At 44.1% G+C, this 576,716-nt stretch overlaps 6 protein-coding genes across 25 annotated transcripts; 3 read left to right on the top strand and 3 right to left on the bottom strand.

Moving 5' to 3' along the window:
• Positions 1–362: 362 nt before the first annotated feature.
• nf1b (neurofibromin 1b) lies at positions 363–78,458 on the top strand. Of its 5 annotated transcripts, none has more exons than XM_029670741.2 (58): positions 363–602; positions 6,973–7,116; positions 7,219–7,302; positions 10,622–10,812; positions 13,773–13,879; positions 14,010–14,077; positions 14,527–14,602; positions 15,499–15,656; positions 15,746–15,919; positions 16,057–16,185; positions 16,347–16,421; positions 17,122–17,253; positions 18,782–18,907; positions 19,247–19,360; positions 19,480–19,559; positions 19,709–19,832; positions 20,072–20,318; positions 22,071–22,144; positions 22,265–22,348; positions 22,492–22,833; positions 23,035–23,174; positions 23,288–23,410; positions 23,548–23,631; positions 23,744–23,860; positions 23,987–24,168; positions 24,486–24,697; positions 24,938–25,099; positions 25,333–25,436; positions 25,701–25,836; positions 26,166–26,228; positions 27,931–28,089; positions 34,258–34,355; positions 34,471–34,617; positions 36,059–36,205; positions 36,348–36,458; positions 55,242–55,674; positions 55,946–56,286; positions 56,464–56,666; positions 56,847–57,040; positions 58,408–58,548; positions 62,854–63,133; positions 63,357–63,571; positions 63,904–63,965; positions 64,382–64,523; positions 64,944–65,045; positions 65,446–65,586; positions 65,743–65,869; positions 65,946–66,077; positions 66,717–66,852; positions 66,996–67,153; positions 67,369–67,491; positions 67,602–67,723; positions 67,888–67,988; positions 69,104–69,246; positions 69,359–69,405; positions 69,490–69,706; positions 70,910–71,027; positions 73,753–78,458. In XM_029670741.2, exons 1-58 carry the CDS (start codon positions 543–545, stop codon positions 73,910–73,912), a joined length of 8,412 nt encoding a protein of 2,803 aa, XP_029526601.1. In that variant the 5' UTR covers positions 363–542; the 3' UTR covers positions 73,913–78,458. The 5 variants fall into 5 exon arrangements, with proteins under 5 accessions (XP_029526601.1, XP_029526603.1, XP_029526604.1 ...); XM_029670743.2 differs by having other exon boundaries at positions 70,910–70,963; XM_029670744.2 differs by lacking the exon at positions 70,910–71,027.
• LOC115135725 (oligodendrocyte-myelin glycoprotein-like) lies at positions 40,945–43,584 on the bottom strand. Its single transcript, XM_029670747.2, has 2 exons — positions 43,360–43,584; positions 40,945–42,378 (listed from the first exon to the last, which is right to left on the bottom strand). The coding sequence occupies exons 1-2, from the start codon at positions 43,503–43,505 to the stop codon at positions 41,025–41,027; spliced, it is 1,500 nt and encodes a 499-aa protein (XP_029526607.1). The 5' UTR covers positions 43,506–43,584; the 3' UTR covers positions 40,945–41,024.
• Positions 44,499–46,559, bottom strand: LOC115135726 (uncharacterized). The gene is made up of 2 exons (XM_029670748.2): positions 46,420–46,559; positions 44,499–45,877 (listed from the first exon to the last, which is right to left on the bottom strand). The coding sequence occupies exon 2, from the start codon at positions 45,871–45,873 to the stop codon at positions 45,076–45,078; it is 798 nt and encodes a 265-aa protein (XP_029526608.1). The 5' UTR covers positions 45,874–45,877; positions 46,420–46,559; the 3' UTR covers positions 44,499–45,075.
• Positions 78,459–78,855: 397 nt separating the features above from the next.
• LOC115135727 (A-kinase anchor protein 1, mitochondrial-like) lies at positions 78,856–101,562 on the top strand. The gene is made up of 11 exons (XM_065023631.1): positions 78,856–79,008; positions 83,806–85,294; positions 85,785–85,969; positions 95,921–96,047; positions 96,166–96,290; positions 96,400–96,577; positions 99,031–99,181; positions 100,333–100,400; positions 100,524–100,597; positions 100,705–100,767; positions 100,880–101,562. The coding sequence occupies exons 2-11, from the start codon at positions 83,836–83,838 to the stop codon at positions 100,940–100,942; spliced, it is 2,493 nt and encodes an 830-aa protein (XP_064879703.1). The 5' UTR covers positions 78,856–79,008; positions 83,806–83,835; the 3' UTR covers positions 100,943–101,562.
• Positions 101,563–108,955: 7,393 nt separating this feature from the next.
• LOC115135728 (RNA-binding protein Musashi homolog 2-like) lies at positions 108,956–451,456 on the top strand. Of its 15 annotated transcripts, none has more exons than XM_029670752.2 (15): positions 108,956–109,162; positions 109,509–109,549; positions 109,818–109,899; positions 110,347–110,431; positions 121,561–121,602; positions 219,077–219,169; positions 303,491–303,539; positions 359,534–359,616; positions 379,234–379,405; positions 399,066–399,140; positions 418,302–418,418; positions 434,206–434,385; positions 440,606–440,760; positions 445,021–445,091; positions 446,208–451,456. In XM_029670752.2, exons 1-14 carry the CDS (start codon positions 109,101–109,103, stop codon positions 445,060–445,062), a joined length of 1,278 nt encoding a protein of 425 aa, XP_029526612.1. In that variant the 5' UTR covers positions 108,956–109,100; the 3' UTR covers positions 445,063–445,091; positions 446,208–451,456. The 15 variants fall into 15 exon arrangements, with proteins under 15 accessions (XP_029526612.1, XP_029526613.1, XP_029526611.1 ...); XM_029670753.2 differs by having other exon boundaries at positions 446,211–451,456; XM_029670759.2 differs by having other exon boundaries at positions 108,957–109,162; positions 379,234–379,348.
• Positions 451,457–534,213: 82,757 nt separating this feature from the next.
• On the bottom strand, positions 534,214–544,874 carry LOC115135729 (FMR1-interacting protein NUFIP2-like). 2 transcript variants are annotated; one of them, XM_029670767.2, is made up of 4 exons: positions 544,656–544,874; positions 541,438–543,114; positions 539,868–539,900; positions 534,214–539,704 (listed from the first exon to the last, which is right to left on the bottom strand). In XM_029670767.2, exons 1-4 carry the CDS (start codon positions 544,801–544,803, stop codon positions 539,652–539,654), a joined length of 1,911 nt encoding a protein of 636 aa, XP_029526627.1. In that variant the 5' UTR covers positions 544,804–544,874; the 3' UTR covers positions 534,214–539,651. The 2 variants fall into 2 exon arrangements, with proteins under 2 accessions (XP_029526627.1, XP_029526628.1); XM_029670768.2 differs by lacking the exon at positions 544,656–544,874 and adding an exon at positions 543,925–544,590.
• Between the last annotated feature and the right edge of the window lie 31,842 nt (positions 544,875–576,716).

Consider the following 576,716-nt stretch of genomic DNA (forward strand, 5'->3'; position numbering starts at 1 on the left):
ACATAACAGGAAAAAAAGGTTACACAACAGCGTAGAATACCAGCACATATTACGGACTGGAGTATTATATTGTACATATTGATGATGTACACAGATCGAATGGCTATCTGGTGTACTGTTACCATGCATTTTCTTATAATGTAACTGCAAATTGTTTATGGTTCTGTTTCTTCCGTATCTAAAATCACAAGGCAGTGTGACATCATCGGTTTGTTATCTAAAGCCTGTCATTGATGAAAACACACGGCATTGGTCCAATCCCCGTTTTTACATTCATACTAGTCGCCGCAAAGATTCTTGCAACGCACGCGCAGTAATGTTAGCTGTTTCTCAAAGCACCATCAGTGCCTGCTTCATTTCATTGAGAAGGAGGATTCAAACTTCCGGTACTGTCATGGCGACATGGTGGTGTGTCTGCTAAAATAAAGAAAAATAACCCCATCAACATCGGATTTTGAGCATTAACTGGTTGCAAATAGCAGAGGAATCATTATTTATACGGATAATTCAGGTGGCCCATCGCGGCTCGCACCCGGCCGGCCATGGCGGCGCATAAACCCGTGGAATGGGTTCAGGCCGTAATTAGTAGATTCGACGAGCAGGTAAGAATTACACATCGTATCAGACATTGTGCCTCAGCCTTGTCCCTGTAACATCATGGAGGTCGTGGCTTTGGCGACGGGATCATTTGAAGAAAGCTGCACTGTCATGACTGGTGTGTTTTGTGCCGATCTAGCTCGTTCGCTCGCTCAACACACCGCTCCTGCAGAGCCGCATCATCACACACAGGACTCGGGAGCAAGTGACAGCGACAGAGGGCGAAATAGCACATGGCAAATTTGTCCCAAACATTTGAGATACCATTTCAAATTCATAAGGATAATACCACGAGGATGTACTCTCTATATAAACAAAGGAGTCGACAGAGTACGCATTTCGCTGTTGAAAAGGAAGAACTAGCTAGATGTAGACTTAAGCAGTGAGTTGTTAGCTTGGTTAGCAATACATTCAGCTTCTGCCAGTAACACTGTGCTAACTATAGATAGCTAGCTAGCCACTGCGAGCTTTGTTGATATCCAATTTGTCAACCTGAAGCTAGTGTCCAGTAATTAATGTGCAAATTCAATGTCCATTTACCTACCTAGTAACTCATCTTGGACTACAAATCAAATTGTTTGTCTATACTACAAATAGTTTGTTTATAGCCTGTTGGCTATTACAGTAGCTGCTAGCTAGTCATATCCTGTGTTATTTTAGCTGCGTCCAGTTTGTTTAGCCAACAGTGTGTGTGTGGACTGTGGACTTTTCTATGCAGACTGACAAGCAGGTCTCATCCATTGCATTGGGAAACATTGGTGATGATGGGTATCGAAGCTTTTTTCTGAATGAATTTATTAATCTACTTTGCTCCCCTCACAAAATCACACCAATATCTTAATTGTCCTTCTCGTACATCATAGCTATCCTATATGATGCAGTATGGGCTATGGTTGTACAGTATTAGGCTTGTATGCAAAGCAGTGATTTCATTGTATCATCCTTGTGTTTACATTGTAATGTTTAGGCCGAGCTAGTCTGTGGAATTCTGATCAGTGACGTTTGTAGTATATTGCAGTATACACGGAGTGTACAAAACATTAGGAACACCTTCTCTTTCCATGACAGACTGACCAGGTGAAAGCTATGATCCCTTAATGATGTCACCTTCAATCAGTGTAGATGGGGAGGAGACAGGTTAAAGAAGGATTTTTATGCCTTGAGACATGGATTGTGTATGTGCGCTATACAGAGGGTAAATGGGCAAGAGATTTAAGTGCCTTTGAACGAGGTATGGTAGTTGTGCTTGGAAGGCCAGGTGGCTGGGTGTGGCTCATTGCACTTTGATGAAGGTTTAATGGAGATCAGGCCTAATATGCTGTTAAGCCTATTGATACCACTTTGTAATCATTAAAGAGGATTTTGTATGTTGGATTCTGGTTGGATTGAGACGGCTTTCTGTCAGAATCAGCTTTGAGATTAGCAGCTCAACCCTCGACTGTGACGTTATGCTGTATCACATTTCCTTTTGAGCTTGACCCGTTGAGGCCAGAGCAGAGCATTGGGGCAGCAGGTAGCCTAGCGGTTAGAGCGTTGGAGTAGTAACCGAAAGGTTGCAAGATCTAATCCCCGAGCTGACAAGGTAAAAATCTGTCATTCTGCCCCTGAACAAGGCAGTTAACCCACTGTTCCTAGGCCGTTGTTGAAAATAAGAATTTGTTCTTAACTGACTTGCCTAGTTAAATAAAAGTAAAGCAAATACAATTGGATGTTATTACCATATAAATAATCCAACCGTCACTTTTGTAAATCCAATGTTAGGTAGGCTTCTTTCCTCGTGCGAAATTCAAGAATAATGTAGTGTGTGAAGGGGATTCCAGTCAAAAGCAGATTCTTTCCCCCTGATGTGTAAACAACATATTTGTAAAATGTTATTAGTCACATACACATATTCAGCAGATGTTATTGCAGGTGTAGCGAATTGCTTGTGTTGCTAGCTCCAAAATGATGCACTATAATGTATTATCTAATAATACTGTCTTATACTAGTGCTTGCATGTATTGTGCTTGAGCTTGTAACACCAACGCTCCTAAGGAAAGAGCATGAAGTCTTTCTGACCTTTTCATTGGAAATCTGATGTTGATCCCTGATGCTGCTTTACAAGCCCTGACCTGGAAAGAGAAGCTCAGCCAAGTGAAGAGCCATGTATTTTTTTAGATGGCATCTTAGATGGAAGATCATAAATATCTCCTAATGGTGTTTCTGTGCTCGCCTAAATAGTGTTTCTATGTTGGCAGCACTCAGGAAAAACGTCTTAAACCGCGTTTGTGTATCTTCTGGCGTTATGTCGACTAGGGAAGTGTACTCTGCCTCTCCTCCCCTCTTTGTTTTCAGTGCCCGGTTGGCTGGTGCCAAAGCACTCATTAGGAAAGGGATTGACCTTAGAGGAATTTGACTGTGCCAGTGAAACAAAGTGGCCCTGTGTCTGTTGGCCTGGCCTGAATATAGATGTCAACAAGCCATACTCTGTGTTCGCAGGGAAGATGCTTAAGTCTCGGGACTCTCATTTCATGCACATGTCTCTGAGCCAGGAGAGGAGCAGCCCCTCTCGGGTCTGTTATGGTGACCTCTGGCCTTTGCTGGAGGACATGGTATTAGGTCCTGCTATAGGTGAGGATTCTCCTCTGGACCTGTCGGATGGTTGGGATTGGTGTGTCCACCTCAATCTCCATACCTTTATATGTTTAGCATACTTATAAGAAGTCATAGTACAAAACTGTGTCAAGTTTGACTTCCTTTGCACTTTGCAGACTGTTTGTTTTCATTAGTAGTCTTACTTGTGAATTGTGTTTGTTTGTGGGTGCGCGCGCATGTTTGTATGTGGGTGCGCGCGCGTGTTTGTATGTGGGTGCGCACGCATTGGTATGTGGGTGAGCAGCAGACTGCCGCAGGTGTGCAGCTGTGGCCCAAATGGGAGCGGCGCAGCGCCAAAGGCCTCTTTGTTCCTACAGAGCGGAGCATGGAGCATGGCCCGTAGCGGGTGTCTGTGAGCTCAGCCCATCCACCCTCTGTGTGTGTGTGTGTGTGTGTGTGTGTGGTACGATATACTCTGGGAGGGGCCACCCAGCCACTTTCCAGGCTTCCCTAGTACTCTACACTCCTCCCTATCCCTTTAGCCTCTTCTACTCAAGGTTATTATAGCTTTGTGTTTTTATATATTTTTTTTACATTTAATTTTTTATATATTTTAAGCTTAATTTACTTGTGTACAAATATATATTTTTATTTTTATTTCGTTTTTATATTATGTAGGTGTAGTTTTAGTGTTTGGGACAGAAAGCATGCATGGGGGGCTAGGAGCTTAGTTTTTTGTGTATTTGTGATGTCTCTTCGAGAGGTCGTCCGATTATGATTTTTCAATACCGACTATTCGAGGACCAAAAAAGCCGATACCAATTAATCGGCCGATTTTATAAAAATAAAACAAACAATTGTAATAATGACAATTACAACAATACTGAATGAACACTTATTTTAACTTAATATAATACATCAATAAAATCAATTTAGCCTCAAGTAAATAATGAAACATGTTCAATTTGTTTTAAATAATGCAAAAACAAAGTAAAAGTGCAATATGTGCTATGTAAGAAAGCTAATGTTTCAGTTCCTTGCTCAGAACATGAGAACATATGAAAGCTGGTGGTTACTTTTAACATGAGTCTTCAATATTCCCAGGTAAGAAGTTTTAGGTTGTAGTTATTATAGGAATTATAGGACTATTTCCCTCTATACCATTTGTATTTCATTAACCTTTGACTATTAGATGTTCTTATAGGCACTTTAGTATTGCCAGTGTAACAGTATAGCTTCCGTCCCTCTCCTCGCTCCTCCCTGGGCTCGAACCAGCAACACAACGTCAACAGCCACCGCCGAAGCAGCGTTAGCCATGCAGAGCAAGGGGAACAACTACTAGAAGGCTCAGAGCGAGTGACGTTTGAAACACTATTAGCGCGCGCTAACTAGCTAGCCATTTCACTTCGCTTACACCAGCCTCATCTCGGGAGTTGATAGGCTTGAAGTCATAAACAGCGCAATACTTGACGCACAACGAAGAGCTGCTGGCAAAACGCACAAAAGTGCTGTTTGAATGAATGCCTACCACCGCTCAGTCAGATACTTAGATACTTGTATGCATGTATGCTCAGTCAGATTATATGCAACGCAGGACAAGCTAGATAATATCTAGTAATATCATCAACCATGTGTAGTTAACTAGTGATTGTGAATGTTTTTTATAAGATAAGTTTAATGCTAGCTAGCAACTTACCTTGGCTTACTGCATTCGCATAACAGGCAGTCTCCTTGTGGAGTGCAACGAGAGAGAGGCAGGTCGTTATTGCGTTGGACAAGTTAACTGTAAGGTTGCAAGATTGTATCCCCTGAGCTGACAAGGTGAAAATCTGTCGTTCTGCCCCTGTACGAGGCAATTAACCCACCGTTCCTAGGCAGTCATTGAAAATAAGAATGTGTTCTTAACTGACTTGCATAGTTAAACAAAGGTATAAAAATGTTTTTAAAAATCGTCAAATCAGCTCCCAAAAATACCGATTTCCAATTGTTATGAAAACTTGAAATCGGCCCTAATTAATTGGCCATTCCGATTAATCAGTCGACCTCTAGTCTCTTCTTGTGGCCATATGTGCTGGTATTCTACGCTGTTGTGTAACCCTTTTTCTGATGTCCCTCCTTGCCTCTTTTCTCCCAGGAAATAATTCAATGTTAATATTTAAGAAAGGATGATGGGCTTGCCTTTAAACCCATGAATGATCTCTTAGCAGATTGTTCCTTAGAAAATATATTTCCCTCATTCACCTACAGATGAGCCTTTCGTTCCTACAGTATGAATATAGTAGCCTACTGGCTGTGAGGGGGGAGGGGGGGGTGGTGGCTGAATGCATGAGAAAAGGGGAGTTCCTTAATAGCCAATGATAAAGTCAGAAGTTCTGTATCTAGTGTTACGTAATATACATAGTATTTCTTATGACAACCTAAGGACACAGTCTATCCATTGCATAAGAACAATTATTGTTTTACTATACAGAACAAAAATATAAATGCAACCATTTCAATGATTTTACTGAGTTATTGTTCCTATAAGGAAATCAGTCAATTGAAATGAATTTATTATAAACCTAATCTATGTATTTCACATGACTGGGCAGAGAAGCGCAGCCATGGGTGGGCCTTGGGAACCAGGCCTACCCACTCAGAATGAGTTTTTCCCTGCAAAAGGGCTTTATTACAGACAGAAATACTCCTCAGTTTCATCAGCTGTCCGGGTGGCTGGTCTCAGACGATCCCGTATGTAAGGAAGCCGGATGTGGAAGTCAGGCACTAAAAGTCTGACGTGTCAGGTCATAGGTTTAATTAGAATTATAACGTCAATCTCAAGAGACTTAGGTTTAAAAGGAATTGCGCCGATGCTGGCGCAAAAAAATATGATGGAAGGAAACTTTCGCTTATGTTTACACCAATCCAATGCTTTTTAACTTTTGTAGTACATAAGAAGAAAAATCTATTTTGCTACCTAGACAATTTTTTCCCCCCTGTTAGCTCGTTCTATAGCGATGCACTCGTTAGGCCTATGCACTAGTTAGGCCTATGCACTCGTTAGGCCTGTGCACTCGTTAGGCCTACTGTACAGTTCACCCCCCCAGACCTGGACAGGCCTCCTTGAAAACATATTGAGTACGTTTACATGTACACTGATTCATTCGATATTAAACTGATTGATAAATCCAACATATACACATAGAATGCACTGCCTCTGCAATGCAATGCAATGCTGCAAGGCAAACACAGTGTTTCATTGGGAATGAATGTGCTTCTGGTGTATACAATGACGCTGTTGGTGTGATCGAGGCGTATGCGCGGGTGAAGTGAGTTCGGAAAAACTGAAAGTATGCATCTTGGAAATAGTTTTCACACACAAACTTAATATGTCCGATCTCAGAATCAAATAGGCTTTGCAAAAATAACATGGTCACTGTTGTAGAATGTTTATTTTGATTGACTGTTTTTGGCATTTATTTAAGTCCCATCAGGTAGCCTGGTTTCAGATGTTCAAGTGAACAGGATTATTAGGAAAAATGGTTATTTTTGCAAGGCATGTAAACGTTTTAAACCAACTATTAGATGAATCTATCTGCAATAATCGTATTGTTGTGTGCATGTAACCGCGCTCTCTGATGAACTTATTGACAGGAAATGGTATACACAACACTTGGCTATTTCTGTACTCCATGCTCTTGACATTGTGGTTAGGGTTATGTGTGTTGGACACAGTGAAGTTACCAACTTCGATGAATGCACCAACATCAAGGATTTACACACTGTATAAGCCTAACTCCCCCACCCCCTCCCCTCTGCAGCTTCCAGTTAAAGTGGGCCAACAGAACACTCACACCAAAGTCAGCACGGAGCACAACAAGGAATGTCTGATCAACATCTCCAAGTATAAGTTCTCACTGGTGATCAGTGGCCTCACAAACATACTGAAGAATGTGAACAACATGGTAAGTGTGTGTGCGTGCAAGCAACGCCAGTTGTAGCCTATAGAGACATGTACAGTGTTGCAGATGTCTCAACCATGTCTCCCTCTCCTCTCTCTCCCCTAGCGAATATTTGGGGAGGCTGCGGAAAAGAACCTGTATCTCTCTCAGCTCATCATCCTTGACACACTGGAGAAGTGCCTTGCTGGGGTGAGGAACCTTAAGGCTATCTACATTTTATACCCTGTTTTATTTTTTCTCTTAAACCTTCCCCTTAATATATATATATTTTTAAATGATGGATACATGTCGCTTTTATTTCTCAGACTCTCGCTCTCCCTTCATCCTTCTTCCTGATTGGTTTCATTTTCTCATGCTGTCCTAAGACACTTTTTTTTTATCAGGAGATTTCCATTGGATATCAGCATAACACAATAGGATGTGGTGGGCTGTCTGTGGTTTAGATGTTTTGTTTCAGTTGGGACAGTGGCCTTTGCCCTGGATCTGGGCCCTTTCCCCTCCCCACACAAATGAACTGTGTGTTTGAGTACTGTCTCTCTCTCAGGCTCAGTGAACTCTGTTAGTAGCCAGTATTCCCCTGGTTCCTCTCCCTCCTCTCCTCAGTAAAGATGTGCTTACTGCCCACTTCTGAAGATTGCTTTTCCAGGTGCTTCCTCATCTTGACTTCACATTCGCAGCCTCCAAGTTTCCGGCCTTTTTTTAACATTTTTTTTATTATCACTGGGAGCTGGCGGATGGAGGACAGCTGTTAGTGGGTTCTTCAAGTCCTCCTTGTTCTTGAAATCTGAATGCTTTTTGCTGACTATTTTACCTTTGTAAATAGTTTATTTACACACAGGGCTGTGACGGTCATGACTTATTGGTCAGCCAAATGACGGCGGTCGTCCTAATTTTTTTGAATAGCAAAACATTTATTTGTATTTTTTTTAAAGCACATTTTGTACACTCCTCCACTCCTGACTGCATGTGCTGCTTAGCAGGGAGAAGGGCGCTGCCTAGGCAACCAAATACTTATTTTATACAACACCTTGCTTGTTTCAGCAAGGAGCAACCAAATTTCATCACGTTTTAAAGAGTCCGTGCTACCGCAGAAACGGACTCGATGCCCGGCCACCCTGTCTTCAGTCAGCTGTTTGTTTATTATATATTTTTCTTTTTCGATGGTATGTATTCATAATCGTGAGTTACATATACGGCTTAAATATACAGCTTTCCACTTTGTTGCCCATGTCACTGCCAGTCAATTTAAAAGCATGACATATTAAACCCTTACTAGTAATTAGAAAATCCTTATATTTTCAATTAAATATTTAACTTAATGTTCCACCACTATTGTCCCCAAGTAGAACCCTCTTTGTCCTCAGTCCTCCCATGGTGTGCTGGGGTAATGGCAGATCCCAGGGGGAAAAATGCAGAACAAACTATTTTGGTGGCCTCTGGTACATTCTCATGCCTTGATTCCATCTGAAATACACAGCTAAATTATTGAATACTTTAACGACTGCCTCCTAGATTGGGGAAATGAGTTGTGGTATTGAGTAGAAATTTCTGACTTTAAAATAGCAGAAAATGTAAGAATTCTGTGTGTTGTAAGTTGTTTTGGATATGGTCTAGGCCTGTATGTTCTAGGGCTGTGACGATACCAATACCACAATATTCTTTTCCATGGCAAAAATGAGAACAAGCATGCAACTCTCTGGTCCTTTAAAAACCTGCTGTATGCAAAATATTGTGCTAAAGCTTGGAAAATAAGTAAATGTGACTCTGGATGACAACATAATGATTTTGTTGCCAACATTGGGGCTACTCTCCTAAAGAAGTTAAATCCACTTCTTGTTTTGTTTCCTTGCCATGATACTATCGTGATACTGGTATCGTCCCGACCCTAATTCAGGACTATTTTCTAAGTAAGATAACCTTTTGTTTGACATTTTCTGCTAGTTTTACTGCAAGATATGAATTGCCACAATGTTTGTTCTTCAAATTATGTATTTTATTGACTCTGACTGTGGACCCTAATTTGGGTGAACTATCCCTTTAATAGTTTGGCCTGTCAATCACTGTGGGTGGAATTGTCAGGGGAGGGAGCAGGTTGCTTGTGAGTCACAGAGTTGGTAGGGGGTCAGACCTGTCAATTAATCACTGTGGGTGGACTTTGAGGGAAGGCAGTAGATTCGTCAGAAAAACTAGTGTAGTCTACTCTTTGAATTTATTGTGGCAAAAACCTAAGACAAAAGGTTGTGTTCTGTAAAGTAAACATGGATTCCTTGTTGAGAACAACATTTTCAGGGGGATGACCCACAGATTGTGCACCCCCATTTTATATGAAGTCAGGGGCCCATTATAGACCTACAGGTATGCTTGAAGAATGAAGCAGGTTAAACATGTGCTTGGCTACACAGAAAGCATCAGCAGTATTTTGGACCAAAATGAGGCTCTCTCTCGGCTTCTTATTGTTCCTGCAGTGAGGATTCAACATCTTAATTAAATGTTTTCATAATGTATCTGCAGATAATCGCCAAAAAGTAGTAGTAGCCTACCACTATGTAAATTAGGGAGCCAAATGAACAGCTCTCTCTCCGACTCAGTTCCGACATTCACCTAAAAGATCAGTTCAAAAATGGCTGTCACTTGTGAACAAGTCATCACTAGACTACACTGACAAGTCACTTTAGCGCTCACTGGCAAGTGTCGACATGGACTTCAAATCTTAGGAAAATAAACTAGTCTGCTGTTAAAACACTTGCTGTTCGGTCGTCAATCAAAGCACAGTAAATAACCTTTGCGCCCTGACTCCTTGGCTGGCTATATGAAACACGCTAAATTAATTAAATAAATTTTAGCTAAACATTAATTAAGTGGATTTCAATTAATTGTTACCACTTACATGGGACTTGTAAATTCACTCACAGGGGACGATGAAGCGCCATGCTCTCCCTGCTCCGTGAAAATACATTATGACTGCAGCCAACCACAGCAAATATAAATAACACGGATACCGAGAGGCAGGACAGACAGCAGACTGACAAACCAGCAGTTACCCTGTCATCGCTCACTTTGTGACTGACAGGCGCCTGTTCTGTCAATAGATTACTAGAAGATGTACTGTGTATCGTTCATTCTAGAGGGAGAAGGCTATACAGACTTTTCTGACGAGGGAATTGAACCTTTTAAATGAAATGAAGCCAAGTTTAATTTATGAAGTAGAAAAAGTAGGCGCTTAGAGAACACTGAATGTGTGACTTCATTTTTATGCGGAGCTCTCTCTGCTTTCGTGGTGCTCCGCACTGTCCATGGTGTAGTTGTTCAGGGATGCCAGCCTTGTCACTGGAGCCTAACTGACCATTCTCTGTGTGGGATGGCTTTGATCCTCATCCTCAGCTATCAGTGGTTTCTCTCCTCTGGGTCAAGAGGGCAGTGCGGACATCGATTTAAAGGTTTTCTTCTTTTTGACCTCTAACCTTTCCTTCCTCCTTTCCTCCTCTTCTCCCTTCCCTCCATCCCCCAGCAACCGAAGGACTGCATGCGTCTGGACGAGACCATGCTGGTGAAGCAGCTGCTGCCAGAAATCTGTCACTTCATCCACACCTACCGCGAGGGCCACCAGCACGCCGCCGAGCTCCGTAACTCCGCCTCCGGGGTCCTATTCTCCCTCAGCTGCAACAACTTCAACGCTGTGTTCAGCCGCATCTCCACCAGGTGACATTAACCATAAACACATCACAACTCTCCTGTCAGCCCAACCTGCTCTAAGTAGGAACAGGCCAAGATGAAAGGCATCAGGCTGCACATAGAGGATGGGTTACTAAATGTACGTACAGTGCATTCGGAAAGTATTCAGACCCGTTGACTTTTCCCACATTTTGTTACGTTACAGCCTTATTCTAAAATTGATTAAATAGTTTTTTTCCCTTTATCAGTCACAATATCCCATCATGACAAAGCAAAGACAGGTTTTTAGACATTTTGGAACATTCATAAAAACAATATATAGAAGTATCACATTAACATAAGTATTCAGACCCTTTACTTAGTACTTTGTTGAAGAACCTTTGGCAGTCATTACAGCCTCACTTCTTACATATTACGCTACAAGCTTGGCACGCCTGTATTTTGGGAGTTTCTCTCATTCTTCTCTGCAGACCCTCTCAAGCTCTGCCAGGTAGGATGGAGAGCATTGCTGCACAGCTATTTTCAGGTCTCTCCAGAGATGTTCGATCAGGTTCAAGTCCTGGCTTGAACCTGGCATTCAGAGACTTGTTCCCGAAGCCACTTCTGTGTTGTCTTGGCTGTGTGCTTAGGGTCGATGTCCTGATGGAAGGTGAACCTTCGGTCCTGAGTGCTCTGGAGTAGGTTTTATTTTTTTCCCCTTTTCTTTTTTTGAATTTTACCCCCCCCTTTTCTCCCCAATTTCGTGGTTTCCAATTGTTAGTAGTTACTATCTTGTCTCATCGCTACAACTCCCGTACGGGCTCGGGAGAGACGAAGGTCGAAAGCCATGCGTCCTCCGAAACACAACCCAACCAAGCCGCACTGCTTCTTAACACAGCGCGCATCCAACCCGGAAGCCAGCCACACCAATGTGTCGGAGGAAACACTGTGCACCTGGCCCGCCACAAGAGTTGCTGGTGCGCGGTGTGACAAGGATATCCCTACTGGCCAAACCCTCCCTAACCTGGACGACGCTAGGCCAATTGTCCGTCGCCCCACGGACCTCCCGGTCGCGGCCGGTTGCAACAGAGCCTGGGCGCGAACCCAGAGTCTCTGGTGGCACAGCTAGCGCTGCAGTACAGCGCCCTTAACTACTGCGCCACCCGGGAGGCCCCTGGAGTCGGTTTTCATCAAGGATCTCTCTGTACTTTGGTCTATTCTTCTTTCCCTCAAGCCTGACTAGTTTCTCAGTCCCTGCCGCTGAGAAACATCCCCACAGCATGATGCTGCCACCATGTTTCATTGTAGGGATGGTGCCAGGTTTCCTCCAGATGTGACGCTTGGCATTCAGGCCGAAGAGTTTAATATTGGTTTCATCAAACCAGAGAATCTTGTTTCTCATGGTCTGAGAGTCCTTTAGATGCTTTTTGTAAAACTCCAAACAGGCTGTTGTGCCTTTTACTGAGGCTTCCGTCTGGTTTGGTGGAGTACTGCAGTACTGAACTTTTTCTTCTGGAAAGTTCTCCCATCTCCACAGAGGAACTCTGGAGCTCTGTCAGAGTTCTTGGTCAACTCCCCTGGCAAAGACCCTTCTCTCCGCGCCGATTGCTCAGTTTCGCCAAGCGGCCAGCTCTAGGAAAAGTCTTGGTGGTTCCAAACTTATTTCATTTTAACAATGATGGAGGCCACTATGTTCTTGGGGGATCTTCAATGCTGCAGAAATGTTTTGGTACCCTTCCCCAGATCTGTGCCTCAACACAATGCTGTCTCGGAGCTCTACAGACAATTCCTTCGACCTCATGGCTTGGGTTTTGCTCTGACATGCACTGTCAACTGTGGGACATTTTTATATAGACAGGTGTGAGCCTTTCTGAATCTTGTCCAATCAATAACATTTTACCACAGGTGGACTCCAATCAAGTTGTAGAAACATCAAGGATGATCCAATTGTTAAAATTTCTAAAAACCCTGTTTTTGCTTTGTCATTATGGGGTATTATGTGTAGATTGAGGAAAATTTTAAATTTGATAAATGTTTGAATAAGGCTGTAACGTAACAAAATGTGGTAAAAGTCAAGGGGTCTGAATAGTTTCCAAATGCACTGTACACCAGTTCAGGCCTTTGGGCTTCAATGAGAGTGAGGGGGAAGAGAGTTGATAGCTCTATCACCCACCTAAGATGGAGAGAAAGGGAGGGAGGATGAATAAAGGGAGTCTAGTCTCTGTCAGCAGCCTTCATAAAGAGGATCTTTGTCTGGGTCTGATGGAGCAATGTTCCACTGTGAGCACCGTGCCCCATAATGACCTGGGCCTGAACAAGGCGTGTGGGGAGATAACATCTGGTGTAACCATTAACCACTAGGGTTTATGAATTATTTGTAGAAGCTTAGAAAGCACAGCTTTTGTCTCCCTTCTCGTTGTACTGGTGTACTATTTGGTTCTGAGGCAGAAGAGAATAGTGCTGCTCCACTCGTGTATCTATCATGTCTGTGAGTCGCAGTCTGCACTTGTTAACCAAGCTGTGCTGTGGTCTGATTGGTCCATGACTCACAGGCCCCAGACTGATGAAATAGCTGGTTATTAAAACATGAGGTTTTGTTATGCGATGTTAGGACAGGGAGAGTGCATTGACCTCAACCACTCTCCAGTGTCACCTTTTGCTCTTCAGAGCTTTTACCTTGAAAAGCATTGCCCAGTCATCCAAACTATTTGATGTCATTAGTGCTACGTGAAGGCAAAGCTCTTTTATGACCCTTAATTTGCTACTTAACCTTGTTCTTGGAGGCTCTAGTAGTCTTACTCACCGAACCACCTAATTTATTATTACATTTCCCATTGGGTTTGGTTTTCCCCATACACTAGTGTGTATGTATGATGAGTAGCATCATACACACTGTATACTAACTATCTACAGATTTGTAATGCTGTGATTCTATTGAATGTGAATATTTGATGAGGTGACAAGGATCGTCTTTAATAAATATCCATCTCTGCTGCGTTTCCCCTCAGGTTGCAGGAGCTCACCGTGTGTTCGGAGGACACAGTGGATGTCCATGACATTGAGCTCATCCAGTACATCAATGTGGACTGTGCCAAGCTTAAGAAACTGCTCCAAGGTATACACCTATTCTTATCAGTCACGTTGCTTTATTTAGGACAACAGATGTCACATTTTGATAGAGCTACAGATTCTGTTTAGTTGTTCTCTGTTATTGATGCTCGGTGTTGACTCCCTATCTTCTGCAGAGACGGTGTTTAAATTCAAAGCCCTCAAGAAGCCTGCCCAGCTAAGTGTCATCAACAGTTTAGAGAAGGTGAATGTCTCTGTGTCGCCCTCTGCAGTGTCTGTCTATAGACTCACTGTCTCCACCTAGTGGTGTCTCTCCTCCTGTATCCATGCTCCTCCTGTTCTAGTGTAGTCTGAGTTTACATGGAGCTGCTCAGGCATCTGGAGACACTTCAGTGCAGTCAGGACGCTAGTGTTTACACAAACTGTCTCTGGCTCGCCAGAAGCCCCAGTCATGAAGCTGGAGTGTGGCTCCACTGAGAGGACGTGTAAACACATCAACTGTTTTATGAAGTTTTACATTTAAACAGTTTTTTATCTCTCGTCATCAGAGCGTGACATTAGTATCTGAATGGTTTAGTTGGCTGAGGACAGGGAAACATCCTTGTAAGTTGGTGCGTTCATAGTTTTCTCTGTGAGTTGAGGATAGGGACAGTGCTTTCCAGGCAGTTGATGTAACTCTCTTCTCTCCCTCAGGCCTTCTGGAACTGGGTGGAGAACTACCCTGATGAGTTCACCATGCTGTACCAGAGGCCGCAGACAGACATGGCCGGTGAGGATGCTGTTAGAGATCTAATGTTACAATCAGAGATGAATCCTGTGTTATAGATTGTTGTTTCTTGGCCGGGTCTCTCCCAGACTGTGTGATATTGACTGTGTTGTTTCTTGGCCGGGTCTCTCCCAGACTGTGTGATATTGACTGTGTTGTTGCTTGGCCGGGTCTCTCCCAGACTGTGTGTCATTGACTGTTGTTACGTGGCCGGGTCTCTCCCAGACAGTGTGTCATTGACTGTGTTGTTGCTTGGCCGGGTCTCTCCCAGACTGTGTGATATTGACTGTGTTGTTGCTTGGCCGGGTCTCTCCCAGACTGTGTGATATTGACTGTGTTGTTGCTTGGCCGGGTCTCTCCCAGACTGTGTGATATTGACTGTGTTGTTGCTTGGCCGGGTCTCTCCCAGACTGTGTGATATTGACTGTGTTGTTGCTTGGCCGGGTCTCTCCCAGACAGTGTGTCATTGACTGTTGTTGCTTGGTTGTGTCTCTCCCAGACTGTGTTGTTGGGTTTCTCCCAGACTGTGTTGTTGCTTGGTTGTGTCTCTCCCAGACTGTGTTGTTGCTTGGTTGTGTCTCTCCCAGACTGTGTTGTTGCTTGGTTGTGTCTCTCCCTGACTGTGTTGTTGCCTGGCCGGGTCTCTCCCAGACTGTGTTGTTGCTTGGTTGTGTCTCTCCCTGACTGTGTTGTTGCCTGGCCGGGTCTCTCCCAGACTGTGTTGTTGCTTGGTTGTGTCTCTCCCTGACTGTGTGTTGCCTCGGGTCTCCCTGACTGTGTTGTTGCCTGGCCGGGTCTCTCCCAGACTGTTGTTGCTTGGTTGTGTCTCTCCCAGACTGTGTTGTTGCTTGGTTGTGTCTCTCCCTGACTGTGTTGTTGCCTGGCCGGGTCTCTCCCAGACTGTGCAGAGAAGCTGTTTGACCTGGTGGACAGTTTTGCTGAGAGTGCCAAGAGGAAGGCAGCCGTGTGGCCACTGCAGATCATCCTCCTCATCCTCTGTCCCGACATCACACAGGACCTCTCCAGAGAGACTGTGGAGGACACCAAGGTCAACAAGGTCCGACATAAAACACACACACACACCAGTGTTTTAATCAGCTATGTCTTACTCTCCTCTCGTACACTACTCTTCTGTCTGCCTCACAGAAACTGTTCCTGGAGAACCTGAGGAAGGCCCTGGCCGGCCACGGGGGCAGTAAACAGCTGACTGAGAGTGCTGCCATCGCCTGTGTCAAACTCTGCAAGGCCTCCACCTACATCAACTGGGAGGACCACTCTGTCATCTTCCTCCTGGTGCAGTCCATCGTGGTGGACCTCAAGGTGAGCACCAGCCACAGATGGTCCTCTGATGATCACTGTTATGGGACAGCATTGTTATCGTAGTATACAGGTTTAGTCACCAGCAATAACCAGTCACAGCTGATGCTATCTACCTTGTCTCTCCTTTCTCCTGTCAGGCCCTGCTCTTCAACCCAGCCAAGCCTTTCTCCAGAGGGGCGGGAAGCCAGAACGCAGATGTGGACCTCATGATCGACTGCTTCGTCTCCTGTTTCCGCATCAATCCCCACAACAACCAGCACTTTAAGGTCTGGGATTCCTGTGGACCTCTTGACTGTAGTATTCCATATTAATGTTGATAACCATTTATCATGAACTGATGTTAAGCACATACTGGTGTGTTGAAGCAAGGACTGTGTTTGATCTCTGTTCAACGTCTCCCTCTATTTATTTCTCTCTCCCACTATAGGTCTGCCTGGCGTCATCCTCCCCTCCCTCCTTTCACTTTGTCCTGGTCAACTCCCTACACAGAATCATCACTAATGTAAGTGTGTGGTGTCGTGGCCCAACTCCGAGTGAAGGGATCAATCAACACACCCAATACTAATGTCCAGTGGCACCATCCAAAGTATATAAAAGTGACCACACAGTGCCCATCGACAATGACCAGTGGTGACCTTATCTGTGGTGACTCGGTATAGATGTCACTACTGTAGGAATGGCTCACATTCTGTACACACTGGGCTTTATTACACAGCATTCGATGGACTACCATCTCACTCTGGCTGTGAGCCATGCAGGGAGAGGAAGTGCTGCAGACACTTATGTGGTGTGTTTCAATGGGAAGTGCCTGAGGGCAGGTTTCATACAGAGCCCTTTTTATTAGCTCTCCATGTGCCTGAGAGACTGTGTGTTTGTCTGTGTGTGTAAGAGCGATGGAGTGGGAGAATTACTGGTCTTTCTCTTGCCCCCCTTACCCAAAGCACTTCCTGTCTGTGAGCATAAGTTAGAGGCTGATTGTATTCCTGTGTGTATGTCTGGGTGGGTACCATATAGGAGATGTCAGACACCATCTTTCTCCCCTCCAGGCTAACTGAAGAAGTCCATTTCTCCACCCCAAAATATCCTCCTGGGCTGAAGGCCCCATGTTATCTGGGAAGTTTTGATTGGGACAAGACCGTAAACACCCACCTTAATCAACCTACAGGATTGAGTTTAACCCTCGGTCCATTCCTCTGTTGCAGTCTCCGTTGGACTGGTGGCCGAAGATCGACGCTGTGTACTGCTACTCAGGAGAGCTGAGGGTCATGTTTTCTGAGACACTGGGCCACGTGATGAGGGGCTGCAGTACACACGCTCCCCTACGCTCGACTCCGGTAAGACGTTCACACAGCAAAACACCCTCGCCGTCTGTGCGCAGACTGACCACACACACACAACACAGCACACACTCTTGGAAACAAAAACATGCTCAACAAACCCCAAATATTATCGGTGTGTGAGTGTGCATGATTGTTGTTTCCGGAATGTGATGTGCTGAGATGTTAATGAATGTCAGACAGCAGTGACTGTGTATGGAGGAACTGTAGAGACCAGGAGATCCACAGCAACAGGAGACAAATCCTCCTGTCCATTTGACACAACCCAGACACTACTGGAGAGTCATGCAGGAGAATATTTGAACATTTCTGATAACTCCTCACGTCCCTGTCCTTTTGTGTGAATGTGTGAGTATGTTTACGGGCGTGTGTCACCTCGCTGTCATCGGTGTGTTTGGTTCAGTCATCTCATGGAGGTGGAGGACTGCAGAGGGAGCTCTCTGACATCACTGACTCGGTGGTGCTTCTTTTCTCTTTCCTCGTTCTTTCCTTCTCCTTCATTTTGAACTGGCTGCTGCTCACTCACTCAGATGCCAACTTGTCACTGTTTTGCATGGCAGTGGGCATCTGTTGCTGTAAGTATAACTGCCACCCCTTCCACTCCCCAAGCCGCCGCCGCCTGAACCTTCTGCAGCTGACCCCCTGACTTCTAACCCCTGACCCCACCCTCAGGCTACCACAGATAAGAGAGAGCCCCCGTCGTCCTCCACCTCCTCTGTGCTCTGGTTGAAGTGAGCCTGCCTCCGGCTCCTCCCTCCACTCCATCTCCTCTGTATGCTAGGCTAGCTGCTGGAGCATGTTTCTCAGCCTGTTGAGGCTGGGTCCTCCACTCCATCTCCTCTGTATGCTAGGCTAGCTGCTGGAGCATGTTTCTCAGCCTGTTGAGGCTGGGTCCTCCACTCCATCTCCTCTGTATGCTAGGCTAGCTGCTGGAGCATGCTTCTCAGCCTGTTGAGGCTGGGCTCTCCACTCGCACACTGTCTTTGGGTGGTTCATCTCCTTTATTTTAAGCATTGACATGCCTTCATACTAGGTTCTATGGATGGATACTTGGTTGGGATCTCATCACCTGTGAAGAAATGGGAGGCCTGTAGATTGTGTTGGTGCATAGTTGAATATTTCCCTCCACCTCTACTAGAGTTGGTTATTATTTCCTCATCCATAATCTGGGTTTGCCATGTCCTGATGTTGTGTGTCATGGTTTAGTCATGGCCCCATGATCCTGTCTGTCAGTCTGGTTGCCCACCTCCTGTTTCATGGCCCACCCATGAAGGGCCCTCATGAAACAGTCCCTCTTTATCTTTGTCCCCTGATCCCTTCTCTCCTGGTGGCTCTCCTGATCCCTGTGCTGTGGGTCTCTGCTCGGAGGGAACTTGTTTGTCTGATTACAGTAGACTCTGCATCTGTTTCAGTCTCCTCTAGTTCCCTTTTCCACGTTTTCCTTACCCTCCTTTTTTCCCCCACTCCCCTCGTATTGAATGAATGCTCCTGCTCACAGCCAGTCTCTACTGCTTGTTCCCTTCAGAGTCTGACCTTCAAGGAGAAGATGACCAGTCTGAAGTTCAAGGAGAAGACCACAGACCTGGACACGCGGAGCCTCCTGCTGGCCCTGGTCAAGCTCATCCACTCTGACCCTAAACTCATGCTGCATGTTAGTATTTACTCTGTTTATTTCTGGCCAGGAGACCTAAAGTAATGTGTGTTTTGCTGTTTGAGGATGGTCTGTTTAACACAGTAGTTTTACTTATCCTTTAATTCTACATTTTTTGTGTTGGGTTAAGGGATTATCGTGGTTAATTCCACTTGCAGGGTTAGATTTAGACAAATAAGCCAAGTGTTTGGTTAGAGACTGCAAATCCCAAACCAGTTTAAGACTTTCTAAATCAAAGACTTATAGGCAGACTGGTCCGGAAAAGCCACTCTTGGCATGTTTGTACATGGCTGTGTAGTCGTGTACGTATGTACTGTAGGTTTGCTTTGTGTGTGTCAGAACCCGGGTAAGCAGGGTCAGGAGATCCAGAGCAGTACAGCAGAGCTGATCACCGGCCTGGTGCAGCTGGTGCCTCTGGCCAACATGGGAGAGTGTTCACAGGAGGCCATGGAGGTGAGCCCCATCTCTCTCTCTCTCTCTCTCTCCCTCTCTCTCTCTCCCCTTTTTCTCCATTATGGTTACATTTGTCACAGTGGCTAATAGATACTCCTCCTGTTCTCTTCCTTTTGTAGGCCCTCTTGGTCCTGCATCAACCTGAGACCATAGAACTGTGGAACCCAGATGCTCCCATTGAGACCTTCTGGGATATCAGGTAGCCTAAATGCCCCATTTGTTTAACCACCTTTGCTTATGCGTGATCCTCCACATTAGATGCCAGGTGAAATTGAGTGTTGATTGATGCTGATTGGTTAGCAGAGATGGTCACCCAAGTTGACTATGATTGACTTTTCTACCCTACAGTTCTCAGGTCCTCTTCTTCATCTGTAAGAAGCTGGTTGGCCACCAGATGATCAACAGCACAGAGATCCTCAAGTGGCTGAGGGAGATCCTCATCTGCAGGAACAAGTTCCTCCTCAGGAACAAGGTAGGTTACTGCGTTGTGTGTTATGTATTCCTTATACCTCTGTGTCTCATCCAGGAAGGCACAACAGTGTATAATGTTCAGGAATATTCTTTGTATAACAGATATATACTTCTGTCATGCAGAGTTGGGAAAAATGGCAGCTCTATGTATGACATTTCTACATACATTCTGAACACCCTCCTGAACGTGACCTCGTTTAGATCTCTGTTCTAACCCTCTGTCCTGTCTTCCTCCCCCAGGAGCGGGCCACGGTGGGCAGTGGCATCCCCATCTGTAGACAGGCCCAGACCAAGCTGGAGGTGTGTCTCTACATGTTCCTGTGGAGCCCTGACATGGAGGCCGTTCTGGTGGCCATGTCCTGCTTCAGACACCTGTGTGAGGAGGCTGAGGTCCGCTGTTGCGTGGATGATGTGCCGGTACAGACTATCCTGCCCAACTACAACACCTTCATCGAGTTTGCCTCCGTCAGCAACATGATGTCCACAGGTTAGTCGTGAACGCACAAGCTAATGACGTCCTAAGATTTCTTCGTCTGGGTCAGTTCAATAATCCAGAGGGACCTTGGGGTGAAATGATGGCGCTGTACCTCTAGAGCAGTGGCGGTCGGTGCCATTTAAGATGAGGGAGGACGATTATTTAATTTGTATGAGCATGGCCTTTATTCTATTACAGCATATTGGATGACTGTCATTCATATTCCATTCACCCAGCTCAATGTAACATTGATAGGTTTAGGCAGCTACATGATACTCAAATGTTCCCTATGCCCACCATGAGGTTGCTACAACCTACACTATGAATGAAAGTTTACAACGTAGGTGCATAGGTCAAGAGAAATATGTAAGTAATCAAGACAGTGACACGTTCAATACCGCCTTGCACATTCTTGCCTGCATCTAGCTGATCTAGGGTGTAATCATTAGTCGAACAGTTGCAAACAAGAGTTTCTGTTGGGAAAATTCAGGTATGTTTATCCCTGTTTGGTTCCCTTTGCTTCCGTTTAAAAAAATGTTTTTCAACAGAATCGGTGGAACGAATACACACAAACACAGTTCACTTTCATAGCTGCCACATACAAACAGCATGATCTGCTCGTTGTGTAATTCCTACGCGCGCTCCTCCACCTTTTCCCTTTACTTGTGGACTAGAGTGCAAAACACATTAGCTTTTTCCAAGCGAAACATCCATACCATAAACGCTAACCGCAGCCTACATCATTGCTAACATACTGTAGCATCCCTCCATGTTTGAGTAGGCTAAACTAGCTAGCTGCAATCACTAGCTAAGTAAGTGAAAAAAATATTACGAAATATAGCTAGCTCGCTCTCTTACGTCTCCTTTATTTTAGAAGAAATTTCTTCAACTGTTGTCTTTCTCTTTGAGTCATCTACTCACCACATTTTATGCACTGCAGTGCTAACTCGCTGTAGCTTATGCTTTCTGTACTAGATTAATTCTCTGATCCTTTGATTGGGTGGACATGTCAGTTCGTTCTGCAAGAGCTCTGATAGGTTGGAGGACGACTTACTGTGTAAGTCTATGGAAGGGGGTGAGAACCACGAGCCTCCTAGGATTTGTATTGAAGTCAAAAGTCAATGTACCCAGAGGAGGACTGAAGCTAGCTGTCCTCCGGCTACACCATGGTGCTACCCTACAGAGTGCGGCCGAGGCTACTGTAGACCTTCATTGCAACATAGTGTGTTTTAATCAATGATTTGGTGATGTGAATATATTTAGTATAGTTTTATCTAAAAAGGATAACAGTTGTAATGTTTGAATTTGTCTGAAATTCACTGAGGAGAATGGGCCTCCCCTTCCTCTTCTGAGGAGCCTCCACTGCTATAGAGGGCAGTACCACCATGAGAACTCAGGTCATGATGCTCAAAATAAAATGATATTTGTCACATGCTTCATAAACAAGTGTAGACTAACAGTGAAATGCTTACTTACAGTTTCCCAACAATTCAGATTTAAAGATAAAATAATAAATAATAATTACACAGTGAATAACAGGTAAAAAATAACATTGCTATATACACGAGGAACCAGTACCGAGTCGATGTGCAGGGGTACGAGGTAATTCAAATAGCTATGTACATATAGGTAGGGGTAAAGTGACTAGGCAATAGGATAGATAATAGACAGTAGCAGCAGCGTGTGTGTTGAGTGTGTGTGTGTGTGTGCTGGGGCTGTCAGCGAGGTGAAGGCTCCTGTCATCGTGTGTTTGTGTGTTTTCAGGCCGCTCAGCCCTGCAGAAGAGAGTGATGGCTCTGTTGAGGAGGATCGAGCATCCTACTGCAGGAAACAAAGAGGTGAAAGAGTGGCCTGCTGCTGTGTTCCTGTTCATACCCTGATGCTTCAATCATGGAAGGATGTTTGTGAAGCACGATATTGATATCAACTCAGCATTTGTTTTACGATCTTCCCCACAGGCATGGGAAGACACGCATGCAAAATGGGAGCAGGCAACCAAATTAATCCTCACCCATCCCAAAACTAAGCTAGAGGATGGCCAGGCAAGCACACACCAGTACCTTGTTCTTATGCATTCCTGTTATGCAAATCAAAAATACACTTCACATATTATTTGTTTGTGGATTGATGTTGTTGTCTCTGTTGCCTTCTCTCATTGGTCCTCTCTCTCTGCTTCTGTGTCCAGGAGTGGATCAACATGACGGGCTTCCTGTGTGCTCTGGGAGGTGTGTGTCTGCAGCAGCGCAGCGCCCCAGGCCTGGCCACCTACAGCCCCCCCATGGGGCCTCTCAGCGAGAGGAAAGGCTCCATGATCTCCATGGGCTCCTGTGAGGGGAACACGGAGACGCCCCTGGGCCGCTTCCTGGACCGCCTGCTGTCCCTCATGGTGTGCAGCCATGAGAAGGGTGTTCAGATCCGGACTAATATTAAGGACCTAGTTGGCCTGGAGCTCAGCCCGGCTCTCTACCCCATGCTCTTCAACAAACTCAAGAACGGCATCAGCCGCTTCTTCGACGCACAGGGGCCGGTGAGAGAACACACAAACACACGCACGCTTAGAAAACGTCATCGATTATCTGTTTGTCATAGTGTAATCACGTTGGTGTGAGCACTCTTGCTTCTGAAAAGGGTTATACCTTTTATATCCAATGTCACTGAAGGAATGGAGAAGGTAACTGTTGTCTTTGTTAGCTTTTGTGGTAAAATATATTTTTCTGTGTCTGTTTAGGTCCCAATCAATGATACCAACACCCAGTTTGTGGAGCAGACGATCGCCATCATGAAGAACCTACTGGACAACCACACTGAGGGCAGCTCAGAGCACCTGGGACAGGCCAGCATAGAGACCATGATGCTCAACCTGGTCCGGTAAATGCCACCCCTCCTGTCCTCTCCTCTATCCCGACCATGAGAATGTTGGTGAGCTGCTGTGAGCCCACTGCGCACTCTCATCCTCCACATGCCCTGTGTTGTGTTGGCAGGTATGTGCGTATCCTAGGCAACATAGTGCATGCCATCCAGATCAAGACCAAGCTGTGCCAGCTGGTGGAGGTGATGATGGAGAGACGAGACGACTTGTCCTTCTGCCAGGAGATGAAGTTCAGGTGAGAATGTTCTGCAGTTTTGACTGTCTGTCAAACTGTACTGTCCAGGTTTACTGCAAGATATTGATACGGAGTAATAAAAAAACCGTGTCATTTAGTTGACATACTGTAAAGCAATGTCCATTCATCCCTGGCAGGAACAAGATGGTGGAGTACCTGACAGACTGGGTGATGGGCACCTCAAACCAAGCGGCTGACGATGACGTCAAGTGTCTTACCAGGTACTGTTCTACTACCCCCTGCTTGGATTGTACCCCCCTAACACACCTGATGTGAACATGACCTCTGTGACCTCTAACCCCTAATCTACACCCTGTGATGTGTGGTATACAGGGACCTGGACCAGGCCAGTATGGAGGCGGTGGTGTCTCTGCTAGCTGGCCTGCCCCTCCAGCCTGAGGAGGGAGATGGAGTGGAACTGATGGAGGCCAAGTCCCAGCTCTTCCTCAAGTACGCCAGCCAAGCTCCACTACTATTGCATTTTATTACTTCTGTACATCATAATTCTCCAGAAAGCAAAGTCTGGCATCATTACTCCCACTAGCTTTGTAGTGATTGTGTGTGTCCTCCTCCCAGGTACTTCACCCTGTTCATGAACCTGCTGAATGACTGCAGTGAGGTGGAGGATGATGGGCAGCAGGTGGCAGGGAGGAAGAGGGGCATGTCCCGACGTCTGGCCTCCCTCAGACACTGCACCGTCCTGGCCATGTCCAACCTCCTCAACGCCAACGTGGACAGCGGCCTCATGCACTCCATCGGTCAGTCTGGAAGCCTAACATAGGAACTTATCAGGAATGAAGCTTGGGCTCGCTCTTTGGTTGGCTGCTTCATGTGTCCCTGTTTTTTAAAGTGCTTCACTGCACATGCGAAAGAAGATTGACAGTGGAAGTGGCTTTAATGGGATCTCTGTGAATTACATCTAATTCCTCATTAGTGTAGGGTCGTTAAAACGATACTTGCCCATGTTCAATGATATTCCCTCTTGTCCCACATAGAGAGAAATGCATTATCTTACCTATTGCGCTCTCTCTTGCGTTCTCTCGGTGTGTGTGTGTGTGTGTGTGTGTGTGTGTAGGTCTGGGCTACCATAAGGACCTGCAGACTCGGGCCACCTTCATGGAGGTGCTGACTAAGATCCTGCAGCAGGGAACAGAGTTTGACACACTGGCAGAGACTGTGCTGGCAGACCGCTTCGAGAGGCTGGTAGAGCTGGTCACCATGATGGGAGACCAGGGAGAGCTGCCTATCGCCATGGCTCTGGCCAACGTAGTGCCCTGCTCCCAATGGGTATGCAGTCTACTCACCACCCACTGTCCTTTCTGTGTGACCTATCATCTTGACCCTGGTGTTAGATCTGGCAGTGTAAATGGAATAACATTTAACGCAAATGGTTTCCTACTGTTCATAGGTGTGAATATGAATGTCAGTGTTGTGTTAGTGATGTGTAGACTGTGGGTGTCGGAGTGGGAGCTGTGTCACTAACGGTGTGATCTCTAAGTGATTTTCTCCCCTCCTGTCCCCTGTCAGGATGAGCTGGCGCGGGTGCTGGTGACTCTGTTTGACTCGCGCCACCTCCTTTACCAGCTGCTGTGGAACATGTTCTCCAAGGAGGTGGAGCTGGCAGACTCCATGCAGACTCTGTTCAGAGGAAACAGTCTAGCCAGCAAGATCATGACCTTCTGCTTTAAGGTACACAACATGACTGGCTAGGTGCCCAGTCCTGTCCTGATCAACCCAGGAAAGAAAGTGTGGTTGAGCTCTTTTACGACTATGCAAAATACCTGCTCTCTGACAAGGGTCATGACACAATATGGTCTTAGGCTTTCAAAGACGCGTGGCGCCTGCTTTCTAAAATGAGTTCTAGTTTAGGTTGTCAGTGTGTTTATGCCTGTGTCCACCCCTCCCTCCCTCTGCTGTTTCAGGTGTACGGGGCCACGTACCTGCAGAAGCTGCTGGAGCCTCTCCTCAAAGGGGTCATCACTTCCCCAGAGTGGCAGCTCATCAGCTTCGAGGTGGATCCCACCAGGTAACCTACCCCACAGACACTATTCAACTCATTCGCCCACTTTGTTTTCCAGCTGTGCTATTTTAAACCAAGACAGCACTGCTTGTCAATTAACTGATAATCTGCTTGTTTTGATTTCAGTTAGGACCTTTGGAAAATGTTACGATTCTCGGCAACATGGAAGAAATGTTGCATTGTCCCATGCTCTCTTGCTGTCTCTGATTATGACTGACTGGTTCTGTGTCTCTGGTTATGGCTGACTGGTTTCCATGTCTCCGGCTGCAGGCTGGAGCAGAGTGAGATCCTGGAGGAGAACCAGAGGAACCTGCTGCAAATCACCAACCGCTTCTTCCTGGCCATCATCAACTCCTCCACAGAGTTCCCCCCTCAGCTGCGCAGTGTCTGTCACTGCCTGTTCCAGGTATGTATTAGAACCCTCAAGTCCCAACTCTAACCCACTCCACCGGCTGGAAACCCTCATCTGACTGACAGGGTAGGGTTCCTTTTATCTCAGGAATTATCTGAGCTTTTTCTGCAGTGGTCACCATTTCTGTTTCCAGGGTGGTTATTATGAACTAGGTAAATGTACATCACAAGGTAAGCTTTGATGGCATAGGAATCATTTGCACTTTTGTGCAGGTTCTGTATACGAAAGCAGTAGTATTTGTGCAGGTTCTGTATACGAATGTAGTAGTTTGTGGTGTGTGTATGTTTGTGGTGACTTTTTTTGTGCCCATCTCTGTTCTGTAGGCAACTTGCCACTCTCTACTGAATAAAGCCACAGTTAAAGAGAAAAAGGAAAGCAAAAAAGCAGTAAGTTCAGAGAACGTTCTCCCTGGCCACTCTGTTGAAAGAAAGGGAAGGCCTCTTGCTCTTCTATCACCTTAAACTACTTTATACTTCCGCCCTCCTTACAATCACCACCTGAAATCCCACTACTAATACTTTTACTTCCAAACAAGTTTCTCTCGGTTTCAATGTACGCTCACCACAAACTGGTGGGACTGTTGTAGCTACAATGTTCCTATCCACTGCTCCTCTGGTCTCTTAATGGTGTGAGTTTTTTGGGGGTTGGTGTTTGAAAGGAGTTTGGGAGTCTATGATAAGGGGCTTGTATTGCAGGTCACGGAGCACTTTGGTAGATAGTTGTGTGGTGCTACTCTGTGTCCTGGGATCCACTCCTGGAATTCCTTATCATTCCTGGAATTTGGAACACTTGTGAAGACCTAAGGTTTCTGTGCCGGTCAGTACTAGCTATGTTTGGCAGTGCAGAAAGATGTCCACCCCAGGGGTGATCTGATGACCACACCCTCAGTTCCCTCTACTGCATTTATATATATATATATTTTATTTTATTTTATTTAATCATTATTCTGTATTTGTATTTAATTATTATATTTAATTTGACCTCCTTTTTTCTCTCAATTTTGTGATATCCAATTGTTCTATCTAACGGACTCGGGAGAGGCGAAGGTCAAGAGCCGTGCGTCCTCTGAAACACGACCCCGGCAAGCCGCACTGCTTCTTGACACAACGCCTACTTAACCTGGAAGCCAGCCGCACCAATGTGTCGCAGGAAACACCGTACACCTGACGACCGTGTCAGCGTGCAATGAGCCCGGCACGTCACAGGAGTGGCTAGAGCACGATGGGACAAGGAGAACTCGGCTGGCCAAAACCTCCCCTAACCCGGATGACGCTGGGCCAATGTGTGCCGCATCATGAGTCTCCCGGTCGGGACCGGCTGCTGCACAGCCTGGGATCGAACCAGGATCTGTAGAGATGCAGTGCCTTAGACCGCTGCGCCACTCGGGAGGCCCCCTCTACTGCATTTACCTTTATCTGAAACGAACAATGAAGTGAGCTAGCAGCTTGTAATCATGAGTAGTTGTGTCTCCTTCATCGGTTGAGATGTCATATTGGCATCATGGTTAATATTGCTAGCGGTCAATATCCTGTGTTCATGGGACTGAGCAGTAAGCTGTAGAGGCCTGGTAATTGGCTGACCTTTAATCTAATACTGCAGGCTGTTAATAACAGCTTGTGGTGTTGCAGCAGCAATGAAACAATTATTTTCATCTTACAGCCTAGTAATTCCTTTGCTGCGATCCCCCTTTTAAAATACACTTGTGTTACAGCTGATGACATTTCAGTATGCAGACATGCAAAACGTTTGTTCAGTTCAGGCGAGGGATTTAACTGAACCTTGCCCAGTGCTTTCTCAGTAGCGTACAGTATCAAGTCTACACTAGTAGTTAGGACTGGTCTAAGATTCTCCTCTCCCCTTTATCTAGATTTCCAGGCGCCTTGCTTTCCTTTTTAATCTCTAACTCAGTTTTGAAGCGGGCCTAGTTGTGTGAATGTGGTTTGCTGGTGACGTGGCCATCTTGTGTCCTCTAGCCTGTGGAATACTTTCTCCTCCATTCGATCTGCTCCAACCCATGCCCTCTCCCTCTCTCTAACAATGAATCCTCCCCTGTTCTTACCCTCCCTCCTCCAACACCCTCACATTCAGGTGGTCAGCCAGCGTTTCCCCCAGAACAGCATAGGGGCAGTGGGTAGTGCCATGTTCCTACGTTTCATCAACCCTGCCATAGTGTCACCCTATGAGGCGGGCATCCTGGATAAGAAACCTCCTCCCAGGATAGAGAGGGGATTGAAGCTCATGTCCAAGGTAAGAGGACAGGACACCCAGGCCTCATATACAATATGGCTAAACACTATGTGACCGGATTCAGCATCGTAGGCATTTGACACTATTTCCTAGTTCACAGTAGGGCTGTTAAAAAAATAAATAAGCGCTAATATGCCTTAATTACAAACTTGGAGCTGATTGTGGACTACAGGAGAAGGCGGGCTGAACAGGCCCCCATTAACATTGACGGGGCTGTAGTGGAGCGAGAGTTTCAAGTTCCTTGGTGTCCACATCACCAACTAACTATTATTGTCCAAACACACCAAGACAATCCTGAAAACTGCACGACAACACCTTTTCCCCCTCTGGAGACTGAAAAGATTTGGCATGGGTCCCCAGATCCTCAAAGTTCTACAGCTGCACCGTGCAACTGCTCGGCATCTGACCGTAAGGCGCTACAGAGGGTAGTGGCCAAGCTCTCTGACATCCAGGACCTATATATTAGGTGGTGTCAGAGGAAAACCCCCAAAATTGTCAGACTTCAGTCACCCAAGTCATAAACTGTTTTCTTTGCTACCGCACGGCAAGCAGTACTGGAGCGCCAAGTCTAGGACCAAAAGGCTCCTTAACTTCTTGCGTCGAGCCAACCCGGATCCGGGATCATGACTACAGCCTCAAGGCCATTACCATAACGCAACGTTAACTATTCATGAAAATCGCAAATGAAATGAAATCAATATGCTAGCTCTCATGCTTAGCCTTTTGTTAACAACACTGTCATCTCAGATTTTCAAAAATATGCTTCTCTACCATAGCAAAACTAGCATTTAGCATTAGCATTTAGCGTTAGCATTTAGCGTTAGCATCACCAGGCAACATTTTCACAAAAACCAGCAAAAACATTCAATAAATCATTTACCTTTGAAGAACTTCGGATGTTTTCAATGAGGAGACTCTCAGATAGCAAATGTTCAGTTTTCCTGAAAGATTATTTGTGCAGGAGAAATCGGTCCGTTTTCTGCGTCATGTTTGGCTACCAAAAAAACCCCGAAAAATTCAGTTATAAAAACGCTGAACTTTTTCCAAAATAACTCCATAATATCGATTGAAACATGGCAAACGTTGTTTAGAATCAATCCTCAAGGTGTTTTTCTACATATCTCTTCAATGATGTATCGTTCCTGGAAGTGTGCTTCTCCCTCTGTATCGCATGGTAAAAAAAGTGCCACTGAGAATTGCGCACCAATTTAGACAAAGGACACCGAGCGGACACCTGGCAAATGTAGTCTCTTATGGCCAATCTTCCAATGATATGCCTACAAATACGTCACAATGCTGCAGACATCTTGGACGAACGGCAGAGAGCAATAAGCTCGTTCACGGCACATTCACAGCCATATAAGGAGACGATAGTAAAACAGAGCTTCAAAAATTCAGCTCATTTCCTGTTTGATGTTTCATCTTGGTTTCGCCTGTAGCATCAGTTCTGGGGCACTCACAGATAATATCTTTGCAGTTTTGAAAACGTCAGTGTTTTCTCTCCAAAGCTGCCAATTATATGCATAGTCGAGCATCTTTTCGTGACACAATATTGTGCTTATAACGGGCACGTTTTTTTAATCCAATAATGACATAGCGCCCCCATAGGTTGAAGAGGTTAACAGATTCTACCCCCAAGTCATAAGATAGAAGAACAAAGTAATCAAATGGCCACCAGACTATTTACCTTGACCCACCCCATTTGTTTTTACACTGGTGCTACTCACTGTTTATTATCTATTGTATGCATAGTCACTTCACCCCTACCTACATGTACAAAGGACCTCAACTAACCTGTACAGCCGCGCATTGACATGGTACCGGTACCCCCCCCCCCCTGTATATAGCCTCACTATTGTTATTTCATTGTGTTACTTACTTTAGTTTATTTGCGGAGGCTGCAGGGGTGCGTGCTACACCACTGCATAAGTTAAGTTTAGCTATGAGGAATCTAAGACGTATCAAGAAAATGATATCCAGCTCAGGGCTCCAGCTACTCTTTCGGTTTGCTAACTTGCTAGCTAAGTGGCGAGATGTCAAGGTTACGCTTCTTGGTTACAGCAGTGACATTCAATCCCGTTCTGGATCAAGATCCCTGTTGCCTAAATAGTTTTGTGCGTCCCCAAAATGCGTATAAGTACACTAAACAAAAATATAAACGCAACATGCAATAACTTCAAAGGTTTTACTGAGTTACAGTTCACATGAGGAAATCAGTCAATTTAAATATTCATTAGGCCCTAATCTATGGATTTCACATGAATTGGAATACAGATATGCATCTGTTGGTCACAGATACCTTAAAAAAAAAAGGTATGGGAGAAAACCAGTCAGTATCTGGTGTGACCATCATGCGGTGCGACACATCTCCTTCGTATGGAGTTGACTGTGTCTTGTGGAATGTTGTCCCACTCATCTTCAATGGCTGTGCGAAGTTGCTGGATATCAAATCAGATGTTATTTGTCACATGCGCCTAATACAACAACTTACCGTGTAATGCTTACTTACAAGCCCTTAACCAACAACGCAGTTTAAAAAAAAAGAGCTTAGAAAATATTTACTAAATAAACAACATTTGAAATATAAAAAAGTGACCCACTAAAATAACTGCTATATATGGGGTAGTGGTACAGAGTCAGTGTGCGGGGGTACAGGATAGTAATGAGGCTATATACAGGGGGTACCGGGTCAGTGTGCTGGGCTACAGGTTAGTAATGAGGCTATATACAGGGGGTACCGGGTCAGTGTGCTGGGCTACAGGTTAGTAATGAGGCTATATACAGGGGGTATTGGTACCGGGTCAATGTGCGGGGGTAGAGGTTAGAGGTAATTTGTACATGTAGGTAGGGGTGAAGTGACTGCATGTATAATAAACAGTGAGTAGTAGCAGTGTACAAAACAAAGGGGACTGGAATGCTCTATTGTCCATGTCGATCCCGAGCATCCTTAACATGCTCAATGGGTGTCCTGCCTGAGTATGCAGGCCGTGGAAGAACTGGGACATTTTCAGCTTCCAGGAATTGTGTACAGATCCTTGTGACATGAGGTGATGGGGGCGGATGAATGGCACGACAATGGGCCTCGAGCTCGTCACATTATCTCTGTGCATTCAAATTGCCAACGATAAAATGCAATTGGGTTCATTGTCCGTAGCTTATGCTTTCCCATACCATAACCCCACCACCGACCATGGAGCACAACGTTGACATCAGCAAACCGCTCGCCCACACGATGCCGTAAACGCTGTCTGCCATTTCGGTTTCCTGTACAGTTGAAACCGGGATTAATCCGTGAAGAGTACACTTCTCCAGTGAAGGTGAGCATGTACCTGCTGAAGTTGGTTACAACGCACAACTGCAGTCGGGTCAAGACCCTGGTGAGGATGACGAGCTTGCAGATGAGCTTCCCCGAGACGTTTTCTGACAGTTTGTACAGACATTCTTCGGTTGTGTAATCCCACAGTTTGACCAGCTGTCCGGTTGGCTGGTCTAAGACCGTCCCGCAGGTGAAGAAGCCGGATGTGGAGGTCCTGGGCTGGCGTGGTCTGCGGTTGTGAGGCCGGTTAGACGTACTACTAAATTCTCTAAAACGATGTTGGAGGCAGTTTAAGTAAGAGAAATGAACATTCATTTCTCTGCCAACAGCTCTGTTGGACATTCCTGCAGTCAGCATGCCAATTGCACGCTCCCTCAAAACTTGAGACATCTGTGGCATAGTGTTGCGTGACAAAACTGCACATTTTAGAGTGGCCTTTTATTGATCCTAGTTCAAGGTGCAGCTGTGTAACGATCATGCTGTTTAATCAGCTTCTTGATGTGCCACACCTGTCAGGTGGATGGTTTATCTTGGCAATGGAGCAAGTATGTGCAAAGCTGTCATTGGCAAAGGGTGGCTATTTGAAGATTCTCAACTATAAAATATTCTTTGATTTATTACTACATGATTCCATATGTGTTATTTCATAGTTTTGATGTCTTCACTATTTTACAATGTAGAAAAGCCCTTGAATGAGTAGGTGTTCTAAAACATTTGACTGGGGGGGGTGTGTGTGTGTGTGTGTACAGTGCCCTCAAAGTATTCAGACCACCTTACTTTTCCCACATTTTGTTAGGTTACAGCCTTATTCTAAAAATGCATTCAATAAAAAAGAAATCCTCACCCATCTTCACACAATACCCCATAATGACAAAGCAAACAGGTTTTTAGAACTTTTTAGCAAATGTAATAAAAAATACCCTATTTACATACAGTGTAAGTATTCAGACCCTTTGCTATGAAACTCGAAATTGAGCTCAGGTGCATCCTGTTTCCGTTGATCATCCTTCAGATGTTTCTACAACTTGATTGAAGTCCACCTGTGGTAAATTAAATTGATTGGACATGATTTGGAAATGCATGCACCTGTCTATATAATGCCCCACAGTTGACAGTGCATGTCAGAGCAAAAACCATGCCATGAGGTCGAAGGAATTGTGTCGAGGCACAGATCTGGGGAAGGGTACCAAAACATTTCGGCAGCATTGAAGGTCCCCAAGAATGTAGTGGCCTCCATCGTTCTTAAATGGAAGAAGTTTGGAACCACCAAGACTCTTCCTAGAGCTGGCCGCCTGGCCAAACCTGAGCATTTGGGGGAGAAGGGCCTTGGTCAGGGAGGGGACCAAGAATCCGACCAAGAACCTGATGGTCACTCTTACAGAGCTCCAGAGTTCCTCTGTGGAGATGGTAGAACCTTCCAGAAGGACAACAACCTCTGCAGCACTCCACCAATCAGGCCTTTATGTTAGAGTGATCAGACAGAAGCCACTCCTTATTAAAAGGCACATGACAGCCCGCTTGAAGTTTGCCAAAAAGCACCTAAAGAGTCTCAGACCATGAGAAACAAGATTCTCTGGTCTGATGAATCCTAGATGGAACTCTTTGGCCTGAATGCCAAGCATCACGTCTGGAGGAAACCTGACACCATTCCTATGGTGACGCATGGTGGTGGCAGCATCATCCTGAGAGGATGATTTTCAGCTGCAGTGACTGGGAGACCAGTCAGGATCGAGGGAAAGATGTACAGAGAGATCTTTGATAAAAACCTGCTCTAGAGCACTCAGGACCTCAGACTGGGGCAAAGGTTCACCTTCCAACAGGACCTCGTTCCTAAGCACACAGCCAAGACAATGCAGGAGTGGCTTCGGGACAAGTCTCTGAATGTCCTTGAGTGGCCCAACCAGAGCCCAAACTTGACCCCGATCGAACATCTCTGGAAAGACCTCAAAATAGCTGTGCAGCGACGCTCCCCACCCAACCTGACGGAGTTTGATGGATCTGCAGAGAAGGATGGGAGAAACTATAAATACAGGTGTACCAAGCTTGTAGCATCACACCCAAGAAGACTCAATGCTGTAATCGCTGCCAAGTGTGCTATAACAAAGTACTGACTAAAGGGTCTGAATAATTATGTAAATGTGATATTTCCAGTTTTTTGTTTTTAATAAATTAGCTAACATTTCTAAAACCCTGTTTTTGCTTTGTCATTATGGGTTATTGTGTGTAGATTGAGGGGAAAAAACTATTTCATCCATTTCAGAATACGGTTGTAAGTCAAGAGTTCTGAATGCTTTCCGATGGCACTGTATGTACAGTTATTTTTGTTGAAATAGTGCACATTCAGGAATACTGTGTACCCCGGTATGGTACAGAAACGATATGACACTATGAAATGCCATTCTGACTCATATGTTTACATGTGAATCATTAAAGTCACCCGGAAGGTTGCTAGACTAGTACCCGGAAGGTTGATAGATCGAATCCCTGAGCTGACAAGGTAATAATCTGTCGTTCTGCCCCTGAACAAGGCAGTTAACCCACTGTTCCTAGGCCGTCGTTGTAACTAACAATTTGTTCTTAACTGAATCGCCAGGTTAAAAAAAGTTATTGGGGCTACAGCTTAAGAGGATGAGAACGATGAATGGGTGTAAACTAAGAAAATATATAATTTAAGGGCTTTTTCTCCTACTTGTCTCAAATTCTTCGTTTCATTATTTTACACTTTTATAAAATGTTAAAATAGTCAGTCTTGAAAATTTGGTAAGCTCACCTTCCTGAATTCAGTCACATATGGTGTATTCTATTTGAGGATCTTGCCTTGTTGTTGACATGTTTTTATTTATCTCTTCCAGATCCTGCAGAGCATTGCCAACCATGTTTTATTCACCAAAGAGGAGCACATGAGGCCTTTCAATGACTTTGTCAAAAGCAACTTTGATGCAGCTAGAAGGTATGATAAAATAAGGATCTCTTCCCTCACTGAAACCTATTGGATGTTTTTATTGGATACTCATTAACCTATCAGGCCTAGCTGAATCTTGTTCATTTGTCCTTTTGTGTTGTAGGTTTTTCCTGGACATTGCATCAGACTGCCCTGCCAGTGACTCCGTCAACCACAGCCTGTCCTTCATCAGTGATGGCAATGTTCTGGCCCTGCACCGGCTGCTGTGGAACAACCAGGAGAAGATAGGACAGTACCTCTCTAGCAACAGGTGAGTGGGTTGAACAGTCCAACAGAGTTGTGTTGTATTGCTTGGGACGACTTCGATGTTATAAGAGCTATATCTGTTTCTATGTAAGATTGTAAGACAGTGGCCCAGCCTACCATAGTCAAATGTTTATTCACAAGAACGTTCTGAAGTCCACAATACAAAGACATCCATTTTATACCGGCGCACATACTTCCACACAAACAGTAGGTATCCTGCGCACATACTGTCTCCCTACTGTTAGTAATTAAATGTGTAGATGGGTGAGCCGGTCAAGGATCGATTCAGACAAAGTGGTAAATTGTAATGACAAGCGACAGTTTATTTCAGAGTGAAGATATCTAGTACAGCGTAATTACGGCTCCTCCGTTAGTTCGTATGGAACAGCAGGCAAAGAGAGCGTTAACAGTCAGGACAACCCTTATATGTGGAACAGGAAGTAGGTTGATTCTAGTAGATCGGATCTTTGGATTGGTTCAGGCTGGGTGTAGTCTGTAGTCTTCCGCCATTGGCTCAGTTGTCTGTCCGTCATCGTAGAATCCTCTTCGGGCCTGTCTGTTCTTGGTCACACAATGTTCGACTAGAGAGGAGATTATGTGTGTGCGCTGGTTTTGGCAGTTAGTGTAATGCGGGAGCTATCCTGTAGGGGACCCCACAGGCTTTACTGTGAAAATACGTTGCTATGTGTTGTCTCAGTTATAACAATGCAATAGCCATATATTTAGCAGTAGGTTGGTCTCCTGCATAAGAAATAGCAATTCTCTACACTACCCAGCCGACATAGATTACAGAGACCGTAAGAAGCACTCCCTGGTGAGGCCGTGAGACCAAATCTCTGTGGCCCCGAATTTTGCTCAGACAGTCTGTGTTTAAGATACTATAGAGACATATTGTACAGATATATTGTTTTACTGACTAAAACTACACACATCATTAATTTTATGATTCTAATCAATTTCATACAATTATATGGTTTCAGGGTTGAGTATTCTAATCATTCATTTAAACATATAAATACCATTAACAAAGATGTTTTACATAACCCAGATCTTTAGGATGAACTGAAGCCCACATTTGTTTACACCAATCTGATAAGCCCAGCTCACATGAAACGTTGTTTGAAACTATTGTACACCTCTGTACCTGCTGCGTGTGGGAGAGGCTTATAAGAGTAGACTGGATCAAATCAAATTGTATTTGTCACATGCGCTGAATACAACAGGTTACAGTGAAATGCTTACTTACAAGCCCTAAACCAACAATGCAGTTTTAAGAAAAATAAGTGTTTAGTAAAAGATGGATAAGTTTAAAAAAAATACAAATAATAATTAAAGAGCAGCAGTAAAATAACAGTAGCGAGGTTATATACAGGGGGTATTGGTACAGTGTCATTGTGCGGGGAGTACACGTCTGTCGTGCTAACCACTTCCTTGTTCTTCTTCAGGGATCACAAGGCAGTAGGGAGACGGCCGTTTGACAAGATGGCCACCCTCCTAGCCTACCTGGGGCCCCCAGAGCACAAACCTGTCGCTGACACCCACTGGTCCAGCCTCAACCTCACCAGCTCCAAGTTTGAAGAATTTATGACAAGGTACACACATCAAATTATTATTAATCACATAGATCTCACTGTCACAAGCCGGTCTCATAAAACTGGATATGATAGTATCTGAGGCAGGGGTTGTTTTATTAGTACTCTAAAAGTACCTCCGATCTTGTATTTGCTGCCTCAGACACCAGGTACACGAGAAAGAGGAGTTCAAAGCCCTGAAGACCCTCAACATCTTCTACCAGGCTGGCACCTCCAAGAACGGCAACCCTGTCTTCTACTACATCACACGCAGGTGAGAACTGCAGACTGTCACATTTCAACAGAGTAACAAAATGCTCTATTCACTTCATCATGATGCATTTATTCAGAAACATTGATGCTGGAAACATTTTAAAACGAGGCATTGAGTTGGAGCACTCAACAATAAAAGGCATAGATTAATTTATTTTAGCTCACCTTAATCCATTGTACAGATGAGAACAGGTGACTGACGTTTCGACGTCAAGCGGATTGTCTTTCTCAGTGACTCGACAGTTGCACTTAGGCCACTAGGCTATAAATAGGAGCTATTTAGACACAACAATGTAAGAAAATAATGTTTCAAGGTAAATGGCAAATTAATACCAATAATAGGAGATCATGTCTGGTTAATCAATAGCATGCCTTGTTAATCAATATGGAATCATGAAATAAGCAAAAAAGTGTTAAACAAATCAAAATATATTTTAGATTTGAGATTCTTCAAAGTAGCCACCCTTTGCCTAGATGACAGCTTTGCACACTCTTGGAATTCTCTCAACCAGCTTCATGAGGTGGAATGCATTTCAATTAAAAGGCCTTGTTAAAAGTTAATTTGTGGAATTTCTTTCCTTAATGCATTTGAGCCAATCAGTTGTGTTGTGACAAGGTAGGGGTGGTATACAGAAGATGGTAAAAGACCAAGCCCTTATTATGGCAAGAACAGCTCAAGTAAGCAAAGAGAAATGACATTCCATCATTACTTTAACACATGAAGGCCAGTCAATCTGGAAAATTTGATCATTTCTTTTGTGTCACTGGCTTACACACAATATCCCATAATGTCAAAGTGGAATTATGTTTTTGGAAATTTGACAAATTAATAACAAATGAAACGCTGAAATGTCTTGAGCCAATAAGTATTCAACCCTTTTGTTTTGGCCTAAATCATTTAAGGAGTAAAAATGAGCTTAAGTCATATAATACGTTGCATGGACTCACTCTGTGTGTAATAAGTGTTTAACATGATTTTTGAATGACTACCTCATCTCTGTACCTCACACATACATTTGTCTGTTAGGACCCTCAGTCAAGCAGTGAATTTGAAACAGATTCAACCACAAAGACCAGGGAAGTTTTCCAATGCCTCGCAAAGAAGGGTACTTATTGGTATGTGTGAAAATCCCTTGGAGTATGGTGAGGTTATTGTTCACACTTTGGATGGTGTATCAATACACTCAGTCACTAGAAAGATACAGGCATCCTTCCTAACTCAGTTGCCTCAGTGGAAGGTCAATGGTGACTTTAAAACAGAGTTTAAAAAAATATGGCTGTGATAGGATAAAACTGAGGACGGATCAACAACCTTGTAGTTACTCCACAATACTAATTTAATTGACAGAGTGAAACGAAGAAAGCCTGTACAGAAAATAAAATATTCCAAAGCATGCATCCTGTTTGCAACAACACACTAAAGTGATACTGCAAATAAATGTGGCAAAGCAATTCACTTTTTTTCCTGAATACTAAGTGTTATGTTTGGGGAAAATCCAATTCAACACATTACTGAGTACCACTCTTAATATTTTCAAGCATAGTGGTGTCTGATTCATGTTATGGGTATGCGGCAGTGGCTGTGACGTAGTGGTTAGAGCGTTGGACTAGTAACCAGAAGGTTGCAAGTTCAAACCCCCAAGCTGACAAGGTATATATATCTGTTGTTCTGCCCCTGAACAGGAACCCACTGTTCCGAGGCCGTCATTGAAAATAAGAATTTGTTCTTAACTGACTTGCCTAGTTAAATAAATGTAAATGCTTGTAATTAAGGACTGGAGTTTTTCAGGATAAAAAAAATTACTGCTTTCCACCAGACATTGGGAGATGCATTAACCTTTCAGCAGGACAATAACCTAAAACCCAAGGCCAACTCTATACTGGAGTTGCTTATCAAAATCTTCCTGAGTATTCGAGTTACAGTTTTGACTTAAATCTGCTTGAAAATCTGTGGCAAGACCTGAAAGTGGTTGTCTAGAAAGGATCAACAACCAATTTCACAGAGCTTGAAGAATGTTTTGAAAAGAATAATGGGCAAAGGTTGCACTTCCAGGTGTGGAAAGCTCTTAGAGATTTACACAGAAAGACTGCTTTTACAAACCCTCTCACCTGCAGTGGTTTGTGAACAAAGTAAACCCTCTCACAGTAGTGTGAATACTCATGTAAATGAGATTTCTGTATTTCATTTTCAATAAATTCAACTATTTCTAAAAACACGTTTTCAATTTGTCATTATGGGATATTGAATCCATTTTGAATTCAGGGTGCAATGCCACAAAGTGTGGAATATAAGTCAAGGGGTATGAATACTTTCTGAAGGCACTGTATGTAGTCTATTTTTTTTGTACCTGTGTGGCATAGGATGTGAAGTCTGAAACCACTTGAAGCTGGGATGTCCCTCCTTCCATTTCATTTGTTCTTCCGACTGTCCATCAACTTCTGTCTGAACCCTACGTCACAGCCACAGACAAAGCACATGCCTGCCATCCTTACATCGTAGTGCAGAAGGAGAGAGTGGTCACTATTGTATACTCAGAGATCGATTTATAGCCATTCATCTAAATGATTTCCTAGATTTTTAAAGCAGCACTTTCTCTTTGTCATAGATGGAAAAGATTACGAGTTCAGGAATCCAAGCCAGAGCTCTGTGTGACGTTCACAGCGATGGGGGAAGACAGTTTTGTTGAATAGGAAATGCATCATATGATATTTTTCTATTTGTACTATGTACTTGAGCTGGTGTCCCCAAAAGTGACTACACCTCAGCAATTTATAACTATTTTTACCAGAAAGGTTAGATTTGAACAGCCTTACTAGTTATTGTTTATGGCCCTCTCATGCTGGATAGTTGTTTTCAGGGGTTACGTAGATTACACATAGTTACATTTATGAAGTTAAGGTCGCTGTACATTTTAAATAACTGACTTGAATGCAAGTACATTTATCACAATTAACATCTCACCAATTATAACAACAGGACCACCAGCACCATTCAAAGATCTCTGCCACTTACCTGTTGCTATGAGCAAAGTAAACCCTCTCACCTGCAGTGGTTTATGAGCAAAGTAAACCCTCTCACCTGCAGTGGTTTATGAGCAAAGTAAACCCTCTCACCTGCAGTGGTTTATGAGCAAAGTAAACCCTCTCACCTGCAGTGGTTTATGAGCAAAGTAAACCCTCTCACCTGCAGTGGTTTATGAGCAAAGTAAACCCTCTCACCTGCAGTGGTTTATGAGCGGCAGGGTAGCCTAGTGGTTAGAGCGTTGGACTAGTAACCGGAAGGTTGCAAGTTCAAAGCCCCGATCTGACAAGGTACAAATCTGTCATTCTGCCCCGGAACAGGCAGTTAACCCACTGTTCCTAGGCCGTCATTGAAAATAAGAATTTGTTCTTAACTGACTTGCCTAGTTAAATAAAGGTAAAATAAATAAATAAATGAGCAAAGTAAATCCTGTCACCTGCAGTAGTTTGTGAACAACAAAAACCCTTTCCCCTGCAGTGGTTTGTGAACAAAGTAGACCCTTTCCCCTGCAGTGGTTTGTGAACAAAGTAAACCCTCTCACCTGCAGTGGTTTGTGAACAAAGTAAACCCGCAGTGGTTTGTGAACAAAGTAAACCCTCTCACCTGCAGTGGTTTGTGAACAAAGTAAACCCTTTCCCCTGCAGTGGTTTGTGAACAAAGTAAACCCTTTCCCCTGCAGTGGTTTGTGAACAAAGTAAACCCTCTCACCTGCAGTGGTTTGTGAACAAAGTAAACCCTTTCCCCTGCAGTGGTTTGTGAACAAAGTAAACCCTCTCACCTGCAGTGGTTTGTGAACAAAGTAAACCCTCTCATCTGCAGTGGTTTGTGAACAAAGTAAACCCTCTCACCTGCAGTGGTTTGTGAACAAAGTAAATCCTCTCACCTGCAGTGGTGAAGATTGTAGAAGAGCCAACAGTTTGGGATGAGGGGTTTTATTGTACCTGGCTAATGACATCATTATTTTTGTTGAGCCTTTCCAATTGAAATTCACAATGCTGTCTCTACCTGAGATCCACTCATCCACTCATCTACTCACTCACTCACTCACTCACTCACTCACTCACTCACTCACTCACTCACTCACTCACTCACTCTCTCTCACTGTGGTGCCAATAGAAACAAAGGTACAGTATGGTGCCACCTGCTGCTGAGTCAAGGTCATAGCCTATAGAATGTTTGGAAATAACTTGTTTAATAGTCAAGAAACAGGCAAACACATCTCGGAGGTGAAGTACGGGCCATTAAGGAACTATTAAAAGTTAACGATGAAAACAGAGTTATGCACATAGTGAATAGCAAAACTTTATTTTTCAACATCCCAATAATGATGTGTACGGTGGTAGACTGGTAGTGTAAAATGTACATCGATGCTACCTGTGCATGTCATATGTTATTGATTAGTTTGAGAGATGTGTAAGTGTTTGACACAGTATTCAGAATGGTAAGAAAACAGAATGTTGGTTTAATGACACTCATTCGTGTATGTTCGTGCAGTTGTCCAATAGACTGACAAGGACATTAACTCCAGACATTTTAATTTAACTTTCAGAGAACGTACAGGGTGAGAGTCAGGAGGAGCCACAGGTTCAGTACTAGTGGGAGTGTTGACCTGGCGCTGGGGGTTGGGCTGGTGTTGTGGTCCGGGGAGCCACCCTGGTTGGCCCTCTTGACACTCCTGGTGCGGAGGGTGGCCGTTCTCCTTGGGATGGTAGAGGGGTTGTTCGTGGTGAAGGCTGCATCTGTAGTGTAGATGCTGTCAGTAGTAAAGGTTGTGTCTTTTATGAAGGTGTCGTCTGTGGTTGACGTGCTGCTTTCGGTGTGGGACCTGTCAGTGGGCAGGGTGGAAATGGCCAGTGGGGTTGAAGTGAACGGGTAGTGGTCTGTGAAGAGGTTGTTGTTCTCTGGTCCAATGGGGCGTCCTGGGGCTCTCCTGGTGTGGAGCTGGGTGTTGAGCAGGGCAGACTTGGACAGGTACCAAGGCCACCTGGTGAGGGCCTCTGGGGGAGGAGGGTGGCTCCTCTCCTCCTGAGTACCAGCAGCCAGGGGAGGCTGAGTGTAGGAGGCAAAGTGCCATCCTCCAGTCCTGGCCGGGTGGGGCTCTCCACAGACAGGGTTAGTGTGGCAGGGACAGCCAAGCACGCGGGTGGACGTGTGCTGGAGCCAGGCCAGCAGGTGGGTGATGTTGGTCTGGTGCTCACAGGCCCAGGGGTTGTCCCCCAGGGAGAGGAGGCTCAGGCTGCCCAGCTGGCTGAAGGCCTCAGGGCCCACAGAGGAGAAGCGGTTGGAGTGCAGGTAGAAGGTGGTCAGCCTGGACATCCGATTCAGAGTGCCAGGCAGGATCTGCACCAGGGAGTTGTGGGACAGGTCTACGGTCTCCAAGCTGGCTGGCATGTTGGTGGGCACGGTCCAGAAGTGGTTGTTGCTGAAGTTGAGCAGGCGTAGGCTGGTCAGGGTGTTGTTGATGAACACGGCCCGCTCCAGCTTGTTGTTGGACAGGTCTAGGACCCGCAGGTTCCACTGGTAGGCCGTGTCATTCTTGTCCAGTAGGTGGATGTGGTTGGCTGCAGCGTGGAGCTCCCACAGTGCCTTTGGCAGGGCGGTGGGCAGGCGGACCAGCCTGTTGTGGGACAGGTCCAGGGTGCGGAGGTGGGCGAAGGTACTCAGCTGGCCATCCAGGTCATGGATACGGTTGTGAGACAGGTTGAGGGAGTGCAGGTTGTGCTGCAGGCCCAGGGGCAGCGTCCTCAGGCCCCTCCAGGAACAGTCCACCTCTCTGTGGCTGCGGTTACAGGTACACATGGGGGGGCAGACAGCCAGGGCCTGGAGACACAGCAGCATCAACAGCCATAGCATGGCCACACAGTGGGGAGGGCCACTGTGGGGCATCAGTAGCACACGCCTTGAAACACAGGAGGAATGGGTTAGAAACATGATGGCAAACCCACTTTATTAGCTAGGCTACATATCAGCAGCATCTAGTAGTAAAACCTTATTATAGTCCACGTAGGTAGAAGACCAAGAACTAGCAGTGTGAATGAATGAGAGGCAGACTGCACCAGTAGTGGAGTAGAGGCTGCTGAACTGACTAGAGACCACAGTTCAGATCTAATTCTCTCCCATTCTGCTCTGCCCCTCTCGCTCCCATTCTGCTCTGCCCAACTCTCTCCCATGGAGGATCCTTAATATCTGGCACATGGAGGCAGTACATGCACTGTACCAACATGACTGTGACCTCAAAAATTATGCAGGTATAGGAATCAGGCAGTGTGTGTAGAGATGCACTCAGTCAGTCACAGTGCTGCAGATATACCTTCTCCAGCATGCTCATGCATGCAACACAGTATGTGAGTAGGGTTTAAACGTTTGTCTTTAACGCCTACAGTCCGGGACCTATTTATTTAGGGAGTTCCACCATCCTCCCTAGCAACAGACTAGTGGGCAGTGTCATGCTTTGACTACAATGGCTTGTAGATTGTTTTGAAGAGGATGTTCTGATTGGCTTGGGTTATTAGTCTGTAGGGGATACCTTTTTAGAAGATGGTTGTAGTTCACTTGAGGTGGGAATTCCCTGCTGTCCCATTTCACTGATGTTAATTAGCCTGTTCGATATATAGCCCAGTTAGTCAGTGTCAGCTATTGAGCAGGGAGTTGTTCTTACTAGAACAGGCTGACTAGATGGGTTTTATAAATGACTATGGAGAGGACGGAGACACCGGACAGTCCCACAGCAAGCCAGAGTCAGAGAGGATGTATTGTGAGCAGTGCAGATATTGTTACTGTAGCACCACGGTCATGTATGTAAGGTTGTGTGTGTGTGTGCATTGCTACTTTCTTGTTTTTCTATTTGATACCATCGGTGTGCGAGAGTAGAGACACTCACCTTTTCCTCATCTTTGCATTCCAGTCTCTCCTCTCCTCTGTGGTCCCCAGCCCAGGCTGAGCTCCTGCCTTTGTCTCCTGAAACACTGGAGTGGCTGCTGCAATGCTGATGAGGGATTTTCCTGGGTTTGACCGGTTGTCGCTCATTCACTGTTTTTAACGCCCTCTTCCTTTTCCCTCCTTACCTTCTGAGGCTGTTTTGTCCCCTGGTTTTGTCCTGCATCTCTCTTTCTTCTCTGGAGGATGGACTGTTAGGAGGATATGTCTCTTCTTCTGTCCTTTAGGTTCAGTGATGCAGGGAGCATTAAACAGTGTAAGCTCCTACTGCTTGAGCAGCCACTGCCGACTCTGTGCAGGCAAGAGTGTGTGTGTCTTGGGGAGGGGGAAAGTGGGAGGGGTGTAGGAGAAGAGTAGAGGGATGCAGAGCGGCTCATAGCTATTGATGACTGAGGAGCTGGGGGCTGCTGATGCCAATGTTTCATAATCACTATCCTTTTACTCATTCAAATAAATCTCTTCCTCTCTCTCTCTCTCTCCCACACCTTCCTCTTTCCATTTATCTGTATTAAGCTACCAATACAATTCCACTGACTCACTGCACCATGGAAGTGAATTGATTTTATGGCACAGCAATGTTTTTCATATTTACTATAATAGTTATGTACCTAATTTGAAGCCCCCCCCCCTACAAATATTGCTGTAATGGAAAACCTTTGAATTTGGATTGATGTTGGTGTCAGTATTATGTCATCACAGACAACCCATTTTAGACTTGGCATGCAATACATCCAAGCATTCATCATGTTGTCAGCCATAAGTAGCTGAATAATTATCTGGGAAAGACGCTGGGAACACAAAGAAGGGATCCGTGGCGGTGTGGAAGTTCAGAATGTGGTTTTGTGCTGCTTCGTTGTTTTATTCCCTCTCTGGTCAGTGAAAACAGGGCATTCTTTGAGAGCCCAGTGGTACTGCCCAGCAGAGACTGACTCGCTCTGCTTACTAATGCCCAGCCTCACACGCTCTGTAATGGATGGTCTTGCACACTCTCTCTCTCTCTCTCTCTCTCTCACTCACACACACACATTTAGCTGTCTCTCAGACACACTCTGTGTAGCAGAGAAGCACTCAGGAAGCACTTGACAAGGTGTCGTAATTCTTTATTGGTGTATACAAAGGATAGATGGAGCTAGAGTAGAAACATTTGAATTCTTCTTTACTGTAGAGAAAAGGACCAAGAAAGTGATGTTGAATTGTAGTAATACATTGTGAGTGTTTCTGGAAGAGCTTTGATGCTTAAAATCCTCTAAACGCAGTCTCTCTACTTGACCTGATTACTACAGTTCAGTGGTGGTTGGTTCTGCTTTTGTCATATTAACAGCATTTCTATTGCATTTACAATGTCTAAAAAAGTGAGGGAAATGTGAAATGTGACAACAAGCAAGCTGTGAATATATCCACTAGACAAAATAGGAGTCAGTTCCTCTGATCAGTGACACGAGGAATGCTCTACATTTGAACAAATACTTATTTTTGTTTTTCAAAAATACAAATGAAAAAAAGCTACTGTGGTATTGAAAAATCACTCTATTTGTCTACGCAAACACCTGTCAGTGCGAAAGCAGATGGTCTCTTTAGGGCATGTCAATAGAAGCTGTTGTATAAAACTGTGCTGTACCAATCAGTATGTGTTCTGAGAAGGTCACCATGAGTGCGCACCTCACCCCACCACCACATCACTGGAGGCCTGGGAGGAAGAAGAGGCTGTTGTGGCTGCGGGGTCAGAGGGCTCTGCAGGCTGGTTGGTGGTGACTGGGCTCTCCTGGCTGGGGGTCGCCGCTCCATTTTCAGCACTTCCTGACGTGACGTTAGCTGTGGCTGCCTCCTCTTTCTTCTTGGGCTTGGCTTTCGCCGTCTCATCTTTCCCTTGCTCCTTGACTGACTTCTCTGGCTCCTCTTCCTTGCCCCTCTGCCCCTCCTGCGTCTGTCTGAGCTCTGGCATCATCAGGCTGGTCTCACTGGGCTCAGAGCCAGGCCTCTCCTTGGTCTTCTGCCCAGTGCCCCAGTGCCCAGAACCACTCTCCAGGTCTACGTTGCTACGGGTAGGGTGGCTGCTGATGGTGCTGCTACGTAGCTGGTGCTTCAGGTGGAACACCTGGTATAACAGCACCACGGTGGAGACCAGCAGGACGGTACACAGGACCACCAGGCAACCCGTCACTATCAGCAGGATGGTGCCATCCATCTCCTTAAACAGACACTTAAACAGACAGTCGGCACAGGGATTGGGATGGGCCTTAGTATTGGCTCTGGATGGTGTGTTGGTGGTTGCTGGGATGTTGGTGGTTGCTGGGATGTTGGTTGCAGATGTTGCCCAAGTGGAGTGTGTAGGTGAGGTTTGATTTGTTGCTGTGGTTAAACCTGTAGGTACAGATGGTCCCATGGTTGTTTCAGGGCTAGCCCCATATCCCATTAGTACTACACTGTACAGCAAGAGGCAGACGCGGGAGCCATTCATATTTCTAATGGGGAAGAGTGAGAAAAAGAGTGAGCTTGACTGGTGACTCTCAGAATGTATAATATGATCTTAATTTGTGCTTGTTTTTTTTGTAACAGTTCCTATTGTGATTTCATGTGTGAGTCAGTTTCCATACTGTCTGTTTCAATCAGCAGTCTGAGATCAACGCTCTCATCTGAGATTTCACGTCTTGATTAATTTGAACCATTATTCATTTGTTTTGCCCAGAATATATTTTAGATCATTGACGATCAATGTTCACTTCCAGTTTAGACCAGCGCATTTTTTTTAAATGTACTGATATTATGCAATTTCTATCTCCCAGAAAATGTAGCTCAAGCGATTCTGGTCAATATAGACCATAACCTATACATTCTGGTCAATATAGACCATAACCTACACATTCTGGGTATGATGAACAAAATCTCACTGTTGAATTTCCTTATAGTTAGATTCTCAAAATAATAGACTATACAATTTTTTATTTTTTTGAATGACTATTTCCAAACTTTTTTTCTCTTCTTAAGTATGTTTAATGTCACTTACCTTGACGGAGTTGACAAGTTTGTTTGTGGTACTTCGTAACACGGGAGAAGCCAGCCAAGATTTTAAAAAACAGCCGTATGTGTGAGAAATGTTCTAAAAAAGAAATGTCTGGGGGGGAAGGGGTGTGAGAGAAGCCTTCATCAGGCTCGCACAGTAATGATATGTTTCCTGTACCGCTCTCACTTCTCCTTTTGCTGCTTTATTTGAAGCTAACGGTAACTTCCAAAATAACGGAAACACTTGAGTAAACGAAGGATATAAAGTATATTGAAAGCCCTTGAATCCACACAGGTGTGCTTCCTGATTTAATTAAGCAATTAACACCCCATCATGCTTAGGGTCATGTATAAAAATGCTGGGCAGGCCATTATTTTCCCCATTATTTTGGCTACCATGGCTATGTCCCCATCCACGGGTCACTGAATGGTTTGATGAGCATATGGCATGGCTTTCGCAGTCACCAGATCTCAATCCTATTGAACACTTATGGGAGATTCTGGAGCCGCGACTGAGACAGTGTTTTCCACCACCATCTACAAAACACCAAATGATGGAATTTCTCATGGAAGAATGGCGTCGCATCCCTCCAATAGAGTTCCAGACACTTGTGAATCTATGCCAACTTTACCAAGATGCATTGAAGCTGTTCTGGCCCAATGCCCTATTAAGATGCTTTATGTTGGTGTTTCCTTTATTTTGGAAGTTACCTGTATATCAGTTTGTGTGTGTGTGTGATGATTAGCTTGGTCACACAGAAGCCAGAGAGTAAGCACTATGGTTAACACCCTACAACAGGTGGGCTGTTGAGAGGAGTGGAAACATGCTGTGTTGAGACGAGAAGTGTTTATAATTACACATGCGCCGAATACAACATGTGTAGACCGTACATGTGTAGATATTACTTACAAGCTCATAAACCAACAATGCAATTTTAAGAAAAATACCTAAAAAGAAAATAAATAAAAGTAACAAAGAGCAGCAGTAAAATAACAATAGCAAGGCTATATACAGGGGGTACTGGTACAGAGTCAATGTGTGGGTGCACCGGTTAGTCGAGGTAATTTGTAGAGTCGGAAGTTTACATACACTTATGTTGGAGTCATTAACTCATTTTTCAACCACTCCACAAATGTCTTGTTAACAAACTATAGTTTTGGCAAGTCGGTTAGAACATATACTTTGTGCATGACACAAGTAATTGTTTTAACAATTGTTTACAGGCAGATTATTTCACTTATAATTCACTATCACAATTCCAGTGGGTTGGAAGTTGACTGTGCCTTTTAAACAGCTTGGGAAAATCCAGAAAATGATGTCATGTCTTTAGAAGCTTCTGATAGGCTAATTGACATCATTTGAGTCAATTGGAGGTGTACCCGTGGATGTATTTCAAGGCCTATCTTCAAACTCAGTGCCTCTTTGCTTGACATCATGGGAAAATCAAAAGAAATCAGCCAAGACCTCAGAAACACAATTGTAGACCTCCAAGTCTGATTCATCCTTGGGAGCAATTTCCAAATTACCACGTTCATCTGTATAAACAATAATACGTAAGTACAAACACCATGGGACCACGCAGCCGTCATACCGCTCAGGAAGGAGACGCGTTCTGTCTCCTAGAGATGAATGTACTTTGGTGTGAAAAGTGCAAATCAATCCCAGTACAACAGCAAAGGACCTTGTGAAGATGCTGGAGGAAACAAGTACAAAGGTATCTATATCCACAGTAAAACGAGTTCTATATCGACATGACCTGAAAGGCCGCTCAGCAAGGAAGAAACCACTGCTCCAAAACCGCCATAAAAAAGCCAGACTACGGTTTGCAACTGCACATGGGGACAAAGATCGTACTTTTTGGAGAAATGTCCTCTGGTCTGATGAAACAAAAATATAACTGTTTAGCCATAATGGCCATCATTATGTTTGGAGGAAAAAGGGAGAGGCTTGCAAGCCGAAGAACACCATTCCAACCGTGAAGCACAGGGATGGCAGCATCATGTGGTGGGGGTGCTTTGCTGCAGGAGGGACTGGTGTACTTCAGAAAATAAATCAGCATCACGAGGAAGGAAAATTGTGGATATATTGAAGCAACATCTCAAGACATCAGTCAGGAAGTTAAAGCTTGGTCACAAATGGGTCTTCCAAATGGACAATGACCCCAAGCATACTTCCAAAGTTGTGGCAAAATGGCTTAAGGACAACAAAGTCAAGATATTGCAGTGGCCATCACAAAGCCCTGACCTCAATCCTATAGACAATTTGTGGGCAGAACTGAAAAGGCGTGTGCGAGCAAGGAGGCCTACAAACCTGACTCAGTTACACCAGCTCTGTCAGGAGGAATGGACCAATATTCACCCAACTTATTGTGGGAAGTTTGTGGAAGGCTACCCAAAACGTTTGACCCTAGTTAAACAATTGAAAGGCAATGCTACCAAATACTAATTGAGTATATGTAAACTTCTGACCCACTGGGAATGTGATGAAAGAAATGAAAGCTGAAATAAATGATTCTCTATACTAATATTCTGACATTTCACATTCTAAAAATAAAGTGGTGATCCTAACTGACCTAAGACAGAATTTTTTACAAGGATTACATGTCAGGAATTGTGAAACTGAGTTTAAATGTCTTTGGCTAAGGTGTATGTAAACTTCCGACTTCAACTGTACATGTAGGTAGAGTTATTAAAGTGACTATATAGATAATAAACAGAGTAGCAGCACTGTAAAAGAGGTGGGGGCAATGCAAATAGTCTGGATAGCCATTTGATTAGATGTTCAGGAGTCTTATGGCTTGAGGGTAGAAGCTGTTTTTTAGAAGCCTCTTGGACCTAGACTTGGCCCTCCGGTACTGCTTGCTGTGCAGAACCGTTAATGACTAGGGTGGCTGGAGCCTTTGACAATTTTTAGGGCCTTCCTCTGACACCGCCTGGTATAGAAGTCCTGGGTGGCAGGAAGCTTGTCCCCAGTGATGTACTGGGAGGTACGCACTACCCTTTGTAGTGCCTTACGGTTGGAGGTCGAGCAGTTGCCATACCAGTCAAGATGCTCTCGATGGTGCAGCTGTAGAACATTTTGAGGATCTGAGGACTCATTCCAAATATTTTCAGTTCAGTCTCCTGAGATGGAATAGGTTTTGTCGTGTCCTCTTCACGACTGTCTTGGTGTGCTTGGATGTTTGTTTGTGATGTGGACACCAAGGAACTTAAAACCTGTTGGGGCTAGGGGGGCACAAGCAGTTCCCTGAAGGGAACACGCCCTCCCATTCAGCTGATAAATATTTCTAAAGAATATTTTTAACTTTCACACATTAACAAGTTCAATGCAGCAAATGAAAGATAAACATTTAGTTAATTTACCCATCGTGTCCGATTTATTAAAAAAATAATAATAAAAAAAATATTATAATAATGTTTTACAGCGTAAACACAACATATATTTATGTTCGATGACCACCAAATTCCAAAACACAGAGCGATATTTCACATTCACAAAAGCATAAATATAGATAAAATGAATCACTAACCTTTGATTATCTCCATCAGATGACACTCATAGGACATCATGTTATACATGTATTGTGTGTTTTTGTTCGATAATGTGCATATATATATATTTTAAAAATCTCAGTTTACATTGGCGCGTATATAAAAAAAATCTCAGTTTACATTGGCGCGTTACGTGCAGTAATGTTTCGATTCCAAAACATCCGGTGATTTTGCAGAAATACTCACAATAAACATTGATAAAAGATGCAAGTGTTATTCACAGAATTAAAGATAAATGTATCCTCTATGCAACCGCTGTGTCAGATTTTTTTTAAAGCTTTACAGAAAAAGAATAATCTGAGAACGGCGCTCAGAACCCAAAGAAATAGCCGCCATTTTGGCGTCAACAGAAGCTACAAAAAACACTAAATATTCACTTACCTTTGAATATCTTCATCAGAAGGCAGTTCCAGGAATCCCAGTTCGACAATAAATGACTGATTTGTTCCATAAAGTTCCAAAAAGCCCATAATTTAGCCACTTGTTATCTTGTTCAGCCCAGCATTCAATCAAAAAGCACGAGCAATTCCTCCAGACAAACACTCAAAAAGTTCCGTTACAGGTTGTAGAAACAAGTCAAATGATGTATGCAAACCATATTTAGGATGTTTTAAACATTAATCAGCAATAAGGTTCCAACCGGAGAATTTCATTGTCTGAAGAAAAGCATAGGAACGCAAGAACACTCTCTTGTGACCGCGCGTAATGAAACCGAGGCTTTCTGCCAGACCACCCACTAAAAGAGCTATTATGAGCCCCGCCTTTATAGTAGAATCATACAACCAGAATCTAAAGACGGTGACATATTTTGTAAGCCCTAGGAAGTGCATTCTCATCCATGTCTAAGGTGGACATCCAATGGCACTGTTTTCTAAATTGAGTTCTCACTTCCTGTTTGGATTTCTTCTCAGGTTTTTGACTGCCATATGAGTTCTGTTATACTCACAGACATAATTCAAACAGTTTTATAAACTTCAGAGTGTTTTCTATCCATCAGTAGTAATACAATGCATGTATCCCCATCTGGAAAAGAGTAGGAGGCAGTTTACTCTGGGCACGCCTTTCATCCAAAAGTGAAAATACTGTCCCCTAGCCTCAACATGTTTTAACTCTCAACCTGCTACGCTACAGCCCTGTCGATGTGAATGGGGGTGTGTTTGGTCCTCTTTGTCTGAATGATGGTGTTGGAGTCGTGCCTGGCCACACAGTCTTGGGTGAACAGGGAGTACAGGAGGGGACCGAGCATGCACCCCTGAGTGGCCCCTGCGTTGAGGATCAGAGTGGCGGATGGGTTGTTACCTATCCTTACCACCTGGGGGCGGCCTGTCAGGAAATCCAGGATCCAGTTGCAGAGGGAGGTATTTAGTCCCAGGGTCCTTAGCTTAGTGATGAGCTTTGGTGTTGAATGCTGAGCTGTAGTCAAGGAATAGCGTTCTCACAGGTGTTCCTTTTTGTCCAGGTGGGAGAGGTCAGTGTGGAGTGCAATAGAGATGGCATGATCTGTTGGGGCGGTTTGCAAATTGGAGTGGGTCTAGGGATTCTGTGATAATGGTGTTTATGTGAGCCATAACCAGCCTTTCAAAGCACTTCATGTCTACAGACGTGAGTGCTACGGGTTGGTAGTCATTTAGGCAGGTTACCTTGGTGTTGGTATTACAGTCTCAGACAGGGAGAGGTTGAAAATGTCAGTGAAGACACTTGCAAGTTGGTCAGCGCATGCTTGGGGTACACGTCCTGGTAGTCCGTCTGGTCATGCGACCTTGTGAATGTTGACCTATTTGAATGTCTTACTCGCATCGGCTACGGAGAGTGTGATCACACAGTCGTCTTTAACATCTGATGCTCTCATGCATGTTTCAGCGTTACTTGCCTCGAGGCGAGCATAGAAGTAATTGAGCTCGTCTGGTAGGCTCGTGTCACTGGGCAGCTCGCGGCTGGGCTTCTGTTTGTACTCTGTAATAGTTTATAAGCCCTGCCACACTCGACGAGCATCGGAGCCAGTGTGGTACGATTCGATCTTAGTCCTGTATTGGTGCTTTGCCTGTTGGCTGGTTCGCCGGAGGGCATAGCAGGGTTTCTTATAAGCTTCCGAGTCCCGCTCCTTGAAACTGCAGCTCTGCCCTATATCTCAGTGTGGATGTTGCCTGTAATGCATGGCTTCTGGTTGGGGTATGTACGTACAGTCACTCTGGGGACGACGTCATCAATGCACTTATTGATGAAGGCAGTGACTGATGTTGTGTACTCCTCAATGACATTGGAAGAATCCCATAACATATTCCAGTCTGTGCTAGCAAAACAGTCCTGTAGCTTAGCATCTGCTTAATCTGACCACTTTTTTTTATTGACTGAGGAGTATAGTGTTATGGTCAGATTTGCCAAATGGAGGGCGAGGGAGAGCTTTGTACTGCTGTGTGGAGTAAAGGTGGTCTAGAGTTTTTTTTTTTTTCCCCCTCTGGTTGGTTGCAGATTTAACATGCTGGTAGAAATGGATTTACGTTTCCTTTTAATTAAAGTCCCCGGACACTAGGAGCACCGCCTATGGTGAGCGTTTTCCTGTTTGCTTATGGCTGTATACAACTCATTGAGTGCAGTCTTGGTGCCAACATCAGTTTGAGGTGGTAAATAGACAGCTACAAAGAATATAGATGAAAACTTTAGCAGATTAGCCACTCGTCGCCGGATCCTTACAAGGCACACCGATCTCCTCCTACTAATGCTACTATAGGTAGACGTTATTTAACAAATGAATGTCTTGCATTGTCAGAATAATTTAATTATTTATTCATTCTGTTATTAACCAAATATTTAATTGAAAGCTGTACATTAGCCATTCATTTTACTGTACATTAGCCATTCAAATCTGTAATTTACTGTACATCAGTCATTCTTCCTATCTGTTTCTAATTTCTGTCTTTGCAGACTCAAGTTCCAAGTTTGTCACGTGCTCAAGTACAGTGAAATGCCTTTCTCTCAAGCTCCAAACCCAACAATGCAGTAATCATCATCAATGTAGCACTACAAATAACACAAGGTAGAACAAAAATACACAAGAAAGTAAGAAGCAAAATACAGGGTCAGTTCCAATACCATACAGTATTTACAATGTGCAGGGAAATGTGTGTGTGTGTGTGTGGAGTCCTATGAGTGTGCATAGAGATGCTGCAAAAATAAAATACAAGGGTTAAAGTCTGTGTAGCCATTTTGTTAGCTATTTAGCAGTCTTATGGCTTGGTGATAGAAGCTGTTCAGAAGCCTGTTGGTGTCAGACTTGATGCACCGGTACCACTTGCTGACTGGAAGCAGAGAGAACAGTCTACGGCTTGGGTGGCTGGAGTCTTTAATGATTTTCCAGGCCTTCCTTTCACACCACCTGATATAGAGATCCTGGATGGCAGGGAGATGTACAGTCGTGGCCAAAGGTTTTGAGAATGACACAAATATACATTTTCACAAAGTCTGCTGCCTTAGTTTGTATGATGGCAATTTGCATATACTCCAGAATGTTATGAAGAGTGATCAGATGAAGTGCTATTAATTGCAAAGTCCCTCTTTGCCATGCAGATGAACTGAATCCCCCCCCCAAAAAATTCCACTGCATTTCAGCCCTGCCACAAAATTAACAGCTGATATCATGTCAGTGATTCTCTCGTTAACACAAGTGTGAGTGTTGACGAGGACAAGGCTGGAGATCACTCTGTCATGCTGATTGAGTTCGAATAACACTGGAAGCTTCAAAAGGCAGGTGGAGCATGGAATCATTGTTCGTCCTCTGTCAAACATGGTTACCTGCAAGGAAACACATGCCGACGTCATTGCTTTGCACAAAAAGGGCTTCACAGGCAAGGATATTGCTGCCAGTAAGATTGTACCTAAATCAACCATTTATCGGATCATCAAGAACTTCAAGGAGAGCGGTTCAATTGTTGTGAAGAAGGCTTCAGGGCGCCCAAGAAAGTCCAGCAAGCGCCAGGACCGTCTCCTAAAGTTGATTCAGCTGTGGGACCGGGGCACCACCAGAACAGAGCTTGCTCAGGAATGGCAGCAGGCAGGTGTGAGTGCATCTGCACGCACAGTGAGGCGAAGACTTTTGGAGGATGGCCTGGTGTCAAGAAGGGCAGCAAAGAAGCCACTTCTCTCCAGGAAAAACATCAGGGACAGACTGATATTCTGCAAAAGTTACAGGGATTAGACTGCTGAGGACTGGGGTAAAGTCATTTCTCTGATTAATCCTCTTTCCAGTTGTTTGGGGCGTCTGGAAAAAAGCTTGTCCGGAGAAGACAAGGTGAGCGCTACCATCAGTCCTGTGTCATGCCAACAGTAAAGCATCCTGAGACCATTCATGTGTGGGGTTGCTTCTCAACCAAGGGAGTGGGCTCACTCACAATTTTGCCTAAGAACACATCCATGAATAAAGAATGGTACCAACACATCCTCCAAGAGTGACTTCTCCCAACCATCCAGGAACAGTTTGGTGATGAACAATGCATTTTCCAGCATGATGGAGCACCTTGCCATAAGGCAAAAGTGATAACTAAGTGGCTCGGGGAACAAAGCATCGATATTTTGGGTCCATGGCCAGGAAACTCCCCAGACCTTAATCCCATTGAGAACTTGTGGTCAATCCTCAAGAGGTGGGTGGACAAACAAAAACCCACAAATTCTGACAAACTCCAAGCATTGATTATGCAAGAATGGGCTGCCATCAGTCAGGATGTGACCCAGAAGTTAATTGACAGCATGCCAGGGTGGATTGCAGAGGTCTTGAAAAAGAAGGGTCAACACTGCAAATATTGACTCTTTGCATCAGCTTCATGTAATTGTCAATAAAAGCCTTTGACACTTATGAAATGCTTGTAATTATACTTCAGTATTCCATAGTAACATCTGACAAACATATCTAGACACTGAAGCAGCAAACTTTGTGGAAATTATTATTTGTCATTCCCAAAACTTTTGGCCACGACTGTACTTGGCTGTCCGCATCACCTTCTGTATCGCCATGCGATCGAGGGCGGTGCTGTTGTCATACCAAGCAGTGTTGCAGCCAGTCAATATGCTCTCAATGGTGCAGCTGTAGAACATTTTGAGGATTTGAGAGCCCATGTCTGCTTGTTAATCCAGTTCACACTGTCTGTCATTTTCCTATCGAATCAAGTGTTGAACTGTGACGCAATCAGGTTGGCATAACACACACTTCCTGTCTTGTGCACCTTATTTAAATTACAATGAAAACCACCAATGCTCCTGTGACGTCCCTCTTTACCCTCCCAGATTCAAGACGGGCCAGATCAACGGTGACCTTCTCATCTACCACGTGCTGCTGACCTTGAAGCCCTATTACGCCAAGCCCTATGAGATTGTGGTGGACCTGACCCACGCCGGACCCAGCAACCGCTTCAAGACTGACTTCCTGTCCAAGTGGTTTGTGGTGTTCCCGGGCTTCGCCTACGAGAACGTGGCTGCCATCTACATCTACAACTGCAACACGTGGGTGAGGGAGTACACTAAGTACCACGAGAGACTGCTGACAGGCCTGAAGGGGAGCAAGAAGCTGCTGTTCATTGATTCACCAGTGCGGCTTGCGGAGCACGTGGAGCCTGACCAGCAGAAGCTGCCTGCGGCCACGCTAGCCCTGGAGGAGGACCTCAAGGTGTTCCACAACGCCCTCAAACTGGCCCACAAGGACACCAAGGTCTCCATCAAGGTCAGGACATGGGGGAGTCAGTAGATTTATAATGTTATATGATTCTTACATACTTTTTGGGCTGTGGGATGTAATTAGGGGCACAGACAGGAATGACAGGAATGTCTGAGACGGATTGAATGCTTGTCCCCCGGAAGTAGATGTGGTCTGAAGGGTCAACCGCTAAACCAGACTCCGGTTGATAATGGATGTTTTTTTAAACCATGTTACTCTTTTGTGGACCATATAGCATAGTGACTCAGTCTCAATGAGCTGTCTCTGTTGTCCCCAGGTGGGCTCCACAGCAGTCCAGGTGACGTCAGCAGAGCGTACCCGGGTCCTGGGTCAGTCGGTCTTCCTCAACGACATCTACTACGCCTCAGAGATAGAGGAGATCTGCCTGGTGGATGAGAACCAGTTCACGCTTACCATCGCCAACCAGGGCACGCCGCTCACCTTCATGCACCAGGAGTGTGAGGCCATCGTCCAGTCCATCATCCACATCAGGACGCGTTGGGAGCTGTCCCAGCCGGACTCCATCCCCCAGCACACCAAGATCAGGCCCAAAGACGTGCCGGGGACCCTGCTCAACATTGCCCTGCTCAACCTGGGCAGCTCTGACCCCAGCCTCAGGTCAGAAACACAGCTGTGGAAAATAGTCATATGTGATTAGTATAGATTTTGATGGGACTATGAGAGCAGACCGTTAGGCTTCATAGGGATGTTTGAATTATACATCTATGATGCTTACTTCCGTACAATTTTTTTTTTTTCTTTCTCTCCTTCCCTTTCTGTCTGTGCTGGTTTCAGATCAGCGGCCTACAACCTGCTCTGTGCCTTGACCTGCACCTTCAACCTGAAGATAGAAGGCCAGCTGCTGGAGACGTCGGGCCTGTGTATCCCTGCAAACAACACCCTCTTCATAGTGTCCATCAGCAAGACACTGGCCGCCAATGAACCACACCTCACCCTGGAGTTCCTGGAAGAGTGTATCTCTGGCTTCAGCAAATCTAGTCAGTATCCTTGTTCCTGCCCTCCACACACATACGCCAAACGCACGCATACATGCGCTCACATGCTCTCTAACACACACACACACACACACACACACACACACACACACACACACACACACACACACACACACACACACACACACACACACTGTAACATCCTCTTTGATGTGTGTTTAGGTATTGAGTTGAAACACCTGTGTCTGGAGTACATGACCCCCTGGCTGCTCAACCTGGTGAGGTTCTGTAAGCACAATGACGACGCCAAGCGTCAGCGTGTCACCGCCATCCTGGACAAGCTCATCACCATGACCATCAACGAGAAGCAGATGTACCCTTCTATCCAGGCTAAGATCTGGGGTAGTCTAGGACAGGTGGGGGTCTCTCTCTCCTCTCTGTATGCGTTTTAGCCCATGTATCAACCAGTATTTCCAAATCAAATTTTCACATGTAATCGCAGGTACAGCGAAATGCTTTTGTTTCTAGCTATAACAGTGCAGTAATACCTAGCAAAACCATGCACACAAATCTTAAAAATAAGAAATGAAGAAATATCAATAATAATAGTGTGTTTGGACAGTATATGAATAGAAAAGGTGTATACAGCAGTAGTGATTAGCCATGACTAGAATACAGTACACATGAAGTGGGTAAAACCAGTATGTACACATGATTAAAGTGACCAGTGTTCAAAGACTACGTACACAGGACAGCAGTCTCTTAGGTGAAGGGTAGAGTACCGGGTGGTGTATTGAATATTACTGAGCCTGTGCAGTGTCTGTTATTGCCTTAATGCTACTGCTGATTCATGCACTGGGAAATGGCTGAAGGATTCAGTGGACCCACTGTTCAGGATGTTATAAATGCTGGACAGGGACACCCTATGCCAGGGATCATCAACAAGATTCAGCCATGGGCTGTTTTTTTCTTCTTGAGCGGATGGTCGGGGGCCCGTAACATAATTTGTTGACTGTAAATTGGCTGCAAGAAGCCCAAACAGATATGTTTGACTAAAACATAAGAATTTAAAACCTTGCTTACATTTGTATATAATCACGTGTTTCTCTATTATGTGTGGGAATACTTGGGAACAGATTTCTTAAATTAAAATCACTTCGAGCTTATTTCCAGGTGTTTTTACAGTCTTATGTCCAACAAAAGACAAGTGTTAGTATTTTGTTGAACACAATTTTGCACACAGTGAGTCCATGCAACTTATTTTGGGACTAAGCACATTTTTACTGCCGAACTTATTTAGGGGGTTGGATACTTATTAACTAAATACATTTCAGCTGTTCATTTTTAAATAATTTGTCAAAATTTAGAAAAACACAATTCCACTTTGACATTATGGGGTATTGTGTTTAGTCCAGTGACCCAAAATCTCAATTGAATCTATTTTAAATTCAGGCAGTAACACAACAAATTGTGGAAAAAGTGAAGGGGTCTGAATACTTTCTGAAGGCACCGTATGTTGTCATTACAAATGATTCTGTCTTCTGTGTCAGCGTCTCTGTACTTTTCAGCTCTCACCAGTTATCATGCTTGCCACTGAAAGCTTTGTGTATTAGCGTGGAGAGGAACGTCTGACTAAAAAAGATGCTGGCTGAGAAGTCATGCAAGTCCCAGTATCTAAAGGTCTACTGTGAGAACTTTGATGAAAGTTCAGGGTTGCATCACACCTCTGTGGGCTATTAATGGAGATGAGTTTATGGTTTGTCCTGTTGTCCCTGTTCTGTAGATAACTGACCTGCTGGACGTGGTGCTGGACAGCTTCATCAAGACCAGCGCTACAGGAGGCCTGGGTTCCATCAAGGCTGAGGTCATGGCTGACACAGCTGTGGCGCTGGCCTCCGGGAATGTCAAGCTGGTGTCCAGCAAGGTGAGAAACGCACTCACAAACACCTCAAGAATTACCAGTGCGACATACGATGGGTATGTGGACACCTTGTTGAACAACTCGTTCCAAAATCATGGGCATTAATATGGAGTTGGTCCCCCTTTGCTATTATAACAGACTCCACTCTTCTGGGTAGGCTTTCAACTAGATGTTGGAACTTTGCTGCGGAGATTTGCTTCCATTCATCCACAAGCGTTAGAGAGATCGGGCACTGATGTTGGGCCATTAGGCCTGGCTCGCAGTCGGAGTTCCAATTCATCCCAAAGGTGTTTGACAGGGTTGAGGTCAGGGCTCTGTGCAGGCCAGTAAAGTTCTTCACACCGATCTCGACACACACATTTCTGCATGGACCTTGCTTTGTGCACGGGGGCATTGTCATGCTGAAACAGGGAAGGGTCTTCCCCAAAGTTGGAACCACTGGAACTAAGGGGCCTAGCCCGAACCATGAAAAATAGCCACAGACCATTATTCCTAGTCCACTGAACATTACAGCTGGCACTGCGTTTGGGCAGGTAGCCTTTTCCTGGCATCCGCCAAACCCAGATTCGTCCATCGAACTGCCAGATGGTAAAGCGTGATTCATCACTCCAGAGAAAGTGTTTCCACTGCTCCAGAGTCCAATGGCGGCAAGCTTTATACCACTCCAGCCGAAGCTTGGCATTACACCTGGTGATCTTAGGCTTGTGTGCGGCTGCTTGGCCATGGTAACCCATTTCATGAAGCTCCCGACAAACAGTTATTGTGCTGACGTTGCTTCCAGGGGCAGTTTGGATCTCGGTAGTGAGTGTTAAATCTGAGGACAGACGATTTTTACGCGCAATGTACTTCAGCACTTCGCGGTCCTGTTCTGTGAGCTTATGTGGCCTACCACTTCGTGGCTGAGCCGTTGTTGCTCCAAGACCTTTCCACTTCCCCATAACATCACTTTCAGTTGGCTGGGGCAGCTCTAGCAGGGCAGACATTTGATGAACTGACTATGACGGTGGTACGTTGAAAGCCACTGAGTAAGTAAGGCCATTCTACTGCCAATGTTTGTCTATGGAGATTGCATGGCTATGTGCTCGATTTTATGAACCTCAGCAACGGGTGTGGCTGAAATATGCTACAAACACCAATACAGATGCTGCACACATGAAAACAATCTTTCCAGATGTCCCTTGTTCTATAAAATGACATGAAAGATCTGTTTTGTACATTTATTATACTGCTTTATGGCAAGATGTAATTGTGTAATGTCACTGAATTAATTGGAGTAGCTAACATATTAGCCAATGTTACAGATTACATTACACAGGGTGTCTGCGGGTCCTTAAAAAGTGCTAAGTTAATTTATCTGATTTTAAAGGCCTTAAAAAGTTTTCATGTCTTAAATTCAGTTTTCAAAGGTCTTGACAGAGTGACTACAGTGTTTCCATTATATTGTGCCGCTGCTTAATACCACCGTAGCAAACAAAATGAATAAATAGAGATGCATTCTAACAGCTGAGCAACATTTCAAAATGTACAGTGCCTTCAGAAAGTATTCACACCCCCTTTCCACATTTTGTTGTGTTAGAGCCTGACTTTAAAATGCATTACATTTAGAGTTTGTGTCACTGGCCTGCACACAATCCCCCATAATGTCAAAGTGCAATTAATTGTTTTATTGCATTTTTTTTTTTACAAACGAATAAAAAGCTGAAAGGCAGACATGGAATATCTCTTTGAAAATGGTGAAGTTATTAATTACACTTTGGATGGTGTATTGATACACCCAGTCACTACACAGATATAGGTGTTCCCGGAGGGGAAGGAAACCATTCAGGGATTTCACCATGAGGCCAATGGTGACTTTAAAACAGTAACTGAGTTTAATGGCTGTGATAGGAGAAAACTGCACATGGATCCACAATACTAACCTAAATGACAGTGAAAAGAAGGAAGCCTGTACAGAATAGTTTTAATTCCAAAACATGCGCAATTAACTTCTATGTCCTGAATACAAAGTGTTATTTTTGGGGAAATACAACACATTACTGAATAGCACTCTTCATATTTTCAAGCATTGTGGTGGCTGCATCATGTTATGGGTGTGTAAAACTAACCTGGTTGTCTGCTTTCCAACAGACACTAGGAGACAAATGTACCTTTCAGCAGGACAATAACCTAAAACACAAGGCCAAATTTACACTGGAGTTGCTTACCAAGACGACATTGAATATTCCTGAGTGGCCTAGTTACAGTTTTGACTTAAATCGGCTTAAATCTATGGCAAGACTTAAATGGCTGTCCAGCAATGATCAACAACCAACTTGACAGATATTGAAGAATTTTAAGAATGTGCAAAATATTATATCATCCAGGTGTGCAAAGCTCTTAGAAACGTACCCAGAAACACTCACAGCTGTAATCACTGCCAAATATGATTCTAACATGTATTGACTCGAGGGGTTGAATACTTATGTAATCAAGATATTAGTGTTTTTTTAATATCTTTTTTATTACAAATTTTCAAAATGTTCTTCTACTTTGACAGAATATTTTGTGTTGATCGTTTACAAAAAAATTAGAAATATATTTTTATCCCACTTTGTAACGTAACATAATGTGGAAGAAGTCTAGGGGTGTGAATACCTTCTGAAGGCACTGTAGTTGCAGGAAAGACCATTGTTAAAAAAAGAGGAGAGCTTCATGTGAGTAAGAATGATTTTTCAAACTGTCAATATAGAGGAAATAACACCACTTTACGAACAGAGTATGTTGTTGAGATGTGCCATTTACAGTGAATATATCAGGAGGCCTATATAGGTCTACCAATGGAACGTTTCTGCGTGGCTAGCTAGCAATAATAGCATATTTAGGGTTAGCAATCTAGCTAATGTGTTTTAAATTCCCACTTCCTCAGTTTTTAAATTATGTAGCATTATAGCCCCTTGGCCAATATGCACAAAAAACATTCAGGCAAATGAATTTCTAAATAGATTGGATTACTCTGGATCCTATTTTGACATGTTGCACATAAAAATATCCATCATGCATTCCCTGAACTTGTTAGATTAAATGTATGTTCATGTCTTACTTGGCACTGGAAAAAGTCAGTCACGAGCCCTCCCGCTTAGCTACCCTGCTTTGGAAGTACAGCCGTTTGATACCTGATTCACTGAATGAGGGAAGGACCTTGTGTGTTTGAGCAGTGCTGGATCAAAAGCCTGCACACCCAGAGTTTACCACTATTTTATACAGTAGCAGTGATGTAAATTTGACTTTATAAGGCATTTTTTCACATTGGTATTGTTTTGGTATTGAGTATAATTTCCTGAACACTTAAGAGTTTGTGATCCAGCTAATGATTAGCCCATTGAGGTAGCCTTAACAAATGCAGATGGGCAACCCCATGCTTCAGCCATCTATAACCTAGCCACTATGCTACTACTCCTTCAGTCTAGAGGTGAATGCTCATTGTTAAAATAGCACATCTGCCTGATTTAATATGCGCCATATAGGCTATAGTCTTTGGGGAAAGAGCCAGCCCTAAAAATTCTACTTTTTGCCAACATGGGTTCATTTCTGGTGGAGAATATTAACAGATGTGTGCTGCATGCATACTTCAAAATTGGTATTAAATTGCATTCCAAGTAGTATTAAAAAATGGTTAAATTAAACTTGATAGAGCCTGCAGATACCCTGATTACAGTTAGTTGTTGAACCATACCACTACAGTATGTATGAAAGCCTGTTTTAAACATCTCACAAACCAAACATACAAGCAGACACATTTTAAAAGTGCCTACCCTATTTAGGTAACAGGTGGTGTCCTGCCTTTACTTGTCATTTCCTTTTGACTGTTGGGCTACTTCTCTCCTAAAGAGAGCATTGAGTGTATTGCCCAATGAAGTATCCATAACTTACCTCACAAAATGCTGATCATGTGATCTAGTACCAGGAACAGTATGGCAACTGAATACAAAGGCCAGTCTGTGTGGGGTGACGTCTCTTTTCTATTCTATCTGTACTTGTATGTCAAGGCAAAATACTGAACACAGGTTTAAATTGTTATTGCACAATTGATTAACACCACACTGGGATATTAAACATTACTTGCTGCATTCCCAATTCTGCCTGTAACCTTTAACTACAGGACAGTGATGCTAGCTAAATGACATGAAAGAGTCCTGAGTCATCCTGCTCTTTTATCATCGGTGGATGGGAGAGATAATAGAAGATTGGGATGTCAAATGTGGTAATGTGATGTGCTTACGTACCAGACCTTTGATGTAACCTTAACTCTATCCCTTGTCTGGTCTGCAGGTGATCATCCGCATGTGTAAGATCATCGATAAGACGTGTCTGTCTCCCACGCCCACCCTGGAGCAACACTTGATGTGGGATGACATCGCCATCCTGGCCCGTTACATGCTGATGCTGTCCTTCAACAACTCTCTGGACGTGGCCACTCACCTGCCCTACCTGTTCCACGTGGTCACGCTGCTGGTGGCCACCGGCCCCCTGTCCCTCCGCGCCTCCACACACGGCCTGGTCATCAACATAATCCACTCCCTCTGTACCTGCTCCCAGCTCAACTTCAGTGGTGAGGAGGCCACACACACAACATCCTGGCCCTGGCTGTAGAGAAGAGAGGACAGAGAGACCGAGAGAGAAGTGAAACAATTTAAAGGGCAGAGGGTTGATGAGTGTCATTCAGTGTTTTGAAAGTAGATGGATAGCTAGAGATGTACACTTTTGGGAGATGTACTGTATAGCCTTGCTGAAACTAACTGATAACTATTCCCCTGTGTGTTTCTCTCTTCCAGAGGAGACCAAGCAGGTACTGAGGCTGAGCCTGACAGAGTTCTCCCTGCCTAAGTTCTACCTGCTGTTCGGCATCAGTAAGGTCAAGTCTGCTGCGGTCATCGCCTTCCGCTCCAGCTACCGCGACCGCTCCTTCTCCCCCGGGTCCTACGAGAGGGAGACCTTCGCCCTGTCCTCCCTGGAGACAGTCACCGAGGCCCTGCTGGAGATCATGGAGGTCAGGAGATCACTACACTGACATCGTCACTCATTATTCCATCGTCTCTATGAAACTACTGTCTGTACCGGGTGATGCTGGAGATCACCACACTGACATAGTCACTCATTATTCCATCGTCTCTATGAAACTACTGTCTGTACCGGGTGATGCTGGAGATCACCACACTGACATAGTCACTCATTATTCCATCGTCTCTATGAAACTACTGTCTGTACCGGGTGATGCTAGATGCTGGGTGAACACCAACCAAATGTAATATTCTACTTGCCCAGTCTAGCAAACAAAAATATTTTTTGAATGTGCTCAAACTGTTTCCTCTTTTCCACAAGGCCTGTATGAGGGATATCCCTGGCTGTAAGTGGCTGGACCAGTGGACAGAGCTGGCTCAGAGGTATGGTAACAACATTTACACTTTTCTAATGAACAGAACCAACCACACTGTTTGCTCTAAATCAATTTTCTGATGCTTATATTACTATTGGTGCTAATGTCAGAGCAATGTAGAGAGGCTTCAGATCATTTACATTTAAAAAGATATATATATTTATTTTGATATTTAGCATACATGCTTATCCAGAGCGACTTACAGGAGCAATTAGGGTTAAGTGCCTTGCTCAAGGGCACATAGACAGATTTTTCACCTAGTCGGCTCTGGGCTTCGAACCAGCGACCTTTTCGGTTACTGGCCCAACTCTCTTAACCGCTAGGCTACCTTCCGCCGTCAACTTGACTGACTTTCATAAGGCATGCGTATGAAAGTAGTCTGTGTATTCATCCGCTCTCTCTCCTTTTCTCTCCCTCTGTCAGGTTTGCGTTCCAGTACAACCCGTCCCTGCAGCCCAGAGCCCTGGTGGTGTTTGGCTGCATCAGTAAGAGGGTGACCCACGGCCAGATCAAACAGATCATCAGGATCCTCAGCAAGGCCAGCCCCCTGCTCAGCATAGACAGGGTCTGTGTCCCATCACTCTGCCCTGTTCCTCACTACATTCTGTCATACATAGAATTAGGACATGCATCTCATTGAAACCACTTGAATGACTGTACTGTATCTTGTAAAAGACAATGGTCAGTGCAATTCTTTTTTTTAAAGCAGCGCTGTTGTCAAAATAGAATCTATCACTTCAAGTAACCGTGCTTCCATCTCGTGCACTTTTTATCTGCCAATTGGCGTTCTAAATCTACAGACATGACCTCTACTCTCGTGGGAACGTTGCAAGTCTTTGAATAGATTCTGCTACAAGTTTTGGAAGTAGATGTGAATGCTGGAGCAGTGTCTGATCCTGTCTCATTAGGGTCTGTCTGTTGAAAGATGCTGTGTGTAGCATAACCTGTGCTGCGCAGACTGAATTGACCTGTTGTCTGTCAATAGGGTCTGGAGAGCTGTCTAAAGGGACCTGATAACTACAACAGCCAGGTGTTGATAGAAGCCACAGTAATAGCTCTCACCAAGCTGCAGCCTCTCCTCAACAAGGTAAACACACGAAGACACAGATGGCCGATCTCAAGGGATAATTTAAGAGATGGATGTATTAAATGTTCTGGTGAGCTAACTTATTTGTGTGTGCGTGCGTATGAACCACATTCTAAAAAGTAGAACCCAAAGCTCCTTCTGACATGCAGAGAGGAGGGAAGTTATTTTGGCCCTGCCTGTATGTGGTAAATAGGCTGCTGATAGATGGTGGCAGTAAATTGTCGTGTGAGACTCGCTCTGACTGCAAGTGTGTTTGTTGGCGGCTCGCCTACGCACAGGGCACTGTGTGTGTGTTGGATTGTGAGTGTGTGTGTGTGTTGGAGTGTGTGTGTGTTGAATTGTGTGTGTGTTGGATGGTAGTAGTGGTGAGGCTAAATAACAGCCTCTGTGTTTCCTCCAGGACTCCCCCATGCACAAGGCTCTGTTCTGGGTGGCCGTGGCTGTGCTCCAGCTGGACGAGGTCAACCTCTACTCTGCCGGCACCGCCCTGCTGGAGCAGAACCTTCACACACTGGACAGCCTCAGGGTCTTCAACGACAAGGTACTAAACACACAGACCACCTTTCAAAGGGATGTTCTTCCACAAACCTTCAGCTCAAACATTCACACTTTTTTTGGCTAGGTCTTCTCAGTTTCACTTTGAGTTAATTATTTACAAAAACATGTCAACCCTATCTTCCCCTCTTTTCCCCTGTAGAGTCCAGAGGAGGTGTTTATGGAGATCAGGAAGCCTCTGGAGTGGCACTGTAAACAGATGGACCACTTTGTGGGCCTCAACTTCAATTCCAACTTCAACTTTGCACTAGTGGGTCACCTGTTGAAAGGTAAGTAGGCGGGGGTGTCTAAGCATTGGGTCGGCATGGTTGAGCTCTTTCTCTAACCAATCACGTCTCTGTCCAGGGTACAGACACCCCTCCCCCAACACAGTGGCGCGGACCATCCGGATTCTCCACACACTGCTAGCCCTGGTGGGAAAACACCTCAACTGTGACAAGTTTGAGGTGAACACCCAGAGTGTGGCCTACCTGGCAGGTGAGTTCAGAAGGGATCCTCAATGAAGCCATACTACGAATATTTATGATTGATACATTTTTATTTATAAAAAAAATATATAAAAAAACATTTTCTCCCCAATTTCGTGGTATCCAATTGTTAGTAGTTACTGTCTTGTCTCATCGCTGCAACTCCCGTACAGACTCAGAGAGGCGAAAGTTGAGAGCCATGCGTCCCAACCAAGCCGCACTGCTTCTTGACACAGTGCGCATCCAAACCGGAAGCCAGCCACACCAATGTGTCGGAGGAAACACCGTGCACCTAGCGACCTGGTCAGCGTGCACTGCGCCCGGGCCGTCGCTAGTGTGCGACGAGACAAGGATATCCCTGCCGGCCAAACCCTGGACCAATTGTGCACCGCCTGCAACAGAGCCTGGGCTCGAACGATGCAGTGCCTTAGACCACTGCGCCACCCGGGAGGCTATTGATTGATTTTATTATTAGTGTCTTGCATCTTCAGGATGCCCATGTTCATATTGACTTTAAACAAAAGTGATTTTCGTTCCGGCCACCCGGGTGGCGCAGATTTTCGTTGATATTCTTAATTTGCATGCCAACGGTTTCTGCGTAGAAAACAAACTGATCTCGTAGTGAAATGACGCCTGTCTGTGTGTGTAGCTCTCCTCACTGTTTCAGAAGAGGTCCGCAGCCGCTGTAGCCTCAAGCACAGGAAGTCCCTGCTCCTCTCGGAAGTTACCATGGAGAATGTTCCCATGGACACGTACTCTGTGCACCACAGCGACCCCTGCTGCAGGTGAGTCTACAGGGCTGCCTGCTGACAGAGCAGCTGACTGAAGATTAGTTTCAGCTCTCTGTATTGTACAATGTCGAAAAGGAATTGTACGGACAATATGTGTTCAACTTTCATGAATGTTTTGTTTTTCTCTCCTGTGTCAGGACTCTTCGGGAGAGTCAGCCGTGGACATCCCCCAAGGTGTCAGAACGCTACCTAGTGGCTCACTACTCCTCGGTGGGGCAGATCAGCCCCCGCACACGCAAGTCCATGAGCCTGGACATGGGCCAGCCTTCCCAGGCAAACACTAAGAAATTGCTGGGTAAGACACCTGTCAATCATTCTGCACTGCTAGAGATCAACAGAAGCGTTTTATCAAGAGAGAACTGGCCAGAGGGAGTTAGCCTGTATAGACATGATGACCAAGATATCCATAGAGGATCCACCAGGTCTGTGCTATTTTAGGTATTGTTAGTGTTTAAGTGAATTGACCTGTGTGTTAACATGGCCATGTATTTTTCTATGCTGGCTCACCAGGCACTAGGAAGAGTTTTGATCACTTGATATCAGACAACAAAGCACCAAAGAGGCCAGATATGGAGTCTGGCATCACTACGCCACCAAAGATGAGGAGGGTGGCGGAGAACGATTATGAAATAGGTGAGTGTCCAGGTCAGTGTCTGTCTCCTGTTCACCTGACACTTACATGTTTGTGGCAGGGATGCTAGAGGTTTGACACTGACTCATGTGTCTCTCTCTCCATCCCACAGAATCGACCCAAAGAATCTCCCATCACACCCTGAGGAAGGTGTCTGTGTCGGAGTCCAACGTGCTGCTGGATGAAGAGGTTCTCACAGACCCCAAGATCCAGGCTCTGCTGCTCACGGTCCTGGTGAGACCACTCGCTCAGCTCTCCTCCTCCACCTCTGTCTTTCTCTGTCTCTCTCTCTTTTAAACTCCCTCTCTCACAGTTCCTCATCATTAGTTTGTGCCTATTTCTAACATGCTGGTGTAAAGGATCTCACTGTTCCTTCCTGTCTTGCCTCTATGCTACAGGCTACGTTGGTGAAGAATACAACAGATGATTTTGACCAGAGAATCCTCTACGAGTTTTTAGCTGAAGCTAGTGTTGTCTTCCCTAGGGTCTTTCCAGTTGTGTAAGTGTTTCATTTCAACACAATAAAGCCATGAACAAATACATACAGTACCAGTCTAAAGTTTGGACACCTACTCATTCAAGGTTTTTTCTTTATTTTTACTATTTTCTACATTGTAGAATAATAGTGAAGACATCAAAACTATGAAATAACTTCTCCATGCATCACGGTGGGAACCACACATGTGGAGATAATCTGTTCACCTACTCTGCGTCTTACAAAGACAAATTTGGACTCATAAACCAAAGGACAGATTTCCACTGGTCTAATGTCCATTGCTCGTGTTTCTTTGCTCAAGCAAGTCTCTTCTTATTATTGGTGTCCTTTAGTAGTGGTTTCTTTGCAGCAATTTGACCATGAAGGCCTGATTCAGTCGATGTTGAGGTGTCTGTTACTTGTCTGAAGCATTTATTTGGGCTGCAATCTGAGGTGCAGTTAAGTCTAATGAACTTATCCTCTGCAGCAGAGGTAACTCTGGGTCTTCCTTTCCTGAGGCGGTCCTCATGAGATCCAGTTTCATCATAGCACTTGATGGTTTTGCAACTGTAGTTGAAGAAACTTTCAAAGTTCTTGACATTTTCCAGGTTGACTGACCTTCATGTCTTAAAGTAATGATGTACTGTTGTTTCTCTTTGCTTATTTGAGCTTTTCTTGACATAGTATGGACTTGGTCTTTTACCAAATAGGGCTGTCTTCTGTATACCTCCCTTGTCACAACACAACTGATTGTTTCAAACACATTAAGAAGGAAAGATATTCCACAAACAAACTTTTAACAAGGCACACCTGTTAATGAAAATGCATGCCAGGTGAACCTCATGAAGCTGGTTGAGAGAATTCCAAGAGTGTGCAAAGCTGTCATCAGGGCGCAGGATGGCTACTTTGAAGAATCGAAAATATATTTGGATTTGTTTAACACCTATTTGGTTACTACAAGATTCCATATGTGTTATTTATTAGTTGTGATGTCTTTACTATTATTATACAATTTAGAACATAGTAAAAATAAAGAAAAGGCCTTGAATGAGTAGGTGTGTCCAAACTTTTCACTTGTACTGTATATTCCTGTTAGTGTGTACACAAGCCTTCATATCATGTTGTGGTCTTCTTTCCAGTCACAACCTGCTGGACTCGAAGATCAACACCCTCCTCTCACTGTGCCAGGACCCTAACCTCCTAAACCCCATCCATGGCATTGTACAGAGTGTGGTTTACCATGAGGAGTCACCCCCCCTGTACCAGCCCTCCTACCTACAAAGTGAGAGTGCACCCACTCCTCCCCCTCTGCACACACCATTACAGTTAGAACTATGGGTTCTGTGGTGAAAATGTCCATTTATTAATTGTTGTTTCTTCACTTTCTCTCTCAGGCTTTGGGTTTAATGGTCTATGGAGATTCGCTGGGCCCTTCTCAAAGGTGAGCAGACAAATCGTTTGCCTCTTTAGAGTATGGAAGGTTTATTGTCTGTTTAACTTCCTTTCCATTCTGCTGTGCACACAGCAAACCCAGATCCCAGACTACGCTGAGCTGATAGTGAAATTCCTGGATGCTTTGATTGACACGTATCTGCCGGGGATCGACGAGGAGACGAGCGAGGAGTGTCTGCGTACGCCCACGTCGCCCTACCCCCCGCCAGGCCAGAGCCAGCTCAGCATCACAGCCAACCTCAATCTCTCCAACTCCATGACCTCACTGGCCACATCCCAGCACTCCCCAGGTCTGCACACACATACAGTACACACACACAGATAGCCAAATCTAGCCCTTCTCTCAACAGTTTTTATTCTTTCAAATGAACTAGCTGTGATGCTTTACAGTAGCCTCCATCGCAAACTAAATAGACCTTTGACCTATTTGCGTTTTGTCATCATAATAATATTCTGGCATGTTAGGTCTTTCCATTTGACCAATCAAGAGACTCAACATGCACTAACGAATACATAGAATTAAAGAGAAATATAAAGTATCCATCCATTTCCCACTGAATTCAACCTCACCTGAAAAGTTCCATCCACTATATTTAAGCAATAAGGCCCAAGGGGGTGTGGTATATGGCCAATAAACAACAGCTAAGGGCTGTTCTTCTGCACGACGCAACACGGAGTGCCTTGATACATCCCTTAACCGTGGTATATTGGTCATATACCACAAACCCCTGAGGTGCCTTATTGCTATTATAAACTGGTTACCAACGTAATTCGATCAGTAAAAATAAATGTTTGGTTATACCCGTGGTATACAGTCTGGTATACCACGGCTGTCAGCCAATCAGCATTCAGGGCTCGAACCACCCAGTTTATATGTAACGTTACATGGTGGGTTCACCAACTTGGTCCATGTGTACAGCTGATTCTCTCTCTAACCCTGCATGATGTTTTTAGGTCATATTTTATTATTTAATGTTCATCATAGACATCCCATTTCATGTTTTTGTTCACTTTTCTTTCGCCTCATTTGATGCAGTGTAGTTTGTAGACGATCTCCAATTTTGTCCCGTTTGAGGTCCCCCAAGGTGGTGCCCCCCAAAATGATGGATACAATTAAACTATAGAGCTGCAATGGGCAAATAGTGTTTCAGCCTATAATATGTGCATTAGTGGTAACAACTTATTTATGTATTGTAATGTCATACTGTATGTCTTAACCATTTATTCAATTTTATACTTTTGGAAATGTTTCATTATTTGTTTTCTTAATTTAAGACATTTTTGTCATTTCTGCTATGCCACCATTTGGATGAAAGAATGAGCCCCCTTTTTTTTCATATCACTTTTCTCATGATTTATTTCTGTCACTCCTTTGTTAAGTTGGGTTAAGTGTTGTTTTTGTTAATCATGTTGCTCTTTGTTTGATGTCATTCCTCTTTTTGGGTTGCCATGGACACTCACTCCTGTTTCTTTCCCACTCTGTGTCTGTGAAGCTTCTCTGCCTTGCTCTAAGTCTGCTGTTTTCGCCCCACACCACGTCCGGCCAGGTATTACAGCCCCTCCTCCCCATGCTGCTCCTCACTCCCAGGCACACGGCACAGCCTCTCAGAGGTGTGTGGGGTAGCAGAGGCCCATCACAAAGCCCAACAGCACTACGAATATTTGTGATGGAAGTTGATGTACATCATGTTTCAATGCCCATACACCGTATGTCCTGATTGAACAAAACCAGTGGCGAACCTTGACTATAGAACCTAGGACTTCAGAGGGACAAAAAAATCTTCCAATACGTTGTATCAAAATCAAGAAAAGAACAGAAAACATAGCATCTCTTAATGCGCCGGACACATCTTCTGTAGTCAAACCATTCTAGTTGTAGTGAAGGAGGAGCAATGCTTTTTGATGATATGAATGAACCAAATAGGCCTGGCAGCGCTTTGGGCTCCTGCACACACAGAGACAGAACCAGCATGGACAGTGGACACAACATAACACAAAGCATTAAATAATGTAACCAGCAAAACCAAAAACACACTGTTTACACAACCTATGGTAGCCTAACACCACTATCACCAATAGCGACGACAACCGTGTCCAATCAAAGGTGAAAGGCTCGTGGTGCTGAAAGGACAGCGACCGTCATACCTGTGCAATCCATGGCGCTGAAGGAGAGAGTTTTGGTGAAACACAGACTTGGATGATAGACAGGCTACAGCAGTCACACGCAGAATCAAATAATGTTAAAGAATTAGCAGCCCATTCACTCTAGTAGGCCCCATGAAATCAGAACAATACAAAAGCACAACCATTTAATTTAAAAAATGTAATTAACAAACCAGCTATTACTTCCACGTTCATCACACTAACCAGTGATCTAAAGTTTAAATGCAACACTGTTTTACAGTCATTATTTTCAAATAGATAGATAGACAGCAAGCAAGCCGCAACCAAAAACGGTGCCACTCACCAGATGATGATAATTTGAGTTAATCTTGAAATGGGGAATATTAACGAATTAGCAACAACATTCACCTTCAAATTGAAAACAGCTGCTGCAGCCGCTGTCGCCGTTGTAACACTACCACAACACAAGCTAGCTAACATTGTCACACTACCACAACACAAGCTAGCTAACATTGTCACACTACCACAACACAAGCTAGCTAACATTGTCACACTACCACAACACAAGCTAGCTAACATTGTCACACTACCACAACACGAGCTAGCTAACATTGTCACACTACCACAACACAAGCTAGCTAACATTGTCACACTACCACAACACAAGCTAGCTAACATTGTCACACTACCACAACACAAGCTAGCTAACATTGAGTTGAGTTACAGAGGCAGTTGCAGTGCGTTCTGTGCAGTGGTGGAAAAAGTAGCCAATAGTCACATTTGAGTGAAGGTAAAGATACTTTAATAGAAAATGACTGAAGTAAAAGTGAAAGTCACCCAGTAAAATACTACTTGAGTCAGTCTCAAAGTATTTTGATTTAAATATACTTTATTAAAAGTACATGTAATTGCTAAAATATACTTAAGTATCGAAAGTAAAAGTATAAATCATTTCAAATTCCTTATATTAAGCGAACCAGATGGCACAATTTTCTATTTTTAATTTTATTTACAAATACCTAGAGGCACACTCAACACTCAGACATAATTTACAAATGAAGCATTTGTGTTTAGTGAGTCCGCTAGATCAGAGGCAGTAGGAATGACCAGGGTTTTTCTCTTGATAAGTGTGTGAATTTGATTATTTTCCTCTTCTGTTAATCAATCAAAATGTAATGAGTACTTTTGGGTGTCAGAGAAAATGTATCGATTAAAAAGTACATAATTTTCTTTAGAATGTAGTGAAGTAAAAGTTGTCAATTATAAATAGTGTATTACAGATGTACCCTAAAAAATGGCTTTAGTACTTTAAAGTATTTTTACTGAAGTACTTTACACCACTGGTTCTGTGTGGTGCATACATTGGATTTTTTGAAGGTATGCATCAAATTCTATGCGTAGATGGCTTGACAGAAATGGTAGCAGAAAAGGTGAATTTTGAACTTTTGTTGCACACATCCAGATGAGGCTGCATACCATTTTGTGCAATGCCACTAGAGGTGTTTTGGGCGTTAGTGTGGGAAACTACTGCTTGCACCACAAGATTTTCTCAACGGTCCCACCCTTTGCAAGTCAAAATATGATTGGTTCATTCCACTTTCACTTCAAAATTCTTCTCTGATATAGTTGAATGGTAGAGGCCTTATGTACAGCTTTTTAAGATTTAGCCAATGGCTGGCTGAGCTAGCTAGATTTTTCTACCCCGAGACCACCAAAGAAAATCCTGATTAGAACTTTTTTTCTCTTCACCGTTAACACTTCTCTTTCCAACACAAACTGAAGAGATGAAATCAGAAGATAATTAAATTTATTGTAAAGATTTAAATAGAAATAAAAATATATATATTTCAAAGAATGTATCTATATTTTTTATAAATCTTTAGCCCTTCCCTGATGGCCCTCATGGTTCACCACTGTTCAAAATACAGAGCAATCCTATTGCAGAAAATGGGGCACTTAGGTCAGAAATGGTGGATTTGTTTTCAGCCATTGGTTACATGGGTTCACTGCTCCCCCTGGTGTTGGATTTGTAGCTTTACAATCCCTGTTTTTTTCACAGTATTGATAGCCATGTAAAGGTAGATTACATTTAGTTTTTCAGGTAGATAACTTAAAAGCGTTTGCATTACTTTAGAATTATAGAATAGTTTGTAATGTATTAGTGTGACACATTATACCTGATGGCCTGTGTTTGGCGTGTGTCCTCCGGCAGGAATCGACAAGGAGAATGTGGAACTCTCTCCGACCACGGGTCACTGCAACAGCGGACGCACGCGCCACGGCTCTGCCAGCCAGGTGCAGAAGCAGCGCAGTGCAGGCAGCTTCAAACGGCCCAGCATCAAGAAGATCGTATGAGAGAGGCCCACCACTAGGACCCCTTACTGGGGTCGCCCACGCCAGTCATCATGCTGCACTTTTACTCCAACTCTCCTCTCTCTTTCTATCTTTCTCAGCCTTGATTCTCCTCAGTTTCCGTTGTTTTTTTGTGTTTTTTTTACCCTAAACTGTCCAGTCAGCCATATTTGCTTGACGATCAAGAACTCTGAATATGATGCAGTTTTGTTTATGAAACAGTCAGTGTATGAGATGTCATTGAGAAAGAGTCTGGCGGTTATTATGTTTTGTGTATTTTTGTCACATCGGAATCCTTTTTTTAAAACAGCATAAATTGAAAGAAAGCATTAACATTGACAACACAGCAGTAAAAGTAGGGAACATTGTGTCTGAAGCCATTTTGTTGTCTTGCTTCTTTCTGGTTTTAATTTTTGTTTCATAATGACAAAGTATTACGAGAAGACCATTTCTGTGATTTGCACAATTTTCTGTAATTCAACATGCTTGTACGCTTTTTTTTTGTGTCTTTTCTAAGTGGTGTTAGTAGGACATTTTTCTTCAAGTTGAGAGAGCTTTGCCAATGGGGCTGAACGACATCAAAGGACAAGCTGCAGATGCATCTCATTGGGACACATGGCCATGAAGAGGCATTGTGCCTTGGGACCCAGCGTTGAGGAAAGGGATCCCTCTCACCCACCAGAGAGACGCTACAGAGGGAGAGCACTACCCTGACACACACACACACCATTGTGGAGGAAATTGCTGAATACCCTAAACCCTCCTGTAGTAGCAACATCTGTGAAAAGCATGACCAACAACAGACATTAGTGGTTTACTGTGTTATTGGGGGCTGGACTATCAATTGGCCCTGTTTTGAGCTGTGTCGGGGACAATCTAATGATGGCCAAGCCATGTGTCTTTATTGATTTGTGATTGTCAAAGCTGTGGGGATTTCTGTTAGGCAGTATTTTTATTCCCACATGAAAGTCAGAGAGGGCCAACTAGGCGGCAGGTTGATGTTTATTGTCATAAGTCTTGTCCTAGAGGCAGAACTGAGCGATTTTCCCCTTAATAGCCCAGCTGTAAAGTCAAAATTGGCTATATTGTACAAAGAATCATGAAAACTTAGTGCTAGATTTGATGATTTTGTGGCTGTGCCAGCTAGTGACCACTGTGGGGCTGCCTCTAGAACTAGATTTGTGATGGGAAAAACGCTAACCTGCCAGGTGGGCCACTCTGCAGGTTTCAGAGCTTTTGCTTTTAATCAGCACCCTATTCACGTTTTATATCACTATGTCAAGGAAAGTAAAGGAGGAAAATCTAGAAAACAGGAATAGATATTGGCCTATGTCTGAAACTTGGATTGGACATTTGAAATTGTCCTTAGCTTTGAGATTTGAAATATATCTATAGTGGTAGTCTTTCTCAGTAATAATTGTTTCATTCTTGCCCCAATTTACTGTAAACACATACAAACCATAAACTTGGGAGGTTGTTTTGTTCATTGTGTGCCTTTTCTAGGGTTTTCAGATGTTTATAATGAAATGAGAAATGAAAAAATTGCTTCATACAGCATTAAATGTATTGTAGATGGTTACTCTGCATAAATGTATATTTATATATACAGTTGAGTATTGTAAACAATACCTTATGAATGAATGACAGGCATTATTAATCTGCTGCCTGGTAATTGCCTTGTATGGTTAAATATTTATGTAAAACATTAACATTCGGTACCTCTTGTCAAAACAAGTATTCACACAAATTCCATGACACTAGGGACCAGATTTGCTGAGTGTGTGCATGTGCAAATATTGCACCTGTTTTGTCAAGAGTGAATGATATTGAAGTCAGAACAGTGATGGCTTTTGTTTGTTTTTATCTTTGTTTTAGGGAAATTGGTGCCAATTATGTTCTGGTTCAAAAGCTTTAGTAAATCTGTCCCTGTTTATGATGTAAATAGTACAATAAGGTATTTGTTATATAGTAATTACAATGACATAGTTGTGATTTGTTTTAGTGAGCTTTGAATTTTATCATTGCAAAAGTCTGATTTAATTTGAAAATTTTGAGATTTGAAATATGGATTAATTAAACTATGGTTGTAATTAATCACCTCAAGACACACACCTGCTGAATAGTGTTCTCCATGTTTAAAATCAGCATAAGGAAATAATGCCAAAAAATAACTTTGCGCGGGATTGAGACTATGGTTAGGCTGTCTGTTTGCAGATAGAACTGTGTGTATTGGGAGTACAACTGTACATGGTGTTATTGGCCCTTTTGCCATTGTCTACCCCTCATTAGTCCGTAGTGTGGCATGTGTAAAGGTTTAGGCAGACATAGGGGTCAGTTCCATGATGCAGTGCGGCAGGTCCTGGGATGCTGCACCAAAGACTGGCAAATCCGTTCGGTAGTTTTATCATTGTTGACTTTCTCTCAGCCTTTGCAGTTGGTCCAGTAGGCCTTGCACAGATAGACGTGTGGCAAACAGAGACGTTCCTTTCTCTAACAACATGGTGCAGTTTGTTAGGCAGCAGAGGAGTTCTCTGGTCACACTATTCAATTTCCTCGTGGAGCCTGGTTCCTAATTTCTGCTGTTTGAGGTTGTGTACCAAGAAACCAACCAGTGCCATACACGGTGTCTCGCTGAAGTCATGGTTGTTTTGGAAGCTTGTGCCAACTCCTTCAGAATTTTTCGTAAGTGTGCTTGTTAACATTGATGTTAATCCTGGGGTCAAACACAATTCCATTAGACATTTTTTACTTGCTTTTGCGAAGGCCAGCGTGTGCATTAAGTGAATTATGTAAACTGAGTAGGAGTCGGTGTCTAGAGATGGGGGAAGGGAGGATATGAAAACTGACAGTTTTAGTTTTTCACCTACATCCAGACATTTTAACAATCAACAACCATGCTCAACCCTACATTTATTTTCTTATTCTATTAATCTGGTTTAGATTGGACATGATGACCACAAGAAAATGAACAATGTGCACACTTAGTTTTTTCCAAAATCAAAGTGTGTTGGTGCTGTTGAGAGGTAATGAACCTTGTGTAATGAAGTTGATTCCAAATGCCTAGATTTTGTTTACAAATGTTAATATACTTGAATCAGGAGGCTATATGTCAAGAAGAAGCAGTTCCTCATCATGGAAAGGGGAAAAAAAATAAGTTTTTAGAAGTCAAATGGAACAAGTTTACCAAACACAACATTTCAAAAGATGAAAGGAAACCAAAGTTTAGGAACTGCAATATAGTACACACACAAACTCGGAAACTACTGTGTTTGATAAACAGTCCTCTGAGAGAAGTCTAATGTACTAATCCACAACTTAGTTTGCTTTCATATGGGGGTGAGAGATGGAACAAGCTATGAATCAATGCAAACCATTATGTTTTCTTTTTGTATGTGCTTTTTGTACAGTTAACGATAATTATAACCACAGCATTCTTCATAATGTGCTATGATGTGTGTATTGTAAAAAAAACTTTATTTAGTTCTGGCCTCATCAGACTTTAGGAACTACAGATCTCTGTTTCTAGCTCATATGCTTTGAAGGATAAACCCAACCAACTGATTTTATTTGTATTTATTTTACAGTGTAAACCAGACAGAGCACACTTTGTATACTCAATGGATCCCTCTTTCTCAGTGTCTCTTCATAAAGGGTAGGCCAGAGGGAATGTGTTTGCCTTGCTTTTACGGCATGGAAATGTGCCACTTTAAAGAACTGAAAAGAATTGTCCCAATTTGAATGAATTGAACATTTGTCTGTTCATGTGAAATTGAAAATGGTCACTTGAAGGCTCTAAAATGTACTAGTAGTAGCTCAGGAGAGACAGTATTATAGATAGCAGTTAACCACTTTGTTCAATGCAAGGATAAAACAATGTCAAAATAGCTTTTCTCCTCAAACATTGCTTTAATATACAGTAATGGCCAATTGGTCTTCCTTTTAAGATGGTAAAGTATAGAAATGATAGCTGAAAAGTTTTGGATGCAGAGCACCCTACCACCTGTTATCACACCATTTAACAGACAAAAGTATTGGGAGCAGAAACTGTCTCCGAAAGGTCGACTGAACTCTCTGTAAATGTATTGTAGGTTTTCATAATTCTCAACTGAAGTCAATTGTGTCTTGCACTGGTGTGATATCTCCTAATTTGGCACACATCTCAAGGTTATGCAAAATATTTTTAACCATTGGCCACTGTTTTACTGTTTCTTTCCCTCATGTTTTATGCAGTAAGCTCCACCTCTGTAAATAATTTTGTGTAAAAATTGATAAAGGTATATTTACTACACTGTAAATACATGTGATGATATATTGTATTATTTAGCTTTTTGTAAAGCAGTTAGTTGCTGTACATGTAAAACATACAAATTGAATGATTATAGTGTTAGTAATTGATAACCTCTCTCCATCGTGTCACTGCATTGTGTCATTAAATATATTGAGGAAAATAAAGGATTAAATCGAGGATATAGATGACTGTGTACTCTAAAACCTCCACTGTATGATCGGTTGCTGTCCTCATCTGACATTTACAGATGTTGCCCTAATAAATTATTTCTGTCCAAACTTTGGCTGCTGGTGTCAAACTTGTAGATCATAGCATTTGTGTGCTTTTGATGGTTGTTTAATTTATTATTTAAAAAATTACTAACCTCTACCTCTGCACCTCTGTCATTAATAGTAAAATAAAAGGTGTAGACTACCTGCCACTCTGCCATTATGCATGCGCATGAAACCGGCCGTCACTAGTTGCCACAGAAATCAGAATTATGACTAAAACCCAACCCCTCTATTTCTACAAATGATATTCTTAAAATATGATTTTAAACCTATCCTTAACCATACTGCTAATCTTATGCCCAACCCTTACCTTAAATTCATGATTCAAATTCACCCAATCTTGACTGGTTGTGGGGGTGACAACCAATGAAACCATGCAGTCTCCCTCCCTGGGCAATACTATCGCGAGGGTTGATTGGCTGCAGTATTTGGAGCAAAGCTGCTGGACTTCTAAAGGTGACTGTGTGCTGAAAGAAACAGGTGGAGATGTCCAAGAGGTAGCTGGAGAAATTTACTGGTGTGCTGTTATATAGCTAAGCGGGATATTAAAAACGTGGTGAGTAGATATCTAGCTACCAAATGTTAGCACTCAAACTGGTGTACAGTTTGTTTGGTTAACTATCAACCTCTTCTTGCACCAGTGCCAAATGCATTGCATGTCAATGGGGAGAAACCAGAGGAAACGTTCGATTGTTGCAAGCAAAGATGATCGCAAACTTCTCTGCTTTGGTAACTAGCTAACTTAGCTAGCTAGTTACTTTAACTGCGGTAATTAAAGTGGGAGCTAGTTAAGGTTAGCGCTCTATTAATTAGTAACACTCTAGCTAACTAACTAGCGAGTTGTCCAACGCACTTGATTCCCATTTAACACATTAGCCGGTCAGAATGACAACTGCAGAGGCTAACATTTGGTGATGGTTATATTTCGGCTGTGCAAACGAAGGATGAAATGTCAGTGTCTTTTGGGGGAAAGAAAGTGATGCTGATAGCTGTCAGTGCAATATGGATGCGTTTACACAGGCAGCCCAATTCTGATATTCTGTTGACCAAGCAGATCTGATGTGAAAGAACCTAATGTGATTTGGTCAATTACTGGAAAAACATATTTGAATTTGGCTGCTTGTGTACACCAGTTTGAGTGCCAATCAGTCATGTTTTAGTTTTTATCAGCCTCATCATAAACTCGGACCACAGGTTGTCTTAGTTTTTAAAACATTGGCTAGTCAGACCATTTGGGGCGGCAGGTAGCCTAGTAGTTAGAGCGTTGGACTTGTAACCGAAATGCAAGCTCGAATCCCTGAGCTGACAGGGTAAAAGTGTAGTTCTGCCGCTGAACAAGGCAGTTAACCCACTGTTCCTAGGCCGTCATTGAAAATAATAATTTGTTCTTAACTGACTTGCCTAGTTAAAAAAGGTCAAATAAAAAAAGTAATACTGTTCCAGCTGGCTAACAGCAGCTGATAGCTGTTCCCAAAGGCGCTGTTCCCAAAGGCTGTGGTAAATGGCAACTGAATTGCGAGAAAATTCACCTTCCTGCGGTCCTGGTTGTCAGCTCAACTTGAATGTTGTCATTAAAACATTGATTGCTCATTGGTCAACCATGCGCTATAGGGGGTGATACGTACCAGAATTGGGCCTCATAAAGCTACTGATACTTCTCACGAAGTCACGCGGTAGCCGCTCAAGACTTAAGCTAATTTCCTCTTTTGGAGCCTCACAGGAGCGAGCACCACGAACCGTGCTGCTTGCGAAACTGCTTGAGTTTTGCCGCACTACTCCCATTGAATTCTAAAACCTTTGCTGCGCGGCCCATCTAACTGCCCTTAGGTACTATAAAGCATAGCACAGTACATTTTCGACCAGCCTTTATTTGGCGACACTTCCTCAATTCCTGACTTGGAAGACCACGCATGTCTTCTAACCTTCTATGCAGATGGTTTGTCTCATTGATTGAGACGGGTGGATGTCCACACCAAAGTGCTGCATGTCATGAGCGCCATCTAGAAATCAAGTGGTGCGTTTAACAACACTCGCCTGTCTTGACAAGATGGCGACGTACACATTGTTTGCTTACTTCATGGAACAAAACAATTATTTTATTTAATAACCACCTGACCCAACTATGTTGTCTTCCAAGTCGGGAATTCAGGAAGTATAGCTGGAAATTCTGTGCTATGCTTTACTCTGCCAACGTCTATCAGCCATCAGTAGTAATGGTCTGACTAGCAAATGTTTTTAAAGCTAGTTATTTCAGTCGGTCCATGCTTCCTGACTTGACTTTTTGACCTAATGCAAATAGCTAGAGGTCCCTCAATCCTGTTAGGATAATTAGTTAGGCATTAAATAGAAACTGTTTCCATGTGTACCATTGCTATTTTCCTATGCCATGTACTGTCTCGTCTTTTCTGACACCACCTTCAGTTTACTGTTACATTCATTATCAAAATTGAACAGCAACATTCTAGGCGCATGTTAATAATTGATTATTCCTTACAAGGATTCAACCAATGTTATCGATTCATAAGTTTAGCCTACAATTTAATATAAACAAACATACTTTAGCAAAGACCACAGTCGGATTATTATTGACTGTGCTGTGGTCATGCTGCGCAGCAGAGGGGAAATTAAGCACTTAGTCCTAAGGTTCTATCTGTATTGTTTTGTTGTCAATTTTTGTTATTGACATAGCTTTGTTATGTTCAATATGCTCTACCTGACACAGTACTTTAAATACCCTGATTCATGTTCAGTTCAAAAGAATACAAGATGAAAGATTGCTGACACATTAACCTCTTGAAGCTAGGGGGTACTATTTTTGTTTGGAAAAATAACGTTCCCAAAGTAAACGGCCTATTTCTCAGTACCAGATGCTAGAATATGCATATAATTGACAGATTAGGATAGAAAACACTCTAAAGTTTCCAAAACTGTCAAAATATTGTCTGAGTATAACAGAACGGATATTGCAGGCGAAACCCTGAGAAAAATCAAACCAGGAAGTGGCTTCTATTTGGAAACTCCATGTTCCATAGCCTCCCATTGCTCCATTTAAAGGGATGTCAACCAGATTCATTTTCCTATCGCTTCCGCAAGGTGTCAACAGTCTTCAGACATAGTTTCAGGCTTTTATTTTGAAAAATGAGCCAGAACGATAACATCGCGTCAAGTGGTCACATGAGTTTGGCTCACGCAACAGTTTGGATAGGTATTGCTTTTCCCTCCTACTGTGAAAGACATTTGCGGTTGATATATTATAGATTATATATTTAAAAAACAACCTGAGGATTGATTATAAAAAAACGTTTTGACATGTTTCTGTGGACATTACGGATATTATTTGGAATTTGTCTGCGGTGTTGTGATATCTGAACATAATGCGCCAAACAAACGGAGGTATTTTGGATTTAAAAATAATCTTTATGGAACAAAAGGAACAATTGTTGTGTAACTGGGAGTCTCGTGAGTGAAAACATCTGAAGATCAAAGGTAAACGATTAATTTGATTGCTTTTTTTGATTTGTGACCAAGCTACCTGATGCTAAGTGTACTTAATGTTTTGTCATGCGATCGATAAACCTACACAAACGCTTGGATTGCGTTCGCTGTAAAGCATAATTTCAAAATCTGAGACTACAGGTGGATTAACAAAAGGCTAAGCTGTGTTTTGCAATATTGCAGTTGTGCTTTCGTGAATATGAATATTATTTGACTGAGGCACTATGCTATTCAGCGGTTGCTGATGACAATTATCCCGCTTAAGGGATGGGTAGCGTCAAGAAGTAAAACCAATGAGGGTTCTGAACTTTAAAGGGATAATGAGGCCCTTTATCTACTTTCCCTACTTTTTTTAGTCCGATGTACTTGTGGATACCATTTTTTTGTGGATACCATTTTTTTATATCTGTATGAAGGAAGTTAGCATTGACTTGCGAAACTACATCTAACTAGCGTTAGCGCACTGACTGGAAGTCATTGGGTATCTGCTAGCATGCTAACTCTGGGGAAGTAAAGGGCATCATTGCCGAAATCCTGAAGTATCCCTTTAAAGCCAATTATCTCCATCTTTTTGCAGATAGAACCTCTATAATCCCTAGCTCTCTATATCTGCAGTCAGAGGGCTAGTTGTTGAGGGTAGATATTGCTGAGCATGGGACGTTAGGCCTGTCACTCCCCTTTCCTGTTGGTTGTGGAGAGGATGCCCTGCAAATGGAATTAGATATTGAGCATAGTTTTGGAAATCCTCTGAGGAATACTAAGACAGGTCTGTCACATGAACCTGCTTGTTTGTCAAACATTTAGGCTACACTTCTTCTCCTGTCTCTAAGATCACGTTCATAAATGAACTGCTGTAGCCTATAGGCATTAGTTTTCAGAACCATACATTTGCGTGGCTCAGATGTTTATGATTCTATTAATGGTTATTATTCCTTTGTTCTGTGGGAACTTGAAACAAACTCTAGGAAATAAGAGCTTTCCTCCTTGAAGATGAGTACTAGAGTATTTTCCACAGCACACCCTGCCTGGCACTTCTTCCATGAGGGTCAAAGTCAAGTCACACAACGGCCCTCTGAGACTTTGCATATGTCACGGTAGGGCTGGCATGCCTGGCGAGAAGCGTAGCCAACTTGTCCGTATGCCAAAACCTGAAGGTCACAGGCTTAAGTGGAACTGCAATATAGTCCATTGCGTTTCATTGGACTGACCGGATCTGTGAACGAATGGCATGCCTTTCATGCTCACCTCTTTTTATAATTCTCTACCAAAAGGTTATGGGTCAACCTGCATGTAGGACAGCTGGTCAGGGTCTGACCAAACTGTAAACAATACTTCTAGCTTGCTACACTGTATAATCTTCTGTTCTGTGGCAAAAAACTATTGGGCAACATAATTACTGATATTTAGCCTATTGGTTAAACAACAGATAATGACGAATAAGTTGATTCTCCCCCCACAGTAGGTAATAATGAGTGAGGTTATATTGGTAATGCACCTCTCTAGACAGTGGTGCATTACCATTGTCCTATCAGGGCCCGGCCCCTTAGCCCCAGACCCAGCTTCCCAAAGTTAACTTCTGCAGAAGGTAACGTGACACGTGTGCTTTGTTCGCTGCAATCAGATGCTGTCACTATGGCCTGGCTGCTAATGGGATTGCTGCTCAGAGGGGTGGTGTGGTGGAGACGGAGGGTTTTTTCTCGCTAAACTAGAATAGTGTGGCCATGCCCCCTTAGCCATCCCCTCAATGGTATTTTTATCATCAGTGCTTCACACCTTTCTAGCCCAGCTAGAAGTAAAGAGACTGGGTGTGTTGTGATTAGTTTTTATGGTGTTAACTTGTGTATGTCTCTCTTCTCAGGTGTTGCTGTTAGCAGCAGGAGATTAGGGGATGGTGCTGAGGCTTCAATCCGTTCTGGTCCTCTCCCTGTCGGGAGTGTTGGCTTTCCTAGGCCTGTGGTGGTACACCTCTCGGAAGAAAGAACAACCCACTGACAAGGATAAGACGACCACAGACCAGGCGCACCTGTCCTCCTCCACCAGAGACAGAGGTATTGGTGTTGTGGAGAACGGCCACTCCACTGGGACAGATCGGGACAGGCACGCAGTGAGGAAGAGGTCGTTAGTGGAACAGGAGTGTGTTGATTGTACAAACACACAAGCGGTAGCAGAGCTGGTTAACATCCCACTCTGCCAATCACAACCGGAGGAAAGGTTTGTGGCTGCAGAATGTCTGAGTAGAGGCCTCGATACTACTAATGTGAAGCCTGTTACGGGGAGAACTGAGTCTTCAGCTCAAGTACTCCCAGAGACTGCACCTAAGAGCCAAGCCCAGGGGGGACCTGAGAAGGATATAGCATTACAAAATAAACACCAGCCATCCTCTGATGAGGAACAAGTTTCTTCTATCTTTGACCTAGGCTATAATCCTAACCCTGGTGAGAGTGCAGGCCTAAAGCCACATGCACCGCCACTCTCTGAGACGCTGGAGGACACTACAAACAAAACTTTCAACAAAGAGGCTGCAGAGGAGGTTCGACTAGACCCAGGGGAGGTTAGACTGGACCCAGAGGGAGAGGTTGGAGAAGACAAGATTACATTTTGTTTTGCAGAGATGAAGCCTCAAACCGATCTGGCTGAGAACTGCCTCCTCTCCAAAGACAACCTATCTATCCTGCCTGCTGTGGAAGAACCAACCTGTGAGTCAAGTCTACAGGATGACACCTGTCTGGCTTCCCCCATCAACCTCCTTACCAGTCAGGTGTCCCCCTCAAGGCAGCCATTGGGCATTCTGATATCACCTCAGAAGAAAGACCAGTCTGAGGAGTGTGAACTTAGCAGGAGTAACACAGAGGAAATTAACCAGCTGGCGTCAAGTCTGATTACTGACGTGGTCTCAGTAGCAGTGAGTCAAGTCCTGAAAGAACGGACCCTACTAGAACATAATGTTGGGCCTCTCTGTAACAGGGACCCCTTCACATCCCAAGATATCATCTCAATGGTTAACAGTGAGACTGGGAGAGAGATGCCTGGTCTATTGCAGGAGGATCAGTGTTCCACAACTGGCAGGGAGAACATATGTTCATCTCCTATAGTCTATGAGGATGTGAAACATGACTGCAGCAGTAGGACTGAGCAGGCAGAGCTAGCAGAAGAAGATTCTGCAGTAGGTGATTCTGGCTCCAGCTCAGGTCATTCCGAGGAGAGCTCCAGTGGCGAGGACTCGAGCTCCAGTGGCGAGGACTCGAGCCTCAGTGTGAGCCTACAACCACCCAGGGGACCTGCTGAAGGACTTGGGGCCACCAGCATGGCCCTCCCTAACGGTCACAGGACAGAGGTGGCTGTTCCAGGTGAGCCGCTTCATAGCAGGTTTTCAATTTCTCACAATATATCAGTGTCTTTCTGTTCAAGCAGACCTGTCCCCTTTATTTCTTAGTGTTGCTGGCACAGACCAGTGGCTGGTGTCCTGTTTTAGTTCAGGACTGATTTTACTGCAGTGAAGAAATATCTTTATTTTGCATTACTCTAGCCTGCAGCTGCTAGAGTTCCCATATAGAATGTGAACCTGGTTTAGTCTCAGTACTAGCTAGACACCACACCGTAGACCGTTTTTACAGTTGCTGATGAGGGAACATTCCCCTGCATGCTAATTTAACTTTTTGTATTGCCTTCTTGGCACAGTATTTTCAGGTAAGAGAACTCTCGCCATGCCAGAATGTTTTCTCTTTCTCCCCTGTTACTGTTGTATGTGGGTGTTTTTGTGTGCTGCTGTGTTTGCGAGGTTACATTGTGTACACAACACAAGTGACTGTTTTTAGTGACTGATCCGTACTGCCCCAGGCTCTGGTGTGACCAGCATGGACTCTGTAGACCGGTACGTTGAACACGAAGCCAGGGACAACCAGCATATCAACAGTCCAAGTCCGCTAAGTCAACTGCTGAACAGCGATCAGCAAATTGAAAAATACATCCAGAGTTACAACAGCAGCCAACCACCGACTGTTTGGGACGTAGAGGTGCCAAAGGTGAGTCTACCTCCCCTGTCTAACCCTCTCATCACTTCACCACATTACTGATAATATATTTTCTCTGGCTACTGATTGCAATGTTAGGTTCTCTAATGTCGGTAATTTTTGGGCTTGTAGTAGGGACTTCAAATGTTGGACGCTATAGTCTTGAGCACCTAGTTAAATTGTGCTTAGGAACATTAAAAAAAAAAATCTCTACGTAGTTTAACTAGTGAGAAATATATACAAAAGCATGTGGACACCATTTCAAGTTTGTGGATTCGGCTATTTCAGCCACTTGTTGCTGATGGGTGTATAAAATATCGGGCACACCGCCATGCAATCTCCATTGACAAACATTGGCAGTAGAATGGCCTTACCGAAGAGCTCAGTGACTTTCAACATGGCATAGGATGCCACCTTTCCAACAAGTCAGTTTATAAAAGATCTGCCCTGCTAGAGCTGCCCTGGTCAACTTTAAGTGCTGTTATTGTGAAGTGGAAATGTGGTAGGCTACACAAGCTCACAGAACGGGACTGCCGAGTGCTGAAGCGCGTAGCGTGTCCCTACAGAGTTCCAAACTGCCTCTGGAAGCGACGTCAGCACTAACTGTTCGTCGGGAGCTTCATGAAATGGGTTTCCATTGCCGAGCATCCTCACGCACACAAGCCTAAGATCACCATGTGCAATGTCAAGAGTCGGCTGGAGAGGTGTAAAGCTCGCCGCCATTGGACTCTGGAGCAGTGGAAACATGTTCTCTGGAGTGTTGAATCACTCTTCACTGTCTGGCAGTCCAACAGACTAATCTAGGTTTTGCGGATGCCAGGAGAACACTACATGTCCAAATGCATAGTGCCAACTGTCAAATTTGGTGGAGGAGGAATAATGGTCTGGGGCTATTTTTAATGGTTCGGGCTAGGCGACTTATTTCCAGTGAAGGGAAATCTTCTTGCTACAACATGACATTCTAGACGATTCTGTGCTTCCAACTTTGTGGAAGGCCATTTCGTGTTTCAGCATCACAATGCCCCCATGTACAAAGCGAGGTCCATACAGAGATGGTTTGTTAAGTGTGGAAGAACTTGACTGGCCTGCACAGAGCCCTGACCTCAACTCCATTGAACACATTTGGGATGAATTGCCTAATCGCCCAACATCAGTGCCCGACCTCACTAATGAACGTGGCTGACTGGAAGCAAGTCCCCGACGCAATGTTCCAGCATCTAGTAGAAAGCCTTCCCAGAAAAGTGGAAGCTGTGATCGAAGCAAAGGGGGGACCAGCTCCATATTAATGCTTATGATTTTGGAACGATATGTACAACAAGCAGGTGTCCACATACTTTTGGTCATGTGAAGTGTGTTTATAAAAAAGATGTACTACAAAAATCTTACTAAACCTAATTTAAGATATTTATTTTTCTATATCTAATACATTTATATTACGCTACTTTCCATGATGTGGACAGTATGTGTTACTACATTACACAAGCTGCTGTTTTTGACCACATCAAATTGGGGGGGAATTGCACCCTTTTTACCTCTGATTGGGGATGTTGGTATAAAAGTTTAGTCAACATGATCACACAATCAATTGCTTAAAACAGATTATTATAACTCCCTGACCAAGGCCCTTCTTCCCTGATTGATTTGGCCGGGCGGGCCAGCTCTAGGAAGAGTCTTGGTGGTTCCAAACTTCTTCCATTTAAGAATGCTGGACGCCACTGTGTTCTTGGGAACCTTCAATGCGGCAGAAATGTTTTGGTACCCTTCCCCAGACCTGTGCCTTGACGATCCTGTCTCGAAGCTCTACGGAGTGTTCCTACGACCTCATGGCTGGGTTTTTGCTCTGACATACACTGTCAACTGTGGGACCTTTTTTATATAGACAGGTGTGTGTCTTTCCAAATCATGTCCAATCAATTGAATGTACCACAGGTGGATTCCAATCAAGTTGTAGAAACATCTCAAGGATGATCAATGGAAACAGGATGCACATGAACTCCATTTTGCTTCTTATAGCAAAGGGTCTGAATACTGAATAATGTTTATTTTAAATTTGTAAACATTTCTTAATCTGTTTTTGCTTTGTCATTATGAGGTATTGTTTGTAGATGTAGGATTTTCTTGGTATTTAATCAAGGCTGTAACAATGTGGAAAAAGTCAAGGGTCCTGAATATTTTCCGAATGCACTATATAGGTTATTCCAAGTTTCCCAGTGGCTTTTGTATAATGTATGTTTAAACGGCACATTATATCATTTATTGTTTTCAACATGTAATGATATGCGTGATATAACAAAAGTTTGACCAGATTTTTTACATGGACGATACATTGGAGATAATATACGACAACTAATAGAACAACATGAAACATCTAAGAAGCCAGGCCTCGTATTCTTAGCAGATTTTGAAAAGGGCTTTAATAAAGTAAGGCTGGATTTTATATATAAATGCCTGGATTTTTTTCAATTTCAGGGAGTCTCTTATTCAATGGGTAGAAATGATGTATAGCAACCCCAGCTGTAAAATAATAAATAGAGGCTATTTCTCAGAGCTTAAATCTGGAGGGCCATCCTTAACATGTTTTCTCAATTTCTGCCTGAAAACATACACTAATCTAACTGCCTGTAGCTCAGGCCCAGAAGCAAGGATATGCATATTCTTGGTATCATTTGAAAGGATACACTCTGAAGTTTGTGTAAATGTGAATTGAATGTAGGAGAATATAACACACTAGATCTGGTAGAAGAAAATACAAGGAAATAATCAGACGTTTACTGTTGTTGCATCTTTGAAATGAACAAGAACAGCCAAACATTCAGATGTGATGCTGGGGATCATTTCAAATAAGAACATAAGTGGGCAACAGTATTTGACCAAAGTTTCAGACTGGTTCCTTCAGGAATGAGTGCAGTCACCCAGGTGTCCCACACAAATTTCCCAAAATGTGCCCGAATTGGTACATTGCAAATAACTATATACAAAACATTTATTCTAACATCCCCCAAAAATATATATTTGAACTATTTTTTTTTTAACAGGGAAAAAAATTAATATTTCAAAATAACAAGAGTACCTATTTACACTTTCAATGTACAATAATGTGAAGACCCTCAGTCTTCACATTAATATTGTGCTGCTGATGCCATAGCCCATAGCAGTCTCTTTCTGGTGTGAAGCAGAGAGTCACTGAACAGGTGGTGTAGGTGACAGGGGATTTCTTGTGGCAAAGAGCACAACGAAGCCTCCCTACTGAGCCCGTTTTGCCCTGAGGCACATTCCTGCCTGCAATGATGAATTTTGGCATGTGAACACCACTGGTTGGAGCAGAAGGGACAGAGGTAGAGGGGACAGAAGGTGTTACAGTGGTCTTGCTGTAGCTAGCAAGCTCCTGGATGAGCAGCTCCCTGAAAGCTAGTTGTGCGATGGGGGGCTGTCCACAGCTCTTAGCCATTTCCTTCTGGAGGATGAAGGCATTCACCACAGCAATGTCAATGAAATGATAAAACAATGTCTTGTACCAATTCATGGTCTTGTGGAAAACATTATAGTAGCCTATCAGCGCATCTGACAGGTCCACACCTCCCATGCTCTTGTTGTAGTCCTTCACAGCAGCTGGAATGGGGACATTTTTGGTGGTCCATGCCCCAGTATCACCACTGAAGGACTTGTGGATACTTGAGCACATGACCACCTCCCTGGTATCCATCCACTTCACAAAGAGCAGGCCATCCTCGTGAATCCATCTCATGCTACCCTGCTCAGCCCGCTTAGGCATGTCATTCACCCTGGTTTTCGGAAATCCCACTGTTGGTCCGTATGGTGCCACAGGCCCACATCTACAGCTTCCTCAGGTCTATGAACAAGGTAGGGCTTGTTTACAGGTTATCCACAAACAGTTTGTAGCCCTTCCTTAGCAGCTGAAAATCCATAACGGAGTCATAGCTAATGCCCTTACCGGTCACACAACTGCTCTTCCCCTCATAGATAACAAAATAATAATAATAATTGCACGTGTATGCACACGCATAATCTGCCAAAACCCCATTTAGTTGGTTTGTTGCGCATGTACTGTTTTTGGCCACTTCTGGCCTTTTGAGGCTACCATTCTCTCATCTATGGAAAGGTTCTGGGTGGGCTGAAAATAAGTATTGCAGGCCTCAACGATGTTGTGGTAGAGGTTTAATTTTGCAGAGCTTATCAAACCTTGCAGTACCTCGCTTCTTCTCGTTGTCCTCATCAATTTTTGGGTCACTGATATGAAGCGCCCGTGAGATTGTCAGAAACCTTTTGCATGACATGTGCGTGGTGGGGAAATGCAGTTGATGGAGGGGTGCAGTTTTCCAGTCGTCCTTCAGGGTTTTTAGCTTTACAAGACTCATGTAAATGACCATAGAAAGGTAACAAAAAAGATCTGACATGGAAATGGGCTTCCATGTCTCTTTCTTGCCTGCCTGCTTCTTAGCTCCGTACTCATTTGTGTTCAACACCAGAGAATCAACAACTGCCGAGGTGAAAAACAACTGACGGTCATGTCCAGCTGAGATCCTGGTGGCCTTTTTGGTCTGAATATTGGAGGTGGAGGCGCCACATATAGTTATATATAGAGTAGGGAAACGATCACTATGGTGAGGAGCGATTCCATTTTTAGATCAAATAAAATGTAAAAAAATATATACAGACATGCACCCACCCACAATGTAGAGCAATGTGTACTTTACACATTTCATTACTGATTTATTTTTATATATGGCAAAATAAAATATCTCAAACAACTCAAATGAATAATATTTTATATTAATTTCAAACAACGTTACTCACCAATCCAACACCGAATATTCTCCATACAAGAACATCTCTTCAGATTTTGAGTCAAAAGTATTCTCCCTGTCCGAATCATCTTGGAGTAATTCACTGCCACTATCCCTATCAATTTCTTCAATAATATCGTGTAGATCTGTATATTTTGACTGTCTTTGATTTTACAGATTTACTCGCCATAATTCTCTGAAAATGCTCTCAAAACAAAAATGCTGTGCGTAACCAGCGTTTTTTTTGCTTCTGGTAGAATTTTCAATGGCGAATGGCTGTGTTTACGCTCGAGTTTCCCACAAAGGCTAGTCTTCCCGGATAGAACCATTACCTATTACCGTTTACCTCAGCTCATTGGCTATCTACCAAGCTAGATTTCAAGACGATCAGTGTTCATTGGTCCGAAATACAGTCAATCAACGAAGAACTGGTCATATCATTGGTGCGCAATGAGGTCATAGTTTGGTGTGTTCAAATCAGTTCCTTTCGGTCAATATGTCCCGGGAAAAAAAACATGAAGTATGGCTGTGTTACTAACAAACGGAGGATTGCAATGAAACCAAACATGGCTTGATAAATGTCTGTTTAGAGTGAGTAATAACATCGAATGTTATGTCCAAAGTTGAAGGACACTGAATTTACGATACAAGCCACTTACAAAATATTTCGTGTTAGGCTATTAAAAAATGGATTATATCGAACAAAACGACAATTTATTGTTTGTCGTGACCTTTAGTATTGCCAAAAGATCTTCAAAGGTAATTGATGAATTTTATTCCTATTTCTGACTTTCGTGACTAATTTACTTGTCTGGTAACTATGTGATGTTTTGTCTGCTGATCGATAATCGCATGGTTTGCTTTCACAGTAAAGCCTTTTTGAAATCTGACACGGTGGCTAGATTAACAAGAGGTTTAGCTTTCATTTGGTGTATTGCACTTCTGATTTTAATTAAAGTTAAATATTTATAATTGCATTTCTGCAATTTTGTCAACGTTCCGCTAGCGGAACCCCGGTCTTAGACAGGTTAACTGTCGGAGTTAAACAAGGGTGTTCGCTGTCACCATATCTATTCGTTATGGAGCTCGAGATGCTAGCTCTTAATATCAGATCAAATAACAACAAAGGATTAGAAAACAAAGGTGTCCATGTATGCCAGTGACTCAAGTGCTATATTAAGTCTAGATGCTAGATCCCTGCAATGTCTCATTGAAGATCTAAACTTTTTTTGGCCTCTGGACTAAACTAATTATGATAAGAGTACCAACTTTCGCATTTACCCTGAACTTTACCTATACAATGGGCTGATGGTGAAGGAGACATACTTGGTATTCATATCCCAAAATATATAAATGAGCTCTCCAATGAATTTGAATAGAAAACTAGTAAAATAGACAAGATCCTGCCATGGAGAGGTAAATACCTGTCTAACTCCTTAGTCATATCTCCGTTTACTACCTACGTATGGTGCTACGTACTCTTGATTTTTATTTTATTTATTTTAAATCATGTGAGTAAATTATTTTGTGCCCATCTATATAATTAATATGAACTGGGTGGGTAGAAATGTTTAAAGCACTAAACCTCTCTCTAAAAGCTTCACAAATATTTTAATTTAACAAAATGTGACTCACCACCTAGATTTGATCTTATGTAGTAACATTTGAATGTCTGTTTTTATTTTTACATAAGATATAAAAGTAGATTCGGAGCTAGAAAATGATATAATCATACACTGCATTTGTGGAAACGATTGGAAAGTAATTCTGCTTTGAAAGTTGATCAACTTTTAAACTCTTTTCAATATTTTGGTACAACTTTTGGAGGGTCCTGTGTTTACACCATTCAGTATTGGTCACACCCTCTTAAGCCTTAGTCCCATTTCTTTAAGGGTTGATCCAACCATTCTGTACTATCTTGCCAGCTACTTCCAGACATCAGAGAGAGAGAGGGAACAGCTCCTTATGATTGTGGTAACGTACAGGCACTCAAGTTCTTTTGTTCTCCCAATCTGGAATACCTCACCATCAAATGCCGACATTATTGCCTCCCGAGATGATCCTTTTCTTCTGTCATATTCCCCGCCCACCCCAAGCTGACATGACTGCTCTCAAGGAACTGTGCAAACTGCAATCTGCATATCACGAGGCCACATTTATTGTAGCTGGGGAATTTATTAAAGGAAGTCTGAGAAACACTACCGAAATTCTGTCCACACATCTCCTGTGCTATACGTGCAACATGGACCCTGGCTCATTGCTATTTTCCCTTCCTGGACAGAAACGAGGCCCTCCCTTCGGCAAATCACGCCTCCACATCTATAGGCATAAAGTTAAACCGGAAGCTACCGTGGTAAGGACTGTTCAACATTGGCCTGACCAATCAGAATCTGTGATTTTCGATCATGTGGCCTGGGAAATGTTCCAGGACGCCTCAGAATAGTATCGACGAATACACTGAATCGGTGAAGTGTTTAGGATGTTCCCACTGACGAAACCAAAAACTGTGGATAGATGGCAACATATGTGCGAAACTGAAAGCACAAACCACCGCATTTAACTACGTCAAGGTGACTGGGAACATTTACAAACCGATCAGCTAGGTCCTCAAGAAAATCAGAGACAAAACGAGAGAAAGTGGAGTCACATTTCAATTGCTCAGACACGAGTCATACTGTATATGGCCGGGACTCCAGATAATCACGTCTTATAAAGGGAAAGCCAGCCACGTTGCATACACAGACGCCTTGCTCGAAATTCATGGCTTAAAAACAAAGGTGTCATTGTACGCAGATTCATGTTTTCTTTTAAAACCACAATTGGAATCCCTCCACAGCCTCACCAATCAAATGTATTTATATAGCCCTTTGTAAATCAGCTGATATCTCAAAGTGCTGTACAGAAACCCAGCCTAAAACCCCAAACCGCATGCAATGCAGGTGAAGAAGCACGGTGGCTAGGAAAAACTCCCTAGAAATGCCAAAACCTAGAGAGGAATCAGGCTATGAGGGGTGGCCAGTCCTCTTCTGGCTGTGTTGGGTGGAGATTATAACAGAACATGGCTGAGATGTTCAATTGTTCATAAATGACCCGCATAGTCAAATAATAATAATCACAGTAGTTGTCGAGGGTGCAGCAAGTCAGCACCTCAGGAGTAAATGTCAGTTGGCTTTTCATAGCCGATCATTAAGAGCATCTCTACCACTCCTGCTGTCTCTAGAGAGTTGAAAACAGTAGGTCTGGGACAGGTAGCACGTCCGGTGAACAGGTCAGGATTCCATAGCCGCAGGCAGAACAGTTGAAACTGGAGCAGCAGCACGACCAGGTGGACTGGGGACAACAAGGAGTCATCATGCCAGGTAGTCCTGAGGCATGGTCCTAGGGCTCAGGTCCTCCGAGAAAGAGAGAATTAGAGAGAGCATACTTAAATTCACACAGGACACCAGGTAAGACAGGAGAAATATTCCAGATAAAACAGACTGACTGAACATTTACATTACTGCATCAGGGGTGTGGATACTTATGTAAATTAGGTATTTTTGTATTTAATTTCCCATAAATTAGCAGAAATGCTGAACATGTTTTCACTTTGATATTATGGGGTATTGTGTGTGTGTGTAGATTGTTGAGAATATTTTTGGTTTGGGCTGTAACACAACAAAATGTGGAATAAGTCAAGGGGTATGAATACTTTCTGAAAGTACTGTACATAGTCATTGAATATTAGTCACTCTAATAATGTGTACGTACTTCAATTATTATTTTTTTTACCCACTTTATACTTATACCGTATTCTAGTCAAGGCTCATCCTATATAACAACTGCTGTACACCTTTTCTATTCATATACTGTTTTTACACACCATTATAACAATATATTTATGACATTGCTCGTTATATTTTAGAATTTTTCTGGATTGTGTATTTATTTTGCTAGGTATTACTGCACTGTTGGAGCTAAAAACACAAGCATTTCGCTGCATCTGCAAACCTGTGTACACGACCAATAAACTTTGATTTGATCAAAATGCAACCCTTCCAAATGTAGCTGGCTGTCTTCTAAAAGTTGTCCTTTACCAGTGATATACAAATTATTCCTAGATTCAGTGTTTAAAAAAAAAATTGTATTAACAGGATGTGCAACCTATATATTTTTGTCACTCTTGATTTCAATGTGATATCGATAGAAGTCATTTACAAAAGTGTTGCGTTTTGGGGACCCCCCTATCAAAATCCAACATTCTGGATTTTTATCATTGTCATCTAACCAGTGGGGTAAAAGATATCTCCCGTTTCCATGTTTTTTTTCTTGTTGTTGGGGGCCGGTGTTTGTTTCAATAGGGTGTACACTGATCACTAATCAATCTGAATGTCTTTTTGACATTTGTCAAAACAAGTGGTTGGTGCTTGTGCTTTAGAAAATAAATCAAATGGACTGATTTACTATTGTTGCATGTGTAGATGTTACATTTGAGGTTTCCAATATCAAACTGTTTCTGCGCATTGGTTATTGATTTAGACACCTTAAAGCTGTGTTTTGTCATGAGTTATTTATCCAAATGTGTGGTCCACAGGAAGTTTTAGGAATAAACTATGTAAATGTAACTTTCAATATTAATTTCCAACAGTATTTTTATATATTTTGAAATACCAGAAGTCACCGACTCAGTTTTGCCCTGCCTACTTGTAGTGTGAGCCATTTAGCTATAGCCCAGATTTGGTAGAGTAGTGTGCTGCAGTAAATAGTCTCTGAGACTGAGCTTCGGTGACACTGAGCTGGGTACAGCTGTCTGATTCGTAGTGCTATGGGGAACGGTGGTTGGGGCTGTGGTCTGGTAGTGTGTAATGGGAATCCTGCTGCCTCCTGATGCCATACTGTCCTCATGTTCTCACTCAAGGACATGCTGCCTGACTCTGATCTGTGATATATATATATATATATATATAAATAAATGCACACACAGACCGCTCCTTCCAATTACTCTGAGGTGCTCGTGGAATTGGTTACATCTGAGCACGTTATCAGAGCGAGCCATGCGACGGGTGACATGGACAGCCTATCTGCCACTCAGAGAAAAACACACACATACACCTTCTAGTATGGTATAGGAACTTATGCATGATTATCTCTCTTTGAATTCTGTTTCACTGTCCGACAGCATCTTGTTGGGAGATTGATTGGGAAGCAGGGGCGATATGTGAGCTACCTGAAGGAGACATCCGGAGCAAACATCTTCATTGCCACCCTGCCTTACACCCAGGAGGTCCAGATCTGCCATATAGAGGGTGAGTGCACAAGACGCTGGCTCTCCACAACAGGACATCACTTGTAGTCAGGCACCTAGGCTTTGGTAGCTGCATTGCCCCTTGTGGCTTACTCAGCTTGTCCCTCTGTTTCCTCCAGGGTCAAAGGAGCAGGTGGATTGTGCTCTGGAGCTGATCAGAAAGAAGTTCAAAGATCTGGATGTGACCAGCTGTTATGTCCATCCTCCAGTGGCCAGACTGCCCTCTCTCCCCATCACATCCTGGGTAAGTAGTATCTTTTGGTTGGCTGAAGTAGTGTGGAACGGTGGGTAGTGCGTTGACTAAAAGCCTCTCTCTCTCTCTCTCTCTCTCTCTCTCTCTCTCTCTCTCTCAGCTGCTGCTTCCCCATAGGGTGACAGTTGAGGTAACCGTGATCCAAGTAGCCTCTGGGAACTATGTGTTCCTCCAGCAGCACACACACCCAACCTTCTATGCTCTCCGCAGCCTGGACCAACAGATGAGCTTGTGTTATTCTCACCCAGGGTGCCCTCCCCTGCCGGCCCCAGTGGAAGGTAGGCATGCACAGCCAGGGTGCCCTCCCCTGCCGGCCCCAGTGGAAGGTAGGCATGCACAGCCAGGGTGCCCTCCCCTGCCGGCCCCAGTGGAAGGTAGGCATGCACAGCCAGGGTGCCCTCCCTGCCGGCCCCAGTGGAAGGTAGGCATGCACAGCCAGGGTGCCCTCCCCTGCCGGCCCCAGTGGAAGGTAGGCATGCACAGCCAGGGTGCCCTCCCCTGCCGGCCCCAGTGGAAGGTAGGCATGCACAGCCAGGGTGCCCTCCCCTGCCGGCCCCAGTGGAAGGTAGGCATGCACAGCCAGGGTGCCCTCCCCTGCCGGCCCCAGTGGAAGGTAGGCATGCACAGCCAGGGTGCCCTCCCTGCCGGCCCCAGTGGAAGGTAGGCATGCACAGCCAGGGTGCCCTCCCCTGCCGGCCCCAGTGGAAGGTAGGCATGCACAGCCAGGGTGCCCTCCCCTGCCGGCCCCAGTGGAAGGTAGGCATGCACAGCCAGGGTGCCCTCCCCTGCCGGCCCCAGTGGAAGGTAGGCATGCACAGCCAGGGTGCCCTCCCTGCCGGCCCCAGTGGAAGGTAGGCATGCACAGCCAGGGTGCCCTCCCTGCCGGCCCCAGTGGAAGGTAGGCATGCACAGCCAGGGTGCCCTCCCCTGCCGGCCCCAGTGGAAGGTAGGCATGCACAGCCAGGGTGCCCTCCCCTGCCGGCCCCAGTGGAAGGTAGGCATGCACAGCCAGGGTGCCCTCCCCTGCCGGCCCCAGTGGAAGGTAGGCATGCACAGCCAGGGTGCCCTCCCCTGCCGGCCCCAGTGGAAGGTAGGCATGCACAGCCAGGGTGCCCTCCCCTGCCGGCCCCAGTGGAAGGTAGGCATGCACAGCCAGGGTGCCCTCCCCTGCCGGCCCCAGTGGAAGGTAGGCATGCACAGCCAGGGTGCCCTCCCCTGCCGGCCCCAGTGGAAGGTAGGCATGCACAGCCAGGGTGCCCTCCCCTGCCGGCCCCAGTGGAAGGTAGGCATGCACAGCCAGGGTGCCCTCCCCTGCCGGCCCCAGTGGAAGGTAGGCATGCACAGCCAGGGTGCCCTCCCTGCCGGCCCCAGTGGAAGGTAGGCATGCACAGCCAGGGTGCCCTCCCCTGCCGGCCCCAGTGGAAGGTAGGCATGCACAGCCAGGGTGCCCTCCCCTGCCGGCCCCAGTGGAAGGTAGGCATGCACAGCCAGGGTGCCCTCCCCTGCCGGCCCCAGTGGAAGGTAGGCATGCACAGCCAGGGTGCCCTCCCCTGCCGGCCCCAGTGGAAGGTAGGCATGCACAGCCAGGGTGCCCTCCCTGCCGGCCCCAGTGGAAGGTAGGCATGCACAGCCAGGGTGCCCTCCCCTGCCGGCCCCAGTGGAAGGTAGGCATGCACAGCCAGGGTGCCCTCCCCTGCCGGCCCCAGTGGAAGGTAGGCATGCACAGCCAGGGTGCCCTCCCCTGCCGGCCCCAGTGGAAGGTAGGCATGCACAGCCAGGGTGCCCTCCCCTGCCGGCCCCAGTGGAAGGTAGGCATGCACAGCCAGGGTGCCCTCCCCTGCCGGCCCCAGTGGAAGGTAGGCATGCACAGCCAGGGTGCCCTCCCCTGCCGGCCCCAGTGGAAGGTAGGCATGCACAGCCAGGGTGCCCTCCCCTGCCGGCCCCAGTGGAAGGTAGGCATGCACAGCCAGGGTGCCCTCCCCTGCCGGCCCCAGTGGAAGGTAGGCATGCACAGCCAGGGTGCCCTCCCCTGCCGGCCCCAGTGGAAGGTAGGCATGCACAGCCAGGGTGCCCTCCCCTGCCGGCCCCAGTGGAAGGTAGGCATGCACAGCCAGGGTGCCCTCCCCTGCCGGCCCCAGTGGAAGGTAGGCATGCACAGCCAGGGTGCCCTCCCCTGCCGGCCCCAGTGGAAGGTAGGCATGCACAGCCAGGGTGCCCTCCCCTGCCGGCCCCAGTGGAAGGTAGGCATGCACAGCCAGGGTGCCCTCCCCTGCCGGCCCCAGTGGAAGGTAGGCATGCACAGCCAGGGTGCCCTCCCCTGCCGGCCCCAGTGGAAGGTAGGCATGCACAGCCAGGGTGCCCTCCCCTGCCGGCCCCAGTGGAAGGTAGGCATGCACAGCCAGGGTGCCCTCCCCTGCCGGCCCCAGTGGAAGGTAGGCATGCACAGCCAGGGTGCCCTCCCCTGCCGGCCCCAGTGGAAGGTAGGCATGCACAGCCAGGGTGCCCTCCCCTGCCGGCCCCAGTGGAAGGTAGGCATGCACAGCCAGGGTGCCCTCCCCTGCCGGCCCCAGTGGAAGGTAGGCATGCACAGCCAGGGTGCCCTCCCCTGCCGGCCCCAGTGGAAGGTAGGCATGCACAGCCAGGGCCTTGGGACTCCTTACCCTCGGATGATAGTATCTTTCTGTGGTGTAATTTCCTATCTCAAATGTTTTTCTCTCACACACACACACAGTGGGAGTGATCTGTGCTGCCCAGATGCCTGAGGGAGCCTGGTGGAGAGCGCAGGTGATGGGTTACTATGAAGAAACCAAGGAGGTGGAGCTTTGCTATGTGGACTATGGAGGCTATGTCCTGGTGAAGATCGACACCCTCCGCCAGATCAGGTGACACACTAACTGTGGGGGGTCTAAATGTAACTGGAATAGAAGTTGATATTGGAATTTACCAGTGTTTCCATTACCTGGTAAAACCTTCTTTTGGATGATTTTATTTAATTTTATGCATACAATCTGACCAAATTAAAAACATGTCCAGCAGAAAATATTATATTGAAAAAATCAACATCCTCTATAAATCACATTGGCTGTTCATGGAGGTTGGTTCAGGTTCTTTCAATCGCATCATCGCCCTCTACTCTGCCGGTCGGTTTTGAGAGCACACTCTCGCAAGCAAAGTTTCAATGTACCAACTGGTGCTGCAGCAAAGTTTCCCTCACCTGTAAGTCTGTGACGGACACAGAATTGTCCACCAAAGAGGAGTATTTAGATCAGCATTTCCCCTCCAGTCCTCCAGTACCCACAACCGTGCACACAGCCCTGGACAAGTGCACAACTAATCATCCAGCCCTCAATTACTTCAATCAGTTGAGTTTGTCTGGTACTACAAAATACAATTGTGCTGTTGGGGGTACTCGAGGACTGGGGTTGGAAAACGCTGATTTAGAGGAAGTAAAATGACTTTCATTGCCTCATCGTGTAGTTTGCTTAAATTATTAGCAGTTTAAGCTAACTAGCTACTGTACCAAGGATGGAGGCACAGATAAGTGGGTAAATAGATTGACGCTGAAACAGAGAATATTTACAAGCCAGATGGACAAAGACATGCATTTTGCAAGGAGCCAACGTTCATTCCTCCTTGCATAATTAATGTAGTCATTTCCATATGGTGTCAATGAATCGGCAGTGGGTAGTCCTAAAGAAAGCATTACCTTACACGTCAACTAGGCAAGTCCGTTAAGAACAAATTCTTATTTACAATGGCGGCCTACACCGGCCAAACCCGGACGACGCTGGGTCAATTATGCGCTGCCCTATGGAACTCCCAATCACTACTGGTTGTGATGGCCTGGATTCGAACCAGGGTGTCTGCAGGGACGCCTGCCATTGAGATGCAGTGCCTTAGACCGCTGCACCACTTGGGAGCCCCAAGATTTTGAATATGATATATTTGTTATGGCCGGTAAAGCTCACATTTTGATCTGCACATTTTCTCCTATGGAAACGTGGGATTGACTTTGCTGTTGGTCTTCCCACAGATCAGACTTTGTTGCCTTGCCTTTCCAAGGATCTGAGGCGATCCTGGAACATATTGCACCCCTTCCAGGTATGTTTCAGCTGTATTTATGAAACAGAATTTCAAAATGTTGTCAACAGTTTAAACTCTATTTAAACTTCCATTAAAGTTCATGCTCTCATATCACTGTGACATCTCTTCCCTATCTACTAGGAGAAGAAGGGTTCTCTGTTGCAGCCAAATCTGCACTGGAGGAAATGACACTAGGATTGCCACTACTTGCACAGGTAGAGAAAAGTACATGGATATGTCTCCTCCTGCTGGTGTACAGTCAGCACAATGACAATAAGGAAAGGTGGTCTCTGTTCTTACCCTGTATCTGTACACTCCCCAGGTCACAAGCTGTCACACCAGTGGCATTCCCTTGGTACAGATATGGAAAACTGAAGGAGAAGAGGTATGCAATACTTTTATATTTTTGAAAGCGTCCACTGTTTTGTTAAACCTTTTCATTTATAAAATTATTCTAATGGGTTCATGTTGCTAATGTTTCTCTCTTGGTCTTCCAGTTGGTGTCTGTGAACCGTGCTCTGGTGGATAACGGACTGTGTAGCTGGGTAGACTGCCTCTGACTGTGAAGACAAATCCTGGCCCTGTTTGGATAGTTTTCAAATGTATCCTCCCCTTTTAAGCACAGCTCCATAAGGGATTGGATATGTGTGAGTAAGGTTACCAGCCCTATTACCCTCACCAATCTACCAAATGTATATCTGTGATTACTTCAAGGAAAGTAGGAAGAAAAATTGGATCTCTGAAGTATTTAAACATGGCCCCTGTCTTGCCTTTCATCGTTCCATCCCCTCAGTCCCATCCTCTGGACTGTTGCCCTGTTGGGGCACAACAATGTCTTCCTTCTCAACTCGACTGTTCATGCTTGTTGTTTCTTTATCACCATGTACACTTTCTGATGGATTTATTTGGTGAAGTTTTATTTACAGCCCCCCACCCTTATATAAATGTTTGTTAATTATGCTTACATGATTTTTGACCAATATTATTCACGATTCATCTAATTACTGTTTTGTTTTCAATGGATACAATCCTATTAAGAAACGAAATAAAGATGAACTGTCCTTTCTGAGGTGTCCACTTTGACCATAGCCAGACTTATGTTGTGAGATGTACAGTATAATGAAGCTACAGTCTGTAATTGACTTCAATCACATCTCATTAAATGAATGCATGTTGTGTACATCTTGTGAGTTTGTTAGATGATACACAAATTCAGGAACCTTTTGTATATTGAGCTCTATGTCCAAACTAAATATGCACAGTGTACTAAACATTAGGAACACTTACTTTCCTAATATCAAGTTGCACCCCTTTTTGCCCTCAGAACATCATCAATTCGTTGGGGCATGGACTAACATTCCACAGGGATGCTGACCCATGTTGACTCCATTGCTTCTCACAGTTGTGTGACGGTAGCTCGGGGTCTTTTGGCTGGTGGGCCATTCTTGATACACATGGGGAAACTGATTGTGCTGCCATACACTGTTCAAAGGCACTTAAACATTTTGTCTTGCCCACTCTGAATTGCACACATACACAACCTATGTCTCAAGGCTTAAACATCCTTCTTTAACTGGTCTCCTCCCCTTCATCTACACTGATTGAACAGCTGACAATAAGGCGTCGTAGTTTTCACCTGGATTTACCTGGTCAGTCTGTCATGGAAAGAGCAGGTTTTCCTAATGCTTTGTACATTCAGTGTATTGTGGCTCTGTAGCCAAGGACATTTTGACTTGGTCAACCAGTGCCGGTGAGGAACTTGTCTGGACTGTTAAACTCACTGAGGGTTATTGTGCTTCAGCTTTGATCCCCGGAGTGTTTGTTTCTACGTTTGAGTTATTTGTATGTCTCTGATGTTCGTTATGAGTAGTTTTTGAAGTGGATGTTCTGGGGAATGATGGAATGATTAAACAAGAACCTAGCGAATTCAGTAGATGGCGCCAAAGGCTTAGTTTTTGCTATTCCTATTAGTCAAGCACTAGACCGGGAATGTTACGAATACAGAGAGCATCTGTCTTGATAAGCACAGACAAATGTTTCAGTCAACTGAGTACCGTGTAAAGAATGAGTGTATATGAATTTTAGTTTGACTACTAAATGTTATATAAACTCTCTGCGGTTACATTTGTAATCAAGCATTGTTTACGTGAGGCAACTTGGTAGGCCCATCGTTCAAGGCAGCTGAAGACTTCGTTATTATTTTGCAGCAAACTACTCATCGCGCAACTGAAATATGGAAGAAATCACTTGCAGGACCAAATTAGAGCCATTCTGAATTAATACTGTATACAGGAAACCATGCCCATGTCTGAAAGAACTAAATTAATTTGTAATCCACTTTTGTCTAGATTCATCCCAAGTTTGAATTTAACACAGTAAAAAAGTGTACATGTGTGTGAAGATGTGTTCTCTGTTTCTTTGGCTTTACATCCTTCGTTTGTATCTTAATTCTGCAACTCGTAGTTTTCTCTTTCATCAGCTTCTATCCAGGTTTTTTTTTGGAGGGGGGGCATTACTTTTTGTTTCAATTTAGGCTCGTTTCACCACAAATTTGTTACGTTATTTGAGTTGGAACTGAATTTAAATATTAAGTACATAAGGGTTATTTTGTTATGAACGGACAGATTTGTTGATTGGATTTTCTCTTTTTTTGTTCTATTCACTATAATTGTCAGTGGTGTACGTTGAAGACTGAGTGACCGTTGTCTTCCAGCGTGCGGTCTGGGCATTTCAGAAGTCCGTTGTTCTGCTGATAGGATAATAGGGAGGGAGTTGGGGAGGATTTCAGAAATCACCTGTGGTGCATATTAATTTTCCAGCAAAGGCCCCATGATAATGCAGCAGCATGCACTCCTTGGTGTCTTTGATGAGACTAATTAAAGGCATGAGGCATGTAAAAAATTTTTTTTTTAAAAGCTAATCGGGGGGCAGGACTATGAGGAGCCTCATCCAAGACCCCTATTGATTAATGAAGTCACACTGTCATTCCCCATTATCTTCGCTGCTTATAATAGCACACTCACTCACCCACCAACAGTGGAGAGAGATTGAAGGATTAGCAAAGGTCTCCTCACGTTGCGCTCTATAAATGCTCTCTTTAGTCATGATGCTCAACTCAAGTCAGTGCTATACTTCATGATGTTTTGATTGTGCTGCTGAGTGCAAGGATTCATTTGTATTTTATGTGACATGTCAGTTATCTTTTTATAATATGTAAAAGTATTTCTTAAAAGAGTCATGTTAATTTGTGATAGTTGAAACAGAATAAAAAGCTTGCCTTTTCATGGAAGAAACTAGTGATCTATTTAGGGTTATGAATGACTCCCAACTTTATTGTTGAATAGTATTTTTCTTCTATATCTATATTTTATTTCTATATTAACCAAATTGCTATATTGTTGTAGGCCTACGTTACGTTATCCTGCAAATGATTGTACTGGATATTTCTGTGAAGTTGTGTGGGTGGCTAACCAGCACAGGTGCAATTGATTAGTCAATTATGGGACCTAATGTAGGACACAGGTGTGCTGGGAATTAATAGGAGGGTGGTAAAGGTAAAAACAAAATGTATCATCCAATCACAGGTATTGCTTTTTAACAGTTTAAAATCCTCTGGTAAAAAAAACTTTTATATCCCCCTGTATTTGGCATGACACATTTCCTCTTTTAAAAATACAGTAATAATATAGCAAGACAGCGCAATCACTACCAAATAGGAAGATTATATCTGCTATTTAGGCTCCTCTATTATTTACGTAAAATGCCCTTTCAGGTTAAAGGTTGTTGAATCACTCCTTTTTGATTTTAATAAATAATAACATTAAGAATTTACATGCATGGCATCAAAACCATGGTTGTATCTGGGGAATACTGCAGACCAGGGCAATGTTTTGAAGCAAATGTCATCATTACAATATGGGTTGAATATGTGAAGTCATGATTGGGGATTAGACAGCAGCAGAGCCCCCTAACACAGAACAGCAGAGACCCTGACACAGAACAGCAGAGACCTCTAACACAGAACAGCAGACCCTCCTAACACAGAACAGCAGAGACCCTGACAAAGAACAGCAGAGCCTCCTAACACAGAACAGCAAAGTCTCCTAACACAGAACAGCAGAGACCCAGACACAGAACAGCAGAGACCTCTAACACAGAACAGCAGAGACCCCTAACACACAACAGCAGAGACCCTAACACAGAACAGCAGATACCCCTAACACAGAACAGCAGAGCCCCCTAACACAGAACAGCAGAGCCCCCTAACACAGAACAGCAGAGCCCCCTAACACAGAACAGCAGAGCCCCCTAACACAGAACAGCAGAGCCCCCTAACACAGAACAGCAGAGCCCCCTAACACAGAACAGCAGAGCCCCCTAACACAGAACAGCAAAGCCTCTGACTGTCACTGAGATCTATGCATCGATCTATGCTGGAGCTCGCAGTATGAGGACAAGGGACTGTGTGACAGCTGCAGCAGACAAGGATGTCCCCAGCTGTCCTCTCACTCAACTTCCCCTCTGCTCTCCTCTCACACTAATTTCTCCTTCTTTCCCTTTAAATCTCCAATAGCTCCATGCGAACAGCATCCACAGGCCTGGTTATCTCTCTGCCGTCCTGCATGCTGAGTGCCATCACTACTGAGGAGCTGTGTGAGAACAAAGTCTTCATGTTGAATGCTTGTCAATGCTATGTTCAATATATCAATGCTCTCAGGACAATGTTTCCTTGTCTCTAGGCTCAGCTTTCTGGGTAGAGGGGTTCACTTTATTGAGCTAGTGTTACATTTCTTAGCTTCTTGTTTTAACCTTAGTAGATGGATACAGTCCCCACTGTGCATCTAACTTCTGGGAGTTTTTTAAAAGTGTATTTCATGGTGCAAAACAGGAACATATATGTTGCACATTTCAATAGGGAATCGAGTCATAGATGTTTTGATGTGCGAAAGTATCAAATTGAAATGTTCAAAGCATGTAACAGATGTAGGATAGAAAAGTGTAACCGTCCTTTAAATACTTTATGCGTTCATTAATCGAACACAGATGCTATTGTGACTACAGGAGCACTCACAGAAGTGCCAATGCCGTAGAGCGATATAATGCAGTTTCCTCACTGTTGTTAAGGGTGTTTTACGTATTGTCTCTAACTTTGATCACTAAAAGACCAATATTTTCCCTTTACTTTTCAGCACTGAACAAACCTTTGACTGTGTGTATTGTTAATTACTAGATAGGGATTGATTACATTAATAGGTAGAGAGGGTTTATCACATATCATCATGACTAGTCAAAGGGATCTCAGCTGTTAGGCTGGAAAGCAGCATTGCCCATGTTGTTTGAAGGCTGAATTGCATCTCAGACATGCTCACTTAACACTAGTGGCTGCTCAGATTAAAGGGAATGCTCCACCACTCCATAAACCTTGGCTTGGAGTGTTTGCATTTCATTGAATACAACAGCTGTCACAATTACTGGGATATATCCACATTGTGATGTTTACTTGCCTTGTGTAAAGTACTTTGATGTATTTGGCTGTTTAGAGCTCAACTTAACCGTGTGCGTGCCTGCTAGAGAAACACAGAGAAGAGAATAGGATAAACAGTATAAATTGACTCATTTGCCAGAGCAAGCATCAACATTTAGTTGTTGTAATATTGATCAATTCAAGTGGCTTTTTCCTCTTTGAGTGGTGGTTCATACAAAAATAATCAATTGCAGTGCCTTCAGAAAGTATTCACAACCCTTGACTTTTTCCACATTTTGTTGTTACAAAGTGGAATTAAAATGGATTTAATTGCCATTTTTTGTCAACAATCTACATTTGTAACATTTGTACAAAAAAAAATAAACAAATATATCTTGATTAGATAAGTATTCAACCCCCTGAGTCAATACATGTTAGAATCACCTTTGGCGATTACAGCTGTGAGTCTTTCTGGGTAAGTCTTTAAGAGCTTTCCACACCTGGATTGTGCAACATTTGGTTGTTGATCATTGCTAGACAACTGCAACATCACTGTCTTCTTGGTAAGCAACTCCAGTATATATTTGGCCTTGTGTTTTAGATAATTGCCTTGCTGAAAGGTGAATTTATCTCAGTGTCTTAGCCCCATTCCATTTTTTTACCCTGAAAAACTCCCCAGTCCTTAACGGTTATAAGCATACCAATAACATGATGCAGCCTCCACTATACTGGAAAATATGGAGAGTGGTAGTCAGTAATGTGTTTGTATTGGATTTGCCCTAAACATAACACTTTGCATTCAGGACAAAAAGGGAATTGCTTTGCCACATTTTTTGCAGTATTACTTTAGTGCCTTGTTGGAAACAGGATGCAAGTTTTTATTCTGTACAGGCTTCCTTATCACTGTCAATTAGGTTAGTATTGTGGAGTAACTACAACATTGTTGAGCCATCTTCAGTTTTCTATCACAGCCATGTTATGGGGTATTGTGTGTAGACCAGTGACACAAAAAAATCTAAATTTAATCCATTTCAAATTCAGGCAGTAACACAACAAAATGTGGAAAAAGTCAAGGGGTGTGAATACTTTCGAAAGGCACTGTACATGTGAAAATAAATTCTACCTACCAATGTTTAACCTCCTCTACGTTTGGGTTCTGTCTAGGAATAAGAGCAGCTTCAACATGGGTTAGAATAGCTTCATATAAAATCATGTTAATTGTAAAAATAAATAAAAAGTTGGCCTGTGTGACTTGTGACCGACACTGAAAATAGCTCTCATAGACAAGACAGTTCAAAGTCAGCAATGACATCACTTTGCAACCGGTTCTAAGTGCCTTACAAGGGTTCTACTGAAGAAAAAAAAACGATTCATTCCAGGAACTGAGTGTGTGTGACATGCCTTAAAAGTGTTCTTCTAAAAAAGAAAAGATAAATTATTGTGTGTGTGCGTGCGTCTTCCTCCCTTCGTCTCAGGCCGCAGTAAGGAAATAAACAGCAATCACTGTACCATGACTTGAAATCCACTGAGCATCCAGCTTTAATTGAGCTCTCACTTGTGTTCAGATTTAATGGAAAACAAGGCCCGCTTCCCCCAGTTACTGAGTAATGAACATGCATATTCAGAGGTTACAATTAAATCCACCTCTTTTTTTCTCTCCCTTTTCATCTTCAGGTGGACTGCGTTTCTTGTACTGTAGTGTTTCAAAATTCAACATGGAATACAATGCTAAAATCTTTTCCTATTAAAATAGTGTCTTATTATAAGTGATTATAGGGGATGTGAGGTAACACATTTCTGAAACAATTCTGAACACCATTTGAACAAAATATCCCCCTTCTATGCATAGCTCTGCAGTGTACCTGTGGTTATTAGAAACATAGCCCTATTCTATATAGTATAGTACAACACATATTGCAGGCTAATACTGTGGTACCATAGACCTACTTTAACCTGTCTCTGCAAGAGTTAAATATTAACAATCTACTGTACACGTTCATACAAACATGCATAAAATATTAATGCATTTATTTAGGTTAAATAATGATAATATTGGTAATTTAAAGGCGCAAACAATTAGTTACAATATATATCAATTGTATAGTTTAACATCTGTAATAGCCAATATGCTTATTTTGAGCCACAGCCTGTTCACCCCGCTACCATCTACGCTGAGACAGTACAGGTACATCAAAGCTGGGACTGAGAGACTTTTAAACAGCTTCTATCTCCAGGCCATCAGACTGTTAAACAGTCAGCACTAGCCGGCCTCCGCCCAGTACCTTGCCCGGAACTTAGTCACTGTTACTAGCCGGCTACCACCCCGTACTCTACCCTACACCTTAGAGACTGATTTGCCCTATGTACATAGTCATTGAATAGTGGACACTTTAATTATGTTTGCATGCTGTTTGTCCCACTTTATTTATATGTAAATACTGTACTGTGTAAAGCTGCTGTACACACCTTTTCTATTCATATATTGTCCATATAGTCTGTCTATATTTGTGTGTGTGTGTGTGTGTGTGTGACTTAAATGTAAATGTAATGATGTGTGTGTGTGTGTGTGTGTGTGTGACTTAAATGTAAATGTAATGGTGTGTGTGTGTGTGTGTGTGTGTGTGTGTGTGTGTGTGTGTGTGTGTGTGTGTGTGTGTGTGTGTGTAATTTTTTATGGAATCTGACATAGCTTGTTCTTATTTTTAATTATTTTACTATTTGGCTTAAGTGCGTATTGATAGGTATCATTACTGTTGGAGCTAGAAACACAAGCATTTCGCTGCACCTGCGACAATCTGTGTACACGACCAAGAAACTTTGAATTGAATTGATGTTTTGCAAATATCATTCATCGTTTCTCGAATTGCATGTGCGCCCTGGAAGGAAATAATGCATTGAATAAAATGTTGCCATTAGGGAATGTCAAAAAAATGTATATCGACATTGTAACTAATCAATTGTTACATTGTCATAGGAACGTTATGACCAACATGGGGAGTGGTTTTATGAATTTTATAGGCGGGTTTAGTGTATTGACGTCAATTGGATTGGTTAGGTGACGAGCCCTCGCCCCGCCCAGTGTGGGGTAAGGGAGGATAATGCAGAGAGAGGGAGGGAGCTAGGCTGAGTTGATCCCACGTGTGACGATTCCATTCCCGGCTCAGTAATATTCTCATAGCGGGCTTTGCATAGCTTTTCCCGTGTCTGTGTGTGTGTGTCTGTTACTGTAGTTACTGCCTATAGTTTGGTTAGCTATGGAAGGAGACGGGAGTCAAGCCACATCTGGAAGCCCAAATGATTCACAACATGACCCGGGGTAAGATTATAACCTTTTCGATTTTTATTTATTTATTGGATTTTTCATGTGAGAATATCTGGCAGAGGATTTAGCGCTGTGCTGTGCTGGATTCAGTTTACAGTGCGCACATAACCATTGGTCTTTCTTTCCGGATGCAGTTGGTGATAGCTACGAAGCTTCTGCTTTGCTTTGGCAGAGTACAGTAGCAAGTGTAGCCTCCCCCTTTTAACAAAATACATTATTGCTATCGAGCGAATGTTTTTTTTTTGCTTCTCCCTATTTAAGATCGCTTTTATAAGTAGTTAGTCTTCAAAATGGCCGATCTAACATCTGGACTCACTTCTGCTATGTTTTCTTCTTACAGTAAAATGTTTATCGGTGGCCTCAGCTGGCAAACCTCACCAGGTGAGACAATTATTCCCTTACATGTCCCATGTTTCATGTTGTTTTGTTGCAATGATCGATTGTGCTTGCACGCGTTCTCTGTGTGTGCGTGTGTGCAGTATACTATATGGATATGTGTGTGCGTGCAAGGTTGTTTGTTATTTCCAATCATCTGAAGTCCTCTATTCGACCCCTATGTGCATTGCAGGGCGTGTTTGAATCACACTGACAACAGTATGACGACCATTTGTACTTGACTAATTACCCAATATATTTCCTCTATTCACAGACAGCCTTAGAGACTATTTTAGCAAATTCGGAGAAATAAGAGAATGTATGGTGATGAGAGACCCCACGACAAAACGTTCCAGGTAAAATAAAATATTTTTACTTTTGCTTTCCAGTAGGTGAAATTATACCCAACACTTGTGTACATGACACATTTTAACCCGGGCTGTTTGTCCCGCGTTGTGTTTCACAGAGATAGCTGCAGCTGTATTGCTCGCAGTAAACTGCGGGCGAATGCAATTTGACATTGACTTTGGGAATTGGGACTGCAATAACGTCATATAACTTAAATATCAGTGCCCGCAATTACTATAGTAATCTATAATTCAGGATAGTCGTATCCCTATCATCTGAATGAATACTGGTTCATTAGGGTAGTGTAAATACATGTGTGTGCAGTTCTATTTTTTGAAAGCTAAGGAAATCCCTGATACATGTTAATTGCGCTGAGAGAAACAGCTGACTTTATATTCAATGTTCTCATTTGCATGAATAATGTGTAATCTAATTGATGTTTCTTTGTTTTGCAGAGGATTTGGGTTCGTTACGTTTGCAGATGCTGCCAGTGTAGATAAAGTCTTAGCTCAACCACACCACGAATTAGACTCAAAGACGGTATGTTTGTGTTTTGATGTAATTTGCAATGATATTTTACTGTCTGTGTTGCACATTTTAAATGTTCATCATTGCCTTCATTTCACATGCATGCTTGAGTTGTAATAATACTGTAATATAAGTTCCACGTAGAAAAATAATACCACATTGAAACCAACAACAACTGCAGTACATCCATGTGTGGCAGGTGGCATCTCAGAATACTCAGAATGCCATGTACCGGTCACTGGGTTGGTCCTCTTGGTAAAGACCTCTTTGGTAAAGCCATACATTTGATCAAAGCTGTAGATGTGGAATACGCCCATGATAACACCGTTGCCTCCTCCATGCAAACTCTTGCAGTAAAACACTACTCAGAGGTGAATCTCATATCTGCTCAAATTCCCTTTTCTGAACGAATTAAGCTCTCATTCCCCATTACCATTATGGCTCCACATGTGCACATATCCCATGTCACTCAAATGGGCTGTCTCTCACAGACCTCCCACATCCATGCATATGACCTTTCAGATCATACATGTCACTCAAATGGGCTGTCTCTCACAGACCTCCCACATCCATGCATATGACCTTTCAGATCATACATGTCACTCAAATGGGCTGTCTCTCACAGACCTCCCACATCCATGCATATGACCTTTCAGATCATACATGTCACTCAAATGGGCTGTCTCTCACAGACCTCCCACATCCATGCATATGACCTTTCAGATCATACATGTCACTCAAATGGGCTGTCTCTCACAGACCTCCCACATCCATGCATATGACCTTTCAGATCATACATGTCACTCTAGTCAGTTTGATGTATATCACATCATTGGAAGTGGAAAGTTACACATGTGATTGTATTAAATAATTGTTGATGTCCAAAGGGTCCATTAATCCTGTAAATCTCAACAAATATTTGGTATTTCTTTATGTCAGTGGATGCTTCTTATACATAAGTGTATTTGAAATATTAGAACTGTTTCTTCTAAGTTTAAGGCACAGTACATTGTCAAATCTGTAAAATGCCAACACCTTCCCAATGACCAAAACCTATTTTCTGTCTTCTCCCATCAGTTTATCTCATGTACTTTTCCACCAGACCAAGGCATCCACACACACACACACACAACACACAACACATACACACACACGGCATCCCCATCCCAAGCCTTGAACTATATTGTTGTGCTTCCCTTTTGAAATGTGGCAGTAGATGAATAATTAAGCATGTCAGTAATCTGTGTAGCGGTGAATTAGACAGCGTTCAGATGAAATCATATTTGTCTGAGATATCTGCTCAGTGGGTGGTGATATCCAGTCATGCTCACACAGCTCTGGAAATGGAATAGTCCAAACCGAGAAATAAACGCTTTGTTTGCAGCCTTCTGTGAAAGCCAAGTTCAGAGGGGAGTGTCTTTCAGATATATTTGGAAAGACAAACCTATTGTACTTCAGCAAGCAGTGTACAAGTACAGTGGAGCCTGGCTGAAAGCAGTGCTAGAACTTGTTGTAAGGCTGTCCTGACCTGACTGGCAAGTCACTGGAGGGTGCTTGTAAAAGCTTGCCGTTTTTATCTCCATACTTGAAAGTGAAAGAGGAGCGTGTTCATGTTTTGCATGTCATAAAAGGAAACTAGCACCTGTAAGCTGTTGCAGATAATATTGGGATGTACAATGCAGATAGTGGGGAGCAAGCCACAGAGTGCTTCATTTAACGTGTGATTATTTGATACAAACACTATGACAGAATGTTATCGCTTCGAGCACTGTGATATATAAGAATATATGGCATACATGTAGGAATTAAATCATTGATAAATAGCCTACACACATGCAGTATTAATACTGCCGATTAGCATGTGTTCTATATGTACAGTACAAGTCAAAAGTTTGGACACATCTACTCATTCAAGGGTTTTTCTTTATTTACTAGTGAAGACATCAAAATGATGAAGTAACACATATGGAATCATGTAGTAACCAAAACAGTGTTAAACAAATGAAAATATATTTTAGATTTCAGATTCTTCAAAGTAGCCACCCTTTGCCTTGTTGACAGCTTTGCACACTTTTGGCAATTTCTCAACTCGCTTCATGAGGTAGTCACCTGGAATGCATTTCAATTAACAGGTGTGCCTTGTTAAAAGTGAATTTGTGGAATTTCTTTCCTTCTTAATGTGTTTGAGCCAATCAGTTGTGTTGTGACAAGGTAGGGGTGGTATACAGAAGAAAGCACTATTTGGTAAAAGACCAAGTCCATATTATGTCAAGAACAGCTCAAAAAAGCAAAGAGAAACAACAGTACATCATTACTGCATGAATCAGGCCTTCATGGTTGAATTACTGCAAAGAAACCACCACTAAAGGACACCAATAATAATAAGAGACTTCCTTGGGCCAAGAAACACGAGCAATGAACATTAGACCGGTTGAAATCTGTTCTTTGTTCTAATGAGTCCAAATTTGAGCTTTTTGGTTCCAACCGCCGTGTCTTTGTGAGATGCAGAGTAGGTGAATGGATGATCTCCCCATGTGTGGCTCCCACAGTGAAGTATGGAGGAGGAGATGTGGCGGTGCTTTGCTGGTGACACTATCTGTGATTTATTTAGAATTCAAGGCACACTTAACCAGCATGGCTACCACAGTATTCTGCAGCGATACGCCATCCCATCTGGTTTGCGCTTAGTGGGACTATCATTAGTTTTTCAACAGGACAATGACCCAACACACCTCCAGGCTTTGTATGGGTTATTTGACCAAGAAGGAGAGTGATGGATTGCTGCATCAGATGACCTGGCCTCCACAATCACCTGACCTCCACCCAATTGAGATGGTTTGGGATGAGTTAGACTGCAGAGTAAAGGAAAAGCAGCCAACAAGTGCTAAGCATATGTGGGAACTAGGTGAAGCTGGTTGAGAGATTGCCAAGCTGTCATCAAGGCAAAGGGTGGCTACTTTGAAGAATCTAAAATCTATTTTGATTGGTTTTACACTGTTTTGGTTACTACATGATTCCATATGTGTTATTTCATAGTTTTGATGTCCTCACTATTATTCTACAATGTAGGAAATAGTAAAAAAGTTGAATGGGTAGGTGTGGCCATACTTTTGACTGGTACTGTATGTCTGAATATGGTACGTACAGTATACTGTAGATATACAGTACTTTTGATCCATATAAATTAGGGAGGGAAGAACTCTTTATTTGTGATAATGAATATGCTTTAGTAACCTTAATTGAATAACACTCGTTTTGCCCCTCGTGGTGTAGATAGTATGCAGGTGGTACAACAGTTGGTTATTGACAAAGCCCTCATACCAAAGACATTATTTCCTCTCTAGAGATGAGAAGTCTCTTTGCTTGGTGTGTCCTGTATCTGTATTTGTTTCATCCACATTTCTTACTATAACCGAACAACTAATACGACTCAAAAGATAAACAATTCTGCCTGACAAACTCACCATAGTTATTAACAATTGAGTTGCCTGTAGTTACATTGTAAGTTAGGCATATTGTCAAATAAAACACTGGTATTAGTTCCGTTGAATTTATTGTTTGGATTATTTAATGTAAAGTATAAATAAAGCTCTCGCCTTAATAAAGCCATTTGGTTTCCATTTTGTCTGTACAGTGTGTAATGAATAAGACTTCATTTGAGTGAAGTAAGCTATAATTGAAATTGCAGGTTATAGCTTGATATATTTTATGGAGAACATTTTTGAAACATACAATCACGTTGTAATGTTTTATTTGTTTATCTTCTTCCAGAACATTACACATTTATTCATTACTGTTAGTTCAATTTCCCTTGCACTAAGGTGTGTTGTGTTAATTAAATTGACAGACGGCGTCTTGATAAGCAAGCGAGAATACCCCGTGAAAATCATTCGGATTAAGATTCTAAAAGCGGTTTAGCAGTTGAAGAGATGGAGGATGTCATGTTCTTTGTATGAGCTGAGTTATTGAAAGACCTAAAGTGTGGACCTATTAATACTAACCAATACTGAGATCAACATTTGATACTTCCTGATGTGCCACTGAGGTTAAATAGGGCACTTTTCCGGCATGCAAAGGAAGCAACTGTTGTTTCATCACATAGACCTGAACCAGCAGTGTTCTGCCTAATATTCCATTCCATCAGTCTTTCTGCAGAAGCGGACATGTAGGATGTATAGTTCCTAGTGAAAGTCTACACACCCCTTGCACAGTCTTCACATTTTACTGCCTTAAAATTCAAAAGGGATTAAAAGTTATAGAACAAAATATATATATATATATATATATATGTCTTGATTGCCTATGTCTTCACACTCCAGAGGTAATACCTGATGGGAGCACCTTTGGCAGCCATTACAGCTGTGTATCATTTTGAACAAGATTCTACCAACTTTGCACAACTATTAGGGTAACAGGTATATTGTTTTTGTAAAAAATTGCTTGAGCTCAGTACATTTGGTTGGGAATCATTGATGGGCAGTAATATTCAAACATTGTCTCAGATATTCAAGCAAATTTAAGGCAGAAGTGAGACTGGACCACTCAGGAACACTCAACCCCTCTTGTAAAACAATTCTGGTGTGACTTTGCCATAAACATTTGTGTAATTGTCTCTATCCCAGGGTTATATTTTCAGAAGACTGAGGCTTTTTCCATAATTATTTTGATCCTAACAAACTCCCCAATCCCTGCAGATGACAAGCATACCCATAACATGATTCTGCCACCACAATCCAATCAATACGTCCTCATTTTGTATTTATTACTCATTTGGAAAATGCTCTTGAATTTTTTTATTTCACTTACAAATTGTGGAATAGGCTGTGTAGATCAATAAGAAACAACATCAAATGTTATCCCCTTTTAGATGTCATTTTAAGGCTCCAAAATGTGAAGATTGTGCAAGGGTTGTGTAGACTGTATGTATTCCACTGTATGTACCAACTACAGTGTTGAAGAGTGCCATGCAGTCTCGTACCAGGTCTCTCTTGCAAAAGAGATTTGATCTTAGTGAGACTAGCCTTCATAAACTAAATACAAGAAATCTACCAATTTATGTACCAGCATTTTTTCTTCTTAGAACACTTACTGTTGTAGAGATGAGTCAAGATCTAATCATCCTCCCACATTGCTATTTCAACAACAACACAAGAGAATGTTCATTATGTTGAACTTGGATTGCTCTTCGTGTGTTTTTGTGGAGATGTTAAGGTTGGTAGGAAGCTTGAAAGTACATTTTGACGCTTGAATGGATTCTTCTCTCTCAGTGGTGACCTTGAAGGAACTTAGTAAAAGAGTTTACTTGCAATAGTCTACAAGGCTGCAGGTTTAGAAATAAAAATACAAATAAATACAAAATCTCATTCAATGGTACAGTGTTTATAAATATTTGATCTATTTCTCTCAGTTAGCATACTCCAGTTCCAAACAGTATGACATTTTACAACATATTCCTCCTTTGTTTGTTGTAGTGGATGTTCTCTAGTGCTAATGGCCTCAGTGTGGAAGCAGGATAACCCCGTGGAGAAAGATGTCAGCGAGAGACGTGGACAATGAGCACATGTATGCTTTCATAATGCACACACCATCATAATGTGCCATGGCTATTGTTCAATCCTCCCTGATTGCCTGGGTTGCTTTCTGTCCAGTTATTAAAACAGAGGGCTTTCAGACCAGGATGAATGTGAATGGAGACATATGGCCAAGTAGAGCCTAAGGCTTCAAAACACAAAGCAATTCAGAACATATTTAGAATGTTATATTTGATATTATCCTATATCCCATTTGGAAAAGTATAAGTTATCTTTTTACGTACAGTTAGTTTAAGAAATGATGACGAACATGATTTGAAGTGATTATAATTCTTCTTTATGTGAGGAGTTGTAGTGTTAGACTACTGCGTCACAGTATCAATGTCCAAGTGGGGATTATTCACTCTGGACTCCTGCCAGAGGAGATGCACTGTACTGCTAAAGAAGTGATTTCTTTCTTTCAAGACAAAGGTAGCCTGTTTTGTCCACAGATATTTTCAGCCATTATTGAATGACCTCTGGCCAACCCCTGTTTGCTGTTTTGATGTAGCGTTTGAAATGACAGAATGGCTGGTTGAGGTGAGGGGGATAAGAACAGAGAGAGAGAAAGAAGAAAGGGTTGGTACAGATAGGAGCAGCTGCTCTGAACAAATCTAAGCCTCCTCTGTCGGATATAAATTGAAAGTAATGTCAGCTGTGAGCTCACCTCCACCGTGCCCCTTGTTGGTTCAGGTCTAGCAGGTGCTTTGTCTTCCACAGTTAATCATGTAAGGTATACATGCCTTTCCCAGGCTTAGAGCCAACAGATCCTATGATGGATTTTGTCTTCTTCTCAGACTTTTCTCTTGCAGTACATGCAGTACTTTTTGCATTGTCATCATTCGTTGCACTTGTAATAATTGCAGTGATTGTATTTTGAGCGAATGAATACCTGCGGCATACTACAAAACGTCAATTGAATTGAATCAACACAGACATACAGCGCCTTCAGAAAGTATTCACACCTCTTGACTTTTTCTACATGTTGTTGTGTTACAGCCTGAATTTAAAATGGATTAAATGTTGTTTTGTTGTAACTGGTCTACACACAATACCCCATAATGTCAAAGTGGAATGATGTTTTTCAATGTGTTCACAAATTAATAAAAAAGGAAAAGCTGAAATGTCTTGAGTCAGTAAGTATTCAACCCCTTTGTTATGGCAAGCCTAAATAAGTTCACGAGTAAAGATTTGCTTAAAAAGTCACATAATAAGTTGCATGGACTCACTCTGTGTGCAATACCAGTGTTTAACACGATTTTTGAATGACTACCTCATCTCTGTGCCCCATACATACAATTATTTGTAAGGTCCCTCAGTCAAGCAGTGAATTTCAAACACAGATTCAACCACAAAGACCAGGGAGGTTTTCCAATGCCTCGCAAAAAGTGCACCTATTGGTAGATCAAAAAATATATAATTTAAGATTTCTTTGAGCATGGTGAAGTTTTTAATTACAGCTTGGATGACCAAGTCACTACAAAGATAAACGCATCCTTCCTAACTCAGTTGCCGGAGATGACAGAAATCGCTCAGGGATTTCACCATGAGGCCAACGGTGACTTTAAAACAGTTACAGTGTTTAATGACTTTAATTGGTTATAACTGAGGATGGATCAACAACATTGTAGTTACTCGACAATACTAAACTAATTGACGGAGTGAAAAGAAGGAAGCCTGTACATAACAAAAATATTCCAAAACATGCATCCTATTTGCAATAAGGCACTAAAGTAATGCTGCAAAAAAATTGGCAAAGCAATTAACCTTTTTCCCTGAATACAAAGTGTTATGTTTTGGGCAAATCCAACACATTACTGAGTACCACTCTCCATATTTTCAAGCATAGTGATGGTTGCATCATGTTATGGGTATGCTTGTAATCGTTAAGAACTGGAGAGGAGTTTTTCAGGATAAAATATAAACAGAATGGAGCTAAGCACAGGCAAAATCCTAGAGGAAAACCTGGTTCAGTCTGTTTCCACCAGGCATTGGGAGATGCATTCACCTTTCAGCACGACAATAACCTAAACAAAAACAATGCCACATCTATAATGGAGTTGCTTACCAAAAAGACAGTAAATGTTCCTTAGTAGCCGAGTTACAATTTTGACTTAAATTTACTAGAGAATCTGTGGCAAGACCTGAAAATGGTTGTCTAGCAATGATCAACAACCAATTTGACAGAGCTTGAAGAATTTAGAAATTAATAATGAACAAATGTTGCACAATCCAGGTGTAGAAAGCTCTTAGAGACTTACCCAGAAAGACTCACAGCTGTAATCGCTGCCAAAGCTGCTTCTACAAAGTTTTGAATCAGGGGTGTGAATACTTAAGTAAATGAGATATTTCTGTATTTCTTTTTCAATAAATGTACTAAAATGTCTAAAAACATGTTTTCACTTTGTCATTATGGGGTATTGTGTGTAGATGGGTGAAAAAGAAATGATTTAACCCATTTTGTATTCAGGCTGTAACACAACAAAATGTGGAATAAGTCAAGGGGTATGAATACTTTCTGAAATCACTGTACATGTAATTATTTTTTATAACATAGCTTACACAGCAGGCTAAGGCAGGCTTCCAAATGTGGATAATAAATTGCTTTAGAATGATTTAATGTTCCAAAACAATACTTCTCTGATAAGGGCATGCCTAATGGCCTCAAGTGAAATGATGATTTCATTTGGGTATTTGTTGGCAGTGCATTTGACATTGATGATTATACTTATTTGTGTATGAGAACCATTGGGAAATTGACAGAAAGAAGCAGATGATAAATCATTATATACTAATGCTTCCTAAATCATTCGAAGCACAGAGAAAACAATTAAGAAATCAAGCCTTTTGATAAGCAATTGTGGTAGCTTTTAAAACAACTTCATCTTAAACTGCCAGTATAGAGGAAGATCTGTTAAGAGAGAGAGTTTACCCAGAATATGGAATAATGTACGAAATCCTGTTGGAAGATCTAAACTAAGGATGTAAACAATTGCCTCCTGCCCTGTTGTTTCACAATCGCACAGTGACGAGGCCCTCTGAGACGCTGCTGTAAAAAGCAGTAACAGAAGATAAAAGGAGGGGGGAAAATGTGTTGGTTTGTTCTCTTTTATTAGTCTGACATACCTAGTTTGAAGATGCTGTAGAGATTGAGAAAAAAGCTATTTTTAAACTTTGGGATATGATCCATTACATATTGTAGATTAGCTTCCGGTATGCATTGTCATTTGTACCAGAATTAAAACATTGATTGAATATACTGCTCATATATCTTGTTGGTGGATTTGTTATAATTTCATGGCTCTAGCAATGATCCCTTCATTCAACACTGTGATTTATTTCCTACTGGTGAGGGGAAATAGTACTCCTCGAGACCAATTACACCACAAAAAAGCAAACTGCTATTCCTATGGAAGTGTGGAAATGGAATAACCTTTAGTTCCAGACATGCTATAGTGTACTGTTGTAATGGGAAATATGTGGCCAATATGACTGGGCCCAGGCTTTAAATGTAATTCCCTACATAAACTTCCCATTTACATGAGTACTTCAACAGAATGAAAACAATTGTTCGAATTTCCCCCCTTCGGCAAACGTTCTCAAAGGAACCATTAATTTCCTAGGCTGTGACCTACATAAAGGTGTGCTTCTACAAGCCTTCTCAACAGATCCCACACTAAGTCATCATTACCTAACCCAGCTACACTGGTCATCTGGACAAATTACTGCATTATGGGGCCATTTCAATAAACAAACCAAATGTCTGCATTACGAGAACAAAAAAATGGATTGATAGTGACTGTATGTTGAATAAGTCTTCATGCTCCAAACCCATTTTAGATTTGATTGACATGCTGCAAGGCTACATTTGACCACCACCACTGCTGTTCTGTTATAAGTTGAACTGTAGCAAACATTTATTTTGACGTCTTAAACAGGCTATATGCCAAATGAAAATTGACCGTATAAGAGAAACAAAAACAAGCAGCAAGAGTTGATATTCAAAGACACAGTACCATGTATGACGGCGTTGCTATTCAAAGCATATAGTATTGTCTTTGCACGACTAGGCCCGGCTCCACTGAGTAATTGAGGTTGAATTGGTTATGCCTGAGGCTAATTGCTAAAACGAATCATTACATGAAATTCATTATGAGCAGGGTTGCCATACCCAGGTGTTATTGAATTCCTCTCTCAAATTGACCTGATTTCAAATGATAACAGTCATAACTTCACCAGATAGAAATAGAACAGAGCAATGATGTTGCTGCTTCGTTCTCACCTGCTGCTCTTTCACATTTCACTTAAAACACAACAGGTGAAATAGGACCTACGGTAGGCTGAATTGATCTGCACAGATGGTAGGCGTTGTCTTTGTTTTCAACTGAATCGTCAATTGCATTCCTTATTTAGGAATGTTTAGTTAGGCCTTTTACGTCAAAGGAGATGCAGAGGTTTTACAAGAGGAAGATGTTTTGTCCAGCTGACGGGACATGTAATGCTCTTCCAGTACAGATTACCACCTACTCCTTCTTTTTGGCTTCTTTTGTAAATTGAGAGAGACATCTCAGGCCTACATGTGGCCCACTGAGAGAGACATCTCAGGCCTACATGCGGCCCACTGAGAGAGACATCTCAGGCCTACATGTGGCCCACTGAGAGAGACATCTCAGGCCTACATGCGGCCCACTGAGAGAGACATCTCAGGCCTAAATGCGGCCCACTGAGAGAGACATCTCAGGCCTACATGTGGCTCACTGAGAGAGACATCTCAGGCCTACATGCGGCCCACTGAGAGAGACATCTCAGGCCTACATGCGGCCCACTGAGAGAGACATCTCAGGCCTACATGCGGCCCACTGAGAGAGACATCTCAGGCCTACATGCGGCCCACTGAGAGAGACATCTACTGAGAGAGAAAGGATCTCTATGATGATGCTCTAGTGGATTACATTCAACCTCTAGGTAGACAAGCCTTCAAATCCTCACAGAGAAATATGCAGCAAGGTAAAGGGTTTGCCCTGCTAAACACGAAGAAGTAATTTTCTGCAAGAGAACAATTTCGATCTGTTTACGTTTTTCCCCTTCAATGGGTCTGCTTGTTTGAAAGTTCTCTTTTAAGAGCCTGGTATTAAAGTCAGGAGAAGGCACCGTGACATCGGTGCATGAAATAGTTTCTATTCATTCTGAATGCAAGATTGATAAGGCTGCAACCGCACACCTCGAGACCAGTTAAACAGAAGAAAAAATGAAATTAACGAGACGACAAGGCGAAGACAGAAAAAAAAATGCTTGATCTGATGCACCTTCCTGCTTATTTTGGAATATCTGGAGTCACAAACTCCAGACTCCAACACTGTAATCTTGAATTAATCATTTCCTCCAAACTTTCAAAGGCACTGTTCCCGTTTTGTGAACATCTCTTCGCATCTACATCAAAATGATGTTGTTGTCACTTTGGAGGAACTTTAGCATTTTATCTCTGTCGCTAAAATGTGAATGTTGATGCACAGTTGACAATGTCATTCCTTATTTACTTGTTACTTATTTAAATGTTTCTGTCATTCACAGATTGATCCTAAGGTTGCCTTCCCCCGACGCGCTCAACCTAAGGTAAGAGCAAACCACCTCACTTAGTATTAGTGATACTAACTGACCAGTCAGCCTCATTCTCTAAATCTATTTTCTTTATTAGCAACAGGACTCCTTTCATTTTCCCCACTCGTGTGTCATAATGGAAAAAGCATTCCAAAGGCACTTGTACTATGAGCTTGGGACCACTTCCTGCACAGTTGGAAGGTCACTTCCATGGTCAGCAGTCATTTCCCCTATGCTGATCTCAATTTTACCAAAACAAACCAATAACAAAATAATGGGGATATTTGACATGTAGGTAACTTATTAATGATGACAGTATCATATCTTTCATAATGGATTAATCCTGGCTCGGTTACTGGTTGTCTTCTGTGTGCAACACACACACACACGCACACACATGCACACGCACACACACACACACACACACACACAGTGTGATAAGGTTGTGTTGGTGATCATGATGTAGCTACAGTGGTGAGAGGTGTGCTCTTTATCCCCTCTGACTGGCTTTGGGTTAGAGGGGAGCGCCTTTAGGCCACTGTAGTGCTCCTCACATCAGACCTTTTAGACCTGAAACGGGCGGAGATCAATAATGTATTTTTCTCCTTCCCACCGGCTCACAGAGAGGTGTTGTTACTGAGCGGTTCTGGTTTCAAACTGGGAATTGGCAGTGAAAGCTTTCAAAGCCAGAGCACATGGTGTCTTACGGGTATCGGCATATGGTTGAGAAACTACCAGCTCTTTTTTCTCTCTCCCACATTTGCCTGTTTGTCATTTAAACCTTTTCTCTTCCTCGGCTTGTTCCTGAACATAAAACAAATAAAACACATCAAAAACAACCGACATGTTTTGCCTCTGGATTTTGGGATTTCAGTTGAAAGGGAAGCTAGCTCCTCCCTGGAAGACATAGCTGTTGTGCTTATTATTTTATACTTTTTACAACAATATGCTCTGTTTAGCTGGGACCGACATGTAAGAGAACGGAATCGCTCAGAAATACATGAATTGTTCTCACACACTTATAAACATCCAGTGTCATTATGAAGGTAGGTTACGTCACTGGAAGAAAACAATGACTACTAAACAGAATTGCTACAGTAGTGCAGAAAATACCTGTCGTTGAGATGTTGTAGAAAACGGCAGGCTCTAGGGCAAGCTCATTAGAGGAGAAAATGGCTTTTATTTGTTTTAGTATTATGCAAGAGAATGTGGATTTCAAAGTATCTCAAAGAAATAGGATTAAGGCAGATAGATTAGCATTTCATGGCTTTCTCCTTCATATTTAATTGATTTAAGGCCTTTATAAGCAGTCTGGGTCTGAGGTTGCCATTTAGAAAGCACTTTCTGTCTTGAATTTGTCATCGTTTCTCCCCCCCCCCCCACCTTCTTCTCCAGCCGGCTGCTAGTCACTATTGTTTAACAGGCCTGTCCTCAGTGAGAGGGCTTCTATGGGGCCGGCTGCTAGGGCAGGCTACAGGTGCCTCAATGGCGCTGGGTTGTTGAGAGACCAATCGGCTTTGGTTTCCTCCTGGTTTTACTCCACCCCCTATCTACCCTGCACCGTTGCATATTGTGTACAGTACTGTTACTGTACCTTAAGCGATTGTAGATTTTGTAGAGAGAGTTAAGTAGCCTACATCTACATGTATCTCCCCAGGTACTTCAGACATTGGCCTTAATGCACCCAGTTTCCTATATGATTAAATACAGTGCATGAATATATAGGGGCCCCAATTATGTTAGAATTGTTCTGCCTGGTCACACATGGATCCCCTACTGTCTTGAGCCAATAGATCTGCACAGTGTGATGTCTGTGTGAGGTGAATGGAGGGGTTAGGTATGAGAGAGCGATGGACAGGTGCTGTCTCTCTCTGTTCTCATCCTTTGTGGAGCTGTTCTCTTTGTATTTTCACAGGAACATGGAAACTGGGGGCTGATGACTGCCTGGTGTGTTTAGAAACCAAGGTGACGGTTGCTGCCCACATCGCTAAAGATTGGTTTCTCAGCTGTCCATGTCGTTACCGATACCGTCGCTGCCGCTGTTGTTGTTGCTGCGCTGCTGCTGTTGTTGTTGTTTTCACACTGCGGAATCACAGACAATCATAGCGTGTACCAACATGATTTTAATTGGCCACTTCTCTGGTAGATGAGCTCTGATGGCTTGTTATGGAAATGAAAGGAAGGAGCTGGGCCACTCAGAGAAGACGAGCAGCGCAGCTTAACCCCTTCTTTTCCGCCGGGCCGTCTCACCAGGGGCTGTTTGCCTCATTAGGCTTCAGTAGCAGCCACTAGTCGCCACATCAATGGCAGTCATTGGACTGCACTGATGAGACAAGCCTCTGTACTGTACACAAATAGATATGTTCTGGATGTACTGAACAGTGGGAGCTAGACTCTAAAGGAACTTAAAGGAGTAATACTGTTTACTTGGGTTGACAATCACAAAGTTTTATTTGGTGCTGATATGTATATGATATGTATATTTTAATCAGGGAGAGGAAGTAACCTTCAAATGTTGACTGCAGCTAGCACAGCGTACCGTAGTAGCCTGAGTGGAAATGGATCTAGGTTAGCAGTCATAAATACCATCAAAGCAGTGGCCCAGATTTCCCCTTCTGACTGTGTGCGTGTCCACTGTGTATTCTGCCTGCCTCTCTCGCTTTCTGCCACTGCTGAGGGACTTCTACTGCTGGTGATAGTGGGAAGGGGAGGCTAGAGCATCTAGAATAGATTCACTTTTGTCTGGTTCTGGTCCCCCACCTCTTTCTGAGGGACGTGTTGTGTGCTTAATGTTCTGAGTTGGAGAAAAGCTCCCAGGTGTCCCGTGGTGCTGGAGCTAGGGACAAACTTGTTGCTGAGAGAGAAAACTCCTCGCCAAGTTTTTAATGAAGTCCAAAGGTGACACTGTGTGAAGTACAGTACAGACAGAGTCCCCCCTTACACACACACACACACGCACACACACACACACACACAACCAAAGACACAGAACAACAATTATGTAAGATGCGCACACACACAGACAGACATGCACACACACACACTCCCTCAGAGAAACACACACACACTCCTTCACATCACCACACACACTCCCTTACAGAAACACACACACTACTGGGAATGCTTGCCAAAGGAGAGAGGCCCAGGAGTGCAGTTCTCTACCCCAATGCCAATTAAGAAACCTGCACAAGGGCTGCTCTCCTACATTCTCTCCATTCTTACTTTCTTTCTTTCTCTGTTTCTCCCTCTCTGTCTCTCCCCTCCCTCCCTCCCTCCATCTCTTCCTCTTCTTTTCATTCTGGACAGCCTCACAAAGCCCGGTGAATCCGCTGTTACGCCTCACTCAGATATGTTGTTTTTCTTTAGGTGATTTTAGTATTATAATCTTCTCCATCTCAGAATGATTTTCATTTCAACTGACACAGCTGACTGCTGGGAATTTGAAACCATGGCTGCCAGCTACTCTAAATGTCCATATGAGTTTATTAAAAGCGCTAGATTCCCTGTTCAAACTCAGTCGTGCACCACTGCCAGAGTTTGAAAGAACATTCAAGGACAAAAGTCCTTTATATAGAACAGAATACATCATATTGAGCATATCTTTATATGCCATTAGCAGACACTTATCCAAAGAAACTTATAGACGTGTTGAATCCACTATCCTGGCATTGCAAACATCATGCACTTCCAACTGAGCTACAGAGGATCAGATCTCTTTGTACATGTATATCTCTATGTATATCTCTATGTACATGTTTATCTCTATGTATATCTCTATGTACATGTATATCTCTATGTACATGTATATCTCTATGTATATCTCTATGTACATGTTTATCTCTATGTATTTCTCTATGTACATGTATATCTCTATGTACATGTATATCTCTATGTATATCTCTATGTACATGTATATCTCTATGTATACCTCTATGTACATGTTTATCTCTATGTATATCTCTATGTACATGTTTATCTCTATGTATATCTCTATTTACATGTATATCTCTATGTACATCTCTATGTACATGTATATCTCTATGTACATTTCTATGTACATCTCTATGTACATGTATATCTCTATGTACATGTTTATCTCTATGTATATCTCTATTTACATGTATATCCCTATGTATATCTCAATGTACATGTATATATCTATATGTACATCTCTGGATAAGAGCGTCTGCTAAATGACTTAAATGTAAATGTAAATGTATATATCTATATATCTATGTACATGTATATCTCTATGTATATATATATGTACATGTATACCTCTATGTATATATCTATGTACATGTATATCTCTATGTATATCTCTATGTACATGTATATCTCTATGTATATCTCCATGTATATCTCTGTGTACATGTATATCTCTATGTACATGTATATCTCTGTATATATCTATGTATATCTCTATGTACATGTATATCTCTATGTACTGTATATCTCTATGTATATCTTTATGTACATGTATATCTCTATGTATATCTCTATGTACATGTATATCTTTATTAGCGGTCGACCGATTATGATTTTTCAACACCGATACCGATTATTGGAAGACCAAAAAAAGCCGATACCGATTAATCGTACGATTTTTTAAATATTTATTTGTAATAATGACAATTATCCGCCTACCTCCTCATGCCTTTTGCACACAATGTATATAGACTCTTTTTTTTCTTTCCACTGTGTTATTGACTTGTTAATTGTTTACTCCATGTGTAACTCTGTGTTGTTGTCTGTTCACACTGCTATGCTTTATCTTGGCCAGGTCGCAGTTGTAAATGAGAACATGTTCTCAACTAGCCTACCTGGTTAAATAAAGGTGAAATAAAAATAAAATAAAAAACAACAATACTGAATGAACACTTATTTTAACTTAATATAACACATCAATAAAATCAATTTAGCCTCAAATAAATAATTAAACATGTTCAATTTGGTTTAAATAATGCAAAAACAAAGTGTTGGAGAAGAAAGTAAAAGTGCGATATGTGCCTTGTAAAAAAGCTAGCGTTTCAGTTCCTTGCTCAGAACATGAGAACATATGAAAGCTGGTGGTTCCTTTTAACATGAGTCTTCAATATTCCCAGGTAAGACGTTTTAGGTTGTAGTTATTATAGGAATTATAGGACTATTTCTCTCTATACCATTTGTATTTCATATACCTTTGACTATTGGATGTTCTTTTAGGCACTTTAGTATTGCTAGTGTAACATTATAGCTTCCGTACCTCTCCTCGCTCCTACCTGGGCTCGAACCAGGAACACAACGACAACAGCCACCCTCGAAGCAGTGTTACCCATGCAGATCAAGGGGAACAACTACTCCAAGTCTCAGAGTGAGTGACGTTTGAAATGCTATTAGCGCACACCCCGCTAACTAGCTAGCCATTTCACATCACATCGTTACACCAGCCTAATCTCGGGAGTTGATATGCTTGAAGTCATAAACAGCAGAGCTGCTGGCAAAACGCACGAAAGTGCTGTTTGAATGAATGCTTATGAGCCTGCTGGTGCCTACCATCGCTCAGTCAGACTGCTCTATCAAATCATAGACTTAATTATAACATAATTACACACAGAAATGCGAGCCGTAGCTCATTAATATGGTCGAATCCGGAAACTATCATCTCGAAAACAAGACGTTTATTCTTTCAGTGAAATACGGAACCGTTCCGCATTTTATCTAACGGGTGGCATCCATCAGTCTAAATATTCCTGTTACATTGCACAACCTTCAATGTTATGTCATAATTACGTAACATTCTGGCAAATTAGTTCGCAATGAGCCAGGCGGCCCAAACTGTTGCATATACCCTGACTCTGCGTACAATGAACGCAAGAGAAATGACACAATTTCACCTGGTTAATATTGCCTGCTAACCTGGATTTCTTTTAGCTAAATATGCAGATTTAAAAATATATACTTCTGTGTATTGATTTTAAGAAATGCATTGGTGTTTATGGTTAGGTACACGTTGGAGCAACGACAGTCCTTTTTCGCGAATGCGCACTGCATCGATTGTATGCAACGCAGGACACGCTAGATAAACTAGTAATATCATCAACCATGTGTAGTTATAACTAGTGATTATGATTGATTAAGTTTAATGCTAGCTAGCAACCTTGGCTTCTTACTGCATTCGCTTCTTACTGCATTCGCGTAACAGGCGGGCTCCTCGTGAGGCAGGTGGTTAGAGCGTTGGACTACTTAACCATAAGTTGCAAGATTGAATCCCTGAGCTGACAAGGTAAAAATCTGTCTTTCTGCCCCTGAACAAGGCAGTTAACCCACCGTTCCTAGGCCGTCATTGAAAATAAGAATGTGTTCTTAACGGACTTGCCTAGTTAAATAAAGATTAAATAAAGGTGTAAAAACTTTTTTTTTTTAAATTGGCAAAATCGGCGTCCAAATTTCCGATTGTTATGAAAACTTGAAATCGGCCCTAATTAATCGGCCATTCCGATTAATCGGTCGACCTCTAATCTCTATGTATATCTCTATGTATATCGTTATGTACATGTATATCTCTATGTCTATGTATATCTCTATGTACATGTATATCTCTATGTATATCTCTATGTACATCTCTATGTATATCTCTATCTCTATCTTTATGTACATGTATATCTCTATTTATATCTCTATGTATATCTCTATCTCTATCTTTATGTACATGTATATCTCTATTTATATCTCTATGTATATCCCTATGTATATCGTTATGTACATGTATATCTCTATGTCTATGTATATCTCTATGTACATGTATATCTCTATGTATATCTCTATGTTCATCTCTATGTATATCTCTATCTCTATCTTTATGTACATGTATATCTCTATTTATATCTCTATCTCTATCTTTATGTACATGTATATCTCTATTTATATCTCTATGTATATCCCTATGTATATCGTTATGTACATGTATATCTCTATGTCTATGTATATCTCTATGTACATGTACATCTCTATGTATATCTCTGTCTTTATGTACATGTATATCTCTATTTATATCTCTATGTATATGTACATGTATATCTCTATTTATATCTCTATGTACATGTATATCTCTATGTATATCTCTATGTACATGTACAGTGGGGAGAACAAGTATTTGATATACTGCCGATTTTGCAGGTTTTCCTACTTACAAAGCATGTCTGTACTTTTTTATCATAGGTACACCTCAACTGTGAGAGACGGAATCTAAAACAAAAATCCAGAAAATCACATTGTATGATTTTTAAGTAATTCATTGCATTTTATTGCATGACATTAGTATTTGATACATCAGAAAAGCAGAACTTAATATTTGGTACAGAAACCTTTGTTTGCAATTACAGAGATCATACGTTTCCTGTAGTTCATGACCAGGTTTGCACACACTGCAGCAGTGATTTTGGCCCACTCCTCCATACAGACCTTCTCCAGATCCTTCAGGTTCCGGGGCTGTCGCTGGGCAATACGGACTTTCAGCTCCCTCCAATGATTTTCTATTGGGTTCAGGTCTGGAGACTGGCTATGCCACTCCAGGACCTTGAGATGCTTCTTATGGAGCCACTCCTTAGTTGCCCTGGCTGTGTGTTTCGGGTTGTTGTCTTGCTGGAAGAACCAGCCACGACCCATCTTCAATGCTCTTAATGAGGGAAGGAAGTTGTTGGCCAAGGTCTCGTGATACATGGCCCCAAACATCCTTCCCTCAATACGGTGCAGTCGTCCTGTCCCCTTTGCAGAAAAGCATCCCCAAAGAATGATGTTTCCACCTCCATGCTTCACGGTTGGGATGATGTTCTTAGGGTTGTACTCATCCTTCTACTTCCTCCAAACACGGCGAGTGGAGTTTAGACCAAAAAGCTATATTTTTGTCTCATCGGACCACATGACCTTCTCCCAGTCATCCAGATGGTCATTGGCAAACTTCAGACGGGCCTGGACATGCGCTGGCTTGAGCAGGAGGACCTTGCGTGCGCTGCAGGATTTTAATCCATGACGGCGTAGTGTGTTACTAATGGTTTTCTTTGAGACTGTGGTCCCAGCTCTCTTCAGGTCATTGACCAGGTCTTGCTGTGTAGTTCTGGGCTGATCCCTCACCTTCCTCATGATCATTGATGCCCCACGAGGTGAGATCTTGCATGGAGCCCCAGACCGAGGGTGATTGACCGTCATCTTGAACTTCTTCCATTTTCTAATAATTGCGCCAACAGTTGTTGCCTTCTCACCAATCTGCTTGCCTATTGTCCTGTAGCCCATCCCAGCCTTGTGCAGGTCTACAATTTTATCCCTGATGTCATTATACAGCTCTCTGGTCTTGACCATTGTGGAGAGGTTGGAGTCTGTTTGATTGAGTGTGTGGACAGGTGTCTTTTATACAGGTAACGAGTTCAAACAGGTGCAGTTAATACAGGTAATGAGTGGAGAACAGGAGGGCTTCTTAAAGAAAAACTAACAGGTCTGTGAGAGCCGGAATTCTTACTGGTTGGTAGGTGATCAAATACTTATGTCATGCAATAAATTGCAAATTAATTACTTAGAAATCATACAATGTGATTTTCTGGATTTTTGTATATCTCTGTACATGTATATCTCTATGTATATCTTTATGTACATGTATATCTCTCTGTATATCTCTATCTATATCTTTATGTACATGTATATATCTTTATGTACATGTATATCTCCATGTATATCTCTATCTATATCTGTATGTACATGTATATCACTATGTATATGTCTATGTATATCTCTATCTATATCTTTATGTACATGTATATCTCTATGTATATCTCTATTTATATCTCTATGTCTATGTATATCTCTATGTACATGTATATCTCTATATATATATCTATGTATATCTCTATGTACATGTATATCTCTATGTATATCTCTATGTACATGTATATCTCTATGTACATGTATATCTCTATGTACATGTATATCTGTAAGTATATCTCTATGTATATCTCTATGTACATGTATATCTGTAAGTATATCTCTATGTATAGCTCTATGTATATGTCTATGTACATGTATATCTCTATTTATATCTTTATGTATATGTATATCTCTATGTATATCTCTATGTACATGTATATCTCTATTTATATCTTTATGTATATGTATATCTCGATGTATATCCCTACGTACATGTAAATCTCTCTCTCTCTCTCTCTCTCTCTCTCTCTCTCTCTCTCTCTCTCTCTCTCTCTATATATATATATATATATATATATATATATATGTATATCTCTGTACATGTATATCTCTATGTATATATTTATGTACATGTATATCTATATGTATATCTCTATCTATATCTTTATGTCTATGTATATCTCTATGTACATGAATATCTCTATGTATATCTCTATGTACATGTATATCTCCATCTATATCTGTATGTACATGTATATCTCTATGTATATGTCTATGTATATCTCTATGTATATCTCTATCTATATCTTTATGTACATGTATATCTCTATGTATATCTCTATTTATATCTCAATGTCTATGTATATCTCTATGTACATGTATATCTCTATGTATATCTCTATCTATATCTTTATGTCTATGTATATCTCTATGTACATGAATATCTCTATGTATATCTCTATCTATATCTTTATGTACATGTATATCTCTATGTATATCTCTATGTATATCTCTATCTATATATTTATGTACATGTATATCTCTATGTATATGTACATGTATATCTCTATGTACATGTATATATCTATGTATATCTCTATGTACATGTATATCTCTATGTATACCTTTACGTATATCTTTATGTACATGTATATCTCTATGTATATCTCTACGTATATCTTTATGTACATGTATATCTCTATGTATATCTCTGTGTATATCGTTATGTGCATGTATATCTCTGTGTACATGTATATCTCTATCTACATGTATATCTCTATGTATATCTCTGTGTATATCTCTATGTGCATGTATATCTCTATGTATATCTCTATGTACATGTATATCTCTATGTACATGTATATCTCTATGTATATCTCTATCTTACATGTTTTCACATTGGATGATAGTAGGTCATCTTTCCATTCCTCCAAGACTGGAGACACTCATCTACCAACAGAAACACAACCTCACTGTTACTATGTGTATTTTTGTTTTTCCTCCACGTAAATGCACTTCTGAAATGGGTTTTTAGAACCAACGGGAAGTGCATTGACTTTTCACTGAAAACAAGAAACAATCCGATAGCTGGCAAAGCTAACTTGGATCAGGGCAAGGGAAAAGTCAATCAATCAGTGTTCAGTTGATGGGATTGCTTTATCGCTACCTCCCTCTAACCTCCTGGTGAAAAAGGTTTGTAGCCGAGACAAACAAACCCCCCCCAGATAGAGGGCTACACGGAGAGATGTTTTTTCCCTTTGGTAATGGATGTGTGGGGTATCAGGAGATGTGTTTAAATCCCTGACCTACACTGTTCCAGCTTTGAATGACCTCAATGAAACTGGCCCAGACAAGAATGAGGCCAAAGCCCAGGCAGGTAGCCTAGTGGTTAGAGCGTTGGACAAGTAACTGAAAGGTTGCTAGATCGAATCCCCGAGCTGACAAGGTAAAAATCTGTCATTCTGCCCTTGAACAAGGCAGTTAACCCACTGTCCCTGGGCTGTCGTTGTAAATAAGAATTTGTTCTTAGCTGACTTGCCTAGTTAAATAAAGGTAAAATAAATCAAATAAAATATGAATGACTGTTTGTTGGGTGGTCAGACAGAATCACCAAAAGACAGTCAGAAGAGACTCAATCAGTCAAAGCACTGCTCAGTTTGATTGATACTGTTTTCTCTTCTACTCATTGTAATTATATGATATGTATCATGTCTGTGTGTGTGTGTGTGTGTGTGTGTGTGTCAGTGGGCATATGTTGTTATTCTGAATGAACTATATGCTTGTCTTTGTGTTTAGCCTGTATGTGTAGTACAGTATATGACTGTGTTCTCTGTGTCCTGCTGGCTCCTGAGTGTTGGCCCATTTCCCCTCCTCTCCTCTCCCTAGCCTGGTCTCTTTGCTGTGGGTCGAGGGTAATTAGGTTTGGTGGTGGGGGGGTTCAGGGCCGTGTTGTGTACTTATCAATGGCAGCAGACAGGATAGATGGGAGGGAGGGCAGGGAGGACAGAGGGCTGCAGGAGCCTGGCCCTGCTAAACCTGATGCTGACTGATAGTAATGAGAAGACTCAGGCCAGCCAGGATTGAGACTAGGATTGAGACTAGCTGCCCCCCTCAACCCAACTCAGCCCCCCCTCATCACTACTAACACAGCCCTATCAAAGCCCTCGTTTTATATGACACACGTGCACGCCTGCACACACATTGATGGCGCCGCCCCTCCCCAACCCCACCATATCTTCATTCACCTAAGATTCTTAAACTCTCACTGATTGGTAGATTCCAGCTTGTTGTTTGTGCACTTCTATTTGACCGATGAAGGCATATTTACATGTTACGACAGTACTGACACATAGTTACAGCCTGGCTGTTCTGCAGTGGCTTAGTTTTGCACTCACGTTGCTACTGAATTACGCAGAGCAGGCCCCAGCGGCACAGTCTCGCACGGCATTGTGGGAGACGGAGTGGGGAGTAGATTAGTTCCAGGGTCGGAGGCAGACAGGTTGAGCAAGATGGAATCTGGGAGCTGAGAACTGAGATAGTGTTCTGTTCTGCAGTGAGGAGAGGGGTCTAGTGGGACAGAGACAGAACAGAGCTCACCCAGTCTCTGGCCAGAGAGCACCACATTCCTGGAGGCCTGACCCCACTGTGGCATCTCCCTGGCCTGGCAGGAAGCCTCTGGCCTGGCAACGAGCCTCTGGCCTGGGGCACGTGATAGCCAGGGAAGGGCCTAAGTGGCCTGGGTGACCACACATTCTCTGCCTCTGACACACAGAAATAAACAGCCCTGCCGAAGCAACAAACAAGTAGATATTTGTCATCCCCTGTCCTGGGCACAACTTTTGTTATGATCGTTTTTGGGAGGGAGGTGGGTATTTGTCACACCTGATGACTAGGCACAGCTGTGCTGCCAGTAATTATCAATTTTCTGCTACACTCGTCTCGAGAAGTGATTTAAGTCCTTCGTTGAGCGAAGTCTCTGCGGCTTCAATCCTACCCAGACACACAACACTGCTCCCCACAACCATTTAAAATAAATGCAGCATTAAAGTTGTAAAATAAATTATAATAATGTATTTCTAACCCAGAATGCATTAGGGAAGATTTGAATAATCTTAAAAGACCTTGCGGTATGCTCCGCCTAGTATGTTGCCTCTGCAGTGACCTTCATGTTTGACCTTGACTCTTATCTCTTTCAATTTGTATTCCATGGGGCTTCCCCTCATGTAAATAAGAAATACCACACCACAGCACTTCAGCTAAACTATTTTCAGAACAGAACGTCTTTACTTTTCATCTGATCCTCTCGGCGTAGTGTTAGTCAGAGACCAACATACAGGACCCAGGATGGATCTTCTTCTGGTTTCTGGCTGATGTAACGCTGAGTGCCTGCCAGGCCTATTAGAGCACCTTTGGAAGAGTGGACAATTATCTTACTCTGCCCATGCGTTAACTCTCCAACAAGCTGCTGTGGCAGTAGCTGAGACTGTAGCTGAGACTGTGCAGGCAACTAGGACTGCAGTGTTATTTGCAGGATCCAAGTTATCACGGCTCTAACAAGCCTACTCTTCCATCTATACAATAGCAACTCAACTTCTGCTTTCACCTTTCTGATTCAGATTCCTTTCAGACTTCATTCCGTTTTTTCCAACCAATGTCTGTCAATATTATAACCAGCAGAATTTTGTTCCAACTAAATTGTTTCACTGCAACTAAATTGGGTAGATTGAATATTTAGTTGTGTTTTGACTTTCTATTCTTTGATAAATCCTCCATATGGAACTATTTATCCTCCCATGTAATATTGAACAGACATGTGTACCTCTAAATGTTGAATCACCTCGAAACATCAAACGACTGTCTCAGTAGAACATGAATTCAGAATGAATTTGAATCCCATCCACATATGAATATTCATAAAGTCGAGTTTGGATGTTCTACTGTGCCACTGTCATTTTTAGCCAAAGCAATCTTTAACTTATGAAACATTAAGGTATGCCTATTGCTGTAATATTTAACAGAGCTGTCTGCCTTATGCTTACACAACATGGAAGAGTTGAACATCCCCCCCCTCCCCCCTCTCTCTCTGCTCCGTACTTGCTGAAACAGCTGATCTGCCACTGAGTCCCTGACTAAAGCCCAGTGGTGCCGCTCAGAGGAGCACAAACGCTGGAGGGGGAAAGCTGAGCTCTTTTAGAGCATTGCATATAAATCCCCCTCTCAAACAAAACACAGTCAATTCCCAAGAGGGTCCAAATTGGCCAAACTAAACAAATGAATGGGATAAAGTGAACCCACTCGTTGACATGTCCTTTGTAGCTACTGCTACCAGAGAGCCCTGGGTACCGCATGGAGGATGGCGGGAAGGAGAGGGGGGGGGGAGGTGGGATAGGAGGGTAGGGGAGCTCTCTGTGGTGTTGTGGTCTTCAGAGATAGGTTGACTTGTCCATGAAGTAGTCCTGACCTGTAATGCCCTTGCCCTTGTAGCAGATGCCCTAGTTCTGCAGCCGCACCGGCCTGTGTGCTTTGGTGTGTGTGTTTTGCATGCTCTGTCCGTTCACAGCCCCCAGTGTTGGAGCTTTTATCTGCCTGGGTGGCTGGCGCTCTCTCTCCTCCCTCTCCTTACACTGCTTGCCTACTACTTGGTTTGTTTCTTCTCCCCTTTATTGAAATTCACATATCTTTCTCCTTCATGCATCTTGCTAGGGGAAGGCTTTTGTGTGATGAGTATGTGTGTGCTTGCTGTGTGTGTTTTGTTTGAGGCCTGGCAGAAATGTTTTTTTGGTTCCGTCTAATCGTGACTCATAACGAACAGCTCCTCACTGACACACCACTCCCCTCCCTAGCCCCCTATGTTCCTCTCACTCTCCCCCTATCAAGGCACAAGGCGAGACCCAGAAGCAGACACAGGAGGCAGGTGGTTGGAGTCTTACTATGTTTATTAATCCAAAGGGGTAGGGAAGAGAATGGTCATGGACAGGCAAAAAGGTCAAAACCAGATCAGAGTCCAGGAGGTACAGAGTGGCAGAGAGGCATTTGGTCAAGGCAGGCAGAATGGTCAGGCAGGCGGATACAATGTACAGAACAGGCAAGGGTCAAAACCAGGAGGACTAGAAAATGGAGAATCCAAAAAGCAGGAGAACAGGAAAACCGCTGGTTGACTTGGAAACATACAAGACAAACTGGCACAGAGAGACAGGACACACAGAGATAAATACACTGGGGAAAATAAGGTACACCTGGAGGGGGTGGAGACAATAACGAGGACAGGTGAAACAGATCAGGGCATGACACACCCTCTTTCTCAGTATCTGTCTCTTCCTTTCTACTGTATCCCCACTCACTTTTAAATAGTCACACTCCCTGTCTCCCTTGTTTGCTCCCTCTCTTCCTTTCACTCTCCTCCTTTCTCTTTCTCACCCCCCTGTTCTCCTCGTTTGCATCAGCTTGATAAATCTGAAGCTAAATTTAGAGGCATTTCTTCTCTGCAAAAAATACATTACTGGCTCTCAGAGAGAGAGGGAGAGAGAGAGAGTGAGTGCGAGTACAGCAGGAATGACAGAGGAGAGGAGAGAGAGACTCCAGCCCCTGCCTCTTCCCCTCCCACAAAACTGTCTTTACACATCAGTAGTTCAGAATGTGTAAGTTAGTTTGACTACTGCCTACTTGCTACTGGATTTCATTGGACAGTATTTGTAGATGAAGGTATGAACTTAGAGTGCTGCCGGCCTGAAGTTTAAGCAAAGGTAAATGCAGACTTGGTTGTCTAGATCCTGGTTGTCTAGATCCTGGTTGTCTAGATCCTAGTTGTCTAGATCCTGGTTGTCTAGATCCTGGTTGTCTTGATCCTGGTTGTCTAGATCCCGGTTGTCTAGATCCCGGATGTCTAGATCCTGGTTGTCTAGATCCTGGTTGTCTAGATCCTAGTTGTCTAGATCCTGGTTGTCTAGTTCCTGGTTGTCTAGATCCTGGTTGTCTAGATCCTGGTTGTCTAGATCCTAGTTGTCTAGATCCCGGTTGTCTAGATCCTGGTTGTCTAGATCCTGGTTGTCTAGATCCTGGTTGTCTAGTTCCTGGTTGTCTAGATCCTGGTTGTCTAGATCCTGGTTGTCTAGATCCTGGTTGTCTAGATCCATTACATTAATGCTGGTCAATTAAATCAAATCAAATCAAATTTTAGGCCTAATCTCCTGCTGAGACTCCTTCATACCTTATTAGGTATAGTGTACCTTAAACCCTATAATACCTTATACTTGACAGGAGTAAAGTAGTGATGACATACGGTGAGGCTGATACATTTCTTCATGCCCTTTATCCTGACTCGCACCATATGAAATGTCTCTGGTGACCTTCACCATGAAAGGGGGCATATCCGAATTCACAAGGATTTCTTCGACCATATTTGCACAGAGTTAGTGTGCCATCACTATGTTGAGTAGTGCTATATATAAGACTATATAGACTGGTCTGGCCCAGTTTCTAATGGAATAGTGGAATTACTCTCTAATTCTGCTTGGAGTGCTTTTACTCCTTCTCCATTAGTATGTTTTGATAATGCTGGGTAGAACTCCATGCTTTGATTGGGATATATTTTAAAATCCCAGGACGCCCACATTGCATCAATAACGGAAGCACCTTGGTACACCAGCGTTTTAGAGGCAATTACTGTGAGATCGATAGAAAAGAGGCTTGCAGTAACAGAGGGATCTAGTGGAGCAACATTGGTTGTGTGTGTGGGCATGGGGGATTTCATGTGAATCAGGCACATGGAAGGGTGTGTGCGTTGGTGCGTGTGCACTGTAGACTCAGGCAGACCTATGGAAGCGCCTTGATAGGCAGCCAGGGCCAGAACCCAGCCCAGCCGTGGAGCTAGCTGCATGAGCTTCACACTGAGTGGAGATGGCCAGTTGCAGCTGAACTAACAACAACAGGCAGGCCTTCAGAAGGGGTCTAAACCCGCCTCCCACACTGTCTCCCTGTCTGGCTTCTCATGAAGAATTAGTAACCCACATAAGTGTTTTGGTTCTCATGCCCTATTAAGTCTTAAAATAAATCACTTTCTAAATGGATACTGGCTGTATTTCTGTATTTTGAAAGTCACATATCTTGAAAACTTGATTGCCGACAAGCAAAACATTTTGGGACTATGTCAACAATGGACTAATGAAACAAATACCAAAATATAGTTTGGGGGTTTTCCTTTAAGGCTTCTGAAACACAGCACAGGTTATGTATGCTGCTGAGCTATCTAGCTAGGTGCAAAAATCACAGGATGCCACTGTTCATGAATCAGCATACATTTAATGTAAAACAAATCACTGTCTGTACAGTTTATATACTTGGGAGGTTTAAATAACCACTGACCTTATCTTTGTACTAAAGTTGTTTCCAGTGGTTTCCCTTACCCTGTATATACTGTATACTATTGATGGGCTGATTCAGTGGACATTACTCACCCTCCTCTCTATAGCAGCTCTGGCAGCAGGGTAATGGTCTGCACACTGTAGAAAACTGGCCTCTCTCTCTCCCTTTCTGTCCTCTCTTTCTCTCTCTCTCCCTCTCTGTCTTTCACCCTGTCTTTCTCTCTCTCTCTCCCTCTCTCTCTCTCTCTTGCAATTCAATTCAATTCAAAGGGCTTTATTGGCATGGGAACATATGTTTACATTGCCAAAGCAAGTGAAATAGATAAACAAAAGTTAAATAAGCAACACAAAATTAACAGTAAACATTGCACTCACAAATTTCAAAGGAATAGAGACATTTCAAATGTCATATTATGTCTATGTACAGTGTTGTAACGATGTGCAAATAGTTCAAGTACAAAAGGGAAAATAAATAAACATAAATATGGGTTGTATTTACAATGGTGTTTGTTCTTCGCAGGTTGCCCTTTTCTTGTGGCAACAGGTCACACATCTTGCTGCTCTGATGGCACACTGTGGTATTTCACCCAATAGATATGGGAGTTTATCAAAATGTGATTTGTTTTGGAATTCTTTGTGGGTCTGTGTAATCTGAGGGGAAATATGTGTCTCTAATATGGTCATACATTTGGCAGGAGGTTAGTACAGCTCAGTTTCCACCTCATTTTGTAGACAGAGTGCACATAGCCGGTCTTCTCTTCAGAGCCAGGTCTGCCTACGGCGGCCTCTCTCAATAGCAAGGCCATGCTCACTGAGTCTGTACATAGTCAAAGCTTTCCTTAATTTTGGGTCAGTTACAGTGGTCAGGTATTATGACACTGTGTATTCTCTGTTTAGGGACAAATAGCATTCTAGTTTGCTCAGTTTTTTGGTAAATTCTTTCCAATGTGTCAAGTAATTATCTTTTTGTTGGGTCTAATTGTGTTTCTGTTGCTGTCCTGGAGCTCTGTAGGGTCTGTTTGTGTTTGTGAATAGAGCCCAGGACCAGCTTGTTTAGGGGACTCTTCTTTAGGTTAATCTCTCTGTAAGTGATGGCTTTGTTATGGAAGGTTTGGGAATCACTTCCTTTTAGGTGGTTGTAGAATTTAATGGCACTTTTTTTGTTTTTTGATAATTAGTGGTTATTGGCCTAATTCTTCTCTGCATTATTGGGTGTTCTACGTTGTACATGGATGATGTTTTGGCAGAATTCTACATGCAGAGTCTCAATTTGGTGTTTGTCCCATTTGGTAAATTATTGGTTGGTGAGCAGACCCCAGACCTCACAACCATAAAGGGCAATGGGTTCTATAATTGATTCAAGTATTTTTAGCCAGATCCTAATTGGGATGTCAAATTGTATGTTCCTTTTGATGGCGTAGAAGGCCCTTCTGACCTTGTCTCGCAGATCGTTCACAGCTTTGTAGAAGTTACCAGTGGTGCTGATGTTTAGGCCGAGGTGGGTATAGTTTTTTGTGTGCTCCAGGGCAACGGTGTCAAGATGGAATTTGTATTTGTAGTCCTGGCAACTGGACCTTTTTTGGAACACCATTATTTTTGTCTTACTGAGATTTACTGTCAGGGCCCAGGTCTGACAGAATCTGTGCAGAAGATCTAGGTGCTGTTTGTAGGCCCTCTTTGGCTGGGGACAGAAGCACCAGATCATCAGCGAACAGTAGACATTTGACTTCAGATTCTAGTAGGGTGAGGCCGGGTGATGCAGACTGTTCTAGGGCCCTCGCCAATTCATTGATATACAGTGCCTTGCGAAAGTATTCGGCCCCCTTGAACTTTGCGACCTTTTGCCACATTTCAGGCTTCAAACATAAAGATATAAAACTGTATTTTTTTGTGAAGAATCAACAACAAGTGGGACACAATCATGAAGTGGAACGACATTTATTGGATATTTCAAACTTTTTTAACAAATCAAAAAATGAAAAATTGGGCGTGCAAAATTATTCAGCCCCCTTATGTTAATACTTTGTAGCGCCACCTTTCGCTGCGATTACAGCTGTAAGTCGCTTGGGGTATGTCTCTATCAGTTTTGCACATCGAGAGACTGACATTTTTTCCCATTCCTCCTTGCTCGAGCTCAGTGAGGTTGGATGGAGAGCATTTGTGAACAGCAGTTTTCAGTTCTTTCCACAGATTCTCGATTGGATTCAGGTCTGGACTTTGACTTGGCCATTCTAACACCTGGATATGTTTATTTTTGAACCATTCCATTGTAGATTTTGCTTTGTTTTGGATCATTGTCTTGTTGGAAGACAAATCTCCGTCCCAGTCTCAGGTCTTTTGCAGACTCCATCAGGTTTTCTTCCAGAATGGTCCTGTATTTGGCTCCATCCATCTTCCCATCAATTTTAACCATCTTCCCTGTCCCTGCTGAAGAAAAGCAGGCCCAAACCATGATGCTGCCACCACCATGTTTGACAGTGGAGATGGTGTGTTCAGGGTGATGAGCTGTGTTGCTTTTACGCCAAACATAACGTTTTGCATTGTTGCCAAAAAGTTCAATTTTGGTTTCATCTGACCAGAGCACCTTCTTCCACATATTTGGTGTGTCTCCCAGGTGGCTTGTGGCAAACTTTAAACGACACTTTTTATGGATATCTTTAAGAAATTGCTTTCTTCTTGCCACTCTTCCATAAAGGCCAGATTTGTGCAATATACGACTGATTGTTGTCCTATGGACAGAGTCTCCCACCTCAGCTGTAGATCTCTGCAGTTCATCCAGAGTGATCATGGGCCTCTTGGCTGCATCTCTGATCAGTCTTCTCCTTGTATGAGCTGAAAGTTTAGAGGGACGGCCAGGTCTTGGTAGATTTGCAGTGGTCTGATACTCCTTCCATTTCAATATTATCGCTTGCACAGTGCTCCTTGGGATGTTTAAAGCTTGGGAAATCTTTTTGTATCCAAATCCCGCTTTAAACTTCTTCACAACAGTATCTCGGACCTGCCTGGTGTGTTCCTTGTTCTTCATGATGCTCTCTGCACTTTTAACGGACCTCTGAGACTATCACAGTGCAGGTGCATTTATACGGAGACTTGATTACACACAGGTGGATTGTCTTTATCATCATTAGTCATTTAGGTCAACATTGGATCATTCAGAGATCCTCACTGAACTTCTGGAGAGAGTTTGCTGCACTGAAAGTAAAGGGGCTGAATAATTTTGCACGCCCAATTATTCAGTTTTTGATTTGTTAAAAAAGTTTGAAATATCCAATAAATGTCGTTCCACTTCATGATTGTGTCCCACTTGTTGTTGATTCTTCACAAAAAAATACAGTTTTATATCTTTATGTTTGAAGCCTGAAATGTGGCAAAAGGTCGCAAAGTTCAAGGGGGCCGAATACTTTCGCAAGGCACTGTATATGTTGAAGAGGGTGGGGCTCAAGCTGCACCCCTGTCTCACCCCACGGCAGTAGAAATAAAATAAAAAATTGTGTGTGTTTTTTTACCGCACACGTGTTGTTTGTGTACATGGATTTTACGATGTTGTATGTTTTTCCACCAACACCGCTTTCCATCAATTTGTATTGCAGACCCTCATGCCAAATTGAGTTTTTGGAAATCAACAAAGAATGAGAAGACTTTGCCTTTGCCTTTGACTTGGTTTGTTTGTTTGTCAATTAGGGTGTGCAGGGTGAATACGTGGTCTGTCGTATGGTAATTTGGTAAAAAGCCCATTTGACATTTGCTCAGTACATTGTTTTCACTGAGAAAAGGTGCAAGTCTGCTGTTAATGATAATGCAGAGGATTTTCCCAAGGTTGCTGTTGATGCATATCGCACGGTAGTTATTGGGGTCAAATTTGTCTCCACTTTTGTGAATTGGGGTGATCAGTCCTCGAGTTCCAAATATAGAGGAAGATGCCAGAGCTGTGGATGATGTTAAAGAGTTTAAGTAAAGCCAATTGGAATTTGTGGTCTGTATATTTTATCATTTCATTTAGGATTGTTTTAGTGATTCACCATAGACTCAGGTTTTCTTGGTCTCTATGTTTTTGGTTGGATAGGTTTCTCAATGTCCTTCTTAGATTTTTGCATTATTCATCAAACCATTTATCATTTTTTTTAGGTTGTCTGCTTGAAATGGTTTGATTTGTTTGGGAAGCTGAAAGGTCAAATATAGTTTTTAGGCTTTCTACTGCCAAGTCTATACCTTCACTATTACAGTGAAAAGTTTTGTCCAGGAAGTTGTCTAGAAGGGATTCTATTTGTTGTTGCCTTATTGTTTTCTAGTAGGTTTCTACACTACTTTCCGTCCATCTATAGCATTTCTTAATATTGTGCAGTTCCTTTGGCTTTGATGCCTCATGATTATTGCTCTGTTCAAGTAGACTGTGATTTTTCTGTGATCTGATGTTAACTGTGAACGCTCTGAGAGACTCTGGGTTGCGGTCAGTGATAAAGTAATCTACAGTACTACTGCCAAGGGATGAGCTGTAGGTGTACCTACCATAGCGGTCCCCTCGAAGCCTACCATTGACTATGTACAGACCCAGTGTGCAACAGAGTTGCAGGAGTTGGGTCCCATTTTTCTTGGTTGTTTTGTCATAGTTGTATCTAGGTGGGCATATTTGGGAGGGAATACTGTCAACTTCAGGTAGGTGTTTGTCCCCCTGGCTGCTGAGAGTATCAGGTTCTTGTCCAGTTCTGGCATTTAGGTCGCCACAGACTAGTACATGTCTCTGGGCCTGGAAATGGTTGATCTTCCCCTCTAGGATGGAGAAGCTGTCATCTTTAAAGTATGGGGATTCTATTGGGGGGATATAGGTAGCGCACATATATAGGACATATTTCTCTGTTGAGATCATTTCCTTATTTATTTCTAGCCAGATGTAAAATGTTCCTGTTTTGACTAATTTAATAGAGTGGGTTAGGTCTGCTCTATACCAAATGAGCATACCCCTGTGAGTCTCTTCCCTGTTTCACACCTGGTAGTTTGGTGGATGGGACTACCAGCTGTCTGTAACCTAGAGGGCAACCAGTGCGTCCGTCTCCTCTGTACCAGGTTTCTTGTCGAATGCCAATGTCTGTATTTCCAATTTCTTTGATGAAGTCTGGGTTCCTGCTCTTTAGGCCAAAGGCAGATGACCTCAGACCTTATATACTCCCTCCCTCCCTCCCTCCCTCTCTCTCTCTCTCTCTCTCTCTCTCTCTCTCTCTCTCTCTCTCTCTCACACTCTTTCTCCCTTGTCTCACTCCCTCTCTCTCTCTCTCTACCTCTCTCACACACTCTCCCTCCCTCCCTCCCTCTTTGCCCTCCCTCTCTTTTTCTCTCTTGCACATCCTCTCAGTCACAGTGGAACGTCTCCCCTTCCATAGCATCCCGACTTCTCCCTTCTGTTTATGTAGCGGACTAAAGGAAGGGAGAGACATGAATCATCCTCTTCCTCCTCACAGGAAGCAGCAGCACGCAGTGACTCCACCACTCCATCACGCCACACACTTCAGGAAGGAGAAAGGACGTTGTAAAGAGTAATTAGTTGGCCATTAAGATTTATGGTGCAATTATCTGCTAGGTTCAACAACACTTAAGGTACCTTTAAGTAAACAATGAGGGCCCTGAGGAAGAAAACCCTTGTGTGTTTTAACCTTCCATTGGACTGTGTTTGAAGGGACTGGGAACGCGGGTGTTTATTTTCTAAGGCCCAGTGTGTGAACTCTTGCCTTCCCTAAGCAAATGGTTGTGCCTCTCTCCCTCCTCTCTCTTACCCCAAGCGTGAGGTTTGCTGCTCAGGCATAATTGCCAGCTTAATTAACAATCAGTTAGACCAACTGATTAATTAGTCTGGCTGAGCTTCTTTGTACTCGGCCTTCTGAGAATTCACACTGTTTGATTGATGAGCTGGCCACCGGTCTCCATCACTCTGGAAAAACCTCTCTGGCTCCCTAGCCTTCACCCCCCCCCATTCTCTTTGAGATCACATGCGCTATGTGGAGATCCAAGGAGGTTTGTAACTGAAGGGAACACCTGGTTTGAGCACGTTATGGTCATTCCACAAAAACAGTTCCTTTGGCTTCCCTTTGATGTTTCAAGTAGAAATTGTGAACCAATATTGCATTTTAAAAGTCTGTTATATTAAATGAAGTGCACTTTAATATAGGCCACATGGAGAATTCAATACATCTGATGAATCGTATTTATTTAATGTGATTAATTTAATTAATTAATTAATTAAATTTAGACAGGCTAGAATAACACGTCAACCCTGTTACCCATAGATAGACAGGCTAGAATAACACGTCAACCCTGTTACCCATAGATAGACAGGCTAGAATAACACGTCAACCCTGTTACCCATAGATAGACAGGCTAGAATAACACGTCAACCCTGTTACCTATAGATAGACAGGCTAGAATAACACATCAACCCTGTTACCTATAGATAGACAGGCTAGAATAACATGTCAACCCTGTTACCCATAGATAGACAGGCTAGAATAACACATCAACTCTGTTACCCATAGATAGACAGGCTAGAATAACACGTCAACCCTGTTACCCATAGATAGACAGGCTAGAATAACAAGTCAACCCTGTTACCCATAGATAGACAGGCTAGAATAACACGTCAACCCTGTTACCCATAGATAGACAGGCTAGAATAACAAGTCAACCCTGTTACCCATAGATAGACAGGCTAGAATAACACATCAACCCTGTTACCCATAGATAGACAGGCTAGAATAACACGTCAACCCTCTTACCCATAGATAGACAGGCTAGAATAAAACGTCAACCCTGTTACCCATAGATAGACAGGCTAGAATAACACGTCAAACCTGTTACCCATAGATAGACAGGCTAGAATAACACGTCAACCCTGTTACCCATAGATAGACAGGCTAGAATAACACGTCAACCCTGTTACCCATAGATAGACAGGCTAGAATAACACGTCAAACCTGTTACCCATAGATAGACAGGCTAGAATAACACGTCAACCCTGTTACCCATAGATAGACAGGCTAGAATAACACGTCAACCCTGTTACCCATAGATAGACAGGCTAGAATAACACGTCAACCCTGTTACCCATAGATAGACAGGCTAGAATAACAAGTCAACCCTGTTACCCATAGATAGACAGGCTAGAATAACACGTCAACCCTGTTACCCATAGATAGACAGGCTAGAATAACACGTCAACCCTGTTACCCATAGATAGACAGGCTAGAATAACACATCAACCCTGTTACCCATAGATAGACAGGCTAGAATAACACGTCAACCCTGTTACCCATAGATAGACAGGCTAGAATAACACGTCAACCCTGTTACCCATAGATAGACAGGCTAGAATAACACATCAACCCTGTTACCCATAGATAGACAGGCTAGAATAACATGTCAACCCTGTTACCCCATAGATAGACAGGCTAGAATAACCCGTCAACCCTGTTACCCCATAGATAGACAGGCTAGAATAACACGTCAAACCTGTTACCCATAGATAGACAGGCTAGAAATGTTTTAACAATTCAAAATATTGTGAACCTGGCATTCAATTGCCCCTTCCTGTTGCAGACAACAAGCTTCCATTCCCCCTGTCACAAGAAGATTTACGTCTAACTTAAGATAAAATCGGCAACCCTGTTACTTATTTGGCACTTAATATGCACTTACTATAGTATTTTCTAGTCTTACTATAGTCTTCATGAGATGGTAAAACATGTTTTTTATTAAGTTGAACATGTGCTCTTTAAGACAGAACAAAACATTTTGTTGACAAAAAGGTAGTAATTTGTTGGATCTTCCCTGTGCTGAACATGCTCCTGGATGTGCGCACAGAGATACCACCCCAGGGGGTAGAAAAAGCATCTCAGAGGGCGAAGAGAAGTGTCCTCATCTTGCATCAATAGCAGGGATAAGGAGTGTTGTGGTGCAGGCAAACTGAACAACCATGAATGTGAAGAGTAGCTTTAAGAAGGGATTACAGTGTCTGTGTGTGTGTGTGTGTGTGTGTCTGCGTGTGTCTGTCTGTCTGCTGGTGTGTTTGTTTGCATGTGTATCTGCGTGTGTCTGCGTGTGTGTTTGTGTGTGTGTGTGTGTATCTCTGTGTGTGTGTGTGTGTGTGTGTGTGTGTCTGCGTGTGTGTGTGTGTGTGTCTGCGCGCGTGTGTGTGTATCTGCGTGTGTGTGTGTGTGTGTGTGTGTGTCTGCGCGTGTGTGTTTGTCTGCGCGTGTGTGTGTGTGCGTGCCTGCGCGTGTGTGTGTGTGTCTGTGTGTGTGTGTGTGCCTGCGCGCATGTGTGTGTGTCTGCTTGTGTGTGTGTGTGTGTGTGTCTGCGCGTGTGTGTGTGTGTGTGTGTGTGTGTGTTTGTCTGCGCGTGTGTGTGTGTGTGTGCCTGTGCGTGTGTGTGTGTGTGTCTGCACGTGTGTGTGTGTCTGTGTGTGTGTGTCTGCGCGTGTGTGTGTGTGTGTCTGCGCGTGTGTGTGTTTGTCTGCGCGTGTGTTTGTGTGTCTGCGCGTGTGTGTGTGTCTGCGCGTGTGTGTGTGTGTCTGCGCGTGTGTGTGTGTGTGTCTGCGCGTGTGTTTGTGTGTCTGCGCGCGTGTGTGTGTCTGCGCGTGTGTGTGTGTGTCTGCGCGCGTGTGTGTGTCTGCGCGTGTGTGTCTGTGCGTGTGTGTGTGTGTGTCTGCGCGTGTGTGTGTGTTTGTCTGCGCGTGTGTGTGTGTGCCTGCACGTGTGTGTGTGTGTGTCTGCACGTGTGTGTGTGTGTGTGTGCCTGCGCGTGTGTGTGTGTGTGTCTGCACGTGTGTGTGTCTGTGTGTGTGTGTGTGTGTCTGCGCGTGTGTGTGTGTGTGTGTCTGCGCGTGTGTGTGTTTGTCTGCGCGTGTGTGTGTGTGTGTCTGCGCGCGTGTGTTTGTGTGTCTGCGCACGTGTGTGTGTCTGCGCGTGTGTGTGTGTGTGTGTCTGCGCGTGCGCGTGTGTGTGTGTTTGTCTGCGCGTGTGTGTGTATCTGCACGTGTGTGTGCCTGCGCGTGTGTGTGTGTGTGTGTCTGCACGTGTGTGTGTGTCTGTGCGTGTGTGTGTGTGTGTCTGCGCGTGTGTGTGTCTGCGCGTGTGTGTGTGTGCGCATGTGTGTGTGTGAGTGTCTGCGCGCGTGTGTGTGTGTGTCTGCGTGTGTGTGTGTGTGTTTGTCTGCGCGTGAGTGTGTGTGTGCCTGCGCGTGAGTGTGTGTGTGTCTGCACGTGTGTGTGTGTGTGTATCTGTGTGCCTGTGTGTGTGTATATCCCCATAACGCCTCCTGCTAACCTCACTCACCACAGTAAAAATGATGACTATAACTGGTGTGCTTTACCGCTCTAACTTATGGCTGTGAGTTGACTTAGGAAACATGCACAGCGGTGCGTTTCACTGAAACACTCCCTACTAATTATGTCCAACCTACACCTTTCTCTCTCTCTCTCTGTCTCTCGCTCATTTCACTTCTCAACTTCTTAAAGAAATGTAAATAATGCATGACAGGCGGCGCTGTTTTTGTCTTTTCCATTTAGCTAGGCGGACTAGCTAAATCAAAGGGGAACGAAACCCAGTGGTTTTCTTTCTATCCCCTCAGAAAGCATGTGCCGGTTTGGAAGCTTATTCACAGCGATCAGGTGGTGCTGTAATCAGCACCTCTGGGCTGCTAGCTCAACACAACAACAGAATAGGAAAGGAAGTCTCTCTTTCTCTCTCTCTCTCTCTTTGTGAGAGACTCTCCTTTTTCTAAAGCAGGAGGAAGGAGGCAGGAGGAGGGAGGTAGAAAAGCATGGTGGGGACCGACAGACAGTGGGCTTCAAGGCTCCGGCCGGGGAAGTAAATGTCAGCTCCCCGCAGGGTGCTGTGGAAGGCAGCGCCCGGTGCCTTTGACTGGGTTGCTATGCTACTGTTACTGGCCTCAGTGGCCTGTTGCGGCAGGTGTCCTCAATGAGGCCTGACAGAGGGGCAGGGCTGGGCTCTAGAGGAGAGAGGGGAGTGGTACCTCCACTACTACTCATAGGTTGGAGGGAGAGGTGGAGGAGGAGGGGACACGGCGTGGGAGACCGGGGGTGTGGTGTGGAGCGACCCCAGCTGGGGTTCAAGGAAGCACAGAGCTGGAGGCTTCTAACTGTTAACTGCTTCCACAACCAGTGCAGGAAGTAATAAGTAATTAGAACCACAAAACACTGACTGACTGCCCTTCTCCCTGACAACAAAACCCCCCCGGCCAATTATGTATTTTCTCCAAGCTCTTTGAAGACACATGATTCTGGGGTGTTGGGGGTTGGGAGGCCATTACTTACAGTGTATACTCAGAAACAGGTCAGACTCCTTATGGTTCAGCATCTGGTCTGTCCCATGCTGTTCACTGTCCAGTAGTGTAGCTGTGGGTCTAACCCAGCAGAAACCTGCTTTGTGTATTTGAGAACCCTCATCACTCTAGAGGGGGTCTAGAGGAGTCAGGGAGAGAGGTGGGGTGAAGAGGCAGGCTGTAATTTGACTGGCCAGCCAACAAAGACAGAGCCATGACCTCTCTTCCTCTACCGGGAGCAGCACTGTGTCAACTTTATGGCCCACACGCTTGGGAGGAGGGGAGGTGAGGGGAGGGAGGGAGGGGGAATTCTGCTTGGTTGATGGATGAAGGTAACTTTTCAATTGTTTCAAGTCAGCTGTTATGATGGAGTGCATCGATGGAGAGGGTGAAAGGGAGAGGGAGGTAGAGAGAGGGTGAAAGGGAGAGGGAGGTAGAGAGAGGGTGAAGGGGAGAGGGAGGTAGAGAGAGGGTGAAAGGGAGAGGGAGGTAGAGAGAGGGTGAAGGGGAGAGGGAGGTAGAGAGAGGGTGAAACGGAGCGGGAGGTAGAGAGATGGTGAAGGGGAGAGGGAGGTAGAGAGAGGGTGAAACGGAGAGGGAGGTAGAGAGATGGTGAAGGGGAGAGGGAGGTAGAGAGAGGGTGAAGGGGAGAGGGAGGTAGAGAGAGGGTGAAGGGGAGAGGGAGGTAGAGAGATGGTGAAGGGGAGAGGGGGTAGAGAGAGGGTGAAGGGGAGAGGGAGGTAGAGAGAGGGTGAAGGGGAGAGGGAGGTAGAGAGATGGTGAAGGGGGAGGGAGGTAGAGAGAGGGTGAAAGGGAGAGGGAGGTAGAGAGATGGTGAATGGGAGAGGGAGGTAGAGAGAGGGTTAAAGGGAGAGGGAGGTAGAGAGATGGTGAAGGGGAGAGGGAGGTAGAGAGAGGGGTGAAAGGGAGAGGGAGGTAGAGAGATGGTGAATGGGAGAGGGAGGTAGAGAGAGGGTGAAAGGGAGAGGGGGTAGAGAGAGGGTGAAGGGGAGAGGGAGGTAGAGAGAGGGTGAAGGGGAGAGGGAGGTAGAGAGATGGTGAAGGTGAGAGGGAGGTAGAGAGAGGTTGAAGGGGAGAGGGAGGTAGAGAGATGGTGAAGGGGAGAGGGAGGTAGAGAGAGGGTGAAGGGGAGAGGGAGGTAGAGAGATGGTGAAGGGGGAGGGAGGTAGAGAGAGGGTGAAAGGGAGAGGGAGGTAGAGAGATGGTGAATGGGAGAGGGAGGTAGAGAGAGGGTTAAAGGGAGAGGGAGGTAGAGAGATGGTGAAGGGGAGAGGGAGGTAGAGAGAGGGTGAAAGGGAGAGGGAGGTAGAGAGATGGTGAATGGGAGAGGGAGGTAGAGAGAGGGTGAAAGGGGAGGGGGTAGAGAGAGGGTGAAGGGGAGAGGGAGGTAGAGAGAGGGTGAAGGGGAGAGGGAGGTAGAGAGATGGTGAAGGTGAGAGGGAGGTAGAGAGAGGTTGAAGGGGAGAGGGAGGTAGAGAGATGGTGAAGGGGAGAGGGAGGTAGAGAGATGGTGAAGGGGAGAGGGAGGTAGAGAGATGGTGAAGGGGAGAGGGAGGTAGAGAGAGAGGGTGAAGGGGAGAGGGAGGTAGAGAGATGTTGAAGGGGAGAGGGAGGTAGAGAGATGGTGAAGGGGAGAGGGAGGTAGAGAGAGGGTGAAAGGGAGAGGGAGGTAGAGAGAGGGTGAAAGGGAGAGGGAGGTAGAGAGATGGTGAAGGGAGAGGGAGGTAGAGAGAGGGTGAAAGGGAGAGGGAGGTAGAGAGATGGTGAAGGGGAGAGGGAGGTAGAGAGAGGGTGAAAGGGAGAGGGAGGTAGAGAGATGGTGAAGGGGAGAGGGAGGTAGAGAGAGGGTGAAGGGGAGAGGGAGGTAGAGAGAGGGTGAAGGGGAGAGGGAGGTAGAGAGAGGGTGAAAGGGAGAGGGAGGTAGAGAGATGGGGAGAGGGAGGTAGAGAGATGGGGAGAGGGAGAGGGGGTAGAGAGATGGGGAGAGGGAGAGGGAGGTAGAGAGAGGGTGAAGGGGAGAGGGAGGTAGAGAGGGGGAGAGAGATGGGGAGAGGGAGGTAGAGGTAGAGAGAGGGTGAAAGGGAAAGGGAGATGGGGGAGGTAGAGAGATGGGGAGAGGGAGGGGGAGAGAGATGGGGAGAGGGAGGTAGAGAGATGGTGAAGGGGAGAGGGAGGTAGAGAGATGGGGAGAGGGGGGAGGTAGAGAGAGAGAGATGGGGAGAGGGTGAAGGGGAGAGGGAGGTAGAGAGATGGGGAGAGGGGGGGAGAGAGGTAGAGAGATGGGGAGAGGGGGTAGAGAGATGGGGAGAGGGGGTAGAGAGATGGTGAAGGGGAGAGGGAGGTAGAGAGATGGGGAGAGGGAGAGGGGAGAGAGAGGTAGAGAGATGGGGAGAGGGAGGTAGAGAGATGGGGAGAGGGAGGTAGAGAGATAGGGAGGTAGAGAGATGGTGAAGGGGAGAGGGAGGTAGAGAGATGGGGAGAGGGAAAGGGAGGTAGAGAGATGGTGAAGGGGAGAGGGAGGTAGAGAGATGGGGAGAGGGAGAGGGAGGTAGAGAGATGGTGAAGGGGAGAGGGAGGTAGAGAGATGGGGAGAGGGAGAGGGAGGTAGAGAGATGGTGAAGGGGAGAGGGAGGTAGAGAGAGAAGAGAAACAAGAGAGTGTAAGAGAGAGGAGGGGGTCTTGTTTTCTAAGTGTGTCTGTGTGTGTGTGTGTGTGTGTGTGTGTGTGTGTGTGTGTGTGTGTGTGTGTGCGTGCGTGTGTGTGTGTGTGTGTGTGTGTGTGTGTGTGTGTGTGTGTGTGTGTGTGTGTGTGTGTGTGTGTGTGTGTGCTTGCACGTGTGTGTGCATGTGTGTTTATGTTCTTGCGGCCTTGAACTGACCTTTGTGATTCTTTGCTATTGATGCATATTTTGAGGCAGATCAACATGACCTATTGTTGTAGTCATTACTGCAGCGTTAGATTGAGCTCATTGTGCATTCTCCTCGACCTCTCGCAAACATTCCTAGATTAGTCTGAGCAGTCACTTAGAAGTGTTATTGCATGTTTCAATCGTAGACTAAAGCAAGATTAGTTTGATGCTGCAGTGAATCTCGGCTCTTGAAACCAACGCGGTGCTTTGGAATTGAGTGGAATGATTAACAATTTGATGAAGAAACAATGAGACCGGGAGAGTCGAGCCATACAGAACATTTCAATGGGTCATGCACACAACAACATCATTTAAACAGCCATTGTTACAACCTAAATGTAGGCACCCGTCTTGCCACGGGCAGCTGTTTAGTGGCTTGCCGAGAGAGAGAGAGAGAGACAGAGAGAGAGAGAGAGAAAGAGAGAGAGACAGAGAGAGAGAGAGACAGAGAGAGAGAGAGTGAGACAGAGAGACAGAGAGAGAGACAGAGAGACAGAGAGAGAGACAGAGAGAGAGAGAGAGAGAGAGAGAGAGGCATGTTGTCCCTGCTGACCTCTCTTTCTCTGGGAGGGAGATAGATAGATAGATATATAGATAAATAGAGAGAGAGGCAGGATGTAGAGCCATGATAGAGTGTGATCGACCAGGACCAGAAAGGGAAGGCTGTCTTCTTCTCCTTCTTCTGAAAGCAGTCCAGGGAGAGTGTTAATGTGTTGTGTTCTGAACCCTGATCACTCTGCCTATTAAAAGGCCATTAGATCTGTAATGAGGGGGAAAGTCCACATGTGGACAGGCTTCGTTTAATTAGGCTGGTGGTCGTGGGCTGGTGAGAGACAGGAAGCAGTTTGATGCACACACATAGAAATGCAGAAGTTTGACTGTTCTAATAAAACAGAAACAAAGGTGCCTTTAATGCTTTCCTGAGACTAGCATAGAGAACATATCATATCAATCCCCAAGCTTTACCTCAGCATCACCCAATAAACACTAACACTGTGTTCATATTACAGATATATTACATACGCAAATTGTTGTTACACAGGCCAATATTAGTTTAGTTCAGTCAGCTCTTCAGAGCTTAGTGACTGATTTGGGTTGGAAAAACAGAATAACAAACTAGTCTTGGACGGGATGGTTTGACATGATTCATGCGTGTGTGGCATGTATATGACCAGAGAAAATAAGGAGAATGAAAAGGAGACGGCCTGTTTATTAATGCAGGGCTGGAGAAAGGCGTCCGTCCTAAGTGGTCCCAGGTAACACGCCAAAGATTAATTGCCACGCGAAGACAATGAATTAAAGTTGATCTATAGCTCATCACAATATACATTGCTGGGCTGCTCCCTCCCGCAATGAAATACTTGAGTTTTAATGTGGATTCGTCCGTCAGAGGAGGTGGCTGACAAATTCAGCATTGGAAACTGAAATCCAACCAGGCAATTAAGAAGGAGAGGCCCTCAGGGTGACCACATCCTCCCAGGATGCATTTCTGCATGCCCATAGTCAGACTAGGTGCCCACAGGGCCGTGGGCACCTAGTCAGACAGACAGACAGACAGACAGACAGACAGACAGACAGACAGACAGACAGACAGACAGACAGACAGACAGACAGACAGACAGACAGGAAAGATAGACAGACAGGAGAGACACAGACAGACAGGACAGACAGACAGACAGGAGAGACAGACAGACAGGAGAGGTAGACAGACAGGAGAGATTGATAGACAGGTGGGACAGACAGGAGAGACAGACAGACAGGAGAGATGGACAGACAGAAGAGACAGACAGACAGAGAGACAGACTGGAGAGACAGACAGATAGACAGACAGGAGAGACAGACAGACAGGAGAGATTGACAGACAGGAGAGACAGACAGATAGACAGACATACAGGAGAGAGAGACAGACAGGAGAGAGAGAGACAGGAGAGACAGACAGGAGAGAGAGAAAGACAGGGGAGACGGAAGAGACAGACAGGAGAGACAGACAGACAGGAGAGACAGACATACAGACAAGAAAGACAGACATACAGACAGGAGAGACAGACAGACAGGAGAGATAGACAGACAGGAGAGAGACAGGAGAGACAGACAGACAGGAGAGACAGACAGGAGAGAGAGAAAGACAGGAGAGACAGAAGAGACAGACAGGCAGGAGAGACAGACAGACAGACAGACATACATACATACAGACAGGAGAGACAGATAGACAGACAGGAGAGACAGACAGACTGGAGAGAGAGACAGACAGACAGGAGAGACAGACAGACAGAGAGACAGACTGGAGAGACAGACAGATAGACAGACGGAGAGACAGACAGACAGGAGAGACAGACAGACAGGAGAGACAGACAGACAGGAGAGATTGACAGACAGGAGAGACAGACAGATAGACAGGAGAGACAGACAGACAGGAGAGACAGACATACAGGAGAGAGAGACAGACAGGAGAGAGAGAGACAGGAGAGACAGACAGACAGTAGAGAGAGAGAAAGACAGGGGAGACGGAAGAGACAGACAGGAGAGACAGACAGACAGGAGAGGCAGACAGACAGGAGAGACAGACAGACAGGACAGACAGACAGACAGACAGACAGACAGACAGACAGACAGACAGACAGACAGACAGACAGACAGGAGAAACAGACAGACAGGAGGGAAAGGATAGACAAACAGACAGGAGAGACAGACAGACAGGAGAGACAGACAGGAGAGACAGACTGACAGACAGGAGAGACAGACAGACAGACAGACAGAAAGGAGAGACAGACAGGAGAGACATACATACATACAGAAAGGAGAGACAGACAAACAGACAGGAGAGACAGACAGACAGACAGAAAGGAGAGACAGACAGACAGGAGAGACAGACAGACAGGAGAGACAGACAGAAAGGAGAGACAGACAGAAAGGAGAGACAGACAGACAGGAGAGACAGACAGACAGGAGAAACAGACAGACATACAGACAGACAGGAGAGAGAGACAGACAGACAGGAGAGACAGACAGACAGGAGAAACAGACAGACATACAGACAGAAAGGAGAGACAGACAGACAGACAGACAGACAGACAGACAGACAGACAGACAGACAGACAGACAGACAGACAGACAGACAGACAGACAGGAGAGACAGACAGACAGGAGAGACATACATACAGACAGAAAGGAGAGACAGACAAACAGACAGGAGAGACAGACATACAGACAGAAAGGAGAGACAGACAGACAGGAGAGACAGACAGACAGGAGAGACAGACAGACAGTAGAGACAGACAGACAGGAGAAACAGACAGAAAGGAGAGACAGACAGGAGAGAGAGACAGACAGACAGACAGGAGAGACAGGGAAGGGTACGCTATCGGAGGAATCAATAAGAGAAGAGGGTATTTTTATTTTTTATTGAAGTCCTCCTTTCAAAGCCTTTCCTCCGTCTCTTATTTATGAAGTACAGTAGTAAGTGCTTGCAAATCGATTGTTTTTCCCCTTTCTTGAGTGCGTTCATTAATCAAATGATGCAACAAAAGATAACAATGGCTCGCACTAAACGATCCAAATCCAAAGAAAGGGAAAACCAGTTGGTCTTAGGAGGCTCGGCCTGGCAGTGACTGTTGCCTGCATCTATCTTTCTGCTTCTCATGCCTGTCTAGATAGGACCTCTGTGCCTTTTTGTGTGTGTCATTACACGGCGGGAATGGTTTGTTTCATCCATTCCTCTAGCCAGAGTGAGCAGCAACAATCACCTGGACTCACTCTGTGTCCTCCTCCAGTCCTCGTCATTACTCACGTTATCTACTTAACCTTTGTCCCTTCCACAGTCCTCACTGCTATAACCCCCGGAGGGCAGAGAAAACATACTGTGTGTTTGATTGTTTACCCCTTTGTGTGTGTGAGCGTTCACATGCTTCAGTCTTCATGTGTGTGTGTGTGTGCATGTTTGCATGTGTGTGTGTGTGTGTGTGTGTGTGTGTGTGTTTGTGACTGTGTGTGTATGTGTGTATGTTCATGTGCTTTTGCGAGTCCCTTATGAAAATATGTCTCCACAGCAGAAGGTCTGGAGCGATTCCTATTTTCCACCAGTCCACAGTCAGAAGGAAAGGATAGAACGCTCCATTGTGGAGGTAGAATGCTGATAGCAGGACTTTAATCCATAACATATTCAGAGTGGGAGAAGTGAGCGGCCTGCAGTTTGTGCTATTTGCTGTGATAGAACTGGCAGAGGCTCCAGGTGCAGCAGCCACGCAGGCTCAAGAGGACCTCTGAGAATTACCCTTCTCATACGGGTCACTGTCACGTTCCTGCACAAGAGGGATACACTGTAGCTTTTCTGTCAGAAACACCCCTTTCTAAAGAGACTATGTATGGTAACTATTAAATAGTATTATTATTCCCTTTATAATCAGCTGCCTGACATTAAGATAATGCATCTCCAACGCTTACTGATGTACAATGTTGCTATGTCATTCTGCTTCTTTGTTTTTGATCTAAGGGGAAGTACTAACTATTCATCTCACAGAACCCGCAAAGTATTTTGTCTGTGATGTCTCTTCCGTTACGTCAGACCTCAGTAAGACTAGCTGTCGCCATTGGGATCCTAATAAATCAAATCGCCAAATCACTGTTGTGACTCCTGTGACAGTTGGTCTGTTGTTGGATGTTGTTGTGGGATAAGTATTTCCTGTTCCTTACTTGTCACTCTGTTAGAGTGGAGGTATGTACTGCTGCTGCTGTTTCCCCCTCTATCTGCCTGCACATTACCCAGGGGGCCGAGCCAGAGGTGCAGTGGGAGGATTTGGAGCTCCGCTGAGCTCGTAGGAGTTGTAACCAAGACTCTATGTTCTGTTCCCCTCCAGTTAGAGAGAGGGAGGAAGGGAGAAAGGGAGGAAGGGAGAGAGAAAGAAATAGAGGGGGAGAGAGGGAGAGAGAGAGGGAGAGAGGGAGGAAGGGAGAGAGAGGGAGAGAGGGATGAAGGGAGAGAGAGAGAGAAATAGAGGGGGAGAGAGGGAGAGAGAGAGAGAGAGAGGGAGGAAGGGAGAGAGAGGGAGAGAGGGAGAGAGAGATAGAGGGGGAAAGATGAAGGGAAGAGGGAGAGAGAAATAGAGGGGGAAAGATGAAGGGAAGAGGGAGAGGTACAGTAGAGAGAGGGAGGAAGGGAGAGAAGGAGAGAGAAATAGAGGGGGAAAGATGAAGGGAAGAGGGAGAGAGAAATAGAGGGGGAAAGATGAAGGGAAGAGGGAGAGAGAAATAGAGGGGGAAAGATGAAGGGAAGAGGGAGAGGTACAGTGGAGAGAGGGAGGAAGGGAGAGAGGGAGAGAGAAGTAGAGGGGGAAAGATGAAGGGAAGAGGGAGAGAGAAATAGAGGGGGAAAGATGAAGGGAAGAGGGAGAGAGAAATAGAGGGGGAAAGATGAAGGGAAGAGGGAGAGGTACAGTGGAGAGAGGGAGAGAAAGACAGAGAGTGAGAGGAAGAGAGTGAGAGGGGGAGAGATGGAGAAGCAGGGAGAGAAGGAGAGTTAGGGGAGAGAGAGGTAGGCCTGTGGTGTTCCCATCCTCTATAGACTACAGCTGTGCTGCCTAAAGAGACAGAGACAGACAGGCTTTGTCTCCAGCGTCATCCACAGCTTAAACAAACACATGTTATGTAAGAGCCTTTCAAACAAACACACTGTACCGTACCGGAGAGGGAGGGGGAAGACAAAGTTTAGAGAGATGGAGGAAGGGAGGAGGAGAGACAGGGGGAGGAAGACAGTGAGTGAGTGAGAGTTGGGGAAAATGGGATGGTATTTCACAGTAGAACAGATTAATCAGAAACTGTTCATTATGCTGAATCATTTCAGAAATGCTCTTAAATCAAATTTACATTTGTTTGATTTTTTAAAAACTTTTCCACATATGAACTACTCAGACAATTACTATTTTCCTTCTCCCCCAAACTTCAGATTACTTGGTCTTTCACAGCTGGAGGGACAAATCAGTCCATGTACTTCAGCCACTACCACTGGGACCTCTCTCCCTTCCTTCCTTCCTCCCTCTCTCTCTCTCTCTCTCTCTCTCTCTCTCTCTCTCTCCGCTCTCTCTCTCTCTCTCTCTCTCTCTCTCTCTCTCTCTCTCTCTCTCCGCCTCTCTCTCTCTCTCTCTCTCTCTCTCTCTCTCTCTCTCTCTCTCCCTCTCTCTCCCTGTCCCCTCTTTCTCTTTCTCTTTTCTCTCTCTCTCTCTCTCTCTCTCTCTCTATCTCTCTCTCTCTCTCTCTCTCTCTCTCTCTCCGCTCTCTCTCTCTCTGCTCTCTCTCTATATATTCATATTTCTATCTCTCCTCTCTCTCCCTGTCCCCTCTATCTATCTCTCTTTCTCTCTCTCTCTTTCTCTCTGTCTTTTCTCCCTCTCTGTGGCACTGTCAGTCTGTTACCCCCTCCGTCGCTTTGTCACACTCTCTCCCTCTCTGTGGCACTGTCACTCGAATCAGACGTTAAGTGCTGGCAATGTGAAGAGGTGCTCAAAGCGTCTGCTCCAGACAGCCCTGAGTGCTGCGCTGCTTTTCTGAGGCTTTGCTGCTCTCCATCTCTGACTCTCTGAGCCTCTGTGTCTTATCTACCTCTGCCTGTCTGCCTCTTTCTCTACCCCTCTCATTCCCTCTCTCCCTCTCTGCCTCTATCTCTCTCCATATCTGCCTCTCTCCGGTGGCCCTTGATTACAGACCTGCTGAGCTGTGGCCCCCCACTGGGTGGGATAGGCTGTGCTCCAAACCTATGGGCCCAGCCCCCCCCAACCACCCTGATCAACATGCTCCAAAAGCCCCAGACAGCTGACCCCTCCAGCCTCGTGCTCTTCTAAAAACCTCTGCAGCCAATAGCCATATTTCAGGTTACCTTTGATGCTGTTGTGTTTGATGGTGTTGTTTTGTAGTGGCTCCCAGTACTCAGTCAGCAGATGATAGCAAGAGGAGCATCAGGTTACCATGACACATGTGCTCCTCTACTTTCATATGACCAGAGGATTTGGTCTGCAGCTGTTTTCTATCTATTCGCCTGGCTGGGCCTGGGATCGTCAGGTTTGTGGAGGCACCTCTCTGAACTTACTTAAACTCTACCAGTTGTTCTTTCTTCACTAGGCTTGACCCCTGGAAATCCCTCCGATATTAGGCAGGCTCTGGGACAAGGGGGGCTAGGGAGACAGGGGCCTGAGCTGGGCCTCATATTCCAGGCCTGCCAGTCTCTGGCAGGGCAGAGCAGGGCAGAGCAAACATGTCTCCCTCCTCCACAGAGCAGAAAGGTCAGAGTGAGAAGAGACTGGCGAGGTTTAAAGGGATATTAAAGAGCTCTATGTGTACACAAGTTCCTCTGCCTCCCCCTGCGCCCCGGGTCTTTCCCGGTCAGCAGTCGCTCTCTCTCTCTCTCTCTCTCTCTCTCTCTCTCCCTCCCTTCCCGTTCTGCTTTATTAAAAAAGAGATTGTTGGTATTGGGAGTGTTTGGGATGTGTGTAATTCAGGACAGACTGCTGCGTTATTCAGCCAGTCTGGTAAGAGAAACAGAGAGAAGAGTAGGATTTGTGCAGTCCTAGCAACCAGCACCACCCTTAAATAATCATTATTGTTATCTTTCTACTTCGAAGGCAGCCTCACCCGAGGTGACTTACAGTACACAGATACAAGACCCCAGATTAGAATTTATATGAAGAGACAAACAGCCTACATGTCAACTGTCCTCAATAACATCAGACATTATATTATTAGGCAATTATTCAGCATGCTAAACTATCGACAACCCTGAGACATTGAAGCCTGATGCAAAGCAACGCGTGCGTCACTGCAGGAGACACTTCCAGTCACATATCATTGTCCACTCTGAGTCACTGAGTGTTGGTTATTTTGGTACTGGCGCTGTAGATATAATATGTCAATAGAGTCCACAGGCCTTTGGTGAGTACATGGCCGGTTTATGTGGAGGCTAAATGATGTCTGCCGTTGGAACAGTGCTGTAATTCTGACAGCTCTCTAGTTTACACTGTGAAAAATGATGCTGAGAGACTCTAAACTTTTTTTAATGGAACATTGTTAATGAGACACGGACATATTTGTAAAATACCGAATAGGTACCACTGCCTTGGAGCTTTGTGTTTGCTTTGGGAAAATCTGAAAGGCTTGAATAGTTCTTAGGCGAAACGTGTTCTCCGGCTTTCTAGTTTATCTCTATATTTCTCAAGATGACTAAATGCTCTTTTGATGCGCTCCATTCACTGAGTTGCGAGCTCACACAAAAGACAGGGATGCTACCCCAGTTGATTTAGTGGACCCCGAGCAGATTATCACAATGGAGCGGTCCTGGCTTTGATATTTATAGGCTATAATCTATGGGGCAGCGTTGGAACTGGGAGCTGTGAAAAGTGGATTTTCACAGCTAGCGCTAAGCGTGATCTTTGAAGAGGACTCATGGCTCCTGTGTTTTGTGCAGCGCTTGGTGGTTAACCTCAGGGTAGTGGAGCCTCTTAGACTATACAGCTCTGTAGGGAGATTTGGCAGGCAATTGGCAACTGCATTAACTGAAACCAGACTGGAGCGCTGTGAAATAGTGGGTGGGTCTGTACTGGAGCAGCCCCTCAGGTTGAGTGAAAGGGTGTGATTGTGATGGAAGGGGAGAAAGAGCACTGTGATAGAGGAGTACTGGACAACCGGTTCAACAGCACCCTGAACATCCATTCATTCAGGTGGGCCTTTGTCAGGATATCTTCTCTTGTAGTGCAGTGGGATAGGGTTTTTTGTGTCCTGATACTGCACTCTCTCTTGTTGCAAACCGACTAGGACTAACAGAGGAGAGACAGTCTCATTTGAATGAGATTCAACTGTTTTCTCCCCTGTCTGACGTGCCTGTCACCTTATCCAGTGTCCCAGTCTCCCTCTCACCACCCCCAGCAACATTGTACATATTATCTCCTTCACCGCCTCCCAGGCTTGAACCGTGACAAGAAAAGACAGGCGTTCTCCTAAGGTAAGCTGGCCTCGCTTCCACGGCTATCTGTGGGTATCAGGATCCGCGAGTCGCAGGTTCAATCGGCTAATCCAATCCTGTTTGGTTGTTGAGGCTGTAATATTAAAATTAAAATCATGTGGGGAATATCAACACCTCTCAGCAGGATGACAACACTGTGGATGACCTGGTTAGTTTGCTTTCCTTGCAGTTTTCCGTCCTAATTTCTATGCCTTGGCCCCCTCTCGCTCCCTGGTAATGAGAAAATGTGCCGTAGTCTCTGTTTACTGAGCTTGACTATCTGGCTGCCGTTTCTCATATTATTTGAAAACAAACAGGAACGAAATGATCAGGTCGGGGTTTAGATCACTTCTTTGTTTTTCATGCATCGCTCCCCTTTCCTCGTCAAGGAGGTATAGGAGGATGTATATTTCACGTTGGCCTTCGTGTTGGGTTGTATTTGGGTTATGTTGTGTTGGGTTGTGTTATGTTGTGATGTGTTGTGATATGTTGTGTTGTGATATAATGTGTTGGGTTGTGATATGTTGTGTTGTGATGGGTTGTGTTGGGTTGTGTTGTTTTGTGTTGTGATATGATGGGTTGTGATATGTTGGGTTGGGTTGTGTTATGTTGTGATGTGTTGTGATATGTTGTGTTGTGATATAATGTGTTGAGTTGTGATATGTTGTGTTGTGATGGGTTGTGTTGGGTTGTGTTGTTTTGTGTTGTGATATGATGGGTTGTGATATGTTGGGTTGGGTTGTGTTGTGGTATGTTGTGTTGTGATATAATGTGTTGGGTTGTGATATGTTGTGTTGTGATGGGTTGTGTTGGGTTGTGTTGTTTTGTGTTGTGATATGATGGGTTGTGATATGTTGGGTTGGGTTGTGTTGTGATATGTTGTGTTGTGGTATGTTGTGTTGTGATATGTTGGGTTGTGATGTGTTGTCTTGTGATGTGTTGATATTGTTGGGTTGGGTTGTGTTGTGATATGTTGTGTTGTTTTGTGATTTGTTGTGTTGTGATATGATGTGTTGTGATATGTTTGGTTGGGTTGTGTTGTGATATGTTGGGTTGGGTTGTGTTGTGAAATGTTGTGTTGTGGTATGTTGTGTTGGGTTGTGATGTATTGTGATATGTTGGGTTGTGTTGTGGTATGTTGTGTTGTGGTATGTTGTGTTGCGTTGTGATGTGTTGTGATATGTTGGGTTGTGATGTGTTGTGAAATGTTGTGTTGTGGTATGTTGTGTTGGGTTGTGATGTGTTGTGATATGTTGGGTTGTGATGTGTTGTGTTGGGTTGTGATGTGTTGTGTTGGGTTGTGATGTGTTGTGATATGTTGGGTTGTGATGTGTTGTGTTGGGTTGTGATGTGTTGTGATATGTTGGGTTGTGATGTGTTGTGTTGGGTTGTGATGTGTTGTGATATGTTGGGTTGTGATGTGTTGTGATGTGTTGTGATATGTTGGGTTGTGATGTGTTGTGTTGGGTTGTGATGTGTTGTGATATGTTGGGTTGTGATGTGTTGTGTTGGGTTGTGATGTGTTGTGATATGTTGGGTTGTGATGTGTTGTGTTGGGTTGTGATGTGTTGTGATATGTTGGGTTGTGATGTGTTGTGTTGGGTTGTGATGTGTTGTGTTGTGTTGGGTTGTGTGTGGGAGTCATCACGACTCTGTATGTGTTGTGCTCCTAACCACTAGGTGTTCCACTGGATCAAAGTCATGACGACAGCCTCTTGAAGTGGGTTAAGGTGGAACAGTCCAGGAGGGGGAGGCAGGCAAAACTCAGTATAGCTATTTTCTCTTATTGATCCCTTTCTGAAAGTTCTATTTTAGTGGAGATGGGGTTGGCTGTCTGAGGGGAGAGGAGGAGCAGGGCTTTCTCTCTGCCTCTTGTGTTCGATCAGAGTGCTTCTATCTAATGGAAGTAACCCACTTCAAAGCCGGCGCTGCCAGATCCCCTCCCTCAATCAGGACCCGGCAGCAAGATTAAAGCCAGCCCACATTAATCAGGTTTGATTAGTCGAGCCCAGAGCTCCAGCTGTTCCCTGTGACAGGCCAGCGAGGTGAGTTCCAAGCCCCCAGTGAGGGAGGGAGAGACGAGACCAGGCTGAGAACTGGCTGTACCCCCTCGCTCATCTCTCACCCTTTCGCGCATGTGCCCTTTACATGTCCCGTTTTGTGGAGGCTCACCATTGCATAGTCTATCAATGATTTGATGACATTTTATTTCAAAGGCTTTTGTGTATGTTTTGTCTGAGATGATTTAGGTGTTAAATGTGGCATCGACTAGGTAAGCCCTCATTCTGTCCCTCCAACGCATTCTGAAGTGATATGTCACCGGCAGCTCCTCTGAAGCAGCTTATCTTCGTGCTGCTGTCTGAACCTGCATTTCACTGTATTGTAGTCCCATTCCATTTCATTAGCTCTGCCCAAGATGATTCATTTACATGACAGATGCAGCGGAGTGCAGGCCGGTAGCACAGCAGCAGAACACCACCTGTGATGTCAATGTGTTATTTGAACCTTTGGTCTAGAGTTCACCTCCTCTCTCTACCCACTACCCGACCCTCAGTGATAGTGTTGCTCTTTTTACTACCGTCATACTGACGGCTAGTTATACTGTAATACACCGGGAAAACAACTCAATCTCTTTGCCTGTGAAGGGACCGGCTTCTCGCTCTTTGAAACTAGCCATTTTCTGCCTGTGAAATTCAAGATGGTTGTGTGTGTGTCTGACATAATTGTTATTCTGTGGGCTGCGGGCTATGTCTTTGGCTGAGCTCAGGGCTGCCAGGCCTTGTTGCTATCTGCCAGGCTCCAGAAACTGGATCTCTGGGTCATTTAGACAGACCTTAAACACAGCGCAACCAGCCAATGAATGCCCTGGCGTCAGGTTACAGCTCCCTAAGACTCAGCTCCACAGCTCACACTGCTGATTGGGGTCAAGAGAAGCCCAGCAATCATCTACAATTAGTACCCGATTTGAAATCTCCTGCACGCTTGAGTCATTTTGAATGCACGGTCGGAATGTAGGCGGGTCGCAAACAAGTTTGTTCGGAAGTTGTTGCGTTACAAACCTGTAATCTACCAGTGTAATCATGCTGATGAGTTTTGATTGTGCTGGATGCACTGATTTCAGTACGCACACAACAAGCTGTAGGAGCTTTTATTTAAAGAGGTGTATGTGCGTGCACACTTTTGTGTGTGCATGCGTGTGAGTTTGTGATTGGGGGCGGGGCGGGGGCTGACATAGGGTCACAAGACCACTGGTCGTCCCACCAACTCCAACTGCTATTAAGATAAGATCATAGCTCCATGCCCCTAGAGGCTACTGTAACATGGTGCCTTGGCTTGGCTTGCTCTACCTCTGACTGACTGAATACCAGTCAGTATAGTATGAGGGAGCTGCCTTGCTACTGAGTCTGTCATCTCAGTGCTTCAAAGTCGCTCATTGTCCCACCACACAAAAAACACACAGCCATTTATTTCCACTGCTGATAGATCAGCACATACTGCTGTACAGAACTCTGCCTTCATGTTCACTCTCCTTCCTCCTTCCTCCTTCCTCTCCCGTTGCTCTGTTTATTTCTGCACAACGTTGGGCTGCTGTTTTCTGAAGTGTTTCCAATGATAATGACTGATTTATTTTTAGGTCATTGTGTTTGTCTTTCTGACTCAATGAAGTTTGGTTGAAACCGTTTTGCCTTTGTCGTTGTGTTGTAGATTCTGTTTGAGGGCGTTGTACAGATTCTCTCTGAATACTGGGCATCATTTATGATTCATGTTTTCCCCCCTACCATTCATCTTTTCTCATCCTGTGAATTCTGTCATTTTGGTTGAAAACGGTAATATAGAGTCACTTTCTTATTTGTATCTCTCTGTTACACAAGTGGGATGTTCAATAATTCCAGTCTTCCTCAGATAGCTAGGACTGTTTAAACAACCAACCAAAAAAAGAGAGAGAACGATTTGCCTGCATACAGTTGTTCATCTCTTTTGTGTGTTCTGTGCGGCAGCATCATTTGCGAGACAGATGCGTTCGGTCCTTCTTGTCCTGCAAACAAAAAAGCAGCCAGTAATTACATCCATTTAGACCCCTGAAAGAGATGCATTTGATATGTGATCCCTGAAGCTGTCTTCAATTTTAAGACGCAGACAAACAGTGAAAATAGCGCAGGACCTGCGTGGAGCAGTCATCATCGACGCAGCTTGAGAGCCAATTGAACAGTGGTGGGCTAGGCTATTCTGAGACACAATGGGGGGAAAAGTGAAGAAGTGGGCTGTGGTAATTGAGCGTGTGGGCAGGATGATGTTTTTAAATGGCCCAGTTAATTGTTATTTAAGGAATGGGCCTTTAACTGATGCAGTTAGTGGGCTGCACTCTGCCTTCCCTCGGCGTCCCCACCGGGATTGGTGGAGAGGGGCTGTGGGGGTGTGTCACAGATGAGTGTCATTATCATTACCATCTATCTGAATCTGGGGATGGATGCTCACGGACACGACAAGCCCAGCAGTCCTCTCCTCCTTATCCCTCCCTCCCTTTTTCCTGGTTCTCACCTCTCAGACACAATTTCTCCCTCTTCTCCACTACCTATTTATCTCTCTCTTCTCTCGCTGTTCTATATCCCATCTCTCTTCATCTCTCTTCCTCCTCTCTCTTCCATCCCAACACACCCCCCTCTTCAGTGCAGCTATGAATAGTGTGACTCTCACATTAAAGGTCTCCTCTGAGTCCTATTTCACATCATTACTGTGATCTGTCTATTCCTTTAAGATATGCTGAATCGCTCTTAGGAGACGTCCTACAAGTAATGGCGGCTGTATGATCTCATTGCTTGCTTTGCTCCAGGCAGTGAGGACATGTCGAGACATATTGACAAAAAACTATATTTTTATTAAATCAAATAACAAGCGATTGACAGCTCTGTCTCCATCTAGCGTGTGAAATTTCTCTGAACTCTTCTTGTTCCCCAAGCAGAGGTCAACGACCAGTCGGACCGGCCTTATGTAACTGTGGCGTTTTTTTTCAATGATTTCCCTCCTCCGGGGAACTGGGGAGATAGTAATGTACTCTGTAAAGATAAGAGACTGTCTTTGGATTCTCGTTCACGGTCTTGAACTGATGGGCTATAACAGTACTTCTAGAAATGTGCTCATACTGTAACTGGATACCATTTAGCATCAACAGTCTTAAGAACTTGATGGTGGTTTGAAAAATGTCCAGCTGTCAATCACTGGGTCATTTGATCTAATAGCGGCCTAGCAGAAAAATGTTTTGTTTTTTTAAGCCTTGAAAGGTTGTGTCATATGCATGTGGGGACAGACATGCACAGTACTGTGTGTTGCCTGTGTTATGGCATGTTGTGGGTCTCCGTGTGTTGGTGACAGTGTTATTTTGGTCTGGCAGTGGGTGGGTGGGCGTCCAGAGCTGTGCTGTGACGTGGCCCCAGGTCCAGTCTTAGTGAAATGTGTCAGGGTGGAAAGTTTCCCCCAGGCAGTTCCCCTGACTTGTTCCTGCTCCCAGCTCCATAGCTCCATAGCTCCATAGCTCCATAGCTCCATAGCTCCATAGCTCCCAGCTCCATAGCTCCATAGCTCCATAGCTCCCAGCTCCATAGCTCCATAGCTCCATAGCTCCATAGCTCCATAGCTCCCAGCTCCATAGCTCCATAGCTCCATAGCTCCCAGCTCCATAGCTCCATAGCTCCATAGCTCCCAGCTCCATAGCTCCATAGCTCCCAGCTCCATAGCTCCCAGCTCCATAGCTCCCAGCTCCATAGCTCCATAGCTCCCAGCTCCATAGCTCCATAGCTCCCAGCTCCATAGCTCCATAGCTCCCAGCTCCATAGCTCCCAGCTCCCAGCTCCATAGCTCCATAGCTCCCAGCTCCATAGTTCCCAGCTCTATAGCTCCCAGCTCCATAGCTCCATAGCTCCCAGCTCCATAGCTCCATAGCTCCCAGCTCCATAGCTCCCAGCTTCATAGCTCCATAGCTCCCAGCTCCATAGCTCCCAGCTCCATAGCTCCCAGCTCCATAGCTCCATAGCTCCCAGCTCCATAGCTCCCAGCTCCCAGCTCCATAGCTCCATAGCTCAATAGCTCCATAACTCCATAGCTCCATGCACGGGATTCAACTACCATGGAAAAATAGCTATATTTAGAAATGCTGTTGTGGGTGATGCTGCTGCTGGCTGTGCCATTGAAAGGGATGCATTCATATGTTAAAGCCCCCTTGCCTGGGCTGGCTTTGAATGATTCACTCACATAGACAAACAAACACACAGCAGCCATGGCAGAACCTGCAAGAAAACGAAGCTGCCTGTCTGAAGCTGCCTGCCTGCCTGCCTGCCTGCCTGCCTGCCTGCCTGTAGCACTGCTTCACTGCTCTCATTATTCCCCACCTCAACAACCTCTAGTTCCGCAGCTGTGTTCAAGCTGCACAAGGAGAACACATAGATGGAGCCACTGTGGTTAATCTGAGGATGCTGCCGGCTCCTCCACTAACATCACTCTGGGTTATTTTATGAGTCTCCCAGGTTGGCCATGTTGTTCTTTCTGTTCCCTGTTAGTTTACTGCTCCCATGTCCCATAATCTAGATCACACTAGTCTCTGAGCTGCCTTCTCTCTCCCACCTCTCCAAACAGGCAGGCTTACCCACAGTACAGTTCAGTAGACTGGAGCATTCTGTATCATCCCTCATCACTGACCAATAGACAGCCTCAATGACCTCATGCATATCTGGCCCTTGGGCTCCGACACACTTTAGCAAAACCAATATATTGAGCAACACACCATAGTGTATTTGTTAGTCCTGTTGATCGTTCCTCCTGCAGTGTAACAATAGCTAAGGGCTGGGTGGCTCAGACATTGTATTTTGTGTTAGTTTCAGTTGAATCGTCATGCTGGGTGGGTGGTTGTCATGTCACATTGATCGGAGGTGGTTAATGGTCCTTTTTTTCTCAACATCTATGGACAATAGTCACTTTAACCATATCTACATGTACCTACTACCTCAATCAGCCTGACTAAACGGTGTCTGTATGTTTTTTTATTTATCTGTTATTTTACCAGGTAAGTTGACTGAGAACACGTTCTCATTTGCAGCAACAACCTGGGGAATAGTTACAGGGGAGAGGAGGGGGATTAATGAGCCAATTGTAAACTGGGGATTATTAGGTGACCATGATGGTTTGAGGGCCAGATTGGGAATTTAGCCAGGACACCGGGGTTAACACCCCTACTCTTACGATAAGTGCCATGGGATCTTTAATGACCTCAGAGAGTCAGGACACCCGTTTTAACGTCCCATCCGAAAGCCAGCACCCTACACAGGGCAGTGTCCCCAATCACTGCCCTTGGGCATTGGGATATTTTTTTAGACCAGAGGAAAGAGTGCCTCCTACTGGCCCTCCAACACCACTTCCAGCAGCATCTGGTCTCCCATCCAGGAACTGACCAGGACCAACCCTGCTTAGCTTCAGAAACAAGCCAGCAGTGGTATGCAGGGTGGTATGCTGCCTTGCTACTTGTATAGCCTCGCTACTTTTAAAGCCTCACTACTGTCTTTTTACTGTTGTTTTTATTTCTTTACTTACCTGTTGTTCACCTAACACCTTTTTTTGCACTATTGGTTAGAGCCTGTAAGTAAGCATTTCACTGTAAGGTCTACCTATTGTATTCGGCACACGTGACAAATAAACGTTGATTTGATTTGATGGTTCGTCTTTATGGACATACAGCCTACAGAAAGTCTACACCCCTTGAACTGTTTCACATTTTGTTGCGTTACAAAATGGGATTGAAATGGATTGAATATACAAAGTGGGATTGAAATAGATTGAATAGGAATGTTTTGTTATTGAGCCACACAAAATACTCCATGATCTCAAAGTGAAAAGACAATTCACAAGTGAATAAAAATTGAAATAACTAAAATATAGTCATTGCATAAATGTTCACCCCCTTTGTTGAGGCCTAAATGAGTTCAGAAGTCAAATTTGGCTTAATCAATAAACATAATAAGTTACACTACATGACCAAAAGTATGTGGACACCTGCTCGTCGAACATCTCATTCCAAAATCGTGGGCATTAATATGGAGTTGTTCCCCCTTTGCAATATCAGCTTTCCACTACATGTTGTAACATTGCTGTGGGGACTTGCTTCCATTCAGCCACAAGAGCTTTAGTGAGGTCGGGCACTGATGTTGGGTGATTAGGCCTGGCTCGCAGTCGGTGTTCCAATCCATCCCAAAGGTGTTTGATGGGGTTGAGGTCAGGGCTCTGGGCAGGCCAGTCAAGTTCTCCCACACTGATCTCGACAAACCATTTTGTCATGCTGACACAGGAAAGGGCCTTCCCGAAACTCTTGCCACAAAGTTATAAGCACAATTACCTCAACTAACCTGTACCCCCGCACATTGACTCAGTACCGGTACCCTCTGAACTCGTTATTGTTATGTAATTTTCTTGTGTTACTTAAAAAAAATATTTAAAAAACGTTTTACTTTAGTTTTTTATTTAATATTTCCTTAACTCTATTTATTGAACTGCATTGTTGGTTAAGGGCTTGTAAGTAAGCATTTCACTGTAAGGTCTACACCTGTTGTATTCGGCGCATGTGACAAATAACATTTGATTTGATTTGACAATATCCTCTAGACGCTGTAGCATCAAAATTTCCCTTCACTGGAACTACTGGGCCGAGCCCGAACCATGAAAAACAACCACAACCATTATTCCTCCTCCACGAAAATGTACAGTTGGCACTATGCATTCGTGCAGGCAGTATTCTCCTGGCATTGGCCATCCCAGATTCGTCCGTCGGACTGCCAGATGGTGAAGTGTGATTCATCACTCCATCCGACGCTTGGCATTATGCCTGGTGATCTTAGGATTTGTGCGGCTGCTCGGCCATGGAAACCTATTTCATGAAGCTCCCTATGGACAGTTATTGTGCTGACGTTGCTTCCAGAGGCAGTTTGGAACTCGGTAGTGAGTGTTGCAACCGAGGACAGGCTATGTTTACGCGCTACACACTTCAGCACCTGGCGGTCCTGTTCTGTGTGCTTGTGTGGCCTACCACTTCGCGGCTGAGGCGTTGTTGCTCCTAGACGTTTTCACTTCACAAAAACAGCACTTGCAGTTGACCGGGACAGCTATAGCAGGGCAGAAATTTGATGCTGACTTGTTGGAAAGGTGGCATCATATGACTGTGCCATGCTGAACGTCACTGAGCTCTTCAGTCAGGCCATTCTACTGCCAATGTTTGGCTATGGAGATTGCATGGTTGTGTGCTCGATTTTAGACACCTGTCAGCCACGGGTGTGGCTGAAATAACTGAATCCACAAATTTTTCTCCCCAATTTCGTGGTATCCAATTGTTAGTAGTTACTATCTTGTCTCATCGCTACAACTCCCGTACGGGCTCGGGAGAGACGAAGGTCGAAAGCCATGCGTCCTCCGAAACACAACCCAAACAAGCCGCACTGCTTCTTAACACAGCGCGCATCCAACCCGTAAGCCAGCCGCACCAATGTGTCGGAGGAAACACCGTGCACCTGGTGACCTGGTTAGTGTGCACTGCGCCCGGCCCGCCACAGGAGTCGCTAGTGCGCGATGTCAAGTATTGAATTTTAAGCACAGATTCAACTACAAAGACCAAGGGGCTTTTCAAAAGCCTCATAAAGAAGGGCAGTGATTGGTAGATGGGTAACAATAACAAATCAGACATTGAATATCTCTTTAAGCATGGTCAAGTTAATAATTATGCTGTTGATGATGTATTATATGGAGGACCATAGCCGCCATAATTATATAAATAAATAAATGTATATATAAATAGATAAATCATTATTTAAATAATGAATCCCACTTTCTTTCATTTTACTCATATATTATTCCTTCATTTATTTATTTATGTATTTCTTCCTCCAATATGATAATGAGGGGGTGTCAAACAAAAGTATGTGTGTGGTATCTAACACACCATTGGTTGATCAATGCCATGGCGCATTGATCAATTTCATTTGCCTGGGCTGTGTTCAGTATGAGAGAATGTGTTCAAAGTTTAAAGCCCAGGTTTCACATTAGCACCCCCCAAACAATAATATGTTGCACATATAGCTATGTATCAATATGATGTCACTTTTTGGGGGGGAAAATTGAGATCAAATCTATTATATACTTCTGTGCACCATAAAAACACATGAAAAGAACAAATGGAACAATGTCATTGCTTGACGTAGAAACAGATGAACAGTTTGACTCCCTGCCATTGACTGAGCCATTGACTCCCTGCCTGCACCAGGTGGCTGTGTTACGAGTGGGTTACTTTTGACAATAAGGCACCGGACTACAGCCATATAGTTTTGAACCTAGAAGAAGACCAAGAGACAAGATGGAGTCGACCGGGATGGGCGAGAGGAATGTCCAGTTGGCCAGAAAAGCATGGTAAAGTCACATTACTGAGTATCAAGCTAGCTAGCTTGGCTACAACTGATAATGTCGAGTTGGCTAGCTAGCTGCTTTTTACAGCCAGACTCTCAGTTTTACACTTAGGTAGCTAGCTAGATAATTAACTAAATTGCAATTATCATAAACCATTATTATCTAGGTAGCTAAATATCTGTGAAATGTAAAGCAAGCAGGATCGTGGCATGTCAGAAGCAATACATGTTGGCTAGCTCACGTTAACGAGAACAATTATTAAGGAATAGAGTGGATAATTAATTAGTAAGCTAGCAGCTTGCTAACTACAGCCAAGTAAAGAGGAGCATGTTGTCATGATGGAATAAATTACCTATGTGAACTATATGGATTATCCACCATAGTGGAATATACTGTTTCACCTTAGCAATCGTTTAGTGAGATGAGATGTGGTACCATAAACAGGAACATAGAGTACTCTGTCAGTAAGTCATATTATTGTGTTCCTTTACATTGCATGATACTAGGCAGGAGGCCCTGGGCTCTCTCTCTTGCACTCATGACTTCTTTCCATCTCTCTCTAGGTGCTAAAGAGTCAGAATGGTCCAAGGATCTCCAGAGCCTTCTGACCAACCTGTGATCTCTCCAGCGCAGTAAGCTACACTCATAATAGTAAACATGATGCACCATAGTAAACCTCCTTCACTGTGGCAGTCTGCCTGTGTGATGACATAGCATATTATCCAGAGCCACTGGTTGGATTGGATTTACTGTACTCACGCCAAAACGCATGCCCTCTTCTCCTTGTATATGTCTCCGGACTTTTATCAAAACTAACATGTCCATACTCCTGTCCCCGGAGGAGTCTGTTGGGCTGTGGAACTTCTAGAGCAGCACATGAAAAAAACCTGCCACCCTGTTGTCAGCAGACAGTTCCCTGAGGAAGGATGCAACTATCAAGGCTTTTTTAAAGGCCACATTTTGGGGAACAAATGCAATTTAGTTTTGTATAAACTCATTTTGAATTTGATTTTGATTACAAAACAATCATTTTTTCATAGCGTGTTTGTTACTAACTTTTACTAACTTCGGTGGTAACTTAAACACAAAGACAACCCTTAGAGCTTATGATTCAAAAGGTCTAAAGTAAATGGAAGTATCGTGTCCAGGGTGAATATATTTTTTACTCGTGTATATCAGATACATCACACAGTGTGTCAACTAAAATATATATCCCAGACAAGATTGAAGAATGGGACAAGTAGACAAAGTCAATATAAGTCAGTGCTTGCGTCCGTAGCTGTTGGTATGAATTTGAGTGGTTACATACAATACATGTTGACAGACTGGCTGCGAGACAGAGAGACTGTTGCTGTACTCCCAGCCCTCCCAGCCCTTTCTTCTGGAACCACTGAAGGCCTCAGTCTTCAGTCAGGCAGCTTGAAAATGTGTCACCATCCAGGCTGATGTCACAGCATGCAGCTGCCTGATCGAGAGATGACAATAAAGGCATTATGTACCTTTCATCACCAAAGCCATGTTAGCATTTACTGCACATGTTGCTGAACAATTCAACCCTTTTGTTAGTGCCACTGATATATGGAAATTCACATACAGTATTCCGTTTATAAGCATTGACTAATACCTGTAGGGAAGGGGTAGGCAACCCTGATCCTGGAATGCTGCAGGCACATCATGTTTTTGAATTAACCGACCTTGATCATTTAGCTCAGTTGGTCAGGGCTGCGTTCAGTACATAACGTAATTGAACGGAAACGGTGCTGTACTGAACGACTAGTTGAAAAAGGTGGAGGGTTGTGGGTTAAAAATGCACCACTGCCCTTTAAATAAGTCACTCATTGCTTCAAGCCACACCCACCAAACGAAGCCAGCCGTATCTCTGTCTTTTCAAGAACGTACAAGAATGTTTTAGGAAAAGGTGGTGTCCGGTACAAACCGGTCCGCAACGTAGCAAACGTGTGGTGCCTAGTGGAAAGTAAATTGTGCAGTACCTTGCGGCGCTCCAGGAACAGGGTTGCCTACTCATGCTCTAGGATCCTGTGGCGAAACGACTGCTGTGCAAGGTATTGGGCAACAGCTTTCTTCCAGGGCCCATATTCACAAAGCGTCTCAGAATAGGGCTAGTGATCTAGGATAACCTCCCACTTGTCAATGTAATTGTACTCAGTGTGAAGGAGAAACTCTGCCTAAAATCAGTACTACTCTGATATTCTTTGTGAATATGGTCCCTGGTCTGTCAGCAATGCCACTCCACCTGAAATGCAACGACAACAGAAACATGAACAAGAATTATCTTAGTCAGTCAGTAACTTCGTTAACCAGCTAATGAAACAGTAATGTAAATGTGCACAAGCCCATTAAATGATCCAAATTATATGAAAACAACACAGCCTATTATTTGCAGTAAAATTAGGAGGGGTGTTTTTCTTGACAACATTCAGCCAGAAAAGCATTAAATAACAGGCAAGGAAGACAGTAGTTTGACGACAACTGTTCAAATAGTCAGTAACTAGCTACCAATATATCTACCAATTATATAGCTAGTTCTTTTCTATAAAACTTGCTCGAGGCCATTTAGCTAGCTAGCTACACTATACATATAAAAGTATGTGGACACCCCTTCAAATTAGTGTATTTGGTTATTTCAGCCACACCCGTTGCTGACAGGTGTATAAATTCGAGCACACAGCCATGCAATCTCCATAGACAAACATTGGCAGTAGAATGGCCTTACTGAAGAGCTCAGTGACTTTCAACGTGGCACCATCATAGGATGCCACCTTTCCAACAAGTGTGTTCGTCACATTTCTGCCCTGCCAGAGCTGCCCTGGTCAACTGTAAGTGCTGTTATTGTGAAGTGGAAATGTCCAGGAGCAACAACGGCTCGGCTGTGAAGTGGTAGGCCACACAAGTTCACAGAACGGGACTGGCGAGTGCTGAAGCGCGTAGCGTGTAAAAATCGTCTGTCCTCGGGTGCAACACTCACTACCCAGTTCCAAAATATCAAATCAAATCAAATCAAATCAAATTGTATTTGTCACATACACATGGTTAGCAGATGTTAATGCGAGTGTAGCGAAATGCTTGTGCTTCTAGTTCCGACAATTCAGTGATAACCAACAAGTAATCTAACTAACAATTCCAAAACTACTGTCTTATACACAGTGTAAGGGGATAAGGAATATGTACATAAGGATATATGAATGAGTGATGGTACAGAGCAGCATACAGTAGATGGTATCGAGTACAGTATATACATATGAGATGAGTATGTAGACAAAGTAAACAAAGTGGCATAGTTAAAGTGGCTAGTGACATAAGAATGCAGTCGATGATCTAGAGTACAGTATATACATATGCATATGAGATGAATAATGTAGGGTAAGTAACATTATATAAGGTAGCATTGTTTAAAGTGGCTAGTGATATATTTACATCATTTCCCATCAATTCCCATTATTAAAGTGGCTGGAGTTGGGTCAGTGTCAATGACAGTGTGTTGGCAGCAGCCACTCAATGTTAGTGATTGCTGTTTAACAGTCTGATGGCCTTGAGATAGAAGCTGTTTTTCAGTCTCTCGGTCCCAGCTTTGATGCACCTGTACTGACCTCGCCTTCTGGATGATAGCGGGGTGAACAGGCAGTGGTTCGGGTGGTTGATGTCCTTGATGATCTTTATGGCCTTCCTGTAACATCGGGTGGTGTAGGTGTCCTGGAGGGCAGGTAGTTTGCCCCCGGTGATGCGTTGTGCAGACCTCACTACCCTCTGGAGAGCCTTACGATTGAGGGCGGAGCAGTTGCCGTACCAGGCGGTGATACAGCCCGCCAGGATGCTCTCGATTGTGCACCTGTAGAAGTTTGTGCGTGCTTTTGGTGACAAGCCGAATTTCTTCAGCCTCCTGAGGTTGAAGAGGCGCTGCTGCGCCTTCTTCACGACGCTGTCAGTGTGAGTGGACCAATTCAGTTTGTCTGTGATGTGTATGCCGAGGAACTTAAAACTTGCTACCCTCTCCACTACTGATCCATCGATGTGGATAGGGGGGTGTTCCCTCTGCTGTTTCCTGAAGTCCACAATCATCTCTTTAGTTTTGTTGACGTTGAGTGTGAGGTTATTTTCCTGACACCACACTCCGAGGGCCCTCACCTCCTCCCTGTAGGCCGTCTCGTCGTTGTTGGTAATCAAGCCTACCACTGTTGTGTCGTCCGCAAACTTGATGATTGAGTTGGAGGCGTGCGTGGCCACGCAGTCGTGGGTGAACAGGGAGTACAGGAGAGGGCTCAGAACGCACTCTTGTGGGGCCCCGTGTTGAGGATCAGCGGGAGGAGATGTTGTTGCCTACCCTCACCACCTGTGGGCGGCCCGTCAGGAAGTCCAGTACCCAGTTGCACAGGGCGGGGTCGAGACCCAGGGTCTCGAGCTTGATGACGAGCTTGGAGGGTACTATGGTATTGAATGCCGAGCTGTAGTCGATGAACAGCATTCTCACATAGGTATTCCTCTTGTCCAGGTGGGTTAGGGCAGTGTGCAGTGTGGTTGAGATTGCATCGTCTGTGGACCTATTTGGGCGGTAAGCAAATTGGAGTGGGTCTAGGGTGTCAGGTAGAGTGGAGGTGATATGGTCCTTGACTAGTCTCTCAAAGCACTTCATGATGACGGAAGTGAGTGCTACGGGCGGTAGTCGTTTAGCTCAGTTACCTTAGCTTTCTTGGGAACAGGAACAATGGTGGCCCTCTTGAAGCATGTGGGAACAGCAGACTGGTATAGGGATTGATTGAATATGTCCGTAAACACACCGGCCAGCTGGTCTGCGCATGCTCTGAGGCGCGGCTGGGGATGCCGTCTGGGCCTGCAGCCTTGCGAGGGTTAACACGTTTAAATGTCTTACTCACCTCGGCTGCAGTGAAGGAGAGACCGCATGTTTTCGTTGCAGGCCGTGTCAGTGGCACTGTATTGTCCTCAAAGCGGGCAAAAAAGTGATTTAGTCTGCCTGGGAGCAAGACATCCTGGTCCGTGACTGGGCTGGGTTTCTTCTTGTAGTCCGTGATTGACTGTAGACCCTGCCACATGCCTCTTGTGTCTGAGCCATTGAATTGAGATTCCACTTTGTCTCTGTACTGACGCTTAGCTTGTTTAATAGCCTTGCGGAGGGAATAGCTGCATTGTTTATATTCGGACATATTACCAGACACCTTGCCCTGATTAAAAGCAGTGGTTCGCGCTTTCAGTTTCACGCGAATGCTGCCATCAATCCACGGTTTCTGGTTTGGGAATGTTTTTATCGTTGCTATGGGAACGACATCTTTCTTTGGTTTCCAGTTTGCAAAGAGTTAAATAAAGTTTGTTCAGAGCCATCGATGTGTCTGCTTGGGGGGGGGGGATATATACGGCTGTGATTATAATCGAGGAGAATTCTCTTGGAAGATAATGCGGTCTACATTTGATTGTGAGGAATTCTAAATCAGGTGAACAGAAGGATTTGAGTTCCTGTATGTTTCCTTCATCACACCATGTCTCGTTAGTCATGAGGCATACGCCCCCGCCACTCTTCTTACCAGAAAGATGTTTGTTTCTGTCGGCGCGATGCGTGGAGAAACCCGTTGGCTGCACCGCCTCGGATAGCGTCTTCCCAGTAAGCCATGTTTCTGTGAAGCAGAGAACGTTGCAGTCTCTGATGTCCCTCTGGAATGCTACCCTTGCTCGGATTTCGTCAACCTTGTTGTCAAGAGACTGGACATTGGCAAGAAGAATGCTGGGGAGTGGTGCGCGATGTGCCCTTTTTCGGAGTCTGACCAGAACACCGCCTCGTTTCCCTCTTTTTCGGAGTCGTTTCCTTGGGTCGCTGCATGCGATCCATTCCGTTGTCCTGTTTGTAAGGCAGAACACCGGATCCGCGTCGCGGAAAACATATTCTTGGTCGTACTGATGGTGAGTTGGCGCTGATCTTATATTCAGTAGTTCTTCTCGACTGTATGTAATGAAACCTAAGATGACCTGGGGTACTAATGTAAGAAATAACACGTAAAAAAACAAAAAACTGCATAGTTTCCTAGGAACGCGAAGCGAGGCGGCCATCTCAGTCGGCGCCGGAAGTACAAAATACCTCTAGAAGCAACGTCAGCACAATAACTGTTTGTTGGGAGCTTCATGAAATGGGTTTCCATTGCTAAGCAGCCGCACACAAGCCTAACATCACCATGTGCAATGTCAAGTGTCGGTTGGAATGGTAAAGCTCGCTGCCATTGGACTCTGGAGCAGTGGAAACGCGTTCTCTGGAATCACACTTCACCATCTGGCAGTCCAACGGACGAATCTGGGTTTGGCGAATGCCAGGAGAAGGCTACCTGCCCAAATGCATAGGGCCAACTGTTAAGTTGGTGGAGGAGGAATAATGGTCTGGGGCGGTTTTTTAAGGTTTGGTCTAGGCCCCTTAGTTCCAGTGAAGGGAAATCTTAACGCTACAGTATACAATTACTTTCTAGATGGTTCTGTGCTTCCAACTTTGTGGCAACAGTTTGGTGAAGATCCTTTCCTGTTTCAGCATGACAATGTCCCCTGTGCACAAAGCGAGGTCCATACAGAAATGGTTTGGAGAGATTGGTGTGGCAGAACTTGACTTGCCTTGCCTTTACAGAGCCCTGACCTCAACCCCATCGAACACCTTTGGGATGAATTGGAATGGCGACTGCGAGCCAGGCATAATCGTTCAACATCAGTGCCCAACCTCACTAATGCTCTTGTGTCTGAATGGAAGCAAGTCCCCACAGCAATGTTCCAACATCTAGTGGAAAGCCTTCCCAGAAAAATGGAGGCAGTTATAGTAGCAAAGTGGGGACCCATTCCATAATAATGCCCATGATTTTGGAATAAGATGTTCCACGAGCAGGTGTCCACATATTTTTGGTCCATGTAGTGTAAGATGAACTGTTGGTGGGAGCTAGCTAGCTAAGGAACACTCTGTTGGTGGGGGTAAGCTAACATTAGCTAGCTTTCCCCCAGCAGTTTCAAGATATCTGGCTAGTTAATAGTATTTTTATCAACTTTATCAATCGGATGAATAGCTAGCAAATATATTTGTTCACCTATGTGTCCTTTGTAGCAGCTACCGCCACATGGACAAGCAGCGGCCAGCACTGTATGTGAAGCTAACCACAATAAACCACAACAAAGATTAGCCACAGTAGTGGAATTTGAGGTTCGCCTTCAAAATAAAGGCCCTGCATTGAAACAGATTGGAAACAAATAGTGGATTCATGCCAGATTTGCACTAGATAATGCTTAGCAAGTTTGGAATGTTTTTATATATACTGAACAAATATATAAACAGAACATGTAAAATGTTGGTCAAATGTTTCATGAGCTGAAGTAAAATATCCTTGAAATGTTTCAGATGAACAAAAAGCTTATTTATTTCTCTCAAATCTTTAGCAGAAATTTGTTTACATCCCTGTTGGTGAGCATTTCTCCTTTGCCAAGATAATCTATCCACCTGACAGGTGTGGCATTTCAAGAAGCTGATTAAACAGCATGATCATTACACAGGTGCACCTTGTGCTGGGGACAATAAAAGGCCACTCTAAAATGTGCAGTTTTGTCACACAACACAATGCCACCAATGTCTCAAGTTTTGTAGGAGCATGCAATTGGCATTCTGACTGCAGGAATGTACAGCAGATCTGTTGCCAGATAATTAAATGTTCATTTCTCTACCATAAGCTGCCTCCGACGTCATTTTTGAGCATTTGACAGTACGTCCAAACGGTCTCTCAACCGCAGACCACGTGTAACCACGCCAGCCCAGGACCTCCACATCCGGCTTCTTCGCCTGCGGGATTGTCTGACAGGGGTTGCTGAGGAGTATTTCTGTCTGTAAAAAAAGCCCTTTGTGGGGAAAAACGTTTTCTGATTGGCTGGGCCTGGCTCCCAGGTCCACCCATGATCAGGGCTTTATGAATTTATTTCAATTGACTGATTTCCTTATATGAACTACAACTCAGTAAAATCATGGAAAATATTGCATGTTGCGTTTATATTTTTGTTCATTGTAAATTCAACAAAAGACTAAGTTAATTTGACAAAAAAATGACATCAGTTGAAATTCAACTGTGGATGTGTTAGATTTCATAATTGCATACTTATATTTCACTGTACAGCCGTACCTATGGATTGTGGATCAATGAAATGGGGTATCAGTGACACCCACAGAACACAATTGTTAAGAGTGTACACAAATATTACCATATATGTATCTCATATTCCAGTCAGTCTATTGTGCGTATTGGACATTCATACAGAAATGTATAGCCTTACCTATTGTAAAATGTCTACCTCGTACTTAATGTGATATAATTGGTTCTGACTCGCTACAGGCTGTCCAGCGAGAACAGTACAGATGCTTCTTAGTCCAGGACTTTTATCACCACCACACACTATAGTATTCACACTCACACAGACATCTTCAGTTCACAGTACACAGGATGGACTCGGGGTTGTGAAAGGTAAAAGCAAATATACAATGTAAGCTATGCAATAAGAATATTTACACAGAAAAATATGGCAGAGCATTTTTTTACAGGGATATTGACATAACAGCATACACATTTACAGCAGTATGTGTAGAAACATCTTGAGAGAGAGAGAGAACTAATTAAGACAGGCCAGATGTATGGCCTTCTCTCTCAGGACTGATGGTGATATGATCAGATCTGTGTCTAGTGCCACAGAGTTACAAGTCTGAAATATACATAAGCTGCAGCAGTACTATACAGCTACAGATGTAACAAGGTAATTAGGCCTGAGGTAATTGCTTGCCGTCAATCACCATAATGTAGTATGCACACAAATGACAAGAAACCCCACAACGCACTTTTTCAATGCACACACAATCTTACTAAAATAAACACGCTGATAACTTGGTTGGCAGCCAAACTTGCATGTTCTTCATTTTCTATGGGATTGGGTGGGTGGATCGCATCCAACTTTTAAGGTGCATCGGGCCTACACCGCCACCTGCTGTACTGGAGTGTGAGGCCAGTCATTACCTACATGCATTAAATTATCTTTATTTGTCCTGTTCCTCTAAGAAAGTGAAATAGAGCCCTAGACACCACTTCCCTCCCTGTTCCTCCCCCCACTACACCACCCAAACCCCAGCCCCGTCCAGCCTCTCTAACCCTTTCACACAATCTCTCCCTTCTTATAGTTCACAAAATATCAACACATGCTCCACCGTTTCCTCCACAAAACACTCATCACACAGACAACTTGTGTCTTCATCTGCCGACAACGATAGCCACTCTTGCCACGTTCAAAACAACTGGGAACTCGAGGTCAAATCATCAGTAATCTTCAGGTTGGAAAGTCGGAGTTCTAGAAAGTGGCCTGAGTTTCCGAGCTGGAATTCCGAGTTGGATGACCGCTCAAATCTATTTTTCCCAGTCTGAGCTCTTTTTTCTTCTCAGAGTTCCCAGTTGTTTTGAACACTCTTTAAAAAATCTGAGATTTCCTATCTCTGTAGCGGAAGGGGTAAGAATCCAAATGTGTATTTGGGCACTCTGATTGGTGGGAGCCAGGAAGCTATGATAGAATGCTGGAGAAGAATGATGAGAATGAGAATGCTGAGAAGGTTAGTGTGGGGAAAGTCACGTCCACATGCAAGGCCTTTTTTACACCTGTGGATCTTGGGTCCATATATTATATATCAGCCTGCTCAGTGACAGCCACAGAACACAAACTGAAAGAGTTTAGAAATATTTGCGTCGTAGCTCTTATTGCTGGGAAATCACCTCACTATATTTGTGTAAGCTCTTCACAGTTTTGTTCTGGACTGATACTCCATTTCATGGACCCAAGATACATAGGTAAAGCTGTGCATTGCAATATGAATGTTAAATATGCTGAAAGGTGAGGCGATTTGTTTCTGTTTGCAGCAGTTTCAATGTGGGACTTGTATTTTAAAGGCGAACTGCAAATTCTACTATTGTGGCTAGTCGTTATTTTGGCTAGCTTCACACAGGTGGTATAGAAGCAGGCAAAAGCAGTTGAGCAACGCGCCATGACATTGATCATCCAATGGTGTGTTAGATACCACCCACAGACGTTTGATTGGGGGAAGATATACACAAGTTAATAAATATATAAATGAATTTTAATAATTAGATAATACATAAATAATTAAATACATACAGATACAGTGTGTAGAGAAAATTAATTAATTTTAGTCGGTATTTGTGTATGTCCTTGCTCATTTATTTAATTATGTGTGGATTTAGTTATATATTTATTTATCTATTTATATATCTATTTATATATATTTTCAGGATGAAAAAACATGGGATGGACTAAGCAAAGGCAAAATCCTAGAGGAAAACCTGCTTCAGTCTGCTGTACACTAGACATTGGGAGAGGAATTCACCTTTCAGCAGGACAATAACCTACAACACAAAGCCAAGTCTACACTGGAGTTTCTTACCCAGAAGACAGTGAATGTTTCTGAGTGGCCAGGTTACAGTTCTGACTTAAATCTGCTTAAACATCTATGGCAAGACTTGAAAATGTCAGGATCCCCCAACACCTTGACAGAGCTTATAAATATTGTACAATCCAGGCATGCAAAGCTCTTATGAGACATACCTAAGAAGACTCACAGCTCTAATCAGTGCCAAAGGGCTTTCTAACATACAATGACTCAAGTTGGTGAATACTTATCTAATCAAGGTATATTACTTTTTGACAAAAAAATTGAAATTAAATCCATTTGAATTGCACTTTGTAACACAATAAAATGTGAAGAAATCCAAGGGGGGTGTAGACTCTCTATAGGCACTGTAAATAACTGGGACATGGCGGTCAGGACCCAAGCAGGAGAGATTGGTCTATATAAGGAAAGGGATAGAGAGAAGGAGAGAGGGATAGAGAGAGAGAGCTGCAGGGAGAGCTACAGTGTGCACTGATGCAGGAGAAACAGAGGTTGTCCTAACATTTCAGCCAAACCTTCTATCAGAAGGGCATGGTAACCTTGCACGTTTCTCTCTCTCATAAAGGTTTTCACTTATGCCTGCTGTGGAAGAATAACCTATTTATATGAAATGGCTTGGCTCATCTGATCTTTTGTTAGTTCGACCAGGTGTGTGTGTGTGTGTGTGTGTGTGTGTGTGTGTGTGTGTGTGTGTGTGTGTGTGTGTCACAGTGACAGGCAGTGGGCCTGAGATGGTCAGTCTGAGCTGAAACCCTGTGGTTGAACCAGTGTGTTTGGCTGGATGTGACCGACCACAGCAGTGTTCTGTATTCACCTGTTGACAGGAAGGGAACATAGTGTGGGCCCATTTCAGATGTTGACGGGGCGTAGAGCTGCTGGGAGCGGGAACACCGATCCAAAGCCATGTTAAAGAAATGGAAGCACTTAGAATGTGTGATTGTCTTGGACTGCTGTGTTTCATCATGGAGAGAGAGGGGGGGGACAGAGAGAGAGAAGAGAGACTAGAGAGAGGAACACTAGAGCGAGAGGAAGAGAGAGCGACACAAGAGGGACTAGAGAGAGAGCGAGGGCAGGCTTACATACAGCATGGTTGATTAATGGCTGGTGGAGGTGACTTGTGGTGGGTAATGGCTGCAGCGTGGTTGTGTTATGGATGTTATATTTAAATGGTTTCTGAAGCAGAGAGGGCAGCGTGGTGTATATGGGGAGGGGGGGGGGGGTCTGCCAAACATGAACCCATGAGGAGAGCACGTCAGTGAACCAGCTCTGCTCTGGACACGAGGCCCGAGGTCTTCCTCCGGCTGACTCTTCATCTGTCACCTTCTGAAATGAAGAAGGGATAAGCCACTTCCATTGAAGCTCATATCTTCATGGCACCGCCTAGGATGTATTCTATTCCCATTCAGATGTGCAGTGCTCTCTGTGTGTGTGCAGATGTGTGTATATGTGTGTGCTCGCCCGCAGGGGTGCTCTTTCTTCAGGGGTGCTCTTAGTTCAGGGGTGCTCTGTGTTCAGGGGTATTATTTCTCCTCTGGCTTTATGCTGAGAAGGCACAAATGAAAAACAAGAAGAATAACAGAGAGGGCCTGGGAAGGCTGGGTATAGGGCTGAGTGGCGTGGCCTCGGCCCGTTGGCTGCACTGCTGAAAGCTCTTAGAGAACAGGACCTTTTCTTCCACCCACAGCTGATCTGCTCTTTAATTAACAGCTATTTATGCAAGGCTGACAGTGGTGATGGATAGCAAGAGCACAGCCAAGGCTTCCTTTGTTTTCAGGGCAGAGTGACGGCCCGTACAGTTGAGGGCGTGCAGTAGTATTGAGTCTGCAGAGCAGGAGGAGGTGAGGGGTTAGGGTGAGCCAAAGCAGCAACACAAGGAGGCAAGAGGAGGAGCCAAGGCCATAATTAAGGTTCGGCATGTTTGGCACTTGGTTTGACTCTTTGTCCTCAATACATCAGTATCTTCACATATTAGTGATGACTGAGGGAGGCCCAGTGAGGTGTGACCAGAGTGGTTTTCCCACACGTTTATAGGTAATAAACACATACAGCCCTGAGGTTTGGAACAAGGACAGGCAGGAGAACAAATTTCAGGGAGTAACTCTCAATCTATCTCAGGAAATGTTGTTATTTTGCTCTGAGTTTCACACCCACAATGCTGTTGGATGAGATTAGGCACCGTGAATTGTCAATGGGGCTGCAGTGCAGACAGTGCAATAGGGCTTCAGAGGGATAAACAGAGGGAGTTGACTGAGTCAGAGGCTGGGGGAGGCCGTCCAAATCAGCGGCACTCAGTGGAGGACAGTCATCAGGCCGGGGGATCACAGGCAGGGACATGAACCCACTGAGTCACAGCTTTCATGGAAATATGACATTTGCTGTTAACCTTTACCAGAAAAAAATATATACTTTTTTAAAAATCCAGGAAGCGCAAAAGGACACTTGCCCCGCCATGCACCTAATATGACAGTGAGGAGGAGCACAGAGTAGAGGGAGTGGGGCTGGCCTGCACTTACCTTTTAAGGCGCCAGTATGCTTCAGTTCGGCTGGCGCCGAGCCAAGCTCGGCTAGCCGAACCTAGTGAGTGTGCTCGCATACTCCCTTAAAAGACTTTTACTTGATAAGAGTACAAAGCGGCAATAGTATTGTTTGTCCATTTTGAGACACCGTAGCCAGTATACACTTCCTCAAAATAGTCAGATTTACTCATTCATTCTGACGTTTTTGCAGAAGAGATCTTCGTCGCCAATTTTGTATCTGACTAGGATGTTTGGTGCAGTATTTCTCAAGGACAAGTGGTCTCTTGTTGAATGACAACAGGCTCTTAAGAATCCCTACTGTTGACCAATCTCTGACGAGGTTGTGTAGACTTCGGCTTACCTCAACAACATTTTTGGTGTGTCCAAACAGCCCAAAACAATCCTTGCCCAAGTCCAAAACGAACAAAACTCACAATATATGCACAAAGTGTTCTGAACTGTTTCGGCTGGGAAGCATGCGGACGCCTTTAGGGTGAAGTGTCTTTACATAACGCTTTCATAAAATATACTGTATGTATGATTTGTGTGGCCCATATGCGTCATATGTAATATTTTCACTAACTTCTTGTGGATCTGGAACAGGGATGTACACTCTTAGAAAAATAGGTGCTACTATCTAGAACCTAAAAGGGTTCTTCGGCTGTCCCCATCGGAGAACCCTTTGAAGAACCCATTTTGGTTCTAGGTAGAACAATTTTTTTCTAAGCGTGTAGAACCCCTAGAATCATTATATCACTAGGAGGAAGGTCATTGAACCCTGGTGGAAGGTGCAAGATGATGGGTGATTTTGAAAGGCATTATATATCCCATCGATTTTTGCCTGCCCCATTTCCTGATAGGTAGGGGTGTCTTCCGGCCCACCCCACTGTGAAAGCTGCAGGTGCATCAGCTCTGATGGGCAGGAATCGGATATCCAGGGAACTGCCAACCTCAAGTATGACTTCATTAATTACACCTGTCAATGAATCCCCACGGACCTCTCTCAATGTTCACAGCAGCCATCTAGCCTGGAGATGCAGCTTTCTCTGGGTTAGAGAACTCTGTGAGCCTTAACAGCACAACGCTGGCAGCTATGGTGGTGAGAGAGACCCCCCTTCTCTCTGACACGTACACACGCACATGCACACATGCACACACACACACCTCTCTTGGGTGCAGCCGGAATAATTTGATCTTTATTTAAATCCTTAAATTATAGCTTATTAAAAATGCATGGGTAGCCGTTTATATGAGGCGCTGGCCACTGCGGAGGCTGCTGCACAGGCTGCCCTGTGATGTGTAATTGGTCTGAAGGTTGCCAACCCTTTGAACAAGTCAGGACGGAGAATGAGGATGGCTGTCTTTATTCTGCATCTCTTATCTCTTTCTTTCCTCTCTTTCTGCCCCAGCTCTCTCTCTCTCTACCTCTCTCTCTTTCTCCCTCTCCCTCTTTATCTCAGGGCTGAAAGCTTGCCTAGAATCACATTGTGGAAACTAAATTCTGTAACAGTGTAGCACAGTGTCATGACGTGGCCCTTTCTGGGTGTAGATCGTGGCTTCTCACTCTCTCCTACACCTACGTTCTGTTATCTCAGGTCGTAAATTCCTGAGCGAGATTCTCTCCCCGTTTTCACGCAGAGAGAGAACCACAGAGTGAACAAGGGATTTCACTTGGCCAAACGCCTAAATCCCCAAAATGGGAGTTTTAAACAGCATGTCCACCTTGAGAGTGTGGGAATGGTCCGTGGACACTTAAGGGACAGTTATGTTGAGTGTGTTTCATTTTGTGACCTCATGAAGGACAGGAAACACACGTAACTATATCTCTGAATGTGTACATCTCAATTATGGTGTTTGCATCTAATTCTTTGTCACGGTAGTTGGAATAAATGGACCAGGGTGCAGCGTGTGTAGATTTCCACATGTTTAATTATTGAAACTCACCAAAACAATACAGAGACAAATGAAAGATGAAGTAATAGAGTGCTCACAGGCACTACACAAAACCAATATCCCACAACCCACAGGTGGACAAAAATGCAACTTAAGTATGATCCCCAATTAGAGACAACGATAACCAGCTGCCTCTAACTGGGAATCATACAAATCACCAACATAGAAAATAAACCTAGAACCCCACATAGAAAATATAAACTAGGACAACCCCCTAGTCACACCCTGACCTACTCTACCATAGAAAATAAAAGCTTTCTTTGGTCAAGACGTGACATTCTTGTATAAAATGAATGAGTAAAGATGAAACTATTTGTGAAATGATGTAATGTGATGTTAACCTTTAATTTTGAGAGAATTGTATTCCCTGTAAAGTTGAACTAGTCAGTGGCCACGCCCCCATGAGCACAGACATGATCTGTGGCGTCATGGAACCGCCTTTTCTATTGTTATGAATTAAACCCCATCCTGAGGAAATACTCTTCAGACCACGCATATTCCCGAATGAGTGAGCGTTCATGTAGCATTTCAATTTATATTATTATCAACTGTGTGTCGTGATCCCTTATCTGTTGGAATCGTCAGTCCGTCTGTTGGCGACGTACTTTACAGCTATTTAGACCGCAGAGGTTATTGGGATCGTGGTTTCGTGGTAGAAACTGTTGTTGTGTGTCATCTCTTAACGCTCCAATACCTGATAATGCACCCTCTAACTGGAGTGAGTGCTCCTGGTCAAACTTCAAAACCGAGTAGTCAGGGCTCTTAGCGTTGTGAACTTTTGATGCCTCAAAAGCTGAGCTTGCAAGCTCTCCGAGTTGTAAGATAGGCAATCCAATGTGGGCTGCAGGGCCCAAGTATGTAATGAAGGTGGGATACATGTTCAACAGAAACATTTGTTTGAATGGTAAGTAACAACTCTTCCATTCCTGTTTCAGTGAGTTGGCCAAAGTAAGCTGAATGAAGCCTATGATAGAACGCTTGTGGGTGTTCTTTCCGAGTTTGTTTGACAGTGTTAGCCAGTGAGCTATCGTGTTTGCGAGCCGTAGAACTACTGAATTCTAATTTCAAAGCTGTGGCAAGTTTAGCATAGTCATTTAGCACGTGTTGTTGTTGTAAACGAGTGAACCTCGTCATGTGTCTATTTGAGTCCACTTGAGCGCTTGCTCCTTACGGGCTCAAACTTATCTGTCATGGTTTGCAGATAGAGTTCTTGAGTACGGAGCGAGAGATTCAGTGATGAGATTTCCTCCGCTTGCTTAGAAATCAATACTTCCATCTTCATCACCTGAGTTCTCTCATCATTCATTTGGTCAGCGACTTCAATGAGTTCTGCTGATTTGTCATCCAGCTTAGTCATTGTGTTCATAAACTGATCGTCTTTAGTCTGCAGCATTTTGAGTAGAACTGTGTTACTTTGAGTAGCGTTCAACAAAACTGCATGCATGTTATCAAGTTGAGTGCTCCTGTTTGTATATAACTCGTAAGATGTATCTAGTTTGACGTGGACATCATCGTATTTAGTTTTGGTTAAAGCAAGTTGTTCCTGTAGAAGGTGATTTTGTTCCTGTAGAAGACGATTTTGTTGAAGAGTTTGTGCTCGTTCATCGTCATAAGTGTCTGCAATTACATTTAATGGTTCAGTTTTCAAACGCAGTTCCATAGCTAGCCAAATGTTTCCCTTTTCTGCATTTGTCATTGGTTTTCCGGTTCTCTCCACCTGTCCCTTTATGTCTACCGTTACCTTCTTGTGCTTCAGTTCTGCACTGCGGTATTGGACCGATGCCAATCTCGGATGGAAAGACGTCAGGGCTAGACTGGAGAGAACCTTTACGAGGCCTGCGCCCAATGGTTGATTTTGGAGAGCGTCTGCTGTTTTTCCGCTAATGGCATAATTAGGGTTGGTATCGCTGCTGAGGTCAGAGATCAATCCATTTATGGGTGGAGGTTCACTAATTAGCGGGCGAGTGGGGACTAACCCCTCTGATAGCTTGCACATTATTAGAACATTTGAAAGGAAAATTGTTTTTCCTATTTTTCCTAAATTTTGTTTTGGAATACGTTGGAAGCTGCAAAGACGATTTTAATCTATTTATAGACGTTAATAAACCATCAGTACTGTACCAGTAATGTGGGAGTTAGACGTGAATGAATTTGCAAAAGCAAATTGAATTAATTAATCAATGATAATGATTAATCATACCTGGATAGGCTATCTGGGAATTAAACTTTACTTAACCTGGGAAGTTAGTTCTTCTAGGTTACTATTGCAAAGTTTAAAATGTCTCATTTAATTGGATAACCTAAAAAGGTATGTTCGACAATTTAACTTATTAAATTGAATGAGACGATGATATCCAATCAATTGGGATTGCCTGGATTATCTTAAAAGTGTAACCAGTAGTTTAAATGTCAGGTTACATTCACCACTAGGTTCACCTCTCCCTAAGGCCGAAGCCACGTGGGATTCCGCCTGGAGGCAGGACTTCCGTCAGTACTTGGGTTACTGAATGTGCTTTGCCAAAGCAAATTTTACTGATTGATCAATTTTAATGATAAATCAAACAAATCCTATTTGTACAGAAATATAATTTCCAAGCACAAAATAGGGTCCCCTTCACCATGGAAAGGGGGGTTTACTAGTGACGCCTGACATGAGGCACCATAATATGTTGTGTCTTTGGCATCATTAAAGGTGAAGACTGTAATTTATCAAATCAATTCTCTGTAATTATTATTTCGTGATTAAACTAATCCTGTAAATGTAATTAACTAGGAAGTCGGGGCACCATGGAAAATCTTCATATTACAACATTTTAATTTTCCGAATATAACTTCCGAATATCTGAATATCTGATCAATTAGTCTTCTATTAATGAATTATTCTTTACCTCACTTCAGTCTCATCTGAACGTCGTAAATTGTTGGTTATCTGCACGAACCCAGCCTCTACTATAAATCATCCATAGACCAATTGGCTTAATCATTTATTTACTAACTAATTATATAATCACAGAAATGCATAAACAAACAAACAGTAGATATTGGTTACTAACAAGGATAGGGAAGATTCCCTAGTGGGATAAGCCGATATGACGGCTTGGTGGACAAAGGGAAGTGGGTTGGACTGAGCGAGAGCGGGAAAGACAAAAGGGATCACGACACACAGTTGATAATTATATTAATTGAAATGCTAATCATTTGCACATGAACGCTCACTCATTCGGGAATAATTGCAATCAATATATTTACTCCCACATGTCATTGTGATCTTCTCTGTTGGAATGGCCAGTCCGTTTGCTGGAGAGTCAGTTCATCAGAGAGTGGTTGTAGGTCGGTGGCTCCTGATAGTGTCTGTTGTAATTGATTCAGGCGTCCATTATTCTTAGACTAGATGTTTCAGCGGTTGTCGGTATTCACATCCCAGATTTACATCATTTCTAGCTGCAGACTAGTAATTAGTATCTAATATTTGCTCTTATTCTATAGGTATCGATAGTCTCATAGTTGAACCATTTCTAGCCGTGTAGCCAATGCTCCACGTGGTATCGTTTTCTAGTTTTGGTACTCAACTATTCGCAATCAAAGCTCCCGCTGTGGGTTTGCTTAGTCTTGGTACTTAAACCTGTGCCACCTCAGTTTACACTGAGGTATGCGTGGTCTGAAGAGTATTTCCTCGGGATGGGTTTTTATTTGTAACAATAGAAAAGGCGGTTCCATGACGCCAGATCATGTCTGTGCTCATGGGGGCGTGGCCACTGACTAGTTCAACTTTACAGGGAATACAATTCTCTCAAAATTAAAGCTTAACATGATTTCACAAATAGTTTAATCTTTACTCAGTCATTTTATCATTCATTTAATTTATTCCAATGACCGTGACAAAGAATTAGATGCAAACCCCATAATTGAGAAATGTACACATTCAGAGATATAGTTACTTGTGTTTCCTGTCCTTCATGAGGTCACAAAATGAAACACACTCAACATAACTATCCCTTAACCTGTCTGGCACCAGTGGGTCGGTAGCGTCCCACCTGACCAACATCCAGTGATGTTGTGCCAAATTCAAACAACAGAAATCTCATAATTAAAATTCCTCAAAAATATAAGTATTATACACCATTTCAAAGATAAACTTCTTGTTAATCCAGCTACAGTGTCTAATTTCAAAAAGGCTTTATGGCAAAAGCACACCATGTGATTATGTTAGGTCAGCGCCTAGCCACAGAAAACCATACAGCCATTTTCCACCAAGGAGAGGTGTCACAAAAGACAGAAATAGCGTTAAAATTAATCACTAACCTTAGATTATCTTCACTGGATGGCACTCCCAAGACTCCATGTTAGACAATTAATGTTTGTTTTGTTTGATAAAGTTAATCTTTATGTCCAAATACCTCCTTTTTTTGCACGTTTAGTCCAGTAATCCAAATGCACAAGGCGCGGGCACTAAGTCCAGACGAAAAGTCAAAAATTCTCCATTACAGTTTGTAGAAACATGCCAAATGATGTATATAATCAATCTTTAGGATGTTTTTATCATAAATCTTCAGTAATATTCCAACTGGACAATTCCTTTGTCTTTAGAAGTTAAAGGGAACGGAGCTCGTGCTCACGGCTGTGCCGTGATTAAACTCAAGGCTTTCAGCCGGACCACTGGTTCAAACAGCTCTTATTCCCTCCCCTTTCACAATAGAAGCCTGAAACAATGTTCTAAAGACTGTTGACATCTAGTGGAAGCATTAGGAAGTGATATCTGACCCCATTTACACTGTATATTGGATAGGCAATCACTTGAAAAACTACAAACCTCAGATTACCCACTTCCTGGTTGGATTTGTCTCAGGTGTTTGCCTGCCATATGAGTTCTGTTATACTCACATACATCATTCAAACAGTTTTAGAAACTTCAGAGTTTTTACTAATAATATGCATATCCTAGCCTCTGGGCCTGAGTAGCAGGCAGTTTACTCTGGGCCCCCTACCCCAAAGAAGTTAAGTGTCCACGGACCATTTCCACACTGTCAAAGGGGGACATATTGTTTAAAACTCCCATTTTGGGGATTTAGGAGTTTGGCCAAGTGAAATCCCTTGTTCACTCTGTGGTCTCTCTCTCTGCATGAAAAGGGGGAGAGAATCTCTGCCAGGAATTTACGACCTGAAATAATAGAACCTAGGTGTAGGAGAGAGTGAGAGAGGGGGAAGCCACGATATACACCCAGAAAGGGCCACATCATGACAACAGGATAGGTCATGTTATAATAGTACTGTAGAAGATGTAGACCCCTGGAAGAGTAGCTGCTGCTTTTGAAACAGCTAATGGGGATCCTAATAAAATACCAAATACCAGAATAGAATACAAATAGATGTGTGGATTTAAACCCTTTAAAACCCACTCCAGTGGTTGAACACATCAATATAAGCTCATAAAGTAATGAAGTCAAGCATTGAGTTTACTCATGAAAACATACTATAACAGTTGGTCATTTAAACAGATGTTTCATTCACCAGTGGAAGCTGAGTCCCATTGAATCCCCTCTTCTCATCCCCAAAGCTCTGTGCTGTGCTGTCTACAAGGGAGGGAGGGATCTGTCCGTCTTCAGTCGTACTGCGACAGAGACGGTCTCTGAGACAGTCAGGATAGAGTCCTCTGCTGCGTCCCCCAATAGAGCAGAGCTCACACTGAGTGTGTGAGAAGCACAATCTTCGTCCCTCCACACCCCAGACACAGACACACACTCCCGATCAATGGCAGGGCCCTCCCGCCGCCCCAAAGCATGGAATACCACATTTGTTTGTTTACGCCTCGTTTTCTTTTCCTGAACTCTATTAACATTTATATTGCAGCCAAAGGTGTTAGAAGTCCCTCTCACAGCGGGGGCACACCCAGCTTAGATGAGAAGGAGCTTCACTCTGGGTTTCCCAGGCACAAAGACTTGTGTTTACGCGACCATTATCCTACCATTCCCTAAACTCTCTCTCTCTCTCTCTCTCTCTCTCTCTCTCGCTCTCTCTCTCTCTCGTTCTCTCTCTCTCTGCTTTCTTATTTGTGTCACCATTTGGCCTAACTTGCCTCTTACACAAATCTTTAAGCTTTTATCTCTCCTAAGGTAAATTGATTGTTTGAAAAAAATTTGTGGCATCTGGAAAGTTTCTGGATTGCACTGCTTGATTGGTATTAGCTTTTATGAATGCGAGAGAGATAATGGTGTCTGAAGGGACTTATTGTGAGGAGGGAGATCAAGACATCCGGTTTTCACTCTTTCTTACACGTTTTAACACACTTCAAGGCCCTGGAATATGCCAATGTAAACTGTTTCTGTCAGACCATCTGAGCTTGTCTTGAACCAATCACATCTATTCTAACACACTCATGAAATCACCACCTGAGGCTTCACACGATCGGCCATATTTTGGCCACCACAGAAATAACCCAGTATGACATGACGAGTGAGTCATAGGGATTCCTGCTGTATGTCTTGTTAGTTTTGACAGTTGTACAAGGGCTCAGACACACCAATAGCGTTTCCTGGCTGAGAATACTTAGCATCTCTGAGCGTAATTTTCAAACTGAGTGCCCACCAATTTTCCATGTAGAATCTTGTGAAAAATGTGGCACATATTGACTCATACTAGAGCCTGCTGGTTGTTCATTGGATAGTTTATTTTCTGTTAAGCCTGTACATTGTGTATTGGCATTTCTCTATGTGTTTTTCGTATGTATCCTTCTGAGTGACAAGAGTAAATACTGTTAAATATTATGTAAAGAAACAGCAATGTTTGATTAAGGCTACTCTGTCCCCTGCCCTGATGATCGGTTGACTATCCCTTAAGCCAACCATAAACTTCCTGTGTGGGCAGTGGACTGGCAGATCTAGGCCTGGTTTCAGACTAGTGTACAGTATTTGCCATGAACTGGTGGGAGGAACACCCACAGTCACAGACATGCTGTCACCAGCAGGCTCTTGCTCTTGTCTGCTTCCTCCCAGTCAGCCAGCCCAACAGGCCTGGAGGAGGAGGAGGAGGAGGGGGTGGGGGTGAGTAACATTCTCCATGGCTACATGGGCCCTCGACCCCCATGACTGGCTTTGCATGGAGCTCCGGGCCCTGTGGCCTTCCTCAGTGTGGCCATAACCCCGTAGGCCAGGGGTCTCAAACCTTTTCTAGCATGAGAGCTACTTTTAAAAAAAAAATTTATCTACGAGCTACTCATTTTTTTCTAACTTTCAAACAGGCACATTCATCTTGTCCGCTCCCTTACAACTCTTCCCCGGGTCCTTAGTGTACAAGAGAAAGTAGTGCACTATGTCCTTAGTGTACAAGAGGAAGTGATGCACTATATTTTGTGTCAATAAAAACAACTCTTAACTTCTTGACGCACCCATCCCTTTAGCGGGATCATTTTCATCATCACCTGCTGAATTGCAGAGTGCCAAATTCAAATTAAATTACTAAAAATATAAAATTTTCATGAAATCACAAGTGCAATATAGCAAAACACAGTTTAGCTTGTTGTTAACCCACCTGGCGTGTCAGATTTCAATACAGCTTTTCGGCGAAAGCAAAACAAGCATTTATGTAAGAACATCTCTCTCAGTAGACAAAATATTACAAACACTAGCAGCCAAGTAACTTGGTCACGAAAGTCAGAAAAGCAATAGATTAAATCGCTTACCTTTGATGATCTTCGGATGTTTTCACTCACGAGACTCCCAGTTACACAATAAATATTCCTTTTGTTCCATAAAGATTATTTTTATATTCAAAATACCTCCATTTGTTTGGCGCGTTATGTTCAGAAATCCACAGGCTCGAGCGGCCACGACATCACAGACGAAAATTCCAAATAGTATCCGTAATGTCCACAGAAACATGTCAAACGTTTTTTATAATCAATCCTCAGGTTGTTTTTAAAATATATAATCAATGATATATCAATCGGGACTGTCGCTTTTTCAATAGGAGAGAGAGAGACAATGGCTGCCCCACGCAAAACTCTGTGAACACCCAGCTATCCACTGACGCAATGTAATCTTTCTCGCTAATTTTTCAAAATAAAAGCCTGAAACTATGTCTAAAGACTGTTTACACCTTGAGGAAGCCATAGGAAAAGGAATCTGGTTGATATCCCTTTAAATGGAGGCAAGGCATCCAATGGAACAGAGAGCTTTCAGGAAAAACAGCACTTCCTGGTTTGATTTTCCTCAGGTTTTCGCCTGCAATATCAGTTCTGTTATACTCACAGACAATATTTTGACCGTTTTGGAAACTTTAGAGTGTTTTCTATCCTAATCTATATGAATATTCTAGTTTCTGGGCCTGAGACATAGGCAGTTTCAAATGGGTACGTTTTTTAGCCAAAAACGAAAATCCTGCCCCCTACACCCAAGACGTTTTAAGGGGGAACATGTAAAATCATTTTAAAAACTACAATTGTTCTTAGATAACAGCCAAAATGAATGTTGTGAGTCCATTTCAATGCTTAAATCACATCATGGCAAAATGTGCAAATATCAAATAATAGATTCAAATGATATACTTATTCATGATATTCTTCTGCAAGGTAAGCCTACTTTGCAGTTAACATTTCATTGAGAAGGTTTTGGGGAAAGTATTTCTGTCAGCCCACAAGATTGTTATCACATCAACTGGCTACACACGGATTGATAAACAAATGTGCGCACTATACGGACAGACAGGGGCAATATTGCCGGAAATTAATTGGCCGATATTGTGTTAGGTTTGGCTTTTTAAGCCAATAGTGGCTAACCAGGGGTGGGCAAATGTCAATGTTGCATTGATTAGATAGTAACTGGGAGTTTGCGGTGTCTGACACTTGAGAGATTTGTTTATAACAGTTTGTGGTGGAACACGTGAAAATTGCATGTATTTTCAGAGTTGTTTGGCGAGCTACTCATAGGTGGGCTGCGAGCTATGATTGACCTGTTGGAGACCCCTGCTGTAGGCTGTATGTCTGTGACCCAGGGGCCGCAGGATTGGCTGTGACTGGGGCCAAAGTATGTGAGTGGAGCTGGAGCAAAGCGGGAGCGGAGCGTACCCTATTTGACTGCAGCGAAGAGCGAGATTCCCAAAGGCTGGAGCTTTCTCGCAAGCTCCGATTTCGCTCTAGTTGCACTCCAATAGCACTCACTTCACGAGCTCATGGCATGCCCGGCCCAGCATGCATTTGTAGTCTACTTGTGTGCTGCTATAGCCCCTTGCTTTAGCTACTGTCATGGAGTTAACAAAATATTTTCATAAAGAAACTGATAGAACACACAGGTGCTAAATCAAGGTGACTTACAAAGATGAGGACCAAGAGCAAGAGAGGGAGTGTAGTGATGTAGTGTCCACAACTAAAGAATCACTGTGGAATCTGAAAGGACACATATCCCCAAAGCATGATGGTGTACTTACTACGTGCACATGCTAAAAGAAAGGAATGAAGTGGGTAGATAACTAAGTGTGTCACTGTAGCTAAATATTTATAAACAAAAAAAGATAGTTAATTTTGTTTCTATTATCTATACAATAGGCCATAATTGATTTTGGCCCAATAGGCCTGGCATATTCCCACGTTCAAGGAGCTTTCTGTTTTGATTAGGTTATTTTGGCTAAAAACTTTAGTGCTACCTATAGAAAAAAACTGCTCTGCATCTCTGCCCAGCCTGGCAAGAGTGGCCAAAAGGGTGCTTAGCATCCCCAGTGGCTCTGCAAGAGTGGAGAGGATGTTCTCCGCTGCTGACCTGCTCTTCAGGCACCATCGCATGAGCCTGAAGCCACAGACTGGCCAAACTACTGTTTCTAAAAAGGAATTCAAGGGAACTAATAAGTCATTTTTCATTTAGTTTGTATTTAATTCTATGTAAGTCATAGAGCCTATATGCGCAATATATAGACTATAATGATTGAATACAACAAAATGTTGTTTAAATGCTGAGCGTTTTATGTCCCTACCAGCCTATTGTGTTGCACTTGAAAATGCTTCACAATGTATTTAATTGTAGGCTATAGCCTTGAAATAATTGTAATAATATAGCCTAAATAATTCATTTTCATTCCTTCTTAGGTTCCCTGTCTGGCTCCTGACCTATTTGGAGTGTTTATATGCTGTTTAATAGGACATGTAGCCTATTTGAAATTATGTGTGCTTCTTACTTTCTTACTTATGTTTATTCAAATACTTTTCATTCATATCCATATTGTTTGGTTTCAATACTTTAAAGCCAAATGGTAGGTCCAGGTAGTAACAAAAATAAATGGGTAAATAAATGCATGCTTCAGTGTTGCTTGCCTCGAAGCGAGCATTGAAGGCATTTAGCTCGTCTGGTATGCTGGCATCATTGGTCAGCTCGCGGCTGGGTTTCCCTTTGTAGTCTGTAATAGTCACCTGTCACATCCGAAGAGTGTCAGAGTGTAGTAGGATTCAAATCCAGTCCTGTATTGACGCTTTGCCTGTTTGATGTTTTGTCGGCGGGCATACCGGGATTTGATGAAGCCGATGACTGAGGTGGTATACTCCTCAGTCCCGGAACATTTTCCAGTCTGTGCTAGCAAAACAGTCCTGTAGCGTAGCATCTGTGTCATCTGACCACTTCCGTATTGAGCGAGTCACTGGTACTTCTTTAGTTTTTGCTTGTAAGCAGGAAACAGAAGGATAGAATTAGGGTCAGATTTGCCAAATGGAGGGTGAGGGAAAGCTTTGTATGCATCTCTGTGTGTGGAGTAAAGCTGGTCTAGAGTTTTTTTCCTCTGGCTGCATGTGTGACATGCTGGTAGAAATGAGGTAAAACCCATTTAAGTTTGCCTGTGTTAAAGTCCCCGGCCTCTAGGGGTGGATTTGGAGAGGCAGTTTTTTTTCCTGTGAGCACGGAGCAGTTTTTAGCGGAGCGGTTGGAAAGGACATGGATCACTGGAGTGGTGCGCAAGAGCTCAACTCCGCTCACATGCTCTGGCTGGGGCCCAATGTAACCCAGGGGCTTGGCTGGGGCTAGATAGGGCACAGTGTTTGGCTGGTGTGATGGCCCGTCACTGAATATCGTAACTGAACCTGGACGCACTGAGTGTATCAGATACATTGGAGCGCTGTGCCGCCAGCCAATGGAATGCTGCATGGTCATACATGCACAGACGTGCAAGCATACATACACACAGACAAACGCGCGCGCACACACACACAGCCGAGATAAGGCTGGTAAGACCTGGAGGAAGTACAGGCTCCTGTATAGAGGATGTTTACCCTCTACCCACAGCCCAGGTGTGTCTGCTTCCTGTTGGCTGCAGGACAGGAGAAGGTGTTCCTGGCTGTGATACACCAGACAGGGATGCAACCCCTGCAGCTATTACAGTAAGATCCTTTTGAGATACAGTACTGAATCAGGGTTAAAGCATCAGAAAATCACAAGATAACCTTAACATGAAAATGGCCACCTCAAGTGTTTGCATTCCTCTCAGTGCCCATCCTATTTTCTGGTTGGAATGGCCAAACCAGATGAATTATGCTAAATAACCCCCCGTGCTTCCTCAGCAGGGAGCCAATGATGAAATATTTATTTATTTCCATCAATATATTTATTTTGGGGGCCGTGCCTACAAAGATGGAAAGTGAATTTCAAGTCTGACTTTGATAATGTCATTGGCACAGTGTGCTCTTTATATTAAACATAAAAGGAGCCTGAAGGAATGCGGGTTCAGACTCCCATGCATTAATGCAAAATATAATATTTATTGTTAGCTGCCCGGCCTGGGCCCTGAGAGCACGTCGGCTCTGACACCGCCTGACAACGTGTCAGAGAAACGCATTGCAGTCACAACATCCTTTTCCCCCTCTTTCCATCCCTCTCTCAGTCCCTCCTTCAGTATCTTTCCATCCCTCTCTCGGTTCATATTGGGACATGGTCTGGGGCTAGTCATGCAACTTCTGGAGTGCCCTCTTCAGTATGATATGGATGGAGGGAGGGAGGGGGAGGGAGGGAGGGAGGGAGGGAGGGAGAAAGAGAGAGACCGGCAGAAAGATAGAGAGAGAGAGACAAATAGAGGCAGACAGGGATGTGAGGCGTTGCGGCAGGGATGCTCATGTGTGCAGTTCTGGCTTTTATGCACTGCCTGCCCTTTTTAGTGATCTCCTCCATCAGCAAGCAGCCTTGTCTCTCCCCTCCAGGAGAGAGGAAACCAGCGACCTAACTGGAGCTAACTGAAGGGCTTTGGCAGTGCTAGTACAGTGTGTGTACTGTACTGGAGCCAGGGTGCAGTGTATGGGTTTTGGCCCCTCCAGGTCTCCACTCCCCTCAGGTAAAGATTGGTCACCGCTTCTCTCACTCTCTGATATGGCTCCCATTGGTCTGACTTTAGAGAAAGAGAAATGTCAGTGCCTTTCACAAATAGCAATTACTCTCTGACATTATGTCATGCAAATATATGGATGCTTACAGAAATACAGATGTGAGGGTGGCCATGGGGTTACAGAAATGCAGATGTGAGGGTGGCCATGGGGTTACAGAAATGCAGATATGAGGGTGGCCATGGGGTTACAGAAATACAGATGTGAGGGTGGCCATGGGGTTACAGAAATACAGATGTGAGGGTGGCCATGGGGTTACAGAAATGCAGATGTGAGGGTGGCCATGGGGTTACAGAAATGCAGATGTGAGGGTGGCCATGGGGTTACAGAAATGCAGATGTGAGGGTGGCCATGGGGTTACAGAAATGCAGATGTGAGGGTGGCCATGGGGTTACAGAAATGCAGATGTGAGGGTGGCCATGGGGTTACAGAAATGCAGATGTGAGGGTGGCCATGGGGTTACAGAAATACTCATTTGGATGTTTCATGCTCAGAGAAGAGCATGATTAATGTAATTGTATTAGGTAAAATACAGTTATTTTGACATAAATGTCAAATAGCCCTTGTCAGTGAACTGGATGGCAAAAGGTTTGTAGTGTAAGGGATTATCATTGTCATTTTTTAAATAGAACAAAAAGGAATCTGTTTGGTGAATAAGAGCCTGATTAAATTGTTTGTGTTTAAAAAAAAAAATCCAGATCAGTTGACTGAGAACATATTCTCATTTACAGCAACGACCTTGGGAATAGTTACAGGGGAGAGGAAGCCAATTGGAAGCTGGGGAGATTAAGTGTCCATGATGGTATGAGGGGCCAGATTAGGAATTTAGCCAAGACATTGGGGTTGACATCCCTACTGTAACGACAAGTGCCATGGGATCTTTAGTGACCATAGAGAGTCAGGACACCCGTTTCACATCCCATCCGAAAGACGACATCTTACACAGGTCAATGTAGACCAGAGCAAAGAGTATGTCCTGCTGGCCCTCCATCACCACTTCCAGCAGAATCTGATCTCCCATCCAGGACCAACCCTACTTAGCTTCAGAGGCAAGCCAGCAGTGGGATGCAGGGTGGTATGCTGCTGGCAGTAGGGAGTTACGCTTTTGGCTCTGGAGGGAGGTAGGCAGCACTGCACAGCACTGTATGGGCGATCTGCCGTGACCTCATTTAATCTGATTTGCATGCTAGGGAGAATTAGGTAATTGGCATTTATGCAGAACAAAAGAGGATCTGCTCATGGAAAAAAATGGGTTTTCATGTTGAACTGAATGCACTCCGTGTCTGAGCTGGTTTCCACCTGCACCCTTGTGTGAGCTTCCTTAACGAGGCACACTGACTGTCTGACTGACTGTCGGCAGGACGGTTGAGCTGATCTGGGTTTGTGTACACATGTAGGGTAATTCTCCTCAGTCCGTGGGTGTGTGATGAGTTGGCCTATGCTGTGCTTTCTCTCTCTCTCGCTGCCACTGACTGGGGGATACAACGTTGGAAGCTCCTCCAATAATTCAACCAAATATTGCATCCGTGCCACTTAAAATCTCCATTTCCAACTTATTCACCCCAGGTATAATTGTAAAGAGCAGTAATCCAAGACTGAGAGAGAGGAGAGAGGGGCCAGGCTGTTCTGTAATGGCAGCCATTAGCCATGTTGGTTTATGCCACAGGGAGGTGGTAGAAGGTGTTGCAGGCGCAGGCTCACTCTACAGCCGCACTCCAAATGGGTTTGAACAAGCGTTATCAGAGTACAGCAGCGCTATGCACTGTTGACACTGTAAACCTAGTGATTCACGTGACACCCTCACTTTATTAATTAAAGGGCTAAAACCGAGCGTTCTGTTTGACTTTCAGTCTTTTTTCAGCGTTCAATTGATGTATTTTTTTTCTTTCTGACAATATCACTGAGGGACAGATGTTAAATGAGCTCGGGAACATTTGCAGAGTTTGTGGTTGGTTTGTTGGAGCAGAGCTGGGGATGTGATTGAACTAACTACCCCAGCCCTGCATGGCCCTTTGTAGTGCAACAAGAGCTAACAAGGAAATCTCTAAACCCAACGTTAATGATATCTACACACTACTCGTTACTTATTACTTATTACTTATTAATAGTTGCAACATGTTATCCATACGTATGTTAGGATGCTTGCATTTCCATTGAAACGATGGCCAATGTATGCTATGGCTTGGATACTACTCGTCTTATTCTGAAACCTTCATTTCCAATAAGAGAATTAGCTAGCTACCGGTATTATTTCCCCCTTCTTCAGTGAAGGCCTTTTCCTCTCGCTGCTTTGGTCAAGTCTAGAGGTTCAGAAAGGGCTAGAGGGTAGGAGGCTGGCTGTAAAGCTGTGAGCTAGTGTTTAGAAGTCCTGCTCTTTGGAAGGCAGTGCAGGCTGGGCTCCCAGCAAGAGCGAGGTTAGCCAGTTTGTTCTGCTCACCACACAATGAACAGGCTTCATTGGCACCCCGGTTGAGGTAACTGATGGCCGGAGCAGTGGGGGTCAGGCCTGTTACTAAGCACTAGGTGGAGAGTAAATTACAGTGCAGGAAGGGTGGGGGGCCTGCTGGTGCGGTCAGGGGGCTGGTTTGTGGATAACCCATTTGACCACAGTGGAGCACAGCTCCGTCTCCACCTCGGCCACACTAATCCTGGAAGCTCACTGCTCTCACTAGTGGTATTTTTCACATGCCATTTTATTGCTTTATAAACTATAAAACATTTTTATTGGTTTATCTTTCTCTACTCCTCTAAACTGATGTTGATATACCATATAGATCATGATTATATTTCTGAAAGAAAATACTGTTAAAGTATCGTAATATTGCATGTGACTTTACTGAATGTTTTTTTAATAATGTTCTTCCTCTGAGGGAAAAATGACAGCACAAATTAAGTGAATAAAGAAACACACCGTAGAAAGAGAGGATAGGAGGCTTGTGTTTGTTTTTGCCGGTGCTCAGGGGCAGAGATGGGAGATTTGGGGGTGTGAAGTGGATTGGCAGGGAGCGAGGCAGTCAGGGCCTATTTTCACTGCAGCTGAGGCTTCAACTAGCCACAAGCTGTTTTTCTCATTCCAAAGATGAGAGAACAAAATATCCTCTATTGCACAAAAGCCCGATTTTGTTTCTCACCCCCCACTGCCATCACCACCACCACTCCCATCACCTCCTGTCAGAAGTGGTTCAGCACATCGAGAACAACACAAAGCCTTGTGGCTTTATATAGCCATGAAGATTCTATTGAATTTTCTAAGGTCGGAATAATGGTAGCGTATTACCTCACTAATGGGGTATTCTGTGTGTATGGGCTATTGAGCTGAATAGAATGAGATACCTTTGAAAGACTGTTTGTCTCTGTATCATCCCAGCGCATCAATGTTGTGTTTACCTACAGTGCCTTCAGAAAGTATTCATACCCCTTGACTTTTTCAACATTGTGTGTGTTACAGCCTGAATTACAACAAAACATTTTCACTGGCCTAACACAATACCCCGTTGTGTCAAATTATGTTTTGAGGCATTCGTAAAAATGAAAAGCTGAAATGTTTTGAGTCAGTAAGTATTCAACCCCTTTGTTATGGCAAGCCTAAATAAGTTCAGGAGTAAACATTTGCATAAAAAGTCACAATAAGAATAACAGACATTGAATATTCCTTTGAGCATGGTGATGTTATTAAGTACACTTTGGATGGTCACTACTAAGATACAGGCGTCCTTTCTAACTTAGTTGCCAGAGAGGAAGGAAACCTCTCAGGGATTTCACCATGAGGCTAATGGTGACTTTGAAACAGTTACAGAGTTTAATTGGTGTGATAGGAGAAAACTGAGGATGGATCAACAACATTGTAGTTACTCCACAATATTAACCTGTACAGAATTTTAAAAAGCCTGTACAGAATAAGAAATATAGCAAAAGATGCATCCTATCTGCAACAAGGCACTAAAGTAATAATGAAAGAAACTGTGGCAAAGCAATTCACTTTTTGCCCAGAATACAATATGTTATGTTTGGGGCAAATCCAATATAACACATTACTGAATACAACTCTTTCAAGCATAGTGGTGGCTGCATCATCTTATGGGTATGCTTGTCATCGTTAAGGACTGGGAGTTTGTCAGGTTAAAAAAGAAATGGATACTGGGAGATGAATTCACCTTTCAGCAGGACAATAACCTAAAACTCAAGGCCAGATCTACGCTGGAGTTACTTACCAAGAAGTCAGTGAATATTCTTGAGTGACCAAGTTAGAATTTGGACTACTTTAAAATCTATGGCAAGACCTGAAAATGGTTGTCTAGCAATGACCAACAACTGATTTGACAGAGCTTGAATCTTAAAAAAAAAAGAAGCCTATCAACTCCTGAGATTATGGGTCTTCCAAATGGACAATCAACCCAAGCATACTTCCAAAGTTGTGGCAAAATGGCTTAAGGACAACAAAGTCAAGGTATTGGCGTGGCCATCAGAAAGCCCTGACCTCAATCCTATAGAACATTTGTGGGCAGAACTGAAAAAGCGTGTGTGAGCAAGGAGGCCTCCAAACCTGTCTCAGTTACACCAGCTCTGTCAGGAGGAATGACCCGAAATTCCCCCAACTTATTGTGGGAAGCTTATGGAAGGCTACCCGAAACGTTTGACCCAAGTTAAACAATTTAAAGGCCATGCTACCAAATACTAATTGAGTGTATGTAAACTTCTGACCCACTGGGAATGTGATGAAATAAATAAAAGCTGAAATAAATCATTCTCTCTACTGTTATTCTGACATTTCACACACTTAAATTAAAGTGGTGATCCTAACTGACTTAAGGCAGGGGATTTTTACTAGGATTAAACTGTGTTTAAATGTATTTGGCTAAAGTGTATGTCAACTTCTGATTTCAACTGTACCTACTGGAGAACTCTTCTTTGTCTACACCCATTACGCATCGTTCACACCCTCGTAAGCTTTAGCCCCACCCATATCTTTAGGAATTCACATGAGGCTATGTACTAAACAACCAAAGATTTCAAGACTAAAGGCTGGTTTATACTACGGTGTGTGCCGGAGTGTGAATTTGTGCATTTTTGTGAATTTTTATTAGGATCCCCATTAGCTAACGCTGTAATGTTAGCTAATCCTGGTGTTCCTAATCTCAGAGGGTTGTCAGATTGTCCGTTCGTAAATATAGAGCGTTTCGCAATCGGGGCATTCAGAGCACACACTGGCCGCTCTGGCTGAGGAGTAGGGTTGATCAGAGCATTCTGACCGAACAACAGCAGTCAAACACCCAAGCTAACTGGCTTTCTTTGACTAGCTTGCTGGCTACTTCCACACACAAATGAGAGTACAATTCACTGACCATTTTACTCGCCCTAGCAGAACTGGTTGGGCTGTTTTCATGTTATCCAGAGCGTTGGTGACTGCAACTGTGCTGCTCGCAACAATTTCATTACTTTTATTGCCAACGTTTACTGACACCGACCATATTCAACGGGTGTTGAGCGTTCGTATGTTATTCTGTGCTCTGGCACACTCAGACGAGAGTGCTATGAAATCGGAGTAGGTAGCCAGAGTGAATTTACCAGCTATGTCTATCAACAGTTGTTGCAGTGACATCATATACATTCTATTGAAATAGTTAATTGCATAGTGGAGTCTTTTGTTTTAGACATGCAGCTAGCTAACTCTTAATGTTACTACCATGCATGAATCTGCAGGTAGCTAACCAACCAGGTTCAATGTTAGCTAGCTAACATTGGCTATAACTAGCAATGCAAATAGCTCTGAGATACAAATAATATTGGATGCTATGGTTGCCCTTAGTTTGAAGATGTAATCCGGAGACAGGTGTTTTATACAACAGCCTTCTGTGTGTTCTCTTTTCGGCTCCATCTGCATATTTGCAATCAAATACCAGAATTTTTCAGAATCTCCTTAGCTATCATACTCTAATTCCACTGATTTCAAAACTCAGTCCTCCAGAAAGTGGAGAGCAACACTTATGTAGTTCTACTATGTGATATCTTTCAAAACAGCCACGTTAGAAAGGATTACCTACACGTACTGACCAGCTCATGTTATAGACAGAAGCATGCTACATGGCTGATCAATCCGAACTCATCTCTCGGCATATCCAGCCCACTCATTATCTCAGGCAATCATGGCTATCTTGAAGGTTTCTTTATTTTTTGTGGCTAAACCAACTAAAGTAATCCCTCTCACCCCCCCCTTAAAAGATTTAGATGCACTACTGTTCCACTGGATGTCATAAGGTGAATGCACCAATTTGTAAGTCGCTCTGGATAAGAGCGTCTGCTAAATGACTTAAATGTTAAATGTAAATGTAGGCTCCTAATTTAACATTTTTTTCATATTTACACATGGAGTAATTATGGAAAATGAAAGTTCACATGTTCCAGAAGGAATTTCTTACGTTCAAATGGCGTTCCTGTGAAGTAGTGACACGTGACATACGCCTCGTTTCCTGAAACGAGTCACAAATACACAACATACACATTCCCATGGTAAAATATGCATTGATAAAACACCACCCACCAAATTTAGCCTCGTTTTAAAGGAAAATACCTCCGTTGTCTGCTTTCCTTGAGTAGCATTCAGGCAGTGAAACCAGTTGTGTCCACAACAAATAATCAGCATCAGTCTTCAATCAGTATACCTGCTGCTGCTTAACGACTGTGTCGCTGGACAAGTGACTGTGTGTCCTAGTTATGAGCTAGCTCTGTGGTCAGGATTGCCTCTGAGCCATGACTGAGCATTGAAAATGAGGCCATTCAATTATCTGTGGCGTGCTCTAGCTGCGGTGGCTGAGCTCTACTGAGCATGGTAAGAGCTGAGAATTATTCCACTCTGTTCTGGAAGGCCCTGTGAAGCATGACCAAAAACTGGAGGGTTTTATATGCTCTCCCAATCCTCTCTCTGAAAGGATGAGACCTTTTTTTGGGTCCTTTTTAAGCCGCACGCGTGCGCGCACACACACACATACTCTAAGTGATGAACGTTAATCATATCAATTAAGTGGACTGCAAACCTCGTCTGGGGTTACTTTAACACCGCACAGTGTTAGAGCTGCAGTGATAGAAGTGTGGAACAATAACGAGATAAGACTCTGGAGGACAGGGGATTGTTAATGTAAAATATTACTGCTGTAAAAACAGCCAGACTGTTCCCGTAATGGAGGGGAAGAGATTCCTACTGTAAAAAAAAGATTTATCTTGTTCTTCCAAATGGTTAGTTACATAAAAGTCAACAGTTCTTTATGATGGCCTTTAAATTGTAGGTGAGAGTGGGATAAATTGAGACATTTTTTACATTTAGCATCACTACGCCAAAGGAAATATAGTATTCTTTCTAGCAAAGATATCTACATATATTTTAGAATGTTGTGTATCCCTGGAAATAATCAGAATTCATTTAGCAAGCTCAGACTCCATGTCATCAGATAAGACCTTGTGTGTCTCTGCTACTCTATCATAGCCTCTCTTTCACTCAGGTACAATGTACCTCTTCAGTGTCATTCAGTAAAATTCTTTCATTCCTTGCTGCTGCTCGAATGGACTTCAGGGAGGGTGGGGTGGTGGTGGTTGGAGTTGTCAACAAAGCAACATGACAGAATTATGATGCCAAGTTTTCAAACTACCGGTAGTTTCTTTGAGAAGATATATAAAGTTATCTGTGCATTTGAACAACACCATAAATACACATATTTCACTGAATGAACACTGCTGCACATGCTGCCACTGTTTTGAACAGATTCGATGATACTATTTAGAACGAGCAGCCAGCTCACAAACAAACGAACAAAGCATGCATGCAGATGCAATAAGTGAAAATACATGATCTAGCTAAGGATATCTAACATAAGTCACAAAGCATGATGCGCTAGCCAGTTAATGTTGATTCTGAAATAACTTCATATTTCCGAGTTAGTCAGATATTAGTTTAGATAGACTTGAAATTGGCATGGGCGCTTACAAGCTACAGTAGCAAGCTACCAGCTAAAGTAGCTATAGGTAGCTAGCTGCTTATCAAAGGTAGATAACTGGTTCTTTTTACTCAGACATCTACCAAACTATTTCTCAGTGTTTCTCAAAATGACTGTAGCTGGCTAATTAATATGATCATGTTTTGTGATACACCAGGTTTTGTGCTGTTCCCCTGTCACCTACAGTAGAACCCGCTGAACAACATGGGGGGGGGGGACACAATTGGCCATGCTTTTTGTCCTACCAGATCTGCGCTGAGAAGGTTCTAGCTAGTGTATCCCTCTGTCCTTCGACTCTTGTTGGATGTTGATGTCTGGTTTATCAGGTCCCAGGCTTATTTATTTACAAGTTAATTACAATGAGCTTTTTGCTATAGCGACATTTGTACATGATAGAGCAGATCTAGTCTCACTTGTGGAAGTAGGCCGTTTGGCGCGAGAGACTCATTGAGAGGTAGAGCAGACCTAGAAGTTCTGACTGAGCGCACATTTGAATGGCCCAGGACTGTCCATTTACTTTGTGCTGTTTATGCTATGAAATCCTGAAATTTCATTGGGCAGTTCACCTTCATCTGTTGCTGCTAGCAGATTCACTGAGGGGCAGAGTAATAAGTAACTTGTTTTGAACAATATCTTTTTTAACAGGAAAATGTACCCATTTACTGCATTTTTGTGAGTATATAAAACCTAATCCATAAAATAAAAAAAATGTTGTACCTTGACCAATCACAAGTGGGGTGCCACCCCTAACGCCCTAATGGGCGGGCCACAACTGTTCACTTGTCTCACTTCCTTGACTGCTCTCTCAAGATCCTCAAGGGGGCTAGACCCCTGCTGGTTTTTCATTTGTATACATGGGGCATGATGATGTCTGCTCTGTAACAATAAAAATGAACATTGAGTTCATATTCACTCTTGATCAAATAGGGGCTTAGGTGGTAGGCGTGACAGGGGTGTGACATGTTACACAGTTTTTCTCCCCAATTTCGATCTTGTCTTATTGCTGCAACTCCCGAACGGGCTCGGGAGGCGAAGGTCGAGTCATGCGTCCTCTGAAACATGACCCACCAAACCGCGCTTCTTAACACCGGCCCACTTAACCCGGAAGCCAGCCGCACCAATGTGTTGGAGGAAACACCGTTCAACTGGCGACCAGGGATCAGCCTGTAGCCGCCTGGCCTGCCACAAGGAGTCGCTAGAGCGCGATGAGCCAAGTAAAGCCCCCCGGCCAAACCCTCCCCTAAACCATATGACACTTGGCCAATTATGCGCCACCCTATGGGACTTCCGATCACGGCTGGTTGTGATACAGCACGGAATCGAACCTGGGTCTGTAGTGATGCCTATAGCACTGCGATGCAGTTCCTTAGACCGCAGTGCCACTCGGGAAGCCCTACATGTTAGAATTTTAAATCCAATTTCCTGCAATTCTACAAATTTTCCATGGAGCTGAGAGACATTTTTGCAGTTTTAAAGCAAATTTACTGAAATTCTACACATTTTACCATGCAGCTGAGAGAAAATGTTACAATTTTAAATCACATTTCCTACTATTCTAGGCTACCCGAAAAAATGCTTACAGTAGCTGCTCCGCCCAACAATTTCAATGGCAGAAAAACCCTGGATATGCATGACACATTGCAAAAAAAAAAAATCATCATTTGTATGGGTTATGGTGGCCATTGGCTCAACTTAACCCAAGGCAAACATTTTGGCTATATTAGCCCATATAGCTACAAGGATGCCCTTTCATGCTACATTTAGGACCTCATAATGTATCTTATAGAGACCCCAACTGATATATAAAACTATCTACATTGGTTTAGATACAGTACAAGCATCATGAAACCTATAACACAATAGATTAATTTGACTTTGTGAAAATTATTTTTTGGACCTAACTTGCTTACCACTTTTTCTATGAGGTTTCTTCCTTTACAAACTTCATGAAATAAGGACCTCTTCCTAAATATTTGTTCAAATAATTAATTTTATGTACGGTTTCCTCGAAACAAGAGTGGCTCAACTTACCACTTTAGCTCAACCTAACCACTCCCCCCTAGACACTAACATTACCCCTCTTTTCTCTGTGTTCCTTCAGTGCTTTTCTCTGTCGTTTGTATCATTGTCTCTTTTTTATATAAGTATAAGACTAAAGTAATGTTCACAGACCTAGGATCGGTGTGACCTCAGAGATATACCTGGGTCAACCGGTTTGGAGTATGCGAAGTGGAAACGCTGCAAAGGACCCCCTTAGACATTACCTTAGCAAGCCACATATTGATGCTAGTGAGGAAGAATGAACAGGGTAGGGTGGAGGAAGAGAAGGGAGGAGGGAGGGAGAGAGGGAGAGAGGTGGGGAGAGAGCGAGAGTATGGAAAATAGAGAGGGAATGGGAAAGAGAGTGAGAGGGGCGAGAGAGAGAGAGTTGGGGAAGTGGAAGCTGTTTTCCTGTCTCCTCTCCTCTCTTGTTCCTCTGCTCTGCTCCTGCTGTTGCCATAGTGTTGTTGCTCATCTGTCCCTGGCCCCCAGAGGCAGAGCAGCTGCAGTACTTCTTGCTACACTGCACAGCTCCATCCTGGGCTGTGGGGGGGTGGGGGGTTGTCACAAGAACCATTGTCGTAATTGGAAGTTAATCCCCTGGTTGTTGTTTTTTTCCCCCTACTCCTTAGCAACAGTGTTAAGGCAAGAAGGTTTTTTCTGAAGTAAATGTTCTGTCGTATCAATGTCATATGGGGGGACACATGAGAGAACATTCTCCTACAGCAGTTGTGAGAAGTGAAGTAGTCAGAAAGTGACACTACTGGGTGGGAGTTGCTTTGGTGTTGCAGCGGCGTTTATATTGCAGATCCATAGGCAGCAGAGGAGATGGCTTATGTTATTGCACTGACTAATCGTTCCATGTTTAAATGTCTGTTTATGACCAAGACTATTAACTCACCCAGCCGTTATGGTTTTAAGTCACAAATGATTTACAGTCAAATCAGGTCAGAGTGTTTTTATCAAAAACATTCTTTCTTACAGAATAGAGCCTATTTCTCTGAAATGTTGTTTCGTTTTTTCTGAAATTGTCAAAGCACAAATGAGCACAAATCATATCGCTTGATTTATTACAGGCTCCTTCCCTCCCTTCCTCACACAAGGGTAGAAGTGGTGTGTAGCTCGGGACCTCTGTTCTCCAGCCTATAAGGCAGCTTGTTAGAGAGAGTCCGGATCTGGCCTAGGTGGCCCGCTCTCCAGGCCACCCTCAGGATGGCGCTGGGCCAAGGGCTGACAGGGGCTGGGGGTTGGGGCAGATTGACAGGCAGTTTACAGTGAGCGATGGAGGTCCAGTGAAACAAAATACCAATTAATGTAGGGGTCAGTCAGAGAGCTGACAACCCCTGATCCTGCCTATCTCGCTCTCTCCCTCTGCAGGGTGTTGTTTCATGCTGGTGCAGTTAGAGAAGGGCACTGGCACTCTATGTAGTATTGTATCACTGGCCCTGGAACATGGCCCACATCTGGGTGGAGACAAGGGGCAGTAGGGGCCTCTGTCTGGGGCACCTGCCCTGCCTGGCTAGGGGCTACCCAGCGCGTACTGTTGCACATCACTAAGCATTCTTCACTGTGTGTCCTGATGGTGTTTCTGTTAATATCGGTACACTTCGCAACATGATGCCTAGGTCTAAACATAATCGTCAATCAGGCTAATCAGGCAGTGTAATGGCTATAACCTGCTATAGCCTGCAGGGGCTGCAGTGCTCTGCTGTAGCTTTGTCTTACGTCAGGTGGCGTCACTCCTACGCAATGCGTAAGACAATGCTGCTGTGGTGCTTGAGTCCTCAGGGGCCGTTTGCACCAGTTGGTCGTAAGTGGGTTGTAACTGTACGTCCGACGTAAAATGCGCTCAACGCCGGAGTTTGACACGGCAGGGCCAGGGAGGGAAAGGGGTCCAGGACACTGTCGCCAACATGGGGTTTGACACGGCAGGGCCAGGGAGGGAAAGGGGTCCAGGACACTGTCGCCGACATGGGGTTTGACACGGCAGGGCCAGGGAGGGAAAGGGGTCCAGGACACTGTCGGCGACATGGGGTTTGTCACGGCAGGGCCAGGGAGGGAAAGGGGTCCAGGACACTGTCGCCGACATGGGGTTTGACACGGCAGGGCCAGGGAGGGAAAGGGGTCCAGGACACTGTCGCCGACATGGGGTTTGTCACGGCAGGGCCAGGGAGGGAAAGGGGTCCAGGACACTGTCGCCCGACATGGGGTTTGACACGGCAGGGCCAGGGAGGAAAGGGGTCCAGGACACTGTCGCCGACATGGGGTTTGACACGGCAGGGCCAGGGAGGGAAAGGGGTCCAGGACACTGTCGCCGACATGGGGTTTGACACGGCAGGGCCAGGGAGGGAAAGGGGTCCAGGACACTGTCGCCGACATGGGGTTTGACACGGCAGGGCCAGGGAGGGAAAGGGGTCCAGGACACTGTCGGCGACATGGGGTTTGTCACGGCAGGGCCAGGGAGGGAAAGGGGTCCAGGACACTGTCGGCGACATGGGGTTTGTCACGGCAGGGCCAGGGAGGGAAAGGGGTCCAGGACACTGTCGCCGACATGGGGTTTGACACGGCAGGGCCAGGGAGGGAAAGGGGTCCAGGACACTGTCGCCGACATGGGGTTTGACACGGCAGGGCCAGGGAGGGAAAGGGGTCCAGGACACTGTCGCTGACATGGGGTTTGTCACAGGGTCTGACACTGGGTCTGACACGGGTCTGACATGGGGTCTGAAAGGGATCTGACATTCGGTCTGACATGAAGTCTGAGATTCGGTCTGACAGGGGGTCTGACATGGGGTCTGACAATCGGTCTGACGTGGGGTCTGACGTGGGATCTGACATTCAGTCTGACATGGAGTCTGACAGGGGGTCTGACATGGGGTCTGACATGGAGTCTGACATGGAGTCTGACATGGAGTCTGACATGGAGTCTGACAAGGGGTCTGACATGGAGTCTGACATGGGGTCTGTCGTGGGACTGACATTCGGTCTGACATGGAGTCTGACAAGGGGTCTGACATGGGGTCTGACGTGGGGTCTGTCGTGGGACTGACATGGAGTCTGACATGGAGTCTGACAAGGGGTCTGACATGGAGTCTGACATGGGGTCTGTCGTGGGACTGACATTCGGTCTGACATGGAGTCTGACATGGGGTCTGACATGGGGTCTGACATGGGGTCTGACATGGGGTCTGACATGGAGTCTGACATGGAGTCTGACATGGAGTCTGACATGGAGTCTGACATGGGGTCTGTCGTGGGACTGACATTCGGTCTGACATGGAGTCTGACAAGGGGTCTGACATGGGGTCTGACGTGGGGTCTGTCGTGGGACTGACATTCGGTCTGACATGGGGTCTGACGTGGGGTCTGACGTGGGGTCTGACAGGGGGTCTGTGATGTGGGGTCTGACGTGGGGTCTGAATGGGGTTTGATGTGGGACTGACATTCGGTCTGAAATGGGGTCTGTCGTGGGGTCTGACGTGGGGTCTGACATGGAGTCTGACATGGGGTCTGGAGTGTGCTATCTCTCTTAGCCTACCTACCTACTGTCCTAGTCCCTTAGTCTGTCATGCTTCTCAGTAGCCTGGTTCCAGTCTGTTTCAGCTAACAATACACTCCTTGTACTCCATGTCACGTGTGAAATTGTCACAATGTCTTTGGCACATGTCATGGAGTACAAGGACTGGAATGTTAGCTAAATAGACTTAGGTTAGTTTCTCAGGCCAGCCAGTTTAGAATATTTGTTTTAAGTGCATCATTAAAAGATTAATTTTCAAAATTACAAATAATAACCAGACTGTTCTCTCTGTACTCTGAAGACACATGACATGCTGTGTTACCTAACAGGCATAGCCAGTAAAGGAAGTAAGGGTGCAGAGATACCCAGTCTCTTTAGTATACGGCTCCGAGCCTCATTGTCTAGGTAATTTGTTAAATGGTTATAACTCCCCTTGCTCAAGTACTCAAGATATGTCCGTAAGCAAGAATCTCATTAGCATAACATTCATATTTCAGAACAGCTCTTAAGAGTCATTCTGGATTTGGCCGCTTCGTCTTACTTGCCTGTTATTGGGATGCTAATGTTTTACTAATCACACAGGGGCTCATTGGAATGCAGTGGGAATGTTCTGGTTGAGTATGAGCCCATGCATCTCCAGGGTCCTATCATCAGCTATAAGCTGCTCCTATCCATCTTCATAACTGTACAGGCAGAGTGTGAAGTACAGCTAATCCGTCAGATTAAAAGGAGACCTGGGCCATACCTCACCATGTTTACTACACAACGTTACATCTTCAGAAAGCGCCATCTACACACAGCGGCCTCTCTCAAGCACTAAATCACAGTGTCACCCTCAGCCTCCACACCGCTCTCCCTCCCTGAGACTCTCATCACTTTCCCTGTGTGAACAACAACAACGGCTCACATCATTAGCCCCCCACCCGCTTATTCAAAAGCACATTTTGGAACAGCCAAAATGCTGAATGACTTGGTAGAGCAGCAGCATTGCAGTTTGATCCAGTAGGTGGCTGGCCTGAAGCTTTGGCATCAGATTGCTGATTGCACCGGGGCTTGAAAAGGTCTTTACTAGTTGGATCCAGGCCTTTCATTAGCCTGCGCCCTACGCTTAACAGCCTCTCTCTCGTCCCAGCCTATCTGTGGCAGCACTTGTTTGCTGTCCTTGTGCAAATGGCTGGTGTAATCGCGGGCTTGAGTTCTTGGGACTGTCAGTCCGCATTTGCGCTAAGCATCTATCCCTCTCTCATCTCCTCAGCCCTAATTGTATTGTAATTATCAAATTAGTCATCTATTTATGCACACTAGAGCTGAGATTGGACCAGTTCTAAAAAGGTCAGGAGGAGAGAGGAGAAGCTTGGCCCAATGCTCCCTCTTTATCCTGACCTCTCTCCTAGCTACAGAACACTAGCACAGGACAATTCACACTTATTGCTTCTTGTCCCATTTCTCGATCTTTCTGTCGTTCATTCACTTTCTCTCTCTCTCTCTCTCTCTCTCTCTCTCTCTTCCTTTCATAATGGACTCACACATTAAACAAAGCTTTTATTGATATAGTCGGCAGTAGTACATATTCTGCACAAATTCGTCGTCAAACAGAACAGATGTCATATTTATCTGGGCTGGCCATGGTGTAACAGAGTTTTGAGTGTTTATGTGTCCCCAGGGCTGAGGGCTTTGATCAGGTCTACACTGCTCTGACAGATGCTCTCTGTGCTCTCACCCGGTCGCTCATCAACAAGGCCAGTCGACGTCTCTCCCCATGCCAGTAATCTCCCTGTTACCATTAGATGAATGGGAGCTAAAAACAACTAACTGCTACGGGGGGGCCTTTCTATTTGATGTGTTCCGCTATCTCTTATCATGAGAAATGACACACAACTTCCTGGGATGATTTCTCCCCCTCCCGGTGGCTGTGAGCTGTAGCCTTGCGAGGCTCTGGACTATGATGAGGGGACCATACCCTGTAAACAGAGCTGGCTATGTGATCTTAGACACCGGGGTGAGAGGTGGCTGGGGTGGGAGTGGGGATGGGGAGTCTAAGCACTCATCGGGGGGGGGGGGGGGTCTCCTATAGTGGGTTGTTGCTGGCGGTGTAATCAGCTAGCTTTGGAAATAATCATGGCTGGTACACAAGACTGTCTGTGATTAAGGATTGGGGGGGGGGGGGGTAAGCTTTCTTATCAAGCAAGTGCTTTAGCCTGGATTGCTTGTTGTCAGACAAGTGTCCTTATTTTAGAAAAGAGTCAAAGTTACCTGGCTAAAAAATCAGTTGTCAACAAACGCTGTTTCAGTTAATCAGGAGCATGGCAGTATCAAGTGGTGCTGTTGATGCTAAGCCTGGGCCCTAAGGGTTTGATGGAGAGGATGGAGCGGAGAGTGAGGGGCTCCCTCCCCAGCTTTAACCCCTCACTGTCAGACCTCCTCTGAGCCTTGCTGCTACTGCAGCTGTGCTCTGGACCAAGACTGCCTTGAGAAACCTCTGGCGTTTATAGTCTACTTCGATCTTATTGCATCTTAGGTCTATGCCGCTCTGTCATTGCTCATCCATTTATATTTATATATTCTTATTCCATTCCTTATTCCATTAGGTATTTGTTGTGGAATTGTTAGATATTACTTGTTAGATATTGCTGCACTGTCGGAACTAGAAGCACAAGCATTTTGCTACACTTGCAATAACATCTGCTAACCATGTGTATGTGACCAGTAAAATTTGATTTGATTTGGATTTGATACAGGGTATCTTAGATTAATATTGGAGTGTCCATTTTTCAGATAAGGAAATGATGGTGACAAATGAGACTTGTCTTTGTTGTGGTGCCTTGGTGTATCCAGTTGATTGGGGGAGCGGAGGGTTAAACCCTGGCCATGGTAGAGAGGTATTTACCCATCACACTGCCCTGTGTAGTTGACTGTAGTAGATCAGTATATAGACTCGTGGGAACACGGGGCTCTGGGAGAACAAAACACTACAGGGTCTCCCTGGTCGGTGGGAAGCTGGGGCGGACTAGCCTACAGGGAGGATGGGCTCACCTCCTCTCCTACAGGGGATTTGTCTCAACATCATAACTGAACTTGCAGGTTCTGCAGGAAACATAGTAGGAACCTTCTCAGCTTGTCAGTGTCTTTCACTAGTTGAGCTGAAAATGAGCTGAAAACCTGTCGAACTCAGAGCGAGAACTTTGTTCTGTTTTGTAAATGCAAAAAGGAATGATCTAATATTTGATATGCTCTTTTTGCTGTCATTCTGGTTTTCCACTGGCATACACTATATTTATCTTAATGATAATGTTTTTATATTGTCACATACCGGATAGGTGCAGTGAAATATGATGTTTTGCAGGGTCAGCCATAGTCGTACGTCAACCCTGGAGCAAATTACGGAAACATATTTTTCACCTTGTCGACTCGGGTATTCAAACCACTATTTGGTTACTGGCCCAAAGCTCTATCTGCAAGGCTATCTGCCGACCCACTTTCTCGGTAATGTTGGAGGTAACAATTGCTCTGGCTTGTCTGTGCTGTATACATCTTCATAACTGTCATGTCTTATAGCAGTCCTGCTGCTGGACCCGGTCTCCCTTCCCGCTGTTCATAGCCACATAGAACTCCTCAAATGTATACAGATAATGAAAGGCTGCCATATTAACTGCAGTCACTGAATCCACAAAACCCTGAGTATTAACAGTACAGCACAGCCGCCCCTTTCCCCGTTACACAGCCGCCCCTTTCCCCCTTACACAGCCGCCCCTTTCCCCGTTACACAGCCGCCCCTTTCCCCCTTACACAGCCGCCCCTTTCCCCGTTACACAGCCGCCCCTTTCCCCGTTACACAGCCGCCCCTTTCTCCGTTACACAGCCGCCCCTTTCCCCCTTACACAGCCGCCCCTTTCCCCGTTACACAGCCGCCCCTTTCTCCGTTACACAGCCGCCCCTTTCCCCGTTACGCAGCCGCCCTTTCTCCGTTACACAGCCGCCCCTTTCCCCGTTACACAGCCGCCCCTTTCTCCGTTACACAGCCGCCCCTTTCCCCCTTACACAGCCGCCCCTTTCCCCATTACACAGCCGCCCCTTTCCCCTTACACAGCCGCCCCTTTCCCCTTACACAGCCGCCCCTTTCCCCCTTACACAGCCGCCCCTTTCCCCGTTACACAACGCCCCTTTCTCCGTTACACAGCCGCCCCTTTCCCCGTTACACAGCCGCCCCTTTCCCCTTACACAGCCGCCCCTTTCCCCGTTACACAGCCGCCCCTTTCCCCGTTACACAGCCGCCCCTTTCCCCGTTACACAGCCGCCCCTTTCCCCGTTACACAGCCTCCCCTTTCCCCCTTACACAGCCGCCCCTTTCCCCGTTACACAGCCGCCCCTTTCGCTGTTAATACACATTATTAAAAGGAGCTGCAATTCCCTCCATCACCTCCACCTCTCAATCCCTGCACTGACTGGATGGGAGAAGGCAAGGAAGTGTGTATGCGCGCACACACACACACACACACACACACACACACACACACACACACACACACACTGGAGAGTTGCCCTCCCACCAATCAGTTCATATCTCATCTGAGTTCTCTGCTGCTTTTTAGATTAGGAATAGTCCTTTTGAAATGAGCTAATCACACAATATATCATAGCTGGTAATGCATTCAGAGACAGCGTGGATGATTGCAGGGGTAAGTGTGTCCTTGGAGGCTGCAGTCGGTGTCCCCAGCCTGGCCTGATGCATGTTGAGTTGAGGGGGAAGTTAAGGTTGCAGCTCCCTTCTGTCCTCTATGTCTGTGGACTGACTGCAGGGTGTGCTGGACATATTGACAGTGATCCCTATGGACAGGGAACTCATCCCTAGGTCCTGCTAGTCTCCCAGAAAACAGTCTCACAACACTTTGTTTTACTCTATGCAGATTTATTCTGCTCTACAAGCCGTCAGAGTTGTTGGATTTTTACAACTGGCCTGTTTGTTCTGACTGGAATTCTAATACACACACACACACACACACACACACACACACACACACACACACACACACACACACCCTCCTCCTTAGTCACTCAGTGGAAACACCAAACACTCTGCAGCCATTTCCCTAGAGAGGAGAAAGAAGCGAGAGAGGCCTGTTGTCTGTTGTCACCATGGAGAGAGAAATAGGGAAAGTAATTGCGTTGTTCCAGGGCTCTAGAAATCCCATCAGCCTTTGGGCAGCCCTGTCAGAAAGTATAAAGACAGCGCTAAAAACTTAACTGGCTACAGACAGGCTGGGGGAGCACCCTCGCTGAAAATGACTTACAATGGCCGGGCAAGACAGTCAGATTATCTATCAAGGGAAGCAGGTGAAACAGCTGTAAAAGATGTAGGAGGGCTAGCAGAGATGAACACTGGCTTGTGTTTCTATTACCAAGATTGCCAGTGATAAAAGTGAGTGATGTTGATAAATACCCACACAGCCTTTTATCACCAGCTGCCGTGGCTGTGGTTGCTGGCGACAACGGCGGGGCTGATAACCCTGGAGGCTCAGGGCCTGGGGAGGAGGGGGAATGAGATAGGGGGGAGGATACAGCTGCATTACCCCAGCCTGGGCTACGGCACAACAGCCCGCCGCCACAATTTGCATGGTGACCGGGTGTCACACAAATGGGATGAGTTCCATGCTAATGGCCCGGAAGCAGAATCACATTAGTGCAAATGCAGGGTGTTCTCAGACCAGGCCTGGTTGGAGTTGGATATGTTACAGTTGCATAAGGGACAATTTTGACATTTGAACATTTATTTTTTTATTTAACCTTTATTTCACTCGGCAAGTCAGTTAATTAAGAACAAATTCTTATTTACAATGATGGCCTACCCCGGCCAAACCCTACCCCGGCCAAACCCTACCCCGGCCAAACCCCCGGCCAAACCCTAACCCGGACGACCCTGGGTATATTGTGCGCCGCCTTATGGTACTCCCATTCACGGCCGGTTGTGACACAACCTGGAATCGAACCAGGGTATGTAGTGACACCTCTAGCACTGAGATGCAGTGCCTTAGATCGCTGTGCCACTCGGGAGCCCCTAACCTTATTCCTAACCTTTACCTAATTATCCTAACCTGCCACGTTAATTATCTTAACCTGTTGTGTAAGTTCTCCTAACCAGTTAAAAAAGTCACTTCTGCTAGTCAAAACCAGCAGGCCTGTCCTGAGAACTGCGGCCCGGGAGGAGAAAAGAGAGTGCTGGGGTGTGTGCGTGTGTGTATGTATATGTATGCGTGTGTGTGTGTGTGCACTCGTGCTTACATGAATGTATGGAACTACCATGTTAAGGAGTGCCATCATTTCTCTGGACATTTCAGTAACAGCTTGTGAGTAATGAGGTTGGAGTCGTTCGTTATCTCAGAAGGAACAGTGTTCTAACACTGTTTATCTTATTGTGACAATTTCCTATTTCCCCCAGAACTCCTTGTGTTTTTTAAATGCTCTGTGCACACTCTGCTGCAGATGCACTTAGCTGTGCCATGTTGCCCTTTCTCATGGCTTGGGTAATAATCCTTAATATTTCTGCTACTTTGGAATTAATTGAGGCTTTAATGCACTCTGATTCCTTCCTCCAGCACAAGCTAATTGTGTTTTGAAAAATAATAAATGATGTATTTCTTTGTGACTGTCTTAAGTGTTGAGTGTTTTGGATCAAATGTAAAGTACCTTTTAATGTTTTGTGGAGCAAAAACAAACATGTCTGTGGCGTTTAAAACGGTGAAATGGAGGCTTTAATTGTGCCACACTCTGTTTTGCCCTGTTGAAATGAAATATGTTTTGATTAGAGATAGCAGTGTTTGTTAAAGTAAAGTGCAATCTGAAATGACATTGTTAGATGTGTAATAAAACATTCCTCTTTGACAGATTCTCACCACAGGCTGCAGCACTGTTAGGAGTTGTTGCCTGTTTTTGAGGTTAGAGAGTGCCTTTAGGGGCTGCTTTTAGAGTTTGCATCAACATTACATCTGAAAGACCATGCCAAATAAGTATTATATTTTCTCTCATAGCAGGCAAGGGAAAAGGGTCCCTCTCATACACTTTTGGACAAAAAAAACCTGCTATCTAGAACCCATAAGGGTTCTTTGTGTGTCCTATTACAGACCCCTTTTTGGTTCCAGGTAAAAACCCTTTTGGGTTCCATGTAAAACCATTTCCACATAGAATTCTACATGGAACCCAAAAGGGTTCTTCTATGGGGACAGCCGAAGACCCCTTGTGGAACCCTTTTTCCTAAGAGTGTACACAATGCTTTCCACAAAAGGAAGTCTCACCATGACAATAGAGAGGCCCCTCCTTTCTCTTCTCTCTCGCTTTATCTCCCTTGCTCTTCCGTCCCTTATAGAGGGGCCAGTCTAGAGCTGATCTCATGTTTGGACTCACATTGAAAGGTGTTATGATGCGTTTTAAGCCTGATCACCCATCTCTTTTCTCTCTTCCCTTTCTCTCTCCAGATGGTCACAAGAACAAAGAAAATATTTGTGGGAGGATTGTCAGCCAACACGGTAGTGGAAGATGTGAAGCAGTATTTTGAACAGTTTGGGAAGGTAAGGAGAATCATTGTGGGTTCCTCCCTCATATGGTCTGGCAGTAGGCAAACCATGTCCGTGTGGGTTGGAGGGTGTTCATACCCTGTCACTGTCCTCGGCTGCTGTTTCCAGGCTGTGGTCTGTGACTAACCTCCCAGTCCATTCTGAGTGAAGGGGATGTGGACATGCAAATACGCAGCCAAACATACTGCAAGAGATTTGCAGAATTACATCCATAGTGCCTTCACACACCCACTGTACTCAGACACATATTCATATGTATTGTTAGATAATACGGCACTGTTGGAGCTAGGAACACAAGCATTTCGCTACACCCGCAATAACATCTGTTACATTTGTGTATATGACCAATACAATTTGATTTGATTTGATACTAGATTTCAGCTCAAGGTCACCTTGTGTGAAACTGAGGATGCTTCCTCTACAATATCAGCTCAGCACTTGACCTCAATAATTGTCCTTTGAGTATGTACTGCACATCACATCTCTGTGTTTGATATAATCTCTGTATTTCTGAATGGCCAGTTAAGTCAGTCATGGGTATGTAAATCCTTTAACACGGCCGCATAACTCCCTAGTGATATGTAGTTCCATGGTAATTATGGTCAGTGGTAATTTAGCTCCTGGGTATGGGAGCAGAGCACAGGCCAGGGCACTAGCTGGGATGTTATTCCAAAAGAAGATGACTCACAAGGGGAGGAAGTAGCAGTGAAGCCATAGCTGAGCCCAGCAGCGTGGAACAGCAAGAAAATATTCAGAGCGGGCATGGTTGTAATCATCGAGACTGAAAAGGGCTCAACACAAATGTCGACTTGATTGAATGACATGATTGACTTGATTATACAAAGTTTTTTTTTTTTTTTTTACCTCATTAAGGAATCCTCAAACACTTGTGAGGAGACAAACAAATCAGTCTGATTGTGTGTGTGTGCGTGTGCATGTATGTGTGTGTGTGTGTGTGTGTGTCACAGACAGGGAGGAAATCACAGTTGTTAGCCTAGGTGTTATTAGAAGGGGAGGTGGGCAGGAAGTGGCTTGTCTCTTCTGCCTGCCTGGCTGGCTGATGGTGTCTGTGTCTATTCCGCTGCATCCCCTCTGTGACACGCATCCAACCATTTATTAAATAACCTGGCTGTCCAATGCAACCCGCCATTATCACCACACATGCTGCGCTCTTAGGAGTCGCCCGGAGAAAGAAAACCAATTCATTTAGTTTCTCCTCCACAGAAGGATGGAGAAGGAGGGAAGGAGGGGGGATGTGGCCACAGCAGTGGCAGCAGGGCTCATCATTCAGATGTCTGGGATGTACATGTCTAGAATGCTTTAGTGAGGAGAGAGAAAAGGGGAAAGAGAGAGATATTCTCCTCTGTACCAATGCAGCGCAGGGCTCAGGTGAACACACTAGGCTAGCGACCTGGGAATTGTCTTTGGGTGCGGCTCTGTGTTTGTGTGGACTGGGCAAGGTGCGTGCGTTTGTGTATCTGTGTATGTGTGTGTGTGTTCAGGTCTAGGCGACATAGGCCAATTAGCAGGATGTGGGCAGGCAGGCAGCAGAGGTGGCGGTTGTTGTGGGGATAAGGTGTTCGAAACAGGTGGTGTGATCACACCGGGGTTACTGCAAGATATCTCTCTGTTCTTTCTCCTTTCTCCTCTCCTCTCCTCTCCTCTCCTCTCCTCTCCTCTCCTCTCCTCTCCTCTCCTCTCCTCTCCTGTCTTCCCTCAGCCTCTGACAGGGTAGGATACAGGAAGAGGAAGGGAACTGACAGCTCTCATATACATCACTCTCTCCCACTGTCCCACCTGTCATCATTAGTAAAAGTGCACATATCCAAACCCCCAGTACAACTTCGGAGAGGTCTGCCTGCTCTACATAGTGTTACTGTGTTACCCAGAGTACACTGAATACGTCCGAGTAATGTGCCGCTGACAGCCAGATGAATGGGCCTGAAGTACAGTATCAGTGTGTAAAGACTGATTCTCATGCATCCCAATACCCCCGTGTGACTGACAGTGACAAGATCTCTCCTCTCAGTTCCTCTGAGGCAGCCCATTTCTACTGTCTGTGTGTTGAGGGTAAAACTTACTGTACTGGCTTCATGTAGGACTGATGCATTAGGTTCACATAAGGGCCCAGTAACAGGTATGTCTGTATCCCGTAGAAAAGTCTAGGGGTGATTGTGTTCAAAATAAACACATCTCCTGGTATAATACCATTATGTGAGAGCTCTGCATCAGCAGATTTGTAATCATTCTTACATTGCATGCAGCTGTTAAAAACACTTACCATCAAGAAGCAAACAACTGGTAGCAGACCTTTGATTAAATAAGGGGGCCAGTGGTCACCCTCATAATTAATTACAGCCTGACATAACAATAGAACTAGAGACCAGGCCAGAAAAGAGGGCCTAACCACAGTGAAGGGTCTAACCACAGTGAAGGGCCTAACCACAGGAAGGGCCTAACCACAGGAAGGGCCTAACCACAGTGAAGGGCCTAACCACAGTGAAGAGCCTAACCACAGTGAAGGCCCCAATAACAGTGAAAGGCCTAACCACAGTGAAGGCCCCAATAACAGTGAAAGGCCTAACCACAGTGAAGGCCCCAATAACAGTGAAAGGCCTAACCACAGTGAAGGCCCCAATAACAGTGAAAGGCCTAACCACAGTGAAGAGCCATAACCATAGTGAAAGGCCTAACCACAGTGAAGAGCCAAACCACAGTGAAAGGCCTAACCACAGTGAAGAGCCAAACCACAGTGAAAGGCCTAACCACAGTGAAGAGCCAAACCACAGTGAAAGGCCTAACCACAGTGAAGGGCCTATTTATCTGAGATGGCTTATGCTTAGTCATTGGTTTACTGTAATCGGCTTGGAGTGTGTCTCACTCCAAGCCGTCCTTATTTGGCTAAGCTGAAACAACTGCTTGCCGCTTTGTTCCCCCTGGCCTTCACTGTGTTCTGTGCTGTGGTTTGACTGGGGGTCCAGTGCTTGGTTTCATCAGCCCCAGCCTGCAGTTGTTTCCAAGCCAGTGGGCTGCCACAATCAGGCCTTAATGTCCTCCTCTGCCCCGGTTCCCATGTCCTACTGGGTGGGAGCCAGCTACTGTAGTACCAGGAGGAGGATCCCCCTTAACATGTTCACGGCCACTGAGCTGATTGGTCTGCAGGAGGGTTAGGTGGGGTCATAGGGTCAGACTGAGGGAGGGTCCTGGGGGCATTTGAACCTGAGATCTCTGTCAGAAACATTTTCCATTTCTCTAAGATTAGCTAAATATCTGTCTACACATCCTGTCGTACTGCTCCCGTAGGACAGGGACTACACTCACACACTGAGGGGAGAGAGGGTACAATGCTGTAGGTGAACAGGAAGACACAAAAGTATGAAAGCCTGTGGTTTGTGTCATCTCACTATCCCTCAGTTCAGCACTAGGTCTCCTTCTCACACACTGACTTCCCCTGACAGGAAGCAGATGAGAGAAAAAAATGAAATATAAAATAATGAAAAAAGGATGCCTTAGTTAGTGACAGGAAATTTGTTCTGGTGCTCCGGTAATCTAATATCATGGCTGACATTTCGTTGTGCATTGAGATTTTGTAAATGGCAGAAAACCACAATGTGTGACTGTCCGTAACGGCTGCATCCAGGACTCCATGTTAGTTCATTTAGCATACTTGCCCAAGCGCTTACATTTAATAACATCATTTGAGTTTTTCAGGCGTACCAAATAAAAACAGTGCTGATGTCCATTAGTGCATTGCCAAGCTTCCTGCCCCAGTGAACGCAAACAACACCGTTTAGATCCCCGCTTCCCAACCAGTAAATATGGGACGCAGTGGAGGAAATCTTTGTTTGGGATTTGATGAGTTATTGTTTGTTTGCTAAAATGCATCAGATTAAAACATCAACAGACTGGAGTTTCCTTTTTTAAATGTTTTTTTGCTCATGCAGACATTTTTGCATTGAAGTGAAATATGAAATCCTCCAAGCTTAGCCTTTTGATGGTTGTGATATTGAAGTATTACAACATGAAAAACACTTCAAATCCTGTATTTGCCTTTATTAAGTTCTGAACCAGTTTTCTTTTCAAGCCTTTGATATGCAGGAGACATCCTCTGTGACACATCGTACCTGCATCGCTTCAGAGATATCACAGTAGCTCATTTCTCTCCAGTCACACACAAGCAGGTGGACATTTGCATGACATTTCCATATCCCTCTGTATCTCCTCTCACCTCTACGAGTCTAGTTGAACATTTGCCGACAGTATGTGGCCTAAACTCTCCATTTAGCACTGTGTTGGATTTCTCCATCCAGGCTGTGGTCTCTATAGTAGTAGGCCAGAAGGACACAGCTCCAGTGTTATTGCTGGTCAGAGCTGGCTTGATAAGCCAGCATCAGGTCCATAGGAGCTCTCATCTGCAGCATGCAAGGCTTGACGCCGGCTCTTCACTCTCCCTGCAGTCACTTGTAGTTAGGACCTGAGACAGAGCAGAGCAATGGAAATGAACTGGCCCTAAACCTGCTACTGTTGCAGGGACAAACAGAAAGAGGGAAAAGTATGTTTCCTGTGATGATGAGATCAGTGATACAACAGAGGTGTTAGAGATGCCTGATAAAGGTTCTGTATCATTTCAGCCTGTGGTTTTGAAAGTAGTGTTCACGAGCCTAAAATACCTCACTATCTGTAGGCCCTAGCTACCTACCTATCTAGTTTCTGATGGAGCTCTGTGGTGTGTCCTGCTTTTAGGACAGCGCATCATGGGGGATTGACACGCGGTGGAGGTGCGTCTGTGCAGACTGTCTACCGGCGTCCCTCCCTGAAATGGCTCCCCCTGGATAAGCCAGGATTGCCTTGATTGCGTTACAGTGACTCATTATGTCAATGGCTGATGGAACGTAGAGGCCCCAGTAGTGCTGCTTAAAGAACGATCTGTTTAAAGAAGATTGACTGTGATTGGATGGGATTCCCAGCACCTGCTCACTGGGGTAAATCTGGTCAAGGCAGAAAGCAGCAGCAGCAGCAATCTTCCCTGTGGTATTGTGTCAGGAAGGAGGAAATGGACGTGTGAGGCGGGAGGGAGGCTACAGCAGCCGTTCAAACGGCTGGTGGGTTGAACAATTCGTCAAAGGAGCTGTCAGAACTCATCTGCCACTCAGCATCCTCCTCCCTGTGACTATCAGAGCTCCTAAACAACCAGGCAAACCACAACCTGCTCTCTGCTGTGCTCTGTGTGGAGCTGTAGCCCAGGTGGGAAAACACACCGATAGAAACAGGCCCAGGAAGCGATTAGCCCTGAAAAAAGCCTATTTCCTCAGATATATGGAATTTCACAGCCATGAATGCAGTGCATTAACCTGTAAGCATAAGCCCAGGGGCGCTAATAACTTTCCACTCTGGGGCCACTTGATCTTTAAACGAGGGAGGCACTTGCCAAGATCACGCTCGGAAATTAATACATCCCCCGAAAAGGGCTCTTTTGGCCGCAGCGGTAGTGTGTGTGTTTTTCTCCCTCGATGGAGCGTGTGTGTGTGTGTTTAAAGAGGGGGCTGCCGTGACAGGTGGTATTTGGAGAGTGGTGTCGAGAGCCACAAAGGCAGGCGCTGGCCTCTGAGTGACAGGCCCCGCATTGCCGCGGCAAGCAACGCGAAGGCAGAGACAAATGAGAAACAAAATGACGGTGTCATATTTCACCTCACATCTGACAGGCTTCTGAAGAGATGTGAAACCACCTCTCTCCCAAATGTACCACTACTATTAAGTGTGGGGCTGTGCTGAAAAATGGAAAAAAAATCTAGCATGAGACGGTTTTCCCTAACAGCGGGTTGTCAAAGGCAACATTCCATTCCAGTGCTGGAGTGCTTTAGGAAATGACTGAGTTAGGCCATTTACACACTGAACAACCAGCCATAAAGTAGGAAATGAAAACTGGGGGTTTCTCATGGAACACATTGCGGTGTAACTGCCTGCCTTACAGTCAACCTGGGTCTTGAGAACCATTGTACCTTCATGTCTGTGGTATTTTTTTCAGCATCCTGCATATTTGGCCCTCCTATCCTCTAACAGCAAGGTGGTGTTATGAAAAAGCTTCCTTCATATTCCAAGGCTGCTGATGGCAGGTTTAAGGTGCGGCAACTTGAGGAAAACTCCTGACTGTACACAGGGCACACTGACTAAGCACAGTCCCATTGGTCTACCTGTACAGAGAAGTCTCTCTCTCTCTCTCTCTCTCTCTCTCTCTCTCTCTCTCTCTCTCTCTCTCTCTCTCTCTCTCTGCCACTAATCCAAGTACACAACTACAAGCTGCCTCCTGGGATGACTACCTCCCACGCTCAGCCCTGGTAAAAGCACTGGGTAAATGTCCTTGTTGTTTTTTTTCCTCTCCTCTCCTTGCATGGAAAGGTACTGTCTGTCTGTCTGTCTGTCTGTCTGTCTGTCTGTCTGTCTGTCTGTCTGTCTGTCTGTCTGTCTGTCTGTCTGTCTGTCTGTCTGTCTGTCTGTCTGTCTGTCTGTCTGTCTGTCTGTCTGTCTGTCTGTCTGTCGCTACCGTGGTTAAATGCAAAGGCCTAAGGAAGCCTCTGTGGTATTACACATCTGAAGCAGTGACTGCCCTTACACTAGAGAGGTGTGTGTGTGTGTGTGTGTGTGTGTGTGTGTGTGTGTGTGTGTGTGTGTGTGTGTGTGTGTGAAGCAGATACCATAGCTGTCCCTCAGCAGCTCAAATCAAATTCTATTGGCCACATGCGCTGAATACAACAGCTGTAGACTTTACTGTGAAATGCTTACTTACGATCCCATTCTCCACAGTGCAGAGTTCAAAAAGTACAGAAAATATTTGCTAAATAAAAAGGAAATAATAACACAACTATAACGAGACGGGAGAATGGTCTTGGTCAGGGAGGTGACCAAGGACCCGATGGTCACTCTGACAGAAGAAGGACAACCATCTCTGCAGCACTCCACCAATCAGGCCTTTATGGTAGAGCGGCCAGATGGAAGCCATTCCTCAGTAAAAGGCACGACAGCCCGCTTGGAGTTTGCCAAAAGGCACCTAAAAGACTCAGACCATGAGAAATAAGATTCTCTGGTCTGATGAAACCAAGATTGAACTCTTTGGCCTGAATGCCAAGTGTCACGTCTGGAGGAAACCTGGCACCATCCCTACAGTGAAGCATGGTGGTGGCAGCATCATGCTGTGGGGATGTTTTTCAGCAGCAGGGACTGGGAGACTAGTCAGGATCGAGGGAAAGATAAACAGAGCAAAGTATAGAGAGATCATTGATTAAAACTTGCTCCAGAGCGCTTAAGACCTCAGGCTGGGGCAAAGGTTCACCTTCCAACAAGACAACGACCGTAAGCATACAGCCAAGACAACGCAGGAGTGGCTTTGGGACAAGTCTCTGAATGTCCTTGAGAGGCCCAGCCAGAGCCTGGACTTGAACCCGATCGAACATCTCTGGAGAGATCTGAAAATAGCTGTGTAGCAACGCTCCTCATCCAACCGGACAGAATTTGAATGGGAAAACTCCCCAAGTACAGGTTTGCCAAGCTTGTAGCTGTAATTGCTGCCAAAGGTGCTTTGGGTCTGAATGCTTATGTAAATGTTATATTTCCGTAAAAAAAAATTGTAAACATCTCTATAAACCTGTTTTTGCTTTGTCATTATGTGGTATTGTGTATAGATTGATGACGGAGTAAAAAAACGATTTAATTCATGTTAGAATAAGGCAGTAACAACAAAATGTTGACAAAGTCAAAGGGTCTGAATACTTTCCGAATGCACTGTTTATGTGGGTAGGGATAAAAGTGACTAGACAATCAGGATATATAATAGAGTAGCGGCAACATATGTAAAGTGTGTGAAAGTGTGTCTATGTGTGAGTGTGTGTGGCGTCAATATGCATGTGTGTGTGTGAGCGTGTGTGTGTGTGTGTGAGCATGTGTGTGTGTGTGTGTGTGTGTGTGTTTGTGTGTGTGTGTGTGTGTGTGTGTGTGTGTGTGTGTGTGTGTGTGTGTGTGTGCATAGACCCAGTGCAAGAGAGTCAGTGCAAAATAATGAAGATAAATGAATACATAATAAAGCGGGTCAGTGTAAATGGTCAGCCATTTGAGTAGTTGTTCAGGAGTCTTATGGCTTGGGGGTAGAACCTGCTCAGGAGCCTTTTGGTCCTAGACTTGGGGCTCCGGTACCGCTTGCCGTGCGGTAGCAGAGAGAACGGTCTATGACTTGGGTGGCTGGAGTCTTTAACAATTTTTTGGGCCTTCCTCTGACACCGTCTGGTATAGAGGTTCTGGTGATGTACTGGGCCATACGCACTACCCTCTGTAGCGTCTTGCAGTTGGATGCCGAGCAGTTGCCATACCATGCGGTGATGCAGCCAGTCAAGATGCAGCTGTAGAATGTTTTGAGAATCGGAGGGCCCATGCCACGTCTTTACAGCCTCTTGAGGGGGAAGAGGCGTTGCCTTGCCCTCTTCATAACTGTGTTGGTGTGTTTGGACCAATATAGATCCTTAATGGTGTGGACACCAAGGAACTTGAAGCTCTCGACCCGCTCCATTACAGCCCTGTCGATGTGGATGGGAGCGTGCTCGGTCCTCAGTTTCCTGTAGTCCATGATCAGCTCCTTGGTCTTGCTGAAGTTGAGGGAGAGGATGTTGTCCTGGCACCACATTGCCAGGTCTCTGACCTCCTCCCTATAAGCTGTCTCATCATCATCAGTGATCAGGCCTACCACTGTCGTGTCGTCTGCAAACTTAATGATGGTGTTGGAGTTGTGCGCTGCCACTCGGTCGTGGGTGAACAGGGAGTCCCGGAGGGGACTGAGCACGCACCCGTGAGGGGCCCCCGTGTTGAGGGTCTCCATTTTGGATGTGTTGTTACCTACCCTCACCACCTGGTGATGGACCTTCAGGAAGTCCAGGATCCAGTTGCAGAGGGAGGTGTTCAGTCCCAGGCTCCTTAGCTTAGTGATGAGCTTGGAGGGCACGATGGTGTTGAATGCTGAGCTGTGTCAGGGGGAAGAAGCCGGAGTTTTAGAGTGGATATGTCAACAACATACTTTAGATTTACCAAAGGTATTTAGTGTCCCCGGGAGGGATCCAGTCCTCATTTAGTTTTACACCTAGGTCTATAGGTGTATAGGTGTATTGGAGTCGACTAAAGGGTAATGGAAAAAAGCTTTTTTGATAACGAAAGCAATTTAAAGGGAGAAAACTATACAGTACAAAATCCATCTGAAATATTTTCAAAGACAGCTGTATAGAAATAACTGGACATAGCTACTGTGGCACATCTGTAACATGGTCGCGTATGTTTGGTTGAAGGTGTGTGCATGCCTCTGGGCCAGTGATTCGGCAGAGTCAAGCCAGCGTTGGGCCAGGGTTTCATCAAAGGGCAATATCAAATGTTCTCTTTCCTGAACTTTAAGAGCACTTCAGGTCAGCCAGGGAAACAAAACGGCCCTTTTAACATTTCCCAGTGCTGAAAGGAATTTTAAAGGGAGGACACGAAGAGAAAGTGAATGTTCAGAATTGTCATGCTCTCATTGAAATTCTAAACTGAGCACACCATAAAGAGATAACTGACAAGGTAGGACAGGACTCAAAGACTGAGAGTGTTTCATATTAATGTAAAGGCGGACGGGACCATTCGACTCCAGCCCTGACAGACTGTGTTGCTAATAGAATCACTGGGCCATGAGAGAGTGTTTGAAGACACCTGCAGATTCCTCGCATTCCAGGGCTACAGCGGCAGGATGTTGCAACTTGCCAGATAAGACAAAGGAAGGAGGTATGTGAAATATGGATGCACTCTACTGTATTGGTGTCCTGAATGTTAGCGGAACTAATTAGAATGCATTTTTGAACCATGGCATCTTCGAGTGGAATGAAGCTTCCACATAAAGAGCAGGTCTTCTATCTGGCCTTCAATACCAGTGCTTCAGATTCACTAGACAGACTAACACTGGAACCATGAGGACAAAAGCTCTGAAGGTACAAGAGAAGGAAGAAGGGGGATGAGGAGGAGGAGTTGAGATGATTTAGTGGCCCCACCACTCCCCCTTTAGAGCCTGTACCAGCCCATCAGTTTTAATCCGTGTTTTGAGTTATGTGCTTTGTGTGAAGTTAGGTCTAGTTTAAGGGAATCCACAGTGTGTTTGTGTGTAGAGAGAGAGAGAGAATGATCCTGCAGGTCTAAAGGGTAAACACACCTGCTGTGTTCTGGGTTAAAACTGTGGACCCTGAGCCTCCTCCTCTCCTCACCTCTCTCAGCCCTACCTACCTTTAGATCAGGGCCACATTGACAGTCACAGTGGGAGTGGCACTGGGAGCTCTGTTAGACACACGCAGAGCTTCAGTTTGGCTAACATTGAACCCTACATGGGGCTCCCAAATTCTATCCCGGGTAATTATTTCTGATGGGGAGTGAACCGGAAGGATGGCTGTCTTCCCTCCTTTATTACTGGAATGTGAACCTCAAATTGTTTTGGATACGCCTCCTGCCGGGCCCATCATTGCTGTCTTCCAGCTGGCCAGCCAGCCTTGGATCAGCCCTACCAGGGATGCAGGGAGCATCGGCCCTTTATTACCACAGGCTGCCTGCTCTGGAAATGTAAGGGCTCCCAGGGTATGTGTGTGTGTGTGTGTATAGTCCTATGTATGTGTGTGTGTGTGTGGGAGGTGTGTATAGTCCTATGTGTGTGTGTGTGGGAGGTGTTTATAGTCCTATGTGTGTGTGTGTGTGTGGGAGGTGTGTATAGTCCTGTGTGTGTGTGTGTGGTGTGTATTGTCCTATGTATGTGTGTGTGTGTGTGTGTGTGTATGTGTCTGTGGGAGGTGTGTATAGTCCTGTGTGTGTGTGTGTTTGTGGGAGGTGTATATAGTCCCTGTGTGTGTGTGGGGGGAGGTGTGTATAGTCCTATGTATGTGTGTGTGTGTGTGTGGGTGTGTGTGTGGGAGGTGTTTATAGTCCTATGTGTGTGTGTGTGTGTGGGAGGTGTGTATAGTCCTGTGTGTGTGTGTGTGTGTGGTGTGTATTGTCCTATGTATGTGTGTGTGTGTGTGTGTGTGTATGTGTCTGTGGGAGGTGTGTATAGTCCTGTGTGTGTGTGTGTTTGTGGGAGGTGTGTATAGTCCTATGTGTGTGTTTGTGGGAGGTGTATATAGTCCTGTGTGTGTGTGTGTGGGGGAGGTGTGTATAGTCCTATGTGTGTGTGTGTGTGTGTGTGTTTGTGGGAGGTGTATATAGTCCTGTGTGTGTGTGTGTGTGGGAGGTGTGTATAGTCCTATGTATGTGTGTGTGTGTGTGTGTGTGTGTGTCTGTGGGAGGTGTGTATAGTCCTGTGTGTGTGTGTGTGTTATATATATGTGCACTTTTTTAAAGCCTAAAACGGAAGCATATGCAGAGAGTAGATCATACCAATGGTAAAATGTGGTGGTTCATCTTTGATGTTTTGATGTTTTGCTTCCACTTGTCACAGCATCATGAACTTTAACAAGTACCAGGACATTTTAGCCAAAAACCTGTTTGCCGCTGCCAGGAGGCTGACACCTGGCCGCAAGTGGATCTTCCAGTAAGACAATAACCCCAAGCACACATCAGTAATCCACATAGATTAATTGACCACAAAATCAAAATTTTTCATCTCAGTCTCCAGACTTTAACTCCATTGAAAACCTTTGGTTTGAATTGAAGAGGGTAGTCCATAAGCGCAGACAAAGGGTATCAAGAATCTGAAAAGATTCTGTATGGAGGAATGGTCCAAGATACCCCCCAGTGTTCTCTAATATCATCAAATATTTTAGAAAAAGGCTCAGTGTCTCAGTACACTGAGGGTAGGGTGCTGGAGTACTAAAAATAGGGGTACCACTAATTTTGACCCCAATTTTTTTCATTACTTATTAAACTAAATTTCATTCTCTGAGCAATTGTATTAGTATACCACAGCTAGAGTACTGTATGTCTTCATCCTCCCCTGTCCTTGTGTTTAGAACAGCCCCTACATCAGCCAGCCACTAACCTGCACTCTGTATTTCACTGCCCAGCAGGAGACCATTCTCTAGACTCAGACTCTTGGTGGGGAGGTGAACACACTCATTTTGTCTCTTGTTTCTTTCTTGTTGTATTTTCAAAACATAAGTAAGTCAACTGCTGTCTTACGTGACTTTACTGCAATTCAGTAGGTTCAAATTATTTACAAAATGGTGTTGAAAATCCCCCTAAGCTTTCTAATCCCTGAGTTACTGTGGCAACCTGAAGAAGTTGATTAGTCATATCATTACAACACTATCTGTGTCAAAATGTGATTGGTGTGTTCATGCTGAAGGATTACTGGGTTTACAACGCTAATGCAGGACATAATAGCAGTCGTAAGTACAGACGGATGGGTGTGCATCAAATGATTCTCCGCTGGCTTAACGTTAGTTAACGTTACTGAAAGAGGATTCATACAGTTCATATAGGAATTAATCATGTTCAACTAGACTTCCTCTTTGTACATCAAATCAAGTTGTATTGGTTGCATACATATATATACACTGCTCCAAAAAATAAAGGGAACACTTAAACAACACAATGTAACTCCAAGTCAATCACACTTCTGTGAAACCAAACTATCCACTTAGGAAGCAACACTGATTGACAATAAATGTCACATGCTGTTGTGCAAATGGAATAGACAACAGGTGGAAATTATAGGCAATTAGCAAGACACCCCCAATAAAGGAGTGGTTCTGCAGGTGGTGACCAGACCACTTCTCAGTTCCTATGCTTCCTGGCTGATGTTTTGGTCACTTTTGAATGCTGGCGGTGCTTTCACTCTAGTGGTAGCATGAGACGGAGTCTACAACCCACACAAGTGGCTCAGGTAGTGCAGCTCATCCAGGATGGCACATTAATGCGAGCTGTGGCAAGAAGGTTTGCTGTGTCTGTCAGTGTAGTGTCCAGAGCATGGAGGCGCTACCAGGAGACAGGCCAGTACATCAGGAGACGTGGAGGAGGCCGTAGGAGGGCAACAACCCAGCAGCAGGACCGCTACCTCCGCCTTTGTGCAAGGAGGAGCAGGAAGAGCACTGCCAGAGCCCTGCAAAATGACCTCCAGCAGGCCACAAATGTGCATGTGTCTGCTCAAACGGTCAGAAACTCCATGAGGGTGGTATGAGGGCCCGACGTCCACAGGTGGGGGTTGTGCTTACAGCCCCCGTGCAGGACATTTGGCATTTGCCAGAGAACACCAAGATTGGCAAATTCGCCACTGGCGCCCTGTGCTCTTCACAGATGAAAGCAGGTTCACACTGAGCACATGTGACAGACGTGACAGTCTGGAGACGCCGTGGAGAACGTTCTGCTGCCTGCAACATCCTCCAGCATGACGGTTTGGCGGTGGGTCAGTCATGGTGTGGGGTGGCATTTCTTTGGGGGGCCGCACAGCCCTCCATGTGCTCGCCAGAGGTAGCCTAACTGCCATTAGGTACCGAGATGAGATCCTCAGACCCCTTGTGAGACCATATGCTGGTGCGGTTGGCCTTGGGTTCCTCCTAATGCAAGACAATGCTAGACCTCATGTGGCTGGAGTGTGTCAGCAGTTCCTGCAAGAGGAAGGCATTGATGCTATGGACTGGCCCGCCCGTTCCCCAGACCTTAATCCAATTGAGCACATCTGGGACATGTCTCGATCCATCCACCAACGCTACGTTGCACCACAGACTGTCCAGGAGTTGGCGGATGCTTTAGTCCAGGTCTGGGAGGAGATCCCTCAGGAGACCATCCGCCACCTCATCAGGAGCATGCCCAGGCGTTGTAGGGAGGTCATACAGGCACGTGGAGGCCACACATACTACTGAGCCTCATTTTGACTTGTTTTAAGGACATTACATCAAAGTTGGATCAGCCTGTAGTGTGGTTTTCCACTTTTAATTTTGAGTGTGACTCCAAATCCAGACCTCCATGGGTTGATAAATTTGATTTCCATTGATAGTTTTTGTGTGATTTTGTTGTCAGCACATTCAACTATGTAAAGAAAAAAGTATTTAATAAGAATATTTCATTCAGATCTAGGATGTGTTATTTTAGTGTTCCCTTTATTTTTTGAGCAGTGTATATAGCAGATGTTATTGAGGCAGTAGCAAAATGCTTGTGTTCCTAGCTCCAACGGTGCAGTAGTATCTAACAATGTATATGTGTATATACAGTATATATACAGTGGGGCAAAAAAGTATTTAGTCAGCCACCAATTGTGCAAGTTCTCCCACTTAAAAAGATGAGAGAGGCCTGTAATTTTCATCATAGGTAGTACACTTCAACTATGACAGACAAAATTAGAAAAAAAATCCAGAAAATCACATTGTAGGATTTTAAATTAATTTATTTGCAAATTATGGTGGAAAATAAGTATTTGGTCACCAACAAACAAGCAAGATTTCTGGCTCTCACAGACCTGTAACTTCTTCTTTAAGAGGCTCCTCTGTCCTCCACTTGTTACCTGTATTAATGGCACCTGTTTGAACTTATCAGTATAAAAGACACCTGTCCACAACCTCAAACAGTCACACTCCAAACTCCACTATGGCCAAGACCAAAGAGCTGTCAAAGGACACCAGAAACAAAATTGTAGACCTGCACCAGGCTGGGAAGACTGAATCTACAATAGGTAAGCAGCTTGGTTTGAAGAAATCAACTGTGGGAGCAATTATTAGGAAATGGAAGACATACAAGACCACTGATAATCTCCCTCGATCTGGGGCTCCACGCAAGATCTCACCCACGTGGGGTCAAAATGATCAGAAGAACGGTGAGAAAAAATCCCAGAACCACAAGGGGGAACCTAGTGAATGACCTGCAGAGAGCTGGGACCAAAGTAACAAAGCCTACCATCAGTAACACACTACGCCGCTAGGGACTCAAATCCTGCAGTGCCAGACGTGTCCCCCTGCTTAAGCCAGTACATGTCCAGGCCCGTCTGAAGTTTTCTAGAGAGCATTTGGATGATCCAGAAGAAGATTGGGAGAATGTCATATGGTCAGATGAAACCAAAATATAACTTTTTGGTAAAAACTCAACTCGTCGTGTTTGGAGGACAAAGAATGCTGAGTTGCATCCAAAGAACACCATACCTACTGTGAAGCATGGGGGTGGAAACATCATGCTTTGGGGCTGTTTTTCTGCAAAGGGACCAGGACGACTGATCCGTGTAAAGGAAAAAATGAATGGGGCCATGTATCGTGAGATTTTGAGTGAAAACCTCCTTCCATCAGCAAGGGCAATGAAGATGAAACGTGGCTGGGTCTTTCAGCATGACAATGATCCCAAACACACCGCCCGGGCAATGAAGGAGTGGCTTCGTAAGAAGCATTTCAAGGTCCTGGAGTGGCCTAGCCAGTCTCCAGATCTCAACCCCATAGAAAATCTTTGGAGAGAGTTGATAGTCCGTGTTGCCCAGCAACAGCCCCAAAACATCACTGCTCTAGAGGAGATCTGCATGGAGGAATGGGCCAAAATACCAGCAACAGTGTGTGAGAACCTTGTGAAGACTTACAGAAAACGTTTGACCTCTGTCATTGCCAACAAAGGGTATATAAAAAAGTATTGAGATAAACTTTTGTTATTGACCAAATATTTGTTTTCCACCATAATTTGCTAATAAATTCATTAATGTCCTACAATGTGATTTTCTGGATTTTTGTTTCTCATTTTGTCTATCATAGTTGAAGTGTACCTATGATGAAAATTACAGGCCTCTCTCATCTTTTTAAGTGGGAGAACATGCACAATTGGTGGCTGACTAAATACTTTTTTGCCCCACTGTATATATGTATATACTGTATATACACTGCGGTTCGTAAGTTTGGGGTCACTTAGAAATGTCCTTGTTTTTGAAAGAAAAGCAATTTTCTTGTCCATTAACATTTTATGTATCCATGTTATTACTTCATTACCTGCAAAATACCAGTCTCAATGTCAACAGTGAAGAGGCGACTCCAGAATGCTGGCCTTGTAGGCAGAGTTGCAAGGAAAAATACATATCTTAGACTGGCCAATGAGAAGAAAAGATTAAGATGGTCAAAAGAATACAGACACTGGACAGAGGAACTCTGCCTAGAAGGCCAGCATCCCGGAGTCGCCTCTTCACTGTTGACGTTGAGACTGGTGTTTTGTGGGTACTATTTAATGAAGCTGCCAGTTGAGGACTTGTTTCTCTGTTTCTCCAACTAGACACTCTAATGTACTTGTCTTCTTGCTCAATTGTGCACCGGGGCCTCACGCTCCTCTTACTATTCTGGTTAGAGCCAGTTTGTGCTGTTCTGTGAAGGGAGTAGTACACAGCGGTGTACGAGATCTTCAGTTTCTTTGCAATTTCTCACATGGAATAGCCTTCATTTCTCAGAACAAGAAAAGACTGATGAGTTTCAGAAGAAAGGTATTTGTTTCTGGCCATTTTGACCCTGTAATCAAACCCACAAATGCTGATGCTCCAGATACTGAACTAGTCTAAAGAAGGCCAGTTTTATTGCTTCTTTAATCAGGGCAACAGTTTACAAATATATTTTAGTTTTGATATCTTCACTATTATGTGTAGGTGCCAAAACGATAGTTTGTTAACAAGAAATTTGTGGAGTGGTTGAAAAATGAGTTTTAATGACTCCAACCTAAGTGTATGTAAACTTCCGACTTCAACTGTATATCTGAAGAATACATAGGATAGAATAGTGTATGTACAGCAATAGTTGAATAGGATGGCCTTGACTAGAATACAGTATATACATATAAAATGGGTTAAACTGTATGTAAACATTATTAAAGCGACCAGTGTTCCATGTCAATGTACATAGGGCAGCACCCTCTAAAGTGCAAGGTTGAGTAACCGGGTGGTAGCCGGCTAGTGATTACTATTTAACGGTCTGATGGCCATCAAACAGAAGCTGTTTTTCAGTCTCTCGGTCCCAGCTTTGATGCACCTGTACTGACCTCACCTTCTGGATGATAGTGGGGTGAACAGGCCGTGGCTGTAGTCCTTGATGAGCTTCTTGGCCTTGCTGTGACACCGGGTGCTGTAGATGTCCTGGAGGGCAGGCAGTGTGTCCACGGTGATATGTTGGGCGGACCGCACCACCCGCTGGAGAGCCCAGCGGTTGCAGACGGTGCAGTTACCGAACAGCCAGGCAGGATGCTCTCAATGGTGCATCTGTAAAAGTTTGTGAGGGTCTTAGGGGCCAAGCCAAATTTCTTTAGCCTCCTGAGGATGAAGAGGTGCTGTTGCACTGTTGCGCCTTCTTCACCACACTGTCTATGTGGGTGGACCCATTTCAGATTGTCAGTGATGTGCACACAGAGGAACTTTAAGCTTTTCAACTTCTTCACTCCAGCTCCCTCTGCTGTCTCCTGAAGACCACGATCATCTCCTTAATTTTGTTGACATTGATGGAGAGGTTATGTTCCCGGCACCAGTCCCCCAGGGCCGTCATCTCCTCCTTGTAGGTTGTCTCGTTGTTAGTAATACATAGTGGAACACAAACACTTCAATTTGTTTTGTGGTATGTTCATCGTTAAAATATGTGGCCATTGCTTGCTAATCATCATTGACTCATCACTGCGCACAACATTTTATAAAAAACATTTTAAAAAACGGTGCTTCTTCAAAGTATACCGATTACTCATAGAACCTTTCAAGTGAGATGGTTTGGTTTGACAGCATCACAGCTTTTTTAGACAGTCAAAATGTTACCTTCTGTCCTCATGGCCCTGTATCTCTCCACTCTGTCTTCTGACAGCAGCATGCATGAAGGGGTTAATGCCACTCATCTAACTTGTATCATCACAGTAATTTTCAGCCTTCAGATTCACTTTCACTTTAGCAGTCAAGGAGGCAATTGGCTTGACAGCCTGTTAGTGGGGACTTGCTCCAGTCATGTTTGTGCATGTTGATGTGTATGTGTATAACCAAAGGTTGTGTGTGTTTGCTGGTGCTACTCCCTATCTAGTCCTCTACTGACCCAGAAGATAGAGACTTCCCACAGTAGTCCAATACTAGGTCAAATGCTACAGTCTGTTTGTAGGCCTATGCATTCCTTGTGTGGCAGACTGGGGATAACTATAATTTTAACTATGCTTTGTGGAAAGTAACTCTTTTTTGTGGGGGAACAAATGGTTACTTTGGAGGTGACTACAACTATTTGAATACAGATTCCCATAAATGACTACTTTTGAAACATATTTTAATACAGATCTCAGGAAGTGACTACTTTTCAGAAACTATTGGATTGGCTGCCTTCAACTAATAGTAGGGCTATATCTGGAACTGCATGTTGAATTTAGAAATAGAATGAATAGAACACTATTCCAGTCAATCTGACGGTCATATTTGATCTACACAATACATTTCTATCTGAAAGACCTCTCCATCACAGTTGACAACTCCACCACCCTCCCAGAGAGCAAAAAGCCTTGGTGTGACCCTGGACAACACCCTGCCAATCTCTGCAAACATCAAGCAGTGACTCGCTCCTGCAGGTTTATGCTCTCCAACGTCCGTAGTGTATGATCTTTCCTCACACAGGAAGCGGCGCAGGTCCTAATCCAGACACTTGTCATCTCCCGCTTGGAATAGTGCAACTCGTGTTTGTCTGGGCTCCTCACTTGTCCCATCAAACCCCTGCAACTTATCCAGGATGCTACAGCCCGCCTGGTGTTCAACCTTTCCAAGTTCCCCCATGTCACCCCGCTCCTCCACACACTGGCTTCCTGTTGAAGCGCGCATCCACTACAAGGCCATTGTGCAAGCCTACGGAGCAGCAAGAGGAACTGCATCTCCCTGTCAACAGTGATGGAGAAGTCTTTCAAACAGAAATGTACTGTGTAACACTCTCACTTCACTATCACTACACTCTCACTATCTCTGACTTTGCTAATAGCTACTTTATTGAGGAAAAATGTACTAAATGCACTGTTATATGAGGTTGTCCCACCTAGCTATTTTAAGATGAATGCACCGACTGTACGTCTCTCTGGATAAGAGTGTCTGTTAAATTACATAAATGTGAAACGTCCATTCTCCTGAATGTCTATTGCCTCAGGTTAGGGCTGTTGTGGTGACCGTATTACTGCCACACCGTCAGTCATGTATCACGACTGCAGTCAAATTACACGTGACGTTGAGTAACGTAAAATCCTCCTAGGCACTCTGTAAATGAATGGCGCTGATCCGTTGGTAGTACCCAACTCGCTAACGACCAGCAGGTCGCTAATGGCCTGGTACTCAGCACTCTATTGTCCCTCTAATCACTCTGACATCAATGCAAATGCGTTTGAAAACACTTATCATCAAAACAGTAGGCCTATCTTACTTTTAAAACGCACCGTTAGCTTTTAGAACTCGCTGTTTGTTTGACCTCACGTTGATCGATCATTTTTTTAAAGAAGTTCAGCTGCAGGTTGAAACTGAGTGGAAAACCTGGCCGTTGTGGATGTGGTTTTAAAGCCAAACACAACGAAATGGACAGCGCTTTCTCAGATGATGATTCATTCAAAGCATTTAAGACGTTGCATGTAGAACAGCCATAAGCATATTAGAGCGTATGCATACGCATGGGCCTATATATGAGCCCAAGCAAGAAGAAAATCCTGAATTAAAATTATGATTGTGCTGTTATACAATATGTAGCCTACCGCATATTACGCACAGCTGGAAAACATAGATTTAAGTTGTCTTTGGTGCATAATTTGTCTAGCCTATACTCCAAAATTAAACAAACTAGTAATCGCCTTTGAGTGTGGACTGTAATATGATGCATACTGGATGGACTGGTTATTGGGATAAAAAAAATATATATATATATAATTTTTTATTGCTCTGTTTTACAATGGAGCAATGTGCTTAATATCAGCAGCTGATAAATAAATATAGTAGCAATGGAAAGCTGGGATCCAACAATTTTTAGTGGCAACCATCAAAACTCTGCTTTCACACGGAATTGCATATAAAAATGCTTATAAGAACACTTAGGCCTATTTCACCGCACGCATCAACCGCTTTTTGAGGAGCAGCCTCTCACCGCCTGAAAGGTTTTTAAGAAACCAAGTGAAATCAGGTGGGGAACATCAATAGTATGTTTTCACAACAAAATATACTGTTGACAAACGCCTCACTCTGCGCGCTGGAGAAAGGAATGAAGGAGAGTGAGGAGGAGATGGAGACACACGGTAGTGAGATATTCTGTAGCTGAAGGTAACTATGAAAATATAAAAAATGCCTTATTACAAGGCTATTGAAAATCAAATACAAATGCACTATAATTACAGGCTAACTATTTGACTTGCCTAGTTAAATAAAGGTTCAATACAAATACATTGTAACTGCGCAGCCTCCATTCGCTATTAGAGTGCATACAAATGACATGTATTTTCCCCCCTGTTCCTGTTCCTGCCCCTGTTCCTGTTCCTGCCCCCGTTCCTGTTCCTGCCCCTGTTCCTGTTCCTGCCCCTGTTCCTGCCCCTGTTCCTGTTCCTGTTCCCTGTTCCTGCCCCTGTTCCTGTCCCTGTTCTTGTTCCTGTTCCTGCCCTGTTCCTGTTCCTGCCCCTGTTCCCGTTCCTGTCCCTGTTCCTGCACCTGTTCCCGTTCCTGTCCCTGTTCCTGCCCTTGTTCCTGTTCCTGCCCCTGTTCCTGCCCCTGTTCCTGCCCCTGTTCCTGATCCTGCCCCTGTTCCTGCTCCTGCCCCTGTTCCTGTTCCTGCCCCTGTTCCTGTTCCTGCCCTTGTTCCCTATCCTGCCCCTGTTCCTGCACCTGTTCCTGCACTTGTTCCTGCCACTGTTCCTGTTCCTGCCCCTGTTCCTGCCCCTGTTCCTGCACCTGTTCCTGCCCCCGATCCTGTTCCTGCCCCTGTTCCTGCCCCTGTTCCTGTTCCTGCTCCTGCCCCTGTTCCTGTTCCTGCACAATTAATAATGGGCCATTCTAAATCAAAACACATTTTTATATATTAGTAAAGACAAGGTTAAATTGAGAATAGTCTGATGGGTGAAAATATGATCACTTGATGAAAGAATAGTGTGTCAACCCCGAGGCAACGAACGCATTTTTGCGACTTAAGGTAGTGGCATCATACAGCCCATATATGTGTTGATTTCTAAGACATTCTAAGGATTGTATCATTCACAACTAAAGTTGACGAATAACTCTAAATCTAGCACATAGGACCTATTTTTCAAATGATCACTATTGCGCTCAACATAGCCACTTCATATCGACACATGCTTTGGAATGGGAAATATATCCTTGCTATTGCTAAACTCAATTATATTCTCCTTACTATAACGTCACATAATATAAAATATTGGCACAGGATTTATAAGCATATTGTGTCTGCTTAATGAACTAGCCTACAGCCTAGGCTGCCATTGGCATGGTACATAGCCAGATAACATCATGTAGGCTGACTCAGAATATTCTATTCTCTTCTTCTGAAACACATTTTCTTCATATCATAATGTTTCTTTAGACCTGCCTAAAATAAATAATGGATTTATTGTGATGGTGTATATTAAATGGATTTATTATGCTTTTTTAAATGTGGATGTTCCAAAGGCTCACATCAGTGGCTTGTATCCATGGAGGCCTGGAGATGCTGAATGTGTTTGTTAATTTACTGTAAATTACCATGAGACCGGCGGTCATTTGCATGACAGTTACCGGCTGACAAAAGTTAATGACCACCACAGCCCTACCTGAGGTGTACATAATCAAGTCAAAACAAAAACCAGTGGTATTATCTACAGAGAAGTACAAATACGTTGTGATGCTCAACTACTGTATGACTCTTTCAACATGCCAGTGAAAAGGTTGAAAGCTGCAATACATTTTTTGATACCTGAAATTGCTGTAGAAACATTCAAAGCCATTTGCAAACATTGCAAACTCTTTGTCCATCTGAGTGGAAGTTCTTGTTTCAATCACATTATACCATCTTTAAAGGGATAGTTTACTCAGAATACAAACTAACATGATTTTTCACCTACCTTTGCTGTAGTTGATCCAAGACAGCAATTTTGATGTTTAGTTTCCTTTGTTTGTACGCATGACTGTAAGTCGCTTTCGATAAAAGCGTCTGCTAAATGGCATATGCTAGTTGTTGGTACTTCATAAAATATTTGTCCATCAAATTTTTTTTTTTGGGGGGGGGTTTGTTTTCAAATAACTTTCATGTATTTAAATACCTTCAAATATTATTTGGTTTTCTGAGAGGTATTCAAAATACTTTCAAATATTTTTTGTTTTTCTCAGACGTGTATTTGAATATCAAAGTAAATATTTGCCTTTTAGTTGATATAAAAAGGATGTTAGACTACGTCAAGTATTTTAAAAGTTAGTCTTTTCAAATAAACTACAAAATAGCACTATTTTCTGCCAAAGTCTGTTGCCTATGGCAATAGCCCATGGCATGATCACAAAATCCATATTAACTGGATTAGTTTTCCTTATGATGTGTTAACCTCTCTAGGGTAGGTGAGATGCTAACGTCCCACCAGGCCAACATCCGGTGAAACTGCAGAGCGCTAACATTCGAAGTACACTATTTGTTATAGTAAACATTCTTGTAAATACATGTATCTTACATCATTTAAAAGACGAACGTCTTATTAATCCAGCCGCTGTGTCAGATTTCAAAAAGGCTTTACTGCGAAAGCAAACCATGCAATTTTCCGAGGACAGCTCCCCGCACACACAAGTATTACTAGCATTTTCCAACCAAGCATTAGCGTCACGAAAGTCAGAAATAATAATAAAATAAATAGCTTATCATTGAAGATCTTCCTCTGGTGGCAATGCCAAGTGTCCTAACTACACAGTGAATGTTCGTTTTGTTTGATTACATCCATTTTTATAGCCTAACACGAAACATTTGTAAACCGCCTGCGTCGTGATTTCTGTCTCATTCAACTTTGGACGAAGCGTTCGTGGTAATTACACACACTAAACAAACGTTTATCCAGTCATGGTTGGTTTCATTGCAATACTCTGGTTGTTACTAACACAACCATACTTGTTTCTTTTCCCGGGACGTATTGACTGAAACAAACCAATCAATGACCTCATTGCGCACCAATGGTAGGACCGATCTATCATTGATTGACTGTATTTTGGCCCAATCACCACTAATCATCTTGAAATCTAGCTTGGAAGATAGCCAATGAGCTGAGGTAAACGGCAATATGTAATGGTTATATGTTCGAAGAACAGCCTTTGTCGTAAACTCTGGCGTAAAAGAGGTTAATTCGCCATTGCAAATCCTACTTGACGGAGCCACAAGTGTTACGCATAGCAGTACATAGTGAATAGCATTTTCAGCAAGTTTATATATTTAAATTATGGCGAATAAATCAGGAAAGGCTCAAACAAAGTCTAGGTTTACAGATTTAACCCAAATTGTAGAGGAAATTGATAGAGAAAGTGAGACCGAGTTGCTTCAGCACCTTCTGTCCCCTCTACCTCTGTCCCTTCTGCTTCAACCAGTGGTGTTCACCTGCCCAGATTCATTTCTGCAGACATGAATGTGCCTCAGGGCAAAAAGGGCACAGTAGGGAGACGTCGTTGTGCCCTTTGTCCCAGAAAATGCCCCATCACCTGCACCACCTGTTCAGCAAGCCTCTGCTTAACAGCAGAAAGAGACTGCTATGGGCCATGGCACCAGCAGCACAATATTGTGTAGAGGACTTAGGGTCTTCACAATATTGTAAATAGAAAATGTGTAAATAGTTACCCTTGTTATTTGTTTATGTTTAATTATTATTATTTAAAATAAAATAAAAAATGTGTGTGTGGGGGGGGGGTGTTAGAATAGCATTTATGTACTGTATTTTGCATATAGTTATTTCCTTCAAAATGTATCACTGTACCAATTCGGCCACTTGGGTACATTTGGGTACATTTGTGTGGGACACCTGGGTGACTTCATGCTCAATGTCATGTAGCTCGCTCATTTTTGAAGTTATCTGTCTAAAACTTTGTTCAGCTATAGTTGCGATCTTATGTTCTTCATTCAAATCATCCACAGCATCCTATATGTATGTTTGGCTCTTCTTGGTCATTTGAAAGATGATGCAGCAACAATAAATGTTTATTTCCTTGTATTTTCTTCTACCAGATCTATTGTGTTATACTCTCCTACATTCAATTCACATTTCCACAAAATTCAGAGTGTTTCCTTTCAAATGATACCAAGAAAATGCATATCCTTGCTTCTGGGCAGTTAGATTGGGGTGGGGGGGGTACACCAAACAAGTTAAATAGAGCTGTGGGAGAGTGAGTTTACCTGATGTCCTTGGATGTAGTTACTGGCCGCTGTATCGTTGGGTCTGTGTACTGAGTCTGTATGGCACAGTCCAATGGACAGGCCACTGAGGCAGCTGGGCCAAACACACAACAACACAAATGTACTATTCAATCCAGAGCCTCAACCCACTCTGCCAACCCACAGCCCAGAGAGAGCCCAGAGAACCCCAGAGAGAACCCAGAGAGAGCCCAGGGTCTGGCTCCAGAGGTGTTAGCCTGCAGTAATGATAATGTGATTTAGCCCAGACCCATCATGCCTAATGCAAGTGTCAGCAGCACACATTCAAGCCACGGTGGAGCAGTCCACACTCACACCATTGCGTGTTAGCATGCACACTCAGCATTGTGAATTCCCTTAGAATATTACTAAATCGTGTCAATCCAGCGTTATTACCTTGCATTCTAGCTAACACATGCACATAGTAATCATATATGTCTTAGAAGATTTCTGCTTGGAAATGTATTTTCAGATTTATGGTGATAATATGTTTGTGATAACAGCTTTAAATGTGAATGTCAAACTCTTAAATCCACGGATATCCTTGCTGACACTCTCACCCATTCTCCCGCATTGGCTGGCTCCCAAATGCCTTGTGTTGTATGTAGTAACCCGTTGGCAGCTCTGTGGCTGTGGCCAAAATATAAATCAGATGACGACCTTTCCTTCCAAGAGCTCCAGTCGGGAACTTAACTGCTCTTTTTTCTCACCTTGTGCTAGTTTTTAGAGAGAGAAAAATAACGGAAGAATGAGAGAGACCCCAGAGTTCACAAAAGAGTAGAGAGAATGTCTCACCACACTTCATGACATTTCACATAATTCATATGTAACCTTTTCAATAAGCTTATGAAATTATGCGTAATTGAAGTGTGCTCATGTAAATGCTCAGTGATTTTTAACACTCCAGTCCCAAGTCAGATAAGATCTAGCTAGCTGAGGATCAGTGTCCGATGGACCAGGGCCTGTTCCACTCAGAGTTGAGCCTGTGTTTTGGTCTTTGTCTTCCACAGCTGCTTCTGAAAGGAGAGCTTGGCAGGGCTCATGCTGTTCCATTACTCCCTCCACCCCTTCCTCCCTCCCTCCTTTCCCTGCATCACACCTGATTCCATTTGACAAAGCCCCTATCGGCTCAATATCTTCGTGCCCAATGTTGAAGGCGACTGAAGACTGTATTCCAAAGCCCATATGCCACATCTGTTCCCCACTCGTCTAGTGTCGGTGACAGACTTGTTCGAAAGTGTTTTAATCGGGCCCAGGCACCAAGGGAATTATTCCATAAACAATCATTCCACTCCCGGATAGAAATCCTTGAGAGGGAGTGGGCAGGAGGCGGCATCACAGCTAACCTTTGCAAGAGTGTAGGCAGGGCCTGGGGTTCTAGTGACTCACCAGAGCCATGGACAGAACAAGATCAACTGAACTCAGACAGAGTGTAGGAGAACCTGAAAGAGCATAGATCCTAGGCTAAGTTTAAAGGGAAAAAATTACATTTTCCCTCTCAAACTGCTAATCTTTTGGAAATATACTGTGCGTGTCAATTTGACTTGGCCCCATGACCCAGTGGTATAATGGAGGTGTGTGTGTTTGTGCGGGCGTGTGTTGTGTGTTGCAAGGAGATGACGAGTCCTAATCACCGTTAGCAGCGACGGACTGCTTCATTAGCCAGCCTGACCTCTGTGGCGTCTCCTTACCGCCTGGTTATTAAGCAAAGCCTGTGAACGTGACTTTGGGGAGCTTTTGGGGAGGAAAGCAGAAGAGCGACACAGCAGTTTCCTAACACACACACACACACACACACACACACACACACACACACACACACACACACACACACACACACACACACACACACACACACACACACACATACATACATACATACATACATACATACATACATACATACATACATACATACATACATACATACATACATACATACAGAGAGAGAGAGAGAGCGAGACTGTCAAGAGCAGCATCTCGTCACCGTCACCACCAACACTAATACAATCTTGATATTATACATTACTGTGCGCGATTACTTTGAATGGAGTGCCTCAGCTCAGACTCTGTGTTTAAGGAAATGCTAAGCTCATAGCCACTGAACTCCCACTGGTGATAACATAAGCTGAGATTCCCCTTATTTTTAGTAGCGTTTGGGCTCTCGGCGTGTGTGTGTGTGTGATGTGTCTGAAGGGTGCTCCCCATGTGTCAGCTGGGGGTTGTGAAGAGCAGTGGTAAGGATAATTGGAGGGCCCCTTGAGCGTGGCAGAGTCTCTGTCCTGCTCCCCTCCCTCCCTCCCTCCCTCCCCACCGCTATCTGACCCTATTCTAATTGCTACACCACTACACTACCTTCAGTCCTGCACTTTACCTATCCCCATACCTAACCCCAATCACACGCTTCATCTCACATACACAGATACACTAATATCACAGTGTATTTTTTTTAGACTACATCTAGTCTGTTGCACCATTGACAGATGATCAGCCATAACAAGAGAACAGGCTGTCTGTCCTGACTTGGGTTAGTTGGCTGTGCTGTCAAACCCAGACTCAACATTAGTCCTAATGAATGAATAATAGATTGATTGTATTTGTTAATAGACTCAGCAAGCTGTTTGTCCCCTGGCCTAAAGGATAGAGGTATAAATAGCCCAGCGATAGGCAGGAAGCAGCAGTGGGCTACAGTGCGGACCCCTGAGACAAGCTGATAGATTAGTCATTGACGGCTCTGAGGAGCTCTCCCTCCGTCTGCAGGTAAGGACTGACCTCCAACAAACCTCACAAATGATCCACTGGCCCTGCCAACAAAACCACTCACACGACGGACTTGATTGATCCTAGAACACTCCCTGTCAATGAGAAATAAGTCATTCTAAATTTGGAGCGGACGTTTTTGTTGTGGGGCTGTCAGATACACTACATGACCAAAAGTATGTGGACACCTGCTCATCAAACATCTCAGTCCAAAATCATGGGCATTATAATGGAGTTGGTCCCCCCTTTTCTGCTATAACAGCCTCCACTCTTCTGGGAAGGCTTTCCACTAGATGTTGGAACATGTCTGCAGGGACTTGCTTCCATTCAGCCACAAGAGCATTGGTGAGGTCGAGCACTGATGTTGGGTGATTAGCCCTGGCTCGCAGTCGCCGTTCCAATTCATCCCAAAGGTGTTTGATGGGGTTGACGTCAGGGCTGTGCAGGCCAGTCAAGTTCTTCCACACCGATCTCAACAAACCATTTCTGTATGGACCTCGCTTTGTGCAAGGGGGCATTGTCATGAAAAACAGCCCCAGATGATTAAGCCCCCCACTAACAGTTATTATGCTGACGTTGCTTCCAGGGGCAGTTTGGAACTTGTTGTTGCTCCTAGAAGTTTCCATTTCACAATAAAATAACTTCCAGTTGGCCGGGGCAGCTCTAGCAGGGCAGACATTTAACTAACTGACTTGTTGGAAAGGTGGCATGCTATGATGGTGCGACGTAGTAAGTCACTGAGCTCTTCAGTAAGGCCATTCTACTGCCAATGTTTGACTATTAAGATTGCATGATTCTGTGCTCGATTTTATATACCTTTCAGCAATGGGTGTGGGTGAAATAGTCGAATAGACTAATTTGAAGGAGTGTCCACATGCTTTTGTATATATAGTGTATAAGGTCATTGGTCCAATAATCTTGTCAGGCTGGCAGCCGATAATGCATTTAGCTGCAAATAGCAAAATAATAAGAAACGTCATACATGATAGAAAATGGTTGTATAATCAGTGCACTGTTGAAACTCTTCACCCTCCTCGTCCAGCTGACAGCCTTTGGTTTGAAGGCTGTGTGTGATGTAGGGATGAGGGTGGGTCAATTTGACCTCTGGGCTGACCTTCCTCTGCTGGTTCAGGGGGCATGTGGGTCTGTGGTGGGTCTGCTATGGGCGGTAGGGCTGGCAGTCAGAGGTCTCTTTCTGCCCCAGCTTCAGACAGCTGTCGTATCCCTCATTCCTCTCCTACCTCCCTACCCTCCCTCACCCCTTTCAGCCTCAGTGCCCCGGCTTTGGCACTGCCTGGTGGAAGGGTGTCATTAGCTGTCATGGCATGAGTGTCGTCATGGCAACTTCAGAAGTGGTCGGCAACTCCAGAAAGGAAAGGCCAACCGTGGGATAACAGACTGGTGCTTCAGAGGGACTTCTCAACACACCAGAGGGACCAATGGCCTGTTTGTGAGACTGTGAATTTTACGCAGCCGAGGTTCCCTACGCTTGTCTGTCTGAACGACCTTAAAAATAGTCCTTTGAGTTACACTCACATCTATCTTAACACCCCTCAGAAACTGTCTGTCGTGGTAGTGCGTGGCAGGCAGTAGATGTGTCACTGGTTGTGGTGGTTCTCGAACAGTTCACTCTGTGTGTGAGGAAAATGCAAAAGCACTGCTGCCATGAGGCCATTACTGCACGGCAACACAGAGACCTTCTCCTCATCTGATTGGCTTAATTTAATCAGACATCCACTGAGGCTGCAGTTGTTCTCAGCGAAACTTGATTAACAGTGTCATGAATGCTAAGACTGTTCCCTCTATTTACCCCCCCCTTTCTCCATTTGCTCAAGAAATTATCTGCAATGCCTTCTCGTAAGTGGCATCGGCACTTGCTCTTTTTCAAACGTTAGCTGGCGCGTTGGATAATTTTGGTTAGTGATTCCACTCCCTCCCCTTATCTCCCTCTCTCTTTGTCATTGATGTGTCTTTCTCAGCTACCAGACTGTCGGTTTGACAGTGAGAAGATTCAACCTAAGCCTCACACCTTCTCTGTGCTTGGTGGGCAGTGAAACCACTGTTGAGTTACATTCATTTTTTATGCTAGGCTTAAAATAGAGGCCCAGCCATTACAATTATACGCACTGCCTGCCCGGAAAGCTGTCATTTAGGAGATACGATCAAACAGGACTCTCGCTCCAGTGCTCCACGGCCTGGTGTTTGTCTCGCCACTTGAGTCTGGATTGGTTTCAGGTCATTGTGTTTTTTGGAATAATAATGGGCTAGAAAGGTAAGGATGACTTAAAGAGGGACATGAGGAAATAAACTTGTCAATGCAACTGAGCTAGCTGTCCTTGGTAAAGTTTCATTTACTCAGCAGTGAAAGACAATAAGGGCCAGAGGCTGTTAGAAATTCCTGTGTGAAATATCTTTAGTGGCTTCTGTTGCGAGGCGCGCTGTGCATCTTTTCCTCTCATCTCCAAAGCCGCCATTAAGAATTCATGGCAAGGACTCCATAAGCAAGTTTGGAAGTGCTTTGATTAAAACGCTAACGAGATGTCGATGGCTCAAGATATCACATTTTCTTTTGTATTAATGCTATTCTCTTACATTCACTCACAGCTAATAAGTCAGAATCAATCTACCTGCTGTATGCACTGTGGCTTTGTGAGAGCTGGACCCCTGAGAGATGGAACCATTTCATTTCTGAAAAAGATAGTGTGTGTGTGTGTGTGTGTGTGTGTGTGTGTGTGTGTGTCAAATAATGTATTTGTCACATACACGTGTTTAGCAGATGTTATTACGGGTATAGTGAAATACTTGTGCTTCTAGCTCCAACAGTGCAGTAATATCTAACAACTAATATCTAACAGTTTCACAACATATACCCAAAATACACATAAATCTAAGTAAAGAATGGATTAAGAATATATACATATACAGTTGAAGTCGGAAGTTTACATACACCTTAGCCAAATAGATTTAAACTCAGTTCTTCACAATTCCTGACATTTAATCCTAGTAAATATTCCCTGTCTTAGGTCAGTTTAGATCACCACTTTCTTTTAAGAATGTCATATGTCATAATAATAGTAAAGAGAATTATTTATTTCAGCTATTATTTCATTCATCACATTCCCAGTTGGTCAGAAGTTTACATACACTCAATTAGTATTTGGTAGCATTGCCTTTAAATTGTTTAACTTGGGTCAAACGTTTTGGGTAGCCTTCCACAAGCTTCCCACAATACGTTGGGTGAATTTTGGCCCATTCCTCCTGACAGAGAGCTGGTGTAACGGAGTCAGGTTTGTAGGCATCCTTGCTCACACACGCTTTTTCAGTTCTGCCCACAAATGTTCTATAGGATTGAGGTCAGGGCTTTGTGATGGTCACTCCAATACCTTGACTTTGTTGTCCTTAAGCCATTTTGCCACAACTTTGGAAGTATGCTTGGGTTCATTGTCCATTTGGAAGACCCATTTGCGACTGATCTTTAACTTCCTGACTGATGTCTTGAGATGTTGCTTCAATATATCCACATTTTCCTTTCTCATGATGCCATCTTTTTTTTGTGAAGCGTACCAGTCCCTCCTGCAGCAAAGCACCCCCACAACATGATGCTGCCACCCCCGTGCTTCACAGTTGGGATGGTGTTCTTCGGCTTGCAAGCCTTCCCCTTTTTCCTCCTAACATAACGATAGTCATTATGGCCAAACAGTTCTATTTTTCTTTTGTCAGACCAGAGGATATTTCTCCAAAAAGTACAATCTTTGTCCCATGTGCAGTTGCAAACCGTAGTCTGGCTTTTTTTAATGGTGGTTTAGGAGCAGTGGCTTCTTCCTTGCTGAGCGGCCTTTTAGGTTATGTCGATATAGGACTCGTTTTACTGTGGATATAGAAACTTTTGTACCTGTTTCATTCAGCATTTTCACAAGGTCCTTTGCTGTTGTTCTGGGATTGATTTGCACTTTTCGCACGAAAGTACGTTCATCTCTAGGAGACAGAACGTGTCTCCTTCCTGAGTTGTATGACGGCTGCGTGGTCCCATGGTGTTTATACTTGCGTACTATTGTTTGTACAGATGAATGTGGTACCTTTAGGTGTTTGGAAATTGCTCCTAAGGATGAGGTCTACATTTCTTTTCTGAGGTCTTGGCTGATTTCTTTTGATTTTCCCATGATGTCAAGCAAAGAGGCACTGAGTTTGAAGATAGGCCTTGAAATAAATCCACAGGTACACCTCCAATTGACTCAAATTATGTCAATTAGCCTATCAGAAGCTTCTAAAGCCATGACATCATTTTCTGGAATTTTCCAAGCTGTTTAAAGGCACAGTCAACTTAGTGTATGTAAACTTCTGACTCACTGGAATTGTGATACAGTGAGTTATAAGTTAAATAATCTGTCTGTAAACAATTGTTGGAAAATGACTTGTGTCATGCAAAAAGTAGATGTCCTAACCGACTTGCCAAAACTATAGTTTGTTAACAAGCAGTTTGTGGAGTGGTTGAAAAATAAGTTTTAATGACTCCAACATAAGTGTATGTAAACTTCCGACAACTGTATGTCAGAGCGGCATAGGACTAAGATACAGTGCATAGTATAGAATACAGTATATATATATATATATATATACATACAGTGGGGCAAAAAAGTATTTAGTCAGCCACCAAGTGTGGAGTGCAGCTCTTTGGTCTTGGCCATAGTGGAGTTTGGAGTGTGACTGTTTGTGGTTGTGGACAGGTGTCTTTATACTGATAACAAGTCCACACAGGTGCCATTAATACAGGTAACGAGTGGAGGACAGAGGAGCCTCTTAAAGAAGAAGTTACAGGTCTGTGAGAGCCAGAAATCTTGCTTGTTTGTAGGTGACCAAATACTTATTTTCCACCATAATTTGCAAATAAATTCATAAAAAATCCTACAATGTGATTTTTTATATATTTTTTATCATTTTGTCTGTCATAGTTGAAGTGTACCTATGATGAAAATTACAGGCCTCTCTCATCTTTTTAAGCTCGACAGGATGCTCTCAATTGACCATCTGTAAAATTTTGTGAGGGTTTTAGGTGTTAAGCCAAATTTATTTAGCCTCCTGAGGTTGAAGAGGTGCTGTTGCACCTTCTTCACCACACTGTCTTTGTGGGTGGACCATTTCAGTTTGTCAGTGATGTGTATGCCGAGGATTTCAAGCTTTCCACCTTCTCCACTGCGGTCCCATCGATGTGGATATGTGGGTGCTCCCTCTGCTGTTTGCTGAAGTCCACGATCATCTCCATAGTTTGTTGACGCTGAGTGAGAGGTTATTTTCCTGGCACCACATTTCCAGAGCTTTCACCTCCTCCCTGTAGGCTGTCTCATTGTTGTTGGTAATCAAGCCTACTACTGTTGTGTCGTCAGCATGCTTGGCCACGCAGTAATAGGTGAACAAGGAGTACAGGAGGGGGCTGAGCATGCACCCTTGTGGGGCCCCAGTGTTGAGGATCAGCGAAGAGGTGTTGTCTTCTACTTTCACCACCTGGTGGCGACCCGTCAGAAAGTCCAGGACCCAGTTGCACAGGGCGGGGATCAGACCTCGAGCTTGAGAATGAGCTTGGAGGGTACCATGGTGCTGAATGCTGAGCTAGCCAGCTGGTCTGCTCAGTGGCACTGTATTATCCTCAAAGCAAGTGAAGAAGGTGTTCAGCCTGTTCGGAAGCAAGACGTCGGTGTCCGCGTCATGACTGGGTTTCCTTTTATAATCTGTGATTGTCTGTAGACCCTGCCACATATGTCTCGTGCCTGAGCCGTTGAAATGGGACTCAACTTTGTCCCTATACCGACGTTTAGCCTGCTTGATTGCTTTGCGGAGGGAATAACGACACTGTTTGTATTCTTCTATATTGCCAGTCTTCTTGCCATGGTTAAATGCGGTGGTTCGCACTTTTTGGCGAATGCTCCCATCTATCCACGGTTTCTGGTTGGGGTAGGTTTTAATAGTCACAGTGAGTACAACATCTCCTAAGCACTTCCTGATCAACTCATTCTCCGTATCGGTATATGTGTCGATATTATTTTCTGAAGCTACTCGGAACATATCCCAGTCCGCGTGATCAAAACAATCTTGTGTGTGCTCCAAAGATGGAGATACAAAATATATACTGTTTGGTGCTACTCTTCTGACCAAACAGTGTGCTGCATGTATACTGAACAAAATATTAACACAACATATCAAGTTTTGGTCCAATTTCTTATGAGCTGAAATAAAAGATCCCAGGAATTTTCCATATGCACACAAAAAGCTTATTTCTCTCAAATTTTGTGCACAAATTTGTTTACATCTCTATTAGTGAGTATTTATCCTGATTAAACAGCATGATCATTACACAGGTGCACCTTGTGCTGGGGAAAAAAGAAGGCCGCTTTAAAATGTGCTGTTTTGTCACCCAACCCAATTCCACAGATGTCTCAGGTTTTGAGGGACCGTTGCAATTGTTATGCTGACTGCAGGAATGTCCAACGGAGCTGTTGCCAGAGAATTGAATGTTCATTTCTCTACGATAAGCCGCCTCCAACATCGTTTTAGAGAATGTGGCAGTACATCCGGTTTCTTCATCTGCAGGATCGTCTGAGGAGGGGGAGAGGGGCCCCGAGGAAAAACAAATTCTGATTAGCTGGGCCTGGCTCCCCAGGGGCTCATGCCCTCCCTCCCGGTTGACATATTTTAATTAACAACGCTATTTTGATAAATGTATTCATACTATTTCATACTTCCACAATATATAGTCCCGACACAAATCTAGAGTTGCTACGCAAGCCGGCTGGTCACCCATTTTTTCGGTTGGGTTGACAGAGACTTGACCCAGTCGTTCAGTCTTTTTGTTCTGTATCTATGGATGCGACCCAGTCGTTTGTTCTAAATGGTCCATTGCCATACTGTCTGGCAGCGTTCTTATCCCTTGCTTGCTAGCCAACTATGGCTAACTTTTTTTTATTTGATTTATTTTACCTTTATTTTACTAGGCAAGTCAGTTAAGAACAAATTCTTATTTTCAATGACGGCCTAGGAACAGTGGGTTAACTGCCTGTTCAGGGGCAGAACGACAGATTTTGTACCTTGTCAGCTCGGGGATTTGAACTTGCAACCTTTCGGTTACTAGTCCAATGCTCTAACCACTAGGCTACCCTGCCGCCCCACTTACAGACATGTCAAACAGTGCAGCCAGAATAACAACAAAGTAGCTGCATTTGTTTTATCTTTTTTCTAGTTACATTTATTTGGATACATCCATAACAATGAGCCAATGAGGCATGATTTTGCCTGGCATAGAAAATGTCCTCTCTTGTCAGGACACTGTTGTTCAGAGGAGCTAGCCAACAACACAGCTAACACAATCACTTCAAACTGAAGCTGGAAAGACTGCAAACTAGCTGCACTTTGTTTTGTTTGAACCTTTTATCATTTGACATTTCTTTGTATATATCCCTAAAGATTATGCCAGTTGATTCATGATTTCGGCTAGCTGAGAAACGCTGCCTGCCTGTCTGTCTCGTTCCGACTCCCGACACTATGGGACAGCTTGAGATCGAATTTGAGTATTGAAACAATGTTGCAAATGTCATAGAGACAGACTGCAAGGTTTAAACCAATCTTCGCTGTTGAAAACTAAATGTTAGTCTAAAAGAAATGTGAGATCATGTCTAGTTGCGCAGTCAGATGAAACAGTAAATAGGAAGATTAACATCATAGATTTAGCCAGAGGTCATTTGTGGAATAGACCCTGGCTGAAATGCAGTTTTAACCAATCAGCATTCAGGATTAGATCCACTCCGTATAACAGCTAATATCACAGGAGGAAATTACCCTACAAACTAGTCTCTCAAATCACTTGACATGTCCTCTTTCTCTTCTGTTCTCGTTGAGCACCAATCCATTCCACGGTAGACAGCAGCACGTCATGAATCAGTTTTAATGCAGCAGTCCTGACACTCCCAAATGTGCACAGAATGTAAAGTTTGGAAAGTACACACAAACCCACAAATACACACGCAATTTCCCCAAAACATCAAAAACATCAAAGGCTGCTCCAGTATGTCACCGTAGTGCAGGGCTAGGACACTCTGAGGCCTGCTCTCTCTGTGAAGCATGTCACACTACTTAACTGTAATGTCTCTTTTGTGGCACGGTGGGTTTAAATGTCTTTCTCTGGCCTCTCACAGGGAAATATACACCTCGATGGGAAAATAACTCACCAATTCATTCGGTCAGTCATAGAGCTCTCACTGCACCAGCATGATTGGTTCTCTAGATGAAACCATTGTCCTTGTAACAATCATTTAAGTTGCATCAAGGTACAATATGTGGTCACATCACAGTGATACCCTTTGCATTGGTATTATTATTGCCACAATGAAATATACAAATACAAATCGGAAGAAAAACAACACAATTTAAAAGGTGCAAATAGTAAGAGACACTATCATTCAGTTATGGCATGGAGTTATCTTGTCTTCTATCTCGTCTTCTGTTTGTGTTAATATTACTGACCCTGAAGACATTCATGGCCTATTATGAGCTGCACTGGTGGTGACGTGAGAGGAATATCCAGTGTCTCTATCTCCCCTGGGGCTACTTTCCCAGGGACCATGGGGAATGCTGTTTTGAATTCAAAGAAACTTGTACCTACACACTGAAGAAGGCTACAAAGCCAACATGTCTGTGTATGTTATCCCTGATGCAGTGAATAGAATACAAAAAATTGACAAATGAAGTAAGCTTTATGTGGTATCTTTTTGAGTGTGGACCCATTACACCTTTTCTTCATCGTGGGGGCTCTCCCCATGTGTGGGTTTTCATATCCCAGCATGCCTAAGGGCCTTGTTCCATATATGGTTCTCTCCCTCATCCCTCACCCCGGTGGGTCTTCACACTGCACATTAAAGATAAAACTGCTCTGGACACAGACTGATCTCTAAAATGTTGTCTTCTAGTCTATCCTGTGGAACATCATAATAATGAACATTCCCTCATCTCTCCCAGCCCCATCATGCTGTGCCTGCCAAGTTCACTTTAACTCTCACAGCTCAAGGACTCTCCCAGGGTTGATACATGAAACCCCATAACACAGTAGTCTGCTCTGGTAATAACAGGAACAGTGAGGTCCATAGGTAGCCCCACACATGCCTGAGGGCCCTGACCCTTAGTTGAGGCTCTGGTGAAGCCTTACTTACATCTTCAGAGCCTGTGCTGAGTTGGGCTGGAAATGGCTGTGGATGTCTAAGTCTATAGGATGCTGCCAAATTCCCAGAAGGGGAAGTGGGAGAGGAGACCTTGGTCTGACAGACACATCTGGCTACCTTCCTGCTATGTTCTCATTTATTTGGACATTTAGCAGACATTCTTATCCAGAGCAACTTGTAGGATCAATGAGGGTTAAGTGTCCTGCGCAAGGGCACATCAACAGATTTTTTTAACTAGTCGGCTCGGGGACTCGAGCCAGTGACGTTTCGGTTACTGGGCCAACACTCTTAACCAGTAGGCTACCTGCTGCCCTCTCCTCTCTGAATGTGTTCACCATGTTTTAGATGTATTAGTGGTGGAAGTTCATCACAGGTAAAGATGTGTAAGAAGAGCAGCAGTCTTTGTGTTTCTCTGCTGGGAGTCTCCTTTCCTCACGGTTATAATCTGACGATAAAAATGACTTTCAGCTAACTGGGCTGTTGAAAGCTTTAATTCTGCCAACTAACTGGGCTGTTGACCTCTTTAATACCGCAAACTAACTGGGCTGTTGACCTCTTTAATACCGCCAACTAACTGGGCTGTTGAAAGCTTTAATTCTGCCAACTAACTGGGCTGTTGAAAGCTTTAATTCTGCCAACTAACTGGGCTGTTGAAAGCTTTAATTCTGCCAAATAACTGGGCTGTTGAAAGCTTTAATTCTGCCAACTAACTGGGCTGTTGAAAGCTTTAATTCTGCCAACTAACTGGGCTGTTGACCTCTTTAATACCGCCAACTAACTGGGCTGTTGAAAGCTTTAATACCGCCAACTAACTGGGCTGTTGAAAGCTTTAATTCTGCCAACTAACTGGGCTGTTGAAAGCTTTAATTCTGCCAACTAACTGGGCTGTTGAACTCTTTAATACCGCCAACTAACTGGGCTGTTGAACTCTTTAATTCTGCCAACTAACTGGGCTGTTGAAAGCTTTAATTCTGCCAACTAACTGGGCTGTTGAACTCTTTAATACCACCAACTAACTGGGCTGTTGAAAGCTTTAATTCTGCCAACTAACTGGGCTGTTGAAAGCTTTAATTCTGCCAACTAACTGGGCTGTTGAACTCTTTAATACCGCCAACTAACTGGGCTGTTGAACTCTTTAATACCGCCAACTAACTGGGCTGTTGAAAGCTTTAATTCTGCCAACTAACTGGGCTGTTGAACTCGTTAATACCGCCAACTAACTGGGCTGTTGAACTCTTTAATACCGCCAACTAACTGGGCTGTTGAACTCTTTAATTCTGCCAACTAACTGGGCTGTTGAACTCTTTAACCTCTTACCTCTACCTGGGACGCTTGCGTCCCAACTAGAGCTCTGGAAATGCAAATGCGCTACGCTAAATGCTAATAGTATTAGTTAAAACTCAAAAGTTCATTAAAATACACATGCAGGGTATCAAATTAAAGCTACACTCGTTGTGAATCCAGGCAACAAGTCAGATTTTTAAAATGCTTTTCGGCGACAGCATGAGAAGCTATTATCTGATAGCATGCACCAATACACTACAACAGAAAAGCACAGCAGGGGACGTAAACAAAATAATTAGCATTTCGGCGTTACACAAACCGCACAATAAAATAGAAAACAGTCATTACCTTTCACCATCTTCTTTGTTGGCACTCCTAGATGTCCCATAAACACTATTGGGTCTTTATTTCGATTAAATCGGGCCATATAAAGCCAAGATATCGTTATATGTAGACTGTGTGATAAACGAAAAAAACAGTGATTTCACAACGTAACGTCATTTTTTAAAATTCAAAAAGTAGACGATAAACTTTCACAAAACACTTCGAAATACGTTTGTAATGCTACTTTAGATATTAGTAAACGTTAATAAGCGATAAAAATCATTCGTAGGCGATGTACATATCATTAGCATAGTTGTCTTTGCTGTCTTCGTATCCAAGATAATTGTGTAGTTTAGAGTGTGTAGTCTTAGAGTGATTATCTTAATTTACCGAGGTTAGCTAGCCAGCTATTTGTCGTCCTTAACGTAGGAGACACTGCTAGCTAGCCAACAGCTAGCCAACGTCTACCGAATAGAACTTCCTCACTCAACAACCCGGTCGCATTCCGCTTCGCTCCACAGGTAGTATCACATTTTCATTTCATTACAGTACAACGGTTTGATTTGTTTGATCGTAGCTAGCTACATAGCCGTCTTTGTATCAAAGATAATGGTGTAGTCTATAGCGATTTTCTAGGTTAGCTAGCCAGCTATTGTCGTTCTTTTAACGCAACGTAACGTAATCAACACTGCTAGCTGGCCAGCTAGCCCCGAATAGCAGCACTGTAGAAACTATCACACTCAACGGAACGACTTGATTAGTGTAGTGTCAACAACGCAGCCACTGCCAGCTAGCCTACAAAGTCAACAACGCAGCCACTGCCAGCTAGCCTACTTCAGCAGTACTGTATCATTTTAATCATTTTAGTCAATAAGATTCTTGCTACGTAAGCTTAACTTTCTGAACATTCGAGACGTGTAGTCCACTTGTCATTCCAACCTCCTTTGCATTAGCGTAGCCTCTTCTGTAGCCTGTCAACTATGTGTCTGTCTATCCCTGTTCTCTCCTCTCTGCACAGACCATACAAACGCTCCACACCGCGTGGCCGCGGCCACCCTAATCTGGTGGTCCCAGCGCACGACCCACGTGGAGTTCCAGGTCTCCGGTAGCCTCTGGAACTGCCGATCTGCGGCCAACAAGGCAGAGTTCATCTCAGCCTATGCTTCCCTCCAGTCCCTCGACTTCTTGGCACTGACGGAAACATGGATCACCACAGATAACACTGCTACTCCTACTGCTCTCTCTTCGTCCGCCCACGTGTTCTCGCACACCCCGAGAGCTCCTGGTCAGCGGGGTGGTGGCACCGGGATCCTCATCTCTCCCAAGTGGTCATTCTCTCTTTCTCCCCTTACCCATCTGTTTATCGCCTCCTTTGAATTCCATGCTGTCACAGTTACCAGCCCTTTCAAGCTTAACATCCTTATCATTTATCGCCCTCCAGGTTCCCTCGGAGAGTTCATCAATGAGCTTGATGCCTTGATAAGCTCCTTTCCTGAGGACGGCTCACCTCTCACAGTTCTGGGCGACTTTAACCTCCCCACGTCTACCTTTGACTCATTCCTCTCTGCCTCCTTCTTTCCACTCCTCTCCTCTTTTGACCTCACCCTCTCACCTTCCCCCTCTACTCACAAGGCAGGCAATACGCTCGACCTCATCTTTACTAGATGCTGTTCTTCCACTAACCTCATTGCAACTCCCCTCCAAGTCTCCGACCACTACCTTGTATCCTTTTCCCTCTCGCTCTCATCCAACACTTCCCACACTGCCCCTACTCGGATGGTATCGCGCCGTCCCAACCTTCGCTCTCTCTCCCCCGCTACTCTCTCCTCTTCCATCCTATCATCTCTTCCCTCTGCTCAAACCTTCTCCAACCTATCTCCTGATTCTGCCTCCTCAACCCTCCTCTCCTCCCTTTCTGCATCCTTTGACTCTCTATGTCCCCTATCCTCCAGGCCGGCTCGGTCCTCCCCTCCCGCTCCGTGGCTCGACGACTCATTGCGAGCTCACAGAACAGGGCTCCGGGCAGCCGAGCGGAAATGGAGGAAAACTTCGCCTCCCTGCGGACCTGGCATCCTTTCACTCCCTCCTCTCTACATTTTCCTCCTCTGTCTCTGCTGCTAAAGCCACTTTCTACCACTCTAAATTCCAAGCATCTGACTCTAACCCTAGGAAGCTCTTTGCCACCTTCTCCTCCCTCCTGAATCCTCCCCCTCCCCCCCCCTCCCTCTCTGCAGATGACTTCGTCAACCATTTTGAAAAGAAGGTCGACGACATCCGATCCTCGTTTGCTAAGTCAAACGACACCGCTGGTTCTGCTCACACTGCCCTACCCTGTGCTCTGACCTTTTTCTCCCTCTCTCTCCAGATGAAATCTCGCGTCTTGTGACGGCCGGCCGCCCAACAACCTGCCCGCTTGACCCTATCCCCTCCTCTCTTCTCCAGACCATTTCCGGAGACCTTCTCCCTTACCTCACCTCGCTCATCAACTCATCCCTGACCGCTGGCTACGTCCCTTCCGTCTTCAAGAGAGCGAGAGTTGCACCCCTTCTGAAAAAACCTACACTCGATCCCTCCGATGTCAACAACTACAGACCAGTATCCCTTCTTTCTTTTCTCTCCAAAACTCTTGAACGTGCCGTCCTTGGCCAGCTCTCCCGCTATCTCTCTCAGAATGACCTTCTTGATCCAAATCAGTCAGGTTTCAAGACTAGTCATTCAACTGAGACTGCTCTTCTCTGTATCACGGAGGCGCTCCGCACTGCTAAAGCTAACTCTCTCTCCTCTGCTCTCATCCTTCTAGACCTATCGGCTGCCTTCGATACTGTGAACCATCAGATCCTCCTCTCCACCCTCTCCGAGTTGGGCATCTCCGGCGCGGCCCACGCTTGGATTGCGTCCTACCTGACAGGTCGCTCCTACCAGGTGGCGTGGCGAGAATCTGTCTCCTCACCACGCGCTCTCACCACTGGCGTCCCCCAGGGCTCTGTTCTAGGCCCTCTCCTATTCTCGCTATACACCAAGTCACTTGGCTCTGTCATAACCTCACATGGTCTCTCCTATCATTGCTATGCAGACGACACACAATTAATCTTCTCCTTTCCCCCTTCTGATGACCAGGTGGCGAATCGCATCTCTGCATGTCTGGCAGACATATCAGTGTGGATGACGGATCACCACCTCAAGCTGAACCTCGGCAAGACGGAGCTGCTCTTCCTCCCGGGGAAGGACTGCCCGTTCCATGATCTCGCCATCACGGTTGACAACTCCATTGTGTCCTCCTCCCAGAGCGCTAAGAACCTTGGCGTGATCCTGGACAACACCCTGTCGTTCTCAACTAACATCAAGGCGGTGGCCCGTTCCTGTAGGTTCATGCTCTACAACATCCGCAGAGTACGACCCTGCCTCACACAGGAAGCGGCGCAGGTCCTAATCCAGGCACTTGTCATCTCCCGTCTGGATTACTGCAACTCGCTGTTGGCTGGGCTCCCTGCCTGTGCCATTAAACCCCTACAACTCATCCAGAACGCCGTCACCCCGCTCCTCCGCTCCCTCCACTGGCTTCCAGTTGAAGCTCGCATCCGCTACAAGACCATGGTGCTTGCCTACGGAGCTGTGAGGGGTACGGCACCTCAGTACCTCCAGGCTCTGATCAGGCCCTACACCCAAACAAGGGCACTGCGTTCATCCACCTCTGGCCTGCTCGCCTCCCTACCACTGAGGAAGTACAGTTCCCGCTCAGCCCAGTCAAAACTGTTCGCTGCTCTGGCCCCCCAATGGTGGAACAAACTCCCTCACGACGCCAGGACAGCGGAGTCAATCACCACCTTCCGGAGACACCTGAAACCCCACCTCTTTAAGGAATACCTAGGATAGGATAAAGTAATCCTTCTCACCCCCCTTAAAAGATTTAGATGCACTATTGTAAAGTGGCTGTTCCACTGGATGTCATAAGGTGAACGCACCAAGTTGTAAGTCGCTCTGGATAAGAGCGTCTGCTAAATGACTTAAATGTAAATGTAAATGTAATTAGCTGTCGTCTTGGAAAAAATTTCAGGAGAGAGCTCTTCCGGAATGATCTGGGCGGAGACCGGAGGTACGTCGTGCCCCTCTTTCGGTTCAACCAAGAATCAAAGAGGATTAAATTCACAAGATACTCGACTACATGGGGATGCTGTGGGAGTTGAATGCTCGGTCTTATCTAATTCGGCTCACTGTTAACAATTGCTGGAAGTGGCGCAAGGATATTTATTTCCATTTTCTGTGATCAGGTTTTCCTGCGCTTTCCGATGTAACGCACGTTATGTAATAGCCACAGTCGTGATTTAACCAGTTTTAAAAACGTCCGAGGGTTTCCTATACACACATTCTAACCATATGAACGTACTATATTCCTGGCATGAGTAGCAGGGCGCTGAAATGTTGCGCGATTTTTAACAAAATGTTCAAAAAAGTAGAGGGTAGGAGCAACTAGTTAATACCGCCAACTAACTGAGCTGTTGAACTCTTTAATTCTGCCAACTAACTGGGCTGTTGAACTCTTTAATTCTGCCAACTAACTGGGCTGTTGAACTCTTTAATACCGCCAACTAACTGGGCTGTTGAACTCTTTAATTCTGCCAACTAACTGGGCTGTTGAACTCTTTAATACCGCCAACTAACTGGGCTGTTGAACTCTTTAATACTGCCAACTAACTGGGCTGTTGAACTCTTTAATACCGCCAACTAACTGAGCTGTTGAACTCTTTAATTCTGCCAACTAACTGGGCTGTTGAACTCTTTAATACCGCCAACTAACTGGGCTGTTGAACTCTTTAATACCGCCAACTAACTGGGCTGTTGAACTCTTTAATACTGCCAACTAACTGGGCTGTTGAACTCTTTAATTCTGCCAACTAACTGGGCTGTTGAACTCTTTAATACCGCCAACTAACTGGGCTGTTGAACTCTTTAATTCTGCCAACTAACTGGGCTGTTGAACTCTTTAATACCGCCAACTAACTGGGCTGTTGAACTCTTTAATACTGCCAACTAACTGGGCTGTTGAACTCTTTAATACCGCCAACTAACTGGGCTGTTGAACTCTTTAATTCTGCCAACTAACTGGGCTGTTGAACTCTTTAATACTGCCAACTAACTGGGCTGTTGAACTGTTTAATACCGCCAACTAACTGGGCTGTTGAACTCTTTAATTCTGCCAACTAACTGGGCTGTTGAACTCTTTAATACCGCCAACTAAGTGGGCTGTTGAACTCTTTAATTCTGCCAACTAACTGGGCTATTGAAAGTTTTAACTCCACCTGTCTGCCACTCTGGAAGATGCAGAGGAGGATGGCTGGTAGGATTTGTTGTCCTCATTTGAACTAGTGTTGCAACTGCCTCAACTACCTCAAACATCTAATCAAATCCAATTTTATTTGTCACATGCGCCAAATATAACCGGTGTAGACCTTACTGTGAAATGCTTACTAACAAGCTCTTAACCAACAATGCAGTTCAAGAAATAGAGTTGATAAAATATTAACTAAATAAACTGAAGTAAAAAAAATTGAATCAAAAAGTAGCACAATAAATTTACAAAACAATAATATATACAGGGGGTACCAGTATCGAGTCAATGTGCGGGGGTACAGGATATTAGAGGTAATTTGTAAAGTGACTATGCATAGATAATAAACAGAGAGTAGCAGCAGTGTAAAAACAAATTAGGTCAATGTAAATAGTCCGGTGGCCATTTGATTAGTTGTTCAGTAGTCTTATGGCTTGGGGGTAGAAGCTGTTAAGGAGCCTTTTAGTCCTAGACCTGGCAGTCCGGTACCGCTTGTCATGCGGTAGCAGAGAGAATAGTCTATGACTTGGGTGACTGGAGTCTTTGACCATTTTTTGGACCTTCCTCTGACACCGCCTAGTATATAGGTCCTGGATGTCAGGAAGCTTGTCCCCGGTGATGTACTGGGCCGTACAAACTACCCTCGTGTGGCAGATGTGTTGTTGCCTACCCTTACCAACTGGGGGCGGCCCGTCAGGAAGTCCAGTATCCAGTTTGGTGTTTAGTCCCAGGGTCCTTAGCTTAGCGATGAGCTTTGTGGGCACTATGGTGTTGAACGCTGAGCTGTAGTCAATGAACAGCATTCTCACATAGGTGTTCCTTTTGTCCAGGTGGGAAAGGACAGTGTGGAGTATGATTGAGATTGCATCATCTGTGGATCTGTTGGGGTGGTGTGTGAATTTGATTGGGTCTAGGGTTTCTGGCATGATGGTGTTGATGTGAGCCATGACCTTCAACAAACTTCATGGCTACCGACGTGAGTGCTGCGGGACGGTAATCATTTAGGCAGGTTACCTTCACTTTCTTGGGTACAGGGACTATGGTGGTCTGTTTGAAATATGCAGGTATTACAGACTCAGCTAGGGAGAGGTTGAAAATGTCAGTGAAGACACTTGCCAGTTGGTCCGCGCATGCTTTGAGTACAAGTCCTGGTAATTCGTCTGGCCCCATGGCTTTGTGAATGTTAACCTGTTTAAAGGTCTTTCTCACATTGGCTATGGAGAGCGTGATCACACAGTCGCCCAGAACAGCTGGTGCCTCTCATGCATGCTTCAGTGTTGCTAGCCTCTAAGCGAGCATAAAAGGCATTTAGCTCATCTGGTTGGCTCGCGTCACTGGGCATTGGATGAGTCCCGGAACATATTCCAGTCTGTGCTAACAAAACAGTCCTGTAGTGTAGCATCCGCCTCATCTGACCACTTCCGTATTTAGAAAGTTACTGGTACTTCCTGCTTAAATGTATTCTTGTAAGCAGGAAACAGAAGGATAGAATTATGGTCAGATTTGCCAAATGGAGGGTGAGGGAAAGCTTTGTATGCATCTCTGTGTGTGGAGTAAAGCTGGTCTAGAGTTTTTTTCCCTCTGGTTGCACATGTGACATGCTGGTAGAACAGATTTAAGTTTGCCTGCATTAAAGTCCCCGGCCACTAGGAGCGCTGCTTTTGGATGAGCATTTTCTTTGTTTTCTTATGGCACTATACAGCTCATTGACTGCGGTCTTAGTGCCAGCATCGGTTTGTGGTGATAAGTAGACGGCTACGAATAATATAGATGAGAACTCTCTTGGTAGATAGTGTGGTCTACAGCTTAGCATGAGGAATTCTACCTCATACCTTAAGACGTCTTTAATATTAGACATTGCACACCAGAAGTTGTTGACATATAGACACACACTCCCGCCCCTTGTCTTACCAGACGTAGCTGCTCTGTCCTGCCGAAACACGGAGAAGCCAGCCAGCTCTATATTATCCATGTCGTCGTTCAGCCAAGTCTCGGTGAAACATCAGTATTACAGTTTTTAATGTCCCGTTGGTTGGATAGTCATAATCGTAGCTCATACAGTTTGTTTTCCAATGATTGTACGTTTGCCAATAATACGAAGGGAAGTGGTGGTTTACCTACTGTTTAGCAAATTCTTACTAGGCACCCTTTTCTCCGTCTTTTCTTCACACCAATGACGGGGATTTTGGCCTTGTCTTGACAAAGCAGTATATCCTTTGCGTCGGCCTTATTAAAGAAAAGATCTTTGTCACTTTGAGGTGAGTAATCGCTGTTCTGATGTCCAGAAGCACTTTGAGGTCATAAGAAAACGATAGCAGTAACATTATGTACAAAATTAGTTATAAACCATGTGAAAAAACAAACAAAAAAGCACCATTGGTTAAAAGCTCATAAAACAGCAGCCATCCCCTCCGGCGCCATACTTTCCACGTCACTACAAAGTCTAGGAGCTGTAGCATTGTGTAAAAAACACTGCCCAACACTACTGAAGGAGAGTAGGGACTGGGGGTTTTAGGTTTGTAGGGTCCCGTACATGTTTCTAAGCCACAGCTGTGTAGATGGAGAAAGCTGGAGTCTAGAGTCTTCTCAGAGGGCCACTCCAAACCCCACAGCAATTTACACAGTTTTCTCCACAAGGACAGAGCAGCCTTGTGTGTTAAGTTCTGTATTGTACAAGCTGCATAAGCCCTAATAAATGGGAGATATAGGGAAACTGTGCCAGTTCTCACAGACAAGAGGCTATTGTTTCTGAGAACTTGTACATTTTGGGTTTGAAAAATGAGAGGATTCATAATAGGAAAGAGGTTTTATTCCCGTTGCTTTTTCTCTGCTTGTGTTCGAGTACTTTTCTGTGCTCCCGTTTAGTGAGTCTAATCAGGGCATTCTAACAAAAGTACAAATGAATTGTGAATAAAGTTTTTTTTTTTTAATGGTTACGGGTGGTGTGGTGTGGGTGTAAGAGCCTGTGGAAGGAGTGAATTGAGTGAGGAGAGGGGGATGGAGGGGTGGGGGTGGCGCAGTTGTTAGTGTGCTTTGGCACAGTGCCTGTGAAAACTGTTCAAAGTAATTTTTTATGTTATTAAGAATGCAAGGACAACTGGGACCATAATCTTTCATTCTTGGAGTGGCTAATTAAAATTATGTGTAGGCTCTTTGTATCTTCGAGTCCTTTGTGTCCAGTGGCATAACTTTTAGTCACACATCTTAACATGGCTGGCCTTCTCATCACACTGGAACTATTCAATACCCAGTGAACGCTCACACTGTCCCATCTACCTCTTCTCTCTTTCTGTCTCTCACCGTATGTCTCCCCATTGGTTTTGTCTCTCCGCTCGTCTACATGCCACTCACTCGTTTGTTTTTCCTGGCGCCGCTTGATTACTGAAATAATGAATTCAAATTTCAAATGCATGTTGTACTGCAGCACATTAATTGTTTGTTTTCACTTTTCGTGTTCTTGTCTGAGCTGTTCATTTCTGTTTTCATTAAAGCCCCCCCTCTCTCTGCGTTGGGTTGGCCCCTGAGACACCACAGGGGTCTTTGTCAGATAAAATGTGATTGATTGAAATCCTGCTCTCACCATGGCCCATCCACTCACAAAGCCTGTACATAGATTTAATTAAAGTAGATAGCAAACTCTACCCCCTACATACCTGTGATGTAGTGGCCCTGTCAAATATAATCAACTGCTCTTTCTCTGAAAAGTCAATAAAGCAGACAAACATTTCTCTCTTGTTTGTGCGGTGAAATTGTTTGTTCCCTCTCTCCACACCTGACATCATTCCCATGGCACCCATCGGCCCTTAACCTGTTTTTCCTCCCCTCTCTCTCTCTCTCTCTCTCTCTCTCTCTCTCTCTCTCACTCACTGTGCCCATATCTCTACTGACTACCTTAGGCTAGAAATAGATTCCTAATCCCTATGGGTGACAGTGTTAATGAGGTCATGGGTGTATGTGAATTACATTATGTCTAATATTGAAATCTGTCCCACATCAAGTTAGCCTAACTTCTGATAGATAAAGCATGCATCATTTTGATATGAGGTCTTGGTACATAATAACCCCCAGATTATACCACAAATAGTTTTTCATGCCCAATTAGCTGAACAGTCAGGGATCCTGATTAGATTCATGTGAGAAGAGAGTGAATAGACTACAGAGTATTTGAAGATGTTCCTCCTTTTTAAGAATTCTATGGACTCTCCAAATGCACTATTGGATGGCAATATGATCACATTGGAAATGTGCAGAAATCTTATCTCCCTCCATCTTTCCCATTACTGGCAGATTGAAACCCCTGCAGCAGTGCTCCCGCTCCGGCTGCAGCCAAGACCACATTTTAGATTACAAATTGACAGCTTTTAAAATGTCACCATTTGTTGTTCAGATGCACTGCCAAGCACTTCACTCATACAGGCTGTGGGTTCTGCATCAGTTGGGTTCTAAACTGACTCTGGGGAATCACCTCTGCCCCTTATGTGTGGCTGTAATAATGACATCTGCTCTGGTAAAGTTAGCCACATATAGCTACCAATACTGGTGTATTCAATATCATGTTCCAACCAGCAGTCCCCGCTCATCAGTAGACCTGCCACTAAACCATGTTAGCTCATGGCTTGGATGCGACTGTTACTTCAGGTCTAAGGGAAGATAACATCACATGGCTAGCTTACCTCTGCTTCACAGATACTCTCAGTCACTCTGGCCAGTGCTGATGATGTCACTCTCCCTGCTCCCATCCGTCAGTCAGTCACTCCACAGGGCAGATGGGCCAAGGCTACGGCTCAGATAGAGCCCAGGGGCAGCGCTGGAGTGGCACTGGGGGATGAAGGGGACCCCTGCTGCCCACCATCTGGCCAAATGGGGGGGGGGGGGGCATTTGTAGACACGGGTCATCTTTTTTTACATAAAAGGCCCATTCAGCAACACCTGTGCTCCCGGTCAGCCTTGTCCGCCCGCACCCGGCACCCACCACATCCTTGTCCTGTCAGAACGCCTGCACTCAGCAGAAAGACAGGCTCCTCCGACAAAAGACTTTGCGGGATCGGAAGTGTACGCGCAGGTGAATAACAATAAGTAGTTATTCAGCTATTCATATATTCATCTGTGAATGGACATTTAGCCCCTGCTGTGAGTGAGATGAACACTTGGGAGCCGGGGCTGTGACTGCTGCAGAGACAGCACGTAGCCTCAGCAGCTCACATTCATTCACTCCCCATGGCTCTCACAGAGAGTTATCCTACTCTGCTGTATTCTACAAGGGACTGGATGAGTGTCCTTCCCTGGCCTCCCATCCCTAAGCTTGCAGTTAGAATCTCAGGGCAGGCACCTATAGTACAGTATGTATTCATACACTTGTTAAATGGTTGAACGATTTTGAAGTAGGCAAATAGTGTTGGCACGAGAGACAGATTTCAAACATGTGGGGTGTGTTTGTTATTATTTGTCTCCATTGAGACTACATAAACCGATTCATCACTAGAAAAGCACAAGTGGAACCATAGAAGGTGTTAAATCAGAGCCCGTATAAATTTGGGGGCTTCTTGAGCATGCTGCATTTCTTTTGTTTGAAAGCATCCTTTTCCCAGGCTGTAGCTATGTGTTTACATTCTGTCTGGTCACATGCAGATGGATGTCATTCTCCAGCAGCAAGAAACCAGAGTGCCTGTCCTAGGTTATCACTTGTTGGGACACAGATCATGTAGTAATGACAGTGGGCTCCTGGTCTTGACAAGCTAAATGATGCAGAGTAATGCAGAGTAAATTATAAAGTGGCCTAAAGGACAGGGGAGGCACAGGGACAGACTGAGCCCTGGGCTAGGTATATTACATGAAGAGGTGTCCTTTCCATCCCACACCAGAATCACTCTCCCGCTGGCCCCTCCCCTCCTTCCCTAGTCCACATCCCATCTCTCTTCCCCGTATCCAGGGTAACCTGGCAGCAGCCTGCTTTAGCCAGAGGCCTTTGCCTGCGAGGCAGCAATCGATTCCTGTAAAGCAGAATGTATGAACGCACGTGTTCAGAGGGAACTGGAAAGACCCAGAGCAGAGGTTTGAAATGATCGGGTGCTTCAGTGTACATGGATCAAAATGTGTACGAGCGATAGAGAGGCCTTTACTTCAGACCCCAGACTAAAGAGCTCAGATATTCCCTTCAACAGACCTGTAATTCCCTGTAAGTGCTTGGTGTAAAAGGGATTCACTGCTATTAACCTCTACCAAACGCATTAGACCTCCACCAAACCACAGAAGTGGACCAGATGTCTGTCCATCTCACCACCCAGGGAAGCTGTAGCAAATGCATAAGAAGTAGATTTGGATTGTAGTATTTGACTTCCAGCAGTATCTACAATCTTTATTGTTTTATGAAACTAAGCAATAATGCTCAACTTATGCCATCATTAATTTAAGTGAAATATGATTAGGTTACGGAATTTAGGGTACAGAATTTGTGATAGGGTAATGAATAGTTTACAGTAGTCTGTGATCTTCAGTAATTCTATGTAGGCATACCTCTGTGTGGTGATCAGAGGGTTAAGGCTGTGGGTAGAGTCCTCCTGGGGATTGGTGGAGGTACTGTTAAAACACATCTGGTTCTGTTACAACGTCTAGTATCCTGACGTGTTGTTTTCTGTGTGTGTGTGTGTGTGTGCGTGCGTGCGTGTGTGTGCTGGGCTCACGCTAGGGAGTTGTACAGCACCATGGTAATTGGTGTGGTTTCTGAAGCTAGTGTGAGCTGGCAGGTCAGGTCCAGTGTGGTTATTCCTACGTGGTCGGTGGGAAAACATGAGCCGGAGTGACGCAGTCGGAGACGAGTCTTACCCAACCACAGCCTGCAGTATACAGGTCCATACGATGATTTAGTATTTATACATTTTCACTGCTCACTGCTCAAAACCAGGTGTCAGTACAGAAGTATATGGTTAAGAACAATTAGAGAGGTGGTGATAGAGAAGAAACACCTAAACAGCACCAGTAGGAAGTAGGAAGTAGCAGAGCACCAACACCAGCTGTGAAGTCTTCCCTTGAAATGATTCGCTATGGAAACAAAAACACAAATCACCCACAGGGCCTGAACCCTCTGGAGATTTGAATGAAGCCCCAAAGCCAGTAGTTCAGAGAGAGATGTTCCCTTCTGTACTACTTTCACATCATTACAACACCATATAGACATAATATGACATTTGAAATGTCTTTATTCTTTTGGAACTTTTGTGAGAGTCATGTTTACTGTCAATTTTTTATTGTTTATTTCACTTTTGTTTGTTTGTACTATCTATTTCACTTGCTTTGGAAATGTGAACATATATTTCCCATGCCAATAAAGCCCTTAATTTGAAATTGAATTGAAGAGAGAGAGTGGACAGAGAGAGAGAAGAGAGAGAAAATAGAGAGAAGAGAGAGAGAGAGACAGAGGAGGAGCTCATGCCTCTAATGGCATAGTGACCCAGTCCTCTCCTCTGTTCCACTATCAGTCCTTCCTAGTGGCTGGCCTGTGAGAGAGTGACCAGTCAGCTCAGTAACTGAGCCTGAGACAGGGAAGGGGTCTGGATTCTGAACCCATCCTCAGTAGGGGTCCTTCCCTCCCACGGCTCCACATTGCAGAGTGAGCCGCAGCCTCCCTGCCCGCCCCCGCAACCTCCCACCCACTCTCAGCCTCTCCACACCTCAGGCTCCACTCTGAGAGAAAATGATGGATTTCTCAGAGCATAATGGAGACCTTCCCACTACTCTTCAAAGCTGCTCTCTAATAACTTTACTGGTAAATTAGATATAGTGTACAGGCAGTAGGGTAGGCGTAGGCAGAGGAACAGACAGCCTGTCAGGCAGGCAGGCAGCAGACGTCAGGGTCAGCCTTCATTATGGGACTGTTACATGCAGTTCAGCTTTGCATTAAAACTGTGGATTTAATTAAACAGGGCTGGTATTAAAATAAATCTGTTAGGGAGGAAGGAATGACTTCAGGTGGAAATGCTAGGGGCTTCAAAGAGAGATGTGTGCACAGCATCTGTCATTGTGGTGGAGCTGCAAGCTGTCGTGTGCCACTAGACAGGCCATGAACCTGCCACGGCAGCAGCTCACATGCAAATACAGCCGAACACATAAAGTGTCTGTGTGGAGAGAGATGGAGGAGGGCGGGCCAGGCACAGAAGAGAGAGAGGGAGAGGTAGTGTGGCCCCTCCTCTCTCCATAAAGCGTCTTAGAATGTGAAAATCATCCTTTGCCAGCTGTTTGGATTGGCCGGAGTGTGTTGACAATCTGCTCAAGTGCGAAGAAAGGTTTATTTTCTCTTTTCTAAAATTTGACAGTGATAAAAGACGATTTATAGTCAGGCTGTCCGTTAATGGCTGTCGTGGATCAACACTTAGAAACAGTTTACACGGCTGATGAGGACATGAATGGGATCCAAAGTCATGTCTCACCATGGCTGGCTGCCAGGACCTTCAGAGGAGCTTTTAGAAATGGTGCTGTATCAGCCAAACGACTCCTTGTGGTGTGTGTGTGTGTGTGTGTGTGTGTGTGTGTGTGTGTGTGTGTGTGTGTGAGAGCCAGAGAGAGAGAGCCACAGGAGATTTTAATAAGTAGTAAGTGCGTAAGCAGACCCCCCGTGGATCCAGAAAGACAATAACCTACAGGACTACTGTGGGGTTGAAAGAACATTGAAATGCAGCCAAGGGTATTCACTCTATTTATATACTGTACTTAATGTATATTCATCTTCTCCTGTATTTTATTAGAAATCCACTTACTTACTCGGTCCCTCCCTCCCTCTCTCCGTCATTCCCTTACTCATTCACTCGCTCACCCTTTCACTTTCTCACTCTCTCAATCGCTCACTCACACACTCAAGACAGGTTGACAACCTGTGCAACATACGTTTCCAGATCCACTGCTTCCCCCTAGACCTCTTTCTCGTTCTCGCTCTCTCTCGTTCTCGCTCTCTCTCGTTCTCTCTCTCTCTCGTTCTCTCTCTCTCTCCACCATATTCTTTCTCTCTCGCTCTTGCTCTCTCTCTTTCCTCCATACGCTCTCTCCAACACCACGCGCTCTCTCTCACTCTTTCTCGCTCTCTCTCTTCACCACACTCTCTGTATCTCCTCCCCCCACACCCTTGGGGGTTAGGCAGATATGCATTATTCAACAAGGCAACCATTCATAATTGCATTTATTAATGGCTACATAAATAGACATAAGTAAAATGGGGGTGGGGGCTGCACATGACACAGGCAGAGTCTGTTCCTGACATTTCCAATCTCGATCTGGAATTGGTTGAGATGGCGTGTGGCATGCTGCTGTGTTTGGTCGCCTGCAGCCAGTGGCAGCCATAGAACCATCGAGCCATAGACCCAGGCTGAGGGCTGAGGACTCCTGGGAGGCTGGAGGTCACATTAGCATACAAAAGCCCCACCGCTGGGTGCCCTTTCCAGCACCGGCTCCCCCCGGGTCGCCCCCGGAAACGCAGCTGGTTGCTGGGCAGGTGGCCATAGGGCCAGGGGGCACACATACAGGCACTTGGACCAGTACTCTGCAGGAGCTGTACCACCCCAGAGGTAGAAGGGTGGAGCTGTACCTCTTCCTTTACACCCCCCAAATATCCACTGATTTCAAATACCCCTGTGTCTCCATGACAGCAGCACCGAGCTCCAACATGAGATATGTACTTCCTAGGTCTATAAATCACAGCATACAGCCGTACAGCAGAACAAATAATTTAGGAATTAGATCAGTAACATTTTATCTTCGTCAGCAGTCTTCTCCCAAATCAGCACCTTTTTTCCTAATCCTTGGGAAAGCCTTGCTGTTGACTTTTAAGCCCTTCTATGTATCGTTTTGTTTGGCTCTGCAATGTGTTAATAGCAGTAAGGAATGGAGCTGGATATTGTAGCAGTTAGCACAAGGGGAGTCTAAGATACAGACTTTCACTGTGGCAGCGAGCTCTCCTCTCTGCACTCATGACTGGGAGAGGATGGCGAAAGGAGGAGGTGAAGTGGTAGGGATGGTTATAGGGTTTATATCGATGGAGGGAGGTGGGGGCTGGTTAGAGGGCGAGGGCTGGTTGGTTGCATCGATAGAGGAGAGTGGTTGCGATCTTGGTGGATGATAGTACTGTCGGTTTAGGGTATAGAGGGCTAGTGGTTTTTAGTGGATGTAGGGGGCTGCTGGGTAGTGGTGGTGGGGGTTACTCTTGTCTCAAGGCTTTCCCATCAGCTCTGATGTAGAGTGACAGTGTACTCTGGATGGTGATGGAACTGGAGGGGATGGGGGGGGAGCGTGATGCACCCTTCAGGTAACACACCCTGTAATTATGTTGATCACACGGCATGCAGAAAAGCTGAGGTGTATCTGCATACTGGGTTAGTGACAGGCAGGCAGGCCGAGTGAGGAGACTGGATTGTTGACAGCACAGTGGCACGGTCGCCGTGACAGTCAACTACATTGTATATGCCACAATTACCAAGATTGAATTCAATCAATCAGGCCAATACACTTTTTCATTGCAATTATGCAAAAGACCTGCAGCTCTGCGTGTGCCTCACGGTGGTGTGGTGTGTTACTGCTGCAGTTTACATTCAGTATTTTATTTGTTCAAATTAAGTCCTTAAGAAGTGTCTCCACTGCCATATCACATGCCTGCTCCTCCATGAAAAAAAGGACTGTTAATATAATTGATGTAATATGCCATAAGCAACAATAAGGTATAACATCTAATCACTTTAAGTAGTCATCGCCAGGCCGTAATTAAACTGTTGGAGACAAGTGATTACCAAGGCTGATAGAGAATGGGAAAATATAATTGCGCCATTATGCAAAAACTAATACCCCCTGCTCTAATTGCAGGCTTTTTTCTCCTAATATTTATGGCCTTGTGTCTATGTTATTATCGTATTGACCACAATGCATTAGGAACGCAGGCGAGGCGGGCGGGCGATGGAGATTGAGACTGAGGGGCTCGTGCACTTCTACACGCTCCGGTGCACATCTCTAATGTTAACACCCAGGCCCTGCAGTCTGTCTCTGCTAATGGGGGCTCTGCCATCCCATCATGCCATGCTACCATCCAGAACAGCCAGGGAGATTGTTCACAAATGAGCCTGTTGGCAAATTAGCCAGCACACGTTAAGCTGGAGCATTATGCTAAAGCTGGCTGAATATCACTGCGTGCTCATTGACCAGTGAGTGATTCCAGAAACCCATACACTCCTCGCCACCGTGCCGCCATCGTCCCACCACTGCCCCCTGGACTATTGTAGGGAGAGATGAGTCACTGATTGGCCCCTCAGACTAAAGGACTAGAGGACTGTGGGATGCCTAATGGTGTGGCAGCAGTGTGTGTGTTGATCAAAAGGAGCCAGGCTGAGCGGCTGAGAGAGGGAGGCCTGGGAGTGGCCTCCTCCTTCCTACTTACTTACTGTACGGCCTCCGCCTGCCTGCGTTTACTGATGCCCTTTTAGCAAGCCATTATTTAACTGAAATATTTTGAAAGAATTTCACCAAATAGCTGTCAGAATTGAGACATGAATATTTCATGGAGTGCCAGCTGGAGCATTTAGTGGCGATCAATAAAGGCCAGGGATCTCAGAGAGAGAAATGTATTTTTCACTGCGTGATCTCTGATCTAAGACACATTTTCCTGTTTCTATCCTAATTAGTTTAGCCAGGCGCCCACGAGACCCCTGGTTATCACCGGCACCGCACTGCCTGGCCCTCCCAGCCTCCCCAACCAACTCCCGCTCTTTTGTTTGGCGTGCACGTCGGCCCCCTGGTCCCACCGGATGCCTGCGCTGTGCTCCCTAAGCCTTTCATAATATCCAGTGTTTGATTAAGGTATTAGTGGAGTTGATGGACGTGGAATTTCCCCTCTGTGCTGCTACTGTATGTGTCTCTCTCAGTCAGCGCTGCTACAATCACTGGGAAACTTGGGCTGAAACCTGCGTTGTTCGCTTGCCAAGCCGCCACTTCCCATGAAGCTCCCCTCTTTCAGCTCCCACTGGACTGGCAGTAAGGTATGATTGGATGCTGGTTGGGGAGCTCCAATCAGACAGATCCATGGTCTGTGTGCTGTGATTATGTGAGGCTCTGAGGCCTGGTATGTCGAGCTCAGTAGAGAGTCTAGCTCTGGCCTTCTGGAGGTGTCAGAGTGGAGAGAGCTGTGTCTTGTGTCTCTCAGCAGCATAGCCCTCTCCCGCGACACTTTGCCTGGGACGCTTTGCCCTGGTTTAAAGACTCTCCAGGCAGCACGCTTGCTGCCGTCACAGCACAGCTATGCTAAAGACCCAAATGCCAGAAAGCACAGCTATTGTCTCTCTTTTTCATCCCTCTGGAAAGCTAGCTCTGCCTGACACTCTTGTTCTAGCTTACAGCTAGACATGAAGGTGAAAGTGGTGTATTCATAAGAAGCAGTTCCGTTTGGCTGGGCAGTAAGACTGTACCTTTCTCTGTGAGCAGTCAGCCCCTGTATTTAAAAGATCAGAGCTCAACCCTATGCAGACGTAGGAGGATTTGGGTTTCAGTGCTGACCTACTTCTTTGTCTGTATTCTTGTTGTAAAGCCAGCGCTCTCTAACCCTGGTCTGCTGTGTCTGCTACTAGGGGGCTAATTGATTTGTATCACCTGATTGCTCATCTTATTAAAAGGCCCAATCGTCAGGTTGTACCAGGGGCAGGGTGATGCTGGTGCTGGACTACAATATAAGCCCATAGTATTTATACCTTAATGCTCTTACCTCACCCAGAACAGTCAATTACTCTTCTATCCCCTGCTCAGATGATGATGCCCAGCAATAATAATGCCCCCTTTAATGGAGATTAATATTCTGTTGCTGTGCAGACCATTATTTTGGTGCATAAACCCAGACATACCCTATTTCACCCTTTAAAAAACACACAGTCCATTTCTTCTCATTACGTTCAGCTTGGGAATTATCAGAGGTGGCTGGGCAATTTATTTTTAAGCGGCGCCAGAATGCAGCGTGATGCGCATTGGGAGTACGGGAGCAGACTGAGTAAAGCTTGGCTTTGTTTTGGTTCTTCAAGTGAATGTGAAGTATTCCCACAGGGTGAGGTGGTAGTGGCTACTGCTGTGATTGCACAGATTTGATCTTGGTTAAGAGAAGAGAAAGAACAAAATAAAGAAAATGGAAAAACATGTTTTTGTTCATCAATCTCCCTTAGTGTTGTGGGTTTGTTGAGTCTCTCAGTCAAAATATGCTTTGAAAAATGATATTTGTTTGATTTAGGGAGTTTTCAGTCAAGCTGTGGGGGGTGTCTGTATTATATTTCACTAGTGGCACCCCGTCTGTTCGGACAGTAAATCTTTGGAAATTAATAATTCAATTTAATCCAATTCCCCCCTCCTGCAAATCAAAAATGTGTTTATCTGTTCAGCTTTTTGGTCTTTGGATATGCCAATATTTTTAACTCCAGAGCTTTTAAAGCCCCCCCATCGGCCTTTTTCCCATTAGATCATGGTACTTGCTTTCTTTTTCAAATTCATTGTTGGCTGCCATGAACCCATGTTATCCATCTACACTGAGCGTACAGAACATTAAGAACACCAGCTCTTTCAATGACATAGACTGACCAAGTGAATCCGGGTGAAAGCTATGATGTCCACTTCAATCAGTGTAAATGAAGGGGACGGTTAAGGAAGGATTTTTTTTTAAACGTTGAGACAGTTGAGACATGGATTGTGTATGTATGTGTGCCAGTCAGAGGGTCAAAGGGCAAGAAAAAACATCTAAGTGCCTTTGAACGGTGTATGGTAGTAGGTGCCAGGTGTACCAGTTTGTGTCAAGAATGGCAACGCTTCTGGGCTTTTCACGCTCAACAGTTTCACGTGTCTATCAAGAATGGTCCACCACCCAAAGGACATCCAGCCAACTTAACACAACTGCCCTGACGAATTGAGGCGATTTTCATCGTATATTAAAAGAAACAGTCAGCTCCAGACTTCAGCTCCTTGTTCCTGGCTGACGTTGGGGGAAAGGTTGTTGTCATGCTACCACACTGCCAGGTCAATGACTTTCTCCCCACAGTCTGTCCCATCGTCGTTAGTGATCAGGCCTACCTCCGTTGTGTCGTCAAACATATTGATGGTGTTGGAGTCCTGCGCGGCCACGCAGTCATGGGTGTACAGGGAGTACAGGATGTTTGACCTTTTCAGCATGTCGCTTTTGAATCCCTTAGCTAGCTAGTTAGCTAGGAAGCTCTTTCCACTTTGTGAACGCAAATACCAGGTTCACTCTCGACACTGTTATAAAAAGTCATTCCCATTCCTTACGTCCACAAAGGAAAAGTACATTTCCAGAATGTGTAAAAGTCTGGATAAAATGTATGAATTAGTAATGACGTTTTAGACAAGTGGACAGTCCAGTTCTCACTCTGTTCGCCTGCTCTAGAGCTAGCAGTGAGGGAGAAGGTGTCATGGTGCCTGGTTGCTTATGCACAGCTTACCCCAGCAATACCCACACAACATGTTTAAGCAATACGCATGTGCAAAATGTGAAATTGTCTTGAATGAAGCTACTTCAAGCTAGGCAAAGCAGCTAAACCAATGCTGACCCTACCCATTAACAGTAACTGACGAGAAATCACACTGTGCGCGTCAAGGATTTGAATGGCTTTGGATGGATGAAAAGAAAGGCATGAATACCCTGGTGTCGCATTTCCTGAGGTTTTGATGAACATTTTTTTTTGTGGGAGGGGCTTTTTATAAGAGCTTTTTTTATTAGATTATCAGAGGGTAAGCACTGTCTACCCTGACTGCATGCACTGTCTACCCTGACTGCATGCACTGTCTACCCTGACTGCATGCACTGTCTACCCTGACTGCATGCACTGTCTACCCTGATTGCATGTCACTGTCTACCCTGATTGCATGCACTGTCTACCCTGATTGCATGCACAGTCTACCCTGACTGCATGCACTGTCTACCCTGATTGCATGTCACTGTCTACCCTGATTGCATGCACTGTCTACCCTGATTGCATGCACTGTCTACCCTGATTGCATGTCACTGTCTACCCTGACGGCATGCACTGTCTACCCTGACTGCATGCACTGTCTACCCTGATTGCATGTCACTGTCTACCCTGACTGCATGCACTATCTACCCTGATTGCATGCACTGTCTACCCTGATTGCATGTCACTGTCTACCCTGATTGCATGTCACTGTCTGCATGTCACTGTCTACCCTGACTGCATGCACTGTCTACCCTGACTGCATGCACTGTCTACCCTGATTGCATGTCACTGTCTACCCTGACTGCATGTCATTGTCTACCCTGACTGCATGTCACTGTCTACCCTGATTGCATGTCACTGTCTACCTTGACTGCATGTCACTGTCTACCCTGACTGCATGTCACTGTCTACCCTGACTGCATATCACTGTCTACCCTGACTGCATGTCACTGTCTTCACTGTCTACCCTGACTGCATGTCGCTGTCTACCCTGACTGCACGTCACTGTCTACCCTGACTGCATGTCACTGTCTACCCTGACTGAATGTCACTGTCTACCCTGACTGCATGTCACTGTCTACCCTGACTGCACGTCACTGTCTGCCTGTCTTGTGTATTATGATCCCAAGTAAGATGAGGTGCTGAGTGTTAGGCTACAGGGAGAGTGATGTAGGGTGAGGTGCTGAGTCTTAGGCTAGCAGGGAGAGTGATGTAGGGTGAGGTGATGAGTGTTAGGCTAGCAGGGAGAGTGATGTAAGACGAGGTGATGAGTGTTAGGCTAGCAGGGAGAGTGATCAAATCACATTTATTTATATAGCCCTTCGTACATCAGCTGATATCTCAAAGTGCTGTACAGAAACCGTGTACAGTGATTTTTTATTTTATTTTTTTATTTCACCTTTATTTAACCAGGTAGGCTAGTTGAGAACAAGTTCTCATTTGCAACTGCGACCTGGCCAAGATAAAGCATAGCAGTGTGAACAGACAACACAGAGTTACACATGGAGTAAACAATTAACAAGTCAATAACACAGTAGAAAAAAATGGGCAGTCTATATACAATGTGTGCAAAAGGCATGAGGTAGGCGAATAATACAATTTTGCTGATTAACACTGGGGTGATAAATGATCAGATGGTCATGTACAGGTAGAGATATTGGTGTGCAAAAGAGCAGAAAAGTAAATAAATAAAAAAACAGTATAAAAACAGTATGGGAATGAGGTAGGTGAAAATGGGTGGGCTATTTACCAATAGACTATGTACAGCTGCAGCGATCGGTTAGCTGCTCGGATAGCTGATGTTTGAAGTTGGTGAGGGAGATAAAAGTCTCCAACTTCAGCGATTTTTGCAGTTTGTTCCAGTCACAGGCAGCAGAGTACTGGAACGAAAGGCGGCCAAATGAGGTGTTGGCTTTAGGGATGATCAGTGAGATACACCTGCTGGAGCGTGTGCTACGGATGGGTGTTGCCATCGTGACCAGTGAACTGAGATAAGGCGGAGCTTTACCTAGCATGGACTTGTAGATGACCTGGAGCCAGTGGGTCTGGCGACGAATATGTAGCGAGGGCCAGCCGACTAGAGCATACAAGTCGCAGTGGTGGGTGGTATAAGGTGCTTTGGTGACAAAACGGATGGCACTATGATAGACTGCATCCAGTTTGCTGAGTAGAGTGTTGGAAGCCATTTTGTAGATGACATCGCCGAAATCGAGGATCGGTAGGATAGTCAGTTTTACTAGGGTAAGCTTGGCGGCGTGAGTGAAGGAGGCTTTGTTGCGGAATAGAAAGCCGACTCTTGATTTGATTTTCGATTGGAGATGTTTGATGTGAGTCTGGAAGGAGAGTTTGCAGTCTAGCCAGACACCTAGGTACTTATAGATGTCCACATATTCAAGGTCGGAACCATCCAGGGTGGTGATGCTAGTCGGGCATGCGGGTGCAGGCAGCGATCGGTTGAAAAGCATGCATTTGGTTTTACTCGCGTTTAAGAGCAGTTGGAGGCCACGGAAGGAGTGCTGTATGGCATTGAAGCTCGTTTGGAGGTTAGATAGCACAGTGTCCAATGACGGGCCGAAAGTATATAGAATGGTGTCGTCTGCGTAGAGGTGGATCAGGGAATCGCCCGCAGCAAGAGCAACATCATTGATATATACAGAGAAAAGAGTCGGCCCGAGAATTGAACCCTGTGGCACCCCCATAGAGACTGCCAGAGGACCGGACAGCATGTCCTCCGATTTGACACACTGAACTCTGTCTGCAAAGTAATTGGTGAACCAGGCAAGGCAGTCATCCGAGAAACCGAGGCTATTGAGTCTGCCGATAAGAATATGATGATTGACAGAGTCGAAAGCCTTGGCGAGGTCGATGAAGACGGCTGCACAGTACTGTCTTTTATCGATGGCGGTTATGATATCGTTTAGTACCTTGAGCGTGGCTGAGGTGCACCCGTGACCGGCTCGGAAACCAGATTGCACAGCGGAGAAGGTACGGTGGGATTCGAGATGGTCAGTGACCTGTTTGTTGACTTGGCTTTCGAAGACCTTAGATAGGCAGGGCAGGATGGATATAGGTCTATAGCAGTTTGGGTCCAGGGTGTCTCCCCCTTTGAAGAGGGGGATGACTGCGGCAGCTTTCCAATCCTTGGGGATCTCAGACGATATGAAAGAGAGGTTGAACAGGCTGGTAATAGGGGTTGCGACAATGGCAGCAGATAGTTTCAGAAATAGAGTTTCCTGATTGTCAAGCCCAGCTGATTTGTACGGGTCTAGGTTTTGCAGCTCTTTCAGAACATCTGCTATCTGGATTTGGGTAAAGGAGAACCTGGAGAGGCTTGGGCGAGGAGCTGCGGGGGGGGCGGAGCTGTTGGCCGAGGTTGGAGTAGCCAGGCGGAAGGCATGGCCAGCCGTTGAGAAGTGCTTATTGAAGCTTTCAATAATCGTGGATTTATCGGTGGAGACCGTGTTACCTAGCCTCAGTGCAGTGGGCAGCTGGGAGGAGGTGCTCTTGTTCTCCATGGACTTCACAGTGTCCCAGAACTTTTTGGAGTTGGAGCTACAGGATGCAAACTTCTGCCTGAAGAAGCTGGCCTTAGCTTTCCTGGCTGACTGCGTGTATTGGTTCCTGACTTCCCTGAACAGTTGCATATCACGGGGGCTATTCGATGCTATTGCAGTCCGCCACAGGATGTTTTTGTGCTGGTCGAGGGCAGTCAGGTCTGGAGTGAACCAAGGGCTGTATCTGTTCTTGGTTCTGCATTTTTGAACGGAGCATGCTTATCTAAAATGGTGAGGAAGTTACTTTTAAAGAATGACCAGGCATCCTCAACTGACGGGATGAGGTCAATGTCCTTCCAGGATACCCGGGCCAGGTCGATTAGAAAGGCCTGCTCACAGAAGTGTTTTAGGGAGCGTTTGACAGTGATGAGGGGTGGTCGTTTGACTGCGGCTCCGTGGCGGATACAGGCAATGAGGCAGTGATCGCTGAGATCCTGGTTGAAGACAGCGGAGGTGTATTTGGAGGGCCAGTTGGTCAGGATGACGTCTATGAGGGTGCCCTTGTTTACAGAGTTAGGGTTGTACCTGGTGGGTTCCTTGATGATTTGAGTGAGATTGAGGGCATCTAGCTTACATTGTAGGACTGCCGGGGTGTTAAGCATATCCCAGTTTAGGTCACCTAACAGAACAAACTCTGAAGCTAGATGGGGGGCGATCAATTCACAAATGGTGTCCAGGGCACAGCTGGGAGCTGAGGGTGGCCGGTAGCAGGCGGCAACAGTGAGAGACTTATTTCTGGAGAGGGTAATTTTCAAAATTAGTAGTTCGAACTGTTTGGGTATGGACCTGGAAAGTATGACATTACTTTGCAGGCTATCTCTGCAGTAGACTGCAACTCCGCCCCCTTTGGTAGTTCTATCTTGACGGAAGATGTTATAGTTGGGTATGGAAATCTCTGAATTTTTGGTGGCCTTCCTGAGCCAGGATTCAGACACGGCAAGGACATCAGGGTTAGCAGAGTGTGCTAAAGCAGTGAGTAAAACAAACTTAGGGAGGAGGCTTCTGATGTTGACATGCATAAAACCAAGGCTTTTTCGCTCACAGAAGTTAACAAATGAGGGTACCTGGGGACATGCAGGGCCTGGGTTTACCTCCACATCACCAGCGGAACAGAGAAGGAGTAGTATGAGGGTGCGGCTAAAGGCTATCAAAACTGGTCGCCTAGAGCTTTGGGGGCAGAGGATAAGAGGAGCAGGTTTCTGGGCATGGTAGAATATATTCAGGGCATAATGCGCAGACAGGGGTATGGTGGGGTGCGGGTACAGCGGAGGTAAGCCCAGGCACTGGGTGATGATGAGACAGGTTGTATCTCTGGACATGCTGGTTGTAATGGGTGAGGTCACCGCATGTGTGGGAGGTGGGACAAAGGAGGTAACAGGGGTATGCAGAGTGGGTCTAGGGGCTCCATTGTGAACTAAAACAATTATAACTAACCTGAACAACAGTATACAAGGCATATTGACATCTGAGAGAGACATACAGCGAGGCATACAGTAATCACAGGAGTTGAATTCGGAAAGCTAGCTAAAAACAGTAGGCGAGGCTAATCCGCTAGCACAACAAACAGCAGGTAAAATGGCGTTGACTAGGCAACGGGGCCGACAGGTAAGACAAACAAGCAGAAAGGAGTACCGTGATTAATGGACAGTCCAGCGTGCGTCAGCTATGTAGCCAAGAGATCAGTGTCCAGGGGGCAGCGGTGGATGGGCAGGGGGGCTGGGCTGGCAAGTGTTATCCAGGTTTTTAAAAAAACTAACAATGACTAACTAGCTTGTAGCTAGTTAGCTGGTTAGCGTCTGGAGGTTCTTGAGTGTGTCATAAAAATAAGAGTAAAAGTAATAGCGATTCCGTATCACATTGGGTGAGGCAGGTTTCCGGAAGGTATAAACAAATTAAAAATCAAAAAGAGATAGAAAGTAAATGGGGTCAGAGAGTGATTGGGACGCGGTGGTTCAGACGGTTAGCAGGCCTGTGCTAACAAGCTAACAGTTCGTAGGCCCGAGCTAGACAAGGTAGCAGTTAGCGGACCGGAGCTTGACAAGCTAGCCGTTAGCAGGCCGAATTAGCAAGCAGGGAGATAGCGAGGGCTAGAGAGTTAACCTTTGGGGGACGTCGCGATGGGGTGAGTCTGTTTATTCCTCTTCATGCGGTGAGCTGGAGATACAGCGATTCAGAAAGCTGATGTAGGGTGAGGTGATGAGTGTTAGGCTAGCAGGGAGAGTGATGTAAGACGAGGTGATGAGTGTTAGGCTAGCAGAGAGAGTGATGTAGGGTGAGGTGATGAGTGTTAGGCCAGCAGGGAGAGTGATGTAGGGTGAGGTGCTGAGTGTTAGGCTAGCAGGGAGAGTGATGTAGGGTGAGGTGCTGAGTGTTAGGCTAGCAGGGAGAGTGAAGTAGGGTGAGGTGCTGAGTGTTAGGCTAGCAGGGAGAGTGATGTAAGACGAGGTGATGAGTGTTAGGCTAGCAGAGAGAGTGATGTAGGGTGAGGTGATGAGTGTTAGGCCAGCAGGGAGAGTGATGTAGGGTGAGGTGCTGAGTGTTAGGCTAGCAGGGAGAGTGATGTAAGACGAGGTGATGAGTGTTAGGCTAGCAGGTAGAGTGATGTAAGACGAGGTGATGAGTGTTAGGCTAGCAGGGGGAGTGATGTAGGGTGAGGTGCTGAGTGTTAGGCTAGCAGGGAGAGTGATGTAGGGTGAGGTGCTGAGTGTTAGGCTAGCAGGGAGAGTGATGTAGGGTGAGGTGCTGAGTGTTAGGCTAGCAGGGAGAGTGATGTAGGGTGAGGTGCTGAGTGTTAGGCTAGCAGGGAGAGTGAAGTAGGGTGAGGTGCTGAGTGTTAGGCTAGCAGGGAGAGTGATGTAAGACGAGGTGATGAGTGTTAGGCTAGCAGAGAGAGTGATGTAGGGTGAGGTGATGAGTGTTAGGCCAGCAGGGAGAGTGATGTAGGGTGAGGTGCTGTGTTAGGCTAGCAGGGAGAGTGATGTAGGGTGAGGTGCTGAGTGTTAGGCTAGCAGGGAGAGTGATGTAGGGTGAGGTGCTGAGTGTTAGGCTAGCAGGGAGAGTGATGTAGGGTGAGGTGCTGAGTGTTAGGCTAGCAGGGAGAGTGAAGTAGGGTGAGGTGCTGAGTGTTAGGCTAGCAGGGAGAGTGATGTAAGACGAGGTGATGAGTGTTAGGCTAGCAGAGAGAGTGATGTAGGGTGAGGTGATGAGTGTTAGGCCAGCAGGGAGAGTGATGTAGGGTGAGGTGCTGAGTGTTAGGCTAGCAGGTAGAGTGGTGTAAGACGAGGTGATGAGTGTTAGGCTAGCAGTGGGAGTGATGTAGGGTGAGGTGCTGAGTGTTAGGCTAGCAGGGAGAGGGAGGTAGGGTGAGGTGCTGAGTGTTAGGCTAGCAGGGAGAGTGATGTAGGGTGAGGTGCTGAGTGTTAGGCTAGCAGGGAGAGTGAAGTAGGGTGAGGTGCTGAGTGTTAGGCTAGCAGGGAGAGTGATGTAGGGTGAGGTGCTGAGTGTTAGGCTAGCAGGGAGAGTGATGTAGGGTGAGGTGCTGAGTGTTAGGCTAGCAGGGAGAGTGATGTAGGGTGAGGTGCTGAGTGTTAGGCTAGCAGGGAGAGTGATGTAGGGTGAGGTGCTGAGTGTTAGGCTAGCAGGGAGAGTGAAGTAGGGTGAGGTGCTGAGTGTTAGGCTAGCAGGGAGAGTGATGTAAGACGAGGTGATGAGTGTTAGGCTAGCAGAGAGAGTGATGTAGGGTGAGGTGATGAGTGTTAGGCCAGCAGGGAGAGTGATGTAGGGTGAGGTGCTGAGTGTTAGGCTAGCAGGGAGAGTGATGTAAGACAAGGTGATGAGTGTTAGGCTAGCAGGTAGAGTGATGTAAGACGAGGTGATGAGTGTTCGGCTAGCAGGGGGAGTGATGTAGGGTGAGGTGCTGAGTGTTAGGCTAGCAGGGAGAGTGATGTAGGGTGAGGTGCTGAGTGTTAGGCTAGCAGGGAGAGTGATGTAGGGTGAGGTGCTGAGTGTTAGGCTAGCAGGGAGAGTGATGTAGGGTGAGGTGCTGAGTGTTAGGCTAGCAGGGAGAGTGAAGTAGGGTGAGGTGCTGAGTGTTAGGCTAGCAGGGAGAGTGATGTAAGACGAGGTGATGAGTGTTAGGCTAGCAGAGAGAGTGATGTAGGGTGAGGTGATGAGTGTTAGGCCAGCAGGGAGAGTGATGTAGGGTGAGGTGCTGAGTGTTAGGCTAGCAGGGAGAGTGATGTAAGACGAGGTGATGAGTGTTAGGCTAGCAGGTAGAGTGGTGTAAGACGAGGTGATGAGTGTTAGGCTAGCAGGGGGAGTGATGTAGGGTGAGGTGCTGAGTGTTAGGCTAGCAGGGAGAGGGAGGTAGGGTGAGGTGCTGAGTGTTAGGCTAGCAGGGAGAGTGATGTAGGGTGAGGTGCTGAGTGTTAGGCTAGCAGGGAGAGTGAAGTAGGGTGAGGTGCTGAGTGTTAGGCTAGCAGGGAGAGTGATGTAGGGTGAGGTGCTGAGTGTTAGGCTAGCAGGGAGAGTGATGTAGGGTGAGGTGCTGAGTGTTAGGCTAGCAGGGAGAGTGATGTAGGGTGAGGTGCTGAGTGTTAGGCTAGCAGGGAGAGTGATGTAGGGTGAGGTGCTGAGTGTTAGGCTAGCAGGGAGAGTGATGTAGGGTGAGGTGCTGAGTGTTAGGCTAGCAGGGAGAGTGATGTAGGGTGAGGTGCTGAGTGTTAGGCTAGCAGGGAGAGTGATGTAGGGTGAGGTGCTGAGTGTTAGGCTAGCAGGGAGAGTGAAGTAGGGTGAGGTGCTGAGTGTTAGGCTAGCAGGGAGAGTGATGTAAGACGAGGTGATGAGTGTTAGGCTAGCAGGTAGAGTGGTGTAAGACGAGGTGATGAGTGTTAGGCTAGCAGTGGGAGTGATGTAGGGTGAGGTGCTGAGTGTTAGGCTAGCAGGGAGAGGGAGGTAGGGTGAGGTGCTGAGTGTTAGGCTAGCAGGGAGAGTGATGTAGGGTGAGGTGCTGAGTGTTAGGCTAGCAGGGAGAGTGAAGTAGGGTGAGGTGCTGAGTGTTAGGCTAGCAGGGAGAGTGATGTAGGGTGAGGTGCTGAGTGTTAGGCTAGCAGGGAGAGTGATGTAGGGTGAGGTGCTGAGTGTTAGGCTAGCAGGGAGAGTGATGTAGGGTGAGGTGCTGAGTGTTAGGCTAGCAGGGAGAGTGATGTAGGGTGAGGTGCTGAGTGTTAGGCTAGCAGGGAGAGTGAAGTAGGGTGAGGTGCTGAGTGTTAGGCTAGCAGGGAGAGTGATGTAAGACGAGGTGATGAGTGTTAGGCTAGCAGAGAGAGTGATGTAGGGTGAGGTGATGAGTGTTAGGCCAGCAGGGAGAGTGATGTAGGGTGAGGTGCTGAGTGTTAGGCTAGCAGGGAGAGTGATGTAAGACAAGGTGATGAGTGTTAGGCTAGCAGGTAGAGTGATGTAAGACGAGGTGATGAGTGTTCGGCTAGCAGGGGGAGTGATGTAGGGTGAGGTGCTGAGTGTTAGGCTAGCAGGGAGAGTGATGTAGGGTGAGGTGCTGAGTGTTAGGCTAGCAGGGAGAGTGATGTAGGGTGAGGTGCTGAGTGTTAGGCTAGCAGGGAGAGTGATGTAGGGTGAGGTGCTGAGTGTTAGGCTAGCAGGGAGAGTGAAGTAGGGTGAGGTGCTGAGTGTTAGGCTAGCAGGGAGAGTGATGTAAGACGAGGTGATGAGTGTTAGGCTAGCAGAGAGAGTGATGTAGGGTGAGGTGATGAGTGTTAGGCCAGCAGGGAGAGTGATGTAGGGTGAGGTGCTGAGTGTTAGGCTAGCAGGGAGAGTGATGTAAGACGAGGTGATGAGTGTTAGGCTAGCAGGTAGAGTGGTGTAAGACGAGGTGATGAGTGTTAGGCTAGCAGGGGGAGTGATGTAGGGTGAGGTGCTGAGTGTTAGGCTAGCAGGGAGAGGGAGGTAGGGTGAGGTGCTGAGTGTTAGGCTAGCAGGGAGAGTGATGTAGGGTGAGGTGCTGAGTGTTAGGCTAGCAGGGAGAGTGAAGTAGGGTGAGGTGCTGAGTGTTAGGCTAGCAGGGAGAGTGATGTAGGGTGAGGTGCTGAGTGTTAGGCTAGCAGGGAGAGTGATGTAGGGTGAGGTGCTGAGTGTTAGGCTAGCAGGGAGAGTGATGTAGGGTGAGGTGCTGAGTGTTAGGCTAGCAGGGAGAGTGATGTAGGGTGAGGTGCTGAGTGTTAGGCTAGCAGGGAGAGTGATGTAGGGTGAGGTGCTGAGTGTTAGGCTAGCAGGGAGAGTGATGTAGGGTGAGGTGCTGAGTGTTAGGCTAGCAGGGAGAGTGATGTAGGGTGAGGTGCTGAGTGTTAGGCTAGCAGGGAGAGTGAAGTAGGGTGAGGTGCTGAGTGTTAGGCTAGCAGGGACAGTGATGTAGGGTGAGGTGCTGAGTGTTAGGCTAGCAGGGAGAGTGAAGTAGGGTGAGGTGCTGAGTGTTAGGCTAGCAGGGAGAGTGATGTAGGGTGAGGTGCTGAGTGTTAGGCTAGCAGGGAGAGTGATGTAGGGTGAAGTGCTGAGTGTTAGGCTAGCAGGGAGAGTGATGTAGGGTGAGGTGCTGAGTGTTAGGCTAGCAGTTAGAGTGATGTCAGGGCAATAGCCGGACCAGCCAGGACGGACAGCAGCAGGATCAGAGACAGCTAGGGCCTGTCGGAGCTCAGGATTTTCTCTCCTTTCTTTTGTTGTCGAACGTGGCTGGTGGAATAGCAGATCAAAGCCTGTTTCACAGCCTCCATCTCCCACTGCATCATTTACATATCTGTCAAATGTGCAATCACGGACAAGACTCAAAATCCCCGCTCTCGCATCCATTAATAAATGAATCCGACCAAAGACAAAGGTTAGGTGGAAGATAGAATTGGCCAGGGGTATTCACCACTGCTCATTAATTCTGTTTATTCTTTTAGTGTTGGTTATTGCTCCTGTCTCTTCAAACAGGGAAGCTTTCAATCCATTAGGAGACCCACAGGGATGCATTATTCAAAAGGAAATTGTCATTGCTGTGAGCGGCGTGTTTACTATGGCCTGACTATTTAACATAGTAGCTCATGAAATATGGAACTAGTGGAGGGTGCGTTCATGCGTCATGTAAGCAGGAGAAGTGCCGTTGGACGTGATGTATGTATGAGAGGTTTCCTGTGCTGGCTGCTGACTGCTGGTTGCCCGTGAGGAGGGAGATGGAAGGTTCAGTCAAGGAGATTCCCTCTTCACAACTGCCAAAGTTTTACTCTCATATTCTCACTTCATATCACTGAAATTCACATTGACACTCAAAATGCATCTCAAGTAAAGGAAACATTGAGTTTCTTTACTCGAAAGCCTCCTAGTATCTGTCCCTCTCGTAAGGAGAGTTTTAGATGTCACCTTGAGATCCCCTAGTAATTAAAACAGAGGCTCTAAAACGGAAAGCGTATTGACCAAGCCACTCTACTGAAGTGAAAGGCCTAATGCTGTCTGTTTGAGTGGGTGTGAAATAGGGCTGTTTTTGCCCATATGAAGTGGCACGCCCCAAAGATGAGTGATTGCGTTCTCCGTGAACTCTTGGGCTCACCGGTTGATTTAATTGAGTTGAATTCAACTTAAGCCAGGTAGGAATGAAGACAGAGAGAAAATCCATGCTGTTGATCTATAAAACCCATTAGGCCTTCGATCTGGATCATACGGCTTATTTTGCTGAGAAAAACATGGTCACACTTCATACTTAGCTATCTCACAGGCCATTATTGGCCTATAGGGAGGGAGGGAGGAATCTTAGGGGACTATACCTTCTGACTGACCTGGGTTCAGCTACTCACATTTACTTCGGGAACTGCAAGATATAGAGTTTAGTAAGCTGTAATAACTCGTTCATTTGGGTAAATGTATAGTCGTAAACTAATGATATAATCGATATATTACTGAAATATTACTTAGAAATAGCACTATTGACTATTACTTAGAAATACTATTATTAACTTGATATTCAATGGTTTGATGGTTCATCACTTCTGTAGCCAGGAAGACTATCTCTATAGTCTCCTCTCTGGACAGCACAGTGAGCTCTAGCTTTAAGAGGAATGCACATCTACGTGACACAAATGCAGGCATTTCTATGTGATACACATTTCTCTGCAAATCCTCCGAGAGTGTTAAATTGAAATAAAATAAAAACATGTTGTAATTCAATGATCAGCAGATGATTGGGGGCATGCCTTGCTGCCTGCCAACTGGTACTGGGCCGAGGTGCCAATTCATCCTTAAAAACAGGCCTCAGCAGGAGGGCTTATTTCCTAGTGTCGCTCTTTCTCAGCGCAACGTTAGCCTCACCATATGTACTGTACACACAGAGGCAGGGCAGCTAGCGCCCAGCCTCACACATCACTGTCTGCAGACTGCAGCCTCACAACCTCTCTCTGCCTGCCTCACAATGACATCTCATCACTGTGTGGCATTTTTGTTGTGATTCGCACAGATGATATGTTGTTTCTACAAATGCTATGATTAGCCAATATATTTTCAAGGTTCCCTTGAGAAAAGATGCTTAAAGGCACCAGATAAGGGATTGCAGGCAAAAAAAATATTTTTATCTGCTACTGTTCATTTAAATCCTGCCTTGTATTGTGACAGGAGGGGACAATAAGGGAAGGGAGGGAGGCTTAATTGATCCCATCCTGGGTTATTGATTTAGATGGCAGTCCAGTGTAGGGCTACATACTGTAACATACTGTGTGGTCTGCTACAGTATGGACGGAGAGCAGAGCAGGGACAGCAGGTGCTGTGGGTTGGGGCTCCTCTAACAGAATGCTACACAGCCCTGTGTTAACTAACAGTTATTAAACCCACTCCAAGGCTAATTTCCCAGGGACTTAAGTCAAAGCCCCATGCTCTTTCCAGCAAAAATAAAAAAGCGAGCTGGGTACTGGAAAAGCCACGCTGACATGTTTGTCAAAGGATCTGACTGGGAGCTGTGCTTACGTTGGACTAAGCTCTGTACACACGTTTCCTCCTACTCAGAGACCCACTGGAATAGAACGGAGCTCTGTGGAGACCCGGAGAGATCATCTCAACCACTATAACGTCTTAGCTTAAAGCCTTCTCCATTGATGATCATATAAATGATCAAAGATGTTCACCAAGGGTTTTCTGACAGTTCTGAAGCTGATTGAACTCTGCACCGTGTTTCAGTTTGTCGGCTCTTTGTGGACAGGAAAGGGTGATTAAGACTTCCAATTAGTCACAGAGAAACTTTTGAACAGTGGAAGTTCTCTGTATGTCTCTGTTTGAAATGAGGCCCCTTTATAAAAGCAGGAAGGAATGAACGTGGGCTAGATGTGAGGATGTACTCTCTCTCTGAGTCCTCAGTGGCTCCGATACACTTTCTTTGGGGAGACGCACCATTTGAAAAGAATTCTGTTCACGTTGATTTTTGCATCAACTGGCAAGAGTGAACTGTTACCAGAGAGACTGAGGGCCAGAAAGCCTTTAGTCTGAGTAAATGTACTTAAATGCAGAGTAAATATGTAACCATTTGGGCAGTGTGTGCATCTGTGTGAGTGTTGGTGAGTAAGCTATGTGTGATTGTGTATTTATGAGTTAGCGTTAGAGTATCTGTGCATGTGCATTTGTGTTACTTCTTGGTATATGCGTGTTTGTGAGTGTCTTTGTATGCGTTTGCCTTTGTGCATGTGTGTTTCTCCCTGCGGGGATCGAGGCAGGCTGTGTGGGGTGTTATCTGCCTCTGCGGAGGGGTGACAGCTAATCACCGACCCTGACGATCACTGGAAGAGAGGTGGGGTGAGGGCGTCAGGCGGGAGGAGGGGGAGGATGCTTGTGAGGTCCATTGGTTGAGTAACACGGTCGACTTGAATCTGGCATCTCCTCTGTCCAAACCCCTGGATTAGTGCTGGGGCCTGTCTGAGGCTGAGGCAGACATCTTCCACCCGGCCCAGCCCAGCTCTGCTTGGCTAATAACAGCCAGATCAGGAGAGATATATAGACTGCGATAGGGGAGCCAGTGACAGGACGCTGTGACATTTCTTGATGAGCTGAATACATTTCCATGTTTACCTACTCTGTCAGTGGTGCCTTTGATCTCCCTTCTGCCTGAGCTGCTCCAACATTCTCAGCCTCACTGAGAATAGCTGCAGATTTGTGTTAACATATAGTCGTGTGTTTCTGAGGGGAGAGAGTGAAGGGAAGAGGGAGGGAAGAAATGACGCCTTTCAAGAGGTGCCTTGTCAGGTGTAAAGAGATCAGGAATGATTACCTCACCATCTCATGAATCTCTGTAGACGACAATGCTAAATGCATTTGTAGATCATTTGCAGTGCTTGGTGGGATAAAGCGTCTGTGATTCAGTGTGACGGCTTGTGTTGCCTGTTGACACAGTGGAGATCACAGGGCTGGGGGAGCGGGGCTGTCGGGAGCGAGTGTGCCGGTGTCATGAGATGGCAGGCTGGAGAGAGACAGGGAATCAGTCTGTATTTTCAGGAACAACGTGATGCTACTATGTCTCCTTTATCTGTCATTGCATTCAGCTTTTTATCATGTTCTGGGCTGATTAACAACGAGACTAGAATGGAATGGAATGGAATATGAATATGAGTTTAGTGGAAGGGTTTAGATATCTACAAAAAAAAAGATAGCTACAAAAAAATTGCCCTTAAGCATTTGTTAAATTAACTTTTGTGTTTTCAGATTTCTATGAAATATGACTTACAGTATAATTACTTTCAATATGAGTGAAATAGTTTTCCTTACAAAAAAATTAACTATGTTAAAAAGCATATTTTCTGTGTTGGAATGGTGTGGGCATACCCCAACAATATAATGGTGTGGGTGTATATCAGTCATTAAAAATAGTCATGTGAGTAGACCGCTGATTGGCCAGCTCATCCTCCCCTAGACCGCTGATTGGCCAGCTCAGTTTGAGGTTGTTTTTAAAAAAATCGCATTTATGCTCTGGCCACAAATACGATTATAGGATGAGTCAACAACATTATTTGGGTATGAAAAGTGAGATTTTCACTAGACAGTTACTTTAACAATGGGTTACATTTTATTCAAAGTTCATTGACATTAACACTCATTGGGGCCCTTCCTTATTAGTTTTAAGTAGTGGGATTTCAAACTCCCTTTAGAGCAAATTTACAACATAACACACTACCAAGCAGGCAGTGAGCCCCATATCGTGTGGCTCCTGGCCCGTCTGGTACAATCTACTATGGTGATGTATAGTCTTCAGACTGATTGGCAGGTCTCCCGGTGTGTGTGTGTGCTGGGTGACGTGCTGAGCCTGCTACATAGAGAGGCCCTCCTCTGCCTGCAGTTGCACACCTCCCACTGAGTCCCTAAACTGGTGCTCCCTCTGATTGACTCTGTTCCCCAGGCAGGCAGACACCACAGCCCCTGACTGCAGACTAGAGCCCTAACAAGACAGAGCTTGATTGGGACAACCTCACTCAGTCACTCACCACCAACCACCTACAGTGATAGTTTACTCTGAGCTGAGGCAGACAGACAGGGCATGAGCAGAGCTATGGGAATGATTTACTGATGGGCCTTTGGATAATTTTAAACACTTATTTCTCAAAATGAGTATTTGCCATTCTAACAAGGCCGAGCAGAGTGGCAAAATATATTATTATACCTTTCTATACCATCAAAGGACTCATTCTTGTCTTTTGTCCTTGAGTTGTCATTGTTATTTCACATTTTCAGTCTTCAATGAGAGAAAATTGACAATGCGACAGTATTGGAATTGGCTTCTGAATGAATAACAGAATAGTACATTCACAGTGTAGCAACAATGGGTCTATTCAAAATCTTCCTTTGCATGCATGTAATCTTTGTGTTCGTCTAATATTGCGTTCGCTGTACAAAGAGTGGGATACAAAAACACATTTAAACCCCTAGCCTTGGGTGGTTTGGTGAACATTTCTCCTTTCTCCCGCATCTTACTGTGGCTTCATAATGTGAACGTATAAATTGGGGCTAAAATGACATTCTGAAGACCTGTGACATATCCGCTCGGTTGTCATCAGCCAGCGTGAGAATTCTAATGTTGCCGTGGTAATTTGGAGCTGGGAAATTTGGGGCGAGGGTGGGAGGGGGATGTGGGGAGGACGGTTAGAGACTGCAGGTCACTTTCCAAACAGAGACCTTGCTGTGGGAGGCGGGATCCTTATGAAGGGCCGATCAGGCACCTTGGGTAGCCTTCAGCACGATGATGAATTACCTGCTTGTCTGGCTCAGCTCAGAGAGGATGGCGCGGGACCCAGGCCTCCCGCCTGTCAGAGAGAGAGGAGCACGACTCACCCTCAGCTCACAGTACAGTGCAGGGCTGGGGACAGGGACGGCATCAAGCATCAGCCCACTGACATGATGTCCTGTCATTCATACACCTGTTTATATACAGCTATATAGACTACATCCAATACCATACCTCCCTGAGCTAAATACATAATATTATCAACACTCATAATACATCTATAAATCAAACATTGACTCGAACCACCCAGTTTATAATTATTTATGTATTATATATTCACTCACCTCTTTGAGTAGGAGAGTAACCAACACAAACACAAATTGTCTCTGGCTTGTTAGGTGAGGGACTATGAAGGACTGGTAAATATATAGCAGCACATTGTTTCAGTAGGCACCAGAAGCTCTCTATCTTACATGTAGGCTGTAGTACAACTATAGAGGATGTGACCCCAGGTAAATCCTCTGTGTCCTGTGAATCATTCCCTTCCTCTGTACATGTGCCTGGTAGGCAGTGGGGTGCAGAGCTAGGATAGGATGGGATTATCTGTATCAGTGGAGATGTTTTTGGCGTCTCTCTCTATCACTGCTGGACCAATGTGTCATATGGCGGGCTATTCTGAGGCTGTGTGTGTGTGTGTGTGTGTGTGTGTGTGTGTGTGTGTGTGTGTGTGTGTGTGTGTGTGTGTGTGTGTGTGTGTGTGTGTGTGTGTGTACCGAATGCATGTGTGTCCATGCGTCCGTCAGGCATGTGTGTGCCTCAACTCTGCCCTGCACTAATGGCAGCTGGCATGGGGCCAGCATCAGAGGGGAGGTAATTAGAGTCCAGAGGTTTGGGGAATGAGCAACAATCCCCCCAATCTCACTACTAACAGATGTGTGTTTGATCTTTTAACAAACCTCACTGCCGCTCTCCCCTACGGATCACTAGCCGGCCTAAGAAAAGGGAGGAAAAACACCGTTGATTACTGGCGTGGACTTGGTAATGTGCGAGACAGAGAAAATGGACTGGGGGAATGAAGAGAAGATGCAAAGTGAAAAGCCTGGGGAAAGAGAGCTGGGCCGGTTGCGGCTCAGTTCAAATCAGTACTATGATTTGCTCCAGGGTGATTCAACAGTGTTTGGGATGCAGCACGTTCTGTCCTTAATCCCCAGAATTATTCAAATAGAGAGAAGAGACCAGGAAGTAGGAGGCTATTCACAGACTGCTTTGAACCGGGAGTCAGAAGATGGAATGTGTTTCATTCACTGAGTAACATGAGGCTCTGTGTAACCTTGAACTGCCCTCTAAATAGAGCCAGACAAAGTAGGAGCGTAATGCCTCGTTATAACACCAAATACTATGGAAGCCTTTCTCAATTGTGTTACAACATTACATGTTTCTGATGGAAATAATTCCTTAGGACAAGGAACAGCTTTTCAAATTCCACCTAAAGCTTTAAGAAAGAGAGAATAGTTTTCCGTGTAAAGTGCGAAGAATGTCGAGTGCCTGCTCCTGCGTTTGCAATGGCGTTAGGTTAGAATAAACTTTGTCTCACGAGAGAAAGAGAGAGAGATTTCAAGCTCCCACCTCATCTTTCTTCTCCGGCTCCCTCTGACCTTTTCTCTCCCTGTCCCTTTGTTTTAATCGTCTCCAGGAGCTCTATGGAGTGATTGTGTGTTCTTCTCCAGTGGGCCTGCTCCTCCCTGGTTTCCCCTCCTACAATTCCACCTTTTGTATTCATGCTTCAGATCCCCCCTATTGTTCTGCTTTCTAACTCTGGGAAACCAGCATCACTCAAGTATATTAGCTGGAGCCTATTACTGTCGCTGGGATCGCTTCTCTGAGCCATATTAAAGACTCCCCAGACAAAACCGTCTGTCATGTTAATCCAAGCTTTAATAAATAGAGGGATGTGAAACTGTATTCAAATAGGGGCTCCTGCATTTATGCTGACAAAGAGAGACGAGCTATCAAGAACGACAGACAGACAGCGTTTTGCATTAAAGAGAGGGAGAAAAAAACAGATTCGACTGGCATTCATTCATTCCCATTGTGACGAGAAATGTCATATTATTGAAATGGCCTTTAAAATAACTTAAACCTAATCTAAGTTAAACACTGCAGGTGGCTCGGATATTGGGAGATATTGGAAGCTGTAATTGAATTGAATGCTTTTCAACCGAAGACTCTAAAGCCTTTTCTCCGTATCATACACCTATAGATAACACGGCATACAATGTCTAGCTCAGCTGAGAGGACCAAGCTTTTGTTCATTGGATGCGTGTACATCAGACCACGCTATCTTGAACATGATTACTCATGAAAAGAGAAATAGTGTTATCACATTTTATTTTCCAGTTGGTTATTCAATGAACGTGTGCATCACAACGTTAATAGGGATGTCATACTGTTAGTTCACACAGAGACACAGACAACGGCCTAGCGGCATAGCAGAGAGCCTATTGCATCCATGAGGAGCATTCTCACTGGTAACAAAGAGGGAATTGAAGTGCAGCTCCCTGCTTCATGGTCATCACCTAGTTTCACAGCTTGGAAAAAAGGGCAAAGATACATTCTTTTTTTTTTTTTTTCATTACTCTGACTTGGTCCCTTACACCCTGTCTCTTTGGTTAGCCATCGATCGGCTTCAAGAAATGGAAATCTAGTTAAACCAGCCTTTCAAAACCAGAGAAGGGCTGCTGAATTATATAATACGGATAGTGCAAATCCTCATTTAATAAAGGAGAGGGGAGAGGAGAGAAGAGAGGAGAGAGAGGAGAGGAAAACAGCAACCTTGGTCATCATCTCCTGAACATGTTTTTGCCTGCTGTTGCTCTCGGTCTAAATGAAAACTGACATATTTATATTTATTTGAAATTAACATGATTGTGGGCCTGCCAGTGTCAGGAGGATCTTATTTACATACCAATTAGCAGATTTACTAACCACCTTCTCTACTGATTAATATAATTACCATATACACAAGCATGCATATGAGAGAGATGGAGAGGGAAGAGGATGGGGGCAGCTTGTGAGACTGCCGTGAAATTCATATGTCTGCTAAAAGAGAAAGCTGATTGCCTTGCCTTGGCAAAGGGAAAACGGCAGCACTTTAAGTAAGTCCTCCATGTTAAACTGTTACCTCCAGGGCACAGGGATTTCTCACCTCTCCAATTACTATTTGAGCTGGAAAGCACAATATTTCCCAACCTGTCTGGTTCTTTCTCACGAGGGAGGGGCCAGGGCTCGATCGGCTGTTGCGCGGAGTTGGCTCGCAGGCATACTCTATTCCGACAGAAAGAGGAGAGAAGGCTCTCTGCGCGAGTGTGGTGGAGGGGGAACGGGCTGCTTGGCTGGCACAATGAAGCCTTATTAATCAATTGACCCCGTAGTGCACAGTTCCCTGCAACCTGGCACAGGAACAGAGAGAGGGATTGATGGACAGGGTCTAGTCATCCTAGTTACCTCTCCCAGCCCAGGGCCGTGCACTGGCACGCGGGACTGACTGAGACAGAGCTAGGCTAGGGGAGGACTGTGGACTGAAGACATCGTTCCATCATAGTAGTAATGCTGTCTGCCTGACTGCTCTCTGTGTCAGTCCATTGGTCAGACTCGCCACTCTGTGACTCCCTCTCTAATTGTGCATATTTGTTGTGCTGATGGCTTTGCTCAGTGCTGCAGGAGGATCTGTTGAAGCCATCGCCGTGGCGCTCGCAGGCATTCTATGACACACAAAGATCCCTGCTAGAATATGCATCATAGCGACGTCGTTGGATGCAGAGCTTCAAGTGTTTTTCTTCAGCCATTTTGTTATCGTCAACATAAGAAAAAGTTAGTGACATAGCCTTAGTAGAGTCATATAGCCTATGCTGTATGATTATACTGTATGATTCTGGTTGAATCATAAAGGTTGACTGAATATTTTGTCGTCTTACAGTATATAGCCTTTTCTTCTGTGTCTTCAGTAATGGAACTCAAAATGTAAATGAAATATATACGCCTCTCCAATCCACTATCACTCAGGCAATTCACTGTTGGTTGTTCCTCCGGTCAAAGCACAGCTTTAGACACCAAATGACCTTTAAATGCACCGGATACCCTTCTGCCTGGCTCACAACACTCACATTTAGCGTTCTGAAGGAATATCATGCTTATAGGCTGTGTATATTACAGGTCACTGATTTGTGTCATCGTGACCAGGTGAGTGTGAAAGGGGTCAAGGTGTAGGACAATGGACTGCAGTGAGAGCCATCTCATTTTTTACTGGGGAGAAAGTGATCCCATGAAGTGATGCTTTCCAGTATGAGAATTTCCACTTAGTCTAGACAGTACAGTAAGTCAAGATATGAGCAGAGCAGGTATGGAACATTAGTGTCTGAACACTCTATTGAACAGCTGCCTCCCAGCCTAAGGGGGTCAGGAAATTACTAGCAGCCCTGGTTCAGGTTCCAGGTTCCTTACATACCAGGAGTTCTGTATGGGCTGGATCTCCAACTGTACTCTTCTAAGGGACACAGTGGCCTGCTCTCCTGTTCTTGTTGACAACGACCACCATGCCTGGTCACTATCAGACATCCCAGCTGTCTTCATGGTGTCCCTGTACCCGAAGGGGAGGAGGGGGTGTACGGAAGTTGTTTTGTGTCAGACATTTTGGGTTTCTCTCTTACGTCCCTCATTGCTGTGTAATTACAAGTGTTTCCTGGATGTGAAGTTTGGCCCGCTGCTCCTTGTTAAAGCACTACTAGTAAAACCACTGGAGTGTGCATGCTGCACATGGCAGGGAGAAGGGCCGAGAGACAGCGATATTCATTTTCTCTGTAAAACAATTAATTGAGAGGGTTGTCACAAGCTTGTCCAGGGTCATTGAAGCAGCTATTTCCGTTTTGTTCATTGAGAGCATTGTTAAATAATATGAGTCTTGTAAAAAAAAATGTGAAAGAAGACCCATAGTCCTTCAGAGTCATTGACAGCGTGTTCAGTTACAGTGCATTCGGAAAGTATTCAGACCCCTTGACTTTTTCCACATTTTGTTATGTTACAGCCTTATTCTAAAATGTATTAAATTGTTATTTTTTCCCCCTCGTCAATCTACACACAATACCCCATAATGATGAAGCAAAAACAGTTTCTTAGACATTTTTTACAAATGTATAAAAAAAAATAAAAAAATGAAATATCACATTACAGCCTCGAGTCTTCTTGGGTATGATGCTACAAGCTTGACACACCTGTATTTGGGGAGTTTCTCCAATTCTTCTCTGCAGATCCTCTCAAGCTCTGTCAGGTTGGATGGGGAGCTTTGCTGCACAGCTATTTTCAGGTCTCTCCAGAGATGTTTGATTGGGTTCAAGTCCGTGCTCTGGCTAGCCCACTCAAGGATATTCAGAGACTTGTCCCGAAGCCACTCCTGAGTTGTCTTGGCTGTGTGCTTAGGGTCGTTGTCCTGTCTGAGGTCCTGAGTGCGCTGGAGCAGGTTTACATAAAGGATCTCTCTGTACTTTGCTCTGTTCATCTTTCCCTTGATCCCGATTAGTCTCTCAGTTCCTGCCATTGAAAAATGGCAGCATGATGCTGCCAGCATGATGCTGCCACCACCATGCTTCACCGTAGAGATGGTGCCAGGTTTCCTCCAGACGTAACGCTTGGCATTCAGGCCAAAGAGTTCAATCTTGGTTTCATCAGACCAGAGAATCTTGTTTCTCATGGTCTGAGTCCTTTAGGTGCCTTTTGGCAAACTCCAAGCGGGCTGTCATGTGCCTATTACTGAGGAGCGGCTTCCGTCGGGCCTCTACCATAAAGGCCTAATTTATGGAGTGTTGCAGAGATGGTTGTCCTTCTGGAAGGTTCACCCATCTCCACAGAGGAACTCTGGAGCTCTGTAAGAGTCACCATTGGGTTCTTGGTCACCAAGGCCCTCTCCCCCAAATGCTCAGTTTGGCTGGGCGGCAAGCTCTAGGAAGAGTCTTGGTGGTTCTAAACTTCTTCCATTTAACAAGGATGGAGACCACTGTGTTCTTGCGGACCTTCAGTGCTGCAGAAATGTTTTGGTACCGTTCCTCAGATCTGTGCCTCAAAACAATCCTGTCTCGGAGCTCTACGTACAATTCCTTCCACCTCATGGCTTGGGTTTTGTTCTGACATGCACTGTCAACTGTGGGACCTTATATAGACAGGTGTGTGCCTTTCCAAATCATGTCCAATCAATTTAATTTACCACAGGTGGACTCCAATCAAGTTGTAAAAACATCTCAAGGATGATCAATGGTAAAAAAAATCTCATAGCAAAGGGTCTGAAACTGATGTAAATATATATATATATTTTTTATACATTTGCAAACATTTCCAAAATCTGTACGGGGTATTGTGTGTAGATTGATGAGGACATTACTTTATTTAATACATTTTAGAATAAGGCTGTAACATAACAACATATGGAAAAAGTCAAGGGGTCTGAATACTTTGTTACCATTCTGTGACCCACAGCAGTAATAGTCTGCACTCTGCCTTCCCTCATGACTAATCAAACATATAAATCTTATGACTCAGCGTCTCCTTCACCACCACAAAATCGTTCCCTCTTTTTCCTCTGGGCTCTAGAAGTCTACGTTTCACAGGTTTCACTGGGCCTTGACGTAGACCTGAAGGGATTCCAAATAGTCACATACAAATCATCCCCCCATTGTGTTGTAGCAGAGACCTCACTGTGTTCCTGTCCCAGTGGACAGTGAGCTGTGGTGTTCTTAGCCCCAGATCCCGGGGAAGCTCCTCTGATTCCTCTCTGTTGTGTGCTGAATGTAAATAATGGGGTGATTGCCGTTGATCTAAACTGCTGTCATAATGCATTTCCTTAGCCCTTTTATATCCCCCTGACGCTTTTTCAGCCCAAAAACGCTACATGTCTCTGTGCTTATTGATGCTTCTGTCCTTGGATAAATAATTCAAATTGGCTGCTGTTTGAATTATTTATCCAAGGACAGAAGCATCAATAAGCACAGAGACATGTACCACAGAGACTGACTGGGCGTTTTTGTAAGGTTTTTCATACTTATGGATTTAGTTTATGCATTGGCCCGGGTGGAAAGGTTGTCCGGGAGTGGAAGTTTAGCATCATATTATCTGACAGGAACAGGATAAGCCATCCCCCAAGGGTCCTGGGATCTAAACAAGGGTTTGATTACCTTCCCTTTGTGTTTTTCCTGGTTAGAGGGCAAACCTCCTCCACCTGAGTCAATCTGCATTCCCCAACACTCTCAACCCATCTTGTCCTCAGGTTCAACCTCGACAGGTATTTAGTAAATCACCCTAGCTAGCACAAGCTCCATATTCAACTTAAATAAAAGAATGAGCTAACGATTGCCATTTTAACTTCTGCTTGGTGGGAAGTGTTGGTGGCACTGTGCATCTGTCACCTGCACTGCCTCATCCTAACTGGCTGCTAGAATCTGCCATGTAGTCGTTAGCTCAACAGTCATGTGCATGCTCTCCTGTAGGCTAAAGTGTGTTTGTGTAGCAGGAATTCAATAAATACGTGTTTTCATGATCCTTAGTTATTAAAGGTGAACTAGTCTTGATTCTTGGCCCCAGACTGCCTTTGTAGAGCTTGGTGCTTTTTCTGGGTGGACACAAAGCCAGAGGATTGCGTTGCTCCAGTCTATAGCTAACGTAACACACACTGAATAAATAGACTAGGACTCTTTTCTTCATTGTCACAAAAGACCAGCCAGCCACTCCACTGGGGTCCCCACTCCCCTTTTACATAGTGATAAGATGCATTATCCTTTGAACCTTTATTTTCACTCAGCCAGGAGAAAGGAAAGCATGTGAGAGAGGAGGAGGGCAGAGAGAGAGAGAGATTTCTCCTTCCCTGGAGTGGAGGGGTTTTGTGTGAGCGGTGAAGAGGTCCTTAACCTTCTATCAGATAGAGCCATAGAGTTGTGCTCTGCCTGAATGGCTGCATTGAAGAGCCCTGAAGCAGAGGAGAAACACCCCACCATTGCTGAACTTGTGTCCTGTGTTGAATAAGCTGCCTGACACCTGTCCTCCCACTGCAGTGTCATAATAACAGACAGACACACGGCTATCTTAACATCACGGAACATAGGAAGCCTATAATACACTGCATTGATGGCCTATAGGCCTCTTCATTTTACAAAGCTATGCTAGTATTTCCACTAGGCGTTTGTACTTAAGCAATGAGGTACAAGAGGCACTGGTGTATCATGAATACAGTCAGGTAAATGGCATTGACTTTTGGTCATGTTGCTACAGACGCGACCCAGTCGTTAATTATTTTTGCATAGTTGCTATTCAAAAGGACTTTTCGTCTGTTCTAAACAAAATGGTTGCTAAGCAGGCTGGATAACGTTCTTGTGACTTGCTAGCTAGCTAGCCAACTTCTGCTAACTCAGTCACGTCAAACATTGAACCTGGAATGACCGCACACTAGAGCATTTTCATTTGTTTGAGCTTTTTCTTCTATCGCCATTTACTTGGATATGTCCACGATAATGACGCTGATGCGTGATTTTGACCGGCTCAGAAAAAGTTGTCTCATCTGGGCACCGAAATTCAAAAGTGAAACAGGCAAGACGGTGAGGCTTATATTAACCCCGCTCGCTGTACCAAACTAAATGCTAGGCTGGAAGTAAGGCTAAATAATGTGCTCGTTGAGATAAAGACGAGATGATTGGGACAGCTACATGGACATGATACTCTTATGAACGCGGAGTGATCATTATCAGATGGAACTGTTAGCAGGGGTAGGTATGTCTGTGACGGCCAATACAGCACGGCTTGAAATGCTGCTTGTCCAATCAGCATACAGGATCCAAACAACCAGTTTTATAATAGACATTATAAATCGGGTGGTCTGAGCCCTGAATGCTGATTGGCTGACAGCCATTATATGTCAGACCGTATACCACGGGTATGACAAAAAAAGTATATTTACTGGTCTAATTACGTTTGATAACCAGTTTATAATAGCAATAAGACACCTCAGGGGTTTGTGGTATATGGCCAGTATACCACGGCTAACGGCTGTATCCCGGCACTCCACTTTGCGTTGCGCTTAAGAACAGCCCTTAGCAGTGGTGTATTGGCCATATACCACACCTCCTCGGGCGTTATTGTTTATTTCTATCAGCTTCAGGGCACATACTACTATTTACCAGTGTAGGCTGTATATTATTTATAGGAAATGTGTTTTGCAGGGCTGATGTGTTCTGGGAAATTGGATGACTATAGGTGTGAAAAGAGTCCATCCTAGGCAATAATTACATGCCAGTTAGAAGATGCTTTTATCCAAATCAACTTACAGTCGTGCGTGTATACTTTATACATATCGGTGGTCCTGGGAATTGAACCCACTACCCTGGCATTTCAAGCACCAGGCTCTACCAACTGAGCTACAGAAGACCACGAAGGACCAATGAGATATCATCCAATTGCCTATTTACATTTACACATTTACATTTAAGTCATTTAGCAGACGCTCTTATCCAGAGCGACTTACAAATTGGTGCATTCACCTTATGACATCCAGTGGAACAGTAGTGCATCTAAATCTTTTAAGGGGGGGGGGGGTGAGAGGGATTACTTTATCCTATCCTAGGTATTCCTTAAAGAGGTGGGGTTTCAGGTGTCTCCGGAAGGTGGTGATTGACTCCGCTGTCCTGGCGTCGTGAGGGAGTTTGTTCCACCATTGGGGGGCCAGAGCAGCGAACAGTTTTGACTGGGCTGAGCGGGAACTGTACTTCCTCAGTGGTAGGGAGGCGAGCAGGCCAGAGGTGGATGAACGCAGTGCCCTTGTTTGGGTGTAGGGCCTGATCAGAGCCTGGAGGTACTGAGGTGCCGTTCCCCTCACAGCTACCAACTGACAAATACATGAGACCGTATGAATGAAATACTACAGAGGTAAGCAGGTGGTTTAGGTCAATGTCCATTTGGAGGTGGTCATAGTACAGCAGATCTAGCATGTGGGTGGTAGAGAGCTGCAGTAGACTAGTGCCTACATCCTGTGGCAGGTTTGCAGCAAGGCAGCAGCAGTGTGGCAGGGCCTGGCAGAGCTCCTCTTTATCAAGTCAGGCAGTTCCATCTGAGCCAGCCCCCTGCTCCTCTCTTCTCTTCCCTTGCTCCACATGGCTATTCCCGCCCTGCCACCCTCCCGCCGTGCCGCGCCTCGCCCCCCACCCCCACCGGACCACACCACACTGCGCTGCCAAAACCTCCCCAGGACACAGCCTGCTCTGCTCCACACCGCACGTTACCTAGCGACCGTAACCGGGGAATGTGTGGTGCGCGGCGACATTGCCCTATCTCCCCATCTGTGATTTTGTATGGTGCTGTTTTTTCCTTCTCTTTTTTTGTGTTGTTCTCTCAACATGAAACCACAATGAAAATGAGGCTGCCTAAATTCAACGTTGTTTTTACCACTTCTTCTGAATTATAGGGAACAGATTTCTGTCTTCCAATCTGTCGTGAGATGTGCGAGGATAAACATTTGCCGTCTGTCTCTCTCTCTGTGTGGCTTTAATGAACGACATGATGAGAGTTGATATCACCATGGATCATGCTGCTACCTGGTGGAGCAGAGGAGGCTGGGGTTGGTTGTTGCAGTGAGGTGTGTCTACCTGGTTGACTCAAACTGTCCATGGTTCCCTGAGGAAGACTGTCCGTTGTCCCACATTGAAGGATACACACTCTTTTTAACCTCTAAACACATCTTTAAAACAGTACAGAAGGAATCACCAGTGTCTCTTCCAAGTCTCTCCTATCTGACCTCAGACTAATGTCTGTTTTCCTCTTTTGTCTTTCAGGTAGAAGACGCCATGCTCATGTTTGATAAAACTACTAACAGACATAGAGGTAAGTCCAACATCTGTATGTCAACATCCCGTGTGTATTCATGGGACAGAAAATAGCACATTTCTGTGGCATTTTCCCCTGTTAAACAACACTGGGTGATTCATTTCACAAGGTGCCAACCTATTACAGTGCTTATCCAGACACTGGAAAACGTCCTTTAAAAATCAATAGAATGCTATTTTAAACCTATGGCAGGCTGAGGTGTGACTGATGTTACAGACGGTGGTGGGTGTCGTGTAGAGACAGGCATGGGCTCTTCCTTCTCTCTGGGTGTATGTAGGGGGTTATGGAGCCAGCCGTGGGTGCTGCCTGCCTGTCTGCCTGCCTCTAGCACTACCGCTCACTGCGCTGAGAGATAACAGCAGAGATAAGGCCCAGGAGCAGCGCTGCCTTTATCTCTCTCTTATCTGCTCTTTATCTGGGATTAGGGGGAGGTTTCTCTATAAAGCAGAGGACTTTCCAAAGACAAACTGTCTCCATTTCCCTCTCCCTGCAGTACAATTGTACCATCTCCACAGCCAGAAACGCTACCAATTGCAGGCTAAAAGACACTAAAAGACCTGATATACAGCTGACAGACAGACTCTGTGGTCCATAGTGATGTGCAGCAATGCTGATGTGATGGATAGTATGGTGACTGAAAAAGCCACAGTAGTGCAGCCGTTATAAGGGCCAGTTAGCTGCTCTCATTACGTTAGACGGCTGCTTGTTAGCTCTTTCCTCCTCTCCTCTCAGAGAGAAGTGTGTGTCGTCCAGCTGCTGACAGGCATTTCCTCTTCACCTCATATACACACTGAGGCCAGACACTTCCCCTCTGTCTCTCACACTATCCAGCTTTTCTCCAAATAGTCACATCGCGAACACGATCTCCTCAGCATCGACGCAGACCTCTCTGTGAAAGTGTTGCCCAACCACGTCAGCAGATGTAGAGCTTTACTCGGGACTGATGAGTAAATGTTGGATAGATTTTTTTTGTGCTATTCTGTGTGTGTGTTCACACATTTGTGCATGTGCGTGCGTTAGTGATGAGCGTGTTGAGTCATAACCCACAGTCCCCGCGGGTTATATCCGCTGGACGGGCGGGTTTAGGGTCTTGAAATATTTTGTGGATGAAGGGCGGGTGGTTTGAATAAAGCGAGAAAACAATGCATATTTTTTGAAATAAATGTATCATTCTTGTGCAATTCACATCTATAGGCTATATTGAGGATATTTCTTTCATTATTTGTATCTGGTGTTAGGCTAGTGCGTGAACCTAAACTTTAGGGCTGACTTTCTGCGCACCATATACACGCTAAATGCTTTTGGGAACTTGGGCAGAAAAAGTTAACGCTGATCCACTGTGGAAAAAAGGACAATAATCGGAGTTAAAATCTGTTAAATGGAGAATTGACAATAAAGAGAAGGGAGGGCTAGAACAGTTTGGGAAAGATTGTAAAAGAAGAAGTGGTAAAGAGGATTACAGTGCCGGCTATGTTATGTGTGATGATTGTCAGGCGCTATACAAATTCGACTGTCACAAGACAGGGACATCAAATAGGGCATCTTAAAGAAACTGTAGCCTACTGTTCAGATGGATTACATTTTTATTGAACTAGGCAAGTCAGTTAAGAACAAATTCTTATTTACAATAACGGACTACCGGGTAAAAGTGGGTTAACTGCCTTGTTCAGGGGCAGAACGGCAGATTTTTAACTTGTAAGCCTTTCGGTTGCTGGCCCAATGCTCTAACCACTAAGCTACCTGCCGCCCCAAAATCTAGCTGTAGGCTAGGTCTACTGTATAACCTCTCACATAGCCTGATAGCCTATTAACTCCTGCAGAATTAAGCATTTCTTGCAGTAAAATGATAGGCCTACACCAAATGTAGCCAACATCTTCACTCTTTTTTTTACCCTCATTTTCTCCTCAATTTTGTGATTTCAATCTTGTCTCATCACTGCAATTCTCCAACGGGCTCGGGAGAGGCGAAAGTCGAGTCATGCGTCCTCTGAAACATACCCGCTCGCTTAATCCAGAAGCCAACTGCACCAATGTGTCGGAGGAAACACTGTTCAATGACAGAAGTCAGCCTGTAGGTGCACTCAGCCTGCCACAAACCCCCCAGGTCAAACCCTCCCCTAACCCAGATGAGGCTGGGACACTTGTTTGCCACCCTATGGGACTCCCCATCACAGCCAGTTATGACACATCCTGGGATTGAACACCAGGCTGTGGTGACACTGCAACACTGCAATGCTTTAGACCGCTGCACCACTTGGGAGGCCCTTCTTTCAGAATCTTGAGAGAATGAATGCGCGGTTAGGGACCGTCTGTAAAGCTGCTATCTTTATCGACATCAAAAAAGCGGATAGTATTTCAGCCACATAAAATATGCGCCCAAGCCGAACTGAGCCATGGAAGAGAAAACGTGGCAATACCTTATGCGGGGGACAATAAAATGCCACTCTAAAATGTGCAGTTTTGTCACACAACACAATTCCACAGATGCCTCAAGTTTTGAGGGAGCGTGCAATTGGCATGCTGACTGTAGGAATGTCCAACAGTGCTGTTGCCAGATAATTTAATCTTAATTTCTCTACCATAAGCCGCATCCAACGTCGTTTTAAAGAATTTGGCTGTACATCCAACCGGCCTGACAACCGAAGACCATGTGTAACCACGCCAGCCCAGGACCTCCACGTACGGCTTCTTCACCTGCGGGTTCGTCTGAGGATGGGGGGGTGTTCAGGAGTATTTGTGTCTGTAATAAAGCCCTTTTGTGGGGGGAAAAATAATTCTGATTTGCTGGGCCTGGCTCCCCCAGTGGGTGGACCTGGCTCCCACTCATGGCCGCAACCCTGCCCAGACATGTGAAATCCATAGATTAGGGCCTAATGGATTTATTTAAATGACCTGATTTCCTTTTTGAACTGTAACGCAGTAAACTCTTTGAAATTGTTGCATGTTGCATTTATATTTTTGTTCAGTATATAAGCAGAAACATATCTAAATTAGGCTTTAAAAAATCCTTTCCAAAAATGATTCTGCCGTCTCTGACTGTACAGCGCATTGTCTATATTTTCCGGTTAGGGTCAGATGCAGGTGTTAGATTTTCACTTTATCACATATAGTTGGGCGGTTGCCGATGGGTTATTAGCAATTGACTGTGAGTGAGGGTGAACAAACAGCTGACACAGGCATCACTAGCGTGCGTGTTCATGCATGTATGCGAGTGTGTGTGTGTATGTGTCTGTGCGTAAACGTGTGTGTGTGTGTGCTGCCTGCTGTCAGTGTGTCTGGTAAAGCGTCTCTCTGTGAGCAGTATCTGAACTAGTGGAAGTGCTATATGAGTTTGAGTGAATCGTGATGTGAAGTGACAGAACCCAGTGTGAGGTCTGCTTTGAGACGACGAGTTGCTGCTTTTTCTTCATCTCTCTCTGACTGCACTGCTGCTCTGTCAGTGTGTGTCTGTGAAGGGATTGGAGCTGAGCGGAGAGGAGTGAATCAGGTGTTTGCCTTTGGGCTTCCAAATGCCCTTCAAATGAAGACAATGATGGATAAGCACCCGGCCTGGCCATTTTTCTGATTCAGAGCTAACAATAGTGAGAGACAGATGAAAGTCTTCCTTTGTCTTACTAGCATGTTAGTATATACTGTCATTCCTCTGGTTGGGGATTTTTCAGTTTCTCAACATGTGTACTCCTGTCAGTAACTTGACAGATAGAGAGACTCCATTGTGTGTATATGGCAAATGGAGAGAATCCAGTTTTTCATGGTGGCTCTGAACAGACAATGTACAGTGATATGAGGGCGATGTGTGAAGACATATTGTTCCTCGTCCTCTATATTAAAAGAGGTCGTGAGACAGGACGTCTAACAGTCAAGGTATCTGCGGTGTTCTTTTGACTCTCCTGTCGTGATGGTGCCTCTGTGTGTGTGTGTGTGTGTGTGTGTATGTGTGTGTGTGTGTGTGTGTGTGTGTGTGTGTGTGTGTGTGTGTGTGTGTGTGTGTGTGTGTGTGTGTGTGTGTGTAAAAATGTACTTTCTAATCCTCTCTCTGCGCCGCTCTTCACACTCATTTGGAGTATTCAGCAGTGTCCTTCAGACGCCACCCCTAAGGTGACTGCTGCTGAAACGACTGCTAAAACACATTTCTTTATCCCCTCCCTCCCTCCCTTCTCTCTCTCTCTCTCTCTCTCTCTCTCTCTTTCTTTCTCTTTCTTTCTTTCCTTCTTTCTCTCCCTCTCTCTCTCCCTCTCTCTCTCCCTCTCTCTCTCTCCCTCTCTCTTTCTCCTGTTAGAGGACACTCACTGCAAGTGAAGCTCCTGACCAAGGCGAGTGCTGCACACCATCTCCCTGGCATTTAAAGGAATAAAATAGGGGTGATTGTGTTGGAAATTCAATGTTTCTGGCAAGCGGCTTGTGCTGTCCAGAGGTTCACACCGGAGTTGAGCCATTGTTACTGCCAACCTTGCAGCCTCCCCCATCTACCCAACGTCACCTTTCTCCCACCTCCCCATCCCTCTGCTCCTCCATCCCTCAAATCAAATACAATTTTACTGGTCGCATACACATATTTAGCAGATGTTGTTGCAGGTGTAGTGAAATGCTTGTGTTCCTAGCTCCAGCAGTGCTGTAATATCTTACAATTCACAACAATACACACAAATCTAAAAAGTAAAAGAATGGAATTAAAAAGTATAGAAATATTAGGACGAGCAATGCCTTAGTCTGGAGTATACATATATATACATATGTGATGGGATGTATCGACAATATGGACAGAATATGGATAGAATATGTAGTATATTTGAAGAATAGTACAATACCAGTCAAAGTTTGGACACACCAACTCATTCAAGGTTTTTTTTTTTTTTTTACTATTTTCTACATTGTAGAATAATAGTGAAGACATCGAAGTATGAAATAATACATATGGAATCATCAAAAAGTTTTAAACAAATACAAATATATTTTTTATTTTAGATTCTTCAAAGTAGCCACCCTTTGCCTTGATGACAGCTTTGCACACTCTTGTCATTCTCTCAACCAGCTTCACCTGGAATGCTTTTCTTGAAGGAGTCTTGAAGGAGTTCCCACATATGCTTAGCACTTGTTGGCTGCTTTTCCGTCACTCTGCAGTCCAACTCATCTCAAAACATCTCAATTGTCCATTGCTCGTGTTTCTTGGCCCAAGCATGTCTCTTCTTATTATTGGTGTCCTTTAGTACGAGTTTCTTTGCATCAATTTGACCATGAAGGCCTGATTCATGCTGTCTCCTCTGAACAATTGATGTTGAGATGTGTCTGTTACTTGAACTCAGTGAAGCATTTATATGGGCTGCATTTCTGAGGCTGGTAACTCTAAAGAACTTATCCTCTGCAGCAGAGGTAACAATGGGTCTTCCTTTCCTGTTGCAGTCCTTATGAGAGCCAGTTTCACCATAGCGCTTGATGGTTTTTGCGAAGGCTGTTGAAGAATCATTTCAGATTGTCAGTAATGTGTAAGCAGAGGAACTTTAGGCTTTTCACCTTCTCCACTGCGGCCCCGTCGATGTGGACAGGGCGGGGTTCAGATAATAATCCCCGAGCTTAATGATGAGTTTGGAGGGTACTGTGATGTTGAAGGCTGAGCTGTAGTCAATGAACCGCATTCTTACAAAGGTATTCCTCTTGTCCAGATGGGATAGGGCAGTGCGATGGCAATTGAGTCATCCGTGCATCTATTGGGGCGGTATGCAAATTGCAGTGTTGGGTAATGGGGAGTTGATATGATCCTTAACTACCCTCTCAAAGCACTTTGTGATGAAAGAAGTGAGTGCTACAGGGCGATAGTCATTTAGCTCAGTTACCTTCACTTTCTTGGGTACAGGAACAATGGCGGACATCTTGAAGCAAGTAGGGACAACAGACTGTTATAGGGAGGGATTGAGCTTTCCGTAAAGACTCCAGCCAGCTGGTCTGTACATGCTCTGAGGACGTGGCTAGGGATGCCGTCTGGGCTGGCAGCTTTGCAAGGCTTAACAAGCTTAAATGTCTTACTCACGTCGAACATGGAGAATGAGAGCTCACAGTCCACGGGAGTGGTGGTGGCCCGCGTCGGCGGCACTGTGTTTTTCTTGAAGTGGGCGAAGAAAGGATTTAGCTTGTCCGGGATCAAGACAACCGGTGTCCGCGACATGGCTGGTTTTCCCTTTATAATCCGATATTGTCTGGCATCCCTGCCACATATGTCTCATGTCTGCGGCGTTGAATTGCGACTCCACTTTTTTGCCTGTTTGCTTTCAGTTTTGCGTGAATGCTGCCATCTATCCACATTTTTTGGTTTGGATAGGTTTTAGTCTTCACAATGGGAACAAAATCCGCTATACACTTCCTAATGAACTCAGTCATCGTGTCAGTGTATACGTCAATGTTATCCCCAGAGGCGAACCGGAACATATCTCGGTCCGTGTAATCAAAACAATCTTGAAGCATGGATTCTGATTGGTCAGACCAGCGTTGAACAGTCCTTACCACGGGTACTTCCTGTTTGAGTTTCTGCCTATAGGAAGGGAGGAGCAGGATGGAGACATGATCTGATTTGCCGAAGGGAAGGTGGATAGGGCCTTGTAGCCATCCTGGAAGGAAGAGCAGCAATGGTCGAGTGATGTTAATGCGCGAGTGGCGCAGTCAATGTGTTGGCAAAACCTCTGTCGGGTTTTCCTTAGATTTGTCCCAGCTACAGTAAATGCATCCTCAGGATATGCGGTTTCCAGTTGGTACAAAGTCCAATGTAGTTCCTTGAGAGCCGTCATGGTATTGGCTTGAGGGAGAAAATACACGACTGTGACATGACCGAAGAGAATTCTCTTGGGAGGTAATACGGTCGGCATTAGATTTTTAGGTATTCTAGGTTGGGTGAACTAAATAACTTGACTTCCTGTACGTTACCATAATCAGAGCATGAGTACTTAACCTCTTACCTCTACCTGGGACGCTTGCGTCCCAACTAGAGCTCTGGAAATGCAAATGTGCTACGCTAAATGCTAATAGTATTAGTTAAAACTCAAAAGTTCATTAAAATACACATGCAGGGTATCAAATTAAAGCTACACTCGTTGTGAATCCAGGCAACAAGTCAGATTTTTAAAATGCTTTTCGGCGACAGCATGAGAAGCTATTATCTGATAGCATGCACCAATACACTACAACAGAAAAGCACAGCAGGGGACGTAAACAAAATAATTAGCATTTCGGCGTTACACAAACCGCACAATAAAATAGAAAACAGTCATTACCTTTCACCATCTTCTTTGTTGGCACTCCTAGATGTCCCATAAACACTATTGGGTCTTTATTTCGATTAAATCGGGCCATATAAAGCCAAGATATCGTTATATGTAGACTGTGTGATAAACGAAAAAAACAGCGATTTCACAACGTAACGTCATTTTTTAAAATTCAAAAAGTAGACGATAAACTTTCACAAAACACTTCGAAATACGTTTGTAATGCTACTTTAGGTATTAGTAAACGTTAATAAGCGATAAAATTCATCCGTAGGCGATGTACATATCATTAGCTGTCGTCTTGGAAAAAATTTCAGGAGAGAGCTCTTCCGGAATGATCTGGGCGGAGACCGGAGGTACGTTGTGCCCCTCTTTCGGTTCAACCAAGAATCAAAGAGGATTAAATTCACAAGATACTCGACTACATGGGGATGCTGTGGGAGTTGAATGCTCGGTCTTATCTAATTCGGCTCACTGTTAACAATTGCTGGAAGTGGCGCAAGGATATTTATTTCCATTTTCTGTGATCAGGTTTTCCTGCGCTTTCCGATGTAACGCACGTTATGTAATAGCCACAGTCGTGATTTAACCAGTTTTAAAAACGTCCGAGGGTTTCCTATACACACATTCTAACCATATGAACGTACTATATTCCTGGCATGAGTAGCAGGGCGCTGAAATGTTGCGCGATTTTTAACAAAATGTTCAAAAAAGTAGAGGGTAGGAGCAAGAAGTTAATGATGAAACAAACACTGCCTTTATTTTTCCTGGAGAGTTCTTTATTCGTGTCTGCGTGATTTACTGAGAACACAGCTGGCTCTATGGCCGGGGACAGTATATCAGGAGAGAGCCATTATTATGTGAAACAGAGTATGTTACAGTCCCTGATGTCTCTCTGGAAGGAGATCCTCGACCTGAGCTCGTCTACTTTATTCTCCAAGGACTGAACATTAGCGAGTAATATACTCGGAAGCGGTGGATGGTATGCACGCCCCCTGAGTTGGACTAAAGGTCCACTCCGAATACGTCTTCTCCGCCGGCGATGTCTTGGAGCAGTCTCTGGGATACCCTTGGAGAGTACCGACCTACTACCCTCCATCCCTGTCCCTCCCTCCCCATCCCTCCTTCACTCTCAACACTAGCCTCACACTCTGTATACTCACAGTGAAATGCCAGCTCCTTTTTAGCAAGGAGAAAGGAAAACATATAGGAACACACAGGTGCACATGTACACGCACACACACACACACACACACACACACACACACACACACACACACACACACACACACACACACACACACACACACGTAGTCAACATGGTGATCGGATATGAACACTAACGCCTTGTCAGTGTGTTGAGTGTTCACAGCAGCGTGGAAGCTGTCACCCACAGCATGTGTGGTGGCAAGAGAGGACGTGCTGTAGACAGGCCTGCTGTGGTTACACACATGTATACCCTGGGGCTAACACTAGAGCATGGTGCCACCTAGTCAGAAAGACCAAGCATCCAGCCATCCATGGAGCATGGTTTACACCGTAAACCCCCAATACTAACCAACTGTTACTGTACCTACAACCAGCAATACTCCAGGAACCTTTTAGACCTGTTAAAATTATTCTTTCATTCTTCCTGCTCACATCCGCCAACCTGACACATGATCTACAATCTAAACAGTGATTTTACTGTCAAGCTAAATTGCCATTGCCAATGAGAGTGTGGGGGAGGTGAGACCAATTGTGGGGGGGTGGAGATAGTGATAAGTTGTTAAAGTGTCACAGTCGCCGTCAGGGTGGAAATGACCAGACCAAGGTGCAGCATGGTGAGCGTACATTTCTTTTTATTTATAAATGTTGCCAACAAAACAAAGAGTAAAACACAAACGTGAAGCTTACTAGGGATATACAGGCCACTAACACAGACAAAGGTGGAAAAACAGGCTGCCTAAGTAGGATTCCCAATCAGAGACAATGATAGACAGCTGTCCCTGATTGGGAACCACACTCGGCCAAACACACAGAAATACAAAACATAGAATGCCCACCCCACATTACACCCTGACCTAACAAAATAGAGAAATAAAACGGCTCTCTAAGGTCAGGGCGTGACAGAAAGGCAACTTTTGGTTGACTGGCAGCTGCTGATATCGTGGGATCAACTAAACCGTTTGAAGTCGGCTGTAAAGTTGAAGTGATGGAATCCAATGCTCTTCCACAAGGATAGTTGAATCCTCCATTAAGGATAGCTAAGACAATGCTATGGATTGCTCTTTGATTCCGTCACTCAATTCACTACAAATTCTGTGGTAGGCACTTATGTCGATCATGAAACCAAATCCACAACAACCAGTTAAAGCGGCTACAGTGTAATTGTCATCCACTGGAGGTCCCAGTGAGCCTAATTGGACACCTTTTTCATTTGCTTCTGCTTAATAACAGATGAGTAGGATGATGATGAAACCCATTGAAATTACACATTATATTCCTTAACAATGGTTCGGAACCAGACGGCATCCATTTAACCGCTTTAACAAATACTGTGTAATGACTACAGGTTAAATGAGTGTTTTTTTTAATGATGCAAGTGTTAGTAATTTCTGGCAGCATGCAGCAGAACTAACTATGGAGGTTGAATAATTATGAAGGTAAAAGTCTCATTTGGATAGAGAGAGAGAGAGAGAGAGGGAGAGAGGAAGACCCTACACACCCTAATAGATAAACATGTCCACCAAAATAATACCAAAATATGCGCTTGCTTTATCGACTTCCAAAAAGCATTTGATTCTATTTGGCATACAGGACTGTTCTACAAAGTTTTTGAAAGTGGTGTAGGGGGTAAAACATATGACATGATTAAATCAATGTATACTGGCTGTACGTGCAGCATTAAAATTGGTAAGGAAAGAACATAATTCTTTAACCAGGGGTGGGTCCTTCGCCAGAGTTGCAATCTGAGCCCTGCACTCTTCAATATTTACATTCATGAATTGGCCACTATTCTAGAAAAATCCTCAGCCACTGGTGTTAGTCTCCACAATTCAGAAGTTAAATGCATACTCTTCGCAGATTACCGATGCCTGCTGTCACCCACAGCACATTGCCTACAGCAGAGCCTGGACCTGCTAGAGCAGTACTGCCAGACCTGGGCCCAGGCAGTAAACCCCAAAAATACTAAAATAATGATTTTCCAGAGAAGATCCAGATCTCAGGGAATTAGACCAAAGTTCTCAATTGGTACAACATATATAGGGTACTGTACACACTGCAATTAAAATAAGCTCAACTGGACACCTTAATGAGGCAGTGAATGAGCTGAGAGAGAAAGCAGGCAGGGCATTCTACGCCATTAAAAAGCTAATTCAAATTGAAATTAAATTTGGCTAAAACTAATTGAATATGTCATTGAACCAATTACACTTTATGGCAGCGAGGTGTGGGGTCCACTTGCAAAACAAGATTTCATCAAACACCCCATTGAACCCCTGCATGCAGAGTTCTGTAAGATTATCCTACATGTCCAGAGGAAAACTACAAACAACGCATGCAGGTCAGAATTAGGCCAATATCCACTAATAATAAAAACTCAAAAAAGAGCAATTCAGTTTTGGAAACATCTAAAATACAGTGACCCCTTCTCATATCATCACCAAGCCCTGCAATGCCAAGAGCTGGTCCTGGGGCTGAGTTCACAAACCTGTTCTACTAACGCACTGAAGCCTCAGGACCAGAACATCCAATCAATCAGGATAAACCAAATTACAACACAGTCAAAACATAACTATAATGCTTATTGGGAAACGCAAACACAAGCACAAAGCAAAATGCAGTGCTATCTGGCCCTAAATCGACAGTACACCGTGGCTAAATATTTGACCATGGTTACTGATCAAAACCTTAGAAAAACCTTGACAAAGTACAGGCTCAGTGAGCACAGCCTTGTCATTGAGAAGGGTAGACACAGGAAAACCTGGCTCCCTGTAGAGGAAAGGCTGTGCAAGCACTGCACAACAGCAGAACCTGAGATGGAGCTGCATTTCCTGACAAAATGTACAGAATATAAAACAATTAGAGAGTGTCATTTTCCCAAATTTGGTTTCAAAGACATCTCTGATGAGCATAGGCTACCTGTCCTGTTGGGGGAGGACGCAGAGAGATGTGGGTTGGCAGCGCACTACATTGCTGCCTGCCATAAGTTGAGGGACAGTGTCTGACAGACCAATCAACCTGCACATGTCCTCTACTGTATGCTTATTGTTATTGTTGAATGTATGGTTATTTTGACACTTGGTTATTGTTGTTACTGTTGTCCCGTTGACAATTTTGAGAGAGAGAGAGAGAGAGAGGAGGCAGGGAGGGTGAGAGAGAGAAGGGGGCAGGGAGGGTGAGAGAGAGAAGGGAGGCAGGGAGGGTGAGAGAGAGAAGGGGGGCAGGGAGGGTGAGAGAGAGAAGGGGGGCAGGGAGGGTGAGAGGATCGATGGGCGTGCAGAAGCAGCGTGGTTAGGTTTTTCTGTGGGCTGAAAGGCCTGGTTTGTTCCTGGAACATGAACAGAGGGCTGTATTGTGTGTGTCTGTAATCTGCTTACCTGGATCGGCAGCCCAGGGACGAATCTCAGCTCTAGCCTCCCGGTTGGCACCAAGGAGTCAATGTCACACTGCGCCAGTCTCGCCTCGCTTCCAAACAACCAGGCACGGGTCTGTGCAATGCTGTGTGTGTTTGCGTCTGTCTATGTGTCGGGGGATATGTCTGTGTGACTTATGAAGATGTGTGCGTGTTAGTGTATATACAGTACCAGTCAAGAGTTTGGATGCACCTCATTCAAGGGGTTTCTTTATTTTTACTATTTTCTAGGTTGTAGAATATTACATGTTTTAAAAGTATTAAACAAATCCAAAATATATTTTATATTTGAGATTCTTCAAAGTAGTCACCCTTTGCCTTAATGACAGCTTTGCACACTCTTGGCATTCTCTCAACCAGCTTCATGAGGTAGTCACCTGGAATGCATTTCAATTAACAGGTGTGCCGAGTTCAAAGTGAATTTGTGAAATGTATTTCCTTCTTAATGAGTTTGAGCCAATCAGTTGTGTTGTGACAAGGTAGGGTTGGTGTACAGAAGAAAGCACTATTTGGTAAAAGTCTATATTATGTCAAGAACAGCTCAAAAAAGCAAAGAGAAACAACTGTACATCATTACTTTAAGACATGAAGGTCAGTCAATATGGAAAACTTCAAGAATTTAGAAAGTTTCTTCAAGTTCAGTTGCAAAAACAATCAAGAGCCATGATGAAACTGGCTCTCATGAGGACTGCCACAGGAAAGGAATACACAGAGTTACCTCTGCTGCAGAGGATATGTTCATTAGAGTTATCACCCTCAGAAATTGCAGCCCAAATAAATGCTTCACTGAGTTCAAGTAATGGACGCATCTCAACATCAACTGTTCAGAGGAGACTGCGTGAATCAGGTCTTAATGGCCACTACTAAAGGACACCACTACTAAAGGACACCAATAATAAGAAGAGACTTGCTTGGGCCAAGAAACACGATCAATGGACATTAGACTGGTGGAAATCTGTCCTTTGGGTTGATGAGTCCAAATTTGAGATTTTTGGTTCCAACCACCGTGTCTTTGTGAGATGCAGAGTAGGTGAATGGATTATCTCCGTATGTGTAGTTCCCAACGAAACATGGAGGAGGTGTGATGGTGGGGGGGTGCTTTGCTGGTCACACTGTCGGTTATTTATTTAGGCACACTTAACCAGCATGGCTTCCACAGAATTCTGCAGCAAAATGCCATCCCATCTGGTTTGCGCTTAGTGGGACTATCATTTGTTTTTCAACAAGACAATGACCCAACACACCTCCTGGCTGTGTAACGGCTATTTGACCAAGAAGAAGTGTGATGTTGCGTCATCAGATGACCTGGCCTCCACAATCACCTGACCTCAACCCAATTGAGATGCTTTGGGATAAGTTGGACTGCAGAGTGCAGGAAAAGCAGCAACAAGAGCTCAGCATATGTGGGAACTCTGAAGACTGTTGGAAAAGCATTCCAGGTGAAGCTGGTTGAGGGAATGCCAAGAGTGTGCAAAGCTGTCATCAAGGCAAAGGGTGGCTACTTTGAAGAATCTCAAATATATTTGTATTTTGTTTACTACATGATTCCATATGTGTTATTTCATAGTTTTGATGTCTTAAATAAATAAATAAAAACTCTTGAATGAGTAGGTGTGTCCAGTGCTATGTCTATATGCACAGCCGTCTATGTGTATGTGTGAGTGAACATGTGTATGTACAGTGCAGCATATGTTTACCTCTTGTAGCTAGAAAGTGGAAGTTATTTCTCTTGAAATGGATTGTTATGGCATTAAATACACAGTTAAGACTCAAACAATGGATGGAATATAATCAGGTGTCATAGTGTTCCGGCCATCTGGCTAAACTCCTCTCCATTATTTCTTTCTCCATTGTTCATATTGAGATAATCACTGTCTCGTTGGACGATAAGAACAGCCTATAAGTGCAACCATTAGGCCTCTGTCCTCTCGTTATATAACATTCATTATTTTAAACAAAATCTCCCTTTACTTCTGCACACTCTCGCCCTGGAGGCTGGGCCATGCAGGCTGCAGCCACCGCTCCCTCACTCCCTCCCTGAGAGAGAGGCCCTCACCTGTGACGTCACACAGCCACATAAACAACTAGCAGTGGGGGATTAAAGATGGCCGTCGGAGTGGAGCATAGCGCGGGGGTGTCTGTGTGCTGGAGAGGGATTGCAGGCCCGGGGAGCATAGGAGGAAAGGAGAGGAAGGAGAGCAGAGAGACGGAGTGAGAGAGGGAGAGTGAGAGAGTGGCTCTGTGGGACGCCTCCTCCTGCTGGTTGGTTCCTCTGGCTGGGAGCAGCAGCCGGTGGCTTCAAAAGAGCGGCAGGCAGTCGAGGCCTCCGCTTCCAGCAATTAGAGATCACTCCAGCGGATGCCTCCCGGCCTGGCCCTCAAATCCCTCCAAAATACCCTATGATTATTACTCCACGACACAGATAATTTACCAAATGAATCCTGCACGGCTGAGAGAGAACATCCTAGTATTCTTTATATTTTGTGTCCGAGTTTTGATGAGGCTTCTCTTTGTTCCGACAAGTTAAGAGGGGATTTAGGAGACAGAGGGACCGTTTGAGTCTTAAAGATGGCGTAACTTCAGACACTCGCTTTGATATGTCGGCCAAGACGAGCGGTTGAAAAGGGGATGATCCCTTTCATTTCTTACCCAAACACTCATGTATATATTGGCTCTACTCAGAGCACCGCATGTGCAGCCGGGTTGTTGTTGTTTGTGTGAACTGAACTATCATATCTACAGCACATTTTGTAGACCCTTGATATTGGATACAGCCCTTTACTCTGTGTAATGGCACATTTCCTACACAACCCATTTCAAATTCCAGTATTATAGTCCCACACTCAGTCGGGATGTTGACAGTGTGTGGAGGTCCTCTGTGGCCAATGACAATCTGCTAGAGAGAACAGAGAAAACAGGATGGATCTGGCTGGGAGCACCGGGGGCGATCACCTGACACAATCCCACAGCAAATGTTATTAGATGTTCTCTAAATTTCCCCATCGCATCGTTTGAAGAGTTCCAACACCATCAACATTAGCTAGGTAAATTCTCTGCAGTATGTTCTCCCCGTGACTAACTTGATATTAGCCATTAGTGGGAATGGCATCTAAATGGCACACCTAATCATATGCATTACCCCCTCCTCCACCTGAGGGCTCGTCTCCCTGGCCTAATCACGTTGACAAAGGAAATGATGTGTTCAGTCACTCTTAATCACTGCTAGAGCTCATCACCGCCCAGCCCCAGCCGGGGGAGTGGGCCTACCTGTCGCTGAGCAGAGCTGTGGAGAGGCCACCTAGCTCACGCATCCTCTATGCCCGCCCGCTCGCCAGTGTTTACTGACCACTGGGAACAGACGTCAATTCAACATCTATTCCACGTTGGTTCAACATAATTTCATTGAAATGACATGGAACAACGTCGATTCAACCAGTGTGTGCCCAGTGGGAGTTTAATGTGACACATCCCTGTGTCTGACTGTGACTCCCATCCAGACTGAGACTCACTCGCCCAGGCCATCTTACCCTCTCTTACCCTCTCTACCCACTCTTACCCTCTCTACCCTCTCTATCCTCTCTTACCCTCTCTACCCTCTCTTACCCTCTCTACCCTCTCTATCCTCTCTTACCCTCTCTACCCTCTCTTACCCTCTCTATCCTCTCTTACCCTCTCTACCCTCTCTACCCTCTCTGTTGTTAGTTTGCTGGTCATTTCAGTTGAGTCATCTCTAACAGTTCAGTGTTTTTATGACTGTGGTTTTGGCCTGAAGGTGACCAGATGGCTGACTGAGCATCTCCAGTGCTGGTCTCGCAAGGACACTACCTGGTTAGGGTGCTGGATGGGGTCAGGCATCTCTGGGTAAAAAAAGATTGAGGAAGAAAGCAGTGCCTGAGGCACTTCCCTATCCCAATCTCTCACCATGGGTGAAGCGTGTTGCCATTTAAAACATCAGTTAGTCACACTGGCTGTCTGCATCGCAGCTCACCTCTGGAGAAGCATTAAGGAGCATTAAGGATAGCCCACAAACACCATGTAGAAGTTAACATTTCTCTCTGTTTGCAGGTGTAAAGTTCATGTGTGTGTGTGTGTGTGTGTGTGTGTGTGTGTGTGTGTGTGTGTGTGTGTGTGTGTGTGTGTGTGTGTGTGTGCGCTCGCGGGTGCATGTGCCTGTGTGAAAAGGATATTTCAGTTTTTTGGTGTGTGGCATTTTCTGGTTCACTGTGTGTGTTTGTCTCTTGAGCGAGTCAACATTACATTTTCCTCTATGTCCCTGCTTCTCTATTAAAAGCAGAGATGGATTTATTTAAAAGAAAACAAGCAAACAGCCGTTCCTCGGCTGCCATGGCGGAAGGGTCTCTTCAGGAAATGAAAATACCAGCTCGGGATTGTCATCATATTGCGAGTTAGGTAACCTCTGACCTTTTAATACCCGGGAGCTCTTCTATCGGTGACCCGGCGGATGCTCTTAGAAAGTGAAACCACCGGGGAGGGTTCACACTGCTCACATCATCATTCTGAGAACACCTAATAGTGGTTTTACTGAGGTTAAAGTCCCTCTTGGGGGAGATTGAGACCAGTGGCCAGGAATGCTGAGTCTACATCCACTCTGTATGGATGTGTCCACTACCTCCACATATACTGTAGCTACCAGAGTATATATATAGGAGCATGTGAATCAGACAAGTTTGACTGGTATACTACTGTACAATAAATCAATGCAGTGTGTTCATGTTCACAGCGCATCAAGGTCTACCAACAGTATATCACTGGTTGTAATGATATTTCCTTAAAGGTCATGTATTTCCATGAATATTTCCATGAATATTTCCAGGATATGCTCTACATAGCTTACTACACGTTACCTTGACCATCATTTTCCGGCCTTGAGGCTAAGCGATGTGGTGCCTAGTGAGCCCAGTGTAGGACGGTGTGAGCAGAGCTGTGTGTGAGCTGGAAGCCCCTAAGAGTTCTCTCCTCTGTAGGTAATGGAGCTGGACTGGATCAACACACAGCAGGATGAAGGAGAGAGAGCCCCCTCGGTCCGTTCCCTCAATCTGCATTGTTGCATTTAATTATACCATGGTCTGTGCCTGCCTGCGCTGTGCTGGGCTGCTAGGGCTGCGAGCACCATTTACAGCTGAGCACAGCACATGGGGGAATGCCTAGGTGCCCACTGTGTACTGTAAGTAGATTGTGTCGCTCTTTGTCTTCCTAACTTGTTTTTAAAGCCTGCTCGCTGGGTCTCTGTCGGATAGCAGTGGGTCCTAGACAGGGAAATATGCAGCCGTTTTTACACCGCTCTCCACAACAATGATGCGCCGCATTAATTACCCACTAGCGCTTCAGAAAGCAGGGATGAGATTAGATATAGGTTCATGGTCGGACATGCTGAAACATAGGTGTATGGACACACACCCACATACAGTGGGGCAAAAAAGTATTTAGTCAGCCACCAATTGTGCAAGTTCTCCCACTTAAAAATAATGAATTTATTTGCAAATTATGGTGGAAAATAAGTATTTGGTCACCTACAAACAAGCAAGATTTCTGGCTCCCACAGACCTGTAACTTCTTCTTTAAGAGGCTCCTCTGTCCTCCACTCGTTACCTGTATTAATGGCACCTGTTTGAACTTGTTATCAGTATAAAAGACACCTGTCCACAACCTCAAACAGTCACACTCCAAACTCCACTATGGCCAAGACCAAAGAGCTGTCAAAGGACACCAGAAACAAAATTGTAGACCTGCACCAGGCTGGGAAGACTGAATCTGCAATAGGTAAGCAGCTTGGTTTGAAGAAATCAACTGTGGGAGAAATTATTAGGGTGAAACGTGGCTGGGTCTTTCAGCATGACAATGATCCCAAACACACCGCCCGGGCAACGAAGGAGTGGCTTCGTAAGAAGCATTTCAAGGTCCTGGAGTGCCCTAGCCAATCTCCAGATCTCAACCCCATAGAAAATCTTTGGAGGGAGTTGAAAGTCTGTGTTGCCCAGCAACAGCCCCAAAACATCACTGCTCTAGAGGAGATCTGCATAGAGGAATGGGCCAAAATACCAGTAACAGTGTGTGAAAACCTTGTGAAGACTTACAGAAAACGTTTGACCTCTGTCATTGCCAACAAAGGGTATATAACAAAGTATTGAGATAAACTTTTGTTATTGACCAAATACTTATTTTCCACCATAATTTGCAAATAAATTCATTAAAAATCCTACAATGTGATTTTCTGGATTTTTTTTCTCATTTTGTCTGTCATAGTTGAAGTGTACCTATGATGAAAATTACAGGCCTCTCTCATATTTTTAAGTGGGAGAACTTGCACAATTGGTGGCTGACTAAATACTTTTTTGCCCCATTGTATACACACGCATGGACACACACACACACACACACACACACACACACACACACACACACACACACACACACACACACACACACACACACACACACACACCAAATCAAAGTAACACACCTTTAGACGTATCTCTCTGTTATGTCCTAGCTAGCCTATTAGAGATGAGAGTAAACAGGGGATGTGTGTGTTTAGTCAGTGCAGGGCTGTTTTCTGGCAGCTTCTTGGAGGGAGCCTGAGTGGTAAATATATAATACATAGAACATCATTAGGATCTGAAGATTGCCAACAGCTGTGGAGAGCAACTCTCTCTCTGCAAGGGAAATATTGTAATTTCTTTGACCTGTGTTCTTTTTAAAAGGCCACATTTCTCTTCTCTTCACAGTTAGGTAAGGGTAATTTTCTTTAGAACTAACTGTCTGTTTCTGTCTGGAATAGGTACTATTTTTGCTAGCTAGTCCAAATGTTCAGTGAACCCTAGGTCGCATCACTGGAAGACTTCAGATGGCAGCTACCTTAGATGTATTTCTTTAGTCTATTTCATTCCCTTCACTTTGTCCCATAGATTTCAGTACATGTTTCCACAATTTAAAGACCTGTCCCCTCACATCCCTTGTGACACCATTGTAATACTCTCTCTCAGACAAACAATGTGAGTGCTGTGGAGAACAGGCTGACACTATGGATTGTCTTCCATCAAAGCTAATCTTGTTGGCAATGTCAAAGAGCGATAGAGATACAGGTACCTGCCAGAATAAAGGAAACACTTCAGTTATTGAGGGATACAAAGTATATTGGAAGCAGGGGAATCCACACGTGTGGTTCCTCATTTAATTAAGGAACTAACATCCCATCATGCTTAGGGTCATGTATAAAATTGCCCAGTTGCCCATTGTTTGGCTACCATGGCTAAAAGATCTCAGTGACTTTGAAAGAGGGGTCTTAACACAATTTAAAGACCTGTCCCCTCACATCCCTTGCGACACCATTGTAATACTCTCTCTCAGACAAACAATGTGAGTGCTGTGGAGAACAGGCTGACACTATGGATTGTCTTCCATCAAAGCTAATCTTGTTGGCAATGTCAAAGAGCGATAGAGATACAGGTACCTGCCAGAATAAAGGAAACACTTCAGTTATTGAGGGGTACAAAGTATATTGGAAGCAGGGGAATCCACACGTGTGGTTCCTCATTTAATTAAGACACTAACATCCCATCATGCTTAGGGTCATGTATAAAATTGCCCAGTTTCCCATTGTTTTGACTACCATGGCTAAAAGATCTCAGTGACTTTGAAAGAGGGGTCTTAAAGTAGCATAGTGGGGTTTACAGGGTGTGTGTGTATGTTTCAGTCACCAGATCTCAACCCAATTGAACACTTATGGGGGATTTTGGAGCGGCGCCTGAGACAGCATTTTTCACCACCATCAACAAAACAATTTCTCGTGGAAGAATGGTGTCGCATCCCTCCAATAGAGTTCCAGACACTTGTAGAATCTATGACAAGGTGCATTGAAGCTGTTTTGACGGCTCATGGTGGCGCCCTAAGACACTTTATGTTGGTGTTTCCTTTATTTTGGCAGTTACTTGTACATGGGATAAGGCAGTATCGGGCAGCTGATCAAATAGCAGTCAGCTCTGGAGGCTATAATCAGAGGATCACATCCTGTAAACCGCCGCTTTTGATGATGTTTATCTGAAACGGAGCCTCAAACCCTTCCTTCCATCCTTCATTATCCAGGAGCCTTTAATGTATCAGCTCCTGTTAAAGCGACATCACAGACACTGCTCCTCACAACTCTTCATGAATTTCTCTCAAGTACAGATGATGTACAACTAAGCTGATTTCTTTCTGCCGTTGTTTGCATTTCTCCCATAGTTGCGTCTAAGGTCATCACAATCAGCAGCAATGCCACGGCAATCATTTTTTCACATTTCGCAGGAAGATTGGAAGCTGAATAAAATATACATTACATCACCTCAAGCTGAATCCTCTACCATTAGATTATGGGAAAAGTCCTTCTAACTCTCTATCTCTGTGCCTTGAGATTTTAAATGGCTACGGTGTTTGGTGTTATCCTGGGAATGCCTCAGCTGTTAGCCCCCTATCGATCATGCCCAACATTACATTTATTTCACCAACTAAATGCTCTTCCATCTGACTGCATTGACCTTCCCTTTCAGATGCTCCGTTGACCAATGCCGCCCCCTTTAGCTACTGATCGGCCACCTGGCCACCTGCTGGCCCACTGATTGGCCAATGGCGGTAGCTCCAGCTGATTGGCAGGGGAGGGGGCCAACCCAAGCTGTTGGTGAGAGTCAGTGGGAGCAGCTGCAGTGGCAGGATCAGTTACCTGATGTAAGAGCGCCTTTGAATTAATGATAAAACAGTGGTAATAACCAGCTGTTTTGAGGGTACGTGTCCCCTCCCAGCCCCAGGCCCTCCCTCAGTGCTCAGTGTGCCCAGGGAAGAACTTAACAGGCCCTCCCTCAGTGCTCAGTGTGCCTGGGGAAGAACTTAACAGGCCTGAGATTGGTCATCCATTATTTACAAGGAAGGGCCCACTCACTGCTCTCCCAGCTCCACCTGGCCCCTATCACCACAGATGTACCCCACAATTCTCCACCTAGTTGATCCATCTCTCCTGACTCCTCCTCCCTGTGTCATGTCAGCTGGGAGCCATTTCTCCTAGCAGAGGAGCTGCTGTAAGGGCCACGTTGAACATGGAGGGGGCTACGGGAGGTTGCAAACCACAGAATTCCATTTCAGCCAGTCAGTGTATCAGGAGAGTCGTCTATACAGCCTGATGACCCTGCTCCCCTTCCACAGGGGCTCTGATGGTCAGTGTGTGTGTGTGTGTGTGTGTGTGTGTGTGTGTGTGTGTGTGTGTGTGTGTGTGTGTGTGTGCGCGCGCCTGTGTGTGTGTGTGCGCATGTGTGTGTGTTGTGGCCAGTAATTTAAAAACAATATATATATATTTCGCCTTTATTTAACCAGGTAGGCCAGTTGAGAACACGTTCTCATTTACAACTGCGCCCTGGCCAAGATAAAGCAAAGCAGTTCGACAACAACACAGAGTTGCACATGGGATAAACAAACAGTCAATAATACAATAATAATAGTACAAAAATCTATATACAGTGTGTGTAAATGTCGTAAGATTAGGGAGGTAAGACAATAAATAGGCCATAGTGGCGAAATAATTACAATTTAGCAATGGAGTGATAGATGTGCAGATGATGATGTACAAGTAGGGATCCCAGGGTGCAAACGAGCAAATATAAATAACAATATGGGGATGTGGTAGTTGGGTGGGCTATTTACAGATGGGCTGTGTACAGGTGCAGTAAGCTACTCTGACAGCTGATGCTTAAAGTTCACCAGGGAGATATACAAGTCTCTAGCTTCAGTGCTTTTTGCAATTCGTTCCAGTCATTGGCAGCAGAGAACTGGAAGGAAAGGCAGCCAAAGCAGGTGTTGGCTTTGGGGATGACGAGTGAAATATACCTGCTGGAGCACGTGCTACGGGTGGGTGTTGCTATGGTGACCAGTGAGCTGAGATAAGGCTGGATGAATGGGCAGAGAGGGTCAGTTAGGTACGCACAGGACTTGAGTTCGAGGCTGGGGCCGACAGATAAACAAAAAGAGGTGCCGCGTTAGTGAACAGTCCAGCAGGCATCAGCTGTGTAGCTGAGTGATCATAGGGTCCAATGAGCAGCAATAGGTGAGTCAGGGAGCCGTTCGGTAGTCGCTACTACGTTAGACGAGAGGGAGACAACGGCGTTCAGAAAGCTAGCGTGCCAGGTCTAGCGGATGGGTCTTCGGCAACATCGCAACGGAAAGGCCAGTTGAAACGACATCAGATGATTACATCGGCAGACCAGTCGTGATGGATCAGCGGGGCTCCGTGTCGACAATAAAGGGTCCAGGCCAATTGGCAAAAGAGGTATTGTAGCCCAAGAAGTTAGCTGGTATATGGGCCTAGCTCGATGCTAGTTCAAGGCTAACTGGTGCTTGCTTCGGGACAGAGGCGTTAGCTAACAGTAGCCACTCGATTGCAGCTAGCTAGCTGCGATGATCCGGTGTAATGATCCATAGCTTGCGGCAGGAATCCAGTGGTGTGGTAGAGAGAAGCAGTCCGATATGCTTTGGGATGATATCGCGCTGTGCAGACTGGCAGGTATTGTCCAAGCTAAAGCTGGCAGGTGTCCAAGCTAAAGGTGAAGACCGCTAGCCGTGGATAGTTAGCTGACTAGCTCTTGATGGAGGTTTCAGTTATAAGGAATAAAAATAGCAGATTGGTGAGATGGGATGCAGAAATGTATATTTAGTTCATAGATAGAAAGTGAGATTAAAATATATATGAAAAAAAAAGACTATTTACATGGGATAAGACACGGCAAAATCAAAAGTAACAGTCAGTGGTGTGTCCACCAGCTGCATTAAGTCCTGCAGTGCATCTCCTCCTCATGGACTGCACCAGATTTGCCAGTTCTTGCTGTGAGATGTTACCCCACTCTTCCACCAAGGCACCTCAAGTTCCCGAACAAGTTCCCGGGGGAATGGCCCTAGCCCTCACCCTCCGACCCAACAGGTCCCAGATGTGCTCAATTGGATTGAGATCCTGGCTTTTTGCCAGTCCTGTCTGGTCCAACGATGGTGAGTTTGTGCCCATAGGCGACGTTGTTGATGTCTGGTGAGGACCTGCCTTACAACAGGCCTACAAGCCCTCAGTCCAGCCTCTCTCAGCCTATTGCGGACAGTTTGAGCACTGATGGAGGGATTGTGCGTTCCTGGTGTAACTCGAGCAGTTGTTGTTGCCATCCTGTACATGTCCCGCAGGTGTGATGTTCGGATGTACCGATCCTGTGCAGGTGTTGTTACACATGGTCTGCCACTGCGAGGACGATCAGCTGTCCGTTCTGTCTCCCTGTAGCGCTGTCTTAGGCGTCTCACAGTACGAACATTGCAATTTACTGCCCTGGCCACATCTGCAGTCCTCATGCCTCCTTGCAGCATGCCTAAGGCACGTTCACACTGAAAAGCAGGGACCCTGGGCATCTTTCTTTTGGTGTTTTTCAGTAGAAAGGCCTCTTTAGTGTCCTAAGTTTTCATAACTGTGACCTTAATTGCCTGTTAGTGTCTTAACGACCATTCCACAGGTGCATGTTCATTAATTGTTCATGGTTCATTGAACAAGCATGGGAAACAGTGTTTAAAACCCTTTACAATTAATATATGTTAAGTTATTTGGATTTTATCGAATTATCCTGAAAGACAGGGTCCTGAAAAAGGGACATTTCTTTTTTTGTTGAGTTTATGAACACAGCCCTCTAATGTGCAGACAGGGAAAGAGAGAGGGCATTGTCCGGTTAGGAGCATTGGAACAGTAATCGAAAGGTCGCTGGTTCGAATCCCTGAGCTGACTAGGTAAAAAATATTAACCCTAATTGATCCAGGGTCGCCGTCAATAGTGGCTGATCCCTGGCTGTGACCCCCTTCTCCGAGGGTTTCTCGGGGTGATAAGCAAAGAAAATCCTCCAATTCACAAGTATATAATACACACTTGTGCATGTGTTAAATACAACAAATGTATCCACCTTCCTCTCCTCCTCCTCCTTCCTCTTCTCCTCCCCCTTGCTCTCTTCTTTGTGTGTGCACATAAAATAGCCAATCAAATTGTATTTGTCACATGGGTGGAATACAACCTTCCACGCATGTGAAATGCTTACTTACAAGCCCTTAACCAACAATGTCATTTTAAGAAAATACCAACAAAACAAGTAAGAGATAAGAATAACAAATAATTAAAGAGCAGCAGTAAATAACAATAGCGGGGCTGTATACAGGGGGTACCGGTACAGAGTCAATGTGCCGGGGCACCGGTGTCGAGGTAATTGAGGTAATATGTACAAGTCGGTAGAGTTATTAAAGTGACTATGCATAGATGACAACAGAGAGTGGCAGTGGTGTGTGTGTGTGTGTGTGGGGGGGTGCAATGCAAATAGTCTGGGTAGCCATTTGAGGGGGGCAATGCAAATAGTCTGGGTAGCCATTTGATTAGATGTTCAGGAATCTTATGGCTTGGAGGTAGAAGCTGATAGAAGCCTCTTGGTCCTAGACTTGGCACTCCGGTACCGCTTGCCGTGCGGTAGCAGAGAGAACAGTCTTTGTCTAGGGTGACTGGAGTCATTGACAATTTGTAGGGCCTTCCTCTGACACCACCTAGTATATAGGTCCTGGATGGCAGGAAACTTGGCCCCAGTGATGTGCTGGGCCGTACGCACTACCCTCTGTAGTGCCTTGCGGTCAGAGGCCGAGCAGTTGCCGTACCAGGCAACTCTGTTCACATTATGCGCCTGCTTTTCAACGCCTGCCTCTCTCTCTAATGCAGAGCCCTGCGCTGCTGTTTTGTTCCATTTATTTATTTGTCTACTCAATTTATTTTATTGTGGGTGCTATTATCGTTGTTTTCCACCTCTGCAGCTGGACTGACAGGTTGCCAATCATAGTGAGATTTCATCTCCTGTTGGCGTAGTAACGGCGGTGCTGTGCTAATTGAGTTGAACGTGGCACTTGTCTCCCCTCAGAGAATCCGTCCGTCGCCGTCTTCTCATCGGTTTGATTGAGCTTGACAGGTTCTAGGTATGTTAGTGTGGGGTGAGGAGGGGTGTATGAAAAGGGTGGGATTCCCTCAATGCTATTTGCTTCCTGTCAAGGGCGTACTTTGCCAAACTCTTCGCCCTCCCTCCCTCCCTTCCCTTATTTTTACTGGTTGCTGTAGCTTGGTGAAGGAAAGAAAACATGAAAATGATTGAAAATAAATCAGAATTTGTGAAATTGAACAGGCCCGGAATGCTATCAGCGTATTTTAGTGGTGCCACTTGGCTCTCTCGCTTTCCCTCTCTCTCTCTTTCACTCTCTCTCTCTCTGGTGGGGCCGTTTATTTGTGCTGAGTGGAGCCGGGGCCCGGCCATTCGTGGCCCTCCAACATGGAATCTCATCAATAGTTCATGAGGGCCACTTATTAAGTGAGGTCACACAGGCATGCAAGTGGGATGATATCATGTTTAATAAGCCCCTGTGTTCTCTCTATTGTACCTCAATGAAGGATGGAATGTCATCTGAGCGCTGGAGAGGGACAGAGTGGGAGGGAGGTGTGTGTATGTGGCGAGTGTGCGCGTGCATGCATGCGTGTGCACGTGTGCTCGTATTCATATTGCTTTTCATATCTCAATTGTTCTACTTCATTCACATGCAGACAAGCCTACTTAATAGGCAGTGCCCCTAAAATACAGTGGTGTGTTTTGCCATCTAGCTCCCATGCATTTGTGCTGTAGTACCTCCAACACTGGTTAAATGTGTTTCATCTCTTCTCCCAGCACTTTTTCTCTTCCTCCCTCCAATGTGCTCTGAAAGGTGTGTGTGCCGTTTGGCACTCCACACGGTATCACATAGGCTGCCTTTGATAAGTGTCTGCTGGAAGAATGGAGCGAATAAAGGGTGTTTGTTCAGGTGGCTTTGAAAAAGAGGAAGAGAGGAGGTTCAGTGTGCTCTGCTGTCAGGCGGCCTTGGGTAGAGGAGCTCATGTCGAGAGGGGAGGCTTTCATATGGGGGCTGTGTAGTTCTGCCTTGCTTCAGGGGCTGCCTCTACACCTCGACACACAACCACTGTCTTAGCAGCACTCCCCTGTGTGGGTGCGCATGTGTGCATGCGTGTGTGTTGGTGTGTGTGCCTTCCGTGCGTGTCTCTTTGTGTCTCAGCACGTTCACACTTGGGAACGTGTGGGCTCCAATTCCAAACACACGCTAAATGAGCAGCTCGCTTGTCATCAATCCAAGCCTTTCACACTCACGTAAACATTAGAACAGACATTCACACAAACCTTCCCTCTATTATTCTCACATCCCTCTATCCTCACCGCCACACAGGGAGAGGAGGTGCATCAAAGGTAGCTTTCTCCAATCTTCCTTTATCTCCCTCCATCATTCCCTTACTTGTACTCTCTCTCTTTCTCTCTCTCTCTTTCTCTCTCTTTCTCTCTCTCTCTCTCTCTCTCTTTCTCTCTCTCTTTCGCCCGTTCACTTTTTTTCTTTTGCTCTTTTCTCCACAATGTCTCTCCCTCTTTCTCCCTTGTGTCTCTTTGTCTCCCTCCAAACCCCTCTCACCTTTGCCTCTGCCTGTCCAACTTTGGTCCCCAGGGGAATCTCCCTCCAGCAGCTTTTTGTTCACTGTTTGTTTCTCTGACTTGAGAATTCACTTTTTTTCCTGAAATCGTGCCTCAAAGGATTCCAATCAGTGATCCTTCTCTGCTCTCCACCCTCCTCCCTCCCAACCCTCTCCCTCCTCCCGATCCATCACACAGCAGCAGCCAGCCTTTCAAAGTCCTGCCTCTGTCTCATTTCTCATAAATGAGCGTTACCTCTCTCACGCTCTCTCTCTCTTTCTCCTTACTCTCCCCTGCGCTCTCTCTCTCTCTTTCTCCTTACTCTCCCCTGCGCTCTCTCTCTCTTTCTCCTTACTCTCCCCTGCGCTCTCTCTCTCTTTCTCCTTACTCTCCCCTGCGCTCTCTCTCTCTCTCTCTCTGGCTCTCAGATTTAATTTCATTTCCCCCTGTAAATGCCACAGCAGTCCCTTCAGAAATGGCATTTTTACATTCTCCCTTTGTTCTTTCATTTCTCCCACCTGCCTGCTTCCAACCCCCTCCTCCTTTTTCCCTGTGCTTCCTTCCATCCTGCCTCTCTTCCCATCTCCCTCAATCCATCTCTCCACCCCTCTCTTTGTCAAACCAAAGTGACATTCCCCCCATGGAAATGAGTGAAAACATCACGCAGGAGAACAGTCCTCTGGCACCAGCGCGCCTCTCCGTGGCACATTGTGTTTTTGTGTGTTCAATCAAAATGCTAATGGCGTTATCAGCAACATCGGGGCGATGTTATTGTAGCGCTAATTGATAAGAAGAGGACGATGGGAGCAGCAGATAGTTAGCGCTAGCCCCTGATGCTGCTGCATGCCCAGCCCAGCCCAGTGTTCAATTATCATTTCATTACAATGGCTGTAATAAAAGGGAACAAATTGCTTAATGATGACTGTTTCTGCGGCAACACTGCGTGCACCGCTCTCCTGTTTTCCTCTGCTATAACCGTGCTGTTTTGTGGTGTGTGTATGGCTCATTTAGATACAGAGGAGGTTGGATGTACAGTTGTACATTCTGAAGCCTGGGCTCTCAGTTGAAGGTAAAGCAGATACATGTAGTAAAGCCTTGGCTCTCAGTGTTGAGGATTTATTTATCAAGCCACATGTCTGTAGAAGTGCTCTTCTCGCATTACATGGGCTGATATGTGGCTGTTTTCCCCACATGTCCTTCTGGTTTCACGCTTGAGAACCGTGTGTGTGTGTGTGTGTGTGTGATAGAGAGAGAGACAGATAGATAGTAGAGAAATGAGACAACTGGAAATTGTAATTGCTGAAGAATCTAGGAGGAAGTCGGGGGAAAAAATCCCTCTGTCTTCCAATTTGTCAAAGTTCCTTTTTCCCCCAGCATGCCAGTGGCCAGTGAGGGTAATTAATAGGCTAGGAGTTATTTCCGATGTGTCAGTATTTCAGGCTGCCTTCAGAGTGATAATGTTCCCTGGCTGCTCGCCCTAGGGACTGCTCTATCTTATTAACTTGTCCTAGGAGACAGCTCCGCCATGTACAGCCCTGCTTTAAGGCCAACCAGGAGGGGGAGTGAGGAAGGGGGAGGGTTAGGGAGAGGCAGGTAGAGGAGGAGGGAGGGGCCGGTAGAGGAGGAGGGAGGGGACAGGGGCAGGTAGAGGAGGAGGGAGGGGCAGTTAGAGGAGGAGGGGAGGGGCAGTTAGAGGAGGAGGGAGGGGCAGGTAGAGGAGGAGGGAGGGGCAGGTAGAGGAGGATGGAGGAAGAGGGAGGCAGACCACTAATCACCACAGCTGTCCTCCTCCACTAGAGGAGGAGGGAGGGGACAGGGAGGGAGGGGCAGGTAGAGGAGGAGGGAGGGGCAGGTAGAGGAGGAGGGAGGGGCAGGTAGAGAGGAGGGGGAGGGGCAGGTAGAGGAGGATGGAGGAAGAGGGAGGCAGACCACTAATCACCACAGCTGTCCTCCTCCACTAGAGGAGGAGGGAGGGGACAGGGAGGGAGGGGCAGATAGAGGAGGAGGGAGGGGCAGGTAGAGGAGGGGGAGGGGCAGGTAGAGGAGGAGGGAGGGGCAGGTAGAGGAGGATGGAGGAAGAGGGAGGCAGACCACTAATCACCACAGCTGTCCTCCTCCACTAGAGGAGGAGGGAGGGGACAGGGAAGGAGGGGCAGATAGAGGAGGAGGGAGGGGCAGGTAGAGGAGGGGGAGGGGCAGGTAGAGGAGGAGGGAGGGGCAGGTAGAGGAGGAGGGAGGGGCAGGTAGAGGAGGAGGGAGGGGCAGGTAGAGGAGGGGGGAGGGGCATGTAGAGGAGGAGCTGTCCTCCTCCACTCTCTTATTGAGACTGTAGTCTCAACACCTCTCCACCGGTGTGGAGCTGACAAAATAGGTGATCGTTAAACCACCTTGAGGCATTGATCAAAATGGCTAAATGCTGTAGTTAGTAGAGGGAGCAGTACTATATATCTATGATTAAAGATACGATTGGGCTGATATAAGCTAATGTGAGCCCAAAAGTACCCAGGCAGGCAGGATGAAGCTCTACTCTGCTCTGTCTATAATGAGGAGAGAGAAAGCTACACAGACCCTATGGAGCCCTGAGGAGAAGAGAAGAAAGGAGAGGAGAAAAGAGGAAAGGAGAGAAGAGGAGAGGAGAGAGAGGAGAGGAGTGGAGGCACTAGGATGAGTGAAATGAAGCAGTGGCTTGACACCCTTTTCATCTGTTTTGCCTTTAAATGCTTCTCTATTGAGTGCAAGAGCTCAAGGTTAATGAGAACAAGTCTCCCAGGTGACAGAGGATGCTACTGAGAGAGGAGATCTCAACCACCAGGAGGGAGGACATAGTGAAGAGGAGAGGTGGGGGGAAGTGCAAGAGTGTAAGTAGAGGAGGGCATGGAGGTAAAGGCAAGTGGATGAGTCAAGATAAGACTGTGGTGGAGAACATGAAGAGTGGAGTGCATGAGAGAATTATGCTTTTTAGATTAAAAAAGAGAGAAATATTACATTCACCATTTTTATGACGGCCTCCTATTTGCGCCTGGTCTGTACGATATGTCAGTCTGTTGGTATTTGCTCTGTAGACGCCAGTCCTGAGTGGGGATTTATTAAGAGTGCAGGAGACAGAAGGGACAGAGGGAGCCCGTTGCATGGTGGCTACTGAGAAAGGAAGGCCAGCAGCCTCTGAGGAGAGGATGGTCAGTCTGAAAGAGAGGAGAAGGAGAAGCAGCGTTACCTGTTTTTTTCTCTCTCTTTCCGCCGTAGGCCATTTCCCTCTCTCCCCTTGACAGATAAACTCTAGGGGGAGAAGGAAGGGGGGGAAATGGCCTCTTTCAGCCTTCAGATTTAATTTCAACCCGCTTTTTCTCCAGAGGACAATGCCAGCGGAAGGTCTTATCGGGGCTGAGGCCCAGAGGCCATGGGCGCCCATCTGCAGCACAAAGCCTGTCACATATAAATGATATTTATATGTGGGAGGGTTGTGTGACAGACAGACCTGGACAGACAGACATATGGAGGGAGGGGTGCGGGGGGTGGACGGGGCTGAAGACCTGCTCTGTGTCCCACCGCGGACAGAGGGCTGGGCCACAGCTCAACACACCGCCGTAAACAGGCAGACGCAGTAGAGGCTGGGTGAATCACTATAAGCACTCCCATCCCTGGAATCAGCTAAATGATGGCTACCATGCATCTGATCACATGCATTCATTACTGCACTCAGCCAGTCCACCTGTGTTCACTGTGCAGAAATATAATGTGCAGTTATGGCGGGAGTAGAGTGCTCATCTCATCTGACCATTTGTGATGGAATGTAGCTAACTGCACATGGCTTTCCATGCTATGAGGATGCCGAATGCCTTTACAGAACAATCTGCCTGCTTCGTGGAGACACAGGTCATGGGTAAGGGTGTGTGTAGGGAGAATGGGATTGGCACAGACAAGCACAGCCAGATATTTGAATGGAGAATAAGCCTCCAGGACACCTGAATAAAGATCTGTGTGTCTAACAGCCATCGCCCCGGGTTCGCCACAGCTCTGAGGTAGAGGAAAACACCACATACAATCTCTCCCAGCCTCTTTGGAGGGACAGTCTCCCCCAGCCTCTTTGGAGGGACAGACTCTCCCAGCCTCTTTGGAGGGACAGTCTCCCCCAGCCTCTTTGGAGGGATAGTCTCCCCCAGCCTCTTTGGAGGGACAGTCTCCCCCAGCCTCTTTGGAGGGACAGTCTCCCCCAGCCTCTTTGGAGGGACAGTCTCCCCCAGCCTCTTTGGAGGGACAGTCTCTCCCAGCCTCTTTGAAGGGATAGTCTCTCCCAGCCTCTTTGGAGGGATAGTCTCCCCCAGCCTCTTTGAAGGGACAGTCTCTCCCAGCCTCTTTGAAGAGACATTCTCTCCCAGACTCTTTGGAGGGATACAGTCTCTCCCAACCTCTGTGGAAGGATATGCTCTCTCCCAGCCTCTCTACTGTGTTGCCCCCCAGGTTACCCCTTTGTGACTGCCTCCCTGCCCCTCCCTGGCAGCCCCTACATTAGCTTGTTTTGGATTTATGATTTTCTCTCCCATCAGGCCGTGTTGGTCCCTCCCAGTGAGTAATCACCTTCTCAGCGTACGTGAAATTGTCTTCATTGTTTTAGATTCCGGCTCTTTTCACAGTGTCACTTTCAATAAAGGAGAGAATCAAGTGTTAGCTGTCAGGTATATGTAACAAATTCACGTTTTGATATGGAGGAGGGAGAGAGACGGCAGGGGATCTGAGCTATGCCATTCCATTCTCACATAGAAGAATGGAGAGACATCACATATGAGAGAACACATTTTTACACCAATTGGATTCCAAAGTAATAAAGTGCATAAAGAAAGTTTTAGGGCATTGACAACAGGCCGTATGGGTAAGATAGATGGAACGTTGAGTAAACGTATTTGTATTCGCATTTTTAAATGTCACCGTAATGAGATTTTGCTGATATTTATGTAGGATTACCAAAGCCTTTCCTCTATGTGGGAAAAAAATCCCATTACCACCCCTGTATGTGAAAACCAAGTAGGTGTTTTTTTCAAATACTTTACACTGTCGATTTAATATAACGGGCGTCTATAAATCACAATTTATACCAATACAAGTATCTGGCCCATTCTATCTAAATCTCCATTCTATCTAAATTCCATTTGTGAAAGATATTTTTTCTCCCTTGAATTCTTATGAAGCGAATGTTATGATTGTGCATACAGATAAGACAGTCACCAGTGGTGAACTGGAATAGAGACGTGGAATATAGCTACCGAGACTGCCTTTTTTCTCCACAAACGATACCAGGTACTGACCTGATAGCTGGTCCCGGTCTTTTGAAGGGTAGATAGCAAGACAGGAAGACGGGGCAGAAGAAAAAGTGTTTGTTGTCAGTGATAAAAATGTCCTGGACTGAGTGACACCACTCTGCTGTAGCCATGGCGACCGAGGCAATCAGAAAGGCGATGGGCTTTGCTAATGAAGGGCCTCGTTAACAGGAGTGGAGATGATAAAGGGCTCCGCTTGGCGTCCCTGGGGAATGAAACCGAAAGGCAGGGAGGGAGGGAAGGAAGGAAGGAATGAAGGCAGGAAGGAAGGAAGGAAGAAAAAAAGGAAGGAAGGAAGGAAGGAGGAGGGGTGTGAGAGAGTGGGGTCTGTTCACCTGAGTGTGTCATACAGGGACCCTACCTCATTCTTGGAGATGTGTTTGGGTTCAGAAGGTGAACGTTTTGGGTTTCTGTTCACCTGAGTGTCTAATACAGGGAGCCTACCTCATTCCTGGAGATGTGATTTGGGTTTCTGCACAGCTGAATGTCTAAAAACTGTGATAAAAGCATGTGCAAAAACCCTGTGCAACATTATCCACAGCCCATAGGGCCACAGCAGGCCCTCAGGGTACTCTACTGTACATCTGCAGGCTGTGAAGATCACTGATGTAGTGAAGATGTAATTACACTGGTAAAGATAGTACGTGACCCTATCTTAGGTGTGTGTGTGTGTTTGGTGGCTGTCTGGACAGTGGAGAGTTGGGTACTGTTATTTAGGTTGAGGTGTTTATCAGACGGCTGCAGGTGAGGATGCCATGCTGCGCTAGGTAATGGGCTGTATCTCTCAGACAGACAGACAGTCCTAATGCACTGGGCTCTCTCTGGGCTTGCTGACCTCTGTAGGCTGTGGGTTTGATGTTCCTCAGGCCCAAATGTAAGGGGCCTTAGATGGTGTAGAGAGAGAACATCAAGGGGGATCAATGTGATAGTAGTACTGTTAAAACAAACCTAGGTTCAAATACTATTTAGACATTTGGAAGTAAGTATTTAGATATGTTTTATTTGAAAAGACAAGTAGTTGGAATGTATTTGGAAATACACTTGGAAAATACTCAAATACACTGACTCAAATACACTCCCATGCATTTAACCCAGGTATTTGAAAATAGTATTTGAAATAAGTATTTTAAATAGTAGGCTATTTATAGGAAATCATTTGAAAATACTTCAAATCGAAGTAGTTGATTCGGGCCACATTATTTGAAAATACTCAAATACACATAAATGTATTTGAACCCAGGTCTGATAAAAACACAGCAAAACATGATATACTCTTTCCCTCACAGATGTGTCACTTATTTTGGTCTCTCTGTACCTTCATCAAAAATATCATCTCTCGTTTGAGAGCTGAGGCTTGTTTCAAAGCACAGCCAGCTGTTTCTTTGGTTTGGGAGTGCTACGGGCAGACAGAGGCACTCGTTCACCACATACAACTGGATCATACCAACAAATGACAGTTTCCCTTTCTGCTTTCCTCTTGTCTACATCCCCAACTTTCTAAGTACTGACTCCTTCACTTCTTCACTCACTCATTGCCTCACTCACTCATTGCCTCACTCGCTCACCCCCACGGGAGAAAGCGTTGTCCTTGCTATCCGAGATCCTTGAACGTCCCCAACCCTTTTAATTTGACATTTAAAATGGTTAAGGTAAGGGTTAAGGTTAGGATTAGGGTTATGCTTATGGTTAGGGTAAGGGTAGGTAGGGGTTAAGGTAAGGTTAGGGTTAGGATAAGGGTAGTGTTTAGGGTAGGGGTATCCCAACGATCCCGGATAGCAAGAGAAGGCAAGGCGTTGTCTGTGTGGCCGTAGAGCAGGCCTGATTGATTGGCCGTCTGTTCAGTCATGGCAGAGGGTCTGTAGCATGTGGGCGAGTTGCTGGAAGGTCAGGAAGGGGCCACGTTATGTCATATTACACACAGAGAGATCTCACACTCACTCACAATGCTGTCTGGTGTGGCACAGCAGGGAAAAGCAGGCCATCTCTCTGCAGTCCCTTTACTATTAGTTCTACTGTCTTATATTCAGAGATAACCAAGGGTTTAGATGTTTACTGTAGGCTACCCAGTTAATTGGATTTGGTTGTCAAGAATTAGGTAGGGGGAACTGTGAGTTGCAGCAGTGGGTGTGATTATAGCCTGCAATACCAGGGCAAAGCACTAGTCATAGGATAAAAATACACTAAGAGGTGTGCTGGACATTTTTGGAACTATTGCAGTGTATAATGTGGTGTTAGTGTTACAGGAGGTTGTGGACACAAACAATGCAGGCTTTTGTGATGCCAGTATTACAGTGATGTTCAGACAAGAGTGCAGGCTTGAGAGCAGAGCAACACTAATGCTGTCAGTACAGGCGGTCTCAGTTACAAAGGCCAGTATTAAAGCCCATTACCCAGCAGCCTCAGAGTCAGAGAACAGAGAGACAGGATGAAATCATGACTCCATTAAGACTGCCTGTCTTGGAGAGAGACAGAGAGAGCAGCACCACAGCCCCACCCAGCTCATCACTGGGTACATGTTAGTCATGAGTTACCCCCCCCCCACACCACATCCACAACAGAGAACCATAACACAATTTCATACACGCTGCTCTATCGAGAAGAAATAATTTGCATTTATTCTCTATTTCCACTCCAGTAAAATATGTGTGTTACAGTACACTTGTAAATGAGTAACTCAATTACTGCACCGTCTCTAGCGTCCAGTGTCTGTATCAGGCGCTGTACTCAAATTACCATAACCCCAATATAAATACCCCCGTTCTCCATCAAACTAAGGGGGCAGTGTTCAGCTCCAGGAGGCAGTAAGTCTATGGGAGTGCTGCTAGATCAGCTAGTGTAGGAGCAGTAAAGATAGCCTGCCGTTGTCAATGGGGCCCTCTCTCATTAGAATTCCACTGGCATATGTGCCTCGCTCTCTTTAAGGGTCATTAAAGGAAATTGGAGGCAGAATTTCTACAATGGTCTGTTTAACCTCTAGCAGCTTCTGGATTGCTATTGACTTTGGCAGTAGATTTCTGCTAAGGTATGAATCACATGATCCAGATGACAGGCGGTGTCATTTTCAGTGTGAGGGCTGAGACGGACAGATCTCTCACTAAGAGATGTTCTCCTTTGAAATAGGTTTGTTTGTTTGTTTATGCCATTTTCCCTTTTACCCCGGAATGATAACAAATAGCCTATTTGGTTATCAGTGTTTCTGATAACTGGTAAAGCAGGACTGCAGTGTGTATAGGACCCAACATGATGGGATTCAGCCATGCGAAAGCCAGCCATGCATACATACAGTGCTACCACACACCAACACATACGTCTGTGTAGAGTCTGTACTCGCATGTTTTTAAATTTATGTAAATTGTAAAGTATTTTGTCTGTCATGTATTTTTCGTTATGTGTAAGACTAGCTGTCGGCTAATGGGGATCCTAATACATCGAATCAAACATCCATGTCTGAGTCTAGATGTGGCCAGATGATGTCATGTGTAGATGCTTGTATAGGAGTGTTCGTGTAGTTGGAGAGACTGTCGAGGTCATATTACCTGTGGCCCTGTAGACGTGTATCGGCTCCAGGGTGTTAGGAGGACTCTGTTACACCTCCCGACTCTGTGCTCCCTGATAAGTCTTGGAGCACTGTGTCGGCCCGGGGCTGGCTGCAGCACCACCCTCATTACAGCCACCTTCATTTGGAGGATTACACACTACAAGGTAATACAAGGTAATCCGACCCATGATTAAAGGTCAAATTTTTGGTTGGGGCTCATCAGCCTGGCTGTCTATAGGAAATGTTTTGGAGAGATCAGGAGTCACCCCTACATCCAGCTCCCCCACTACCTAATCCTGCTTATTTTGTGAGTGAGAGGATCACACCTAAGGGCACGTGCTCCATCTCTCTCAGCCCTGGAGTGGCTCTCTCTCTGGAGTCAGTGACACTGCAAAAACAACAGGGCCACCTAGAGCTGCGACAGAGAAAGAGACAGAGAAAAGGGGCTAGTCAGTTGCACAACTGAATGCATTCAACCTAAATGTGTCTCAGAGAGGTGCGGAGGGCTGTCTTAATCAACATCCACGTCATTGGCGCCCGGGGAACAGTTGCTGTTGGGGGTTAAGGGCAGATTTTTCTACCTTTCTAGTTTGGGGATTCGAACCAACAACCTTTTGGTTGCTGGCCCAATGCTAGGATATCATAGGCGTCACTACAGACCCGGGTTCGATCCCAGGATGTGCTACAGCAGGCCGTCACCGGGAGACCCATGAGGTAGTGCACAATTGGTCCAGCTGAACAGTGTTCCTCTGACACATTGGTGCTTCTGGGTTAAGCGAGCAGTGCGGCTTGGCAGGGTCGTGTTTCAGAGGACGCTTCGCTTCTCCCGAGTCCGTAGGTGAGTTGCAGCGATGGGACAAAACTGTAACTACCAATTGGGGAGAAAACGGTAGGCAGGAGGAGTAGTTTCATCCACTTTTTTAGTCCATTTGTTTTTGATTGTTCTGTTGTTTTTTCTGAGGCCAGGAGATCTCGCTGGTCTTTATGTGCCACTTATCCATTCCAGCCATGCGTATCACGATGCAGGAGGGCTGAGTGGAATCGCATCGGAGAGGAGAGGGAGAGGGAGACATGCACACTCTCATTTGATAAGCTTGTAGAGTTGACATTTAAAGCAAACTGTCTGCAGAGGCGTGCAGAGAAAAGTACAATGGAAATCACAGATAAAGAGTCCAGTGATTTCCACCTCTCTTCCTACTTCTAGTCTGCTACTTTCTGTCTTCATCACATTACTCCTCTCCATATCTTCTCCTTCCCTCAGTCAAAAAAAAATATCTCCCAAATCTATCCCTAAGGCAGTCTAATTTTATTTAACTTAGCAAGTCAGTTAAGAACATATTCTTATTTACAATGACCAAACCCTACCAACACTGGACCAATTGTGCGCTGCCCTATGGGACTCCCAATCACATCCAGTTGTGATACAGCCTGGAATCGAACCAGGTTCTGTAGTGATGCCTCTTGCACTGAGATGCAGTGCTTTAGACCGCTGCGCCACTCGGGAGCCCCTCATGGTCCATGGTCTCAGATTGATAGATGACTGAAGGTGGTGTTTTTAAACATGCACAAAGCGGGACCCTCCATGTCATCTCACTAATACAGGAGATAGTGTTAGACTGAAGGCCCTGGTTGGTGTGAGGTGTGGTGAGGTGTCTCAGGTCACTCATTCCAGCCACCTGCCATAGCCTCCCCTACCCTAGCCTTCTTCATGAGCATGCCTGTGTTAGCCTCACGGCTAGGCTTGGCCTGCCCGGGCTTAATAACCAGCCGTCCTTAGGAGACATACTTAGCCTCTGTTCCGTTCCGTTGGGGAACAAACCCCTTCTTAGCCCCGCTGTAATGGCCTTTACCTCATTGTCCACTTTGATGATGGACAGCTCACCGGATGCCAGATGCTTTTTTGGTGGAAGTTTATTGGTAGGCGTGTGCTGTGGATGAAGGGTTTTACAGGCCAGTCACTTTAAATAACCTTTGAGATTAATTAACCAGGAAGTGGACCTCTGTGACCCCTGGTGGGGCGGCCTTCAAAGAGCAGCCTTATTGGAGCTCCCGCCACACTCCCTGCCTGCCTCCCTGTTATTGGAGCCCCCAGCCGGGCCGCCACACTCCCTGCCTGCCTCCCTGATGTTGGAGCCCCCAGCCGGGCCGCCACACTCCCTGCCTGCCTCCCTGATATTGGAACCCCCAGCCGGGCCGCCACACTCCCTGCCTGCCTCCCTGATATTGGAACCCCCAGCCGGGCCGCCACACTCCCTGCCTGCCTCCCTGATATTGGAACCCCCAGCCGGGCCGCCACACTCCCTGCCTGCCTCCCTGATATTGGAACCCCCAGCCGGGCCGCCACACTCCCTGCCTGCCTCCCTGATATTGGAACCCCCAGCCGGGCCGCCACACTCCCTGCCTGCCTCCCTGATATTGGAACCCCCAGTCGGGCCGCCACACTCCCTGCCTGCCTCCCTGATATTGGAACCCCCAGCCGGGCCGCCACACTCCCTGCCTGCCTCCCTGTTATTGGAACCCCCAGCCGGGCCGCCACACTCCCTGCCTGCCTCCCTGATATTGGAACCCCCAGCCGGGCCGCCACACTCCCTGCCTGCCTCCCTGATATTGGAACCCCCAGCCGGGCCGCCACACTCCCTGCCTGCCTCCCTGATATTGGAGCGCCCAGCCGGGCCGCCACACTCCCTGCCTGCCTCCCTGATATTGGAACCCCCAGCCGGGCCGCCACACTCCCTGCCTGCCTCCTTGATATTGGAGCGCCCAGCCGGGCCGCCACACTCCCTCCCTGCCTGCCGCCCTGTCTACCTACTGGTGGAGTGCATTGATCAGCCCTCAACTCACAGGCCAATTACTGGGGTAGAGAAGGCCAGGCAGGACACAGAGCCATCCGCCCGCCCACTCACACCACCTCTCTCTTTGAAGCTACCTTCCAATTCATCAGGAGGAGAGGACAGCTGCTTTCCTCCATTAGATAAACATGTCCAGTCCTAGAGAGACTGGCTCAGGGGGCTCTGCTCCTGCAGATGGTGTAATGTGAGGAGGAGAGGTTTATGGTTACATATTAGAGTGCCACTTTCAGTACACTTTGTCGGCTGCTCTCTCTTCTCTCTTCATCCTCTCGTTCTTTTCTTCTACCACTCCTTTTTCTTCTTTCCCTTGCCATTTTTCACTCACTCTCCCTCTCTCCCTCATTCCCTCCTCTCTTCTGAAGAGTTCCCGTGCTGTATCCCCGTGGTACAGGATTAACTCCACTCGTTTAGAGCCCACTCCGCTTCCACAGATGTCGGCTTTGAGATTGAAATGAGCTCTCCTCTGCAAAGCCAGTGAATTAAAATACATTTCAGAGAGGGGAAAAACACTAAAGAGAGAAGCTGAGGAGTTTTGCGGAGAACAAGACTCTGTTGGCACAGCGAGAGCGAACAGTTAAACGCATGCCTGTGTGTAAGTCTCCAGATGGGAGTGAGTGAGAGGAAAGGAAAGGAGAATGAGAAGAGGAAAGGAGAGAAGAGGAAGAGCATGTTTGGTCCTCAGAACCACCATGTAGCCATGCTGAGCTTACAAGAGGTCTCGAGTCCATAGCAACTACAGTCCTCCTCATCCACTAAGACTGGGCTAGAGCTGTAGAATTGAGGAGTCTCAGAATGGAGTGGAGTGACACATCTGTTCCAGAGAGTAGTAAGGACCCCGGTTCATCTCCAGTCTACTGTTAGAATTGACTTTATCCTCAACAGTCAAAGTCGACATCCTGAATGCTCCAATACACACCACCTCCTTCCATATTCAACAACCAACAACAGTGTTCTACAACTGTTTTGGATTTGTTGTTGGGTTCTCCTGCTGAACTGGAGCGTCTGTGTCAATTAGCAAGGTAGCGTGAGATGTTGACCGTGCTGTGTCTAACAGCATGCTCTGTCTTTATCCTCTTTGAGGCGCTCCTTTGAGAAGCCGACTGAAAAGTAGAGAGGAGAGAACAGAGAGACACATCCGTGAAATGAATAAGATGAACAAAGAAGTCAATAAACGGTAGACACGGTTCTCCATGGAGCTTTCTCGTTCCTTCTAATTCATCTTGGCTCCGGCCCAAAAGCAGTGATTAAAGGACATCTGAAGTACTAGAATGGCTGCGCTATGTACATTTTCACGTTTGATTATACAACCAATTATGCTGCACTTAAGAAATGAAATAAACCCAGGAAGCTGTGAACAGAGAGTGTTACACATGCAAATGACCCTACGCCGCTAGCCCTCGTGGTGCCACACACTTATAATCTACTGCTAGCTAGCCCTGTATTTCTGAGTGTGTTTGTAGGCACCTGCATGCCCCACCCACTTTGTTCTTTTCAGCCATCTATTTCCTGTGTTTGAGGGTTGCAAAATCCACTTTGTTCTTTTCAGCCATCTATTTCCTGTGTTTGAGGGTTGCAAAATCCACTTTGTTCTTTTCAGCCATCTATTTCCTGTGTTTGAGGGTTGCAAAATCCACTTTGTTCTTTTCAGCCATCTATTTCCTGTGTTTGAGGGGTGCAAAATCCACTTTGTTCTTTTCAGCCATCTATTTCCTGTGTTTGAGGGGTGCAAAATCCACTTTGTTCTTTTCAGCCATCTATTTCCTGTGTTTGAGGGGTGCAAAATCCACTTGTCACTTACATCTCACTGGAAGTATTGCTTTCATTTTGCACTCTTTCCTACTCTTGATGTTACGACAGTGGAAACGTTTGTAAATGACCTGTCAAACACACCATGGTAATGGCTGAAATGGGCTCAATGGACTACATTGTCTTTCCGTTGCATCTACAAGAACGGCAAATCTTGGTTGTGGATTTAACCCACGGTCTCGACACATCATAAAAAAGAGAAGAAAGATAACTTTATTTTGGTGGGTGTTGATTCTTTGTGCAACTGAAAGAAGGTACAATTGTATACAGTTGAAATGTTGACCAATTAGAGGCACTAAAATGAAAGCAACAGGAAAGGAACACTTGGATTATAGTGTAAACGATGTAAAATATGTTTAGACCGGGTGGGTATCCTTCTCTTGACACACCTTTTGAATTATGCAATAAAATGTGACAACAATAGTAATGCATAATTAAGGAGACAGTGCAGGTGAGCGCAATTTATGATTAGAGGTCTCCTGGACAAAGGATGTTTTTGGTGGTTGCAGGCCTGTTCCACCCCTTTATGTTAAATCATTCATGTATGCAAACAAACTCAGTGTATATATGCAAAGTAGGCACATCTAATTGTCTCTATTTAATCACAAAATATATTTAAAAATGACCTGATACACTAATGAAATGTATATATGAGTTCATTATAAGAAAAAAAGGGAATTTGTACAATACATCGTATACCTGAGTTCCCACCAAAATGCCTGACTCTATTCATTATTTTTCTGTGTCAGTAAAATGTTTTGTCTGCTATAATTCAGTCAATATCTGATGGATTTTTTTTAATGTAAAATGTTTGAAGTATCTTCATCCATTAAAAAACTGTTAGTCATCAGAATGATATTTTTAACCATTCAACCATTTTGGCACTAGTGTTTATGTGAGGAACAAACAGAAGGCCTACAGTACATGGGGCGAGAGATTCAAGAAGGCAGTTGAGGAAGTGGGCTCAGTAGAGTCAGGGTGACATCACCACATCCTGTCTACATTGACCTAACACGTCGTCAGCCGTACAGTCAGGCAGTCGGTCAGTCAGCACACAATGTTCTGTATACTTTTCAGCCTCCCACCACGACGTAGGTTGGTGGTGTACTGATGGCTTATCAGATATCAGTCCTGTCATTTTCTCTCTACTGGCTGGGGGACAGATGTTATTGTGACTGTGTGGGCCCTGGGGGTGATCCGCTCTGTTTGGGTTGGGCCTGTATCTCCTGCTGCTTAGCGGCATTAGGTTTCTCTCCATCTCACCCTTCTCAGCCAAATTCAGCAGCAGTGGCAGCAGCATCAGCATCTCTAAAGTAAATAAAGGAAAGCAGTAGTGCTTCTAAGCGTTTGGCTTGCTCATTAAAAGCAATCTCCTCTAAACGGCGACGGGCCTCTGCAAAGCGTTGTCGTCAATGTTCTTCATTACGGATGAATTGATCCAGTGTCTTGCCTTTAAACATACCCCATGCCTGGACATAAATAACAGTCTGGCCACAGTGGCTGAGAAAAGCCTAATTAAGTTTAATCAATGCTACTTTATGGCCTACTCACGCGTAATTCAATTCTTTAAACACTTGCTTTTTATGTTTGAAAAAGACTATTGAAATTGTAATGCGATTAGTCCGTGAGTCAGGGCTTCGCCAGAGGCTCCAGGAGAACGTGTGGATGTACTGTACGTGAATGGCAGCTAACGAATGGCAGTTAGTGCCCGCTATTCCTTCACTTTCCAGCCAAAAAACGATTTCATGTATTAATCCACAGTCAATTCTCTTTCCATCTGTCTCTTCCATGGTATCTCATGACCCATTCACTTATTACTGATTATCTCCTATTCAGATCCCCAGTTTCATCATCAGGAAGGAATGAAATAAATGATAATTACGTATAATGAAACTGATATCTATATCAATCAGTGGAAACGCACCAAAGGTGCATATCTGTTTCAATGGATTTCCAATTCCACATTGGATCTCCTGATGAAAAGAAATTCATCAGCATGTCCCGATGGATTTTTGGAAAGGTTCTCAGGCCCTTCCTCATTGGATGTTACTGTATGTGATAGAGATCTAGACATCTATTGAGTTTGGCCCATTGTTCTTCTCGAGGGCTCTGCACAAAATACTATGTTATTGTTCAATGGAGAACTTTGACACTTCTCTGTAGTTTAGACCATTGCATGTCATTACACCAATAGTCGGCATGTCCATGTATTGAAGCTACAGTATTTGTTCTGATTGTAGGCTGTGTTGATTTTGCTCGTGGCAGTCTGTGCATAGCAGGCCTGTATTACCCTAGCCTGTTTGATTACGTGCATGATATTGGTTTTCTGTGAAATCACTGAGCCAGCTGGCTGCTGAGCTGAGGCCAGGTAATGAGTACATAGCTATAACCCTGTTTGGCTCAGTCCTGCCCCAACAGATTGTCCATATACTGTAGCATTGTGCATCCAGCACATACCGTAGAGGTGGGAGAAGGAAGGTGTGCACTGGCTGAGCACAGGGGGCAGCAGGGAAGTAGAGATGGAGGGAGGGAGGGGGGAGGCTCTTTTGCACCGCACAGTGTGCCTTTCTAAGTAGGACAGTAAAATGGATGGCCCATCGCTGCTAGCTGACCTACATAGAGACACAGACAAAATAGTTCCCTCAGCATAAGAGCTACAGTAGAGTGGAGCCCAGCCACTCGCTCCTGCAAAAACACGCATGCACACAGGAAACACACACACACACCCAGAGGCGCATTTACCCAGAGGCACATGCTGTATTCACACACACATGAACAAGGAAATACACACACGGGTAGGCCTAACAAATGCAAGCTTGCAAATATACCCACAACGCAAACTGACACTTAGATAAATTCACTGTCATCACACACACAAGAAAAATGTGTTTGGATATGATATGTATATACACTCAGTGGGGCAAAAAAGTATTTGGTCAGCCACCAATTGTGCAAGTTCTCCCACGAGAGAGGCCTGTAATTTTCATCATAGGTACACTTCAACTATGACAGACAAAATGAGAAAAAAAATCCAGAAAATCACATTGTAGGATTTTTTATGAATTTATTTGCAAATTATGGTGGAAAATAAGTATTTGGTCAACAACAAAAGTTGGCTTGCAAGCCAAAGAACACCATCCCAACCGTGGAGCACGGGGTGGCAGCATCATGTTGTGGGGGTGCTTTGCTGCAGGAGGGACTGGTGCACTTCACAAAATAGATGGCATCGTGAGAAAGGAAAATTATGTGGGTATATTGAAGCAATGTCACGATCGTCGTAAGAAGCGGACCAAAGCGCAGCGTGGTGTGAATGCATCATTTTAATGGATGACGAAAACACGAAGTAAACTGAACAAAACAATAAATGAACAACGACCGTGAAGCTATATACCAAATGTGCTGACACAAGCAACTAACATAGACAATCACCCACAACCCACAATGACAAAACAGGCTACCTAAATATGGTTCCCAATCAGAGACGATGACTAACACCTGCCTCTGATGGAGAACCATATCAGGCCAAACACAGAAACAGACAAACTAGACATACAACATAGAATGCCCACTCTGACCAAACAAAACATAAGCAACATCTCAAGACATCAGTCAGGAAGTTTAAGCTTGGTCACAAATGGGTCTTCCAAATGGACAATCACCCCAAGCATACTTCCAAAGTTGTGGCAAAATGGCTTAAGGACAACAAAGTCAAGGTGAACTCAATCCTATAGAACATTTGTGGGCAGAACTGAAAAAGCGTGGGCGAGCAAGGAGACCTACAAACCTGACTCAGTTACACCAGCTCTGTCAGGAGGAATGGGCCAAAATTCCCCCAACTTATTGTGGGAAGCTTGTGGAAGGCTACCCAAAACGTTTGACCCAAGTTAAACAATTTAAAGACAATGCTACCGAATACTAATTGAGTGTATGTGAACTTCTGACCCACTGGGAATGTGATAAAAGAAATAAAGGCTGAAATAAATCATTCTCTCTACTATTATTCTGACATTTCACATTCTTAAATTGAAGTGGGGATCCTAACTGACCTAAGACAGGGAATTTTTACTAGGATTAAGTGTCAGGAATTGTGAAAAATTGAGTTTAAATGTATTTGGCTAAGGTGTATGATAACTTCCGGCTTCAACTGTATTTCCGTTCGTACCATAAGTATTTTATATTCCTGCTACCAGTCACTTTTCAGCCCTGTTTACATGTATAACCACCTATCACGCCGACACTGAGACTCGTACACCCACACACTCACACTGACCCCCACACACTCACAATAACACCCACACACTCACACACGAACACCCACACACTAACACCCACACACTCACACTAACACCCACACACTTACACTAACACCCACACACTCACTCTTACACCCACACACCCAGTAACACCCACACACTTACACTATTATACTGTACACATACACCACCACACACACACACACACACACCCACCACTTATGCTGCTGCCATACTGTTTACAATTATTATTATTATAGTCATGTATCCTGATACCAGTTACATTCTCCTAATCTCTGCCTCTCCACGCCAGCCTCCACACGCACACACAGACATTGAATAAATTGTAATGACAGAAATAATACAGATTTTTCTTTTGAATTTTGAAAAGTAAATCTGCATAGCCTACATTGAAAGCCAGTAGGACAGCAGAACAGCTGAGGTGGTGTATTCTACAGCATCCCACTGCATGCTTTACCATTTCATTAAATGTATTTCTTATTTTTATGAGATTTTTATAGCTCAAAAAGTCCAGCAGTAAGACCACCATAGGTGTGTGTGTGTGTGTGTGTGTGTGTGCGTGTGTGTGTGTGTGTCCGTTTATCACTACACTGATTTGCCAGGGGATATGAATTAGCGCTTTCTCCTCTAATGGGAATGATTCAGGGGAATGTCACAGGATCAAAATATATTGAGCTTTTTCACCCTCTTCTTTTCTTTGCTCTTAATTGCCTGGGAAAAAGGCAAGAGAGTGCCATTTCTGTATGCAGAGTCAATAGGGCTGACTACAAGTAATGTTAATAGACTCTCTGCTGCTCTACAGCCTCCCAGGCCAGTCTCTAAAGAGAGTCCTCTCCACCAGCCTCTTTAGGAGTAAACCAGGGGCTTCTTCTGTGCCAATCATTAATGAAACCGTCCTCCTCTTCGCTCCAGGACTGAGTAAGAATGCTGACGCCACGGCCGCCCTATTTCCCCGGCAGCAGCTTGTGGCTCTGTCACCATGGTTATTCATATAGCTAACATACTGAAGCGCCGTGGTACACATGCTTCTGTTCATACTGTAGCATGCCTGTGTGTGTGAAATGCTTTATGTCAGCATTTTAGGGAAGACTAAGTGAACCGTTCTCATCATTCGTTCTCCTTCTGTCTCTGTAGTTTATTACTGGAACATGACACACTGCTTTCCTTACTTTCTCCCCTCCTTTCCTGGACACTCTGTCATGGAGTGTTCCGGTGCTCCAGTGTGGGAATATGTGTGCTTGGCCGTGCTCTGGGTCTGTTAATGGTAATGAGTTTATAAATCAAAGGATTACCTGAGTGCTGTTTCCAGGGTCCTCAGTAAAAGCAGAGAGATGTGATGATCAAAGGCCTGTAATAGTGGAGCTGTGGACTCTGGGAGGCTGCCACCGGAGGTGTGTGCCCTACTCCCGGCTCTGATTGGATAGGTTAAGGGTTGGTCATGCATAGTGAGGTCAGAGCAGCCAATCATGAAAGGGAAGCAGTGAGAGGGGAAGGGGTAACTTGAGCCTGTCGCTCTGGCAGCCAGAGGGTGTGTGTGCATGCGCGCCTATGTGTGTTTCTGGGGGTCAGAGGTCATCCTTCCCTTGGTTGTTCCACTTCCTCGCCTCTGGTGTTTGACACGGTGCGTTTTAAGAGCTGCGAGGCCTGCTGCATTCCTCCTCAGCAGACAGAACAGCAGCCTAGCTACCCTACCCTCATTAGATGCTCGATTTCAGTGAGTCCATGGGGAAAGTGGAGCGCAGATCATTAGCGATTTGGAGGGAGCGATTTGTTTTGCTCCACAAGTTGTTTAGCATTACATGTCTGTAGTGCTGACGATTTCTTAACTACCCTTAGTTTTAACATCTAATGTTGCCATAAATCATATGTGGCACTTATCCTTACGTGTGCTGGGGTATGAGTCATTCCTCTATATGGAGAGACGGTGTCTGCTGTTAGGTGTGTGTGTGCGATGCGGTGCCCACGTGTGTGTGTGTGTTTGGGAGTGAGAGATGGACCTGACCTCTGGCCATAACTCAGAGCCTGCTACTGCTGCCAGATCTATTGCTCGGTTTTGTTCTGATCTCCCTCTCTTGCTGTTTCCGGGTCCTGCTTCCTCTCCTTCTTTCTCTCTCTCTCTTTCACACACACACACACACACACACACACACACACACACACACACACACACACACACACACACACACACACACAGGCTCACACCATCTGTCTCGCTTTGTGTCGGTCTCTTGTCTTTTTCACTTCATGTCTCTGTCTCTTCTTTAAACTCACACACAGAGACACAAACTCGGGCACGACATATCTGTTTCTCCCTTGGTCCCTCTCCCTCATCTCCATGGTGTATGTTGACCCCGAAAGTCATGGAGGTAATTGGAGTAACAGTATTGTCAAGACGATACATGTACAGTATCGTTCTTCCCCATGTTTTCCCTGCTTTCTCCTTCTTTTCACCCAGTGAAACATATTTGGACCTAGTCATTAGAGAGTTGTGGGAGGTCTGCTCCTGGTATTGATTCTACTGTCCAATCTCATTTATTTTACATGGCTTTTCCACTCCCAGGAGCTCACCAGGTATCTATGCTGCTTTGTGATGGAGGGCTTGGGTAAATAAGGCTTTGTGATGGAGAGCTTGGGTAAATAAGGCTTTGTGATGGAGGGCTTGGGTAAATAAGGCTTTGTGATGGAGGGCTTGGGTAAATAAGGCTTTGTGATGGAGGGCTTGGGTAAGTAAGGCTTTGTGATGGAGGGCTTGGTTAAATAAGGCTTTGTGATGGAGGGCTTGGGTAAATAAGGCTTTGTGATGGAGGGCTTGGGTAAATAAGGCTTTGTGATGGAGGGCTTGGGTAAATAAGGCTTTGTGATGGAGGGCTTGGGTAAATAAGGCTTTGTGATGGATGGGGCTTGGGTAAATAAGGCTTTGTGATGGAGGGCTTGGGTAAATAAGGCTTTGTGATGGAGGGCTTGGGTGGGTAAGGCTTTGTGATGGAGGGCTTGGGTAAATAAGGCTTTGTGATGGAGGGCTTGGGTAAATAAGGCTTTGTGATGGAGGGCTTGGGTAAATAAGGCTTTGTGATGGAGGGCTTGGGTAAATAAGGCTTTGTGATGGATGGAGGGCTTGGGTAAATAAGGCTTTGTGATGGAGGGCTTGGGTAAATAAGTATTTGTGATGGAGTGCTTGGGTAAATAAGGCTTTGTGATGGAGGGCTTGGGTAAATAAGGCTTTGTGATGGAGGGCTTGGGTAAATAAGGCTTTGTGATGGAGGGCTTGGGTAAATAAGGCTTTGTGATGGAGGGCTTGGGTAAATAAGGCTTTGTGATGGAGGGCTTGGGTAAATAAGGCTTTGTGATAGAGGGCTTGGGTAAATAAGGCTTTGTGATGGAGGGCTTGGGTAAATAAGGCTTTGTGATGGAGGGCTTGGGTAAATAAGGCTTTGTGATGGAGGGCTTGGGTAAATAAGGCTTTGTGATGGAGGGCTTGGGTAAATAAGGCTTTGTGATGGAGGGCTTGGGTAAATAAGGCTTTGTGATGGAGGGCTTGGGTAAATAAAGGCTTTGTGATGGAGGCTTTGTGATGGAGGGCTTGGGTAAATAAGGCTTTGTGATGGAGGGCTTGGGTAAATAAGGCTTTGTGATGGAGGGCTTAGGTAAATAAGGCTTTGTGATGGAGGGCTTGGGTAAATAAGGCTTTGTGATGGATGGAGGGCTTGGGTAAATAAGGCTTTGTGATGGATGGAGGGCTTGGGTAAATAAGGCTTTGTGATGGAGGGCTTGGGTAAATAAGGCTTTGTGATGGAGGGCTTGGGTAAATAAGGCTTTGTGATGGAGGGCTTGGGTAAATAAGGCTTTGTGATGGAGTGCTTGGGTAAGTAAGGCTTTGTGATGGAGGGCTTGGGTAAATAAGGCTTTGTGATGGAGGGCTTGGGTAAATAAGGCTTTGTGATGGAGGGCTTGGGTAAATAAGGCTTTGTGATAAGGAGGGCTTGGGTAAATAAGGCTTTGTGATGGAGGGCTTGGGTAAATAAGGCTTTGTGATGGAGGGCTTGGGTAAAATAAGGCTTTGTGATGGAGGGCTTGGGTAAATAAGGCTTTGTGATGGAGGGCTTGGGTAAATAAGGCTTTGTGATGGAGGGCTTGGGTAAATAAGGCTTTGTGATGGAGGGCTTGGGTAAAGTAAGGCTTTGTGATGGAGGGCTTGGGTAAATAAGGCTTTGTGATGGAGGGCTTGGGTAAATAAGGCTTTGTGATGGAGGGCTTGGGTAAATAAGGCTTTGTGATGGAGGGCTTGGGTAAATAAGGCTTTGTGATGGAGGGCTTGGGTAAATAAGGCTTTGTGATGGAGGGCTTGGGTAAGTAAGGCTTTGTGATGGAGGGCTTGGGTAAATAAGGCTTTGTGATGGAGGGCTTGGGTAAATAAGGCTTTGTGATGGAGTGCTTGAGTAAGTAAGGCTTTGTGATGGAGGACTTGGGTAAATAAGACTTTGTGATGGAGGGCATGGGTAAATAAGGCTTTGTGATGGAGGGCTTGGGTAAATAAGGCTTTGTGATGGAGTGCTTGGGTAAGTAAGGCTTTGTGATGGAGGGCTTGGGTAAATAAGGCTTTGTGATGGAGGGCTTGGGTAAATAAGGCTTTGTGATGGAGGGCTTGGGTAAATAAGGCTTTGTGATGGAGGGCTTGGGTAAATAAGGCTTTGTGATGGAAGGCTTGGGTAAATAAGGCTTTGTGATGGAGTGCTTGGGTAAGTAAGGCTTTGTGATGGAAGGCTTGGGTAAATAAGGCTGAAAATACCCATTGATTCCCTGAAGATCCATGTATTGATCCTGAAGGATCATCTTTTGTGTTCTCTGTTCACCCCTTCATCCCAGCATGGAGGTAAACCCCAGGCCTGTGGACTCAGTGCTCACTCTCTTTCAGAAACACAGACAGAGATACACACACGGACACGGACACACCATGGTAACCCAGTGTTTTCAGTCATGAGTGCCAATGAGCTCATTATGGACTGCACATTAAGAAGTGTTTCTGAGATGATGTCACCATGTAATGGTGTCACTCTCTGTTCTGGGAGAAGGCTAACGATGCTGTCATTCCACCAGCCAGTCCCTCATACAGATCTTAGTGTAGGACCTGATCGTGATCGTATACAAAAGATGCTTTGATCGTAGTATATAAATGTACGGTTTGAAATGAATATGTTTTAGTCAAATAATATAGCTGTTTTGGCTTCTTGCGGCCAATTTGCAGTCTTAAAAAAGAAAAGGTCTGAATGTAGTTGATGATCCCTGTCCTATACCATCGTTGGTCCTGGATGAGCATGATATCTCACCTCCTGCTGAGTATCTAAAGCTGTAAAAGATGGATGCACATATCTCACTGCTCTGTGAGCCTTCATTTTCATGTAAAGAGGGATGACACTGGCACATCACTAGAATCTGTCTGCTCCACTGTACCCAGGGGATTGTGGGTATGCGCGCTCTGTGTGATCGCTCCACATAATGCAACCTTAAGAAAGTGTTAAAACACGTCCTACACCTTAACCCGAGGATAACATTTTCATGTGCTGAGGTCCACAATATTTTACAACCTTACCCACATAAGCTAGTTATGTATGTAAATGGTGCCACACACTCAGGGAAACATAACAGAGAAAAACGATTTAGCCTCATTTGTAATTCCCAGGTGCTAAAAAGAGCGAGTTGAGTAATATGAGTTGGATTTTAAACAGGGGCTGCCAGTTAAGTCAACTGAAAAGTAACGTTTTCTGCATTTATTACGAAGTCCCCTTTAGTATCTGCCGGAAAATGACGATTGAGAACTCTCCGGAATGCTACAGCATCTGATTTGCTCTTGTTCTACTTTAAATACATTAAAGTGGCTCTGGCAGAATCAGCTTTTTAAGCAAAGGTCACTTGACGTTTCATTGATTTAGCATTTTAATGTTATTTGCGTAGCCTCTCTCTCTCTGCGGGGGAATGGCATTATGCAGGCAAGGAGAGTGTGTGTGCAGTGTGCTGTTTGCTGCTGGTGAGAGGCTGTGAACGCTGCCTGGGTGTAGCTCAGTGGAGACGGGGGACGGGGCTAGACCTGCCACTCTCTAACTAGTATAAGATACAGCCAAGACCCCTCACCTCTGCAGCAGCCACCCCAGCCAGTCAGCTACCCAGCCAGTCAGCTACCCAGCCAGTCAGCCACCCAGCCTGTCAGCCACCCAGCCAGTCAGCCACCCAGCCAGTCAGCCACCCAGCCTGTCAGCCACCCAGCCAGTCAGCCACCCAGCCTGTCAGCCACCCAGCCAGTCAGCCACCCAGCCTGTCAGCCACCCAGCCTGTCAGCCACCCACCCTGTCAGCCACCCAGCCAGGCAACCACCCAGCCTGTCAGCCACCCAGCCTGTCAGTCAACCAGCCAGTCAGCTGCCCAGCCAGTCAGCCGCCCAGCCAGTCAGCCGCCCAGCCAGTCAGCCGCCCAGCCAGTCAGCCACCCAGCCTGTCAGCCACCCAGCCAGTCAGCCACCCAGCCAGTCAGCCACCCAGCCAGTCAGCCACCCAGCCAGTCAGCCACCCAGCCAGCCACTAACACTTGTTGCCAGCCTTCACATTGAAAATCCATGTGTTGTCATTAGTCCGTTTAAATTTTTGTCTCAGCGAAGGTGTTGGCACCTCTCCCTGTCTCTATTGATTCCGGCTCCTCTTTAATAATCTCATAAAAGTGTAGTCCTGCTCTCCTGCCATGTTGGGGCAACAGAACAGAACTACCCACCCAGGATTACCAGACAGGAATGACACACCTCTATCTGACACCCTAGGATGAGAGGAAGGGAGAATGGGGAGGATGAGTGGAGGGAAGGAAGGGGAGAGGGCTTGTGTGCCTGTAAGTTTGGCTCTGTAAGTAGGGTAGAGGAGCGAGGGGTGGAAGACCAATATAGGGGTAGAGGGTCAGACTGCCCCTGTGGGAGGGCCTGGGCTGGTGAGGGGTGTTGTTCTGTGTTTCTGTCATCCTGGAAGACAATACAACCCAGCCAGCAGTAGAGAATATCCATCAGACAGTAGAGCCTGTTCACTGGTATCATAGGCTCTGTGGTGGCTGTAGTGAGTGTATGGATCAGTGGGTTGTTTCTCTAATAGAACATTATAGGCTCAGGTTATGAATAACTCCCAGTAAGACTGAGCCAGACTCTCTGGTTACAGGGAGTACTCTCTACATCTGCCATAATAAGACAACTGGAGCTGGCTCTCTGACCTTATTGGATTCAATACACTGATTAGAATGTGGTTTGCTTTAAATTAAACAAAATAATCCTTAATTTACTTGCTCTTGCGTTTGTATATCAGTGTGTCATGAGTTTGTGTGGTAGGAGTGTGCGTTTGTTGAGTGGGCACGCAGTGAGATGTTTAGGTCAGCAGCCTATGATTTATTTAGTCTTAGTCTTGGGTGTAGTAGCATATCCAAAGTGCTGGTCTCCGCAGCTCCCTCTGTGGGCCAGTGGTGGTAGTGCTTGGTGGGTGGTGACGACGGAGGCTTGGCCCTGACCACACAGGGTGTAATAGTGCAGTGGAAACTGTGCTGTCAGTTAATAGAGGAGCTGCCTCTCTGTGTGTGGCAGTGGGAGAGAGTGCGATGACAGTAGAGCTCTCCTGCAGAGAGGGCAGGTGTGTTAACCCCTCTCCCTGTTTCTCTCTTTCTCTCTCTCGCTCTCTGCTCTCTTGGTCTGCTCACCCAGCCGCCACTCTCTCCTCCCGCACTCCGCTGTGACAAATGGCTCCTGACGGCTGATTTGTTGGTTGTCAAAAGTGGTCCTTGTGCCGCCGACGAGGGGGAGGTGGATCGAGCTGGAAAACAAGCTGCATCTTCCAATTTTCCAGCTCCCGCCACCGCTTCTCAGCCTCGCCCACAGAAACACTGGCAGGCAGGCAGCCCACAGAAACACTGGCAGGCAGGCAGCCCACATAAACACTCGCAGGCAGGCAGCCCACAGAAACATTGGCAGGCAGGCAGCCCACAGAAACACTCGCAGGCAGGCAGCCCACAGAAACACTGGCAGGCAGGCAGCCCACAGAAACACTGGCAGGCAGGCAGCCCACAGAAACACTCGCAGGCAGGCAGCCCACAGAAACACTGGCAGGCAGGCAGCCCACAGAAACACTGGCAGGCAGGCAGCCCACAGAAACACTGGCAGGCAGGCAGCCCACAGAAACACTGGCAGGCAGGCAGCCCACAGAAACACTGGCAGGCAGGCAGCCCACAGAAACACTCGCAGGCAGGCAGCCCACAGAAACACTCGCAGGCAGGCAGCCCACGGCAAGCCAAGATGTCACTTCTCAAATTGATATTCTCTCGGTCTGACATAGAATGCATCAAATTAATAGCTGTTCATGATTTATCAGCGTATTCATTCATTTTCATTCAACATCAGTGATTCCCAGCTTTTCCTGGGTTTTGTAAGCTCCTTTTGCACTAGAGGTGTTTCAGTGACATCCTCCGGCATTAGTAATGACAAGGGAACTAGGAAAAAAGGGAAAAGAGGGTGAGAGAAAGACAGTACTTTTGAAACAGCCATAAAACCCAGGCGTTAGTTGGGAGGGGCGACCAACTTTCCTTCCCACCAGCTACCCTAGGATGTCCCGACGAGCTTCTAGAGGAAGTCATCAAAGCCTGAGTTCTCTCCCATGACAGTAGTTAGAACACTGTGCTTTCTGCCCTGCATAGACAGTTCATCTCCCCAACACTCCTCAAGGACATTAGAAATTCAAATCTTGCCTTGTCCCACATGTCCCTGGGCCATGTGGTTACAGTAACATGAAACACTAAACCTGCCCCTGGGCCATGTGGTTACAGTAACATGAAACACTAAACCTGCCCCTGGGCCATGTGGTTACAGTAACATGAAACACTAAACCTGCCCCTGGGCCATGTGGTTACAGTAACATGAAACACTAAACCTGCCCCTGGGCCATGTGATTACAGTAACATGAAACACTAAACCTGCCCCTGGGCCATGTGGTTACAGTAACATGAAACACTAAACCTGCCCCTGGGCCATGTGGTTACAGTAGCATACAGTAGCATGAAACACTAAACCTGCCCCTGAGCCATGTGGTTACAGTAACATGAAACACTAAACCTGCCCCTGGGCCATGTGGTTACAGTAACATGAAACACTAAACCTGCCCCTGGGCCATGTGGTTACAGTAACATGAAACACTAAACCTGCTCCTGGGCCATGTGGTTACAGTAACATGAAACACTAAACCTGCCCCTGGGCCATGTGATTAACATGTAAACCTGCCCCTGGGCCATGGAAACATGAAACACTAAACCTGCCCCTGGGCCATGTGGTTACAGTAACATGAAACACTAAAAACCTGAAACACTAAACCCCCTGGGCCATGTGGTTACAGTAGCATGAAACACTAAACCTGCCCCTGTGCCATGTGGATTACAGTAACATGAAACACTAAATGCCCCTGGGCCATGTGGTTACAGTAACATGAAACACTAAACCTTCCCCTGGGCCATGTGGTTACAGTAACATGAAACACTAAACCTGCCCCTGGGCCATGTGGTTACAGTAACATGGTTAAACCTGCCCCTGGGCCAGTTACAGTAAAACCTGCCCCTGGGCCATGTGGTTACAGTAACATGAAACACTAAACCTGCCCCTGGGCCATGTGGTTACAGAAGCATGAAACACTAAACCTGCCCCTGGGCCATGTGGTTACATTAACTTGAAACGCTAAACCTTCCCCTCGGCCATGTGGTTACAGTAACATGAAACACTAAACCTTCCCCTGGGCCATGTGGTTACTGTAAACAGCAGCAGTCATTCTATAGATAGCTTTAGGAGTGTCTCTAAGTGCATGTGTGACTAATGTGCACTACACAATCTGAGATGAGTCAAAGGTCACAGTGGAATAGAGGGGGCTGCTCTGGGTTATTTACCCATGGTCCTCTTCTCTTATTAGCCCTGCTGTCTCCTTATCTCCTCTTATGTCATCCTGTGTTCTGTATGTCATCCTGGCTCCTTCACCCCCTGACCTCTGACCCTGTTTAGGCTCCCTTAAGCCCTGGAGGTTGCTGACTGTTGAAATGTTGTTGATATTATGGACTGGGTGTTTGTGTTCCAAGTAGGCTGATTGTATAATTTTATGGTATTCACAGTTATTATCAAATAAAATCACATTTTATTTATCACATGCTTGGTAAACAACAGGTATAGACAGTTAAATGCTTCCTTATGGGCCCTTCCCAACAATGCAGAGAAATAGAAAAATAACAGAAAGATAATAACACTAAATACATAATGTGTAATGATACCTTGGCTATATACACAGGGTACCAGTACCGAGTCAATGTGCAGCGGTAAGAGGTCATTGAGGTATATATGTACGTATAGGGGTGGCAGGTAGCCTAGTGGTTAGAGTGTTGGACTAGTAACCGAAAGATTGAATCCCCGAGCTGACAAGGTAAAAAATCTGTCTTTCTGCCCCTGAACAAGGCAGTTAACCCACTGTCATTAAAAATAAGAATTTGTTCTTAACTGACGTGCCTAGTTAAATAAATACATAAAAAATATAGGGGTAAAGTGACTAGGCAACAGGATAGACAGTAGCAGCTGTGTATGTGATGAGTCAAAAGAGTAGGTGCAAAGGGGAGGTCAATGCAGATAGTCCAGGTCCCTATTTGGCGGTCTTATGGCTTGGGGGTAGAAGGTATGGGTATGATATAGGTTCAGTTTGGCAATGTATTAACCATATTCAAGCTAAGACTACATTTCCTGTTTGACCCCTTGTCTTCTATTGGTGAATGAACATCCATATCTCTTCATCACATAGTCTGTTGAGCTCCATTGTAATGACTGGATTATGGTGTGTGAGAATGACTTTAGAGCAGCAGCTATGTGTTTATGTGTTTATCCAGTGTGACGTCATTGTAAATAAGAATTTGTTCTTACCTGACTTGCCCAGTTAAATCAAAACATTTATGGTAATGATTGTTTAAGCCCAGGCTGAGGTGATCTTTACTGTCTGTCTGTCTGTCTGTCTGTCTGTCTGTCTTCTGTATACAGTACTACAGGCTGCTTCTCATTCATTCCCACTTATTCTTTTATTCCAAATTCTTTGTGTTTCCACACTAGCTCTTCCTTTCTAACACAATGCAATAGAATATCATTTCCCCTTTGAACCCGCGCCATAAAGAAGGCAGATTGCTTTGTGCATCAGCCATCAGAACAGCCCGAGAAAAGAGCATAGCCGTTCCCTGGTGCGCCAAGGCTACAGTCGTCTTGTCTCATGGCCTTGTCTCCTTGATATAGGAAGGGGTTAAGCTTTTATTTTATAAATACCTTCAAACATCCCACGGTCAATGATACATTCAGATATGCCGAGTCCTGCATTAACATAAAAACGAGGTCTTGTTATACAGTGAAATTTCAATGAAGCGAACACAAAATGCATTTAATGAAATTCAGATGCTAAGGCCCCTGCTCCCATGAATCTCATTAAATGGGCTTTGTGCTGTTTTTCCATCTTCTCTTTGTGGAGAAGGTCCTCCAGTGCCTCTAATAAGGTCTGAGATTTCATCATATTCTTGATTTAGAGAAGACAATGTCTGTCTTGTTCAGTTGTTCCTCCCAGCGCTCACGCCATTCTGCCTCTCCAAAAGACGGGGGGCGGGCAGAGTTTCTCCATGCACCTCATGATAATAGCTGCATGGTGCATTTTCTTTTAATGCTGAAGTTTGCGAACATCCCCCTAACTCACTGTCTCTCTCTCTCTCTCTCTCTCTCTCTCTCTCTCTCTCTCTCTCTCTCTGTACAGGATTCGGCTTTGTAACTTTCGAGGGTGAAGACGTCGTAGAGAAAGTCTGTGAAATTCATTTTCATGAAATCAATAATAAAATGGTAAGTCTACTCTTCTTTTCAATTCCAGGTTGGTGTTGAAAGATTAATATTTGATTTCCTCTTTAATGGAGTGTTAATAGCTTAGAGTTAACAGTGTGTGTGGGGCGTAGGCGTGTGTGTGTGTGCTCGTGCATGACTGTATATATACGTGTGTGTGTGTTTGTGTGAGTGTGTGTGTGGGTGCACGCCTGTGTGTGTGTATGTGTGTGTGTGTGTGTGTGTGTGTGTGTACATGTGCGTGCCTGTTTGTGTGCACTCTGTGGGTCTCTGGGTTTCTGGGATGGGGTAGCGCAGTGGTGTGTACTGCCCGGTAACTGTGAAATTGTGTGTGTGAGTTCCGCCTGTCACGTTGAGGGAGTGGTGAGGGCAACCTGTCGCTTTCTTGCCCCTACATTCCCCAACCCATACAACACGCACACCTTGAGTGCTGGCCAGCCAGGGAGAGAGTGTTGCTGGGAGAGCGTTGGCAGGGGAAGAGTTCATTAACCAGGGATTAGAGCCTTCCAGGAAGCCCAGTAATGATCTAACTCACCACCTCACTGCTGTTGTCTTCTGGTTCAAAGCACACAGTCGAAAGCTTATGGTCATTCCATCAGTTCAGCTCATCAGATGAATCAATTGAGCACGGCGTACTGTAGCCGTCAATGTTTCTGTCACACGTTGATAGATAGTAGACAGTTCTGAGTCTCTGTAGTAGCGGTTAGGCCCCTCCTGTCCCCCTGTGTGTAGTCTACTGACTGGGTTGGCCTGTGATGGGCTAGAGGGAATACTCTCTTCCTATCACTCTACGGGCTGGGACTCCTCCCTTTACTATGTGGTCTCATTCAGGGTCATAGACCTGAGTGACGGCGGTGGTGTAGTAGAAACAAGAGACCGACTCGTCCATGTATGGCCCTTACTTACCACAATCTTTGTAACAGTCCCTGCTGATCAGAGCCTCCCATAGGAATCACACGAGAAGAACAGAGAGGAAAGGAGACAGGTAGAGGAGAGGGGAGGGGAAAAGAGAGGAGAGGAGAGAATAGGGGGCGAGGAGAGAAGGAGAGCAGAGAAAGAGAGAAACAGGCCTGGTTATCTGAGCTGGAGATCAGATATTGTAGTCATTCTGATCCCCCTCGTCTCCCTCTTCCATCCCTCCATCCCCTCTCCCTCTCTTTCTCCGTCACAGACAAGCTGCTCCTTGAGCCCAGGGACAGACACAGTGTCTGCTTGCAGATCTATGAGACCAAGACAATGCTATCGATTTTTATATGATATTGCATCAAATGGTTTCATCGTTCAGGGAGCACCAAGCCAGGGCTGCCATTTCGTTTTCCCTGCAGTGGTTTGGAGCATTGTTCGTGCCACCCATCGACAGGCTGGATTGAATTGGACTAGCAGGGAATTGCATGAGATGGGTAACTTCAGAGAAATGGAGGAGAATAAAAAGCTACTTGAAATACTCCAGGTTATTTGTCTTGTTGAAAATAACAGAAGTTAATGTGCTGCACTCTCTCTGTGCGGTAATGAGATGGTTGAGCGTTTCTAAGACAACCGAGGAGAGGGTTAAACCGTTCCGGGGAGTTCAAGCAAGCTTCTTCCCATTTTCCTCTCTATTAGAATCCACTGGTAGAGCTTCAGATCAAAGCTTTATCTGAAGCATCATCTGCTAACAGTCTGTGCTGTTTATATTTGACTTGCTAATTCCATTCATCATCATTATTATGATTATTATTTAGTATACTCCTGTGGCAGGCAGGGTCCTGTATTCAGGCTGTTTTAGTGTCATCGTGTGTTTTGATGCCTCTCATCTCTGCTTCCTGCCATCTGTTGCATGTTGAACCCCTTCCTTTAATAGAGCATACAGACAACTGTGTGCCAGGCGACCCGGCTCTGAGGGAATTCAGTAGAGATTGAAACACAGGCCACAGGTCCAGAGCGGTGGACGTTAGGGAAGAGTCTGATAGTAAGGGTCAGATTGTGTAGGTGACGACAGAGCATGTGTCGCCCTCGTGAGGATTTCTCTCACACCGCGACGCTGCCTGCCTTTGATGTCCGCTCTAAGCACACGCAGCCGCCCATAAAACATTCAGCAGGCTTTTCCTCTGCCGGAGACCGAGAGGAAGGGGGAGGGGGGTTGAACAGAACTCTCTTCAAATCCAAACGTCCCGCTTTGGCCCCTTAGAAATCCGACAGAGTGCTGACATCTGGGAGAACAGGAAGGGGGCGAATGGAGGAGGGGAAGGAGGTTAGGATGGAGTGGGGGAAGGAGGAGGGGAAGGAGAGGAAGGAGGAAGGGAAGGAGAGGAAGGAGGAAGGGATGGAGGAGAGGAAGGAGGAGGGGAAGGAGGAGAGGATGGAGGAGAGGATGGAGGAGAGGGAGGAGGAGGGGATGAAGGAGGGGAAGGAGGAGGGGATGTAGGAGGGGAAGGAGGATAGGATGGAGGGAAAGCAGGGAAGATAAAAGGCTCAGGTTTTAACTTAGTATTACAGGAGGATTTTTGGGGGGGATTTAATATCTGAGTTCACCCAATTAAGTCATTTCCGAAATAGACCTATTACGCTCCTGTGATCTCAGATAATTCATGGATATCCACTGGACAGGACTCCCTGTAATGTTAAGAGTTTTAATAATACCTCCTGGTGCTATCCCTTTGATGTGCCCTCCAGTAGGCCTGCCACTCTACTACTGACAGCACAGGCAGACAGACAGGCAGACAGACCACTCTTGGGAGTTTACATGAACTTCAGCACCTAGGTGAACCCTCCTCCCCCAAGCCTAGCTCATCATCTAGGGTCAGTGCACATTGAGATGTAATCTACCCATGGTGTGTGTGTGTGTGTGTGTGCTTGTGTGTGAACATATGCATGCCTGTGTATGTGTGTGCGTGTGTGTGTGTTTGTGCACTGGGGTGTGTGTGTGTGAGTGGATCCTGGAGGATTTACTCAATCACCCAGGGTTCATGTGTGGAGCAGCATAGCTCTACACTAAGGACAGGATATTTATAGCTGGGTTGACGTAGCGGAGGAATGTGGATGTCCATCTGACTGAGTGAAACTACCCCATCCTCTCCTCTACTCTCTGCTGTGGTCTGCCCACTAGGGGGGCTTCTGGCCTCTGGTGAACCATTGCCTGCCTTGCTGGGAAGTACCATGTCCCGGTCACCATGTCTCTCTCTCTCTCTCTCTCTCTCTCTCTCTCTCTCTCTCTCTCTCCTTCCATTCCCAGCCTTTTCAGGTCTGATTACTGTGGAGCCCCACAGGGCAGGAGCAAGAGAGTGATTGAGGAAATGGCCTGTTCTCTCTGTCTCAATGTCATCCTGATCACCAACTTCCTCTCTGATTGTTATAGTGTGAGTTTTGCCTCATCTGCGAGGCGGCCAGGGGGACAGAGGCTGAATGACAATAAGGTCTCACTTTATCTCTCTAAATATCTCCAGGTAGCCCTGTGTATCGCCACCTGCTGGTGTGTGTGATAGACTAACACCTGCTCTATGCATTAAGTTTACACTGTCAAGTAGTAGAGGGGTGCTGATTGGGTAGCTTATTAGCCATTAGTCATTCAGCCACACCTCCTCATGGAGAGGGTTCCCTCAGTGTAATGGAGTAGAACCATAGTGTTGTAGTGGAACCAAGAAGCTGCAATCAGCGGTCCTCTGAGATGGTGTTGTGTGGAACCGTGTGGAGGGAGCTGTGAGAATCTGCTAGCACTTCAGCGCCAGTGTGACATTTATCAAGAGGCATAGGTTGTCATTAATATGTGAGCTGGGCCTAATGGGCTGCTGTTGGGCTGATGAGCCTGATGGATGACTGGCAGGACGGCCAGGGACGATGAGGGAGGGAGTGACACACTGTCTGTCAGTCAGCAGAGCACACACACACACACACACACACACACACCATGTTACATCAGCACGACATGCCACGCTGCAGCGCCTCTCTGACAGATGGGACCTCTCAGACACACTCTGCTTTAAGGAAACACTGAATTTGGGGTTCACTGGAACACCCTGTATTATTCCTCTTTAATTGCTATTCACATCTGAATATACTATCAGTCCCAATGTTCATTTTGGTTTACATTAATCAATGATATTCTCAATTCTCAAATACCACCATGCAGTGATTTACAACTACAACCTTGAAAACCTTGTCTTGTCTCTTTTGTCCCTCTCTTCCCGAGTGTCCTGTGTTTTGTTGGATCTGCTTTGAGTTAGTGTCCACTCTCCATGTCCAAGTAGAGACATAGCTTTGGCATACTGAGACAGGAAGGGAAACTGTGGCTCAGTGTGAATATGAGGAAACATGTTGGAATCTGGTGGTTTTAGAATTAGATTGGTAACAGTCTGTAATCTGCTACCATTGGATTTGTAGCTATACTGAACAAAAATATAAACGCACTTTAAATGTAAAGTGTTGGTCCCATGTTTCGTGAGCTGCAATACAAAATCCCAGAAATGTTCCATACGTACAAACAGCTTATTTCTCTCAAATTTTTATGCACAAATTTGTTTACATCCCTGTTAGTGAGCATTTATCCTTTGCCAAGATAATCCATCCACCTGGCAGGTGTGGCACATCAAGAAGCTGATTAAAAAGCATGATCATTAAACAGGTGCTGGGGACAAAACAAAGCCACTCTAAAATGTGCAGTTTTGTCACACAACACAATGTCACAGATGTCTGAATTTTTTGAAGAAGTGTGCAATTGGCATGCTGACTGTAGGAATGTCCACCAGAGCTGTTGACAGATAATTGAATGTTATTTTTTCTACCATAAGCCGCCTCCAATGTCATTTTAGAGAATTTGTCACTATGTCCAACTGGCCTCTCAACCGCAGACCATGTGTATGGCGTCATGTGGGCGAACGGTTTGCTGATGTCAACATTGTGAACAGAGTGCCCCAATGTGGCGGTGGGGTTATGGTATGGGCAGGCATAAGCTACATACAACGAACACAGTTGCATTTTATCGATGGCAATTTGAATGTACAAAAATACCGTGACGAGATGCTGAGACCATTGTGAGGTCCATTTTCTTTAAGGTATCTGTGACTAACATATCTGTATTTCCTGTCATGTGAAATCCATAGATTGGGGCCTAATGAATTGATTTTCTCATATGAACTGTAACACAGTCAAATCTTTGAAATTGTTGCATGTTGCTTTTATACTTTTGTTCAGTATAGATGATTCCTCTCAGCAGGTTGTTACTCTAGTGAACATGGTTTCACTAGATATTAAGACCTGAGAGGTGCTGTACAGGAAGCAGCTGCTCCAACTCTGAGTTAGGGCTGACCTTGTCAAAGTGACAGGATACAAGTCGTGTTTTGAAGTAAAGCTGTTCTAATGTGAGTTGCTGTAGCACAGATAGAAATACTGGTGGAGGCAGGGAAATGTCAGAAGCAGGGAAGTGTATTGAGAGATAGAGAGAGATAGTTAGAGCGAAAGAGAGAGAGAGCGAGAGAGAGGGCAGGGGGGGGGATATAGATGTGTGTGTGATGGGGGAAATATAGATTTCTGTCTCATAGGCAAAGTTACTTTAAGTGTATCAATAATGCACATGGTCTCATGTCTCTCATGTAATTTAATTCAAGTTACTGGGAGTTCTGCTGTCCTGGTTAACCTGGGCCTTTCTGATACCTCTCAGCAGCAGAAGCGTTTGTCCCCCCTGCCATTGCCAGTAGTATCAGTGGTTGGAGGGAGCCTAGAAGGGAACAGTGAAGTGGATCTAGATGATGTGGATGCTGTAGTGTTGATGGCAGGTTGCTGTTGCCCTCTCTCTTTGACAAGAGTCATTCAGTCATCCCTCTAATCGAAGCAACGATCTCTGTTCTCTCCACCACCCGCCTCCCAATATGAATGCATAATGAACACCTATCAAGTAGTGGCTCAGATCTCTAGATGGGAGTAGTGTGCCGTTAAAATAGGCCCATATTGGTTTTAGTGAACTGCTCCAAGGTAATGTTCTTAAATGTGTCATTTATGATATTCCTCAGTAGAGAATGATCACTGCCGCAGGGATGAATTTTCCGTTAGTAGTCAATTTCCCAGCCGGGTCCCCTGACATGGCCAACCAATTACTGTAGTGAGCAGGCAGTCAAGCAGGCAGGCAAGCAGGCAGGCAGGCAAGCAGGGAGGCAGTCAGGTAGCGCTGCTTCCAGCCCACACTGACTGGAGCAGGGAGAGAAGGCTATAAATTACAGGCATGCCTCCATGTACTGTATGGAAATAGGGAGAGGTGTTGCTGGAGGAACTGAATGGTGAAAGATATTATGTACATTGAATCCACATTTCACCCATATTGTTTTAGATTGATGTAATGTCATTTAGTCCAGAATTTCAGTTAAATAACATACCGGGCGATCTTGATGTTCTGTGATACGTCTTGATTGTGTCAAACTCAAAACCCATGTCCCATTGCTGTTAGGATGTATATGAACATGAACATGACAGCCAGATAGTGACAGATCCAACGATTACATGCCTGCTGTGAGACAGTCACTTAAAGTTCAGTATACCGCCAGATAGAACGTGCATTATCTTAAAAGCAATGACTCTGTATATGAATGGACAAAAGCCATTGATCACGTGACACCCTTCACTCCTATGTGAAGACTCAATAGCACATTGAAGCCAAATTAAGTGTCAGTTAAGATGACGTCACATGGAGACATAGGGGTTTTCTTGTTTTGGTAAAAGTACCTCCTCTGTCCTCTCTCCTCCGTCCTCCCTCCTCAGTCTTCTCTTTTTCGTGACCCAGAAACCGTTGAGTGGTCGAGGAGTTCGTGAATTCGTTAGTAGGCAAACGGAAAACGGTCCTCCCGTCCTCGATACCCTCCTTTTGGCGAAGAAACACAAGTATATCCTACCTGAGTCCTTCACAGAAGAGTTTTGAAATCTGCCACACATCCTTTAATCTATAAAATGTCTTGCACAAATTCGTTTTTATCCCTTTATACATTTATTTTGGGATTCCACCCTGCAAACGTAATTTGCCTGATGACGCGTGATTGGATATGGATTCTCATTTCATACACATTTTTGTCCACTTACCCTCTCTTCGCCGCCTCTCCTCGATTACCTTTAAGCTTTTTCAAAAGGAGTCTAGAAATGACGGAGGAGAGAGGATGCAGGAGTTGAGCAAATCTAATTGAGAAAAGCAGTTTGAGCTATTCCAGGAAGGGACATTGCAGGCTAGCTCAGTGCTGCCCCCTCTCATTGAATAACTCAAGCTGAAGGCCGAGCTACTGCAGGCTGCCATTAGCAACTAAATTATCCCTATGACTTCTTCTGTGTGCAATTTTAAAATAATCGGTTCAAGGACATACATCTGGTGTATTACAAGCAATTATTGGTACCATGACAGGTGCCGTGGGTTTTTTATGCACATTGCGCGTAACATAGTGACCCGCCATTATTGCATCATACAGCCATGAAACAGGAAGCGATTTTCTTGCTGTCATTTTCCTCCAAATTCTTTGTGAGCACTTTTACCATGTCCCTTGTTCAGTACAAGCAGCTTATTTTGCCTCTCATTTCATGATTCAGTCCTTTGAGGAAGGAAGTCATCCTGTGCTCTCTGGTTCAGTACTCTTTGTGTGGCTGTGCAATTGCATACGCCAAAAGGAGGTGGCATATCTGTGTGTGCTTCCTTCATGACAGATTTACTTTGGGGAAAAGTGTTTGGTATCCTGCATCTGAAAGGTCTGAACATCTGATTATGGAGAACAGGTTGTCCTGACAAATAAACGATCATCAACGTCCCCTAGTCTGCTTTTTCTTCTCAGCTCTCCTCTCATAGAGTTACAATATTAGAGATGCAGAATCACTAAAACCTTTGGTTTATAGGTGGAGCTGTGAAGAGGGTGTTCTCAAGATGGTCTACTGCCGTAAAAACTATCCACCATAAATAATGGACGTATTATGTAACCATTATGCTACCATTGTTCTTTACTGTGACATTAGAAGAAAAAAAAGCTTTTTAAATATGTGATCGACCGCCTGGATTCGGTCTTATGTAGCAAAATTTGAAATTGTGTTTTTTACATTGGATAAAAGCAGAGACAGAGCTACAAAATGAGATATTATACACTGCATTTGAGGAACAATGGGAAAGTAATTCTGCTTTGAAAGTTGATAAACTTTTGATAAAATGGCCTTTGAATGTTTTGGTACTTACTGGAGAGCTCTTCTTCGTCTACACCCATTCAGCATCGTTCACACCCTCTTAGTTTGCTCCACCAATCTCTTTAAGGGTTGTTCTGTCTTAACAGCAGTCAAGCACCCAAGCTAACTGGCTAACAGTTGTCGAAATTAACTATTAAAATGGACACGCATAGTGGAGTCTTTTGTTAAGACATATAGCTTGCTAGCTATTTTATTTATTTTTATTTCACCTTTATTTAACCAGGTAGACTAGTTGAGAACAAGTTCTCATTTGCAACTGCGACCTGGCCAAGATAAAGCATAGCAGTGTGAACAGACAACAACACAGAGTTACACATGGAGTAAACAATAAACAAGTCAATAACATAGTAGAAAATATACATCTATATACATTGTGTGCAAAAGGCATGAGGAGGTAGGCAATAAATAGGCCATAGGAGTGAATAATTTCAATTTAGCAGATTAACACTGGAGTGATAAATGATCAGATGAACATGTGCAGGTAGAGATACTGGTGTGCAAAAGAGCAGAAAAGTAAATCAAATAAAAACAGTATGGGGATGAGGTAGGTAAATTGGGTGGGCTATATACTGATAGACTATGTACAGCTGCAGCGATCGGTTAGCTGCTCAGATAGCAGATGTTTAAAGTTGGTGAGGGAGATAAAAGTCTCCAACTTCAGAGATTTTTGCAATTCGTTCCAGTCGCAGGCAGCAGAGAACTGGAAGGAAAGGCGGCCAAATTAGGTTTTGGCTTTAGGGATGATCAGTGAGATACACCTGCTGGAGCGCGTGCTACGGGTGGGTGTTGCCATCGTGACCAGTGAACTGAGATAATGCGGAGGTTTACCTAACATAGACTTGTAGATGACCTGGAGCCAGTGGGTCTGGCGACAAACATGTAGCGAGGGCCAGCCAACTAGAGCATACAGGTCGCAGTGGCGGGTGGTATAAGGTGCTTTAGTAACAAAACAGATGGCACTGTGATAAACTGCATCCAGTTTGCTGAGTAGAGTATTGGAAGCTATTTTGTAGATGTCATCTCCGTAGTCGAGGATCGGTAGGATAGTCCGTTTTACTGGGGTAAAATTTGCGGCGTGAGTGAAGGAGGCTTTGTTGCGAAATAGAAAGCCGACTCTAGATTTTATTTTGGATTGGAGATGTTTTGATATGAGTCTGGAAGGAGAGTTTGCAGTCTAGCCAGACACCTAGGTACTTATAGATGTCCACATATTCTAGGTCGGAACCATCCAGGGTGGTGATGCTAGTCGGCGTACGGGTGCAGGCAGCGAACGGTTGAAAAGCATGCATTTGGTTTTACTAGCGTTTAAGAGCAGTTGGAGGCCACGGAAGGAGTGTTGTATGGCATTGAAGCTCGTTTGGAGGTTAGATAGCACAGTGTCCAAGGAAGGGCCAGAAGTATACAGAATGGTGTCGTCTGCGTAGAGGTGGATCAGGGAATCGAATCGCCCGCAGCAAGAGCAACATCATTGATATATACAGAGAAAAGAGTCGGCCCGAGAATTGAACCCTGTGGTACCCCCATAGAGACTGCCAGAGGACCGGACAACATGCCCTCCGATTTGACACGCTGAACTCTGTCTGCAAAGTAGTTGGTGAACCAGGCAAGGCAGTCATTAGAAAAACCGAGGCTACTGAGTTTGCCGATAAGAATATGGTGATTGACAGAGTCAAAAGCCTTGGCCAGGTCGATGAAGACGGCTGCACAGTACTGTCTTTTATCGATGGCGGTTATGATATTGTTTAGTACCTTGAGCGTGGCTGAGGTGCACCCGTGACCGGCTCGGAAACCAGATTGCACAGCGGAGAAGGTACGGGGGGATTCGAGATGGTCAGTGATCTGTTTGTTGACTTGGCTTTCGAAGACCTTAGATAGGCAGGGCAGGATGGACATAGGTCTGTAACAGTTTGGGTCCAGGGTGTCTCCCCCTTTGAAGAGGGGGATGACCGCGGCAGCTTTCCAATCCTTGGGGATCTCAGATGATACGAAGGAGGTTGAACAGGCTGGTAATAGGGGTTGCAACAATGGCGGTGGACAGTTTCAGAAATAGAGGGTCCAGATTGTCAAGCCCAGCTGATTTGTATGGGTCGGGGGGCTGAGCTGTTGGCCGAGGTTGGAGTAGCCAGGAGGAAGGCATGGCCAGCCGTTGAGAAATGCTTGTTGAAGTTTTCGATTACCACGGATTTATCAGTGGTGACCGTGTTACCTAGCCTCAGTGCAGTGGGCAGCTGGGAGGAGGTGCTCTTGTTCTCCATGGACTTTACAGTGTCCCAGAACTTTTTGGAGTTAGAGCTACAGGATGCAAATGTCTGCTTGAAAAAGCTGGCCTTTGCTTTCCTGACTGACTGCGTGTATTGGTTCCTGACTTCCCTGAACAGTTGCATATCGCGGGGACTATTCGATGCTATTGCAGTCCGCCACAGGATGTTTTTGTGCTGGTCGGGGGCAGTCAGGTCTGGAGTGATCTATATCTGTTCTTAGTTCTGCATTTTTTGAACGGAGCATTCTTGTCTAAGATGGTGAGGAAGTTACTTTTAAAGAAAGACCAGGCATCCTCAACTAACGGGATGAGGTCAATATCCTTCCAGGATACCCGGGCCAGGTCGATTAGAAAGGCCTGCTCACAGTATTTGTTTTAGGGAGCGTTTGACAGTGATGAGGGGTGGTCGTTTGTCCGCGGACCCGTAGCGGATACAGGCAATGAGGCAGTGATCGCTGAGATCCTGATTGAAGACAGCAGAGGTGTATTTGGAGGGCAAGTTGGTCAGGATAATGTCAATTAGGGTGCCCATGTTTACGGATTTAGGGTTGTACCTGGTGGGTTCCTTGATTATTTGTGTGAGATTGAGGGCATCTAGCTTAGATTGTAGGACTGCCGGGGTGTTAAGCATATCCCAGTTTAGGTCACCTAACAGAACAAACTCTGAAGCTAGATGGGGGGCGATCAATTCACAGATGGTGTCCAGAGCACAGCTGGGAGCTGAGGGGGGTTGGTAGCAGGCGGCAACAGTGAGAGACTTGTTTCTGGAGAGATTAATTTTTAAAATTAGAAATTCAAGCTGTTTGGGCATAGACCTGGAAAGTATGACAGAACTTTGCAGGCTATCTCTGCAGTAGATTGCAACTCCTCCCCCTTTGGCAGTTCTATCTTGATGGAAAGTGTTATAGTTGGGTATGGAAATCTCAGAATTTTTGGTGGCCTTCCTAAGCCAGGATTCAGACAGGGCAAGGACATTAGGGTTGGCAGACCACACCACCCAGCCAGTCAGTCGACCACTGAACAGAAAGTGTGTGTAAGCATGTGAGGGTGTGTAGATATTTGAGGTGTGTGTCTGTGCATGAGCCCCAGTCAGTGTGTAGGTGTGTGAGATAAAACAAACTTAGGGAGGAGGCTTCTGATGTTGACATGCATGAAACCAAGGCTTTTTCGATCACAGAAGCCAACAAATGAGGGTGCCTGGGGACATGCAGGGCCTGGGTTTACCTCTACATCACCCGAGGAACAGAGGAGGAGTAGGATGAGGGTGTGGCTATCAAAACTGGTCGCCTAGGGCGTTGGGGACAAGGAATAAAAGGAGCAGATTTATGGGCGTGGTAGAATATATTCAGGGCATAATGTGCAGACAGGGGTATGGTGGGGTGTGGGTTCGGCGGAGGTAAGCCCAGGCACTGGGTGATGATAAGAGAGGTTGTAACTCTGGACATGCTGGTTATAATGGGTGAGGTCACCGCATGTGTGGGAGGTGGGACAAAGGAGGTATCAGAGGTGTGAGGAGTGGAACTAGGGGCTCCATTGTAAACTAAAACAATGATAACTAACCTGAACAACAGTATACAAGGCATATTGATATTTGAGAGAGATATACAGCAAGGCATAAAGTAATCGCAAGTCTTGATTGGGAGAGCTTGCTAAAACAACAGGTGAGACAACAACAGCTAGTCAGCTAACACAACAACAGCAGGTAAAATGGTGATGACTAGGAAGAGAGGGTCGGATTAACTACACACAGAGCCTGAGTTCGCGGCTGGGGCCGACAGATAAAACATAAATAAACAGAATGGAGTACCGTGATTAATGGACAGTCCAGCGGGCATCAGCTATGTAGCCAAGTGATCATAGTGTCCAGGGGGCAGCAGTAGATGTTTAGCTAGCTAAACAATGAACCATAATCACTACTCATGACGTTACTACCCTGCATGAATCTGCAGGTAGCTAACCAAACAGGTTGAATGTTAGCTAGCTAACATTAGGCTATAACTAGCCAAGCAATTTGCTCTGAGATACAAATAATAAGATCATACATGTAACATTAACTAGTGAGCCAGCCAGCTAACGTTAGATAGCTAGCTAACAGTACACTTGAAAATGAATTTGTCAAAATTAGAAACATGTAATATCTAAAAATGTAGCTAGCTAGACTATCTTACCCATATACATCATGGTTGGACGCTTCTCCTTGTCACGGATGCCCTTAGTTTGAAGATGTAATCCGGAGACAGGTGTTTTATGCATCTCCTTAGCTATCATACTCTAATTCCACTGATTTCAAAGCTCGGTCCTTGAGAAAGTGGAGCGCAACACTTATGCAGTTCTACTAAGCAATATATAGGTTTTAAAAGCTGCGTTAGACAGGATAACCTACACATACTAACCAACTCAAATAGACAGAAGCATGCCATATGGCAGACCAATCCGAGTGTATCTCTCGTCATGTCCAGCCCACTCATTATCTCAGCCAATCATGGCTAGCGGGAAGGTTGCTGTCGTTTTCTGTGGCTAAACCAACTAGGCTCGTAATTTAACAATTTTATTCGTATTTACAGATGGCATACAAGTTTGTTATTAAGGCACATGAAAGTTCACATGTTCCAGAAGTCATTTCTGGACAAAAAACACATTTAGATTTTTTTTTTAAAGATTACGTTCAAACATCTCTCGTGTGAAGGAGTAACGACATACGCCTAGAATCCTGAAACGGGTCACATATATGCAAATTGCATCTGATTCTGTTGGTTAGAATGTCTTGACGCTGTTAAAGTGTGATGATGTTTGCATTGAGTTATAAGTGATTTCACCCTTTAAACAACCTTTAGTGTAAATATTCAGCAGTCAAATGGCTGTGAGCTCATTTTTCTTAAGTGAATAATCCCATGGCCTGTGCCCACAGGCTTGACATCACTCAGCTGACTGACATTTTCACACCATTCATTGCTTTTTACTGTTCAGCTGGGAATTGGAAGGCTATAGTGGATGAATCACGCTGTTTCCCTTCTCCAGAGTGCTAGCCCTTTTAAGTAGACTGATATAATCCACTCTGTTGTGGAGTGAACGCTGCCGCAACGTAGCCCACCCCACGCCCGCTCCACGGCACGCATCCCAGAGGACAGCATTGCTGCAGGCCTGATACAGGGCTGACACGCCCACACAGCTCCCTACAACACCCACAAGGTTAATGGAAATGAGAGATCTATTGAGAAGGTCATGACCGCTGGATAAATCCTGCCCTCTCAGTCTGGCAGAGTCAGCTGTGTTTCAAAGATGGGGATGCTTACTAATACGTCCTTATCTATCTAACTTGGCCATCGTAGCAGCACCACTACAAGGAGAATCAGAGGCAATGCTTATGGCCTATAGATAGTGGCGGTATCTCTGTCTGTCTGTCTGTCTGTCTGTCTGTCTGTCTGTCTGTCTGTCTGTCTGTCTGTCTGTCTGTCTGTCTGTCTGTGTGTTCAGGAGGGAAGAGGATGCTCTGAGGCAGCCTGATTGAGAGTCTCAGGTCTGAGTAGTGATGTGAACTCTCCTCTTGGCCCGTCTATCCCCCACTTCTTTCTGTGTTGCCCTCACACACTAGCCGCCAAGCTCTCGGCTCATTTTTAACAGACGACAGGATAGGAGAGGAGAGCTATTCCCCTGAATAACAAACCCACTCCAACCAGACCTGACTGACTCACAGCAGCCCGGGGATTCACTCCCCCCCAGCCCATGTGGTTGGTGGATGGCCCAGCTACCTGGATGTGACAGTGGGCTGTGAGGTGTGTATGCTGGGGGAGGGAGGGACTGGAGCTGCTGGGGAGAAGAGAGTGGTGTACCTGGCACTTCCTGTGCTTGTTCCTGAGCTCCTGTCCAGCTGAACACCACCAAACCAGTCAGTCGACCACTGAACAGAAAGTGTGTGTAAGCATGTGAGGGTGTGTAGATGTTTGAGGTGTGTGTCTGTGCATGAGCCCCAGTCAGTGTGTAAGATGTGTGAGGTGGGTGTAGGTGTGTTAGCCCCAGTCAGTGTGTAGGTGTGTTAGCCCCAGTCAGTGTGGAGGTGTGTTAGCCCCAGTCAGTGTGGAGGTGTGTTAGCCCCAGTCAGTGTGGAGGTGTGTTAGCCCCAGTCAGTGTGGAGGTGTGTTAGCCCCAGTCAGTGTGTAGGTGTGTTAGCCCCAGTCAGTGTGTAGGTGTGTTAGCCCCAGTCAGTGTGTAGGTGTGTTAGCCCCAGTCAGTGTGTAGGTGTGTTAGCCCCAGTCAGTGTGTAGGTGTGTTAGCCCCAGTCAGTGTGTAGGTGTGTTAGCCCCAGTCAGCGTGTAGGTGTGTTAGCCCCAGTCAGTGTGTAGGTGTTAGCCCCAGTCAGTGTGTAGGTGTGTTAGCCCCAGTCAGGGTGTAGGTGTGTTAGCCCCAGTCAGTGTGTAGGTGTGTTAGCCCCAGTCAGTGTGTAGGTGTGTTAGCCCCAGTCAGTGTGTAGGTGTTAGCCCCAGTCAGTGTGTAGGTGTGTTAGCCCCAGTCCGGGTGTAGGTGTGTTAGCCCCAGTCAGTGTGTAGGTGGTGTTAGCCCCAGTCAGGGTGGAGGTGTGTTAGCCCCAGTCAGGGTGTAGGTGTGTTAGCCCCAGTCAGTGTGTAGGTGGTGTTAGCCCAGTCAGTGTGGAGGTGTGTTAGCCCCAGTCAGTGTGTAGGTGTGTTCGCCCCAGTCAGTGTGTAGAGACTTTTAATAGTCCTATTTGTACTGCCTGGTTTCTCTCCACTCAGTATAGAGGTCATTCCCTGACAATTAGACTGCTAGTGTGCACTCTCCTGCTCTGCTTCCCCTTCCTCCTCAAACCCTCCCACACCTTACAGGTATTTAAGCTCCCATTTGCTTTGATTGGAAAATGATGGCAGTCTGAAAATTGTCGCTCTCACAGGGTAGGAAGCGTAGAGGCACAAATGGGGGTGAGAGAACAGAGCAGCGTCGCTAGCTAGGAGGACAGGTGCTCTGTGACAGCTACAAAGTGCTTTGCAGCGAACGAAGGGACAGTGTGTTTCTATGGCCTCTGCTTCTTTAATCGACTAGCCCTCCAACAGCCACTAATCTTAGTGGTCTAACACTGCAGCTTTTCCTCTGGAGATAGCGAGCCATCACACTACCACAGCAGCCTTCACACTAACACAGCAGCCTTCACACTAACACAGCAGCCTTCACACTAACACAGCAGCCTTCACACTAACACAGCAACCTTCACACTAACACAGCAGCCTTCACACTAACACAGCAGCCTTCACACTAACAAGCCTTCACACTAACACAGCAGCCTTCACACTAACACAGCAGCCTTCACACTAACACAGCAGCCTTCATACTAACACAGCAGCCTTCACACTAACACAGCAGCCTTCACACTAACACAGCAGCCTTCACACTAACACAGCAGCCTTCACACTAACACAGCAGCCTTCACACTAACACAGCAGCCTTCACACTAACACAGCAGCCTTCACACTAACACAGCAGCCTTCACACTAACACAGCAGCCTTCACACTAACACAGCAGCCTTCACACTAACACAGCAGCCTTCACACTAACACAGCAGCCATCACACTACCACAGCAGCCTTCACACTAACACAGCAGCCTTCACACTAACACAGCAGCCTTCACACTAACACAGCAACCTTCACACTAACACAGCAACCTTCACACTAACACAGCAGCCTTCACACTAACACAGCAGCCTTCACACTAACACAGCAGCCTTCACACTGACACAGCAACCTTCACACTAACACAGCAGCCTTCACACTAACACAGCAGCCTTCACACTGACACAGCAACTTCACACTAACACAGCAGCCTTCACACTAACACAGCAGCCTTCACACTAACACAGCAGCCTTCACACTAACACAGCAGCCTTCATACTAACACAGCAGCCTTCACACTAACACAGCAGCCTTCACACTAACACAGCAACCTTCACACTAACACAGCAGCCTTCACACTAACACAGCAACCTTCACACTAACACAGCAGCCTTCACACTAACACAGCAGCCTTCACACTAACACAGCAGCCATCACACTACCACAGCAGCCTTCACACTAACACAGCAGCCTTCACACTAACACAGCAGCCTTCACACTAACACAGCAGCCTTCACACTAACACAGCAACCTTCACACTAACACAGCAGCCTTCACACTAACACAGCAGCCTTCACACTAACACAGCAGCCTTCACACTAACACAGCAACCTTCACACTAACACAGCAGCCTTCACACTAACACAGCAGCCTTCACACTAACACAGCAGCCTACACACTAACACAGCAGCCTTCACACTAACACAGCAGCCTTCACACTGACACATCAACCTTCACACTAACACAGCAGCCTTCACACTAACACAGCACCCTTCACACTGACACAGCAACTTCACACTAACACAGCAGCCTTCACACTAACACAGCAGCCTTCACACTAACACAGCAGCCTTCACACTAACACAGCAGCCTTCACACTAACACAGCAGCCTTCATACTAACACAGCAGCCTTCACACTAACACAGCAGCCTTCACACTAACACAGCAACCTTCACACTAACACAGCAGCCTTCACACTAACACAGCAGCCTTTCACACTAACACAGCAACCTTCACACTAACACAGCAACCTTCACACTAACACAGCAGCCTTCACACTAACACAGCAGCCTTCACACTAACACAGCAACCTTCACACTAACACAGCAGCCTTCACATTAACACAGCAGCCTTCACACTGACCAAGCAGCCTTCACACTAACACAGCAGCCTTCACACTAACACAGCAGCCTTCACACTAACACAGCAGCCTTCACACTGACCAAGCAGCCTTCACACTAACACAGCAGCCTTCACACTAACACAGCAGCCTTCACACTAACACAGCAAGCAGCCACCATCCACATTTGTACACCACAACTATTAATCTAACACAGCAACCTTCACACTTAGGCATGGGCAACTTTTATTCTAACTCAGCAACTCACGCTGTATAATAACACTGTATAATACCAGGCTGTTTCTACTGTGGAGGATCAGTGAAGGAATGATAATGTTTGCCTGGAGCTTGTCAGAGCAGAGCAGAGGTGCAGCCCTGGCCATTTGCATTTGTATGGATGCTGGGGTTTACCTGCACTGTGCAGTGGTATCCAACCCAGCAGAGGAGAAGCAGCTTATATTGTGCAGTGGGCAGGATGACATGCATGTGAATTTGAATAGCAGAGAGAGAGAGAGAGAGAGAGAGACAGAGAGAGAGACAGAGAGAGACAGAGAGAGAGACAGAGAGAGAGAGAGAGAGAGAGAGAGAGAGAGGCCCTGTTAAATCTGAGGCTGTGGGTTAGACACGAAGCCAGGAGGCAGACAGACAAACAGATGGACAGGCCTAGGGCCCAAGCAGGCAGTGGAGCAGACAGATTGTGCGGCGCAATGAACAGGCTCGGCCTACCAAAAAGAAGAGCAGGCGATAGACACACGGCACAGACACGCCAGCCCTGTCAGCCAAGCCAGTCACACAGACACCCACTCCTGTATATTTCATAAAGCCCAGATAGATGTGTGGTAAATAGGATACGGCTGGAGATGACTTTCTCACTGGTGTGGATGAACCCCCCCCTATCAGTCTGTCAGAGTGGAATGTTATTTCTGGTCTGATCAACCCCCCTCCACCACACACACCCCTCCTAGACAGGTCCTGCTCTGTTTACCCCAGCTGCTCCTCTCTGAAGGATTGAGATTGTGAAGCTTGTGAATTTGTGTGTGTTTGCATGTGTATGTGTGTCTGTGTGTGTGTGTGTGTGTGTGTGAGAGACTTTGTGTGTGTATGTGTGTGAGACTTTTTGTGCGAATGTGTGTGTGCCCGTGCTTGGCATGTGTGGTTTCATGTTTGTATATGTCTATACAGATATATCTGTGTGCATGTTCTTTAGCGAGAACATTGATGTATTTCTCTCAGCGGTGTTGACACAGAGTACATATATACATGTTCATACAGGCTTGCTGTATTGCTAGTATTTAGACCTGTCACATCTACCAGCTGATAAGCATTGTGTTGGAGGAGAATATGTTAGTCATAAGAGGGCAGAACTAAGTGTGTGTGAGAGCAGAGAGTAGATGGCAGGAGAGATAGAGAGGGGAGCGAGAGAGAGAGAAATAGCGCAAGAGAGAGACCCACAAAGAATTCACATTTTAATAAACTCCCATATCTCTTGGGTGAAATACCACAGTGTACAATCACAGCAGCAGGATTTGTGACCTGTTGCCACAAGAAAAGGGCAACCAGTGAAGAACAAACACCATTGTAAATACAACCTATATTTATGTTTATTTATTTTCCCTTTTGTACTTTAACTATTTGCACATCATTACAACACTGTATATAGACATAATATGACATTTGAAATGTCTTTGTTTGGAACGTTTGTGGGTGCAATGTTTTACTGTTCATTTGTTATTGTTTATTTCACTCTCTTTTATTATCTATATCACTTGCTAGAGAGAGAGAGAGAGAGAGAGAGAGAGAGAGAGCGAGAGAGCGAGAGAGAGAGAGAGAGAGAGAGAGAGAGAGAGATCCAGGTGGAATGGGCTGGGTATTGCAGAGCAGATGAGCACACAGAGGCAGAAATTTGAATTTGACCAACCTGGCCTCAGCATTCACTCTGTCTCTCTCTAGGAAGACTGACAAGAATTTGAATAAAAGGACAGAAAACAAAGCATTCACTGAGATGATGGGGGCTGTCTAAAGTGTTTGTGTGGAAGTCAGGGTGGAGGATTCTTTTCTCTCCATATTCCTCAGTCTACTCCTGAATGATAAGAAGGTCTGCCAGGGTTAGAATAGACATGAAGCCTCTCCACTAGCAGGTGACTGTGGTGCTGGGCAATAGAAAGTGGCTACAGGAAGACATTTTCAAATAATCAATGGAGACATCATGTTTGGAGGCTCTTCTACAACTATCCTGATGCACCAGTAGTTTCAAAAGGCACTGGAATACTCTGAAGGATTGACCTTAGATTTTTCCCCAGACAAGCAAACTTGAGCTTTTTAGAAAAAAGCAACAGTATTGTTCTATGAGTCCTACTGGAATCTGGATATGTCCTGCCCAGTCCCATTCTTCTCCCTCCATGGGGCCATTAGGACTGATTTTTCATTTTTTTCCCCACTGTGTTCACAGGTAGAATGTAAGAAGGCCCAGCCCAAGGAGGTGATGTTCCCACCAGGCACGCGAGGGAGGGCCAGGGGCCTGCCCTACACCATGGATGCCTTCATGCTGGGGATGGGCATGCTGAGTGAGTATGGACCAACACTACTCCAGCAAAGTCCAGCACACTACTCAGTCCCACACGGTAACATTCCCTAACACTCACTCTCCAACAATTGTGCAGGTCTCTGATTCATTGTTTTTTTTTAAAGTAATAAAGGAGAACCAATGTGCTGGTGGTGTACAGTGCCTTCAGAAAGTATTCACACCCCTTGACTTTTTCCAAATGTTGTTTTACAGCCTGAATTTAACATGAATTAAATTGAGATTTTGATCACTGGCCTACAAACAATACCCCAGAATGTCAAAGTGGAATTATGTTTTTTTTTTTTTTTGACAAATTCTTAAAAATAAAAGCTTAAATGTCTTCAGTGAATAAGTATTCAACCCCTTTGTTATGGTAAAACTTAATACGTTCAGGAGTAAAAAGTTGCTTAAGTCACATAATAAGTTGCATGGACTCAGTCTGTGTGCAGTAATAGTCATTCAAAAATCATGTTAAAAACTATATAATTTCTGTACCCTCCACACACACATACAGTACAATTATCTGTAATGTCCCTCAGTCTGAGCAGTGAATTTCAAATACAGATTCAACCACAAAGACCAGGGAGGTTTTCCAATGCCTCGCAAAGAAGGCACTTGTTAGTAGCTGTAACGGCTTTCTACTGGTGAAGGAGAATCGGACCAAACTGCAGCGTGTAGATTTCGATCCATGTTTAATAAAACAACTTAACACGAATCAACACACAAACTCAACAAAACAATAAACGAAACGAAAACCGCCTATACATGTGTCTACAAACCTCTAACAAGGACATCAAGACACACAGGACAATCACCCACAATACAACCAAAGAATATGGCTGCCTAAATATGGTTCCCAATCAGAGACAACGGTAAACACCTGCCTCTGATTGAGAACCACTTCAGACAGCCATAGACTCTCCCAGAACACCCCACTAAGCTACAATCCCACTAAGCTACACACCACATACAAAAACCCATGTCACACCCTGGCCTGACCAAAACATAAAGAAAAACACAAAATACTTCGACCAGGGCGTGACAGAACCCCCCCCCAAGGTGCGGACTCCCGAACGCACCTCAAAACAACAGGGAGGGTCCGGGTGGGCGTCTGTCCATGGTGGCGGCTCCGGTGCGGGACGCAGACCCCACTCAAACACTGTCTTAGTCCCTCTTCCTCGCGTCCCTGGATAGTCCACCCTCGCCGCCGACCATGGCCTAGTAGTCCTCACCCAGAACCCCACTGGACTGAGGAGCAGATCGGGACTGAAGGACAGCTCGGGACGGAGGGGAAGCTCGAGAGTGAGGGGAAGCTCGAGAGTGAGAGGAAGCTCGAGAGTGAGAGAAAGCTCGAGAGTGAGAGAAAGCTCGAGAGTGAGAGAAAGCTCGAGAGTGAGAGAAAGCTCGAGAGTGAGAGAAAGCTCGAGAGTGAGAGAAAGCTCGAGAGTGAGAGAAAGCTCGAGAGTGAGAGGAAGCTCGAGAGTGAGAGGAAGCTCGAGAGTGAGAGGAAGCTCGAGAGTGAGAGGAAGCTCGAGAGTGAGAGGAAGCTCAGGAGTGAGAGGAAGCTCAGGAGTGAGAGGAAGCTCAGGAGTGAGAGGAAGCTCAGGCAGGTTGATGGATCTACCAGATCCTGGCTGGCTGGTGGTTCCGGCAGATCCTGGCTGACTGGCAGATCCTGGCTGACTGGCAGATCCTGGCTGATCCTGGCTGACTGGCGGATCCTGGCTGACTGGCGGATCCTGGCTGACTGGCGGATCCTGGCTGACTGGCGGATCCGGCAGATCCTGGCCGATCTGGCAGATCCTGGCTGACTGGCGGATCCTGGCTGACTGGCGTATCCTGGCTGACAAGTGGATCTGGCAGATCCTGGCTGACTGGCGGATCCTGGCTGACTGGCGGATCCTGGCTGACTGGCGGATCCTGGCTGACTAGCGGTTCTGGCGGATCCTGGCTGACTGGCGGATCCTGGCTGATCCTGGCTGACTGGCGTATCCTGGCTGACTGACGTATCCTGGCTGACTGACGTATCCTGGCTGACAAGCGGATCTGGCAGATCCTGGCTGACTGGCGGATCCTGGCTGACTAGCGGTTCTGGCAGATCCTGGCTGACTGGCGGATCCTGGCTGACTGGCGGATCTGGCAGATCCTGGCTGACTGGCGGATCCTGGCTGACTGGCGGATCTGGCAGATCCTGGCTGACTGGCGGATCCTGGCTGACTGGCGGATCCTGGTTGACTGGCGGATCTGGCAGATCCTGGCTGACTGGCGGATCCTGGCTGACTGGCGGATCCTGGCTGACTGACGTATCCTGGCTGACTGACGTATCCTGGCTGACAAGCGGATCTGGCAGATCCTGGCTGACTGGCGGATCCTGGGTGACTGGCGGATCCTGGGTGACTGGCGGTTCTGGCAGATCCTGGCTGACTGGCGGATCCTGGCTGACTGGCGGATCCTGGCTGACTGGCGGTTCTGGCAGATCCTGGCTGACTGGCGGATCTGGCAGATCCTGGCTGACTGGCGGATCCTGGCTGACTGGCGGATCCTTGCTGACTGGCGGATCCTGGCACACTGGCGGATCCTGGCCGACTGGCAGATCCTGGCCGACTGGCACTACTGGCAGATCCTGGCCGACTGGTATTACTGGCAGATCCTGGCTGACTGATGGATCTAACTGATCCTGACAGACTGGCGGCGCTGGGCAGACTGGCGGCGCTGGGCAGACTGGCGGCGCTGGGCAGACTGGCGGCGCTGGGCAGACTGGGAGCACTGGCGGTGCTGGGCAGACTGGCAGCTCCTTGCAGACCGGCAGCTCCTTGCAGACTGGCAGCTCCTTGCAGACTGGCAGCTCCTTGCAGACTGGCAGCTCCTTGCAGACTGACAGCTCTGGCTGCTTCATGTTGACTGACAGCTCTGGCTGCTCCTTGCAGACTGGCTGCTCCATGCAGACTGGCAGCTCCTTGCAGACTGACAGCTCCTTGCAGACTGACAGCTCCTTGCAGACTGACAGCTCTGGCTGTTTCATGTTGACTGACAGCTCTGGCTGCTCCTTGCCGACTGGCAGCTCTGGCTGCTCCATGTAGACTGACAGCTCTGGCTGCGCTGAACAGGCGGGAGACTCCGGCAGCGCTGTAGAGGAGAAAGGCTCTGGCTGCGCTAAACAGGCGGGAGACTCCAACAGCGCAGGAGAGGCAGACTGGCGGCGGTGGGCAGACTGGCGGTACTGGCGGCGCTGGGCAGACGGGTAGCTCAGACGGCGCTGGGCAGATTGGAGAAAAAGGCTCTGGCAGCGCTGGACTGAGGAGTACTGGTGCCTCTGGAATGAGGGGCTCTGGCGCCTCTGGCATGAGGGGCGGTAGCTCCGACAGCGGCGCCGGACAGGCGGGAGGCTCCGGCAGCGGCGCCGGACAGGCGGGACACTCCGGCAGCGGCGCCGGACAGGCGGGAGGCTCCGGCAGCGGCGCCGGACAGGCGGGAGGCTCCGGCAGCGGCGCCGGACAGGCGGGACGCTCCGGCAGCGGCGCCGGACAGGCGGGACGCTCCGGCGCCGGACAGGCGGGAGGCTCCGGCAGCACTGGACAGGCGGGACGCACTGTAGGCCTGATGCGTGGTGCTGGCACTGGTATGCCGTGCATACTATGCCACGCCAACAGCTTTCTTTCTACTCTGTCCACTACATCCTCCACACTCTCAGACTCAGCACTCTGCTTCGCCGACAGCTCCAATTCCATCCATGGCTCTGCCCAGGGTCCTTTTCCCTCAAGGATCTCCTCCCAAGTCCATTTATCCAAAGAGTGCAGCCTCTCCCACTGCTGCTTCTGTTGCTTCTCCTGCTGCTGCCTTTGCTGCTGCTGCTGTTGCTTCTGCTGCACCTGTCGCTTCTCCTGTGGCTCCTGCCTGTTGACACGCTGCTTGGTCCTGTGGTGGGTGATTCTGTAACGGCTTTCTACTGGTGAAGGAGAGTCGGACCAAACTGCAGCGTGTAGATTTCGGTCCATGTTTAATAAAACAACTTAACACGAATCAACACACAAACTCAACAAAACAATAAACGAAACGAAACGAAACGAAACGAAACGAAACGAAACGAAAACCGAAAACAGCCTATACATGTGGCTACAAACCTCTAACAAGGACATCAAGACACACAGGACAATCACCCACAATACAACCAAAGAATATGGCTGCCTAAATATGGTTCCCAATCAGAGACAACGGTAAACACCTGCCTCTGATTGAGAACCACTTCAGACAGCCATAGACTCTCCCAGAACACCCCACTAAGCTACAATCCCACTAAGCTACACACCACATACAAAAACCCATGTCACACCCTGGCCTGACCAAAACATAAAGAAAAACACAAAATACTTCGACCAGGGCGTGACAGTAGCTGGGTAAAAAAAAAAAAAAGTAGATGGCAAAGTGGCAAAGTAATTCACTTTTTCTCCTGAATACAAAGTGTTATGTTTGGGGAAAATCCAATACAACGCATTACTGAGTACCACTCTCCACATTTTCAAGCATAGTGGTGTCTGCATCATGTTATGGGTATGCTTGTCATTGTTAAGGACTGGGGAGTTTTTCAGGATAAAAAATAAATGGAATGGAGGTAAGCACAGGCAAAATCCGAGAGGAAAACCTTGTTTAGTCTGCTTTGCACCAGACACTGGGAGATTAATTCACCTTTCAGCAGAACAATAACCTAAAACACAAGGCCAAATATACACTGAAGTTGCTTACCAAGAAGTCAGTGAATGTTCCTGAGTGGCCAAGTTACAGTTTTGACTTAAATCTACTTGGAAATCTATGGCAAGACCGGAAGATTATTGTCTAGCAATGATCAACAACCAATTTGACTTAAATAGGACTTAAATATTTTTTTAAAAGAATAATGGGTAAATGTTGCACCATCCAGGTGTGGAAAGCTCTCAGAGACTTACCCAGAAAGACTCACAGCTGTAATCGCTGCCAAAGGTGCTTCTACAAAGTATTAAGGGGGTGTGAATACCTATGTAAATGTTCTATTTCTTTATTTCATTTTCAATACATTTGCAAAAATGTATTGGGTCTAACTAATGTCTCGTGAGATAGAGGAAAATGTACTCAGATTATTGAGCTCCACATTGAGCTCATCTAAGGTGTGCCGTTTCCGTGTCCACAAGAGGTCTACTTTCCTGGCACTGATGAGTCACGGGTGGTCCTAGGCGTAGGGAACAGGGCACCACATTACCGGGATAAATGGAGAGGAAAATTGAGGTGATGTCATATTATGGATTCATCACTCCGTCTGTGTGACCCCAGCAGTGGGTAATGACAGGGACACAGAGGGGTGTCATGGAGGGCCCTCATCTGTAGGCAGCCAGCTGTAGCTGTACCTCTTCTCTCCTTTCCTCTTCTCTCCTTCATCATCATCAGCTCCCCATCTCTCTCTTTCCTCACCTCTCTGTCTCAGGGCGATGGGTTGCTAAGGGCATGACACTGATATCAGACTGATTTTGCTGATGGTTTATGGTAAAAGTGGCAGTAACACCCGTAAGTGGTTCTGTCAGCACTGTCTAAGTAGTTCCCAGTCCAGATTTTGTCCGTTTGAACTATTTAACAAGCACAGTGAACTTTTCGGAACTTATTACGGATCAATGCGTCACTATGGATGAGGGGAAAAACAGTCTGCTCCGGAGGGAGAATAGGGGCAGAGGAGGCGGGGAGTGCTCATGTGAGAATATTAACTGCCAACTTATTTGGAGACACTCTTATCTAAATGAAATTGGAAAAGGCAGGACAGCGAAACATTCCTTTGTATAATTTGCATTTGGAAAAAAAACAGAGCCAGGCTCATTATTTAAGGAACTGTAAGGTTCTTATAAGCCAAATCTCATTAAAACTTGCCACTAGTTCCTTTGTTTACTGCACCTAATCTAGCCATTTATCTTTATTGTGTTGTGCCCGATGTATGTTTGCTGAAATTAATACAGATTTGAGCCTGGGCAAGTATGGGTGTACCAGATGGATAATTGATTTTGAAGTGAATCAGAACTGTTGAGCCATAAAATAGGTACATTAGCATGCATATTAATAACGCAAATAACAGGGCCTGGAAACAGCCACCGGGCCAGATCCAATGACAGACTTTATTTACTGAGATGGCGGGCGGCAGAGATGCTAGGTTCAACACAGCAACACGCCAGAGTAATGAGTTTCCTTCTTCTCCTCTCCTCCTCCTTCTCTTCTCCTCCCTCTTTTTGTCTTCTGTCTTCTCCGCTCAGACTCAGATCCCCCTAGTGTATATGCTCGTACCTCTACCTCTGTTAACAATGACACGTTGCATATACACACATGCAGGCTGCTGATTGGGGTGTCTGAATTATGTGTCCCGTTTAAAGTAACTGTCCAGTATTTATGACTTACAATATGAGTGAAATTGTTTTCCTTAAAAAAAATGGTAATTAACTATGCTAAACAAGCAGCTTTTCTGTGTTGGAATGGTGTAGGCATACCTCAACAATATAATGGTGTTGGTGTACCTCAACAATATAATGGTGTGGTCGTACCCCAACAATATAATGGTGTTGGTGTACCCCAACAATATAATGGTGTTGGTGTACCTGAACAATATAATGGTGTAGGCGTACCTCAACAATATAATGGTGTGGGTGTACCTCAACAATATAATGGTGTGGGTGTACCTCAACAATATAATGGTGTGGTCGTACCCCAACAATATAATGGTGTAGGCGTACCCCAACAATATAATGGTGTTGGTGTACCTCAACAATATAATGGTGTAGGCGTACCTCAACAATATAATGGTGTGGGTGTACCTCAACAATATAATGGTGTAGGCTTACCTCAACAATATAATGGTGTGGGTGTACTTCAACAATATAATGGTGTTGGTGTACCCCAACAATATAATGGTGTAGGCGTACATTAACAATATAATGGTGTAGGTGTACCTCAACAATATAATGGTGTGATCGTACCCCAACAATATAATGGTGTGGTCGTACCTCAACAATATAATGGTGTTGGTGTACCTCAACAATATAATGGTATGGGTGTACCTTAACTTCTTGCGTCGAGCCATGCTGGATCCGGTAGCGTAATCATAGCCTCAAGCTCAATACCATAACGCAACGTTAACTATTCATGAAAATCGCAAATGAAATGAAATTAATATGCTAGCTCTCAAGCTTAGCCTTTTGTTAACAACACTGTCATCTCAGATTTTAAAAAATATGCTTCTCTACCATAGCAAACTAGCATTTATCATTTAGCGTTAGCATTTATCATTTAGCATTAGCATTTAGCGTTAGCATTAGCAGGCCACATTTTCACAAAAACCAGCAAAAACATTCAATAAATCATTTACCTTTGAAGAACTTCGGATGTTTTCAATGAGGAGACTCTCAGTTAGATAGCAAATGTTCAGTTTTTCCTGAAAGATTTTTTGTGCAGGAGAAATCGGTCCGTTTGGTGCGTCACGTTTGGCTCCCAAAAAAACCCAAAAATTCAGTTATCCAAACGCCGAACTTTTTTCCAAATTAACTCCATAATATCGACTGAAACATGGCAAACGTTGTTTAGAACTAATCCTCAAGGTGTTTTTCACATATCTCTTCAATGATGTATCGTTCCTGGAAGTATGAGTCTCCTTCTGTAACGCAAGGTACAATGGTTGCCACTGGGAATTACGCACCGATTTAGACAAAGGACACCGGACGGCCCCCTGGCAAATGTAGTCTCTTATGGCCAATCTTCCAATGATATGCCTACAAATACGCCACAATGCTGCAGACATCTTGGATGAACGGCAGAGCGCATAAGCTCGTTCACAGCATATTCACAGCCATATAAGGAGACGTTAGTAAAACACAGCGTCAAAAATCCTGTTCATTTCCTGTTTGAAGTTTCATCTTGGTTTCGCCTGTAAGATCAGTTCTGGGGTACTCACAGATAATATCTTTGCAGTTTTGAAAACGTCAGAGTGTTTTCTTTCCAACGCTGGCAATTATATGCATAGTCTAGCATCTTTTCGTGACAAAATATTGCGCTTAAAACGGGCACATTTTTTTATCCAATAATGACATAGCGCCCCCATAGGTTGAAGAGGTTAACAATATAATGGTGTGGGCGTACCCCACCAACATAATGGTGTGGGCGTACCCCAACAACAGAATGGTGTGGGTTTACCCCAACAATATAATGGTGTGGGCGTACCCCAACAACAGAATGGTGTGGGCGTACCCCAACAACAGAATGGTGTGGGCGTACCCCAACAACAGAATGGTGTGGGCGTATCCCAACAACAGAATGGTGTGGGCGTACCCCAACAACAGAATGGTGTGGGCGTACCCCAACAACAGAATGGTGTGGGCGTACCCCAACAATATAATGGTGTGGGTGTACCTCAACAATATAATGGTGTGGTCGTACCCCAACAATATAATGGTGTAGGCGTACCCCAACAATATAATGGTGTTGGTGTTCCTCAACAATATAATGGTGTGGGCGTACCTCAACCATAGAATGGTGTGGGCTTACCTCAATAACAGAATGGTGTGGGCGTACCCCAACAACAGAATGGTGTGGGCGTACCTCAACAACAGAATTGTGTGGGCGTACCCCAACAACAGAATGGTGTGGGCGTACCTCAACAACAGAATGGTTTGGGCGTACCCCAACAACAGAATGGTGTGGGCGTACCCTAACAACAGAATGGTGTGGGCGTACCTCAACAACAGAATGGTGTGGGCGTACCTCAACAACAGAATGGTGTGGGCGTACCTCAACAACAGAATGGTGTGGGCGTATCTCAACAACAGAATGGTGTGGGCGTACCTCAACAACAGAATGGTGTGGGCGTACCTCAACAACAGAATGGTGTGGGCGTACCTCAACAACAGAATGGTGTGGGCGTACCTCAACAACAGAATGGTGTGGGCGTACCTCAACAACAGAATGGTGTGGGCGTACCTCAACAACAGAATGGTGTGGGCGTACCTGAACAACAGAATGGTGTGGGCGTATACCGGTCATAAAAAATATTATTCTATTATTAATATTTTGTAAACGGTCTGTTACAGATACAATTTTAAGGTGAAATGTTTTGTGTTTTTTCTCCCATTTATGCCACCAATACAAGTAAATGTCAACTCAAGAACATTATTTGGGTATGAGTTAACAGAATATTAACTTTTAAAAGTGATATTTTCAATGGACAGTTACTTTAAACGTCTATGTATGTGTGTCAGACTGTGGAGATGAGTGTGTGAGAGGGAGTATGAGAGAGTATGTGTGAGGAAAGTTTACATTTTTTCCCTCTATGGGCAAGTGACTGCGGTTGCTCTGTATGCCCCTGATGTGCTGTAGCCCTCCCTCCATGTCCTGAGGCAGCGGCCCATGTGTCAACAGAGCGCCACAGAACAGTATTCACACCATGCCCTTTAAATACCAGCCCCTGACCCCCCCACTCCCTGCCATGTAGATGTGCCTCATTTAGCTCTCTGCTGGGACAGTCAGCACATACTACCTAGTGAACTGCAGCAGGAGGCCCAGGGCAAACGCACACACAAATACACTCACACACACACACAGACACAGACACAGCAAGGCCGGTGCCAGAACGAATCAGTTGGATGGGCATTTGATTTCCATAGGGGGGCCTCCTATGTGTGGACGTGCACCATTCTTTTTAACAGTATGCACAAATAATCATTTTGTTGTTGTCAGTACAAAAGGTCAGTACAAAATCATCACAAAAGCAATAATGGCATTATAATGACTATACTGAACAAAAATATAAATGCAACATGTAAAGTGCTGCATGTTTCATGGGGTGAAATAAAAGATCCCAGAACATTTCCGATATGCACAAAAAGCTTATTGCTCTCACATTATGTGCACAGATTTGCTTACATCCCTGTGAATATTTCTCCTTTACCAAGATAATCCATCCACCTGATAGGTGTGGCATATCAAGAAGCTGATGAAACAGCATGATCCTTACACAGGTGCAACTAGGTGACAATATTGGTGACAATATTACCGCCACATGGGCAGTCATGAGTCATGACTGCAGTAAAATTCCATGTGAAATGGTAATCTCCCTTTATGCACTCTGGACATGCTTTGGTATTAACCAACTTGCTAACTACCATCAGGTCCTAGTGGCCTGGTACTCCAGGCTCTATTGTCCCTCTTTAGAGACACCACAAAAATCCTGAATTAAAATGATGATTGTGCCATTATACAATGCATAGGCTAACGCATATTACATTACGCATGGTAGAAAAACATAAAACAAAACCGATTTAAGATGTCTTTGGTACATAATTGGTCTAGCCTACACTCCAAAATTAAACAAATGAAAGTAAATCACTTTTGAGTGTGGACCGTATTATTATGCAGATTGGATGGACTGGTTACCTTATGCTACACTCCAAAATGTCTATCCATGAGTCTGGAAGAGAACGTATAGCCCTAGGCGATGCTGTAGGATCATTGATTGTGCAGGGCGGCTTACAGTTAGCCTACAATTAGTGCATTTGTATTTGATTTTGAATAGCCTAGTAATAGGACATTGTTTATGTTTCCATAATTAATAGGGTGACACATTCCCTTCAGCTTTACAGAATATCACCAACATGCGTTTCCATCCCCTCTCTCCTTTATTCCTTTCTCGAGCGCGCAGATGGCTGTCAACAGTTTAGGGAAATATGTTTAATTGCGAAAACACATTACTATTGATGTTCCTGAACAGATTTCACTTGGTTTCCCAAATTAAGCCCTGGATAGCTGCAGGAACAAGGTTGAAGAGCCCATGGCAAACAGAGTGCGGACGGAATATCACCTGTCGGGCCAGCGAGATCATGCTCCTCAAACAGTGGTTGATGCTTGGAGTGAATGAAGTGTTCTTCTATTTATTCATCAGCTGCTCATATGAAGCACATGCTAAAACCCAAGTAGCTTACAAAGTAGACCGGCGGGAAAGCGTGGCCTCCATTCGCTATTCGAATGCATACAGATGGCTTGTATTTCCCCCCCCTGCCTCTTTGATAAATGGGCCGTTCTAAAACAAAACTAATTTGACATATTAGTAAAGATTAGATTCATTTGAGAATAGTCTGATTGGTGAAAATATGATCACTTGATGAGAGAACAGCTGTGAAGCCCGAGGCAAGGAACAGAGCGCAAGGTTTTTTTCTTCTACTTTCTCAAATAGTCAATAGTCACATCATGCAGCCCATATATGTGTTGATTCCTAAGACTTTCTAAAAGGTTTGTATCATTCACAACTAAAGTTGACAAATAACTCTAAATCTAGCACATAGGATCTATGATCACTTTTACACTCAACATCGACACTTTATATGCACACTCACTCTGTAATGGGAAAAATGTCATTTTTATTTGATTCAGCTACATTCAATTATATTTTTCTTACTATAAAATCAGATCAAATAAAATAATGGCACAGGACTTACACTACACAACCAAAAGTATGTGGACAGCTGCTCGTCCCACATCTCATTCCGTCATCAAGGCAAAGGGTGGCTACTTTGAAGAATCTCAAATATAACATATATTTTGATTTGTTTAACACTTTTTTGGTTACTACATGATTCCATATGTGTTATTTCATAGTTTTGATGTCTTCATTATTATTTTACAATGTAGAAAATAGTAAAAAATAAAGAAAAACCGTTGAATGAATAGGTGTGTCCAAACTTTTGACTGGTGCTATATGTGTGAAATTAGTATAGGTATTTTTTAGGTGAAATTTTGAGGCAATTATCAGGGTTATTATCAACTTGGCATGGCACCTTCAACTATCAGCAGAACTACGTTCGTGAGAAGCAGGGGCAATGGAGGAAAACCATAAAAAAAGGATGTTCTATTAAATGTGGTTATAACACCAGTTCTGTTTGTGATATTAAGATTATAACAAAGACTGTGTGTTTTATAGACTGATTTAGAAAAAGTCAAGGACAGAGGGGGGTATGACTTTAAAAATGGCAGAGTAATATTCTTTTTAATGAATGAACAGTCCAAATGACTGCTTTAGCAGTTCTAGTGTGGGTTTTATAGTAAAGACATGTAATTTAACTGTACAAATGTGTGACCTTTTAATGTGGTATGAACACAACCTGTCATGATGGTTTCATTTGATTGTCAAACAAATCAATTAAAAAGTAGGTTACCTTTGCACGTTCGTCCTAAATAGCCTTTTAGCGAGCAAAAAAACGCCCCTCTGTCTTACTACATGTACCCCATGTATCTGATGCTGTTTGGCAAAAAAAGAGAAAGACATTGCCATACTATTTTAGTCCAGACAGAATCAGATACACTTACTGAGACAGGGGGGCGCTCTTTCGCTCGCTCAAATACTTTATCTGAGATTGATGCATCTTTCCGTCGGCTCGCGTCTTGGTCAAATAAATTGTCAGTGGTGTAAAGTACTTACACCACTGGTTTGCTTAATATAAGGAATTTGAAATGACTTATACTTTTACTTTTGATACTGAAGTACATTTGAGCAATTACATTTACTTACTGCTTAAGTATATTTAAAACCAAATTCTTTTAGACTTTTACTCAAATAGTATTTTACTGGATGACTTTCACTTTTAATTTTACTCATTTTCTGTTAAGGTATCTTTACTTTTACTCAAGTGTGACAATTGAGTACTTTTTCCACCCCTGTAAATGATCATTATTTAAATATTTTATTTGGACAGGCAAGGAGGTATAGTAGGGCAGGCCTGGCCCCCCAAGGCCTGCCCATAACGCCTACCCTGACACACAGGCTGAAATATTCCCACCGAACTCCATGTGGTTTGTTCAATCACAGTTTAGATGATGGTTTTTTTCTACATTGACGGGCCAAATTCTAAAGCAATGTCTGTATTATCATTGTCATCGTAAAGATAATGATGCCATCACTTCCCATGATATCACATCATTGCCAAATTCACAATGATCCACCTCTGACACTTCTCTTTGTGTTCAGTGATTTGTTTTCTCATCAGTCCCAAAGCTGGTCTAGCCTCTCATATTTCGTTCCTGCAGGTCAGGTCTCCCCTCATCGCCCCTCAGTCAGAAGCATCTTCTCACTTGTTCAGGATTAAATTGAGCTTTGTCATGGGCAGCAAAAGGCTGATTGGATATTTATTACCCAGACATACATGTTTCTTTGCCCTGGAAGTAGAGAGCTGGCCTCTGAGCTGTCCTCTGTCTCTGTCACAACACCCCTGGTCTGGTCTGGGGTGACGCTGAGAATTGACAAGGCTTAGCTGGGGGAAGCCGATTTAAAGTGTCCGGTGACTATACTATATCCTATTTCTGTAGAACGTTAGTTGCAGCGTAAACTCACTAGAGAGAGCAAAGCTGTTTGACATAATGGAGACTTTCACAGGGGAACAGCGGAGTAGTTTATCAAGTTAGTACTCTGTGATAACCTTAACACAAGGCTATCATGGTGTGTGTTTTCTATAAAACAAAGATATCTGAGTGGATTCTAGTGATTTGCTTCTGGCTTGAGGGAATCCCTTTTTACTGGCTAATTTAGACAAAGCTTTGGCTGGAGATGATAACAACTTTTTATGACAACAGATAAAGGCTTTGAAATAGCCTCGCTTTAAAAGGAACAGTATGTTTGCGATGATCAAACTAATCTTCCTTGATCTGTCCTTCGATCAAACTCACTCACTTACTCACTGTTCACACACTCAAATTTCTCAATATACAGAGGGATACACACACATGCACACAAACACACACACGCACAAACAGAGACACACAACTCAGCTCTCACACACATCCCGAACACACACTTTCTCAATATGTTCCCACAGCTGCTGCTGTTTGAAAGCTGTCCAGATAATTAACTTGTGGATGGACTGGTGGTTGTAATGAGCGTCTTGACAGCAGAGGAGCAATAAATAAACTTTGTCTTGTTGGCCCGACGGGTCTGCTTCAGCTTTACTCACACACACACACACACACACACACACACACACACACACACACACACACACACACACACACTCTTATCCATCCTCCATCTGGCTGTGATTGATACTGTGTGTGTTTGTGTTCAAATCAAATTGTATTTGTCACATATGCCGAATACAACAGGTGTAGGCCTTACAGTGAAGCCCCTAACAGACAGTGCAGTTTACAAAATAAGAATAAGAAATAAAAGTAACAAATAATTATAGAGCAGCAGTAAAATAACAATAGCGAGGCTGTATACAGGGGGTACCTGTACAGAGTCAATGTGCAGGGGCACCGGTTACTTGAGGTAATATGTACGTGTGTGTGTGTGTGTGTGTGTGTGTGTGTGTGTGTGTGTGTGTGTGTGTGTGTGTGTGCATCTCTATACAGTATACTGAGATCTGGCCTACTTTCCCCTGTGTTTCCAGGTATGTTTCAACTGGTAACTGTTCAGCTGACATATTGCTCATTAGGGCCGGCCCCGACCCAAAAAAAGAATGGTCAACCGATAGTTGTCTGTTCTTTCGACCAATCGTTTGGTCATCATTTTTAAACGTGTATTTTTCGATATATAGACACACCCTATGTTTGAATGAAATCAACTTTATGTAGGTTACTGTGCTTGTCTGAAAAAAATAATGGTCAACCGATAGTTGTCTGTTCTTTCGACCAATCGTTTGGTCATCAGTTTTAAACGTGTATTTTTCGATATATAGACACACCCTATGTTTGAAGGAAATCAACTTTATGTAGGCTACTGTGCTTGTCTGATGCTTTAAAAAATGAAGACACAAAAATGACTAAAGAGGGAGCCAGAGATGAATATAAACAGAGGAAAAAACCCTGTTCCCGACCCGCTGCTGCTGGTCCACTCCTGAAGTTGCCGGTAATAGGCTACACCAGTGGTTGGCAACCTTTTCCATTTGGAGTGCCAAGTTATCGTACCATTTCTACTGATCTGCGTGCCAGTTATGATTTTCATATGCACATTTTTGTGGAACAGTTTCATTTGATTTATATTAAAGTCTTCATGTCTCAAAATCAATGTAACGTCAAAAATCTATCTAAATGAAAATGATACAAATCAAAAAAGGATTTCTATTGCCATTGCCAATATGTAAAAATAGCCTACATGAACCAACAAATAAAAACATTGCAGCCTGCAGGCAGAAAATATCCTGATAAAAATAAATATCCTATAAATCACATTGGCTACGCATGGCCTGTCTGAAAATAACTTGAAACATTGCATCAGATATTAACTCCAGCCTGATCATGCTAGCTAACTTGCCACATTGTTTAAGCTTCGGACAGACACAGCTGTAGACTATTTGCGCATGGGATTGGAAGTAATCAGGCCTATTTTTATGTTTCCACTGGACATTATTTTCCCCCTTGCATGTTGTGGTTATCGAAAGGGAGAGAGCTGGAAAGACTTTTAAATAGGCTACATTGAGGAACTATTGGCACATTTGTCATGTGTGCTCCCTCTCCGGCCTCTAGGTCACCAGGCTGCTCGTTATGGCGCACACCTGTCCCCATCGGTACGCGCATCTGCGCATAATGACACTCACCTGGACTCCATCACCTCCTTGATTATCTGCCCTTTATATGTCACTCCCTTTGGTTCCCTCTCCAGGCGTCATTGTTTCTGTTCCTGTGTCATGTCTGTGCGTTGTTTGTGTTTCTTATTTTGTATTATATTGTGTATATTTATTAAAACACTTACTCCCTGAACTTGCTTCCCGACTCTCAACTCACATCGTTACATATTTATAGGCCTACATGTGACCGCTGAGTCACAGTAATCTCCTTTTTATATACTCTATACATGCTTTGGTACTACCCAACTTCCTAGCTACCATCAGGTCCTAATGGCCTGGTACCCAGACTCATGGATAGAAACCTTTGCGTGCAGGCCAAGTAGCCTAGGTCTAATTCTATGCGTAATCAAGATTGTCTTTTGTTTGGAGCGCTCCTGTCAATGAATTAATTGACAACTCATAAGAGGAATGAAATAAACCAAAACAGTTTTTCTCACAAGTGAAGCCTAGGTTGTGTGCTCTGCAAACAACATGTCCACTCCTACAATGACAACGATAAGACTGTAATAATAATATATTGAATGCATTTAAGAGAAATGATCGTAACCAAACAAACACTGTAGATTAGAAATTATGGGAATTAACAGTAAATATAGGCTACTACTGGAGATACTGGTGGGCCATCCCTGCTGCCTCTTCAGTGGATTAGTCAAGTGTGAATCAGACAGTTGTTTCCTGTGCCATAAATCGTTTTATATACAATACCAGTCAAAAGTTTGGACAGACCTACTCATTCAAGGGTTTTTCTTAATTTTTTACTATTTTCTACATTGTAGAATAATACTGAAGACATCAAAACTATGAAATAACACATATGGAATCATGTAGTAACCAAAAAAGGGTTAAATAAATCTAAACATATTTTATAGTTGAGATTCGTCAATGTAGACACCCTTTGCCTTGATAGCTTTGCACACTCTTGGCATTCTCTCAACCATCTTCATGAGGAATTATTTTCCAACAGTCTTGAAGGAGTTGATATGCAGAGCACTTGTTGGCTGCTTTTCCTTCACTCTGCGGTCCAATTCATCCACAAAGCATCTCATTTGAGTTAAGGTTGTGTAATTGTGGAGGCCAGGTCATCTGATGCAGCACTCCATCACTCTCCTTCTTGGTCAAATAGCCCTACACATTCTGGAGGTGTGTTTTGGGTCATTGTCCTGTAGAAAAAAACTATGATAGTCCCACTAAGCACAAACCAGATGGGATGGCGTATTGCTGCAGAATGCTGTGTTAGCCATGCTGGTTAAGTGTGCCTTGAATTCTAAATAAATCACAGAGTCACCAGCAAAGCACCCTCACACCATCACACCTCCTCCTCCATGCTTCATGGTGGGAACCACACATGCAGAGATCATCCGTTCACCTACTCTGCGTCTCACAAAGACACAGCAGATGGAACCAAAAATCTCAATTTTGGACTCATCAGACCAAAGGACAGATTTCCACCGGTCTAATGTCAATTGCTCGTGTTTCTTGGGCCAAGCAAGTCTCTTCTTCTGATTGGTGTCCTTTAGTAGTGTTTTCTCTGCAGCAGTTCGACCATGAAGGCCTGATTCATTCAGTCTCCTCTGAACAGTTAATGTTGTCTGTTACTGGGACTCTGTGAAGCATTTATTTGGGCTGCAATTTCTGAGGTGCATTTAACTCTAATGAACTTATCCTCTGCAGTTTCATGATAGTGCTTGATGGTTTTTGCGACTGTACTTGAAGAAACATTCTAAATTCTTTAAGTTTTCCAGATTGACTGACCTTCATGTCTTAAAGTAATGATGTACTGTCGTTTCTCTTTGCTTATTTGAGCTGTTCTTGCCATAATATGGACTTGATCTTTTACCAAGTAGGGCTATCTTCTGTATACCACCCCTACCTTGTCACAACACAACTGATTGGCTCATACGCATTAAAAAGGAAAGAGATTAGGAAGGAAGAAATTGAAATGCATTCATGAAGTTGGTTGATAGAATGTAAATGAGAGAAGGTTAACCTCTGCCTTATCTCAGCTCACTGGTCACGATAACAACACTCACCCGTAGCACGCGCTCCAGCAGGTATATCTCACTGGTCATCCCCAAAGCCAACTCCTCCTTTGACCGCCTTTCCTTCCACTTCTCTGCTGCCAGTGACTGGAATGAATTGCAAAAATCGCTGAAGCTGGAGACTTATATTTCCCTCACTAACTTTAAACATCAGCTATCTGAGCAGCTAACCGATCGCTGCAGCTGTACATAGTCCATCTATAAATAGCCCACCCAATCTACCTACCTCATCCCCATATTGTTTTTGATTTACTTTTCTGCTCTTTTGCATACCAGTATCTCTACTTGCAAATCATCATCTGCTTATTTATCACTCAGTGTTAATCTGCTAAATTGTAATGACTTGCTACTATGGCCTATTTATTGCCTTACCTCCTCACGCCATTTGCGCACACTGTATATAGACTTTCTTTTGTTCTATTGTGTTATTGACTGTACGCTTGTTTATTCCATGTGTAACTCTGTGTTGTTGTTTGTGTCGCACTACTTTGCTTTATCTTGGCCAGGTCACAGTTGTAAATGTGAACTTGCTCTCAACTAGCTTACCTGGTTAAATATAGGTGAAATAAATAAAAAATGTAAGTGCCAAGAGTGTGCAAAGCTGTCATCAAGGCAAAGGGTGGCTACTTTGAAGAATCTCAAATATAAAATATATTTTGATTTAAAACGTTTTGGGTTACTACATGATCACATGTGTTATTTCATAGTTTTGATGTCTTCACTATTATTCTGCAATGTAGAAAATAGTCAACAAAAGATTAACGCTTGAATGAGTCGGTGTGTCCAAACTTTTGACTGGTACTGTATATATTTGCCACTTCGCCACAAATAAAATCTCGGTCGGCCAACAGCTTATCCACCAAATAATCGACCAGTCTACTAAACGGGGTCAGCCCTATTGCTAATTTCCACACCAACCATGACAAATGCAAAGGAATAAACAGACCTAGAATAACTGAGCCCCGTCGTCAACATTCTGCGTCAGCACTGGTAGCTACGAATACCACAACAGATGGCAAATTAATTTTGAAATGACACACACACTCATTTTAAAGCTGTGTTTTTATTTACATATATATTATTATGATTTTAGTCTGCATATTAGATTGCGCTGCAGCACATGATAGATATACTTACAGTATATCCTCCAAGCCAATTTGGATATTGATATGGTTCACAGTTATTTTGTCCTAGAGCCTCATCAGTCACCATCAGGCTGGTGGAACAGGGAAGGTACAGGCTATTTATTCATGCTAAGCCATCATGACAGCTCTTGATGCGTGGCCTTCCTCAGTTGATTGGTTGATTGATTTGATATACTTTATTTTGGGGTATGGAAAATACAAACATTTGGACCCAGAGGATAACTCATGAAAGCATTATGCAAAGTTTTATACAAACGTATTCCCAGTGTAGTCCAGATATTTGCACGTGTATATCCCTCTTGCAGAGGCAGAAAGCATTGACAATGCCTCCGTGGTGTAAAGTACTTAAGTAAAAATTGTTGAAAGTACTACTTAATTAGTTTTTTTTGTGGTATTTGTACTTTACTTTACTATTAAAATTTTTGATTACTTTTACTGTTACTTCACTGCATTCCTAATAGGACAGGAAAATGGTCCAATTCACACACTTATAAAGAGAACATCCCTGGGCATCCCTACTGCCTCTGATCTGGCGGACTCACTAAACACAAATGCTTCTTTTGTAAATGATGTCTGAGTGTTGGAGTGTGCCCCTGGCTATCCATAAAAAAAAACAGAAAAATATTGTGCCGTCTGGTTTGCTTAATATATAAGGATTTTTAAAAATTATTTATCATTTTACTTTTGATACTTAAGTATACTTAAGTATATTTTAGCAATTACATTTACTTTTGATACTTAAGTATAACCAAATACTTTTGGACTTTTACTCAAGTAGTATTTTAATGGGTGACTTTCACTTTTACTTGAGTCATTTTCTCTTAAAGGTTCTTTACTTTTACTCCAGTATGACAATTGGGTATTTTTTCCACCACTGCAGTGCCTTTTTGCCGAATTAAGTTCTATAATGTGTTTTGTACCTTTTCTTTCTCAAGGTTACCCGAACATTGTGGCGACGTACGGCCGTGGATACACTGGATTCGCCCCGAGCTACAGCTATCAGTTCCCTGGTAAGTTCTCTGCTCTTCACATGTCTGTCTTACAGCCCTGTTTAGCTCACCTCCCTCCCTCCCTCCATCACACACACACACACACACACACACACACACACACACACACACACACACACACAAACAAACACACCAGATAAGCTGTGGAGTGAGTGATAAGTGTGTTACGTGTCTGGATTTCTGAAACAGCCTGTTGAAAGCTGCAGTATGTGGTGTAAATAGCATACTCTTTTTAGCCCGTGTATGAACGCCACCATGACCAAACGGCTAAAATGGAGGAGGGATTTTCAAGCCCTCAGCCTCACTCCCAATGTATGCAAATCCATCTGTCGGGAGGCAGAAAAATGGCAGACGTACACACTGTCACACAGAGTCAGATTGGAAGTATTTTTATATCCAGCCCTATGTGCATCAAAAACTAAAATGAGTTAAAAGCGTTGACTTGGAGCCGGGTGGGTCCCGGTTGATGAACCCAAATGGAGCACATGTTGTGTGAAGGTGAGCAGCTGTACCTGCAGCCTGCAGTGGGAGGCAGAGCGGGGTTGCGGGTGGGGCCCTCTGGCCAGGGAGATGTGGCGCTGTGATACAGCACGCCTCAGGCAGGCATCCTGTTGATTTCATGCTTTATTTAAGCACTTTACACAGAGTCTGTTTGCCGTGCCAGACATCAGTCCCGCCACTGATAAGGCAGAATGGGAAATGTCTGACAGCAGCTCAGATCTATGTAATAGGTTTTTGAAATAGGGACAGGGGTGGACAGGGGTGGGGGGGACACAGGTGTTACCACCCTGGGGTCAGACATAATAATTTGTCAGAGGTGCCTGGGCTGAGAGCTGTAGGAGGACAGGAGGACTGGGAGGGAGAAAGAGGAGGAGGATAGAGGAAGGCCAGGAAACAATAGATTACTCATCTCTTCTTTGTAGAAGGGTCCTACCAACATGAAAGATGTTCAGACATGAGAAGGGCCCGATGGAAATCTGCAGGGATGATTTCCTGCTAACCTATACCTTTACATCTGTCTGCATATAGAACCAATACAACTCTATGTATGGTAGAGGTAATGCTTGGCTTTATTTGCATTAGTTTCATTTGCTTTTATATTCCAAATCTCTTCAATGGGACATTTTATTGGGAGATTTGACCTTTTACCACATAATACAGAATCTTCTGGCCCTAGACGTGACATGATGAAGCACATACTGTATGTTGTTTATGACACACTTAGGGCCTATAGATGTTTTAATGCAGGAGGTTGGTCGTGTTAAACTTTATTTAAAGGGCATCATAAAGCTGTGCAGTTGTTCAGCTGTTAAAACGGCCACCAGTCTCCAGGCCTTTGACAGGGTAATTTGAACTTTTGAAGTATAAATCAAACTCCATGTTAAATGCTCTATCCCTAGGCCAAGTATTGATCATGTTGCCTTCCCATCCGCACGGAGTCGCGGACGGCAGTTTATATTCAAATCAACGGGCCCATGCTGGAGAATTTGGTGCTGTACACTGTAAGTGCATTGAAATAGATGAATAAATGCTTGAATAAATAAATAACGGGGTGTTGTCTGTGGATGGAGCGATGAGAGTGGGGTGAATTGTCAGGCGCTAGAGAAGCCAGTGATGTGACTAAGCCCTGAGAAGGGGATTGAAATATCAGCAGCCTGTGATTATTCCCCCTCATACATACACGGCCTGATGTCCCTTCATTATACACACACAGCACCTTAACCAGAGGGGCATTTTCACCTTCTTACATCCCCCCTACCACGTCCCCCTCCCTGTCTCCCACCAAAGGCTATCTCCGCCCTATATGCCAGCCTCCACTCTCTTCTCCCTCCTGCCTCCCACATGACCCCCCTGCCTCCCTCCCTGCCCCCCCTCCAAAACCCCTGCCTTCCTCTGTTTTCTCTGTCTCCTCCCAAACTCCCTGTCTCTCTCCTCCCTCTAAACCACCCCTATTTAGAGGACTACTACACTTCCACTAGGCCTCCTGCCAGTGTCAATATTGTAGACTGGATAGGTATGAAAGCACAGGTCCATGTGGAAACCTGTCTCCTGGCGTCTGTGGGGCTGGGGTAGAAACCATGGCCCCCACCCAGCCAGCCTCAGATATGATGATACACCGATGTTACAGTGCAGGTCTCTGGTCAGTAGATTGACTCAGTGGAGGCATGGGAGATGTAGGGATGGGGAGATGAAGAGATGGGGAGATGGGGAGATGAAGATATGGGGAGATGGGGACTTGAGGAGATGGGGAGATGAATAGATGTAGAGATGAAGAGATGGGGAGATGAATAGATGGGGAGATGAAGAGATGGGGAGATGAAGATATGGGGAGATGGGGACTTGAGGAGATGGGGAGATGAATAGATGTAGAGATGAAGAGATGGGGAGATGAATAGATGGGGAGATGAAGAGATGGGGAGATGAATAGATGTAGAGATGAAGAGATGGGGAGATTAATAGATGGGGAGATGAAGAGATGGGGAGATGAATAGATGTAGAGATGAAAAGATGGGGACTTGAAGAGATGGGGACTTGAAGAGATGAAGAGATGGGGAGATGAAGAGGTGGGCAGATGAAGAGATGAAGAGGTGGGCAGATGAAGAGATGAAGAGATGGGGAGATGAAGAGATGGGCAGATGGGGAGATGAAGAGATGGGCAGATGGGGAGATGAAGAGATGGGCAGATGAAGAGATGGGCAGATGAAGAGATGGGGAGATGAAGAGATGGTCAGATGAAGAGATGGGGAGATGAAGAGATGGGGAGATGAAGAGATGGGCAGATGGGGAGATGAAGAGATGGGCAGATGAAGAGATGGTCAGATGAAGAGATGGGCAGATGAAGAGATGGGGAGATGAAGAGATGGGGAGATGAAGAGATGGGCAGATGGGGAGATGAAGAGATGGTCAGATGAAGAGATGAAGAGATGGGGAGATGAAGAGATGGGGAGATGAAGAGATGGGCAGATGGGGAGATGAAGAGATGGTCAGATGAAGAGATGGGGAGATGAAGAGATGGGCAGATGAAGAGATGGGGAGATGAAGAGATGGGGAGACGAAGAGATGGGCAGACGAAGAGATGGGCAGACGAAGAGATGGGCAGATGAAGAGATGGGGAGATGAAGAGATGGGGAGATGAAGAGATGGGCAGATGAAGAGATGGGCAGATGAAGAGATGGTCAGATGAAGAGATGGGCAGATGAAGAGATGGGGAGACGAAGAGATGGGCAGATGAAGAGATGGGGAGATGAAGAGATGGGCAGATGAAGAGATGGGCAGACGAAGAGATGGGCAGATGAAGAGATGGGGAGATGAAGAGATGGGCAGATGGGGAGATGAAGAGATGGTCAGATGAAGAGATGGGGAGATGAAGAGATGGGGAGATGAAGAGATGGGGAGATGAAGAGATGGGGAGATGAAGAGATGGGCAGACGAAGAGATGGGCAGATGAAGAGATGGGCAGATGAAGAGATGGGGAGATGAAGAGATGGGCAGATGAAGAGATGGGCAGATGAAGAGATGGGCAGATGAAGAGATGGGCAGACAAAGAGATGGGCAGATGAAGAGATGGGCAGATGAAGAGATGGGGAGACGAAGAGATGGGCAGATGAAGAGATGGGCAGATGAAGAGATGGGCAGATGAAGAGATGGGCAGACGAAGAGATGGGCAGATGAAGAGATGGGCAGATGAAGAGATGGGGAGATGAAGAGATGGGCAGATGGGAAGATGAAGAGATTGGGAGATGAAGAGATGGGCAGATGGGGAGATGAAGAGATGGGGAGATTAGTGTGGCTGGTAAAAGAGCAGGTGCAATGTTTCCTTCCTCCTTCTGATCAGACAGGAGGAAGAGGGCGCTGCGGCAGTGAGAGGTGAAGCGTCAGGCAGGGCGATGGTGGAAAGTTAACTTTTCACTCCTAGCTAATCCCCCCTGGCTTTCCCTGTAAAGCGATCTTCTACTCCTGCCTCCCCACTACCACCACACAGCGTATTCCTCTTCCAGGCAGCCCGTCTCTCATAGTCCATGACCTTGATGTAGAACATGCAAGGTGAAAACACATTTTCTCGGTCCTTGTAGCTTCCAGGGATTTGCAGTAATCTCGGTTGCTTGGGAGGTTAAAAATGGATTTTGGCCAGGGGAGTGGAGCTCATTTTGTTTTGAAGCACCGACTGTAAGACAGAGAGGAAGGGGATAGAGTGGAGCTTGGAGAGTGTTGCATATGGCTGCATATAGGCCACTGGCACTCATTTGCCTAATATCTATGTTGTCTTTGGATACATGAGTGGTTTTATGGTGTCGTTAGTGTTGCGCAAGTCATTGAGTTTTTTATTGACGTTTTGTGTCAGTATTTGATTGGATGGACTGGCTTGGTGCTGTACGCTGGTATTGACCTCTATTGTGATTGTGAAGTTTTATTTTAGGCACTGTGATAACTTTAAAATGATCAGAAATGAATTTAGAACGGTTTGCTGGCATAGAGGACCTACTGTAATGTAAGGAGCTAATTCTTCACTTATAGTACATCTGTTGGTGGACAGATTATCTGGTTTTTTTTTCACACACATCTACACTATCACTGAGGTGGTGTGTGTGGAGCAGTTTTGTGGCAGAGTACTTTTTTTACAGTGTTTTTCCTGGCCTTGTCAACACATCCTGCTGTTTTCACAAATATCAGCCGTGCCAGCTCTGTTCGGTGGCAGATAAGAGTACTGGAGACCACAGTATGCTACTGTACCGTCCATCCCCTGCGTATTCTCCAACCCACGTCCCCCTCTCTCCTTCCACCACCTCTACCAACACAGCCAGTCACTCAGCAGCCCAGAGCACTCCCTCATTTCTATGGGACAGAAACAGACGTTTAAACTATAAACTTGCTCCAATCCAGCAGGGAATACAGATCGCCAGAAACCCTCCTGAAACCCTCAATAAAGACATGGGCTAGACCGGAGAGACAGAGGACCAATCTTGACCAGGGGTTAAGGGGTCAGGTGTGAGAGTCTTCCCCACCCTAGCTGCCATGGCGTCACCTCCTCCAACCTGACCCTCATCATCAAAGGTGATGCGAGAGGAAATAACATCCGCCTCGTCTTCTTCACTTTCTCTGTTTTATTCGGGCACGCCGAAGCGCTGCGAAGTCATTATGGAGATAAGCCATCTGGAAGAAGTGTTTGGGAATGCCAAGCTGGCAACAGTTATTGTGTTCTCCTGCATAGATGTCTCCCCCATTTCAGAGATGAAGATTCTTCCGGCTTTCATTTCAGCGATGGCTGCTGTTTGAATCCCTGGTGTGTATTGATGTGTACGTAGACATATACACACACACACACGCTTAAAGATGCTGTGAAAATAGACCAGTCGCCTTCACCCCTTCTTCATGCAAACATAGGCACGCAACACACACACAAATTACCTTGGTGTACACACACACCACATACACAAACACACATTTAAGTTATATATCAAACATAGCCATGCATAATGTATGTACAATCAACCCCCCACACACACACATACTTAGTGTAGATTGTGTGTGTGTGGGGGGGGCAACTCTCTGTGTGGGTATGGGGATGAGATGAGAGTGGTTATGGACTCTGATCCAGGTGAATAAAGAGAGAGAGAAAGATTGGAGGTCTGTAAAGAGGGGGAGGGGGGTGTCTGTTAGCAGACTGCCTGACACCACACTGACTCACAGATTGTCTCTAATTGGAAAGGCTGCTCATTAACCCAATGGACGTGTGGAGGCAGTGGCATTCCACGAGTCACAGGCCTTAAAATAGGGCATGACGAGCGGCATCATCTGCACACTCACACAGCACTTCTCTCCGGCCATGGTTCTGTCATCGTTAACTCTGGTGAAACTGCAGGTCTGACGTCAGTCTGCAGTGCGGTGTCACAACTTATGTATCTCTGTGAAGCCCTGCAGGCTGGTCCCAAATCAGCTCCACTGCTCTAACTGTGTCCCTCCTGTCTCTGTAAACACATGCTGCAGTCAGAGCCCAGTGCAGTGTGCTGTTGGCTGTCCTAGCAGGGCTCTGCCGGCTGTGTGTCTATGCGGAGCCACACAGGGTCTAATGGATAAGGCATCTCCAGCCCAGTGTGTGTGTGGGTGGGTTGGGAGGGGAGCCACGGCATCTCTGTACCTGGCTAATGCTCAGTGACATGCTGGCCGTATGGATGGCCCAGCCCTGAGCTGGTGGGAAAAATGAAGCCCCAAAGTCTTAATCCTCAGTGTGAGCTATAGACAGATCAGCAGTGCAGCCAGAACGCAGCAGCCCACTGTGGAGCTTGATGCCCCAGCGTCTGCTATGGTTAAGATGAGCTGCTGTGACAGAGGCAGACAGAGGAGACAGTGTTGCTGTCAGCCCAGTGTCCTATATTGCAGGGGTTCTCAAAGTGGGGTCTTGGTACTGCAGGGGGTACGTGACCAGATCTCAATATACACTGAGTATACAAAATATTATGCTCTGTCCATGAGATAGACTGACTAGGTGATTCCAGGTGAAACCTATTGGTCACTTATTAAATCCACTTCAATCAGTGTAGCTGGAGGCAGGTTAAAGAAGGATGTTTAAGCATTGAGACCAATGTTCCCTCTAAGCTGCACGCAGGACTGCCTCGCAGAAGAAATATCAGTGCGTGCAGAGAAGCACGAGATTGAACTTTCTAGAGTTTTCCCTGTACTCTACACAGATCGGTGCACCATAACCAATCAGAGCTGCAGTAGGCCTATATGCAAATACACCATTTCCATGTATGGATCTGTGCCATTCACTTTGAACTGGACTGTGTTTACAGCATGAGTGGTCGTGAGTAGATACACTTGTTTTGAGGTCAAAGCGAGAGCTACATGGTGTGTGCACATTTGTACATTTGTTCTTATCCTTTGCTAGTTAGTGAGTTATTAGCCCAGTTCTATATAATCTGTAGTCATTAATGGGGGAGTGATTGCTTCCTACAAGAGCACAAAACGTGTACATTTCTAGGCATCTTTGAAAAGCGAGTCAGGTAAAGAGCTATTTTTTGTTTTAAAGGGGCAGTGATGTATTTTGAAACAGGTTTGACTAAGCTAAGTAGCCAATAGGCAGAGGGTAGCGTAACTTGTCTGATTCTCTGTAATAATGGTATGGGAATAATGATGCATTTTATTTTGTGAAGTGGTTTCTTGCATCAAAGAACACAACAACATGTTCAGTCACCTCCTTGTCTGAAGGACAAGTGGATAAACAGGTTCATGTCAAGCCCTGCATGTTTTTTCAAAAGTCTCATTGAATGTAGGCCTACATTGAACACTTATCATTGGCTGCTACTGTAGGCTGAATGATAGAACAGCTATTTCCAAATGTTATGGAATGCATTTTCGCCATTGGTTTTTATGGTAGGCCTACATTATGATCAAATAGCCACACTAGCCTACCACTGTTAAAACTAACCAAAGGCTTGTATAGAATTTTCACAACGCTGGATGTTTGCGCTCAGCAGACCTGACATTTTCTCAGCAGTTACATTTTTTTGAGGGGAACATTGCTTGACACAATTCAGATGGTGAATAGGCAAGACAAAATAGTCCTTTGAATGGGATATGAAGTGCCTTTGAATGGGATATGGTAGGTGTCAGGCGCACCAGTAAGTGTCAAGAACTGCAACGCTGCTGGGTGTTTAATGCTCAACAGTTTCCCGTGTGTATCAAGAATGATCAACCACCCCGAAGGACATCCAGACAACTTGACACAACTGTAGGAAGCATTGGAGTCAACATAGTCCAGCAGCCTTGTAGAGTAGAGTAGTTCATGACCCGATGAATTGAGGATTTTCTGAGGGCAACAGGGGTCTGCAACTCAATATTAGGAAGGTGTTCTTAATGTTTTGTGCAATCAATGTGTATATATATATATATATATATATATATATATATATATATACAGTGCCTTGCGAAAGTATTCGGCCCCCTTGAACTTTGCGACCTTTTACCACATTTCAGGCTTCAAACATAAAGATATAAAACTGTATTTGTGGGACACAATCATGAAGTGGAACGACATTTATTGGATATTTCAAACTTTTTTAACAAATCAAAAACTGAAAAATTGGGCGTGCAAAATTATTCAGCCCCCTTAAGTTAATACTTTGTAGCGCCACCTTTTGCTGCGATTACAGCTGTAAGTCGCTTGGGGTATGTCTCTATCAGTTCTGCACATCGAGAGCCTGACATTTTTTCCCATTCCTCCTTGCAAAACAGCTCGAGCTCAGTGAGTTTGGATGGAGAGCATTTGTGAACAGCAGTTTTCAGTTCTTTCCACAGATTCTCGATTGGATTCAGGTCTGGACTTTGACTTGGCCATTCTAACACCTGGATATGTTTATTTTTGAACCATTCCATTGTAGATTTTGCTTTATGTTTTGGATCATTGTCTTGTTGGAAGACAAATCTCCGTCCCAGTCTCAGGTCTTTTGCAGTTTCCATCAGGTTTTCTTCCAGAATGGTCCTGTATTTGGCTCCATCCATCTTCCCATCAATTTTAACCATCTTCCCTATCCCTGCTGAAGAAAATCAGGCCCAAACCATGATGCTGCCACCACCATGTTTGACAGTGGGGATGGTGTGTTCAGGGTGATGAGCTGTGTTGCTTTTACGCCAAACATAACGTTTTGCATTGTTGCCAAAAAGTTCAATTTTGGTTTCATCTGACCAGAGCACCTTCTTCCACATGTTTGGTGTGTCTCCCAGGTGGCTTGTGGCAAACTTTAAACAACACTTTTTATGGATATCTTTAAGAAATGTCTTTCTTCTTGGCACTCTTCCATAAAGGCCAGATTTGTGCAATATACAACTGATTGTTGTCCTATGGACAGAGTCTCCCACCTCAACTGTAGATCTCTGCAGTTCATCCAGAGTGATCATGGGCCTCTTGGCTGCATCTCTGATCAGTCTTCACCTTGGATGAGCTGAAAGTTTAGAGGGACGGCCAGGTCTTGGTAGATTTGCAGTGGTCTGATACTCCTTCCATTTCAATATTATCGCTTGCACAGTGCTCCTTGGAATGTTTAAAGCTTGGGAAATCTTTTTGTATCCATATCCGGCTTTAAACTTCTTCACAACAGTATCTCGGACCTGCCTGGTGTGTTCCTTGTTCTTCATGATGCTCTCTGCGCTTTTAACGGACCTCTGAGACTATCACAGTGTAGGTGCATTTATACGGAGACTTGATTACACACAGGTGGATTGTATTTATCATCATTAGTCATTTAGGTCAACATTGGATCATTCAGAGATCCTCACTGAACTTCTGGAGAGAGTTTGCTGCACTGAAAGTAAAGGGGCTGAATAATTTTGCACGCCCAATTTTTCAGTTTTTGATTTGTTAAAAAAGTTTGAAATATCCAATAAATGTCGTTCCACTTCATGATTGTGTCCCACTTGTTGTTGATTTCTTCACAAAAAAATATCTTATTATTATTTATATCTTTATGTTTGAAGCCTGAAATGTGGCAAAAGGTCGCAAAGTTCAAGGGGGCCGAATACTTTCGCAAGGCATATATATATATATATATATATATATATATATACACATTGACATATATATATATATTAAGTATGACAGATGCTCATCGAACATCTCATTCCAAAGTCATAGGAGTTAATATGGAGTTAGTCCCCCCTTTGCTGCTATAACATCCTCCACTCTTCTGGGCCATGTAGTGTATATATATATATATATATATATATATATATATATATATATATATATATACAGTACCAGTCAAACATTTGGACTGATTCAAGAGTTTGTCTTTATTTTTACTATTTTCTACATTGCAGAATAATAGTGAAGACATCAAAACTATGAAATAACACATATGGAATCATGTAGTAACCAAAAAAGTGTTAAACAAATCAAAATATGTTTTATATTTCAGATTATTCAAAGTAGCCACCCTTTGCCTTGATCACAGCTTTGCACACTCTTACCATTCTCTCAACCAGCTTCATGAGGAATGATTATTACAACAGTCTTGAAGGAGTTCCCACATATGCTGAGCACTTGTTGGCTGCTTTTCCTTCACTCTGCGGTCCAACTCATCCCAAATCATCTTATTTGGTCGGGTGATTGTGGAGGCCAGGTCATCTGATGCAGCACTCCATCACTCTCCTTCTTGGTCAAATAGCCCTTACACAGCCTGGAGGTCTGTTGAATAAACAATGATAATCTCACTGAGCGCAAACCAGATGGGATGGTGTATCGCTGCAGAATGCTGTGGTAGCCATGCTGGTTAAGTGTGTCTTGAATTCTAAATAAATCACAGACAGTGTCACCAGCAAAGCACCCCACACCATCACACCTCCTCCTCCATGCTTCATGTTGGGAACCACACGTGGAGATCATCTGTTCACCTACTCTGCGTCTCACAAAGACACGGCAGTTGGAACCAAAAATCTCAAATTTGGACTAATCAGACCAAAGGACATATTTCCACCGGTCTAATGTCCATTGCTCATGTTTCTTGAGCCAAGCAAGTCTCTTCTTCTGATTGGTGTCCTTTAGTAGTGGTTTCTTTGCAGAACATTAACCATGAAGGCCTGATTCATGCAGTCTCCTCTGAACAGTTGATGTTGAGGTGTGTGTCTTACTTGAACTCCGTGAAGCATTTATTTGGGCTGCAATCTGAGGTGCAGTTAACTTTAAGGAACCTTCACCTCTGCAGCAGAGGTAACTCTGAGTCTTCCTTTCCTGTGGTGGTCCTCATGAGAGCCAGTTTCATCATAGCGCTTGATGGTTTTTGCGACTGCACTTGAAGAAACTTTCAAAGTTCTTGACATTTTCCGGATTGACTGACGTCCATGTCTTAAAGTAATGATGGACTGTCATTTCTCTTTGCTTATTTGAGCTGTTCTTGCGATAATATGTACTTGGTCTTTTACCAAATAGGGCTATCTTCTGTATTCCCCCCCTACCTTGTCACAACACAACTGATTGGCTAAAACACATTAAGAAAGTCGACAAATTAACTTTTAACAAGGCACACCTGTTAATTGAAATGCATTCCAGGTGACTACCTCATGAAGCTGGATGAGACCAAGAGTGTGCAAAGAGTGTGCAAAGAGTGTGCAAAGCTGTCATCAAGGCAAAGGGTGGCTACTTTGAATTCAAATTTTAGCTAAGGGATATACAATATAATATTATTCATCTACAATTTATTTTCTTAACCCTGGGCAACATGGGCCTGGGAGGCTCACAAGGACATTGGTATCCACAGTACTCCACCAATTATCAATTGTTCAGCTCCAATACTTCTTGTATTCACAAAATCATATATATTTTTAACATAAATACAATATAATTTAAAGTAACTATCCAGTGAAAATCTCACTTTTAAAGGTTCATGTTCTGTAAACTCATACCCAAATAATGTTGTTGACTCGTCATATACTCGTATTTGTGGCCAAAGCATGAATAAAGAATCGAAACAAAAAAACTAAAACGTGCATCTCTAACAGAATGCCTGTAACTCACATGAAGATTTCTCATGACCAGTATATTCCCACACCATTCTATTCTTGGAGTAAGCCCACACAATTCCAACACAGAAAAGCTGCTTTTTAACATTCTTAATTACCATTTTTTTGGAAGGAAAAATATTTGACTCATATTTTAATGAATTTGTCATATTTTGAAGAAATCTGGAAACACTGGACAGTTACTTTAAGCTTTAAAACGGCAAGTTTTTCTTTTTGCCTCATGGCAAAATGTGTAGAATTGTAGGAAATTAGCTTGAAAACTACAACATTTTCTCTCCAATGCCAAGCAGCGTCCTTTAAAATGTTCCTTCCTAGGGTCCAAGACTTGGTTTGTCCAGCCATGCACTGTCATGGTAAAACTCCTTTTTCTTTTTAAATTTCATCTCACTCGAGTTGTGTTCTGATTATGAGGGTGCCCCTGATGAATGTGCTAACACAAAAGGGGTCCACAGTCCCCAAAACATTTGAGAACCCCTGTTCTATTGAGCTACCAGACTGGAACAGAACCTCCTCTGCTCTACCTCTGGCTCCGGACCTACAGGAGAGGAAGAGAGGAGAGGAGAGCAATATGTTGATGTTATGAGACTGAAGAGTCTCTTCTTCTTTCTTCTTGAGGCCAAACACCCACCAGGGTTCCGAAATCAGCAAGTGCCCTCCTCCAGCCTCCTCTCCTTTTTTTCTTTCCTCTCCTCTCCTCTGTCCTCTGGACAGCACTAATGGTTCTCCAGTCCTCTATAGCCTCTTCTCCCAGCGCATGGCTCAGCAGCTACACTCACTCATTAATACAACACAATCCCTCCCCACACTGGGCCTCCATTTTGACTCATACATTGTTTATGACTTCCTCAATCAGTGGCAGGTCGTATAGCAGAATTGCTGTATAACTCACTGAGTGCTCGGAGCCTGACTATGCCAAGTGCAACCAATGTATTACTCTCACATTATTGAGAGAACTGTTTCGCCTTGTATTGAATGGCAGTAAAGGTGTAATTGTGTACCGTAAAACATGGTTTAAGCAGTGGCGACAGTGATGAGTGTGTAGTATGCCTGCTACACACTAGCGTGCACACACACGCACTGCTCCTGTCCCGTAGAAATATACACCCCTCAGCTAGGGGATTAATCTGAGCTCTGAGTTGCGTTGATGACCTGACACTTTAAGCTACTCTCTTTCATCTTAGCATACCTCAGTTTGTTCCCCTTGTCTAAGTTTGTTCCTCCTTGGTGTACGGAGAGGGCCATTATTAATGCACAACAAATTAAAGCTGTTTACTTGGGTGTTAATGGGCCTACTGTAGGTGGCCTAGCCTAATTAATATCAACGCCCCAGGTCCCAGGAGAACCACACTGGCATCTTGTTAGGAGGGCGGTGTCCAGTAGACACAAATACACACACACACACACACACATTTGTTTTACTATCCTTGTGGGAACCAAACAATTGATTCCCATTCAAAATTATATATTACCCTAACCCTAAATCTTACCCTTACACTAACCCTTAACGTAAGCCTAAATGTAGCACTAAGCATAACCCCTAAGTCTAAAATAGCCTTTTTCCTTGTGGGGACTGGCAAAATGTCCCCACTTGTTTTACTGTCCTTGGGAGGACTTCTGGTCCCCACAAGGATAGTAAAAAAAAACACACCCTCTGCACTTGGCTCTTTGATTCAACAGGATCCCACAGGCTTAAAACTGTCATGTTTTAAGACCTGATTCTAGATCAGATTGGGATGTTACACCGACACAGAGTTCCAGATAAAGACCCAGCTGTGTGTCCTGGCCGGGTCTCTACTAACTCGAGATCAGAGACCAGCATAAAATTGATGAGCGGGAGGCACGACCATGTCCATCATGACTATGTAAATCATGACCATGCCAGGTTTATGGTATTACATGTATATAACCTGAAAACTACTGAGGCTGGACATCTCCATACTCCTGATTCTCTCTCAACTCTGCAGCAGATTGCCTCGGCACTCCATGAGCTGTGTCTGTGCTGAGGATTATTTATTTTGTTAGACAAAATGTTCTGACTGCTCCAGTGCACTCCAACACCGTCGGTATAATCGGTCTGAAAGTCTTTCAAAGTTAAATGGTACGTGTGAACAGCTCTCTCAGGATCCAAGTAAGTCACCCTCATAAACTATAGACGCTATAAGACGCGATGACAAAGTAATATAGGCCGGGGTCGTTTATCATTCCCTCACCATACAGTAGCTGTATGAAGCGCAGAAACGTGGCTCGTGTGCCGCTGCTGGGTAGACGTGTGCGTGTTTACAGAGGTGTGACCGCTAGTATTTGCTGGACCAACGTTTGTAATGGTTGAAGTGTTACAGTGTTGTGGCTGTTGTGGCATTAATATATTGCTTCATTGTAGTTCATGAGGAAACTCACCTTTCCTCCTCAGCTACAGTAGCTAGCTGTTCCTTCTGTCTTCTGCTCTATAGAGGAGGAGATAGGGCAGGGAGCATCAACTACGGGCCTATTTTTTTCTTGAGTGGATGGTCAGGGGGCTGGAACGTAATTGCAAATCATTTGTAGACTGCAAATTGACCGCAACAAGCCCAAACAGATATGATGTTTGACTGGTGACCCGTGTATATAGCTAAGTTATTGTTACTCATTGTGTATTTATTATTACTTTTATTATTAGGGGATTTTACTTTTCTATTATTCATCTATTTTCTTTCTCTCTGCGTTGTTGGGATGGACCCATAAGTACAGTAAGCATTTCACTCTTCACTCGTGTGACGAATACACATTTATTTCATTTAAAACATCATTTCAAACCTTTTGTATATGATCACATACAGTATATCTCTCTTATTATGCTTGGGAATACCTTGGAACCGATTTCCAAAATTAAAATAACTTGGAGTTGATTTGCTGGTGTTTTTACAGTCTTTTTATGTCCAACAATAAAAATAAAAAAACTCTGGGGGCCAAATAAAATCACCCGCGGGCCTTCAGTTGGGCAACCCCGGTATAGGGATTTGGAATCTTTCCAAATCTCTTCGCTTCCTGTAATTACCAGCATAAATCCAGGCTTTTCTGGGCTCTGGGCTTTCTCCCTATTTCTATAAATGACTTTCCCTCTCCCAAATCAAAACCCATGAAGTCCTTATAACAACGGATCAGTGTACCAAACAGTTTCATTCCAAACTAAATCCTTTGGCCTCCATCGACACAGAAAGAGACACTGTTCACACCAGCAAACAGACACAAATGTGTTCTCAAATACATACTCACACACATCCACAAGGATGAAAGCACACATACACACACACACACACACACACACATACACACACACACACACACACACACATCCACAAGGATGAACGCACACATACACCAACCCATTGACCGCATGCAGACACACACACACACACACACAATTACACTAGCCGACATGAATAGACAACCCAGTCTTTTAAACCCAGTCTCTCCTGTGCATGCTCGCAGACACACATGCTCAAACATTGTGAGTATTAATATCACTTATACGAAAGAGAACTTGCTGTGTGGTTGTTTTCATTGATTCAGGAGAGATGAGCACCTAGTGCATGTGTGGCAGGTCATGTAAACGCCACCTGGTTCTCTCCAGCTCATTTGTAGCTTGTCTGTGATACGGTTGGCAAACAGCCTTTTCCAAAACAACAAATGAGACTTGGTGCTGAGGTATGACAACAATTGGCCTCTTCTCAGTTTTGAGATGAAAAGATGGCATCCGTTTCCTTCCCTCTTGTTTGTCATTTTTTATTTTTGCCATTTCTTTTTTCAAATGTGCATGTAAAAGTGAATGTCGGGAGGAGTGACCCCCTCCCATTTCCCCCTCCCACCTTCCCCATCCTCTCTCTCAGAGCTCCATGTCTTCTCCTGTGGGCCATGACTGCGTTTACAGACATACTGTATCCCCTCTGGAGTTGGCTCACCCCCCATACAGAGAACTTTATGTTCCCCTCAGACAGACAGACAGACAGGCAGACAGGCAGACAGGCAGGCAGGCAGGCAGACAGACAGACAGACAGACAGACAGACAGACAGACAGACAGACAGACAGACAGACAGACAGACAGACGTGCCTGGGGCCAGGAGTGGAAGGAGAGTTCACTTATATTGGAAAGGTAAACAGAAGAGTGAATAATATGACTATGTCAAAATAAAGCAGCTACATTCTCCAGCTCTTGCTATGCCCTGTGGATTGTTATAAAAGCATTGTATATTCCAAAATATAGTTGTTGAGTGCTAAGCAGAGCAGGGAATTGGTGGTGCATTGTCATTGCTAGGTGAGCTGCAGCAGAGCAGAGTAGCAGCCGATGTTGGTCTACAGCCGAGTACAATACAGAGGACACTGACACGGCTGTGACCTTACTGTGTGGCGCTCGCTGCATCAGTCTATCGCCGTAGTGATAGCGTCATAGTGACGTGCCACACTGGGTTCTGGGAAAAGGGGGCCGGACACAGAGATAAAGCCAGTGGGGGACATGGAGCAGGAGAGAGGTATAAAATGTTGGCAAGGATAGAGTTTCACAGAACGGTGAGAAACGAGCAGAGTTAGTGAGATGGATTAGGTATAGATGAGTGTAATGTTTGACGGGATGACAGATTGGAGTGAAAAACAGTGGTAGTTTCATAGAGAGAGAAAGGGAGATAGATGGAGGACAGAGGCGAGCGTAATGGCGTCACACAGCTGCAGGGGGTCAGGATGGTTATATATAGAGGACAGACTGATGTATTGTGGAGAGAGCTGGGACGAGATTGCTGTCACTGTGAACGATCTCTCTCAAAGGAAGTGAAGAGAAATCCATGTTTTGCTGTTTCTCTTAATCTCTTTGTATAAGAAAAAGGAATGTATTACCGGACGTCAATGATAGCTTTGTGGTTATGAATAGATGACTTACCTCATGTTGTTTTGAATTAGGTGGAGACAAAAAGTCTCAAAGAGAGGAAGTGTATACTGCAGTGCTGCTGTGAGTCTAATCAGTGCTTCTTTCTCTCTCTCTCTGCTGTTGAAGTGGAGCAAATGCCTGTGCTTTCAGCCGAAGAGGGGTGGAGGAGAGGAGAGAGCGCTGAGGACAGGTCCCCAGAGGCCCCCTCGGGCCCCCACTCCATAAACAGATGTGTCCTTGTCCCCAGTCTCCACCAAGAGAGCGCAGCCACTGAAGTGGCCAAATAATAGTGACAAATTTAAAGCTAAATATTGTCTTTATCTCGTCAGTATTAAAAGGGCCATGAAATTGATTTAATGCGGCAGCGCCTCTCTTGGGCGGCTTCTTACCGCCTGAACACAAAACAATGAGCCGCAGCGATCTATTAATTAACCCACCTAATCCTGCAAAGTTAATCTGTCTCCACAACTTTGCTTGCCACTAACTTTGAATCCACAGGGTCTACTGGGGGCGTCGTGACAATGGCAGGGAGGGGAAGATACAGTACTTAGAAGAGAGAGAGAGAGAGAAACGAGCGTTGACTCCAGCAGAGGGCTCTTCTGCACGGCAACAGCGGGGCTGGCGTTTGTAGAGAGGAAGGGGTTCGTGACCGTCATTAGCATAGCATCCGAGCTGATTTGTGTTTTTCTGAAGAGATTAAATGAGAGGTGTGGAATATCAGAAGGGCTGTTGGAATCAGGGCCGTCTTAGACTTGTGAAGAATGGGGACTGATTGTGAAATGCTTCCTGTCGGTCGGTCGGTCTGTATGTCTGTCTGTCTCTGAGCTCTCACCTCTCTCTCACCTCTCTGAGCTGTGAGATGTTTTTCTGGGAATGGCAGCTCCTTGCTTCTCGCCCACCTTACGGTCCCAGCACAACGGCACCTCACACCAGCGCTCTTGCTCACGCTCACAGTGTGTCTGCAGAGGTGTGAATTACCTCATTCTCAGCAGGGCACGGAAAACCAATGTGTTTTTCTCCTCCGCTGCGGTTCCTCTGACCCTGCCCTCTTGCCTCCTCTAAACTGCCCCTTGCCTGCCCCTCATCAGTCTTTGTGTGAGCCCCTCTGGGCAGAACTGTAGGGGGACTCTGGCCCAGAAAATAGGTCACACCTTGGTGGTCTTCTCACCTCGACGGCATCAGAGAAACATTCTCGACTTCCTCCAGAGAGGACTCAACACTTCCCCTGTGTGTCTGTCTGGCTGCTGGTCAGCCCAACACACACGGAACATACACACACAGAACACAACCCACAGAGAACACGGAACATATCACACACAATCCAAAACAGAACACACACACAGAACACTTTCTGCTTTGAAAAGATCAAGACCACATCTATCTGGCTGTCTGGCTGGCTGGCTGGCGGAATTCTGAGATTGAATTTTCTCATTAACAGTTCCTGTCAGGATAATGTGGGCTGTTCGATTATGCAGAAGGGTATTAGGGCCAGAGTGAAGAGTCAGGCTAGTCGTCAGGCCTAATGACATGCCATTCCTCTGTGTGAGAGAGGGAGGGGAGGGGAGAGGAGAGGAGATAGGGGCTGCCGTCTCTGGTGTCAGGCCCTGGGCATGGACGAGTTTCTGTCAGCCAGGGATGGGTGTGTTCATTAGAGAGAGACTGCACTGTAATTACATCGATGCTGTAATAGAGGCATAGACACACAGGCTCAATGTGTTGCTTTAATTGCACACTGTAATGATCCTGGTATTAGTTAAAATGTTAGAGCACTGCACCATTTTACTGAGTAAAGAGCTGGCGGTCCTACTCTGCTAAATACTGTTCAGAGCATATTTGAACACCATATTAAGAGATTAACAGATTGGCTCTGAAAATCTAAGAATAACGAGAAATTAACATTTTTCTTGCAATGAGTATTGAGTGGATATGAACATGACCATGAGGAGGAGAAGAGTTTTCGACCCCCCACAAAATGTCAAACTCCAATTTGAGCGCCTGAAAACAGAAATAGTTTTGATGCATTCAGTTTTGCATTCAAATCGCCAGAACTGGTCCATAGCAACTGGTAACTGCTGCCAGATGAAAATACAGGGGACACACTACAGTGGCAGATCTCCCAGAGAGCAACGCTGGAAAGCTCTAAAGAAGCTGGTCTCTCCCCGGTGTAAAGCCGTTGACATCCCCTCCCCTACCCCCAGCCAAGAGAGTCCCCCACGCTAAATGGAAATATGGCAGTATGGCACAGAGAGCCTCCACCAAGCAGTGCCCATTAGCTGCTGCTAACTCAATTAAGAGGCATGAAAAACTGAGTACGATCAAAATGATAGTGAGCGTTTCAAGGCGTCCTAAGTATTTAATTTGAGTAAATGATTGTGCCACTCCCCCCACACACACACACTGATAATTGGGTGAGTGAAGGCTCAGCGTGGAGGAGAGGACCTCCCGCCTACCCAAACCTCTCAGTGATTGCATATATATGTGTGTGTGTGTGTGTGTGTGTGTGTGTGTGCACATACATGCGCGTATATCTATGTGTGCCTGCCTATGCATTCATGTTCACAAATGTATCTCCCCTCTCTCTCTGTCTCTCTCTCCCTCTCTCTGGGTGTAAATAGGAGGGCTGTGTAAGTCAGATCCCAAAGCGTGTTGATAGCACACTAGAACACTGCGGTGATCTCCAGTGGAGCGGCCTCTGGGTCCTACTAGCTAGGTCTGGGATGATAGTGAGTGACGTTTGTCCTCTGTGTACCCACAGGCTTCCCGGCGACGGCGTACGGACCGGTGGCGGCGGCGGTGGCGGCGGCGCGTGGCTCAGGTAGGGGGGCCCGTGGAAGAGGCGGCTACATGGCGTACCCACAGAACGCAGGGCCAGGTAAACTCTGCTCTGTCCGTGTTCTGTGTGGCTGCTGCTCCCTCCAGCTTCTCTCGCTGCTCTGCTTCTCCTTAGCACACCCATAGAAACATGTATAATGTAGTCCACACACACTGGAGCCCTAAATACTTAAATGAAGGGCACAGGCAGACATTTTATTATCCAATCCTAAAACTGTCTAAGAATGACTCACCAAAATAATTGGGTGTCAAGCACATAAAGTAGCTCGATCGATTTCGAACACATTTTGACTTGTGTTATTCTTCGTTGGCAATGTGCTGCGATAGGTCTGCTTTAGCCCTCAGTGACTAACACTGCTTCTCCAACCAAATAACCTGGAGACATCCACTCACTATAAACACACACAGCACTGATTGATTAGCTAACACTGTACACATGTGTGTGCAGAGCGACTTGTACCAATAATCTGAAGCACCAGACTTGCAAGTTTCTCCCTGTTTCTCACTCGTCATTGATTCGCCAGTCAGCTTCATTAACATATCTGGCTCTGTCCTCCTCAATAACACTAAAGCAATCAATAGCAGTGAATAACAACCTAGGTGTCGGAAATTGACAAGCAGCATCCACGCTCGAGGGAAGACTGGCTTTCTTAATCAGACTCAGGTCATCTCTCTCCAAGTGCTACTGTACCTACCATATTACTATACTATGTCAAGTGCCTTCAGAATGTATTCATACCCCTTGACTTATTCCACATTCCATACTCTCTGAACGCACTGTATATATATATATACAGTGGGGCAAAAAAGTATTTAGTCAGCCACCAATTGTGCAAGTTCTCCCACTTAAAAGATGAGGCCTGTAATTTTCAACATAGGTACACTTCAACTATGACAGACAAAATGAGAAAAACAAATCCAGAAAATCACATTGTAGGATTTTAAATTAATTTATTTGCAAATTATGGTGGAAAATAAGTATTTGGTCAATAACAAAAGTTTATCTCAATACTTTGTTATATACCCTTTGTTGGCAATAACAGAGGTCAAACGTTTTCTGTAAGTCTTCACAAGGTTTTCACACACTGTTGCTGGTATTTTGGCCCATTACTCCATGCAGATCTCCTCTAGAGCAGTGATGTTTTGGGGCTGCTGATGGGCAACACAGACTTTCAACTCCCTCCAAAGATTTTCTACGGGGTTGAGATCTGGAGACTGGCTAGGCCACTCCAGGACCTTGAAATGCTTCTTACGAAGCCACTCCTTCGTTGCCCGGCAAGGTGTTTGGTATCATTGTCATGCTGAAAGACCCAGCCATGTTTCATCTTCAATGCCCTTGTTGATGGAAGGAGGTTTTCACTCAAAATCTCACGATACATGGCCCCATTCATTCTTTCCTTTACACGGATCAGTCGTCCTGGTCCCTTTGCAGAAAAACAGCCCCAAAGCATGATGTTTTCACCCCATGCTTCACAGTAGGTATGGTGTTATTTGGATGCAACTCAGCATTCTTTGTCCTCCAAACACGACGAGTTGAGTTTTTACCAAAAAGTTATATTTTGGTTTCATCTGACCATATGACATTCTCCCAATCTTCTTCTGGATCATCCAAATGCTCTCTAGAAAACTTCAGACGGGCCTGGACATGTACTGGCTTAAGCAGGGGGACACGTCTGGCACTGCAGGATTTGAGTCCCTGGTGACGTAGTGTGTTACTGATGGTAGGCTTTGTTACTTTGGTCCCAGCTCCCTGCAGGTCATTCACTAGGTCCCCCCGTGGGGTTCTGGGATTTTTGCTCACCATTCTTGTGATCATTTTGACCCCACGGGGTGAGATCTTGCGTGGAGCCCCAGATCGAGGGAGATTATCAGTGGTCTTGTATGTCTTCCATTTCCTAATAATTGCTCCCACAGTTGATTTCTTCAAACCAAGCTGCTTACCTATTGCAGATTCAGTCTTCCCAGCCTGGTGCAGGTCTACAATTTTGTTTCTGGTGTCCTTTGACAGCTCTTTGGTCTTGGCCATAGTGGAGTTTGGAGTGTGACTGTTTGAGGTTGTGGACAGGTGTCTTTCATACTGATAACAAGTTCAAACAGGTGCCATTTAATACAGGTAACGAGTGGAGGACAGAGGAGCCTCTTAAAGAAGAAGTTACAGGTCTGTAAGAGCCAGAAATCATGCTTGTTTGTAGGTGACCAAATACTTATTTTCCACCACAATTTGAAAATGAATTCATAAAAAATTCTACAATGTGATTTTCTGGATTTTTCATTTTTCTCATTTTGTCTGTCATAGTTGAAGTGTACCTATGATGAAAATGACAGGCCTCTCATCTTTTTAAGTGGGAGAACTTGCACAATTGGTGGCTGACTAAATACTTTTTTGCCCCACTGTATATGCTCCTGCGGTATGATCATGTGAATGTATGCTTCAATGTCCTGATGGAAACTGTTTGGAAATATGACCCATCAATACACATACACACACACACACACACACACACACACACACACACACACACACACACACTGCCCGTCTTCCTCTTCTCTTTTGAGCTGCATTCACTTCAGCGCAGGCAACAGAGGAAGCCAATCAGATGTTCTGTCTCTCCAATCAGGCCTCTTGATCTTGCGTTTTCAAAACAAACAATCTGACAGACAATGGAGCTCAACGCCATTCACTGAGAGTTAAACAGGGATGTAATTTGCTGATGATTCCTTGGAGAGGATGAGACAGGGGCACATCTTGTACAGTTGTCAGATCCTGTGTTGCCTGATAGTGCTGGTAGATGATGTATGGGGGTAGAGTGATGATGACCTCACAGGTCTCCTGTAGTCTAGGTAATGAGGAGCCATAGGGGGCTCTCTCAGCTCTGATGTTTGAGCCGCCATAGTTTACTGCACACACACACGCCCACACACGCACACACACACACACACACACACACGGTAGATAAACAGGGTCGAGCGCTGAGGAAGACGAAGCGTGTTTAAATGTGACCTTCCTCTCAGCTAATCTCCCGCTCGTCTCCTCTCCGTTGTGTGGCGCCGTGCCGGGGTGAACGGGTGCATCTCGTTACCTCCCCGCCGCGCTCATATTTACCCACACGCTTATCATCCCACAGAGCGAGCAAGCCTTAAACCCTCGTCTCTGTCTTCCCCTCGCCACGTGGCTGGCTGCTCACCGGTGTGCCTGCCTGCTCCGCAGAGAGCCAAGGGTAAATGAAAGACAGTCCCCAACACTGGGTTCTGTCACCCTCCTCTCTGGCTCTGACAGCCCACGGCTTAATGTCACCGGTCAGATCGACACCATGCTCACATGGCCTCCCTCTCCATGACAGTGCTGCTGCTGCTGCTGATGGAAGGTATTTTTAAGTCCTCCGTGAGGCTCTTTACTCTCTGGGTAAAGCAGTCCCTGGGACTGGCCTTGCCTTGCCATCACGCCATAACAACTTAGCCCTGAATGACAAGAATGGAATCTGAATGTTATTCCATGTGTCCCTTCCCGATGTTTGTCCTTCTGTGGATGTATGATAGATGATGAGCCTGTATTACTGAGGTCATATGTGAAAATGTATGTTCTGAATAGGTATAGCTGTTTGACAGACACTGATGGATAACATGTCATTGATGAGTTATTGCTATGTTAGTTTGTTTTCTGGGATATAATCAGCAGAGTTGATCAGTGAGTATGTTAACACGCACTCTAATCATTTGATAGGAAATGGATTAGGGTCAGTAGGCTGAGTATGGCAATAGTCATATAAACATCTTACTCTGCTTACCTTGAGCGGCGATCATAATCGCAGTCATCGCTCTTCTTGCAAAGCTTGTCAATGTTTTAATCAAACTATTATATGAATCTGACGATCCACAACAATCGTATTGGTGTGTGCATGTAACCATACTCACTGAGAAGACAATAGTAGTTGTTATTGATGGACTCTGTGGCCCTGTCATTCCCATGGACAAAGTTGATTGATCAGTAAGTCACAGTAAAGTCTAGTGCGCTCTGACCTGACCTTTTTGGGCTCTAACAATGGGATCACCCATCACATTGAGATCACTGGGGCAGCAAGTAGCCTAGTGGTTTGAGTGTTGGGCCAGTAACCGAAATGGTTGCTGGATCGAATCCCCGAGCTGACAAGGTAAAGAAATATGTTGTTCTGAACAAGGCAGTTAACCCACTGTTCCCTGGTAGGCTGTCATTCTAAATAAGAATTTGTTCTTAACTGACTTGCCTAGTTAAATAAAGGTCACACATCTCCTCTTTGATCCTCCAACAGAGGGAGATCACCCATCAAAGGGCTGTCTTTTAGAGGCAACATCATCACATCATCACTTTGGACCACTTTGTAGGTTCATGTGTGCGTTCAACCTTGGGGTTTTGCTAACAGTATTCAAAGCCAGATTTCCACAGGCCCATAACTCTGCCTTACAGAGACGGCAGACTAAGAACAAACTGTGTAGCTACAGGTGCCTTTGAATGGGGAGTGGCAGCATAGCTACATGCGCTAAAGAAATAAATGAAATTTGACCGAAACAACAGAAACGCCATGCATATCCATGGCGAGACTCAGAATCTCTTCATTTCCACACATCAAAATGTGCCTGTTTGTATGTGTATTTCCCACTATGTTGAGGTAAAATATAGTATAATACTTGTATAGATATCATCCTCAATATATGTTCATGTCATCTTCACCAATCAACTGCATTACACTTAAAAATGGCTTCAACTACCACCACCGATTTCTATATGACTAGCTACACTGTAAAGGGGTTGCCGTGAATTTGACAGTAACTTACAGGCAGCAAAGTGGCAAGTAAATTACTGTATTTTATATTGCAGTACACCTACTGTATTCTAAATACAGTAAAGCAAGTACTGTGTAATGACACACAGTGCAATACTGAAGAATTTACTTATTGCACTGTAAAAAAACAAATGCTACTGTAATTGTCATGAATTAATGGAATTCGTTGGGTGGAGGTTTCACAGTATTTTACTGTAATTACATGGGATTGGTGCAAGTAGGTCGGCTGCTAGGTAATAATGTGTTTTGCACATGACAGCATATCAATTCATATTTGGTGTTTTGGGTCAGTTGCACTTCTAGAGGCCTTAACAAAGGCTTCCTTACTGGCAGCAACGACAGGGCAAAATACATGCAGCCAATCTGTCCCCTGTAAATGTTTCATTAATGGGACATTATAGTACTATATGAGTTAAACTGGTACAGCTCTCACACTAACGGTTGGAACAAATATAGCCTCTTACAAGGCACGCCTCAAATTATGTTAATGATATGTTAATGAGAAGAAGAAAAATATGGTACAGCAATTCCTTCCCCGCCCACAACAGTTTCCCGCAATGCACCATCAATTACAGTATGCTGCAGTATAATGCTTTCACAGTGTTTTACTGTTGATAATAGCCAAGATCACAGTAGAAATTAGTTTCCCTTGACAGTATATGCTACCAGCTTATAAGACAGACAAATACAGTTGAAGTCGGAAGTTTACATACACCTTAGCCAACTACATTTAAACTCAGTTTTTTTTTTTCAATTCCTGACATTTAATCTTTGTAAAAATTCCCTGTCTTTGGTAAATTAGGATCACCACTTCATTTTAAGAATGTGAAATGTCAGAATAATAGTAGAGAGAATGATTTATTTCAGCTTTTATTTCTTTTATCACATTCCCAGTGTGTCAGATGTTTACATACACTCAATTAGTATTTGGTAGTATTGCCTTTAAATTGTTTAACTTGCGTCAAACGTTTCAGGTAGCCTTCCACAAGCTTCCCACAATAAGTTCCTCCTGACAGAGCTGGAGTAACTGAGTCAGGTTTGTAGGTCTCCTTGCTCGCACACGCTTTTTCAGTTCTGCCCACAAATGTTCTATAGGATTGAGGTCAGGGCTTCGTGATGGCCAGTCCAATACCTTGACTTTTTTGTCCTTAAGCCATTTTGCCATAACTTTGGAAGTATGCTTGGGGTGATTGTCCATTTGGGAGACCCATTTGCGACCATGCTTTAACTTCCTGACTGATGTCTTGAGATGTTGCTTCAATATATCCACATAGTTTTCCTGTCTCATGATGCCATCTATTTTGTGAAGTGCACCAGTCCCTCCTACAGCAAAGCACCCCCACAACATGATGCTGCCACCCCCGTGCTTCACGGTTGGGATGGTGTTCTTCGGCTTGCAAGCCTCCCCCTTTTTCCTCCAAACATAACGATGGTCATTATGGCTAGTTCACAGTTCTATTTTTGTTTCCTCAGACCAGAGGACATTTCTCGAAAAAGTACAATCTTTGTCCCCATGTGCAGTTGCAAACCGTAGTCGGCTTTCTTATGGCGGTTTTGGAGCAGTGGCTTCTTCCTTGCTGAGCAGCCTTTCAGGTTATGTCGATATAGGACTTGTTTTACTGTAGATATAGATACTTTTGTATCTATACAGAACGTTTCTCCTTCCTGAGCGGTATGACGGCTGCGTGGTTCCATCATGTTTATACTTGCTTACTATTGTTTGTACAGATGAATGTGGTACCTTCAGGCATTTGGAAATTGCTCCCAAGGATGAACTATACTTGTGGAGGTCTATAATTGTTTTTATGAGATCTTGGCTGATTTCTTTTGATTTTCCCATGATGTCAAGCGAAGAGGCACTGAGTTTGAAGGTAGGCCTTGAAATACATCCTCAGGTACACCTCCAATTGACTCAAATTATGTCGATTAGCCTATCAGAAGCTACTAAAGCCAAGACATAATTTTATGGAATTTTAGTGTATGTAAACTTCTGACCCACTGGAATTGTGATATAAGTGAAATAATCTGTCTGTAAACAATTGTTGGAAAAATGACTTGTGTGTCATGCACAAAGTTGATGTCCTAACCGACTTGCCAACAAGACATTTGTGAGTGGTTGAAAAACAGGTTTTAGTGACTCCAACCTAAGTGTATGTACACTTCCGACTTCAACTGTATTTCCAAATCAGATTTTAGTAACCACATTGTGAGCCTGTTACAACATCACATAAATGATGACGGAATTCATAAATATCCACTTTGTTAGATCAGTTTTTTTTGAATGGCCACCATTGACAGCGTTTCTGCTCTTTCCCCCACGGTCTGCGTTCCATTGCCACCTCACCCAGGGCCCTTCTCCACTGGAGGCCAGTCTGTCCTCTCCCTCTTGGACTGGTCAACGTGCCTGCCTCACTCAATCTGACTCCACATCTGTCTGTCTACCTGAGGAGCTGCTTGATTGACATGTCAGCCTGGGGTTTAGACCATTTGTTACCCGCCTCCTCCGTCCCCTCTGATCTCCCCTCCTCTGTCCCCTCTGATCTCCCCTCCTCCGTCCCCTCTGATCTCCCCTCCTCCTTCCCCTCTGATCTCCCCTCTGATCTCCCCTCCTCCGTCCCCTCTGATCTCCCCTCCTCTGTCCCCTCTGATCTCCCCTCCTCCGTCCCCTCTGATCTCCCCTCCTCCGTCCCCTCTGATCTCCCCTCCTCCGTCCCCTCTGATCTCCCCTCCTCCGTCCCCTCTGATCTCCCCTCCTCCGTCCCCTCTGTCACACTCAGAAATATTTCTGCCGGCTCTCAGTCTCTCATTCAGGCCCTTTCAGCTCCTTCCAGAGGAATGAGCTCTTATTATGTGAAGCGGAAATGAGTGGGATGTTTCAGAGTCTTGGAGATGAGATGGCCTATTCTCTTCTCAAGGCCTCTGTAACGTCTGTAAACCTGCATCGATCGCCAAGGAATTTCTGCTGCTGAGCTCATGAGGGCCGAGGATGTTCTTTTGATCTTTTCTCTTCTTTCTTAATGTTTTGCTTATTCTACCTCTTTGCCTTTAATTCTCTCTCTATGCCTTTGCTCTCTCTCTCATTTTCTTCACTGCCCTCTGCGCCCCTTCCCTCTTTCTCCTCCTCTTTTCCCCTCTCCTTCTCCCTGTCCCATCCTCCTTCCCCCGTGAGTTAGTGGATGTCAGTAAGATGCTAACTCAGTGGGAGCGGATCAGTCTCGTCAGCTAAAGAGGCTCCTTACATGTCCAGTTCTCCTGGCCAACGGTCCCTTGATACACAATAAGTGCATTGTGCTGAAGGTTAACGTGGCTTCAGTTCCGTCCATTATTATTTCTGTAATAAGCACATCTCTCAGGGCCTTTTCTATGGCCAATCAATTCTGTCTTTATCCTCAGTGCCCCAGTGACCTCAGAGACCTGGGGAACACTGAGGCCATGCTTTAATGTGACCTTTCCCACTACACAGAGCACAGTTTAATGCTTTGGTAGTAATATTTCTATGCCCGAATAATCGTGCTTTTAAAACAGCACTTGGCAGTGCAACATGTTATCCCCACAGAGGGATTTAAACAGTGAAATAGTATTTAAAATGTCCCTGCTTTTGGGACAAGGGATGTGTTGTTTTCAACATACAACTTGTACGTTCTGCAACATGTTGACATGAATCTGTAATGACATCATTGACATAAATTTAATAAATGGTATGTTATCTATCTATGTTTGGTTTGATCATTTATACCATGTGATTGATATCCCCTAGGAAACAGTCTATTCTGCCTTAGAGAGAAACAAGAGGTTCTCATGTAGATGTAGATTTCAGTATTCTCCTCCACTGAACCCTGGCTGTTTTTGTTTTCTACTGAGGAACCCACAGCTTGCTCGGAGAGGGAAATATTTTGGCACATTTTGCCACATTATCTGAGATCATTATCCATTTCCTCCCAACAAGCTCTGTGATCCTGGGAAGTGCCCCAGAGGAGTCTGGGATTGGCTGTGTTCATCGGGCTAAATTAATCTGGATCCCCAGTCCCCATGGGTACTCAGGTCCGTCCGTTTGTCCCAGATGCTGCTCCGCTTAGCTCAGCGACGAGCCCAGAAGAGCATCACATGTCCTGGGTACGAGCATGCCAAACCAATCCATGTGACAGTGGTATACTCCGGGTTTGACTGGGGCCCAGAGAGAAGATGTGACATGTGGGGAGGGTGAGGAGTTCCTGTCCCTCTCTCCCCAGCTCCTGTCCTACAGTGCAGTGGCTCACACAGCTGTGGCTGGCAGATGTTCAGGGGTCACAGAAGAGAATGCCCTGGGATTTGGTGTGCCTCTCCAATGGGCTTCAGGCTGGAGCCATGGCCTCACTCACTTTGGTTTCTAGTGGAAGTCAGAAAATCTTTTGCATGAACTCATTTAAAGACTTATAGCTTTACCTTATAAACTATTAGTCACTCATAAACACAAATCAAAACTCTTGTTAAATGGTTCTAGGTTGTGTTATTACAAGGACAGCACAGGATCTGAATTGTCCTAGTGTTCCATAGTGTTCTGTTGTTGTGCTCCATAGCCCTCCTGACACACCTGCAGGAGGGGAAATAGCCTACGTCACGCATCACGTTGTCACACGGCTGGTTAGACACCTGTGATTTACCGTCAGAAAACATTATCTTTTATGTTATTTGAAACATTTTCTTTCCCTTCGATGATGCACCCCTGGAAGCTCTCGTGTTTCAAAAACGATTGAAAAGGGAAGAAAGAGAGAAAGAATGAAAGTCTAACAGAAGAATAAAGGCCTGGTTATGGGGTAGTAAATGCAGAAATATATCATCTGTTAAACTTCATTAGCCAAGCCTTTCTGAGCACAAAATGACAAGACATTAAATATGTATTATTTATGAAATGTCGGTGCTTTTTGATAAGGGGGTCTAGTGCTGTTAATTAGTCACTCATTCAGTCAGAAAATGCTATTTCAAATGGAAAGTGAAAGCTACTCTCGGCAGCACAGAGAAATGGCATAGGTGGAAATGGAGTAGCTAATTACAGTCGCTGTGAAATTCAAAGCTAATTTGGGAAGCCGTATGACAGGTTTATTGACATCCTCCGCAGAGTGACGTGTGCGGATGGCCACCGGGGACTTGAGAGGGGGCATGGGAGAGAGGGATGATTGGGAGCAAATGTCGCTCTAGGTGTTTGTGTGTGTGTGTGCCTGTGAGTGTGTGTGCGTGTGCCTGTGACGGTCTGTGTGCATGTGAGTGTGTGTGTGCATGTGAGTGTGTGTGCGTGTGCCTGTGACAGTCTGTGCGTGCCTGAGTGTTTGTGTATTAATATTTGTGTGAGTATGTCTGTGTGTATTTTGGGGAATTGAAGCTTCAGTGTCGGGATAAACACAGACTTTTGTTAGAGAACACTGGTGCACTCTTAAACACCTTGTCCTCTCTCTAAAGTGGTAAAGTGGAGAGGAATATGCCCTGTATTTTAGCACGAACATGATAGGGTTCTTTGTCTGTTTTTTCATAGAGAGGAGCAGAGTAGCAATACTTTCAAGGCAGTGGTTTGCAATCCTTCCTTAGAGGCAGTCATCTGGCAAAGTGGAAATGAGAGAGGAGCATTTATCCACTTGAAGAAAGCCATCTTCGTGATGGCAGTATGCTATGAGAGAAGCAGCCTCTCCAGCATTGAACTGTGGAGCTCTTAGCTGGCCGATGAGAGATGACCACCCCCATCCCCAGCAGCCTCTGGCCAGTGGGCAAAGGGAGAGAGAGAGAGAGAGACAGAGAGAGAGAGAGAGAGAGAATTAGAGGGGGGGATAATTATCAGTATAAATGGAGCTCGGCGAATGATTCGCACTGCTGGGCCTCCTGATCTGGTCTCCAAGGCAACCTCAACCTGCTCATTTGTTTTGTAGATGAGTAATTACATCCAATTAGACCAGAAGGGGGGGAAAAAAATCAAGTCCAAAGAAGGGGCCATTGTTCCGGTTAGATGGTGTGAATATTAATAATGGGATTGTCTCAGGCTCATAACAGATCAGTGATGCAGCTGTGGGGACCTACTACAGCCTACTGCCCCATCACACTACAGAGATGATCTGTGTGTGTGTTCCTTCCACAGACTGCATGCCTAGTTAAATCTCCTCAGTATAGTGTGGTAGTGCATCCACCTAAACTTGACCATGAAAGAGCAAGGGAAGACATCTTACACTGCACATAGTGTCCTGCTCAGTTGAATAGTCACAGACTGTTATTGCAGAAGGAACGACAGGACACACGGTGCTGCGGCTGTCTGCAAAGCATTGTTTTATGGCACCGTTTCTGTCCTCAGTCACCTCAATCAGAATGTTATGTGTTATGTTCTGCCCTGGTGAGTGCTGATAGCCACAATGCATTTATTATCGACAGACAAAAACAGAGGAAGTTTATAGGTAATCATGTGGATGCTCCTTGCATGTGAAAGAGCTCGGGGAGTAGTGTCTTGTATTCTAAGGAAAAGTCATTGTGTCATATGATATTGCATGTTGGTTTATTATTATTCATTTGTGGTAGTTGTGTTGATAGGGCCAGATGTTCCTGTAATGTAAACATACAGTAGAGCAGTTTATAATGAGCTATATTCTAAAGCACCACTGGGATTCACCTAAACTACACACATTGTATGCATACACACATATACAAGCCCCCTCCATCCCCCAACATCAATGTGCTAGTGTATCTCTTAGCAGCTTGATAAAGAACATATGTCTGTTTAGGTGGATCTCAGGAAAGCCATTATTTCTTTGGTGCTCAGAGACTTTTCTTCACTCTCATTCTGTTCCGCACCTTCGCCCAAGTGAAAGTTGCTTAAAACATTTGTATGCTCTGAAAATCAAATTAGTTGGGGAAGACAATCAAGCTATTCGGCCTCTCCCAGATGTGTGCTTTTCAGGCTTTGATCCATAGAAGGAAGCATTTTCAGACTCATTTTATTCATATGCTGTCCCACAGATGGCACTATCATTAGAAGCAATCTACCTGAACAATAAAAGTAATTTTGCCTGGCTTTATTAGATAAGACCTTGCCGGCAGCTGAGGGCTAATTGTCCGTGTCAGCGCAAACAAAGCCGCCATGTGTATTTGTTGTGTGTGTTGATGTCGTCTTTGTGTCCTGTCGTTCCTGCTATCGTAGAATTGGCGGATCTATGCAGATTGTAACAGGAAGCTGCCATTGTCGGTGGCCTGACAGCCAGTACCATGAGGATGTGGCACGGTTGGCATGGCTTCCCTCCCCTCTCCCCTCCCTTAGCCCAGCGCCTCTCAGACGTTTAACTAACGGGGGAGATTGTGGCAAGGCCTTTGTAAAGGTTGCTGCTTGTTTGTTGTTAAAGATCTAATTAGGAAGAGGAGAGGAAGCAGAGGAAGCTTGTCTAATTAGAGGTGAGCATGGAAAAAGCACCTCGGAAACTCAAGGACGGCCACCTATTAGCGTGGATGTCACAAACAGATTAAACGCAAGTGTCCCTAGTTTCTCTCTTCTTGGTCTCCTTACGATTAAAGCTGGCTGAATGCATATTTCCGTGAATGTTGCCTGAAGGCAGCTTTCCATAGCACAGGCAGAAGAAAGGAGGGATTGGGGGGCGGGGGTGAAGATAAGGAGGTGGAACGCTCAGGAAATTTGCTCCCTTATCCCTCTTTTCCAAGAGAGTACATTCTTTAGAGAAAAAAAGCAGTGACCCTCTGAAATGCCCTCGTCCATAATTCAACCTGGCCCATCCTCACTGAGTCCTCATCCCCGTACTGCAGAGGGAGTGTCATCCAGGTCATTGCTGTGTGTGAGTGACCGCCCCTGCCTGGGAGGACAGGCTCTGTGGTTAGTGGCATGGTGACGGCGTAGGGTACAGAGAAGATGCAGCTGGGTTTAATGATGGTGGTACACGTGCAGAATGCTGAACGACCATGTGTAAGATGAAGGCACAGACAGACAGACAGCAGCCTCCAGGACTGGGATACAGAGACAGACTGAGGACTGTGGGTTGAGGGCAGTGACTCAGCACCTGTCTCTTGGTCTCATGTCCTTTCATATCCTGTCTGTATCACACTGAGAGGAGACAGCTCTGTCAGACCACTGGAGTCAGCAGGTACTGACTCTTAACATTCTCTCATTTCTAGTCTTGTTTGGGAAGACTTGTCTCAGGCTAGAAAGATTTAGGTGAAAGTAGGTTTTTATCATTCATTCAGACATTCTTCTTGCGTTCCTGCATCGACCCATTTACACATAATTTCCTTCATTGTCCCATTAATGTCGCCCTAAATCTGAGTTTTCCTCATTGATAAAGACCGATCGATTTTCCATGGCAGCTGCTTAAGAGAGATGTAAAGGGGATTATTGTCTTATGGAGCTGTCTTCCATGTGTCACCGTTTACATGACTGGAAGTGGGAAGCAATGTGGGAAGCCTGCCATTTTAGGGGCACATAATTTGAGGAGTGGGCATGGAGCCCACGTAGCGCTCGGTGAAACGAGGGGGCCCTAAAGCGCCGGTTGAGGAGCACGCCTGTGTTTGGATTTCATTTGGCAGCTGCTAACAAGCTCATAATGGAGGTCTAGGTGTGACACGGCTTTGATCGCCTCTTCAGCTGGAGACCCAAATAAACAAACACACGACGGGGTGACCCGCCGGGAAAAGAGCCGCTGACGCCAATCTCAGTTTTTTCTTGAGTGGATTAACTCCCCATATTGAAGAGGTGCACGATGCAACATGTGCCTTTAATGGCTCTCTTTATATGAGCAGTTTGTCTCAGATTAAGAGGACAAGCAATAAACGTCAGCATGTCGTGTTGCTGAATGACGATTTCTTGAAGCGTTGATAATCCTCCATCTGTGTTGAAAGAAGGGTATGTTGGAATAGCCCAAGCTTAATTGTGGAGTGTTTTGGAGTCGTTCCCTCTATTTATGGGCAATACACATGAATGTGTCTCTTTGTTATCAAACCAGGAGAAAATGTCACATGCATAGACCTCAATCTACAGTTGTAGTGGTTCAAAACCAGAGGCTTGAAATTAATTATTGATTTGTGAGAATTCAACATTTTCCTCCCGTTGAATGATGAGAGTTTCCTTCAGGTATATCCAGTAAGCATTATAGTCATCACGATGAGAGTTTCCTTCAGGTATATCCAGTAAGCATTATAGTCATCATGATGAGAGTTTCCTTCAGGTATATCCAGTAAGCATTATAGTCATCATGATGAGAGTTTCCTTCAGGTATATCCAGTAAGCATTATAGTCATCATGATGAGAGTTTCCTTCAGGTATATCCAGTAAGCATCATGATGAGAGTTTCCTTCAGGTATATATAGTCATCATGATGAGAGTTTCCTTCAGGTATATCCAGTAAGCATTATAGTCATCATGATGAGAGTTTCCTTCAGGTATATCCAGTAAGCATTATAGTCATCATGATGAGAGTTTCCTTCAGGTATCAGTAAGCATTATAGTCATCATGATGAGAGTTTCCTTCAGGTATATCCAGTATTAGTCATCATTATAGTCATCATGATGAGAGTTTCCTTCAGGTATATCCAGTAAGCATTATAGTCATCATGATGAGAGTTTCCTTCAGGTATATCCAGTAAGCATTATAGTCATCATGATAAGAGTTTCCTTCAGGTATATCCAGTAAGCATTATAGTCATCATGATGAGAGTTTCCTTCAGGTATATCCAGTAAGCTTTATAGTCATCATGATGAGAGTTTCCTTCAGGTATATCCAGTAAGCATTATAGTCATCATGATGAGAGTTTCCTTCAGGTATATCCAGTAAGCATTATAGTCATCATGATGAGAGTTTCCTTCAGGTATATCCAGTAAGCATTATAGTCATCATGATGAGAGTTTCCTTCGGATATATCCAGTAAGCATTATAGTCATCATGATGAGAGTTTCCTTCAGGTATATCCAGTAAGCATTATAGTCATCATGATAAGAGTTTCCTTCAGGTATATCCAGTAAGCATTATAGTCATCATGATGAGAGTTTCCTTCAGGTATATCCAGTAAGCATTATAGTCATCATGATGAGAGTTTCCTTCAGGTATATCCAGTAAGCATTATAGTCATCATGATGAGAGTTTCCTTCAGGTATATCCAGTAAGCATTATAGTCATCATGATGAGAGTTTCCTTCAGGTATATCCAGTAAGCATTATAGTCATCATGATGAGAGTTTCCTTCAGGTATATGATGCAGTCCAGTAAGCATTATAGTCATCATGATGAGAGTTTCCTTCAGGTATATCCAGTAAGCATTATAGTCATCATGATGAGAGTTTCCTTCAGGTATATCCAGTAAGCATTATAGTCATCATGATGAGTTTCCTTCAGGTATATGCAGTAAGTTTCCTTCAGGTATATCCAGTAAGCATTATAGTCATCATGATGAGAGTTTCCTTCAGGTATATCCAGTAAGCATTATAGTCATCATGATGAGAGTTTCCTTCAGGTATATCCAGTAAGCTTTATAGTCATCATGATGAGAGTTTCCTTCAGGTATATCCAGTAAGCATTGTAGTCATCAAATAAAGCTCTATTGACCTGCATTTGTAATAATTCTCCAATATCACACCTCTCTGTCAATTGCAGGACAATGTGAGGGAATCAGGTTAGACTGATTCATGTCTAGACTTCAGAGACAGCCATTCCTGCTACTTCACTGTTTGTCTTATGATTGTTAATAGCCAGTCAATCATCCTGTTATCTTAGACAGTCAACCATTGAAATGTGTTGGGTTCCCTAGAGGGATGTTGCACTAGTCTGGTGCTGACAGACTCCTACACCTCAGACACAGACTGGCAGCAGGTTCTGCTGGGGAGAGAGAGCAGGGAGAGGACGCCATGTATCTCAGCTAAATGAACCCGTCATAATGTCACACACCAACCATGCCATGCTAAAGAGTCTGGACAACATTGACTACTGTGAAACAATGAAACCAAACGTTTTCCACAATGATGGAGTCCCTTCCCCTCCCCTTCCCCACCCTATACTGTACCTCTCAGGCTTTCCCGATTACGGGTTTTACTCTGCGCCCAGTGACCAGAGGGGGGCGCCCTGCTCCTTTGCGGACTATGGCTCCCTGGGGCCCCAGGCGGCTCAGATGCTGCACAGTGAGCATGCCACCTCCGCCTGCAACTCCCCCCTCCAGCACCTGCACAGCCCGGATCAGTTTAAGAGCCCAGGTTTGTATATGTGCACATCTCTCCCATTCACCTTCTGGACTGTTCAGTTTGATTCATGATGTTTCCTCCATACAGATGATCTATGCTTTTTTTTGTCTACGTTTTCTTTGTTTATAATGGAAAAAATAAAGGTGAAAAGGATGAACGTTTTGCCAGCAATGCATTGCATGTTTTATCCTCCTTTTTGATTTTCAATGTACCTTTTTCTGTTTACTTGTGATGTTTATTCCATGCCTCTGCTTGCACCTAGGGGAGGACATGTATGTTTTCCTCTATATGCATGTAACAGAGCAGGGGAGGCAGAGGACGGTCCTCTGTGAGAAAGCTAACATTTACTTGTCATGTCTCCATCCACATGAACATTTGAACCTTTTGGATCGTTTGAATGAGAGAGACGGACTGACTGGATGACTGACTGACTGACTGGATGACTGACTGACTGACTGACTAGCTGACTGACTGACTGAAAGAGTTAGTCAGTTAGAGCATATTGTGAATGATTGAGTGAAGGAAAATGAAAGGACCTGTGGTGAAAGCATGATCACCTCCATTATCGTTCTGTGAACAACTAGGCAATCAATCATTAGGCATGATTTGTGTATACATTATAGTAACATTACATCCTAGTACAGTCATATGCATCATTTAACCATTACACTAAAACAGTGGTATGTTTCAGTATGATAGTGTTTGGTTTTTGGCAGAAGCGTTTATAATTGTTTGTCTTTCCCCAAGGTTGTATTCTAAACATAGTGAAAACTGTATGTTTTGCGTCTTATAACTCAATGGAAAGCAATTGTGTTTCTATGCCATTTCCTCTACAGATAATACGTAGCTATGACAATTTCATTTCAATTGATTACCCTCATTCTAAACTTGCAGGGTCAGCTATTTGTTTGGTCATAGGTTTGTTCCTGATAAAACTAACAAGAGATGTCATTTCAGTCAATTTCATCTCATATTTTGAGCAGTAAGTGTTGAGAAAAACAATGTTGAGAGGAAAAGGTTGTGAGAAGTGTTTGTTTCTGAACCCAGCTCAGGGGATGTCAGGCAGAGAGCTGTAGATGTGATTTGGTGGTGTTGACCTGCTCCGCGGTAGATAGTGCTGGGAGCCCCTCTTTGTCAGGGTTCTTGTTGTATCACTCTGTTTACCAGTCATCCTCCGTATACAGTATGTGCACAGCTGAAATCCTCAAACAATGTTATTCACAATGAAATACATGATATTCCTGAAAGTATGCTAGACTGCATAAAGTGAATTTGGTTACTGGTGTGTTGCTCTTCCCAACCAGGTCCTATCCTTGTGTTCAGATGAAGTGGCCATGTAGAATAGAGACAGTAATGATGTCTGATGATGATGACGACCCATCCAGACAGAATGATGGTGCTGTCACTGCTCTGTAGAGTCCTACTCCATTGTACCAGTGAAGGAGTGGTGACCAGCAGGCAGCGGCAGGTGTTGAGGCCCCCTGCAGGCCGTCCCTGTACTCCTCACTAGTCCTGCCTCATTGGCTTTGGCAGTGGACAGGAAAGGACATCTTTAGGCCTCATGCTTAACAGCAAAGATTACACAGATCTCCTGGTTTGGAGGCCGGCCCAGTCTGGGTGGAGATTTGCCTGCCTGACTCATTGGGATGGATGTCTGTCCTAGGGCTTCACAGGGGATGGCAGGACTGCAGGCCCGCAACCACTTCCTGCATTTATCCACAGAGTGGTGATGAATGGGCTCTGATTACACACAGCTGTACAGAAGAGGGGGAGAACAAACAGCTTTGCTAAGACACCTACAGCATTGTGCATATAGGTCAACATGCAAAGCCAAAGTGCTGAAAAGCACAGCTTTTGATGTGGGGATTGTATAGTGTGTCGATTATTTTATTTTGTCTGCGCTTGGCTGTAGAGGAGGAAGTGTTTTGTGGCCCTCCTCAGGTAGTAAAGGCTCCTTCTGGTTTCTAATTATGCCCAATGGGTACAGGTGGGGAAGCTGAGCTCTAGTTCTCCACTGAGACAGGCTCACAGCCACGAGGAAATTGCCACCGCCAGTTTGAATAGAAATGCTTTCATGGCAAATGTTAATTGTAAACCTCCTCCAAATGTTAATTGTAAACCACCTAAATTGCCTCTACAGGGTGGCAGGTAGCCTAACGGTTAGAGAGGCGAGCCAGTAACTGAAGGGTTGCCAGTTTGGGTCCGACGGGAAAAATCTGTCGGAAGTGAGCTGGCAACTGGAGGGTTGCTGGTATCAAATCCTAGATGCCATTGCTTGTCGCTGTGCCCTAGGTGCTCAGTGTGGCGGCCCCCTGTACCTCTCCAAAACCTGTATGTGTATGTACAGTAGTATGTGTGTCTTTCGGAGGGGTTGGGTTAAAAGCGGATCCAAATTTCGGTCGGACCTTGTGTGCGTTAGTAAGATATGGTATGCAAACTGCTTCAGTTATTAAGTCCTGATTACAACAAAACCCAGTTTTGTGTTGTCCAAGACTTAAAACAACACGGTCATATTGACCCACTGCGTTGTTGTTGCTCAGATACTTGAGCATGTTTATTCATATCTACTCACCCCAGTCTCACACAGACGCCGAGGCACATCTTCAAGCCTCACCTGGTTTGCCTGTTTGTTGAACCTTCCTTATCAGAGTTAATGCTATTGTTGCTGAAAACAAGAAAACGGGAAGGAATAGAGCTCCATTTGCGTCAGCACCTTGCTCCCCTATCCAAACAAACATTTTGTCACAGCAGCAGCGAGGTACAAAGTGACATGAATAATAACCTAGCGAGTGGAGTTGGTGCGTGTCAGATGAGTCACCTGTGTCTTAAAAGATGCTGTGTAATCAAAGGCTGGCTCATTAAATTAGCTTGGGCACCGCTAAGCCACCAGTCAGCCCCAATAAGTGTAACTCATGTTTTGCTGTTAAACTTAATGGCTGAGCCTGTGTAGCCCCGGGGTTTAAGGAAAAGCATGAATCCTGTTTCATATGAAGAGGGGATGCTGTGCGCAGTTCAATAGAATCCACCAATTATAAGAAATTAGGATTACCGTTTAAACTGAAAATAGCAGTAATTGCTTAATAAGCAAGCCTATTAGGGGCTGTTCTGTACAGATAAGAGAAGTGAGGCAAGCCATGGGAAAAGGGCCTGCAGTTAAGCAGCAGTGTCACCCTCATTAGATCCCTCTGCTCTGGGACAGGTTCTCATTTTACATTTAGGAAGAAACCCACTGTAGGAGGGGTTTTGTGCTGCTCAGAGTTAGTATAGATGAATTAACACAACAAAGTTTGGAAAGTGATGTGTCACAACTTCTGAAGGACTATAGCATCTGATAAGGGTGTGTGCGTGTTTTGCATGTTCAATAGCATCTTTAAGCTTGTTTTGAAGTGTTATGCAAGGAATCACTGTACAGTACCGATTCCATTAGCCTCATGAGCTCAAACCTAGCGTTGTGTATATATTTATAATAGAAACGTCAAACACATGGCTACTGTAAAAGAGCAATTGTCCATTTGTATACAAGCACCACAGCTCCTCGTGAAGGAGATATGCCACAGTCCAGAGCCTCAGAGCTCTGTAGAGGTTTTTCCCCTCCATTCCTAATTGAATTTGTGCATTTATTTTCATGGTTTGTTTCTCAATAGGGGTGAGATGGAGGGTTATGTGAATCTGACAGCAGAGGATATTGAAGTGGTGTAGCTGTTCTAGGGTTTTAAGACATCTGTGCCTTCTCTCCCTCTCCCCCTCTGGCTTAGTTTTATATTGGCCATCGCTGGGTGTCTGGGTTTTCAAAAAGGCCTTTTTATTAGTCTGACTCGCTCCTAGCCACAGGGCATAGGTCGGAGGTCACACAGAGCGGTTCGTTTACATCTCCACATTGTGTACATGTGGATGAACTCAGGGAAAGCTTTTATGTTTGTATATTTCCCAGGGTTTATATCTCCTCTGTCTGTAGAACACTTGTGTCCATTGCTTTCTTGCTGGAGTAGGATTTTTTGTCAAACATAATCAGAACTCTTTCTGCAGTTCACTGAAATCAGAAAATGGCCAGGCCAAATGACCATGGAATAGATGTATACTGTAGATAGTTCAATAAAAAGTGTCTATATATAAACTCAGCAAATAAAATAAACGTCCTCTCACTCTCAACTGCGTTTATTTTCAAACTTAACGTGTAAATATATGTATGAACATAACAAGATTCAACAACTGAGACATAAACTGAACAAGTTCCACAGACATGTGACTAACATAAATGGAATAATGTGTCCCTGAACAAAGGGTCAAAATCAAAAGTAATAGTAACAGTCAGTATCTGGTGTGGCCACCAGCTGCATTAAGTACTGCTGTGCATCCTCATTGACTGCACAAGATTTGCCAGTTCTTGCTGTGAGATGTTACCCCACACTTCCACCAATGCACCTCCATGTTCCTGGACATTTCTGAGGGGAATGGCCCTAGCCCTCACCCTCTGATCCAACAGGTCCCAGACATGCTCAATGGGATTGAGATCTGGGCTCTTCGCTGGCCAGGAAATGGTCTTGCAGGAAATCATGCACAGAACGAGCCGTATGGCTGGTGGCATTGTCATGCTGGAGGGTCATGTCAGGATGAGCCTGCAGGAAGGGTACCACATAAGGGAGGAGGATGTCTTCCCTGTAAAGCACAGAGTTGAGATTGCCTGCAATGACAAGCTCAATCCGATGATGCTGTGACACACCGCCATAGACCATGACGGACGCTCCACCTCCAAATTGATCCCGCTCAGGCCTCGGTGTAACGCTCATTCCTTCAACGATAAATGCAAATCCGACCATCACCCCATGTGAGACAAAACCGCGACTCTCAAAACCGCGACTCTCAAAACCGCCAGTCCTGTCTGGTCCAACAATGGTGGGTTTGTGCCCATAGGCGACGTTGTTGCAGGTGATGTCTGGTGAGGATCTGCCTTACAACAGGCCTACAAGCCCTCAGTCCAGTCTCTCTCAGCCTATTGCGGACAGTCTGAGCACTGATGGAGGGATTGTGCGTTCCTGGTTTAACTCGGGCAGTTGTTGTTGCCATCCTGTACCTGTTCCGCAGGTGTGATGTTCAGATGTACCGATCCTGTGCAGGTGTTGTTACACGAGGTCTGCCACTGCGAGGACAATCAGCTGTCCGTTCTGTCTCCCTGTAGCGCTGTCTTAGGCATCTCTCAGTACGGACATTGTCATTTATTGCCCTGGCCACATCTGCAGTCCTCATGCCTCCTTGCAGCATGCCTAAGGCACGGTCACGCAGATGAGCAGGGACCCTGGGAATCTTTATTTTGGTGTTTTTCAGAGTCAGTAGAAAGGCTGCTATAGTGTCCTAAGTTTTCATAACTGTGACCTTAATTGCCTACCGTCTGTAAGCTGTTAGTGACTTAACGACCATTCCACAGGTGCATGTTCATTAATTCTTTATGGTTCATTGAACAAGCATGGGAAACAGTGATTAAACCCTTTACAATGAAGATCTCTGAAGTTATTTGGATTTTTACGAATTATCTTTGAAAGACAGGGTCCTGAAAAAGGGACGTTTCTTTTTTTGCTGAGTTTACGTTGGAATGTTTTGTCCAATCAGGTTAGATGTATAGGCAAATCAGAAAAACATAAACTGGTTTCATACCTGCCTGAGTATAGAATCCAAAGCAACTGAGCTGCCCTCTTAACTATAGGGTACCTCTTGGCAATTATATTCAAAATAACTTCAGTCAAATGAACTCTTGTCCACAACATACATAACTTAACCTTTTAAGCGGCAACCTTACTGGCATGGTCCAAGTATCTCTGGTGGTCTGCTTATGGTTTCTATTGTGCATGGTGGAGTGTTATCACTGTATAGTATACCTAGCATGTAGAAATCTCAAGAATATCACTCTGGATTCATCTATTTCATTGCTCTTGCCTCCTGAAGCCTGCAACATATCTTTTATCAATCCCCAACTAAATGTATGCGATGAACATGCAAACAGGCCTCAAATGGCATTTCCAATTACTCACTCATGTGTGTGCTCTGTTTAATTATAGTATTGATTAATATACCTTTTGCCAAACATATGAATCCAGTAATGTATTCTTAGGTTTGAATGTATATATTGTGGAAGAATAAACTAGAATGAATTAGATTGAGCTAGCTGCATGTATGTTCTCATCTATGGTGCACCATGGTGTAACTGAACTGTTGCGCCCCTGCTGTGCTCTCTGTGCAGGGGGAAACCCACCTCGGCCTGGAGGTTTCCCTGGTGCCAACAGCCCTGGGCCTGTAGCCGAACTGTACGGCCCTGGAGGCCAGGACTCCAATGTGGGCAACTACATCAGTGCTGCTAGCCCCCAGCCTGGCTCCGGCTTCGGCCACAGCATGGCAGTGAGTACAGTACGCCTTCTCTGTTCACTGACCGTCCTGTCTGTCTAGCTAGCCCATTAGACTGCTGTCCTTATACATAGATGTGTTAGTGTTACAAGAAAGCAGAGCAGTAGGCAATGCACACCGCCCCATTATAGTTTCACTGCTCAACTCCCTCTCTACCTGTGACTGTTTTCACCACTAACTACACTCCAGGTGAATCACCTGTGCCAAATCTAATGAGATTTGACTGAACCAATCAGATGAGGAGGATCACAGGGCTGGTGTGTTATTCTGTCTACAATAGATGCATATACAATGCATAAAACAATTGAGGAAGAGAATGTTATGAGAGGGAGTGACCAAATTGCGTAAGTTTAATGTCATTTTATCAAGCAAGTAAAACTCACATGATATCCCAACAAAAGCACCACTTTGCAGGAAAAAAAAATGTAATTGGCTTTTTGCAACTTGCCTTATTGGTTGTCAGGGGTGCCATGTCTGATTGGTTGAATATTTGTTGGTCTCAATTTAGGAAAAAAGAACGTGTTTGTTATAGAATTTGCTAAAGGACTGAAGTTCATTTACACACACGCGCTATCAAACCATTTACTTTGCTCAACGTTAAATCTTATAACTGACCTGTCTCTTTGCACCCCCAAAGTTTCTGAATGATTTCGTGTTCATATCCCTCTCTGCCAGTCACCTGCCTCTTTAAACACTGTGAACTTGTTCAAACTGTCATCATCTTGTTAGTGTCTCCTAGTTTACCCGTGTCAGACAGAGAGTGGAAATGTCAGAAGTATACTGAACAAAAATATAAACGCAACATGCAACAATTTCTAAGATTTTACTGAATTACATTTCATGTGGAGGTCCTGGGCTGGCATTATACGTGGTCTGCGGTTGTGAGGACGGCTGGACGTACTGCCAAATTCTCTAAAATTACTTTATGGTAGAGAAATGAACATTCAATTCTCTGGCAACAGCTCTGCTGGATATTCCTGCAGTCAGCATGCCAATTGCACGCTCCCGCAAAACTTGAGACATCTGTGGCATTGTGTTGTGTGACAGAACTGCACATTTTAGAGTGACCTTTTATTGTCCCCAGCACAAGGTGCACCTGTGTAATGATTCTGCTGTTTAATTAGCTTCTTGAAATGCCACACCTGTCAGGTGGATGGATTATCTTGGCAAAGGAGAAACGCTCACTAACAGGAATGTAAAAATGTATGGATTTATTTTAGCTAAATGAACTTTTTGTGCATATGGAACATTTCTGGGATCTTTTATTTCAGCTCATGAAACATGAGACCAATACTTGATATGATGCGTTTATATTTTTGTTCAGTGTAGTTTTGGGGGTTTTAGAATCAGATGAATTCTCTGGAAATGAGCTGCCTCTCAGAAAACGTCAGGACTCTTGAGGACAGAACAAACCAGTAATCATGAAAGCATACAGTAAGAAGCATAGGCCCATTGAACAAGATTAATTGCAGAAAATTCTATAAAAATACTTAGATTGGATTACAGCGGTAGAAATGGGCAGGAGACCATGTTATCTCCTTGTCTTTTAAAATAGCATGCTTGCACCCATTGTTTTCTGTTCTTTTGTTTTAACCTTTGCAGTTTGCATCCATAGTCTAGCTGACCCAGATACAGATGGACAGGCTTCTGAATTCATTTGGATCCCTATTTCACATGGGATCAAGCTGTTGTTGGGGAGATTTAAATATTTTCCCTGTCTGAACGCTAGTCAGAATAAGGCCACCCATTTGTACATTTCTCAATAACAATATTATGCGAAGAGAGATATGATATTTTTGATGCAGCTATACTTCTTTACAAAATAAAATCCAGGTTTTAGTTGTAGGTTTCCCACAAGGGTCAATGCGTTTTTAATTTCTACTTCAGTTGTACTAAATTCCGTTCAAACTAATCCACTTTAAAATGACTCAATGAATCGAACAGAGTGCAATGAACCAGTGAATCGCCGTGGTAGCCTTCTCACCTCCAGTGCACATGCAGATTATGTCTCTATCCACAACATTAAGAAGGGACATGACTCAATGAATCGAACAGAGTGCAATGAACCAGTGAATCGCCGTGGTAGCCTTCTCACCTCCAGTGCACATGCAGATTATGTCTCTATTCACAACATTAAGAAGGGACATGACTCAATGAATCGAACAGAGTGCAATGAACCAGTGAATCGCCATGGTAGCCTTCTCACCTCCAGTGCACATGCAGATTATGTCTCTATTCACAACATTAAGAAGGGACATGACTCAATGAATCGAACAGAGTGCAATGAACCAGTGAATCGCCATGGTAGCCTTCTCACCTCCAGTGCACATGCAGATTATGTCTCTATTCACAACATTAAGAAGGGACATGACTCAATGAATCGAACAGAGTGCAATGAACCAGTGAATCGCCGTGGTAGCCTTCTCACCTCCAGTGCACATGCAGATTATGTCTCTATCCACAACATTAAGAAGGGACATGACTCAATGAATCGAACAGAGTGCAATGAACCAGTGAATCGCCGTGGTAGCCTTCTCACCTCCAGATTATGTCTCTATGCACAACATTAAGAAGGGAAATGACTCAGAACTAAAATGCACCTTTTAATTATTTTCTGTGTTACATGCAGCCAAAGTAATCACATGGTGGAACTTGACATGTTACAACCTAACGGATGACTTCAGTCACTTTGACTTGCCACAGGATCTCCCAGTTTGGTGTCATAGCACAGACGATGATGTCAATGCCAGAACAGTTACTGTCTTATACCATGGCATTGTCGGATACATTTATTATTGGCTTGAATGGCATTCTAGAGCGTGCGTTATTTCCCTATAACGCACAGTATATTTGCACGGTAGAATTGAACGGCTATAGTTCATTCTTACATGTTATGTTTGAGCTGCTTTTTTTAAAGCAGAAGTCGAATTGAAAACATTATTGATATTGTTGAATTCGATGTTCATAATGGTAAGCTAGGACTGATGGTTTGGTTAGCAAGTCTGTTTGGTTACCTCAGCAACTAATTTAGCTATCTAGTAAAATTGCTAGCTACTTCAGTGGATGTTGAACGCATTTCTATCGACAAATGTGTTCAATTATAGCCATGGTGTGAATTGGATAATCAACTCGGGGCTCTACACGTCGGTCAGTTCCACATCGTTCATTATTTTCGATAGATTTGATTATCCCTTTACATAAACAATAATGGACTGGGCTCAAGTCCCCTTTGGCCCTTGGATTTGAATTGAACAAGATGACAAAGAAAACTAATGGCTATTAAACATTTTAGATATTTTTTAGCATGTTTCATTGAAGCGTTTCTATAAATCAATTTGTCCTTAGTTTGTTAGACACAATAGACAGATGAGGAGCTAGATAACCGGCTCAGTTTAAAATAAAATACAAATGGGCTTTTTGTTCTTTCTGCCCTCTAAGAATGCTGTGTCAGTTTCCCAGTTCACTTATAGGTTACAGACAATATGGGTGATTGGCATTATGCACAATAACATACAGTAGATCACGCTGGGGAGAGCGTGCAGAACAGGCTGATCATCATAAGAGATTTTGTATGACAATGCTAAGTAGCTTTTGCATGAATTAATGAATATTGTTCATGTTGGCATGAATGAGTATATATATGTATGTACAAAGTGAAATCTTATGTTCCTCACAGGTCCTTAGGCCCTTGTGCAGTAGTTGGCTAGGCTGGCAACTATGTGTTGAGGGATTGTTGTTTAAATCTTCTCTTCAAAACAAATTGTGCCTCAATTTGCCTCTAGTCGCACTCTTCTCAAACTTTCCTTCTGTTTTGTCTCTATTGTGCTAATGATTCATTCAATATGTCATCATTCAATCATCCGTGTAGCTTTTTACTCAATTCTAGCTCTCTTCCATCTGATCATTAGAATCAACTGAATCATTTAGAAGATGTGAACATTCCGTCACCATGTGTAATTGACCTCCAGTAGTTGTGGGGTTTTGAAGATCAGTGAATAACAGTGTAAACACTCTCACTGAGTAAGAAAGAGCACACTGGAATCTGTAAAAATGCTACAAGGGACAGGTTCTTCCCCCTAAGAGAATTAAAAACCCATGAGATTTATGATGATTATCTATTGCTCTAGTGATCGAAATGATGAACAGGAACAGAAAATACCCATTCATGCTAGCAGAACAAAATGGATACAATGTACTCACTCTTTTTTTCCCCTGAAATGCATACTGACAAAGGTACTGACTGTACACTTTTAGGGCCCGTTGATTGCGACAGCTTTTACAAATGGATACCATTGAACAGGTGGTTGGTTGCCATCTCATTGGAGGTATTATATTCCATTTATATTGTTCAGCAGTCTTTACCCATCTGTTTCTTTAGATTCACCTCATTACTTTGTTACATCAACTGCAATTTCACCTTTCCTTTCTTCTGTAAAAATGCATACAGGAAACCTATATTTCACATCATCATCCTACAAACTTGTACAGATACAGAAACAAGCTTTTTGAATTAAGTCTAAAATGCTAAATGTGTGCGCAAATGGCAAATTAACAACATTGCATGTTTTTACAATACATAATGAAGCTTTTGTTGTGGAACTTGTCCTCCCTGATTTACAGTATATCTTTCACTAATCCTATAGGCCGACATCAATAGAATACCAATAATGATATTCTTGGTTAAATTGACTGTGTACTGTTGCTTTCTCTGGTTTGCATTCATGGCAAAAGATTGGGTTTATTCTCCTGTCGTTTAAAGTCAAGTCAATGTGTCAAGTAAAGCCCATGACATGTCAGCGTCTGTGTAATGCCTATTGTCTCTGGTTGACGTTGTTGGTCAGGGACTCATCTGAAGATAATAGCCAATGTTCCAGTTATTAATATAATTAAACACAGCAGGGTGGCAGATAGCCTAGCGGTTAAGAGCGTTGGGTCAGTAACTGAAAGGATGCTGGTTCGAATCCCTGAGCCAACTAGGTGAACAATCTGTTGATTTGCCCTTGAGCAATGCACTTAACCCTAGTTGCTCTGGATCAGAGCATCTGCTAAATGACAACAAGAATGTAAACACACTAAATTAACCTTTGTTAACTCTGATGGTGTATGAGGCAAGAGAAAGCAACAGTATTAGATGCAGTTGATGTCAACTGGAATTCTGGGAGAATGAGTTCCTCCTCATAGCTGTGCTTGTGATCACTCCACTATAGTAGAATGCATTTGTAGTCTCCTGTGGTTGTGTGTAAGTCTGTTTTTCATTGCTATTACACCTTATGATGATGTTCCTCATTGTCTTACACACATTGTATAGTAGCAAACAATGTTATAAGATTATTGTATTGTTTTGTTAGTATGCTAGGTTATGGTGAAGTTTATGTGGTCATGTTTTGTGCTATTTAAAATGTACATGTTCCTAATTGTTTCACTGGATCTGTGTTCCTCAGCAGAGTCTATCTGGTGGTCCAGGGAAGACAGGCCGAAGCTTCTAATTTAGCTCTGAGTATAGGTGATGCCATCCAACTTCAAGCACTACAGCATCACCCAGGAGAAATGAGAGGTGGAACCACAACAACAACAACAAAAAAGTTCAAATCATCTCAGAAAAAAATAAACTGCTGTATCATAATCCAACCCCGTAACCTGACAACCTGGTTTGGTATGTTTCATGTTGATTTCATTCACTTTTTTCCTTTCTTTTATTAGTTCTTTGATTAGCTTCAGAGAGAGGCATTTTAGTTTCGCCTTATTTGGGATTTTGTCTTCTAGTGTACTCATGTAAATGGTTTTGTCTTCTAGTGTACTCATGTAAATGGTTTTGCTTCTCTCTTTGGGGGGTCATAGTTGAATGTTCGCAAGTCATGCCTACACCTTTGGTACCAATCATTTAAACGAAACAGATCAGAGCTTCAGGTGTCTTTTTGCACACAAAATAAATCCAAAGTGGAAAGGTTTGGAAAAAAAACATCCATTTAATTTAAAATGACATATTCGAGAGTGTAACTAATGCATTTTAGTAGCTTTTTTTTTGTGATGTCTCATTGTTAACCATAATTACCTATTTTTTGGGCAATACAAAGAGGACTCCAATATTTTTATGGTCCTTTTTTATAAATGTTGTTTTTGTTGTTTAGAAAAAAACATGTATACTATAAACAATTTCATATAAATACATTGTGAATTCAAGATTTAAGAAAAAGAAATGTAACTGTAAATATTATTCCAATCGTGCATAACCAACTTGATGAGAGGATAGCATATTTTTGTGATGGTGTGTCAAAGAAATGTTCTAGCGTGTGAATAGAAAAAAAGCTCTAAAACAAATACTATTATCCTTTACTGCTCGGAGACAGTGACTACCGCAGTGTCGGACAGAACACTGACGGCTTGCTCTGGAAATACTCAAGCTGAATAACTTTACAAGTGTCATACCAGCATATTTACAAAAGGTGAGTTCAGTGCACAGTTCAGTTCAGTTTTAAGGTGAGTTCAGTTTTAAAGGAACAAAAAGATCATTGGTATCTTTTGTCTAACCAACTGTTATTTAGAAATCAATATTATTTCAAAAAGAGTGATCATTTCATCCAAAGCACACTGTATTTAGTGTTGAAGAATAGAACTCGAGCCTAAGCATTTTACAGTGCTCTACGCATCCTGACACTTTTATACTCCGGAGAGAAGAATTCAACTCGTTTGTAGTTTGTTGTTGTTTGTTTCCTCCTGCTTGTTCCTGTTAAGTTTGGGACGCAGTATCTGGACTCTGTGGTAGAGTTCTCTCCATCAGTTCTCTTTTCAAATGAATTAGGAAGGCAAATATTTTGATACCATACCTCAGTCCTGTGAGTTATACCTTGGAATTGTTGACAGGTTTAATTTATTTTAGTGGCAAATAGATTAAAACATTGAATGGAAAAAATTATAAATCATTGCACTGTGAGCAGTAAAGAAAGAACAGGCCATTTCCTATTTGCACATGTATATGTTGGCTATTTAAAATGGTTGTGTCTGGGGTGAAGTATGAAGGAATATTGGACGTTGCTCCTCTCTAGAATAGGCATACACAGGGGTGAATAAACAGATTGGCAGATCGCAATTAACTGATTAATTACTACCAATGTTTTGTGGTCATGTCTTTGGATTTCATTGTATGGTGTACGTCAACTTCTAATCTAAAATATTGAGATCCGGCCAGAAGACACTGAATAAATGATTCATCCTGTTAATCATAGCTTGATGAGCAGATTTCTTATGCAGTACATGTGTAGGGACAGATTTTGCTCGAATATAGAGAGACATTTAATGACATGCTTTAAAGTGCAGTAAGAGTTGTAAACATGATGATGGAATGAGTGGTGTCTATTCTGATGATGTACTTTTCCTGCTGCAAATGTATTTGATATTTCATTTCACCTGATGTTTCATTTCATTAGCTCTTTTGTTCAGAACAACCAGGTGAAGGAAAATACTGGATGCTTTTGAACGATGTGGAGATAAACAAGTAATAATTTAAATGAGAAAACAGAAGAGAACCGATGTAATGTTCAAATGTAAAAGAAAAAAAGAAATACAAAAAAAAAGATGCTTCTTCACTGATTTCAATTTTGAGTCAGGGGGTTTTATTGATATTGTGGTTACTATTAATAATTGTAATATTATATTAAAATGTACTGTGCATCCATCGATTTCTCTCTTTCCATTCCCTGTCACCACATACAATATTTTGTTGATCATCCATGCATATCAAGTGTGTACAAAAAAAAATCACAATGAACTTGTAACAGAGTGCTGTCTTTGATACCAGTGTAGTGGTCTATGCTCTTCTTTGTTGTTCTCCCTTTCTCTGGCTTTTTCCTCTGCCTCCTTCCTCTGTCACATTATACCCCACCCACCACCCCCCTCTCTCTTACTCTCCTCTATCTCCTTGTAATTAGTCGTAGGTGTAATGTGATAGTACTTGTAGTTATTAGTGGATTTAGGACCAGTAAGGATAGAACTTGCTCTTATTATCAAAGGTTTGACATACATTTGCAGGCAATTATTTGAATAGCAGTTCCATGCCATGTTTCATATGTCTTTTTCCTTTTCTGTTGTTTTACCGATCTCACATGGTTTCAACTAACCAAAGCTCTCACAGAAGACCTATAGAGAAACAAATTGCTGTAAGATAAACATTTTAAACAAGGCATTATTTGGATATTCTCCACCCTTGAATGTTTTAAAAGGGGTGTGCCATACTACCTTAAATGCTAACGCTAGATATGCAAAACATTTTTTTGTATTATTTTCTAAGGGACACAAGCTATAATTATGAAAAAAAAAATTATGTGCGGAAAAAAACCATATATATTTTTTAAAGTTAACATATTAATGATGATGATGATGATGATGATAACAATAATAATACCACTACTAAACTGTAATATCTTTTAATCTTTGTACACTTTGAAAATATCCCAGATGCCTATAAGGCTCGGCTATTTTTAGATACCACTCGCTTTTTTAAGTGTCTCTGCCTTTTCTTTCACTCCAAAAACATCCATTTTGTGAATACCTTTTTTAGTCCCTGGAAATCAGCGCTTTATTCTAATCAAAGACAGGCTTGTATATGTTCTCCGTTAATGTTGCTCTCACAGATCTAGACAGCTATGCTTACTACTTCACAACGGTTGCAAAGAATTTTAGTCATCTAACTTCTAGAGGGGATCATTTGATGCTATTACATACTTGGAGCAAAGATTACACAGAATGAATCGTCCTAATGATTGTTTCTTAACTAGTTCACCTGTTGTTGAATGTCTTCATACAGTAGTTCAGGTGGTTAGTAAAACTGTAATGTGTATAGCAAGGGGGAGGACAATGTCAAGTTTAATGAAGATCATTTACAGGTGGGGAAGTGCATCTAAGCTTAGATTTTCATGTGTTTTCTCACTTATAATAATAAGCAGCACTTCTAGATATATATTTTGGCCTTGGAGCCTTTTGTCAAGGATATAGTTTATTGGAGGACAGAGAAAGTCAAATATTGTAGATGAATTCAATAAGACTATTATAGGAGTTAATAATAAAGTAAATATTGGATTAATTCATAGATTTACTGTCCATAACATGTTCACAAAGAAATGAAATGTGTGTGGCAGCATGAAAATCAACAGTCCAGGTCCTACATACAGATCTGTAGCAGTTTTTTTAATATATATTTTTTATATTTAACTAGGCAAGTCAGTTAAGAACAAATTCTTATTCACAATGACAGCCTACACCAGCCAACGCTGGGCCAATTATGCGCCGCCCTATGGGACTCCAAATCACGGCTGGTTGTGATACAGCCTGGAATTGAACCAGGGTGTCTGTGTTGACACCTCAAGCACTGAGATGCAGTGCCTTAGACCGCTGCGCCACTCGGGAGCAGGTTTATTGAATAGATATTCTATACAGTACTCATGATAACAATGCAATGCCTTGAGGTACTTATTCTATAGTTATCTCCTCCTCTGATTAAAGTAAAGGCTGGTTATCCCATTAAGAAGCTCATTTCCTTTTGATCTGTGTTCAAATATGATTTTGATTTGATCCCGTAGCTTGGACTTTAAGGTAGCATGGCTCTGTTGCTGTCATTTTATTTGTCATTGACAGCAGTTTACAGCTGATGAATGTTACACATCTTAGTAGAATAGAAATTCCATTGAAGTAAAAAAAAATGTTGGTTTAAGAAGAAAAAAAATCGGAAAGGACAAAAATGACCTGGAAGGTGTTGATAATTGGAGTACTACCGTATCCATTTAAACTTGAATTTTGAGGCAAGTGCTAGGCAATGGCCAATCATTTCATCCCATCATCCATGAATCACCCGTGTTCATTAGTTTGTGTACATACAGTACATACATGTTCTGTTATGTGTACACGTGTCTGACCTGTATATCCTTCATGTGAACATGTGTGACTAGATGAGAATAGTGGGCCTTCTGTATTCTAGACACAGCAAAACCCTGTCTCACATGGGTCTGTATAACATAGTAGCCAACACTGTTTTCATCACTCGCTGTCAAAACAGTCAACGTTATGGTAAGCTAGTGTGCTGTTTTGGCATTGCATTGTCTTCAAAATTTTAACTGGACCTTCTTCAGTGGTCTGGCATAGGCAATACATTAAAGATGACTGTAGCAATGAGTGAGCCATCCTCTAGTTTCTTTCGGATAGTCTTAACGTGTGTGGGTCGGAGTGCACGGCTGCTACTCCAATCTGTAGTAACGTATGAGGAAAAGTGGGCAGTCTATGACTGCACAGCATAATGAGGCTATTGTCCTTCCACTTAATATCCAGTGTTTTCCAGAGTGGAGGAGCAGCCTTCCACTGAGCTCCCCTCACTGACTTGTCTGCTCCTTATTTGCCTTTCCTAACACTTGCCCATTTTTTAACGTTAACAGACTTTTTACGGCGAGAGACTGACAGAACTGACTGACGTCTGAAAGCATCTTTCAGGTCTTCTTGTATGGCTTGCTCAAGCCCTGTTGTAAAATAAACTCAAATGGATGGGGGTCTCTCACATCTCAGATGTGGAAAGTATAATTTTATATTTGTATTTTCAAATAATAATAATGATGAAAAAAAAAATTGTGAAAGGTTTCCATCCTCTACTGTGGTCCAGAAATCGATGTGTCTGTCTGGAAAATAAAATAAAATAAAATGAACTGTTTTATTCCTTGTTTCTTTGCTTAACTGTTGTAATAAGATTGTATTATTCATCCTATAAAATGTTGACGGTCTCAATATTGCCAGTAAATGCAACATTTAAGGTATTATGAGCACCGAATGGTACAATCATATACAGCGCCTCCAGAAAGTCGTCACACCCTTTGACTTTTTCCACATATTGTTGTGTTACAGCCGGAATTTAAAATGGATTCCATTTAGATTTGTTTACCCCATAATGTCAAAGTGGAATTGTGTTTTTTTATATATAGAATTTTAGAAATGTATTAAAAATGAAAAGCTGAAATGTCTTCAGTCAATAAGTATTCAACCCCTTTCTTATGACAAACCTAAATAAGTTCAGGAGTAAACATTTGCTTAACAAGTCACATAATATGTTGCACTCTGTGTGCAATAATGGTCTTTCAAAAATGATGTTAAACACTATCTCATCCCTCTACCCCACTCATACAATTATCTGTAAGGTCCCTCAGCCGAGCAGTGAATTTCAAACAGATTCAACCACATAGACCAGGGAGTTTTTCCAATACCTTGCAAAGAAGGGCACCTATTAGTAGATTTAAAAAAAAAAAATAAAGCAGACATTAAACATCCCTTTGAGCATGGTGAAGTCATGAATTACTTGGATGGTGTATCAATACACCCAGTCACTAGAAAGATACAGGCGTCCTTCCTAAATCAGTTTCCGGAAAGGAAGTGGAGACGAGTCACTCAATAGCCATCCCACACACACACTGTAATGAAGGTAAACTTTTTAATAAGGTATTTCAATAAATAAAGTAATATTGCAAAAAAATGTGGCAAAGCAATTAACTTTTGTCCTGAATACTAAGTAACACATTTCTGAGTACCACTCTCCATATTTTCAAGCATAGTGGTGGCTACATCATGTTATGGGTATGCTTGTAATCGTTAAAGGACTGGGGAGTTTTCAGGATAAAAAGAAAACTGAATGCACAGGCAAAATCCTAGAGGACCTTCTTCAAACTACTTGAAAATCTATATCAAGACCTGAAAATGGCTGTCTCGCAATGACCAACAAGAAATTTGACAGAGCTTAAGAAATTTTGAAAAGAATAATGGGTAAATGTTGCACAATCCAGGTTCAGATTTACCCAGAAAGACTCACAGCTGTAATCGCTGCCAAAGTTGCTTCTACGAAGTATTGACTCAAGGGTGTGAATACTTATGTAAATGAGATATTTCTGTATTTAATTTTTCATAAATTTGCAAACATCTCTGTTTTCACTTTGTCATTATCCCTTTTGAATTGAGGCAGTAACACAACAAGATGTGGAATATGTCAATAGGTATGAATACATCTGAAGGCACCGTATATACATTTTGCCTAGCTTTGTACAAAATCAGGCAAAACTATTTTATCCACACTATTTTGCTACTATTTTAGAAAGAAAAAAAAACAATACAATACTTATGTCCATGGATATCAATCAATGGATATCAACTTCTTTCTCCCATGTTATTAAAGCTGACCTGTGGTCTCTTGAACTCTGATTCCCTTAAACCCACAGTATCAAGTCCCTCTAGTTGCGATCTCAGTCCGTCCAGTCCGTCTAACCCATGTACCTAATTCTGCAGGCCTGGGTCTGAGGTAGCTTCTCTCTCTGTGATGGTGTTTAGTTTTATTAATCATACTAACCACATTTTATTACAGGTGCCCCCAGGTTCACTGTCTGCTTATTAAAATATTCAAAGGTGTTTAATTTCATTTTTTTGCACAGGCCAAGGGGAAAACATTTGTCTTAGCCAGTAATTATATCACCCCACCACACCTAACACAGAGATCTCTCCTGAAGATCAAGCCAGGGCTCTTAATAGAAGCTTTACTTGAGGTGAGGTGAAAACAGCCCATTTGGTGAAAGCGCAACGATGATGGATAGTGTGCTGTGGAGCTTATTCAGCATATATTTAATATCTTGCATATTGCAGCTTTATTGTTTTCAAAGGCACCTCGCTCATGAGGTCGGATAGTTTGGTGCTTTTTGTGCAATGCAAAATCACTTCTGTCTCACTATGACTCTCAATATGTTTATGGACCACGTTCAACTTCGAGTTCAGCCAGAGATGCAGTCAAATGGAAAGCCTGTTTCTTTGAGTACAGTACAATAAAATGATGAGCAAAGAAAATAGATTGAGTACATTCCCGGATGCTTAAAGAGACTGACAGTTATTCTGCAGCCTCGCAGGGGAGACGAGTCACTCAGTAGCCATCCCACACACACACTGTAATGAAGGTAAACTTTTTAATACGATTGTCAAAACGTAATCAGTTATGTTTTACCTGAGATGGAGAATTGCAAACGTGTGCCATCAGCAGAGCTGCTTCCTTTGGTTTTCCTTCCATTTCAAACGGTGTCTCATCTTAATGATTCAAATTGCTCCAGAGGATTAGAGAAATCAGGGTTATTATGAATGTGATGAAGTCAGTACTGCCTCATTCCCCTCCCTCCTCATTCCCTTACTGATGCAGACTCTTTTTACTGGTCCTACATTGCATAACTACTATGGAAAGGACATTGCCCTCGCTGGACAATGGTAAGACTCCACTGACCAGCCTTATCTCAACAGTTTATATTTATGTAATGACCTGCAATAGTTCACCTACACACAGGTACTCTGTTGCTATTAGTCTGACAATTAATTTGACTGTGAAGGATACACATTTTGGAACAGGGAAGGGAAGAACAAGCTTATCACTGCAGGAAAACAGCACTGCACGGCAAGCGTACCGGAGCGCCAAGTGTAGGTCCAAGAGGCTCCTAAATATCTTCTACCCCCAAGCCATAAGACTCCTGAACAGCTAATCAAAAGGATACCCCCCCCCCCCCCGAACACTGCTGCTACTCTGTTATTATCTATGCATAGTCACTTTAATAACTCTACCGACATGTACAAATGACTTCAATGCCGGTGCCCCCGCACTTGTACCCCCCTGTATATAGCCCCATTATTGTTATTTACTGCTGCTCTTTAATCATTTGTTATTCTTATCTCTTACTTTGTTTTAGGTATTTTCTTAAAACTGCATTGTTGGTTAAGGCTTGTAAGTAAGCATTTCATTGTAAGGTCTACACTTGTTACAAATAAAAAATTATTTGGTTTGATTTTTAAAAAGAAATGTTATGTCAGGTAGCCCATTATGGAAAGGGATTTGTATTGAGAAAAGCAATTTCTGTCTATTTCAAGTTAAATACATCTTGATCAACAGAGAAGAATTCTGATTTATATGAAATACCATAATCAATTTGCTGTGTTTGTCATTTAGTAGTCTTATGAAGCCAGCCATTGTAGTTCCTGTTACAATACCAATAACTAGCCTACTGATTTAACTGCACTTGTTATGTCTAGGGGTCTTAGGCCTAGCTACATGGTCTGTAACCTGATTTGATGTGTGCATAAATGTGAGAAGTAAGAGTATGTGACCAGGTGTTGAATGCATGCACCCGAGAGACAGCAACCTTAGCTTAGGTCTAGGGCTAGCTCAGTCATATCTCACATGGTCAGTCAGTCCGAGCACATTAGTATTCTTTCAAAGTGGTGAACCAAAATAAGTATATACAAAAATAAAACTACAAAGAGGAATGGCTAAACTAAACTAACACAAAACACTGGCAGGCCACAATGCCTCTGGTCACAGAATGACAATCATCCTGATTGTTCACACCTGTCGACTTATCCATGCTTCCATGCATAGCACAGCCCTTGACCCAGTTGGTGCTGCCACCTGGGGATGGAGTGTGGAACTGTATCCTGGTACTGTGTTGCCTAACTGTGTGCTACTGCTAACACTAAACTACCCCCATATCATAACACTTCCCCCAACAAGAAACCTTACAGTCACCCATATCTATTTTCCAGAAATATCTAACATGTCATACTTTTTAATTTTCTGTAAAACTCCCTTAAGTGAAGAGACCCATATCTGAAGTATAAACACTAGAGTTGCAGCTATGAAACCTGCCTACCGATACCCTAAACTCTGAGATAAAGCCATTCTAGAAAACCAGAAGCCAGACAAAACAAATCCATCAAATTCATTATTAGGCACTCAGACAATTTGCTCCTACCAAAAGTCTCTAAAAAGATTGAACCCAGGAGCAACCTTTGACCCCTCTGCTTCTAAACTGGGAGCCCAATTCCATTCACTCAGCCCATGGTTACAAGCAACAAACTCCATCTGATATGAAGGCAATGATGAGAGACTTGGAGCAACCACCACCAGGGACAAGTGAACATCGACCACAACTTCAGCCAACTCACTAGGAACACGATCCCTGTTCCCAAACGCCTGTTTTGTCCGGTCCTGAGCACCCACTGGAAGGGAACCGCTAGCCATATACTCCTCATTTTCCTCCACCTTAACTGTCGTCCGCTCCCCAACAACAGGAAGTGATAAAACCGGTGGATCTGTCTTTTCCACCAAACTCACTTCTTCAAGCTCCTGATTCTCATCACAAAACACAGCCGTGTCACCCCGCAAATGCCAGACCGTAGCTCCCAGCGAATCCTCACTAACCTCACAACATGACCCAAAGCCCATAGCTCAGTTAAATCAACACCTGACAGACAAACATCCTCTTGGTCAGCCTGCGGAGGAACCACATCCCCTCCTCCTTTGGAAAATAATGTGTCACCTAAATTGACCTCATCCTTAATCTGCAGAGGGTAGGCATACACTTCACATACTCTACATGAACAAAAGATTGTGGACACCTACCCGTCGAACACCTCATTCCAAAATCATGGGCATTAATATGGAGTTGGTCCCCCCTTTGCTGCTATAACAGCCTCCACTCTTCTGGAAAGGCTTTCGACTAGATGTTGGAACATTGCTGCAGGGACTTGCTTCCATTCAGCTACAAGAGCATTTGTGAGGTTGGGTACTGATGTTGGGCGATTAGGCCTGGCTCACAGGCGGCATTCCAATTCATCCCAAAGGTGTTTGATGGGGTTGAGGTCAGGGCTCTGTGCAGGTCAGTCAAGTTCTTCTACACCGATTTTGACAAACCATTTCTGTATGGACCTCGCTTTGTGCACGGGTGCATTGTCATGCTGAAACAGGAAACGGTCTTCCCCAAACTGTTGCCACAAAGTTGGAAGCACAGAATCATCTAGCATGTCATTGTACGCTCTAGTGTTAAGATTACCCTTCACTGGAATTAAGGGGCCTAGCCTGAACCATGAAAAACAGCCCCAGACCATTATTCCTCCTCCACCAAACTTTACAGAGGGCAAAATGCATTGGGGCAGATAGCGTTCTCCTGGCATCCGCCAAACCCAGATTAATCCGTCTGAGTGCCAGGTGGCGAAGCGTGTTTCATCACTACCTAGAACACATTTCCACTGCTCCATAGTCCAATGGCGACAAGCTTTACACCACTCCAGCCGATGCTTGGCATTGTGCATTGGTAATCTTAGGCTTGTGTGCGGCTGCTCGGCCATGGAAACCCATTTCAGGAAACTCCCGATGAACAGTTCTTGTTTGGAACTCAGTAGTGAGGGCTGCAACTGAGGACAGATGTTTTTTACACGCTTCAGCACTCAGCGGTCCCGTTCTGTGAGCTTGTGTGGCCTACCACTTCGCGGCTGAGCTGTTGTTGCTCCTAGACGTTTCTACTTCACAATAACAGCAGTTACAGTTTGACTGGGGAAGCTCTAGCAGGGCAGAAATTTGACGAACTGACTTGTTGGAAAGTCACTGAGCTCTTCAGAATGGGCCATTCTACTGCCAAAGTTTGTCTATGAAGACTGCATGGCTGTGTGCTCGATTTCATACACCAGCAACGGGTGTGGCGGAAATAGCCAAATCCACTCATTTTGTATATTTTGTGTATCTTTGCCCAGAGGTTTTCAGCAATAGACACACAAGAATCACCTTCATCATTAGGGAGAACCATTTCCTGGGAACTATCTAGTCTGGCATGAATGTTTCCTCCAAGTCCCCACACAAATCATCCTCCTCTCTACCTGGTTTGCTACCAGGGCCCGGTTTTCCAAAAGCATCTTAAGGCTAAGTTCATCGTTCGAACCTTCGTAGGAGCATTGTTAAAACCCTGAACTGTTTCCCAAAACCATCATTATTAACGTTACACTTAAAAACGCTTGTGATCTAACGCCTGCCTCAGACAACTTGTAGAACAGCGAAGTGCATCGCAAGATGCTTTTTTGCCCTCCCGCATCACTTTATACACAGAAGGTAACCGCTAAATATACAGTTGTGGCCAAAAGTTTTGAGAATGATACAAATATACATTTTCACAAAGTCTGCTGCCTCAGTTTGTATGATGGCAATTTGCATATACTCCAGAATTGAATTTGAAAGAGTGATGAGATGAATTGAAATTAATTGCAAAGTCCCTCTTTGCCATGCAAATGAACTGAATCCCCAAAAAACATTTCCACTGCATCTCAGCCCTGCCACAAAAGGTCCAGCTGACATCATGTCAGTGATTCTCTCATTAACACAGGTGTGAGTGTTGACAAGGACACGTCTGGAGATCACTCTGTCATGCTGATTGAGTTTCAATAACAGACTGGAGGGTGGTGCTTGGAATTATTGTTCTTCCTCTGTCAACCATGGTTACCTGCAAGGAATCACGTGCTGTCATCATTGCTTTACGCGAAAAGGGCTTTACAGGCAAGGATATTGCTGCCAGTAAGATTGCCGCTAAATCAACCATTTATCGGATCATCAAGAACTCCAAGGAGAGCGGTTCAATTGTTGTGAAGAAGGCTTCAGGGCGCCCAAGAAAGTCCAGCAAGCACCAGGACGTCTCCTAAAGTTGGTTCAGCTGTGGGATTGGGGAACCACCAGTACATAGCTTGCTCAGGAATGGCAGCAGGCAGGTGTGAGGGCTTCTGCACGCACAGTGAGGCAAAGACTTTTGGAGGATGGCCTGGTGTCAAGAAGGGCAGCATAGAAGCCACTTCTCTCCAGGAAAAACATCAGGGACAGACTGATATTCTGCAAAAGGTACAGGGATTGGACTGCTGAGGACTGGGGTAAAGTCATTTTCTCTGATGAATCCCCATTCCGATTGTTAGGGGCATCCGGAAAAAAGCTTGTCCGGAGAAGACAAGGAGAGTGCTACCAACAGTTCTGTGTCATGCCAACAGTAAAGCATCCTAAGACCAGTCATGTGTGGGGTTGCTTCTCAGCCAAGGGAGTGGGCTCACTCACAATTTTGCCTAAGAACACACCCATGAATAAAGAATGGTACCAACACATCCTCCGAGAGCAACTTCTCCCAACCATCCAGGAACAGTTTGGTGGCGAACAATGCCTTTTCCAGCATGATGGAGCACCTTGCCACAAGGCAAAAGTGATAACTAAGTGGCTCGGGGAACAAAACATCGATATTTTGGGTCCATGGCCAGGAAACTCCCCAGACTCCCCAGATCCCATTGAGAACTTGTGGTCAATCCACAAGAGGCGGGTGGACAAACAAAAACCCACAAATTCTGACAAACTCCAAGCATTGATTATGCAAGAATGGGCTGCCATCAGTCAGGATGTGACCCAGAAGTTAATTGACAGCAGGCCAGGGCAGATTGCAGAGGTCTTGAAAAAGAAGGGTCAACACTGCAAATATTGACTCTTTGCATCAACTTCATGAAATTGTCAATAAAAGCATTTAACACCTATGAAATGCTTGTAATTATACTTCAGTATTCCATAGTAACATCTGACAAAAATATCTAAAGACACTGAAGCGGCACACTTTGTGGAAATGAATATTTGTGTCATTCTAAAAACTTTTGGCCACGACTGTAGAATCACGTGGTTTATCAATTTCTCTGTGACTGCCAATAACTTCAAAACATGATATGTACCCAAACATGTGCTCAATGAAATCAGTGATTTAGTGCATTGTTATAGGTTAAGCATTAGATTAAGCTGCCTCAGTATTTGCAGCAGTAGGTGATAATATCTCTCTAGGAGCTGATCCGTAGTCAGTATTGTGAAATAATTCAGTATCGACACATGCTCCAATGAAGCACTTACCGAAACGCATGTTACATCTTCGGCCATAGTAGGAAAGACGCATTGTTAAAACACTCGTAAGCCTATGTTCCATCGCTATCTGAAAACCGGGCCCAGTAATCTTCTGAACATGAGTAACTTCACACACTGGGGATACACCAAAACTCTCCTTGCGAGACTCCGCCCCCTGACACACCAGCCATTTCACTAGGGTTACACAAACCTGATCACCTGGGGAAACTAACTCATCACTTGAACGCTGATGGCTCAAACACCCCCATATTCAAAACCAGTATGCCAAACAGAACCTTTAAATTTACTGACAAAAGTCAGTTAGCCACTAGATCATCGCTAACCAAACAATACATCCATGCGCTTCACGCCCCAGAGATAACCAGATACAACTTGAAAAGAAAACAGCACGCCGTGCACAAAAGCAACAAACCATAGCAACAGTTAGCTACTAGCCTAGCGCTAACACAAACGCATTCACCAAAACTACAAACCATAGCAACAGTCAGCCATGTAAACACTCTGTGGCAGAGCTGAAGCTCATCTGAGGTTGTGCATAGGATGCTGTTTAGCCATAATCAGGATATTTTTCGACTAACCTTTACTTGGCAGGTGCCGGAGGGGATGGCTGCTGTTTTACGGTCTCCTTACCAACTGTGCTATTTTGTTAGTTTATTTTCGTTGTTTGTAACTTATTTTTTAACGTATTTTGTACATAATGTTGCTACTACCATCTCTTATGACCGAAAATAACTTCTGGACATCAGAACAGTGATTACTCACCTCGAACTGGACAAAGATTTTTTATTTAACGAGTCCGATTCGAAGGATGTACTGCTTTCTCGGTAACAGGCCAAAATCTCCATCATTTGCGGGAAGAAAGACGGTGAAAAAGTGGTCGGAGGTCGGGCTGCCTTCTGAGAATTCGTAGGTGAGTGAGGAAACCTCCTGGACCATCTGTTCTATTGGCCAATGTGCAATCATTGGAAAACAAAATGGATGATGTAAGATCAAGACTATCTTACCAATGGGACATTAAAAACTGTAATATCTTTTGCTTCACCATTTCATGGCTAAATGACGACAGGGATAATATAGAGCCCGGCGGGATTTTCCATGCATCGGCAGGACAGAGAAGCTGCGTCTGGTATGATGGTAAGACGTGTGTTTATTAGTCAACAACAGCTGGTACACGATGTCTAATATTAAAGGTCTCGAAGTATTGCTCGCCTGAGGTAGAATACCTTATGATAAGCTGTAGACTACACTATCTAGTTCTCATCAATATTATTCGTAGCCATCTATTTACCACCACAAACCGATGCTGGCACTAAGACCGCACTCAACCAGCTGTATAAGGCCATAAGCAAACAAGAAAATACTCATCCAGAAGTGGCACTCCTAGTGGCTGGAGACTTTAATGCAGGCAAACTCATTTCTGACAGAGGAAAAAAAACACTAGACCACCTTTACTCCACAAACAAAGATGCATACAAAGCTCTCCCTCGCCATCCATTTGACAAATCTGGCCATAATTCTATCCTCCTCATTCTTGCTTTCAAGCAAAAACTAAAGCAGGAAGTACCAGTGACTCGCTCAATACGAAAGGATCAGATGACGCGGATGCTACACTAAAGGACTGTTTTGCTAGCACAGACTGGAATATGTTCTGGTATTCATCCAATGGCATTGAGGAGCATACCGCCTTAGTCATCGGCTGCCGCTTTCAAGGAGCTGGACACTACTCCGGAGGCTTATAAGAAATCCCGCTAGGCCGTCAGATGAACCATCAAACATGCAAAGCATCAATACAGAATTAAGACAGAATCCTACTACACCGGCTCGGACGCTCGTCGGATGTGGCAGGGCTTGAAAACTATTGTGGACTAGATTGGGAAACCAAGCCGCGAGCTGCCCAGTGACACGAGCCTACCAGATGAGCTAAATGCCTTTTATGCTCGGTTAGAGGCAAGCAACACTGAAGCATGCATGAGAGCACCAGCTGTTCCTGACAACTGTGTGATAATGCTCTCGGTAGCCGATGTGAGAAAGACCTTTAAATAGGTCAACATTCACAAAGCTGCGAGGCCAAATGGATTACCAGGATGTGTACTGAAAGCATGCACGGACCAACTGGCAAGTGTCTTCACTGACATTTTCAACCTCTCCCTGACCGAGTCTGTAATATCTACATGTTTCAAGCAGACCGCCATATTCCCTGTGCCCAAGGAAGTGAAGGTAACCTGCCTAAATGTTTACCGCACCGTACCACTCACGCCGGTAGCCATGAAGTGCTTTGAAACGCTGGTCATGGTTTACATCAACAGCATCCTCCCAGATACCCTAGACCCACTCCAATTCGCATACTGCTCCAATAGATCCACAGATGATCCACAATCTCAATTGCACTAACCTTTCCCACCTGGACAAAATGAACACCTATGCGAGAATGCTATCCATTGACTAAAGTTTAGTATTCAACACCATAGTGCCCACAAAGCTCATCACTAAACTAAGGACCCTGGGACTTAACACCTCCCTCTGCAACTGGATCCTGGATTTCCTGACGAGCCGCCCCCAGGTGGTAAGGGTAGGCAACAACACGTCTTCCACACTGATCCTCAACACTGGGGCCCCTCAGGAGTGTGTACTTAGCTACAGAGGGTAGTGCGTATGGCCCAGCACATGACTTGGGCCAAGTGCCATCCAGGACCTATATAGAATGCCGAACAATTAATTAAATGGCCACACGGACTATTTACATGAACACCCCCTCCCATTTGTTGTTCTAACACTGCTGCTACTCGCTGTTTATTATCTATGCATAGTCACTTTACTCCCACCTACATGTACAAATTACCTGTACCCCCGCACATTGACTCGGTATCGGTACCCCCTGTATAGCCTCGTTATTGTTATTTTATTGTGTTACTTTTTATTATTTTTACTTTTGTTTATTTGGTAAATAAGTAAGCATTTCACTGTATTCGGGGCATGTCACAAATAAAGTTTGATTTGATTTTACTTTGTTCATTCTTGATTCGAAAGAAACTTGTAGTTGTAGTTACAGGTTGTACCTGTGAATCTTCCTAAATATATGTAATCCACTTTTTGTATCGAATGAGAAATGCCTCTTGTATGTGTGGAGATCTTTTTTTTGGTCGCACTTTCTGATGCGCACACATCTACTTCTACACATAGTCACGACCACAGATGTGTCGCATTGAAAGGACTACTTTCTGCAAAGATGTTAGGAAATGCCACCTGCAACTGAACATATGTTCATAAGAGACAAGTTTCTTCCGGATCGAAAACGAAGATATTATCGCCAAGTAAAGGTTAGTTGGCCAGCATCCTGGAGTCGCCTCTTCACTGTTGATGTTGAGACTGGTGTTTTGTGGGTACTATTTAATGAAACTGCCAGTTAAAGACTTGTGAGGCATCTGTTTCTCAAACTAGACACTAATGTACTTGTCCTCTTGCTCAGTTGTGCACCGAGGCCTCCCACTCCTCTTTCTATTCTGGTTAGAGCCGGTTTGCGCTGTTCTGTGAAGGGAGTAGTACAAAGCGTTGTACGAGATCTTCAGTTTCTTTACAATTTCACATGGAATAGACTTAATTTCTCAGAACAAGAATAGACTGACGAGTTTCAGAAGAAAGTTCTTTGTTTCTGGACATTTTGAGCCTGTAATCAAACCCACAAATGCTGATGCTCCAGATACTGAACTAGTCTAAAGAAGGCCAGTTTTATTGCTTCTTTTAATCAGAACAACAGTTTTCAGATGTGCTAACATAATATAATTGCAAAGGGGTTTTCTAATGATCAATTAGCCTTTTAAAATGATCAACTTGGATTAGCTAACACAATGTGCCATTGGAACACAGGAGTGATGGTAGCTGATAATGGGCCTCTGTACGCCAATGTAGATATTCCATAAAGAATGTGCAGTTTCCAGCTACAATAGTCATTTACAATGTTAACAATGTCTACACCGTATTTCTGATCAATTTGATGTGATTTTAATTTACAAAAAAAGTTGCTTTTCTTTCAAAAACATGGACATTGCTAAGTGACCCCAAACTTTAAAGGTAGTGTATATATTTGTAAAAACATATTTGGGGGATTGGAAGTGATGCAGACAATTACATTGAATGAAGCTACAATCTGTAATATAAATGCTGATCTACCTCCAAACCTGGAAATCTAATCATGCAAACAGCGCCAACTGTAACGGTCTTGAGACGACAGACGCTGGGAGACTGGAAGCACAGGGTGAGGATTTAAAAGAGCATCTGGACAAGAGAAACAAAACATCAATGCAGACACGGGGATGAATCTGAGGAAGTGACAGATATCGTGGAAGCAATCAATGACGTGATGGAGTCCAGGTGAGTCTGATGAAGCACTGGTGCGTGTAACAATGGTAACAGGTGTACGTAATGATGAGCAGCCTGGCAACCTCGAGCGATAGAGAAGACGTGACAGTAAGCCTCCCTCTAGGGGTTCCACCTGGCATCCTACCTGGGCGAGCCTGACGGACCGGACGAGGCGCGGGAGCCCGACGGGTATGACGAGGCGCGGGAGCCCGACGAACCGGCTGAGACATGAAGTGGGAGCCTGCGGAGCCAACTGAGGCTCGTGAGCCTCTCAAGCCAGCTGAGGCATGAGAGCCTGATGAGCCAGCTGATGTATCCCCGGTTGCGTCGGCAGTGGCACCCAAACGTCACCAAAATTAAAAAATGTAAAAATGCTTCCCTGATGCTTCCAACATTGGTGTCTGCATTCTATAACGGTCTTGAGACAGACGCTGGGAGAAGGGAAGCAAGTACAGGGTGAGGATTTAATAATAAATAGGCATGAAACAAGCAAACCAGCGTCTGGACAAGAGAAACAAAACAACATCAATGCAGACAAGGGATGAAACTGAGGAAGGGACAGATATAGTGGAGGCAATCAATGATGTGATGGAGTCCAGGTGAGTCAATTATGCGCTGGTGCACGCAACGATGGTGGCAGGTGTACGTAATGACGAGCAGCATGGCGACCTCTAGGCCTATGTAGCTGCCAGAGAGGGGGAGCGGGTGCAGACATGACACCAACAAAAGCTACCAAAACCATAGCCAAAAACAATCAACGCAATGTTTGTGCAAAACACCTCATCAGCCCTACAGTAACTAATGAATACCAGCTGCAAATAATTGACTAACCTCACCTAACGCCACCCCAAACATTTATGTTGACCAAAACCATGAGCTATCTTGCAAGCCAGACACCTGTTACAAACTTTCTCAACAAATGCACAACCACAAAACCGAACCATACCGGCTCAAAACCACTCGGAGTAGAACTACAAATGCTAATGTCTGTTAAAATGTACAGTATGCCGGACTTGGGATCCAAGATGGCGTAGCAGTAGTTGTCCTGTCATATCATCTCTCTGTAAATATCGTCTCTTTTTCGTTTTAGATATTTTTTAGATATTTTTTTTCTTCGCATATCCTTAAAAACATTTTGCTAAACCTAAGCTTCCAAATACTCTTCTGCAACCCGCCAATGTAGCTACTTTCCTAAAGTAGTTATATTTACTTCGGAACCGGACCCTCTCAACTGAAGCTAGCCAGCTAACTACCAGCTATGCTAGCGGTCATCAACTAACCAGAGCATAACGGACCTAATTCATTTTTTTTACCCCGGATTCCCACCACAAACAGAACATTCTTCAGCTGGATCCTCGCAACTAGCTATCGAGCGAAACAGCAACCCTGGTTGATTACTCCTGGCTAGCGTTTCCACCCACGTAGCTTGAAGCTAGCCCGGCCAGAGCTCCTAGCATACTCCTGGGCTACAATACCTTGACTACGACCGGTCTATCGATATCACTGCATGAAGAGGAATAAACAGACTCACCCCATCGCGACGTCCTCCAAAGGCTAACTCTCTAGCCCTCGCTATCTCCTTGCTTGCTAGTTCGGCACACTAACTGCTAGCTTGTTTAGCCCAGGTCCGCTAACTACTACCTTGTTTACCCCGGCCTGCTAATCTGTTAGCTTGTTAGCACAGGCCTGCTAACCGTTCCGCCACGTCCCAAAAACGCAGTGGCCCATATGTACTCTATCTCTTCCCGATTTAAAAAAAAAAATTGTTTATACCTTCCGGAAACTTGCCTCACCCAATGTGATACGGAATCGCTATTATCTTTATTTTTAGAACACACTCAAGAACCTCCAGAAGCTAACCAGCTAGCTAGCTACAAGCTATTTAGTCATTGTTAGTTTTCTTAACCTGGATAACACTCGCCAGCCCAGCCCCCCTGCCCCATCCACCGCTGCCCCCTGGACTCTGATCACTTGGCTACATAGCTGATGCACGCTGGACTGTCCATTAATCACGGTACTCCATTCTGCTTGTTTGTTTTATCTGCCTAGTCAATGCCATCTCACCTGCTGTTGTTATGCTAGCTGATTAGCTGTTGTCTCACCCACTGTTTCAGCTAGCTTTCCCAATTCAACACCTGTGTTCACTGTATGCATCGCTGTATGTCTCTCTCAAATGTCAATATGCCTTGTATACTATTGCTCAGGTTAGTTATCATTGTTTTAGTTCACAATGGAGCCCCTAGTCCTATTCCTCACACCCCTGACACCTCCTTTGTCCCACCTCCCACATATGCGGTGACCTCACCCATTACAACCAGCATGTCCAGAGATAAAACCTCTCTCATCATCACCCAGTGCCTGGGCTTACCTCCGCAGTACCCGCACCCCACGATACCCCTGTCTGTGCATTATGCCCTGAATATATTCTACCATGCCCAGAAACCTGCTCCTCTTATTCTCTGTCCCCAACGCTCTAGGCGACCAGTTTTGATAGCCCTTAGCCGCACCCTCATACTACTCCTTCTCTGTTCCGCGGGTGATGTGGAGGCAAACACGGGCCCTGCATGTCCCCAGGCACCCTCATTTGTTGACTTCTGTGATCGAAAAAGCCTTGGTTTCATGCATGTCAACATTAGAAGCCTCCTCCCTAAGTTTGTTTTACTCACTGCCTTAGCACACTCTGCTAACCCTGATGTCCTTGCCGTGTCTGAATCCTGGCTCAGGAAGGCCACCAAGAATTCAGAGATTTCCATACCCAACTATAACATCTTCCGTCAAGATAGAACTGCCAAAGGGGGAGGAGTCGCAGTCTACTGCAGAGATAGCCTGCAAAGTAATGTCATACTTTCCAGGTCCATACCCAAACAGTTCGAACTACTAATTCTGAAAATTACTCTCTCCAGAAATAAGTCTCTCACTGTTGCCGCCTGCTACCGACCCCCTCAGCTCCCAGCTGTGCCCTGGACACCATTTGTGAATTGATTGCCCCCATCTAGCTTCTGAGTTTGTTCTGTTAGGTGACCTAAACTGGGATATGCTTAACACCCCGGCAGTCCTACAATCTAAGCTAGATGCCCTCAATCTCACACAAATCATCAAGGAACCCACCAGGTACAACCCTAACTCTGTAAGCAAGGGCACCCTCATAGACGTCATCCTGACCAACTGGCCCTCCAAATACACCTCCGCTGTCTTCAACCAGGATCTCAGCGACCACTGCCTCATTGCCTGTATCCGCTACAGTGCCGCAGTCAAACGACCACCCCTCATCACTGTCAAACGCTCCCTAAAACACTTCTGTGAGCAGGCCTTTCTAATCGACCTGGCCCGGGTATCCTGGAAGGACATTGACCTCATCCCGTCAGTTGAGGATGCCTGGTCATTCTTTAAGAGTAACTTCCACACCATATTAGATAAGCATGCTCCGTTCAAAAAATGCAGAACTAAGAACAGATACAGCCCTTGGTTCACTCCAGACCTGACTGCCCTCGACCAGCACAAAAACATCCTGTGGCGGACTGCAATAGCATCGAACAGTCCCCGCGATATGCAACTGTTCAGGGAAGTCAGGAACCAATACACGCAGTCAGTCAGGAAAGCTAAGGCCAGCTTCTTCAGGCAGAAGTTTGCATCCTGTAGCTCCAACTCCAAAAAGTTCTGGGACACTGTGAAGTCCATGGAGAACAAGAGCACCTCCTCCCAGCTGCCCACTGCACTGAGGCTAGGGAACACGGTCACCACCGACAAATCCATGATTATCGAAAACTTCAACAAGCATTTCTCAACGGCTGGCCATGCCTTCCGCCTGGCTACTCCTACCTCGGCCAACAGCTCCGGCCCCCGCAGCTCCTCGCCCAAGCCTCTCCAGGTTCTCCTTTACCCATATCCAGATAGCAGATGTTCTGAAAGAGCTGCAAAACCTGGACCCGTATAAATCAGCTGGGCTTGACAATCTGGACCCTCTATTTCTGAAACTATCCGCCATTGTCGCAACCCCTATTACCAGCCTGTTCAACCTCTCTTTCATATCGTCTGAGATCCCCAAGGATTGAAAGCTGCCGCAGTCATCCCCCTCTTCAAAGGGGGAGACACCCTGGACCCAAACTGTTACAGACCTATATCCATTCTGCCCTGCCTATCTAAGGTCTTGAAAGCCAAGTCAACAAACAGGTCACTGACCATCTCGAATCCCACCGTACCTTCTCCGCTATGCAATCTGGTTTCGAGCCGGTCACGGGTGCACCTCAGCCACACTCAAGGTACTAAACGACATCATAACCGCCATCGATAAAAGACAGTACTGTGCAGCCGTCTTCATCGACCTTGCCAAGGCTTTCGACTCTGTCAATCACCATATTTTTATCGGCAGACTCAGTAGCCTCGGCTTTTCGGATGACTGCCTTGCCTGGTTCACCAATTACTTTGCAGACAGAGTTCAGTGTGTCAAATCGGAGGGCATGTTGTCCGGTCCTCTGGCAGTCTCTATGGGGGTGCCACAGGGTTCAATTCTCGGGCCGACTCTTTTCTCTGTGTATATCAATGATGTTGCTCTTGCTGCGGGCGATTCCCTGATCCACCTCTACGCAGACGACACCATTCTATACACTTTCGGCCCGTCATTGGACACTGTGCTATCTAACCTCCAATCGAGCTTCAATGCCATACAACACTCCTTCCGTGGCCTCCAATTGCTCTTAAACGCTAGTAAAAACAAATGCATGCTTTTCAACCGATCGCTGCCTGCACCCGCTTGCCCGACTAGCATCACCACACTGGATGGTTCCGACCTTGAATATGTGGACACCTATAAGTACCTAGGTGTCTGGCTAGACTGCAAACTCTCCTTCCAGACCCATATCAAACATCTCCAATTGAAAATCAAATCAAGAGTCGGCTTTCTATTCCGCAACAAAGCCTCCTTCACTCACGCTGCCAAGCTTACCCTAGTAAAACTGACTATCCTACCGATCCTCGACTTCGGCGATGTCATCTACAAAATGGCTTCCAACACTCTTCTCAGCAAACTGGATGCAGTTTATCACAGTGCCATCCATTTTGTCACTAAAGCACCTTATACTACCCACCACTGCGACTTGTATGCTCTAGTCGGCTGGCCCTCGCTACATATTCGTCGCCAGACCCACTGGCTCCAGGTCATCTACAAGGCCATGCTAGGCAAAGCTCCGCCTTATCTCAGCTCACTGGTCACGATGGCAACACCCATCCGTAGCACGCGCTCCAGCAGGTGTATCTCATTGAGCATCCCCAAAGCCAACACCTCATTCGGCCGCCTTTCGTTCCAGTACTCTGCTGCCTGTGACTGGAACGATTTGCAAAAATCGCTGAAGTTGGAGACTTTTATCTCCCTCACCAACTTCAAACATCAGCTATCTGAGCAGCTAACCGATCGCTGCAGCTGTACATAATCTATTGGTAAATAGCCCACCCATTTTCACCTACCTCATCCCCACAGTTTTTATTTATTTACCTTTCTGCTCTTTTGCACACAAATATCTCTACCTGTACATGATCATCTGATCATTTATCACTCCAGTGTTAATCTGCAATATTGTAATTATTCGCCTACCTCCTCATGCCTTTTGCACACATTGTATATAGACTCCCCTTTTTTTTCTCTACTGTGTTATTGACTTGTTAATTGTTTACTCCATGTGTAACTCTGTGTTGTCTGTTCACTCTGCTATGCTTTATCTTGGCCAGGTCGCAGTTGCAAATGAGAACCTGTTCTCAACTAGCCTACCTGGTTAAATAAAGGTGAAATAAAAATTTTTAAAAAATAGCACTCGTATGTTACAAAACCAATAAATAGGCTACTGATTTTGCTGCACTCGTTATGTCTAGGGGTCTTAGTCCTAGCTGCATGATGTGTAACCTGATTTGATGTGAGCATAAATGTAACATAGCATTCCTGATAATATAATGTGTTTTAACATTTAAGTAATTTAACAGACACTCTTATCCAGAGGGACTTACAGGAGCAATTAGGGTAAAGTGCCTTGCTCAAGGGCACATCAACAGATTTTTCACCTAGTCTGACCTGGGATTCGAACCAGCAACCTTTCTGTTACTAGCTCTTAACCGCTAGGCTACCTGCCACCCTGTATTCTAGAGCTTCCTTTGTCCATGACTCACACTTTTGATTATGAGGCAGAACATTGGAATTTTTACTCAGAGAACTCCTCTGAGATCTCATGCTAGTGGATTCAGTTCTGTTCTCACTGTATTCACTCTTTACTGCATTCATTCTGTACTGATGTGTTTTAAAGGCATCCTTACAGTACCTTTAGAGTAGTAGGCAATATCTCAGTAATAGGTCATGCAAACAATTTATTTTTCCAGAATTATATTCACTTTTCATGTATATGATGCAGGATAAAACATACATTGCAATAATATATTGATATAGTTGCTTGTATGCTGTCATATCTTGTTTCTTAAAGTTTTATCTTTCAGGGTCTTCCCTGCCAAAAGAAGCTTATCATTATCAACTATAGATGTCAGTACGCTTATGTTGCTGACAACTTAATCCTTATTTTGGACAAGATGACGGGTTAAACGTATGACTCTGTCCAAGATCAAGGTTGTTCACCCCCCTTTGGAGACTGCCTAGGAACTTCAGCCCTTTTTACCACTTCTGATGTAGCTGATCAGTTAATGCTGCATTTTCTATTTACATTTCAAAGAAAAAGTATAACTATTATTTGTGGAGGATAAACCATCCAATACTGTTTTTCTAAACAGACAGTAGTGGACTCATCTGAATACAGCAGTGTGACAGTGCCTCATAGGAAGAGGCTCCCTGTGATTTCTCCGTGCACTGAACTACCACCTATGGCATATGGTGACAGCTCTTTACAACACACACTGTGTTTCACAGACACACACTGGGTTGCAGAGACTACTACGACATTGTTGCATGGATAACAAGGGGAGGGAATGACGCTCACGTTCTGGCCAGTATGGGAGCGTAAGTGAAGTAGTGGCAACTCAAAAGGAGAGCTGCCTGGTGGGTCGATGTCCATCTGAATCTGTCGGGGAAGCAGGGGAGAGCTAGCTCCCAACCTGCACGACTACCATGCATATTCATGATCTACAGTGCTGCCTGGCTCTCTGAGCAGCTCTGCTACTCTTAGTTAGTTTGCATGGGCTCTCTACCGCAGTGAGAAGTGGAGGACACTGCACAGACCTTGGGGCTCCTCAGCACTCATTAACAGCAATTAAGAGCCAGTTTGAAATGCCGGCAATGCTTAATTTCCAATTACAGATTTGTTAGATATGGGTGAACGTGACAGAGCTATGTTTAAAATACATCAGCGTAAATTGGAAAACTATGTTTATGTTTTTAAATTAGAAAGAAATGAGAGGTTGGAAATAATATGTTTTACTGTCACATATACCGGATAGATGCAGTGAAATGTGTTGTTTTACAAGGTCAGCCATAGTAGTACGACGCCCCTGAAGCATATTAGGGTTAAGTGCCTTGCTCAATGACACATCGACAGATTTTTCACCTTGCCGTCTCTGGTATTCTAACCAGCAACCTTTTGGTGACTGGCCCAATACTCTAACCATGGTGCTCGTACTATACTTAAGTATCATTCTGCCTTGTATTCCCAGGAATTCTTCTGAAGATAGAATCAGAATCACCTTTATTCTCCATAATACATTTGCATGTACAGGAATGGGAGTCAATAAAATGGTGCTGCCACAATGAGCAGAATGAACAGAATGAACAGAGTATACAGACAAAATATATAGACACAGAATTTACACAATTTACTTACTGTCACACTCTGACCATAGTTTGCTTTGTATGTTTCTATGTTTTGGTTGGTCAGGGTGTGATCTGAGTGGGCATTCTATGTTGGATGTCTTGTTTGTCTATTTCTATGTCTGGCCTGATATGGTTCTCAATCAGAGGCAGGTGTTAGTCATTGTCTCTGATTGGGAACCATATTTAGATAGCCTGGTGTTTCACTGTGTGTTTGTGGGTGATTGTTCCTGTCTCTGTGTTTTGCACCAGATAGGGCTGTTTTTGGTTTTCCACGTTTATTGTTTTTGTTAGTTTATTCGTGTCTAGTGTCTTTATTAAAGAACATGAATAACCACCATGCTGCGTTTTGGTCCGCCTCTACTTCACCTAAGGAAAACCGGTACACTTACAGTTATGTACACTATGAACACTGAACCTAAAAACTACAGACTACACTATAAACTACATTATAACTTATGCATGTAGAGATTTTACAGGATAATGTGAAATGGGGGAAATATACAGTACCAGTCAAAAGTTTGGATACACCTAGTCATTCAAAGGTTTTTCTTAATTTTTTACTATTTTCTACAATGTAGAATAATAGTGAAGACGTCAAAGCTATGAAATAACACATGGAATCATGTAGTAACCAAAAAAGTCTTAAACAAATAAAAATATATTTTTGATTTTAGATTCTTCAAAGTAGCCACCCTTTGCCTTGATGACAAATTTGCACATTCTTGGCATTCTCTCAATGAGCTTCACCTGGAATTCTTTTCCAACAGTCTTGAAGGAATTCCCACATATGCTGAGCACTCGTTGACTGATTTTCCTTCCCTCTGAGGTCCAACTCATCCCAAACCATCTCAATTGGGTTGAGGTCGGGTGATTGTGGAGGCTAGGTTATCTGATGCATCACTCGCCCTCTTGGTCAAATAGCCCTTACACAACTTGGAGGTGTGTTGGGTCATTGTCCTGTTGAAAAACAAATTATAGTCCCACCAAGCGCAAACCAGATGGGATGGTGTACCTCTGCAGAATGCTGTGGTAGCCATGCTGGTTAAGTGTGCCATGAATTCTAAATAAACCACAGAGCGCATAGGGCAGTGAAAAGAGCAATGTGCAGTCTAGGATGAAAGTACAGGTTGCATCGTTCATGGATGAATATTGCAGAATGCAAAGTCAATGAGTGAGAAGATCATTGTGGACCAGGTGGTTGGTTGGTGAGGGCCATGACACGGGAAGAAGCTGTTCAGGTGGCGGGAAGTGTTGGTCGTGATTGACCTGAACCGTTTGCCAGAGGGGAGGCTTTGGAAGAGGGAGTGACCGGGTGGTGGAAGGGGTGGGCGATTTTTTTCCGGCATGCTTCCTTTCCCTGGAGTGGTGGCAGGTCCTCAATGGAGGGCAGGTGATAACCGATGATCCTCTCAGCAGACTAGATAATCCGTTGCAGTTTGCCCCTTGGACCTGGCAGAGGCATTCCCCAACCAAAAAGAGCTATGCTTACTATATGTGCACATATGTGGGCATCACAAACTAACTGTTTCCACTTCCAAATCATAGCAGAAGATGAACAAAAAATAGGGAAAGATATTCTTGTTTTTTACAATAAAGCATAATGGAGTCAATTAGTCCCTGTGATGTCTGCAATGGAGAAATGTGTGTCTATGTGGATTTTAGTTGAGGCACTCAGGTGGCTGTCTCCTTCCCCTTCTTCCCCCCATCTCCCCCCTCCTGATGTGCCAACTCTGTGGTGTGGTAATTGATGTGACATATTGATGGGCACTCTCCCGCGGCCAGGGAGACACGTACCTGCACACTCTTCCAGCTCGCTAATAATTGCTGATTAAAAACTAGTTAAGAGCCCATGAAGACTAAAATGTGCATTAACCAAATGACCTTCCAGGACTGGGACTGAAAAACAGTATGCCTTCCTCCACCAAAGTGAACTGACTGCTTCATCTTTGAATATGGCTGCAAAGCTGTTATTGAGGAAGTGCAGATAAGGAGGAAACAGGAGAGTTGTCTGTCATTATGTATACATTTTTTTTCTTAACAATATCCTTTTTGCTTTATCTTTATTGAGTGCTTATCAATCTGTTTATGAGCTTATATATTAAGGGAAGATGGTGACACATAAAGGTGCCTGCCAATGTCTACAGCAAGCCTCTTTTTGTGGCTGATCTGCTATACGGATCATGCTTGATCTCAATTTAATGAAACAAGTAGGTCTTATAATTATTGAATTCTATAAACATGTGCCTTGGAATAAGGTAAGGTCAATGAAGTTGCAATGACCTTTGCCAATCAAACGTCTGGTTACAGATGAAGAGTTTATTTCCAAAATGCTATATCCAACCATTTTTCACATTTGTATTTTTTCAAATGATTAATGTGTGTGTAAGATATTACTGTTCTCAGATTTTTGGATGTGTATTAAAATGTGTGATTTTTTGCAAAACACTCTATCCCTTGTTTATCTGGTATGAAATGTTTGTATACTGTACATTTGACTGGAATATGTAGTTGTCTCACCTAGCTTTCTTAAGATCAAGTCGCTCTGGATAAGAGCATCTGCTAAATGACTAAAATGTGAAATGTTTTACATACAGATCTCATATTACTGTATATATTATTTTTTGTATTTATACAGTACTAGTCAAAAGTTTGGACACACCTACTCATTCATTCGTTTTTTGCTTTTTTAAAACTTTTTTCTAAATCAAATCAAATTTTATCGGTCACATACACATGGTTAGCAGATGTTAATGTGAGTGTAGCGAAATGCTTGTGCTTCTAGTTCCGACCATGCAGTAATATCTAACAAGTAATCTAACAATTTCACAACAACTACCTGAATGAATAAGAATATGTAAATAACTTGACAAGACAAACTGTCAACAGACAAACAGGGAACACAGGAATAAGTACCAGGGACTAATGAGGAAAACAGTTGACACCTGGAGGTGGGTGGAGACAATCACAAAGACAGGTGAAACAGATCAGGGTGTGACAGATCCTTGATGAAAACCTGCTCCAGAGTGCTCAGGACCTCAGACTGGGGTGAAGATTCATCTTCCAACTTGACAATGACCCTAAGCACACAGCCAAGACAACGCAGGAGTGGATTCAGGACAAGTCTCTGAATGTCCTTGAGTGGCCCAGCCAAAGCCCGGACTTGAATCCGATCAAACATCTTTGGAGAGACCTGAAAATAGCTGCATAGCAACGCTCCCCATTCAACCTGACAGAGCTTGAGATGATCTGCAGTGAAGAATGGGAGAAACTTTAAATGGATAAATAGACCAATATAAGAAAGAGAGTTCAAAACCTCTCTGCCAATAACAGCTAGTTTTCAGCTTTCCCCTCCCCACTCAGACCACTCACAGACAGTCCTAGCAAAATTCTTGCTTGAGAAATTGCTCTTTGCTAAAGAAGAAATGTTGGTTTATTTTTGACCATTTTGATGAAAACAATGACGTTAAGGTACTTAATTGTTATCCAGAAATGATTTAATATTGAGATAAAAATGGCTGCATTGGGCATTTACTCAAATATTATTTTGGAAGATTAGAATCATGAATGCATTTATCAACAAAAGAAACTATATAATTGAAATATCTTCCTGAACTGTCAACTCTAAATGATACCAGTTATCAAATAAAATGTCAAATAAAATTTCAAATAAAATTTATATAGCCCTTCTTACATCAGCTGATATCTCAAAGTGCTGTACAGAAACCCCGCCTAAAACCCCAAACAGCAAGCAATGCAGGGGTAGAAGCACAGTGGCTAGGAAAAACTCCATAGAAAGGCCAAAACCTAGGAAGAAACCTAGAGAGGAACCAGGCTATGAGGGGTGGCCAGTCCTCTTCTGGCTGTGCCGGGTGGAGATTATAACAGAACATGGCCAAGATGTTCAAATGTTCATAAATGACCTGCATGGTCAAATAATAATAATCACAGTAGTTATCGAGGGTGCAACAAGTCAGTTATAAATGTCAGTTGGCTTTTCATAGCCGATCATTAAGAGTATCTCTACCGCTCCTGCTGTCTCTAGAGAGTTGAAAACAGCAGGTCTGGGACAGGTAGCACGTCCGGTGAACAGGTCAGGGTTCCATAGCCGCAGGCAGAACAGTTGAATCTGGAGCAGCAGCACAGCCAGGTGGACTGGGGACAACAAGGAGTCATCATGCCAGGTAGTCCTGAGGCATGGTCCTAGGGCTCAGGTCCTCCGAGAGAGAGAAAGAAAGAGAGAATTAGAGAGAGCACACTTAAATTCACACAGGACACCGGATAAGACAGGAGAAGTACACCAGATATGACAGACTGACCCTAGCCCCCCAACACATAAACTACTGCAGCATAAATACTGGAGGCTGAGATAGGAGGGGTCAGGAGACACTGTGGCCCCATCCGATGATACCACCGGACAGGGCCAAAGAGTGATGACCAAAGTTATTAGGTCATCATTCTTATTGCATATTCCCAGATTCACATGTCCCCAAATGATTTATTATGTCTCTTAAATATGGGTAAATGTATACAAATAGAAAGATAGTTTGTAGTGTCTGTGTCAGATCTCAACTGACAGAAATGTTGGTGGACGATTCTGGTTCGTATAAAGAGTGGCATCTGTAGCTGGAACCCCTCTAGACTTGAAGTAATTATAGTAGCAGTAATTAGAAATGGTGGCTTATGCTCTCCGTAGCCTACCACTGCAAAATAAAGACAGAAAGGGTGATACCTAGTCAGTTATACATCTGAATACATTCAACTGAAATATGTCTAATTTAACTCATTTAACTCAACCCCTCTGAATCAGAGAGGTGCGGGGGGCTGCCATAATCGACATCCACGTCTTCGGCGCCTGGGGAACAGTGGGTTAACTGCCTTGCTCAGGGGCAGAACGACATATTTGTACCTTGTCAGCTCGAGCACGGAGCAACTGACACAAAACATACTGTCATTGTATCTCTTCTTTCTTGTATTATCTACTAAGATTAGGGTCCACGTAACAACAGTTTTGCCCTAGATCAAGCATGCAGCTGACTACTCATTATTCATCATTGTTATCACCCAGAAAGATTTGACTCCCTGAAATCAATAACTGCCTTGGAGCAGAAACTCTATTGAGTAACACACATAAGAAGCAGAGAAAGGCATCAGTCATTGTAGGACGACAGTACAGAAATACTGAGGGCAGAGGAGAGGTTTCACACGGAACCACAACAACCGGTGGTGCTGTCAATCAAGAGATACTGTACATACAGACTTTAAAAATATTGTGCCCATATAATTTCAAAGGTCACTAGCCTTATATCAATAGATACACTGTCAACATGTAGAAATAGAACACTAGGGTTACCGTTATCGCTACTCAAATCAAATCAAATACAATTTTATTCATCACATGTACCGAATACAAGAGGTGTAGACTTTAATGTGAAATTCTTACGTACGAGCCCGTTCCCAACAATGCAAAGTTCAAAAGTAAGAAAAGATTAGCAAAAAAAAACGATTTCTGAAATAGTAAAACAATAACAATAATGAGGCTATTACCGTTACCGATTCAATGTGCAGGGGTACGAGGTAGTTGAGGTAATATGTTACAGTACATGTAGTTAGGGGTAAAAGTGACAAGGTAATCAGAATAGATAATAAACAGTGTGTGTGTGGTGTCAATATGCATGTGTGTGTGTTTTGTGTGTGTGAGCGTACTGTATACAGTGTGTTTCATTAGTCCAGGTAGTCTTCTGGCTTGGGGGTAGAAGCTGTTCTGCTATCGTGCGGTAGCAGAAAGAACAGTCTATGGCTTGGGTGGCTGTAGTCTTTGACCATTTTTAGGGCCTTCCTCTGACACCGCCTGGTATAGAGGTCCTGGATGGCAGGGAGCTCGTCCCCAGTGATGTACCGGGATGTACGCACTACCCTCTGTAGCGCCTTGCTGTCGGATGCATATCAGTTCCCATACCAAGCGGTGATGCAGTCAGTCAAGATGCTCTCAATGGTGCAGATGTAGAACTTTCTGAGGATCTGAGAGCCCATGCCAAATCTTTTCAACCTCCTGAGTGTAAGTTAGTAAACGTAACCCTAGTAATACATTGTATTTACAGCAGTAGAGCTAAACATGTCCGTAACCCTAACCATAGACTGGTACGATATTGTACTTACAGCAGTGGAGCTAATGGTAGGCTAACCATAAACTTAACCCTAACCCTATCCTTGGCTACAGCCCCATAGATAGATGCACACACAAACACACAAAGGACTTTTTCGATATGTAATCCATCAAACCTTCATGCACTATCTGTATAAAATGTGTTAAGGCAGTGGGATTTAAGAAGAAATCAGGGCCTACTGAAAATGACCGTTCAGTCATTCATAAAAGCTCATTCCAACATTTTATCGAAGGAAACATAAATTCACCAGGGATTGTGTTATTTCAAAGAAAGTGCCAATGCTAACTTGAAGCAGTGTTTTCATTCAAAATTAATTTCAAATTGCCTGCTACTGAACAACTCTCGATAAAAACAATACTTTTCTTCCTTCATCTTTCAGTTATTGCAAAGAAAACACAATCCCCCCTTTAGATATCTTATACAATGTATTCCCTGGAGCAAGCATGTAGAGGACCACCAGGCAGCCCCCCAAAAAACAGACTTAATTTTTTCTATTTCAAATACACAGAATCCATCAAATTCAGCACAATGGCAGAGAAAGCAATTTGCTAATAAATGTTTTGACAATGGCTTTCCTTTTTTTTTTACCCGAGCATTCAGAGATGTACGCACAATTTAATACCCACAAACAATCAGCGCTGTGAATGGATCGACAGATATTCTGTATTTTTTCTCATTATTGTTCCTGTGCTATGGAAAAGCAGTCAATGGCCCATATCACACAAAATACATTATCTCATCCTGTCATCCTCTCCCTCAGCGCACACAGCTTAATTAATTCCATTTAGGACCAAACAATATTCACCAGCTTGGTCAGAGGTTATTATGAAAGTCTGTAGCTAATTGTTTTTAAGACAAACTCACCGGCATACTAAACACGCTAAAGAGTGATTAGAAAGAGATACAAAAGTGTGATTTATGGTCCATGTCCACAGTCTTTGTTAGGCACTGAATGTCCACCTTCCTCTCATGACACAGATAACCATGATATTTAGCACAAGGTAAATTTGCATATCACATGACATGAGATATGAAGAACAGTAAAGACTTGCTTTGTACATTTTTCAGAAGAAAGACATCTATCTTTTAGGTGAAAACCAACCTCTGAGCACAGTGATTTCAACATGTAGTTTTGATTTACATTTGGTTGAGTTGTCAACTAACATGAATTCCATGTCAAATCAACAAAATATTTCACAATGTCCTTGGATTTTGGTAAAAATGTTGTGAAAAAAAATACAAAATTCCCTTACGTTGATGATTTTTGCAAATTCTATCAGTTTTACACATTGATTCAACATCATCACATAAAATATTTTTGTTGAAATTATGTGGAAACATTCATGTTTTTGCCCAGTGTTTCCCACTGTATGTGCTTTCCTGACAAGACTGACAACATGAGTGAATCCAGCGGCTAGTAGATGTTTAGATAAACTGTGTGTGACATATAGGGCAAGCAGTGGAGTGTGCTGGGCACTATGCTACAAACAGCCAGTGGTTCACCTGAGGCACTGTCCACAGGCACAGGAAGTTTACCCCACCATTCTCCCTCGGAACAGAGGCAATTTAGCATTCCACACACACAGAGAGCAGGGTGTCACTGTTAATGAAATGCCTTTTGGTCTAATCCAGCATTGCATCCTGAATAGATTCCAGCATATCTCTCCCTCATATCCACTTTCCTCTCTGTGCACTCTCCCCCTCTACCCCTCAGGTTATTAATCATGATGGCATTTGATGCTAAAACACTAGGGTATGCAGAAATGGGCCTTGTTCTCAGCATGGTGTTGTCGGCGTTTCTCTGTCTGATGTGTTCTGGGGCTCAAATCCTCTCTTTGGTGGATGGGCCGTTACTGTATCGTCTATGATATGTACTGTACCAGAAAAAACTTGCCGACAAACTTGACAGCACCAGTCTGCTTCCTTTTTTTTGTACGAAATAGAATAGAATAGAAATGTTTAACAGCAATATTTGCCTATAATTTCTGATTGTTTAAATTCCCTTCTATTCTGGTGGATATCAGCTTTTCATCAATGAGGTGCTTCTTCTCTTGTGTATTTTCCACACACCATGTGCATTTAGTGCCATCCTGGCAACATAAATCAGCTACAGAGTCTTCAGTAAGTATTCACACCCCTTGACTTTTTCCACATTTTGTTGTGTTAAGGCTGAATTTAAAATGGATTAAATAGAAATGTGTTGCTGGCCTACACACAATACTCCATAACGTCAAAGTGGAATCATCAAGTGTCGAGAGCATCCTGTCGGGATGTATCACCGCCTGGTACGGCAACTGCACCGCCCACAAATGCAAGGCCCTCCAGAGGGTGGTGTGGTCTGCACAACGCATCACTGGGGGCAAGTACCTGCCCTCCAGGACACCTACAGCACCCGATGGTCACAGGAAGGCCAAAAAGACCATCAAGGGCAACAACCACCTGAGCCATTGCCTGTTAACCCCGCTATCATCCAGAAGGCGAGGACAGTACAGGTGCATCAAAGCTGGGACCGAGAGACTGAAAAGAGACTGAAAAACAGCTTCTATCTCAAGGCCATCAGACTGTTAAACAGCCATCACTAACACAGAGAGGTTGCTGCCTACATACAGACTTGAAATCATTGGCCACTTTAATAATGCCACTTTAATCATGTTTAGATATCTTGCATCACTAATCTCATATGTATCATGACACAAGGTGAGACCCAGATGCAGACACAGGAGGCAGATGGTTGAAGTCTTACAATATTTATTAATCCAATAGGGGAAGGCAAGAGAATGGTTGTGAACAGGAAAAAATGTCTAAACCAGTTCAGAGTCCAGGAGGTACAGTGTGGCAGGCTGGCTCGAGGTCAGGGCAGGCAGAATGGTCACGCAGGCGGGAAAGAAGTCTAGAGTCAGGCAGGGGGTCAAAACCAGGAAGACTAGCAAAAAGAGAATAGGAAAACGAGTACGGGAAAAAACACGCTGGTTGACTTGACTAACATACAAGACGAACTGGCACAGAGAGACAGGAAACACAGGGATACATACACTGGCCCAGAGAGACAGGAAACACAGAGATAAATACACTGGGGAAAACAAGCGACACCTGGAGGGGGTGGAGACAATAACGAGGACAGGTGAAACTGATCAGGGTGTGACAATATGTAGGTACTATATTTTATATCTATTGCATCTTGCCTATGACGCTCTGTCATTGCTCATCCATATATTTATTACAAATCATTTACATATTTCTGTGTGTATTAGGTAGTTGTTATGGAATTGTTAGATTACATGTTAGATATTGCTGCACTGTCGGAACTAGAAGCACAAGCATTTCGCTACACTCGCAATAACATCTGCTAACCATTAGTATGTGACCAATAACATTTGATTTGATGAACTCACTCTGTGTGCAATAATAGTGTTTAGCATGATTTTTGAATGACTACTTCATCTGTACCCCACACATACAATTACAGTGCCTTTAGAAAGTATTCACACCCGTTGACCTTTTCCACATTTTATTGTGTTACAGCCTGAACTTAACGTTTGATTAAATGTAGATTTCTTTTGTCACTGGCTTACACACAATACCCCATAGCAGAACAAATCTACACTGGAGTTGCTTACCAAGAAGACAATGAATGTTCCTGAGTTCCAGTTACTTGAAAATCTATGGCAAGACCTGAAAATGGTTTTCTTGCAATTATCAACAACCAATTTGACAGAAATAATAATGGTGTGGAAACATCTTAGACTTACCCATCTTAGACTTAACCATCTAATACTCACAGCTGTAAATGTTGCCAAAGGTTCTTCTACAAAGTCTTGGCTCAGGGGTGTGAATACTTACAGTATGTAAATATGATATTTCTGTATTTCATTTTCAATAAATCTGACAATAAATTCTAAAAACATGTTTTTAATTCATTTTGAATTTGGGCTGTAACACAACAAAATGTGCAATAAGTCAAGGGGTATGAATACTCTCTGAAGGCACTGTAGTAAAAGGAATCCAACAAGCCACTCAGCTCAGACGAGCTGCAGGAAATATTGGTTTACATTTGATAACACTAAAATGATCCCACTCTGTGGACCAGGTGCCAGCTGTGATCTGTTGGAAATGGAAAGTACTAAAGTACTTTCTGTTGAATTTGATCCTCTTAAAGATGCCATTAAATATTGATCAGGCCTAGGAATGGTCAATAAGGTGCTATTCAGATGTTTGGCTGTGAGCCTGGGATCCACAGTCTGGTGCCTCATGAGTCACGACTTACAGCCGAGGGGTACAGGCACAGACAAGAGCATCTCCTGCCCCCTTTAGCTACACACACATCCTATTCCTGGGGGGAGCGTGCAATTAAAATAAATATAGATTTACAGTGTGACTATATCTGATCGCTTGAAATCACCGTACATTTTATCACACACAAACATATGGGATTCACTAACATCATTCTCCGGCTCCCTTCCTTGGTTGAGAAGTTTCTGTTGTTTCATCTCTTGATGGCCCGGGGCAAAAGGTTGGGACACATATCATTCATCCTTTCCACAGCAACTGTTCCTGTATTGGACAGCTATGCAATCAGTGGCCCATCAGAGCTGCAGTCTGGATGTAGCCCCTTTGTCCCTCTCTGCTAGCCATCATAGTCAGATAAGATTATCACAGACAACCTCAACTCTGACTGAGCAGCTCCAGTCTGGACGACAAGAATGAAAAAGGGAGGGGCTCCCTACTTCATTTTATTTATAGCCCAATCTCCAGAAGGAGCCTCTTCCTGTCTTGTCAAGCTGACGCTTGTATTTTCAAGCCCTGCAGAAGGAATTGCCTTTCAGAACCCAATTTGTCAAGGGCAAAGCATGGCCCTCCAAGGAAAGGCCTTGACAGCTGCATTGAGATCAGTGGCAACTTTATCAAACCACACATCAGGAGGATTTAAAGCTCCACATCAGTTCTATGAATAAGGAGATACATAAAGATGATAAACACTTCAAGAGACAGTCATCGTCCAGTGCCCTGAAGAAACTGAAATGCAAATGTTTCAAGAGGATTTATTTGTCACATCAGAAAAAGGAAAATCACAAAAGACATTTGATCATTTCTAAGTAGGAAAGAGTTGGCTAAGTTGAGCCGAAGGGGTAAGCTGAGCAACCCGTGTTTCTAGGAAACCATACTCAAAATGTATAATTTGACCAAATATTTTTAGAAGAGGTCATTATTTCATGTCTGAAGGAAGAAACCACATAGAAAAAGTGGTAAGCATGTTAGGTCCAAAAAAGTCTAATTAATGTATTGTAGTAAGAGGTTTCATGATGCCTGTATCTAAACCAAAGTAGATCAGTTTAAGATTTTTCTATACATCAGATGGTGTCCTAGCATGAAAGTGCATCCTTGTAGCTGTGTGGGCTAATTGTTACGTCCATCGTTAGTGGTAAAATGACCGGACCAAGGTGCAGCGTGGTAGGCGTACATTTTATTTATTAAATGTTCCACCAAAAAAACAATAAACAACACAACGAACGTAAAGCTTTGGAGTGCAACACATGCAACAAACAAAGACAAAATCCCACAACCTAAATGTGGGAAAAAGGGCTGCCTAAGTATGATCCCCAATCAGAGACAACTATAGACAGCTGCCTCTGATTGGGAACCACACTCGGCCAAAAACAAAGAAACAGAAAACATAGAATGCCCACCCATCTCACACCATGACCTAACCAGATAGAGAAATATAAAGGCTCTCTAAGGTCAGGGCGTGACAGTACCCCCCCCTCAAAGGTGCGGACTCCAGCCGCAAAATCTGACTCTATAGGGAAAGGTCTGGGTGGGCATCTATCCTCGGTGGCGGCTCCGGTTCGGACGTAGACCCCGCTTCGCACGCTGATCCCTCAGCTTCCGTAGAACTGGACCATGGATCGTCGTCAGAGACTCTGGACCGTGGATCGTTGCCGGAGGAACCGGACCGTGGATCATCGCCGGAGGCTCTGGACTGGGGACCGTCGCTGCAGGCTCCGGACTGGGGACCGTTGCTGCAGGCTCCGGACTGGGGACTGTCACTGGAGACTCCGGACTGAGGACTGTTGCTGGAGGCTCCGGACTGGGGACAGTCGCTGGAGACTCTGGACTGGGGGCCTTCGCTGGAGGCTCCTTTCACTGGATCGTCACTGCAGGCTTCGTGCCATGGATCGTCACTGCAGGCTCCGGGCCATGGATCATCACTGGAGGCTTCGTGCCATGGATCATCACTGCAGGCTCCGGGCCATGGATCATCACTGGAGGCTTCGTGCCATGGATCATCACTGGAGGCTTCGTGCCATGGATCATCACTGGAGGCTTCGTGCCATGGATCATCACTAGAGGCTTCGGGCCATGGATCATCACTGGAGGCTTCGTGCCATGGATCATCACTGGAAGCGTCGTCCATGGATCATCACTGGAGGCTTTGGGCCATGGATCATCACTGGAGGCTTTGGGCCATGGATCATCACTTGAGGCTTCATTCCATGGATCATCACTGGAGGCTTTGGGCCATGGATCATCACTGGAGGCTTTGCACGTGGAGCCGGAACAAGTCTCACCGGACTGAGGAGACGTACTAGACGCCAGGTGCGTGGAGCTGCCACAGGGCTTACCAGGCTGGGGAGACACAATGGAGGCCTGGTACGTGAAACCGGAACAGGTCTCACCGGACTGGGGAGATGCACTGGAAGCCTGGTGTGTGGAGCTGCCACTGCGTGTCCTGGCTGGATACCCACTTTAGCTCGGTGAGTGTGGAGAGCTGGCACAGGACGTACTGGGCTATGAAGGTGCACTGGAGGCATAGTGCGTAGAGCCGGCACAGGATATACTGGACCGTGGAGGCGCACTGGAGGTCTGGAGCGTAAAGCTGGCACAACGCGTCCTGGCTGAATACCCCCTGTAGCACGGCAAGTGTGGGGAGCTGGAACAGGCATATTCGCAAAAATGTCTGTACTTTCTCACATTTGCCATTCAAGCAATAATGATGCCAGTTATACCAAAATAATACACAAGACAGAGTTCCTTCTCCAGGTTTTAATGTGGAAAAATAGACAAATTGCAGCTGAATCACTTGGGACAAGTGATTAGTGGTAATATATTCCTTACAGTAATATTACAGTAATACACTGAGTGTACAACATGTTAGGAACACCTGCTCTTCCCATGACATAGACTGACCAGGTGAATTCAGGCGAAAGCTACAATCCCTTATTGACGTCACTGGTTAAATCCACTTCAATCAGTGTAGATCAGTTCTCGTACGGGGGTACGGGGTTACGCGCAATGCCGTCGGGGGTACGCCAAATAAAAATGTCATTCACATTCACTTTTTTTCTTTTTTTCCTTCACATTTTCAAACAGTCCATTTATATTTTCCATTTGGGTGAGGTTTTTCTCTCCCCTGAGTAGCCTCATTTCACTGCCAAAAATAAAATGAAACCATCTAGCGTTCAGCGAAAAAACACAATGTCAAATATAGGTAGCCTAGCCAAATAATTAACATGCAATCACATTAACCATTACAAACTAACGTTTGTAGCCAAACGTAGCTGCTGCTCATTCCGTTTGCTCGAAATGGATAAATGGTTTAAAAAAGTAAGGCCTGTGTCTATAGAGACACATACCAGCTCTACTGGTAGTACTGCTACTACCAGCAGTACTACACCTGCACCTGTCGACGACACAAGATGTTCTGCTTCCATGAGCACATCGAATGCTAGCATTAGCAATTCTACATTTATTGTTAGCCCAGCTAGCATGGACACTGACAGTTGTGAATTTGATGCAGCCGAAAAGCTACTGACCCCTTACCTGGAAAAGCACCGAACAACAGACAAGGATGTTGGACCATCGAAGAGGCGCAAATATGATGAGAACTACATTGATTTGGGGTTCACTTATATTGGGAGTAGTGCCACAGTGTGTTATATGTGCAAAAGTTCTATCTCACAACTCGATGAAACCTTCACTCTTGCGCAGACATTTAGAAACAACATGCCAATTTGAAAAATAAGCCACGGGAGTTTTTTTAGCAAGAATTAAGACGACTTTTGATTTGTAAGACATGTATAAAAGCAACAGATACCATTACTAAGAAATGACTGGAAGCGTCTTACATGATGAGCTACCGAGTGGCTAGGACAGGCAAGCCCCATACTATTGACACAACAGTAGTAGGCCTGATCGTCGTGAAGCAGCACGACAAAACCTATTCCACCTCAGGAGATTGAAAAGATTTGGTATGGGTCCTCAGATCCTCAAAAGGTTGCATCACTGCCTGGTATGGTAACTGCTCGGCCTCCGACCGCAAGACACTACAGAGGGTAGTAAGAATGGCCCAGCGCTTCACTGGGGCCAAGCTTCCTGCCATCCAGGACCTCTATACCAGGCGGAAGGCCCTAAAAATTGTCAAAGACTCTAGCCATCCTTGTCATAGACTGTTCTCTCTGCTACCACACGACAAGCGGTACCGGAGCGCCAAGTCTAGGTCCAAGAGGCTTCTAAACAGCTTCTATCCCCAAGCCATAAGTCTCCTGAACATCTAGTCAAATGACTACCCAGGCTATTTCCATTGCTCCCACCTCTCCACATCACTGCCACTCTCTGTTGTCATCTATGCATAGTCACTTTAATTAACTCTACCTACATGTACATATTACCTCAACTAACCGGTGCCCCTGCACAATGACTCTGTACCAGCACCACCTGTATATATTGTTATTTTTTACTGCTGCTCTTTAATTACTTGTTATTTTTATCTCTTATTCTCATCCGTATTTTTGAAAACTGCGCTGTTGGTTAGGGGCTCGTAAGTAAGCATTTCACTGTAAGACCTGTTGTATTCAGCGCATGTGACTAATACATTTTGATTTCATTTGATTTCATTTTTCCTGCTGCCGTGGATATGGCTGGGACAATGCTGGGGGAAAGGCCCAAAAACTATACAGACCATGACTTCATCAAACAACACTGTTTCACAACGCATCAGTGACATGGCAGGAGATGTTTTGAAACAATTACTGCTTCGCATACATAAATTTTGGGAAGGTCTACACCTGTGGTAGACGAACCACTGGTAGACGAAGGGAGGAGACAAGCTAACGAAGAAATGTTGAGCCTTGAGACAATCGGGACATGGGAGTGTGTATGTGTTCCATTCAGAGGGTGAATAAAATATTTCAGTGCCTTTGAATGGGTTATTGTCGTAGGTGCCAGGCGCACCGGCTTTAGTGTGTCAACAACTGCAGGGCCGCTGAGTTTTTCACGCTCAACAGTTTCCTGTGTGTATCAAGAATGGTCCACCATTCTACGGGAAGCATTGGAGTCAACATGGGCCAGCATCTCTGTGGAACACTTTCAACACCTTGTAGAGTCCATGTCCTGACGAACTGAGGCTGTTCTGATGGCAAAAAAAGGCTGGCAACTCAATATTAGGAAGGTGGTCCTAATGTTTTGTACACTCAGTATATATTTGCCTTGACGGAGTGCTGCTGAATGTAAAAAATGGCTCCGCTCTCCCCTACTAACATTGAATAATGTTAGACTCACATACAACAAAGGAGACCACGTCAACATCTCAGTACAAAGAGCTACAGTGAAGGAGTATTACATGACAATGCATGCCCATGCAGTTTTTGTGCAGCCATGCTTTGGTGAGGGATATCACTTACCTTATAATGTAGACCTTTCATCTCAATATCATATTGGGTCTCCGTTTGACTTTATTTCATTTTAGTGAGCGACAGAGTTGGTAAGTGGGACTCTGGGCTGAGGCTCGGTCATTACCATTTCCTACCAATGTCAGAAATGAATCCTGGTTTATTTAAAGCACAAATGAATAAGGTCAGATTCATCATAGTGTTCTTCCTCTCATAGTTTAAATTTTTAATGTTATTCAGAGGACAAAAATAAGCTTTCGCCTCCATTCCTGATCTGTGATATCCCATTACTCATGAGTTCTCACTCTGGGACTCATATATCTGCGTAGGCCTGGTAGGTGCTGTGAATGCAACTACGTAAAGCAGCAAGGACCTGGTACTGACTGTGAGGATTGACACTGTTTTCAAGGTTATTTTTGATCCCAGAGAGAAAGAGCCCTTCCCAAGGGCAGACGCAATTTAGAAATCAAAAAGAAGTATTTCATGACCATACTCTCAGTTTATATCAAGGCTCTAACTTTTAGCATAACATCTAAAAAATAGGTTGCACCAATGCTGAAGAAAGAGTAAAATACAGTTTAATATCTTGATATCTTAGACCTTAAGATGTTTTCATCCAGTCCCAACTAGAGATAATCCTTTTTTCTAAAGACATTCTTATGAAATGGTCATTAAATTATCATTCGTGGGTAGCCTTGTTGAAGTGGATGAAGTGGGCATTTGGATTGCTTCAACCAATTACTGACAGGTTTTCCAGCTCATGAAAAAAGTCCTTGATGCTCAGAAACAGGTTGGTGTAATTTTTGCCTCGAGGGCCACATTGGGATTTTAAAATGAACAGAGTGCCACACAGATTGTTTTCAGAGTGATTTGTTTGTCAAAAGCAATTTGTGGGCCAGCAAAGTGCAGTTATTTGAAAACATATAGGTCCATTATAATTTCTACATACTTTCTATTTAGTTTTATACATTGTAGAGTGTTTTTTTTTAACCACCAAAAATATATACATTTTTTTACTCAAACCTCACAGCATTGGTGCTCATAGTGTTGGGTGAGACAGGATCTTTCCAGCGCTAATCAGATTGTCCTGCAGTGCTGTGCTTGGTGGAGGAGGCCCTGTCTTTGAACTCTCTCTCACACAAACACATACAGCCCACACAGCTCTCTCATATGTAAGAAGCTCTTCGGGGCTTTATAGGGGGAGGTATGTTAGCTCTCTCTAACCCACACCCACAGGTGTCTGTGTACATTCATTACACATGCTATCTATTTTTCCTGAAACATGACTTATTTTTGCCTAGTGACATCAGGCATTAGAAACACTGTATCAGTGTAATATAGTATCATATTTCAAGATCCATGTTCATAGTGGCGCCACGCAAGCTTAATTCTGACCCATGCAGCCTGTCAATCAGGAGAGGGCGAGATCCTGTTAGTTTGGGCATGATGAGAGTAAGAGCAACCTTGTCAGCCCTCACCATCATAGCAGGGGTGGCTCGAAGAAATTATATGTTATATGTTACATTAGATACAGTCAGTGGCTGAGAAACAGAGGCCGATTTGGCTGAGTTCCTTCACATTCTCCTGTACTACAGGGACACAGGGAGGGAGGGGGACTGGGCCTGCATCCTTATTTATTCTCAGCCAGGCTGGTGGCAGCAGGTGCGTCCCTAACTTGTAGTTATGGCATCAATTTAAATGACAGATAATTACTTTTGTGACAATGTGCCAATTAGATTAGGCCCAGGCAAACAACATAACAGCAATTTGCTATGCTCTGGTGAGCAATAACACACCGATCATCATTAAGAGCTATGACCAAAATAGCATGCTGCTGTGAACCGCAAATACTATTACAAACCAAAACGGAAATGGAGAGATCTGCTTGGAAAGAAACCTGGAGGATTATATTTCTCTGACCTGTTGAATAACATGAATAAACTTTAATTAACTTATTTAGCCTTGCTTCAGGCCACAATGATTGGTAAAAGTAGGCTTCAAGACAGCAACTGTCTGCTAAGTTTTTCCAAAAAGATAAACTGACAACATATAGTGGATGTTGTGTCTACGACGTCAATGCGTCTCTGAATCTATATTTAACGGCCAAAATAAAGGAAACACTTGAGTAAATGAGGGATACAAAGAATATTCAAAGCAGGCGCTTCCACACAGGTGTGGTTCCTGAGTTAATTAAGCAATTGACATTCCACCATGCTTAGGGTCATGTATAAAAATGCCCAGTTGTCCATTATTTTGGCTATCATGGCTAGAAGAAGATATCTCAGTGACTTTGAAAGAGGGGTCTTAAAGTAGCATAGTGGGGTTTACAGGGTGTGTGTGTATGTTTCAGTCACCAGATCTCAACCCAATTTAATACTTATGGGAGATTCTGGAGCGGCGCCTGAGACGGCCTGAGAGCGGCGCCTGGAATTTCTCATGGAAGAATGGTGTTGCGTCCCTCCAATAGAGATCCAGACACTTGAAGAATCTATGCCAAGGTGCATTGAAGCTGTTCTGGCGACTCGCAGTAGCCCAATGCACTATTAAGAGAGTCCCTACAATTGATTGTGCTGATGTCATTGTCAGTTAAACAGAGAATAGCTCAGAGGTTTCCCATGAATGCGCATCTCTCTTCTCCGCTCTGCATGGAACAAAATGAGACTAAAGCAGCAGGGCCATATGTTTATAATATTCAGTCTTCGTTTACAACCCATTTATGACTGCCTACCTGGGGAGTCTTCAGCATAATTCATTGTTATTATGATCTAATTGGTTTGAAAAAGGCTTAATCTTCCTTCAGGAATTAACAGGGTGGTGTTGGGGGTGGGAGGGTGCTGGGGGTACGGTGGTAAAGGATTTGAATAACTAAAGCTTGCTGAGAGGCATTCTCTCTTTTTTGTTCGCTCTGACTGACACTTTGGCAGCACCATGACGCATTGCTTGGGGTGGCTCCCAGAGCGAGGCACCTAGCTAACGAGAACTCAGTCATGGCAGCCAACTTCATGTTGTTTATCTGAAACAGACGCCGCCTCTTCCCCTCCGTCCTCATGCCTGAATGACCGGCATGAAGAACGCCAGGGGCCAACGTCAAAGCACGAGGGCACCTTTACCCATAAACGTCTCCTTTGAAATAGCCTTTGGGAGGTGCTACCTGTTGGAAACGGTGTGGGCCGGAGACGGCACAGTCACCCAGAGGAATATGCACCAGGGAACTTTCCCCGGCTTCCTGTCAATAGAGCTTGGAGTGAGGCTCCATGAATAATATATCTTCTGGCATTTGCCGTCGGGGGTCTTAAGAGGGATGAAACGGCCGCGATGCCAGTCATCCGGCACGCAGCGTGACAATTGTTCTCTCTCAGTTGTCATGGGGATTCTTATTTATTTATTCGTTCTCCAGTTTTATTGGGATATGGTGATGGACGGGGGGGGGGGGGGGTTGTTTTGTGGATGATGCATGCCTCTCTAAAGGCTGATCTTAAATGTATTAATTTGCTCTGCTACGCTCCGAATAATAGTCATGCACTGCCAGATTTACCTTTTACAGGCCTGTTATTCCCAAACTCATATTTACACCTGGCCTTTTCAGTTCTGAGCTGCTCCCAGACTCACAGCTGTCACTCTAGTTACACACACACACACACACACACACACTCGCGCACATACAAGCACACACACACATGCACAAACACAAACACAAGCACACACACACACTAATAGATATTTCAAATATATATACTGAACAAAAATATAAATGCAATAACTGAATGACAGTTCATAAAATGAATTCAGTCAATTGAAATAAATAAATTAGGCCCTAATCTTTAGATTTCACATGTCTGGGTAGGGGTGCAGCCATGGGTGGGCCTGGGAGGGCATTTAGGAGCCAGGCCCACCCACTAGGGAGCCAGGCCCAGCAATTCAAAATGAATTTTTCCCCACAAAAGGGCTTTATTACAGAAACCCTCCTCTGTTTCATCAGCTTTCCAGCTGACTAGTTGCAGACGATCCCGCATGTGAAGAAGCCGGATGTGGAGATTGTGAGGCCGGTTGGACATACTGCCAAATTATCTAAACACCTTTCGAGGTGGCTTATGGTAGAGAAATTAACATCCAATTCTCTGGCAAGATCTCTGGTGGTCATTCCTGCAGCCAGCATGCCGATTGCATGCCCCTTCCAAACTTGTGACATCTGTGACATTGTTTTGTGTGACAAAACTGCAAATTTTAGAGTGGCCTTTTATTGTCCCCAGCACAAGGTCCACCTGTGTAATGATAACGCTGTTTAATCAGCTTCTTGATATCCAACACTTGTCAGGTGGAGGGATTATCTTGGCAAGTGAGAAATGCTCACTAACAGACAAATTTGTGCAAAACATTTGAAAGAAATAAGCCAGGATCTTTTATTTCAGCTCGTGAAACATGGGACCAACACTTTACATGATATTTTTGTTCAGTATAGAAATGTGCACAAGCGGGAATGCTATTGTACAGTATATCTCATATGAGAGAATGCTCAGATACTCTGTCTGCCATACAGTATGGATAGCAATTGTGAAGGCAATTTCTGAAAGCTTCTGTCTCATCATCTCCCTCATTCTGGGCACTTTACTGAGATGATGGATAGAGATGATCTGTACGTTTTCAGCCTTCCGTCTGATTTCACGGCACCTAGTTTCTTTGTTACACTATACTTAACTACAGATTCAAAAATAAAGAACAAAAAGGGAAGCCAAAATCAAAGGCCTTCCAAACATCCGTGCTGCTTCGCATGGTTTCAGTAGGAAGTACACTGCAGCAGGCATCTGCCCTTCAATTTGCTACAGATGACAACTGCTCAGTGAACTGTGCCGCACGCACTTTAGACTGAAAGGCCTTCCTGTCCAGTCACAGATGGAGCTGAATGATAACAGCTTCACCCAGGGGCAGCAGAGGAACGTTGCCCTCTCTTGTCAGAGAAACTCTCATGGCTTCAGGCTATTATTCAACAATGACATTTCCCGGCTAATCAATATCTCATCATTGGCAGTCAACACAGCCTGATCCCTGTCCCTGGAAATAGCTGGTGTTCTAAGCGCACACACACCATTGTGCACACTTGGTGTGTGTGTGTGTGTGTGTGTGTGTGTGTGTGTGTGTGTGTGTGTGTGTGTGTGTGTGTGTGTGTGTGCATATATCAGTTGTCACATCTCACAGCAACTATTTCACGATGAAAACTTAGCCTACATCAATTAATTGATAAATATGTGACAGGCATTATTAGATTAGATTTCCTAGACATTCAATCTTCTCATACATGAGAATGAGGTGAGAAAATGTCCTCTCTTTACTTTGGTTTCTTTCTCTCTATGCAAATCATCAAAGAAACACATGAACACCACAAAACAAAACGCACATCAGGCTCAGAATGGTGAAATGTCAGTCATAGTTCATAAGCTAATAAGCTTTAAGGCCCCATGAGATTCCCATTCTTTTCTTGTGCAAGACAAAGCAGTTGAGGAGGCGGATGATGGAGTGAGGTGTGATGATATGGGGTTTTATGGTAAATATGAGCAGGATATAAGTCAACAGATAAAATAAGTCACTCAAAGCCGTTTCCTCTCCATTTCACACACTGCGATATAGTTACATTTTAGAGCTGTCCATCAAAGTGACTGGCAGCCAGGCCCTCTTCAACGATAACACAAAAAAACAACTGTGCTTTCGATATAGAATAATATCCTGTTTTCTATGATAATTACAGACACCATGCCTATTTCATTGTTGTTTTGGGGACACCTTAGATATTTAATGACAAAAATGTGTCGGCTCAATCAGAAATTTCCTTTACATTTCTATCGCACAATCTGTAACACTTTAGCGATACAGATTGAATAAAGCCTATACCAAGGCAAGATATAGAAACACAATAATTTATTGATAAACAAAATATTGAAAAACGTCTTTTGCATAGAAGTGTGGGCTGTAGCATTTATGTTTTCTAATTAAGCAATAATGCCCGGGGGGTGGGGGGGGTATATGGCCAACTATACCATGGCTAAGTACTGTTCTTAGGCACGACGCAACGCAGAGTGTATAGATACAGCCCTTAACCTCGGTATATTGGCCATATACCACACCCCCTTGGGCATTATTGCTTAATTAGAAAACGCACAAATTCACGCATGCAAACAGACACACCGGCGCCGACAGAGATAGCCGCCTCGCTTCGCGTTCCTAGGAAACTATGCAGTTTTTTGTTTTTTTACGTGTTATTTCTTACATTGGTACCCCAGGTCATCTTAGGTTTCATTACATACAGTCGAGAAGAACTACTCAACATAAGAGCAGCGTCAACTCACCATCAGTACGACCAAGAATATGACTTTCGCGAAGCGGATCCTGTGTTCTGCCTTTCACCCAGGACAACGGAATGGATCCCAGCCGGCGACCCCAAAAAACGACTTCGAAAAAGGGGAAAACGAAGCGGTCTTCTGGTCAGACTCCGGAGACGGGCACATCGTGCACCACTCCCTAGCATTCTCCTCGCCAATGTCCAGTCTCTTGACAACAAGGTTGATGAAATCCGAGCAAGGGTAGCATTCCAGAGGGACATCAGAGACTGTAACGCAGAGACTGTATAACTCTGTATTTTTTTGTGAAGAATCAACATCAAGTGGGACACAATCATGAAGTGGAACGACATTTATTGGATATTTCAAACTTTTTTAACAAATCAAAAACTGAAAAATTGGGCGTGCAAAATTATTCAGCCCCTTTACTTTCAGTGCAGCAAACTCTCTCCAGAAGTTCAGTGAGGATCTCTGTTGACCTAAATGACTAATGATGATAAATACAATCCACCTGTGTGTAATCAAGTCTCCGTATAAATGCACCTGCACTGTGATAGTCTCAGAGGTCCGTTAAAAGCGCAGAGAGCATCATGAAGAACAAGGAACACACCAGGCAGGTCCGAGATACTGTTGTGAAGAAGTTTAAAGCCGAATTTGGATACCAAAAGATTTCCCAAGCTTTAAACATCCCAAGGAGCACTGTGCAAGCGATAATATTGAAATGGAAGGAGTATCAGACCACTGCAAATCTACCAAGACCTGGCCGTCCCTCTAAACTTTCAGCTCATACAAGGAGAAGACTGATCAGAGATGCAGCCAAGAGGCCCATGATCACTCTGGATGAACTGCAGAGATCTGCAGCTGAGGTGGGAGACTCTGTCCATAGGACAACAATCAGTCGTATATTGCACAAATCTGGCCTTTATGGAAGAGTGGCAAGAAGAAAGCCATTTATTAAAGATATCCAAAAAAGTGTTGTTTAAAGTTTGCCACAAGCCACCTGGGAGACACACCATACATGTGGAAGAAGGTGCTCTGGTCAGATGAAACCAAAATTGAACTTTTTGGCAACAATGCAAAACGTTATGTTTGGCGTAAAAGCAACACAGCTCATCACCCTGAACACACCATCCCCACTGTCAAACATGGTGGTGGCAGCATCATGGTTTGGGCCTGCTTTTCTTCAGCAGGGACAGGGAAGATGGTTAAAATTGATGGGAAGATGGATGGAGCCAAATACAGGACCATTCTGGAAGAAAACCTGATGGAGTCTGCAAAAGACCTGAGACTGGGACGGAAATTTGTCTACCAACAAGACAATGATCCAAAACATAAAGCAAAATCTACAATGGAATGGTTCAAAAATAAACATATCCAGGTGTTAGAATGGCCAAGTCAAAGTCCAGACCTGAATCCAATCGAGAATCTGTGGAAAGAACTGAAAACTGCTGTTCACAAATGCTCTCCATCCAACCTCACTGAGCTCGAGCTGTTTTGCAAGGAGGAATGGGCAAAAATGTCAGTCTCTCGATGTGCAAAACTGATAGAGACATACCCCATGCGACTGTAATCGCAGCAAAAGGTGGCGCTACAAAGTATTAACTTAAGGGGGCTGAATAATTTTGCACGCCCAATTTCTCATTTTTTCATTTGTTAAAAAAGTTTGAAATATCCAATAAATGTCGTTCCACTTCATGATTGTGTCCCACTTGTTGTTGATTCGTCACAAAAAAATACAGTTTTATATCTTTATGTTTGAAGCCTGAAATGTGGCAAAAGGTCGCAAAGTTCAAGGGGGCCGAATACTTTCAATACCGTCACGGACCAGGATGTCTTGCTCCCAGGCAGACTAAATAACTTTTTTGCCTGCTTTGAGGACAATACAGTGCCACTGACACTGCCCGCAACTAAAACATGCGGACTGAGCTCGAGCTGTTTTGCAAGGAGGATGTTTTCCTTCACTGCAGCCGAAGTGAGGAAAACATTTAAACGTGTCAACCCTCGCAAGGCTGCAGGCACAGACGGCATCCCCAGCCGCGCCCTCAGAGCATGCGCAGACCAGCTGGCTGGTGTGTTTACGAACATATTCAATCAATCCCTATCCCAGTCTGTTGTTCCCACATGCTTCAAGAGGGCCACCATTGTTCCTGTTCCCAAGAAAGATAAGGTAACTGAGCTAAATGACTAGCACTCACTTCCGTCATCATGAAGTGCTTTGAGAGACTAGTCAAGGACCATATCACCTCCACCCTACCTGACACCCTAGATCCACTCCAATTTGCTTACCGCCCAAATAGGTCCACAGACGATGCAATCTCAACCACACTGCACACTGCCCTAACCCATCTGGACAAGAGGAATAACTATGTGAGAATGCTGTTCATCGACTACAGCTCGGCATTTAACACCACAGTGCCCTCCAAGCTCGTCATCAAGCTCGAGACCCTGGGTCTCGACCCCGCCCTGTGCAACTGGGTACTGGACTTCCTGACGGGCCGCCCCCAGGTGGTGAGGGTAGGCAACAACATCTCCACCCCGCTGATCCTCAACACTGGGGCACCACAAGAGTGCGTTTTGAGCCCTCTCCTGTACTGCCTGTTCACCCAGGACTGCGTGGCCACGCACGCCTCCAACTCAATCATCAAGTTTGCGGACAACACAACAGTGGTAGGCTTGATTACCAAAAACGACGAGACGGCATACAGGGAGGAGGTGAGGGCCCTCGGAGTGTGGTGTCAGGAAAATAACCTCACACTCAACGTCAACAAAACTAAGGAGATGATTGTGGACTTCAGGAAACAGCAGAGGGAACACCCCCCTATCCACATCGATGGAACAGTAGTGGAGAGGGTAGTAAGTTTTAAGTTCCTCGGCGTACACATCACAGACAAACTGAATTGGTCCACCCACACAGACAGCATCGTGAAGAAGGCGCAGCAGCGCCTCTTCAACCTCAGGAGGCTGAAGAAATTCGGCTTGTCACCAAAAGCACTCACAAACTTCTACAGATGCACAATCGAGAGCATCCTGTCGGGCTGTATCACCGCCTGGTACGGCAACTGTTCCGCCCACAACCGTACGGCTCTCCAGAGGGTAGTGAGGTCTGCACAACGCATCACCAGGGGCAAACTACCTGCCCTCCAGGACACCTACACCACCCGATGTCACAGGAAGGCCATAAAGATCATCAAGGACAACAACCACCCGAGCCACTGCCTGTTCACCCCGCTATCATCCAGAAGGCGAGGTCAGTACAGGTGCATCAAAGCTGGGACCGAGAGACTGAAAAACAGCTTCTATCTCAAGGCCATCAGACTGTTAAACCGCCACCACTAACATTGAGTGGCTGCTGCCAACACACTGACCCAACTCCAGCCACTTTAATAATGGGAATTGATGGGAAATGATGTAAAATATATCACTAGCCACTTTAAACAATGCTACCTAATATAATGTTTACATACCCTACATTATTCATCTCATATGTATACGTATATACTGTACTCTATATCATCTACTGCATCCTTATGTAATACATGTATCACTAGCCACTTTAACTATGCCACTTTGTTTACATACTCATCTCATATGTATATACTGCACTCAATACCATCTACTGTATCTTGCCTATGCCGCTCTGTACCATCACTCATTCATATATCTTTATGTACATATTCTTTATCCCCTTACACTTGTGTCTATAAGGTAGTAGTTTTGGAATTGTTAGCTAGATTACTTGTTGGTTATTACTGCATTGTCGGAACTAGAAGCACTAGCATTTCGCTACACTCGCACTAACATCTGCTAACCATGTGTATGTGACAAATAAAATTTGATTTGATTTGATGCCAGAGGTGCCTTATTGCTGTTATAAACTGGTTACCAACATAATTAGAGCAGTAAAAATAAATGGTATACGGTCTGATATACCACGGCTGTCAGCCAATCAGCATTCAGGTCTCGAACCACCCAGTTTATAATTACAATCAATCTTGCAGAATGTGCAGACAGTGTATGGCACTCGCTAAAGGCAGCATGCATGTTTTGAAAAAGTCACTGCGAAATATCAAAATATTCTACAGCTACAGCTACAGAAATGTGATAAAATTAGCAATTGTATTTACCACATTCGACTGGGAAAAATCCACTTATAGTTTTTTCCAACTGCTTACACACAAAATCTTTTCATGTCACACGATTTTTGAAACCTCTCACTCAAAGTGCAAAACTACACACCAAATATCCAAAACCATAAGCTATTTCTCAGCGTTTGACTCAGTTTTCAATTGCATAAAACACTTTTTTCAAAACACTACACACAATTATCTACCTAAAACACAAAAATCGAACAGGAAGTGACTTGCTTTCCTTTTCCAAACACAACCAATCAAAATGCTACACTTATTCACCAGGTCACACACACACTCCTCACATGTGCAAACACTAATAGCTTAACTGATCACTTACCAATCACTGCTTTACTGTAGTATAGGCCTATAAATAGGTCAAAGGTCAGATTACCTGTTTTGAACAATGGATGCCAACAATGGACAGAGAGCAAGAGGAGTAGGAGGGAGAGGAAGAGGGTAAAGAAGAGAAGGAAGGAGAGCCTTCTCTGATGAGATTAGGGCATAACTTGTTGATCATATGATCAACCACGGTTTGACCATGAGAGAGGCTGGACTGAGAGTCCAGCCCAACTTGAGTCGATTTACAGTGGCATCCATAATTCAAACCTTCAGAAATGAGAACAGGTATGCAACTATCTAATGACTATTTTAGCATTACAGCAATGTACTGTAAAATACGTACGACTGCATAGTATTGCATAAACATTTGTAACTCTAAGCCATCCATTTACTGCACTGCATTTAATGAATGAGGTTGGTTATCATGCTGTACTACATTTTTTTGTACATTGTTTACAGTTCCTATGCTGAACACAGACTGTGTTTGAATTTTGTACAGAGTGGAAAGGCAAAGACATTATGGAGGAAGAGGACGCTTGTTTACAGATGTACAAGAGACTGCAATTATATATATGGTCTATGTGGGGACATAGAGGTTGCCTCTGTCCAAGGTTGGATACGCCATTCTAGGAGATACTTCCCTCGATGTTTGGCAAGAGAAAACTGTGATGTGGACGAAGATTCCCCCCTACCAATTCCTGGACTGACCCCCCGGGACCCCACACACACAAATTGTGTTCTTTACTGTATTCTAAAGAATATACTTTTGGTTTACATATGTTTATGGTTTTGTTGTATGCTACTGTATACAACAGTAATGTTTGGCCTAATAAATATTTTCTGTTTCTACATTGCATTGGTGTTTACAGTGTACTTGTTACCCCTCTCAGCAGATTACTTTCACTGTAGAACATTGTATTGAAATGTAGATATAAGCCTATGAAAGACCAAAGAGCTTTAGATTTAGAACAACAGTGTTTACATGGTATATCCAAAAATGTACTATTATGAAAGCAGTGTTTGCCATTTGATGCAAATGCTTCACTCTGACGTGTTTATGGCATTTTGAATGCAGTGTTACATTTTGAAGGAGATGTGAGGCATTTTGCATTTTGTGTGTGCAGTTTTGGGAATTGTGTGTAGAGTTTTGAAGAAAAGGAGACAGTTTTGAAAACTTGTGTAAGCAGTTGGACTCATAATTGCACCTAGGAAGACCTCAATCTTTCCCACATGCTGAACTCTAACGCCATGAACCACTGAAAATGGATGCAAAAATGGCCGTGATTTCAACTGTCAATGGTGAGAATAGTTCATTAGTACCTTCCACGCTCCAAGCACGTGAACACTCCAAGTCCTTCCTCCGAAATACACAAGTCGTTCCTCCGATCACTCCAACATGATGTGAACGCGGCATTACTAGTGGGAAACTCATCTATCATCCCTGGGGGGCAATTGGTATGATATGTTACGAATGACAATTTGTACAATATGTTACGAATTTGTAAGTGCTTAAGATCCCGGACTGCATCTTTAAATGCAAAAACAAAACATCATTTATAAAAAGCAATATATTTTAATATGGTTTTCGTACACTATAATTTGTTTGCGAGCGTGATAGCTGTACTTTTAGTTTATGGTTGTGGGAGTTTATATATATATATATATATATATATATATATATATATATATATATATATATATATATATATATATATATATAGAGAGAGAGAGAGAGAACGTGCAGCTCTTTTTATAAAATAATTTGTCGCAGCATTGTTTGCCATTAGCCAATCTAAGTTTCTCAACAAGTTTAAAGCATGTGAATGCATCCAACTCGTATTTACTAATTTACAAATGGAAATTACCACCTTCCCACTTGGTTATGAACACAGCATAATTTCAATAGCTCCAAATTATACTGCAAATGAAGGTTGTAATTTTCATCATAAATGGTGGATGGAGGGTGTTTTCCAGGTCAGAGTTATAATGCTAATTTATAAAGTTTATAAATATCAATCTTTTTTTGCACGTTTTCCTTTCAGAAATCGTACACAGATATTGAGCGTGAAATTTATGCAACAGTTATAAATGCGGCCCTTGGGCCCTGCTCATCCATACAGTCTTACGGCCGGCCTGCCTCCTGCCCATCAGCAGGACTGATGTCTGGGTAATGGGTCTCCCATCCCTGGGTGAGCCATTTTTCCATTTATCTTAGTTGGAGGGTGGCTGTGTGAGCTGGCAATGGGGTGGATTGATGGGTGGTAATCAAATGAGGGCCAGTGTTGCTGCATCACCTGCATAAGGGACGAGGCCTCCTGATGTGACAGCTCCATTGAAGGCCCACACTCAGCACTCAACATGGATTCTGATATTAATTGGTGTGTTTGGCACTGCCCCCGCTGCTGCTTGGCACCACCAGGCGCCGTAAACTTTTCTCCATTTATTACACTCAGTTCACTTGAGTGGCAGAGTTGAAGGCATTCTGATCAATTCATTTCCAGTCCATGCTCCATTGGCATCATTTATACCTACACCTTAGGTCCTTGCCAGGAATCTAACCGAAAAAACCTAATTACCTGCCTGGGAAGACGTTTTCAAAGGAAATATTGGGAAAGCTTGGACTGGTGCCAGCAGGAGGAAATACAGCTGAGTGTTGCAGTCCTTGTAGCATCAACACACACACTGACAACACCAAGCACACTCTTAGTCAATCTTCATTCCATCAAAGCATGCACATATTGTAGTAGTACAGTGTATACAAATCATATGCTTTTATTCCATTTTTTATTTTACTTTTATTTTAGCAGTCCCATTGAGACCGAGCTTTGAAGAGCAAGGTATGATAAGAGTCTCTCACTTTCTTCACATTACAGTAGGTTGGCTTACACCACTGCTACATCAACGACAGGTAGAATATTTCATTGAGGGATCATTTGCAATACTGATCATGATGAGTCAATCACTTGACTACAACCCAGTCTGTATGTTTAAAGGTGCATTTACAGGAAAGAGAGCCAGGGCTTTTTTCACTTCATTTTGAGCTTAAAAACTCTAAATGAGATCCTCTGTTGAGCCATGTTATCATTGTCCACAGTCACTCTGGAATTCATAGACTATTTTTTACAATCTCATATCTATCATTTTCATTGCTGTGTTTATAACTCATCTCCACACCAAAGATAGGCCTCTTACCGTCAGGATTGCTTTCCAGTCGATTGTGCGCGAACAATCACAGGTTCTATTATCATGGAGGCATTTTTCCAGGTACAACAGGGTGAGAGGGAGCATCAAGAAAACCACTGTCTTTTTTTCACAGCAAAAATAAGGTTAATAATAAAAGACAGGGACAAGGTCATTGCTTTCAAATTACGCTTAGCCTGATCTCAAATATCTCTTTTGTCAGCTACAGGGACTGGAGAAATTGTGGCGGTGGGAAATTGCTAGCTTTCATGAAGCCAAACACCACAAAAGCCCCTTTCATTTAACCCCTTGGCTTTGTAAGCCCTGACTCGCTGGGTCCTTTTGAATGGAGACCTGGGTGTAGAGACCAGAAATGAATAGGATCAATCTCCCTTCTGGTGCTGGGACATGGAAAGGAATTCTCCTCTGGTTAGGAACAGGTAGGGAGGGAGGCCATTCATACGCTCTGCCAATCCTAATTACTTCAGTTATGGTAGACTGGTAGATTCTGATGGTATGAACTGGAAATATTGCAAATATATTTCTAGGGTTTTTTGAGTTTAAATGCCAGCTTTTAGCAGTTATCTTAGAGTATGTGGTGAGCATCACTTTTTCTCTCACATGTCTATTTTTAATGTGGTTATTCTATTACAGCATCACACAAATATCCCTTTAAGAATACTGAATACACACAGACAGAATGGTATGCAAAACGATGTAACATGCTCTCCTTTTTCTCTACCATATCCTCGGGTGTGTATCCACACTATACTTTCAGTGCTGACACAATACCATCATTATTTTTACTTGCTGTGGTATTTTGGCTCGCTGCACTCAAATTAAATAATAGTACAGTGACAGTGTGTGCATGGCTGTATTTAACAGCTTATATCAACCTCCTCCATTCACAGTATTCCATCCATACACTGAGAGCAGGACTGGAGCTGACAGAGAGGGGGGGGGGGCAGATAGAAAGGACAGATCACAGCACTAAAAACACACCTGTATTTGTATTGTCCACATCCTGTAGGATCAGATCCATCAACAAACCCTCACTGCCTCCACCCAACCTGGTCTCAGAGTATTTTGTATTATTCTGTACGTAAATCCGAGACACTCCATTTAGTATCATATGTTACGTTTGTTATGGTTAAATTCGTAACATATTCATGACAAACACTTCAGCGAGCAGGCCTTTCTAATCGACCTAGCCCGGGTATCCTGGAAGGATACCGACCTCATCCCGTCAGTAGAGGATGCCTGGTTATTCTTTAAAAGAGCTTTCCTCACCATCTTAAATAAGCATTCCACGTTCAAAAAATGTAGAACTAAGAACAGATATAGCCCTTGGTTCATTCTAGACTTGACTGCCCTTGACCAGCACAAAAACATCCTGTACTGCATTAGCATCGAATAGCCCCCGCGATATGCAACTTTTCAGGGAAGTTAGGAACCAATATACACAGTCAGTTAGGAAAGCAAAGGCTAGCTTTTTCAAACAGAAATTTGCATCCTGTAGCACAAATTCCAAAAGGTTTTGGGACACTGTAAAGTCCATGGAGAATAAGAGCACCTCCTCCAAGCTGCCCACTGCACTGAGGCTAGGAAACACTGTCACCACTGATAAATCCACGATAATCGAGAATTTCAATAAGCATTTTTCTACGGCTGGCCATGCTACCCCTACCCAGGCACACAGCTCTGCACCCCCCACAGCAACTTGCCCAAGCCCCCGTATCGTATCCTCTGAAATCCGTAAAGATTGGAAAGCTGCCGCGGTCATCCCCCTCTTCAAAGGGGGAGACACTCTAGACCCAAACTGTTATAGAACTATATCCATCCTGCCCTGCCTTTCCAAAGTCTTCGAAAGCCAAGTTAACAAACAGATCACCAACCAGCTCGAATCCCACCGCACCTTCTCCGCTATGCAATCTGGTTTCCGAGCTGGTCATGGGTGCACGTCAGCCACGCTCAAGGTCCTAAACGATATCATAACCGCCATCGACAAAAGACAGTACTGTGCAGCCATCTTCGTCAACCTGGCCAAGGCTTTCGACTCTGTCAATCACCACATTCTTTTTTTTACCCCTTTTTCTCCCCAATTTCGTGGTATCCAATTGTTTAGTAGCTACTATCTTGTCTCATCGCTATAACTCCCGTACAGGCTCGGGAGAGACGAAGGTTGAAAGTCATGCGTCCTCTGATACACAACCCAACCAAGCCGCACTGCTTCTTAACACAGCGCGCATTCCAACCCGGAAGCCAGCCGCACCAATGTGTAGGAGGAAACACCGTGCACTTGGGAACCTTGGTTAGCGTGCACTGCGCCCGGCCCCCCGCGCCGCAGGAGTCGCTGGTGCGCGATGAGACCAGGAAATCCCTACCGGCCAAGCCCTCCCTAACCCGGCCCTCCCTAATTGTGCGTCGCCCCACAGACCTCCCGGTCGCGGCCGGTTACGACAGAGCCTGGGCGCAAACCCAGGCTCTCTGGTGGCACTGCAGTACAACGCCCTTAACCACTATGCCATCCGGGAGGCCAATCACCACATTCTTATCGGCAGACTCAACAGCCTTGGTTTCTCAAATGACTGCCTTGCCTGATTCACCAACTACTTCTCAGATAGAGTTCAGTGTGTCAAATCGGATGGCCTGTTGTCCGGACCTCTGGCAGCCTCTATGGGGGTGCCACAGGGTTCAATTCTCGGGCCGACTCTTTTCTCTGTATATATCAATGATGTCTCTCTTGCTACGTACGTGTGATTCTCTGATCCACCTCTACGCAGACGACACCATTCTGTATACTTCTGGCCCTTCTGGACACTGTGTTAACAAACCTCCAGATGAGCTTCAATGCCATACAACTCTCCTTCCGTGGCCTCCAACTGCTCTTTAATGCTAGTAAAACTAAATGCATGCTTTTCAACCGATCGCTGCCCCCGCCCGCCCGACTAACATCACTACTCTGGACGGTTCTGACTTAGAATATGTCAAAACTACTAATACCTAGGTGTCTGGTTAGACTGTAAACTCTCCTTCCAGACTCACATTAAGCACCTCCAATCCACAGTTAAATCTAGAATCGGCTTCCTATTTCGCAACAAAGCCTCCTTCACTCATGTTGCTACACATACCCTCGTAAAATTGACTATCCTACCGATCCTTGACTTCGGCGATGTCATTTACAAAATAGCCTCCAACACTCTACTCAGCAAATTAGATGCAGTCTATCACAGTGCCATCCGTTTTGTCACCAAAGCCCCATATACTACCCACCACTGCGACCTGTATGCTCTCGTTGGCTGGCCCTCGCTTCATATTCGTCGCCAAACCCACTGGCTCCAGGTCATCTATAACTCTTTGCTAGGTAAAGCCCTGCCTTATCTCAGCTCACTGGTCACCATAGCAACACCCACCCGTAGCACACGCCCCAGCAGGTATATTTCACTGGTCATCCCCAAGCCAAGTCCTCCTTTGGCCGCCTTTCCTTACAGTTCTCTGCTGCCAATGACTGGAACGAACTGCAAAAATCACTGAAGCTGGAGACTTGTGTCTCCCTCACTAACTTTAATCATCAGCTGTCAGAGCAGCTTATTTTTTTAAACTTTATTTAACCAGGTAGGTCAGTTGAGAATAAGTTCTCATTTACAACTGCGACCTGGCCAAGATTAAGCAAAGCAGTGTGAGATAAAGAACAATACAGACTTACACATGGGACAAACGTACAGTCAATAACACAATAGAACAATCTATATAAAGTGTATGCAAATGTAGAAAGATTAGGGAGGTAAGGCAATAAATAGGCCATAGTGGCAAAATAATTACAATTTAGTATTAACACTGGAGTGATAGATGTGCAGATGATGATGTGCAAGTAGAGATACTGAGGTGCAAAAAAGCCTAAATAAATAACAATATGGGGATGAGGTAGTTGGGTGGGCTATTTACAGATAGGCTGTGTACAGGTGCAGTGATGAGTAAACTGGGGAGGCAGGTAACCTAGTGGTTAGAGTGTTGGGCCAGTAACCGAAAAGTTGCGAGATCAAATTCCTGAGCTGACAAAGTAAAAATCTGTCATTCTGCCCCTGAAAGAGGCAGTTAACCCACTGTTCTTAGGGCATCATTGTAAATAAGAATGTGTTCTTAACTGACTTGCCTAGTTAAATAAAGGTGACATGAAAAACATATCACACATTTGGAAAATTCCTAACATATTGTAGATTTTGTACATTCGTAAAATATATGGACATCCACAAATTAATACATGCCATACGAAACGTAATATATCATACTAAATGGAGTACCTCAGATTTATGTACAGAATAATACGAAATGCTCTGAAACCAGGTTGCTCCACCATGCAATAAAAGAGGTTCATGACAAAGACACTATCTGAGACAACTCAGTCTTATCCTTCCCGCCCCTATGTCAAGGGTAATCCTGTTCCTTGTTCGTCATATTGGCCACCACAATGAGAGGCATCATCACTCTTGCCTGGGCCAACAAAAACGGACAGTGATGGTGAACAGAGAGGACCCGTGTTGGACCACAGATACTGTCAACATAAAGCTTAAGTGAGAGATTTGAGAGAAAGGGGAGGGACGGACAACAACAACAACACTATCTCTTGCATTCAAAGCCAAGAGATCTGGAGGCCATCTTTTCAAAACCCCATTTATCTGTGCATTCTTTCAATGATACAATGAATAACAAATACTTGCTTCACTTTGCAAAGGTCACATTTGGGCAACATGTCATCTTATTTCATAGAACATCTGTTTTTACATTTGATTTGAACAGTTCACTGACGGCTCATACAAACATGCACAGTGCATTTGTGCGGCTATCTTAGTTGACCTGTCTTCTTATTCAGGATTCAGCACTATGTATATGTCAATAGACATATTTTTAGATGGCCATCATATAGTACCCTCTACTGTATTTAAGCCTTGTTGCATTGCAGACAACAAAATCATAATAAAACGCATACCATACTGTAAATGTAAATATTTGAATAAAAGTCCATTTAAACCCAACCACATCTGTTATGACTGCAGCCGGTCATATCTTTATTAGATAACATGTTTGAGCTGAAAAGCTTTTAAGAGGCATGTTGAAGGGGCTTCTCCTTTTCCTTTCCTTAGGAATAATCATGGGCCCACAGCACCATCTACAGGGGATCAGCATTTATGGTAGCCATTGGTAGTGGTAGTACAGCTGTCGTGAGACTCAAACAAGATTAGGGGGCTCAAACGTTTCTCTTTTTTATCACCCAAAAATGTTACAGAACCATTTTCCGTTAATAATGTCACCTCCTGGTGCTGTGAATTTGCTCTCATCTACAAGAAAAAACTAAGAGAAGAACAAGAAAAAAACACAGCACTGCTGTTGATGTCATTCGTTGGAAACCTTATTAAAGGTCAAACAGGATGGGATGACATGCTAAAACATTGCCAATGTTTAGCCAGGTGAGTGGATGAGAACTAAACCACAACACAGGGAAGTGATTCAAAAGAAACGGGATTTCTTCAGAGTCCAATAAAGGCCACTGTATTTACCACTCAAGTGGATATGCTGTCAAGGGCTGGTGGAGTAATCTGTTCATACTCACGGCCATTTCCTTCCAGCATCGGATAGCAAGGGTTTTTCAGAGTATTCATGGCATCCCCTTTGTTCCTTTTGGTCTCTAGTGAATGCGTATAGCTTCAGCTCCTGTTCAGTGGAAGGATGTGTGTGTGTAGGTTGGCCCTGATAGGTCTAATACAACACAGCTAGAGGACATACCGTGACCTTGGGACTGACTAGAAGGTTCTATCTGACATTTTGGTCAAAAATGAGTTATTCATAGAGTTACTGTTATAGTGAGATACACTATATATACAAAAATATGAGAACCCCTTTTTTTAAATTCTATTTCACCTTGATTTAACCAGGTAGGCAAGTTGAAAACAAGTTCTCATTTACAATTGCGACCTGGCCAACATAAAGCAAAGCAGTTCGACACATACAAGCTGAGATAAGGGGGGACTTCACCTAGCAGGGTCTTGTAGATGACCTGGAGCCAGTGGGTTTGGCAACGAGTATGATGCGAGGGCCAGCCAACTAGAGTGTACAGGTCACAGTGGTGGGTAGTATATTGGTGACAAAACGGATGGCACTGTAATAGACTGCATCCAGTTTATTGAGTAGGGTATTGGAGGCTATTTTGTAAATGACATCGCCAAAGTCGAGGATCGGTAGGATAGTCAGTTTTACGAGGGTATGTTTGGCAGCATGAGTGAAGGATGCATTGTTGCGAAATAGGAAGCCAATTCTAGATTTAACTTTGGATTGGAGATGTTTGATGTGAGTCTGGAAGGAGAGTTTACAGTCTAACCAGAAACCTAGGTATTTGTAGTTGTCCACATATTCTTCATATTCTTCATATTCAAATGAGTGGATTTGGCTATTTCAGCCACACCGGTTGCTGACATGTATAGATGTTGTTATTGTAAAGTTTAAAGGTTTTGGAGCAACAACGACAAAACAGCTCTGAGGTCTGGGACTTGAAAAAGACTCCTTATCTCAAACTATACATTTTGCAGATAGAACCTTATAGTCCCAAGTCCTTGATTATTAATATCATAGGTTCGTTCTGGTCCACTTTTTCAACTACTTAGATTTTTTCCCACCACTTTTTCAGAAGAAAGGCCATAATGTAAACTCTTTTTGGTAAAAACAAATAAATACATGTGCCTTGGAGCATGTTTAAGTCCCTTAGGAGAGACTGCTGTTTTTGGTCTTGTTCTATATCAATATAAAAACCTCCATGGAAGGCGTACTTCACAAAAATGACAAACTTACCACATTTTATAGATTAATAACAAGTAGTTTACTAACTAACTAAGTAGTTTATTAACTTTTTTCAGAGACCAAAAAAATATATCAGTTTATTCATCCAGTGCTAAGCTTTAGCAATGTTGCTAGTTATCCATAGGATATAGTGTACTTGTCATTTTAGGGAACTATCACTTTAACAAATGTGTGATGAACATGAGTTAATATATTGATGATGTGATTAGAAAGAAGGAAGTGTATTATTTTTTATTGAAATCTGTCCCAGATAGAACCTTATGGCTGAACTCAAATTACATGTCCGACCGCACCCCCCTAAAAAAACAAATATTTTAGGATTTTGATCATCTGCACTTCAGGTAGCTTTAAGGTAAAGACCTTAATGGGTTATGAAAGAAGAATTTACTACAAAACAATTCTGAGATCTGGGATAAGAAACTTTGATACTCAACATCTCAAAATGATGCTTTGCGCAGACTGAAACTTATAGTCCCAAGGTCTCAATACACTAAGCCACAAACCAACTCTCTACTTTAAGGAGAGGTAGACAGACTAGCCAGGTAAGACACATAGTCCAAATTGTAGGAGGGGACAGATACACTGCTTAGGCTGAGATATGGGTAGATAAGAAATCCACAATGTGGTAAAGAAAAACGATTAAATCAACGCAATGTGGAAAAGTGTTCAAGATGCTACATGCATCTTCCCTTTCCCTGGTACATGGCAAGAGCTCATGGCCATCCCGAGGGACTGGATGATCAATCATAGGGTCACACAAAGAACACACACCACACCCCATACCGTACACCAGTCATATGTACCAGGGATAGGACTTTATGTCAGCAAACAGTTGGCTACCAGGAGACAAGCTAATCCCCTGGTGGAGATAATGCCCAGAGAAAGAGAGGAAGGAGACCCAGTTTATTTTGGTAGAAAGTCTGCCTTAAGCCCACAGCCTTCTAATACCTGCTGACAGACTAGGCCACAAATCCAAGGCCGTAGCACAGGATGACAGTCCATTACAGGAACACACGTCCCTGGGGGGATTTCACCAGGCCATGATGGAAGCATTATTACTATCAGCAGAGTAATAGCCTCGGGAATGGATCAGTGTCATAAACACTGACTGATGCGCCATATGCTCCCATAGGAGGTGAGCCACCGGAGGGCTCAGAGCAGAGCCCAACAGCAGTCTGAACCGCTAACCAGGAGGCAGGAAGGGGAGGCGAGAGAGAGAGTTACATAGAACACGTTTGTTGGTGGATGAACTTTCACCCCTTCAGACAGCAGAGAGGTCATTCTTACAACGCCATCATAGAACTTATAAGCAGTGACAAGCTGAAAGTGGCATGTTTAGACCTGGCTGGTAAAGACCAAGCCAAAATATCCAACAAAGGTGGTGACCAGCCTCATGAGAGGTCTAGTTGGATAAGTAGAACAGGGTATAAAGTAATGCTTATGAGGGTGAACATCAACATTATCAACCTTTTTCATCAAACATTCACTTAAATACATATTGACTGTAATGACTTCCCACGTGAGAGTTGCTGTATTCAGGGAACACTGATGGGTTGAGGTATAATGCACTGCCCAGGTAGCACATAACATTCTGAGAACCATATGTTTTTTAGATTTTGGTGAGAGCGTGGTTGTCCTATGGTTATTTTGCATAAAACCTTCCCACAATGTTCTGGGAATGGTGCACGATACCCAGATAGCACATGACATTTTGAGAACCATATGCCAATGGGCACACACTGGTTGAATCAATGTTGTTAAATTACGTTGAACCAACTTGGAATAGACGTTGAATTGGCGTCTGTGCCCAGTGAGATGTTTCTTAGGTGGGAATTTCAGTTCTTCAGCATAGCTGTCATGTCTACTCCATCTCCAGCACGCGACATCGGCAGTTTACTCATTATTACGCACACCTGTCACCATCATTACGTGCACCTGCACCTCATGAGACTCACCTGGACTCCATCACCTTCCTGATTACCTCCCCTATATCGGTCACTCCCTTTGGTTCTTTCCTCAGGCGTTATTGTACGCTATTCGTGTTTCTTGTTTTGTTCCATGTTCTGTCATTTATTATTAAATACACTCCCTGTACTTGCTTCCCGATTCTTAGCAGACACATTACAATAACGTTTTCTGCAGGTTTACACAAAGTCATGTTTTCAAAACATAAAGAGAACTGCATGAAAACCACAAGAAACAGTAACATTCAAACAATGTTTTAAGAGTTCTTTAAAAAAATATATACATTTAATTCTAGGCGTCTACAAAACTTTCTCTATCCTCTATCTTGCTAAATGTGTTCCAGTGTGTTGGCCGCGCCCACTCATTGGCAACACCTGATCTAAATGTGTACTTGTTTCCTTTGAAATGGGGTCTGTTTAAATAGAAAACAATGGCATGCTAGCTCCATCCTGGTGGCACAGTAGACTAATTCCATAGATAAAAACAGAAGATCAAAGGTTTGAATCTCACTGATGCCATGCCACAATAAAAAAGAAAAGTGTTTGCATGATTAATGCCTAAGGAAATTAATATCCATGTGTCCTATCTGTGCTTGTAGTTCAAAACAGTTAACCTAAGCTAGAAATGTTATTAAAACTCTTATTGAAACATGTTTTCAGAACATTAATTACCCTCAAATAACCTATAATTTCCATTCTCAGAACATTAATAAAATCTCCAAGGAAAGCTTTCAGGGACCCATAGTAAAACGTTCTCAGAACCTCCCTGTAACCTGAAAAATAACATTCACCGAACAGGCTAAAGTTTCACTTCCGCTCTCAGAGAGTTTAAAAAACGCTCAGATTTAACGGTAAAAAAAACGCATGGCTTTGTTCCTAGAATCAATTGGAAACCCAAAACATACATTCCCACAACTTCCAAGGAACTAAATGTGCTGGCTGAGTGCATGGCCATTGCAATCCTTCCCTTTTCTCACTGCACATTCTCCCAGTGGGATTTAAAAATGAGCTTCAATTATCCTTTTTTCCTCTTGATTGCATTTTCATGAGCTGCCAGAAGTGTAGTAAAGTCCTGACTGGTGATTCACTCATGAGGTGATGGCTTACTGCCCTCCCAAACCCACTTCATCAAAACAGATAGCAACAGTAGCTCTGCTATACCAACCCATCCACCCACTGATAAGAGCAAAGGTCATGGACTGGCAGGTGCTGTTCATGAAAGAGGCGGCTTGGAGCCCCAGGAAGTCAAAATGAGACAGTGCACATCCTGTGCACATCCGGACCCTTGAATTACATCCTCCATAATTGTTGTCCTCTGACTTACTCCAAAAAGTCCCAAATGGGCTGGAGACATCTCAGAGCTGTGTGAACTCCACTGTCAGAAATCTCTGGGTTTTCAACTTTCCTTCCCCTCGACCAAATACCTTCATTTGGAACTTCTAAGACTACATCTTGAGAGGCCTCATCTGTCCCGCCAAGGTCCTCTCAAGCCTCACTCCGGCTATCAACAAATCTTCTCACTGCACCACTCCTGTCACCCACCACCTCGCTCACTTTTCTTCTCATCTGTAGGCACCCTTTACCCCCTCCACCATTTAGAGAAAAAAAAGAGATACAGAGAGAGTGAGCTGAAGAGAAATGAGATAAACACTAAGTGTGTCTTTGAATGGTAGAGATAGAGACCCAGACACTGGCAGTCTGGGAATGAAAGTATGTTGACTTTCCTTTCATCTCAGTCCTCTCCTCCACACCTCCTGCCTACCCTGAAACTGACAGACTTTCTTTCAGACATGAGGACGCTAAAGGAACCACAACAAAACACAGATTTAAGCTTTGCTGATGCTAATCTGTCTTCAAGCCATTCCAGACTTGACGGGATACACAAAAAATCTCTGGAATTAACCAGGATGCCTAGCTGATTCAGAACAAGATAACAACATGCTAGTCGTTTGCAGCTAAGTGAATCTAAGCCTTTACATAGTTCCCAAAAAATCTATGCCAGGAAATATCAATATCATGTCCATGCTCCACAGAATACATAATCCATCGAACACTATGGAACATACTAATACTCCCACTAGCTCTACTGCAGTTCCATTCATGGTTCCCTCCTGAACACACTCCTCCTTTTTTAGAGCTGTAACTGGCAGACGGCTAAGTGAAAAAAAGTCTCAAAGGTAGACTCAGCAATTACATCATCATACACAGTGGGGCAACTTCCTGCAGACGGAAATCAACAACAATAATATTCAGAGACCTTTCGTCATTAAAGACAAAAATATGGTTATTAAAGAGTATAAGCGATGGGTTAAACAGGTAAGGTGAAAACACCTCATGACTGAGAGGAAGCTAAATAAAGAAAATAATAGCCAATCCTCAAAAAGGGCTTTAGTTTTTGCGATACCTCTACCCCTGGTATATCAAAACACAACCATGTTTTTTCACATCTATACATTTATGAAATTGATGGTTGTGAAAAAAAATGTTTTGCTGCCAAAGTGGTTAAATGTATAGATATTGTGACACTCCCTAAATGCAACGTGCAGAATAATGCATGGTTGGCCACGTAAGCCAATATCTAACCCAATATTACAAGCGCTGATGTTGCTAAATGTGAAATACCATTCTTCAGTTGTCTGGACTACATACACAAATAAACAACATTGGGATATTTTATTGCAGCTTGGACATATAGACTTGTAAACATAGAGATACAATAGGCTGAAAAATCAACTATTAATATTTATCACAAATGTAAGCTTTACCTTTTGGTAGCTGATTGAGGCGTCACTACAGCCCTGGGTTCAATCCCAGGCTGTGTCACAGGTGTTTGTGACCGGGAGACCCATGAGGCGGTGCACAATTGGCCCAGCGATGGGACAAGACTGTAACTACCAATTGGATGTCATGAAATTGGGGGTAAAAGTACATAATATATACACTACCATTCAAAAGTTTGGGGTCACTTAGAAATGTCCTTGTTTTTGAAAGAAAAACACATTTTCTGTCCATTAAAATAACATAAAATTGATCAGAAATACAGTGTAGATATTGTTAATGTTGTAAATGACTATTGTAGCTGGAAACAGCTGATTATGGAATATCTACATAGATGTACAGAGGCCCATTATCAGCAACCATCACTCCTGTGTTTCAATGGCACGTTGTGTTAGCTAATCCAAGTTTATAATTTTAAAAGGCTAATTGATCATTAGAAAACCCTTTTGCAATTATGTTAGCACAGCTGAAAACTGTTGTCCTGCTGATTAAAGAAGGAATAAAACTTGCCTTCTTTAGACTAGTTCAGTATCTGGAGCATCAGAATTTTTTGGGTTCGATTACAGGCTCAAAATAGCTAGAAACAAAGAACTTTCTGATGAAACTTATCAGTATATTCTTGTTCTGAGAAATTAAGGCTATTCCATGTGAGAAATTGCGAAGAAACTGAAGATCTCGTACAACGCTGTGTACTACTCCCTTCACATAACAGCGCAAACTGGCTCTATCCAGAATAGAAAGAGGAGTGGGAGGCCCGGGTGCACAACTTAGCAAGAGGACAAGTACATTAGAGTGTCTAGTTTGAGAAACAGACGCCTCACAAGTTCTCAACTGGCCGCTTCATTAAATAGTACCCCCAAAACACCAGTTATTTAACACTTTTCTTTAATAAACAAGGACATTTCTAAGTGACCCCAAACTTGTGAACGGTAGTGTATATATGGTTTTTTTAAAGGTATTTTGGCTCTAAGGAAAACAAGTGGGCTGAGACATTGAAAACTGTCATTTGTTTTCAGTCAAATGACAATGACCCCCCCCCCCCCCCCCCCCTAGATTTGAATGCAAATCCATTATGGTGTCCAAATCCAATATGGATACCATTAAACAATACCATTAAATGGTGGTTTAATCACTGCATGTTTTAAATTAGAGACATTTTTCAGATTTGTGTACTGTACTTATGACCTGTACGTAATACCATTTTTGTGTAATTCAACTATGTTTGGAATCAATAGGCCTGCCATAGCTACACTCAAAGACCACTGTTTGGATATAGAAGGCAGCAGACTGCTTGGCATGGCGACATCAAGTATTTATTAAATCTAGAATCAGCTGCCTATTTCGCAACAAAGCCTCCACTCATGCTGCCAAACATACCCTCGTAAAACTGACGATCCTACCGATCCTTGACTTTGGCGATGTCATTTACAAAATAGCCTTCAACACTCTACTCAGCAAATTGGATGCAGTCTATCACAGTGCCATCCGTTTTGTCACCAAAGCCCCATATACTACCCACCACTGCGACCTGTATGCTCTCGTTGACTAGCCCTCGCTTCATATTCGTCGCCAAACCCAATGGCTCCAGGTAATCTATAAGTATTTTCTAGGTAAAGACCCGCCTTATCTCAGCTCACTGGTCACCATAGCAGCACCCACCCGCAGCACGTGCTCCAGCAGGTATATTTCACTGGTCACCCCCAAAACCAATTCCTCCTTTGGCCGCATTTCCTTCCAGTCCTCTGCTGCCAATGACTGGAACGAACTGCAAAAATCACTAAAGCTGGAGACTCATATCTCCCTCACTAACTTTAAGCACCAGCTGTCTGAGCAGCTCACAGATCACTGCACCTGTACATAGCCATCTGTAAATAGCCCATCCATTCGAAATGGTCAGTAATCTGTTTGTTAACTTGGCTTTTGAAGTCCTTAGAAAGACACGGTAGGATAGATATAGGTCTGTAGCAGTTTGGGTCTAGAGTGTCACCCCCTTTGAAGAGGGGGATGACCGCGGCAGCTTTCCAATCTTTGGGAATCTCAGACGATACGAAAGAGAGGCTGAACAGGCTAGTAATAGGGGTTGCAACAATTTTGGCAGATCATTTTAGAAAGAGAGGGTCCAGATTGTCTAGCCCGGCTGATTTGTAGGGGTCCAGATTTTGCAGCTCTTTCAGAACATTGGCTATCTGGATTTGGGTAAAGGAGAAATGGTGAGGGCTTTGGCGGGTTGCTGTGGAGGGTGCCGGGCAGTTGACCGGGGTAGGGGTAGCCATGTGGAAAGCATGGCCAGCCATAGAGAAATGCTTATTGAAATTCTCAATTATAGTCGATTTATCAGTGGTGACAATGTTTCCTAGCCTCAGAGCAGTGGGCAGCTGGGAGGAGGTGCTCTTATTCTCCATGGACTGTACAGTGTCCCAGAACTTTTTTGAGTTAGTACTACAGGATGCAAATTTCTGTTTGAAAAAGCTTGCCTTAGCTTTTCTAACTGCCTGTGTGTATTTGTTCCTAACTTCCCTGAAAAGTTGCATATCACGGGGGCTATTCAATGCTAATGCAGAACGCCACAGGATGTTTTTGTGCTGGTCAAGGGCAGACAGGTCTGGCATGAACCAAGGACTATATCTTTTCCTAGTTCTACATTTTTTGAGAGGGGCATGCTTATTTAAGATGGTGAGGAAGGCACTTTTAAAGAATAGCCAGGCATCATCTACTGACGGGATGAGATCAATGTCATTCCAGGATACCCCGGTCAGGTCGATTAGAAAGGCCTGCTCGCAGAAGTGTTTCAGGAAGCGTTTGACAGTGAAGAGGGGTGGTCGTTTGGTCGCAGACCCATTACGGATGCAGACAATGAGGCAGTGATCGATGAGATCTTGATTGAAAACAGCAGAGGTGTATTTGGAGGGCGAATTAGTTAGGATGACATCTATGAGGATACCCGTGTTTACTGATTTGGGGTTGTACCTGGTAGGTTCATTGATAATGTGTGAGATTGAGGGCATCAAGCTTAATTTGTAGGATGGCCGGGGTGTTAAGCATGTCCCAGTTTAGGTCACCTAGTAACACGAGCTCAGAAGATAGATGGGGGGCAATCAGTTCACATATAGTATCGAGGGCACAGCTGGGGGCAGAGGGAGGTCTATAGCAAGCGGCAACAGTGAGAGACTTGTTTCTGGAAAGTTGCATTTTTAGAAGTAGAAGCTCAAATTGTTTGGGTACAGACTTAGAAAGTAATACAGAACTCTGCAGGCTATCTTTGCAGTAGATTGCAACACCGCCCCCTTTGGCAGTTCTATCTTGGCGGAAAACGTTATAGTTAGCAATGGAGATTTCAGGGTTTTTGGTGGTTTTGCTAAGCCAGGATTCAGACACGGCTAAGACATCTGGGTTGGCAGAGTGTGCTAAAGCAATGAGTAAAACAAACTTGGGGAGTAGGCTTCTAATGTTAACATGCATATGAAACCAAGGCTTTTACGTTAACAGAAGTCAAGAAATGAGAACACCTGGGGGGTGGGAGTGGAGCTAGGCACTGCAGGACCTGGATTAACCTCCACATCACCAGAGGAACAGAGGAGAAGCATCCCCATACTGTTATTTATTTATTTATTTTGCTACTTTGCACCCCAGTATCTCTACTTGCACATTCATCTTCTGCACATCTTTAATTGTTATGTTGTAATTATTTCGCCACTATGGCCTATTTAATGCCTTACCTCCCTTATCCTACCTCATTTGCACATACTGTATATATACATTTTCTGTTGTGTTATTGACTGTATGTTTGTTTATTCCATGTGTAACTCTGTGTTGTTGTTTGAGTCGCACTGCTTTGCTTTATCTTGGCCAGGTCACAGTTGTAAATTAGAACTTGTTCTCAACTGGCCTACCTGGTTAAATCAAGGTGAAATTAAAAATAAATAAAAATTCAAGTCACAAGCTTCTGTAACAGTATAACTTTAGACCGTCCCCTCGCCCATACCTGGGCGCGAACCAGGGACCCTCTACACACATCAACAACAGTCACCCACAAAGCATCGTTACCCATCGCTCCACAAAAGCTGCGGCCCTTGCAGAGCAAGGGGAACTACTACTTCAAGGTCTCAGAGAAAATGACGTCACCGATTGAAACGCTATTTAGCGCACACCGCTAACTAAGCTAGCCGTTTCACATCCGTTACACTTCTTTGAGGATCATTCAGGCAACTCGGATTCTCCAACGAAAGGAAAGAGAACCCTGGATACCCTACAACTCGAGGTATGACAACTGTGGTAGGACTTGTGCCTCCAGGATCTTGAGTCTCCTCCTTTAGAGGTAAGCTTTGATTCATTGCTAGTCCAATACGGCTGCCTGAATCCAACATGACCTTCCACTGGCTCACTACACTCTTGATGTGCAGTGGGATGTTCCGGTGAACTCTTATGCTGTTTGGGTTGAGCAGGCACATTTCAGTAAAATTAAAACAAATATGTCTGTCCACCATCCTGGCTGTCTGCCCTGGATTTGCCGTATATGTTGACTTGGTGACATTATGAAGTACTCGTTGACAAGAAATGCTATCAACTCAGTGGGCCTTCACAAATGTCATAGGAACTGTGCCTATTCAATGTCATACTGAATATCCCAGTCTGACCTGGAGTTGCCGTACATGTTGACATTATGATGGAGAATGCAACCAAATATGATGACAAGCTCATGAGGCAGATGTTCACCACATTGAACCAACATACCCCTCCAATGCAATGCCATCCTGAATCTCCCAGAATTGTCCTCGATAGGCCCACTCTAACATCAGTCCCCCATCTGGCAGTTATTAAAGATAGAGACAGCATGGAACTGGACTGCCACATGTCAGGAGGCCATTCAGCCAAAATGCCACCTGGAAAGTGCTGGTGTCCATTGCCCTAATATGTACCTATGTTGTTACCACCCATAGCTGGTCAGCCCATGTGACACCTGAACTGGACTCGCATATGAAGAATGAGCTAAGAAAAGTTAATCCATTGTTTAAAAATTGCCTTTTGCCTTTGTGCAGATTGCCATGTCTCATTTTCGATAAAAACTGTTTTTTTTATAATACTTTTTTCAAAGTATATCTCTTTTTCAAACAAGCATTGCAGAGCTGGCTACAATTTAAATTTCATCCCCCTGAAAAGATAGAACAAATATTACAACAAATATTATGGCTGAACTCAAATGTGCTGGTTGATAAAATACCTGTATTTATGGGAAAGATGTTTGAAAAGGGTATTTTGTTCTTAAATGATATTGTAAATTGTAATGGTAGAGTCATGTCCTTCATGGAGTTATCAGAATTGTACGGAAAGGTCTGCTCAATCCAAGAGAACAACCAATTGATTACAACCCCAAAAATGTAGGAGCCAGGTGGCAGCGGGAGGAGGTAGGGAACTGCTCTGTCTGCCCAATATAAAGGATCAAAACTGGCGGAGGATTAAAAATAGCATAAATAGGAATGTATACCAGTTTCATTTGAGGACCAGGATGTTGACAACTGTGCCATACAGATTGCAAAATAGTTGGGAAGAGATATTTGATGTACCGATTCCATGGTATAGAGTGTATGAGTTGATATATAAAATGATGCAAGATTCAAGACCTTGTGCTTTTCAGCTAAAATTATTATATAGAATTCTTGCCACCAACAAAATGTTGAATATTTGGGACATAAAATCATCGAAGCTCTGCAGATTTTGTTGTGAGGATACAGAATCAATAGACCATTTACTTTGGTATTGCCCTCAGGTAGCCTGTTTCTGGTCCCAGGTTCAGGGATGGCTGAAAATGCATAGCATTGATCTAAAATTGACCCTAGAAATATTACTGTTAGGATATCTGGAGAGACCGTGTCAGTCAATTACTAATATACTAATACTCTTAGTAAAGTATTTATCTTCAACTCGCAATCTGTGGATTCTATTCGATTAGATAGATTGAAATTGTACGTTAAACATCATAGCATAGTTGAAAGATATGTGTTGCGTAGAAATCCGAAGAGGGTGGCCAGCAGAGATAGATGGGATGGGTTGAGGGTGGCCAGCAGAGATAGATGGGATGGGCTGAGGGTGGTCAGCAGAGATAGATGGGATGGGCTGAGGGTGACCAGCAGAGATAGATGGGATGGGCTGAGGGTGACCAGCAGAGATAGATGGGATGGGTAGATGATGGGGGTGACCAGCAGAGATAGATGGGATGGGCTGAGGGTGACCAGCAGAGATAGATGGGATGGTCTGAGGGTGACCAGCAGAGATAGGGATGGGCTGAGGGTGACCAGCAGAGATAGATGGGATGGGCTGAGGGTGACCAGCAGAGATAGATGGGATGGGCTGAGGGTGACCAGCAGAGATAGATGGGATGGGCTGAGGGTGACCAGCAGAGATAGATGGGATGGGCTGAGGGTGACCAGCAGAGATAGATGGGATGGGAGGGTGGCAGAGATAGATGGGATGGGCTGAGGGTGACCAGCAGAGATAGATGGGATGGGCTGAGGGTGACCAGCAGAGATAGATGGGATGGGCTGAGGGTGACCAGCAGAGATAGATGGGATGGGTTGAGGGTGACCAGCAGAGATAGATGGGATGGGCTGAGGGTGACCAGCAGAGATAGATGGGATGGGCTGAGGGTGACCAGCAGAGATAGATGGGATGGGCTGAGGGAAGCTGAGGGTTGGGATGTGGAATAGAGACAAGTGGAAGTGGAGTGATGGTCAAATATAAAAGTAAAAAATAAAGTAAAAATAAAACATATTAAAAAGTATGTTTGAATGACAGTGAGGGGCAGTGTTTTTACAGCTAATGCCGGTTTGCTTGAGGCTGATGCCGTGCAGGTGTTTGTACACATGCATATACACACACTCCCATTCAAATAAACGCAGACAAGAACACACACATACATGTAATAGTGCCAGACATGCACACAAACATATACAGTTGCATTGATGTTATGATTTTAGTTGTCCTTGATGTCCTTTGTTTTTTAAAATTATTATTTTGCATTGTTGTTTGCTGTTTTCTTCTGTCTTCTTCTTTTTTCTCTTCAGTTCATTCTCTTGGTTGTTGGTGCATTGGGGGGTTCTTGGGGGTGGGGAATGGAATTAATTACATTTGTTATGTATTTTTTTCCTCTTGAAGGGGACTGTGGGAGGGGTCTCGAATGGTTGAGGGACAGCTATTGGGGAACTGTGTGGGGATCTTGGAGGGTTCGGGTTCACGTTTTTTGGCCTGGTGGGAGATCTGTCAACGTGCCCTTGAGCAGGACATTGACCCTCGATGCTTCTGTGTGTTGCTCTGAATGGGAGTCTGTTGGATGACTGGTATGGTGTAGTTGTTGAGCGGCTTCACTGAAAGTATATTGTATGTTTCAATACTCAATAAATAAAATTTAAAAATTTAAAAAACAGACATTTGAATGAGCTTTCATGCTGTGGTGACTTATGTTTTGGTCTGGGAAACTGTTCAATTATCCCAACAAGGACATAATTTTAAATAAAACACAAATTATTTAACATTTATTTAATTAGGCAAATCAGTTGACGACCTACCCCGGTCAAACCCTAATCCGGACTACCCTGGGCCAATTGTGCGCCACCCTATGGGACTCCCAAACACGACCAGTTGTGGTACAGCCTGGAATCAAACCAGAGTATGTAGTGACACCTAGCACTGAGATGCAGTGCCTTAGACCACTGCACCACTCATAATCCCAAAAATGCCATCTATGGCAAAGAAGAGGCCCCTTAGGATAGTCAAAGTTAAACAAAGATGCTGCATGTGATTGTTTACTGTGGCTGGGGATTGACTGTGAGATAGTGGTCTTTGTGCACCATGTTTGGTCAGTTCCACCACCTGTTCAACCCCTTTACTTTCCATCAAAGCCCAGGCACCATCTTCAAATGTTTATGTGCTACGTCCCTCATAAGCAATGCTTTATAGTCATAGTCTATGACCTACACTCTAAGTAACCTCTAGGTTCTGTCACTCTCTTCATCTTCTGATTGACCTGCCTCAGGCAATAATCACAACCAACTACCCACAGTAAATATCAGCCAAATAATCATCCTAAACTCTTAGAAATAAAGGTGCTATCTAGAACCTAAAAGGGGTTCTTTGACTGACTCCATAGGATAACTCTATGAATAACCCTTTTTGCTTCCTGGTAAAAACCCTTTTGATTTCCATGTAGAACCCTTTCCACAGAGGGTTCTACATGGAACCCAAAAGAGTTCTACCTGGAACCAAAAAGGGTTATACTATGGGGACAGCCGAAGAACCATTTGGAACCCTTTTTTCTGAGAGTGTACCTGATTCCAAATAAATATAAAGCAATATTGAGCATGTGACCTGCAGGACTTTCTGCCACATTCAACATAAAAAACTTAAACCGCAGGTCAATAAAGTGTTGGAAAGATGTACGGGCAGGTCTGTTTGTGACAGCCCTTTCACAGACTCTCCTTCACAACCAGACAACCAACCATTTGATAACATTCCAGTTACTTATTGGCATGCAAGCTGCATCTGCTGAGTGCCTGCACCCAACTGTTATAGAAATGGAAACTGATCACCACACAGCCCTGAATACCCTGCCAGTTATACAGGAAGGTTACTGCCCTTGTTGCTGCAGCTTGCCCAGAATGACCACGTCAAATCAAATCAAATCAAATGTATTTATATAGCCCTTCATACATCAGCTGATATCTCAAAGTGCTGTACAAAAACCCAGCCTAAAACCCCAAACAGCAAGCAATGCAGGTGTAGAAACATGGTGGCTAGGAAAAACTCCCTAGAAAGGCCAAAACCTAGGAAGAAACCTAGAGAGGAACCAGGCTATGAGGGGGGGCAGTCCTCTTCTGGCTGCGCCGGGTGGAGATTATAACAGAACATGACCAAAATGTTCAAATGTTCAGAAATGACCAGCATGGTCAAATAATAATAATCACAGGCAGAAGCAGCAGCACTGGAGCAGCAGCACGGCCAGGTGGACTTTGGGACAGCAAGGAGTCATCATGCCAGGTAGTCCTGAGGCATGGTCCTAGGGCTCAGGTCCTCCGAGAGAGAGAAAGAAAGAGAGAGAGAGAGAAAGAAAGAGAGAAAGATAGAATTAGAGAGAGTATACTTAAATTCACACAGGACACCGGATAAGACAGGAGAAGTACTCCAGATATAACAAACTGACCATAGCCCCCCGACACATAAACTACTGCAGCATAAATACTGGAGGCTGAGACAGGAGGGGTCAGGAGACACTGTGGCCCCATCCGATGAAACCCCCGGACAGGGCCAAACAGGAAGGATATAACCCCACCCACTTTGCCAAAGCACAGCCCCCACACCACTAGAGGGATATCTTCAACCACCAACTTACCATCCTGAGACAAGGCCGAGTATAGCCCACAAAGATCCCCGCCACGGCACAACCCAAGGGGGGGGCGCCAGCCCAGACAGGAAGATCACATCAGTGACTCAACCCACTCAAGTGACGCACCCCTCCTAGGGACGGCATGAAAGAGCACCAGTAAGCCAGTGACTCAGCCCCTGTAATAGGGTTAGAGGCAGATAATCCCAGTGCAAAGAGGGGAACCAGCCAGGCAGAGACAATAAGGCCGGTTCGTTGCTCCAGACCCTTTCCGTTCACCTTCACACTCCTGGGCCAGACTACACTCAATCATATGACCCACTGAAGAGATGAGTCTTCAGTAAAGACTTAAAAGTTGAGACCGAGTTTGCGTCTCTCACATGGGTAGGCAGACCATTCCATAAAAATGGAGCTCTATTGGAGAAAGCCCTGTCTCCAGCTGTTTGCTTAGAAATTCTAGGGACAATTGGGAGGCCTGCGTCTTGTGACCGTAGCGTACGTGTAGGTATGTATGGCAGGACCAAATCAGAGAGATAGGTAGGAGCAAGCCCATGTAATGCTTTGCAGGTTAGCAGTAAAACCTTGAAATCAGCCCTTGCCTTGACTGGAAGCCAATGTAGGGAGGCTAGCACTGGAGTAATATGATCAAATTTTTTGGTTCTAGTCAGGATTCTAGCAGTCGTATTTAGCACTAACTGAAGTTTATTTAGTGCTTTATCCGGGTAGCCAGAAAGTAGAGCATTGCAGTAGTCTAACCTAGAAGTAACAAAAGCATGGATTAATTTTTCTGCATCATTTTTGGACAGAAAGTTTCAGATTTTTGCAATGTTACGTAGATTCCAAAAAGCTGTCCTCGAAACAGTCTTGATATGTTCGTCAAAAGAGAGATCAGGGTCCAGAGTAACGTCGAGGTCCTTCACAGTTTTATTTGAGACGACTGTACAACCATTAAGATTAATTGTCAGATTCAACAGAAGATCTCTTTGTTTCTCGGGACCTAGAACAAGCATCTCTGTTTTGTCCGAGTTTAAAATTAGAAAGTTTTCAGCCATACACTTCCTTATGTCTGAAACACATGCTTCTAGCGAGGGAAATTTTGGGGCTTCACCATGTTTCATTGAAATGTACAGCTGTGTGTCATCCACATAGCAGTGAAAGTTAACATTATGTTTTCGAATGACATCCCCAAGAGTTAAAATATATAGTGAAAACAATAGTGGTCTTAAAACTTAACCTTGAGGAACACAGAGGACAAACCATTCACAGAGACAAACTGATATCTTTCCGACAGATAAGATCCAAACAAGGCCAGAACTTGTCCGTGTAGACTAATTTCGGTTTTCAATCTCTCCAAAATAATGTGGTGATCAATGGTATCAAAAGCAGCACTAAGGACAGATGCAAAGCCTCGGTCTGATGCCATTAAAATGTAATTTACCACCTTCACAAGTGCAGTCTCAGTGCTACGATGGGGTCTAACACCAGCCTGAAGCATTTCATATACATTGTTTGTCTTCAGGAAGGCAGTGAGTTGCTGCGCAACAGCCTTTTCTAAAATTTCTGAGAGGAATGGAAGATTCGATATAGGCCGATAGTTTTTTATATTTTCTGGGTCAAGGTTTGGCTTTTTCAAGAGATGCTTTATTACTGCCACTTTTAGTGAGTTTGGTATACATCCGGTGGATATTATGTTCAACATTGGAGGGCCAAGCACAGGAAGCAGCTCTTTCAGTAGTTTAGTTGGAATAGGGTCCAGTATGCAGCTTGAAGGTCAGCTGCGCAAGTCAGGCCCCAGGACTACATCCATTACTGGCTACTTTCTCTTCTCACTCTGTTAGCACACACTGCCCAGCTAGCACATTTGCTTCCTTGGAAGTTGTGGGAACATACTGTATGTTTTTGGTTTCACATTGGTTGACATACGTGAGATGTAAAACTGAAGACATAAAATTACGTTCTGGTAACAGAAATTAATATTTTGCCTGTTCTGGGAACATATATTTTTAGTTTGCAGGGAGGTTCTGAGAATGCTTTACTCGGCTCATTCAAAGTTTTCCTGGGAGGTTTTATTAACGCTCTGGGAACAAAAATTATAGGGTATTTGGAGGTTTTTTAATAACTTCCTTTAAACTTTCACTGAATGTTTCAATAAGACTTTTAATAACACTACTAATGTATTTGGGTTATTTTTTATTTATTCATTCCAAGCATAGATAGCACACATGGAAATTGATTTCTTTAAACCTTAATCACACAAACACATTTATTTTATTATTGCGACACGACATCTGTGAGATTTGAACCTATAATCTTCTGCTCTCTATCAATGGAATTAGTCTTAGGCACCACCAGGATGGAGCTAGCAAGACATGTTTTTATACATACAAAGTTGTTCATTTTAGTCTATTCCAATGGTCCCCATTTCAAAGAAAACAAGCACTCATTAAGATCAGGTGTGGCAAATTAGTTGGAGCTTCCAACACACCTGAACACACTTAATAAAGAGTCTATTGACGCACCGGTGCATCAATCTATGCCTTCGGAAAGTATTCAGACCCCTTGACTTTTTCCACATTTTGTTAAGTCGCAGCCTAATTCAAAAAATTGACTAAACTGTTTTTTCCCCTCATCAACCTACACACAATGTCACGACTTCTGCCGAAGTCAGTCCCTCTCCTTGTTCGGGCGGTGTTCGGCGGTCGATGTCACCGGCCTTCTAGCCATCACGTATCCATTTTTCATTTTCCATTGGTTTTGTCTTGTCTTCCTTCACACCTGGTTCCAATCCCATCAATTACATGTTGTGTATTTAACCCTCTCTTTCCCCTCATGTCCTTGTCGGAGATTGTTTGATTGTATGTGATGTACATGTATTATGTTGGTGTGCGACGGGTTTTGTACCCACTTTTGTTATTTTGTACATTTTGGTTTTTGGAGTTTTATCAGCATTTATTAAACAACTCCGTTTTTACCAAGTTCGTTCTCCTGCGCCTGACTTTCCTGCCACCAACACGCACCCATTACACACAATACCCCACAATGACAAAGCAAAAACAGGTTAAGACATTTTTGCAAATGTATAAAAAAATAATAATAATTAAATATCACATTTACATAAGTATTCAGACTCTGTGTTGAAGCACCTTTGGCAGCGATTACAACCTCGAGTCTTCTTGGGTATGACGCTACAAGCTTGGCACACCTGTATTTGGGGACATTCAATGCTGCAGAAATGTTTTGGTACCCTTCCCCAGATCTGTGCCTCGACACAATCCTGTCTCCGAGCTCTATTGGACAATTCCTTGGACTTCATGGTTTGCTTTTTGCTCTGACATGCACTGTCAACTGTGGGATCTTATATAGACAGGTGTGTGCCTTTCCAAGTCATGTCCAATAAATTTGTAGAAACATCTCAAGGATGATCGATGGAAACAGGATGCAACTGAGCTCAATTTCGACTCTCATAGGAAAGGGTCTGAAAAATTGTGTAAATAATGTATTTCTGTTTTTTGTTTTTAATTGGAAAAAAATGGGTCAATATCATTAAAAGTGTTATTTTTGTCTGCAAGATAAATCATTCAAAATTGTGTATAAAAAATATACACTGGATCAAATTTCAAAAAGGATCCTTGTGTGTGTATGCCTTAATGATAATAGAAGCATAATGACATAGACTTCAAAGTCAAATTTATACATTTTTGACTATTTTATTTCAGTGGTAGGAGGCCATTTTTAAATGTCCCAAGTGCTGCACAATCAACTTCAACGAGAATAATTAGGAATAAAATTCTACATTTAAAAAAATATTTCAAAATGTGAACATTTTCTTCATTAAATGTTATCTTGTGTATAGTGTTTTTATGTTAAATGCTGCACTTTTTATGAGAATATTGACTATTTTCTGTACGTCCTCAAAATCAATGACATCACAAACAGGAAATTATGTCACTTCCTTAGCGGGAAAACAACTGTGGTGAACTTGGTGAGTATCTAGATTTCATACTATTATATTTTCATCATTATATGTTGGTGATGTGATGTGGGAAAGCATAATATGTCCACCTTGTTAAGCAAAAATACAAAAAATGATAATCAAATTTCATAATTTCCATATTTATTTGTCAAACAATGCACATTTATTTTCAAGTGGCAGCCATTATCCTAGCTTCATCATGATCACTTGGAGCATAGTTGCTAATTTTAGCAAAACATGTCCACCCTGTTATTGTCCACCCTGTTATCCATGTACGTGTAACAGGGTCGACATGCACTCAACAGGGTGGACAAATGGATATCTTGCAAAATATGTTTTTGTTCATAAATTGTATTACATAATTACCAGTATATATAGCATGTATAGTATTTTAAGAATAAATACATATCAATTGAATCAGTTCTCTCTGAAGGAATGGCACCTCCTCTTAGCGCAGCTGAAAGACAGCGGCATTACAGAGAATGACATAATGCTGACCCAGAAAGAAGGAGAGAGTATCTAGAGAAAAAGAGGGAGAAATGGAGGAAAGATAAAGAGACAGGGAAGAAGAAGACAATAGCTGAACTCAGTGACAGAGTGCAGTGTGCAGAAAGGAAGAGATGGAGAGATTCAAAAATAATACTCAGAGCCAAGGCCAAGGCTAGTGCGTTGCTGCAATCTGCAGAGGTAACCCTCCTTCCTCCCCTTACACACATACATACATTTTTTTTGTACAGTAGCTGGTTGAGTATTGAAATGTGTTAGGTGTTTGTTACTCTTTTTATCTTATCATATGCTATATCTCTTCTCACCTCAGATGCCTGCCTTAGATGCCATTAAAGGAATGATGAAGATTCATCAGGTTGTCAGTGTCTCACCAGGCCAGATAAAATACAGGGATATTACTTGTCTGTGCAAGGATAGTGGCATGTTGGACTGTCCTTGTTTTCAGCTCAAAGAGGCAACTCTGGGTGACCATGCAGCATCTAACCAGCTCCCTGCATCTCATGACAAGGCTGACACCACATGGCGACCTGGCACCATTGAACTTAATCACGTAGGGGAGTGGTGTGTTGTCAATTATGACCATGAACGATACCCTGGCATCATCATGGATATAAAGGAACATAACATCTGGCCAAGTCCAAAGGAAGATATTTGTTGTTACTCTGATGGACAGATACTTTGTCTGATGCCAGAGCCACAGGCAGTTAATAAACACTCTGTGCAGATGAAAAAATAAAGTATGTGGAAGAGCATTTGGGGTGAAAGGGGGGAGAGATGGAAAGAGGGGGAGCGAGAGAGAGGGAGAGGAAGAGAGGGACAGGAATGTATTTTAATGCTAATTCCAATTATTTTGTACCGGCAATGTATTTTTGTGTTGTTGTTTTTCACAATGAAGCTAAAAAGCAGTTCCAATGTTGTTACTAGATCTATTTCTATGTAGATGTCTATTCAGTGTTCAGTATTCAGTGTTCAGGGTTTAATTTATGTTCTGTCCCGTTATAGCTGTCCACCCTGTTATTTGGAATCTTTTTCAAATGAATTCAGTTACATTGTCAAACATCAAAAATGTGTGTAATGTATTTTAAAGAGTAAGACACGACCAACACCACACAATTATAAACATGGATAAAATATCATTAATACCTGTCTCAATTTAGAAAGATAAGGTGCAAATTAGATGAAGTTCAGTATAATACTTCCTTTTTATAGTAAAACATTAAAGGAATGCAACAATTGTAAATGTTGCATGGTCCAAATGGTACTGTTTTGTGATATTGACCCAAATATCTTAAAACCTGTTTTCACTTTGTCATTACTATTGTGTATAGATCGCTGAGGAAATGTAACCCATTTTAGAATGAGGCTGTAACGTAACAAAATGTGGAAAAAGTCAAGGGGTCTGAATACTTTCCGAAAGCACTGTAAGTAACATAATTTTAAAAATCAGTCAGTTCAAGCTAGAGATATCAGCGGTGGAAGATGGTCGAGCAACAGCAGTGTTTGTCAGACCATGAGACATCCTGGAAATCGATATTCTCACGAAAACATCTGTAGCATCCGAATGGGTGGGCCTACAAACTAATATGACAACTCTATGGAAAGATGAGAATCTCTGTTTTGCCCTATGACCCCCACAAGCCAAACGGGACTTGTCTGATGTCGGTATGGTTGATGTGATTGCATCCTGAGACCCGACCTCTGTAGTGGTCATTGCAAATATAAAAGAATTGACATTACAGTCAATGGGAACAGTAGGTTAAAAACAGTTACGGCATCTGGGTATCCACTACAAAGGACATTTCTTGATAAGCTATACAAAGAAACAATTATTACACATCCCTGACAACTCACTTAACTATTTCTGATATATTCACTTACAAGAAACAATTTCAAAATCAATCACACAAATTATGCAATGAACAAAAGTATAAATGCAACATGCAACAATTTGAAAGATTTCACTGAGTTACAGTTCATAAGGGAATCAGTAAATTTAAATAAATTCATTAGGCCCTAATCTATGGACTTCACATGACTGGGAATACAGATATGCATCTGTTGGTCACAGATACTTAAACAAAAAGGTAGGGACGTGGATCAGAAAACCAGCAGCACAACATATCTCCTTCACATAGAGTTGATCAGGCTGTTGATTGTGGCCTGTGGAATGTTGTCCCACTCCTCTTCAAAGGCTGTGCAAAGTTGCTGGATATTGTTGGGAACTGGAACACGGTGTCGTACATCTCGATCCAGAGTATCTCAATAAGTGCTCAATGGGTGACATGTCTGGCGAGTATGCAGGCCATGGAAGAACTTGCACATTTCCAGCTTCCAGGACTTGTGTATAGATCCTTGAAACATGCATTATTATCATTCTTAAAACATGAGGTGATGGTGGCGGATGAATGGCACTACAATGTGCCTCAGGATCTCTTCACGGTATCTCTGTGCATTCAAATTGCCATCGATAAAATGCAATTGTGTTCGTTTTCCGTAGTTTATGCCTACCCATACCATAACCATGGGGCACTCTGTTCACAATGTTGACAACAGAAAAACGCTTGCCCACACAACACGATATCTGCCATCTGCCCGGTACAGTTGTAACCGGGATTCATCTGTGAAGAGCAGACTTCTCTTGCGTGCCAGTGGCCATCAAAGGTGAGCGTTTGCCCACTGAAGTCGGTTACGACACCAAACTGCAGTCAGGTCAAGACCCTGGTGAGTACGGCGACCATGCAGATGAGCTTCCCTGAGAGGGTTTCTGACAGATTGTGCAGAAATTCTTAGGTTGTGCAAACTCACAGTTTTATCAACTGTCGGGTGGCTCGTCTCAGACCATCCCGCAGGTGAAGAAGCTGGATATGGAGGTCCTACGCTGGTGTGGTTACACATGGTCTGCGGTTGTGAGGCCGGTTGGACGTACTGCCAAATTCTCTAAAACGACGTTGGAGGAGGCTTATGGTAGAGAAATTAACATTCAATTATCTGGCAACAGCTCTGGTGAACAATCCTGCGGCCAGCATGCCAATTTCACGCTCCCTCAAAACTTGAGACATCTGTGTCTGTCACGTTTTGACCTTAGTTCCTTTTTTTATGTCTCTATTTTTGGTTTGGTCAGGGCGTGAGTTGGGGTGTGCATTCTATGTTTTTGTTCTGTTTTGTATTTCTGTGTTTGGCCTGGTATGGTTCCCAATCAGAGGCAGCTGTCTATCGTTGTCTCTGATTGAGAACCATACTTAGGTAGCCTGTTCCCATCTGTGTTTGTGGGTAGTTGTTTGCTGTTTTGTCACCTGATAGGACTGTTTCGTTTTTTCACCTTTGTATTTTGTGTTCAGATTAATAAAGTTAACATGGACACGTACCACGCTGCATTTTGGTCCGATCCTTCATATTCCTCAGACTAGGACGAGAAACGTTACAGAGGCATTGTGTTGTGTGTCAAAACTGCACATTTCAGTGGCCTTTTATTGTCCCCAGCACAAGGTGCACCTGTGTAATGATCATGCTGTTTAATCAGCTTCTTGATATGCCACACCTGTCAGGTGGATGGATTATCTTGGCAAAGGAGAAATGCTCACTAACAGGTATGGCACCAAATTCTTTAGAAATAAGCGTTTTGCTCGTATGGAACATTTATTTCAGCTCATGAAGCATGGGATCAACAATTTGAATGATGTGTTTATATTTTTGTTCATTCTAATTAATAATTACACACACTTCATTTTAAATTTACATAAAATGTGCACAGAAGCTTTTTTAAGAACCAGGGAGATAAAGTTGTCAAGGTCACACCCCCACACATATATAATTGAAAAGCCCAGAATGTCCTCTCAAAAGGACAATAGGACTTAATACAGTGGCCTCAGAGATACGGACCAAGAACTGATGTCCACTAGAGAGGACAAAAATGAATTGCTGGGTCTCAGGAGACTATAATGAGTGTGCCCACTCTGGTGCGCTCTAGCCCACAGCGCTGCTGGCTAGAGCGCACGTATAGCCTACATGGTGAAATTATTATGGAAAAAGGAGCAAGATAATTTGTATTTTTAAAACGAGTCAAGCACTGATTAATATGTCACCAGAATAAGACCCTCGATATTTATTGGAAAGGAGCATCAAGCTCATCGTGTGACTCCAAGTTTACTTCGATATGATGGTCATTATATCCATACTTGCTCATAAAAGCTTTTCCACCAACATTTCTCGCATAATTCATTTCATCGATACAAAAAGATCCCACCTTGTCTATTTGAGTATTTTGTTTTGTCGACATTTGGAAAGGTTGCTGAAAAATGTGACTCACCACCTGGTTTCGGTCTTATGTAGTAAAATATGAAATTGGGTTTTTTACATTGGTAAAAAGTAGAGACCTACAACATTGTATATCCTACACTGCATTGTTGAGGAACAATGGGAAAGTAATTCTGCTTTGAAAGTTGATCAACTTGTAACCTCACTTTTGAGAGAATGGCCTTTGCATGTTTTGGTACCTACTGGAGAGCTTTGTCGACACACATTCAGCATTTTTCACTCCCTCTTAAACCAGCCTCACCCATCTCTTTAAGGAGTCACATGTGAGGTCATGTGCTAAACAGTGAGTAGTGTAGTAAAGATTTTCCATCAGGCCTGTCATTACATTTTTTTTCAACATGTACTTTACTTACACAAAAAAGGTTGGATGGAAACCTGGTTAATTTAACCACTTTTTCAGTAATATATTTTTACACAACCATCCATTTCATAAATAGATGAAAAAACATGGTTGTTTTGTTCTACCTCAAATTTGGAGGCCTTGCCCCTAGCTTAAAAAGTGCTGAGGCAGGTTCAAAGTGGCAGTGAACAGGAAAGGATGGGGGATGGAGGGAGAGCAAGGCCCAGCAGGAACTGTACAGGATATTAATTGAACCAAGCGTCCCTTGTACCAAATCAAACTTCAGCAGTATTCATACAGTACATGGATCATACACTATTGAAAATAAATGTATTATTTATTCATATTGCCTTAATTCTTAGATAAATATAAAGTCTACAGTGAATTTGTTTGAACAGCAGCCATACTTACTGGATGAGGCTGTGGGCCTGGAAGAGGATTTGTCAGATAAGACATGCGATTAATTTCAAACGCAACTAACTTAGCTACAAACATATGATACACATGCAGAAAGAAAAGTAGTAAAATACTAAACTAAGGATAACAGAAAGCACAGGAGGCAATGGATGAAACAGAGAAGAGAACAATATTTGACAAGTGGGTTGTTGTTCTGGCTTCAAGAATGGAGGTTCAAATCCACTCTCTTCCCTCCTGTTGCTGCACTCCAGTTGGGCTTTGCGGATGGATGCCACCAACGCCACCGAGCAAGGCAGACAGTCAAACTAGATCAGGGAAAAATTTAAAATCTGCTATGCAGCCCCTGAGACAGTCAGAGAAACAGAAAGCCCAGACACAGGCATCAGCATTACACATCATTCCAACTAACAGCAAACTCAATCCCAAGGCGCTGCCTGCCACAATGTATAACTGGCTATACTGTAGTGGTTCAGAACAGCCAGGAGATGGGGGATGTTCTGAGGGTAACAGACAGTGCTTCACCACTCGTGTTCATTTTTTAGACAAACACAAATGACAGGCTGTTTCTCTGCTATCTGAAGTATTTTTATGGACAGGTTGCCAATGTAGCCTCTGCTTTGGGTACTTGTTGTTCCTCATTTCCCACAGTTTCCATGTTGTCCTCTACCTGTAGCATGGAAGGAACTGTGTTTAGAATCACAAACAACATTTTGTTGTTCCTTGCCAGACCAGGGCAAAATGTTTCAACATTTGTCAATCCCAAAATACTGCTATAAAATGGCAGAATGGTACCAGAAATCAAACATGATATTACTCAACTTTCAAATGCTCACCAACATAGCCTATATACCATGACGTGAGGTGCTGCAGCAAACTTCAATTTTCATGGAAAATTCAGCAATAGGTGAGTGAGGTGCACTTAATTTTCCACGCCTTGTACAGGACCTACTGTGAAATCCTTTGTTTTCCTGCAATGAGATCTCAATTGAAAATAGTAGGGGAGAACAAAAAAACTGAAACCAGTGAGGATTTTTAAAGAAAATTTTACAGTTTAATGGAAACTGAAATTGTGAACACTGAATTTCTTGCATTTATTTGGAAATTGAGGGATATTATCATGCTAAAAACAATGCATTTGTTAAATTCTGAAAATAAAACAATTTCACACTAAATCTTGTAAATGTCAACTTGTAAATGCCTCAAATTCTGAGGGGCAAATTTCCTAAGAGCCTATTGATAATTCATCAACAGGCACAGAGATGACAGAGAGAAAGAGTACAAAGATGGTCTTGGCACCACACACAGCTGTTTTCTTCAGACACACATCTCAGTATGACCACACCATCTTTCAAAAAGCTACTGTGGAGCTCCAGAAATAAACACTTTTCACTTGTCTTTAACATAATGTGCATCTCATGTGCCAAAGAGAGTAAACAAAATACCCCCCCCCTCCAAATGTTTTTACAGGAGGCATGGGAGACGGTGTTCGCTTCATTTTCACCTCGAGTCGAGCATTTCCCATTACAGACAATCGATAACTGGATGAAGAAGCAGCACTTTCGGTATTTGTGATTTCTATTTACATGTTTTTATTTAATTTAAATTTGTCCTCACTCATACCAACACAGACTCCCACAGTGGCATTCAGCTGCTGTTGGCTCAGACAAAGGCTGGCTTAAACCATCAGTCTTTTCAATCTAAGAGCATGGACCATACAGCGGCTAAATATCTGAAAAGTACACTAGTACCTTTGGCAAACAAAAAATAAGAGTTGTCAAACAGTATATCAATCCCCTTTATGTCACTCCCCTTTAACACATGTGATGAAGAACATCAGGGACAAATTCTTTATAGGAACACTCTGGATTTCTTTCAGTGCTCATATCTCCACCATTACCATTTGTTTTCAGACACAAAGATCTGAACATTGGGGATTTATATAAAATTATGAGAATTGAGATTCAATAATGAAATGGTCTTAAAAAAGTAGGTACTTGTTAAGATTTTAAAAAACGAGACAGCTTAGCCTAATTCTCCCCATCATTGTCCTTTGAAGCAAATAGTTCCATTCTAGTTGTGCATCTACAAATAAATTAAGTGACACAAAATAAAACAAAAACAGCTTATTAAACATACAAAGTTAATACATTAATGCGTTAGATCAATTCAAAAGTCAAATTCAAAATTGCTCTACTAACTTAACGACGGACAGACTATAACATACCACCAAGCAGGTTTCATTAAAAGCCCAATGAAAGATGTTGCACATCATTCGATTTTGAGCTGTGAAATTTATTCAAAACATCTAAAAACGCACATTGCTTTCAGCTTCTTCCATGTCAGTGAAAGGAAGCTGTAAAAAATGTTAAACAACATTGCAAATGTAGATTATTTTTTTATAACAAAAAGACATGGCACAAATGATTTTCAAAACAAACAAAAAAATATCCAAATCACTGTAAAAGCATACTTTTCACACAGGCACATGAACATGATACAAGGGTCTTGGAAAAAAAGGGGAAACTTGCATATAATTGGAAGAGCTCACTTTTACACACACATCAAACAGCAGTCCTCCTATTCAGAACTCAGAGGACTGTGCAAGAATCCTTGAGGTGATTGCACATCCTAAGGGGGATGAAAATACAGACAGAAATCACTTTCTCAATTTTCTTTCACCACACAAAGCACAAACGCGCTCTTTTGTAGCAAAGTATTTCTCAAATCAACTCCTCTTAAGAACCAGTTTTTGGTTTACATCCTATTACACTATCGTTGAATTAATATAGCTATATTATTTTCTTAAATACAAAAAAATACCCATTTTACTTAAGTGCTTTAAAATATCTAAGGGGGAAAACTTATGCGTTATTTCCCTAGAGATCAATGAGCCCTCTTAAGACTCAAATAAAAGGGGACATGTTTGGATCAAAACAATGAACATAATATGTACTGTTAGAGCACTTTTACACACCGACTTCAAAAGAGATTGCCTGCCCGCTTTCACAAAGAAGCATACTTGTTCTCACACTCAGGATAAAAAATAAAATAAAGAGATTAGGGTTATGAAAATTACAAACTTTTGTTTTTTTACCCCGTGGTATGATCTGGTGTTTTCTATTCCAATATTTTGGGGAACCAAGTAAAGTAACATAAATCGACTGCATGAACATTCAAAGTACAAGTAACATTTTTAAAAGAAGATATACATTTTATTTTTTTGCCGTCAATGTCACCATTGCAAACTATTCAAACTTGGTTGTCCATCGCAAAAACAATTCCCACTGCCGATCAAGACAAAAATAAAACAGATACATTTCGCCATTGTCCAGCATTAGCCAAATAAGACATTATTTTGCTCGATAGGAGTTTCCCCATCTGATAACACTTTAGTAAAATACCACATCCCAGAGGTCTATCCTTTGCTTTGAATTCCACAGCGAAGTAACTTAAAAAAGGTAATCTCACCACTTTTCATGATCTCCAGCACAATACCAGTGTCTACACATGTGAAAATGGTGCATTACTAAAAAGTTCTACCTGATGACAAACAGCAATTTCTCAAATGCAATGAGATTCACAATGACGCGGGGAGCAAGAAAATACCCTCCCCCTGGCTAGAAATTTGTTGGTTTTGGAAAATCAGTTTCTTACTTTTAAAACCTACCCTGTGATGTCACAGAGAATACTTTTTTTAGTACTTTTCTTCTAAACCACAGAAATGTATGTTTTTCATATGTAGAGACACTGGTATGGTGCGGAGATGATGAATGAGGTTGAAAAGTGGCAGAATTGCCATTTAAGAGTATGTGAGACACAGTTTTGTACACATCAGGGGTATGTGTGACCTTCTTGTAGTTCCCTCTCAGTCTGCAAGAACAAGCCATGACGTGACCAGAGAGGGCTGGACTAGGAAGCACAGACATAGATTCCTGCCATTGCATATAACCTGGACTGGGAACACAGAAGTGCTTCAGGTCATGAATGACAAAAGAATCAAGGACAGTAAGAGATCACCCTGTCCAATAACAGGTGGAAAACGGTGCAAATCAGTGTGCTTAAAGTGAAATTGCCTAAACAGAGAACTTTTAAAAGTTTGAAGCCTACATAACATGTATGACAGCTGCTTGCAAGCAATGTCAGTGTTTTCTGTAAGCTAAATATTTTGGTATTTTATTATTAAATATGACTCCAATTCAATATTTTAGCAATTCAAATTTGAGCACAATATGAGGATCTTGTTCTGAACCATTTGGCAGAAAACAAAATTGTTCCAACTTTGTCATGGCTTTACCAATGCTACCTGAGTGACATTTTGTATTTATTCATTTATTTTTCTTAAAAAGAACAGTCCAACCAAAGCCATTCTTAAAAGAAGTTAGTATGTCATTATATAAATATATATATACACAGTACCAGTCAAATGTTTGGACACACCTACTCATTCAAGGGTTTCGCTTTATTTTCACTATTGGAGAATAGCGAAGACATCAAAACTATGAAATAGCACATGGAATCATGTAGTAACCAAAAAAAAAGTGTTAACTCAATAGAGTTCAGGTTCTTCAAAGTAGCCACCCTTTGCCTTGACAGCTTTGCACACTCTTGGCATTCTCTCAACAAGCTTCATGAGGCAGTCATCTGGAATGCATTTCAATTAACAGGTGTGCCTTAAATTAATTTGTGGAATTTATTTCCTTCTTAATGTGTTTGAGTCTATCGGTTGTGTTGTGACAAGATAGGGGTGGTATACAGAAGACGGTCTTTTATCAAACAGGGCTAAATCCATATTAAGGCAAGAACAGCTCATTACTGTAAGACATGGTCAGTCAATTCGTAAAATTTCAAGAACTTTTAAAGTTTCAAGTGCAGTCGCAAAAACCATCAAGCGCAGATGAAGAAACTGGCTCTCATGAGTACCGCCACAGGAAAGAAAGACCATGAGTTATTACCTCTGCTGCAAAGGATAAGTTCATTAGAGTTAACTGCACCTCAGATTGCAGCCCAAATAAATGCGTCAAAGTTCAAGTAACAGAATCATCTCCGCATCAACTGTTCAGAGGAGAAATCAGGCCTTCATGGTCGAATTGCTGCAAACAAACCACTATTAAAGGACACCAATAATAAGAGACTTACTTGGACCAAGAAACACGAGCAATGGACATTAGACCGGTGGAAATCTGTCCTTTGGTCTGAGGAGTCTAAATTTGAGATTTCTGGTTCTAACCGCTGTGTTTTTGTGAGATGCAGAGTAGGTGAACGGATGATCTCCGCATGTATGATTCCCACCGTGAAGCATGGAGGTGTGATGGTGCTCTACTGGTGACACTGTCAGTGATTTATTTAGAATTCAAGGCACACTTAACCAGCAATATGCCATCCCATCTGGTTTGCAGTTAGTGGGACTATCATTTGTTTTTCAACAGGACAATGACCCCAAGACACCTCCAGGCTGTGTAATGGCTATTTGACCAAGAAGGAGAGTGATGGAGTGCTGGCCTCCACAATCACCCAACCTCAAGCCAATTGAGATGGTTTGGACCGCAGAGTGAAGGAAAAGCAGCCAACAAGTGCTCAGCATATGTGGGAACTCATTCAAGACTGTTCGAAAAGCATTCCAGGTGAGGCTGGTTGACAGAATGCCAAGAGTGTGCAAAACATTCATCAAGGCAAAGAGTGGATACTTTGTTTAACACTTTTTTTGGTTATTTCATAGTTTGAGGTCTTCATTGTTATTCTACAATGTAGAAAATAGTACAAAGAAAAACCCTTGAACAAGTAGGTGTGTCCAAACTTGACTGGTACTGTATATCTGTAGTAATTGAAAGATTAAAAAAAAAACTGTTAAATAAAGTGCTATTAATCCACACAACCAAATAATTTATGCTAGAGAAAAGAAACTAATGTCCTTCCTTAGCGCAAAACCAAAAACCCAACTGAGAGGGAGATGGTAGTACCAATGACATCGTGGTTGTCCACTCAATGTATTGCCAAATTTGGCCTGCCTTGACATGTTTAGGCCTCTTGACAGTCACTTTGATCAAAGACTAACTCGATGATACGGTATTATGAAACGCCATCACCACCAAATCTCTATGCACAGTATTACAAAGAGCGGCTGGTCTGGGACATGAAATGATTAGTATTGCGATTGTTCTCTGTCTAATATTTGCTTGGTTATATTATACTGCGACTTCTCACATCTCATCCACACCAGTAAACACGTGCAAGAAATACATTGTCGTGAGAGAGAGATTAAAGACCAAATGCTGAAAGGGCAAAAAGGATACTATGCTGAACAGGTTGGTCAGCAAATCAAAAGCAAATTGCTTGAGCAAGAAAATAAGAAATTTGCCATTTCTCCACATGGTGTCAGCAAATATAGCTTAGACAGGCCTAATGAATTAGACATTTTGAACCTTACTTATGAAATACACCTAACAAAAAAAAGTCATTTTGAAATATCACATACATAGATAGCCCTTGCTCCACCACGTCACTTTTCTCATCTTCCCGAAAACTCCCACAATCAAGTGAAAAGCTCAAGAGAACCTACATCTAAAATTAAGGAATAGCCTACATCAATCTTAATCTGAAATTAATGAAATATGTAGACTGAAAACAGCAAGGATTAAGAAGAAATAAAAGTACAAATAAAGCTAAACTCAGATGAAGACAATTAATGCCACAACTTTTTGACTGATTAGCACGGCTAACAAAAACTGACAACCGAACCACGAGATTATGACATGGCTTTAGTTTCATTCTGATTTGACACGTCTCTCTATCTGTGCTCTGGGAGTTTGTTGCTACTGTAGATCACATCTGAAATCACTAAACCATACAAAACAGAGTAAAATAGTTGTCAAAACTGATACCAAGCAGTCAGGTCTTTGCTGGGCATAGTTAATTCACTAAAGTAATTAAGACAAATGCGTTCCCTAAACATATATATTTCTCATTTAACCTGCAGCCTAACAGGCTTATCAATACTACCAGCCTTCTCATAATCTTCACATTTTGTAAATTTCAAGGCATTCTTAGAATTTCTAGTTAATTTTCTTTTAAAATGTATTCAAATGTGCACATATACTGATGTGTATGCATAAATCATAACACATACACAAATCTACATATATTGGACTAATTTGAATGCATGAGGAAATAAAACGATTGAGGCATCCTACTGTCAGACATAGTCACCACAGTTCAATGGGCAAGAGGATAAAGGCTCGGGAGGTGCAGTTTGCACCTTCCTCAGTCTTATGTCCTCAACACCCAGACGAAGGAGCTATGAGACCAACATCTATTACAGCAGAAAGTGTCACAAGTGTCCATTCACATGAGAGAGGCACCCAAAATTTCTTTCAAGTGTTTGAGTCTTTGTGTAGTCCAGAGCGTCAGCGCTCAACTTAATGCCAATAATTGGATTCATATTTCCTCATATTACACCTTCCCTTGTCATCTTCCTCTTCTCTGACATACCCCCCAAAAAACAAATCCCATTATCCCATTCTGTATTCCAATAAATGTATGTCACAGGACATGCATCTTTCTGTCCCAATATCACAGTTGACTCGATTTTGTTTTCCAAAGGGATCATAACCGCCAAAGAAGACATCTGCAGCACCCAGGTAGGGAGAAGGTACATGTAATTGTTGACATTCACTACCTCACTGATAAGGTCCATCCGTGGTCTTGTCATAACAGACTACTCTTTTTGGATCTGTGGGGGGATAAGGACAGAAATTGAGTGTGAAGGCCCTGGGGAACTTAACGCATAATGCATGTTATTCAAACTTCAGCTGTATACCTTTGAACATCAAATAGAAAACCCAACTTCACAACTTAAAAAATGCACTACACAGAAAAGAGACCTTTTACTTTACCTTGTTTTTGCAAATTGAAAACATATTCCATTTCTGTAGAGAGAAAAAAACAGATTATCATCTCCAGATGCATAAGACAATTGTATTATTAGACACATTGTCTTTAATGTGAAGCTAATGAATTTAAAGCTTTTGGTGCAAGTGAAATAGTAGGTTAACGCTACCAATGTGTAATACATATTAGAGGTCAACCTATTAATCAGCATGGCCCATTAAATAGTGCCAATTTCAAGTTTTCATAATCTGTAATCTGCATTTTTGGACTCCGATTATGGTCGATTACATTGCATTCCACGAGGAAACTGCGCGGCAGGCTGACCACCTGTTATGCGAGTGCAGCAAGGAGCCAAGGTAAGTTGCTAGCTAGCATTAAACTTATCTTATAAAAAAAAAAATCATTCTTCACTAGTTAGCTACACATGGTTGATGATATTACTAGGTTACCTAGCTTGTCCTGCATTGCATATAATCAATGCTGTGCATGTTAATTTATCAAGTCACAGCCTACTTCGCCAAATGGGGGATGATTTAACAAACGCGCATTTGTGAAAAAAGCACAATCGTTGCACGAATGTACCTAACCATAAACATCAATGCCTTTCTTAAAATCATTACACAGAAGTATTTTTTTTAAACTTGCATATTTAGTTAAAAGAAATTCATGTTAGCAGGCAATATCAACTAGGGAAATTGTGTCACTTCTCTTGCACGCAGAGTCAGGGTATGTACAACAGTTTGGGCCGCTCGTTGCGAACTAATTTGCCAGAACTACGGTTCGGTTCCGAATTTCACTGAAATAATAAATGTTTTGTTTTCGAAATGATAGTTTCTGGATTTGACCATATTAATGTCCAAAGGCTCATATTTCTGTGTCTATTATATTATAATTAAGTCTATGATTTGATATTTGATAGAGCAGTCTGACTGAATGTTGGTAGGCAGCAGCAGGCTTGTAAGCATTCATTCAAACTTTACTGCTTTTGCTAGCAGCTCTTAGCAATGCTTGAGACAGAGCGCTGTTCATGACTTCAAGCCTATCAACTCCTGAGATTAGGCTGGCAATACTAAAGTGTCATTAAGAACATCCAATAGTCAAAGGTGTATGAAATACAAATGGTAGAGAGAGAAATGGTTGACGCGTCATAATTCCTATAATAACTACAACCTAAAACTTCTTAACTGGGAATATTGAAGAACTGGGAATAATGAACCACCAGCATCATATGTTCTCATGTTCTGAGCTAGGAACTTAAACGTCATCTTTTTTACATGGCACATGTTGCACTTTTACTTTCTTCTCCAACACTGCGTTTTTGCATGATTTAAACCAAATTAAGCATGTTTCATTATTTATTTGAGACTAAATAAATTTTATTAATGTATTATATTAAGTTTTTTTTTTAAAGTGTTCATGCAGTATTGTTGTAAGTCATATATATAAATTAATTAATGAATCAGTATCGGCTTTTTTTGGTCCTCCAATAAATCGGTATCGGTGTTAAAATCATAAATCGGTCGACCTCTAATACATATGTTCATAGAATTGATAAAGCAGGGGAAGAGGAGTTACCTTTAGTGTGATAAGTAACAGCAGCTTTCAGATCAAACGACCCCCAGCTACCTCTGTCCAGGCTCTTAGAATGGGGTGGCTCTTTAGACAGTCCCAACACTAGGTTGGTCAGGGGGGCCTGGGCAGGCTCAGCACTAATGTCTTTACAAGAGGCCAACAAAACTGCACCTGGACTCTTAGCCTCGCCCTTTGTCTTCTCCTGTCTAGACAGCTGAGTCTTTTCCCCATCCTCACCCTTCACTGTAGCAGGTGGGCAAGCTGGGGCACTAGTCCTTTTCTCTGAGTCTTGAGCCAAAGTGAGAGGCAAAGGCTCTGGGATTGATAGATTAGAGTCAAGATCTGGCTTGGCAGCAGGGCATTGCTCCCCTTGAAATGTTACCACCGCAGCCTTGCCCTCAACGGCAGCCACCGGCCCGCTTCCTCCTTCTGGCCCCACGTTTGGCTCATTGATGAAAGACAGCCCCCACTGATTCTGGAAAATGTCCCCCAAGGCTTTCTGATTTGTCTGAGCAGCCTGGGTGTCCACTTGGCAAGCACTAGGGAGAACAGGTTGCATATTTAAAGGGTTTAGGGGGTAAATGAAAAGAGTACACTTTCTCAGATCTACAGCTGCAGGGTTGGTTAAAGAGTTATAGTCATTGTCCAAAGTGGATGCTACGTTCTCCCCACATGGGAGAGAGGTGGCTGGCGGAATACTACTAGCAGCAGGGGTGAAGAAGGTTCCAACAGACGGGCAACTATTTCCATCTCCAGAAACGGGGCCATTAGTAAAGCTAGCTGAGATGATGGTTTTCATAGCAGACATGGGGACCTGTGAGAGTCTACCAGGCACCTGAGGAGTCTGCACCTCTCCTCCAGCCTGGGCTGCTTTGTTGAGGTTCTCCTTAACTTTACTTGCATAACTAATCTTGGGCACTATTTTAGCACTACTGTTGTCCACAGGAAATACTGGAGGGGGCTTGAATAAAGTCCAAGAGTCCTCTTTCGAAGAGGAGGAGAGCTTGGCTTTGGGCCTATTCTCAAACTTTTTACCAAAGGCACCTGCAGCAGTCTTACTGTCTGAGTTTTTCTTCTGCAGTTCACCCATAGCCACCTCTGGAGCATCCATCCGCTTGACTGCTGTCTGGGCGTCTGCTTTATGGTGAATTCGCGAGCTCACCAATTTCTCTGTTGGTTCAAGTTCAGAAACCTCTAGCTCCTGTGTGGCATTGCCCTGCTGCATGACTCTCTCCCTTTCTCTTGTCACATGCTCTGTGTTCTTGATGCTGTTGCGTCTGGTCTTGCGTTTCTTAGGAGTAGTATATCCACCTTCTGAGCCACTGCCATCATTATCAGGGGGTGACTTGCTGGAGTAACCATTTGTAATATGAGCAGAGTTTACCACCCCATTCAGAAACAAAGCAGATTCCTTTTTGTCCAAAAACTTTCCCTCATAGTGATTAGTGAAATCCTGGGCCTTGTCATTTATGCGGTCCATATTCTTCTTGTGAACAAGACCCTCTTTGCTGCCCACTTTTGAAAGAGTGGTAAAAACATTGCGTTTTGACTTCTGTTTTACGTTAGCATTTATCAAATGTCTGTTACCATTGCTGTAGGTGGGAAGAGGGATACCAACAAAATCCTTTGCAGACAGAATCTTCTCCCCCTCCACCTCACCGGTGTTTATTTTTCCATTGCCTGTAAAAGAAAACAAAAGTTAGTTGCACTGCCAATAATACATGTGTAGACTATAAAGTCCAAGCAAAGTCCATAATTCCCTACCACCTCACTCTCCAAATATATCAAAAGGGACTAACAGACCTAATCTGTCTACAAGAATGCAAGTTCGCAGCTCCTTTTACAGGAAACATGCCAAGGCCTTTATAAGATGCTGTATCATGTCTATTTAGACTGAATAGGTCAGCTGGCAGCAAACAACCACACACCAGTGCCAGATCAGATTCCCTTGAACATAGTAGTCCCATAGCCTACTTGTGACTAGATACCATAGAGAAATCACTTAAGAAAAATGTGTGCTGTAGGTAGAAATTACCATGACATTATCCTATAAACGTTTGATAAGGGGAAGGTGGTTGACAATGTAACTGGGCTTGACTTCGCTAGCTAATACAAAAATACGTTCCATAATAGCATCTAAAAACAACATTTTAAACCAGATTAAAGATTATGTCATTGCGCCTAAGATACATGTATAAGATATCGATTAACAAAACATCTTAATGTTATAGCCAGAATAACTAAATTTGTGTTAAATGGTGTTCTATTTTCTTGTCTGAACTGAAGCCAAGGTATGTAACATTTTGTTTTATGCATGCCATCAAGTGTGAACTTGTCGAAAGAAACTGGTGAGGCTACAATTACATTTCAAGTCACGTACTTCGTTAGCTAAAACAAGCAGAAATTGGTTCTGAATTGTTTATTAAAATCAAAATCCCATGAATCAGCCCGCTTGCTAGCAAGAAAATGCTATGTCGTCAATTCACCTACCCAGGCTAACATGTTTGCGTGGCTTCATCATGGTTAAATAAACGCAACAGGCCCAACCCAGCCGAACCTGCTCGCAAGTGTAAAATGTCTTGCACTAACTAGCTATTTCATCCCCGAAAAGTCTCAAAAGTAAGTTAGTTAGCCATCTTGCTTTTGCAGACCTGTCTGCAGCCAGGTGGTAGTAAACAAAATCAAATTGAAACTTGTTTTATGGACAAATCTCACTCTCGTTGCTAGGATTAACTAGCTAGCTCGTTAGCTTTCCATCTCGCCTTTTCTAACATGGCCGACGGGAAACAGCAACTCAGAACATTCCAGTGGAGCCGGCGTGTTGTTCTTAGCAAAACATGTCACGGAATTCCGACCAAATTTGTTGAGTTTTTTGACAAAGTCAACGTATGCACGTGACAAAACAATTGAACTACAAAATGACTAATTAGTAACACAGGGGAATTTGGTCAGGGAGTAGCATAAATGTAGAAATGGGTGGTGAAACCGGCGCACAAGGTCAATCCGCATCCGTCAAACCATCAAGCTGTCACGCGATGTTTAACTACCCCATCCAGCAATATGCAACGCTTGACCCAGCGAACTAATGAGCTAAATATGTTTTTTTAACAGCTTGCAACCACTCTGCTATGAGTCACGCAAGCTACATCGACGTAAGTAATAAACTGGCTAGCTAAGTCATTGACATTAGCTAGCTTGCTAACTTTTCCGGATGGCCCAACCTGTTTTCTTCGTCTGCGTTTCCTGATGCTGGTACTGGAAGGAGATCTGATCATTTTTTAGAGATGTTTTGTATTGAATGGGGTTTCTTTCTTCTCCATGGTGGTAATATCGTCTCTCTTGTGCCCGATCTTTGGGCTGTTCCTCCATTGAAGTGTAATATAATATCCGAGCTCGTCTACCAGTATGCACCGCTCACTGGGCAAGCAGAGAGCAGACTATTGAACTGTCCAATCAACGCCAGTGACAAACGGAAGCTATTCGAGGCCTCTGTATTCGTCAGCTGTATATCTAATAAGTATTTAAAAAATGTTGGTGGTTCCCCCAGCAACATTGCGAAGGTATTGCCAATATATACATTCATGCAGGTTGAACAACTGGAAATATTATATAAATTAGAAGCGTAGAGAGATTATATTTTATTCAAGCAAATATGAACTGCCCTAAGTGGTCCTCACAGTCACACACCATTGAGACCTGCTGAGACATGTATCCATATACGTTTTATGCATGTATCACATTGTGGTTGGTTGGATTTTACAATACATAATTCTGTATCATGCATCATTCTAGCCGGCATTCAACTGACATGGGAAACAATTTAATAAAGATACTAATAATGTCTGTGCAAAAAGCATACCAATTATAAAATATAGTTTAACACATTTTGAAATATGCGTTGTAGCCATCTGATATGGTGTGGTGAACAGCTCTTCCCGACAGAGCTACTGTAAGTTGCTATCCAGGCACCAGGTGGTGGCATTTCATAGTTTAGAGATTTCATCCCACCCTAATCTTCAAATACTGGTAGTCAATGTTTGACCACTAAGTGACCACTCCATTTGTATTTTAAAAGCATATAATGAAACAAATTATTGTACAGCCATATAACCTAAGGGTACTACTATGCCATAAGAAGGATTAAACTGTGAATAGCTTTCATACACCATGAAGATGAAACTCACTATTTCCCATTAACTATTGATGAACGTAAGGCACCAGCACCACTTGACATCTCACCACAGAGATGTAATATTGGTTTATGCACATCACATGTGAGTCCTTCCCCATAGAGAACCTATGCACTGCAAGTCTGAGTGATTCAGCCACCCCCACCCTTCCTCTCCCAGCCTGCTCTCTAAGGTGCTGGAGGTCACTGTGCTTGTGTTGCCGTCTGGACGTCTACTTGAGTGCAGTGAAGATGAATTCATGTGAAATACCTGGTCGGTTCTGTTGCTGCTGGCTTCTTTCTTTCGTTTGCTTTTCAATCTCTCTCCTCCATTTTGGCGCTGTGGGTGATGCAGTAGGACGGGTGGCAGTGAGCAGACTGGACGTTCTCTCACAGGAGCCACAGAGAGGTTTGGTGGTCCTGGGACCATTGTCATCTGTGGAACGACTTGAGTTTTTCCACCTGCCACTGGGCTTCTCAGCACAATGGTAAGATTCAGCTGTGAGTATGTTCACTTTTGTCAAGTCATTCATTTATATGTAGTTGTTCATTGTTTTTAAGTTTATAAACAGTACCAGTCAAAAGTTTGAACACACCTACTCATTCAAGGGTTTTTCTTTATTTTGTACTATTTTCTACATTGTAGAATCATAATGAAGACATCAAAACTATGAAATAGCACATATGGAATCATGTAGTAACCAAAAAATAATAATTTATATTTGAGGTTCTTCAAAGTAGCCACCCTTTGCCTTGATGACAGCTTTGCACACTCTTGGCATTTGAGCCAATCAGTTGTGTTGTGACAAGGTAGGGGTGTTATACAGAAGATAGCCCTATTTTGAAAAAGACAAGTCCATATTATGGCAAGAACAGCTCAAATAAGCAAAGATAAACGACAGTACATCATTACTTTTAGTACATCATTACATGAAGGTCAAACTTCTGACTGGCAGTGTGTGTGTGTGTGTGTGTGTGTATGTGTGTGTGTGTGTGTGTGTGTGTGTGTGTGTGTGTGTGTGTGTGTGTGTGTGTGTGTGTGTGTGTGTGTGTGTGTGTGTGTGGACCACCACCATTGTGGAAACTGTTGACAAAACCCTTTCAAACATATTTTTTAAATGTTCATTCTTAATTAAGGGCATTTCACTCATTCAAAAGTTCTGGTCCTAAGCCGGAAATGGCATCTAAACGGCTTGTATCAGATCACGTATCAAAGAGCAGACTGTGTGAGACAAACTTGCTTCTTGTCAGGCAACAGAGCTCTTCCTGCACTAGCTAATCCCCATATTCCTTTGGACACATCACTCATTTCGCAACCATAGGCAAGGTTCTCAATTGTTATCAAAATTATGTTTTTAATATTGTTAGAGGGTAACCCTCTCTCAAAAAGCACTACTATACTACTACCATAATCCATGCCTTATGGTAGTAGTGCTGGAGAGCATGACACCCAGTGGCAGGTAGCCTAGTGGTTAGAGCGTTGGGTCAGGAACTGAAAGGTTGCTGGATCGAATCCTCGACCCTGACAGGGTCATTCTGTCCCTGAGCAAGGCAGTTAACCCACTGTTCCCCAGGATGTCTATTAAGGCAGACCCCCGCACCTCTCTGATTCAGAGGGGTTGGGTTAAATGCGGAAGACACATTTGAAGGCATTCAGTTGTACAACTGACTAGGTATCCCCCCTTACCCAGTTTGCAGTAATGCCAAGTCTCATAGAATGGTTTCCTTATTTGCAGTGGCACATCTTTCGGGGCTCCTGAGTGGGGCAGCGGTCTAAGGCACTGCATCTCAGTGCTGGAGGAGTCACTACAGACCCTGGTTTGATTCCAGGCTGTATCACAACCGGCCGTGATTGGGAGTCCCATAGGGCGGCGCACAATTGGACCAGCGTCGTCCAGGTTAGGGTTTGCCCAGGGTAAATGTAAATAAGAATTGTAAATAAGAATTTGTTCTTAACTGACTTGCTTAGTTAAATAAAATAATAACAAATCTTACTGCAGTGTGTACAGTGGCTTAGTGGGTATCACAACCATTCATAAAGGTCAGAACAGATACAGTATATGGTTTGCAGGAAGAAATCACTTTAAGATTCACTCATATGTGTCTATATTTGTTATCTGTATTTTAATGGCCATCTGACTATACTGTCATGTGTCCCTGCTTGTCTCCTCTAGCTCGGGCACGCCTCTCCATGCCACAGTGTCCGTGTGACCTACAGCCACGCCCTGGAGGTGCTGGGGACCAGTCCGGCAGAAGACCAGCCAACCAGCAGGGAAGGCAGTTTGTAGACTCTTAGATGTGTTTCTGGTGTAGGGAAGTCCAACAGAATCTAACAAAACCAGGTAGGACCGTGCAAATGGAAGGTTTGAGTGTGGAAGTCTCCTTACTCGTCTCTAGTATACAGTCCCTTTACAAGTCAAAATGTTGAATAAACGTCATTTTAATTTACTCTACCTGTTGTCTGCTAATTTTGTTCTTCTGCCATTGAACATTTTAGACAAAATATCAACAGGAAAGTATTGTTAAACCATCTTCAAAACGCAGGTCTCCAAGTGTGGCTCTCACAATTTGTTTGAGGCACATGCACAAGACGTAAGTATATACTATTGGAAGTCTTGCAGGTGTTTACATGGTTTTGCACGTGTCAGGTGATAGAAATCTCAATGGCAGTACCAGTGTTTTGAAAAGTCAGTTTAATAATTCTGTGGATATTTTTTCTCAAATTTATAGATGCATAAGGACCAAAAGCACAGAAAACAGGTAGACAACCGGTAGTTCAAATGACATTTATTCAACATTCTGGCTTGTAGATCTCGTGAGAGAACATTTTCCAGACAAATGTACAGCATTGTCTCAGACCGCGGTATCACAGTCTGATGTATTAGATTTGTGTATAACGCATTATTCCTAATGCTTGGAGAGAGAAGTGTATAGCACTGAGCAGAAGGGATTTATCTCTGTTGACGGGCCCTGTCTGAAATGTTATTGTTGGCCTTGGGTCTGCAGAGACCATACATACTTACTATGAACTGTATGTAAAGTATGCACATATTAATATACAGTGGGGCAAAAAAGTATTTAGTCAGCCACCAATTGTGCAAGTTCTCCCACTTAAAAAGAAGAGAGAGGCCTGTAATTTTCATCATAGGTACACTTCAACTATGACAGACAACATGAGAGAGAAAAAATCCAGAGAATCACATTGTAGGATTTTTAATGAATTTATTTGCAAATTATGGTGGAAAATAAGTATTTGGTCACCTACAAACAAGCAAGATTTCTGGCTCTCACAGACCTGTAACTTCTTCTTTAAGAGGCATAATACCTGTATTATGTATTAATACCTGTATTAATGGCACCTGTTTGAACTTATTATCAGTATAAAAGACACCTGTCCACAACCTCAGTCACACTCCAAACTCTACTATGGCCAAGACCAAAGAGCTGTCAAAGGACACCAGAAACAAAATTGTAGACCTGCACCAGGCTGGGAAGACTGAATCTGCAATAGGTAAGCAGCTTGGTTTGAAGAAATCAACTGTGGGAGCAATTATTAGGAAATGGAAGACATACAATAACACTGATAATCTCCCTCGATCTGGGGCTCCACGCAAGATCTCACCCCGTGGGGTCAAAATGATCACAAGAACGGTGAGCAAAAAATCCCAGAACCACACGGGGGGGACCTAGTGAATGACCTGCAGAGAGCTGGGACCAAAGTAACAAAGCCTACCATCAGTAACACACTACGCCGCCAGGGACTCAAATCCTGCAGTGCCAGACGTGTCCCCCTGCTTAAGCCAGTACATGTCCAGGCCCGCCTGAAGTTTGCTAGAGAGCATTTGGATGATCCAGAAGAAGATTGGGAGAATGTCATATGGTCAGATGAAACCAAAATATAACTTTTTGGTAAAAACTCAACTCGTTGTGTTTGGAGGACAAAGAATGCTGAGTTGCATCCAAAGAACACCATACCTACTGTGAAGCATGGGGGTGGAAACATCATGCTTTGGGGCTGTTTTTCTGCAAAGGGACCAGGACGACTGATCCGTGTAAAGGAAAGAATGAATGGGGCCATGTATCGTGAGATTTTGAGTGAAAACCTCCTTCCATCAGCAAGGGCATTGAAGATGAAACGTGGCTGGGTCTTTCAGCATAACAATGATCCTAAACACACCGTCCGGGCAACGGAGGAGTGGCTTCGTAAGAAGCATTTCAAGGTCCTGGAGTGGCCTAGCAAGTCTCCCCATAGAAAATCTTTGGAGGGAGTTGAAAGTCCGTGTTGCCCAGCAACAGCCCCAAAACATCACTGCTCTAGAGGAGATCTGCATGGAGGAATGGGCCAAAATACCAGCAACAGTGTGTGAAAACCTTGTGAAGACTTACAGAAAACGTCTTTATACGAGCTTGGACTATAAGAGTCCACAAAGAGCATGCATATTTGTGTAGTGTGTGTGTGTACTTGTCTGTGTGTGTGCTTGCTTGTTTGCGCCTGTTCATGTGTGTGCCTTATGTACGCTGATGCGAAGACTGATGTTTCTGGGTTAATGAATACATAAGGTAAGCTAGTCAAGCAGAAGAAGAGAGATGCAACCATGCGTTTCCCCAGGCATTAGCTTTCAGCTTCAATACAGAACAACCCATCTTGATTTTTACTGTGATGCCAGTAGAAGTCAAGCTCAACCCGGAGAGTTTGAAGGATGCCTTTGTGTGATGCTAACATCACATAATAGATACTTAGTCCCACAGTATCCTTAACTGGGGTGTGTTGTCTTTAGCAAATGTGCTGTGATGTGCCCTTCTAGATGTGTTTATCACGGGACTTATCATCTGCTATCTGTTAATTTAGCCCCTGACACTCTGTACCTGTTACTGTGGCCCTGTTTTTCAATTCCATATTTTCCTGTTTGTTTATGGTTTACAGTTTTGGTAAATTGCTACTTTGTTTGTGCTGTGTTGTTTTTGTCCCTACCGAGGAAGATGGAACTCATTGAACCAGGCAGAATTCTATGGAGAGCGGAGACATTAGCGCTAACACACAGCTTATCTCGGAGGCTTTAATTGGCACATGAACCATGAAGGGACCCCCACTGACTCTCACAGCACTTAGACAGGCTGTATTTAGCATTTTGATTGCTGGTGTTGACGTTGAACTGACAAAGTAGACGTTGCTCAATCATAGATAACACAGAGGGAAACATGCCCTGGAAGAGTGTTACTTGTCATGACCATGTTGGATTGAGCGTTTGAGGGTTCCATCTTTCAGACTGCTGGGCTCAGAGGTGGCCTCTGTCAGGGTATTGATTGGCTCTGGAGGCTGAGGTCAGGTCATGGGTCACTAGGGCATCTTTGTCTGTCTGTAGCTGGTAGGCTTGGTCTGGTGTGAGGAGGAAGTAATTACAGTACATTTCAAACACATCCATTAACCCCCCCCCACACACACACACGCACACGTAATGATTTCACAGATTCAAACTTTTCACATGATTTTTGAGAAAAATGCTGTATTTAAAAATACAAGATTAGTGTTTGTATTTCCTATCCACACAGTGTAGGATTGGAGAATCTCTCTGTCATCAATGAGACTACAGCGTTTGCTACAGTACATCATTAATTTATCTCCTCATACAAGTATTTGCTAGACGGTACACTGTCCTTCTCTCAGCACATATCTAAGCTGCAGGCTAGAGTTAAATCTAGACTTGGTTTCTTCTATCGTAATCGCTCCTCTTTCACCCCAGCTGCCAAACTAACCCTGATTTCAGATGACCATCCTACCCATGCTAGATTACGGAGAAGTAATATATAGATCGGCAGGTAAGGGTGCTCTTGACCGGCTAGATGTTCTTTACCATTATTGTCGACACAGAGCCCCGCCGATCCATCACGACTGGACTTGCCGAAGTGATCGCCCGATGTGGTCTCAACAGGCTATTCTGTTACGATATCACAAAGAACCATCTACTAGCCCCGACCCGCTAGCTTTTCTGAATGCTGTGTCCCCTGCTCGCCTAGCATAGTAGTCACCGAACAGCACCCTGATTCACCTATTGCTGCTCTTTTGACCCTATTATCACTCGGCTATGCAGCTGTTGCCCCCTGGACTGTTTCAATAACACGGTACCTCTTTTTGTTTACCTGTCGGCCCCAGCCTCGAACTCAGGTCCTGTATGTAACTAACTGACCCGCTCTGCCCATTCATCACCATTTACCCGTTGTTGTCTTAGCTCTCCTGATCAACACCTGTGATTGCATTATGCCTCTCTCTAATGTCAATATGCCTTGTCTACTGCTGTCTTGGCTAGTTTTTATTGTTTTACTTCACTGTAGAGCCCTCAGTCCCCCTCAAAATGCCTTAGATTGCTCTTTCATCCCACCCCACACACATGCAGAGACTTCACCTAGGTTAACTGATTCCTCCAGAGACGAAACATCTCTCATCGTCACCCAACACAGGTTTACCTCCACTGTACTCACCTCCTACCATACCCTTGTCTGTACATTATGCCTTGAATCTATTCTACCACGCCCAGAAACCTGCTCCTCTTATTCTCTGTCCCCAACGTACTAGACGACTAGTTTTTATAGCCTTTGGCCGTACCCTTATCCTACTCCTCCTCTGTTCCTCTGGTGATGAAGAGGTTAACGCAGGCCCTGTAGCACCTGGGGAATAGGATTGGAAATGGGGGCTATCATTTGTTGGCTTCTGTAACCGTAAAAGCCTTGGTTTCATGCATGTTAACACCAGAAGCCTCCTCCCTAAGTTTTTATTTTCACTGCTTTAGCACACTCCGCCAACCCTGATGTCCTAGCCGTGTCTGAATCCTAGCTTTGGAAGGCCACCAAAAAATGTTGACATTTCCATCCCCAACTACAACATTTTCCGCCACGATAGAACTGCCAAAGGGCGTGGAGTTGCAATCTACTGCAGAGACCGCCTGCAGAGTTCTGTCATGCTATCCAGCTCTGTGCCCAAACAGTTCGAGCTTCTACTTTAAAAAAATCCACCTTTCCAGAAATAAGTCTCTCCCTGTTGCCGCTTGTTATAGACCCCCCCTCAGTCCCCAGCTGTGCGCTGGACACCATATGTGAATTAATCGCCCCGCATTTATCTTCAGAGTTTGTACTGTTAGGTGACCTAAACTGAGATGTGCTTGAGATGCCCTCAATCTCACACAAGTTATCATGGACCCTACCAGGTACAACCCTAAATCCGTAAACACAGGCACCCTCATAGATATCATTCTGACCATCCTGCCCTCTAAAAAAAAAAAAAAAACCTGCTGTCTTCAACCAGGATCTCAGCGATCATTGCCTGTGTCCGTAATGGGTCCTCTGTCAATCGACCACCCCTCATCACTGTCAAACGCTCCCTAAAACACTTCAGAGAGCAGGCCTTTCTAATTGATCTGGCAAATGTGGAAGGATATTCACCTCATTCCGTCAATAGAGGATGCCTGGTTATTCCCTAAAAGTGCTTTCCTCATCATCTTAAATAAACATGGCCCATTCAATAAATAAAAAAATGAAGAACAGATATAGCCCTTGGTTCACTCCAGACCTGACTGCCCTCCCAGCTGCTCTCTGCACTGAGGCTGGGAAACACTGATACACTGATAAATCTACGACAATAGAGAATTTCAATAAGCATTTTTCTACGGCTGGCCATGCTTTCCACCTGGCTACCCCTAACCCGGTCAAGAGCTCTGCAACCCCTGCAGCAACTTGCCCAAGCCTTCCCATTTCTCCTTCACCCAAATCCAGATAGCTGATGTTCTGAAAGAGCTGCAAAATCTGCACCCCTGCAAATCAGCTGGGCTAGACAATCTGGACCCTCTCTTTTGTAAAATTATTCGCCACAATTGTTGCAACCCCTATTACTAGCCTGTTCAACCTCTCTTTCATATTGTTTGAGATCCCCAAAGATTGGAAAGCTGCCGCGGTCATCCCCCTCTTCAAAGGGGGAGACACTCTAGACCCAAACTGTTACAAACCTATATCTACCCTACCCTGCCTTTTCTAAGGTCTTCGAAAGCCAAGTTAACAAACAGATCACCAACCATTTTGAATCCCACCGTACCTTCTCCGCTATGCAGTCTGGTTTCCGAGCTGGTCATGGTTGCACCTCAGCCACGCTCAAGGTCCTAAACGATATCATAACCGCCATTGATAAAAGACAATACTGTGCATCCGTCTTCATCGATCTGGCCAAGGCTTTTGACTCTGTCAATCACAGCATTCTTATCGGCGGACTCAACAGCCTTGGTTTCTCAAATGACTGCCTCACCTGGTTCACCAACTACTTCTCTGATAGAGTTCAGTGTGTCAAATCGGAGGGTCTGTTTTCCGGACCTCTGGCAGTATCTATGGGGCTGCCACAGAGTTCAATTCTCGGGCCGACTCTTTTCTCTGTATACATTGTGGCAAACCTCTTCAAGGTTAGGAGCGTTTGTCACAAACTAAGTGGTAAACTGTCACCAAATCACCCAAGAATGAGAGTTCTTTCGAACAGGACAGTACCTGTGTGTTTGTCCTGGTCCACCCAGGCCGTAGGCGAGGTCAAGGATAGCAGGGTTCGGTACACGAATCGGGTTCTCGGTAGGTCCAGGTCCAAACGCCAACAGGTAAGTCCAAAACAATCCAGCTCATACACGGTAAATCCAGCCAATCTCTATAGTCTCTTTCTCTATTGTTCATAGCTCCTTCCAGCACTCTCTCTTCCTCTTCCTGGTTTTTCTTGACCCTTTATCTGTGAGTCGGCTCCACCTTCTGAGGGTTCCCCTTGCTTCTGGGACTTGTAGTTTTGGCGGTCGGCCATTTTGTGATCTGTAGTTCGGACAGGGGTGGCCATTTTAGTGATCGGGCAGAGCCCGTTTATTAGTTCTGCTCTCACATATCTGCCACTTATCACTCGACCCCCTTCTTTGCCACAACATCAATGATGTCGCTCTTGCTGCTGGTGATTATCTGATCCACTTCTACGCAGACGATACCATTCTGTATACTTCTGGCCCTTCTTTGGACACTGTGTTAACAAACCTCCAGACAAGCTTTAATGCCATACAACTCCCCTTCCGTGCCCTCCAACTGCTCTTAAATGCAAGTAAAACTGAATGCATGCTCTTCAACCGATTGCTGCCCGTACCCTCCCGCCCGACTAGCATCACTACTCTGGACGGTTCTGACTTAGAATATGTAGACGACTACAAATACCTAGGTCTCTGGCTAGGCTGTAAACTCTCCTTCCAGACTCACATTAAGCATCTCCAATCCAAAATTAAATCTAGAATCGGCTTCCTATTTCGCAACAAAGCATCCTTCACTCATGCTGCCAAACATACCCTCGTAAAACTGACTGTCCTACTGATCCTTGACTTCGGCGATGTCATTTACAAAATAGCCTCCAACACTCTACTCACCAAATTGGATGCAGTCTATCACAGTGCCATCTGTTTTGTCACCAAAGCCCCATATACTACCCACCACTGCGACCTGTATGCTCTCGTTGGCTGGCCCTCGCTTCATATTCTTCGCCAAACCCACTGGCTCCAGGTCATCTATAAGTCTTTGATAGGTAAAGCCCGACCCTATCTCAGCTCACTGGTCTCCATAGCAGCACCCACCCGCAGCACGCAGGTATATTTCACTGGTGACCCTCAAAACCAATTCCTCCTTTGGCTGCATTTCCTCCAGTTCTCTGCTGCCAATGACTGGAACGAATTGCAAAAATCACTAAAGTTGGAGACTCATATCTCCCTCACTAACTTTAAGCATCATCTGTCAGAGCAGCTTACAGATCATTGCACCTGTACATAGCCCATCTGTAAATAGCCCACCCAACTACCTCATCCCCATATTGTTATTTATTTTTTATCCTCCTTGCACCCCAATATCTCTACTTGCACATTCATCTTCTGCACATCTATCACTCCAGTGTTTAATTTCTATATTGTAATTATTTTGCGACTATGGCCTATTTATTGCCTTACCTCCCTAATCTTACTTCATTTGCACACACTGTATATATTATTTTCTATTGTGTTATTGACTGTACGTTTGTTTATTCCATGTGTAACTCTGTGTTGTTTGTGTCGCTTTGCTTTATCTTGGCCAGGTCACAGTTGTAAATGAGAACTTGTTCTCAACTGGCCTACCTGTTTAAATAAAGGAAATTAAAAATGAATTTAAAAAAACATTCGGCCATCAGAATTGGTCCTTATAGGACACATCACTGCACTCCATAGTCCTCTATAAACGGGTAATCTCTGTATACCTGTCGCAAGACCCACTGGTTGATGCTTATTTATAAAACCCTATTAGGCATCCCCCCCCCAACCTGAGGTATCTACTGCATCCCTCATCCTCCACATACAACACCCATTCTGCCAGTCACAATCTGTTAAAGGTCCCCCAAAGCACACACATCCCTAGGTCGCTCCTCTTTTCAGTTCGCTGCAGCTAACGACTGCAACAAGCTGCAACAAACACTCAAACTGGACAGTTTTATCTCAATCTCTTCATTCAAAGACTCAATCATGGACACTATTACTGACCATTGTGGCTGCTTTGTGTGATGTTTTGTTGTCACTACCTGCTTGCCCTTTGTGCTGTTGTCTGTGCCCAATAATGTTTTGTTTTGTGCTATTACCATGCTGTGTTATGTGTTGCTGCCTTGCTATGTTGTTGTCTTAGGTCTCTCTTTATGTTATGATCAAATTTATTTATATAGCCCTTCGTACATCAGCTGATATCTCAAAGTGCTGTACAGAAACCCAGCCGAAAACCCCAAACAGCAAGCAATGCAGGTGTAGAAGCACGGTGGCTAGGAAAAACTTCCTAGAAAGGCCCAAACCTAGGAAGAAACCTAGAGAGGAACCAGGCTATGTGGGGTGGCCAGTCCTCTTCTGGCTGTCCCGGGTGGAGATTATAACAGAACATGGCCAAGATGTTCAAATGTTCATAAATGACCAGCATGGTCAAATAATAATAATCATGGAAAGAGCAGGTGTTCCTAATGTTTGTACACTCAGTGCTGTATATAAATCAAACATTAAAATTGCCTTGTAAAGCTCTTATACATTGTTTATGAGGTGGTTGGCAAGAACGTTTTCTATAGATGATCTTTATATGCCCAAATCATCTCTACAGTCTGCTGGTTGTACAGAATCACAAACTCCCAACGCATGCAACATATACAATGTAATCCAAGTGAAATTATAAAGAGAGAGAGAGAGTACTTTAATCCACATTATCGGCTCCCGAGTGGTGCAGTCATCTAAGGCACTGCATCTTAGTTCTAGAGGCGTCACTACAGACCCTGGTTCGATTCCAGGCTGTATCACAACCGGTCGTGATTGGGAGTACCATAGGGCGGCACACAATTGGCCCAGCTTCGTCTGGGTTTGGCCGGGGTAGGCCGTCATTGTAAATAAAAGTTTGTTCTTAATTGTCTTGCCTAGTTAAATAACGGTTAAATAAAAATGATGTAGTCTGGATATTGTCATTGGAAAGCAACACAGCTTCAGTCTGGAGCCTGAGTTTGTGACTATTTCTTCTCTTGTTTGCTCCTGACTTTATTTACCAGTCCACAAATGTCTTATCTAATTCAGTTACAAGGTAGAACCAAACAAGATATATTATGTATACTTCAGTTTTCTGGTTTTATTAACATCAAGTCTTGTTATGCTGTTATGTGCAGCACTTCAACCAGAGCGATACAAAGATCATGGAACGGATGTCTGTTTTGTTGACCTCATCCGTAGGTTTTTGTTGGGAAGTCACTTTTTATTTACTCATTGTTGGAGTCTGCTCAGGCCTTCCTCTCACAATGTGCCACTATGGATCAGAAGACGGCAAAGGAAGTCGGCAGGATATGGCAAAACCAATTATCAGATCGTTAAGTCAAGAAATTAGCAGTACTGGTGCATGGGTAAAATCACTGGTGAAGCCAAGTCGGTAAAAAAAGTCATATTACATGTTGTGATAATTGCATTGTTTGCTCTATAGCCCGTTAAGTCATATACCTTGTGGCTGTGATATACTGTGTCGGCCCAAGGCCGAGACAGTAAGAAGACACTGGCAGAAAAAATTCAACCACATCTTCAAATCAAATCAAATCAAATTTCAAATCAAATTCTTTGCTTCATCAGAAAACCGGAGAGCAACCTCTGTCCAGTGAAGTCCACAAAAAATATTGCATGTAACAAACAGTTACATGACCTACAGCATGGTCAAGACAGTTAATGTTTCTGACATTTTCGGACTTTAGACTTTAGAACCATGGAGAGTTACCTCAAGTTGCAAAGAAAACAGGAGCTGCCTTCACTATTCCAGCAACATTTCAAAATCAACATTTTACATAATCAAATCACCCGTGCTTAGTCTAATACCGTGACAACTAAAAGATACAAAAAAAGATTTAGTCCAATCAACTTAAGCTAAATATGATGTGGCTGTCCATGGTTCTGATTTCTGTGTGTGTGTGTGCAAGCAGAAAAAACATTTACCCTACTTGTAGAGAAAAGCTAATCCTCTTCTCTTTCATGTTGCAGTAACGGTCTATGACTCTGTCATACAGTAAACGGTCTATGACTCTTGTTTTTTATTGTCCAAGACTAAAATGTTAGCTTGCTAGCCTAACTTCCTTTCATGGGAACGTTAGCCAGTTAACGTTAGCCTTCTACATCTAGCTACATATTGATCTTCCTTCCTCTCAGGCAAGGGTCACAATGTATGAATTCATGGTTGGATCAGAATCACCATTATATTTATTGGCCAGTACGGAGAATTAAGTAAAACCACAAGTCCAAATCCCTATCTCCATCCATGGCTAATTTAGGAAAGGGCTAATTGTAGCTAGCTAGCTAGCCACCAGAGAACAACAAAACAACGAGATGCAACAATTCAAGTTGTTCCTGTCAATTACGTATTGCTCTCGAAGGGATGTGATTGGAGTGAAGCCAAATCCAAACTGGCTTCCCTTGACACTTTATTTTTTATTTTTGGTGCACCAGAACCATTCACAGCTGAACTCACTCAGTTTAGCTCAACACTGATTGGTTATTATTTTATACTTTGTTTATCAAGGGAGGCCAAATGCTCGCTGGCTTCCCTTACGTTTAATGCTACGGGTGGCAACAAAGTCATGTTCTTTTTGACCAGACCGCATCACATGCAGACAGAGGGGTGCTGTTTTGCTCACTCGAATGCTTTCTCTAGTGAGATACATTCAGCATCTTGCGAATTTAAGGAAAATTATGAAACACAGCGAGACAAAATATTAATTATGTTATATGTTTCATTTTATTTTTCTTGGTCAGTTTTTTGGAGAAGCTTGGCTTCCCTTGGCATCCATGAATACACACCACTGGGAATGAGTTATGTGTTCCTGGTTGGGAAGAAAATGCTAATCACATAATTAGCTAGATCCATTGTCATTGACTCTGCAGTGAGATCTGCCCCTCCTGTTCCTCTGCCTTTCCTCTCTGTAGATATGAGTCCTCAGCAGCAGATTACCGGTCGCTGGGTGTCGAGGCAGGCTGCAGTGGCTGCAGACATGTGGGAGAGAGTGATGTCACGCAGTGTCCAGCGCCACAAACACATGCAGTGTACACGGATGGGTGGGCATACAACGCGAACGTCTAGCAACCCAAAGGTTGCGTGATCAAATCTCATCACGGAAAACTTCAGCAATTTATCTTATTAGCAACTTTGCAACAATTTACTACTTTTTAATAACTACTTAGCATGTTAACTAACCCTTCCCCTAACCTTAATCCCAAACCTTAACTTTAACCCATAACCCCTAGCCTAGCCAACTAGCTAACGTTAGCCACAACAAATTGGAATTTGTAACATATCGTACTAATTTAAGTGTCACAGATTTACATTTACAATATTGGCCCACACAAAATTGCATTAAGATTGTTCAGCCTTCCTATTGGTCAACAAAAGATGGTCTGTCTCTGGTTGTCAAATTGGAAGGCTGTACCCTTCCTCTCTTCCATCAGCGTCAATCAGAGGTGTGGTTAAGCACAATCATCAATGGTAGAAATTACACTGCCATTACATGGTTGCTAAAATTCTATCATGTTCGCCTAATTTCAGTTTGTGACAAAACAAGCAAAAAATGTCTGAGAGAAATGCTGTGTAGAGAATCATTGTACCATCTAAATCTAAATATTGTTTGAAGCTGGTGGACAAAACCGAAACTAAGAGGCTCAAAAGTGGGGAGGGGATGGGGAGTAAATCCAGGAGGGGGAAGAGTTGTTTAGATTCAGCATAAGTGTTGTTGCAATTCGTTCAGCTTCAACAATGTTTTATTTTTTATATAACCTTTATTTAACTAGGCAAGTAAACAAGGGGGAAGCATCTTAGAAATAGTTCCTTTAATGCAGGGGTTCTCAAAACTTTTGGGGCCGGGGACCTGTTTTGTGATAGCAAATTTCTCAGGGACCCCTCATAATCAGAACACAACAGGTGAGATTAAAAATAGCATACAAGGAGTTTTACTATGACTTCGGCAGTGCATGGCCGGACGAACCAAGTCTCGGGCCCAGGGAAAGAACATTGCCTCTGCAATTCTACAGAGTTTGTCATGTAGCAGAGAGATGTTTTGTTGTTGCAGCTTTAAAGCTAATATCCTGCAAATCTTAGAGATGTGTGTGCTGCAGTGTTTTGTGTTTCCCCGTTGCAGGAGTCCACTGAGGAGAGGCTGAGGCAGTTACTGGAGGTCCACAGGCACCTTGGGCCCAGGTCCCAGCATTGATTTGCCATGCTTTGTGCAAAGCATTGATCTCTTGGTTAAATCTGCCATGCTACATAGCTGTGCTTGCTTGATTTACAATGCTGTTCCATGGGAATGTGCCATATTGCCCAACAAAGTGCCATACTACAGTCGTTGCCACTTTGAGAATGACACAAATATTAATTTTGAAAATCTGCTGCCTCAGTTTGTATGATGGCAATTTGCATATACTCCAGAATGTTATGAAGAGTGATCAGATGAATTGCAATTAATTGCAAAGTCTCTCTTTGCCATGCATTAACTGAATCCCTCCAAAAACATTGCTACTGCATTTCAGCCCTGCCACAAAAGGACCAGCTGACATCATGTCAGTGTTTCTCTCATTAACTCAGGTGTGAGTGTTGACAAGACTGGAGATCACTCTGTCATGCTGATTGAGTTTGAATAACAGACTGGAAGCTTCAGAAGGAGGGTGGTGCTTGGAATCATTGTTCTTCCTCTGTCAACCATGGTTAACTGCAAGGAAACACGTGCCGTCATCATTGCTTTGCACAAAAAGGGCTTCACAGGCAAGGATATTGCTGCCAGTAAGATTGCACCTAAATCAACCATTTATCAGATCATCAAGAACTTCAAGGAGAGCGGTTCAATTGTTGTAATGAATGCTTCAGAGCGCCCAAGAAAGTCCAGCAAGCACCTGGACTGTTTCCTAAAGTTGATTCAGCTGCGGGATCGGGGCACCACCAGTACAGAGCTTGCTCAGGAATGGCAGCAGGCAGGTGTGAGTGCATCTGCACGCACAGTGAGGCAAAGACTTTTGGAGGATGGCCTGGTGTCAAGAAGGGCAGCATGGAAGCCACTTCTCTCCAGGAAAAACATCAGGGACAGACTGATATTCTGCAAAAGGTACAGGGATTGGTCTGCTGAGGACTGGGGTGAAGTCATTTTCTCTGATGAATCCCCTTTCCGATTGTTTGGGGCATCCGGAAAAAAGCTTGTCCGGAGAAGACAAGGTGAGCGCTACCATCAGTCCTGTATCATGACAACAGTAAAGCATCCTGAGACCATTCATGTGTGGGGTTGCTTCTCAGCCAAGGGAGTGGGCTCACTCACAATTTTGCCTAAGAATACAGCCATGAATAAAGAATGGTACCAACACATCCTCCGAGAGCAACTTCTCCCAACCATCCAGGAACAGTTTGGTGACGAACAATGCCTTTTCCAGCATGACGGAGCACCTTGCCATAAGGCAAAAGTGATAACTAAGTGGCTCGGGGAACAAAACATCGATATTTTGGGTCCATTGCTAGGAAACTCCCCAGACCTTAATCCCATTGAGAACTTGTGGTCAATCCTCAAGAGGCGGGTGGACAAACAAAATCCCACAATTTCTGACAAACTCCAAGCATTGATTATGCAAGAATGGGCTGCCATCAGTCAGGATGTGGCCCAGAAGTTAATTGACAGCATGCCAGGGCGGATTGCAGAGGTCTTGAAAAAGAAGGGTCAACACTGCAAATATTGACTCGTTGCATCAGCTTCATGTAATTGTCAATAAAAGCCTTTGACACTTATGAAATGCTTGTAATTATACTTCAGTTTTCCATAGTAACATCTGACACAAATATCTAAAGACACTGAAGCAGCAAACTTTGTGAAAATTAATATTTGTGTCATTCTCAAAACCTTTGGCCACGACTGTACATTAAGTAAGCCATCAAACCCAGACCACTTATCGGGATCATCCTCAATATGAAAGTGCTCTACCAGGCACTTGGTATGATTGGATTATTACAGTATAACAAGAATGTGAAGAGACAGAAATGAGCTCTTTATCACTGCAAAAAATCTGGATGCAGCTGAAGTGAGGACATTATATGGTGCTGATCTAAACATGTCCATATTTCCCTCCTTTCCCAAGCTGATCTGAACAACACCAGGTTTTCTGCCTATCGAACAATACATGAAGCTGCGACGTGTACAACATGCCTTGAGATGTGTAATTTAGCAGACGCTCTTATCCAGAGCGACTTAGTAGCAATTAGGATTAAGTGCCTTGCTCAAGGACACATCAACAGATTTTTCACCTAGTCGCCTCAGGGATTCAAACCAGCAACCTTTCAGTTACTGTCCCAATGCTCTTAACCGCTAGGCTACCTGCCTCTCCTACTTCTGAGTATTTTGTATATTGCATTACACTGGGCTTGACTCTTTACCGGCACCCCCCTGTATATATTGTTATTTTTACTGCTCCTCTTTAATTACTTGTTTCTTTTATCTCTTATTCTTATCTGTATTTTTTTTAACTGCACTGTCGGTTAGGGGCTCGTAAGTAAGCATTTCACTGTAAGGTTGTATTCTGCGCATGTGACTAATAAAATTGGATTTGAACTACACTCCATTGTATTTTGTAACAAGATACTTTCGAAAGCTGTACTTTAGTATTTTCAAAATACAAAACCATTTCATTATAACGGTTCACAATTTTGTGGCTGTCACGACTTTTGCCGAAGTCGGTTCCTCTCCTTATTCTGGCAGCGTTCGGCAGTCGACGTCACCGGTCTTCTAGCCATCGACTATCCACCTTTCATTTTCCATTTGTTTTGTCTTGTTTTCCCACACACCTGGTTTACATTCCCTCATTACTTGTCGTGTATTTAAACCTCTGTACCCCCCATGTCTGTGTGTAAAATTGTTTGTTGTAAAGTGCTTGTGCACTCTGACTGGTTCGCGACGGGTTATTTTTGTACCCATATTTTGTTGTTCTGGGTGCCGTTGGTTTTGCATATTAAACTGCTCCGGTTATTACCCAGTTCTGCTCTCCTGCTCCTGACTTCCCTGCAGCCGCACCCCTTACAGTGGCTTCCTTTCACCCTGCATTGGTATTAAAAGTCTGATGGCACTATGGTGTGATAAGAGCTTCTGCTAAATGGATATGTAAAAATGAACAATTGCAAAGCATGCGGAGTATTGCTCTGATGAGCTCCGCCCCAAAACAAGGTCAATGACAATACCCAGTGTGCTTTGCAGTTGTTAATTTTCACATACACATTTGCATTTGTCATTTAGCAGATGCTCTTATCCAGAGTGACAGTGCTCCCAGATGTCTTGTTCCCAGACAGACTAAATCACTGTTTTGCTCGCTTTGAGGACGATACAGTGCCACTGACGGCCCGCTACCAAAACCTGCGGCCTCTCCTCCACTGCAGCCGACGTGAGGGCCCTCTGAGTGTGGTGTCAGGAAAATAACCTCACACTCAACATCAACAAAACAAAGAGATGATTGTGGACTTCAGGAAACAGCACCCCCCCCTATCCACATCGACGGGACAGTAGTAAGTTTAATGTTCCTCGGCGTACACATCACGGACAAACTGAATTGGTCCACCCACACAGACAGCGTGGTGAAGAAGGCGCAGCAGCGCCTCTTCAACCTAAGGAGGCTGAATAAATTCGGCTTGTCACCAAAAGCACTCACAAACTTCTACAGATGCACAATCGAGAGCATCCTGTCGGGCTGTATCACCGCCTGGTACGGAAACTGCTCCACCCACAACCGTAAGGCTCTCCAGAGGGTAGTGAGGTCTGCAAAACGTATCACCGGGGGCAAACTACCTGCCCTCCAGGACACCTACACCACCCGATGTCACAGGAAGGCCATAAAGATCATCAAGGACAACAACCACTCGAGCCACTGACTGTTCACCCCGCTATCATCCAGAAGACGAGGTCAGTACAGGTGCATCAAAGCGGTCCCCGAGAGACTGAAAAACAGCGTCTATCTCAAGGCCATCAGACTGTTAAACAGCCACCACTAACATTGAGTGGCTGCTGCCAGCATCCTGACTCAACTCCAGCCACTTTCATAATGGGAATTGATGGAAATGTATGTAAAAATGTATCACTAGCCACATTAAACAATGCCACTTAATATAATGTTTACATACCCTACATTACTCATCTCATATGTATATACTGTACTCATTTAAACTGCTGCATCTTGCCATCTTTATGTAATACATGTATCACTAGCCACTTTAAACTATGCCACTTTATGTTTATATACCCTACATTACTCATCTTATATGTATATACTGTACTCTATACCATCTACTGCATCTTGCCTATGACGTTCTGTACCATCACTCATTCATATATCTTTATGTACATATTCTTTATCCCTTTGTGTATAAGGTAGTAGTTGTGGAATTGTTAGGTTAGATTACTCGTTGGTTATTACTGCATTGTCGGAACTAGAAGCACAAGCATTTCGCTACACTCGCATTAACATCTGCTAACCATGTGTATGTGGCAAATAACATTTGATTTGATTTGCATTCAACTAATGTAGATAAACAACAACATATCACAGTCAAAGCAAGTAAGAAGTTTTTGAGAATGTTGTTGATGTTCGTCCGGCTACTTGCAAATGTATTTTTGTATTTTAAAATACATATATTTGAATGAAATACAATACTTTGGTCTTTAGGGTATTTTGTAGTTGTATTTTGCCATTTATGCTCGTCCTTGTCTGTGTCCTATTTCCTGTCTAAGGGGAAGATGTTCTGGCAGGTGTCTGGTCCTGGTGGATGTGCTGACCAGCAACACCACAGTGCCCTGCTCCAGGAGCTCATCCAGGTCCCACGGCAGCTAGGAGAGGTGGTCGCCTTCGGAGGGAGCAACGTGGAGCCCAGCGTGGCCAGCTGCTTTCGCATGGTGAGCTAGGATTTACGTTGGTCAAAATAAGCATTTAGCTATTACTGTTAAGTACAGCCCAAGGTTTTCCCCATGTTAGTCGCTGTTATAGTACAATATTACAAGAAGGGTAGAAATAAAATCCAATCTGTGTTAAAAACTCTCATTGGATTATCTCCAATCTTGATATGTGATGTTATTGATTTTCAAAATGGATTTTGAACATTCTTTATGCACTGGTAAGGTGTACTTTAATCCATTATGTGAGCAGCAGACTAATGTCAAGGCTATTTATACATCTTTGAGAGTAGCTCTGAGACCATGGTAGAGAGATGCAGATGCCTAAACACTGTGAGATCTATTAAACTGAGCATCTAATTTATGATGACAGTTATGCTAACTCAAACCTTATGTCAAACATTCATGATGAATACGGTGAGACATCAATGCCTTGTTTCTGATAGACTCTTATAGATGAGTCAGTCATATGTCTGCTGCCTCAGTCTCATCTTGACGTGTCTGAGATTAGTGTACACTAAATTGTTTGAAGGGGTGGCAGGGTAGCCTAGTGGTGAGAACGTTGGACTAGTAACCGAAAGGTTGCAAGTTCAAATCCCCGAGCTGTCAAGGTACAAAACTGTCGTTTTGCCCCTGAACAGGCAGTTAACCCACTGTTCCTAGGCCGTCATTGAAAATAAGAATTTGTTCTTAATTAACTGACTTGCCTAGTTAAATAAAGATAAATAAAGTTAAATAAAGATAAAATAAATAAAAAATGTAATGGACTGTGTTATCCGAAAGGGCTAATCACCATAGGCCCTGTCTCTGACCTTGTGCTGTCTGGCACTTATGTGTACGTTGTGTATTTGTGCATTCTCTTCCGAGATGGCATAGCAGTTCAGACGTCTTTTGTCCTCGTCTTGTCGTGTCCTGTATATATATATATATTTACAACTTTTTTCACATACATTTTATTTTTATTTTCCATCAACTCATCTTCAAAACACTCTCCTGCAACCCGCCTCACCAATTTATATTTATAAATAAGTATTATTTACCTCAAATCTGCAATCCTCCAAGAAGCTAGCCAGAAACTCCAAGAAGCTAGCCAGAAACTCCAAGAAGCTAGCCAGAAACTAGCCAGAAGCTAGCCAGGAGCTAGCCAGAAGCTAATCCAGAAGCTAATCAGAAGCTAGTTCAGAAGCTAGTTAGCTTCTTTACTGGCAAATCGTTAGTATTCAGCTAACCACAGTTTGTGGTCATCAGCTATCCTTTAGCTCGAAAATCTCCAGTTTTGTACGGCGCAACACGGCTCGGAACGGAACATACCGGACCAATTTTTCTCTCCATGTCCCTGGATTTCAACTGCTCTCTGAACATTCATACCCGGATCTCACAGCTAGCTAGCTGCTATCCGTGTGACTATCTGCTTTCGTCGATTCCGGAGCAAACATCAATTACTCCGGAGCTAGCCAGCTCCGTCAATCACTCCTGAGTTCCATCAATCACTCCTGGGCTGCAGTCACCTATCCGGACCCGTTTTACTGCCTACGCGGAGCCCCACCGGGCCTTCACAACTGGACTGCCGACGTTATCTACCCGAAGGAGATCCGGCTGGCTCCTCCGTCGCGACGTTACCTGGACGCCCATCTGCGGCCTGCTAACCGTTAGCTGTCTTACCGGCTGCTTTCAGAATAGACAATCGGACAATTTATTTTTTTGTATTATTATTATGTTTCTTCTTGGGCCTCTATAACTATATCTAATGTTTATTTTATTTTTTATTTATTTATTTGTTGTTTTATTATTATTTATTTTTTTGTGTGATTTGGATTAATCCCCTCTACCACACGGAACCTCACTAATCTACTGACGGAATGCAAGAGGTGGCTAACAACAGACCTCCATCCTATGCTAGCTTGCTACCGATTGCCTGGCTAGCTGTTTAAATCGCCGTGACCCCCAACCAACCTCTCCACTCACTGGACCCTTTTGATCACTCGACTAAGGATGCCTCTCCTTAATGTCAATATGTCTTGTCCATTGCTGTTCTGGTTAGTGTTTATTGGCTTATTTCACTGTAGAGCCTCTAGTCCTGCTCACTATACCTTATCCAATTTATTAGTTCCACCACCCACACATGCTATGACATCTCCTGGTTTCAATGATGTTTCTAGAGACAATATCTCTCTCTTCATCACTCAATACCTAGGTTTACCTCCACTGTATTCACATCCTACCATACCTTTGTCTGTACGTTATACCTTGATGCTATTTTATCGCCCCCAGAAACCTCCTTTTACTCTCTGTTCCAGACGTTCTAGACGACCAATTCTTATTGCTTTTAGCCGCACCCTTATTCTACTCCTCCTATGTTCCTCTGGCGATGTAGAGGTGAATCCAGGCCCTGCAGTGCCTAGCTCCACTCCTATTCCCCAGGCGCTCTCTTTTGACGACTTCTGTAACCGTAATAGCCTTGGTTTCATGCATGTTAACATTAGAAGCCTCCTCCCTAAGTTTGTTCTATTCACTGCTTTAGCACACTCTGCCAACCCGGATGTTCTAGCTGTGTCTGAATCCTGGCTTAGGAAGACCACCAAAAATTCCGAAATTTTAATTCCAAACTACAACATTTTCAGACAAGATAGAACTGCCAAAGGGGGCGGTGTTGCAATCTACTGCAAAGATAGCCTGCAGAGTTCTGTCCTACTATCCAGGTCTGTACCCAAACAATTTGAACTTCTACTTTTAAAAATCCACCTCTCTAAAAACAAGTCTCTCACGGTTGCCGCCTGCTATAGACCACCCTCTGCCCCCAGCTGTGCTCTGGACACCATATGTGAACTGATTGCCCCCCATCTATCTTCAGAGCTCGTGCTGCTAGGCGACCTAAACTGGAACATGCTTAACACCCCAGCCATCCTACAATCTAAACTTGATGCCCTCAATCTCACACAAATTATCAATGAACCTACCAGGTACCCCCCCAAAGCCTTGAACACGGGCACCCTCATAGATATCATCCTAACCAACTTCCCCTCTAAATACACCTCTGCTGTCTTCAACCAAGATCTCAGCGATCACTGCCTCATTGCCTGCATCCGTAATGGGTCAGTGGTCAAACGACCTCCACTCATCACTGTAAAACGCTCCCTGAAACACTTCAGCGAGCAGGCCTTTCTAATCGACCTGGCTGGGGTATCCTGGAAGGATATTGATCTCATCCCGTCAGTAGAGGATGCCTGGATATTTTTTTTAAATGCCTTCCTAACCATCTTAAATAAACATGCCCCAATCAAGAAATTTAGAACCAGGAACAGATATATATCCCATGGTTCTCCCCAGACCTGACTGCCCTTAACCAATACAAAAACATCCTATGGCGTTCTGCATTAGCATCGAACAGCCCCCGTGATATGCAGCTGTTCAGGGAAGCTAGAAACCGTTATACACAGGCAGTTAGAAAAGCCAAGGCTAGCTTTTTCAAGCAGAAATTTGATTCCTGCAACACTAACTCAAAAAAGTTCTGGGACACTGTAAAGTCCATGGAGAATAAGAACACCTCCTCCCAGCTGCCCACTGCACTGAAGATAGGAAACACTGTCACCACTGATAAATCCACCATAATTGAGAATTTCAATAAGCATTTTTCTACGGCTGGCCATGCTTTCCACCTGGCTACTCCTACCCCGGTCAACAGCACTGCACCCCCAACAGCAACTCGCCCAAGCCTTCCCCATTTCTCCTTCTCCCAAATGCGTTCAGCTGATGTTCTGAAAGAGCTGAAAAATCTGGACCCCTACAAATCAGCCGGGCTAGACAATCTGGACCCTTTCTTTCTAAAATTATCTGCCGAAATTGTTGCCACCCCTATTGCTAGCCTGTTCAACCTCTCTTTCGTGTCGTCTGAGATTCCCAAAGATTGGAAAGCAGCTGCGGTCATCCCCCTCTTCAAAGGGGGGGACACTCTTGACCCAAACTGCTATAGACCTATATCTATCCTACCATGCCTTTCTAAGGTCTTCGAAAGCCAAGTCAACAAACAGATTACCGACCATTTCGAATCTCACCATACCTTCTCTGCTATGCAATCTGGTTTCAGAGCTGGTCATGGGTGCACCTCAGCCACGCTCAAGGTCCTAAACGATATCATAACCGCCATTGATAAAAGACAGTACTGCGCAGCCGTATTCATTGATCTGGCCAAGGCTTTCGACTCTGTCAATCACCACATCCTCATCGGCAGACTTGACAGCCTTGGTTTCTCAAATGATTGCCTTGCCTGGTTCACCAACTACTTCTCTGATAGATTTCAGTGTGTCAAATCGGAGGGTCTGCTGTCCGGACCTCTGGCAGTCTCTATGGGGGTGCCACAGGGTTCAATTCTTGGACTGACTCTCTTCTCTATATACATCAATGAGGTCGCTCTTGCTGCTGGTGAGTCTCTGATCCACCTCTACGTAGACGACACCATTCTGTATACTTCCGGCCCTTCTTTGGACACTGTGTTAACAACCCTCCAGGCAAGCTTCAATGCCATACAACTCTCCTTCCGTGGCCTCCAATTGCTCTTAATTACAAGTAAAACTAAATGCATGCTCTTCAACCGATCGCTACCTGCACCTACCCGCCTGTCCAACATCACTACTCTGGACGGCTCTGACTTAGAATACGTGGACAACTACAAATACTTAGGTGTCTGGTTAGACTGTAAACTCTCCTTCCAGACCCAAATCAAACATCTCCAATCCAAAATTAAATCTAGAATTGGCTTCCTATTTCGCAACAAAGCATCCTTCACTCATGCTGCCAAACATACCCTTGTAAAACTGACCATCCTACCAATCCTCGACTTTGGCGATGTCATTTACAAAATAGCCTCCAATACCCTACTCAACAAATTGGATGCAGTCTATCACAGTGCAATCCGTTTTGTCACCAAAGCCCCATATACTACCCACCATTGCGACCTGTACGCTCTCGTTGGCTGGCCCTCGCTTCATACTCGTCGCCAAACCCACTGGCTCCATGTCATCTACAAGACCCTGCTAGGTAAAGTCCCCCCTTATCTCAGCTTGCTGGTCACCATAGCATCTCCCACCTGTAGCACACGCTCCAGCAGGTATATCTCTCTAGTCACCCCCAAAACCAATTCTTTCTTTGGCCGCCTCTCCTTCCAGTTCTCTGCTGCCAATGACTGGAACGAACTACAAAAATCTCTGAAACTGGAAACACTTATCTCCCTCACTAGCTTTAAGCACCAACTGTCAGAGCATCTTACAGATTACTGCACCTGTACATAGCCCACCTATAATTTAGCCCAAACAACTACCTCTTTCCCAACTGTATTTAATTAATTAATTTATTTTGCTCCTTTGCACCCCATTATTTTTATTTCTACTTTGCACATTCTTCCATTGCAAAACTACCATTCCAGTGTTTTACTTGCTATATTGTATTTACTTTGCCACCATGGCCTTTTTTGCCTTTACCTCCCTTCTCTCCTCATTTGCTCACATTGTATATAGACTTGTTTATACTGTATTATTGACTGTATGTTTGTTTTACTCCATGTGTAACTCTGTGTCGTTGTATCTGTCGAACTGCTTTGCTTTATCTTGGCCAGGTCGCAATTGTAAATGAGAACTTGTTCTCAACTTGCCTACCTGGTTAAATAAAGGTGAAATAAAAAATAACTTTTTTTTTTTTTTAATTGTACATGCACACACGTTTTGCATGTCTTTGTGTAGTAAATATGTGATTTGTTCTCTGTTATGTACTCCTTAAAGATACCCAGCAGTCTCTTACTCCAGGAGAATTGGGATGCTACTATAGTAGACAGGCTTTTTCAGGCTCCACAGCTGGATTAGAGCACACCACTGGAACCCAAACGGGAATAGCAACTTAATTATGTAATTTCTCTCATGTAGACCCTTAAGAAATTAAACATGGAGTGACTTTCAAACCCTTTTAATGAGAATTGTGTCCAGTAATGAACATTAGTGACTCATGAGAACTTTCTTTAACATTTCTCATAATCAATTTCATGACTTATTTCTGGAAATAAAGGACTGAGACTAGAGTAATTTACTACAGCTCTACTCAGTCAGTCTCTGAAGGGAACTACTGTCCCCAGGCTGCCAGAGAGCATATGCCCTGCCTCTGGATCTCTGGTGGTCTCATGGTCCTCCTCTCCTCTCTTCCCCACCATGTGGCTATAGGCTCCTGGGAAAACCTCCATCCAGCTGTCCCACTTCCTGGAGTGGATGAGCCTGGAGCTCCAGTCCGTGGTGTGGCTGTCTGTGCTGCAGCGAGTGGTCCAGGCAGAGAACGCCTAACACCAGGCCAAGTGCTCCACCTGGAAACAGTTTCCCATCAAGAGCTTTAGGTGAGCCACAGGGCTTCAACAGGTGAATGCTATTTCAACCATATAGGGAATGTCAAAGCTGCTTCCTGTCCTGGCATACTACCAAGGGCAAGGCTTTAATTTACCCCATCATTGAGTACTACAGTACACCCCAGTAAAAAGCATAAATCATAGTCCACAGAAGCTGAGATACGATTGTCTCATGTCCCATCTGAGACCACCAAAGTGGGGGATGTACATCCACACAATTCCTAGCCAACTCGTCTCCGGTACGTACGTGTCCTCTATTCATTTGAATGTGTTGACAGTTGGTGAAATTGCTTGAGCTGTGCTGAGAATTTGAAAAGTATGAAAGACAACGGTCCAATGTTGGAGAACACTGCTGTGCATACGCATACACATTTTGGACTCTGATAAACCCATAAGACTAATTTCATTATGCCATCAGTATTTTTTTATGTCACTCTCAGCCCATCCCAGCTATCACCATAAACCACCCTCATTTGGTTTCCATGTGTCATATATTTTTCAATTGTGATATTTTACATACATTGAACCTTTCTAATTGTATATTTGTTATTTTTATTTAACATTTATTTAACTAGGCAAGTCGGTTAAGAAGGCATTTTTATTTAACATTTATTTAACTAGGCAAGTCGGTTAAGAAGGCATTTTTATTTACAATGACGGCCTACCAAAGGGCAAAAGGCCTCCTGCGGGGACGGGGGCTGGGATTAAAAATAAAATGTATATAGGACAAAACACACATCACGACAAGAGAGACAACACAGGACTACATAAAGAGAGACCTAAGACAACAGCATAGCATGGCAGCAACACATGACAACACAGCATGGTAGCAGCACAAAACATGGTATAAACATTATTGGGCACAGACAACAGCATAAAGGACAAGAAGGTAGAAACAACAATACATCACGCAAAGCAGCCACAACTGTCAATAAGAGTGTCCATGATTGAGTCTTTGAATGAAGAGATTAAGATAAAACTGTCCAGTTTGAGTGTTTGTTGCAGCTCATTCCAGTCGGTAGCTGCAGCAAACTGAAAAGACGAGCGACTCAGGGATGTGTGTGCTTTAGTATCCACAGATTGTGAGCTAAAGATGAAAACCTTTTCTGCAAGTATTATTTGACTGACTATGGCTTTCTAAATCGCCCAACACTGCTATTTGTAAGGTTCATTTTAAGTGATTTTTTTTACCAGAATAAATGGGATCCCGGGTGGCGTAGTGGTCTACGGCACTGCATCTCATTGCTTGAGGCATCACTTCAGACTCCTTGGTTTGATTCCAGGCTGTGTCACAACAGGTCATGATTGGGAGTCCCATAGGGCAGCGCACAATTGGCCCAGCGTCGTCCGGGTTTGGCCGGTGTAGGCCGTCATTGTAAATAAGAATTTGTTCTTAATTGACTTGCATAGTTAAATTTAAATGTAAAATTAATCTAGGGATTCTGTCTATTCGCAGCAAAATCTACAGAGCTGAGATTGTTGTATTGCGGAAATAATCATTTAAATTGAAAAACATCAGGTGTTGTTTTTGTACCAGTTCATAAACCATGTAATCGGTATGTCAAATCTCTTCCCATTTATTTTGAAACCTGTATGGTGCTGCTGTCAACATTTTTGTCCTCAAACGAAACTCTTATATTTTTCTATTTGTGCCAAATCCTTATAGCCAATTTGCATCTTTAATATATGGCAGGCAAACAAGTTCCCTACCTTCTCCCTTTTCCACTTGTCTCCTCCATCAATTTGGATTGAGCAGACATTCCCATATACAGTGGGGCAAAAAAGTATTTAGTCAGCCACCAATTGTGCAAGTTCTCCCACTTAAAAAGAAGAGAGAGGCCTGTAATTTTCATCATAGGTACACTTCAACTATGACAGGCAAAATCACATTGTAGGATTTTTAATGAATTTATTTGCATATTATGGTGGAAAATAAGTATTTGGTCACCTACAAACAAGCAAGATTTCTGGCTCTCACAGACCTGTAACTTCTTCTTTAAGAGGCTCCTCTGTCCTCCACTCGTTACCTGTATTAATGGCACCTGTTTGAACTTGCTATCAGTATAAAAGACACCTGTCCACAACCTCAAACAGTCACACTCCAAACTCCACTATGGCCAAGACCAAAGAGCTGTCAAAGGACACCAGAAACAAAATTGTAGACCTGCACCAGGCTGGGAAGACTGAATCTGCAATAGGTAAGCAGCTTGGTTTGAAGAAATCAACTGTGGGAGCAATTATTAGGAAATGGAAGACATACAAGACCACTGATAATCTCCCTCGATCTGGGGCTCCACGCAAGATCTCACGCCGTGGGGTCAAAATGATCACAAGAACGGTGAGCAAAAATCCCAGAACCACACGGGGGGACCTAGTGAATGACCTGCAGAGAGCTGGGACCAAAGTAACAAAGCCTAACATCAGCAAGGGCATTGAAGATGAAACGTGGCTGGGTCTTTCAACATGACAATGATCCCAAACACACCGCCCAGGCAACGAAGGAGTGGCTTCGTAAGAAGCATTTCAAGGTCCTGGAGTGGCCTAGCCAGTCTCCAGATCTCAACCCCATAGAAAATCTGTGGAGGGAGTTGAAAGTCTGTGTTGCCCAGCAACAGCCCCAAAACATCACTGCTCTAGAGGAGATCTGCATGGAGGAATTGGCCAAAATACCAGCAACAGTGTGTGAAAACCTTGTGAAGACTAACAGAAAACGTTTGACCTCTATCATTGCCAACAAAGGGTATATAACAAAGTATTGAGAAACTTTTGTTATTGACCAAATACTTATTTTCCACCATAATTTACAAATAAATTCATAAAAAATCCTACAATGTGATTTTCTGGATTTTTTTTTCCATTTTGTCTGTCATAGTTGAAGTGTACCTATGATGAAAATCTTTTTAAGTGGGAGAACTTGCACAATTGGTGGCTGACTAAATAATTTTTTGCCCCACTGTATTTCCGATAGCTACATATGTGACATAACTCCACCGTTTCTATTCATAATATCATTAATAAATATAATGCAGTTTTAAAATAAAAAATCCATAAAGAATGTTGTTTTATTAAGCAGTATATTTGAGTTTAACCATAACATTTACTGTAATATTTGTTCTATCTTTTCTGGAGGATAAAACAGAAATTGTAACCAGCTTTGTATGGCTTGTTTAAGAAAGGGCGATACTTTAAACTAAATTTAATTTTCAATTCGTCGGAAATTAGAAGTTGTAATCTGTATAAAGACAAAAAGGCAATTTTTGAACAAATCTACTGGAGAACCATTTTAGGTTTAAGTATAATTTATGTATGAGTGAAGCTTTTAGTGAGAGGTTTAAAGCTTTAATATTTAATAATTTTAGACCCCCAAACTCATATTCATTATATAAATAGGCACGTTTAATTTGTCTGGCTTAGCATTCCAAATAAAAATAAATATTTTTTGCTCATATGATTTAAAAAATGAGTCATCTGGAGTAGGCAGTGCCATTAGTAAGTAAGTAAACTGTGATAGGACCAAAGAGTTAATCATTGTGATTTTCCATAAATAGACAAGTGTTTACCTCTCCATGGTTGCAGAATCTTATCCATTTTTGCAAACTTTCCATTGAAATTGATTGTGATAAGTTGATTTATATTTTTTGAGATGTGAATACCAAGTATGTCTACTGCACCATCCGCCCATTTTATTGGTAAACTACAAGGTAGTGTAAACCCTGTCTTTTAATGATCCAATACGTAATATGGTACACTTGTCATAATTAGGTTGTAGTCCAGAAGCTAGAAAAGTGATCAAGATCTTCAATGAGACTGTGCAGGGATCCAGATTGCGGACTTAAGAAGAAACTTGAGTCATCGTCATACATTGACACTTTTGTTTTTATCCCCTGGATTTCTAACCCCTTGATGTTCTTGTTGGATCTAATTTTAATAGCTAGCATTTCAAATGGTCATAATAAATAGATATGGAGACAACGGACAGCCTTGTTTTACTCCTCTTAAAAGCTCAACACTTTCTGAGAAGTAACCATTATTTACTATTTTACATCTGGGGTTGCTGTACATAACTTTAACCCATTGTAATTGAGATGCACTTAAATTAAAGTAAGTCAGGCATTTCTAAATAAATTATAGACGTACTTTATCAAACACCTTTTCAAAATCTGCTTTGAAGACCAGGCCTGGTATATTTGATGTTTCATCATGTTCAATTGTTTCAAGTAATTGTTGTATATTATCTCCAATATGTCGTCCATGTAAAAAAAAACTGTCTGATCAAGATGAACAATATCTGGTAAAAAACGTTTTTATTCTATGTGCTATGCATTTCGCCAGGAAGTTTGCATCACTACATTGAAGTGTAAGAGGCATCCAGTTTTTAAATGGACTGGCTTTTTATACTTACCACCTGGGTCCTGTTTTAGTAGTAATGAAATCAGACCTGGTTGAGTACTTGAAAGTCTACCATTTTTATAGGAGTAATTAAATTATGCTAATAATGGATCTTTAGGTACATCAAAAAAGGTCTGATATACCTGGTATACCATCAAGCCCAGGTGTTTTTCCAGACTGAAAATATTTAATTGCCTCAAAGTTCCTCTTTCTGTAAATTAGTTAATTTTATGCCATCATTGTTTACTACACCCAAGCATGGATTCTAGAATATTTCCAAGGAATTGAAATGTCTGTTATTTTCTGATCTCAGAACAAACCACTTCAGGGGAGAGGGTGTGATTTTGCCAAAACACTGAAGAACAAGTTCAAATGTACAGCCTGTCTTGGGGGCAGGGAGTGAGGATTATTAGTCCTAAAGCCTGGGAGGTCTTATGTGATGGAACATCTAGAGACTGTCAGCACAGATTGACACTCCTTATTTTGATAGACATCTCTGTGCTTCCGTTAGGTCCAGCTCGTCCCCAAGGCTTCCCCTCTGACACACACTCCAGAATTGAGCACTATACCTGTAGGTATGAGTCAATAAATCATTTTATAGCATCACCTGCCTGCTGATGCCCACTAGTTGAGTAGGCTTCACCCCAGGGGTATTGATTATTTGTAACACATCTGTGAATAAGGCTCAGAGAAGTCAGAGAAGTGGGCCAGCCCTACCAGACAGCACAGGAGAGCACGCTGAAGGTCAGCAGGGTCCGCAGAACTTCATAACCCAGTTTTTATCAGGCAATTACTCCTGCAGACTATACTTTGAACAGCTGGGTTGACATCAGCAGACTGTGCATTGTGAACACTACTTGCATGCAAAGGATAGCCTGTCAGTTTCT

The sequence above is a fragment of the Oncorhynchus nerka genome, linkage group LG10 (genome assembly GCF_034236695.1).
Source record: "Oncorhynchus nerka isolate Pitt River linkage group LG10, Oner_Uvic_2.0, whole genome shotgun sequence".
NCBI lineage: Eukaryota > Metazoa > Chordata > Actinopteri > Salmoniformes > Salmonidae > Oncorhynchus > Oncorhynchus nerka.

What these genes read in the sequence shown, in the direction of transcription:
- LOC115135726 (XM_029670748.2), bottom strand. Translation starts at nt 45,873, where the DNA reads ATGAATGGCTCCCGCGTCTGCCTCTTGCTGTACAGTGTAGTACTAATG.
- LOC115135729 (XM_029670767.2), bottom strand. Translation starts at nt 544,803, where the DNA reads ATGGAGGAACAGCCCAAAGATCGGGCACAAGAGAGACGATATTACCAC. An exon ending in AACGCAGACGAAGAAAACAG is followed by an intron (nt 543,115 to 544,655) that starts GTTGGGCCATCC and finishes TTTCTTTTACAG; the next exon opens with GCAATGGAAAAATAAACACC. An exon ending in TGTTACTTATCACACTAAAG is followed by an intron (nt 539,901 to 541,437) that starts GTAACTCCTCTT and finishes TTCTCTCTACAG; the next exon opens with AAATGGAATATGTTTTCAAT.
- nf1b (XM_029670741.2), top strand. Translation starts at nt 543, where the DNA reads ATGGCGGCGCATAAACCCGTGGAATGGGTTCAGGCCGTAATTAGTAGA. An exon ending in TCATCAACAGTTTAGAGAAG is followed by an intron (nt 14,078 to 14,526) that starts GTGAATGTCTCT and finishes TCTCTCCCTCAG; the next exon opens with GCCTTCTGGAACTGGGTGGA. An exon ending in TAGTGCCCTGCTCCCAATGG is followed by an intron (nt 24,698 to 24,937) that starts GTATGCAGTCTA and finishes GTCCCCTGTCAG; the next exon opens with GATGAGCTGGCGCGGGTGCT.
- LOC115135725 (XM_029670747.2), bottom strand. Translation starts at nt 43,505, where the DNA reads ATGAGCGACAACCGGTCAAACCCAGGAAAATCCCTCATCAGCATTGCA. An exon ending in AATGCAAAGATGAGGAAAAG is followed by an intron (nt 42,379 to 43,359) that starts GTGAGTGTCTCT and finishes CTGTGTTTCAAG; the next exon opens with GCGTGTGCTACTGATGCCCC.
- LOC115135727 (XM_065023631.1), top strand. Translation starts at nt 83,836, where the DNA reads ATGGTGCTGAGGCTTCAATCCGTTCTGGTCCTCTCCCTGTCGGGAGTG. An exon ending in CTCTCCCCATCACATCCTGG is followed by an intron (nt 96,291 to 96,399) that starts GTAAGTAGTATC and finishes TCTCTCTCTCAG; the next exon opens with CTGCTGCTTCCCCATAGGGT. An exon ending in GACACCCTCCGCCAGATCAG is followed by an intron (nt 99,182 to 100,332) that starts GTGACACACTAA and finishes GTCTTCCCACAG; the next exon opens with ATCAGACTTTGTTGCCTTGC.
- LOC115135728 (XM_029670751.2), top strand. Translation starts at nt 109,101, where the DNA reads ATGGAAGGAGACGGGAGTCAAGCCACATCTGGAAGCCCAAATGATTCA. An exon ending in CCCGACGCGCTCAACCTAAG is followed by an intron (nt 121,603 to 219,076) that starts GTAAGAGCAAAC and finishes TTCTCTCTCCAG; the next exon opens with ATGGTCACAAGAACAAAGAA. An exon ending in ATGAAATCAATAATAAAATG is followed by an intron (nt 359,617 to 379,233) that starts GTAAGTCTACTC and finishes CTGTGTTCACAG; the next exon opens with GTAGAATGTAAGAAGGCCCA.